The sequence below is a fragment of the Callithrix jacchus genome, chromosome 3, assembly GCF_049354715.1.
Source record: "Callithrix jacchus isolate 240 chromosome 3, calJac240_pri, whole genome shotgun sequence".
Taxonomy (NCBI): Eukaryota; Metazoa; Chordata; class Mammalia; order Primates; family Cebidae; genus Callithrix; species Callithrix jacchus.
In genome coordinates this window covers 122,140,944-122,717,659 of record NC_133504.1, presented here as the reverse complement: position 1 = coordinate 122,717,659, position 576,716 = coordinate 122,140,944, and the positions used below count along the sequence as shown (strand labels likewise).

General features: G+C 39.9%; 9 protein-coding genes, 3 long non-coding RNA genes and 3 pseudogenes across 56 annotated transcripts; 7 read left to right on the top strand and 8 right to left on the bottom strand.

Annotated features, from left to right (window-relative positions):
- Positions 1–14,146: 14,146 nt before the first annotated feature.
- On the bottom strand, positions 14,147–15,545 carry LOC100415194 (WD repeat-containing protein 1 pseudogene; annotated as a pseudogene).
- A 12,644-nt stretch (positions 15,546–28,189) lies between these two features.
- On the bottom strand, positions 28,190–30,025 carry LOC100400240 (keratin, type II cytoskeletal 8 pseudogene; annotated as a pseudogene). Its single transcript, XR_013533074.1, has one exon. The product of XR_013533074.1 is annotated as a keratin, type II cytoskeletal 8 pseudogene (transcript).
- Positions 30,026–36,859: 6,834 nt separating this feature from the next.
- On the bottom strand, positions 36,860–76,244 carry RCHY1 (ring finger and CHY zinc finger domain containing 1). 4 transcript variants are annotated; one of them, XR_013533075.1, is made up of 10 exons: positions 76,118–76,244; positions 71,190–71,309; positions 70,834–70,949; positions 48,877–48,955; positions 46,386–46,430; positions 46,221–46,279; positions 46,108–46,134; positions 45,401–45,427; positions 45,089–45,171; positions 36,860–37,532 (listed from the first exon to the last, which is right to left on the bottom strand). XR_013533075.1 is itself a non-coding variant. In XM_008993171.5 (10 exons), exons 1-10 carry the CDS (start codon positions 76,205–76,207, stop codon positions 37,404–37,406), a joined length of 813 nt encoding a protein of 270 aa, XP_008991419.1. In that variant the 5' UTR covers positions 76,208–76,244; the 3' UTR covers positions 36,860–37,403. The 4 variants fall into 4 exon arrangements, 3 of the variants coding, with proteins under 3 accessions (XP_008991419.1, XP_002745761.1, XP_078223204.1); XM_008993171.5 differs by having other exon boundaries at positions 45,089–45,209; XM_002745715.7 differs by lacking the exon at positions 45,401–45,427 and having other exon boundaries at positions 45,089–45,209.
- A 110-nt stretch (positions 76,245–76,354) lies between these two features.
- On the top strand, positions 76,355–91,451 carry THAP6 (THAP domain containing 6). Of its 3 annotated transcripts, none has more exons than XM_002745717.7 (5): positions 76,355–76,442; positions 77,363–77,462; positions 78,971–79,178; positions 82,707–82,832; positions 88,218–91,451. In XM_002745717.7, exons 2-5 carry the CDS (start codon positions 77,383–77,385, stop codon positions 88,470–88,472), a joined length of 669 nt encoding a protein of 222 aa, XP_002745763.1. In that variant the 5' UTR covers positions 76,355–76,442; positions 77,363–77,382; the 3' UTR covers positions 88,473–91,451. The 3 variants fall into 3 exon arrangements, with proteins under 3 accessions (XP_002745763.1, XP_078223205.1, XP_008991422.1); XM_078367079.1 differs by having other exon boundaries at positions 76,355–76,770; XM_008993174.5 differs by lacking the exon at positions 77,363–77,462.
- A 32,426-nt stretch (positions 91,452–123,877) lies between these two features.
- ODAPH (odontogenesis associated phosphoprotein) lies at positions 123,878–134,741 on the top strand. The gene is made up of 2 exons (XM_035293555.3): positions 123,878–123,964; positions 131,541–134,741. The coding sequence occupies exons 1-2, from the start codon at positions 123,898–123,900 to the stop codon at positions 131,879–131,881; spliced, it is 408 nt and encodes a 135-aa protein (XP_035149446.1). The 5' UTR covers positions 123,878–123,897; the 3' UTR covers positions 131,882–134,741.
- Positions 134,742–144,777: 10,036 nt separating this feature from the next.
- CDKL2 (cyclin dependent kinase like 2) lies at positions 144,778–201,103 on the bottom strand. 3 transcript variants are annotated; one of them, XM_054253272.2, is made up of 15 exons: positions 200,635–201,103; positions 196,469–196,663; positions 179,553–179,747; positions 173,473–173,651; positions 172,710–172,832; positions 171,824–171,936; positions 170,629–170,768; positions 167,668–167,756; positions 165,493–165,628; positions 164,423–164,724; positions 163,737–163,830; positions 159,241–159,364; positions 158,921–159,027; positions 149,757–149,845; positions 144,778–147,739 (listed from the first exon to the last, which is right to left on the bottom strand). In XM_054253272.2, exons 2-14 carry the CDS (start codon positions 196,634–196,636, stop codon positions 149,798–149,800), a joined length of 1,818 nt encoding a protein of 605 aa, XP_054109247.2. In that variant the 5' UTR covers positions 196,637–196,663; positions 200,635–201,103; the 3' UTR covers positions 144,778–147,739; positions 149,757–149,797. The 3 variants fall into 3 exon arrangements, with proteins under 3 accessions (XP_054109247.2, XP_008991418.2, XP_078223194.1); XM_008993170.5 differs by lacking the exon at positions 172,710–172,832; XM_078367068.1 differs by lacking the exons at positions 172,710–172,832; positions 179,553–179,747.
- Positions 201,104–201,219: 116 nt separating this feature from the next.
- Positions 201,220–225,420, top strand: LOC118152271 (uncharacterized). Its single transcript, XR_004740868.3, has 4 exons — positions 201,220–201,367; positions 218,186–218,291; positions 223,348–223,493; positions 225,164–225,420. It is a non-coding gene; the product is annotated as an uncharacterized LOC118152271 (long non-coding RNA).
- G3BP2 (G3BP stress granule assembly factor 2) lies at positions 209,815–298,585 on the bottom strand. 22 transcript variants are annotated; one of them, XM_035293538.3, is made up of 14 exons: positions 298,447–298,585; positions 298,228–298,347; positions 296,075–296,136; positions 227,315–227,433; positions 224,706–224,787; positions 223,776–223,949; positions 222,901–222,991; positions 221,731–221,833; positions 221,039–221,219; positions 219,969–220,067; positions 215,332–215,434; positions 214,060–214,188; positions 213,382–213,500; positions 209,815–212,740 (listed from the first exon to the last, which is right to left on the bottom strand). In XM_035293538.3, exons 4-14 carry the CDS (start codon positions 227,407–227,409, stop codon positions 212,468–212,470), a joined length of 1,449 nt encoding a protein of 482 aa, XP_035149429.1. In that variant the 5' UTR covers positions 227,410–227,433; positions 296,075–296,136; positions 298,228–298,347; positions 298,447–298,585; the 3' UTR covers positions 209,815–212,467. The 22 variants fall into 22 exon arrangements, with proteins under 22 accessions (XP_035149429.1, XP_035149428.1, XP_078223197.1 ...); XM_035293537.3 differs by having other exon boundaries at positions 296,089–296,136; XM_078367071.1 differs by having other exon boundaries at positions 296,075–296,133.
- Positions 236,528–237,166, top strand: LOC103791991 (small ribosomal subunit protein uS19 pseudogene; annotated as a pseudogene).
- A 250-nt stretch (positions 298,586–298,835) lies between the features above and the next one.
- Positions 298,836–385,440, top strand: USO1 (USO1 vesicle transport factor). 12 transcript variants are annotated; one of them, XM_054253269.2, is made up of 26 exons: positions 298,836–299,054; positions 320,639–320,751; positions 321,613–321,699; positions 321,779–321,843; positions 330,994–331,070; positions 348,480–348,580; positions 348,985–349,087; positions 349,245–349,300; positions 352,874–352,994; positions 356,050–356,228; positions 358,997–359,137; positions 361,862–361,950; positions 362,381–362,535; positions 365,226–365,437; positions 366,869–366,889; positions 371,356–371,466; positions 372,083–372,201; positions 372,627–372,808; positions 373,084–373,205; positions 375,509–375,647; positions 376,478–376,641; positions 377,535–377,621; positions 380,284–380,382; positions 381,776–381,883; positions 383,400–383,615; positions 384,436–385,440. In XM_054253269.2, exons 4-26 carry the CDS (start codon positions 321,809–321,811, stop codon positions 384,523–384,525), a joined length of 2,727 nt encoding a protein of 908 aa, XP_054109244.1. In that variant the 5' UTR covers positions 298,836–299,054; positions 320,639–320,751; positions 321,613–321,699; positions 321,779–321,808; the 3' UTR covers positions 384,526–385,440. The 12 variants fall into 12 exon arrangements, with proteins under 12 accessions (XP_054109244.1, XP_054109243.1, XP_008991414.1 ...); XM_054253268.2 differs by lacking the exon at positions 320,639–320,751 and adding an exon at positions 300,701–300,784; XM_008993166.5 differs by lacking the exon at positions 320,639–320,751.
- Positions 385,441–424,382: 38,942 nt separating this feature from the next.
- LOC144581808 (uncharacterized) lies at positions 424,383–466,070 on the top strand. Its single transcript, XR_013533073.1, has 5 exons — positions 424,383–425,131; positions 430,453–430,592; positions 436,223–436,454; positions 439,779–439,961; positions 460,846–466,070. It is a non-coding gene; the product is annotated as an uncharacterized LOC144581808 (long non-coding RNA).
- Positions 440,456–483,297, bottom strand: PPEF2 (protein phosphatase with EF-hand domain 2). The gene is made up of 17 exons (XM_035293527.3): positions 482,931–483,297; positions 477,388–477,460; positions 473,194–473,321; positions 472,982–473,039; positions 470,181–470,356; positions 468,773–468,887; positions 467,361–467,407; positions 465,538–465,704; positions 464,405–464,441; positions 464,164–464,313; positions 457,553–457,939; positions 456,388–456,573; positions 454,863–455,005; positions 450,073–450,179; positions 448,947–449,110; positions 447,257–447,344; positions 440,456–443,655 (listed from the first exon to the last, which is right to left on the bottom strand). The coding sequence occupies exons 2-17, from the start codon at positions 477,440–477,442 to the stop codon at positions 443,402–443,404; spliced, it is 2,262 nt and encodes a 753-aa protein (XP_035149418.3). The 5' UTR covers positions 477,443–477,460; positions 482,931–483,297; the 3' UTR covers positions 440,456–443,401.
- A 10,812-nt stretch (positions 483,298–494,109) lies between these two features.
- On the bottom strand, positions 494,110–521,350 carry NAAA (N-acylethanolamine acid amidase). 3 transcript variants are annotated; one of them, XM_002745697.7, is made up of 11 exons: positions 521,083–521,350; positions 520,367–520,531; positions 516,819–516,945; positions 512,230–512,320; positions 506,716–506,792; positions 502,705–502,877; positions 502,495–502,557; positions 501,349–501,415; positions 500,462–500,490; positions 495,324–495,441; positions 494,110–494,789 (listed from the first exon to the last, which is right to left on the bottom strand). In XM_002745697.7, exons 1-10 carry the CDS (start codon positions 521,280–521,282, stop codon positions 495,366–495,368), a joined length of 1,068 nt encoding a protein of 355 aa, XP_002745743.1. In that variant the 5' UTR covers positions 521,283–521,350; the 3' UTR covers positions 494,110–494,789; positions 495,324–495,365. The 3 variants fall into 3 exon arrangements, with proteins under 3 accessions (XP_002745743.1, XP_008991407.1, XP_008991408.1); XM_008993159.5 differs by having other exon boundaries at positions 495,364–495,441; XM_008993160.5 differs by lacking the exons at positions 494,110–494,789; positions 495,324–495,441 and adding an exon at positions 496,852–496,956.
- On the top strand, positions 520,887–537,647 carry LOC118152270 (uncharacterized). 2 transcript variants are annotated; one of them, XR_004740866.3, is made up of 4 exons: positions 520,887–521,337; positions 525,125–526,293; positions 534,124–534,282; positions 534,717–537,647. It is a non-coding gene; the product is annotated as an uncharacterized LOC118152270 (long non-coding RNA). The 2 variants fall into 2 exon arrangements; XR_013533072.1 differs by lacking the exons at positions 534,124–534,282; positions 534,717–537,647 and having other exon boundaries at positions 525,125–526,423.
- Positions 537,648–539,943: 2,296 nt separating this feature from the next.
- SDAD1 (SDA1 domain containing 1) lies at positions 539,944–576,509 on the bottom strand. Of its 2 annotated transcripts, none has more exons than XM_008993158.5 (22): positions 576,345–576,509; positions 567,197–567,301; positions 566,653–566,826; positions 563,050–563,160; positions 561,391–561,462; positions 561,212–561,312; positions 560,397–560,454; positions 559,683–559,757; positions 557,411–557,512; positions 556,393–556,462; positions 555,399–555,502; positions 553,862–553,919; positions 552,389–552,447; positions 551,799–551,875; positions 550,266–550,363; positions 550,083–550,159; positions 549,137–549,263; positions 546,925–547,019; positions 546,596–546,786; positions 546,405–546,489; positions 545,111–545,272; positions 539,944–540,789 (listed from the first exon to the last, which is right to left on the bottom strand). In XM_008993158.5, the coding sequence occupies exons 3-22, from the start codon at positions 566,653–566,655 to the stop codon at positions 540,742–540,744; spliced, it is 1,773 nt and encodes a 590-aa protein (XP_008991406.1). In that variant the 5' UTR covers positions 566,656–566,826; positions 567,197–567,301; positions 576,345–576,509; the 3' UTR covers positions 539,944–540,741. The 2 variants fall into 2 exon arrangements, with proteins under 2 accessions (XP_008991406.1, XP_002745741.1); XM_002745695.6 differs by having other exon boundaries at positions 566,653–566,751.
- Positions 576,510–576,716: the final 207 nt, after the last annotated feature.

Sequence of the window (576,716 nt, the reverse complement as noted above, 5' to 3'; positions counted from 1 at the left end):
AGATAATAACCCCCAGTTCCATCCATCTCATTGCAAAAGAAATGATTTCTGGACCTAGGGAGGGATAGAACACACACTGGGGCCTGTCATGGGGGTGGGAGGAGGGAGAGCATCAGGATAAATAACTAGCGCTTATGGGGCTTAATACCTAGGTGATGGGTTGATAGGTGCAGCTAACCACCATGGCACACATTTACCTATGTAACAAACCTGCAAGTCTTGCCATCCTGTATCTCAGAACTTAAAATAAAATAGAATTAAGTAATAAATCAATAAATAAAAATAAAGAAATATTTCATTCTTTCTTGTGGCTAGATAGTATTCCATTTTGTATATATACCACTTTTTCTTTGTCAAATCATTCACTGATGGACGCTTAGTTGAGTCCATATATTTGCAATTGCAAATAGTGCTGCAATAAACATATAAGTTCAAGTGTCTTTTTGATATATTGCTTTCTTTTCCTTCAGGTAGATATCTAGCAGTGGGACTGTGGGATCAAATGCTGCTTCTGTTTTTAATTCTTTGAGAAATCTTTATACCATTTTCCATAAAAGTTGTAGTAATTTATGTTCCCACAAATGGCATAAGAGTTCCCTTTTCTGTGTTTCCACAAATATCTGTTATTTTTTCACTTTTTCATAATAGCCATTCTGACTAGGGTAAGATGATGTCTCTTGCAGTTTTAATTGCATTTCTCTGATGATTAGTGATGTCCAGCATTTTTTTATGTACTTGGTAGCCATTTATATGTCTTCTTTTGAAAATGACTATTCGTGTCCTTTGCCCTCATTTTAATGGAGTTTTCTGGGGATTTTTAGGTTGAGTTGTTTGAGTTCCTTGTATATTCTGGATATTAGTCATATGTCAGATGAACAGTTTGCAAATATTTTCTCCCATTCTGCAGGTTGTCTATTCACACTGTCGATTATTTCCTTACTGTGCAGAAGCTTGTTAGTTTAATTAAGTTCCATTTTTCTATTTTTGTTTTTGTTGCCTGCACTTTTAAGATCTTAGTAATGATTTATTTGTCTAGACCAACATCCAGAAGAGTTTTCCTCAGGTTTTCTCCTAGTATCTTAAAGTTTGGCTTCCCACATTTCCATCTTTAATCCATATAGAGTTGATTTTTTTATATGGTGAGAGATAGGGGTCCAGTATAATTCTTCTGTCTATGGGAATTCGATTTTCCCACCATTTATTGAAAAAGATGTCCTTTCACCAATGTATGTTTTGTTGGCTTTGTCAACGATCAGTTGGCTGTAAATATATGACTTTATTTCTGTGTTCTCTGTTCCGTTCCAACAACCTATATGTCCATTTCTATTCCAGCACCACTGGTTTGGGTTACCATAGCCTTGTAATATAATTTGAAGCCAGGTAATGTGATGTCTCCCGCTTTGTTCTTTTTGCTTAGGATTGCTATGGCTCTGGCTCTTTTTAAATTTTTAATTTTTGTGGTTACATAGTAGGAGTATATATCTATGGGGTAACATGAGATATTTTGATACAGGCATACAGTAAGTAATAACAATATCAGTATAAATATGGTATCCATCACCCTAAGCATTTATCCTTTCTTCAAGTTATAAACAATCCAATTATACTTTTAGTTATTTTTAAATGTACAATAAATTATTATTGACTGTAGTCACCTGTTATGCTATCAAATCCTAGATCTTATTCATTCTCTCTAGGCATATTTTTGTATCCATTAACCATCCACACTTCCCCTCTTCCCCATTCCTCCCAGTATCTGGTAACCGTCATTCTACTCTCTATCTCCAAGAGTTCAATTGTTTTCATATTTAGCTCCCACAAGTAAGTGAAAACATGTGAAGTTTGTCTTTCTGTTCCTGGCTTATTTCACTTAAAATAATGACCTCTAGTTCTATACATGTTTTTGCTAATGACAGGATCTCATTCTTTTTATGACTGAATAGTATTGCATTGTGTATAAGTACCAAATTTTTATCCATTCATCTGTTAATGGACAGACACATAGGTTGCTTCCAAATCATGGGTATTGTGAATAGTACTGTAATAAATATAGGAGTGCAAATATCTCTTTGATATACTTATTTTCTCTCTTTGGATATATACCTAGCAGTGAGATTGCTGGATCATATGGTAGCTCTGTTTTTAGCCTTTTGAAGAGCCTCTAAACTGATCTCCATAGTGGTACTAATTTACATTCCCAATAGTGTACAAGGGCTCCCTTTTTCCACATCCTCAATGGGTTTGTTTGTTTTTTGTTTGTTTGTTTTGTTCCACATGAATGTTAGGATTATTTTATCTATTTCTGTGAAAAATGATGTTGGTGTTTTCATAGGAATTTCATTCAATCTATAGGTTGCTATGGGCAGTATGGTCATTTTGATAATATTACTTCTTCTGATCCATGAGCATGGGATGTCTTTCCATAGATTTGTGTCATCTTAAATTTCTTTCATCTGTGTTTTGAAGTTTTCTCTAAAGTTTAGAGAACTTTCACATTCTTGGTTAAATTTATTCCTAGGTATTTTATTTTTTGTATAGCTATTGGAAATGAAACTGCCTTTTTTATTTAGTGCTCAGCTGAAGCTGGTATATAGAAATGCTATTGATTTTTGAGTGTTGATTTTCTATCCCATCACTTTACTAAATTTATATTATTAAATATAAGAGCTTTTTGGTGGAGACTTTTGGTTTTTCTAACTATAAAATTATATCATCAGCAAACAGGGACAATTTGACTTCTTTTCAAATTCGGATGCCTTTTATTTCTTTCTCTTGCCTGATTGTTCTGGCTAGGACTTTCAGTACAATGTTGAATAGGAATGATGAAAGCGAGCATTCTTGCCTTTTTCCAGAGGAAAGGCTTTCAACTTTTCCTCATTCATTAAGATATTGGTTGTTGGTTTGTTGTATATGACCCTTACTATTTTGAGGTATATTCTTCTATGCCAAGTTTGTTGAAGATTTTTATCATGAAGGAGTTCTAAATTTTACCAAATGCTTTTTCTGCACCTACTAAGATTATATGATTTTTGACTTTCATTCTCTTGATATATTATATTTATTGATTTGTGCATGTGAAAACACCCTGTATTCCTGAGATAAATCCCATTTAATCATGATGTATTATCTTTTTGGTATGTTGTTGAATTTGATTTGCTAGTATTTTGTTGAGTATTTTTGCATCTATGTTCATCAGGGATATTGGTCAGTAGTTTTTTTTGTTGTGTCCTTGTCTGGTTTTGGTATCAGGGTGATTCTGACCTTGTATAATGATTTAGGGGCAATTTCCTCCTCCTCAATTTTTTGGAATAGTTCCAGGAGGGTTGGTATTTGTTCTTTGTACATTTGGTAAAATTTGGCTGTGAATCTATCTGGTTCTGGGCTTTTCTTTGTTGAAAGATTTTTTTATTACTGATTCAATCTTGCTACTCATTATTGATTTGCTCAAGTTTTCTATTTCTTTCTGGTTCAATCACAGAACGTTGTATATTTCTAGTAATTTATACATTTCCTCCAAGTTTTTAGCTTGTGAATGCAAAAATGTTCATAACAGTCTCTGGTTATCTATCTTTTTTTAATTTCTGTGGTTTCAGTTCTAATGTCTCCATTTTCATTTCTTATTTTCTTTATTTGGGTCTTCACTCCTTTTGTTGGTTAGTCTAGCTATCAGTTTATCAATTTTTTTAACTTTTTGAAGAACCTACTTTTGATGTTGTTGATCCTTTGCATCAATTTTTTTGGTTACTATTTCATTTAGTTCTGCTTTAATCTTTATTATTTCTTTTCCTCTGATAAGGTTGAATTTGGTTTATTCTTGCTTTTCTAATTCCTTGAAGTATGTCATTAGATTGTTAATTTGTTATCTTGTTACATTTTTGATGTAGGCATTTAATGATATGAACTTCCCTTTTAGCACTGCTTTTGCTTTATTCCACAGGTTTTGGTATGTTATGTTTTCATTTTCATTTGTTTCAAAAAATTTTTTAGCTGCTATTTTAATGTCTTTATTTGTCCAATAGTTATTCAGAAGCATATTGTTTAATTTCCATGTATTCATATATTAATAGTTTCCAAAGTTACTCTTCATATTGATCTCTAGTTTTTTCCCCTGTGGTCTAATATAATTCTGATTTTTTTTAATTTGTTGAGAATTGTTTTGCATCCAAGCACTGGGCATTTGTGTTGGCAGTAGTTACAATGGGCGGCCTCTAAACCAGTAGGAGCACTTGCAGGTAGGAGCTAGCTGAGGTGGTAGCAATAGGATGTTTATGCCTAACCCTCTGTCCTCTGGGAGAAGTGCTTCTGTGTCCTAGGTGGTGGATTGAGTTTTGGAACACTCCCGCCCCCCACCAACACACACACACACTCAGGACTCTGTATTCTGTACTCTTTCTCAGAAGCAGCAAGGGAAGTTGCAAAGCCAGGTGGTGCCAGATCAGTCAAGTTTATGCCCCAATGAAAAGTTTATGCCCCAGCCATGATAGGAGGGGTGGAGTGGGTGATATTAAGGCAGCTGGGAAAGTGCTTGTATGAGGGACAACCACTGCTCTGCTAAGGTCCTGCCACAGGGACTTCAGTCCCAATAGCCAAAGCCTTGACCAGCAAGTGAGGATCTTGCATCCCTCTCACAACCCAGTCTTTGAAGGGCTCCCTCCTCTCATCCCAGGTATCACAGGTAACCCAGCTGTTAAGTCAGAATTTTCAGTCTATGCCTAGCCCATGACCTAGCTCTTAACTGTAGGAACTTTTGTTCAGCTGAAGACCAAGCCTCTGCAGCAACTCTTATCCTGCTCAGGTCCTGAAAAAAAGTGCCAACTTTCATCACTGGTAGGTGCAGCCTACACCATGCTTACCTCCCAGTCCTGGTTGAACTGGAGGACTTGGAGGTAAGCATAGTGTAGACTGCATCTACCAGTGATGGAAGTGGTCATCCACTTCCCACTGCTCATGGCCCTGTTCCACAAGCAGCAGCCCAAGTTTCCCCAATGCCTAGAATGGGCACCAATGATTTTGAGGACCACACACAGTCTATTAAGAGCTAGGATTGAGAATGACATCTTGCCACAGCTGCTTAGGGCTCAGGAAGGATGCAAAACTAAGAGGGTGTTCCCTCCCTTCCTTCTCACAGTCTCCTGGTTATTCCCTAAGTTAGATTCAGGGAATGGGAGGATCAAGCTGCTCTCGCATAGCCAAGATTGTCTGATTCTCCAGTGGAGGAGTAAGTGGATCACAGAAAGACATTCACACCTTCTTCCATATTGAAGAGTCATGCCCACAGTGCACACTTCCTAGCCATGCACACTGCCTGTTTTTCTTCTCATTAGAAAGGAGAAATCTAGAAATTCTGGTGTTTCTTTTTCCTTTTCTGTTGAACTCTTGTGTTCCCGCTTAGATAATATATTCAAGGATGACTTTCTACATACTATTTTGGTTCTTCTAAGTGGATAAGATATGCTTGAGAAACTTCTATTCAGCCATTTTGGAAACAAACAACTAAGATATTTTATTATTATCTATTACTTAAAGTAACATAACAAGACTTTTAATTTCAAATTACTGAAAATAATTTTGAAACTATGATGTATCCTCCCTGATGTCTTCCCCAGCTGTCCTCAGTTCAAAGTACACATGTGGCCCCCAAGAACAGCTATGAAGGACAGGACCCATCTGGATTCGGAACTTAAACACACAGTGTAGAGCTCAGAAGAGATATGGAGCCGTGAAGATAATGTCTAACCCTCCCAACATAGCCAGAAGGCACAGCTGGACCAGGGAGAATTTTGCATATGTTCCCAAGCCTCACCATGACCATTTGTTTAGAGCTCAGCATCTAATGACTCTAAAACATAAGTTCACAGACAAGTCAAGTATCAAAAATATCACAGAAGCAACTATTTTATGACCTTAAAACATCTAGCAAAGATAGCCTAAATGTGTCTAACAAGTAGATCTAGGTGAAAATATCTGAATTCTATTTAATACTTACAATTCTGAAGATATTTCTATTTCACTTTACCAACAATTTAAAAACTAGTTTTATTTACCAAAGATTACTAGAGTCACAGGAACTTGGAAAATATTTAGACTTCTTAATTTATGAGTACTGATTTATTTATAAGTCAATTTTGTATCACATAGACAATATATAAATAGACATGTACACAAGTGTGCATAAAAACAGAGACGAAGATTTTGTAGCTTTGATTTTTAAAGTTTAGCCATAAAGACAGGTAAAACTCCCGAGTTTAAAAGGACATTTGGATTCAAACTTTGTAAACGGAACAAGTTAATCTGTCCCACATGACCAAAGCCCTTACCAAATTTTAGAGAAAACAGGGCAGCAAATTTGCATCTCAAAGCAGAGTGAGAATTTAATCTTTTTAAAGGAGTTTTGGTGTGTTAGAGGAAAAGTAAAAATGAATACCAAGGTAGCAAGATTAAAGACATTTATGGCAGGATTTTAGATGGAAACAAATTTCATTTACGTAGGTAGCTTCTAATTTAGTCACCATTTTTCAACTGGACCACTGAGCTCAGGGTAGAGGCCATTAACAAACAAGGCCAAAGATGTCTGAATAGGAACAGCTCTGGTCTGCAGCTCCCAGCGAGACCAATGCAGAAGACAGCTGATTTCTGTATTTCCAACTGAGGTACTTGGCTCATCTCATTGGGACTGGTTAGACAGTGGGTGCACCCCACAGAGGGTGAGCAGAAGCAGGGTGGTGTGTGTTGCCTCACCCAGAAAGTACAGAGTCTGGGGAACTCCCTCCCCTAGCCAAGGGAAACCCTGAGGGACTGTGCCATGAGGATCTGTACTATCTGGCCCAGACACTATGCTTTCCCATGGTTTTTTTACAACCCAGGAGATTCCCTCATGTGCCTGCACCACCAGGGACGTGGGTTTCAAGCAGAAAACTGGGTGGCTATTTGGGCAGACACCAAGCTAGCTGCAGGAGTTTTTTTTCATACCCCAGTGGCACCTGGAACCCCAGCAAGACAGAACTGTTTAGTTCCCTGGAAAGGGGACTGAAGTCAGGGAGCCAAGTAGTCTTACTCAGTGGGTTCCACTCCCACAGAACCCAGCAAGCTAAAAACCACAGGCTTGAAATTCCTGCTGCTAGCACAGCAGTCTGAAGTTAACCTGGGATGATTGCACTTGGTACGGCAAGGGGCATCTGCCATTACTGAGGTTTGAGTAGGCAGTTTCCCCCACAGTGTTAACTCTGACTGTGTGGAACTCACCGCAGTGCAGCAAAGCTCTTGGGTCAGACTGCCTCTCTAGATTCCTCCTCTCTGGGCAGGGCATTTCTGAAAGAAAGGCAGCAGTCCTAGTCAAGGGCTTATAGATAAAACTCTCATCTCCCTGGGACAGAGCACCTGGGGGAAGGTGTGGCTGTGGGCACAGCTTCAGCAGACTTAAACATTCCTGCCTGCTGGCTCTGAAGAGAGGAGCAGATCTCCCAGCACACCACTAGAGCTCTGCTAAGTAACAGACTGCCCCCATCAAGTTGGTCCCTGACCCCCATACCTCCTGACTGGGAGACACCTCCCAGCAGAAGTTGACAGACACCTTATACAGGAGAGCTCCAACTGGCATCAGGTGTCCTTCCAGAGGAAAGAAGAGACAGCAGTCTTTGCTGTTCTGCAGCCTCTGCTTGTGATACCCAGGCAAACAAGGTCTGAAGTGGACCTCCATAAAACTCAAGCAGACTGAAGAAGAGGGTCCTGACATTTAGAAGGAAAACTAACAAACAGAAAGCAATAACATCAACATCAACAAAAAGGACACCCACAGAAAAGCCCCATCCAATGGCCATCAGCATCAAAGATCAAAGGTAGATAAATCCACAAAGATGAGAAAAAAAACAGTGAAAAATGCTGAAAATTCTAAAAGCCAGAATGCCTCTTCTCCTCCAAATGATTGCAACTCCTCTCCAGCAAGGAAACAAAACTGGATGGAGAATGAGTTTGACAAATGGACAGAAGTAGGCCTCAAAAGATGAGTAATAACAAACTCCTCTGAGCTAAAGGAGCATGTTCTGACCCAATGCAAAGAATCTAAGGACCCTGATAAAATGTTACAGGAACTTCTAACTACAGTAACTAGTTTAAAGAAGAATATAAATGACCTAATGGCGCTGACAAACACAGCATGAGAACTTTGTGAGGCATACACTAGTATCAATAGCTAAATCAATCAAGCAGAAGAAAGAATATCAGAAATTGAAGATCAAAATAATGAAATAAAGTATGAAGACAAGATTAGAGAAAAACGAAAACTAAATTCCAAATAATGATAGAAAGGACAAGAAACTTGACTATACCCATAATGTTAAATTGGAAGTTATATCAGTGCAAAATCATGGTTTTCAACTTGTAAGTAAAAAATAAATAAAGGCAGGGTCGGGGAGAGAGAAAGAAATATTCCCTAACACTATCCACTAACTGGGACAGGAAGCAGTGTCACCCCAAAATAAATAGGCATACGTAACACTCAGATAATATTATTCTCCATTACAAGAACCAGGACTTCTTGGAGAAATGGCTGATTCCAAACTGGAACAAAGTAAATACGAAGATGACCCTAGAATGTATTGTGCCAGAAAGCAAGAATACACTCAAACAACAATAGGTTATGTTAAAACAATACATATCCTATCTAGAGGGTCTATACTGACCAACTGGCTGCATTTTGACCATCAACATAAATAATTATAGAGACAAATTACAGCTCATTGAATAAAATAGGCAACATAAGTCCATACTAATGTAAACAAATAAAGAAATAAATTAAAAGTTTGATGAGAAATCAATGGTTTACATATTTCAAAGTACCTCCCATAAAATACTTATCGAATACAACAGGAAAAAAAAAACTTCACAGTGGAGAATACTGCCAGATACCATGTAAGTCAAGCAATCAATGTTTACATCATTAGTAATGGGACAAATTTCATGCAAGTATCACCTGGTAGGACACAGTAAGCACACAGACCACTCTTGTGGTGTTACTGCCTAAGATGCATTACCTGGATCTAATTGTGAAGAAACATCAGACAAATCTAAATGTAAAGGCATTCTACAAAGAGACTAGCCTGTAATCTTTAAAAGTACAAAGCATGGGAAAGTCAAGGAAAAACTAAGAAACTCTTCTAGACTGAAAAGACATGATAATCAAATGCAGCACATGATTGTGAACTGGAGCTTTTTGTTATGAAGGACATTATTGGGACAATTTAGAAAACTTAAATGAAGTCTTTAGATTGAATTGTAGTAATACATCAATGTTATTTTCATGAATTAGATGGCTGTATTGTGGTTATGTAGGAGAATGTGCTTGTTTATTACAAATACACAATATATAATACTTCTTCTTTCCCTGGATCCCTGTCAGCAATAGGTGTTATGACTTCAATTATTTTCCAGTCACTGTTACTTTCATTTGCATCTCTTGATTGCTAGTTGGTTCAACCATCTTTCATATGATCACTGTCATTTGGGAAATAAATTTAAATACACAAATACATATACGATACAATTTCTGGAAGTGCAGTCCTGCTTGAGGTGTTTTCTATTCACAGAATATAGATTTTTTTCCAAAATTTTCTTGCTGAACTTTCATTACGGTTTGTTTTCTTTATTTACACTATTAAACAATCTTGAAATTATATTTATATATGGTACAAGGGTGAAATTTTATTTTCTTATAGACTGTCTTCTAGATTTAGTGTTTATTAAATAACCCTACCTTCTCCAAACATGTTGTTTTGTTTTGTGGGGGTTTTTTTGAGAAAAAATCTCACTCTATCCCCCAGTCTGGAGTGCAGTGGCACAATCATGGCTCACTGTAGTCTCAGTATCCCTAGTAGCTGGGACTACAGGCATGCACCACCACACCCAGATAATTTTTTTTATTTCTTGTAGAGACAGGGTTTTGCCATGTTGCCCAGGTTTGTCTCAAACTCCTGGGCTCAAGCAATCCATCTGCCTCAGCCTCCCAAAGTGCTGAGATTACAGCATGAGCCATCATGCCCCAACCCAACATATTGAAGTACCAGTTTCTAGCCTCTTGAACTCTGCTGCATGCTAAGACATATTTCCGTATTTTCTATTTTGATCTATTTGTCTATTTATCTATTCCTAGGCCATTGCCATATCGAATTGATTTGAATGGCTTTATCTAATAATATGTTCTAATATCTGACAAGAAAGTCCCTCCTTTGCTAGTCTATGCATTCGGATTTTTCTTGGCTATTATTAGGCATCTATTCTCACTAAAAACTTTAAGATAATTTTACCCAGTCCCAAAGAGACTTTTTAAATGTCTTCCTATTGGTATTCTAATCTCAATTTCATCAAGTTTATGTTAATTCAGGGGAAACTGACGCTACTTATACTGTCTTCTCACTTAAATACATTATCTTACTTTGTTCAAGTCTTGTTTTATGTCATATAAGGTCTAAAAGAAAAGCAGTTTCTGTGCTTTTCTTTTAAAACTTACTTCTAAGTACTTTATAGTTTCTGTCATTTATATAAATGCTATTTTTCCATTTATTTTACTCAGTACTTGTTATTAAAATAATGACTAATTCTTGTACATGAGTCTTGTATTAGTCACCTAACCAACGTTTCTCATTAATTATTGTGTGCTTTTATTTACTTGTGTCTTTGGTTTTCTAAGCATAAAATTGCATCATCAGCAAAAAGTGATTGTTGGCCAGGCACGGTGGCTCACGCATATAATTCCAGCACTTTGGGAGGCCGAGGCGGGTAGATCACAAGGTCAAGAGATCGAGACCATCCTGGTCAACATGGTGAAACCCCATCTCTACTAAAAATACAAAAATTATCTGGGCATGGTAGCATGCACCTGTAGTCCCAGCTACTCAGGAGGCTGCAGAAGGAGAATTGCTTGAACCCAGGAGGCGGAGGTTGCAGTGAGCTGAGATCACGCCATTGCACTCCAGCCTGGGTAACAAGAGGGAAACTCCATCTCAAAAAAAAAAATTGATTGTTTTCTCTCTTCTTTTCCAATATTTATATCAATTATTTTATTTTACTGTCTCATTACATCCCTAGGACCTCCCAATTAGTGGTAAATAACAGTGGTGATAATAAACATACCTGATGGGTTTTCTATTTTAATAGAAATCATTTTTATGATTTGATTTTAGGATAATATTCACTATCAGATCTTGACACCTAGCCTATATGTTATTTAATTGTCTAATGGAACTGGAAATAACGAGCCACTCGTAATTAGTGTGTAAACACAGATATAAGACTTCATGAGTGAGTCAATCATCAGATTAAACTGCATGCATGCCTTGTTCAGTCTGAACAAGGCACAGTTTTCTGCTGTCAGACAAATAACTGAGGTCATAATATCTCATATCACAAGAATCAGGAAAATTTCATGAGCATTTTGTAACATAAAGAAGTTTGGTGGTTAACTTTCAAAAGGAGAACTTGTTTGACTAACTAGTACTCTGAAAATGTATGTGATTATTTGTCTAGCTATTTGCAGTCAGATGATTAGCAAGTTCAGAATATTCTATTTTATCATAAAGGTAAATGTTTTAGTCCATTCAAGCTGCTATAACAAAATACCATAAACCAGGTGACTTACAAACAACAAAAGTTTGTGTAAAATAAATTATTGTAAATATATATAGGAAAGGCGGGAAAGTCCAAGATCAAGGCCCTGGTAGAGTCTGTGTCCGGTGAAGGCAAGCTTCTGGGTTCACAGACAACATTCTTTGTTGCGTCCTCACATGGTGGAAAGGATGAGGAATCTCGGGAGCTTCTTTTATAAGGGCACTTAGCTCATTCATGAAGTCTCCACCATCACGACCTAATTGTCTCCCAAAGGCCCCTCTTCTAATACATCACCTTGGGGATGAATATTTTAACATGAATATGGGGGTAGGAGACATAAACAGTCCATTGCAGTAAGAATTTTTAAAATAATAGGACAAATAATGGTTGTAAGCCAAAATGAACTACCACAAAGAATTTTTCTTTTCCTATCTTAATTATAGTTTAATTGGGAATGGATGTTAACTTTATCAAATGTTCTTCCTTATTTATTGAAATAACATATGATTTGCTAACATAATAAAGTATGTTGCTAGATTTCCTGCTATTTATCTAGGCTTACATTTTTTTTTCTTTTTTTTTTTTTTTTTTAGATGGAGTCTCATTCTGTTGCCCAGACTCGAGTGCAGTGGCAGGATCTCAGCTCATTGCAACCTCTGCCTTCCGGGTTCAAGCAATTCTCCTGCTTCAACCTCCCAAGTAGCTGAGATTACAGGCACCTGCCACCTCGCCCAGCTAATTGTTGTATTTTTAGTAGATAAGGGGTTTCACCATCTTGGTCAGGCTGATCTTGAACTCCTGATCTCATGATCCACCTGCCTCAGTCTCCCAAAGTGCTGAGATTACAGGCTTGAGCCACAGTACCCAACCTATGCTTACATTTCTAAAAATGTATTATTCTTAGATTTATTGCCAGATTAATTTTGCTAATACTTGATAATTTTTGCATCTATATTCATAAGTGAATATTCATATATTTTTCCTTATCTTTTATTGCATCTATATTGATAAGTGAATATTCATATACTTTTTCAGTATTAAAGTTATGATGACTTTATAAAATCATTTAGAGAGAGATCTATCTTTTTACATGGTTTGGAATCATTTGAAAAACAATGGAATTATTCATTTTTAAAGATTATTGTTGTGAACCCATCTATTCCTGGTTTTTTTTAATGGATCTTTAATTACCTTTTCATTCTTGTCATTAGTAGTTTTCCATTTCTACTTTGTTCATTTTTAATTACTTATATTTTTCTTTGAAATAAAACATTCCCTCTAGTTTTTCAAATTGGCTATAAAGAAATTGCATGTAATACCTCTGAGAACTCTTAATTTCCCCAATACCTATTTCTTTCTCCTTTTTCCTAATCTTTATATACTTTTTCACCTTTTCTCCTTAGACTCAATAAGTGGCTTATTGGTCATTTTAAGAAGAACAGCCCCGCATAATGGCTCACACCTGGGATCCCAATGCTTTAGGAGGCTAAGGTGAGAGAACAACTTGAGGCTAGGAGTTTGAGACTAGCCTGAGCAACATAGCAAGACCCTATCTCTAAAACAATTTTTTAATTTAAAAAAGCAGCTTTTAAATTATAAACTGTAATCCCACTCATTATAGATTTTATCTTTAATTTTTTTCCTATAAGTAGTTGTTTTTCTAATTTCTTAATATGAATATTAAGTTCTTTTTTGTAAACTTTTTCTTTTTAGAGAGAGAAAAGATATTTAATTATTTCTCAGGCTAATCTCTTAAATTGCTCGGTGTTTTCACAGTGCAAGGGGAGGGATTTTTTTCAGCCAACATATACCAGTGGTTCTGATACATGCAAAAACACCCCCAATCATGGTGCTTTATACTTACTTTTAATTTCTGCACTGAAAAAGTAAAGGAAGGTTAAAACGATGGCAGATTAGTTTACAGTGACTTTGTCTTTGCCCTTAAATTAACCTTTGCTCCTGGGAGCAGAAGAGGGAGAGAAAGACAGGAGAACATCAAAGCATAATGGTGAAACCACGACCAGTTCTGGCTAACAAGGGTTCTAAAAACTGGGACACGGTGCTGACAGCACACTAGTTTGTAAACACTGACAGGCAACCGTTAAGATAAAAAATAATAATAATAATTCCATTCTTAAAATCAAGCACAAAATCTGACAATAAAACATACCCAAGGGTTTGTGTGTCCCCATCTGATCTGGAAGGCAGCCACACGGTGTGAGTCACATGCTAGGAAGAGACAGACATCTCAACAGAGAAGTACTCCCTCTCCTCACTAGTACAGAAATGTTCTGCAGGTAGGAACATGAGAGCCCCGGCTCATTCACCTGTACAACGCTCGCTGACAGTGAGAGCCACGGCGGGGCCTGGGTCCTGTGTGCTTTGGAGGCTAGTGCCTCTTGAATGTTCCGCATTCTCAAGGTTTGTTTGGGCTTTGGGTTTAGTAACGCTCCACACATTGTTTAAGTGCTCGCTTTATTTCTCATGTGCAATCCGTTTCGGTCTAAAACTTTCAGAAGAACGTGTACAGACACCCTGCAGAGACAAGGATCATGACGGGGCCCTCCTGCCTCTTGCGGTGGGGCGGGGGCAAAGAGGCGCCTCACAGAAATAGAGAAATGACATGTTCCGCTGCAGTTCAACTCTCGTCCCTGATTCGGTCCGTCCAGAGGCGGGGGTGGGGCTCCTCAGTAGGTGATTGTCCCCTCCTTAACAGAGGCGTCGTGGGAGGTCGTGTCCAGCGTGCGCTTGTCCAGCCAGGCCAGGCCAGGCTGCTGACATGGTGCAGCCGATGTGCGCCTTCGATCTTGACCCTGGTTTCCGGGTCACTCAGGGTCCAGACGTACACCATCCTGTCCATGCCACTGGAGCCAAAGGGGACCAGGCCAGGCAGACGATTTTTGCATGGTGTCCATCAAAAACACTGTTCTCGAGTAGCCGCCGGCAACGGTGAACACCGTGACCAGCTTGCTGGCGTCGCACACCGCGAGGAAGGAGCCGTCGTGGAAGGAGGCCACCTCGGTCACCGGACCCCTGGCCTCTCGGAGCTAGCCCTCGTCCTTCAGCCTGGTGACCAAGATGGAGTACGGGCGGACGCTGCGTGCGCGCCCCCACCGCCGGAGTGCGCGGCCACAGCTCCGGGCTGGTAGCCAGGGTTGTGAATGCTGAAGCACTTCCTCTGATTCTCCAGCAGGACGCTCTGCCGGATGCACCTGACCACGGCGTATCCCCCGGGGCGACGGCTGCGCACTTTGGCTGAACGTCCAGTTTCCCCACTCCTTGTCTGCTGTAGTCCCGCGGCGTGAGGCTGGTGTACCGCAAAGCGTCGTCTATGCTGCAGCTGATGAGCCGCCCCGACTCCGCCATGGTCCATCTGGACACCTGGTTCGCGTGGCCCTTCCCAGCGAAAGAGTCCTTCTCCCTGTCTCCAAATCCCAGGAATTAATGAATCCGTCGTGGCTCCGGTAGCAAATGTAGGACTTGCCCCTGTTTTTATGCACCGTCAGACACTGGATCGATTTACTGTGGCCCTTGATGACGCGCAGGGGCTTGCTGGGGTTGTTTCTGTCCAAATAGTTGATGTACCCGAACGGTGAGATGCTGAGCAGGTGGTCCTTCTTCCACAGGCAGCCCAGCTGCTTGTCCAGAACCGTGGAGCCCACGGGAAATGTGCTGATCACCAAGTTCACGCTGGCATCCCAAATCTTGAAAGTTTTGTCCCCAGAAGCAGAAAGCCATGGGTGCTGTCCGGACTCCAAGCTAATGACGTAAATCCCGCTGTCATGGGCCTTGCTTCCGCCCAGCATTCACACCTTCTCCCCAGTCTTCCCGCCATACATGTATATCTGGCTGTCAGCACGGGCTGTGGCAAATCTGTTCCCAGAAAGAAAGAATTGCACACAGTTGACTAAGTGGCTGTGGTCGCCAATTGTGAACCTGAATTTGAATGGGGGGGGGGGGCCTCAAAGAATGCCTTTCTTAAATAATGAACATATTTATAAATGTATCTTTGGGCACATATTTTGCAGCGTCCGTTGATTTTAGTATAAGGTACTCTCTTTTTAAAAATTTTTGTTTAAAAACAAGGTCTTGACATATTGCCAAAGCTTGACTCAACTCCTGGATTCAAGCAATTCTGCCTCAGCTTTGAAGTAGCTGGAACTACAGGCATAGGCCACGGTACTTGACTTAAAGTACTCTTTTTTTTTTTTATGGCTTCCTAGAAAGTTTGAATCTTTCCGTTTAACTTCTTTTATCTAGAGATTATCTCTGCATGTAGTGCTTATTATAATCCTGGTTAGAAAAAATTTAGGTCACCATTCTATTTCTATTTTTACTGAAATATAATCCTAGAATGTGATCCGTAAAATCGCTATCCTTTAAAACTTAAGGTTTTCTTTGAGATCAAGTGCATTATCAATTTTTATAAATTATGCCACTGCAAATGGAAAAATGAATATTCTCCATTCAGAGACTATAAACTTCTATAAATACCAACGACATTAAATGTACTGAAAGTATCGTTCAGCTCCTCTGTGTTCTTGCTTCATTTGCTTACTAAATCTGTCCAATTTAAAGAGATGACTGAAGTCTTTCTATATCATTATGTTCTCCTTGGTGGAAGGGGAGGTGTCTCTACAATTTTAGAGAGAGGGATTGGTGAAAATTAAACCGAGACGAGAGAACCTGGAAGATCAAGTCATGCAGCCTACTGCAAAGAAGAGCATGAGTGCCAAAGGAACAGCAAATGCCAACACTGCCAAGCATGTTCTAGAAGCCATGAAGAGGCCAATGTGGCTGGCAGAAATAAAAAGGGAGAAAGTAGGGAGCCAGGCAATGGGGCCAGATCATATACGGCCTTGTAAGGAAGGAGGGAGGGAGAGAGAGGAGATGGGGTGAAGGAAGTTTGGCCAACATTTGGGGGAAATAAGTATGATAAAAACAGAAGAATATTGGCAATTTTCTCCTCTGTCCACATATCAAATAACTCTCAAAGAGCCTGATGGCTTCACTTGACATCTCAGAAAACATTTACAGTAGCACACTTAGCAAAGCCTCCTATTACCCAAATTTCATTTCTTCCACTTCATGGTGTGCTTAACAGCAGTGTGAGCACAAAATCCTGTGTAAGGATGAATTAATAAATAAATAGAGTGAAATAAAATGAGAATCAGCCTCAGAAACTCAGCAGCTTCTCTCTTAGTTGTAAATACTGCTCTTCTTCATTAGTCTGTGTTCCTGCATGGCATTACGTTGCTGCTCCAGACTAGTCAGGGGAATGGGTAAGACACAGTGAGTTTCTGTCTACCACTTCCGAGCCACGTGACTGTCTGCTACAACCCCAGTTAGAGTCACTCTAATCTTGTCCCTGGACTGCAACAGCATCTTAACTGGTTCTCTTGATTTCTTCTTGTTATTTTGTTTGTTGTCTTTGTTTTGTTTGAGTTAGAGTCTCACTCTGTCGCCCAGGTTGGAGTGCAATGGTGAGATCTCGGCTCACTGCAACCTCCACCTCCAGGGTTCAAGTGATTCTCCTGCCTCAGTTTCCTGAGTAGCTGGGATTACAGATGCCCACCACTACCCCTGGCTAATTTTTGTATTTTAAGTAGAAACAGCATTTCACTATGTTGGCCAGGCTAGTCTGGAACTCTTGACCTCAAGTGATCCACCAGCCTCGGCTTCCCAAAATGCTGGGATTACAGACGTGAGCCACCATGCCTGGCCTGATTCTTCTGTTTTTTGCCTCACTATAGGCTATTCTCCGGGTGTGAAATTAGAAATATATATTTTGGTCTCCACCCCCAGTTCCTGATGTAGAGCTCCTAAAACTATGGTAGATGGGGTGCCACAAGAATATTTTGTTCTAGCATTTGGTGTTTGACCACAGTTATTGACACAGAACTTCTAAGGCCTTTGTAACTTCCTGAGTGATAAGAGACATAGAGTTCCTAAATCACTTGAAATTTTCTGCTCAATAGCAGCATTTTTTGTACTAACGAAGTGACTCTTCATGGACTCCTGGATAGCTTCAGGCTGGGGCTGGTTTTCCAAGGGAACCAATCATGTGATAAGAGAGTTGAAACCTCCATCTCCTATCCCCCACACACCCCACCCTAGAAGGAAAGAGAGGCTGAAGGTTGAGTCGATCATCAATCGCCAGTGAAATTAGTCATGCCTAGGTAACGAAGCCTCCGTAAAAACAACAAAGGAGAGCTCAGAGAGCTTCCAGGTTGCTGAACATGTGGCGGTACATGCAAGGTAGCGGACGTCCCAGACGGACGTGGACGCTCCACACCATTCCTCACCCTATGCACCTCTTCAGCTGATCGTTCATCTGTAGTCTTTATAATATTCTTTGTGATAAACGGGTAAATGTGTTTCCTGTGTTCCGTGAGCCATCCTAGCAAATTAATCAAACCCAAAAAGGGGGTCTTGAGAACTTAAATTTATAGCCAGTCAGTCAGAATTATAAATGACAATCTACTACTTGCCGCTTGGCATGTTGGGGGCAGTCTTGTGGGACTGACTTATGGGATGTGACTGTAACTCCAGGTAGCATCAAAATTGAATTGGAAGACACCCAGCCAGTGTCTGCTGGAGGATTTTGGTGACCAGAGAAGAATAGGGTTGTGTCAACTGTGTAAGAAAACCTGTTGTGGCAACTACCAAAATAATTTTTAAAGGTAAAATCAGATGAACTGTGTTTCTGAGAACTGTCCAGAGCTTCCCAATGACCAGTATATACATCTACACCTCTTGACACAGCATTCCAAGATCTACATGAATGGAACACCTTTTAAACTCTTCAGCACACCTTGTTCTACTTGCACCCAGCACCATGCTCCAACTACTCTGGCCTCTTTCTTTCTCCCTAAAGAAGCCACATTGGTTTCCATCTCGGGTGCTCTTTGCGCTTGGCATGCTCTAAGCTTCCCAGCCTACCCCATCCCCCAAGACAGCATGCTTCTCTCCTTTCCATTTTCAGTTCTCACCTCAGAAATGCCTGAAAAACTGACCTAGCTAAAGCAAATGTCCCCAAGCCGGCCTTTTCCTTCACAATACTCTACCTTCTTTATGGCACTTATCACTGCCTCATTTATGTGTTTATTATCTATCTCCTCCCACTAAAATATAAGTCCCTTATTTAAGATAGGGACCTCATCTGACCTAATCGCTGCTATATCCTCATGCCTTGAACAGTGCTTGTCCATAGTAAATGTTCAATAAATAGATGTGATGCATTAATTACCATTACTTTCTGGATACGATCCAAACTTCTTATCACAGAAATCAAGTACTACATCATCTGGTGTTGACTTATGTCTTCAGGCTCATCTTCTGTTTCTCCATTTCACTCCACGAAGCAACTAGAAGCCACTGTGAAGTATTTCTGGTCTGATAAGTCTGAAAAGAGTAACTCTAAGCATATGAATAGTTTCTATAAGTCTTTACCACAATCCAAATACTGAGAGGGAGGGAGGAAGGTAGAGAGAGAGGGAGGGAGGGAGGGAGGAAAGGAGGGAGGGAGGGAAGAAGGAAGGTGGGGAAGAAGGGAGGGAGGAAAAAAGGGAAAAAGGAAGAGAAACAGACTTGCATGTGTCGAGGCATGAGTTAGGGTGGGTAAAGGGTAAAAAGCTTCAAAATAAGCTTGCTTCTCATAGAGGGGGATTTGAATAAAGGGAAGAATTAGAATAAAGGATGGGGGGTTTCTAAATGGAAAATTACAAAGATAGAATATTTTATAAGTGTTTTAAGTTAATATGGTTTGGCTCTATGTCCCCATCCAAATCTCGTCTCTAATTGTAATCCCCACATGTTGAGGGAGAGAACTGGTGGGAGGTGATTGGATCTTGGGAGTGGATTCCCTCATACTGTTCTAGTGATAGTGAGGAAGTTCTCATGAGATCTGATGGTTTAAAAGTGTTTGGCAGTTCCCTCCTCTTTCTTACTCTTTCCTGCCACCATATAAGATGTGCCTTGCTTCCCCTTCACCTTCTGCCATGATTGTAAATTTCCTGAGGCCTCCCTAGCCACACAGAACTGTGAGTCAATTAAACCTCTTTTACTTATAAATTACGCAGTCTCAGGTAGTATCCTTATAGCAGTGTGAAAATTGACTACATAATTGTAAGCAAGAAAACTGTTTTAAGACATTGGTAATTTGTCATGTAATTTTTACTTACACATTTTAATTCTTTAACTAGAGAGAAATTACCTTCTTTCTTCCTTTCTTTCTTTTTGTGGAATCCCCAAAGCCTTGACTATTAGTGTTCCGCATGCAGTGAACAAATGCTTATGGAGCAAATAAATGAATGGATGAGAATTGAGGGTTTGTGGGGTAGAAAGGGATAAGAGATGGGTAGTTGACAGCAAGGAAAAGTTTATGCCTCCCTTGACAAAATCAAGAATGTCTCCATGGAGGTAGTCCAAGGATCCATCTCAAGGCCAGGGTCAGAACCGAGAATTGTGCTTCAGCAATGGAAAAAAAAACATAGTGGAAAATTATTTTTGACAAGAGCAGATGTGAACCTACAAGTGTACTCATCCATGTAGAGAAAAGGAAACCTACACCTGGCCCTCTAACCAGAGCTACTGTATGCTTTCAGGGCAGAGAGATAATTTTTAAACATTTGGATAGAAAACACTTAACAAAATGACCACTGAGAAGCATAGTATCTTTTCTATCCTCCCACTTCATTACAAACAGGAAAGTGGCTTCCAAGGTGAGCTGTAAGGGTAAAGTAAGACTGAACAGCAGCCAGAGGGAAAAGAGGGAATCTGATTATTTCAACATATTCTATGAAAATGCACTCCCAGAGCATTTGAAAAAAAAAAAAGTGTGCTAAGTGTCTGGGAACAGCAGGCTGATGAGGACAGGCTGCCCTGAGTTCCTGCTCTGCTTTCACATCTGAGCCACACTTTCCCCTGGGCATGTCAACAGAATTTATGTCCCTGCAGATGAGCAGCTAGTACAGATGTTTAAAAAGCAAAAGCATATCCTCAATTTAAAAGCAAGAAGAGAGAGAAGGTAAAGTTCTTTCTTTAAAAATAAGAAGGAAATTATTCCTGCCCATCTTTATTCCTTTATTTTTTTAATTTTACTTTAAGTTCTGGGATACAGGTGCAGAATGCGCAGGTTTGTTACATCGGTATACGTGTACCACTGTAGTTTGCTGCACCTATCAACCCATCAGCTAGGTTTTAAGCCGTGCATGCATTAGGTATTTGTCCTAATGCTCTCCGTCCCCTTGCCCACAACCCTCCAATAGGCCCCAGTGTGTGATGTTCCCCTCCCTGCGTCCATGTGTTCTCATTATTCAACTCCCACTTATGAGTGAGAACGTGTGGCATTTAGTTTTCTGTTCCTGTGTTAGTTTGCTGAGAATGATGCCTTCCAGCTTAATCCATGTCCCGGCAAAGGATGTGAACTCATCCTTTTTTATGTCTGCATAGTATTCCATGGTGTATATGTGCCACATTTTCTTTATCCAGTCTATCACGGATGGGCATTTGGGTTGGTTCCAAGTCTTTGCTCTTGTAAATAGTGCCACAATAAACATACATGTGCATGTGTCTTTATAATAGAATGATTTATAATACTTTGGGTATATACCCAGTAATGGAATTGCTGGGTCAAATGGTATTTCTATTTCTAGATCCTTGAGGAATCGCCACACTGTCTTCCACAATGGTTAAACTAATGTACACTCCCACCAATTGTGTAAAAGTGTTCCTATTTCTCCACATCCTCTCCAGCACTTGTTGTTTCCTGACTTTTTTTAATAATCACCATTCTGACTGGCATGAGATGGTATCTCAGTGTGGTTTTGACTTGCATTTCTCTAATGACCAGTGATGATGAGCTTTGTTTCATGTTTGTTGGCTGCATAAATAAATGTCTTCTTCTGAGAAGTGTCTGTTTATATCTTTGCCTACTTTTTGATGGTTTTTTCTTATAAATTTAAGTTCCTTGTAGGTTCTGGATATTAGGCCTTTGTCAATAGGTAGATTGCAAAAATTTTCTCTCATTCTGTAGGTTGCCTGTTCACTCTGATGATAGTTTCTTTTGCTGTGCAGAAGCTCTTTAATTTAATTAGATCTCATTTGTCGTCTATGGCCATACCACCCTGAATGAGCCCAATCCTGTCTGATCTCAGAAGTTAAGCAAGGCAAGTTAGTACTTGGTTAGTACTGGTTAGTACTTGGATGGGAGATCTCACTTGTCAATTTTGGCTTTTGTTGCTATCGTTTTGGTGTTTTAGTCATGAAGTCTTTGCCCATGCCTATGTCCTGAATGGTATTGCCTCGGTTTTCTTCGAGGGTTTTTATGGTTTTGGATTTAATATTTAAGTCTTTAATCCAACAATAGACAAACAGAGCCTAATCATGAGTGAAATCCCACTCACAATTGCTACAAAGAGATTAAAATACCTAGGAATACAATTTACAAGGAACACGAAGGTCCTCTTCAAGGAGAACTGCAAACTGCTGCTCAAGGAAATAAGAGAGGACACAAACAAATGGGAAAACATTCCATGCTTATGGATAGGAAGAATCAACATTGTGAAAATGGCCATACTGCCCAAAGTAATTTATAGATTCATTGCTATCCCATCAAACTACCATTGCCTTTCTTCACATAATTAGAAAAAAACTACTTTAAATTTCATATGGAACAAAAAAGAAAAAAGAGCCTGTATAGTCAAGACAATCCTAAAAAACAAAGCTGGAGTCATCATGCTACCTGACTTCAAACTATACTACAAGGCTATAATCAAAACAGAGCTGGGCGCCATGGCTCACGCCTGTAATCCCAGCACTTCGGGAGGCCAAGGCAGGCGGATCATGAGGTCAAGAGATCAAGAGCATCCTGGCCAACAAGGTGAAATCCCATCTCTACAATTAGCTGGGCATGGTGGCGCGTGCCTGTAGTCCCAGCTACTCGGGAGGCTGAGTCAGGAGAATTGCTTGAACTCAGGAGGTGGAGACTGCACTGAGCCGAGATTGCAACACTGCACTCCAGTCTGGCGCCTGGCAACAGAGTGAGACTCTGTCTCAAAAAAAAAGACTCACGAGAGGAGAGTCCTTGACTATTTGTCTGCTGTCTCCCCATTGCCTAGAAGAGAGTCATAGCAGAAGCTTTGGTGTTTGAATTAATAGTTCCCAAATTATGGAGTTCTTTTTTGATTTTGTTATGCTGCATGGCACACCAACCTTGCATACCTCTTTAAAATAAGTTGTGTTTCCTAAGAATAACATCTGAAACACAGGCCATGCATTATGCACATCACTCTTCATCACAGCATATTTATAAATGAAAAACATCAGCTATCACTCTAAATGTACAACATCTATAAATTGAAATATTTTGCAAGGAATTTAAATGATGTTTACAGAGAGACTGTAGTATTACAGGGATATGCTTGCTCTATTATATGAAAAAAAGCAGGACACGATATGTATTACATTATGACCATAAACAAGGTTTTTTTATATATTTAGAAAAGAGATTGTAAGGAAATAAATCAAAATGCTGAAAGAGTTGTCTTTGAGTAGTACAATTAAGGGCCACTAATTTTCTTTTTCTTTCTTCTTTTCCACATTTTAAAATTTTCTATCATGAACATGCATTACTCTTATAATAAGAAATAAAAATTACTGTATTTTAAGAAAAACTAATTGCAACTGCATAGTACTCTCACAATAACAAAGAAGTAGACATTTTCACTGATTTTTATTCCATTTTAAAGCAACAGTTTACAAATAAAAACATAAGCCACCATTGTTATTTACATTGCCAAGCTGATGAGGGAAATTTTCTCCTTATAGTAATGTTTCAGTCAATAAACAAAAAATGAATAACAGAATATTACCATTTTTCAACTCCTAATAAAGTAATGAATCTAAGACAATGATCATCAGTGACTACGTTATTATGTGTCTCCTAATGAGAAAAAACAACATAACCTGCAGGTAGTCTTAGCAAAATTATAACTTAAAATCGAGCTGGAGCTTCTGGATCAAGCTACTTGTTCACAGGAAATTCAGGAACCAGAAAAACACAATAATTGATAGTACAGGAATGCAAAATCCAGAATGTGGAAAGCTCTGTAGGACAAACAACCCAGTTCCATAACAAATAAATAAAATGAAAAAAAAAGAGTAGGGAGGTAAGGAGGAATCCTATGGATTAAAAGAAACTTAAGACACATAGATCAATTGCAACAAATAGGCCTGCATTGTCCAACTCAGTAGCCACTACCCACATGTGGCTAGTCCAAATTGAAGTGTGCAAAATACACATTAGATTTCAAAGACTTAGTATAAAAAATATATACATAAAATATCTTATTAGAATATTTTAACTGATGTGTTGACATAATAATGATAATATTTTTGGTACATTGGCTTAAAAAACTTCACTTTTACTTTTTAAATTAAAATTACAAATTCACATGTGGTTTATATAGCATTTGTGTGATAGTATTGCTATTATTAATATTATTTAGATTCTGATATAAATACACAAGTAATATATACATATATATAATTACTTTAAGTTTGATGATGGTATTGTGATTATGCTTTTAAAAATAGTCCTTATCTTTTAGAGCTACATATGAAATATATAGGGATGGAATGATATTATGACCAGGACTTGCTTTAAAATAATGTGGTGGGGAAAAGTGGGTAAGTGTATAAATAAGAATGGGCATGAGTTGGTCATGTGGAAATGAATATAAAATTCACTGTATTAGACTCTCCACTTTTGCATATGTTTGACATTTTCCATGATAAAAAGTTAGAAGGAAGTGGGTGAGGCTACATACAACTGTGGACATACTTTAAAGAACTAAGAGCAAGATGATAAATAGTCTGTCACAGCAACAGACACCAGACTGGTATGCTTCACTGTAAACTCCTTATAGGCTACCCCATCCCTGATCTCAAGCCCTTCTTCTGCACTCAACCTCCTTTCTGTTATTTAGTTTTTACTTTGGAAATGCATCCTTGACTTAATTGTCTTACCCCAGACCTTCTGTCTGGCTGATGGACCTTAACTTTGTGTTTATTATTGCTGGTAACAAATTCCTCCAAAACGTGGTGAATGAAAACACTAATCATTTTATTATTACGTCTTCTGATTCTGGGGGTTGACTAGGTTGAGCTGGGCATTTCTCACTAGGAGTTTGTCATGTAGTTACAATCAGGAGGTGATTGAGACTAGAGACATCCAAAGCCTTCCTCACTCATACGTCTGTCAGTCAAAGCCAGCTGATGGTTGGAATTTCAGCTGAAGCTGTCACCCAGAACACCTATACATGGGTTTTCCATGTGACATGGGCCTCCTCACCATATGAGGCTAGGTTTCAAGAGTTTGCATCCCAATAGTATCCCAGATAGTAAGTTTATCACCTTTATACCATAGTCTAGAAGACATCACTTCAATTGTGGCCACCAACCCACCAACATTCAAAGGTAGAAAACATTGGTCCCACCTCTTGATGGAAGGAGTGCCAATATCCCACTGGAAGATGAGTGTGTGCATTAGAAATTTTGTTGCAGCCATCAAGGAAAGTTCCATCTGCCATACTTTGGATCCCCGTTGGTCTGCACATTTATTTCTCTGACTCTGACTAGTTTCCAATTATTAGCAAGCCAAACAGCACTTCTTCTGCTTAGAACTATCATCTATCTGATCCTGCTCAGCTTGCACATCATTCTAGCACTGGTACTGCTTGCCCACAGACTTCTGCCTTTACCTGTTAACACCCTCTATTCCTCCTCCATCATGTCTTTTCTGCTCCAAAATGTATAAGGACATAATGTTAGAAAACAACATTGGTCATATACTCTTGAAAACACCCTACCTCTACAAACCTGACCCAAGAAATACAAACAGGCAGATATGAAATACAGTGATAATAAACATGCTAAATTAAATTTTAAAACTAGTCAATGACTTTGCATTCTTAATCCTTGGTTTGTGTCATTATTATATAATGGGCAATAAAAGTGCTCAATGTCAGTGTCCTGGAAAAGCTCTTACTTTTAAGTAGCAGGTAGAAAAAAAAATCATTCTACATAGAAGATCCCAATCACTAGAAACATTATGGCACCCTCTGCTGTCAGGAAACAAAGTTTAAAGGTACCCTGTGTTCATTTTCCCTGCAAGATTCTTCAGCATCCTGTTCCCATAGGCTGGCAATCATCTTATTCAGATGTAAAAGCATAATTTGGAAAAGTAAAGAAAAGCAAACGGCTTAAAGCAGGCAAGATATAAAAGTAAAGGTAAAAAATAAAAATCCATCAGTGTGTATAGTTCAATGGAAGTAAGTCTGAAAGGGGAAAATATGCTATGTATAGAATCTCAAGAGGTAGCTAATATCAAAAACATAATATAGCTATCCTTGTCTAAGCCCTTTACAAAACTAATCTTGACAAATTGCCCATGAAACACAGAAAGGTTAAATATAGCCCAAGGTCACACAGCAAGTAAATGGCAGAACCAAGATACAAACCCCAGCAATCTGAATCTAGAGGCTGTAGTATCTTTAACCACTCTGCTCTACTGCCTACTAATGGGAAAACAACAACAAAACAAAACAAAAAAAAAACTTCCTTAAGTATATCAAGAACTACTATTAGATATTATTGACATTACCTAAAAGAAAATTGACTGCCAGGAAAATTTCTTGCCCCACATAAAGCAGAGAAAAGATAATCCAAGTCTCCCATTCACAATAAGCTATTTTGAAGTTTAAGATTACAGGCCCAGCGCAGTGGCTTCACACTTGTAATCCCAGCACTTTGGGAGGCAGAGGCAGGTAGATCATCTGAGATCTGGAGTTTGAGACTAGCCTGGCTAACATGGCGAAAAACATCTCTAGTAAAAATACAAAAAAATTAGCCGGGCGTGGTGGCATGTTCTTGTAATCCCAGCTACTTGAGGGCTAAGAGAGAAGAATAGCTTGAACCTGGAAGGAGGAGGAGGTTGCAGTGAGCCAAGATTGTGCCATTGCACTCCAGCTTGGGCAACAAGAGTGAAACTCCATCTCAAAAAAAAAAAAAATTACTTTCTCTTCTAAATTTAGAAACAATTTGCTCTTTGGAGAAACCAAAATGTATCTCAAAAATAATGTCTCTCATCACAAGTTCACTAAAATCTGTCAGCTGTTTTTACAGAGAATGGATTCCTCCTATATCAGGCTCAAAGCTTGCACAGCCTAATTGTTTAGTCTAGCAACCAACCTGTCAACTGAGCAGTCACTCAGGATGTTCCAAATCCAATGACTGGTTCACAAAGACTGGTTCACTAACCCAGTGAAACCTATAGTGGAGTAGGAAGCCTTTCCTAATGAAGGACAAAGCAACTAGTTCTCATCTTCTTCCATGGAATAATGAGCCAAACAGGTCTGTGTAAGGATGATAGGAATGCTCAAAAGGTTGGAGAGCTCTGGACTGCAGACTGAAAGAAACAGGACAAAATTCCTGGTATGGTGCTAGAACATCATGTTCAGTGAGACCCTGTAGGGAGAGCAAGGAGCAAGGCCAAATCCACTCAAGGCCATCTGTCCCTGGTGGACCTCCAAGTCCTCCTTGCTCAGAAACCAGGTGATAACAGTAGGGCTAGACTCTTTTCCAGTTGCTAGAGACATGGTGGAATTGGTACCATACACTAGGAGCACACGCTGGAAATCACCTCAATGCTACAAATAGGAAGGGCATGAGCCCTAATATCTACTGGCAGTCCAGTACACTGCAGGCACAGTCACTAGTTTCAGACTTTCCCTTATTTAAACCTCACAACAAAATCTCCATGAAGCTGTGACCACTATCTCTATTTCACACAGAGGAAAGTGTCTAAGAAATTAAGAACTAATCCAAAGTCACACAGCAGTATGTGTTAGATGGACAAAATTTGAACCTCTGTCTCTCTCTGTTTTCATAGTCAAAGCCATTTCTATTATATCGAATTGCCTATGCAACAATTAATGACATTGGACAACTATGATAGCTGTTTCTGACTCCTCCCCTGAAATTTTAGACTGGCCTAGAAGTCAAATGTTTGGATATACAAATACACCTAGATTGTGATGCTACTGTAACACTATGAAGTATAGCTTAAGAAGGATACCTCTCCTATTCATTCCAAGTTTTCTGTTCTTCTCTCATATTCCATTTTCCTGCTCCAATCCCAGACCATCTGTCTTCAGTTGTATGTTTTGGGTATGTGTTTCTCAAAGAGGGTCACCCTATTTATGCCAGCCTCCAATGTATTCATATACAGAACCTTAAAGGATAATGATACAAAAAATAATGAGAAACTCTTCCTTTGCAGACCTTCTAAGAAAGCTTGGGTAAATAAATTGAAGTCTGCCGGGTTTCAGTTTGACCAAGCAAAACCAGAGTGAGTTGGACTACATGACCTCTAATTCCCTTCCAGCTTTACAGTCTGTAATTCTATTATTTTTAATTAAATCCACTAATCTACACAATAAAATAACCTTAATAAATACATCAACTCATAAAGAGGTCAAAAGAGATTAATTCTGACAAATACTGCTCTGTGCCTAGGACATCAATGTGATTTTTTTTTTTTTTTTTTTCCGAGCTAGCTGAGATTTTATTTTGGACCAAAAAAAAAAAAAGCAATTGAATTGTTTTGCAACTGGAGGCATGGGCAAGGGGGGTCCCCAGGCAGTAAACTCCCCGCCGGTGGGCTGAGGGCTAGGGCTGAGCGCCGGTGGGTTGAGGGCTAGGGCTGAGCGTCAGGTTGGTCTCCTGTTCCCTGCGCTCCCCTGCACAGCAACCTCCCTCCTGGGCTCTGGGGCAGCCTCAGGAGGGGCAGGCTGGGAGGGGCAGGCTGGGAGGGGCTGTTGCAGCTGTTCACTTGGGCAGGATGTCAGAGGACTCAGACACCAGCCTCCCATCGCGGGTCTCAATCTTCTTCACAACCACAGCCTTGGTGGAGCTGGTGCGGCTGATGGAGCTGGAGCCCGCGACAGAGCCAAAGCTGGAGCCCAGGCCATAGCTGAGGCCGGGGCTTGTGAGGCCCCCATAGGCAGAGCTCAGACCACCTGCATAGCCTCTGGTGGTCTTCGTGTGGATACTCATGTTCTGCATCCCGGACTCCAGCCGGCTCTCCTCGCCCTCCAGTAGCTTGCGGTAGGTGGCGATCTCGATGTCCAGGGCCAGTTTAACATTCATCAGCTCCTGGTACTCACGCAGCTGCTTTGCCATGTCCTGCTTGGCCCGCTGCAGGGCGGCCTCCAGCTCCTTCTGCTTGTCATGAGCATCCTTGAGTGCCCGCTCCCCGCGATCCTCAGCATCTCTAATGGCAGCCTCCAGGGAAGCCCTCTGGCCTTTGAGGCCCTCGATCTCAGCCTGGAGCCGGCTGATGTTCCGGTTCATCTCAGAGATCTCAGTCTTCGTACGCCGCAGGTCATCCCCATGCTTCCCAGCCAGCATCTGCAACTCCTCATACTTGATCTGGTATATGCTCTCCGCCTCAGCCCGGCTGCGGTTGGCGATCTCCTCGTACTGCGCCTTGACCTCGTACTGCGCCTTGACCTCGGCAATGATGCCATCCATGTCCAGAGAGCGGCTGTTGTCCATGGACAGCACCACAGACGTGTCGGAGATCTGGGACTGCAGCTCCCGGATCTCCTTTTCATACAGCTGCCTGAGGAAGTTGATCTTGTCAGTCAGTCCTTCCAGGCGAGACTCCAGCTCTACCTTGTTCATGTAAGCTTCATCCACATCCTTCTTGATGAGGACAAATTCATTCTCCATCTCTGTACGCTTATTGATCTCTTCCTTATACTTGTTCTTGAAGTCCTCCACCAGCCCCTGCATGTTGCCAAGCTCCGCCTCCAGCTTCAGCTTCTCCTGCCCCAGAGTCTCCAGCTGCCGCCTCAGGTTGTTGATGTAGTTCTCAAACATGTTATCCATGTTGCTCCTAGCCATTTTCTGCTGCTGCAGGAGGCTCCACTTGGTCTCCAGCATCTTGTTCTGCTGCTCCAGGAACCGCACCTTGTCGATAAAGGAAGCAAACTTGTTGAGAGTCTTGATCTGCTCCTTCTCCTGGGTACGCACGGCCTGGATGTTGGGGTCCACATCCACCTTAATGGGGTTCAGCAGGCTCTGGTTGATGGTGACGGCGGTGATGCCTCCCATGCCTATGCCGCTGGCCCCAAAATAGCCTGCACCCAGGCCACCCCGGAAGCCACTACTGCTCACTCGGGAGAAGCTCAAGCGGGCACTAGGCCCACTCATTAAGGAGCGGCTGCTGAAGGCCCCGGGGCCAGAGGTGGACACCTTGTAGGACTTATGGGTCACCCTGGTGGACATGGTGGAGGCAGGAGTGGAAGCAGGCGAGCTGAACTAGGGAGAGATTCCAGAAGGAGCGGAGAAGCTGCTTCTTCGTGATTTTTTTTAAGTGCTGAGATTTACATTGGCTGGTATTACTTCATTCTTGAGATGACAGAGTGGAAGGCGGGCCTTGCCTGGTGCCATAGCCAACTATCCCTGGAGGTCAGGTCAGTTTTAGAATCTATACCAGAAAGAGGTTATTTATCTCATGCTCCACAAGTTACCTTTGGCCCAGCGGGCCTGATTACCTTCTATCCATAGGGTGCCAGGGCAATACTAGGGCTGTCTCAGGGACTTCTCCATTTTCTTGACTCAGTTAATTGAACGGAAGTCTTTACCCTTTAGAAGTATTGGAAAGAAATCCTCCCTCCTTCATGGCTCCACCGTTCACCCCACCCCATCAGACAAAGGAGTAACTTGGCAAGCTTTGGGGAGAAGGTATTGCATATGCATGGTCTAGGCCCCTTTCTAGCATCTAGCCTTTCCCCAGGCAGCTGCAGTGCTTAGACTCACCCCTCCCTTCCACAGGGTAGATCTTACCCTGTAGAGGAAGGTCTGCAGTCAGTGACTATATGTGTATGTTCAATTTAGAGCAAGGAAGAGCAAACTCAATTTGGCCTTGGTTCCAAGCCACAATCTCCTTTCCAGCTTTATCATCAATATCTGACTCTCATATATACTTCACAATTGATTCAGAACTTGATTCAGAACTCCAGAGGATAATTACACCCCTTTAAAACTTTAAGAGAAGGTACTAATCATATTGAGTTCAATTATCAGGCATGGTACTAAGTGTGCTAAAGGAATTCAGAATTCAACAAAGAAAATTAGTGTGCAAATAATCTAAACAAGGTAGAATGTAATAAATGCCCATCAGAAATTCAAGCAAATGTTGTTGGGATGCCAACTGGGAGGTGGGGTGAGGGGATGGGGAACAATAGTCCAGGACAATCGGGTTTCCAAAAGGAATCTTTTGTTGTTGTAACCAGGCCCTGAGAGAAGACCCAGAACTGTACCTGCCTGTCGAGATTCTGCAGGCTCAGGCAGTGTCCGCTCCTCAGTGTCCCCACACATTTGTAGGCTATGAAGTCAATGGCCAAGACCCACCTAAGCCCATTCTACTGGCAAAGGTTGGAATTACAGCAGCCTCTAGACAGGCTAAACTGGCTTTGGCCATTCTTACTTCACTCTGAATTCTCTGACTCTAGAGAAATAAAATGTATAAGCTAAGGGAAGCAGGTGGGTGATTACAAGAAGTTTTAACTCCTATTTGAACATACATTGTTTGCCTCAGGAAAAATAAAAGTCCAACCAGCCTGACACTTTGATCCTGATCAGAGGTTTATAAGATTAAATATTTGGCATGCCTAAAGGACAAAATCTGGTCAAGATCAATTCTTAATGAACTGGAAATGGCAGGCATTACACTAGGGATCTTGTGTATCACATATCACAGACTTGGCCTCTTTTGTAATTGACATCTACAGAAATTTATGCTTGACTACTTATTCTAAAACAGAGAATCTACTAAGTTACAGGTTTACACACCTCCCAAAGACTATACCTTTGTGGTACCTATGAAGAGACTATTTCTTTTTCTTTTTGAGATGTAGTTTCGCTCTTGTTACCCAGGCTGGAGTGCAATGGCACGATCTCGGCTCACCGCAACCTCCGCCTCCTGGGTTCAGGCAATTCTCCTGCCTCAGCCTCCTGAGTAGCTGGGATTACAGGCACGCGCCACCATGCCCAGCTAATTTTTTGTATTTTTAGTAGAGATGGGGTTTCACCATGTTGACCAAGATGGTCTCGATCTCTTGACCTCATGATTCACCCGCCTCGGCCTCCCAAAGTGCTGGGATTACAGGCGTGACCTAAAGAGACTATTTCTAAAAACCCCTTACTTATTGAGCCACTTAATATGGATGTTAGAAATCAGTCAACGCACTCCTATAGCCCTTTCTATAAGACACATTCGCCTCTCCTATTGCAGGGAAAAATCTGGAGGTAACTCATTATATCCTACTCATATTTTAATAACCCAGCTCTGTACATAATTAGTGCAAAATAAATGTTTGCTAAATGAAATAAGGGAACAAATCAACCAGATTCCAGAATGACTTAATTAAACCCAATGTCTCCTAGTTTGAGAAAAGCGCGATACCATCACATTTCAATTAATATGTTCTAGTATTAAACATTTCTGAATTTTTGTGCATGTGTGTACACTCACCCTTCTAATCACATCCTTACATATGGTGAAAACTTGGAACACATTATGCTTTATATCTCACTAGCAATTCAACAAATTCTTACCAGTATCAATAAAGCAAGGCACTATAAGAGATAAAGACTCCACCACTGTCCTCAAAAAGTAAGAGGCTCTTTTTCTTATCCTCACCCCTGCTGGGTTAGGGTCCTTCCACAGCCCACCTTAGCTCTCATCACAGTTACCTTCTGTGTTTGCCCTTCACAAGCCAACTGCCAGAAGGCTTTCAGGGTCACAATTGTTGCTCCACCTTGCAGTTTTATCCAATGGTAAGCTTTATACACATTGTTTTTATACATTGTTTAAATGAGGAGGGGAATGGCAAAACTGAATTACAGAAAAAAAGGAAATATTAAGTCCTCTAAGACTGGTACAAAGTACTACAGAGTTTAGAAAAGAGAGATGTTATAAGAGAATGTGGTTATTTATTAACATCCATTAACATTTAACATTCCAAGCCACAATCTCCTTTCACAATCAAGAATATAGGCCTGTAATTTTCTTTTCTTATAGTGTCCTTGTCTGGCTTTGATTATCAGGGTAATGCCACCCTCATAAAATGAGTTTGGAAATATTTCCTCTTCCACTTTTTGGCAGAGTTTGAGGATTGGTATTAGTTCTTCTTTAAATATTTGGTAGAATTCCACTATGAAGTCATCTGGCCCTTTGCTTTTCTTTGATGGGAAACTAATTAGATTCTATGTCCTTACTTGTTGGTCTGCTCAGATATTCTATTGCTTCTTGATTCCATCTACAATCAAGACTTGGTAGGTTTTATGTTTCTAGGAATGTATCCATTTCTTCTAAGTTATCCAGTTTGTAGGCATATAGTTGTTGTTAGTAGTAGTTGTAGTAAAGAAAGTAAACCTTGAGCTGGACCATGAAGAATAGGCAGGTTTCTGACAATTCCATTTCTTTAAGAAAGGTTGCTCCATGAAGGAAGCATATGTGCCAAGGCAAGGTGCAAAAATTAAGAGGAGGCTCCTTTAAGAAATACACATAAGGAAACAAAAAATAAAACTGAAAAGATTAGAATAACATTTGTAAAGGCTTCAAAATGAAGAATCTAGGCTTAGTCAAATACACATCAGGGAACTCGTGCATAATTTTGACCAAAACTGTAACACATTTAAGCTTAGGAAAAGTAATTGTGCAGGAAGGATAATAAGGGAGACAGAAAGTGAAACTGAATGTAAGAAGACTAGGTTAGTATGAGAACAAAAACAGATGCGTAAGAATAAACAAAAGACAAAAAGCAGACCTGTCAATGTATTAACTGAACATGAGGAAATATCCACATGAAAATAACCATAGGAAAAAAGTTTGCTTAGCAAGAAATAAATTCAGATGAACACAATGCAAACAGCAAACATTTTAAATGAATTTAAGCACAGATGGTTACAGTAGCCCCTTTGTACTCTGTATCCATGGGTTCCACATCTATGGATTCAACCAACCATGGATAAAAAAAATAACAAATCCACAAAGTTTCAAAAAGCAAAACTTGAATTTACCATGTGGTGATACTATGGCAAATCCACAAAAATGAAGTGATATGTAGTACTGTATTAGGTATTATAAGTAATCTAGAGATTATTTCAAGTATGCAGGAGAATGTCCATAGGTTATAGGCAAACATGACACCATTTTATATAAGACACTTGAGGATTCACAGATTTTGGTATCTTCAGAAGGTTCTGGAACTAATCCCCAAAGATACCACAGGTCAACTGCATTTAAAGTGGCACAGGGTACTTCAAAAAATAAACAAATTGATAAACCTTTATCCAGACTAAGAAAAAAAAGAATGTTAAAATAAGTAAAATCAGAAATGAAAGTGGAGACACTACAACTGATACTACAAAAATGCTAAGGAACATAAGAGACTATTATTAAAAATTACACATCTACAAGTTGGTTAACTTAGAAGAAATGGATAACTTCCTAGAAAAAAAAACCTACCAAGACTGAATCCAGAAGATACAGAAAACCTAAACAAAGAAGATAGAATGAATAATTTAAAGAATCTCCCATCAAAGAAAAGCCCAAGATCAGATGGCTGCATGGTAGAATTCTCCCAAAATTTAAAGAGAAACTAATACCAATCCTTCTTAAACTCTTTCAAACTTTTGAAGGAGGAATACTTCCAAACTCATTTTATGAGGCCAGAATTACCTTGATACAAAAACCATACAAGGACACTACAAAAAAAGAAAAATTATAGGCCAATATCCTTGATACACACCGATGCAAAAATCTTCAACAAAACACCAGCAAACTAAATTCAACAGCATGTTAAATAGATCATTCACCATGATCAAGTGGGATTTATCCCTGGGATGCAAGAATGGGTCAATATATGCAAATCAATAAATATGATATACCATATTAACAGTGCAGAACAAAAAACATTTTAATTATTTCAATAGATGCAGAAAAAGCATTTGAAAAATTCAACATCATTTTATGATAAAAATACTCAAATATTCAGGCATAGAGGGAATGTACCACAACACAATTAAGGCCATATATAAAAAGCCTACAGCTAACCTCATCCTCAATAGTGAAAAGCTGAAAGCTTGTCTTCTAAGATCAGGAGCAAGACAAAGATGTTCACTCTAACCACTTCTATTCAACATAGTACTGTAAGTTCCAGCCAGAGCAATTACATAAGAAAAATAAATAAAAGGCATCCAAATAAGAAAAGAAGTGAAACTGTTTGCTGATGACATGATCTTACATATAGAAAACCCTAATGACACCACCAAAAAGCTGTTAGAACTGATAAACAAATTCAGTATTTCAGTATTGCAGAATATAAAATAAGTAGCATTTCTTTACACTAACAATGAACTATTGAAAAAGAAATCAATCTAATTCTCAATAGCATAAAAAAAATACTTAGGAGTAAATTTAATCAAATAAGTGAAAGAACTGTATACTGAAAACTATAAAACACTGATGAAAAAAATAGTAGACAACACAAACAGATGAAAAGGTAGCCTGTGTTCATGGATTGGAAGAATATTGTTCTATTAGTCCCTTCTTGCATTACTATAAAGAAATACCTGGAACTGGGTAATTTATAAAGAAAAGAGGTTCAATTGGCTCATGGTTCTATAGGTTGTACAGGAAATATGATGCTGGCCTCAGGAAGCTTTCAATCATGGCAGGAGATCAAGGGGAAGCAGGTACATCTTACGTGGCTAGAGCAGAAGGAAGGGGGGTGGCCTCAGAAAACTTTCAATTATAGCAGGAAGCCAGGAAACTTGGGAAGCCTCAGGAAACTTTCCATCACAGCAGGAAGTCAAGGGGAAGCAGGTCCATCTTACATGGCTAGAGCAGAAGGAAGTGGGGTGGGGAGGGGCCACACACTTTCAAATGACCAGATCTCATGAGAACTCTATCACGAGAACAGCACCAAAGGTGGAAATCTGCCCCCACAATCCAATCACCTCCCACCAGGCCCAACCTCCACACTGAGGGTTACCATAGAACATGAGATTTGAGTGGGGACACAGATCTGAACCATAGCCATAAAATGTCCAAAGCATCCATGGCAATTTACAGACTCAGTGCAATCCCTGTAGTGTGACAGGTCTCCCACAAGATTGCTTAAGTGTGTATGTCCACTGCCCAAATCCTGAAGGCTGGGCAATAAGTCAATACCATGGTGTCCAGGCAAGGAGCAGGTATCCCTGAGAATCTAAACATTCTAGAGAATAATTGAGAACATACCAAGAAAAACAGTCTCATTGTTCAAACACAAAAGTCAAAGAGTCAAAAAATTAGCTTAGAAGCAGTTTAGAGATGGGAGATGGCACAGAGCTCTAGAGGTGCCCTGCTGCCATCCAGGACTGCCCCATATTTAAATCCCAATAAACTCATCTGCTCCTCAAGCTGGACTTGTCCCAGTCATTCTTTGGTCTCTCAGTTCCTTCCCACTTTGAGTTGGGACATTACAGTCCCAGGTTTTTCTCATAACAACCCCTAACAAAATTCCAGTCATTTTTCACAAAAACAGAAATAACAATACTATAATTTGTATGGTATCACAGAAGACCTGAATAGCCAAATCAATCTTGAACAAAAAGAACAAGGTTGGTGGCATCACACTATCTGACTTCAAAATCTATTATAAAACAATAGTAACCAAAACAGCATGGTACTGGCATAAAAAGATATGTTGACCAGTGGAACAGAAGAGCCCAGAAATAAACCAACACACCTATAGGAAATTGACTTTCAATAAATATGCCAACACCACACAATGAAGCCAGGCTCTTCAATAAATGGTGTTGTTGTCTTTATTGTTCACTGTTGTCTCTACAGCATCTAGAAACATATCTGCCACATAACAGTTGCTCAGTAAATACTCGCTAAACAAATGAATGAATGACTCTTTGAAGAAATAATTTGTGGCAACCTAAAGAAATTTTTTTTCAATGTTAATGTTTTGAGTAAGGCTTTGGAAGAGTCTTATTATTTTACATAATACTTTTCCCAACTACTCTTACAGAATACCTCAAAAGAAAGAAAATTTATTTTACATTATAGAACCGATAATACTACCCTAATTGAGCCAAACATAAAAAACTTTGGAAAAAACTTTCTATAAAACACTGTTTGAATATAATTTTATTAGCATTTATTACATCAAAATTCACATTTAGACGATCCAGAGGAATGTCTTAGAAAATTCTAAAGCATATTTAATTAGGTTTTAACAGTAGGGGGGTTTTAACTTACTATAGCACAGCCCTTAAAAAGTCAAGAATACTACCGAGAATTAAGTGCAGTTCTACCAAGAACTAGAAATGAGAACTAGAAATGAACTGCGTGCATAGTGTCACTTAAAACAAAGTTTCATGAAAATATAATACAATTCTATGAATATATCAGTGGCAAACATCATTGGCATCCAAAAAACTGACACTAAAGGAATTTCCAATCCAAACACAAGCACATGGCTTTCATTCAATATAGAGCTATGAAAATTCTATCAAGAGACCCTGAATCCTTAAGTAACAAGATTTTATGCTGTGACACTAGTACAAAACACATCAACTCTAATGCATAGATTATGACACAGGATAACAGGATACCAAGGAAAATTTTTTTCTATATCAGAAAATGCCAAGTTCTCCAGTACTGCATAGGTTGGTCATTGCTGATCCAGTGAAATTCTACGTCCTCCAGCTTGAGCAGTATTGTAGGATTCACAGATCTTACATTTCATGCCTAATATATGGAACTGAACAGTGGATCGTCCATTACAGTCATTGCAGAGAATCTGAAAAGAGATGAATTCAAATGAAATATTTTAACCTTATAAATACAAGTTGCATTGTCTGCTCATAATAATCCCTTGAAATTCATATTAAAGATGTGAAAATACTTATATAAGTCTAAACATGTCCAAAAGTAGAAATTTCTTTTTATTTTTTCAATGAAAACTCTAAATGGCTATTGAAGTGGCTCTGAATTCAGAAAGTGAAAAGGCAGATTTGAGAAAAACAAAAAAATCTTATTTTAAAATAGCTTCCAAATATTAAATAGTATAAATAGTACAAGCAAGAAAATTAACCTAGGCATAATCAAATCAATACCTGATGCTTACAATTCAAAATAACATACACAATTTCATTGTTTTTCAGTCAGAAATGTATCTCAGTTAATAAAACCAAAATTTTCACTCTGTATATATTTATAAAAAATATACTTTATATATTTTAGTATTAAAAATAATATTTTTGCCTATTTTTTAGGTTTAGTATACTAAGTTCCCTGTTTTCTCTGCCTCAGGAATGAATTAAATTCCAAAAACAGTAGTTCCTAAAATAGACTAAATAGAGAGAGAGGCTCTTCACTCATCCCTACAATAACAAAGAAGATGCTGTTTAGCAATTAATTTCTTCTAATGCTAAGAACCTGAAAAATAACAAAGGTGTTAACCTGAAAATCAATACATACAAGAAGAGCTCTAGCTTTTGAATAGTCACACTACAATAAGCAGAAAATTTCCAAATTTGCTCTAAATTGTAATTTGGAAAATAAGTCTTTAAAAAATATGATCTAAATGAAGACAGTGGATTAGTGGTTGCCTAAGCCTGGGGCATTAGGGAATGACTGCTAATGGGTAGGAGCATTTCTTTTTTGGGATGATAAAAATGTTCTAAAATTGTGGTGTTTGCATAACTACATGAATATTTTTAAATGCACCAAATTGTACAATTTAAATGAATGAATTGTGTATGTGAATTGCATTTTAATGAAGCCATTATTTCAAAAACTTATCTACATGGAACAGCACACTTCGGCCTCTAGTCAAACATCACAGGATTATCGGTTAGTATCCCAAAAGTGATTTTTCATTGCCCTGATAATTTAATTATCCACATGAATTATAAAACACTCCAGTGTAAATAAAACAAAAAATAAATTTCATTTGGCTTTGCTAAGTGGTTTTTATCCTTGTATGCTGAAGTATTTGAAGATGTTCAGAAAATGTGTAATATAACCGAAAATTAGCCAGAAAACAATCTAGGCTTTCCCATTCTTATCTACAACTCAATACTATGGCTGAGAAGGGATAGCAACACATCACAATTAAAGGAAAAAAGATGATCACTCTCCATAAGACAAAAGGCACAGAAACAATCTTTTATGCTTTAGATTGCAGGCTAATTGCAACTAAATAAAGAAAGTCAAGACCCTCTGAATCTATTCTGGTTCGGGGCTGCCTAATCACAAATTGCTTCTCAATTAAGGCATGTTAAATTTAATTTGTATAAGGTTTTTCTTCAAACAGCTGGCATCAGAAGTGGGATTTGAACTAGAGCTTTCAGTGACCCCCAGGAGCACCAGGGGACCCAGTAAGGTACCCATTGGGAGTCCACTGCTCTCTCACAGCAATTAGGAATCACGGTAAGTTCTTAGATTCTAAAGCTCCATAGATTTGTGTCTAAAGCTCCACGGATTTGTGTTTTGAGCTATCCAAGTTTTTTTTAACACATTTTTTATCTGAATTGGATATCAGAAGTCGCAACAAAAACTGGACTAGGTCCAGGATCCAACTACCTTGGATCTAGCTAAAGCCCTCTTATGTTTGAGTGGGTCAGGCAGAACAGCAGAGCATGCAAACTTGACTTTTGGAAATAAATTCACAGGGTTTTTTGTGTCCTGCACCCTTTGATTCTTTTTCTTGCATGCTTAAGTAGGGAAAAATCACTGGTTAAGTGTACCAAGGAAATATGAGAGCCAAAGCCAAGTTTCAAGGTGAAAATGGGATCCTTAATTTCTGACGAACTGAGCAATCTACCGGCTCTGCCTACATTTACAAATGTAACTATTAGGCCCCAGAAGCAGCAAACACTTTTTAAACATTTTATAGAAGGACAAAATGCCATTTGCTTATAGAAATGGCAAAATTTTCCTAAAGGTAATTTAAAATTATAATGGAACGTTCCAAATGAACACCTAAAACTACACTCTTAGAAGTGCATTTGACAATGGCCATAAGGAGCTGTTCAAACAAACAAACAAAACAAAACCAAAAAATAAGTGCATTTGAAAATGAGGGCTCCCAAATTAGACTCATCTAAGAACACCTATTGAGTGAAGTTTCTAAAATTATTTCAGTATTTTTATTGCCTTAGAAAAAAAAGACATTTTCAGTTTAAGAAGCAAATAAAAAGCTTAATTAACTGAGAAGAGAAATTAAATCTATGGGCCTTTTGGCTTAGTTAGTATACTGCTCTGAAGGCTAAAAGAAAGCTAGCCTGTTAGGCTAAAAAAAAGCTAAAAGAAGGCTAGAAGAAAGCTAGTTAAAAATCTTACAAACATTTCCTATTTAATGTTTATAAAATATAGGCCCTTAGGTAAAGCAGACTTGTTTCTTTTTCAGATCTATCCATGCTGAGTCCAGACGCAGAGATGGACAGTAAAATATTTTAAATTTTTAGGAAACTGCAAACAATAAAAAAGAATGTTTTCTTTCCCCTACTCTCTTTAGTGGGCTCTACCCTGAACTCAGTAATTTTAGCTAAGAAACAGCAGTTAAATTTTTAAAAACCATTTATGGAACTAAAATATATTCCTGGCATTTAACTGACTATACTATACTAAATGCTATCCTGAAACCCTTTTGGTAAAATAAATTTATATCTATAAAAGAAATTTCCATTTGTAAAGGTGTCTGTCTGTGTACACTAGGAATGCTCAGCACTGTTTTAAATTTACATAATAAGTCAAATCTTTGTTTAAGGTAACTTTCTGACCATCTTGTCTTAACTTTTACTTACACCATTTTTTCCTTGGTTTGAGCAAATGATGGTAAATATGTATGTGTAAAGTCTTAGTTCTGTGCTTTTGAAATATAAAATTTTCTACCTTGTTTAACCTAAGAGTTGGCCCTTTAGAAATGCATACTTAGGGTTGCCTAGCTAACAACTGCTTAGGGCAATGAAACAGGTAATTGGAAAACTGATAGTCTGAATAGGGAATAGAAAAACTATTTAAAAGCCAGCAAATGAGAATCCTTTAGGAAAAGCTCAAAGTTCTGCTTCTACCTATGTCTGTATTCCTATAAGTGTTATGTATATGTGATAACACTTGGTAAATAAAGCCAGTTTTTATATTGTTAGTAAAATAGGAGTGGCTTCAAAGGTGTCTGTTGAATATAATTCAACACTTGATTGATTTGACTGTGAGCTTATGTTTTGGGTTTTGAACCTCTAGATTATGAAGTATGGTAGGTGAGGCCTGGGTACATGTTCTCAGTGCCTAGACCTGTAGCTAAAAGGCAGAATCAAGCCTACTAGGGCTTCTTCCCTGCCACCTGTGTCATAACTTCAAATTTATTTTCAGTAATTTAAAATCTTAGAGTCATATGTTTAAGTAAATAATCATAAAACTTTTAAGTCATTTGTAAGTTAAAATGCTAAAACATTAATTATAAGTTTAAGTTTATATACTTTGGCATCTTATTTGTATATAGTATAGAAAAGCTAAATATATTTAGATCTCTTAAAAATTAATCATTTAAGGAAACATCCTTCCAAAAAATTAAAATGGTTTCCATCTACAAATACTGACACAAACCATTTCAAAATTATTTCCTAGGGTTTTCACTGGAAATTAGGATTACTAAGAGTTAAAATTGTAGTTAATATAGGTAATTAAAACTACTAGTTGTAAGAAAAACAAATCCTTTAGACAGTATAAAAACAAGCGACCTGGCGTGGTGGCTCACGTCTGTAATCTCAGCACTTTGGGAGGCCAAGGCGGATGGTTCACCTGAGGTCAGGAGTTCAAGACCAGCCTGGCCAACATGGCAAAACCCCATCTCTAATAAAAAATACAAAAAATTAGCTAGGCATGGTAGCAGGCACCTATAATCCCAACTACTCGGGAGGCTGAGGCAGGAGAATCACTTGAACTCAGGTGGCAGAGTTTGCAGTGATTTCAAAAAAATAAATAAATAATAATAAAAAAATAAGTAAGACATACTTTAGGTGAGAAAAATTGCAAAGATGTGCTTAAAAAAATTTTTGGTCTAGCTCGAAGTTACTTAAAGCTTGTTTCAAATTTGAGGAATAAAAAAGATGTAGACTAAAATATAGAACATTCAAAAGAAAGAATTTTAAAAGTTTATAAGGAAATATAAAAGTTTATGGAAATCTTCTGTGGTCAAAAACTGAGAGATTGGATAGATTTGTTTATAAGGTTTTATTAAAATTAGCTTTAGTCTTGATACTACAAAGGTAAAATTTGGTTTTCTCTTTCGAACAAAGATTTCATGTAGTATTAATAAGACAGTAAAATATTTTTGTGTACTTTTTTAAATAAACTGCAAATAATAAAAAGAGAAGACAAGGGGAGACAGATTTTGTCACATACTGCCTTAGGACTTTTGATTGTTCAGAAAACTGATTTTCAAAGAGTAAAGGTAATTGCTTTTTAAAACCTGTTAATTCTCAATTGGCTATACACATGACTATGATCACTATCAAAACAGTGATCCTATTCTGGTCAAGTGTTTTAAATCTTCAACACACTTGACAAGCTTCCCAAAATCAAATTTCAATTAAAAATTAAGTCTTTTCCCTGGAACCAACCCAAATGCCCATCAATGATAGACTAAACAAAGAAAATACAGAATACTATGCAGCCATAAAAAACGACGAGTTTGTGTCCTTTGTAGACATGAATGAATCTAGAAACCATCATTCTCAGCAAACTGACACAAGAAAAGAGAAACAAACACCGAATGTTTTCACTCATAGGTGGGTGATGAATAATGAGAACAGTTGGGCACAGGGAATGAAACAACACTTGCTGGGCTAGGTGGGGGTGGGTGGAGGAGAGGGGAGGGACAACGGGGACTTGGGGAGGATGGGGAGGGATGACACCAGGAGAAATGCCTGATGTAGGTAAAAGGGACCGGGGATGGAGACAGCAAACCACCATGGCATGTATGTACCTATGCAACAATCCTGCAGGATGCAGGATATGCACATGCACCCCAGAGCCCAAAGTACAATTAAAAAGAAAAAAAACCTCTAACTTTGGTATGCTACAAAGGGTCCCTGTAGCATCCAAAACAGAGGGAAAAAAGGATTATTTGATCTATTAAATTACATAGGAAGCACTGTCAAATAAAAAGGGGTTATTTAACCTTTGTGTTATATTTTTATTAAAATTTATTCCAAGATTATATGAGATCCTAAAATTCTTTATGTCTGGGTATGTGCTATCAGTCTTAGTTATGGTTATTGTGTTATTGCAGGCCACAGAAATAACCAAATGTCTTTGTTAATCACATCTTTACCTGTAACCATTTTAAGTTGTTTCCACAGTTAAATGCTTAATTCTGATGCAGCTTCTCTGAAAACTTCACAAGCAAGCAAAATCTTAGAGTACTGTGTTTTCAAGAAGGTTCATGAAAGGATGAAAAGGACCCTAACAAGCACTCTGAAATACAGATTTCTGATAATTTTAGGACTTGGACTGGATAACAATTCTCTGAACTCTAATGGAGAGACTAGTTTATAAACTGCTAACCCAAGCAGGATAAAAATTAATTGAATACCAAGAAAACAGTTGGCCAGCTTTTCATATTAAATCAGCCAGTATTGAAATTGTTTAGATTTCAATCAACTCCACAATCCAAGTCAAATCATCTATAATAACCCTTCAGTTATCAGTGGTAGGCACCCAACCTGGTATTTAAGAGGACATAAATCCAATGTTAAGCGTGGACTCACGGAGAACCTGGACAGCCTCCTGGCCCTTCCTAAATCCTTAAAGCTTCCATTATTAAAAGTTCTGCATTCCATGGCTTACCATGGAAAAGATAAATGAATCCAAAGTTTTATATATATATATATATATATATATATATATATTACATATTTATATGTATATAAATAATTTATATATATATATAATTTATATATATTGCTAAATTGCTAAAATAATTTATGACTGCTTTGTTGAAACCATAATCCTGGGAAGATAATCAAAACTTCAAGTACACATTTCTGCTACTTGATGGGCCATTTAAGTATTTATAGAGCGATTACATTCAATTGTCATTTTCAGTGCATGTTTTCTGGTTGTATAGAAGGTATCCCATGCAAGAGGATTAATGCTATTACAGTAGCTAAAAGGTTATTATAAAATGTGTTTCTCTTATGAGACATTCCTGGAGAAATTTCCAGTGACAGAGGTACGTATTTCATTGGACAAGTTGTAAAATAGTTAAGTAAGATATTACAGATAGAATAGCATTAGGCAAAACTAACAAAATTGACTGGATTGCCTTAGTCAAAGGTATTGCAGATTGATGACAATCAGATCCGACTAGAGTGGAAAACATAAGTTGACCCCTTACAAAATCATAACTGGAAAGCCTATGCACCTAATAACAGAACCTCGTGTATCTTCCACTACTAAACTCTGATATGACTAAATGCTGCAAGACTTTCATGCATTATGCCAACGTATATTTTCACCAGGTAAAGAAAATTTTGATGATCCAATGACTAAGAACAATCAAACCCTTCACAATCTAGAATCTGGAGACTGGGTCTTCTGAGAACAGCATCAGAGAAAGACTGCCTTTCCAACCTACAATGCAATAAAGCTTCTGGACTTTGAACCTTAGGTTTATTATCCGACAACTCAGAAGGGACTCTCCACACTCTTGGAACTGGACACCCATTAGAGACCTTAAGTTAAAGTTAACTAGGAAAGTTTCTCCCCAGAAGCAAGCAGTATTTTAGTGTGGACAGTTTTTCCCCAAGATCATGGATCAAGACTTCTGTGTAATTATGAGACTCTTCTCTCTCAATGTGTTACTTGCTTATGATTCTGTGAATAGGAGTGAAAAAGGGGTCTCCTATGTGTACTCGAAAAAAAATAAGTCTCGGATGGAATAAAAAGGGTAATAAACACTAAAAACCAAAATGTCATCTCAAAAATCAGCAAATATGTTCTCCTAAAATAAAATATAAAATAATTAAAAATAAAACATACTTAAAATGTCCCACCAGTGATCCAACCCTAGTCATTTATATTACTGACTGACTGGCAAGTAATGTGTAAACAATTCAGAATAAAGTTTTTGCCTGCCATCTAGTGTTGGGAAAAACTACATAGGGGTATTCTTAGGACTTTTTTTCCTGATCTGAGCTAGTTATTTAATTAAAATTTAAAAATCATTAATCATCACATTAGCATCTGTGTCAAACCAATAGTTTCTTTTGGCAAATTTGAGCAGGAGGGCAAAAATAAAGAAGGGTGTCAACAAGGAATCTACAAGTTTTAAGTACTGATTCTACTCACATCCACAGTCATGTTCTGATACTCTGATGGCATAGGAGTCTGTGCTACTTCATCATCCAGCTGTCTCCAATACCTGGTCATATCTAAAGCAGAGTGCATACATAATGGACATCTGTAGCCTCTAACAGAGATAGAAAGGTTATTTTCCAAACATTAAACAAAGAATATATTAACTCAGGTGTACAAGAAGATGCAAGCTAATTGGCACATGAACCATTCAAGATAGGCATTATCCTCTATTTCAACATAATCGCTTAGGAACCTAGGAACTTTCACACTACAAAACTTTTAAATTAATTCCTGTATACTTACTTAAAACTAAGTCTTCTTTTCTCAGTCCTGTAAAATGGAGAAGTAGTAGTCCATATTCTTTGTAGAATACACTTCATATATTTTTACAAACTAAGCTACTCCTTAGCTAAACAATCTTAATTTCTTAATATACTCATGCAAAGAGACTGTATTTGTTAAAAATTATCCAGATCATATTATTTCCTTTCTAAAATTTTGAAAAAAAAAATCACCTCTATCTAGCTCTTCAAATTTTTGCTCATCAATTTGTAGGACCAAAATTCAGTCTCCTGTTTTCAACTATTTTCATATAATTTAATATCTGTTCCATTAACAAAGTCTTAGCTCTAGATGATTGCTTCACATACTTCCTTTGTAGTCCATTATTCTTGGCCAGTATAACAACCTAACAAATTTTAGCAATATTCTTCACATTTTTACAACATAACTGCATCTGGCATAGACTGTGCTTCCTGGTACAGAAAAAAAAGTATCTATCTCCAAGTGGGAAGAGATGAGGCTTAAGAGGAACATATGGAGAAAGTACGTAGTTCTATATCTAAGACGCTTTGTCCAGTTTTAACACTATTCATCTGTGCTACCCATTTCAATATAAATATCTGCTATGCCCAATACAGTATAAGTAACAATGTTTGTCCAGCTCCCCATCCCACACACATAAAAAAATCAAACATCTTACAATTATTTTTAAAATCCCAAACACTCACTCTTTCAACATTTCTTCATAACACGTTCTGAAAGAAAATAAATGATTATTTTAGTAAAACAAAAACTATCTCCACTATTTTCAAACATCATTGAGAAAAAAATGTTACTTTACCTATGTAAAAGATGTCCACATGGCAAGACATGAGCAACAACACGAGATGTGTGAATGTCCTGTGAAGGAAATAAATTTCAGTGCTTGTATGAAGATAATCTAAACATCGAAGTATTTTAAATTTAAGAGCTGAGACTTCCAAAGTAAAAAGTATTTTAAGCCTACCTCCAAACATATTGGACAATTCTGTCGGGACACATTTTCAATACACTGTTTAAAAGAGAAATTCACATTAGCAAAAGTTTAACTAGAAGAAAATGTCAGGTATAATAGTATTAATAATAAAAACTAACAAAACCAACTTACTAAAAATAATAGCTAACATTAATACATGCTTCTTATATGTCAGAAAAGAGTTGTTTAATAGTTCTTTAATTCTCACACTATTTCAGGCTTGGCACATTACCTGATACAACGAAAATGCTCAATAAACATTACTTAGATTACCTTCATTTCACAGATAAAGAAAGTGACTTAGGAATTCAAGACATTTATCCAAGATCTAAAGATAATAAGATTTGGAACCTTTGCATTATTATGTATGTTTTGCCCCAAAACCAGTGACCTAAATTAGTAAGCTCAACAACTTACTAATAATATTGGTAATAGTAATAGTTCATATTATTAAAATGTACTACATGCAATGCTCAGCACAGTATCTGTATAAGAGCAATTAAATCTCACAATCCTAGATGAAATAGGCTATGATTGTTATACCATTGTACAGTTAAAGCATTGGAGGCCTAGAGAAGCTAAGTAACTTCCAAAGTATCACATTAATAAGAGGCAGAATTAAATTGGAGCTCCAGAAGGCTGACTTCAGAGTCCAAGTTCTTAATTTGACAAGATTTAATGTCTGATTAAATGGAGGGAGGTAAGAGTGCCATGGAAGACTCCCAGGTTTTTAATGGAAGCACTTAATAAATGGCAAGACCACTTGAAATACAGACAATAAAAGATTGCTGAAAAACAACAAAACAGAAAAAAAACCATAACAAAAAATAAATACAAGTTTTTGAAAGTTGACAGTATAGTGGGGAGGAAAACCCTCAAAATAATAAGCTTAATACTAAGTTTAAAAAACTAGATTGTAATCCTAGCTCTGCTATTACTAGCCCTTGAGATTCTGGACTAGCCACCACTTCTTTACTCTTTTTTTTTTGAGATGGAGTTTCGCTCTTGTTACCCAGGCTGGAGTGCAATGGCGCGATCTCGGCTCACTGCAACCTCCGCCTCCTGGGTTCAGGCAATTCTCCTGCCTCAGCCTCCCAAGTAGCTGGGATTACAGGCACACGCCACCATGCCCAGCTAATTTTTTGCATTTTTAATAGAGACGGGGTTTCACCATGTTGACCAGGATGGTCTCAATCTCTTGACCTCGTGATCCACCTGCCTCGGCCTCCCAAAGTGCTGGGATTACAGGCTTGAGCCACCGTGCCCGGCCCACTTCTTTACTCTTATGTTTCTTATTTATAAAACTAATACATATTTCATTTGATTCTAAAGTGAACTTCACAAATACATTTTAACATCTCCGCAATCACAACATATCTGATCATCAACAGCATCTTTGAGTTGACTGAATGCAAATGCCGAGGTAAGGATGCAATGAATTAGTGTGTGTACACACTCACACACACACTACACATGCTTTGGAAACCAGAACATCATAGAAATGTAATCCATAAGATACTACTGACTCCACTAGCATAGTGTGCCATCACCCCAAACTCAATCTTTTATCTCCAACACATTTACAATCTACTAATCAAGTACCTTAAGCTGAGGCTGAAAATCTTCAGAGTCATCTTTACTCAGTCTCATTCTTTTTCCTTAATACCATTACCTAATCATATATGTTCATTTTTCATCTCAATTTCCCTCGCCACTTTACTATTTAGGCCAAGTTCTAGCTAATAATATATTTCTGCAATAACTTCTCATCCTCATCTTCTATGGAACTACTATACTGCTATGTAAATGATTTCGAGCAGTCTCTTTCCAATTAATGTCTATCTCTCTCTCTCTCTTAACAGCTACAGTGTTGCTACTTACACTGTTCTCCCTTATCTGGAATTTCCTCTATTTGAACAATTATCATTTACACTTCATTTTATACCAATCCTACATTCTCTAAACTCTTATAGTATGTAGAAGCAGTACTACAAATGTAATACTTTATTGAATTTTTTTTAAATAACGAAAAAGGGCCTGGGATTGTGACATAATTCCTATGTCCAGATTTAAAATATGTATAACTTAATTATAAAAAGAAATATTAAAATATTTTCTAAATTTTCTTAGAATGTAGTGCTAATAAGGTTACACCACTCAGCATTTCTCTTGTTTTAAAGTTATTCTTAAAAGCAGTGCCAATGATAAGAATCCATAAACCAACCTGGAAGTTGTCAACATTATGCTAATAAGTGCATTCTTATTAGCATTCTTACACTATAGAGAAGAAAAGGAGCTGTAGATCAGATATTCTGCGGTATATATTTTTAAATATCTACTTGTTAATACTGCTTTTCAAAAAAGCAATACAGTTGCAGTTGGAAATACACGAAAATTAACATGCTTACAAAACATATTAGAATTGAGCTTGTTTTCAAAAACAGTATAATACTTTTAAAATTATACAAACTAAATTATATACCTTATGTCTTCCTTGAAGATTCATAGCTAGGCATAAGTTACATTTCAAACAATGGAAAAAATCTTCCTTTGGACCAATCCTAGCAAAACATATGAAAGCCAAAAGATTAGATTATTTTTTATAACAGTGATGATTTGTTCATTACATAAGTGTAGTCTCCATTAAAAAAATTTCCAGCCACAATGGAGAATATGGGATAAACCACCATCTCCCCAACATCACTCTCTAAATGTAAGCACTATACAGAGTGGTATCTACCCTTCTAGAGATTTTTCTATAAAATTGCAAAAAGAAAGAGACACACACACTTTGGGTTTGATTTCTTATGTTAATGGATTCTTTCTACATATGCCATTCTGTGACTTTTTTTCACTTAATATATTCTGAAAATTTTATGTCTATCTACACAGAACCACTTCAGTCTTCTTAACAGCTATATTAATGGCATGGATGTATAATAATTTTTTAAAATATTCCCTCATTGATATAATTTATGATCTTTAGTTGCTACAATGACACAATAAACATCCTTGTCCAGACATCACTTAGTTCACATGTTGATTATCTTTTACAAGATTCCTAGAAGTGCAACTAATGAGTCAGAAAATTTTACATTAATTGTGATACTGCCAAACTGACCTCCAAATAGACTGTACAAATTTATACTTCCATCAACACTGCAAGACAGTAACCATGTTCCCCATACTTTAGCTAACAATGGTTACTTGTATTATAGACAAATGAAAGATATCATTTTAATTTGCATTTCTCAAATTATGAGACAGGGAATGTACATTAATGTTTATGAACTACTTGGATTTCTCTGTGGATTGTTCATATGCTCTGTCCATTTTTCTGCTGGGGTATTTGTTTTTAACCAATTTACAGGTTAAAAAAAATAACATGAATATCACTTTTTTCATTTATATATAATGAATATCAATGTTTTTACTTGCATGTATATTTATATCATGAATATAATTTTTCATTTGCATATGTTATATTTACTTTTCTGGTCTGTGATTTCTCTTAACTTTGTCATATGATTATTTTCAATTACCATGTAGTAAAAAGCCACCAATATCATCCTGTATAGCTTATGCTTTCTGCCTCTTGTTTAGGAAAGACTTTTGCAACCTATAAATCATAAACAGACTCCTCTATGTATATTTCTAGTACTTACAGCTTTTCATTTTTAATATTTTTCTGTAATCCATTTGAAATTTGTTACATATGGAAAAGGTTAGGATTGCTACTTATCCCTAAATTTCTGTTCTCCACTTCTTCTACATTAATAGGGCATTTAGCTAGGCATTGAGGTATACAGAACTGTCCTGAATAAAGACTATTTTCCAACATACCTGGAGGTTGGGAACAGAAGAGATACAAGAAAATTTAGCGTTGTGCCCTCAAGAGGAAAAATATGCCTTCCCTTCACCCAACTTCCCCCTTTCCACTGGTCAGAATATGAGGCATTTTAGACTACAGAGACAAGAAAGTATCTTATGGATGAAAAGGCAAAAAACAAGAGGAACCTGAGTTCCCGTTTAGCTACACAATTCAGACTTATGTATGCGAAATGAACTTCTGCCTTTCTTGAACCATTACTTTGAGTTTCTGTCACAAGATGCTAAATCCATATTCTAATGAATACAGTTTTAAGAGTCAATTTTTGGTTTCTGAATGGATAATCAATTATCCTAATATTACCCCTTCCTGATTTGAAATGTCACTTTTGCCATAAATTCATGTTTGTCTGTGTACACACAAACACACTCTATGTTTGGTCATTTATCTATTCATGTATTCCTGCCCAAATAGTATTTGAACTATATAGCTTTATCATGTTTTGATATGTGGAATGGCAATCCACTCTTTATTGTTCTTCCTTCAAAATTTATTCAGCTATTGTGAATTTTCTCTTACCAATGAACTTTAGAATAGCCTGTCAAACTCCTAAGTAAAATCCTGCAGGAAGTTTCCACTACTGCTGAAGATAGAATAACCAAGATCAGATCTACCCTCCCATCTGAAACAATGGCAAAAGACAGAATATATGAAAAGGTGGTTTCACTGAACATCAGGCAACAAAACAGAGTGAACTGTGAGAGACAAGAAACAAAGTAAGTGAGCCCTAAAATTGCTCATTTATTGCCTAGAGAGTTTTCAGGCCAAGACAGGTTAGAAGAACTAAGGGTGACCCAGGAAGACTTCATGATTGAAATGAGCTGAGATGGTCTATAGAAACCAAGACAGTTAGATTCATAAGACAGAGCATCAGATAGGAGAGAGCTGCACAGAACAGCTGAAACCCTTGAAATGTTTAGGATACATAGCAGCACATGGATGTAAGAAAACTACACAGGGCCAGGGAAACAACTTCTAAAGAATGAAAAGGAACAGACTATTCACACACGGTTAGGAACAGTGCCTGATCCCACCCAACAGACTGGGGAAACTCATAATTCACAGGCTCTGGGTAGGGTACTAAGAAGGATATTGCCTCAATAGTGGAGAATAATTAGCCCTAGAATAAGCCCTTCTGTAGATCTACCTAATAAATTAGAAAAGTAAGTATCAGAAAGTCCAAACTGTTACCAAGTAACTTAACTACATCCCAACACAAAGCTCAAGAACATTTATAGGAATACAAAAATAGCCAGCACTAAAAATGGTATAAAAAAAAAAACCCACATGTGATATCCAATCAACAATAACCAGGCATGCAAAGAGGCAGAAAAACACAATGCAAAATGAGAAGAATAATCAATCAAATCAACCCAGAACTGACACAGATATTAGAATAGAGGACATTAAAAGTTATTATAACTGTATATCATTATATTCAAAAAGTAATAAAAATATGGAAAAAATGTTTAAAGACCCAAATCAAACTTCTAGAGATACAAACTGAAATGTCGATGGGGAGGACTCAAGATGGCGCTGTGAGAACAACCCAGGATTGGAGCTCTCGTTGAATCCGCAAAGGGGTGAGTCGGAGCTGCATTTCCAGATTGATCTTTGTTGCCCACAGAACGGGGAAACTCCCAAGTATAAAAAAGACACGGGACGCCAGGCAGTAGATCTGCCTGGCGAAGCTGGCAGCCGGGGCGGCGGCAGCCGGCCCTACCCAGCAATCCCCACAGGGCACGCTTGTCCGGGTGCCCTGTTGAACCGGCAACCTGAGACTTGAGAGGGCTGGACTTGAGACTGAACGAGACTTGGACAATAGGCCAGCCAAGGGGATTGCAGGGACAGATCGTTTGGGGTACCCAGTGGGATGAACAAAACCGTGATTTCAAACTATCCTGAGCAGACGGTCCGAGATGCTCTGTGGGGGAGGGGCGTCCATCACTACCGAGGCAACCCGCCCCAACTGAGATACACGCCCACTGCTGACGCAGCCAGCCGTTGCCGAGGCAACCCGACCCTACCGAGATACACGCCCACTGCTGATGCAGCCTTCCGTTGCCGAGGCAACCCATCCCTACTGAGATACACGCCCCCTGCTGACGCAGCCTGCCATTGCCGAGGCAACACGCTACAATGAAGAGACTCCGCCGCAGGGCGTGGCGGAGACCACAGCAGAGCCTGCAGGAACAGGGCAAATCACACAACAGCAGGGCGGAGCCTTGGCAGCCAAACAGTGGCTAGTCTGCCTTCTAGCTGGGCAGGACACCTCATCGAACATCCAAAAATAAAGCCCGAACCCCCCAACACAGAGCATTTGAGAAAAAAAGGGTTTTTTTATGAGCTCTGTTGCAGCAGAATCAAACATAGCAGCTTAACAGCCCTGAATGAACAACTGAGCTAACAGCTCAGCAATTGAGCTCCTAAAAAGTACAGACTGTCTCCTCAAGCAGCTCCCTAACCCCTCTATATCCAAAAGACTGACATTTGGCAGGCATCATCCTGGGACAAAGATAGCAGAAAAAGAAACGGGTAGCATCCCTCACTGTTCCCCAGCTGCCAGAGGTGCACCCCAGACAAGCAGGGCCTGTAGTGGACCTCAGCAGTCGAACAGCAAAGGGGCTAGGCTGGTAGGAGGAAAACCAAGTAACAGAAATACTTCATCATCAACAATCTGGGTGTCCACTCAGAGACCCAATCGAAAAGTCAGCAACTACGCAGACGACAAGCGGATAAACCCACAAAGATGCGAAGAAACCAGCTAAAAAAGGAGGAAAACACCCGAAACCAGAACACCTCGCCTCCTAGAAAGGACCAAAACTCCTCACCAACAAGGGAACAAAGCTGGACGGAGAATGACTGTGACGAAATGACGGAATTAGACTTCAGAAGGTGGATAATGAGAAACTTTTGTGAGCTAAAAGAACATGTTTTAAATCAATGCAAAGAAACTAAGGAACTTAAAAAAAGATATGAGGAAATGATAACAAGAATGGATAACTTAGAGAGGAATATGAATGAATTAAAGGAGCTGAAAAACACAACACGAGAACTTCGCGAAGCATGCACAAGTTTCAATAGCCGAATTGACCAAGCAGAAGAAAGAATATCTGAAGTCGAAGACCAACTCAATGAAATTAAACGAGAAACCAAAATTAGAGAAAAAAGCGCAAAAAGGAATGAACAAAGTCTCCAAGAAATGTGGGACTATGTGAAAAGACCTAACCTACGTTTGATAGGTGTACCAGAAGGGGACGAAGAGAATGAATCCAAGCTGGAAAATACTCTTCAGGACATCATCCAGGAAAACTTCCCCCACCTAGCAAGACAGGCCAACACTCAATTGCAGGAAATACAGAGAACACCACAAAGATATTTCACGAGAAGAGCAACCCCAAGGCACATAATCGTCAGATTCAATAAGGTTGAAATAAAGGAGAAAATACTAAGGGCAGCCAGAGAGAAAGGTCGAGTTACCCACAAAGGGAAGCCCATCAGACTCACAGCAGATCTCTCGGCAGAAACACTACAAGCCAGAAGAGAGTGGGGGCCAATATTCAACATTCTTAAAGAAAAGAACTTTCAACCCAGAATTTCATCTCCAGCCAAACTGAGCTTCAGAAGTGAAGGAAAAATAAAACCCTTTGCGAACAAGCAAGTACTCAGATATTTTGTCACCACCATGCCTGCTTTACAAGAGCTCCTAAAAGAGGCACTACACATAGAAAGGAACAACCAGTACCAGCCATTCCAAAATCACACTAAAAGCTAAAGAGCATCAACATAATGAAGAATCTACAACAACTAACAGGCAAAACAGCCACTTAGCATCAAAATGGCAGTATCAAATTCACACATAACAATATTAACCCTAAATATAAATGGACTAAATGCACCAATCAAAAGACACAGACTGGCAAATTGGATAAAAATCCAAAACCCATCAGTGTGCTGTATCCAGGAAACCCATCTCACATGCAAGGATACACAAAGGCTCAAAATAAAGGGATGGAGGAAGATTGACCAAGCAAATGGAGAGCAAAAAAAAGCAGGAGTTGCAATTCTCATCTCTGATAAAATAGACTTTAAAGCAACAAAGATCAAAAGAGACAAAGAAGGCCATTACATAATGGTAAAAGGATCGATAAAACAAGAAGAGCTAACGATCCTAAACATATATGGACCCAATGCAGGAGCACCCAGATACATAAGGCAAGTTCTTAATGCCTTACAAAGAGACTTAGACTCCCACACAATAATAGTGGGAGACTTTAACACTCCACTGTCAATATTAGACAGATCAACCAGACAGAAAATCAACAAGGATATCCAGGGCTTGAACTCAGACCTGGAGCAAGCAAACCTGATAGACATTTACAGAACTCTCCACCCCAAATCCACAGAATACACATTCTTCTCAGCACCACACCACACCTACTCTAAAATTGACCACATAATTGGAAGTAAAGCACTGCTCAACAAATGCAAAAACAACTGAAATCATAACAAACAGCCTCTCAGACCATAGTGCAATCAAGTTAGAACTCAGAATACAGAAACCGACCCAGAACCGCACAGCTTCATGGAAACTGAACAACTGGCTCTTGAATGTTGACTGGGTAAACAATGAAATGAAGTCAGAAATAAAGAAGTTCTTCGAAACCAATGAGAATGAAGACACAACATGCCAGAACCTCTGGGACACATTTAAAGCAGTCTCTAGAGGAAAGTATATAGCAATAAGTGCCCATATGAGGAGAATGGAGAGATCCAAAATTGACACCCTATCGTCAATATTGAAAGAGCTAGAGGAGCAAGATCAAAAAAACTCAAAACCCAGCAGAAGACAAGAAATAACTAAGATCAGAGCTGAACTGAAGGAGATTGAGACACGAAAAACCCTTCAAAAAAAGTCAATAAATCCAAGAGCTAGTTTTTTGAAAAGATCAACAAAATAGACAGACCACTAGCCAGATTGATTAAAAGGAAAAAAGAGAGAACAACCAAATAGATGCAATAAAAAATGATAAAGGGGAAATCAACACAGATTCCACAGAAATTCAAACCATCATCAGAGAATATTACAAACAACTCTATGCACATAAACTAGTAAACCTGGAAGAAATGGATAAATTCCTGGACTCCTGTGTCCTCCCAAGGCTAAACCAGGAGGAAGCTGAAACTATGAATAGACCAATAACAAGCTGAGAAGTCGAGGCAGCAATTAAGAGCCTACCACACAAAAAAAGCCCAGGTCCAGACGGGTTCACAGCCGAATTCTACCAGACACACAAAGAGGAGCTGGTACCATTCCTTCTAAAACTATTTCAAACAATCCAAAAAGAGGGAATACTTCCCAAATCATTTTACGAGACCAACATCGTTCTGATACCAAAACCCGGCAGAGACCCAACAAGAAAAGAAAACTTCAGGCCAATATCCATGATGAACATAGATGCAAAAATCTTCAATAAAATATTGGCAAGCCGATTGCAACAGCAAATCAAAAAACTTATTCACCATGATCAAGTAGGATTCAACCGGGGGATGCAAGGCTGGTTCAACATACGCAAGTCTATCAACGTAATTCACCACATAAACAGAACCAAAAACAAAAACCACATGATTATCTCAATTGATGCAGAGAAGGCATTTGACAAAATTCAACAGCCCTTTATGCTAAAAACCCTCAATAAACTCGGTATCGATGGAACGTATCTCAAAGTAATAAAAGCTATTTATGACAAACCAACAGCCAATATCATACTTAATGGGCAAAAACTGGAAGCATTCCCTTTGAAATCTGGCACTAGACAAGGATGCCCTCTTTCACCACTCCTATTCAATATAGTTCTGGAAGTTCTAGCCAGAGCAATCAGGCAAGAAAAAGAAATAAAGGGTATTCAAATAGGAAAGGTAGAAGCCAAATTGTCTCTATTTGCAGATGACATGATACCTAGAAGATCCCATCACCTCAGCCCAAAAACTCCTGAAACTGATAAGCAACTTCAGCAAAGTCTCAGGATATAAAATCAATGTGCAAAAATCACAAGCCTTCCTCTACACCAATAACAGACTTAAAGAAAGCCAAATCAAGAACGAACTGCCATTCGCAATTGCTACAAAAAGAATAAAATACCTTGGAATACAACTCACAAGGAACGTAAGGGACCTCTTCAAGGAGAACTACAAACCACTGCTCAACGAAATCAGAGAGGACACAAACAGATGGAGAAACATTCCATGTTCATGGTTAGGAAGAATTAATATCGTGAAAATGGCTATACTGCCCAAAGTAATTTACAGAATCAACGCTATCCCCATCAAGCTACCATTGATTTTCTTCACAGAAATGGAAAAAACCACCATGAACTTCATATGGAACCAAAAGAGAACCCGCATAGCCAAGTCAATTCTAAGCAAAAAGAACACAGCGGGGGGCATCACACTACCGGATTTCAAACTATACTACAAGGCTACAGTAATCAAAACTGCATGGTACTGGTACCAAAACAGAGATATAGACCAATGGAACAAAACAGAGGCACCGGAGGCAACACAACATATCTACAACTATACAATCTTTGATAAACCTGACAAAAACAAGCAATGGGGAAAGGATTCCCTGTTTAACAAATGGTGTTGGGAAAACTGGCTAGCCATGTGCAGAAAGCAGAAACTGGACCCCTTCCTGACACCTTACAATAAAATTAACTCCAGATGGATTAAAGACTTAAACATAAGACCTGGCATGATAAAAACCGTAGAAGGAAATCTAGGCAAAACTATCCAGGACATAGGAGTAGGCAAGGACTTCATGAACAAAACACCAAAAGCATTGGCAACAAAAGCCAAAATAGACAAATGGGACCTAATCAAACTCCACAGTTTCTGCACGGCAAAAGAAACAGTCACTAGAGTGGATCGGCAACCAACAGAATGGGAAAAAATTTTTGCAGTTTACCCATCTGACAAAGGGCTGATATCCAGAATTTACAAAGAACTCAAACAGATTTACAGGAAAAAAACAAACAAGCCCATTCAAAAGTGGGAAAAGGATATGAACAGACACTTTACGAAAGAAGATATATATGAGGCCAACAATCATATGAAAAAATGCTCATCGTCACTGGTCACTAGAGAGATGCAAATCAAAACCACATTGAGATACCATCTCACGCCAGTTAGAATGGCGATCATTAAAAAATCTGGAGACAACAGATGCTGGAGAGGATGTGGAGAAAAAGGAACACTTTTACACTGTTGGTGGGAGTGTAAATTAGTTCAACCATTGTGGAAGACAGTGTGGCGATTCCTCAAGGCCTTAGAAATAGAAATTCCATTTGACCCAGCAATCCCATTACTGGGTAAATATCCAAAAGACTATAAATCGTTCTACTATAAGGACACATGTACAAGAATGTTCATTGCAGCACTGTTTACAATAGCAAAGACCTGGAATCAACCCAAATGCCCATTGATAATAGACTGGATTGGAAAAATGTGGCACATATACACCATGGAATATTATGCAGCAATCAGAAATGATGAATTTGTGTCGTTTTTAGGGACATGGATGAATCTGGAGAACGTCATCCTCAGCAAACTGACACAAGAACAGAAAACGAAACACCGCATATTCCCACTCATAGGCGGGTGATGAAAAATGAAAACACATGGACACAGAAAGGGGAGTACTAAAAACTGGGGTCTATTGGGGAGAAAAGGGGAGGGCCAGTGGGAGGGGAGGTGGGGAGGGATAGCCTGGGGAGAAATGCCAAATGTGGGTGAAGGGGAGAAGGAAAGAAAAGCACACTGCCATGTGTGTTCCTACTCAACTGTCTTACATGCTCTGCTCATGTACCCCAAAACCTAAAATCCAATAAAAAATTAAAAAAAAAAAAAAAACTGAAATGTCTGAGATTTAGAAATACACTGATGGATTAATGGCAAGTTTGATATTGCTACCAAAAAGGTTAGTCAACTTGAAGGCACAGTAACAGAAACTATCTGAAATGAAACAGGAAGAAAAAGGAATTTTTTTTAAATGACAGCATGAGTAAGCTGTGAGACAACTTCAACCAACCTAATGTACATGTGTTCAGTTGAGCTTAATGTTGCCTCTTACATGTTAAGTTTGTCCTAAAGGCTTTACTGTACAGTTAACTGTAACCTAAGTGGATGTGTATACAGATGGTAACCTACTCTTGTACTAATCACCAAGTTTCAGCCAATCACAGGCAGTCCTCTGTTCAAACTGTGTTCAAATAAAGGGAAATGCTGAGCTATAACCAATCCAGCTGTTTCTGTACCTCACCCATTTTCTGTCACTTTCCTTTTTCTGTCCATAAATCCTCTCTGACCACATGGCAGAGCCAAGGTTGCTCTGAATCTATTTTTATTTTGGGGCTACCCAACTTGCAAATCATTTTTTGCTCAATTAAACTCTGTTAAGTTTAATTTGTCTAAAGTTTTTCTTTTAACACATGCAACTGGAGATCCCTAAGGTGGGAAGCAGGGGAAGGGAAGGACTGGAAAAACATCTGAAATAGTAATAGCCAAAACTTTACTGAAATTAATGAAAAAAACTATAAATCAATGGACTCAAAAAGCTCAACAAACCTTAAGGACAAGCAACATAAGAAAAACTATACAATAGAATGTCATGATCCAATTGTCAAAACTAGAAACAAACAAAAAAAAAATCTTAAAAGGAGCCACAAAAAAAAATAGATGTGCACAGAAGATGAAGATGACTTGATTACCCTTAGGAAAGACTTCACAAACCCAAAATTGGTAAAAGGAAAGAAATAATAAAGAGCAGAGTAGAAAAAAAATGAAAGTGAGACTAAAAACACCATAAAAAAGACCAATACAACAAAACCTGGTGTTTTTGGAAAGATAATACAAAATCAAAAAAATATTCAGGTAGATTATGAAAAAAAGAAAGAAAAAAAAAAGAAAACCAGGAAGACATAAGAACTCAGCCCACAGAAATACAAAGATAGATACTATTATCAACAACTATATGGAAAACCTAGAATACATAAATTCCTGGACACATCCAATCTTCTAAACTTCAATCATGAAGAAACAGAAAACCTCAATAAGCCAGTAACAAGTAATGAGATTGAAGCCATAACAAAAAGTTTTGCACCGAAGTAAAACCCATACTGCTGATGGCTTCATTGCTGAACTATAGTAAACATTTAAAGGAAGGAAAAAAGAGAAAGAAAATAAATCCTAAAATTTACATGGAGCCGCAAAAGACCCTGAATGTCGTGGTCACCCCATGTTGGATGCCACAGTCGGGATCACCACCTGCAGGGGTCTGTCCTACAGACCGTGACTCAATGACAGGTGAATAAAGTATACTGACCACAGATACTATGCTTTGTAAGTTCAGCTGAGGGTCCCTGCGGTTTCTTACAGACTCCCTGAAAAGTGCTGTAAACAGTTGCAACCTCCAGCCCTCCCCAGCCAGTGAGACTCACATTTATTTAGTAAAGCTTAATTGACAAAAGACTTGAGTCAACACACTTGCAGAGAAAGATCAAAGGCCCAGGTTCCAATGCCCAAAGCAAACACCATTAGTGGATAATATTCCTGGTCAACCTCCCCCAAGAGGGCCATCTACCTCAAAAGTTAGTTTTAAGACCACATGAGTAAACAGGTTAGCTAGATAAACTCCCCCACCCACCCTAGCTATTTGCTTCACTTATTAACTAAATGTAAGGGGGATTTAGGCTGCCTTCAGCCAAAACTTCTACTGAAACTATGAAAACACCCATAAGCCTTCCAAAAGGATTTGAGACTATTATAACTTTTCTCTACTATGCTTCCCTGAATATTTTTGCCACCATCCTGAGTGAATTCCCACACCTGAATAGTCAAAGCAATTCTGAGCAAAAAGAACAAAACTAGAGAGGCTTCATACTACCCAACTTCAAAATATACTACAAAGCTACTGTAACCAAATCAGCATGGTACTTGCATAAAAAGAGACAAATAGACCAATTATGCAGAACAGAGAAACCCACATATAAATGTATGCATTTACAGCTAACTCATATTCAAGAAAAGTACCAAAAATGTACAATGAAAAAAAGATAATCTCTTCAATAAATGGTGCAGAAAAAAACAGGATAACCATACACAGAAGAATGAAACTAGATGCTTATCTCTCATTAGACACAGAAATCAAATCAAAATGGATTAAAGACTTAAACCTAAGATATGAAACTATAAACCACTAAAGGAAAACACTAGGGAAACTCTCCAGGACACTAGTCTTGGCAAAGACTTTCTGTGTAAGATCTCAAAAGCACACACAACTGAAACAAAAATAGACAGACAGAATGACATCAAGCTAAAAAGCTTCTGCACAGCTCAGGAAACAAACAACAAAGTGAAGAGACAACCCATAGAATGAGAGAAACTATTTGCAAACTATCGACCTGACAAGGAATTCATAATCAGAATATACAAAACAGCTCAAACAACTTAATAACAAAAAAAATCTGATTTAAAAATAGTTCAAAGACCTGTACAGTCATTTCTCAAAAGACAAACAAATGGCCTGGCCAACAGGTAAATCAGAAAATACTCAACATCACTACTCATCAGAGAAATGGAAATCAAAACCACAATGAGGTATCAACACATCCCAGTTAGAATGACTTATATCAAAAAAGACAGGGAATAACAGATGCTGGTGAGGATATAGAGAAAGTAGAACCGTTGTATACTATTTGTGGAAATATAAATTAATACAGCCACTGTGGAGAACTGTATGGAGATTTCTCAAAAAAACTAAACATAGAGCTACCATATGACCCAACAAATCCACTACAAGTCCATATCTAAAGAGAAATCAGTATATCAAAGGGTTCTGCACTCCCGTGTTTACTGCAGCACTATTCACAATGGCCAAAACATAGAATCAACCGAAGTGTCCATCAGTGAAGAATTAATAAAGAAAATGTGGTATATGTATACTGTGGAATATTATTCATCCATTAAAAAGAATGAAATCCTGTCATTTACAATGGATGGGATGAAGGTTATTATGTTAAGTGAAGCACACCAACCACAGAAAGACAAATATCACATGTTCTCAATCGTATGTGGGAGCTAAAAACTGGATGTCATGAAGATAGAGAATAGGCTGGAAGATACCAGAAACCAACAAGGATAGGGAGGATTGGGCAGGGGAGGGGATAAAGAAAGGTTGATTAATGGGTAAAAATATACGCGTAGAAGAAATAAGCCCTGGTGTTTGATAGATCAGTAGGGTGACTACAGTTAACATTAATTGATTATACATCTTAAACTAGCTAAAAGAGAATTAATTCAAATGTTTCCAGCATAAGTACTTAAGCCTGGGCAACATGAAGAAACCTTAGCTCCACAAAAAATTAGCTAGGCATGGTAGCACATGCCTATACTCCCAGCTACCCAGGAGACTGAGGGAGAGGATCACATAAACCTGGGAGGTTGAGGCTGCAGAGAGCTGTGATCGTGCCATTGCACTCTAGCCTAGGTAACAGAGCAAGACCCTTTATCAAATAACAATAAATATTTAAGGTGATAAATATACCAATTACCCTGATTTGATTATATGAATGCATCAAATTATCAAATGTAGTCCAAAAATACATACATCTAATACATGTCAATAAAAATAAGGAATCAGTACACAGCAACCACTTCTGCTATACAATGCTGTCTTATAATAAACTCTGATGCTTACTTAGTAACAATGACAAACGGGTAATTCCTCACTTTTTAAAAAGCTCATTCTTGTACATTCCAGTAATGGCTATTACCAAAAAATTAAGACCAGATGTTTGCCCATATTTACCAGAAATTGATGCCCCATCTTTAGGGCACATCAGTCTTTGAGAAATATAGCCTCTGTCAAAAGATAATCTATAACTATAATCAAGCTATTTTAAAATGCAAATCAGGATTAAACTCAGTAAGAAGCACTTGATTTGCTTACAGTGATTATTGCCTAAGGATGAACAGCAATTTTTCAAGCCCACACCTCCAGATGAGAGTCAGAGATACCACAGATGAAGCAAAAGGGTCAAGAGTAGAAATATTGTAGGAGAGCTACGCCAACAAGACCTGTTCATTCTTGCCTTATAGATTTATTTAACGAACTAAAAGCAATGACAAACCTTCCTAATATACCTAGGACAAAAATGTTTAATTCCCAAAGAGGACTTGGTGTAAAAGACTAACGAGAATGTACAGCTCCAAAGTAAGAAGACTGATCTTCAAACAAAAATACAGAAATTAATACATTCAAATGACATGATTTTTTGTAAAAGTTATCATGAGGCCAGGCGCAGTGGCTCAAGCCTGTAATCCCAGCATTTTGGGAGGCCAAGGTGGGTGGATCACGAGGTCAAGAGATCGAGACCATCCTGGTCAACAAGGTGAAACCCCTTCTCTACTCAAAATACAAAAAATTAGCTGGGCATGGTGGTGTGTGCCTGTAATCCCAGCTACTCAGGAGGCTGAGGCAGGAGAACTGCCTGAACCCAAGAAGTGGAGGTTGCGGTGAGCCAAGATCGCACCATTGCACTCCAGCCTGGGTAACGAGAGTGAAACTCCGTCTCAAAAAAAAAAAAGTTATCATGAAAGGATAGTTTCCAACAATGCTCTATTGCACAGACATTTTTAATCTATCTTTGCGTGTGTGTGTGTGTGTGTGTGTGTGTGTTTCAGATGCAGTTCTCTCTTGTTGCCCAGGCTGGAGTTACAACGGTGCAATCTCAGCTTACGACAACCTCCACCTCCCAGGTTCAAGCAATTCTCCTGCCTCAGCCTCCCAAGTAGCTGGGATTACAGATATGCACCATGACACCCAGCTAATTTTGTATTTTTAGTGGAGATAGGGTTTATCCATGTTGGTCAGGCTGGTCTCAAACTCCCAACCTCAGGTGATCCTCCTGCTTCGGCCTCCCAGAGTGCTGAGATTATAGGCATGAGCCACCACGACCGGCTCTTTTAATATTTTTATTATTTAGAAAACAAGTCATTATTGATAATCATATGTCATTTGACTAAAGACAGTATTTGTCAATCTTAATAGATTTTGCTCCCAAAATCTTTTGGCAAATTTTTTAAAAACCAAAAGAGCTGAAAAATCCTCGAGAGTAAGTTTTCAGTATGCCACATGCACTCATTAAAAGCAACAACAGGCTGGGCATGCTGGCTCATGCCTGTAATCCCAGCACTTTGGGAGGCCGAGGCAGGTGGATCAGGAGGTCAGGAGTTGAAGACCAGCCTGGCCAACACAGTGAAACCCCATCTCGACTAAAAAATACAAAAAACTTACCCAGGCATGGTGGCACGCGCCTGTAGTCCCAGCTACTCAGGAAGCTGAGGCAGGAGATCGCCTGAACCCAAGAGATAAAGGTTGCAGTGCGCTGAGATCGTGCCACTGACCTCCAGCGTGGGCAACAAAGTGAGACATCATCTCAAAAAAAAAAAAAAAAAAGCAACTGCAAAATAAATATTTCAAATATTTTTGAACAATGACAAAAGATATAATACCTCCTAAAATACCTACTGAAATGAACACAACTATTTGTCTACAACTTGAGTCACTTAACATTACAATACTCAATAACATAAAACAACTTTTCTATTTGTAATGTCGTTATTCTATACATTCAACATCTCCTAATTATGTTTCACTGAACATGAAAAGGATTCTATAATCAAATACTGTATTAGAAATTCAATATACTTGGATATTTCCACTGTACAATGAACAAGTTAGAAGTTCTGAGAAGGCTGGACATGGTGGCTCATGCCTGTAATCCCAGTTCTCTGGAAGGCTGAGGTGGGTGGATCACCTGAGTCGGGAGTTCAAGACCAGCCTGACCAAGATGGATAAACCTTTTCTCTATTAAAAATACAAATTTAGCTGGGCATTGTGGCACATGCCTGTAATCCCAGCTACTCAAGAGGCTGAGGCAGGAAAATCGCTTGAACCCAGGAGGCAAAAGTTGCAGTGAGCCAAGATCGCACCATTGCACTCTAGCTTGGGCAACAAGAGCGAAATTTCATCTCAATTAAAAAAAAAATTTCTAAGAAGGGATTTTGACTAAATTCAGCATTTAACAAACCTCTATGACTGCAAAACCCTTTTTATACAATATCCACTCTGTACACAGATCTAGTTCCTTTTTTAATCAATTCTGTTTTAAAGACGAATATGCTGTAACATTATTTCTTAGAAGTCTTCTAAAGAAGAAAATCTACTTTTTCTTTAATAGAACAAACTCATTCAATTCTGTTTGCAATTACCATATGGGTCCATTGAACCCTTTTATAAATCTAATACATTATGGAATCTTAATAATCTTATTTTTCCTAATTTTGGTATTTCAGTAGCCCAGGAACCCTTTTACATTAATTATCAATTGTTCCCAACTATCCTAACAAAAAGACTAAAATGCAAAGCATGGTGGAAAGACCTTTCATGTAGAAACATGAAAGAATGACATCGTATGAAATAATCACTAATGCATAATCGTTCAGTTTTCTTTCTGTACTGCTCCAAGTATTACATCATCTTTCATGAAGGCATTAAAGAGTCTGCAGATATCTTCTTTGTAGTTTTCCTTGAACACAGTTGAGAAATCGGAATTTTTCATTTTTCACAAATAGAAAAAAAAAAAAGGAAAACTTAGACAAAGTAGAAGACAACTGCAAAAAGGCAGATAACCACTCTCGAGTGAAGGTTCTCCACCTAGGCAATATTTACATTTTGAAACAGATAATTCTTTGTGGTAGGGAAGTGTCTTGTACATCACAGGATGTTTAGTTGCATCCCTGGCTCTATCCAGTAGATGCCATTAGCCTTCACTACCCCTCACCCCCTGGTTACAATAACTGAAAGTGTCTCCAGGCATTACCAGATATAACCTGGGAAAAAACTGTCCCCAGATGAGAACCAGTGCTCTGGTCTCTAATCATAATGACAGTGAAATCAACCCTATAAGCAATAAACCAGATTATGAATTTCAGATGATGTGCTATATGAACAGTCTAACTGAAAAAAAGGAATGAACAATATACTTCTAAGAACAAAAAGAAAATATGGTATCCTCACTTCGTCATTTATTAGGAAGGACTTCAAATTACATTATGTCATGACAAAAACCTGGACCATCCCATTTTGCTAAAAGGATGTGTGATAATATTCTTCCACCTTTTATGATGTTTGTACACCAAAATGTACGTAATATGGTTCATAAGTGGACAAATATTGAAGGCAGATACATATGTAAAAGTACTTAGAAGGAAACAGATGATGTAAAAATGAAAATAATTTATTAATATGTTTTGCAATTATGGAGCAAAGATAGCCATCTTTTCTTCAACCAAATTGTGACTCTCAAAGTTCTTAAATTTATTTGAATTTGGCAATGCATGTACAGAAGTAATGATAAGCCAAGATTTCTTAGTGGTGTATTTGAGATCTGGACTTAGTATTGCATTTTGATGATGCAAATACAAGAACCAGAAGTAACTACAAGCTAGAACCTATTAGAAATGTATCTAAAATCCAGAATCAGTATGCACATGTGCCATATGCAAGCATAAAAACTGACAAGTAAACACAGTTGACCCTCGAACAACATGAATTTAAAGTACACAGGTCTATTTATAAGCAGATTTTCTTCTACTTCTGCCACCCCAAAATAGCAAAACCAATCTCTTATTCCTCCCTCATTGAAACCTACTCAACATGAAGACAAGGATGAAGACCTTTATGAAGATCCATTTAATGAACAGTTAACATATTTCTCTAGTTTGTCATAAAAATATAGTATATAATACACATAACATTACAGAATATGTATTAATGACTATGTTATTGGTAAGACTTCCAGTCAGTAGCAGGCTATTGGTAGTTAAAATGTGGGGAGTTGAAAGTTATACTCAGATTTTCAAATGAGCAGGCAGTTAGTGCCCTTAACCCCAACATCATTCAAGGGTCAACTGCAGTTACAAAGAACACTGACATATTTGAGCACACATGTCTTCAACTTGGAATATATGGAATTAAAATTTGGGTTTGCAGTGTTCAGATTCCTAGTAAAATTTCCAATGAAGTTGTTTTTCATTACTCTTTATTCTTTCTTCAGCACATTATTCATAAAAGGACATTAAAATATTTTTTAAAATAAAAATCCACTATACTTAAATGGTAAATGGTGATGACTAATTTTTCTAGCATATTCAGGGTTATCATAATACTGAAAACACTGTCAAATAATCCATTATACTTAAATGGCAAATGGTGATGACTAATTTTTCTAGTACATTCAGGGTTATCATAATACTGAAACACTGCCAATGATATATTGCATACACATTACTGTGCACCTACTGTATATAAGGCAGTGGTCACCAACCTTTTTGGCACAGGGACTAGTTTCGTGGAAGAAAATTTTTCCACAGACTGAAGTTGGGGGATGGTTTCAGGATGAAACTGTTCCACCTCAGATCATCAGGCATTAAATTCTTATAAGGAGTATGCAACCTAGATCCCTTGCATGCACAGTTCACAATAGGGTTTGTGCTTCTATGAGAATCTAATGCCACCGCTGATCTGACAGGTGGCAGAGCTCAGAGGGTAATACTCAATCACTCACCACTCACCTCCTGCTGTGTAGCTCAGTTCCTAATAGGACACTGACCAGTATCCATGCTCCCATGCATTGGGGACCCTGATATAAGGCACTCCCGGGCATAGAAATGTAAAATATGAAAATAACATGACCTCATGAAGTTTAATATTTACCATGTAGCATGAGATGTGTACTTTGTAGTCCCAATAACTTGAATGTCAATAAATCAACTAATAAAATAGTGTGTAATTTTCTTGGTTGTGTATGGTAATTAAAAGCTATATGCAGATATGATATAAAAATAACACCATAACAGTGAAAATAAATTGGAGTTCATGAATCAAATAGGATGAATCTTAGAAACACAGCTCAGTAAAAAAACTAAAAGAAAGAAAAAAAGCCATATATATGATTTTTAAAATAAGCAAAATGAAGCATATATCGCACCTCTACTTCCACAATGATGAAGTAGCTGGTATAGGACCAAAACTCCCACTGAAAACTAGAAAAATTGAATTTAAAGAAAATAAGCTGTTTAAAAGTAGTAAAAAGCAACTAAGTGCTTGACGGGCAAAGATCTCAGCAAGAAAGGAAATATACTGAGGCAAAGTCAATAGTCTCTGTTTCTTTCTTCCTTGAGAGATTTTTAGACCCTAAACTGTGCTGTGACAAGCTAAGAAACTAAACAGAGAGCAGCAGGTAAGAGCCTAAGGAACTAAGTAAATCCTCTGAAAGTATTCCTATGCTTGGGGGCTAAAATTTGGAGTCCAGGTCCCACCACAAAAGAGATAGGCCTGGTAAACAACCCTAGCTTTAAGTCAAGCTCTCCAAGGGACCATATACTAGGAGCATAAGAATAAAGGGGGAGGGGGACAAAATAGAAGAGGACATACAAAAAAACAAAAATTTGCCTCTAATCATATCAGTGCTATCTATCCCTACATTAACTGCCTACCAAAAGAAAAATAAATTCTCTCTGGAAAAAAATAGCATCCAGAGCTTAATAATTTTTTACGTATTATATCCAACAATCAACGAAAAAAAAAAATATCAAGCATGTAAAAAGGCTGAACCAAACACCAAGGGAGAAAAAAACAAAAAACGAAACTTACCCATAGGTAATCAAGATATTGGAGTTATCAGACACAGCCCTTTAAATTATCTGTGATCAATACATTCAAAGAAAAAAAAGATAATTTCACCTGACAACTGGAAAATAACAAGAATGAAGATTAAACATAAATTTTATAACTTAAATAACTTGATAGGTTCAACAGCAGAGTCAACAAAACAGGAGAGAGACTTGGCTGATAATCAGTGGAAACTATCCAATTTAAGCATAAAGAAAATTAAAGTAGGAGAAATATTAAAAAAAAAAAAGAGAGATATGAGATGTAGTAAAAAGATCTATAGAATGGAGTCTCAAAAGAGGTGGGAAATGGTACAGAAACATTACCTGAAGAGAAACTGGCCAAAAATATTTCAAAACCGACAGAAGACATCAAGCCACAGATTCAAGAAATGCTACAAACCCCAAGCCAGATAAATATTACACTCAACGAACCTAGACACATTACAGAAAAACTGCTAAAAACCAATGCCTTACAGCAAGAAGAACATAAAAAACAAACTACCTTCCAAGAAGCAATAATAATTTTGAGAGCTGATATTTTTAAACAGAAACTATGGAACCAGAATATCTTTAAAGTGTTAGGTAGGACGAGAAGGAGAACTGACACCTGTCAACTTAGAATTCTATACCCAGCAAAAATATTTAAAAATGAAGGCAAATAAAGACATTTTCAGAGACAAAAGAAAAAAAGAGAGAGAGAATTTATCATCAGCAGGACCTCACTAAAAGAAATACTAAAGAGTATTCTTCAAGTAGAAGAAAAGTAACTCCAAAGATAATGCTAGAAACTTAAAGGAAAGAAGGGCAATAGAAATGGTAAACATATGACAACAATAGCATATAAAGACTTTTAGTGCTTAAGGCCCTAACATCGTCCACGAAGTGATAAACATATCATTCTAGTAAGCCAAGGATGTATAATTCCTAGGATAACCACTAAGAGAATAATGGAAGAATGTACAACTAATAAGCCTATAGAGAATAAAAACAGAATAGAAAAACAATGGATTAATCCAAAGAAGGCAAGAAAGGGGAGAAAAAAAGACAAATACTAAGGCAATAGAAAATATCAAAATTGTAGATTGAAATACAAATATATCCTAATACATTAATAATAAACGAACTAAATACTCCAATTAAAAGACAGTTTTATCAAACTGGATTGAAAAACTAAAACTTAACTATATGCTGTTTTACAAGACACACGCCTTAAATGTAAATATACAAAAATGTCTAAATGGAAAAGGATGTCATGCAAAAACTCATCAAAAGAAAGCTAATACATATACTCCAAGAATGTTAAGTAAAAATAAAAAATTAAAATTAAAAAAAGCTAATACAGAAACAGTAGATCCTAAGGTAGGAAACATTATTAAAGATAAAAAGACACATTATGTCATAATAAATGGATCAATCATAAAAGAAAATGTAATAATTTTAAGTATGTGAGCACTGAACAACATGGACTTAAAACATATAAAACAAAAGAGCATATAATATATGATTCCATTTATTAAAAACTTCCAAAAGTCAGCACACTGGTTATCTTTGGGGAAGTGTATTAATTTGGAGGGGCACACAGGAAGCTATGAAGGTGCTATGTTGTGTTTCTTAATCTGGGTAGTGGTTACAAAGGTATGTTCATTTGTTAAAATTCATAAAGTCATTCACTTATAGTTTCTGTATCTTTTGGTAGGTTAGTTATACTTCCTTAAACACAACCTACACTAAAAAAAAAAAAGCAACGAAGTGATTTAAAATATCCAAGACAGGCTGGATGCAGTGGTTCATGCCCTCATGCCTGTAATCCAAGCACTCTGGGAGGCCAAAGTGGACAGATCACCTGAGGTCACAAGTTTGAGACCAGCCTAATCAACATGGAGAAACCCGATCTCTACCAAAAATACAAAATCAGCCGGGCATGGTGGCACATGCCTGTAATTGCAGCTACTTGGGAGGCTAAGGCAGGATCCGGTTGAACCCAGGAGGCAGAGGTTGCAATAAGCAAAGATCATGCCATTGCACTCCAGCCTGGGCAACAAGAGCAAAACTCTGTCTCAAAAAAAAAGAAAAAAATATTCAAGACTGTGATTACCTCCAGCAGGGATAAGAAGAAAGAACTGAACATGGAACACCTTGGACTTTGACAGTATTGGTAACATTCATTTCCTAGACTGCGTGGCTTGTTCACTGTATTGTACTTTATACACACCTTACATAAATACGTGAACATATATCTAAAATACTTGAGTTTTTTAAGAAAAAAATAATTCCTTATACACTGACATATCAATAGTAGCTTGTCTGCAATTAGGGTGTAGGTTATTTTTATTATTTCTACTTTTCTGTTTTTTCCAATTTTTATAAAATCACTATATATTTGATAATTTTTTAAATACTAATCTTTAAAAAGGAAAAATTTATCCCAATTCTCTACCTCAGTTGCCTATAAAACACTTTATATAAAACATATTTTATGTTCCAAAGGTAAAATTCTAAATAACTATACAATAATTAATGGGTAAATTAAATTATTAATAAGGCATGAAGAAACTTCTTAGAATGTATATGTTCTATAGCTTGACTGTGCTGATAGTAACAGAGATATATGTATTTATCAAAGCTCACTGAATTGGACACTTAAAATGAATGTATTTTATCAGATGTAAATTACATCTTAATAAAGTTGATTTTAAAAACTATTATTGCATATACATTAGAATCAATTAGATAAGAACATGTTACATACAGTACCTACAAATTCCACAGTTTTCACAGTGATACTGTTTCTTATCTTTGTCAAACAAATGGCATATATCACAATAATATTCTCCGAACAATGTGCTACATTCTTCACAAGTCTGTTGGGCCTAAAAAAGACACATAATTAAAAACTGCAAAAAACTAACCAAAACATTTTGAGTTACCATTTATGGAACTTTTGTTAAAGTATGTGCAGTTTGTTTTCACAAGTTTTGAAACACCTAAACCAAAGATACTGCTTATTCTAGAAATTAAAGAAGTCTTATTTATAATACTTTTGATTAAATTGTTTCAAACCACCTTAATACAGCTTTTAAAAAGAAAATAGAAATGTCATAAAATCTTACATGTTGAATTTTTTCACAGTTTATACACTGCACTTCCTTCACTTTAAAGCGATCTAGTTGATGATCTTCATTGTTATCATGACACAAGCGGCAAGTATAAAGCTTGTCACAGCAAGGTGCCTAACCCCCATGGGAGAAAAAGAGATATAGTAAGAAGCAAGAGAAACCAAGTGTTCAATGCAAAAAGAAAATTTTTTCCTCCTCCTTCTGGAACTCAAAGATTACACCCAGTAGATCAGATGCTAAACTGATCCTAAACATTTCACTAGTTTCTTCACATATTTTATGTTAATTCTTCCCTTCACATCACTATGTCTATATGAAGTTTAACCAAACTTCAAAACAAAAGAATTATGAAGGAAATTCCTTGAAACACTACTCCCGCAACACGTGATATGGTTTGGCTATGTCCCCACTCGTATCTCAACTTGAGTTGTATGTCCAAGAATTCCCACGTGTTGTAGGAGGAACCCAGAAGGAAGTAACTGAATCACAGGGGCTACTCTTTCCCATGCTATTCCTGTGATACGGAATAAAATCTCACAAAATCTGATGGGTTTATCAGGAGTTTCCGCTTTTACTTTTTCCTCATTTTCTATTGCCACCACCATGTACAAAGTGTCTTTCACCTCCCACCATGATTAAGGCCTCCCCAGCCATGTGGAACTCCAAGCCCAATTAAACCTCTTTTTCTTCCCAGTCTTGGGGATGTCTTTATCAGCACTGTGAAAACAGACTAATACAGCACCCTAATTCCATTCTGAGCCTAAACAGCAGACAGGAAACCTCTTCTCAGACACTTCCAGATAAATTCATTTACATAATAAAGATTATATTCTTATTTTACTAGTTTTTAATAATAACCTCATATCTAATATTGCAGAAAATGCAACAAATGTAAGAGATAGCCCTTGTTTTCAAGCATGGCAGTCAACCAAAATCCATCCTCTCCTTCCTGGGCACAATTGTTCAGCTATACCACATAGATGGCCATATGCCCTAAAACATGACAAAATGACAACAGAAAAATATTGTCCCTAGAGTGACCATGTGTAACAAAGCCTCATCACTAATCTGCATCACTCACTTTGGAATTGTTAAATGGGAAGAAATAAAACCTTTATACTTTAATCTACATCATTGTCTGGGTTTTTTCATTACAGCAACTTTACCATTACAAGTATATCAAGAGATTTCCAGGCCAGTGAGCTAACCCAGTACTTTCCAGTACATTGTGACTTTGCAGATCACTCATTTCTGAAGGCTTCCTATGCCATGACTTACCCTAATGTAGTTAATCCCTTAAAGATTTTAACACTTAAGTGGCTTCCTTTCTCCGTAACTCTCAGTTCCTTCACTTTCTCACTTCCAATAACCTTGTCCTCCAACCCACATAATCTCATAGTTACATGGTAGAACAGTCATCCTCAAATGGTATGGTCTCAGCATTCCTTCACACTTTTTAAAATTACTGAGAATCCCAAAGAACTTTGGTTTATGTGGATTTTATCTATTGATATATACCATACCATAAATTAAAAAGGATACATTTTAAAAATATTATTTCTTTTTAAAAGCAACAAACTCATTGCTTGTTAACATAAATATTTTAATGAAAAATAACTGTACTTTCCCCCCAAATAGCTGAATTCTTGTCTCTGCTTATGCAGTCAAACAGTTGTGGCTAAAGTACAAGAAGAAATCCTGGCCTCACACAAATATGTGCACTGGAAAAGAAAGGAGTATTTTAATTGACTTTTCGGAGAATTATGGATATTATTCTCTTATATTACACTAAAATAACAATGCTTAAAGGGTAGTTGCAACATGAAATCTGAAATCATATCAGTGAACTTTTCTTCCTCTGTTACATTAAAATCCATTGATCTATCTTGCACTTCAAATGGATGTTTTACTCATGCATTGGTCATTTGAAAAATACTAGTTCAGTGAGTTACTTATATCTCCCACATATTCACACATGTAACATGTAATGACAAAAAAAATCATATTCATTAAAAGTCTTTAGGTATTGAAGAAAATCTCACCAAAAAAAGTCTTTTAAAAAGCTTCCAACCTTACAAAAGCTAATAAAACTTTTCCAAAATTTTAATTTTTGTGTGAAAGCTTGAATTTTATCACTGGCAGCAAATACTGTCATTTTCATTGGTAGTGAGTCTCACTTTTTTCCTTTTGGAGAAAATGTCTGCCAAATACTCAAATGTGAATGACTGTAGTTCTTTCAAGTAAAAAATGCTGTTCCATGAAAAAAGGCAACTATTTCACCTTACAATCCAATTGCACAAAAGTTTTTCCTCAAGATAACCCTTTAATTTAGGTTTGCATAAGTGTTTGATGAAAACTTCCCATGTCACTGAACAGCATATTAAAAAGACATACACTCAAGGGTTGAGATTTGAAGAAAATTAATGATTTTACTGCTTTATCAACATTTTTAAGTGAAACTGGCTTTTTAAAAAAACTATAGGTGTAGTATTCAGTGCCACTGTCTTGATTCAAGCTAAGGTACTAGCAGTATTAAGTAGTGCTTTTCCACCATCAGAGCAAGTGTGAACGAACTGAAAAAAAAAAAAAAAAAATCCTTAGTATTCAAAGAAAGTAGTATTGGCCTTGCAGGTCCCAAAAGGACCTCAAGATCCCCAGGGGTCCATTCACCACACTCTGAAAGTCACTGCTACAGAACAACTGCATTCTCTCTGCATCTCAATTCCAAGCATCAAATTCACTAACCGCTACCTCCTCTCTAACTTACTCCAAGTCCTCCCTTGCATACACCCTAGTTCCCTTCTCTCTTCCCCTACACTCACAGATCACAATCCCAATCCAGGTTAAATCCTATTAGATTTGTATCAGAAGCAGCCGAATATGGTTAGAGAAAAAACATCACCATCCTTGCTGGTTCATTCTCTCATTCTTCTAGAGTCTAAGATCTAAGATTTAAATGATCATTTCACATCTTTTCTGGCTTTAAAACTCTAACACCTCTCTCTCCCTCCTTAACACTCTGCTGATGAGTGTTCACTATAAAAACAGTAACTATACTTCCTGCTAACAGGCCTGAAAAAAATAATAATCAAAAGAGAACATCCTCCTATCATCTCTATTAACTTGCAAATATACCTCATCCTCTGCCTTCCCTTAGGAAGAACTGACGTCTATGCTTCTAAGGCCAACTCCCTCACTTGTGCACTGGATTTCATCCCCTTTGGCTACTCAAGGACAATGCCCCTACAGTTTTCCTTCTCTCTCTTGCATTATAAAATGCTCTCACTCTATTGGATCATTTCCTAGAATATACAAACATGCTGCAATACTTCCTCTCTCTCAAAGAGTAAAAAATATCATGGCCCAGCAACCATACCTTATTTTTTGCTTCCCTTTATAGCAAAACCCCAAGAACTATCTGTAAGTGCTATTTTCAATTCCACTCCTCCCATTCTCTTAAATCCACCCGAATCCTGACCTCTCCACTGGAACTCCTCTTGTCAAGATCAAGTGATCTCCTCCTTGCCAAATCCAAAGGGCAATTCTCAGTTATCTTACTCAAACAACTGCATTTGACCTACTTGACCACTTCCTCCTTGAAATGCTTCACTTGGCCTCTGGTATTTAAGAGGGAGAGAGATGGAAGGCAAAAACTGTTTGACACCCAGGGCTAAGTATCTTTCTTAGTGCTATGATACACAGATCTAATTGTGTAGTTTATGGGGGGGGGTAAGATGTTAAAATCAGTTTTTGACCTCAAGTCTGAAAGAGTAATAACACATCTCAGTAGAAATGCAATCATAACGATAGCATTCAATTTCCTTACAAAACACTTGGTGAATGACCAACTTTAAGGAGCTTTTTGTATGCAGTGGACCGATGTTCATCAAACCATGACTTACACAAAGAGCTTAGGATCCACTTACAGGCCTGAGACTAGAACTTGCTTCTAATAATGAGACAGTGACCAGCAAGGCTGACTTGTGAGTGAAGGGACAAAAAATGATAATCAGACTGATGATGATGGTAATAGTCATGGTAGTACACATTTACTACTCATTTACTTCAGGGAATGCACCGTTAAACACTATACATGCCCTCTAGTATACATACTCCTCATACACTTTAATGAAACAGGGACTATCATCCCCACTTTACGTATGGGGTAAAGAGGAGCTAGCTAAAATCACAGTTATTAAAGAGAAGAGCAAAGATTTGGATATAGGGCGGTTGAGATTCCAAAACTCAAGTATTCTAAGCAAAATTTTTGTACTGCTTCTTGCAAGGAAAATCATGAAACTTCAATTGAATACATGACAATTTAAAAAATATATAGCTTAAGAAGTTTTCTCAAAGTAACGATACATACTCACTAGGCACTTTCCTATACATAATTTCCTACTTAATGGCAATTACATGATTGTCTTCTTTTTTTCGGACGTATGTTTTCTCCTACGTAAGTCTAAACATACGCATCGCCTCTAAAATGAAGCTGGCAGGCTATATAACTTTACTACAGGAGCTGAAATCGTATTCTAGTTCTCCACTTGCTTATTTCCATTATCTTGACTTCCATTATTTCACCACATACCTGAAGGGAAAAGCCCAGGACATGCCGGGGCTGCCTCAGTGTACTTCAACAGCAAAAGGCGAATAAACCACTGTGCAAAGAGACCACTGTGCAAGCCTAATCAATTCTCAAGAAACAGGGTTTTGCTTTCAAGGTACGAAGCAGGTAGGAAAGGTGGGGCTTACAGCCTTGCCAAAAACGTTCTCCTCAAGAAGAACCCAATTCCAAGTGGAAAAGGTACCCTGAAAAGCAGCTTAACCTCAAACTTAAATCCAAGCCTAACTGCCTGCCCAGTCCGCCCCAGCCCAGCCCAGCGGAAGCTCGTCGGGGAAGAGCCCATTGAAGGCGTCACCTTCAGGAGACATCCTCTGTCATAGTGCTCGCAGCCCCGCTGCACTCGCTCTTGACCGCTCGCGCCATCTTCCCGCGCCGTCGCCGCCATCTCCTCCACCTCCCCTCACATTCCACCGAGCCTTCCCACAGGATGAAAACCACGCCCAGTGAAGCTGCGCCGCTCTAGCACACCCCCTCCCAGCCGCAGCCGTCACCAGCGCTAATATGGCTCCTAAGCACGTGACCCGGGGCAAACGGATTTCCGGTTTCCGGGACTACGAGACGGAAGCGAGGGCAGACGCAGTCTCCGTCGTTGACGTTAGTCGCAGTCTTCTCTACTGACGGTAATAACTCTTAGGTTGCTTCTTCTTTTCCCCCCATCGCTACCCGCCGAAATCTCAGGGCGTGGTTCGCCGCGAGGTGGGCTGCAGCGGCGCGGAGACGCTGGTTGGCCCCTGAGGAATGGACGCTCTCGGGGCGCACCGTTACCTGTGACAGGGCGGCCCCTCCCTCTCTCACGGGTGTCGGGAAGCCTGGAGAAAGGGGCGGAGCTCGGCCCAGGTCTTGGGCTCTGCGGGTCCCGCGCGGCGCTCTTGGACGCCAGGGCAGTCGCTAGCACCTCGAAGTGCCCCTTGCTTCCTCCATTTCCCGTTTACTTGCTGTTCATTCCAAGTATGTACTAACATTCACTATTGCCAGTCACCAGCTAAACTGTGAGGACAAAAAGTGAGAAAAAATAGACACACTCTACCATGCCCTCATGGAACTAACAAGACTGCTGGAGGAGGAAGACGTTAATAAGAGCAGTCACTGCAATAAATGTGGTTACAATTTGGAAAAGTGCTAGGAAGAAATGTGTGTCCTGTGAGAGCTAATATTAGAGGAGCTCTGACTTAATCTGGGTGTCAACAGTCGGAAGGTTTCCTTGGGGAAGCGATGCAAGCTGAGGGCTGAAAGATGAGTAGGAGTTAGTGTGCAAAAGGCTTTGTGGCACAGAGAACATGGTACCCATTCGAAGGTAGAAGAGAAGTGTACAGGCCGACAAATGGAAATCAGGTGCCTCAGGGTTCATAGCTAAATATGTTTCACCTTGTTAAATAGCGAAGACGCCGGAAAATGTTCTAAGCAAAGCTGCAGGTGTTAGAAGAAACTATTTGTCTTTGGTTTTCTAACCTGATTTCATGTTTCCTAAAACGCTGGGAAACGGAAAATGTTCCCTTCAGCTTTCAAGTTACTGACTCTTAACATTCTAATTTTCTTTCAGTTCTGTTATGAGTTGCTAAAATGGTGAAATGCTGCTCCGCCATTGGATGTGCTTCTCGCTGTTTGCCAAATTCGAAGTTAAAAGGACTGACATTTCACGTGTAAGATTTTGCTGTAGTTAAGCCAAATACTTTGGCCATGTTATAAAAAGGAAAAGACAGTTCTACTTAAGTCTTCAGTTTTGAACTTTAGTTCCCAAATCCTTTTTAAATACCCTTTTTGTTAAATTTGAAGTGACATCGTGATACCTCTACATGTTTATAATTTAGTTTAAACGTTTAAGATACCTGCCAAGTGTATCAGAGACTGGTTTACAAAAAAATACCGTAAGGCTCACTTTTGCTGATATTATTACTTTGTATTTTGTCCTACAGCCAAAGAAATTCAATGTTGTTTTCATGTACTTTACAGTGTGAATGAAGGAGCTTTGCTAAGATATATTGCTCTTTCTAATTAGAAATAGATCAAGCATAAGTTGTAGGAAAAAACATAAATTACAAGTTCAGACCAAGGGATCTTTATCTATGTTGCAAATAAATCGAGATGATTTTAGTTTCATATTTTAGGCGTTCTCCTGAAAGCCATGAAAGAGTAAATGAAGGAGTAATAAGATCTAATAATCATTCACTTGCTAAAGGTTTATTTTGCTGCTTTTGTGCCAGGCACTGTGCTTTGTATTAGAGAAAGATCTCCTAGCTACTTTGTTAGATATAAGGAAATAAAAAATGAGCATATATTACCTATGTTATTTCAGAAAAATTTGAATCAGCTTGAAAATTGAGTAAGATATGGCTATTGGCCTTCAAATCTCTCAAAATAGCTCTTATCTCCAGAACTCCATACTCTGCATCTATTCTCTGCATTCTTTCACTGGGCATCTGTAGACCTGCTGTTGTATGCTGTACCAAGCAATTTTCTGGTGCTGACAGAGGAATGGAATTACAATGGGCCCTTTTTATCGAATTATGGGTATCATTTCAGATAGGAAAAGGCCTAAGTGATAATTCTTTTATCATCTATAGATGAATAAATACCTTCAATTGTGGCTCTTACTATAAGATGCTAATATCCACTGAAACTTTTCTTTCTTATAATATGAGAAAAATTGAAATGAGGGCCATGTATCTGCAGCATGATTGGCACAAAAATCTGAATATTAAAACTGAAAGTTATAAAAGGATGAATTATGGTTTCCTAAATATTGTAATTCTTGAGACTAATAACAGTCAGTGGCTCAAACCTGTAATCCCAGCACTTTGGGAGGCAGAAGCAGGTGGATCACTTGAGGTCAGAAGTTTGAGACCAGCCTGGCCAACACAGTAAAACTCCACCTCTACTAAAAATACAAAAACTAGCTGGGTGTGGTGGTCTGTGCCTGTAATCCCAGATACTTGGGAGGCTGAGCCAGGAGAATTGCTTGAACCTGGGAGGTAGAGGTTACAGTGAGCCAAGATCAAGCCACTGCACTCCAGTCTGGGTGACAGAGTGAGGCTGTGTCTCAAAAAAAAAAAAGTTAACAAATCAATTTAGTTACAATTGTATGACAGCTTTAATTCAATTATATATTAATAGCATTTGATTTTTAAATATTTTTTGTATTTTTTTCTAGATTCCCCACAGATGAAAACATCAAAAGGAAATGGGTATTAGCAATGAAAAGACTTGATGTGAATGCAGCCGGCATTTGGGAGCCTAAAAAAGGAGATGTGTTGTGTTCGAGGCACTTTAAGAAGACAGATTTTGACAGAAGTGCTCCAAACATTAAACTGAAACCTGGAGTCATACCTTCTATCTTTGATTCTCCATATCACCTACAGGTTTGTTTATGAGATACTACTTACCATCATTGCTCACTTTTTATACTATTGAAGAACCTTCACCACTCTTGCTAACATTCTTATTGTCTGCTTATTCATTTGAAGTCCATTCTTGAAGCTTTTAAATTTGTAGACTGCATCTTCAACTTTTGTAATGCATAGTAGGAGTGTATTTTACCAGTAACCACTAATAAATATTTGTACATTACTAAGATTTGGTGAAGTGGACTGACTTTAGGAATTAGCATAACTCAAGATTTTTGTCTAAAAATGGAAGTTAACATAAGAATGTAAAGCTGACGTTCCAAGTTGGCAATCCTTAACACTGGGATAGAAGTCAAGAACAGAACCACTAACAGGACTAAAGTACTTGTAAGAGCCACATACATGCAGGCTTAAAGTCTAGGTAGGATCAAAAGGAAGAAAACCAAAAAAGAGAGATAAGAACATGAAAAGAAAAGGTCAAGAAAAGAAAGTAGAACAGTTGAATAAGTAAATGCTAATTGAATTCTGTGTTTTTTCTCAGAATACTCCCATGGGTTGGCTGCCTCACCCTCAGTAGTTCTCTTGACTTTATATACCTGAAAGTGAATTTCTAGAACCTATAGACTGATTGATTTATCCAAGGTGGAAAATTCAAGGAGAGCCTCCATTGAAAGGGATCTCCTTCCTGGCAGCTAAAAACCAGAGAACTAGCCAGAAGTATACCTGCTCTCATGCAGTCCTGCTCACTTTCTGCAGTTGGTCATTTTGTAGAACCTGAGTGATCAAGTAGAGAATGCCTCACTTTCTTTTATACTAATAAATATACAGTATCCTGGGAAAGTTGCTCTAGGGCTTTTGTTTTTTTCCTATTACGAAGGTATCATCTAGCTATAATGTTAAGAGGACCTTAACTTAAGAAACATGGGTATAATAAATCAAATGAGCCATAATTTACTAACTTTTAAAAAATGCTGATTTCCTTATAACAAATTTTTCATTTTAGAAAATAGGAGCAAAAATAAAATAAAGATAATAATCACATAATCCATAGATAATACTCTGAACACTTTGATCTGTAATGATTTGTATATATGCTTTATATAAATTCATCTGTATTTATATAGATAACCTTCTGGAAATAGAATTATACTCAATATCTTTTCCTTTATTTGCTTTATTGGGTTTTTTAACATAGTGTGTACTGTGTGCCAGGTGTTAGTTATTCCAAGTACTTTACATATCTATTAACTCAATCTTTAAAAGAACCATGTGAGGTATGTACTATTATTATTTTCATTTTATCTCTTGAAAACACTGAGGCCCAGAGAGCTAGAATGCCTTCTCCAGGGTCACACCTCTATTAAGTGACAGAGGCTAAATTTGATCCCAGGCATTTTGGCTTCAGAGTCCACTATTCACTACTACTCTCCATGACATTAAATATTTTCCTACAACCATAGCTTTCAAGCTTTAGTCTACATAAAGATTATCTAGTGAGTTTGTTTAAAATAAAGACTCTTACATCTTCCAGAGAATTTGATTCAGTAAGTTGGAGTGTACTTTCTAACAAGCATCCCACTCTGTGCTGCAGATCTATGGATCACATGTTTAAGAGAAACTTATATAGACTGTCACTTTTTTTAACTAAACTTTATATTGAAGTAAAACATATTTATAGAATCTTATTTATAAGTGTACAAATCAGTGAGTTTTCAAAAAGTGAGTACAATCATGTCACTCCCCTCGGACCAAGATATAAAACATTTTAAGTGCTCCGGAATCCTCCCTCACATGCTTTCCCAGTCACTACCCCCCAAAAGTAACTACTGTCTTGACTTGATTCACTGTCAATTATATAAGTGGAATCCTGTTGACAGTATGTACTCTGGCTTCTTTAGCTCAACATCTTGGGTGAGTCATCCACATTGTAGCATGAGATACTGATCCATTTATTTTCTTTGCTGTATAGTATTCCATTGTACAAATAAACTAATTTCTTTATGCTACTATTGATAAATGTTGGTATGGTTTTTCACATTAGGGCTATTGTGCAGTTCTGAACATTTTGGGGCATGTCTTTTGGTGCATTTATATACACATTTCTATAGGGTATATATATGCTTCAATTAGAAGTGGGAATTACTAGGTCCTGGCGATGTGGATGTTCAGCATGAATATATATTGCCATAGTTTTCCAGAGTGCTTTTGCAAATTTATAGTCCCACTATCAGCATATAAGAGTTCCTTTCATTCTATAACCTTAACAGTAGTTAGTGGTGTCAATTTTATAGACCATTTTTGCTGACCATATAGCAGTTGATCCTACATATAAACAATAGTATATATAATCAATCTTTAATAATGTGTATAGGTGTCATCTTTCCTTATTTTAAACAGCACTAAAAGGAACATTATTCTAGCTGGCTCATATCCTTATTTCCTTGAACTAAATCCTGCAAATGAAATGATTGGATCAAAGATTATATACATTTTTAAAGATTCGCTTTTGATAAAGATCTTCCAAAGTCTCATTAGAGAAAGCCTCATTAGAAAGCTTGCACCAGTCTACTCCCCCTGCTAGCTATGCATAACAATGTCTACCTACCCTTGGTATAATCCTTGGTATAAGTTGCATTTGTAAACTTTGCTGAAATTGATGGACAAAATGGCATCCTAGTGTTTTAATCTATTTATGAATACTCATGCACGTCTATGTTTTTTCATAGGTTTATTGGATATTTGTATTCTTTTGTGAGTTACTTATTCAGGTTCCCTTCTATTATCTTTTTCTATGCTGTTTTGTGAAAACACTGGCTGTTGAGGATAGGAATCATTTAACTGCCATCTACATTGCAGTTCCTTTTTTTCCTCCACTTTCTCCTACATTCCTTCCTGGTTATTTTTTATTGTTTTTCTTCAGTTCTAGTTATGGCATGGGTTTATTCTGTTATATTCTTTGAAATTCAGGCTTTTTTAAATGTAGTCAATCCTGTATTTTCTCTTGTTATATGAGATTAGCTTCCTCACCTAAGATTATATAAATATTCTCTATATTTTTTCTACCTCCTCGTGGTTTTCTTTTTTATGTAAATTGTCAGTACATGGAATTTTATTGTGCTTTATTATATTAAAGGATATAACTACTTTTCTTAATTAGTCGATTTTTACATGATTTGTGGCCTTACTCTACTTATTTAGAATGCCACCTTTATCCTAAAGGCATCTATCTGCTTGATGATATATTTCTAGGTTTTTCTGTCTAGTCCTAAGAAAGGATCATCCTATTTTAATTATTGTTACTGTGTTAATAGCTTGTAGGGTATAACATCCTACACTCTTACTTTTTAGGAGAATTTGTCTTTTTAGATGAAGCTTAGAGTTATTTTCAGGAAATTCTTTTTAAATTATCTGGTGGAGTTTACTGACTTTTAAAAGCAATTTCCATGAAAAGAAATATGGTATTAACTTCACTATAAAAGAAGGAATAAAAATCTAAGAAAGGACAAAAATATCTCAATGATTGTTATTAACTATTCTTAACAGGGGAAAAGAGAAAAGCTTCATTGTAGAAAAAACTTCAGCCTCAAAACCCTTCCAGCCACTAACTACAATCACCATCTTGTTGGTTCTTCCTCATGTATTGAAGAATTCCAATCCCAGTTCATTTTTGTAAGTAAATGACTTACTGACCTCATGTTAATACTTTAAAGATGAATATGTCCTCTTCATTAGAATCAAATTTTTCAGAATTCTAGCAAAATCTAGGGGATAATATGTAATATCTACAAATAATACTGCTTCCTAGGGTCATTGTAATTTATATATATGCAACAGCAAAATAGAGGTAGTTAATCCTTTGGTTACATAATGTAGTTAATTGAAGAAAGCTTCTGCAAGGATATTTCTACCAAGGAAATAATTAATTCTTCCCTTTAACTGCTGTAATTTCTATATGAAATATGCAATTAAAAAATAGCTATTTCTTTTTAAGTTTTCTCAGTCATACACATACAGAGTATTCAAGCTTGCATTTATTTATTCATCTCATTGCTTGTTCATGTTAGAGGCAAGCATGGAATGTAGATCTCTTACTATCTTGATTAATATAGCTTTATAATAATCTTTTTAATTTTGTGGGTACATAGTAGGTATGTTTATTTATAGGATACATGAGACATAGTTAGGTATACAATGCATAATAACTATGTCAGGGTAAATAGGGTATCTGTCACATTAAGCATTTATTCTTTATGTTACAAAAAAATCCAATTATACTTTTAGTTATTTTTAAATATATAGTACATTATTGTTGGCTATAGTCACCCTGTTGTACTATCAAATACTAGATCTTATTTAGTCTGCCTAACTAAATTTCTATACCCATTAACCGTCCCCCACTTCCCCCCTACCCCACCACACTTACCAGCCTCTCATAACCATCATTTTACTCTCCTATCCCTGTGGGTTCAATTCATTTTGATTTTTAGATACTGCAAATAAGTGAGAAGATGTAATGTTTGTCTTTCAGTGTCTGGCTTATTTAACTTAACATAATGATGTCCTCCAGTTCCATCCATGTTGTTGCAAATGTCTGAATTTCATTTTTTTAATGGCTCAATAGTATTCTATGGTGCTTAAGTGCCACATTTTCTTTATCCATTCATCTGTTGATGGACACTTAGGTTGCTTCCAAATACCAGCTATTTTGAAAGAGCTGCACCAAACATGGGAGTGCAGATATCCCTTTGATATAATGATGTCCTTTCTTTTGGGTATACACCCAGCAGTGGGATTGCTAGATCGTACAGTAGCTCTATTTTAGTTTTTTGAGGAACCTCCAAACTGTTCTCCATAGTGGTTATACTAATTTACCCCATCGATGTACAGGGTTCCTTTTTCTTCATATCCTTGCCAGCATTTGTTGTTGCCTGTTTAAAAGCCATTTTGAATGGCATGAGATATTTTCTCATTGTAGACTTGATTTGCGTTTCTCTGATGATCAGCGAGTACCTTTTCATATGCCTGTTTGCCATTCGTATGTCTTATTTTGAGAAATGTGTATTCAGATGTTTTGCCAAGTGTTTAATCAAATTTTTAGATTTCTTTCCTGTTGAGTTTGTTGAGCCCCTTATATATTCTGGTCATCAATCCATCGTCAGATGGATAGATAGTTTGCAAACATTTTGTCCCATTCTGTGGGTTTTCTCTTCACTTTGTTGATTGTTTTCTTTGCTATATGGAAGCTTTTTAACTTGATGTGATATCATTTGTCCATTTTTGCTTTGGTTGCCTGTAATTGTGGGGTATTACTGAAGAAATCTTTAGGCCAGGCATGGTGGTTCATTCCTGTAATCCCAGCACTTTGGGAGGCCAAGGTGGGTAGATTGCTTTAGCTCAGGGGTTTGAGACCAGCCTGGGAAACATGGTGAAACCCCGTCTTTACCAAAGATACAAAAAAAATTAGCTGGGGGTGGTGGCATATGCCTATAGCACCAGCTACTCAGGAGGCTGAGTGGGAGGATCGCTTGAGCCCAGGAGATCAAGCCTGCAGTGGGCTTGATCACACCCCTGTACTCCAGCCTGGGCAACAAAGTGAGAATGTGTCTCAAAAAAGAAAAAAATACATTGCCCTGACCAGTGTTCTGGAGAGTTTCTCCAGTGTTTTCTTATAGTTGTTTCATAGTTTGAGGTCTTAGATTTAATTCTTTAATCCATTTTGATTTGATTTTTGTATATTGTAAGAAGTAGGGGTCTAGTTTCATTTTTCTGCATTTGGAGATCCAGCACTATTTATTGAAGGGACTGTCTTTTCCCTAGTTTATGTTCTTAGTACCTTTGTCGAAAATGAGTTCACTATAGATGTATGGATTTGTTTCTGGGTTCTCTTTTCTGGTCCATTGGCCTGTGTGCCTGTGTTTAGGTTTATGGCATCCTTAACTTATCATAGACTATGTTAATGTGATATTATTCCACTTCATATGCAAAAATCTTATAGTCATGTACTTTCATTTTTCCTTTCTCAATCTTTGTGCTATTGTTGTCATGCATTTCACTTTTATGTATGCTATAGATTCCACACCATATTGCTATTATTTTTGTTTAAACAGTAAGTTATTCTTTAAAGAGATTTGGATAATAAGAAAAAAAAAATCTGATATTATCCATGTAGGTGCCATTTCCAAGGCTTTTCATTCCTTTGTGTCAGTCCATATTTCCACCTGGTATCATTTTGCCTACGACTTACTTTACTTTACTATAGTGCAACTATAAAAATGTTAATTTCCTATAGTGATACATTCTTTCAGCGTTTCTATTTCTTAAAAAGTTTGCTCTTCACTTTTGAAAGACATTTTCACTAGGTATCAAATTCTAGGTTAACAGTTTTGGGGAGGGGCAGTTGGTTTTGGTACTTTTGAAAATGTTGCCCTACTGTACTTACATGCACTGTTTCTGATGAAAAATTTAATTGTCAGATTTATTCTCTGTACCTAATAATTTTTTTCCTTGGCCTTTAAGAGTTTTTCTCTTTTTTAAAACTTTTTATTTATTTATTTATTTATTTATTTTGGAGACAGGGTTTTATTCCATCACCCAGGCTGGAGTGCAGCTGCACATTCACAACTCACTGCAGCCTCAGCCTCCCAGGCTCAAGCAGTCCTCCACCTCAGCCTCCTGAGTAGCTGGGACTTATCAGCATCTGCCACCATACCAGGCTAATTTTTGTATGTTTTTGTAGATTTCCCCATGTTGCCCAGGCTGGTCTCAAACTCCTAAGCTCAGGCAGTTTCCCTGCCTTAGCCTTCCAAAGTGCTGAGCCAGGCATGAGCCATTGTGCTGGACAAGAATTCTTTTCCCTCTATTGCTTTTGCCTAATCTGATGATGATATGCCTTGGTTTCATTTTCTTCATGTTTCTTGTGCTTAAGATTTGTTGAGCTTTTAGCCAGGAATGGTGGTTCATGCCTGTAATACCAGCACTTTGGGAGGCTAAGGTGGGCAGATCACCTGAGATTTGGAGTTCGAGACCAGCCTGACCAACATGGAAAAACCCCATCTCTATTAAAAATACAAAATTAGCTGGGCGTGGTGGCAGGCACCTGTAATCCCAGCTAGTAGGGAGCCTGAGGCAGGAGAATTGCTTGAACCCAGGAGGCAGAAGTTGCAGTGAATCAAGATCGTGCCATTGCACTCCAGCCTGGGTAACAAAAGTGAAACCTGTTACCATCCATCTCAAAAAAAATTTTTTTTGTTGAGCTTTTTTATTTAGCAGTTTATAGTTTTTCTCAAACTTGGAAAAATTTTTGCCATGATTTCTTCAAATATTTCTTTCCCAATTTTTTGTCTTCCATAGGAATTCTAATTACATATATATTAGGCTGTCTGAAATTGTGCAACAGGTTGCTAACGCTTTATTTTTTTTTCTATCTCCTTTCTCTCTATAGTGCATACTGGATAGTTCCTATTACTGTAAATGTACATTCACTAATCTTTTCTTCTGAAATGTCAAATTTCAAAAAATACATTCCCATTCTCACCAGTATATTTTTTACCTCACACATCGTAGTTATCTGTATATATTCTAGTAGAGTATTATTTTATCTTTCATGTACTTAACTTTTTGAATATATGGAGTATAATTTTAATAACTTTCTTAATTGTCTGCTAATTCTAACATTTGTATCAGTTTCGGCTTGGTTTCCATTGATTGATGTATCTCAGTATGACTAATGCTTTTCTGCTTATTTGCATGCATGGTAAATTTTGCATGCCATGATATTTTTGTATCCTGTTTTCTTGAGTATTATTCTGGGGTACAGTTAGTTAGAAACTGTTTGACCCTTTCAGGTTTTACTTTGTTTGACAGAACTAGAACAGATAGGGCCATTTATATTCACTATGCAGGCAAAACCCTTTTGTATACTTACTGTCCATGAATCTTGACATTTTCAAGTCTGGCTAGTGGGGATAGTGCCTATCCCCTCTGAGCACAGGGCACTCTTAATCTCTGGTTGTTCTTTCCTCAAGTCTTGAGTAGTTTTTTACATGCATGTGTGTGCTGATCTTACTCCGTGGAATACTCAAGGGCATCAAGGGGGAGCCTCTGAAGATCTCGAGTTTTTTTCTGTGCAGCTCTCACCTGTCTACTTTGTCCTGTGAACTGTAACCACCTTGGTCTCCCTGGATGTTTTGCACTACCTCCTTAACTCAGTCTGCTAAGCTCTGCCAGGGTTTCCCCTCCTTGCCCTGAGGCCTAGAAACTCTCTCAAGCAGTTAGCTGGGGCAGTTTTTGGTCTCACCTCTGTTTTCCATCTGTCCACAATAGCTACCGTCATTGCCAAATCCATTATCCTAGAAGCTATTTTTTTCTGTCTTTTAAGGCTTGTGTTGGTTCTTTGAGGGAGGGGTCAATCCAGTCTCCATTACTAATTTTAATATTAAATAATAACTTTTCAACATTATTTTATGGTACCTTTATAAAATATGTGAGTGTTATTTTTCCTATTTTCAAATGAAGAAGAAAAAAAAAGCATATCTAGCAAATTTAAGCATAGCCATAATAAATACTGAGAGGAGTTGTCTCTGAAAAATTCCGAGACCAGAGTCCTCTCTAAATCCCCAGCACCTGGCCTGAGAACTTGCTGCAGTACTCTTTTCCTGTCATACCTTATAAAATGAAATAGCCATCCAATAAAATAATCCAGTTAAAAACTTAATTTAAATTTGTTTGACAGGTAAAAATTAAACTTACCAGCACCACATTGAAGGAACAAAAGCTGTAGGGCACATTGCAAGTGTCATGATGTTCATAGAGATAAGTGCTTCCCATCTGTAATATTCTGCAGACCTTGTGTATGCCTGGCCTTAGTAAAAGGAGACCCTTAGCACCCTAAATTTTGCTTCCGCCCATCTTCTTCCTATGTTCCTTAAACCTCTAAATATAAACTTAAAGATGTTCTCTAAGCATTATAAATGAAGAAACAGCTTAGGCTTAGTTATGAGCTTTTTTCCAACTACATGTCTGTCTGATTTAATAACTTGGTGTTTATGTTTTTAGGAACATAGCTACAGTGTAATGGACAGTCCAAAGAAACTTAAGCATAAATTAGATCATGTGATCACTGAGCTAGAGGATACAAAGGAAAGTCTACGGAATGTTTTAGACCGAGAAAAACGTTTTCAGAAATCATTGAGGAAGACAATCAGGGAATTAAAGGATGAATGTCTGATCAGCCAAGAAACAGCAAATAGACTGGATGCTTTCTGTTGGCAGTGTCGTCAGGAGAGCATAGAACGGGACTATATTTCATGAAATAATTTTATGTTCTACCTAAAATTGTCATTGGTACAGATTTTTAGAAAATCTCATTTACCGTCAGTAAATTATATCCATCATTTAAAGTGCTGCTTTGGATTCTCTGGATGCATCGTAGTTGTTATCCAAAGACTTTTTTGAAAGTGTGCAAAAATGTGTGGTAATTACATATTTGTGTGACTTGTGACGATTATGTTTTTATAGACCTATACTAATGCCGGGTCACTATTGTAAGATGTTAAACTCTCAAGAAAATGTCACAGAGCTAAAGAAATGATGTCAAATTAGTCACATTAAACTATAGTAGAAGAAATTTGACACTTCTCCAGCAACATCAGATTTTTGGCTTCAAAGGAATACCTTTACTTACATGTGCTTTATGGTAAGTTCATTGAATTTTACTTTAAATGCATTTTACTACAAAGCACAATTCATTTACAATACATATCCATCTGGATTCAATCCAAGGTGCTTTAGCTATTAGTAATACCAAAGGATCTTTTTACAAGGCTTCCTGTGGTATTGACTCTGAGAATAACACATGGTGAAGATCTATTGGCTTTTAAAATTGTTCAGAGCCAATTTAAGAAGACCCCTCGTGAAGTCTCAGTTTTCAGTACATCATTCCTCCTCACTAGGAGCACTTTGATGTAAACCAGAATAGCTTTAAGAGACAAAAAATGTCATAAATCTGATTTGTAAATGGTTAGTTGCTCTGACAGGTCTGAACACTTTGCTTCATGACTATTTCCTCATAAAGGTATATCTAAAATCAGAATGCCAGCACTAGCTCTATACTTTCAAGGCCGCTTTGTATTTTATATCTAAAGTAGTATCGCTGACATTCTTTAAAAATACGAAATATATGGCACCAGCTTCATCTGTGATACCCATCAAGAAATGTTCTCTGGTTTTATTTTATGCTGAAAGTAGAACACAAATCACATTTTAAAAAAATACAAAATATAAAAGAAGCCACTAAAAATAATAATTGTGGCTCTTGCAGTTGAAACAGGAATTGGAGACAAAGGATTAGAATATTTTAATTAGGGGAGTAGATTATTGTCCAAAGGATTTTATTTAGAGAAATGGGTTATTAAAACAGCAGCTTTAGAATAGCTTCTTACCGAATATGGAAAAGAATAATTCCTTGTTATTTCCTAATTGATCCAAGTGTCATAAATTTAGCTTTTCTCATAATTCCTTACCAAAGACAACTGAAATTATAGTCATAAATACCATGGACTAGAATAAAAACCATTTGCCAAAGCCACACTCTACTTAGAAGCACATATACATACATGAACCTCATTCAGAAGTCCATGCTGTAGCCGTTAGAATGTGAGTATCAGTTGTTTCATCATAGTAACAAAAATTGAAGTGTGTTTTCTGCTTATTTGTTTATTTGTTTATTGTAATTTTATTTGTGTTACATTAATATTAGTTAAGATATGGTCACTTGAATTTTTTGTATTTAAGAATTTTCTGTTTTAATGTATGTTACACTTTTATGTAGGATTCTAAACCTTCCCTCTAAATGGGATTTAACTCACATCTGCAAGATCAGCATTATGCTAAGAGGAAATCACTGAGGCCATATTTTTTTTCCTACCTGGAAAAAAAAAAACCCTGACCAGGCACAGTGGCTCATGCCTGTAATCCTGGCACTTTGGGAGGCCAAGGCATGTGGATCACTTGAGGTCAGGAGTTCAAAACCAGCCTGGCCAACATGGTGAAACCCCATCTCTACTAAAAATACAAAAAAAAAAATTACCCAGGCATGGTGGCACGTGTCTGTAATCCCAGCTACTCAGGAGGCTGGGGCAAGAGAATTGCTTGAACCCAGGAGGCAGAGGTTGCAGTGAGCCAAGATCATGCCACTGCACTCCAGCCTGGGAAACAGACCAAGACTTCATCTTAAAAAAAAAACAAAAACAAAAAAAACTCTCATTAGTTACCCATTATTTATTTTAGTTACTTAATTTTTACTTCGTAAGTGGACACCCTAATGGAAAGTTTGGGTATGATCTTAGGTTTTATGGAAATGTTTTGAATAGAGATTATTTTTCCCTCATCCTATTGTGAATATATAAAGTAAGTCAGTGGACAATGGAGAAAAGTAAGAGGGTAGATCTAAACACAGTATGTCTGAATTCTAGCAGTCTACTGGCTGTTTAGAATACACCAAGCCTAGAAGACATTTCCAAGAGTAAAATCCCAGTCTGCCACTATCAAAATTGCCACAGTCACTTTTACTTATATTCATAATATACTCAGCCCTTGTCTTCTTTTTCACTGGACCTAGTATAACTGAGAAATAAATAACCACGGGCAAAATATTGGTATCATTAAGGACCCAGAGCTGCCCATTTTCTCTTTATACTGAAAGGAAAACAATTACTGATAGAAATCTGAGATTAAAAATAGGGTCCTCCCTGCTGCTCCAAACAAATGCCTAAACATAGTATGCATCTCAGTCCTCTGTTCTCAGAGATTCCAGCCTAGCCCAGGAAACAACTGTCCTGTATAAAGCAAAACCCAAGTCTTCCCCCTCCAGAAGTTCCTCTGGCAGCCAAGGCTGACCTGAGGGTTCATTCCACTTTGCTTTAAAAGCTAGGCATGGCCTCTAGAGCCAGGAACACAGTACAACAGTTCAACCTCAGCACCAAGTCAGGTACGAAACACTCGATATGTGGAATTTTTCTCTATATCAAGTTTAAATTTCTGGAAATAGACTTTGGTTGCTAGTGATAATTACAGTTATACCATAGTCTGTAATTTGAGAAAAGGTGAAATGTCTTAAATATATGTTTAGTTTTAATAAAAAGATAAAATTATTACAGAAATAATTGAGAGAGAGAAAATCCATTATCTTCCATTATTTATTTGAAAAATAACATTTTCTCCAGTAATGTGTTATGTGGTTTTTTATACATTGTTATTCAATAAAACGAACAGAGAAATATGAAGAGTATATACATAGAGGTTTTGCTCTAATTTCTTCCACGTCTTTTCCCTAACTCTAATACAGGGTCTGCAAGTTCAGATGGCCCAGATAGCAGGCCAGCTTTCAGCACAATAAGGACCTACCATAGAGCCCTTTTCTGCTTTGGCCCTCACTCAAAACTAGCAGATTTGATGTTACCCAGTATATAAAGGAAAGCAGTATCCCTAGGTGTGAAATATACTGCCTTTAGAACCCAAAGAGGCCTGTCAAGCATTGTGCTTTTTTATTCATAGTGGAACATGCAAATTGTAATAATTTATCTCTTACTTGAGAGGGGATATCTTAGCATGCCCCAAATCACTGGACACTTCTCCTCGCAAATTTTACTGATGTTATAGGCCCCTGAATTTCATGAGTTTTATCTCACCCTCTGGAGCACATATGCTTTATCAAGCCCTCCAATTAACTAGTCGTCCCATTGAATTAACATAATCCATCAGTAAAGTGAAATAAGTGATTTTCCATAGAATGTCTGTCTGGTCTAGAGTATTTCAATTATAACAGAAGCAAGATCATTAACTTTGCCTTGGGAACAAGACCACATATGTTTACTGTTTTGTTTTTTTTTCATGTGATTGTGAGCTGTTTCTGATCCTTTAGCAGGGACGGAAAAGCAGGTACCCACCAGATCAGTGGTTGTATGGCATCTACCCATAGCCATGTTAATCTCTTCTAACATGTTAATCTCTTCTAACAAACTAGTCGGTTGAATTTTTCCTTAGTCCAACTGTCATCTTGCAAGATCTGTCTAAATTTTTGCAGGGACCAGAATGGTGAATTAAATGAAAAGAGATGGTGGAGGCCACCACTCAGGTCTATCTTATAGGTCTGTAAAGGTAGCACCTTAGTGAGCCCCACAGGAAACTGAAACAGGTAGTACACAAAAATGAGTTAACATAGGCACGAGACTGCTATCCTCGGAAAGGCCTGCAAGGTTGCAAGGTTGGTTCTTGAGTGGCATCTGGGAACTTGGATTTGGGGAGGGCTCCCACCATTCCCTAACTGATAAGAGTAGCTCACTGTGCCAGACTGTTTGTACAGACAATGTGGTTTAGGCTGAATACCTACCTTCCTTCTGGGAGTCTGGATTTGACAATGTGTTATGTAAATGGGCCTGTTCGACCAGCCCCAAATAAAACCTTGGACATTGAATCTTTAATGAGCTTCTGTATTGTCACAGTTCAGTGCTATAAGACTTAAATGTATCCTATGTGATTACACTGAGGAAGAACTCAGAAATTACACCTGGTTTCCTCTAGACCTTCTACCATGTGCCTTTTGCCTTAGCTGATTCTGCTTCTTTGTATCCTTTTGCTATAATCATAGCCTTGAGTACAACTATATGCTGAATTCTGTGAGTCCTAGTTAATCATCAAACTTGTGGGTGCTCTTGGGGACCTCAACACAGATGACCTTTCAAACTTGTCCTGAGTTAGGGCAAAGAAGCTATATTAGTCCGTTTTCACACTGCTCATAAAGGCATACCCTAGACTGGGCAATTTACAAAAGAAAGACATTTAATGGACTTACAGTTCCACATAGCTGGGGAGACCTCACAATCATGGCAGAAGACAAGGAGGAGCAAGTCACATCTTAGGTGAAATTGTGGCAGGCAAAAAGAGCTTCTGCAGAGAAACTCCCATTTTTTTTTAAACCGTCAGATCTCATGAGACCCATTCACTATCACCAGAATGGCACAGGAAAGACCTGTCCCCATGATTCCGTCATCTCCCACTGGGTCCCTCCCACAACACATAGGAGTTATGGAGCCACAAGATGAGATTTGAGTGCCAAACCATATTCCATCCCTGGCCCCTCCCAAATCTCATGTCTTCACATTTCAAAACCAATCATGCCTTCCCAACAGTCCCCCAAGGTCTCAATTCATTTCAGCATTAACTCAAAAGTCCACAGTCCAAAGTCTTATCCAAGACAGGGCAACTCCCTTCCACCTATGAGCCTGTAAAATCAAAAGCAAGTTAGTTACTTCTTAGATACAATAAGGTACAGCATTAGGTAAATACAGCCACTCAAATGGGAGAAATTGGCCAAAACAAAGGGGCTACAGGCCCCATGCAAGTCCAAAATCCAGCAGGGCAGTCAAATCGTAAAACTTCAAAATTGTCTCCATTGACTCCATGTCTCACATTCAGGTCATGCTGATGCAGGAAGTAGATTCCTATAGTCTTGGGCAGCTCCATCCCTGTGGCTTTTCAGGGTAAAGCCTCCTTCCTGGCTGCCTTTATGGGCTGGCATTGAATGTCTGCAGCTTTTCCAAGCACATAATGCAAGATGCCAGTGGACCTACCATTCTAGGGTCTGGAGGACAGTGGCCCTCTTCTCACAGCTCCACTAGGTGATGCCCCGGTAGAGAATCTGTGTGGGGGTTCCAACCCCACATTTCCCTTCTACACTGCTCTAGCAGAGGTTCTCAATGAGGTCTCCACCCTTACAATAAACTTCTGCCTGGGCATCCAGGCATTTCTATACATCTGAAATCTAGGCAGAGGTGCCCAAACCTTAGTTCTTGACTTCTGTGCACTTGAAGGCTCAATACCATTTAGAAGTTGCCAAGGCTTCAGGCTTGCACCCTCTGACACCAAGACCCAAGCTCCATGTTGGTCCCTTTCAGCCACAGCTGGAATGGCCAAGACACAGGGCATCAAGTCCCTAGGCTGCATATAACACAGGGATCCTAAGCATGGCCCACAAAACCATATTTTCCTCTTAGGCCTCCAGATCTGTGATGGAAGGAGCTGCCATGAAGACTGCTGACATGCCCTGGAGACATCTTCCCCATTGTCTTGAGGATTAACACTCAGATCCTCATTACTTATGCAAATTTCTGCTCAGAAAATGGGATTTTCTTTTCTATTGCATTGTTGGGCTGCAAATTTTCTGAACTTTTATGCTCTCATTTCCTTATAAACCTGAATCCCTTCAACAGTATCCAAGTCACCTCTTGAATGCTTTGCTGCTTAGAAATTGCTTCCACCAGATACCCTAAATCATCTCTCTCAAGTTCAAAGTTCCACAAATCTCTAGAGCAGGGGCAAAATGCCACGAGTTTCTTTACTAAAACAAAACAAGAGTCACCTTTGCTCCAGTTCCCAACAAGTTTCTCATCACCATCTGAGAATACCTCAGCCTGGATTTCACTGTCCATATTATTACCAGATTTTGGTCAAAGCCATTCCACAAGTCTCTAGAGGGTTCCAAACTTTCCCACATTTTCCTCTCTTTTTCTGAGCCCTCTAAACTGTTCCAATCTCTGCCTGTTACCCAGTTCCAAAGTTGCTTCCTTTTTGGGTATCTTTTCAGCAGCACCCCACTCTCAGTACCAATTTATTGTATTAGTTCATTTTCATGATGCTGATAAAGTCCAAAATCCAGCAGGGCAGTCAAATCTAGAAGATAGACCCCTCCAGATCCCCTCTGGAGATAGACTGGAGACAGGGAGACAATATTTTCCTCCTAGGCTTCCAGACCTGTGATGGAAGGAGCTGGGAAGATTGGGCAATTTACAAAAGAAAGTTTAGTGGATTTACAGTGCCATGTGGCTTGGAAGGCCTCACAATCACAGTGAAAGGCAAGGAGGAGCAAGTCACATCTTACGTGGATGGTGGCAGGCAAAAAGAGCTTGTGCAGAGAAACTCTTGTTTTTTTAAAAACCATCAGATATCATGAGACCCATTCATTACCATGAGAATGCCACAAAAAAGACCTGCCCCCATAATTCAGTCATCTCCCACTGGATCCCTCCCACAACACATGAGAATTATGGGAGCTACAAGATGAGATTTGGGTGGGGACACCTAGCCAAACCATATCAGAAGCTATGTCTTTATACCCTTGTATCATCAGTTGTTAGATGAGGGCTGTCCCATGGAGAGGGCATGCTATCCAGCAAAGCAGCTCAACTAAAGCAATTTCTGAAGAAGGCTGAGGTCTTTCTGCCAGGAGTACTCCCAGTAACTGGAGGAATAAGTCCTTTGTTCCTGAAGGGCGTTCTGTACCTCAGAGTGCCCATTGTCTTCTTGAACTCCCCAGCACTCACTTCTCTCTATTCTGCTCTAACCGAGAGTTACTCTGTAATCTAATGCTCTCAGTAATGAAGAATTAGTGATATGTCAACCAACTTCAGAATACAATTGCTCTAGCAGGTCCCTCTGGTTAGGAAAAGATGCATTTCCCCAAAGATTTGTTGTATGTTGGAGACTTACTATGGTATTAACCATAGTTAATATAATAATATAATATGTTAACTTACTATGGTGCTTACTTAGTATTAGTACCTTCTGCATTAGATTCAACATAAACTGGATAAAGATGGAAAATCAGACTAATATAATATAGTACCAGCTAATATAATACCAGGCAATCTGTAAAACTATCCAGACATTTAAAACAATACATTTCTGGCCGGGCACAGTGGCTCACACCTGTAATCCCAGCACTTTGGGAGGCCGAGGCGGATGGATCACCAGGTCAAGAGATCAAGACCATCCTGGTCAACATGGTGAAACCCTGTCTCTACTAAAATACAAGAAATTAGCTGGGCATGGTGGCGCGTGCCTGTAATCCCAGCTACTCAGGAGGCTGAGGCAGGAGAATTGCCTGAACCCAGGAGGCAGAGGTTGCAGTGAGCCGAGATCGCGCCATTGCACTCCAGCTTGGGTAACAAGAGCGAAACTCCATCTCAAAACAAAAAAAAATAATTTCCGTACATTGCAATCCATCTAGGTACCTACATCATAACTGACAAATCTCTCTGTCTTAGCTCCACTTCTATTGATGATATATCCTTAACATCTCTCAGATACAGCCCCTTTTCCACTCCATCTCTAGGACCATTTCCTTGGTTTAAGCTGTTATTTCTTAACTTGATTACAGCAAGAGACTCTTTGGTCTCCATGTCTCCAGTCTATCTCCAGAGGGGTTTTTCTAAAATGCATATATCAATAATTACATTAAACACAGTGATCTAAAAATCCAATTAAAAGGCAGGGATTGTGAGACTGGATTAAAAAGCAAAGCCCAGGCCAGGCACAGTGGCTCACACCTGTAATCTCAGCACTTTGGGAGGACGAGGCAGGCAGATCATCTGAGGTCAGGAGTTCGAAACCAGCCTGGCCAACATGGAGAACTCTGTCTCTACTAAAAATACAAAATTAGCCAGGCTTGGTGACTCATGCCTGTAATCCCAGCTACTCAGGAGGCTGAGGCAGGAGAATCGCTTGAACCCAGGAGGCAGAGGTTGCAGTGAGCCAAGATCACACCATTGCACTCCAGCCCAGGCCACAAGTGCAAAACCCCATCTCAAAAACAAAAAGCAAAGCCCATCACATGCTGCATACAGACAGCTAGTTTATTTTTTATTTTATTTGTTTATTGAGACAAGGTCTCACTCTGTCTCTCAGACTGGAGTACAGTAGCATGATCACATCTCACTGCAATCTCCACCTCCTGGGCTCAAGCAATCCTGCCAACTCAGCCTGCCGGGTATCTGGGACTACAGGTGCACACCACCATGCCCAGCTAATTTTTGTATTTTTTGTAGAGACAAGGTTTCACCATGTTGCCCAAGCCGGTCTTGAATTCCTGGGCTCAAGCAATCTGCCCACCCCAGCCTTCCAAAGTGCTGGGATTACAGGTTCGAGCCACCATATCTGGCCTCAGCTACTTTAAATACAAAGAATGCAGTAGGTTAAAGGATAGAAAAAGATACTCCTGTGATAACGCTAATCAAAAGAAAGTTGGAGTAATCATAGACAAAATAGATTTCAGAGCAGAGGTATATAAACAGAGAAAATAAGGGTTGTTTCATAATGATAAAAGGGTCAATTAGAGGATATATAGTCCTAATATTTATGCACCTAATTAGAAAGTTACAAAATTCATATAACAGAAACTTGTAGAACTGCAAAAAGAAATAGAAAAATTCACACAAAATTTGTCAAAAAGATGTGAGTATGGGCAGAGCTGAAAATTCTTGGAGGGAAACGACCATAATCTCAAAAGTCTAGGGGGTCACCAAAACTAATGAGTACTGTGAAAGAATAATACCCTCTGCAAAGATGTCCAGGTCCTAATCCCTAGACCCTGTAAATATCACTGATATAGTTTGACTCTGTGTCCCCACCCAAATCTCATCTTAAATTGTACTCCCATAATTCCCATGTGTTGTGGGAGGGGCCTGGTGGGAGATAATTGAATCATGGGAGCGGTTTCACCTATACGGTTCTCATGGTAGTGAATAAGTCTCAAAAGATCTGATGGTTTAATAAGGGGAAACCCATTTCGCTTGGCTCTCATTCTCTCTCTTTGCCTGACACCATTCACTAAAGATGTGACTTGCTCCTCCTTGCCTTCTGCCATGATTGTAAGGCCTTCCCAGCCACTTGGAAATGTGAGTCCAATTAAACCTTTTTCTTTGGTAAATTGCCCAGTCTCAGATATGACTTTATCAGCAGTGTGCAAATGGATCAGTACAATCACGTTTCTTACATGGTGAAAGAGAGTTTGAAGATTTAATAAAATTAAGGACTCAATATTGAGAGATTATGCTGGATTCTCCATGTGAGTCCTTACGAGAGACAAGCAGGAGAATCAGTCCAAGGAGATGTGACTATGGAAGCAAAGATTGTGTTAATGAACAGCCATGAGCTAAGGAATGTGGGCAGCCTCTAGAAGCTGGAAAAGTGAAGGAAATGAATTCTCCCAGAGTGCATCCAAAGGGAATGCAGCCCTGCTGTCCCATTTTAGACTTTGGACCTTAAGAATATTTGTAAGATAATTCGTGTTGTGTTTTACTCCACTAAGTTTGTGGTAATTTGTTACAGTGGCATTGGGAAACTAATTCTAGGCTAAGACAATATCAGAGAACCAAGCCAAGAAGTGGGAGCAACTGCAAAGTTAGTCAAATGTAACAAGAGGCAGAAAGAATCTAAAGAAAAGATTGGGCCAGGCACAGTGGCTCACACCTGTAATCCCAGCACTTTGGGAGGCCAAGGTGGGCAGATCACCTGAAGTCAGGAGTTCGTGACCAGCATGGAGAAACCCCGTCTCTACTAAAAATACAAAATTAGCTGGGTGTGGTGGCACATGCTTGTAACCTCATCTACTCGGGAAGCTGAGGCAGGAACGTTGCTTGAACCCGGGAAGCAGAGGTTGCGGTGAGCCACGATCACACCATTGCACTCCAGCCTGGGCAACAAGAGTGAAACTCCATCTCAAAAAAAAAAAAAGAAAGAAAGAAAGAAAAGAAAAGGTTGGTTCTTGTTCTGGCTTGTTATCATGAGCCAGGTAGGACATGGCACATGAATAGACAGCCCCAGTTTGGGAGACAGCATTTAAAAAGATCCTGAAACACTCAAAAAATTTTCATATTCATCTAGCAAAGGACTCCGGACATGCACATATAGTGTCCCAAAACGGGAATTTACATACATGACCCAGATTGTAGGATTCAAGCTTCTCAAAAACATAAAGATGAGCTGAACAATCCCTGTGTTTCACAGTCTTAATATTGTGAAAAGAAACAGGAACATAAGAATGTCATTGGAGTGGGTCAGGGAAGCCTGGATTGTACCTAAGAAAATAAATTCTACTTGTAGAGGGTCTGATTCTCTGACCAAGAGAAAAAATATTCTCTCCCTGGGAAGATGAGACGTGTAATTGGCTCTTCCATTGGACTAATGGGGAGAGGGAAGCCAGGTGTCTAAAACCTAAAGGCAAGCCTGGGCCTGAGCCATTGATGCCACTTGTTACTACCCTCTTCATAGGTCTCATGATTTTGCTTTCACATTGCTGCCTCAAACTTCATTTAATAGTTGAACAACTGTCACAGCTCCCTTTGGAGAACATGCTCAGGATGAACAACTGTCCCCCGCTGCCACATCCCTCACCTTCCTGTCAGCTGTGCTTGATCATAGAATTGTGCCTGATGCAGAGCAGGAACTAACAGAGATTGAAACCAAAGAAGAAAATGTTAGTTGAGGACCAGGAAACCCAGAAGCAGAAGACATACAATCTGTAATCTAAGAACCACAAGAGGGTCCATGATGAATACTAGTAACAGCAGTTGAGGAAGAAATGCTGAGAACTTAGCACATTCAACATTTCCACACACATTTTTCAGGAGCCGGGAACTGTATGCCAGGGAATATGGTAGGCATTGGAGAAACAACAGAGATCCACTCCCTGTCTTCAAGGAGATTACATGCTAGTATGAAGTTCCAAAAGCCATAATCCAGGGATATCAGGGAGCAGCCATGTATCTCAAGATAATGGGCTCTTTAATTCAGCCTAATGCCTTTCTCCTCATTGCTCACTACTTTACTGGACAACACACATGCCTCAACAGATTCATACCACAGCATCTTAAAGTTTAAGTGTTTGACTCTGTCATTTGATGTCTGTCTTCTCAGGTACATAAAGAAGTTTACAGACTAACATATTTAATGTAAAAACCCGTCACATATACTGCTTTCAAAGCCCCATCCACTAGTGTGAGGGATACAAACAGGAACAAGATGAAGGCATTCACAACCTACAGGGACTTACAAGTATATGATACAAATACAGATAAGTGGGCAATATAGAAGTGTCTGCGGCAATTAAAGGTGCCAAGACTGAAATCAATGGAGCTTCAAAATTACAAAATAGAACACAAGTTTGTCATTGTGGGCACTTTTAAAGTCCTGTCCCAGAACCTGGATTCTGTAAGCACCTTCCTGGGATGTGAGAATAGGAGACCAAACCAACTGGGGAGAACCAAACAGACTTGGGTTCAAGTCCCCAGCTTGCCACTTCATCACATATGGGAAACGGGTCAACTTGCTGAATTTCTCTGAGCACTTACGAAGTAGACGATAGCATCTTACCCATTGGTGGTGAGAATTTTATTTAATTGTGTATAAAATATAGCCTATATAATGAGCCATCCATATATTATTTTTTTTTCTTCTTTAAATCCCATCCCATCCCAGAAACACAGGAAAAGGAAACAAAAACAGGAAGAAGAACAAAAACCAAGAAGAGAGAAATGCATTTCATAGGGAATGGCAAGTGAGCAGGCAACAGCAGTCAGGCAGGCTATTCATGCCTTAAACAATTTTCCTACTCTTGTGACAGCTCAGAAGCAAGTAAAGAACACTGCATTACTGAAAGAGAAAATTTTAGTCACCATCCTCCTACCCCAATACTGACAAGCCATTTAATCTATCTTAGATATGTTTCATTCATTCATTCATTCATTCGACTTTATAAAACATCTTAGACAGCATTACTTAGAATGTTCACAGATCAGTGTACAAATTAAGGCACTTACAGCAGAATGTAGGTCAGCTACATCACAAAGCACATTGTTTAGCTCAGTCTATATTTTCTTCAAAGCAAGACTTCCTTAGTGAATGAAATAGTATGTTAAGAAAAGACAAGAGCTTTTTCTCATTCTGAACCAGTCAGAAAGAGTTCGCAGGCTAGCTACTTTTCATACCAATGTCTCAGTGTATCAAGTCACTTACTAAGCAGACAATCCTTGAACTCACCTGAGCTACATGGTTTGTGGTCAGTTAACAGCAGAGGAGTTCCTGACACATTTGTGTCCAATAATAAACTTCCTCAAATCCTCGTGGTACAGCTTGTGCAGCTGACAGGTAACATCACATCTGAATTTGCAGATTTGGGCCTTGTGCTTTTGAAAACAGAAGAATTGTATTAAATAAAGAGCGGAAGGTACCTGCTCTGCATGATGCTAACCACAGATACTAGTGATTAGTACCTCGTGGAGACAGGCATTCACCTGCAGACTTGCTGGTAAAATGTATCAACATAAAATTTCAATAAAAATGAAGGATACTGGTGCTTATTAAACAGGTAGATTTTATAACAGTATAAAATGTTGCCAGGCTATGCAGCTGAAAGAAATTACCTTTGAAATCCTGAAGATGTAAAAAAAAATTTTTGGTTATCACTCTTATGATAACACTTTTAGATGGGATTTAAGGATAGAGAATGGCTTGATTGTTTAGATGTACGATTCAAGTTTCTGTGGCTATCACCATCATCTGGACATATTTTGTTGAAAATCACATGGGAAAGGGGTGAAACTATAAATAAGACATGGCTATCCAAAGGATCAAACTTTACCCTAAAGACTGGTAAAGTTTAGAATGAAATGCAAATGTATTCTATATATTAAAACTTAAAAACATGAAAAACCATTTTAATAAGTTATTTTTAAATGCACCTGACAGCAAAGGGACTCTGTATGTGCCACATGAGAGCTATGTGAGGATTGTTCGTGAAAGCAGAAAATGGAAGGCAAACTATCCATCAAGCAGTAAATGGATAAATAAAACTGTGGCATGCCCATGGAATGAAACAATAAGCAGCAATTCAAAACTACATCAATCCATATTTATTGCCATGGGAAGATAAGACCTTAATGTGGAAAAAAGCAACATACAGGGCAACTCAAAAGAGTATCTCATTTATATAAAATGTTTTAAAAACCCACCTACAAAGCAATTTATAAGTGTGTGTGTGTGTGTGTGTGTGTAAGTATAAAAAAAGAAAAATATATATATATGCCAAACTGTTAAAGGTGTTTACTTCTAGAGAAAGGGTTATATACTTCCTAGGAACAGAGAGAGAAAGAGAGTACACACGAAAGAGAGAGAGAGATGAAGGGAGGGAGGAAAGGAGCACAAAAAAGGAAGGGAGGAAAAGAAAATTATAATAACAGCATTCTACAAATTTAAATCAAAACCGGCCAGGTGCAGTGGCTCATGCCTGTAATCCCAACACTTTGGGAGGCCGAGGCGGGAGGATCACGTGAGGTCAGGAGTTCAAGACCAGCCTGGCCAACATGCAAAGCCCCGTCTCTACTAAAAATACAAAAATTAGCTAGGCATGGTGGTAGCCACCTGTAATCCCAGCTATTAGGGAGGCTGAGGCAGGGGAATTGCTTGAGCCCAGGAGGTGGAGGTTTCAGTGAGCCAAGATTGTACCACTGCACTCCAGCCTGGGCAACAGAGTGAGACTTGGTCTCAAAAAAAAAAAAGAAAGAAAGAAAGAGAGGACTCAAGATGGTGCTGTGAGAACAACCCAGGATTGAAGCTCGCGGTCAATGCACGGAGGGGCTGCTATAGGTGCACCCCAGACAAGCAGGGCCTGGAGTGGACCTCAGCAGTCGTACAGTGAAGGGGCTAGACTGGTAGAAGGAAAACCAAGTAACAGAAATACTTCATCATGAACAATCTGGGTGTCCACTCAGAGACCCAGTAGAAAAGTCAGCAACTACACAGACGACAGGTGGATAAATCCAAAAAGATGGGAAGAAACCAGCTCAAAAAGGAGGAAAACACCTGAAACCAGAACACCTCGCCTCCTAGAAAGGACCAAAACTCCTCACCAGCAAGGGAACAAAGCTGGATGGAGAATGACTGTGACGAAATGATGGAATTAGACTTCAGAAGGTGGATAATGAGAAACTTTTGTGAGCTAAAAGAACATGTTTTAAATCAATGCAAAGAAACTAAGAACCTTGAAAAAAGATATGAAAAAAGATTCGAGGAAATGATAACAAGAATAAATAACTTAGAGAGGAATATGAATGAATTAAAGGAGCTGAAAAACACAATACGAGAACTTCGCGAAGCATGCACAAGTTTCAATAGCCGAATTGACCAAGCAGAAGAAAGAATATCAGAAGTCGAAGACCAACTCAATGAAATAAAATGAGAAACCAAGATCAGAGAAAAAAGCGCAAAAAGGAATGAACAAAGTCTCCAAGAAATGTGGGACTATATGAAGAGACCAAACCTACGTTTGATAGGCGTACTAGAATGTGACAAAGAGAATGAATCCAAGCTGGAAAATACTCTTCAGGACATTATCCAGGAAAATTTCCCCCACCTAGCAAGACAGGCCAACACTCAATTGCAGGAAATACAGAGAACACCACAAAGATATTCCGCAAGAAGAGCAACCCCAAGGCACATAATCGTCAGATTCAACAAGGTTGAAATAAAGGAGAAAATACTAAGGGCAGCCAGGGAGAAAGGTCGGGTCACCCACAAAGGGAAGCCCATCAGACTCACAGCAGATCTCTTGGCAGAAACTCTACCAGCCAGAAGAGAGTGGGGGCCAATATTCAACATCCTTAAAGAAAAGAACTTTCAACCCAGAATTTCATATCCAGCCAAACTGAGCTTCAGAAGTGAAGGAAAAATAAAATCCATTGCGAACAAGCAAGTACTCAGAGATTTTGTCACCACCAGGCCTGCTTTACAAGAGCTCCTGAAAGAGGCACTACACATAGAAAGGAACAACCAGTATCAGCCATTCCAAAATCACACTAAATGCTAAAGAGCATCAACATAATGAAGAATCTACAACAATTAACGGGCAAAACAGCCACTTAGCATCAAAATGGCAGTATCAAATTCACACATAACAATATTAACCCTAAATTTAAATGGACTAAATGCACCAATCAAAAGACACAGACTGGCAAATTGGATAAAAATTTAAAACCCATCAGTGTGCTGTATCCAGGAAACCCATCTCACATGCAAGGATACACAAAGGCTCAAAATAAAGGGATGGAGGAAGATTGACCAAGCAAATGGAGAGCAAAAAAAAGCAAGAGTTGCAATTCTCATCTCTGATAAAATAGACTTTAAAGCAACAAAGATCAAAAGAGACAAAGAAGGCCATTACATAATGGTAAAAGGATCGATACAACAAGAAGAGCTAACGATCCTAAACATATATGGACCCAATACAGGAGCACCCAGATACATAAGGCAAGTTCTTAATGACTTACAAAGAGACTTAGACTCCCACACAATAATAGTGGGAGACTTTAACACTCCACTGTCAATATTAGACAGATCAACTAGACAGAAAATCAACAAGGATATCCAGGGCTTGAACTCAGACCTGGAGCAAGCAAACCTGATAGACATTTACAGAACTCTCCACCCCAAATCCACAGAATAGACATGCTTCTCAGCACCACATCACACCTACTCTAAAACTGACCACATAATTGGGAGTAAAGCACTGCTCAGCAAATGCAAAACAACTGAAATCATAACAAACAGCCTCTCAGACCATAGTGCAATCAAGTTAGAACTCAGAATTCAGAAACCAACCCAGAACCGCACAGCTTCATGGAAACTGAACAACTGGCTCGTGAATGTTGACTGGATAAACAATGAAATGAAGGCAGAAATAAAGAAGTTCTTCGAAACCAATGAGGATGAAGACACAACATGCCAGAATCTCTGGGACACATTTAAAGCAGTCTCTAGAGGAAAGTATATAGCAATAAGTGCCCATATGAGGCGAATGGAGAGATCCAAAATTGACACCCTATCATCCAAATTGAAAGAGCTAGAGGAGCAAGATCAAAAAAACTCAAAACCCAGCAGAAGACAAGAAATAACTAAGATCAGAGCTGAACTGAAGGAGATTGAGACACGAAAAACCCTCCAAAAAATCAATAAATCCAAGAGCTGGTTTTTTGAAAAGATCAACAAAATAGACAGACCACTAGCCAGATTGATTAAAAAGAAAAGAGAGAACAACCAAATAGATGCAATAAAAAATGATAAAGGGGAAATCACCACAGATTCCACAGAAATTCAAATCATCATCAGAGGATATTACAAACAACTCTATGCACATAAACTAGTAAACCTGGAAGAAATGGATAAATTCCTGGACTCCTGTGTTCTCCCAAGCCTAAACAAGGAGGAAGCTGAAACTATGAATAGACCAATAACAAGGGCAGAAGTCGAGGCAGCAATTAAGAGCCTCCCACACAAAAAAAGCCCAGGTCCAGACGGATTCACAGCCGAATTCTACCAGACACACAAAGAGGAGCTGGTACCATTCTTTATGAAACTATTCCAAATAATCCAAAAAGAAGGAATCCTTCCCAAATCATTCTATGAGACCAATATCATCCTGATACCCAAACCCGGCAGAGACCCAACAAGAAAAGAAAACTTCAGGCCAATATCCATGATGAACATAGATGCAAAAATCTTCAATAAAATATTGGCAAGCCGATTGCAACAGCAAATCAAAAAACTTATCCATCATGATCAAGTAGGATTCATCCCGGGGATGCAAGGCTGGTTCAACATATGCAAGTCTATCAACGTAATTCACCACATAAACAGAACCAAAAACAAAAACCACATGATTATCTCAATTGATGCAGAGAAGGCATTTGACAAAATTCAACAGCCCTTTATGCTAAAAACCCTCAATAAACTCGGTATCGATGGAACGTATCTCAAAGTAATAAAAGCTATTTATGACAAACCAACAGCCAATATCATACTGAATGGGCAAAAACTGGAAGCATTCCCTTTGAAATCTGGCATTAGACAAGGATGCCCTCTTTCACCACTCCTATTCAATATAGTACTGGAAGTTCTAGCCACAGCAATCAGGCAAGAAAAAGAAATAAAGGGTATTCAAATAGGAAAGGTGGAAGCCAAATTGTCTCTATTTGCAGATGACATGATAGTATACCTAGAAGACCCCATCGCCTCAGCCCAAAAACTCCTGAAACTGATAAGCAACTTCAGCAAAGTCTCAGGATATAAAATCAATGTGCAAAAATCACAAGCCTTTCTCTACACCAATAACAGACTTAAAGAAAGCCAAATCAAGAACGAACTGCCATTCACAATTGCTACAAAAAGAATAAAATACCTTGGAATACAACTCACAAGGAACGTAAGGGACCTCTTCAAGGAAAACTACAAACCACTGCTCAACGAAATCAGAGAGGACACAAACAGATGGAGAAACATTCCATGTTCATGGTTAGGAAGAATTAATATTGTAAAAATGGCTATACTGCCCAAAGTAATTTACAGAATCAATGCTATACCCATCAAGCTACCATTGACTTTCTTCACAGAACTGGAAAAAACCACCATGAACTTCATATGGAACCAAAAGAGAGCCCGCATAGCCAAGTCAATTCTAAGCAAAAAGAACACAGCAGGGGGCATCACACTACCGGATTTCAAACTATACTACAAGGCTACAGTAATAAAAACTGCATGGTACTGGTACCAAAACAGAGATATAGACCAATGGAACAGAACAGAGGCATCGGAGGCAACACAACATATCTACAACCATATAATCTTTGATAAACCCAACAAAAACAAGCAATGGGGAAAGGATTCCATGTTCAACAAATGGTGTTGGGAAAACTGGCTAGCCATGTGCAGAAAGCAGAAACTGGACCCCTTCCTGACACCTTACACCAAAATTAACTCCAGATGGATTAAAGACTTAAACATAAGATCTGGCACCATAAAAACCCTAGAGGAAAATCTAGGCAAAACCATCCAAGACATAGGAGTAGGCAAGGACTTCATGAACAAAACACCAAAAGCATTGGCAACAAAGGCCAAAATAGACAAATGGGACCTAATGAAACTCCACAGCTTCTGCACGGCAAAAGAAACAGTCACTAGAGTGAATTGGCAACCAACAGAATGGGAAAAAATTTTTGCAGTTTACCCATCTGACAAAGGGCTGATATCCAGAATTTACAAAGAACTCAAACAGATTTACAGGAAAAAAAACAAGCCCATTCAAAATTGGGCAAAGGATATGAACAGACACTTTACGAAAGAAGACATATATGAGGCCAACAATCATGTGAAAAAATGCTCATCATCACTGGTCATCAGAGAGATGCAAATCAAAACCACATTGAGATACTATCTCACACCAGTTAGAATGGCAATCATTAAAAAATCTGGAGACAACAGATGCTGGAGAGGATGTGGAGAAAAAGGAACACTTTTACACTGTTGGTGGGAACAGTTCAACCATTATGGAAGACAGTGTGGCGATTCCTCAAGGCCTTAGAAATAGAAATTCCATTTGACCCAGCAATCCCATTACTGGGTATATATCCAAAGGACTATAAATCGTTCTACTATAAGGACACATGCACACGAATGTTCATTGCAGCACTGTTTACAATGGCAAAGACCTGGAATCAACCAAAATGCCCATCGATGATAGACTGGATTGGGAAAATGTGGCACATATACACTATGGAATATTATGCAGCAATCAGAAATGATGAGTTTGTGTCGTTTGTAGGGACATGGATGAATCTGGAGAACATCATTCTCAGCAAACTGACACAAGAACAGAAAATGAAACACCGCATATTCTCACTCATAGGCGGGTGATGAAAAATGAGAACACATGGACACAGGGAGTGGAGTACTAAACACTGGGGTCTTTTGGGGGGATAGGGGGAGGGCCAGCGGGAGGGGGAGGTGGGGAGGGATAGCCTGGGGAGAAATGCCAAATGTGGGTGAAGGGGAGAAAGGAAGCAAAACACACTGCTATGTGTGTACCTATGCAACTGTCTTGCATGTTTTGCACATGTACCCCCAAACCTAAAATGCAATAAAAATTTTAAAAAATAAATAAATAAAAGAAAGAAAGAAAAATCAAAACCGTTTCATCTCCGAAAAAATGAAGCATTACTATTTATCATTACCTTCATCATCTCCCTGGGACACTGGCTAAAGTTGGATCTAAGTCTTGAATTACTATTATTTCTTGTGATACCTACATATTTCAAAGAAATCTTCCAAGCCTCTGCCAGTCCAACTATTTGAGACTTAAAGAAACCACTGTCTGTGTAGGTGTGTTTTAAGATTTTAATTACCTTGCCTGTGACTGGTCTCCAGCAGAACGCCTCCATCCCCTGTTGAGAACCTTAAAATACAGCTTTTTAACTGACCATATACCTCATAAAACTACAGATTGTGACTTCGAAGTATTCCACACTCTCATAGAGCTGATCACAATTTTCATAAATCCTCAGTTTCTGCCTGTGTCTTGTTTCAGATATCTGTAATCAATAGGAAATGTTTATTCAAAGCAAAAAATTATTTCTCAGTTATTATCATAGCTAACATTCACAAGGTGCCAATCTTTATTCAAGGTACCTAAACTTTATTAACTCATTTAACATCACAACTACCCTACAAGATAGGTACTATTATTATTCTCATTTTACCGATAAGGAAATTATACAGTGAAAAAGCTAGGTAATTTGCCCAAGGTTTCACAGCTGGAGCAATGATGTCTTCCAATCATTATATGAAGTCATGCTGTGGTCAGTTCTGATCTACAATGCCAGACCCAGAGACTCTTGTTTTGTTTTGTCGTTTTTTAATTTCTTCTGGGAGATCCAGAGACTTTGATTCTCTCATTATTGAATTGTTGCTGAACATCCACAACATCTTCAAGGCCAGACTTCAGTCTCTCCATTCGGAAGCTCCAGTCAGGGCATTTCGAGGTTGAAGGATAAAATGTGAACTCATCCTGTGTCTGAGGCCGAGGAGAGCCAGTAGTTACTCATTACCACAATCTGGATCTGTCTGATGCTACTGCCAAGCATAGACAGGGCAGGTGCACACTCAGGATGACATCACCTTACCACATACAGAGGCAAAACATTCAAACATCCACAGGTTTCACCAGCACAGGAGTCTGTCTAGTCACCTGGTTTCTCTCAGCTCTCTGAAAGAATGCATGGAATGATAAAAGATTGGTCCTGATCTCTGTTAATGCTTTACTCAACCACTGAAACTGACACATTTTTTTATTCCATGTCTACATCTCCTGTCTATAATCAAATACAAGAGCATAAAAATTAATAGCTCTTCTTTCTACCTTTTAATGCTAGGCTTAAGAATTTTCATTCTCTATATGATTTGCTACTATAGTATATTAGTAATATTTCAGAACCAGTTTTAGCAAACCACTTGTGGCATACTGTGTATGGCTTCAGGTATAGCTGGATCTAGGAGTTCAAATGATGTTATCAGAATCTGGAGTCTCTCCACTCTGCTTTATCAAGCAGCCTCTCCCTTCACATAGGTATGTTCCTCACAACTTCAAATCCAAAGACAAAATGTGTGCCTCCTTTCTAGTCACTCACAGCAGTATCAGGACTAGTTTGGACTGGGTCTGATTGAATTGGCTTGAGTAAAATACTCAACCCTAAAAAAATAAACATCTGTGGCCATAGGAATGCTGTGCTATGATTGGCAGTCATAGATTACAGCCAAGTCCTGGAACCAAGACAGTAGAGAAATGATGGTTTTCCAGAGGGAACTCAGGGTAAAGTCAGCAGAAGAACTGGGTAGACACTATGCTGGGCAAGCCAAAATAATGGCAATGGAGCAGAGAGAGGACAGTGGGCTGGCTTTGTAGTGGTGGAGCATAGCTTCAGAGTAAAGATGTTTTGTTAGGAAATCTCTTTGTGTACATTTGTTTACCAGAACAAGGGGAACAGCATAGAAGGGTTATGACCCTGGTAGACAATATAGGCACTATGGGTCACCCCCAGTAAATTACCCTCTTGGAAGCTGACTCTTCTTAGCAGTATCCCAGCCACTCCCTCCCTGTGGACTACTATTCTTCACTGTCTGTGAGGTAGGTCCGTGTGCTTTTGACATTCCTCAGAGAGAATAAAAGAAACATTTATATAAGGTGATTTTTAAAATACTTTTTATAATGGAAAGTTCCAAACAAAAGTTGAGAGTATAATATACTCTAATGCATCCATCACCCAACTTCAGCAGTTACTAAACACGGATAGTCTTGTTTTGTCTGTACTCTCACTCTCTCCCCTCCTCTGATTATTCTGAAGCACATCCCAACAACATATAATCTGCAGCTATTTCAGCATGTATCTCTAAAAGATGAGGACTCCATTTTTTTATTTTTGTTTGTTTTTTAGGGACAGAGTCTCACTCTATCACCCAGGCTGGAGTGCAGTGGTGCAATCCCAGCTCACTGCAACCTCTGCCTCCCAGGTTCAAGCAACTCTCATGCTTCAGCCTCTTGATCAGCTGGGACTACAGGAGTGCACCACCATGCCTGGCTAATTTTTGTATGTTTTGGTAGAGATGGGGTTTCACCATGTTGGCCAGTCTGGTCTCGAACTCCTGTCTTCAAGTGATCCCCCTGCCTCAACCTCTCAAAGTGCTGGACTCTTATTTTTTTAGATAAAGGTATATATCACTATTTCACCTAAAAAATTTAACAGTAATCTCTTCATATCATCAAATATTCAGCCAGTGTTTATATTTCCCCAGGTATTTCATTCAGAGCATATCTAGCACAGAAATTAAAAGCAAGAATTCTGGAGCCTAATTGCCTGGGTTCATAGCATGGCCTCTTTTTAGCCACATAACGACCTCTCTGTGCCTCAGTTTTCTCACCTTTATAATAGGGATGACAATAGTAACTACCTTATTGGGTTGTTTTTAAGAATTAAATGACTTAATGTATGTCCATTTCTTAGAACAGTGATGCTTAGAATATAGTAAATGCATAGATGAACAAATTGAGAGGCAAGGAAGCTGCCTGTTCCAAGGCTCACAGCTAAACGATGGCAGGGCAGAGAGCAGGGCGCAGATTCACCCCACTGGTTTACTACTCTGTTTCAAACCATCAATTAATGCAGACTCTCAGTGACATGGGTATCACTCTGCCCCTCACTGGGATGTTAACTGCCAATCAGTTGCTAAATCACTGGGATGAGGTTAGGAACCTTCTCGAGGCCTCAGGCTCCTGCTCTGCAAAATGAGGGAATAGGAAGTGTAGTTAAGGTGCCTGAGACCCCTTTTAGGAAAAATCCCAGCAGAAGATGCCCAAGCAAGCCTTGCGGGGAAGTCATCCAGGGCAACTTCAAATCAGCACCAACCACAGAACTTTTAGATCCCCCAAAAGAGCACCTGTCCCTTTGTGGTGCTTCAGGCAGAGAACCCCGAGCAGCCCTAGGCCTCCCTCAACCTGACTCGGGTTCCCACCACTCCCTATCCTCCCTGACACACATAATCCTGACTGAGGCAGCCTGAATGGCAGTTTCCCCAGATTACTCACTGCAGCCCTGTGAGAAGAACACCTCTCCCAGGCAGCATCCGCAGTTATGACCACAGACAGGAGACGCCTAATTGGACTTACCAACAGCTCACCTTGGCTTCCCCAAGGCCCAGCAGCAGGACAGGGCCTTTCTCTGAGCAGAAATTGAGCAATAAAAGAAGCCGGTGAAGCTGATCCAGCCTCAGGCAGACCTCCCAGTGGACCCTTGAGGGTGTGAAAGGCAGCTCTGCATGCCCACCCTAGAGCCGCATGTGAACAGCTAGGGCAGCCTACCCTTTCTGACATTGCTGGCCCAAGAGGTTTCATCTTTGGTTACCAGCTTCCGTCTCAATTGATACAGAAGTATGGTTTTCATTGCCTCAATTTAAGCATCTGAAATAAATTACTTACCAAAAACCATTGTATCCAAACCCAGTGTCTGCAGTTTGAGCTCCCTGAAATTCCAAACACGTGTTTAAACCACCAGGAAAGAGGAAAAGAGAGACTGAGAAGAGGGAGACTCAAGCAGGAAATTCACTATGAGATTCTCCCCAAAATCCCGATGTTCGCCCTCTGGATGAAGGACATTCCCTCCTGAGACAGAGGGGGTGCTCTCTTCACCAGCACCTGTCTGCAGTGTCTGTGTCAGAGGCAGTTCAGTGCTCACACACCAGCCTAAATTCTTAGTCCTCCCACACATCTCCAGTCAAGGAGCACTGGCCATGCACCTTCACTGTCCATAAACACCCAAGCTCTTATTTAGAAGCAGTTGAGTTATCAAATCTTTTCCTTTGCATTTATCCATTAAACCTGTGAAGCAGCACATTTACACATGACAAAGATACGCATGTGTTAGGATTCCCCCAAGAAACAGAACCAATGGGATGCGTATATAGAGAGGAGAGGTATAGTTTAAGGAAGTGCTTCATGCAGTTAAGCAGGCTGGCAAGTCCAAAATCTGCAGGGTAGGCCAGGCAGGCTGAAGACCCAGAGAAGAGCCTATACTGCAGTTCCAGTCCAAAAGCTCTCCACTGCACAATTCCCTCTTACTCATGGGAGGCCTTCAGCTGATCAGATGAGGCCCACCCACATTACAGAGGGCCAGCTGTTTACTCAAAGCCCACTGATTTCAATATAAACCTCATCCCAAAGCACCCTCCCAGAAACATCCAGAATAATGTTTGACCCAGCCAAGCTGGCACATCAAATTAATCATCACAGGAGAAAAAAAGAAGAGATGAAATTGCCCTGAGCACAAATCCAGACAGCAGGCCACAACAAAGCGCTAGAGATCCCTTGGTAAGAAATCCCTCCTGCCCTCAAGCCCTTCCCTGATGCAGACTTGCTGGACAACCAGGTGTGTGAACACGCAGGTACAGGCGCTGACCCTTCTTCCCTTCCTCCTCCTCCATGCCTTTCACAACTGTTTACTGAGTGTCACCATGCCAAGCCCTGAGGCTAAAACTAATCAAGACTGGGTTCTTCTGTACACTTGAAATGGTCAATTTTATGTTACATATATTTTACCACAATTTAAAATTTAAAAAAAAGTTAAAGGACTCCATTCTTGCCATCAAGGGTCTCAACGTCCAGAGAGGGAGGACACACACAAAACACAATTTCAGTCTAAGTCCTAACAGTGTTGATAGGTTCTTAGAAACTGCGACTTTAAGCAAAATGACTAAAAGGAAACCAATTTTAACATAAGTTAAATGATAGAAACAGGAGTTAAATTTCTACTGCATATTTCTGGTCACAAAAATACCACCAAACCTTACTACATAAGGTAATAAACACCAAACACCAAAACACTTCTAATATTAAACATTGAAATAAATGTGAGCTCTAAATACACTTAAGAAAAGTTAATAAAAGCAAGTAAGATGATTTATTCACCCAGTGATTCCAGTTCAGGATTAGGGGTCAGGGTTCAAGGCAGGAACCAGCCCTGGCCAGGACACCATCCCATTACAGGGCACACTCATTAACACAGCTGCACTCACTCACAGTGGGACCGTGTGGACATGCCGGTTCACCTGACCTGCACAGCTGTGGAAAGTGGGAGGAAACCAGAGCATCCAGGGAAGACCCATGCAGACCTGGGGAGAACACTCAGACTCCACACACACAGCAGCCTGAGCCAGAAATAACTTTGTTTCCCTCCTCATCAACTTCATAACAAAACCTCTTTATTCAAGGGCCTGCTATACAGGAGGTGGTAAAACGGTAAGTCAGAGAAGGCAGAGCCCATTCAGGTCAGCAGAAACCGCACCTCACTCACTGGCTCATCTGCTCACCTCATCTTTTCTCCCCCAACAAAGCTGCTCTGGACACAAGGCTCCTGGCACGCTGCCAACCAGGCCTTCATGCCCAGTTGTGGATATCGCACTTCTCCAGGGCTGACATTCCACAACACTCGCCCCTTAGCCATCCTTCCACAGACTTTTTTGGGGCAGTGGGGACAGGGTCTCACTCTGTCACCCAGGCTGGAGTGTGGTGGCACAATCACAGCTCTCTGTAGCCTTGACTTCCACAGTCTCAAGCGATCCTCCCACCTCAGCCTCCCAAGTAGCTGAGACTACAGGCGCCACCACATTTGGCTAATTTTTGTTTATTTTATTTTATTTTTTTAGAGATGGGGTTTTGCCATGTGGCTCAAGCTGATCTCAAACTCCTGGCCTCAAACCATCTGTCCTCCTGGGTCTTCCAAAGTGCTGGGATCACAGGCATTAGCCACTGTGCCCAGCCCCCCTCCACAGACTCTTTCAATAACTTGTTGTAAAATTTCTTAGTATTTACTCACTAAAGTGCCTGGGTATCTTTACCAGATACCCAGGTATCTGGTATCTGGTAAAAAAACAGACATTTTTATTCTCTCAATTTTTTTTGTTAAAAAACTAAGAAGGTCAGGCACAGTGGCTCACACCTGTAATCCAGCACTTTAGGAGGACAAGGCAGGTGCATCGCCTGAGGTCAGGAGTTCAAAACCAGCCTGGCCAACACAGTGAAATCTTGTCTCTACTAAAAATAAAAAATAAATTAGCCAGGCATGGTGATGCATGCCTGTAATCCCAGCTACTTGGGAGGCTGAGGCAGGAGATTCACTTGAACCCAAGAGGTGGAGGTTGCAGTGAGCCCAGATCACACCATTGCACTCCAGCCTGGGCAACAGAGTAATACTGTGTCTCAAAAAAAGAAAAATAAGTAACAACATTATATTTTTAATTCGACCATAATCTCATCACCTGAACACACCCAACTCCAGTGACCAAATGCTCAGACCAAAAGCCATGGTATTATCTATGACTCCTCCGTGTTTCTCACACCCTCTTCCAGTTCATCAGGAAATCCTCTCAACAGCACCTTCAAAATATGCCCTGAATCTCCCCATTTCTCACACCTCCTCCACCACTACCACCCCAATCTGAGTCACATCATCTTCCCACAAAACTACTGCAAAAGGCTGCTGTAGCTAGACCATCCTACCCGCAACCATCTCTACATAGTGGCCAGAGTTGTCCTTTTTAAATGTAAGATCATGTTACACCTCTCTGCAAAACCCTCCAGTGGCTCCCATTTCACTCAGAATAATGATTTCCCCTCCCATTAATCCTTGACCTCTTCTATGCCTGTCCCCCAACTCACCCAGTCTCAGCCACAACAGTTTCCCTGCTGTCCTGTGTTACATCCCAAGCCTACTTTGGGGTCTCAGGACCTTGGCACTAGCTGGGCTGTACTCTCTGCCTGATACATTCTTTCTCCAGATATGCACACGGATAATTTACCCACCTCCCTCAAGTCCTTGTTGGAATATCTTTTTTTTTTTTTGAGACTCATTCTGTCACCCAGGCTGATGTGCAATGGTGCAATCACACCTCACTGCAGCCTCGACCACCCAGACTCAAGTGATCCTCCCACCTCTGCCTCCTAAGTAGTTGGAACTACAGGTATGGGCCACCACAGCTAGCTAATTTTTGTATTTTTTGTAAAGACAGGGTTTTATCATGTTGCCCAGGCCAACCTCCAACTCTTAATTCCTGGGCTCAAATGATCTGCCTACCTCAGCCACCCAAAGTGCTGGGACTACAGGCATGAGCCACCGTGCCCACCAGAATATCATCTTCTAATTAAAATTCCAACTCCCCCAAATTCCTTACCCTGATCATCTTTTATTTTTCTATAGCACATATTTTGGAATATTCTAACATATTAGCTAATTTACTCATGAGTTATATTTATTGTTTATTCTCTGTCTCTACCACACTAGAATGTTAACTCCACTGGAACAGGCATTTTTACCCGTATCTCAAGCCCCTGGAATAGTGTCTGGCAGATAGTGGGCACTCAATAAATAGTTGTTGAATGAACTAAGTGATGACATAGCAAAGTTCAACTCCCAAAGCTATACTCCCAGGTGCCAAAGGCCCTGCTTCTCTGGGCTCCCAACCTGTGGTGGAGGACATCACGAACTCTCCCCTAAGAAGTTCAACAAAGCCTTCTTAGATTAGTATTTCTTCTGTGACAATATGTCTCATTACATATATTGGAACCTTTTTTCAAGGTGACCTAGATAGACACTGAACACACTGAAACCACTGAATAATTCCATCTTGGTTGACAATTAGTTGGGACAAGTTCACATGCCAAGATGTCACTGAACCACAAGATCCTACAGTCACCAACAACTATTTCCTAACATCCTCCCGACAAGGAAGGATGACAGTGTATTGTTTATAGCAATCCCAGGCTTTGGGTCATAAAAAGTTGTTCTCTTTTCTTTTTCGCGGGAACATTGATTGTCTTTTACCTGTTATCTGGCATTCTGAGAAACACACACATACTGGGATTGATTGGGTGGGAAGGCCCCTTGACACTATAGGTGTGCTAGACGCAAATCAGGGTAGCTCCTCGGCTGACATCCCTAGTAGCCCAGTCTCTGCTGTCCCTGCACTTCTAGTGACAGACCCCTGCCACCCTCCCCAGCCACAAGACCTAGGCTTGGCCAATCAGAGATCTTCCCTGGGACTTTTCTAAGTGGTGCTGGCAGGAAAGAGCCTCTTTCCTCACAGGTTGTTAAGATGAAGGATATAAAACAAAAGAGCCCATTAAAATAAGAACCTAAATCCACTAATGAATGAGCAAGTAAATGAATGAATGAATGGATGGATAGATGTTTAAAACAAAGTAAATACAGTCATGCATTATTTAACAACAGGGATATTCTCAAATAAATGCATCATTAGGTAGCCAGGTATGGTGGCTCACACCTGTAATCCCAGCACTTTGGGAGGCTGAGGCAGGAGAATCATTTGAATCTGGGAGGCAGAGATTGCGGTGAGCCGAGATTGCACCATTGCACTCCAGCCTGGGTGACAGAGCAAGACTTGGTTTCAAAGAAAAAAAAAAAAAAGAAATGCAACATTAGACAATTTCGTTGTCATGCCAACATCATAGGGTGCATTACACAAACATAGATGGTATAGCCTACTACACACTTAGGCTATATGGCATAGCCTATTCTTAGGCTACAAACCTGTAGAGCATGTTACTGTACTGAATACTATAGGAAGTTGTAGCACAATGGTAAGTGTTTGTGTATCCAAACATAGAAAAGGAAGAGTAAAAATACCATATAAAAGATTTAATTAAAAAACAAAAGGCACACCCGTATAAGGTACTTACCATGAATGGAGCTTGCAGGATGGGAAGTTGCTCTGGGTGGGGCAGTGGGTGAATGAGTGGTGTGTGAATGGGAATGACATAACACTCCTGTAGACTTTATAAATACTGCACACTTAGGCTATACTAAACTTATGAAAATATCTTTCTTCAATAATAAATTAACCTTAGGTTACTATAACTATTTTACTTTATAAATCTTTAAATTAAAAACATTAAATTTGGTCGGGCGCAGTGGCTCACGCATGTAATCCCAGCACTTTGGGAGGCCGAGGGAGGTGGATCACCTGAGGTCAGGAGTTTTAGACCAGCCTGACCAACATGATGTAATCCCATCTCTACTAAAAATACAAAATTAGCCAGGCGTGGTGGTCATACCTGTAATCTCAGCTACTCGGGAGGCTGAGGCAGGAGAATTGTTTGAACCCAGGAGGTGGAGGTTGCAGGGAGCTGAGATAATTTATTAATTAAATAAATTTTATTTATTTAATTAGTTTAAACTAAAATTTTTTAGCTTTTTGACTTTTCATAACACTTAGCTTAAAATACAAACATTGTACAGTAGTACAAAAATACTTTATATTCTTTTTTTTTTGGGGGGGGAGGAAGGCAGAAAGGAAGGGAATAAGGACGGTAGGGAGGAAGGGAGGGATGAAGGAAGGAAGGAAGGGAGGAAGCGGGGAGGGAGGGAGGGAGGGAGGTAAGGGAAGAAAGGAAATCAAGCAATGAAAGAGACATTGCCGACCTGGATCTAGAGGTTTACAAGTTGATTTCTTTTTTTTTTGAGAGAAGGAAAGAAAAAAAAAAATAAGTAAAGGAGAGGAAGAAAGAGGAAGAGAAAGAGAGAGAGTAAATGGAAATATTGCTTTATTTTGAAAAAAATTGGGTATTAATAATGGCCAATCAATGTTTCATTTAAACTAATGGGTAGGTGTGATGTAGTATTGACAAGAATGTATATTTTGTGTATTTGAAGTGGAGAGCTCTATAAATATTTATTAAGTTTACTTGTTCTGGATCTGAGTTCGACTCCTTGATATCCTTATTAATTTTCTGTCTCATTGAATCTAAGTCTCCTATCTGGGTGATAGGATCGTTAGCTCTTGTGGTTGCATTGATCCTTTTACCACTATATCTTTGTTGCTTTAAAATCTATTTTATCTGATACAAGAATTGTAAATCCTGCTTTTTATTTATTTATTATTTATTTTTGCTCTCCATTTGGTTGGTAAATCTTTCTCCATTCCTTTGTTTTGAGTCTTTGTGTATCCTTGCATGTGAAACAGGTCTGGATGTAACATGCCGTTGGGTTTTGGCTGTGTCTTTTGATTGGGAATTCAGTCAATTTAAATTTAGGGTTACTGCCATTTGATGTTGACTGGCTGTTTTATCCATTTGTTGGTGTAAATTCTTCTTTATGTTGGTGCTCTTTCTGGTGTATTTTTAGAAAGGCTAATACTGGTTGTTTCTTTCTGTGTGTACTGCTTCTTTCAGAAGCTCTTGTAAAGCAGGCCTGGTGGTAATAAAATCTCTGAGTTCTTGCTTGTTCATAAAAGATTTTATTTTTCCTTCAGTGGTGAAGCTTAGTTTGGCTGGATATGAAATTCTGGGCTGAAGGTTCTGTTCTTTGAGGATGTTGAATATTGGCCCCCACTCTCTTCTGGCCTGTAGAGTTTCTGCTGAGAGATCTGCTGTAAGTCTGATAGGCTTGCCTTTGTGGGTAATCTGACCTTTCTCTCTGGCTGCCCTTAGTATCCTCTCCTTCGTTTCAACCCTGGTGAATCTAACGATTATGTGCCTTGGGGTTGGTCTTCTTGAGGAATATCTTTGTGGTGTTCTCTGTATTACCTGGGGTTGAATGTTGACCTGCTTTGCTAGTTTAGGAAAATTTTCCTGAATAATATCCTGAAGGGTATTTTCCAGCTTGGATTCATTCTCTCCGTCGCATTCAGGTACACCTATCAAACGTAAATTTGGTCTTTTCACATAGTCCCACATTTCTTGGAGACTTTGCTCATTCCTTTTTATCCTTTTTTCTCTAATCTTTTCTTCACGTTTTATTTCATTAAGTTGGACGTTGACCTCTGATATCCCTTCTTCTGCTTGAACAATTCGAGTGTTTAAACCTGTGCATACTTCTCGGAGTTCCTGTATTGTATTCTTTAGTTCCATTAATTCACTCATACTCCGCTCTAAGTTGTCTATTCTCAATAGGATTTCATCAAACCTTTTTTCAAAGTTCCTAGTTTCTTTACGTTGGGCTACAACATGTTCTTTTAACTCACCGAAGTTTGTTATTATCCATTCCTTGAAGAGTGATTCTGTCATCAGGAGGCGCTCGTTCTCCATCAAGCCTTGTTCCATTGTTGATGTGGAGCTGTGATCATCTTTAGAGGGAGAGGCGTTCTGACTTTGAGTATTCTCAGCCTTTTTACGCTGGTTTCTTCCCGTCATTGTAAATTTATCCTCCTGTCGTCTTTGAAATTACCAACTTTCAGATTAGGTCTCTTGAGTGGACGTCCAGGTTGTTAGTTCCCAGGGCCAGAGCAGCGGCGTTAAAACTGATGGTGCTTTTCTGCCCAGGATTCTCCTGTCGGGCTTCCTTCTTGTTTCCGTAGTAGGCGACTCTGCCTTCCCGGGGCTCCAAACCTCGGTCAGAAGGGGAACCTGTCCGGTTTACTCTGCACCGAGTGCTGCCGCGTCGAGGTGCCGGCGGAACCGCTGCACCGACCACGAGAGTCGCGCTGGCGACTTGTGTGTTTCCACCACTGGGGGATCTTCTGCTCCGTGAGCGACCAGACTTTGTCTGAAAGTGTGGCGTCCTCTAGTTCTCTGCGCCTTCCCTGAGAGCTGCAATCCCGGGATGTTAGCGATCGGCCATCTTGGATCGTTCCAAATACTTTATATTCTTATTCTATAAGTTTTATTCTATTTCTAAAATTTTTTATTTTTTTTTACTTTTTTAACTTTTTGATTAAAAAGTAAGACACAAGCACATACATCAGCCTAGACTTACACAGGGTCAGGATCGTCACTGTTGCTGTCTTCCACCTCCACATCTTGTTCCACTGGAAGATCATGCATGGAGCTGCCATCTGCCATGATAACAATGCCTTCTTCTGGAATACTTCCCGAAGGACTGGCCTGAAGCTATTTTAGAGCAAAGTTTTTTTCATAAGTAGAAGGAGTACAATCTTAAATAACAATGAAAAATATAGTATAGTAAATGCATAAACCATTCATATAGTCATTTATCAAGTATTATGTACATGCATAACTGTAAGTGCTATGTTTTTTCATGACTAGCAGTGCAGCAGGTTTCTTTATAACAGCATCATCAGCACAAATATGTAGTAATGTATCATGCTATGACTTTATGGCATCTACAAAGTCACTAAGCAGTAGGAATTTTTCAGCTCCATTATAACCTTATGGAACCATTGTCATATATGCAATCTGTCATTGACAAGAAGTCGTTATACAGATACAGCATACGACTGTATATTTAATTAGAAGAAAAAAACATAAATTTTGCAATCAGAAAAATCTCAGTTCTGAATCTCAATCTTACCACTTAATGTCTTTTAGTCTTGAGGAAGGAAATGTGAAGACCTAATGCAATCTGGCCTACATACATGGGTCCTTCCCCTTAACACACTGAATTAACAACTGTGACTCAAAGCCATTGATACCCTTCTTGACATTGGGAAACATAGACATTAGATTCTCATTGATCAGTCTGCAACTAAATGATTTGTGGATAATTCAAGTATATGACTAAAGAGATATTTTTACCAAAATTGCTGCATTTGAAATAAGCTTTTGGAAATATTTTCTTATGTTTAAGGTATAAGGACTTTTGCAAATCAATCTGATAGTTTCACACCAGTTTCACTGATTTTATATGTTGTGAAACACTTGGCTCCACTCTCTATATAATATACAAAGAAATAAGATATGGCAAGACTTAGTTATCCTATACACTAATAACTCAAAAAGTTACAATTTTCTGTTGGATAGGAATTTGGTAAAAATTTTTTAAATTGTGTTCCTTGACCAGGTACAGTGGCTCACACCTGTAATCCCAGCGTTTGGGGGGTCAAAATGGGCAGATCAGGTGAGGTCAGGTGTTCGAGGCCAGCCTGGCCAACATGGCAAAATCCCGTCTCTACCAAAAATACAAAAAAAAAATAGCTGGGTGTGGTGGCACACCCTCGTGCCTCAGCCTCCCGAGTAGCCCTGTAATCCCAGCTACTTGGGAGGCTGACCCACAAGAATTGCTTGAGCCCAGGAAGCAGAGGTTGCCATGAGCTGAGATTGCGCCACTGCACTCCAGCCTGGGCAACAGAGTGAAACTCCATCTCAAAAGGAAAAAAAAAAATGTGTTCCTTTGAAAATTTTGTTCCTTTATTTTATAAATTTCAGAACAATAGATTTAAATGAAAAAATAAGTTATTTTGCTTTTGTTATTTATTTTCATCAACATTTAAGATGAAAACTCATTAGCACTCCAAAACAAAAACGAAAGAGAATCAGAAGTGATACAAATGTCCATCAGTTAAAAGTTTGGTTAGATAAATTACAGTAAATCTATAAAATGAAACACCCGGCAGTGCCTAAAGTGATTATGTGAAGCTAATTTTATTGGCATTGTAGTGTATCTCCAATGCAGGAGACAAAGTAGCATGTGTGATACTGACCCACTGATATAAAATTATAGACAGTGTTTCTCTGCTTCATTCTCCTATAGCCTTCAGTTCTTCCTCTCTCTTAGCATTCAAAACCCTTTATTGTTATTACTGAGTTAATATTTAATGTCTCTGCCAAACTAGACTATAAGCTTCATGAGAGCAGGAATCTCATCTTTAGCCCCAGCACCTAGACCAGTGTCTGACTCTGAATAAATAAAAGTCAATACAGAATTATTAAATGAGTGGGTAGTCTAAGGACCTCAACTTGTTCTTGACGTTTCCTGGTTCCTTTTCAAACTGCTGACAAATCATCCATCTGATTATCTGTTCTGGAAGTTCACCTAAGACTAACATCAAGCCAGCAGAACTTTCCATTTTCTATCTGTGAGTGTTTGCAAACTCATTCATTTGGATTCTTAGTTTTCGCAACCTCTCTTGTTAAATTGTCAGCCCTTCAAAGACTGGGACCATGTTTAATTTGTTCTTTTTTTTTTTTTTTTTTCAAATGATACCTAGAAAAATGTTCTGCCCAAAGTGGAGGTCTTTTCAGTGATTAAATGATTTGGCAAGTACAGTCTCCTAAGAGAATAAATTATCGGTTGGGGTTATTATAATTTACTGATAATCACAAACACTCCCTTTCACTGGCCAGGCACTGTGGTTGGAGCTGTATGTCAATTATCTCCTTTATATGAAACCAACTTAAGTGCCCATCGACCAATGAGTGGATAAAGAAAACGTGGTATATATACACCATGGAATACTACTCAGCCATAAAGAGAAATGAATTAATGTCTTTTGTAGCAACTTAGATGGACTTGGAGGCCATTATTCCAAGTTAAGTAACTCAGAAATGGAAAAACAAATACCATATGTTCTCACTTGTAAGTGAGAGCTTAGCTAAGAGGACAGAAAGACATACAGAATGACATAATGGACTTTAGAGGTTGGGGTGGGGGAGGTTGGGAGGGGGTAGGAATAAAAGACTACATATTTGGGTGCAGTGTATACTGCTCAGGTGATGGGGGCACTAAAATCTCAGAATTCACCACTATAGAATCCATAAAAACCGCTTGTACCCAAAAATACATTAAAATTTAAAAACTTTAAAAAAAAAAGCATCTCCTTAATTCACAACATTCCTCTGAGGGTAGTACTACAAGTCCCATTTTACAGATGAGACCCCTGAGGCTTCAGCAAGTCTCAGGGACTCACCACAGTCACTCCGCTAGCAAGAAAAGGAACAAAGACTGGAATTTTTCCCAACTCCAAGGTCCATGTTCTTAATCACCTGTGACAATCCCCTCTCACATATACAGCGGCTGATAGAGTCTTTCTCTCAGGAGACCAACTGGACGTAGACATAGCACATCCATCTTATAGGCAATATAGTGAATCAGGAGGAGCCGTGACAGGACGACTCACTAAGTTACTCTCCCAAATTTTTATGTTTGCTTAGACAGTGCCCATCATGATCACTAGGGAAGATCGTTTCCTGATTCTTCTGCCCTTGCCTCCTGGACAAAAGCAGAGCACAGAAGCAGCATAAGCCCCGGTTGGGCACCAAAGAACAGTCCCCACCTGTCCACTGCAAACCACAGGGGTCCAGAAGCCTTTGAATAATGCCCTCCCCATCTTGTTCGCTTTTTAAGTAGGTAAGCTGCACAGAGCGAAGCACTGTTGCATATTTCTGGACTGTTGCTTATTTCTCTTGCAGAGGAAGACCCATATACTAAACTAAAAGGCACTAACATGGGAGAATAATTAAGGGATTAGAAGGATGGTTGAAGGCATGGTTGTCCAAAATCCCCCTCTGGGGAGAGATGATTGATATCTGGCTGTCATTACAAGAAGCTTCTGGTTGACAAAAACTGTCTGGTATTTCCTTGCTTATTTCTTACCCTCACACCACAGGGAATCAGTCACCAGTAGCCTGATTCAGATAATTTGCATTTGCGGAGTGGACCACACCTGATCACTGTGGGCTTCCCTGCTAATGCAAATTACCTGAATCAGGCTGCTGGTGACTCACCCACTCCCCCACTTTAAAGCAACATCAGGTTCAAGGCAGTGACTGCTCAGCATAGAAGCCATGGCTTGCAGACACGGCTTCTCCTACTGGTTACTGGTCTGCTTGTTGGTGGTAACTGTGGCAGAAGGTAAGGGTTTTGCTTTTGTTCTACTGTGGGTCCACTAATTAATAAGCTGTATGAAAAGATAAAATTGGCTCCATGATTGCACATTCCCATAAGTTGGAAATATTTACCTCAGCCTCCATCAGCTTGTGTGGTTAAAAAGAAGGAGGTTAGATTTTGTCATCTGAAGACCTTGGTCCTCGTCTCAGCACTAGCTCTGTGACTTTAGACATGCTTAACGTCTCTGAGCATCAGACTCCTCATATGTGAAGTGACAAAATTAATAATATCCATTGCTATGGGGTTTGCAAGGATCCAATGAGCTATCATCTGTGAAAAAACTCTTCAAGCTAAAAACACTATACAAACACTAGTTACTATGGTTACAAAGCTAACCATTCCACCTTGAATTACAGCACTGTCCACTTTCTATCTCCAGCAGCATATTAACTCGCACATGGTGGGTATTTAGTCTTTGTTCATTGCTTTAAACACATCTATTGAGCTGCATTTTGGTGCCACACAGGTGGGCACAGGTTTCTTTCTTTAGGATTATATTAGATTCCATTTCCTATTCTCTTCCTATTCTCTTTCTTTGTTCCCACTATAAAATGTGTACTGAGCCTTTGAATTGGTTTGCAAATCCCTAGGGAAAGGAATGAAAAAGCTGGGGAAGGGAGGAAAAGAGGGAAAGAAAAGAGGAGGAAATCTTGGGGAGCCTAGATCTAATCTTTTTTTCACAGTTAATTTTGATTCCAAAATTAGATGCTGTTTAGGGAAGAGGGACCTAGGAGTCAGACAGAGCCCTTTGCCCCCTTTCACATGTCTTGGGGAGGGGCCTTTGCAGGGGCTCAACCAAACCCTGCTCATGCCTGGGCAGATTCCCGGTTCCCATCCCTTAGAGCTCACAATAGACAGGAGGGGGGAGAGACATCAGAGCTGCTCGTGAAACACTCAGAGACCCCTGATCCAACCTCTGCACACACTCTGGCAATCAGGGAACAGGGCACAGGGCACAGATTATGAGCAAAACCTGCCCCGCAAATCCCAAGACAAGGCCCCCAAGACTTACTTGCTAAAAATGACCTCTAAAAGAAGCATCATAAAACAGAACTAGCCACCTGCCACCTTCTCTGCAGAAAGTGATCCACTCTTCATGAGGCTTTGTAAACATGTAGTTAAACAAGTTATAAGATTAGAGATTTATTTTATTCACATCTTAAAAACACCCCTTGAGGCAGGGCAAGGTGGCTCATCCCAGTAATTCCAGCACTTTGGGAGGCTGAAGCAGGCAGATCACCTGAGGTCAGGAGTTCGAGACCAGCGTGACCAACCTGGAGGAAACTCTGTCTCTACTAAAAATACAAAATTAGCCTGACATGGTGGTGCATGCCTATAATCCAGCTACTTGGGAGGCTGAGGCAGGAGAATTGCTTGAACCCCAGAGGCAGAGGTTGCGGTGAGCTGAGATCGCGCCATTGCACTCCAGCTTGGGCAATAAAAGAGACACTTCATCTCAACAACAACAAAAAACCCCCATCGAAACATCAGATTTGATTTCTGAATTTGGTTCACTTTTGTTCGCAATCCCTCGAAGTCCTTCATATGTTGCTTCATTCTATCCCCGCAGCCCTGCTTCCAGTTCGTCATTCATTCACACACACCTGGGTCTGCCCAACAAAGTTATGTGTGGATCTCCAAACTCACCCTCTTCTCGCTCCTGCATGGCAGCAACCACAGCTGCTCCCTCCTCTTGCTTTCACCTCTGTTTGTTGCATTTCTGCTTTAAGGCACAATATTTAAATGCCATTGATTTTGCCTTTACAAAGTCTTTGTTAAGGCATATAATTTTAAAATTGCAATCTCTGTTTCTAAAACCTTTGAATTCTTACAGCTATTTGTGCATCACCTACAGCACATTTGGCATCTGCTCCGCACTGCAGCTCGCCATCTTCATAGCATCTGCCTGCTCCTTGAGCTCAGGCTCCTAATCTCAATCATCTCTGCATTTGCCATAGCCCCTAATGTAGTAATCTGGACATGTTGAAATGACTTGACTCACAGCATAGAATTGAAAGAGGCCTATGTGATACTTTCTAGGCTCTGACTTTTTATCTGTGAAATTAGAGATTTGACCAAGATAGTCATTGTGTGAGTCTACAAAATAAATTGAGTTTTGCAGTTATTGTGAGTCAATCAATCACAGAACTTATTTTTCTTTCTGGTTCAAGTCTGAAAGCACATGAGAATTTTTCTAAGACTCCATGCGCCACGTAAGGGAAGCATTGCACACTTAAACTTCAAGTATAAAGTTTACTTCTCTTCAAATCAGTGTAGTTCACTGCAAGCCAGCTTTGTCTGCCCAAATAACCACAGAGTATAGGTAATTATAAGAAAAGGTCTTTCATCATTACCTTTTTTTTAAAAAGTACTTGTTTTTAAAGTAGTTGTTTGTATGCTATGAATTTCATGTCTAGACTATAATAAACCACCTTAAAACTGACATTCAAATTCCAAGCAATATTTTGCCTTCTTCTATTATACTCTAATTTTTTTTTTTTTTTTTTTGAGATGGAGTGTCCCTCTGTCACCCAGGCTAGAGTGCAGTGGCACCATCTCGGCTCACTGCAATCCCCACCTCGCAGGCTCAAGCAATTCTCCTGACCCAGCTTCCTGAGTAGCTGGGATTACAAGCACCTGCCACCACGTCCAGCTAATTTTTGTATTTTTAGTAGAGACAGAGTTTCACCATGTTGGCCAGGCTGGTCTCAAACTCCTGGCCTCAAATGATCCACTGGCCTTGGCCTCCCAAAGCACTGGGATTATAGGTGTGAGCCACCACACCTGGCAAATTTTTAATATAAATTATTATTACAGATTTTCTGGGACTGAAATACTCACGAACTCCATAAAAATATACAGAGAGAAACATTCAAGGTCTGTCTGACCATTCAATTCATCAAGTATTTACTGAGCATCACTATAAGCCAGGAATTATTCTAAGTGCTGGAGACACATGCAGTGAACAAGAGTCAGCCGTCTCTGTCATCGGAAGGTCCTATTCTAATAACATGTGCCCCAGTAGCCCCATCTTTAATGCACAGATTTTATGGGCCTAAGAAAATGGGGCTCAGGCTAACAGAATGTTTTCATAACATTCAAGATTAGTAACAGTAGCTGCCACTTATTAAGGGTGGACTGTATGTCCAGCAATGTTCTCAGCACTTTACACATTTCATTTTCAATAACACTCACAAGGGAATGATGAGATGGGTTGTATTATTTTCTTCATTTTAAAAAGAAGGAAGGTGAGACTCAAAGAGGTTAAGGAATCTATCTGTGTTCACCCAATTATTAAATGGCAGAGCTCAGAGAGCCTGGCTCTAGAGCCTATCCATTGAAACACTTCGCTATTCTGCCTCTCAAAATGTTTTTAATCTGCATTTAAATATTTGACCTACTTTGGTCTTATTGAGCTTGCAGTAGAGCTTTCGTCTTTGACATCCAATGCCTTTGATAGCATGTCAGTATGTTACATAAGGGGAAATATTTGCTTATTATTCAACACACTACTCCTGAGAGGGAGGAACTTGTTAACTTTACAATTACAGAAACTGAGATTTCTCTCAGTCGATTCAATTGTACTGCAGGCACTGTGCTAGGGACGAGGAGGCAGCAGTCTACAAGACAGTCACATAGATCTTTCAGTGGAGCAGGAATATAACCACTGAATAATAATCACACAGCTATGAGTATGATGAAAGTGGGCTCATAGGGTGCTAGGAAAGCCCAGCCTCTGGGTAGGAAAGGCCTCCCAGATCAAAAAAAAAAGAGAGGGGGAAGAAAGAGACTTGAAATCAGATAGGAGTTTGCCAGGCAAAGAGGACAGAGAATGGTGCTCTCGGCATCTGTAACCACCTTCTCAGAAGCCCAGGACAATTGATGACTTTTGCCAAAGTAGCTTTTGTAGAGTGGAGGAGGCAGGTTAGATTCCAAAGGATTAAATAGGGGAAGAAGCAGAATCAGAAGGTGTACAGATTTTAAAGAGAGAAGAGTAGGAACCAAAGAAGTTCATGGCAGATTACCTCAGCTTTCTCTCTGGAATATGAAGCTAATTAATCATCTTAGAAAGGTAAAGAGAGCTTCAAAGAAAATTCTTCAGATAAATGAAGAATAAACATTTTAAGGGAAATTCGAGGACATAGCCAAGGTTTTGAAGATAAGGAAGAGAGAATAAAGAGAAACAAAAGAATTAATGAGCAGTGTTAGATCAGCTGAAGTTAGAGATCATAAATAGCATCAACCCACTTTCTCAGATGTGTGGCCCTAACTTTGTAAGATGTGACAGGTTCCCAAACCAATCACTATTGCTCCCACATTTTAGGACACTTGCACTAGCTAACTAATGACCTGATAAAATCACCATAGGTCTAGTTTGCTTGGAAGAATGTGGTTTTATGTGGTCCTGCCCACATTTCTGGTAAGTGATTGAAGCGAGCTTATACCTTGATCTTACACCCTGGAAAATTCCCAGAAAAAGAGAGCACTGAACACTACTGGACATCCCAGAGTCAGAGGAAATCTGCCTTGCAGGCTCTAACACCCAACTGTTAGAAGATTTAGAGAGTAGCTTCAGGTTTCTAGAAATGAGATGAGCACGAGACGCGGTGGGTGGGTGGTTTTTAACAGCTGGAGCACAGTTAAACTGGTGGCACAGCTCAAGGCCTCACTAAGCCTGAGCTGACAGCAAAATGCCAAGATGGGGCTTAAAACAGAAGCTAGCTTATTTCCTAGGACTAGATTCTTGGCAGAATGTCTTCCTATAAGGTTCAGAACTTACCAGAAAAAAACGACTAATGTGGGATTTGGTCATTTTCTGTAGTTTAAAGTGTCTCAATCTAGTTTCAGTCATAGAATTTCAATGTACTCTGAGTAGATATGGGAGAAGAAGTTGGTATTTTGTTCAAGGAACAGACACCCATTCAAGCTAGCTTTAGAGACAAGTAGAGCTGGAGGTGTACTGATTATCATAAGGATATCTCCAAGAAACTTAACTATAGCTAGGGCTCCCTGAAAAGCCAAAAACTGGTGGGGCATGGTGGCTCATGCCTCTAATCCCAGCACTTTGAGAGTCCCGAGGCGAGTGGATCACTTGAAGTCAGGAGTTTGAGGCCAGCCTGGCCAGCATGGTGAAACCCCATGTCTACTAAAAATACAAAAATTAGCTGGGGGCGGTGGCGGGCACCTGTAATTCCAGCTACTCAGGAGGCTGAGGCAGAAGAATGGCTTGAACCCAGGAGGTGGAGGTTGCAGTGAGCCAAGAATGTACCACTGCACTCCAGCCTGGGCAACAAATCAAGACTCCATCTCAAAAACCAATAAACAAACAAAACTACCAAGGCTGTCTGGGCGCGGTGGCTCACGCCTGTAATTCCAGTACTTTTGGAGGCCGAAGTGGGCAGACTGAAAACCGGAGTTCAAGACCAGCCTGGTTAACATGGTGAAACCTATCTCTACTAAAAATACAAACATTAGCTGGGCATGGTGGTACCTGCCGGATATGGGTGTGAGCTACTCGGAAGGCTGAGGCACTAGAATCGCTTGAACCCGGGAGGCAGAGGTTGCAGTGAGATGGTACCATTGCACTCCAGGCTGGGCGACAGAGCGAGACTCGGTGCAAGAAAAAACAAAAGCAAACACCAAGGCTGCTGCTCCCAACATCACTCTGTTAGCACAAGGCCTCTAGTCTCTTCTTCTCTCCCAGAGGCCTTCCCTGTTTTGCTGCTTCTATGTGCAGACTGGCTTCTCTGCATTCTCAACATTCCACAGGGCAAAACCAGACACTCAAGCCCCCTGCCCTACACCTTCCTGATTGGTCACTGAGCAGCCAATGAATGAATTGAGTGTCTATCAGAGGTCCAATCGGCCATAGCCAGAAGGTGTGTAGTACTGACCTTTCCGGGGTTCCTGGATGAAACAGAATATGTAGGAGGGACCACGGACATAGGCAAATAACAAGCCATTCAACACAACCAGGAAACCTGAATTCGACTGTCCTGAAGGAGAGGGGAATCTAGTCCTTTATAAGTGCCTCAGTACTCTCAACTTCTTGTGGGAAGTTCATTTTATCATCATTTATGCGGGCGGCCCTTTCCAGGCTGTATATGTAAGTCTCTAAGGGAATGAAGGAACAATTTTCTAAAGGAAAGATTACTTTTTCTTAGTCAATTTGATTCAGTGATACAGCCAAGGAAGACTATGACACTTGAGTTTGATTTAAATTTCTTCTCAAAAAATAATTGCATCCTGGTTCTCAGTGCTCTTTCTCCAGCTGCTTGTAGATGGCCCCTCCCTTCCTCTAGGGAATTATTTCACTGCTTGGGTAGTTGAAGCAGAACTTTTGAATTAATGGCCTTTGGGGGTAGTTATTTTTATTTTCTTAACATTAAGTTCTTTTTTTAAACTGAATTTTCTTTATTTAGTTATAATTTACATGCAATAAAATCCATACATCTTAAAGGTACAGCTTGATCACATTTTACATATACCTACATATAAATATGTGTATGTGTATAAACATGTGTACACATATATATGCATATACACACAAATGTATATACGTGTGTGTACACCTGTGTATATACATGGAGATATATAGATAACCCTATCTGTGTAACAACCACCAAGATCAAGACATAAAACATTTCTAAAGAGTTCCCTGGCTACAGTTTCTGTTAAAAAACACCTTTCTGTGCCCTAAGCTGAATTATTATTTTGACTTTTTTAAGCTATAGTTTTGCTGGTTCTTGAACTTCATATAAAGGGAGTTGTACAGTATGTACACTTTTGTGTCTAAATTCTATTGCTCAACATAACATTCATGGGATTTATCCATGTTGCTCTGGGTATTAGTTCTTCCTTTTCATTGCTGAGTACTATTTCATTGTATGAATATACAGTTTTTTAATGCATTCTTCTGTTGATGGACACTTAGATTGTTTCCATTTAGGCTATTATGAATAAGGCTACTGTGAACACCCCTGAACTAGTCTTTTTGTAGACAATAAACATTCATTTCTCCTGGGTAAATTCCCCACCGTGGAAATGCTGGGTCATCAGGTGTGTCTGTGTTTCTTTTTTTTTTTTTTTTTTTTTTGAGACAGAGTCTAGCTCTGTCACCCAGGCTGGAGTGCAGTGATGCATTCTCGGCTCACTGCAACCTCTGCCTCTCAGGTTCAAGCGAGTCTCCTGCTTCAGCCTCCCGAGTAGCTGGGATTACAGGTGCATGCCACCACGCTTGGCTAATTTTTGTATTTTTAGTAGAGAAAGGGTTTCACTGTGTAGGCCAGGCTGTTCTCAAACTCCTGACCTCGTGATACGCCCACCTCAGCCTTCCAAAGTACTGGTTTTACAAGTGTGAGCCACCACGTCCGGCCTTGTGTTTCATTTTATTGAACGTGGGCAGTTCTTTCAAATATACATTGAGACTTCTCCAATTATCTCTTCCCAGCTTTCTCCTCTGCCACTACTCTAAAGTATCCATCACCCTTCTGCTTCTGTTACCAGACCTGTTTCCCAACTTGTGTTTTCCTCTCCACAGGACAAGAAGAGGTATTTACCCCTCCTGGAGACTCAGAAAATAATGCAGACCATACCGACTGCCAGGTCTTTACACTCACCCCTCCCCCCATCACGAGGAGTCCAGTAACAAGGGCCCAGCCCATCACAAAGACACCCAGGTGTCCCTTCCTTTTTTTTCCACGAAGGTTTCCACAAAGGCCCAGAGTCTATTTTCGGTTTCCAAACAGACCTTTCCTCCCTTCAAGGTGTAACTACCGTTTTCCGTTCCGGCCATTTTATTGGCCACGCCGTCGCCTTACTCCTGGTAGATATTTCCTCAGAAGAAGACTCCAGAGAGGAAGCTCATCTGAGGAAATCTGAGAGAGAAGAGAAACCCAAACATACTGAAGCAAAAAAAAAAAAAAAAAAAGCCAATCCTTCAGAAAAAGCAACAAAAAGATTTCCAAACTAAAACTATCGGATTTGAAGATTAAGTCTCCTAAACACCACTGACTAGAAACTGTTCTCTTTTCAGCAGTGAAGATATTGGACCACAGGTTAATGATGTTTGCAAAATTGGACAATATATCTTATCCTCAACTTCTTATGGTCAAGAATATTTATGCAAATAAAACCTTAAAATGGGTAGCTCCAGTAATTCCTATCCATACTGAGATGCTGAAAGAATCCATCTCCTCCTCTAAATTACACAGCATTTAAATAAATTGAGATCATTATAAAACACATGAAGACACTGATAACATCATTTTTATATTCATTGGAAAATGTACAGAGCAAGATGCATTTACAAAATAAACTTTAAAAGAAATTATAAAGCTTAAAGCAATTAAGAAGTTATGGGGAGTCTGACTGTAGATAATACTTTGAAAATATAAACTGACTTATCTAACCTAAATATTTTTTTTCTTTGAAACAGAGCTTCTCTTGTTGCCCAGGCTGGAGTGCAGTGGCACGATCTCAGCTCACTGCAACCTCTGCCTCCCAGGTTCAAGCAATTCTCCTGCCTCAGCCTCCTGAGTAGCTGGGATTATAGGCGCCTGCTACTACACCTGACTAATTTTTTGTATTTTTTTTTTAGTAGAGACAGGGTTTCACCATGTTGGCCAGGATAGTCTCAAACTCCTGACCTCAGGTGATCCACCTGCCTTGGCCTCCCAAAGTGCTGGGATTCCAGGTGTGAGCCACTGCCCCCAGCCCCAAATAATTACTTTTAAACTATAGTATCTAAATTTACTTTCATGTTGACTTCTTAAACAGCTGGTGTGAATTAATTTGCTGAGTTTCTCACTGTTTCCCCGTTATCATTAGATAGATGCTGGCTAAAATGATATACTTCTTCTCAAACTTTTAACATGATTCCAGGTTCAGAAAGCCTGGTTAAACAGCTTCAAGAATATTCTGGTAACTCTAGAACTCTACAGACATAAGTTCACTCAACCTCGGAACCTTGTATTCTCAGGATGCAATATGAGAAACAAATCCCACAGATTGCATTCATTGGTTATTTGTTTTGACCCCTCTGTAAATCACAGCTTCCTTTTTATGCCACTCGTCTTGCCTGTAACATGAGAACTTTGGTTTCGCGTATGTGGTCAGCAGCTTGCACTTGTTCCTCCCATGAACTATGTGCAAAAGTTGCTGTTGCTACTGCTGCTACAAAAACAGAAAGAAAAAAAATTAGCACCCAGACATGACAGGACTTTGGGAATGGTTGCCCTGGAAAAGGAAAGAGAGATAAAATCATCATGTTATGTTTCTTTGCTTTATTAAAATGATTTTAAAAAAAGAGAAAAAAGCTATGTATTTCATTCACTTTCTAGAAAATATTCATTTTAAGAAAAGATTTTTGCTTCCAATTTACAGGTTTCAATAAAAAATCTATTTGAAAACCTAATCAGAAAAACTAAACTATATTTTAAAATAAACCCTACCTGCTCTCTTTTTTTGGTTAACGGGGACATACCAGAAAAGGGCCAGCTTCGGGCAAACTTGAAGACAGATAAAGGTTTGCGTTTGAAACCCACCTCCCCTTCCGACTCTCTTCCTTTATTCTGGCATGCTCACCGCTCACGTAGATACTCAGTGTCCTCACGGTGCCAGCAACTGCCAAAAACTAACATACCTTTGACTGGACTTTCTCTTCCCAAATGCTGGAATTTTTCCAATTCAAAGCTTAACTGTTCTGAAATCTAGTCCTTGAAGGCCTTGCTAGGTAATGTGTGAGCCTCAGGTAAACTAAGACAAACTAATGATGGATGAACAGCTTCAATGTATTAATCACTGCATCTAATCTAGAAGGCAGGCTATTCCTACAGTGTTTCAGAGTAAGGGCCTTTCAACATAACTGGGTAAAATTGCATTCTTCCTCACCCTGAAACATGCAGAGAGTATGAGAAGCAGCCCACACCTGCAATTAAAAGTATAGACCTAAGAGTGCAAAAGGCTTATTTGGGCAGAAAATATATGCTTTTGTGACTTAGAAAATTTTGTATCATTCCTTTGGATTCATAAAGTTGCTTTTTAAATACAGAGATTCCCAGCAGGTTTATCCAATTAGAAGGATAACATGGAATCACTAATACCTCCAAGTGAATTCGTTTCTCAAATGAGTTCCTATCAACTAACTCTTTTTGAAGCAATGGGAGTCTGTGGGAAGGGTATAAGAACTCTTTAACGCATGTTTTTTTGTTTTTGTTTTTGTTTTTTGCTTTTAGGCAGGAATTACAACAATAGTATTGTAAGTTTAAAGTTCTAACTATGCCCAAAAAACATAACCTGAATCTAATCATCAAAAAAAAAACCTCAAATTAAGGAACATTTGGAAAACTGGCATCTTCAAAAATGTAGATGTCATGAAAGACCAAGGTTAAAGATTTAAGCGGCCTGACAATTCAGTGCAATGCATGATCTGCGACTGGATCCTGGAGGTCAGAAGGGGCGGGAGAGATCACCATAAAGGACAAAGAGGCATGACTGGGACAGCTGGCAAGTTTTAAATTTGGACCATGCATTAGGTAACAGGATTTTGTCAATGTTAAACTTTCTGAATTTGATAATTCTGTAAGAGAATATTCCTGGTCTTAGGAAATAGATGTTGAAGCATTTGAGGGTAAATAAGTATGATTTCTGCAACTAAATCTCAAAGGATTCAGGAAAAATATGCATATACATGCAGATATATGATAGATAGATAGGAAGTAATAAACCACATGTGGCAGAATGTGTTTACAGTTGATGTGTCTGAGTAAAGGGTATATGGGAGTTGTTTGTACTATTCTTGAAGCTCTTCTAGAGTTTGACATTATTTCAAGTATATTTAAAGAGCATTATTGAAAACAACACAAAAAATTAATCTCAAATGTATCCATGCCCTTGAAGATAAGTTAAAAATGAAATCTTATTCCCACCTTCCCACACTAACAACCACCTTTCAGTGACTCACATTGGTTGTAAGAGTGACGGGGCAAAAAGACAGGCTGTGCTGAAACTCAGCTGAGCACTATTATTTGGGGAAGGTTAGTTTTTAATGAGAGGTGGAAGAAAGTTTAGCTGAAAGTCTGGGTGCAAAGGAAGAAAGAGAAGAAATGAGCTAGCATTTACCTCCCACAACCACCACCACCAGCCAGTCTTTTGGATTGAATTTGAGCCACCATAGTTGACAGTGAGCACCAGAAGCTGATGTCAGTGTCTTAAGAGATGTTGGTGCCCTCTGAACATAACAGTGCTGAGTAGGGGTCAAGATGACACAGTGTGGCACAGATTTGAGGAGGGACCATTATCTCCACCTCTACACAGAACCCAATCCTGCTCTGACACCTAATTGTCCAAAAGTTGCAAAATAGCAGCAACTTTTGGACAATTAGGAAACGGCAGCACCTTACATTGAACACCTGTCTCATCACAAAGGATACTGTCCACCTAAGCAGTGAGGAAGCGCCTTGCAGGGCTTTGTGAGCAGCACATGCCAACAAGAGACAGCTTAGCCAGAAGGATGTGAAGGATATGTAGGCTGTGTGGGGTCTGCTACTGAACAATTGGTCTGTGACACATTTAAACCATGGTCAACAATGGAGTTTGCTAGCTTCCTGATTAAAAATGAAAAACTTTTAAAGAGGCTACTTGTTCTATAAATGTTACCTCATGTCATATGAAAAATTATTTGAGGAGGTCTGCTAGTTTGCCAGGGCTGCTATAACAAAATATCAGACTGCGTGGCTTAAACAACAGAAATGTATTTCTGAGGGTTAGAAGTCTCAGATCACAGTGCCATCAAGGTTGGTTTTGATGTAGGGCAGGTGAGCCCAAAAGTGGGGGTTAGCCTGTGAGGGTTCTTGGCTTTACCTAGGAAAGAATTCAAGGGAAAGACAGAGGTAGAAGGAAACAGATTTATCGAAAAGGCAGTGTTATAGCTTTGTGACTCAGGGCTACCCCGAAGGCAGAGAGCAGTACCTCGGGGCAGTTTTGCAGTCCTATTTATACCCACTCATAAGTGGATACAGATGAAGGTGTGATTTATGCAGAAGTTTTTAGGGAAGGGGCAGTAAATTTTGGGTCATTGGGTCACTGCCATGGAAAGGGGCAGTCACTCCTGGGTGTTGTCATGACAATGGTAAATTGACGTGGCACACGGTGGTTGTGTCTGATTGAAGGGGATTGAAGGGGGCTTCCTTCTCACTCTCCACCCCCATTTTAACTAGTCCTCAGTCTGGTCTGATGTGTAAGCCCCGCCTCTGGAGTCCAGTCCTGCTTCCTGCTCCGGTTTACTCTGAGGCCTCTCTCCCTGTCTTGCAGACGGCCACCCTCTTGCATCTCTTCAGATGGTCATTTCTCTGTGTACATGTGCCACTGGTGTCTCTCTTGTGTGACTAGATTTCCTCTTCTCATAAAGACACCAGTCAGGATTGGGGCCCATCCTAACAGCCTCATTTTAAATTAATCACCTCTTTAAAGGCTCCATCTCCAAACAGTCACATGGTGAAGTACTGAGGAGGCAAAGGCTTCAACATATGAATTTGGGGGAACATACTCCAGTCCACAACAAGAAGTATCCAATTTTCGTAGAAGTAACTAGAAATTTCCAGAGCAGCTACATAATCTAGAGAAAGCTGGCTCTGATTCTAAAGAAAACAGGGTTACAATATTCAAGCACATTTTTATTTTGAGATGCAATTTTGCTCTTTTCACCCAGGCTGGAATGCAATAGAGCAATCTCAGCTCACTGCAACCTCTGCCTCCCAGTTCAAGCAATTCTCCTGCCTCAGCCTCCCAAGAAGCTGGGATTACAGGGGTGCACCACCACACCTGGCTAATTTTTGTATTTTTAGTAGAAATGGGGTTTCACCATGTTGGCCAGGCTGGTCTCAAACTCCTGACCTCAAGGGGTCCATCCACCTCGGCCTCCCAAAGTGCTGGGATTATAGGTGTGAGCCACCACACCCAGCACTTTTATACGAAGAAAAAATAGGCCAGGCCTGGTGGCTCATGCCTGTAATCCTAGCATTTGGGGAGGCTGAGGTGGGTAGATCATTTGATTCCAGGATTTGGAGACCAGCCTGGGCAACATGGCAAAAACCTATCTCTACAAAAAAATCCAAAAATACAAAATTAGCTGGGAGTAGCGGCATGCGCCTGTAGACCCAGCTACTCAGGAGACTGAGATGAGAGGATTGCTTGAGCCCAGGAGGTTGAGGTTGCAATGAGCCATGATCACACCACTGCACTCCTACCTGGATACCCTGTCTCAAAATAAGAAGAAAAAGAAAAAATAGGCCAGACATGGTGGTTTACACCCATAATCCCAACGCTTTGGAAGGCTGAGGCAGGGAGATCACTCAGGTCCAGGGGTGTGTGCCTGTAGTCACAGCTGCTTGGGAGGCTACAGTGAGCTATTATCACACCACTGTACACCAGCCTAGGCAGCAGGGCGAGACCCAGTCTCAAAAATGATAATAATCATAAATAAAGGGAACCGTAACTATTTCAAGCACAGCACTTATTTCATTTAGTTTTGCAGTCAAATGTAAGTAGAGATCAGATTCCTATAAGAAGCTCCAGGCTTGTTCTAAACAGCAGAGAGAGAAACCAGCCAAGGGTGGGAGGTATGAAAGAGTAGACACAGCTGAACAAGGTGTGTGGGGCAATGAGTTCGATAAACCTCAGCAACGTGTGGGGTCATCATCAAGCAAAACCACTGAGGTGGCCGGGCATTGTGGCTTACACCTGTAATCCCAGCCCTTTGGGAAGCCGAGATGGGCGAAGCACCTGAGGTCAGGAGTTCGAGACCAGGCTGGCCAACATGGTGAAACCCCATCTCTACTAAAAATACAAAAATTAGCCGGGCGTGGTGGTGCCTGTCTGTAGTCCCAGATACTCAGGAGGCTGAGGCGGGAGAATCTCTTGAACCAGGGAGATGGAGGGCAGACGGAGGTGGGAGAATCTCTTGAATCAGGGAGCCAAGATGGCACCACTGCACTCCAGCCTGGGCAACACAAGCAAAACTCTGTCAAAAAAAAGAAAACCCACTGAAGTGTGACAAAATAGCTCTAGACTGAAAACAACACAAATGTCCACCTGCAGTAGAATGGGTAAATCCATTGCTTTTTTTCCCTATACTAGAATGCTACACAGCAATGAAAACCAACAAATTACTACTATTCATACATAGATGTATGAATTCATACATACATCTCACAGATTTCATACTGAAAAGAAGTCAGTCACAAAAGAATACATATACTAAGATTCCATTTTACATGAAATTCAGGAACAGGCAAAACTAATCCATGGTGATAGAGGCCAGAACAATGATGACCTTGGGTTGAGGAAGGGGCAAGAGAGAGAATGGTAGAAGCTGGAAGTAGTTTGTATCTTGCTTGGTCCGAGTAGTGTATACATTTATAAAAATCATCATGTTATATACGTCAGATTTATGTGTTTTACTAGACACAAGTTGTACACTAATTGGAAAAATTTGAAATGCTGCAGTGTACAGGATATCAGTAAATGCACACTAATTATAGTTGCAGCTTTTGTTTATCAAACAAGCATTTGAATATTCTGTTGACTGGTAATTACCAAGGCTGTATTAAGTAGGATTTCCCTGAATATTTTTTAGTATGTATCAATAAGCATTTGTCCTTCCCAGGGTAAATCCAAACCAGAAATCTTTCAACAGTCTTAAATGTAACCCTACACATCATACAGTTTGCTAGCCAGAGAACCACAAAAACAAAAATACATTCCAAAGAGAAAATCTCTCTTTCAGCTTCATCATTGGAAAAATATAGGTTGGACAGTAGGAGTTCAATGATTTGTGTAGAAGGGATCATCACAAACAAATAATCACCGCTGCAACCTTTGACACAGATGTCCAAGTCTTTAGAGTGGCCTGTGGGACCTGGCCTACGCACTCCCCATCCCCACCCTACTTCTCTCTGAACTCATGTCACACTACTCTCTTCCTTTCTCACTCCGCTTCACACACACTGTCCTCCTCGCTGTTTCTCAAACTAGCCAAGCATACTCCCTCCTCAGGGTCTGTACCCTTGCTGGTCTGCCTGCTCTTCCCCCAGATATCCACATGGCTCCTTCCCTTTCTTCAGGACATTCATAAAATTCCACCGCTCAGTTCCCTGGCCACCCTATCAAAATGTGCAGGCAGAGACCCACCTCCTCTCCCTGTTCCTGGCTTTTTTAGACCCACCATGTTTCACATTGAAGCATCCATAGGTATTCTTTGTTATGTTTGTTTGTTTGTTTGTTTTGAGAAGGAGTTTTGCTCTTGTTGCCCAGGCTGGAGTGCAATGGCATGATCTCAGCTCACTGCAACTTCCACCTCCCTGGTTCAAGCGATTCTCCTGCCTCAGCCTCCTGAGTAGCTGGGATTATAGGCACCTGTCACCTTGCCTGGCTATTTTTGGATTTTTAGTAGAGATGGGGTTTCACCATGTTGGCCAGGCTAGTCTCAAACTCCTGACCTCAGGTGATCCACCCCCTCGGCCTCCCAAAGTGCTGGAATTACAGGCATGAGCCACTGCCACCGCACCCAGCCATTGTTTGTTATTTGTAGAGATTTTTATCTATTTTGCTCACTTTTTTTTTTTTTTTTTTTTTTTTTTTAGAGACAGGGTCTTGCTCTGTTGCTCAGGCCAGAGTGCAGTGGCATGATCACAGCTCACCGCAGGCTCAACCTCCCGAGCTCCAAAGATCCTCTCACCTCAGCTGGGACAGAGACTACAGGCATGCACCATGATGCCAGATCAATTTTTGTATTTTTTGTAGTGACGGGGTTTTGTCATGGTGCCCAGGCTGCTTTTAAACTCCTGAGCTCAAGCAATCCATCTGCCTCAGCCTCCCAAAGTGCTGGGCTTGCAAGCCTGAGTCACCACATCTGGCCTTTGTTCACTTCTTTATCCCCAGTACTTAAAACATGCTCTGCAATCAATAAATATTTGTTAAATAAATGAATTTTTAAACATCCTGTTATCTAACCCTATTTGCTTCTACATATCAGTTCACATATATTAGGGGAAACCTCAAGATTTCAAAATCTTGACCAGGTGCGGTGGTTCATGCTTGTAATCCCAGCACTTTGGGAGGCCAAGATGAGTGGATCACCTAAGGTCAGGAGTTCCAGACCAGCCTGACCAACATGGTGAAATCCTGTCTCTACTAAAAATACAAAATTAGCCGGGCGTGGTGGCACATGCCTGTTGAACGTCTTTGTTCAACAAGAAGTGAACAAAGGCCGGGTGTGGTGAGTCAGGCCTGTAATCCCTGCTACTCAGGAGACTGAGGCCGGAGAATCGCTTTAACCCAGGTGGTAGAGGTTGCAGTGAGCCAAGATCGCACCATTGCATGCCAGCCTGGGCAACAAGAGCAAAAAAAAAAAAAAAAAAAAAAAAGATTTAAAAACCTTCACCCAGAAAAAAAGAATTATTGAGGAGAGAAAGATAAGACACACTTGTCTCACCCAAATAAAATAGTTCCTGGTCATCAATATATGGTTTCAATCTCCTTTCAGGACTTTTTAAAATGAATTCTGTTTCACTGTAGATGCAATTTTCTCTCTTTCAGTAGTCTGTTGCAGGGTAGGTAGGAATGGCAACTAGAGATAGAGAACCCTCCAATTCAATTGCCAACTTAATTTTTTAATTCTCATAAACTTTTATTAGCAGGCTCTATCACTCTCTCTTTTTTAAACTGAGTCCAATTCTATTTCTAAAACCCGTCTTCCAGGGCCAAGTCAAGACTCATAGGTTTCCTTGGAAGGCTAATTATTTGAGATAGCACTTCAAACTGTCATTCTTCAAAGATCTCTTCGAGAAGCACAGAGAAATTGATTTTCCACCAGCAAAATTTATTTACTTCCTGGATTATGTTCTAAATAAAAAGATTTTTACATGTTCTGAACATAATAAATTTTTTAACTTCTCTAGAAACATCGTTCACAATGTACTCCACCTGGAGAGTTAGATACTCACCCTCACTCAGAATAGAGGTAGATTTCATAGAGTCATAGCAGTAAAAATTTGTTCAAAGGGTATTTTAAAGTTCTTTGTCTGTATTGGCAATACATTTCTCCTTTTCTATACTACCTCTTCACTTTTTTGGTGATTTTGTTTTTCCAATCAACATGTTGAGAAATATATCAAGGGTTTAAATTTTAGACACAAAACATATGGCTTATTTTCCCAAAACAACATTATGCCTTGCACTTTTTCAGATTTGGAATTTGAGTGCACTGACGGCTGACTTAACACACATATTAACCAACTGCTTTAAAGGTTAGAAATGTGTCTGGGGTTGCACCATGTAAACTCCCTATGCTGCACTCCAAATATAATCAAGAAAGAAAGCCAGTGCCAATGCAGACTAATCTTCACACTTTCAAGCATTATGAAGATTGACTTACATTTTGCCACCTACACAGACATCACAATTGAAAACCATGTTTCAAATTAATTCCAAAGATGTTCAGAACTCTTATTAGGCTGGTATACCTGGAGGTAAAATTGTTCCTTCAACTCTGCCTTTACCCGAACGCCAACATTTCATTTTGTGAGGAAAATTTACTTTCATAATTCTCCAACTTGTTTTTTTTGTTCGGGATTCTCAGTGAAGTCCACAGCTCTTTCCCAGCACCCCCATGCTCCCACCAGCCTAGACCCCTGCCTAGCCACTCTTTGCCTTGCTGATCTCTGAGTTACCAACCACCTGCTAATATTAGGGAGGCCCTGACATAATCGCAGAGACTGAGGAAGTCAAGCGCATTGGATCTCTTCTGCTTCCTAGACACCTGGGCACCTGCACTACTGGAGTGTTTCGCTAACAACATCCACCCACCAGGGGGCGCCCCTCCACTAGCAGTGCTGTCTGATGGCTTTTATAGTTCTCCCTGGCCAAGCCTGTAGTTCAAATAGTTTGAGCACTCCTTAACACTGTGCTCTTTACAATGGAAAAAGAAGACCATTTATTGAATGCATGGACAAAAAGAAACAGATAATACCCCTCAGCTAAAATTTGTCTTAGATTGTAGCATTTTTGCCCTTGGGAAGGATATGGCTTGCAGTGAGAGGGCCTTTACTGCCACCTCCTGGATCACGGCTTGTCAGCACAGGGCAGTCCTGGGCAGAGCCAAGGGAGTAGGGTGTCATCCCGGAGAAATGGATGTCAGGTAAACGGTGCAATCCCAGAGCTCAGATCTTTCATAACTTTCCTTAAATAATTCCTGTCTATCCAAGCAGAACTGGCTTCTTTTTCATCCCTCTGCCCCAGGAGGGAGATGTGCTAATCTCATTGACTTATTTCCTCCCAAAACCCAGTTAAAAAAGGGGGGACCTTACTATCTTACTTAAGACAAGTGTAATTTAAAAATATATTCTGGCCAGACGCAGTGGCTCACACCTGTAATCCCAGCACTTTGGTAGGCCGAGGTGGGCGGATCACCTGAGGACAGGAGTTCGCAACCAGCCTGGCAAACATGGCAAAACTCCGTCTCTACTAAAAATACAAAAATTAGCCAGGCGTGGTGGTGCACACCTGTAATCCCAGCTAGCTACTCCAGAGGCTGAGGCAGAATTGCTTGCACCTGTGAGGCAGAGGTTGCAGTGAGCCAAGACTGCACCACTTCACTCCAGCCTAGGCAACAGTGTCAGACACCATCTCAAAAAAAAAAAAAAAAAAAAAAAAAAAAATTCTTCTGGCTGTGTTGCATTTCTCAAAAATCATTTTTTATCCACAATATGTTTTGAGCCAAACCATATTATCTGAATCTGGTTTTTGCCTTGTCGTCAGATATAGGAGACCATCTACAGAGGGAAGTCTCTGATACTCAAACTAAAATCTGCTTTACCATTTTAAAGACCTTAATATATTTTATTGACAGAAGCAATTCAAATGACCAATATATATATACATAAAAGATATGAGAATATGTGTAACCTCAGTAGTAATCAAGAAAATGTAAGCCAAAGCAAGATAAGTTTCACCCATCTACCTGGCCAAAATGAAAACTATTAATATCTAATGTGAGAAATTTTTTTCATCTACTGTTGGCGAGAATATAAATTAGTACAGTCTTTTTGAGAGACAATTTGGCAGATCTGTCCAGATCTAAAATGAAGCATTCCTTTTGCAGCTTCAAAAATGTCCATCTCTGGTTAGCACTATGATTGTTTCTCCAATGTTCATTCTGTGCCTGCCCTGCTCTGTGGAGGCCATGTGGTTTAATGGGTGGGCTGCTATTGGCCTAAGCCAATCAGTATAATCTAGTTTCCCTTTGCTCTCATTATTAATTCAGGGAAGGGAATTTAACAGAGGCCCAAGATCCAAGCCCATCAGTGCTCGCCATTCCCCTGGCTACTGTGATTGATTCAGGGATGACCAGTATCCAAATTAGGCTCAATGACAGTGAAGGGCTATTTAATGGCTGGGGAAACTCCTTGCCTCCTCCTCTAGAAATAAATGAGGAAGCATGTGGCTCCAGGAGTCTAAGCTCTCAATGTTATATTATCTAAACAGATTTTTAAAATTAATTCCAGCTCTAAATAATCATAGTCATATGTTTATTTCAACACCCATGGCTCTATTATTTATTAAGTGACAGTGAGTCAATTCCTTAAGTTTTCTAAGTCTATTATTTTGGCTATAAAACATGAATAACATTCCTACTTTCATAGGGTTATTGTTACTATTGTCATTCTAGAAATCACGGTGCTAGATGATGTGGAACAAAAATAGATAAATAAGGCTCCCCATCTTTATAGATACTGAGAATTTAGTGAGGCAGTAACACTGGGTATTGTTCTTACCTGTGTACCTTCAGAATCTAACCCTGACTCTTCTGGTGGGTTGAAGAGCAACTTAACATCTTTCAATAAATGGCTTTTCTAGGTAAAGGGGAAAAAAATCTAGTTGGGAGGATAGGTATACGTGTAAACAAAAGGAGTGAGAAGCCAAGGAAGATAACTAAAAACAGGTTGGGAAGGCCAGGTATGGTGGCTCATGCCTGTAATTCTAGTACTGTGGGAGGCTGAGGCAGGAGGATCGTTTGAGCTCAGGAGCTAAAGACCAGCCTGGGCAACATAGTGACATCCTGTGTCTATAAAAACTATAAAAATAAAATAATAAAACAGTCTGAGGAGAGAAGTGACCAATTAAAACATTATTTTGGGGGGGGTCAAGGGATAGTTTTAAATTCTAGCAGCAAGATTAATGAAGATAACTTTCCAGGTCTAGAGCAGATGAGATAGCTGGATAGAGGTAAACTGATATGTAAGCTGTTCTCCAGACTGACAGGAAACCCTACCCATAGGAAAACATGCTGAATTGAACCTTCTTATATGTTCATGTTAATCAACAATACATTTTCCAAAAATTTACCAGAATTTCACCAGACAATACATTTTCCAAAATTTTACCTTCTTCATTCTACAGGAGATGACCCTGAGTGACAAAGTAAAGAATATAGAAATCAGGAAAGTGCAATGGGCAAAACTAAATTTTCACTGGAAACAAAGAAAAATGCTGTTTTGTGGATGGGTTTTTGTTTTAAAGAAAAATTTTCAGAATATATTCAACATCAGATGTCCACAAATATCTATAAACACAAAGCTGTAAACCACACGCGATAACATAAGGTACTTACTTCTCAGAGGGCATATTAAGAAAAAATATGCTGTATGTTAACTACATTTTCAAGTTATTTCATGTCTGAAGCTATCAAGAGAAAAAATAAGACCCTTGAGAAAACAATGTGAGAACATAATTTTTTATTCATATAGAGGAGTGTTAAGCACCTGCTTCTAATGCAAAAACAATGCAAAACAACAGAGAAAAATCCATTTAGTCCAATTTACTAAGACTAGCCTAAAGCCTTAGGAGCAGTGCTCTGTTGCTTCATTAATTCCCTGCCCATGGTTCAGTTATAGAGAGGAGGGCTTAGAAAACAAATCAATCATATTTTTCAGCCTACTCCGATATATAGTGTATTACAGGTCCAGCCTCACACTGCAGCACAGCTAAGACAAAGAAACCAATAATGAGAGTCACATAAGAAAACACATTTTCTATGTTCCATTTCAATGCGAAGTCAGATATTCTAAGCAAGCAAGGGATTCTAAGTCAGGAAAACCAGGTTCTGTCACAACTTTTACTAGTTAGTCTTTACAAGACATGTTATTTTATGATCATGCTGCCTATATCACCAGCTATACAAGAAAATTAGCTTGCCACCGCTACCTCCTAAGTTTTCCGGAAGAAGGATTAACAGATTTCAAACTTATTTGCTAAATACCATACAGTGGTGAATATATTATTTATAGTACCTTTAATTAAATAAATCTAAATTAAAACCATTTATGGCACTCAGTAAGATAATATTTATTATTTTTAAAACATACATACACACAGCAAGCCCACTGCTCCCACCAGTACATACACATATTCCCTATGCGTGTGTGACTAAGTCAGATCCTTGCAAAGAGACACTAAATAACCTTAAACTTATAAAAAGGATCATTGGTTCAATATCTATTATTGCTGATGATTATGATTACATCAACAAGAATCACTGAAATCAATTTGCAGAATCTTCTTTTTCTTGTACTTCTGCCACGGTTGTAATTAGTTACAATCCTCAAGTCGTAACTTTGACTTATAGTAAATAATTTTTACTTCCTTAATTCTAAAGTTCAAAGGTGTTTTAATAGGCAAAAGATATCAAAAGCTAGCATAAAAACTGGAAGGTAATTGATCCTAGGACCTCAAACATTGAGCAGATCTTTTCACACTGATCTTCACAGAAAAATAGTATTGAAATAAGCTGAAGCGCCATTTGGCTTGAAGTATTACCTGCTTGCCATGCTGCAGAATCTATTGGCAGTTTTTTTTAAAGTAAAAATAAAATAGTAACGTTTTAATGTGAAGGCTATTAATGCTGATACCCTAGTTTTTTCAGCATGTTAACCATACTAATGCAGTCAAACGCCTGGTCACAGATTAAAAGAGAGCTTTTAAATCAAGACCAATTTTAATATAACCACCACCTATACTCTTGTACATTGAAACCCCTTATTTGCCTCCTCTTGAATGTCCTACTGTTTTGAGGCTTAAATACCCAAAGTCAGAATTTCAATACTAAGTTCCTCAGAGTAATAAAGAAAAGGTCTATTTAAACTCTTCGGCTAAGTTCTAGTTAATGGCTTTTGGGGAAAAAAGCAACACACTATTAATTGGTTAAGGTGAAAAACTCACACAAATTCTGGTTCCCTAAACAACCATTCTCTAAAATAATAAATGCAGAGCATGGCTAGAAACCCAGAAATCAAGAACCTGTACCCAACTTGGTTTATTTCTCCCACCTAAAAAGTTTTGGATTCATACCTTAGAAAAGATGTGTGGAATGCAGGTAAATGATTTTGCACCATGGTGAAAAGCTTTTGAGAAGGGCTTAGTGTTTGAGGTCACAAGGAGACAGGAACTTCTCTGGATTCTTGTATCACCCTTAAACTACCAGGGGACAAAATAATAATGAACATTCCCTCCCCAGAGCCTCTTCAGCTGGGCAGTTCAATAGCAATTGGTCCACAGAAGAGTAAATCAGTCCTGATCAATTCTGTATGGAACATCAGCACCAGAATCTTACAATACAGAGAACTATCAATGCCAGAGTTACAGTAAGTCATTCAAAAGAGAAGGTTTCTCTGTCAGGCTTGCATTAGTGTGGTTCTTAGAAGAACTGCATAGTGGCCAGAGTCTTATAATATAATGATAGAACATCAACAATAATTACTGAAACCAAAGACACACATCTACCCACGGACAGAAGTTACATATTCCCTTAATATCTAGAAGCAAGTAAGATTTTTCAGTGTGTTTTCATAGTTAAATTCGGTTAAAGCAAACAGTTTCTCTTACTGATCCTAGTTTCTTCAATTTTCTTCAACTGATTGTAATTTTTTTTTTTTTTTTTGAGACGGAGTTTTGCTCTTGTTACCCAGGCTGGAGTGCAATGGCGCGATCTCGGCTCACCGCAACCTCCGCCTCCTGGGTTCAGGCAATTCTCCTGCCTCAGCCTCCCGAGTAGCTGGGATTACAGGCACGCGCCACCATGCCCAGGTAATTTTTGTATTTTTTTAGTAGAGACGGGGTTTCACCATGTTGACCAAGATGGTCTCGATCTCTTGACCTCGTGATCCATCCGCCTCGGCCTCCCAAAGTGCTGGGATTACAGGCGTGAGCCACCGCGCCCGGCCCAACTGATTGTAATTTTTATCCCCTACCCCCACCAAACTCTCTCCTAAATAAATATACACATTTATACAGAAAACACACAAAGTTCAATGCATGAGTAACATGGCCTTTTTATAACATTTCTCTCTGTTCTCCTTTTTTACACACTTTTAATCATGGGTGACTTAAACAATCTCCTAACAGTAAATACACATTCATGTAACAAGAACCATATCACTATTCTTCCACTGGATATATCTTGATATAGCATCAGTGGATGTGAAAGATGATGGAATAACAGTTGGGGAGGGGCACTTGTTCAATCTTCCTTTGAAACATTTGGAAGTTTTTGTCTTTACTTCTTCTAGAAGGCCTTTCTCAGAAAATCCAGGCAGTTCAGAAGGAAATGATCAAAACCATGAATCTCTCCTCTTAGGATATCAGCACTCTTGCTGCAAGATGTCATCTCAAGTGCAAGAGCAGCATCTAAAAGCACAGAAGAATATACCACCAACTATTTTACATAAAGTTTTTCTAAAACTTAATTTCTTTCTTACTTGTTTTCTCACACATATATATATTGATAATATTGGTGGGTACTATGTAGCTTAAGGAAACTTTATATTTCAATTAGATGTATCAAAAGCAAATTTTTAAGACAATCTTTAGAATAATTACCAATCAAAACTATCATGTGTAACACATATCTTCTTTTATGCAAATAATAACTAATTTTGACAAAAAACATGCAAGTTTTGCAGAGTCTGTAGTTTACACAGTTTGTATCAATTAGTTTTTCATTGTTCAGCATGAATTAACTCAAATGAATGCATTGCAAAGACTCTTCCAGGGCCTTGAAAGGACCTGTGCAAATGAAAGATCAAAACTAAAGCTTTGTTTACTTCATAGTAAATTTACCTTTGATATCAAAGATGCTCAAAATGCTTTGTAAAGGTTAACAGATTAATTAATACAGTTATGGGCTGGGCGTGGTGGCTCATGCCTGTAATCCCAGCACTTTGGGAGGCCAAGGCGGGTAAATGATCTAAGGTCAGGAGTTTGAGACCAGCCTGACCAACATGGTAAAACCACGTCTGTACTAAATATACAAAAATTAGCTGGGCGTGGTGACACACACCTGTGATCCCAGCTACTCGGGAGGCTGACACACAAAGATCGCTTGAACCCAGGAGGCAGAGGTTGCAGTAAGCCAAGACTGCATCACTGCACTCCAACCTGGATGACAGAGCGAGATACTGTCTCAAAAAAAAAATACAGTTATGAGAATGTGGGATTCTATCATCATAATATTTTACATAATTAATGAGATATTAAACATTGAATGACTTACTTGAGCAAATAAATTATCACTCAAAAACGTCTGACTGGCCAGGCACAGTGGCTCATACCTCTAATTCTAGTTCTTTGGGAGGCCAAGGTGGGCAGATCACTTGAGTTCAGAAGTTCAAGACCAGCCCAGGCAACATGGTGAAACCCCATTCTACCAAAAATACAAAAAATTAGTGGGGTGTTGTGTCACACACCTGTAGTCCCAGCTACTCGGGACACTGGGGCAGGAGGATTGCATCTGCCTAGGAGGCAGAAGTCACAGTCAGCCAAGATTATGCTACTGAACTCCAGCCTGGGCAATGGAGTGAGATCCCATTAAAAAAAAAAAAGTCTGATTTTTGTTTTGCTTTTTTTAATACTAAAATGTTATATTTAAAAGGAGGGCAATAATTTGGTACAGCACTGATCTCTCTTTATTGGGAAAAGTATTGCCAAGTATAGTCATGCACTATATAACAATGTTTTGGTCGACAATGGGCTGCATATAAAATGGTGGTCCCATAAGATTATCACGAAGCTGAAAATTCTTATTGCCTAGTGACACTGCAGCCATGATAACATCATAGTGCAATGCATTACCTTTTCTATGTTTTGATATATGAATACTTATCATTGTGCTACAATTGCCTACAGTAGTCAGTATAGTAACATGCTGTACAGGTTTGTAGCCTAGAAGCAATAGGCTATACCATGTAGCCTAGGAGTATAGTGGATGATATCATCTAGAATTGTATAAGTAGACTATGATGTTAGCATAACAGTGAAATCATCTAAGGATGCATCTGTCAGAACATTAAGCAAGGCAGGACTATAATCAGGTGATCTTGCTTTATGGGCCCACAGGGCAAATGACTGATAAGGGTGATAGGTATGTATCTTTCTTGAGCACTTGTCAACCTAAATTCACATTACCATATCCAATAAAATACATGATTTTAGTTTAGGAGCAAGAGATATATACTCTACGAAAATGGGTATCATCCCAGAGATAAATACTACTTCTGGTTTTCTAAGTGGCACAACTCTCTTTATCAGAAATTGTCATAAAATCAATCATTGGAGAATGTTTCAGCTGAAAAATTAGTCTTCAGCAAGCCACAAAATATTACCTGTGAAAGGCTGCACAGCCTTAAATATGGAAAATCAGACCTACCCAGTTCAGAACCAAAATGATTCTCAGTGCTGGTGCTCCATTTAAGGCAAATCAGCCTCTGAATCATCTGACAGGGGAAGTCCTGATACCTATAAATTAATCATAGAGCATCATAGGTTCTCAGTAATTGCAAAAGTTCCACTTACCCAAAATTTCAATTCTATTTGTTCAAATATCAGATGTTTAGAACTAACCATTCATAGTTCAAGCTGCCTACATGGAAAAGGATGAAGTAAGGAGACATTATTCTTTTCCTTTTTTAGTCCCAAAATTACTGCTGAGTGGATGTTATTCTTCGATCCTAGCTTATGCATATGTTAAAAGATACTTCTGATCTGCTATGACAGTGTAAGCGCACTACAACCCATCTCTTCTACTTATTACCAAAATATAGAAACAAAAATCTGTTGGAACCATCATACAAAGACTTTGAAGCAGCCCTTGTAACTCTGCTACATGAAGTAAAGGAAAACATACTTGAAATGAATGGATAGGAATACTTAGCAGAGAAATAGTAGCTACAAAAGAGAGCCAAATGTATATTTTAGGGCTAAAGAGTACAGTATCTGAAATTTTAAAATTTCACTGAATGGGCTTAATAGCAGAATGAAGATGATAAAGTAAAAAGTAAGAGAACTTGAGAATAGGTTAATAGAAATGGCCCAATCTGAAGAATAGAAAGAAAAATGATTAGGAAAGTGAACAGAGTATCAGGAACCTATGAGAAAATACTAAACAGTCTACCGTACATATCATTAGACTTTCAGAAGGAAAGGTGAGAGACTATGGCAGAAAAAAAAATTTCAAAAAATGATGACCAACAACTGCCCAAATACATAAGTTTACAGATTCAAGAAGGCTGGAAAACTCCAAACAGGACAAACGCAAAGAAAACTATGTCTACATACATCATATTTAAGCTAATGAAAAGATAAAAATTAAATCTTGAAAGCAGCTATAGGAAAATGAAACACTACATATAGGGAAACAATTCAAATGCCTGACAATTTCCCACCAGAAATTACAGAGATCAGAAGAATCACATCTTTATAGTTCTGGGAGGAAAACAAAAACATGTCAACTCAAATTCCATATCCAATAAAATATATTTCAATAATTAAAGTAAAATAAAGTCATTCTCAAATGAAGAAAAACTAAGAATATTTGTCCCCATCAGACCTGCTCTGCAAGAAATGCTAAAGGAAGTTTTTCAGGCAGAAGGAAAATAACACCAGAGGAAAACTGGAATCTAGGGAAAAAGAGAGACCAACAGAAATGGTAAAGAGCTAGGTAAATATAAAAGACAATTTTTTCTCCTATATTGTTTAAAATGTTTATGACTGTTTAAAACAAAACATATAATGTATTAGGCTTCTGAAGGTATGCAGATGTAGTACATATGAAGTAACATAAACTGCAAACTGGGGAGAAGGGAATACATTTTCGACTTTTTCATTGTTAATTATTTATCAAGAGAAACTATTTCTTATACCACATATTAATGTTTCATAGTTCAGGAACACAGATGAGTGACAAACTTCTAGGTAATTCAACGCAAAGAAATTCTTTGTATTCCAAAATCACTTTGTACTCTAAAAGATACCAGCCTTCCTCAACTTCTCCAAATCTTTCACAAAATCATAATTTCTGTAGAAATCTGCATATGTCTTGTTTCTTGGTTCAGCCACAGCAATCTTACAGACAGCTGCAACCCCCAGGGACACAATAAAGGCTCCAACAATATGAAATCACAGACGTTGGTCAGAAGATCACACATCTGAGGTTTTGTCAAAGCACTGGAGGCCATGGTAATTACTGTCTTTGATAGGTATGTCAACCTCAACACCAACATCTTTCCTGGATAATGGAGAAATGGATGGCCAGTTCCTGCTTTTTATTTCGAGGGGTAGGATGTAGACTATGAAAAACTACTGATGTATATTGTCATTCCTCAAGCAATCACTAAAAAAAAATATATAAAGAGATATTGCCAAAAAAATACTAAAAATATTCAAAAACAGAAGAAAACTGAAAAGGAAAAACAGAGGAACAAACAGAAAACAAATAATAAAAAGATGGGAGTAGATCCAAAAATATCAATTATCACAGTAAATGTTAACGGTCTAAACATTCTATGGTCAACAGGATTGTAAAGCTATGCCCTTAAGATTCCTGTCCGTAGCTAGTTAATCAAACTAATTTCAGTACTGATATGAAGGGACTTTATACATGGAATAAAGATTACTAATTAGCTAACTTGGTGGGCCCAGTGTAATCATGTGGGCTCTTAGCATCAGAGTGAGTCAGAGATGAGGCAGAAGTAGTGGTCAAAGAGATTCAAGTTTAAGAGAGATTTGACCACTGTTGCTGGCTTTGAAGACAGAGGAAGTGGGCCCTGAGCCAAGGAATGTGGGTGGCTTCTAGAAGCTGAGAACAACCCCTAGCTGTCAGCCAGCAAGGAAATGGGGACTTCTGCCCTACAACCATATGAAACTAAATTACCCAAACAACCTAAGTGAGCCTGGAAATAGTTTCTCCCCTAATGCCTCTAGAAAATAATGCAGCCCTGCAGACACCTTGATTTCCACCTGTGAGACTCATGCAGAGAAACAGCTGTGCCTAACTCAGAAGCTATGAGATAATAAATGGATATTAATTTAGTATGTAAGTAGTCCCCCCTTATCCATGAGGGACATGTTCCAAGGCCCCCAGTGGATGCCTGAAACCTCAGATAGTACCAAGCCCTAAATATAGAGTATTGTGTTTTTTTGATCTGAAAGCCTAGACAGCTACTAAGCAATAAAAGAGCAGGTAGCATAAGTATACAGCATGGATACACTGGACAATGAGAGGATTCATGTCCCCAGCAGAAAAGAGCCGGACAGCTTGAGATTTCATCAGGCTATTCAGAATGGCGTGCAATTTAAAACTTAAGAACCATTTATTTCTGGAATTTTCCACTTAACATTTTCAGACCATAGTTGACCACAGGTAACTGAAATTGCAGAAAACAAAATTACAGATAAGGGGGAATACCGTATCTCTAAGGTAGCAGCAATAATAAACAAATACACATTCCAATTAAAAGGCAAAGATTGACAGAATGTATACAAAGGAAAGATCCTATTTATATGCTGTCTTCAAAAGAAACACTTTAAATATAAACATAAAAACCAGATAGGGTAAAAGTAAATGAAAGCAAAAAGATTTACTATGCAAACTTACATATAAGAAGTTTGGAATGGTTAAGGTACAGACCACTACCAAAGATAAAGAGAGGCATTTCATAATGATAAAAGGACAATGTATCAGAAAGACAAAACAATTATGTGCAAATACCTAGTAATAGAGATTTAAAAATACAAAAAGCAGCCAGGTATGGTGGCTCACACCCGTAATCCCAGCTACTCAGGAGGCTCAGGAGGAGGTCAACAGTTTGAGCAACACAGCAAGGCCAGTCACAACAACAGAGCAAGACCCCATCTCTCAAAACAAAAGAAAAAAATTAGCTGGGTGTGGTGACCTGTGCCTGTAGTCTTAGTTACTCAGGAGGCTGAGGTGGGAAGATCACTTGAGCCCAGGAGTTCAAGGTTGCAGTGAGTTATGATCATGTCACTGTACTCTAGCCTGGGCAACAGAGTGAGACCCCATTTCTAAAAAAAATTAATAAAATAACAAAATACATGAAGCAAAAATAAATAGATATAGGCTAGGTGTGGTGGCTCATGCCTGTAATCCCGGCACTTTGGGAGGTGGAGGCAGGTGGATCATTTGAGCTCAGGAGAGCAAGACCAGCCTGGGCAACAAAGTGAGACTCTGTCTTGAAATAAATAATTAAATTAAATAAAAATAAACAAACATAAGAGAGAAATAGGCAATTCAACAACATAATAAAAAATTTTAACAGTACTCTTTCGAGAAGTGATAGACCTAAACAAAAAAGTTAAGAGCATAGATGATCTGAAGAATACTGTACTACTAATCACCTTGATCTAATTTTACATTTATAGAACAATTGATCAAACAACAAAGAATATACATTTTTTCAAGGGAACAAGATCAATCACCAAGATAGACCATAGACCATAAGACATGTTTCATTGAATCCAAAAAAAACCAAGATCACACTAAATGTATTCTCTGACCACAATGGAATTAAATTACAAATTAATCAACAATAAGCTATTAGGGAAACCTCAGATACTCGGCTATTAAACAACATTTTAAAGTAATTCATAGGTCAGAGAAGAAATTACAAATGGGAAAATTAAGGGAAATTTTAAAATGTTTGGACTAACCTTAATGTTAAAACATGACAAAGATATCTTTTTTTAAAAAAAAGAAATTACAGGTTAGATATATGCAAAATAATTAATCAAATAAGTAAATATACATAGAATAACATACAGCTAAATTTCTCACTCTCCAAGAAGAGAGTAGTAAACTAGATTAAACTGTGTTGTTGGGTTAGAATTAGAGGTATCTTTGTAGATTTTAATAAGCATAGAAATGAAAATACAATATATCAAAAGCTGTGGGATAAAGGTAAAGCAGTGCTTAGAGGAAAATGTATAGCTTTACATGCTTACATTACGAAAAAGAAAAAAAAATCTAAGTGACCAAGTGATAGGTTTCTTTAAGAACTTAGAAAAATTGAGCAGAATAAACCCAAAGTAAGTAAAAGGGAAAAACTAAGAGGAGACATCAACAAAATAGGGAACTGACAGACAACAGAGGAAATTAACAATGCCAAAGACTTGATTTTGTTGAAAACCACAACAAAATTGACAAACTCCTAACTATACTGATCAAGAAAAAGAAAGGTGAACATAATATAGTAAAAATAAAGAATAATCATCACAGTCTTTACAGATATTAAAAGGACAATAAGAGACCAGGTACGGTGGCTCATGCCTGTAATCCCAGCACTTTGGGAGACTGAGGCAGGTGTATCACTTGAGATTAGGAGTTTGAGACCAGCCTAGCCAATATGGTGAAGCCCCATCTCTACTAAAAATACAAAAATTAGCCAGGTATGACGGCTCACAGCTGTAATCCCAGTAATTTGGGAAGCTGAGGCAGAAGAATCACTTGAGCCCAGGAGGTGAAGCTTGCAGTGGGTTGAGATTTTGCCACTGTACTGCATGCAGCCTGGGTGACAGAGCAAGACTCTGTCTCAAAAACAAAAGGACAATAAGAGAATACTATGAACAATGTCAAGCCAACAAATTTTTTAAATTGTATGACATGAATCAGAGGATTAAAAAATACAACCTACCAAAAGAGACCCAAGAAGAAACAGAAAATCCGAATAGCTCTGTATCTTTTAAAGAAATTGAAATCATTGCCGAGCACAGCAGTTTATGCCTGTAATTCCAGCACCTTGGGAGGTCAAGGCAGGTGGATCACCTGAGGTCAGGAGTTGAGACCAGCCTGACCAACATGGAGAAACCCAGTCCCTACTAAAATTACAAAATTAGCCAGGCGTGGTGGTGCATGCCTATAATCCCAGCTACTTGAGGCAGGAGAATTGCTTGAACTCAGGAGGCAGAGGTTGCAGTGAGTCAAGATCGGGCCATTGCACTCAAGCCTGGGTAACAAGAGCAAACTCCATCTCAAAAAAAAGAAAAAAGAAATCGTTATCCAAAATTTTCCCCAAAATAAAACTCTTGGAATAGATGGCTTCACCAGAGAATTCTATCAATCATTCAAGGAACAAATAACACCAACTTATGAAACTTTTTCAGGAAATAAAGGGAGACCTCTGCTCAACTTGTTTTATGAAGCTAACAAAATCTTAATGTTAAAACATGACAAACGTATCTTTTTTTAAAAAAGGAAATTATTGTAGAACAGGAGGTTAGATATATATAAAATAATTAATCAAATAAGCACATATATTAAATTATACATGGAATAACATGCAGGTAAATTTCTCATTGTCAAAGAAGAGAATAGTAAACTGGACCAAACTCTGGGTGTTGGATTAGGATTAGAGGCATCTTTGTAGATTTTAGTAACCACAGGTAGAAATAGAAATAAACTAGGCCGGGCACGGTGGCTCATGTCTGTAGTCCCAGCAATTTGGGAGGCCAAGGCAGCCAGGATCACGAAGTCAGGAGATCAAGACCATCCTGGCTAACACTGTGAAACCCCGTCTCTACTAAAAATACAAAAAATTAGCCAGGCATGGTGGCATACGCCTGTAGTCCCAGCTATTCGGGAGGCTGAGACAGGAAAATTGCTTGAACCCGGGAGGCGGAGGTTGCAGTGAGCCGAGATCACATCACTGCACACCAGCCTGAGTGACAGAGCGAGATTTCATCTCAGAAAAATTAATAGATAAATAGAAATAAACTCATAGCAAATGTGTATATGTATGTACATATGTCTATGTACCTAGCTCTGTCCACTAAGAGGACCTTAGAACAATGACTCCCCCGAAATCAATGAACACACCTAGAGCCCAGATCTTGACTTCTAAATATGATTATCTACAAAAGGAAACTAGGGATCCTTGGAGAAATGGCTGATTCAGGCTGGTACAAATCAATCTGCATTATCTGTTGCAGCAGATAGCAAGGAATTTACTCAAAGAATGATGAGGACATGTCAAAAGGAGACAGAAGCTACCCTGAAGGGGATCCCACTAGACAAAACTGTACTAATTTGAACATCAAAATAAATAATGACTCAATAATGTGAAAACAACCCATTAAAAATAGGCAAAAGGTTTGAGCAGATATTTCATCAAAGAAGATATACAGCTTTTTCATGTGCAAATAAGCACATGAAAAGATTCTCAACATCTTTGTCATTAGGGAAATACAAATTAAAACCACAGTGAGATGCCGCTTCACACCTATCAGAATGGTTAAAATTAAACCGACAATACCAAGTGCTGGTGAGGATAAGGAACAACTGACAGTATTAGGCATTGCTGGTTGAAATGCAAAATGGCATAGCCATTTTTGAAAAATGTGATAGTTTCTTATAAAGTTAAATATTTACTTACCATATGACCCAGCAAATCCATTTTTAGTTATTTACCAACTAAATGTGAAACCCTATATTCACACACAAAAAACACATTTACAAATATTTATATAACACTTCATTGTTTAATTGTCAAAAACTGCAAACAACTCAAATGTCCCTCAGCTGGGAAAAGGATAAATAGATTCCTTCTCTTAAAAAAAAAAATTATTAGCTAGGCATGGTGGCCTGCACCTGCAGTCCCAGCTCCTTGGGAGACTGAAGTGGAAAGATGGCTTAAGCCGAGGAGCTCAAGGATGTAGTGAACTATGAGCATGCCATTGCACTCCAGCCTGGGCAACAGAGTAAGACCATGTGTCCAGAAAAAAAAGGCCAGGTACAGTGGCTCATAACAAGGTGTGTCGGTGTATGCCTGTGGTCCCAGCTACTCAGGAAGCTGAGGTGGGACGATCGCTTAAGCCTAGGGGATCAAGGCTGCCCTGAACCATGATGGTGCCACTGAACGCCAGCCTGTATGACACAGCAAAACCCTGTCTCAAAAATAAAAAAAAAGAAGTAAAGAAGTATATAAGAAACATATTGATACTCTATGGTTCCTAAATGTGGAATCTGTGATAGTGATTAATCTTCACATGACAGGAATTTGTTCAGTTTTAATTAAATGTTGCTATAGAAATTGTTGGCAAGAGATAAGGCAAAGCAACCAAGTAATAAACCCTTTCCTCAGCATCTCTAGGTAATTTGTAATCTTCAGTAATACTATTCCTTTGTAGAACTACAGAACTATTCGAGAGTTAACAGTGAGGCCGGGTACAATGGCTTACGCTTATAATCCCAGCACTTTGGGAGGCCAAGGCAGGTGGATCACTTGAGATCAGGAGTTCAAGTCCAGCCTGGCCAACATGGTGAAACCCCGCCTCTACCAAAAATACAAAAATTAGCTGGATGTGGTGGGGTGCACCTGTAATCCCAGCTACTCAGGAGCCTGAGGCACAAGAATCACTTGAACCTGGGAGGCAGAGGTTGCAGTGAGCTGAGACTGCACCACTGCACTCCAGCCTGGGCAACAGAGGGAGACTGTATCTTAAAAAGGGGGATTAACAGTGGAAAAAGCATCACCATGGATACAGGAGCTCTCTATGAAATGGAAATGTATTAATAATGAGGATGAAGAATGAATTCCAAAACAAAAGTTGCCTAACTTCAAGCAAAGGTGGGAAATCTGTCTGAAGCAGTAAAAGAAAAGTACAATGCCCATAGCCAAAGTTTGTAGCTAGTTACAGTTGGCTCCAAAGATTTAAGTTTACCAATTTTCTCAGTGTAAAAAATGAGTGTTATGGCTGTTGATATAAAAGTAATAGAAACATATATATTCTGAAAAGTTAAGAGCAATGATAGAAAAAGATGACTATATGGAATAGCAAATCTTTAACATGGATGAAATGGATTGTCTTGGGGGAAAAATGTCAAATAGATAATCCATTTTGAAAGAATAAAAACAATTCCAGGGTTTCTCCCTTTGAAAGGTAGGTTGTTTATAACTTTGGAGTTAATGTAGTAAAACACTATGAACTACCAAAAAAAAAAAAAAATAGTTAGCAAAAACTGTAGCTAGCCTGCATACCCAGACACACACATTTTTTAACCTATAAAAAAAGGATTACTGGCCAGGAGCCATAGCTCACATCTGTAATTCCAACACTTTGGGAGGCTGAAGCAGAAGGATCACTGGAGGACAGTAATTTGAGACCAGCCCAGGCAACACAGCAAGGCATCATCTCTACAAAAAATTTTAAAATTTGTTGGATCTGGTGGTGTATGCCTGTAATCTCAGCTACTTGGGAGGCTGAGGTGGTTGGATTGCTTAACCTCAAGAGTTTGAGGCTGCAGTGAGCTGGGATCATGTTACTGCACTCCAGCCTGGCCACCAGAGTGAAATCATGTCTCTAAAAAAAAAGTGTTATGGCAAGTTAGGAAATGTTATGTAAATATATATGTAATAAAGGTACTAAGTCCAATGAATCAAACAAACTTTAGCAAGCAAAACTTTATAGATTCCCACCAATAAACCTGCACAATTTTTAATAGCAAACTCTCCCTAAAATACTTTACTAGTAAGTATGAGAGAGACCCAAGTTCTGTCCATCCTATAAAGAGTGTTTCTGTACCTGATGTAATGTAATACTGGGAGTGTGCAGGTCAATAGCGGCCAGAGAAGGAATTCGAGATGCCGAAAGAATTTTGTTCTCTTTCTTTGTTAGCCTGGAATTTCGAGCTAGATAAAAATGACCAGTGAAAATATTAGACATTTTGTTAGTTTTTAGTTTTTCACATTCTTTACTTGCTCCTCAGTATGTACTTATAATAGGTATTCACATGCTTAAATATGTAAAGTCACTATGAATTTTTATTTTTAAATTCTGTTTACTTAACATACACTTTAAGTAATGTAAACAGACTACACAAAGTAAAAGCATTATCAACATACCTATGCCTTCCAAGGTTCTTAGTTCAGGGAGATGATTAGAGTTTAGTTCAGGCAAATGGACATCTGTCCTGGAGTATTCCCTTCTGTTCTTACTTGCCTGAAGGAGACTCTTTTCACTAGAGACCTAATATCATCAAAATAGGCAACACAAAAGAATTCATTTCAAGGTTAGCTAGGCTTTCCTTCTTTTGTAAGTCCTATGTTTGTATCCCAAAATTTGTGAAATTAAAGGTCTATAATAAAAAATTTGAAGGACATTAATAATATAAAAAATTCATCCAATTATTTCAAATATCTTCCTCATTAAATTCATTAAAATTGCTAACAAGTAGATAACTTGATTGCTATGAGCTTCTCCTTCTCCCTTTGCCAATTATCAATGTGTTAAGTCCCAGCAAGTAGTAAAAGGTTAAAATATGGGCATTGATGCCCTGATTCTACAGGCCAGCATGATTAGGCCTTACAACACTTCCTAGGCTTTTCAGAAAACAGTTGCTGTTGTATTCATAAATATTGAACAGTTTATCTTCATATGTATATCACATCTTTCCCTAGCTTGTTTTTCACTTTCCCAATATAATTTTGTTATTCATTTTTCTATATTTGTCCTCGTCTTGCTCCTCAGAGTTAGAATATGGTGCTATCTTCCTAGGAATACAATTTATTAGGTAATGAACTATAACTTCAATTATTTTCCTAATCTTTCTTAGTACTATTATTTTACAGTTGGTAAAGTCAGAAAAAATAGCAAGAAAAAGCAGCAGCACTTCAATTCTGCATCCTTAAGAATTTGACATTTTTCCAGTATTTTTCATTCAAAAATTACAGAAGCCCTGTATTCCTTTCCACAGTCTCAAAATAATTGACACATAGAGAGATTATGTGACTTGCTTAAAAAATACATGTTTATGTGATCTTCTTAAAAAAGTATGCATGATGCAATACATATATATGTATAATAAACTACATACACAAAAACACATGTATACGACATTAAGTTATTGAGGTTCGTTGATGCCTCGAACCTAATATTCTGTGAGTTATGCCATGCTGGCTGCCAGAAAGTCTTCAAGAGTCCTGCAGTGAGCTTTTGAGTTTCTTTCTTTTGGATGTTTCTCTTTACTCTTTTCATAGAACAAGCGCTAAGCCTATTGGTTCAAATTGGCTACAAAATAAAATAGTTCAAGAAAACTCTATGCAAATACAAAAAATAAAATTTAAAAATAAGTTCAAACTGCCAGATTAACATATTCAAAGAGTGAAAATAAAACACATAAGACAGGTGGGGTGGCTCACATCTGTAATCCCATCACTTTGGGAGGTCAAGGCATGAAGATCATGAGATCAAGAAATCGAGACCATCCTGGCCAATATGGTGAAACCCATCTCTATTAAAAATACAAAAATTAGCTGGGCGTGGCAGCACGTGCCTGTAGTCCCAGCTACTGGAAAGGCTGAGACAGGAGAATCGCTTAAATCCAGGAGGCAGAGGTTGCAATGAGCTGAGATGGTACCACTGTACTCCAGCCTGGCGACAGAATGAGACTCCATCTCAAAAAAGTAAAATAAAATAAAACACATAATAAATATTTATAAAATATATTTATTCAGACCTCAGAATGAGGGCATGCAACATGGGAGAGATGTATTAATCTTTAACATACAAGTTGAAGAAAGTCTAGGCTTAGCTCTGCTTGCATTAATTTTCATTAAGGAAAGACTCCACTCACTGGGTCTTTGCCCTATCTTCACCTCCTTTCTTGATTACCTCTTCCAAAAAAGAATAAATAGAAATCAGATCTATGATTATCAGCCAGCATTGATTATGCAATGCTTGAAAGCAGGTTGGTATCAGTTCTAGGAAAATGGTATTGAACTAGATATTTTGAAAGCCTTCCTGATTACAATAAGCTTCCAAAGCAGACCAAGATTTTAAAACACAAATATCCAAATATCTATGAAGAAACCAAAAAGGGAAGTACTATAGGCACAGAAATTATAAACTAAGAATAATTAAAAGAAAAACAAACACCATAACCAAATCATGAGAGAGCTGAAAAGGCTAAATTTTTCAACTCTGAAGATAGTGGGAGAAGTACAGAAGGGAAATTTGTCACACACACACAAAAACAGTACTCCTTTGGGAATGCATCCATACCTCCCTTTGTCGTGAAAAGCATTCATTCCTTCAGTGTGGAGTTTTTTCTTAATGAAAATTAATGCAAGCAGAGCTAACCCTAGACTTTCTTCAACTTGTAGGTTAAAGGTCAATACCTCTCTCCCATGTTTTGGGCCCCCATTCTGAGATGTGAATAAATATATTATTATAAATATTTATTATGTGTTTTATTTTCACTCTTTGAATATGTTAATCTGGTAATTTCAACTCATTTTTAAATTTTAGGCCAGGCATGCTGGCTCATGCCTTAATCCCAGCACTTTGGGAGGCCGAGGTGGGCAGATCACCTGAGGTCAGGAGTTTGAGACCAACCTGGCCAACATGGAGAAACACTGCCTCTACTAAAAATACAACAATTAGCTGGGTATGGTGGCGTGTGCCTGTAATCCCAGGTACTCAGGAGCCTGAGGCAGGAGGATCACTCGAATCTGGGAGGCAGAGGTTGTAGTGAGCTGAGATCATGACACTGCACTCTAGCCTAGGCAACAGAGAGAGACCCTGTCTCAAAAAAAAAAAAAAAAATATATATATATATATATATATAATATTATATATTTTTGTGTATATATATGTGTGTGTGTATATATATATATATTTTGTACTTGCATAGGAAGTAAAGTACAGTGAGGAAAACAAAAGCACAAATCTCTGCCTTCCAACCTTACATTCTAGTCAGGGGAGAAAGACAATATATAAATAAGAGTATATAGATGATAGCAGATAAATGCAAAGAAAAAAAATAAGCAAGGAGAGAGCATCAAGCATAAAGGGAGTCATAATGAGGTACAAGACTTCACAATAAGATTTCATGTGAGCTAAGGAAGAGAAAAAGCAAATCCATTGAGTTATCTGGGGAAGAATGTTCTAAAGCAAAAGAAATAGCAAGTGCAAAAGTCCAAAGGTGGAAGTATGTCTTACCATGTTCCAGGAATAACAAGGAAATCAGTGGTAGAACAGAGTGATCGAGAAGAACAGATGGAGATGGGATAGAGGGTTGGGTGGAGTCAATCATGCAGGCACGTATAGACCCTGTAAGGACTTTGGCCTTTTCTCAGAGACAAGAAGCTAATGGAAGATGTTGAGCAGAAGAGTGATGAGGGTTTGACCTAACTTTAAAAGAGAAACATTCTGGAGGCCATGCTGAGAATAATAATGCTCCTTCCTGTGCTATCTCTAAATCTTGTACATGCTTCTACTATTACAATATGATACAATGTTTTAATTTGCTGATCCTCTAGATCATGAAGCCCTTAAAAAGAAAGATTGACTTATTTATCTTCAGTGTCTCACACATAATAAATGATCAATAAATATTTGTTATATAAATAAATAGAACCATTTCATTTCTTTCTCGTTTGCTTTTTTTTTGAGACAGGGTCTTGGTCTGTCACCCAGGCTGAAGGCTGTGGTGCTGGGGCACAATCACGGCCACAGCTTACCACTATCGCCTCAACTTTCCAGGCCCAAACAACCCATGCATCTCAGCCTCCCAAATAGCTAGGATACAGGCATGTGCCACCATGCCCAGCTAGTTTTTTAAAAAAAAAATTTGTAGAGATAGGATTTTGCTGTGTTGCTCAAGCTTGTTTCAAATTCCTGGGCTCAAACTATCTTCCTGCCTCAGCCTCCCAAAGTGCTGTGATTACAGGTGTGAGCTACCGTCCCCGAACAATAGAATACGGCCACCAAAAATCTTGTGTGGATGAGATAAGACAAATTACCTTTTCATCTACTCTAAAAAAGAACTGACCAGCAATCATCAGGTTGAGAAAATTTCTATGTTACTAAAGAATAAATATAACAAGCGGGGAACAGTGGCTCACGCCTGTAATCCCAGCACTTTGGGAAGCTGAAGTGGGTAGATCATGAGGTCAGGAGTTTGAGACCAGCTTGGCCAAGATGGTGAAAGGTGAGGTGGTGAGTGCCTGTAATCCCAGCTACTCAGGAGGCTGAGGCAGGAGAATCGCTTGAACTCAAGAGGCAGAGGTTGAGTTGAACCGAGATCACACCACTGCACTCTAACCTGGGTGACAAAGCAAGACTCCATCTCAAAAAAAAAAAAGAAGAAAACAAATAACATATTTTTCAGACTTATAAAACTTATTTAAACTTTCAGAATTTCACATTTATGACTATGATGGGCTGGGATAATATATGCACACTTAAGGTTTCACTTCATATGTTTCCAAACAAAATTCTCAGTTCTTCACTATCATATTTAATTTTTTTGTTGTTGTTGTTCTATCATATTTAATTTTAATAAAAGTCAAGCGCTGACTGGTGCTTGTTCTTCTACTGCTGAGAACTGCTTACTTACTAATGTGGTCACATTAATATTATAAATGCCTGATGGGGAATGTCTGTTCAGTTTAACAAATGGAATAGAACACTTCTTAGTTTTGTCATCCATTCTGTAACAAAAAAAAAAAATTTAAGTTAGAACCAGCAATAATTATCTTTTAAAGCACAAACCCAAATGACACAGCATCAACTAACAAGCAGTTTAATCAGAAAGTAAGGTCTACTCTCAAATATACAATGCACATGAATCAGGAGAAACATTCTATTCTTTATCACTACCCTCATGCCTCCCACCAGCCCCCAATTCCTACCAAATACATTCCCCTCCTTTCAGCAAAATTCCCAAATGGACTTCCGTATACTACTAAAGGCTCACAGCCATACCCTGCAGCAGCAAACACTCAAAACCAATTATCTCTTTTACTATGACAACCTGCTTTCACATTATTAGACTATATAGCTGTAGATTCTCTTCACCTTAAGCAGTAAAACCCTACTTTCTCAGGACTTAGGTGAATTGCTTTGATCAAATGCTAATAATTTTCATCACACAGCCAAAAAGTCTTTTGAAAGAGCTACCTGACAAGAATGAATAGCATCCAGAATTCTGAGAATAAAAACAATGTGGATGAATTGACAAATCCTTGCAATTTCTAAATATATCCTTAAACAATTTTTTGGTCTTATTTTGCTAATTCATACCTGTAACTCTGAATTGGTATAGTCCCAGTCCCCATTGAAGAATTAATACCGGGAGCAACTGCAGAAAGATTGTGCGTAATTGGGGGAATTGCCACACCTGGATTCCTTGTGTGGTCCACACTGACATTGCTGCAATCTTTGAGGCTTGTTGAAGGCACTATTTTGACATGGCTTTTCCTATTGTCATGGAGACAGCTGGCTTTTGAAGCTCTGTTGCCTTTTTCAGCTTTTTCTCCATCAGTTTTTGACCCTTTTATTTGAAATAGTTTACAATCCTTAATTTTGGAATCAGCATTGGTATCCTGATCATTAATAAAAATATTAATAAGGTTAATCATCTGACAAGAATGAAAATTCACCTATTCTTATAAAGTACTTGCCAACTAGAGCAGAATTTCATAAGTATCACCTTTTTATACCTATTTTCTTTATTCTACCTATGGGATTAAAATTAAAGCCAGATTCTTTCTTATTCAGATAGTTATGGGGAAAATATAAAAAGAATGGAAATGCAATTCACACAGCTCAGTCACACACACACACACACACATTAGTGGAAAAACTCAGAAGAGGTATCAAAAATGCCACTTTTTTTCTTACATATTCAGAGTAAGGAAACACAATACTCGTACCTTTCTTCTTTCAGTATACTTGATATGAGTGGGTTGGTGGTGGATTTGAATTATCGTATCAAGAAGAGATCCTGGGTAATTAACCAGGAAAAACAAACCTAACTTAAGTATCCAAATCTCACTTTTCAAATGCTTTACTTAATATAAATTTCTACAAACAATATTTTTCACTCATATCATTGAAGAAAAATAAGTCGGTGAGGGTTGTTTGTTCCATGTGTCTATGTGTGTATGTGTGCATGAAAACACATGTCTAGGGGTAAGTCTGGTACATAATAAGTACTCAAAATATGGTCTGTTAAGTTACATTTTTACAACTAAGCTAAAAGTTGACAATTTGCTTACTGCTCAAAAAACTTTTTTCAAACTCATCATTTTTTTATCAAAAAAAATTTTTAAAAGTACATTATATTTAAAATGTGAAATATGAACATTTACCTGTACCAGAAGTGTTTTTCTTTCTTCACCTAAAGAATCATCTTTTTCTTTTTCCTTCTTTCTGTTTCGGGATTTTTTAGATAAAGAAATATTTCTGGCATCTTTCTGTACTTTTAATTGTAGTTCTTGAGAAAACCTACATATAAATATAGTAAAACAAAATTGTAAGACATGGATAAACCTACAAAAAATTGACTTTCAAGATATTTATTTTTAAAAAATTGAATGTTAAACTAGTCTATGTTATTAAAAATGAGAAAAACCCTGGCCTAGACCACCAGTTTGGAAAAGTGTGATGTGTAGATCTTTGGGGATCCCTAAGAACCTTCACAAGGTCAAAGTCATTATTTTAACATAAAGATGTTTGTCTTTCTCACCAGGTTAACATGAAAGCAGTAGTGGATAAAACTGCTGACACCTTACCAAGAATCAAAGCCATGAAACCAAAATGTACTAGCAGTCATTGCTTTCTTCATAGCCACACATTTTCAGTTGCTTTCTTTTTTTTTTTTAAAGGCAGTCTTGCTTAAGAATGTCTCTGATGAAGCAGTAAAAAGGTGTTAATTTCATTAAAACCAAACTCTTAAATGCATGCCTTTTTTCATCATCTGTTTGGCAAACAGAATTTATACATAAAGCACCTCTGCTACAAACCAAAATGCAACAGTTGTCTTAAGAAAATTGCTTGTGTAATTGTTTGTGATACAAACAAAACTAGATATTTTTACTTGAAAGAAAGACTGACAGAAAAACTATGGTTATTAAGACTTTGAGTTGGCCGGGCACGGTGGCTCAAGCCTGTAATCCCAGCACTTTGGGACGCCGAGGCGGGTGGATCACGAGGTCAGGAGATCGAGACCATCCTGGTCAACGTGGTGAAACTCCGTCTCTACTACAAATACAAAAAATTAGCTGGGCATGGTGGCGCGTGCCTGTAATCCCAGCTACTCAGGAGGCTGAGGCAGGAGAATTGCTTGAATCCAGGAGGCGGAGGTTGCAGTGAGCCGAGATCGCGCCATTGCACTCCAGACTGGGTAACAAGAGCAAAACTCTGTCTCAAAAAAAAAGACTTTGGGTATATGGGAAACATTTTCTTTTAACAAATAAACAAAGTGATCTTGTCACTTCAAGAAAAACTGAAATTATTGTGTCAATGACAAAATTCAAAATTGTATGCAAAAATTACAATTCTGTTAAACTTGTATCCACCACTGTGAGCTTAGCAGCTTCCCAAAACTCAAAAACTTTTATGAGATAGAGTGTAATTTTTGATGCTGTACAAGAAATGTCAATATTTTAAAAATCTGTATAACTCAGCAAACTAATATTTTCCAAATGACTAAAGCATGATATTACAAAAGCAAGCATGGGTAAAAGATCCACTAAAAAGGCAAGACAGACAAATGGATTTTAATTTAACAAAGGAAGAAAAACCCATTGATATGATTTCAGATTCCACAACACAACCAGCCTTTAAGAAACTGCCACTGTCAAGTTTTACTATGGTATCAGAGTTTTGTTATAGAACCGAAGAATACCCACAATTATCTTAAAAGGCTATAAAATATTCTATTTTCCAACTACATATTTATGTGAGGCCAGAGTTTCTTCATATACTTCCACAAAAACAACATATTACAACTAATTGAATACAGAAGCAAACAGGAAAACCTAGCTATCTTTTATTAAGCTACATGTTAATGCCACTCATCTCACTACTTTTATTTTGTCAGCTGCACTGTTGCCAGCAGCTTGAGCAGCACAGAAGACCATGACAGCAACTCTGGCACCCACAGGTTTGGCACATCAAGGTCTCCAGCACACCAGCAGTGTCAGCAGTATCAAAGGACTTGGTGTAGTATGAGTGGGCAGCAACAGGAGATGGCACCTTTGTAACTGCATCAGCTTCTAAGAAAATGGCATCACACAGTTGGTAGCAACACAGAAATCAGTGACCTGACTGGTAGATGTCTCACCACAGGGAGACAGAAAGAAGAGCATAAAGTGACTGCTTCATGAAAACCAAGAGTACTAATTTAGTAAATGTAGGAGACCACCCCTAGGAACTGCATGTAGGTAGGAACAGAAATAAGAGAAATGCTGTTTGTGACTATTGTGGAAAACTTACTTTAACCTAGGTTGGTATGACCTGAAAACCATGGGTTAGTACTATACCTCTCAGCAAATCCATCCATTTGAAAGAAATCATGGTATAAGAGCTCAGCACAGAAGGGTCTTTTGTCAGGGTCAATATGTAAGCATTTCTGAAAAATTAAAAACACCTAGAGTTCATATCAAAGAAAAACTACCTACATTTAAACTTATAAATATATTTTTTAAATGCCTCTTTATAGTCAACGATTTTTTTTAAGATAGGGTCTCACTCTGTCACCCAGGCTGGAATGCAGTGGTGCAATAATGGCTTAACCGCAGCCTTGACCTCTCCAGGCTCAGGTGATCCTTTCACCTCAGTCTCTTGAGTAGCTGGGACCACAGGTTCACACCACCAAACCCAGCTAATTTTTGTATTTTTTGTAAGACAGGGCTTCCCCATGTTGCCCAAGCTAGCCTCAAATTCCTGGGCTCAAGCTATCCACCCTCCTCAGCTTCCCAAAAGGCTGGGAGTACCAGCGAGATCCACCACACTTGGGCACCAATGAATTTTAAACTATAGTCAAGGATAAAGATTAATCACAAATCTAGACAGTGACCATCAATGTTTGCTAGTATCACAAAAAGAAAGACCACCAAAAATTCAGTGTCTCTACACAGAAATACACAAACCTCCTGTGAAGTAGTGTTACCAAAAAATCAACATGATTCTGATCAAGCTCTAACTCTACTGTGAGTTTATAAGAAAAACAGGACACAGAGAAACATGTATACTGCATTATGTAGAAAATTCTAAGGACAGGGCTGGGCGCGGTGGCTCACGCCTGTAATCCCAGCACTTTGGGAGGCCAAGGCGGGTGAATCATGAGGTCAAGAGATTGAGACCATCCTGGTCAACATGGTGAAACCCCATCTCTACTAAAAATACAAAAAATTAGCTGGGCATGGTGGTGCGTGTCTATAATCCCAGCTACTTAGGAGGCTGAGGCAGGAGAATTGCCTGAACCCAGGGGGCGGAGGTTGCAGTGAGCCGAGATTGCGCCATTGCACTCCAGCCTGGGTAACAAGAGTGAAACTCCGTCTCAAAAAAAAAAAAAAAAAAGAAAGAAAGAAAAAAGAATATTCTAAGGACAAATAACCTACTTTCTTCAACAAATAAATTGCAATGTTCAAACAAAAAAAAGAGATGAAGAGAAGCTTATAAAGTTTTTTAAACATATTGACTAATTGTAATCTATAGACTTCCTTTAGATCCTAATTCAAATTATAAAATGAAATTTTGTAAAATTAATGAAACTTTAAATATCAGTTCAATATTTTAGGATAGTAAAAAATTATTTGGAATTTTTAAAACTTAAGGTTATTACAGAATGGAAGAGAAAGGATTTACCCTGTGCCTATAACTATGCTAGATGCTTTACAAAGATTATTTTATTTTATTTTATTGCAAAGTCTTGTCCTGATTTATTAAAACTCTTAAAATGCCAGTAAAAATAGACGGGACTCAATAAGTAGCTTTAAGTGAAAAACAAAAGTTCTCTGCACAACTGTGCTACTGATAAGTAAAATAAGATGTCTGAGATTTGCTTCAAAATACTCCAAAAAAAAAAAGTTAAAGAGAGTGTGGATAAATTAAACAATATTATCAAAAGCTTGATAATTGTTGAAACTAGATGACAAGTACATGAAGGTTCATTATACAACTATTCTTTCTATTTTCTTTTCTGTTTGAAATTTTCCAAAATAAAATGTTTTAAAAGTTTTATATGGTTCTACTTGAGGTACACAAGTTGGACAATAGTTTTACCTTTATTCCCTTTATATCTCCTTACAGACAGATCACAAAGCTTATACCAATTAAAAATATTTCCATCTGTTAGAAGATTATGTAAAAAACTGGAAATGTATTATTCTAAGAACTTGTTATAATTAGTTATAGGCTTACTAAACTTCATGAGTTAAAGAATTTAAAAACATGCTAGTGCAGAGAAGACAGAAAAAAAGAAAAAAAAGAATTAAAAAACAAAAAAAAATTGGGTAAATGTTATATCTTAGTGTTTCAGAGGTAGGTATTTTATCAATACTTTAAACAATCTTAACTAATGAAAATTTTTTCAGCTAATGATTCCAAAAAGGTCAACTCTTAGAGTTGATTCTCACTTGATAGAGTGAGAATCTCTCTAACATCTTCCTTAATTAAATACAACAAAAAAGTTATTGGTCATTTGTAAACTGGCTGCAGCAAATCCAGTGGCTAAGCAAAAACTCCTTTGGCAATACCATACAGATCATGATCCTATGCCCTACATTTTAATATTTTCCTACTTCTCTATCCTTTTTCTTTTCTATTCTTTTCTCTTTTTTTGAGACAGAATTTCACTCTGTCACCCAGGATAGAGTGCAGTGGTGCGATCTCAGCTCACTGTAACTTCTGCCTCCTGGGTTCAAGTGATTCTCCTTTCTCAGCATCCCAAGCAGCTAGGATTACAGGTGCACACCACCACGCCCAGATAATTTTTTGTATTTTCAGTAGACACAGGGTTTCACCATGTTGGCCAGGCTGGTCTCAAACTCCCGACCTCAGGTAATTCGCCTGACTTAGCCTCCCAAAGTGCTGGGATTACAGGCATGAGCCACTGTGTCTGGCCCCTTTTTATTTTCTTATCCTAATTTTATTTTATTTTCCATTTACACAAGGCTTGCATTTTAAATGTTAAACATTAAAATTATGCAGTGTTTTTAGGTTTTAAATATGTTTTTCAATGAGGATGTTTTCACATTTACAAAATGCTAGATAACACTAAATGGTTTCTTACTGAGTTTTAGAACAGGTAAAATTTTCAGTCCTTTTTCTCTGAAGTTACCCCCATCAAATTATTTAAATTATTTCTAAATGCATAAAAATTAAAATCATTAGAGAAAATTATTGATCTAAAAGATCAACTAGACAAGAAAAAAAGAAAAAACAAGTCTCAATAGTGCATAAATTACCTGTCAGAAAGTATAAACAAAAAATATGGTTACCTTTGCTAAATCTATCACCACTTCAGAGAGCTTAGGATAACGTCTTTCAAGAGGTACTCTTTCCTTGATTTCAGGCAACCTTACTCCAGCAAATACAGGATTTTTATAAAAAAGCTCCTGATGTCTTAGAATTAGATTACCTGGAAGTGAAAACAGCACATATCTCTGTTATTATACAACTTGATAGAAGTGGTAAAGAGATAGGAGGTTTGAAATAGAGGAAATAGCAGAACACAGTTTATGGAGTTTGGGCTCTCTCAACATGCAAAATTGACTAAAGACAATGCTGTTACTGTGGCGATACACAGCAGTATTAAGGAGTGTAGGAAAAGGACAAGTAAAGAATATTTTATAACCTCCCAGATATAAGTACCAGCACTTTGTTTCTAACTACAAAGCATAAAGGGCTGAACAAAACAATAAAAATATTAATAGTCATATGGACAGGATCTAATCTAGATAAATCAGTTCTACCCCTTTAAGAATTTAATATTTGGTCAACTGATTTTGTGCTTATATTAAGGTCAGATTTGAGCACTTCATCTTTTTTCTCAACTTTAGTATCTACTTGAATGTAAAATATATCTGAAAATTCCACTGTAAGAAGCCATTGTACTGCTTATTGAATTTCTAATCTGAAAACTTCAAATCAAATAGTTAAATAGTTATTTCCAAGTTCCATCCTCAAATTCGAAGTTGATATTTCAATAAACGTCAGATGTTCATAGTCCAGCTTTGAAATTCTGCCAAAAGTACTAACAGCAAAAGTCCAAATCTGAGGCAAGATTAAGCAACCTTGGAAATCTCTGTGTCTCTCCTCTTGAATATGAAAGTAAGGACAGTAGTTATATTATACCAAATACTTACTAACTCAAAAATAATAAATGATCATTGCATCCTCTCTACATGTAATTAACTATATGTAAAAGTGCAGAGAAACGCACAACCTCTGTTCTTTTCCTCTCTGTTGAGGGAAAAGGGGAGGTGAGTGTGATTAAGAACATGCATCAGATAGACCAATGCCAAACTGAAGAGAAAAAATAAATTAAAACACACACACAATTTTCCTATATGCTCCCTTCCTTCACTTAAAACGTATATAATCTTTAATGTAATAGCTTAAAAAATCACAAACACACACACACAAATGCACAGAAAAATCTCTATAATTTAAAATGCAGATGTGTAATCTTACCTAAACACATCATAATATGATATAGCTGATCAATATCAGAATCTCCAGGAAATAGGGGTTCCCCCATGAACATTTCAGTTACCAGACAACCAATGGCCCACACATCAACAGCCCTGAAAGAAAAGCAATGTTGTGTAAAATCTGCCATCCTAATATGCTCCAAAACCCAAAACTTTTTAAGCACTGAGGTGAGCTCAAAGGAAATGTCAACTGGAGCATTTCAGATTTCATATTTTTGGATTTGGGATGCTCCACTGATATAATGCAAATATCCTAAAATAAAATTTTTAAAAAATACCTGAAATCTGCAACACTTCCAGTCCCAAGCATTTAGGATAAGGAATACTCAACCTATAGTAACCCTTAAATTACCCATGAAAAGATATTTCCCTATTAATGTTCTAACTCCCAATTTTGCATAAGTGAGCTTTCTAGAAACTTCAATCATCTGACATAAAAGGAAAATGCTTTCTGAAAGACCAAAACTGTTATTATGTATACTTTATTCTGGAAATAAAATTTTCAGGCTCCATTTAGAGCCTATTCATTTCTTTGTTTACACATAACTCTAGCAAGCTGGACCAATCTATGCTATGCCATAGCTTACTGAAAACAGCATACCAGAAAGAGGAGGTGGTTGCTAAGGATAAATACAGTCACAGTGAAGAGAACTGAAGGCTGATAGGGATAAAAAATTTTAAACTATCTTACAAATCAGTTATAAGAATTCAGGCCGGGCGCGGTGGCTCACGCCTATAATCCCAGCACTTTGGGAGGTCGAGGCGGGTGGATCACGAGGTCAAGAGATCAAGACCATCCTGGTCAACGAGGTGAAACCCCGTCTCTACTAAAAATACAAAAATTAGCTGGGCATGGTGGCACGTGCCTGTAATTCCAACTACTCGGGAGGCTGAGGCAGGAGAATTGCTTGAACCCAGAAGGCGGAGGTTGTGGTGAGCTGCGATCGCGCCATTGCACTCCAGTCTGGCTAACAACAGCGAAACTCCGTCTCAAAAAAAAAAAAAATTCAAAGAATATGCAAGTATCATTTGACATAGGAACAACTACCTTAAAACATTTAAGGTTATTGCTGAATTATAAAATGGCACAAAAATTCTAACGTTAGCAAAATGAGAACTCAGAGTAATCAATAAAATAATAAATAATGTTTAGTGTGCTCTGAAAACAGAAATTATAGAAAATATTTTAGAAAGATTTCTATCAAAAACGGTAAACGTTACAATCCTTTCTTCTTTGAAGAATTCCCTTGTGAAGACAATTTATGTTTTAAAAACATTTTACTTAATTATATTTCTGCCCCCACCTTTGCTTACTCCATCTTGCCCTATTTCAACAATGTCACATTTAACCAAGCAATGTTAACCTCTCTTTACAAGTGATAAATATGTCTATTTCTGACGCACTGTATAAAATAGACCACTTAATTTCCCCGCCTTTAAAATAAGTATACTTGTTTCACAAGAATGTTTAAGGGGAAGCACCAAAAATGATTACAAACCACCTTATATAGTTCCCTAAACTCTAGCCTTCCTTCCAGTATTAGAGGAATCATTTATTATATAACAAACATTCCACTGTAGCAAGAAGCAAGAGTTAAAATCTACTCCTCCCCATCATTGCTGTCTTACTTGCCATACTTGACGTCACCAACCAATAGTTCTGGAGCTCTGTACCACCGTGTTGCCACATAATCAGTATAAGCCTCCCCAGGAGCTTCCAATGTACGTGCAAATCCAAAATCACATAGCTTGACAATGCCAGACTGGGAGACTAATATATTCTCTGGCTTTATATCTCTGTGTATGATCTAAGACAAGAAACAGAGTGTGACAGATGTTAAATAAAATTAATTATTTTGAGGCACCTCCTATGTGCAGGGTATTGCATTTTGTCACTATAAAGAATACAAACAAAAGCATAGAAAGTAAATAACCTAGGACCTAGTTGGTCAAGAAAGAATATTTATACTTGAAATTTTATTTAAACAATCAAAAATATTGGATGAAATATATTTTTTCAAATTACTAAATCAACTGTTATGTTAATGACTGCTCTCAAAACTAAGAGAGTAAAGCTATCATTGAAGCTGGGGCAGTCGGAAAATTTTTATGAAAGGGTGGGCTCTAACACAGGCCTTTAATACTAAGTATGATCTAGATAAATAAAAAGAAGGGCAATCTAAGTGAATGTGACAAAGAAAGCAAGAATGGAAATGGGAATAGATAAGAAATTGTGGGAAAACTTTTTTTCTAGTTGTAGGAAGCAGAGAAGAAATATCTTAGCCGTCAGACTAGGAAGTGTGGCAAGACCCTGGGAACTCATGGAAGTGACAGACAATGTGGTATTTAAAGATGATCTTGACCATATATGAGCTAAATCAGAGAGAAAGACGAGAGGCAGGAAGAAGAGCAGTGGGACCAGTATGAGGTGATAAGGACCTAAACTAGGCTGGTATTCAGAGGAATGGAAGGGAGGAGATGTAGTTTGGAAATACATTAAATCAAGAATCAATAGACCGGGCACAGTGGCTCACGCCTGTAATCCCGGCACTTTGGGAGGCCAAGGCAGGCGGATCACTTGAGGTCAGGAGTTTGAGACCAGCCTGACCAACCTGGTCAAACCCTGTCTCTACTAAAAACAAATAATTAGCTGGGTGTGGTGGTGCATGCCTGTAATCCCAGCTACTTGGGAGGCTGAAGCAGGAGAATTTCTTGAACCGCGGAAGCAGAGGTTGCAATGAGCCGAGATCGCACCACTGCCCTCCAGCCTGGAAGACAGAGTCCATCTTAAAAATAAATAAATAAATAAAATAGAATTTAGAAGGAGTCTTAGATATTTTGTTTGAACCTGATAATTCAAAAGAATGGTGTTCCATTTTCAAAAATAGAAAAGTCTAGAGAAAGTTAGTTGGTTCTTTTTTTGTTTTGTTTTGTTTTGTTTTGTTTTTTTGAGACGGAGTTTCGCTCTTGTTACCCAGGCTGGAGTGCAATGGCTCGATCTCGGCTCACTGCAACCTCCGCCTCCTGGGTTCAGGCAATTCTTCTGCCTCAGCCTCCTAAGTAGCTGGGATTATAGACACGCGCCACCATGCCCAGCTAATTTTTTGTATTTTTAGTAGAGACGGGGTTTCACCATGTTGACCAGGATGGTCTCGATCTCTTGACCTTGTGATCCACCCGCCTCCGCCTCCCAAAGTGCTAGGATTACAGGCTTGAGCCACCGCGCCCGGCCGAGAAAGTTAGTTTTAATGGAGTAATTAGTTTAGTTTTAATCATATTGACTTTTGAGTGGAATGCTGAGCACTCAAGTATAGACATTCATCAGGCAATTAGAAATGTAAAGAGTAAACAAAAACGTCAGTGGTTAAGATTTCTGAAGGAGATATTGGAAGAATAAAACAGGATACTAGTATTCAGATAACATTTAAAAATCTACAGTTAAGCAAAAGACATTATCAGGCCTAATTATCTAATATAAGCAAACTGTATTTTGAAAAGATAGATTTGTTTTCAAGTCTTTTAGAAGACCGGCATTCTAAGTGGCAATCTGCCATTGCCGAGCATGTTGTACAGGCTACCAACTTTTTTTACCCTAGATATCAATGGTGAGGACACAGATCCAGGCTCAGACCACCTATGCTGTGGTAGAAGGAGCTAAAATGCAAGTAAAGAGACCTGGGTCTGGTCCCTGGTTTTCAGTACAGCCGGAGACAACTCAATCTTTCTAGGTCTATCTTCTCATCCCACAAATGAGGGGGCTATAGTGCCTGATCATCACGATACTTCCCAACTCTAATACCTTATTACTTATGGTAACAACAATAGATCCTAAGTATAACCAAGATGATATGAGTAGAATTTCCCCTAAAACCCTTCATTGCAGACTGGGGTGGCCAGAGAAAGTATTTTGAAAAGGGTAGGCTCTAACATGGGTCTTTAATACTAGGTATAATCTAAATAATTTATAATACCTAGTAACTTCAGTAAAAAAGTTGTTTGGAGTTCTACAAAACTCATAATGCTCTATACTATTTGGATCAAACTTGAATTGACAGCAACCTTAAATTTATTTTTAAATATCTTATTCAGTCTGGCTCACAAAAGGATTAAACTAATATTTATATTTTTAAAAATTTAAGTGTTGGCCGGGTTCAGTGGCTCACGCCTGTCATCCCAATACTTTGGGAGGCTGAGGCAGGCGAATCACGAGGTCAGACATTCTAGACCAGCCTGGCCAACATGGTGAAACCCTGTCTCTACTAAAAATACAAAAAAATTTTCTGGGCATGGTGGCGCGTGCCTGTAATCTCAGCTGCTCAGGAGGCTGAGGCAGGAGAATCGCTTGAACTTGGGAGGCAAAGGTTGCAGTGAGCCAAGATCACACTATTGCACTCTAGCCTGGGTGACAAAGCGAGACTCCGTCTCAAAAAAAAAAAAAATTCAAGTGCTCACATATATAGATACATATAAAAATGAATAATATATTCAAGAATAAATGTTTTCATTTTCATAAAGTCTGGCATCTCATCCTTATGTGTACATATATGTGTTTCTATTTGTGTATGTATGTGTGTGTTTATTTATTCCAACCCTTACCATTATTATCTGTCTGCATTAAGAAGTGAAATGCTAACTGCCCAGAAAACAAACCTAAAAAATACCTTTAATAATAATAGCTAACACTTGAACACTTATGTGTCAGGCACTATTCTAAGTGTTTTTCATGTTTTAACTCATTTTATTCTCACAATAACCCTATGGATAGATACTATTATTATCTCCATTTAACTGGAGGCTGGGAGTAAGGACTGGAGAAGAGGTACTAGGGTTTGAGAAGAAAGAGGGTAAGAAATCATAATCTAGAAGAGTTTAAGAGTAAATGGAGGAGGTGGGTTGCAATGGCTCATGCCTATAATCCCAGCACTTTGGGAGGCTGAGGCGGGCGGATCATGAGGTCAGGAGTTCGAGACCAGCCTGACCAACATGGTGAAACTCAATCTCTACTAAAAATACAAAAATTAGCCAAGTGTGGTGGTGGGCACCTGCAATCCCAGCTATTCAGGAGGCTGAGGCAAGAGAATTGCTTGAACCCGGGAGGCAGAGGTTGCAGTGAGCCGAGATCACAGCACTGCACTCCAGCCTGGGTGACAGAGTGAGACTCCCTCTCAAAAAAAATTAAATAAAATAAATAAGAGCAAATGGAGGCTGGGCACAGTGGCTCAAGTCTGTAATCCCAACACTTTGGGAGGCCAAGGTGGGAAGAACATTTGAGGCCAGGAGTTCGAGACCAGCCTGACCAACATGGTAGAACCCCATCTCTACTAAAAATACAAAAATTAGCCAAGCATGGTGATGCACACCTGTAATCCCAGCTCCTTGCGAGGCTGAGGCAGGAGAACTGCTTGAATCCACAAGACAGGGGTTATAGTGAGCCAAGATCATGCCATTGCAGTCCAGCCTGGGTGACAGAGTGAGAGTCTATCTCAAAAAAAAAAAAAAAAAAAAAAAAAGAGTACATGGACTAGAAAAAAAGTAGTATGACTGCCAGGCAACCCTAATAACACTAATGCTCCCTTGAGACAAGTGTTCATAAATTAGAGTGAGACCAGTTCTCCACCCATAAAAATTTACATTTTCCATACAGAGATATGTAAATGCTCTGAAGTTTAGCAGAGAAGCACTGGAGTTTACAATCTCTTTTCTTTTTTTTTTTTTTTTTTGAGACAGAATCTCACTGTGTTGTCTAGGCTTGAGCGCAGTGGCGCCATTTCAGCTCACTGCAACCTCTGCCTCCTGGGTACAAGCAAATTCACCTGCCTCAGCCTCCCAAGTAGCTGAGATTACAGGCACCTGCCACCATGCTTGGCTAATTTTTTGTATTTTTAGTAGAGATATGGTTTCACCATTTTGGCCAGACTGGTTTCTAACTCCTGACCTCAAGTGATCCATCCATCTTGGCCTCCCAAAGGGCTAGGATTACAGTCATGAGCCACCATGCCCAGTATAAAATCTCTTTCCTTAAAGACAGAATGGCACTCATGCCAGCAGTACTTGACTCTAAACTGCCTAGATGCATCTGTACATCTAAAGGTAGAATATGTTATTAAACATGGGTTGATTCATCAGGAAAGTATAAAAATAAAGGGACACAGAAGCAATATAAGCAGAGCACATTCAAATGCGCTTCTAGAGGGAGAGAGACAATGATTCTTTTTGCTTGCTGGTTCCACCGGCAAGCCTATCTTTAGTACAGAGATGAATGTAAGGTTTCCAGCCACCTAACTTCAAGTATTACAGGCCCATTGGGAAGATATCATCATTTTTATGAAGAAAGATGAATCAATATCTTTTAAATTGATACCATTAAGTATTTGATTCAATAACGCCTCATGCTGATCTGATTTCTTGCAAAAACCAACATTATTATTATTATGTTTTATATATCTTTCTTCCCTGTAACTATTACCTCTTTTTGCAATTTAGTAAACTGGCATTCAGCCTCCCAGGTTTGGTCAATGTGAGTCTGCCCTAAGAGACAGATAGAGTCTCAAAATTACATTTCTCAAAATAGATTTTCTAAGCCCAGATCAATCCAAAGTTTCCAGGAGGCCACTATGGGAGGCCTCCTAAAAAGGACAGTGTTTTTCCCAGTAGAAACTAGGTATCTGCCTCTACTGAGCAATTTTTCTAACACACACACACACACACGTAAACTTCACACTATAACTCAATAACATAATAAAACTACACAATAAAAGACAGTTTATAAATTAAAGACAGTGAATACTAATAACAACAAAAAATAAATATATCCATTTAGGTGGCAGGTATGTAAAATGATTTTTTCTTTCTTCATAATTATCTTTAGTTTTTAACTCTTCTAACAACATTTATTACTTTTATAATCACACAAAAATGGCATTTAAAATATTTTGTAAAACTGGCAAAATCTATGTGCTGAGCTATTCATTTATACTTTATAGGTATCACTCATCTTGGAGGTGCTTTTATATGAAACTCAAAGGTTATAAAATTATTGCAACAGACTACAGGGTAAGGGTAGAAATTTTCATATATTCACACTTTGTAATTAGGCAAGAGAACACAAACTAATAAATACACAGACCCTTGGGTCTATACATTTGTCAAAATTCATCACTTAGCATTTGTGCATTTCACTTAGTAAATGTGATCTGTGCATGTGCCCCAGAACCTGAAGTACAATAAAAAAAGAAAAAAAGAACAGAAAACAAGGCCAGGAGCGGTGGCTTATGCCTGTAATCCCAGCACTTTGGGAGGCCAAAGCAAGTAGATCACGAGGTCAAAAGTTTGAGACAGGCATGGCCAACATGATGAAACCCCATGTCTACTAAAAATACAAAAATTAGCTGGGCGTGGTGGCCCATGCCTGTAATCCCAGCTACTTGGGGAGCTAAGACGAGAGAATTGCTTGAACCTGGGAGGCGGAGGTTGCAGTGAGCCGGGATCAACCTCTACCTGAGCGCGGGCGACAGAGCAAGACTCCATCTTGGAAAAAAAGAAAATAAATATGTAACTCCAATTAATGAGATGTATAGATGAAGTATTTAGTGTCAAAGTGTACTAATGTCTGCAACTTATTTTCAAATGCATAAATCGGTAAGACAGATTAAATGATTAATGAATGAATAATTATGTGATAAAGCAAATTATTTAAACCCAATACTTACATTGTGACTGTGACAAAATCCAATTCCATTAATAATCTGAAACAAATACTTTTGAACTACTTGGTAGTCTAGTCCATTTGGAAAGAGCTCTAAGTCATCAAGAATTGTGTGGTCAACAAATTCAAAAATTAGGTACCATCGTTTTTTCTTCTTATACACTTCCAAGAGATTCACCAAATTTTCATGCCTCAATTGCTATTACAAAAAAATGCAAAACAGCTGTTATAAAAAATGCAAAATAGTTTATATAAGAAAAATTATTAGCAATTAATTATAATTTAAAATAGATCTTAGCATGAGAAAAACAAATAAAATGCATACACAGTGTAAATTGCAAAAGTATATTCTGGTTTTTAAACTACAGTTGAGAGACTATATTGCTCCTTTCTCCTCTCAGAGAACAAAATAAAGCCAACAAGAAAAAGAAGTGTAACTCCATCTTTGATGAAACTAAGAGGGACCTATGACCCCTACTCACAACAGGGATGGGACTACCAAATGTAATCAAGGTCAAACAGGAGTATAGGAAGACACCAAAATATCATCTGTGGCTACAAAGCTAGCAGAGCAAGAGTTCACACTTTGTAATTAGGCAAGAGAACACAAAAGCCAGTGACATACCCTGAAAAGACAAAAAAGTCCTTCTTTAATATAATGAAAATAAGGCTCATAGGCAGCACTGAAAACATCCCTAGAACTGAATGGCACCAAGAAACAGCAGGGGAGAAGGGCTGGATAAGGAATCACACAGAAACAAATTGGCCAGCAACAATCTCTCAGTGAGGCAGAGTAGAAGGCAAAACAATTCATTATGAACAAACTTGCAACTGTACGTTTTAGAGAAATTAAAGCTAATAGAATTCAATCCCACACTCAGGCATATGTGATAACAAACACTATTGTGAATTATGGTAAATTCCTGCTAGCCTAAAACAAAGTCATGGCCTCTCCCCCAAATGAACCTCCTACAAATAGTCCTCCAAGGACTCACACTTTATTATAAGAAACAATCAAAGAGGAACCAATCAAGGACCTAATAAAAGATGTAAGAAATTAGGAAGAAATAAGAAATAAATGCAAATGGTAGATTAACACTAACCAGAAAAAAAAATGTTGCCACCTTTAAAGGGAAAGAAACCACTGGAATACAGAATACAGCTCTCAAAATGCTCAAGAAAATCAAGTATGATTCAGGAACTTTATACCCAATCAAACTGTCAAAGTAAAAGACAACATGAGTATTGAATCCATTTAATGCAGGACTAAATCTTATACAAATGTGGGCATCATGGTTACAAAGTAGAAAGTGAACATTTTAAGTGCAACAATGCACAAATGATATAGAATATATAAACAAGATATGTATAAGCCAGGTGCAGTGGCTCACACCTGTAATCCCTGTGACTTGGGAGGACAAAGCAAGAGAATCACTTGAGGCCAGGAATTTGAGACCAGCCTGGGCATAGTGAGACCCCATCTCTACAAAACTTTAAAAATTAGCCTTGTGTGGTTGGGCGTACTTCTAGTCCCAGCTGCTTGGGAAGTTGATGTGGGAAGATCACTTGAGCCCAGGAGTTGGAGGCTGCAATGAGTGTGGTGAGCTATGATCATGCCACTGCACTTCAGCCGGGGCAACAGAGCAAGATCCTATCTTGAAACAAAATGAAAAAACAAAACACTAAAGTAAATAAGATATCTTCTAAAATCAGATGGTAGGTGATGGTAGGTGAGTGGGAGAGAAAAGGAAATAGAAATATAATAATTACTTTGCAAAGAATTACTTTACAAATAAGTAACTGTTATATAACACTATAGTTATAAAGGTAAACAACATGGCTAGGCATGGTAGCTCACGCCTGTTATCCCAGCACTTTGGGAGGCCAAAGTGAAGGGATAGCTTGAGGCCAGGAGTTGGAGGCTACAGTAAGCTGTGATCATACCACTGCATTCCAGCCTGGGTGCCAAAGTGAGACTCTGTCTCTTAAAAAATTAAAAAATAGGCCAGGCGTGCCTGTAATTCCAGCATTTTGGGAGGCCAAGGCCGACTGATCAAGAGGTCAAGAGATTGAGACTATCCTGGCAAACACACTGAAACCCCGTTTCTACGAAAAATACAAAAAATTAGTCAAGCATGGTGGCACATGTCTACCCCATCTCTACCAAAAACACAAAAAAATTAGTCTGAGGTCTCTATCCCATCTCTACCAAAAATACAAAACAATTAGCTGGATGTGGTGGCATACCAGGCCACCACCATGAAGTAATGAATTAATGTCAGTGAAGTAATCCCAGCTACTAGGGAGGCTGAGGCAGGACAATCACTTGAACTCAGGAGGCAGAGTTTATCTCAGTGAGCTGAGATCATGCCGCTGCACTCCAGCCTAGGCAACAGAGCAAGACTCTGTCTCAAAAAAAAAAAAAAAAAAAAAAGGAATTCAGAGATCATATAGAAAAATATTTTTTAAAAAATTATACATATACACCATGAAACATTATGCAGCTATAAAAAGGAATAAGATCATATCCTTTCCAGGGACATAGATGGAGCTGGAAGCCATTATCCTCACCAAACTAACAGGAACAGAAAACCAAATACTACATGTTCTCACTTATAAGTGGGAACTACATGATGAGGACACATAGAGGGGAACAACACATACTGGGGCCCACCGGAAGGTGAAACGTGTCAGAGGGGACAGGACCAGGAAAAATCTGGATAGTCAATGACTGACAAATAATTATTGAAACCCAATACTTACATAATGACTCTGACAAAATCCAATTCTATTAAAAATCTGAAACAAGTACTTCTGAACTACTTAGTAGTCCAGTCCATTTGGAAAGTGCTCCAAGTCATAGGAATTCTGTTGTCAACAAATTAAAAAACTAGGCACCATCATCACCTAATCATTAGCCTAGTGGATACCAGGCTGAATACCTAGCTGATGAAATAATCTGTACAACAAACCCCCATGGCACATGTTTACCTATTAACAAACCTGCACATCCTACACATGTACCCCTAAACTTAGAAGTTAAAAAACACTTCTACCGGGAGAACGATCCAAGATGGCCGATCGCTAACATCCCGGGATTGCAGCTCTCAGGGAAGGCGCAGAGAACTAGAGGACACCACACTTTCAGACAAAGTCTGGTCGCTCACAAAGCAGAAGATCCCCCAGTGGTGGAAACACAGGAGTCGCCAGCGCGACTCTCGTGGTCGGCGCAGCGGTTCCACCGGCACCTCGAGGCGGCAGCGCTTGGCGCAGAGTAAACGGGACGGGTTCCCCTTCTGACCGAGGTTTGGAGCCTCGGGAAGGCAGAGTCGCCTACTACGGACACAAGAAGGAAGCCAGACAGGAGAATCCTGGGCAGAAAAGCACCATCAGTTTTAACGCCGCTGCTCTGGCCCTGGGAACTAACAACCTGGACGTCCACTCAAGAGACCTAATCTGAAAGTTGGTAACTTCAAAGATGACAGGAGGATAAATTTACAATGACGGGAAGAAACCAGCGTAAAAAGGCTGAGAATACTCAAGTCAGAACGCCTCTCCCTCTAAAGATGATCACAGCTCCACATCAACAATGGAACAAGGCTTGATGGAGAACGAGCGCCTCCTGATGACAGAATCACTCTTCAAGGAATGGATAATAACAAACTTCGGTGAGTTAAAAGAACATGTTGTAGCCCAACGTAAAGAAACTAGGAACTTTGAAAAAAGGTTTGATGAAATCCTATTGAGAATAGACAACTTAGAGAGGAGTGTGAGTGAATTAATGGAACTGAAGAGTACAATACAGGAACTCCGAGAAGTATGCACAGGTTTAAACACTCGAATTGTTCAAGCAGAAGAAGGGATATCAGAGGTCAACGTCCAACTTAATGAAATAAAACGTGAAGAAAAGATTAGAGAAAAAAGGATAAAAAGGAATGAGCAAAGTCTCCAAGAAATGTGGGACTATGTGAAAAGACCAAATTTACGTTTGATAGGTGTACCTGAATGCGACGGAGAGAATGAATCCAAGCTGGAAAATACCCTTCAGGATATTATTCAGGAAAATTTTCCTAAACTAGCAAAGCAGGTCAACATTCAACCCCAGGTAATACAGAGAACACCACAAAGATATTCCTCAAGAAGACCAACCCCAAGGCACATAATCGTTAGATTCACCAGGGTTGAAACGAAGGAGAGGATACTAAGGGCAGCCAGAGAGAAAGGTCAGATTACCCACAAAGGCAAGCCTATCAGACTTACAGCAGATCTCTCAGCAGAAACTCTACAGGCCAGAAGAGAGTGGGGGCCAATATTCAACATCCTCAAAGAACAGAACCTTCAGCCCAGAATTTCATATCCAGCCAAACTAAGCTTCACCACTGAAGGAAAAATAAAATCTTTTATGAACAAGCAAGAACTCAGAGATTTTATTACCACCAGGCCTGCTTTACAAGAGCTTCTGAAAGAAGCATTACACACAGAAAGAAACAACCAGTATTAGCCTTTCTAAAAATACATCAAAAAGTAAAGAGCACCAACATAAAGAAGAATTTACACCAACAAATGGATAAAACAGCCAGTCAACATCAAATGCCAGTAACCCTAAATTTAAATTGACTACATTCCCGATCAAAAGACACAGCCAAAACCCAACGGCATGTTACATCCAGACCTGTTTCACATGCAAGGATACACAAAGACTCAAAACAAAGGGATGGAGAAAGATTTACCAACCAAATGGAGAGCAAAAATAAATAATAAATAAATAAAAAGCAGGAGTTGCAATTCTTGTATCAGATAAAATAGATTTTAAAGCAACAAAGATATAGTGGTAAAAGGATCAATGCAACAACAAGAGCTAACGATCCTAACACCCAGATAGGAGACTTAGATTCAATGAGACAGAAAATTAATAAGGATATCAAGGACTCGAACTCAGATCCAGAACAAATAAACTTAATAAATATCTATAGAGCTCTCCACTTCAAATACACAAAATATACATTCTTGTCAATACCACATCACACCTACCCATAAGTTTAAATGAAACATTGATTGGCCATTATTAATACCCAATTTTTTTCAAAATAAAGCAATATTTCCATTTACTCTCCCTCTTTCTCTTCCTCTCCTTTACTTATTTTTTTTTTCTTTCCTTCTCTCAAAAAAAAAGAAATCAACTTGTAAACCTCTAGATCCAGGTTGGCAATGTCTCTTTCATTGCTAGATTTCCTTTCTTCCCTTCCCTCCCTCCCTCCCTCCCCGCTTCCTCCCTTCCTTCCTTCCTTCATCCCTTCCTTCCTCCCTACCGTCTTTATTCCCTTCCTTCCTGCCTTCCTTCCCCCCAAAAAAACAAACAAACAAAACACTTCTACCCTGCCTTCCCTTAAAATAGACATTTTACAATATAAAAGAAGTGCTGCCAAGAAAAAAATAAAAGTTATAAAACAATATGATATTATACATAACTAATACAGAGTGCTTACTATGTTTTTTGCTATTCTAAGCAAAAAAGACTTACAAAATAGGTGCAATTATTATCTTGTTTTATAGCTGAAGCAACTAACTCATATAGAGGTTAAGAAATTTGTCCAAGGTGGCACAGAAATAGCTGGTAGAGGTATGATTAAAACCTCTTCTCAAAAAAAAAATAAACTAAACTAAATAAACCAAAAACCCACAAATTTCATATCCTAATGGAACTATAAATTCTGGCAAGTTGTATTTTATCAAATTAAAAAATCTAAATGATATTAGAATGTCAATTGCTCCATCAGGCTGTTTTGGCATATTTCTAATAGAAGAAAACATTACACTAAAACTTTTTACTCTTTATTAAAAAATTCATACAATAGCATCAGATAATTTCTCTTTCTCTACTCTATGTAAAGTCCTTCTTGCCAAGATTTCCACAGCAGCTCCAACCCTGCAAATGTAATAAAAGCAGAGACTATCAGCTCATAGGTTCTCCGTCTTTGTGCTTATATTTTTAATGGCAGATGGTTACATTCTTTGATAATGGCAGACTGAATAACTCAGACCAGCCCTCCAATTAAAAATTCTTTAAAAGTTGGATTAATTTTCAAAAAATTTTCTTAAGAGAACCAGTGGACATGGCGCTCTGAGAACAACCCAGGATTGAAGCTCTCGATTAATCCGCGGAGAGGTGAGTCAAAGCTGCATTTTCAGACTGATCTTTGTTGCCCACAGAACGGGGAAATTCCCAAGTATAAAGGAGACGTGGGACACCAGGCAGAGGCTCTGCCTGGAGAAGCTGGCAGCCGGGATGGTGGCGGCCAGCCCTACCCAGCGATCCCCACAGGGCGCGCTTGTCCGGGTGCCCTGTTGAAACGGCAACCTGAGACTTGAGAGGGCTGAACTTGAGACTGAAAGGGACTTGGGCAGTGGGCCAGCCCAGGGGATTGCAAAGACACAGCATGTGGGATAGCGCAGTGGGACAGACAAAACGGCGATACCAAACGCTCGCCGTGGAGAGGGTCCCTGTGGTGCTCCGTGGCCTCTCAGACCATAGTGCAATCAAGTTAGAACTCAGAATTCAGAAACCAACCCAGAACCGCACAGCTTCATGGAAACTGAACAACTGGCTCTTGAATGTTGACTGGGTAAACAATGAAATGAAGGCAGAAATAAAGAAGTTCTTCGAAACCAATGAGAATGAAGACACAACATGCCAGAATCTCTGGGACACATTTAAAGCAGTCTCTAGAGGAAAGTATATAGCAATAAGTGCCCATATGAGGAGAATGGAGAGATCCAAAATTGACACCCTATCGTCAAAATTGAAAGAGCTAGAGGAGCAAGATCAAAAAAACTCAAAACCCAGCAGAAGACAAGAAATAACTAAGATCAGCGCTGAACTGAAGGAGATTGAGACACGAAAAACCCTTCAAAAAATCAATAAATCCAAGAGCTGGTTTTTTGAAAAGATCAACAAAATAGACAGACCACTAGCCAAATTGATTAAAAAGAAAAGAGAGAACAACCAAATAGATGCAATAAAAAATGATAAAGGGGAAATCACCACAGACTCCACAGAAATTCAAACCATCATCAGAGAATATTACAAACAACTCTATGCACATAAACTAGTAAACCTGGAAGAAATGGATAAATTCCTGGACTCCTGTGTCCTCCCAAGCCTAAACCAGGAGGAAGCTGAAACTACGAATAGACCAATAACAAGGTCAGAAGTCGAGGCAGCAATTAAGAGCCTACCACACAAAAAAAGCCCAGGTCCAGACGGGTTCACAGCCGAATTCTACCAGACACACAAAGAGGAGCTGGTACCATTCCTTCTAAAACTATTCCAAATAATCCAAAAAGAGGGAATCCTTCCCAAATCATTTCATGAGACCAACATCATCCTGATACCAAAACCCGGCAGAGACCCAACAAGAAAAGAAAACTTCCGGCCAATATCCATGATGAACATAGATGCAAAAATCTTCAATAAAATATTGGCAAGCCGATCGCAACAGCAAATCAAAAAACTTATCCATCATGATCAAGTAGGATTCATCCCGGGGATGCAAGGCTGGTTCAACATACGCAAGTCTATAAACGTAATTCACCACATAAACAGAACCAAAAACAAAAACCACATGATTATCTCAATTGACGCAGAGAAGGCATTTGACAAAATTCAACAGCCCTTTATGCTAAAAACCCTCAATAAACTCGGTAGCGATGGAATGTATCTCAAAGTAATAAAAGCTATTTATGACAAACCAACAGCCAATATCATACTGAATGGGCAAAAACTGGAAGCATTCCCTTTGAAATCCGGCACTAGACAAGGATGCCCTCTCTCACCACTCCTATTCAATATAGTACTGAAAGTTCTAGCCACAGCAATCAGGCAAGAAAAAGAAATAAAGGGTATTCAAATAGGAAAGGTGGAAGCCAAATTGTCTCTATTTGCAGACGACATGATAGTATACCTAGAAGACCCCATCGCCTCAGCCCAAAAACTCCTGAAACTGATAAGCAACTTCAGCAAAGTCTCACGATATAAAATCAATGTGCAAAAATCACAAGCATTCGTCTACACCAATAAGAGACTTAAAGAAAGCCAAATCAAGAACGAACTGCCATTCACAATTGCTACAAAAAGAATAAAATACCTTGGAATACAACTCACAAGGAACGTAAGAGACCTCTTCAAGGAGAACTACAAGCCACTGCTCAACGAAATCAGAGAGAACACAAACAGATGGAGAAACATTCCATGTTCATGGTTAGGAAGAATTAATATTGTGAAAATGGCTATACTGCCCAAAGTAATTTACAGAATCAACGCTATCTCCATCAAGCTACCATTGATTTTCTTCACAGAAATGGAAAAAACCACCATGAACTTCATATGGAACCAAAAGAGAGCCCACATAGCCAAGTCAATTCTAAGCAAAAAGAACACAGCGGGGGGCATCACACTACCGGATTTCAAACTATACTACAAGGCTACAGTAATCAAAACAGCATGGTACTGGTACCAAAACAGATATAGACCAATGGAACAAAACAGAGGCACCGGAGGCAACACAACATATCTACAACTATACAATCTTTGATAAACCTGACAAAAACAAGCAATGGGGAAAGGATTCCCTATTTAACAAATGGTGTTGGGGAAACTGGCTAGCCATGTGCAGAAAGCAGAAACTGGACCCCTTCCTGACACCTTTCACCAAAATTAACTCCAGATGGATTAAAGACTTAAACATAAGACCTGGCACGATAAAAACCCTAGAAGGAAATCTAGGCAAAACTATCCAGGACATAGTAGTAGACAAGGACTTCATGAACAAAACACCAAAAGCATTGGCAACAAAAGCCAAAATAGACAAATGGGACCTAATCAAACTCCACAGCTTCTGCACGGCAAAAGAAACAGTCACTAGAGTGAATCAGCAACCAACAGAATGGGAAAAAATTTTTGCAGTTTACCCATCTGACAAAGGGCTGATATCCAGAATTTACAAAGAACTCAAACAGATTTACAGGAAAAAAAACAAGCCCATTCAAAATTGGGCAAAGGATATGAACAGACACTTTACAAAAGAAGACATATATGAGGCCAACAATCATATGAAAAAATGCTCATCGTCACTGGTCATTAGAGAGACGCAAATCAAAACCACATTGAGATACCATCTCACGCCAGTTAGAATGGCGATCATTAAAAAATCTGGAGACAACAGATGCTGGAGAGGATGTGGAGAAAAAGGAACACTTCTACACTGTTGGTGGGAGTGTAAATTAGTTCAACCATTGTGGAAGACAGTGTGGCGATTCCTCAAGGCCTTAGAAATAGAAATTCCATTTGACCCAGCAATCCCATTACTGGGTATATACCCAAAGGACTATAAATCATTCTACTATAAGGACACATGCACACGAATGTTTATTGCAGCACTGTTTACAATAGCAAAGACCTGGAATCAACCCAAATGCCCATGGATGATAGACTGGATTGGGAAAATGTGGCACATATACACCATGGAATATTATGCAGCAATCAGAAATGATGAGTTCGTGTCGTTTGTAGGGACATGGATGAATCTGGAGAACATCATTCTCAGCAAACTGACACAAGAACAGAAAATGAAACACCGCATATTCTCACTCATAGGTGGGTGATGAAAAATGAGAACACATGAACACAGAGAGGGGAGTACTAAACACTGGGGTTTATTGGGGGGAAAAGGGGAGGGCCAGTGGGAGGGGGAGGTGGGAAGGGATAGCCTGGGGAGAAACGCCAAATGTGGGTGAAGGGGTGAAAGCAAACAAAACACACTGCCATGTGTGTACCTATGCAACTGTATTGTATGCTCTGCACATGTACCCCAAAACCTAAAATGCAATAAAAAAATAAGAATAAAAAAAAATTAAAAAAAAAAAATCTTCTTAAACATAAAAAGGCTAAAAAAAACAGTGAGGATCACAGGGCTAAAATCAAGACCAGGAGAATCCAGAGACTCAAAGCTGATTTTGACATGAAGTAACAAATGTAGAAATTGAGCTTTGATTTTTGTGGCTCCACAGGGCTAAAAGGGAAAAGTCAAAGTCCAACTTCTAAAGGTAGGATATCTGAGAGACCACCTCCAATGAAAGCTAGAACCCAAAAAACTACACCCTCTTGAGTGAAAATGAACAGAAATAAACCAGGCATCACTAGACTTAACATCACCTTCAAGGAACTAAAAGCCTTGAACTTGGATTAACATACTGGACTGAGAGCAACTCCATGTACCTGTCAGAAGCAAATGAGTATCACCTCCGGACAAAGAAAACTTTATCTTAGCCTCAAAATATTTCTACAAATAAAATTTCAAAAGCAATATTCAATTCTAAAGGATAATGAGAAACACAAGATAAAAACAGACTACAAGCAAGAATTTTGAACTTAACTAAGGAGGTCCTGGGCTGGTAGTGTGCTTATATCAGACAGAAACCAGAACTGGGAAAATTTTAATGTAAATAATTGTTACAAAGTGTAGTTAATTACTCGAGGTAGTAAAATAAGACTCTAAGGGATAGGTTTAAAGTAGCAAATACAGAAAGCCCCACTTTTAGAGCTGAAGGAAAGTGCACAGTGCACAAGAAAAAACTAAAAATGTAGAAGAGCCCTCAATAACCACTAGACATTTAGTCCTCATTGGAAATGGCCCAGTAGCCACAAAAATGTAAAGATTGCCAATAGTGAAAAAATTTGCCATAGCACACAGGCCAGAGATGGTTTGTATAGTGGCCAGCAGTTGGTAGAGAAACTCACCAGAGCGTGCAGGTAAGCCAGAGCTGGTCCTTGAAAGATGCTGAAGTGAGCTAACAAACCTCCCACATGGTGATGGGCTCACAGCTGTACCCAAAAAAAAGCACACAAGCAGCTAGAAGAAAAGCCTCTTTCTCTTGTTAAGGAACTACAGTGTCTTTCCATGCGTCTGTTGACACAACCTAAAATCAAATCAGCTGGCAAAAAAGAAATGTTTACAGAGTCCAGCTCTAATATCACAAAGTAGGTCACAAAGGAGTGATCTGGAGTTGAGAGACAACAAATTGATTACTGGAACAGTGCCCATGAACATGGAAGAAGAACAAAATAAAAACTGTCTCTGGAGAAAAATATCTTTACCTCAGTCTCAAATTATTTTTTAAAAATAATGTTTCAGGACAGGCGTGGTGGCTCACACCTATAATTCTAGCATTTGGGGAGGTTGAGGTGGAAAAATTGCTTAAGCTCAGTAGTTTGAGATTAGTCTGGGCAAAATACTGAGACCCTGTCTCTACAAAAAATTAAAAAAAAAAATTATCTGGGCATGGTGGCACAGGCCTGCAGTCCAAGCTACTTGGGAGGCTGAGGCTGGAGGACTGCGTGAGTCTGGAAGATTGAGGCTGAAGTGGGAGCCATGATTGCACCACTGCACTGCATCCTGCGTGGCAGAGCAAGACCCTGTCTAAAATATAATAACAATGGTAATCATAGTATTTCAAACATAAAGTTCAGCACAAAAATGAAGATAAGCAGGCATACAAAGAAATGACACCGTAAGCAAGAAATATCACAAAATATAGGCTATTGAAACAGATACAGAATGACTTCAGATAGTGTAATTATCAGGTATAAACTACTACTCTTTAAAAAGGAAAGCTACCCTCTAAAAACTGAGGGAGCTTAACACCATAAAAAGTAACATAACAGATGTGGATCCAAATAAAAATGCTAAGATGGAAAAGTGTAATTACTTTTGTTCATGCTAACAATAGACTAGGTAATTTATAACAATTTTCCCACTGACTACAAGTAGAAAAGCTGGACAAAATACGTAACACAACTAGTTAGAGGAATGAAAAAGATAAGATAGTAAAAAATACCTGGGCTAGGAAGACAGAAACCCAGAAAGGTGAGCCAGGCAATTGGGGCCAAATTTTTTTAACCCAAGAAACATATGCCACTTTAAAGGGAAGACTAAGAGGATGGGCAGCACTTTTCACCATTTTGCAGGCCTAAGGTAGTAGTGATTGGTGTTCAGGGGCCATCAAGGTGAAAAGAAGCAGTACAGTGCCGGTGAAATCCTTTCATTTGGGTTAGCCCTGAAAGTTCTCAAGCTATCAGTAATAGCTGATATGAAGTTTAAATATGAAGCTGAATTCTTAAATGGAGAAGAGAGAGAGAATGGGACAATAGCAGTATATGAAGCAATAATAGCTGAGCATCTTCTTTTTCTTTTCCTTTATTTATTTATTTATTTTTGAGATGGAGTCTTGCCCTTTTGCCCAAGCTGGAGTGCAATGGCATGGTCTTGGCTCACTTCAACCTCTACCTCCTAAGTTCAAGCCATTCTCCTGCCTCAGCCTCCTGAGTAGCTGGGATTACAGGTACCCGTCATCACATCCAGCTAATTTTTGTATTTTTAGTAGGGTGGGGTTTCAGCATGTTGGCCAGGCTGTTCTCAAACTCCTGATCTCAAGTGATCCACACACCTTGGCCTCCCAAAGTGCTGAGATTACAAGCAGTTACCACCACACCCAGCCTGAGCATTTTTTTTTTCTTTTGAGACGGAGTTTCACTCTTGTTACCCAGGCTGGAGTGCAATGGTGCGATCTCGGCTCACTGCAATCTCTGCCTCCTGGGTTCAGGCAATTCTCCTGCCTCAGTCTCCCGAGCAGCTGGGATTACAGGCACGCACCACCGTGCCCAGCTAATTTTTTGTAATTTTAGTAGAGACGGGGTTTCACCATGTTGACCAAGATGGTCTCGATCTGTTGGCCTCGTGATCCACCTGCCTCGGCCTCCCAAAGTGCTGGGATTACAGGCTTGAGCCACCGCACCCGGCCGAGCATTTTTTAAAAATGACAAATGACATTATTTGATAGAAGCAAGAGCCATAAAATTAAAGCAAGATAAAAAAAGAACCCACACCCAGACATATTATTGTAAGCTCCTGAAAACCAAAGATAAAATCTTAAAAGTATCTGGAAGAAACGGTTATCAAGAAATACAATAAGACTGACGTCTGATTTTTCAACACAAGAAACAAGAGCCAGCAGAAAGTGGAATTCTATCTTGAAGATACTACATGTAATTAACTGACAACCCTGAATTCTATATCCTGTGAAAATAACCTTTTTTTCTTTTTCTTTTTCTTTTTTTCTTGAGACGGAGTTTCGCTCTTGTTACCCAGGCTGGAGTGCAATGGCTTGATCTCGGCTCACTGCAAGCTCCGCCTCCTGGGTTCAGGCAATTCTACTGCCTCAGCCTCCTGAGTAGCTGGGATTATAGGCACGTGCCACCATGCTCAGCTAATTTTTTGTATTTTTAGTAGAGACTGGGTTTCACCATGTTGACCAGGATAGTCTCGATCTCTTAACCTTGTGATCCACCTGCCTCAGCCTCCCAAAGTGCTGGGATTACAGACTTGAGCCACCACGCCGGCCTTTTTCTTTTTTTAAGAGATGAGGTCCCACTACAGTGCCCAGGCTGGAGTACAGTGGCTATTCACAGGCATGATCCGAGCACACCGCAGTCTCAAACTCCTGGGTTCAAGTGATCTTCTCACCTCAGCCTCCTAAGTAGCAAAGACTATAGGCCCATGCTACCACACCTAGCTTGAAATAGTCTTTTAAACACAAAGTAGAATATATACTTTTCTTTAACAAAAATGAATAGAATTTCTTATCCTCAGATTTGCTCTCAAGAAAATAAAGGAAGTGCCTTAAGCATTTAAAAAATGACCCCAGATGGAAACTCAGATATGTAGGAAAAATTAAAGAGTAATAGAAAGCGTAATATTAGGTGTGACCTAATAACTGCTGACTGTGAATAATTTTAAAAGGAATTTAACTATATATAGAATTTAACAATATTACATAGCAGCAATAACACATATCTCTCTGATGGGTGGAGGGAAGAAAGGAGAGTGTAACTGAAGTTAAAATTGCTAAGATTTTTGCATTGTAAAAGTACCTGTTTGAGTATCAATAAGTCAAGTTTGTATATTACAATATCTGGTATAATCTCTAAAAGACTAGTAAAAGACTGTTCAACAAAATAATTTTTAAAAAGAGAAAACCAGAAATATAGAAGGCAAGTAGGAAGATGATAAATATAAATCCAAATATAAATAGACTAAACACTCCAATTAAAATACAAAGATTGTCAGACTGAATAAAACAAAAGAAACAATTGTATCTCCTTATAAGAGAGATATTTTACATCTAAAGACACAGAAAGTTAACAGGAGAAAGGACTAAAAAGTACATATTATATAAATAATGATCAAATATGTAAGCATACTAATGACAAAGTATATATTAAGACAAGAAGACTGGCTGGGTGTGGTAGCTCACGCCTGTAATCCCAGCATTTTGGGAGGCCAAGGCGGGTGGATCGTGAGGTCAGGAGTTCAAGGCCAGCCTGGCCAACATTGTGAAACCCCATCTCTACTAAAAATATAAAACTTAGCTAGGTGTGGTAGCAGGCACCTGTAATCCCTGCTACTTGGGAGGCTGAGGCAGAATTGCTTGAACCTGGGAGGTGGAGGTTGCAGAGAACCAAGATTGTGCCACTGCACTCCAGCCTGGGTGATGGCAAGACTCCATCTCTGAAAAAAAACAAAAAAACAAGAAGACCAAGAAACAAAGGATTATACAATGTTCATGAACTGATACAATATTGTAAACATATCAGTTCTCCACAAATTGATCTATATAAACTCAATTCAATTCCTAGAATTTTTATGAACATTGGTAAGTTGATTCTAAAATGCAAAGAGACAAAAATAGCCAAGATGGTCTTATAGAAGAAGGACAAAACAGAAGGATTTAGTCTACCAGATATACAAACTTACAAACTAGGCCAGGTGCAGTGGCTCACACCTATAATCCCTGCACTTTGGAATGCTGAGGAGGGTTGATTGCTTGAGCCAAGCACCTCAAGACCAGCCTGGGCAACATGGCAAAGCTCCATCTTTACCCCCAAAAATACAAAAATTAGCCAAGCATGGTGGCACACGCCTGTAGCCCCAGCTACTTGGAAGGCTGAGGTGGAAGAATCACTTGAGCCCAGGAGGCAGAGATTGCAGTGAGCCAGATCATGCCACTGCACTGCAGCCTGGGTGACAGAGCGAGACCCTGTCTCAAAAAAAAACTTACAGACTAGAATAAATATGATTGTGGGCTACTGGCACAAGCTTAAACAAATAGACCAATGGGACAGAATAAAATCTTGCCTATATACGAGAACATGTAGCAAAAGGAATATTCAGAACAGTGGAGAAAAGATGGTATTTTCAATAAATGTTTCTGGGACAACTGGATATCCATAAGAGAAAAGTCATAAGATTTGACTGTGTCAAACACCATAATTAAGATCAAGAACAAGTATTTGATAATGTTAAATTTTAACAAATATCTACTGTAACCACTAAAAGACAGAAACAAAGTGTATAATTTCTGAGTTAGTAGAAAAAAAGAAATGATAAATATAATCAATCCAAATAACAAAAGAAAAGAAAGTAGAGAACTGGTAATACAGTAGCACATATTAAGGTGGTAAATATATATTTTCAAAATACATCAGATATTATATTACATGTAAATGGAATAAATGCTCCAATTAAAAGGCAAATATTATCAAACAGGAAAAAAGCAAAATATAACTATATGGTTTTCACAAGAAATACATCTAAACAAAAATTCAGAAAAAATAGGGGGCCAGGAGCAATGGCTCTCTACTAAAAAATACAAAATTATTCAGGGGTGGTGGTGCGTGCCTGTAACCCCAGCTACTGGGGAGGCTGAAGCAGGAGAATCACTTGAACACAGGAGGCAGAGGTTGCAGTGAGCTGAGATTGCATCATTGCATTCCAGCCTGGGCAACAAGAGCAAAACTCGGCCTCAAAAAAAAAAAAAAAAAAACAAATTCCAGGATACATACCAAGCTCTTTGTATATCCTTAAATGCACATTTGAGGGGAAAAAAGGGCAGGAAATTAGCGAAGCATCTATCTCAACAAATTAGGAAAAAGCTGCAAAATAAACCCATACAAATAAGTAGAAGAAATGAAATAATAAAGAACAAAAATTAATGAAATAGAAAAGAAATACACATGATCAACAAAGTCAAACATTGGTTCTTTCTAAAGATAAATAAAATTTAATTGAACTTCTGATGAGATGGATGGAGGAGAAGGGCAAAGATTTAACATAGTAGGCCTAAAACTGCTATTATTCTTAGAAAGATTGGCTTGCAAAGTGGGCCCTTGATTGGCACCTGGAAACTTGGATTCAGGAAGGTTCTCTTCATATCCAAAACTGACAAAGTTAGGCAAACAATATTGTTTGTGCTGAATACCTGCTTTACTACTGGAAGTTTAAAACTTTGGTTAGTGCCAGGCAGAGGGCCTATGTGACCCATTCCGAATAAAAGCCCTGGGTACTGAGTATCTAATGAATTTCCTTGGTAGACAATATTTCACACATATTGTCACAATCCACTGCTGGAGGAAATAAATGTGTCCTGTGTCTCCACTGGAAAAGGACTCTTGGAAACTTGTGCCAGGTTTGTCTGGAATTCAATCCATGTGCTTTTTCCCTTTGCTGATTTTGCTTTATATCCTTTCACTGTAATAAATCATAGCCATGAGTACAACTATACGCTGAGGACTGTGAGTCCTCCTAACAAGTCATCAAATGTGAGGGTGGTCTTTGGGACTCCTAACACAGATTATAGATACATGATTGATAAATACACAGAAATATACAGAAAGAAGAAAAAAACACTTTAAAATCAGGTTTACATTCACCAGATAAATGAATTTGCATATCTAATCACTGTATTTCTTATTGCCAAAAAACAAATTTATACTCATATTTTTTCAATTTAATATATGCATTTACACACCTTTAGTAACTTGATTTCTCGCATTGCAATCTTCTTAACCATTTTGTCATCGTCACTTTCTAAGAACTTCTTGATGGCCACAATTCTTCCAGTATCTTTATTCCTGCACTTCATCACCATTCCATAACTCCCTTCTCCAACCAATCCCAGGTTCTCATATTTTTCCATTTTAATTTAAAGCCAGTAGAAACTTTGCTGTGGAAGCCAAAACATAGAATTAACAGTGTTGAGTGTGTTAACTTCCCTCACCTTTCCGGGAAATTAATTCTTCCCTGCCTGTTTTCCATATTAGAGTAGTCACTGTGTTCATGACTGCCTGTGTTAATTCACAATTTCCTAGTGTTTCTACATGTAAGCTATGTTTTCAGAATGGTCACACACATTTCGTAATAGACAAAGCAAATGGAATTGAAGCCATTAACTTCAAATTACTAAATGCCATGTTCATGAAATTCCATATTTTTAATTCTAATAAAGCAATATTTGAGCTATCATATATAACAATTAAAACTAACATTAAAAAGGACAATTCCAGCCTGGGCAACATAGCAAGACCCTGTCTCTACAAAAAACATTTTTAAATTAGCTGGGTGTGGTGGTGTATGCCTATGGTCCCAGCTACTTGGGAGGCTGAGGTGGAAGAATCACTTGAGCCGAGGAGGTTGAGGCTGCAGTGAGCTATGATGGCACTGCACACCAGCCTGAAAAATAAAACAAGAATCTGTCTTAAAAAAAAACCACACAGGTTGTGCATGGTGGCTCATGCCTGTAATCCCAGCACTTTGGGAGGCCGAGGCAAGCAGATTACCTGAGGTCAGGAGTCTGAGACCAGCCCAGCCAACATGGTGAAACCCCATCTCTACTAAAATTACAAAAATTAGCCAGGCATGGTGGTGCATGCCCATAGTCCCAGCTACTCGAGAGGCTGAGGCAGAAGAATCACTTGAACCCAGGAGGCAGAGGTTGCAGTGAACTGGGATCGCACCACCGCACTCCAGCCTGGGCAACAGAGTGAGACTCTGTCTCAGGAAAAAAAAAACAAAAACACAATTCCTTTTCACTCAAAGGTGCATAACTGAATTTGGTGGGGGTTGTGTGTTTGTTTTTGGGATGGAGACTCGTTCCGTTGCCCAGGCAGGAGTGAAGTGGTGTGATCTCGGCTCACTGCAACCTCCGCCTCCCGGGTTCCAGCGATTCTCCTGCCTCAGCCTCCCGAGTAGCTGGGACTACAGGCTCGCGCCACCACGCTTAACTAATTTTTGTATTTTTTTCGCCCCTCTCCACCTCCAATTTTTGTATTTTTAGTAGACAGGGTTTCACCACGTTGGCCAGGATGGTCTGGATCTCTTGACCTTGTGATTCACTCACCTTGGCCTCCCAAAGTGCTGGGATTACAAGCACTCCTGACCTCAAGTGATCCACCCACCTTGGCCTCCAGAAGTGCTGGAATTACAGGCATGAGCCACAGCTCCCGGCCTGAATTTGGTTTTAACGAAGATCAACTTTTTTTGCGACATTGGATTTAGATCAATGTTGGAAATATCTATGCACCTTCCACTTAACTGGAAAAAAAATTTTGATCACAAAAATAAAATTAGCACAGGCCGGGTGCAGTGGCTCACACAATCCCAGCACTTTGGGAGGCCAAGGTGGGCGGATCCGAAGTTGGGAGTTCAAGACAGCCTGGCCAACATGGTGAAACTCCGTCTCTACTAAAAATACAAAAATCAGCTGGGCGTGGTGGTGTGCTTCTGTAATCCCAGCTACTCGGGAGGCTGAGGCATAAGAACCACTTGAACCCGGCAGGGGGAGGCTGCAGCGAGCTGACACCATGTCATTGCACTCCAGCGTGGGCGACAGAGCGACACTCGGTCTAAAAAAAAATTACCACAGAGCATCTTTGATAAAATATTTTTCTTTACTTTTCTTACAATACTAATTACTATATTGAACTTAGAAAATAAGAGTAATGACATCAGTATATAAGCAGATTTTTTAAATGAAATTAAATAGTAGTAGTACCAAATACAGTAAAAGTATTTCAAAAATCCTGTCAATGATTACTTACTATAAGTATAATTTGAATTTGTGTTTGATATTTTTTACTCACATTATATGACGTTTTCTGAATAAAGGCAATCCTAAGACAATCTTTCTTGTTTTACCAAAGATTGACGAAGGTCCAGAAATCATTGTACAAATGTTTTGGTAGAGAGAAAAAAATTATTTCAGTCCAAATACAGATAGATTTTAATTCATAAGGTTTGACTGTCACGATATATATGTTACTAAACTATAACTCCAAAGTTAACTTTACTTTTAAAATATGATTTTGAAATTAAATTCCAGGAGCTAAGAATAAAAAATGCTGCTCTAAATCCCAATGTGGTTCCAAAGGTTTCAGGAGAAAAAAATGAAGTCTTTTAATAAACACATATCCAACTATGATTCAGAGTTGATTTTTTTTTAAACCTGACAATATAAAAATGCTCATTTATTAAACTTCAGAAAGAGAAAAAATTCTTGCCTATTATATTGTGTACTTAGAGCAATCTAAAATTGATTTACTTAGATTGTGAATTGTTTTTCCTGTTTCTCTATTGGAAAAGTGATGCAAAGACAAAACAAATATTCTCTTTGTTCTAGCAAACTATGCTAATCCAATGTATACATTTCCCACACTTGACATATAAGTTTGAGATTTTGTTTGTTTGAGATGGAGTCTCACTCTGTCAACAGGCTGGAGTGCAGTAACATGATCTTAGCTCACTACAATCTCTGCCTCCCAGGCTCAAGCGATGCTTGTGCCTCAGCCTCCCAAGTAGCTGGGGTTACAGGTGCCCACCACCATACCTGACTAATTTTCATATTTTTAGTAGAGATGGGGTTTCACCATGTTGGCCAGGCTGGTCTCGATCTCCTGACCTCAGGTGATCCACCCACCTCAGCCTCCCAAAGTGCTGGGATAATAGACATGAGCCACCACACCCGGCTGAGATTTTATAATATACTTATTTTTAATGGAGATATACATGGAGAACCAAAAGATTGATCTTAGGGGGTGGGAAATGAAAACAATACCAATGAACATCAACTTAAATTATTTCATTATTTTACTACCAGTTTTCATAGCAGATTCTACCATAAACTTTTTACAGAACAGTGTCCCAGACACTAACTTTCCATGCATTTGACATTTTACCTTCTATTTCACTTTCATTAACTATTTGTTAACAAAATGCTGGTATTTGAAAAAAATTCTCCATATAATTCTATCTATTCTTAATTTTTTTTCTCTTCCATTAAGAGAGTATGTTTTATTAAGGACTAGGCTTTAGGTTTATCATACCAATGACAAAAATAGCTTGAATCTATAACCTGGATCATTTTAAAACATTTTGTAATTGGTGCCCTCAATATTTGAAAATGAAAAGTGAACGAAAAAAATGACTTTAAGCATGTCTGAAGTGTTCTGAAGCATATCACATACTAACATTAATGCAAGTTGATTGCTTCAAGTTTATTCCCCCAATCAGGTTGCATATCAGAACACACCACATTGAACACACCTGCTTTTTCAAGTGGCACCGTCCATAAATACTTTAAAAGTGTCATAGCCTAAAAAGCCTCTTGTTTCCTGAAACAGTTACTCACAAACTATAACTTCTCATGCCTTCCACTCTTGAATGGAAGGGTAATATAACCGAAAAAGAAACCCGGCCAATGGGCAATGTGGCATTTCTAAATGGTTCTAATATCAAAAACTTAGATAAAATATTTGGAGAATGCTAATTTTTTATTTTGTTTAAGACAGATTGAAGGGCCTGTAATCCTAACCCTTTGGGATGCCAAGGCGGGCGGATCACCTAAGGTCGGGAGTTTGACCAGCCTGACCAAGATGGAGAAACTTCATCTCTACTAAAAATATAAAATTAGCCAGGCGTGGTGGCAAATGCCTATAATCCCAGCTCCTCGGGAGGCTAAGACAAACAAGAGAATAGCTTGAACCCGGGAGGCGGAGGTTGCGGTGAGCTAAGATCGTGCCACTGGACACTCTAGCCTGGGCAACAAGAGCAAATTTCTATCTCAAAAAACAAAACAAAAAAGATAATATTTTATAGATCAAAAAACGAGATAATTATAGCTTTTAAAAGTACTATACTTACTGTTTCTTCAATCCGTTTGCATGGAAAGACCCAAAGGTTTTCAACTTGGAAACAAATTGGAGGTGAAATGCATATCGCTTGCTGGTCCAAAAGATGCTGCCTAGCAAACTAGCAGTCGCAGCGCTGTTGTGATTTCTTCGCAAGTCCTGAGCGACGCAGGCAAGGAGGCAGGTGGGCCTCGGTCCGCCGCAAGCTCACACTTAGGAGGACCATTGGCCACATGCTGTCGTCGTCAAGGCAACGACCTCACGCTGTCCCCAACCACAGGCACAAAGTCCTGGGAGACAGATACGGCCCAGGTCAGAATGCGTTCACGGCAGGCACCAACATCTGTGAAGGCCAAGGGCTAGAGAGAAATTAGCTGGGTGAGAGGCACCACCTCCCAGCTCCTAAGGCCCTTAGTCCCTGGAGTCTGGAAACCTGCACCACTCCAACTACCCCTGGACTAAGGCGTTGGCCGCGGAGCCGCAAGGGGGCGGTTCCTCACCCGCCCTGAGTGCACCAGGCCTCCCTTGTTCTGATTGGACGAGCCCTGTCGTCACGAGCCATGATTGGCTAAGGGCCAACCACCCAGCCCCTTCACCTAGGGCTCGGCCCAGGTTCTGCTCCCTTACGCGCAGAGGCCCTGCGTCCCCAAACGCCTTGGTTCTCGCCAGGAGGCGCCTTTCTTCCTTCGCGGGGGGCAGGAGGCGATTGTGGCGCCCACTGCGAAGACTATGCAGAGTGCGATAAGGTGTCCCTCACAGTCATGCCGCTGGGGCGGGGAGGAGGGTGGGAGCCGGGCGCCCTGAGTCGCGAAGGCGCGGCCTGACCGCGATTCCATGCTTTCCTGGAAATCTGAGCCAGGTAGGAGATGACGGTGACAGTCTAGGAGGTGACTGATTAGTAGGCGAGGCAAGGTGGAAGGCAGGTAGGTGATGACAGACCTGACCTTAGGAGGGACCCTGGGGAGGCCAGTCTGGCCATTGAAAGTGAGGGAAAACACTTTGAGATGGAGGAAGGGGAAGGGGGCGTGAATGGAATGAGGAAAGCGCTGGGATGGCTGAGGATCTGGAAGGCTTGCACAACACCCACATACGGCACCCCATATGGGATGGAGTTGGGGCTTGCGATAAAACTTGCCTTAAATGCAAAAATGCGGCTCAATCCATGACTGAGCAAGACTAGTAGGTCAGAATCATGCACAGGCTTAAGTCACCCAGGAACAAGGCTTTCCCCATTTTCAAGGGATCTGAGGCAGCGAGGAAGCCATAAGGCCAGTAAAATAACACTTTTTAATCATGATAACTAAACGTTTCATAATCATTTTGGTCTCTACACTACTTTGATTTAGGGAATAGAGTGTCCTGGATAGCGGGCACATGTCTACATTATACCCTAGTCAACCTTAAGGTATTAGTAATTAATGTTAAGGTATTCATTCTTTCTCGTACATTAAGAAATAGACATTCTCTTTATAGTCTTTTGTGAGTTTGGTTAGTTTGCATTAATCTCCCAGTGGTTAATTACCTTGGTCAAACTGCTTAAAATCTAGTTCCTGAACATTAGCAATCATCTCTTAAATTACTCTCCACAACAATCATTTTCTACATATCTTGACGTCCAAAAACAATGTGCTTGGGCCATTTTCTTGCCCATCATCCAGTAATGCCTCCCGAAAGCCACTCACTTAGGCTCCATGAGATCCTGATTGATGAGTTTTTGGCATCAGCTCAATTGAGTCACCAAGTGAAAGGGCCATAAAATCTGTAGACTACAAAAGGTTCTTAATTATCAGTATATTGTAGAACATGCAACTATGAATACATTTCCCCATTTTGTTACGAAAATGGACTGACTCACTTTGAAGTTTTAAGATTCTTTGATGGGAGGACATTTGCTAAAACTGGTAGTTTAATGACCTGATTACTATATTAAAAGATTATGAAGACTAGATTTGAAAACCTACAGTATAATGTGCCACTTATTTTGCCAAGTTGATTGAATATGTACCACACCAACATCTATACCATAGTGGTTGTGACCATAGGAATCCATTCCTCAAATATTAAAAATAGTATATATTCTTTCCTACTTAGATAACTGTGGCAATCAATAAAATAGTTTACACTCTTTGTTTGCACTGGTAACATGCCTCTTATTACCCTTATTTTTCATTTCCTTCTAGCCTCACCCCATTCCTCTGTTCATCCTCATAGCAAAACTACAGAAAAAGTCAGTGTTCATTAGTTCCATTTCTGATCTCCAGTCCTCTCTTGGGCTTCATCCTTATTACTTCATTGAAATAGTTCTTACAAAGTCACTATGACCTACATCCTGCCAAAGACATCTGTGGTGGAGATTACTAGCTACTCACAATAAGCTGATTCCTCTTTTGCCTGTATGCATGGCTTATTTTTTGCAACCTCCATGAAAGTTGGGGATGCTATGTGATTAAATTCAAGCCAGTGGAATATGAGATGTGTATGTTCCCATTCCTGGCCCATAAAAATCTAGCGCTCATGAGCCTCCATGCTCTTTTCCCCTTTTAGTTGGTTAAATTAGAGATGACTCTGTGATCTTGAAGCTACCTATTGAAGTTGGTAGAGTCTTCTTTCCCGTGTCCCTAAACAGCTAAGTGGAGGGAGGGCCAGACCACTTGCCTTTTCGCTGCCACTCTAATACTTTTTTTTTTTTTGAGACAGTCTCACTCTGTCACCCAGGCTGGAGTGCAGTAGCATGATCTCGGCTTGCTGCAACCTCCGCATCCTGGGTGCAAGCAATTCTCTGCCTCAGTCTCCCAAGTAGCTGAGATTACAGGCACTTTACCACACCCAGCTAAGTTTTGTATTTTTAGTAGAGACGGAGTTTCACCATGTTGGCCAGGCTGGTCTTGAACTCATGACCTCATGATCCACCCGCCTTGGCCTCCCAAAGTGCTGGGATTACAGGTGTGAGCCGCCTCACCCGGCCTACTTTTTATGGGAAGGGGAGAAAAAACTATTGTATCTGAGCCATTAGACATTTTGGGACCTATTTATTATAGCACTTAGCCCACTCTAATTCACTTGCTATTTTATTTGAACTTTTAGCAGCATTTGACACAACTGCCTATTCTTTCCTTCTGATAAACTCTTGAAACTTGGCTTTCCATGACACCAATACTTATATTTTGTCTCCTTGTTTTCTTTGTGTGCTCCTCTCCTGTACTATAATCCTAAATTTTGGAAGTACATCAGCCTTTTCTCTTAAGTGATCTCATTTAATCCAAAGGCTGCAAAGATCTATTTGCACCATTCACAGCACAGACTTCTCAGAACTCCAGAATCACACATTTAATTGCCTGACATTTCTTCTTGGCTATCCAACTGGCATGTGAAACTTAACATAGCTAAAATAGAACTGTTGATTTCCCTCCTCAATCCACTTCTCCTCTTTCCCTATGAGTACCCGTAGCCTTCCATCCTAGCTGCCCCAAAACCCTATGAGTCACCCTTGACTATTCCCTCCCTCACATTCAAAATACAACCCCTAAGCAACTTTTATAGGTTCTGTCTCTAAAACATCTTATTAGCTGACCACTAACCGCTGTATATCCATTGCTACAACCCTTAACCAAGCTACCATCACCTGTCACGTGACAGCTCTTCCTAATTCAGATCACATCAACGTTCAGATCTCCACAATCCCAAAAGTAAAATTGAAAATACAAGGCCACCCTCAATTTAGCTCTACCTACCACTTAATATCTACCTACCTCTTAATATCATCTGCATTATCATTAGAGCCATACTGGCCTTCTTATTGCCGTTTAAGATACCAAGCTCCTTCCAAAAACAGGGCCTCCGAATTTTCACTTGGAACACTCTACCCCTAGGTTTACTCATGGCTGCCTTCTCTGCAAATCTTAGGTATACCTCTTTTCATTACCATTCTCGGTAGAACAGCCCCAACTCCAGTCACTATTCATCCTCTACTAGTTCTACTCCAATTAGCCATGTGATCTTGAATAGCCAACCCTACTGTGCCTGAGTTAACCCTTCTATAAATCGTACTTCTCTCATAGGATTACCATTAGAATCAAATAGGTTGTATTCTGCCCAGGACAAATCAGAACTGAAATTAACATGCTTGCTGCCTCTCTCCTTCAAAATACAAATCCTAATGGTAGGTGATGTCTGCTGTACTGCCAGCCACCATCTAGGCAAGTTTCTGGCACATACTCAGTGCTAATATTCATTGATGGCTATACAAGTTCTCACATCTTTCACATATATGTGTTACTTTATTATGTTTGCCTTGAAACACTAAGTCATTCCAAGTCACCTTCCAATGAAATCTCTCACAGCTGCTTTCTGTTCCAAAAAGCTTGTCACTGTGTCAGGCAGTTTTTTTGTTGTTTTTAACCTCTCCAAGCTATAGTTCACCTCTTAAAAAACAAAAAGAGAGTTATCAGAATAAAAGGTATAATGTATATAAAATGACAGATCATCAAAAAATATTCCTTTTTTCAATTCATAAACACAGTATTCAACATCTATTAACTTCTGTTCCAAGTCTCCACTCTGCCTTATTACTTAATACTGTGCTTCCTCAATTAATTCCTGATTAAGGGATCCTTAATTTTAGGCCTGCTAGTATGGAGACTGAGTTTATGATTTTCTAAAATAAAGCCAGGATAAACATGCATTGCATTCAAAGTACAAATTCCTGGTGTTTAAAACCCCTTTTCTAAAATTAGTCATTCTGAGGTTGATTTTATAGCCTTTTATTTTTGAGACAAGGTCTCGCTCTGTTGTCCAGGCTGGACACCAAGTCCTGGGCTCAAGTGATCCTCCAACATCAGCCTCCTGAGTAGATGAGACCACGGGCATGTGCTAACATGCTTGGTTAATTTATTTTTTGTGGAGACCATGTCTCTCCATGTTGCCCAGACTGGTCTTAAATTCCTAGGCTCAAGTTTCCTTCCTGCTTCAGCCTCCCAATGTGCTAAGATTACAGGTGTGAGCCACCATGCCTGGCCTGTGTCACCCTTTAAAGCAGATTGACACTTTGACAATCCATCATTCAAATTGCCTCATATTATAGTATCCTGAGCCTCCATATCTTTGGCTGTAAACAAGTACACTTAGCTTGCTTAAATTAAACCAGATGCTATTTCTCTCCCTCAGATGTAACAGTCCTAGACTATAAAATCTTATCAGTTCTGCTTCCATTCTTGTTATTGTACCACCTATTTTCAGTACAGCATATTTTATCACTCCAAATCTTTTTTCTTTAATGGCTTTCTATGGCAATTAGAAAAAAAGAAATCCAAATAAACTCCTTACCCTGGCTTACGATCTTGGGAGAATCCTGTCTTCTACGTCACCTCTTATCTTACTACTCTGCCATTCCTTGACTCACTCCATCCAGCCTTTTTCATTTACCCTCCAAATTTTTCCAGTTTTATATAATGCATTAGCTAGTCCTTATGGTGGCATGCACCTGCATTAAATGTCAACTCTAGAATGGGTGACTGGGGAACACCTGTCTCAAGTTGTCACTGAGAGGCTTTGTATTATCTTAATGTTCTACATCACATTTACAGCTACTTCTCCATTATCAAGTAACTACTCTCTGGGAGACCAATGGCCTATTCATGTATCCTTAACATCAAGAACATGTCCTAGTGTAGAGTTCCTAGTGCACAGAGGTGCTTAATAAACAATGTTCAATGGTTGATCTTCACTAGAACAATGAACTATCTAAAACATATCTGAAAGAAAAAATATGTATGCCAAGTCATTTATAGTAACCATCTATGGGCTACATTATGGGAGTTCATTATTTTGGATCATCTGTGTTTTCCATCATGTGCAGATATATTTGTTTTTAATTGTGGTAAAATATATATATTTCATGTATCATTTTCAAAATAAAAAAGGCATAAGTCAAGGGAGCCAAACATAACGTACAAAGTTACAAACACTCCTAGTTAGACTGATCTTTTCACTTCTTACATAAAAATCCCATAAAGCTTTTCTCAAGCACTCCCGTCCTTCCTTTAATGCTTTTTTCCCCTTGTGTTCCCATCCTTCACATAACATTTTACTTCTGCAATTATACAAGTGAGGAACTTCAGATTCTTCTTTCATACCACCATTTCCCTCACCAAGACCTGGACATTTTACCTTCAAATCTTCCAAATGCATCAACTTTAGGTTTCTAACACTGCCACTCTAGTCTAAGCTATCATAGCTCTTGACTGAAGTATTGCAACATCCCTTTACCTGGTCTACTCCCATTCATTATTGAACTCCTTCAATTTGTTTATTCTGTAGCAAGAGACATTTCAAAATAGAAATCCTGTCACTCATTACCTTCCTCCTACACCTACCTACCTGCCAAAAATCACCAACTTCCCCACTGCATTTGGTTGGGATAAAGACCTGTGAGGCCAACTACTCTTTCCCCTAGCTACCCATCTAAACACGCACCCAATTTCTCCACAGGGCTTCAGGGGCCTTTTTGAGTAGTATTTTGTTTAATCATTTCACTTTTATTTTCTTTTTTGAGATGGGGTTTCGCTCTTGTTGCCCAGGCTAGAGTGCAATGGTGCAATCTCAGCTCACTGCAATCTCTGCCTGCTAGGTTCAAGTGATTCTTCTACCTCAGCATCTTCAGTAGCTGGGGTTACGGGTATGTGCCACCATGCCAGGCTAATTTTTTGTAGTTTCAGTAGAGACCGGGTTTCACCATGTTCATCAGGCCAGTCTTGAACTCTTGACCTCAGGTGATCCACCCACACCCCCACCTCAGCCTCTCAGAGTGCTAGGATTACAGGCATGAGCCACCGCACCTGGCCTAATTATTTCTTAGTAGCACCTAGAACAGTGCCTGTTATTTTAAAGTTCAGTAGTTAATGAACTGAATGAGACAGTGTAAGTTAGAATAACAGGAACAAGTCTTGTGGCAGGGAAAATAAAGGAGGAGGGAGCCAGAGAAAGTACTGAATGTTAAAGATGAGATTTCAAACATTTCTAGACTGATTAAATCAGAAAAAGAGATGTTCATCATTACAGAGCCAGGAATACACAGGTTAAGTTGCACAGAAAAAAACCATACATTGTTTTGGACTTGCCAATTTTGAATTATCAAAAGGGAACTGACTAAAATGGTATTTAAAAAGACACGTTTTTGGAACACAGGGTAGGTAGACAGTAGAAATGCAATTGAGTCAGTAACAGCTAACACTAGCCACATGGTGGTTCACACCTGTAATCCCAGCACTTTGGGAGGCCGAGGTGGGTGAATCATCTGAGATCAGGAGTTCGTGACCAGCCTGGCCAACATAGTGAAACCTTGTCTCTACTAAAAACACAAAAATTATCCTGGTGTGGTGGCAGGCACCTGTAATCTTGGCTATTTGGGAGGCTGAGGCAGGAGAAATGCTGGAATCCAGGAGGCAGAGGCTGCAGTGAGCTGAGATCAAACCATTGCACTCCAGCCTGACCAACAGCCACAAGACTCCATCTCAAGAAAAGCAAAACAAAACAATAACAACGAAAAAAAACAGGTAACACCATTGTAGGTGCTTTACATGCTAACTCTCTGAGTCCTCACAATCACCCATCTCATTTCACAAATGAGGTAACAGGCACAGAAAAACACTTACCATTGAATGGTGGAGCTGCCATCCAAGCCCAGGCTGTCTCCAAATTTCTGCTCTTGACCATCATACAGTATCTGGAATTGACTGAGTGGATAATATATTGAACCCAATGTAGTGCCTGGCCTAAATAAAACCACCCAGAGAAATTTTGTGGGGAAAACAGACGAGACAGAAGGAACTAGTAGGGTATGGTGACAATAGAAAAACAGGACCAGTTAAAAGAATAATGTCACAAAAGTGAAAGCATTTCAAGGGGGCAGCCAGCTTTACCAAATGTTAAGAGGTCAAAGACAAAGATCAGTTAATTTGGCAAATAACAGAAGGCTAGTAATGTTTCTGTTAATGCTTAATTCTGAATCAGTACTTACTTTGCCAAATATTTGATAATGCTAAAAACATTTTAAAAATTTTTTTAAATTCTAGACTTCTATTTCTGAAGCATGTAAAACATGTGTACATGTACTACATAAACAGTTACAGTCCTTATTTATCAAAAACTGCCAGAAATTCATAATTTAGGAATTTGACTTAATGTTGCAAATTATTTTCTATGTGAATGTACTTAAATCACAAATTTCTTTCATGACTTAAACTGTTTATCCAGTAATTTTAAGTAAATTAGAGGGCTGGCATCAAACTGATCAAAACAGTCTTCTAGCTAGGAAGTCTTATGAACACAAAATTAAAAAAAAAATCAAGGGTCTTTATTGATCTGTAGGTAAAATATAAATTATGATGAACAACTCAACCTCTTGCATGGCTAAGATTTTCAAATATGTTGTTCCATATTAATTCCCGGGACCAAGTAATAATTTGCTGTTTCAAATTTGAACCTATTTTCAACAGTGTGGGATATACATTTTATTCCATCCATAGCCAGTTAGATAAATTATATTATAACTAAAAGTCAGTTTACAAAAGGTTTAATTCTTCCTTCCCCACTAAGATTAAGCAATAGTTATTCTGGTTTCTCCCCAGTACAAATTTGTGAAGACTGATTTAGGAATCTTAAAGTGTTATTAATGTCAGGTAAAATTCAAATGTATCATCCCGTTTAGGTTCTAAAATTACACGCTTTAGGACCTCATTTTTCATTGAAAGCATGACTAAGTATGGCTGATTACATCAATATTCTTGCAGAGCTTAATAAATTAGTTTCAGTTTCTGAACTTGAGTCATGTCCATAACTTCAGGTAACCTCAATCTTCTCATCCCTTCCTTTCTCCTTTCCTTGTGAGATACAAGGCAGAAATACTTTAGAAAATCCAAAATTGTAGTCTACTTTAAATCATTCTCACTGTTCTTACTACTTATTATTCTCTTCTAACATTCAACCTGTATACCAGCTGTCTAACTGGACTGGGGTAGATCTCTTACAATGATCAAGTGTTACTTAAATGTTTTACTTTTTTCATATATCAAATTTCACAAATAAATTGTTCTAAAACCCAACTTCTTATTATTCCCACTTAGTCTGTATGAAATGCAACTGGGAGAAAACATCTGGGGACATAAGAACTATAGATTAAATTAGGGACATAGATAAATGCTGCAGACATCAGTAGTTTATTGTTTAGTCCAAACACATTCAAAATGGAAACTCAAAATACTTTCCACCTGAAACAATTAAACTAGATTCTACTAGCATATAATGCTTAACACATTACAGCAATAAAGATGGTAATCCATTGTCTTCTATACCTACTAAAGCCAAGATGGTAAAGCCAATTTGGTTGCAATAGTGTCATAAGGATAGAATATTACCATCAAAAAATAAAACAAAAATCAGCAAATAACAGTAATGGTAGATGAATATTTTTACTCTGGTTCACTGAAAAGAGGACAAAATGTTAAAAGTCCACAGTACTGCAGGTGAACAATCACCATGTAAACTTCTCCATATGATGTTTTAATGTTTTATTCATGGTATGTAAAGACTGAAGCTGAATGGCTCTTTGCTCTACTTTTCTATTACACTTAACATTTGTCATTACTTTTGGTGCCAGAACAGTTTTCATGGATGGCAGGGCAATATCCTGAATTGGAAATTTTATATATGTGTATATATAAAAAATGGGAAATAGAAATAGAAGAATAGAGGAAAATATGCTTGGGGCGAAAAAAACATTGACAATAAAACAGCTGCTTCTTTGAAAGTAGTATTAATAAAGGCTTCAAAACTCCAAAGTAATTTTCTGGTAAGAACTTCAAGTACTATACATCAGAAAGTATAAAACTGTTTCAAACAAACAAACAAAAAAAGAATCCTTAAGCCCCCCAAAATGGAAACGATGAAAATCTGCGTCCCCAAAATATATCCAATAGTGCAAGACTTTTCCTCAAACATGGAAGACCTCATTCAAAGGGGAAAAAAGAGACAGATTTTACTCATATTGCCCAGTACATAAAAAACAAAATACATCCATCATTTGCTAGTTTACTAAATAGCAAACAGTTGCATAATTCAGAACCAATTTGCTATGTCAAGTGCATATCTTGTTTGTTTTACAAAGATAGAACGGAGAAGTCTTCCATGCTAATGAGCAGCTTTAAGTGGTCACACTTATTTACCTCACTTCCTGCCTGAAACATCAGAAACTGGTATTTACTGATTGCTCCAAGTATAAAATTGGATAAGCTTTGCCATACTTGTGGTTTACTGGAACTTGCTATAAAGACAGACAATAATCCAGCAGCTACAAACTTTGCTCACAGAATTGTTTAAAGATTCATGTAAAAATAAAAGATGTCGTCCCAGACTTAAATTCAGGAGCCACTCGGGTGCTGACATCAGTTCAAGAATTGTGCAAAATGAATGACAGTTCCCTGCCCCCCAAATAGAAAATGCAAACACTTAAGAGCTGCTGTTCTTTTCTCTGAAAATTGCAGTATCCTCACTTCAGGCTTACTTGCCATTTATGGAATCTGACTGCTTTTAAAATGTCACTAAAAATGTACATCAAGCTGACTGACATTTCCAAGCGCTGAAGTGATACGTTTCAACGTCCACATTCTAGCCAAGAGAAAAGTCAACTAGACACTTACTCAAATAACTGACTTCCTCCTTCCCTCTCCCCACAAACACACAGGACTCCCTCCCTCCCACAGAGAACACAAAGTTGTTAACTAAAGAACAAGATAAATAATATGCTAGTCCATTTTACTGATTTTAAAGATACTGCAATTTTTATACATTTCGATGATTTTTCAACATTTTGCAGCTGTTTGGCTTTGCAGCACAGCAATTCATACACTATACTGTACAAAATTACCAGCAAGACTGGAATGATGTATTAATAGAAGGCACCATCATGCTTATTACATTACCAGAGAACAAAAATACAGTAAGACAATTATCACTGTACACAGCTTAAAGAAAGGAAAAAGGGGAGGAGGAGTGTGTTGAGCAGCCAGCCATCCCTGTACTGAAGAGGGGCAGGTAGAAAAATCTTAGATATGGAGCTACTAAATCTGGTCTAATAGTCAAGACCATAGCATTTGAAGTTCTATTTTTTGTTATTTAGTTCATAACTAAAATGATTTCCTTCTGGAATATACTTGTAGTCTTGTTAAGGTTTATGTGTACACACGCTGGTCACAGCAAGCAGATAAAATGCCCTCATCATTTCACAAACTATTCTCTACTGGAAAAGAAGATGAAAGATTTTTTTCCCTGTTGCCACCTGTTGCAGATGTCAATGTTAATGAGTTCAGAGTACCCATTAGTGCATTTTGATGAGTGCATAATAAGTTTCTGTTGGTTTGTATTTTTGAGGGGAGCCAAGAAAAAAGGCAAGATTCTCCAATTGCACAAATTGCACTATTTGTATTCCCAAAATTAACAGGCAGAAACAGTAACACTTAAACAAAATGTGCAGCAGAAGATTTTTTTTGACTCAAAGGACCTGAATTCAGTGGGCATGTCCTTTTAAGTTCACTTTGTCGTAGATAGTTTAAAATATGGTCAGTTCTCAGTCCTTAATTCTCCAAGTCTAGATTTATAAATTAACAATGTGAATCCTGTTGTGAAACTGGGGTAATAATGTCCACCTCAATTTAACTGATAACCAAAAGATGCTTTTCACATCAAAGAAATGATCAAAAAGGCTGTGTCACATTCCAAAGCCAAAAAAAAAATTAACAAGAATGCAAACACGATGAATATTGTACCACTGCCAAGACTATGCCAACAGTGGAGCTTCAGCGACGCTGTCCTGTGAAGCGGCCTTCCATTTGCCCGGTTCCTCTTCCAGAGCCAAGTTTCTGTGCCATGCCACCTCTTGGAGGAGGTCCTCTTCCATCACGATCACGCATCATTCCGCCACCCACAATTCCACGGGGACCACCAGGACCTCGATCATTGCGCCTAATATCCCTGCGATCATCACCACCACCTCTGGTTTCTCGCTCTCTTGCAGCTCTTGTTTTTTTCTCTTCCACATTTAAACGTACTTCTCCTCGAAACATAATCGGCTTTATAAAAGAGGAGAAAAATATTTACATGGGCAAGTTAGACAGCAATAGAAATGTATTACTCTGAACAGATAAGTTAGATAAGCGTAACCCCCCATCCCACCCCACTCCACTAGAGACAAGGTCTCAGCTATAACCTAGGCTGGTGAACAGCCAGTGGCACAATCATGGCTCACTGCAGACATGACATCCCGGGCACAAGTGATCCTCCCACCTTAGCCTCCTGAGTAGCTGGGATAATAATAGGTGTCCACCACCACAGCCAGCTACTTTTTCTTTTTGGTAGATATGATGTCTCATTGTTGCCCAGGCTGGTCTTGAACTCTGCTAGGGTCAAGCAATCCTTCTGCCATAACTTCCCAAAGTGCTGAGATTACAAGTGTGAGCCACTATAACCTACGAAAATTCTTAACATGCAATCTCTCCCACCTTTTTCAGCAAAGCAAGTAACAAAATTTAAATAATCCACATCTTAAAGACTTTAAAACTGCTAACAAATCTTTATTCACTGCATAAATACTCTTTAATAATTAACTATTTTTAGCTTTACTATTAAAAGATTCTCTATGGTTTTTAAATACCCCAAATTAATATATACAACAGAAATAATAGTCTTGAAATATGCCCTTTAAATCACTTACTTTCGCGATTAAGATTCTCTGAACTGGTTCAGAGTCATCAAAAACCACAAAACCAAAATTTGGAAGCTTTCCCCCAACACCCTTGGTATTGATGCGAAGTTCCACAACGTTTCCAAAACCTGTGAAAATATATATTACATCAAGAGTTAAATATTTTTAACAGAATACTTTGATGGCTGTAATTGTTCAGGATGAATAATCTTATCTCCTTGATCCATTTTAAAAGAAAACTCGCAAGCTTCCACACACAGTGATAGCTAAGGTACATTTATTCAAGCAGGCAGTCACCTAAGATACCAAGTAGCCTGCCTGCCTTTCTGCATCTTTGTTACTCCTTTCAAAAGTAAAGTTAACTGCATAATTTGGAAAGACAATGTAGTTTCTCCTAATATATTGACCCATTTGCCAAATGAATCCTTTATCTCTGAATTTATGACTGATTTATCCAGTCTGATTTATCTTCTAAACTCTGTTGAGCCAGACCAAGTCAACACTAAGCAGTCACGGAGAAACATCTGATATAGTCATCTACTCCCTTCCTCTCAATTGAGGTGAGACTGGTAGCTGGACACAGTATAGAGAGAAACATTTTTTAAAAAGTAGTTATTGAAAAAGCTCTATATGCTTCTTGCTTAATTTAAAATGATTTAAAAACTTACAGCAAAATAAATCACTTACTCATGAAGAATTCTTTCAGTTCATTTTCATCAATATCATGTGGCAAGTTACCAACAAAAAGTTGATGACTATCTGGATAGCGAATTATTCTACGGTTGTCAGAGTCATTCTGTTCCATATCTCCTCTGCCTGAAAAGAGAAATAGAACAGATATTAAAGTTTACAATATCATAAAAACTACTTCAAAGGAATGAATGTAAAAATCACTTACTATTGATATTCCTGTTTTAGCTTAATAAGACTAGGTGAGCTTCTTGAAAAAGAGGCAAAAGTACCTATTATTAGTAGGTTAGAAAACAGCATGACACTAAAATGTAAAGTGAGGACAATGACTAGGTTGCTAAAATAGCTTCTTCTAGATCTACTAGACTGATTATACAAAAATCAAGTATTAGTATTACAGGTATTCCTCCTTAACCAAACTGCTGCCATCACCCAGGAGCCAAGCAGACTTCAGATAGTGAGGTACAGACTACTAAATATTTGCTTAGTCTTTTGAAATTCAAAATTATTTGGCTATATGACATTACAGCAAAATCAATAAATTTTAACAGCAATTATCACATTTATGTAGTCTATACATTTTAAGTGTATATGTATATAGATATAAATAAAATCTTATTTGACTCTCTCAATAACACAGAACACAGTGAGGCATACACAAGAATAATTTGTGTAATGTTTGACACAAAAGCTCAGAATTTAAGGTCTCACTCAAGATCCTAAGTTTAATCAGTGACAAATTTACAACTTCTAGTTTACTTTAAAAAACAAAAAACATTGTAAATGTGATAGTCACTATCTCCATCTCTCCCATCTCCTTTCAAAAGCAATCTAAAAATTCTTATACAGTTCAAATAAAGGTATTACATGTATAGCTAACTATGTAAACAAGTCAAAAATCATGGCAACTTACTTAAAAATCAAAATAAGAATCTAGGTGTGCTTACTGTTTATCTGTGAAGAGACAGTGCTAAGAGAGTAGGTTACTGGCAGCTTGGTTTTGAATTCTTAAAACCAGTGACAATAACCAAATAAATTTTAAGTCTTTTACTCCTTCAAAACATGTCTCCATTGCATGTCAACCAATCCTCCCTAAAAACTGGTTATTCACCACAGATACTATTTTAGCAGGTTGCTCACATCACATCTTTAAGCAATTTGATACTATACAGGTCTGTGTACAGAACACATCATAGTTTTTGGGTTTTTTTAAAGTTCAGTCTTTTCCAACCCTACAAATGTTAAATGCTAAAGGCAGAGCTGACTCACCTGGTCTTGGTCCTCTAGGAGGGAAACCAGGTCGTTCTCTAGGTCGCTGTTCACGCACACGAGGTGGCTGAGATTGAACTTCTGGTTTAGCTTCAACTCTTGGCTAAAATATAAAGGAAAAAACACATTGTAAAAAACACTCCACAGGAGAAAAATCAACTAAAGCAACTAACAAGTCTCTAGTAGACATAATGATAGCTTTAAGTTTAGAATGTTTTTAACATAGTGTCCTATGTATATGAAAAATAAATTTTTATCAAGATATTCTGTACCAATCTAGGACTGTAGGTAGCTTTTGTTTTCCCACTCAAGGCTGTATAACTCACAATAAGATGCTTTTTACAGTTATATTTTTTCATTAAAGTTGTATCAATACTGAAATAGCATAAAAAGTATTGCTACCAAAAAAAAAAAAAAATCACAAAAATGCAAGATGAACCACTCCATGTAAATAAACAAAATTAAAAGCCATCTTTATCTTAAGACAAAAATCCATAACACATAATTTCTGAAAATCTAGTTTGCTGTCCTTCAAATGTAATAGTGCTCATTAGTATTGCCTAAATCTCTGCCCATAATCTTAAAATCAGTATTTTTGTAGTTCAAAGTATAAAAATTAGCTTGCTCTAACACCTAAAATTGCTACCTTAAGTTAAAATGCATGCTAAAAAGATAACAGAAACTTATAGAAACCTGTATGTAGCAACTCAGATAGTCAAACTCCTTTAACTCCCTACTGTTCTTTCTTAAGAGAAAAATACACATTTGAAGTATTGGCCCCAGTGATTTTCCCTAACTAGGAGGCTGGGAGTAATAGAACAGCTTAAGATGCCTACCAAAAGTTTCTGCCAACTGCTGAATTAAACATATAATTATTTTTAAAACAAAATTACATTGGCATCTGCTATTACCTTTCCCTCAAGACAACAGCTTTTTCAGTATTCCCAACTTCCTCGGACCTTCTACTACCCAAATATTTATGGTCCAAGGAGACACAAAATAAGATGAACCTACAAAGGATGCTGAAAATACCCAACAGGATATGGAAAACATGTCCTCAAATCAGAAAGCTAGTAATTTCAGTTCCATATTTAAAGATGGTCATCTCTGAGGACCTCAGTCCATGCAGTGGCTCAAATTCTTTAATTATACAACAGATAGTGTAATTTACAAGGACAAATTTTGATACAAAAATGCTTCTTTCAAAAATGAGAATTTAATGTAAATGATTTCAGCCACTGTTACCAAAAAAGAGATATTAACTCCTTTGCTAACAGTTTAACAGAGCTTGCCTGCCTCTTCCCAAATTCTGTTTCTTTGTATCAATGTCCCATTTCCCTCAATATGAAGTTGTTTACCATATTCTATGATTCTACAGTTATGAGTTATTTTAACTCTCTCCAGTTTTTAAAAAATTATTTATATGTATTTACTCTTATAAGATCCATATCTTTTATTTTTTTCAGAGAGATATGGTCTTACTCTACTGCCCAGGCTCAAGTGCAGTGGCACAATCTTAGTTCACTATAACCTCAAATTCCTGGGCTCAAGTGATCCTCCTGCCTCAGCCTCCCAAGTAGCTGAGACTACAGGCATGCTGTGCCTGGGCCCATATCTTATTTTTACATCACCCAAAGAACCAAGCACAATGCTATTAGACATAGATGTTCAGTAACTACTGGTTTAAATTAAATTACATTTTTAGTTCTCTGATCCAAAACATGCAGGATAATGTGCTATGTCTACTTAAGGATACTTAAGTTAACAGCTCTGAGGCCACTGCTATCTATATTTGGAGTTTAATTCTACATAATAATTTGATGCAAAATGTGATGCTGAAAAAGGCAGTTATTTAGAAACTTCAGCTAAGGGGGTCTAAAAGCATACTTCATTATGAATGTAAAACAGAATCAGAGAATAAATGTACTCTGTTAAATTTTAATGAAGCTAGTGTATTACTGGCAATTAATAAAAATAGCAAATGTACCTTTATTACAAAATTTAAGAAAAACCTTAGACTCATCCAATCCAAATGTTATCAAAGAACTTGAGGCCCTGATCTTGACTGATTTAAATTCTTTTCAAAACAGATGATCAAAACACAAGTAACTACAGGTAGCAAAATAAAGTTCTTCCTTTTCCTTTAAGGATGAAAATTAAAAACAGATAAAGTTAAATATTAATAATTTCCAACATCTTACAAATAATTCATGCCATTGATTTAGGAATCTGACTTTAGATATCTGATGATGCCAGTTCAAGAAAAATACAACAACAAAAAGCTACCAATGTCCCCTTCAGTAACTGATTGACATATGTTAACTAAGCCAGCTGCATACTTATGACTCTTCACATCTCCAGTTTCATGATTAAAACTAGTTTTTCTGAACAGATAAAATGGCCAATATGCCACACAGTACTATGAGGGCTTTAAAATTAATTCCATGCAACCAGAAAGTATGATCAAATGACAAACCCACAAATGAAGGTCAAACAGAATATGAAATAAGTACAGAATCATCAAATTAAGTCAATAAAAGCAGGTATAACCACAAATAATAAGCCCTTCAATTAAACATAAGCTATTTAAGGTGAACTAGTCAATTTCCAGACAAAATCCTTTTTCAAGAAATTAACTTACCTACTTCTAAGTTAATGCCTACCAATACCCTGGAATTAATTTCCATAACCTATGTTCAAAGTACAAGGAAATGAATACTACACAAAAGGTAAAATTGAAGGATTATTAAATCAAGTAGAAATATCATGAATCCATTTTACGTATAGCCTAGAGATTAGAACGTTCTTTTAAAGTTTAAATTCTAAACATTTAAAATTTTTGTTTTATTAACAGGGTGGCATAGGAAATACAACTTCATTTCCTACAACTTGAAAACTAACTTCAAAAATACTCAAACTAAGGAAAACTACTAAAGATATATATGAAGGTATTTTTCTGGGTAAGAGACACGTCTTTGATATAATCCTCTTTGATGTAAATACAGCTAAGATAAATACATAACTCTTCAGCAACGTGCTGGAGAACTGTATAAGGTTTACATGAGGCGGAGCACAGTGGCTCACTCCTGTAATCCCAGCATTTTGGGAGGGCAAGGCGGGTGGATCACTTGAGGGCAGGAGTTCGAGACCAGCCCAGCCAACATGGCGAAACCCCCTCCTTACTAAAAATACAAAAATTAGCCAGGCATGGTGGCAGGCACCTATAATCCCAGCTATTCAGGAGGCTGAGGCAGGTGAATCACTTGAGCTGGGGAGGCAGAGGTTGCAGTGAGCAAAGATAGTGCCACTGCCACCACACTCCAGCCTGGGCTACAGAACGAGACGCTGTCTCAAAAAAATAAACGTTTACATGAGTCACATATGGACTCATGTCCAACTGCATGACTTCAAAGCCCACCCCTACTATGCACACGACTGTGAGTTACTCTAGGCCTCAATTTTTCTATCTCTAAAATAGAAATAATGGTACTCACCCTAAGAGGGTGGTTGTGAGGATTCACTGAGAATAAAAAGTGCTTCACACAATGCTTGCCACATATCAAAGGCATAAGAACTAGCTATTTTAACTTTTAACTGTTTAAACTCTCTGAAATGAAATAATCCAAAGGTTCCAAATCCAAATCTGATAGGAAATGAAGATTTCAGAAGGGCCAAAAGTCATTTATTGGGTCTCCAGATGGGCTGAAAAGCACACACAATACTGAGGATTTTCTTTGTTAAATGGAACTCTGGGTAGCCATCTTACATAAGGGTAATCACATATTTCCTGAATATCCAAATAAAAACAAAGAAAGTATCATGGGCACATTCTACTTTTATGTAGCTGATCACGTGTCCTAACACCAGAAAAACTATAAAACTTGCTACCTTTAAAACCTCAAAATTTCACTGTTTAGAACCTATAAAAGACATTTATACATTAACATTTTAAGCATAAATTTTCTAGTGGAATGAAGTTTAATGCCAAATACAGGGCAAAAAAATTGGACACCCTTTATATGCTGATAAACTTAATTAGAATTTAGTTCATTCTCAACTAAATGTAACAAACTTCTTAGGTAGGCAGTGTCTTATTTTCACATTTTTGAAAGCTCTGAAATGGTAAGATGACAAACAGACAAAAAGCAGAATACTAGAATGATCAGTTAAGGTGAACACTACAGTCATAAGTTGGTACAGGCTTCAATTAAGTGGTGTGAACCATGTACACACCGAGAGCTTAGGCAGCGTATGTTAAAAAGTTTTGTTTTCTTTTTAAAAATGATTCTGTATTACGCCACACTACTTTGTGCTTCTCCGAATTTCTTACCTAAAATATTTTTGCTGAAGCTTTTTAAAAAGGAACATTCTGTTATTTTAAGAAGCCTTTTAAATGACAATACTGCATATTGGTAAAAACCAACTTAATCTGTATTTCACACACCCAAACCCCAAATACCACCTATATAGATGATGAATGGAGATTTGACATTTAAAGTGGGTGCACTGACATTTAATACAAGTTTTTTGTATATTTAATCCATAATTTCTGATTGACTCATTTTAAAAAGTATTTAAAAAATAAGCAGTTGGCAATGTAACAAGGATACAATCCAATGTGTTCACAGATTGGTTACCTGTGAGACTGGTGCTTTAACATGGGGTGGAATTCCAGAGGAAGAAACAGTACCACTAGGAGGCAGGTTTTTACTGGTCACTGAAGCCCAGGAGAAAGCCTGCAGGAAATGCAACAAACCTAGACTACTAATCATGGAAAACCACCAACATTCCTACAGGGAAACTTCCAAATATATATTTTCTTTTCATTTCTAAACTATTGCTCTATATTGGAAGACTCCTAAAAGAAAGGCACACACACACATGCCAGTCTATGTGCCAGCTTTCAAAATCTCATTATGCAAGCTTACTTATAACTATTTTGTCTGACTACTAAATAAAACCACAAGCAAGTTCCTGCATACTCTAGATGAGCAAGTGGCAAACAAAACCACTAACATGCTAGAAAAATCTGAACCTAATGAACCAATTTATTTCTCCTTTGGGGGTGAGACAGGGTGTGTGATGGTGTTAAAGGGAGAGGGAAGGTTAGGAAAGAAGAGAGTATTAGCTGGAAACTCTGACATTCACAAATTGAACAAAGAATCTCCTATCACTACCCAAATATACTTTAACCTTCGACTTTGAAGAAAGATAAAAGAAGTTTTAGGTAGGCTTACATGATACACTAAGGGTGTCACTCATCTTTCCAAGATAGTTTAATTGGTGTAGAAAGGAAACTGATCCCATTTAAACCACAAACAACGGGTATCTCTTCTTTTAATTATAGACCAACTTGTTTAAGTTGGGAAACTGCATGACTCCTGGTGCATCTGTGCTCAGAGAATTTAATACAGAATGAAAGAACAACTGACAGCCTTATACATGGATTCAAATAATTTCATATAAGTTACTAAACACTGCATACAGACAAGCATTCATCTTAAGTTATAAATTTCACTCTTAGAGGAGTATATTGCGGGGCAGGGAAACAAAATTTTCTCAGGATAACAAAAAAAACCCCACAGCTTATTTCATATACATAATTTACTCAACAATTTAACATTAATAGAACAAAGGCCATACTTGATTAATGGCACCAAATTTGAACATGTGATGTTGTAAGTCTAAAGAGTTCCTTTGATCTAACCTTTGGTGGTTCTTGTGGCAGAGAAACAGGTTCTGCCGGAGGAGGAGTAGCAGACTTCTCCTCTAATTCTTCTAAGTTCTTCTCCTCCACTTGTGGTTTCAGCTCTTCAGTCTTTGTTTCAGATTCTGGCTCAGGTTCAGGTTCATGAGAGGATTCTTCCAAAGGCTCCTCTATGCCATTACTACAATAAAATATTTAGTTCACTTTTTAGTAGGAGTTCAAGTAAGACAAAATTCAATTTCTCTCTAATCCAGTGGGTGTAACTAGTCATATGCCAATAACCTGTCCTAGATCTACAAAATATTCAAAGCAAAATTCCAAAATGAACTGTAAGGCAGAAAGGAATAATATTCTCAAGTAGCAGTTCTTTAACCCCACCATTTAAAAACTGAATTACTAAGAATGTTTACTTTAGTGCTAACTACAAACCTTATTTTATAAAAAGAAAATGCTTACTCTATGTTGTCTTAAACACTACATTTTCAGTAAGGAACCACTATTTTGGTGCAAGCCATATTCAATTTTTAAATAAAACAGTTATTTCCAAATTTCTTGCAAATATACAATAGGTACTCAAATGCTGACCTAATAGGTGGTTTTATCAAAAATTTAGTTCCAGCAATAATTCTAGGAACAAAAACCACCTTGCTGACAGTTTACACCAAATGTAATCTTGCAAATACTATTCTTACGTCACAGGGTGAGCTTCGTAGTAACCACTGTTTGCATTTTCTTGCACAGGTTCAGGAGATGGTTGTCTTTCTTCTTGTTCCTCTTCTACTTCATCTTCTGATTCTGGCAATACATAATACAGCACATCTTTCTTAAAGAGGCTTCACAATTTCTAATGCACATATTTTTAACATGTTTAAGGAAGTGGTATGATAGCACAAAAGAAAATTAGACAATTTTCTTTCTTTTTTTTTGAGATGGGCATCTGACTCTGTTGCCCAGGCTTGAGTGCAGTGGTATGATCTCAGCTCACTGCAACCTCCGCCTTCCAGGTTCAAATAATTCTCCTGCCTCAGCCTCCTGAGTAGCTAGTGTTACAGGTATATACCACCATGCCCAGCTAATTAAAAAAAAAATTTTTTTTTAATAGAGATGGAGGTTCACTGTGTTGGCCAGGCTGGTCTCAAACTTCTGGCCTCAAATGATCTGCCCACCTTGGCCTCCCAAAACACTGGGATTACAGGCATGAGCCAAGGCACTCAGCCAAAAAAACATTTTTCTTTCCTCAAAGGCATTCAACTGCAATATCCCGTTCTCTCAAAAACTGAAAAGTAAGGATGAAGTTTAATATTTATTGTACTCTATTAGAAAAAAAATCTTTTAGTAAGAAAAAGGTAGGAAATAAGTTACATTAAAGGCACAATTTAGTTTCCTTTGTCACATCTATTTAATAGAGCAACAGTGATAAAGAAACTAACCACTGCATGACAATGAAAAATCAATTAAATAATCATGGCATAGCCACAACATGGATGGCCAATAAAGACGTAGTACATTAAAAAAAAAAAAGAGCTTTGAGTCAGTGTGATTCCATATTTATAAAAATACATGTTGCCAAGTATAGAATCCAAACACCTTCTCCAATAGGCACCAAACTTGGTTATCTACAGGGGAGGAGACTGAAGGGAACCTTTTTTCTTGACATCCAAATTTCATATAACTTCAAATAATGGACATCTCTTTATAACAGCAACGGCAACAAAAAGACACCAACAACAAAACAACAAAAGGATGTTTGACTCAGTTACAATAAAGAAGCAAATTTCCTTAAGCTTCATACTTAGAAAAATTAGTCCATCAAGAGTACCAACAGAACCCTTCTATCTTCGTTATCTTCAAAATAACCTCACCTTCATCAAGTTCAGGCTCAGAATCACCAAACACTTCATCTTCATAACGAAACATATCATTGTGAACATAGAATTTATTTGGAACAGATCCCTACAGGAGACAACATTTATTCCATAAATAGCCAGAAATCTGGTATTACATAAAAGAGCAAATTACATGGCATACACAATTTCTCATTTTAATACTAGAGAAATAATTTGGACTCAATATAATTATCCAATGCTGAACATGCTATGCTGTTTACATAAAGTAAAAAGGTCACTCAAAAAAATGTAACAGCAAAACCCACAATTCCTTTTGCACCAACCTAGCAGAACTCAAGAAACAGCTATTTAATAAAAAAGAAACTAACAGAATTTTTCTATTTTGTTTTCAAATGTAATCTTTCAAATATACCTGTACTTTTGTACTATTAATGTAATCTTTTTTTTTTTTTTTTGAGACAGAGTCTCCTCTGTTGCTCGGACTGGAGTGCAGTGGGGCCATCTCAGCTCACTGCAACCTCTGCCCCCCCGGGGTCAAGCGACTCTCCTGCCTCAGCCTCCCAAGTAGCTGCGACTATAGGCGCCCACCACTATAGCTGGGATTACAGGTGACTGCCACTACACCCAGCTAATATTTTCTATATTAATGTAATCTTAATCATCCCTCTGCACACTTGTATCAGTATCTGACTTTAATTCCAAATAGTCAAAGCATATGCATATACACAGACACGCGCGTGCTCTCAAACAAACAGGTCAAACACAAATTTCTCAAAAATAGCACTATGCAAATCTAAACTTATTAGAAGAAACCATTGGACACTTCCAACCAACTAGGAACAGCCAAATTCAATCATATAAATATAAACCAAGTGAAATGAGAAACTTACTTCAGGAGCCAGAACAAAGGTTTGCATAAACTTCCTTTCTGGTTGTCCACTGTTAGACAGCAAACCCATGACCTGGACAACTACTCCATCACTCAAGGTTGCATGAGCATCCACATGACGAATTTTAGTATGACATTCACTGAAGTTCAGAGATAATACTTTGTGGTGTATATCCTTTATTAAGGAAGGAGGAAAAATATAAACTCTTGTGATACTGCATTACCTACACAATATTATTACCTACTCTCACTGATTTCCTTACAACTCTACAATATTAACTACTTAATCCTCCTGCCTGAACTGAATCCGCTGACCATGCTATGCAACACTGCCAGACTGATGCTCCTAAACAAGAAATCCCAACAGCTCTCTGATATTGCACAACAATCTGGCCTTTATGCAGCTTTCTTCCACTTTTCTGTAGTAAGTAGTCATTCTCACAAATTGTGTTGACTGCTCCTTGAATTTACACATAATTTTACTGTGTATTTGCTGATGCTATTTTTTTGGTCTACTTTTAATTTCTTCTTGTTTGATAACACCAAATGTTATAGTCTCACATCCTCTACACAAAGTCTTCCTTCCCTGTTAGGCCACAGGAAACATACATTTCTGTGCATTCCTATAGCATAGGGTTTAGCTCAGATTTGTATAAACTTAGTATACCATCTCCACTATCTCATGTATAGAATACATCAATGACATAAAACATACCATATTCTCCTTTGCAGCTGTCTCAATATAACACCATGTTTCATACAAAAATCATGTTTAAGAACTCAAAGCATGCTTGACATTGATTGTCAAACACAAATGTCAGTTATAACTAACAATCATACTGAAAAAAAATCCATGGACACAAGAAGGCTATTTTTAAAAATCTCCATCTTAACACAAAATTTCTAAACTATACATGAAATTGATACTTACATTTTGGCCATAAACAGCTTCTTGGGGCTTTCCACTAGCATCTACTCCACCATGAACATAGGAAGAATTCCTGCCATAAAATCTGCAAAACCATAATTAATGATTAACACTAAAATGTCAAGAGGCAGTAGAATTCTGATGTCATAAACTAGGATCCGGCTCTGTCACTAATTAGTTGTGTAATCTTGGACAGGTAAGTTGCTTATGGTCTTTAAGTTCAGTTTCCTTGCTAATAAAACAGGAAAAGTAATTACTCCATAGGGTTGTCGTAAGGATTAAATGAGTAATGCACAGAGAATGCTTAGTTTATCTGGCACAGTAAGTAGACAATCATTAGATATTTACATCTAATTCTTATCACATCTATTTTTTGTTAAGTGGAAAATAGGATAGTTTTGACTATTTAGTACATTCTAAATACAGATGCTATAGTAATTGACACTGTTTTTTTTCTTCAGATACAAAGACTCAGCTATCTGGACTTGATTGGGAATCAGAGTTTAATACTATATTCAGATCTCCAAATGAGTACTAACTAAAGGCTTAAAATGTTTAGATTTAAAATAACTGAAATAATTCAGAGACCAAGTCTAAAATCAAAAATTACTCCAACATCTAATTTCTTTTTAATATTTCTGTACTGTTCCTAAGTATATGTGAATTAGTCTTTCTCTGGCATTATCTAAAGCAATTAGAATTAACATCTTTCTGAATTAAGCTCCAAGGTGTGAAGTTAATTTTTTCACAAAGAAAATGCAACTCCGATATCAAAACATGTAAGAGCCTCCTTTATACCAAGCAATGTTTTTAGTGTATTATGTATACTGATTCACTTAACTTTCTTAACAATCTCATGAAGTGCTATTATCTAAATGGACAAGCTGAGGCTCAGAAGAGGTTAAATGAACTCCCCCACTAAGGTAATATATACCTACCAAGTGGGGCAGCCAAGACAAAAATGCAGTCAGTCTAACTCAAGAGTCCATGCTTTTAACCATTACTCTTATTTTCAAATTTAAACTATTTTCTCTCATGTACTACTGGCAAACTTTTATACAGAACAATTTGGCTCTGTGTGTGTGTGTGTGTGTGTGTGTATCTGTGTATATATACATGAAAAGCCTCAAGAACGCTCATACCTTTGATGCATGAAATTTTCAGGAAAGTGAGAAAAAAACTAGCAAGATGCACAAATAATGCATGTTTCAGGATACTCATTACAGTGTTGCTTATCACAAGTGAAAAATTACAACAACCTTAATTTTCATTAAGAAAGACATTGGTTAAATAAGTTAGGTCTAAACCAGAATTCTGTTATTGTTTAAACATGATGGTGTAGAGACCTATTGTTTTAAACTTTGTGGTTTTTTTTTTTTTTTATCACTAAAGAAAACAAAAACCCCTGAATCATGAAAAGACCAAATTTCAGGTATTAAAAGGCTGTATTAATTCTGTATCTTCCCCCAAACTCCCTCACATATTGGAACTCATTAGTTGGTCAAACCCACGGTTTTTTTTTTTTTTGGAGACAGAGTCTCACTTTGTCATCCAGGCTGGAGTGTAGTGGTGTGATCTCTATTCATTTGCAGCCTCCACTTCCCAAGTTCAAGCAATTCTCCTGCATCAAGCCTCCTGAGTAGCTGAGACTACAGAGGCCTGCCACCACGCTCAGCTACTTTTTGTACCTTTAGTAGAGATGAGGCTTCACCATGTTGGACAGGCTGGTCTTTAACTCCTAACCTCAAGAGATCCACCTGCCTCGGCCTCCCAAAGTGTTGGGATTACAGGCATGAGCCACTGCATCCAGCCTCATGTAAACCTTATATAGTTCTCCAGCACCTGACCCCCAAGATTTTTTTTTTTTTTTTTTTTTTTTTTTTGAGACGGAGTTTTGCTCTTGTTACCCAGGCTGGAGTGCAATGGCGCGATCTCGGCTCACCGCAACTTCCACCTCCTGGGTTCAGCCAATTCTCCTGCCTCAGCCTCCCGAGTAGCTGGGATTACAGGCACGCACCACCATGCCCAGCTAATTTTTTATACTTTAGTAGAGATGGGATTTCACCATGTCGACCAGATAGATGGTCTCGATCTCTTGACCTCGTGATCCACCCGCCTCGGCCTCCCAAAGTGCTGGGATTACAGGCTTGAGCCACCGTGCCTGGCCCCAAGATTTTTTTTTTTTAGTGAAATAATAAAGTTTGGGCTTGGTGGCTCATGCCTATAATCCCAGTGCTTTGGGAAGGCAAGCTGCAAGATGAAAGGATCGCTTGAGGACAAGAGTTTGAGGCCGTAGTGAGCTATGATCATACCACGGGACTCCAGACTGGGTGACACAGCAAGACTCTGACTCTAAAAATGAAATCTAGAGTGCATATAAGAAGTGTGTGCATATATAGATATGAATATGTTATATACTAGAATATGACATAATGTGTTTTTGTTACTGTGAGTTGCAGTCAAAAGCACTTTTTGCCATCAATTGAATAAAATATTGAATACAGTTTACAAAGATACTGTCGGGTAATGAGGAGACAAGAAATGCAAAATATATGTAGTCATATGCAAGAAAAAAGTAAATAAAAATACCAAATTATTTGTTTAAAGTTTACCTGTGTAAATATTCTGGAGCTTTATTCAGCAAAGTATAATATTGCCTCACAAACTCCCGCCCTACAAGCAGCGGACTGGGCTTCTCCATAACCATTTCTTTGCTGCACAATGTCAAATGCTGAGGGAGCAAACACAAGAATAACTATTAAAAAGTCACCTTGTCATCAACCACCATGAAATAAATTTTCTTTCAGCCAGTCAAATTTAGCAGTGGGGAGTTGTATACCAATTTTAGTGACACTAATGTTAATAAGTTCTAATAAGCCACTACCATCAGACTAGCCTGAAATAAATTTTCTTAGCCATACAAATGGGAACAAAATTAATGCCATTATTAAAAAGTAATTTACAACAGCAAAACAATATATTCCTAACTATTATCCATAAGGTAACCGCTAATGTTTGTATCTCCCTTTGTCTCTTTATTTGCCTACCCCTCAGTAGAGGGAACTAGCATCTTGGTTGTTCTTATCCCCACCAGAATTCAATGCTGCCTCAGGCTATGTACAAGTCCTTCCATTCACATTGCCTTTTTCCTCTGGGGACCAAAATCTACTACATTCCTGGATTCCAGTGGTTTTATCCTAGGAAGCAAGGCAGAGGGGACAAGTTAAGACTCAGAGATAACACTCATGGCAAAGCACCATGACTGTTTCTGTATTCTCTCTCCTTCTGGGAATTAATTTCACCATTTTCAAAATAGTAACAATGATTAATCACCAGCTGTAACTTCAGTACTTAGAGAAATAATCATTTTTTACCTTTGATATTACATCTCTCTAATCCCTCCACTAATTAAGCATCTAACTACATGAGATACTGTTTATAGTAAATGAAATACTCTGGTGAACAAGGTAAATCTCTAGCCCTCAAGGAGTTTATAGTCTGTCAAGAAATATAAACAAGCAAACTAGAAACTTAACTGAATAGGTTAGGTGCTATGATATTGTGCCTCAAAGTTAAAACCACCAAGAACAACTAGCACAAAATAAACACAATTTCTTTTGTTTCGTGAGACAGGGTCTCACTCTGTCACTAGGCTGGAGTGTAATGGTGCAATCATGGCTCACTGCAGCCTCAACTGACAGACTCAGACTCAAGCAATCCTCCCCTGTCAACCTCCTGATTAGCTGGGACTACATGCATGCATCACCACACTTGACTAATTTTAAAAATTTTTATTTTTAGCAGAGATGATGTCTTGCTATGTTGCCCTGACTGGTCTCGAACTCCTGGCCTCAAGTGATCCTCCCACTTCAGTCTCCCAAAGTGCTGGGATTACAGCTGTGAGCTACTGCACCTGCCCAAACAAAACTTTTTATCATTTACTATAAGAATATAGTCCCCAGAACAGCCAAAATTATGACATTAGGGACTGGAGGTTAGAAGGAGAAAAAAATATGAAATATAACCTGTTTTAAAAAGACTAACTATAATCAAGCATCCTTTCCTACTACACTTAAAAGTACTAAAAAAAAAAAAAAAAGGCTGGGCATGGTGGCTCACAGCTGTAGTCCCAGCACTTTGGGAGACTGAGGCAGCGGATCACCTGAGGTTGGGAGTTTGAGACCAGCCTGACATGGAGAAACCTCGTCTCTACTAAAAATACAAAATTAGCCAGATGTGGTAGTACATGCCTGTAATCCCAGCTACTCGGGAGGCTGAGGCAGGAGAATCGCTTGAACCTGGGAGGCAGAGGTTGTGGTGACGCGAAACTGGCACTGCACTCCAGCCAGGGTGACAAGAACAAAACTGTCTTTAAAAAAAAAAAAAAAACCTTGATTTACAAATACGTTTAAAATTTTCTATAATGCCTCACTTGCCTCCAAAAATAGTTCATTCACAAAGCAGAGACAAATACTGACATTTCAGGTGTCACTGGTTTTCAACAAAACTTAAAAACTCCCAATAAGGGTAACTACCCTGATGCAAAAAGAACTCACATGTGCTACATTTAAAGAAACAAAGCACTAGGCCTGGCTCATGCCTGTAATCCTAGCACTTTGGGAGGCTGAAGTTGGCAGATCACTTAAGGTCAGGAGTTAGAAACCAGCCTGGACAACAAGGTAAACCCCCGGCTAAAATTAGCCAGGCATGGTGGTGCACACTTGTAGTCCCAGCTACTTGGGAGGCTGAGGTCGGAAGACTGCTTGAGCCCAGGAGGTCTAGGGTACAGTGAGCTTACATCCGGATACTGCACCCCAGCCTGGGTGACAGAATGAGACCCTATATCAAACACACACACACACACACACACACACACACACACACACAAAGCTAAGCAACTTAATATTTTCATTTTAAATAATGACGGTGGGTAAGGAACAGTATACTTATCTAGTTACATTTAACAAGATAACTAAAATATGGAACTTATATATTTTAACATTGTAAAAATTGATGGTAAAATAATACTAACACATGGGGAAGTACTACATTACTCTCTGAATAAAATAATTATGCACAAAATAGTTTTCTTCAAATTGATAGTGACAAAAATACTATTAGGAATTTCTGGGTTTGAGGATTACTGTTTTCTTCTCTCTGGATTTCCAGATTTTCTACAGGAACACTGTTGCCATTTATTCCAAACTTCCCATCATATTCACAAAGTAGATACTGACCTATCATTTTTGTACATATTTGTTTCTCAAAACAAAGTAAAATGGTACATAATACATGTATCAGTATCACAGGTCAAAATACTCTAAAGATTCATTATAACAAGGTTCAGAAAAAGCTTCAAATTGCCCACTATCTACATGGTCACTGAAGTATCATAACCAAGATATCATCAATTTAGAACAGAGAGACAGGGAAGGGCAGTAAGATTTATCAATACTCAATAAATTAATACTTATTAGATTGTTCGAAGACAATAACTTGAAAAATTCAATAGTAAATAAGTAAGGAGATGCTAATCTGGTAAAATCTAAAGAAACAGGTATATATAACAGGTTATAAAGAAAGTCAAGCTTTTTTATTAAGGTGTAGAGGAGGCTCCCACAGGAATAGTAAAACAAAAAGAAGATTTACTCAGATAACAGTGTTTCAACAAATTGTATCAGTTACTTCTTTAACCATACCTCTGATATGAAGTGACTCAGAATTTAGAGAGCCAAAATATAATTGATAGAAATCAACCAGAAAATGACTGTTAGAGATCAACCTCAAACAATGTTGTTTGGGTAGTTGCAAGAAATAAGACTGAAAATTGAGTTAGTATATAAAGTTCGCATTTATAACTCATGTACAGCCAGTGTACATTAAGAAGTTTGAGAAAAAGGAAAAAAGCCAAATTATACATTCAGAATAAATGTGATTACATGAATTGTGGCCTTTTTATTCTTCATAGCAAAGCACCTTACAGGTAATCAATTTCTAGATTTGGGACCTTCCATTTCTGTGGGAAGTAAAAGTTCCTCTTCAAAGTTTCTTTCCTTGTTAAAGAATACATCCTAAGTGTGCTAATAACTCTTTGTTAAGCCTTGTCCTATGTAGTTGTTAGACATGCTTAAACAGGTACATAATATACATTCTATGTCCTTGTACTTTAACCAAGATATTTGTGCTGGATGCGCTCACAGGTATGTCCTAATTCTCCATTGCTTTTACCTGTTTGGAACAGTGTTAAGTTGGGAAGTTGCAGTGGCTCACACCTGTAATCCCAGCACTTTGGGAGGCTGAGGTGGGCAAATCACAAGGTCAGGAGTTCAAGACCAGTCTAGCCAACATGGCATCACTGCACTCAAACCTGGGTAATAGGAGTGAGAACCTGTCTCTACTAAAAATACAAACGTTAGCTGGGTGTAGTGGCGGGCACCTGTAGTCCCAGCTATTTGGCAGACTGAGGCACGAGAATTGCTTGAACCTGGGAGGCGGAGGTTGCAGTGAGTCAAGATCATGCCTGCTGCTCTTCAGCCTGGGCAACAGAGCAAGACTCAGTCTCAAAAAAAAAAAAAAAGTTTTAAGATGTTAGCCAATCAGATTTTAGTTTAGAGTGTGAGGTCTGGCTCCAGCCAATGGAGATCAGATACATCAGTAAGGATGACCCCAAATGTGTAAGGAATAAATATGTCTGCTTTTCCTTTGTTTGTTGTACTCTTGTGGCAAGATGGCTAGCAAGCGTACTCTTCCTACAGGAAGTAAAAATTGGTTGCTGAGAGATTCTTTCTCTCAATGCTGATTTTTTCTTTGCAGCATCGAGCATCGGTTTCCAACAATTTCTTTTAAAAAGTTACCAAAACAAAACAAAATTCTGAATATTGGGAGTGAGTAAAAGTTTTTGGTGTTTGTTTTTTCCTTTGAGACAAGTCTCACTCTGTCACCCAAGCTGAAGTGCAATGGCGTGATCTCGGCTCACTGTAACCTCTGCCTCCTGGGTTCAAGCGAGTCTCCTGCCTCAGTTTCCAGAGTAGCTGGGACTACAGGCGTGCGCCACCATGCCCAGCTAATTATTTGTATTTTTAGTGGAGATGGGGTTTTGCCATGCTGGCCAGGCTGGTCTCAGAACTCCTGACCTCATGATCCGCCTGCCTCGGCCTCCCAAAGTGCTAGGCCTGAGCCACCGCACCAGGCCTAGGTAAAAGATTTTAGCCATCTATCTATGGCAATGAAAAATCATGACCTTTCTGGATCTTGATTTCCTAATTTACAAACTGAGAAGCAATCCCCTGGGTCAAGGCTACAAGACTATACAGTTCTATAAAGATAGCCAAGAAGGCCAGGTGCAGTGACTCACACCAGTAATCCTAACATTTTGGAAGACCAAAATGGGTAAGTCGCTTGAGCTCAGGAGTTCGAGACCAGCCTGGGCAACATGGTAAAACCGCATCTCTGCTAAAAATACAAAAAATTAGCCAGGGGTGGTGGTGTGCACATGCAGTTCCAGCTACTCAGGAGGCTGAAGTGGGAGGATTGCCTGAGCCCGGAAGTGGAGGCTGCAGTGAGCCAACATGGCATCACTGCACTCAAACCTGGGTAATAGGAGTGAGAATCTGTCTCAAAAAAAAAAAAGCCAAGATTAAAGGATATTTATACACAAAAAGAAATCTTCAGAAGGTTGTTAGATTCCAGCACCTTCAAAGATAACCACAATTTTCAATAAGGTGGTTGTTAGCCTCACCTAACAATCTTTTAAGAGAAAGTGAAACATGATATATCAAACCCCTATTCTTCCACTGATAACTGAAAATGTGGAGTATCTCACACAGGAAAGCACAATGTAAAATTTTCTCTGATACATTCGCTCTATACAGACAGATAAGGCTCTCATTAACAAATCCTTCTTTTACTTGTCAACTGAAAACATTATCAGTGGCTCATGCCTGTAATCCCAGCACTTTGGAAGGCTGAGGTGGGCAGATCACAAGGTCAAGAGATCAAGACCATCCTGGCTACCAAAGTGAAACCCAGTCTCTACTAAAAATAGAAAAAATTAGCTGGACATGGTAGGACGAGCCTGTAGTCCCGGCTACTCAGGAGGCGGAGGCAGGAGAATTGCTTGAACCTGGGAGGTGGAGGTTGCAGTGAGCTGAGACCGCACCACTGCACTTCAGCCTGGACGGAGAAAGAGACTCCGTGTTAAGAAAGAAAGAAAGAAAAAGATTATCCAGAGCTTCCCTCACTATTTACAGAGCCTGAACTACTTTAGAGGCATCCTCCAACCCTACCTATTGTACCTAAAATCGAAGGGAATCTTCTTCATAATCTTTTTTTTTTTTTTTTTTGAGACACGGTCCTGCCCTGTTGCCCAGGTTGGAGTGCAATGGCGCTACCTTGGCTCACTGCAATCTCCGCCTCCCAGATCGAATGATTCTCCTACCTCAGCCTCCCCAGTAGCTGGGATTACAGGCACCCAAGACCATGCCCAGCTAATTGGTTTAGAATCTTTTATTCATTCCCGTTTCCTAAAATGTTTCCTCTGGGCTGAGCAAGGTGGCTCACACCTGTAATCCCAGCACTTTGGGAGGCCAAGGCAGGTGGACCATGAGGTCAAGAGATCGAGACCAATCCCGGCCAACATGGTGAAACCCTGTCTCTACTAAAAATACAAAAATTAGCTGGTGTGGTGGCACGCACCTGTAGTCCTAGCTACTCAGGAGGCTGAGGCAGGAGAATGGCTTGAACCCAGGAGGTGAAGGTTGCAGTGAGCTGAGATCACACCTTTGCACTCCAGCAGAACAAGACTCTGCCTCAAAAAAATTTTCTCTGCATTTGCTTAGACTAATTCCAGAAGCACACTGTACAACAGCTCTAATTGCTCTATGTCATTTGTCCCCGTATTTTCTTAATCTGTTAATACACATTGAGAGGGAAATGAAGCATTGGCCATTGGTAGACACACATGCAGATTAGACAAGAAAGTCACGTTGAGCTTCATTATCCTACAATGTACTTATATTTCCTCAATTTCAAAGTAACTTAAACCAAAGTTATCACTCTCCTTGAACTTTGACTGAAACGTTTTTGAACCATAGTGGTACAAATAAATAACAAAAGCTTATTATTATTTTTAGTTTTTAGGTAAAAAACATTTAATTTCCTTGGTTTACCATTTAAAGTTCAGTGAATCACTAGTATAATGGGGCTGCCTCCAAAATAATCAATCTCAGGCTACATTAATGTAGATGTAATATCTAAAATGAACTGAAAATTCTAAATGAATCTAGTGAATGGAAATTATAGGAAGGTAGATTTGGGTTCAATATAATTCAAGGCTGGGTGTGGTGGGTCACACCTGTAATCCCAGCACTTTGGGAGGCCAAGGTGGGCAGATCACGAGGTCAGGAGTTAATCGAGACCAGCCTGGCCAACATAGTGAAGTCCCATCTCTACTAAAAATACAAAACTTAGCCAGGCATGGTGGTGTGCAGCCACTGCACTCCAGCCTGGGCAACAGAACAAGACTCCATCTCAAAAAAAAAAAAAAAAAAAAAAACTCATTAATTCGAGTTGTCCAAATGTCAAATACAGCTACTTAATGAGTAGCCAGTCACTACAGGTATTCCAGAGACTAACTGAATGATTTTGCACAAAAAGGAGTCCATACATCCAAAAAGGTAAGAGTAGGCCATTCCAACACTGAGATCCTAAAAGTCTGTTAATAAGAAGCAGAACTTTTGAATTCTCCTTCAATACTCATCCCACATCTTCCTATCTACAGTGATTGAAATCCCATGCATTTATCTGGGCCCATCAAAAATCCTGTCCCCTTGAACATCTTTCTACTCCCACTGAATTCCTCAACAGAATACAACTCTTCTCTATTAACTCTTAAGGTAGGCAAGGAGCAGGGGCTCACGCCTTTAATCCCAACACCTTGGGAGCCCGAAGCAGGTAGATCACCTGAGGTTAGGAGTTCAAGACCAACCTGGCCAACATGGTTAAACCCTGTCTCTATTAAAAAAAAAAAAAAAAAAAAATCAGCCAGGTGGGGTAGTATGCCTGTAATCTCAGCTACTGGGGAGGCTGAGGCAGGAGAATCACTTGAAATCGGGAGGCAGAGGCTGCAGTGAGCTGAGACTACACCATTGTGCTCTAGCCTGGGAAATAAAAGCGTAACTCCATTAAAAAAAACAAAAACAAAAAAAACCCCAACTCTTAAAGTACTTTTGGCCTTATCATGGCAGTTTATTAATCGTATTCTGCCCTAAGTTATTAATTGTACACCAGTCTTCATCTTCCTTCTCTCTACTACCCTCTCAAATATTGTAACTCAGCTCTCCCTTGAATGCAATTCTCTGGAAACATCAAAATTCTTCTCAACAATCTAGTGACTTCTCAATCTTCCACCTGCCTGCATTATCAATGTTGACTTCCTTCTCCTAACTCTTCTAGAGTTTTATAAGGCAAACTTTCCTTCTCATCAAAACACGTAAGTTCTCAAGTTCTGTCTTCTAACCTGTCAATTTCAGCTTCAGGTCTACCTAAATGTGTATCATCTAGCCTATGCCATAAGTTCAAATTTTTCATTTCTCACCACATACTAAATACCTAGGCATGACTTACATATGTCCCAATACACACACACCCCATACAAAGAAAGCTATTTCCTTATTTCTGTTAAGTGTCACAAACTTCTCAACTTGAAAGCTCAGTTGTAAGCGACTTTCTCCCCTTTAGCTTTGCCATTTCAACTGTGAAATCCTTACAACCCAGAAGTTGGAATTTGTGCCCTCCTTTTCACTCCCACTGTTCAGACCTTTTAGTTATTCTTCAAAAGTCTTTCAAGCCCTTGAATCATGTGTAGTATACACTGTACAGAGTAAAATCCGAACACCTGCATTCACTTTGGCATCTAAGGCCCTACACACAGAAATCCAGCCTGACTTTAAATGTCATAAACAACCTTTCAAATTTATCTCTTACTATACTTTCTCATTCCTATATCAAATTCTATACAAATATTTTAATCACTTGATATTACTCGCTGCAACTTCATTCTCTGGGACTTTGTCTCCATTCATTCCAATCCACAAGCTGGGTAAACAGGTTAGACAACATAAATTCATTTCAACATTTATTTTATGGCTACTATATATGTACCAGAAACTACAAAAGGAAAAAAACACCAGGCAAGGTGGCTCGTGCCTGTAATCCTAGCACTTTGGGAGGCCAAGACAGGTGGGTTGCCTGAGGTCAGGAGGTCGAGACCAGCCTGACCAACATGGCAAAAATGCATCTCTACTAAAAATGCAAAAAAATTATCTGGGTGCAGTGGTGGGCACCTGCAATCCCAGCTACTTGGGAGGCTGAAGCAGGAGAATTGCTTGAACCCGGGACGGAGGCTGCAGTGAGTCGAGTTGTAAGTACCTGATATTAGTTCTTATAAAACGAGTAAGACCTCTAGTAATAGGATGCAGTTCTCTTTACCAGACACTGTTACCAAAGGTTATGCAGGTGCTCAGACACAGCTTATCTCCACTATATAGGATACTTATCTCCCCTTACCCCTCTGGAGTCCCTCACTCATAGCTGGGCTCAAACTAGTCAGGTTTATTTTAATTGAACCATGGACTATATCCCTTTTCAACAGCTAAATGCATATTAATACTGGAACTTTCTGAAATTCCAGATTGTCTTTGTTCAAAGTGACTTGAACAATCTAAGGAACACTATACCTTTTTAAAGCAATGATCTTCAATCTTCTGTGGGACACCATTGAATGAAAGCTTCACAAACAAGATCTAAGAATTACAGCAGTACAAATAAATAACAAATGTAAATTACAGATTAAATCTCTTTTTCAGCCTCCAAAGGTTTTGTTTTGTCCTTCTCAGAAGCTGAGGGAGGCTAGTTTTGAAATTCAGAAACTATCAAAAGTGCCCAAGCATTAAGAAATGGGAGCTTTTCTGAGATCTGGCAAGATGGTAGAGCAGAAGAAGCGGACCTTCCGCAAGTTCACCTATCACAGCGTAGACCTGGACCAGCTGCTGGACATGTCCTACGAGCAGCTGATGCATCTGTACAGTGCACACCTACTGCGGCGGCCAAACCCGGGCCTGCGGCGGAAGCAGCAGTCGCTGCTCAAGCGCCTGCGCAATGACAAGACGGAGATGCCGCCCATGGAGAAGCCGGAAGTGGTGAAGACGCACCTGTGGGACAAGATAATCCTGCCACAGAGGGTGAGAAGCATGGTGGGCGTCTACAACGGCAAGACCTTCAACCAGGTGAAGATCAAGCCGGAGATACTTAGCCACTACCTGGGCAAGTTCTTTATCACCTACAAGCCCGTGAAGCATGGCCGGCCAGGCATCAGAGCCACCCAATCCTCCAGCTTCATCCCCCTCAAATAGTGGCTCCGCTAATATAGGCACACAGATCTCCAAAAAACAAAATAAATAAACAAATAGATGGAAATGCTGTTCACAAAAATAAAGCATGTCTTTATACTATGTTTTAAAGTTTAAAAAGTAACCTACTATTTCTCTTTTGGTCTTTAAAATAGATAGGCTATTGGGGGTTGGATGTGATAGCTCATGCCTGTAATCCCAGCACTCTGGGAGGCTGAGGTGGATCACAAGGTCAGGAGATTAAGACCATCCTAGCCAACATGGTGAAACCCTGTCTCTACTAAAACACAAAATAGCCGGGCATGGTGGTGTGCACCTGTAGTCCCAGCTACTTGGGAGACTGAGGCAGGGGAACCCAGGAGGTAGAGATTGCAGTGAACCAAGATTGCATCACTGCACTCCAGAGGGAGACTCTGTCTCAAAAAAAAAAAAAGAAAAGAAAAGAAAGAAAGAAAGAGAGAGAGAGAAAGAAAGAAAAAGGAGCTGGGCCTAGTGGCTCACGTCTGTAATCCAAGCACTTTGGAGGCCAAGGCAGGCAGATCACCTGAGGTCGGGAGTTCAAGACCAGCCTGACCAACATGGTGAAACCCCGTCTTAAAAAAAAATGAAAAGAAAAGAAAGATAGGGTATTATCTTCATTTACAGAAAAGGAAACCCATGTTTAGATAGCATAAGGAAAGGTGTTGGGGTCCCTCAGTTACAGTAAAAAGAAAGAGGATTTGAAATCAAGGTCTCCTGACTACAGTGATGTTTGCATTACACTTTGGTTAGGAACAACCACTTTGGAAGAGCAGCCAGCTCTTCCAACAATACAAAAAATTAACAAGCAATTGTTAGCTTATGTGAAACAGTTAAGAGGGAAAAGCAAAGGAATATAGCAGGACAGTAACAGAAAATCCAAGAATCACTCTCAATATACCTATGGTTTCAAAATAGGGTGAAACACTTGGAAATTAGAAAGCTGAAACACAGAGGTCAAGAAACTAAATCCACTGCTTCTTAAGGTAGGCCAGGGAGCTGGACCAATTTATTCTATTGGATATTAAACAACTGTCTACCAGTGGAGAGTAACTAGGTCATGTTTGTCCTTTAAATTCTACTGTATCTAAGTTCAGAAGCAACACTTTAGTTTGTGCCTTTCAAAATCAACATTGAAAAGGAGTCATTCACTGTCTCCATATTCACTCAAAATATGTGGAAAGTCTTCTTAAAGCAATTTAGGGGGAAAATGTCCAGTCCTAATAATGGATAATAAACAGTGATAATTTTGCAGGATAGGGAAGTTGTTAAGAACCTAGGCTCAGTGCCAACACTTTCTTCAAACCATGTGTTACCTGCTGACAAATCAACTGCTCAGCTGCTAACTTAACACTCAAGTTAGTTACTCTTTGAAATTATCAAATGACTTGTTTTCTTCCTTACCTTCTAATTCTGATCCCCATCCATCCCACTAGCATTCTGGTTCACTCTTGATGTTTTTTCACCATTACTAGTATTTCCACCCTAAATATCAAACAATCTGAACTATGACAGCTCTTCATAAGCAATTCATTCGAGGTCCTTATTATTTCTACAATTCCTTGACTGCTTGTCAGAATTAGATTATAAAGATTAAATCGTAACATAAAGACCCATATGAGTAATCTTAAAAATTTAAGAAAAATGTAAATATTGCTAAAGAAACGATAATTCAACTCTAAGAGGTTCAAACTCATCATACTGTGTATTTCCTAAAACCAGGAATCTCGGATTATCAAAAGGGCCACTGGATGCTAACAGGACCAAATGTTTACTTAGAAACTTTGTTCACATGCCTAAGGCTGTGTTAACTGCCAAATACGGAGCTGGACAAGAAATGCCATCATCTTCCACTCTACCACACCGGGGCTCTTTTTCCTTTGTTTTTGTTTTTTTGAGACGGAGTTGTCCAGGCCAGAGTGCAGTGATGCGATCTCGGCTCACTGCAACCTCCGCCTCCTGGGTTCAAGTGATTCTCCTGCCTCAGCCTCCCAAATAGCTAGGATTACAGGCATGCGCCACCACCCCTGAATAATTTTGTATTTTTTAGTAGAGACGAGCTTTCTCCATGTTGGTCAGGTTGGTCTCCAACTCCCGATTGCAGGCGATCCGCCCACCTCAGCCTCCCACAGTGCTGGGATTACAGGCGTGAGCCACCATACCCGGGGTACCGGGGCTCTCCTAACACAAGTTAATGGTTCCTAGATTCAGATACCTGCAACACTAACGTTTCAAAGACTAACAAGGTACGGAGCCTTGAACCTAAAATCACAGTATCTTAACCCAAGTTAATATCCCACAACAACCATACAAGGAGATAAAAACAACTTTACTATTCCATCTAAGAGTGCACGTGCTTTTTTCTTTTTTAGAGGAAGGAAAAGGCACTTCCCCCCAAAATCCGTTAGAACATTAGGTATGCATTGGGGAAAAAAAATTGACCTATGCAGGAAATTGTAGACGAAAATCTATATTCGCCCCAAAGCGGCACAGGGCCATCTTAAGAAATCTCCTTTTAGAGACGCAGGGAAAATTCTATCAGATTCCACTAACAAAATCAACACAACCTAGGGAAGCTTATATTCCTTTCTGTCCCCTCACCCCGCAAAAAGCGGGAGAGGAACCCATCCCCCAAAAGCCATTCCCGGATCAATAAGGGATCGTCTGCATAAAAAGGGGACGAAGAAGTCGCACGTTACAGTAACAGTATCCGAACACGTTCGGATTAAACCCGCGGTGGCGGGGAGGGAGGGTTGGTCAAAGACGACGGAACACTAGGTACTGGGTAAGCGAAGCGGCGACTGCCTTCAAACCCGGATTCTGTTTTCGTGCACAGAAATGGTGCCCGGAGGCCGCTACTTTCGCATCTGCGTTGCTTCTGCCTCCGCCGACACAACCTCTTTTCCCCTCCCCCACGGGCGGGGCGGCGACGGCCTCCCAGCTCCTAAGGAACCAGGAATAAGAGCCGCAAACGATTCGGAAACAGGGGCAGTGGGCTACCCACCCTAAAACATCCCCTCCAGAAAACCTACTCCCACACTTCCTGTATTAAGCTTCCATCAGCGCGCTTTCGGGAGCTGCTGCGTCCCCCCACCCCCCACTTCGCCACCTCATCCCCAATAAACCACAGCCCCACCTGTGCCCTCGGAGCCCTCTGCCCGCTACACGCTCTCGGGTCACCTCCCTTCCCGGGAGGCCTCCCACCCCTCACCTGGAGAAAAGGCTGGGCTTCTCTCACGCACACACGGCAGCGTAAGGAGCCGGTAAGAACAATGTCTCTCCTGCTACACCTCTGGCTCCCGGGCTCACACACCGGACGGTGGCCTAGCGCCGCGGAGCGCGAAGGGAATGTCCCTTTCCGACCACCACACCGACCTCCCCTCCCGGCCCCCGTACACACCTCCAGCCAACAGCAGCGGCGGGTACGTTGCGCGGAGGTCAGCAGGAGAGTCGCTGAGAACCGGGATACAGTGGATTCTTCTTGCTCGCCGCCCCCTTCCTCCGACAACTCTGAAGCCTCGGAAGCTGGAGAGCTGCGAGTTCGTTTTTCCTCGCAACCACCTCTTCCCGGGCGCCAGACGCTGCGGCGAGCGACAAGGACCACGGACGTCCCGCCCCTTTTGCCGCCGCCCCCTCTTATTGTTTTACCCCTGCCGAAAGGGCTAGGGAACCCCCGAGCACAGCGTCAGCCAATCATGCATCTCCTCCCGAGCCGGACCCAACCTTCCCGTGTCCCACTGCGGGGCACGCGCAGTACGCCGCCGCGCTCGCACGCGCTCACACGCGCTCGCGCCCGGAAAGCCGGGGAACCGGAACCGGCCTAAAGCCAAGACAAGAGTCCGCTGATTTGACGTCACAAGGAGGCTGCCTTTCTCCTGTCCCGAGGTTCCAGCCTTGCCGCTCTTCTTCCTGATCGCGCAAGCGAGAGCTGGTTCGCAGCAATGCTGTGTCTTTTGTAGACTGGTCCCTTTTATTAATGGGAAAGAAAGAATTTAGTAATCTCTCTTAACTAGGTGTCTGCAGGTTGCTGCAGTAGACAAGCTTAAAATGCAGCCAGTGACTTCAGCTGTTTGCACACCAAATTCATCTACACTGTTTATTTAACCCATCCTAGGAAATGTAGGTTTTAAGCCCCACCAAGAGGCCGTGCGGTAAAGGAAGAATATAAGGTGGGCTCTACAGAGGAGAAAAGACATTTCTTTGTGTGCTTGTTACGAATTTAGGCATTGCTAAATATCAGTACATACTAAAGCTAAAAGGCCTGAAATATTAGGATTGCAGTCCTATTCTAGCTCTAAGCCTAGACTTAACCCCCGGGTGAGACACTGGTGACCTTGATTCTTGGAAAAAGCCAAGCCAAATCCTGTAGTCAAAGAGGCCACTTTGCATCTTAGGTCTGGCAGTGTTTTCAGAGAACACTGAGATAGCACAGGAATTTTGGAATGAAGTGCTGAGAAAATGTTCAAAGAAATGTAAAGAATACATTAATGAATGCTTACAAACGAACCACGATGGACGCAGTCATATACATTGCATCAGTTTTCTTAACAGTCCTAAAAGGGCAATTTAAAGATATTTGGCACATGAAGACAGTATGTCAAATACCTTAAGTATTGGCAGAGGTAATGTCAACATTAGGGCCTCCAGTCTACATTATCTTTACCTTTAGACTGCTTAAAGATTTTGTTACATGCAAAATATGTGGGAAGACCATCACTTTAATGACATGACCCTGATGTTTTTCCTTAAAGCATCAAAATACATTACATGCCAGCTGTTCTTTAATATACTGGACTTATATACCAGGCCTTTTTTTTTTTTGAGATGGAGTCTTGCTCTATTGCCAGGCTGGAGTGCAGTGGCGCGATCTCAGCTCACTGCAACCTCCGACTCCCTGGTTCAAGGTATTCTCTTGCCTCAGCCTCCTGAGTAGCTAGGTAAATTACAGGCATGCACCACCATACCCAATTAATTTTTGTATATTTAAGAGACGGGGTTTCACCCTGTTGGCCGAGATGGTCTCGATCTCTTGACCTCATGATCTGCCCACCTTGGCCTCCCAAAGTGGGCAGGCTCACAGGCGTGAGCCACATCGCCCTGCAGCATTCTTGTAATTATAAAGTCTTTTAAGCCTCAAGGTAACCCTATGAAGTGGTTGCTTTTTCTTCTTTCTTATTTCTTCCTCCTCCTCTTACTCCTCCTCCTTTCTTCTTCTTCCTTTTTTTTTTTTGAGAAGGAGTCTCTATCCTATCGCCCAGGCTGGAGTGCAATGATGCAATGACACAGTTTGGCGCACTGCAACCTCCTGGGTTCAAGCGATTCTTCTGCCTCAGCCTCCCAAGTAGTTGGGACTACAGGCGCGTGCCACCACGCCCAGCTGATTTTTGTGTTTTTAGTAGGGATGGGGGATTCACTATATTGGCCAGGCTGGTCTTGAACTCCTGACCTTGTGATCCACTTGCATCAGCCTCCTAAAGTGCTGGGATTACAGAACTGAGTCACCACACCCTGTCAGTAGTTGCTATTTTTATGCCCATTTTTCAGATGAGGAAACAGGCTTGGAGAGAGAGGTCAAGTACCCGGGACTACAGCTACTATTCAGTGGAGCTGGGATTCAAACATAGGCAATCTGCGGCCACAGTCCATACCCTTAAGCAAACTATAGAATACTCCCATTGTACTAATTGCCACAATTTACTTATATGCCCTACTGCTGACTAACCTTCAAGTGTTTCCAGTTTGGAGCTCTTACGAGCAATGCTATTATAATTATTCACCATATATCCTTCTGCACAGGTGCAAAACTGTCTCTAGAGCAGTGGTTCTCAGATCTTAATGTGCACCAAAATCTCCTGTAGGGCTTGTTAAAACAGATTGTTGGGCCACTCTAAGTTTCTGATTCAACAGAGGCCTGAGAATTTGCACTTCTAACACATTCTCAGCTGATGGTGCTACTGCTGCTCTAGAAGCCACACTTTAAAAACCACTGGACTGGGTGTGATGGCTCATGCCTGTAACCCCAGCACTTTATGAGGCCAAGGCGGGCGGATCACGAGGTCAAGAGATCGAGACCATCCTGGCCAACATGGTGAAATCCCACCTCTACTAAAAATACAAAAGAATTAGCTGCGTGTGGTAGCACACGCTTGTAGTTTCAGCTACTCAGGAGGCTGAAGCAGGAAAATTGCTTGAACCTGGGAGGTGGAGGTTGCAGTGAGTCGAGATCGCACCACTGCACTCCAGCCTGGAGACAGAGCAAGACTCTATCTCAAATAAATAAATAAATAAACCACTGATCTAGGGCAGAGGTGGGCAAATGGTTTGATAAATGAAGGATTAGATAGTAAATGTTTTTTGTTTTGAAGGCCACGTATGGTTTCGGCTGCATATTCCTCTTTCTCTCTCATCCTTTACAAATTTAAGAAACATTTTTAGTTTAGCTCTAGGGCTACACAGAAACAGGCCTCGGGCAACCCTGCTCTTGAGTAGAAACCAGTAAGTGAAGTTAATGGGGAAAAAGATTGATTGATCTTCAATGTTAGTAAATAACCCTAACCTATTCTAACTGGCAATTTTTACCTCATAAACATCTCTCTATACATACAGCCTCTACCCAAGTTCAGAGACCTTTTATCTTACCAGGAAGATTGCAGTGGTTTCCTAATCTCCCTGCCTCTCAAACACAGCTTCCATGAAGCAATGCCCACCTCCTATAGACTAGGCAGGGAGACCAGTGTGAAATGTATTCATTCAATGGCTCAGGACAAAACCTTTTATGTTACCCTTGACTCCCCTCTTTTTCTCACACCAATTTATTGACAGCCAATTGTAAATAATTTTTTTTTTTTTTGAAACGGAGTCTCACTCTGTCGCCCAGGCTGGAGTGCAATGGCGCAATCTGGGCTCACTGCAACCTCCACCTCCCGGATTCAAGCCATTTTCCTGCCTCAGCCTCCCAAATAGCAAGGACTACAGGCACACACCACCACTCCCATCTCATTTTTCTATTTTTAGTAGACATGAGGTTTCACCATGTTGGGCAGGCTGGTCTCAAACTCATGACCTCAATGATCCACCACCTCAGCCTCCCAAAGTGCTGGGATTACAGGTGTGAGCCACTATGCCTGGCTGAATTGTCAATAAATTTCTGCTCCCTCTACAACATTTATTCTGGATTAAATACTCTGCATCACTGTTACTGCTGCTATAATAGTCCAGGCCCTCATTGTCTATTGCAATAGATTTGTATTTGGCCCCAGTGCTTCCACTGTTATTCCACTACAGGTTGTTCTCCTCACAGCAGTCTGATCTTTCACAGTCCAAAACCTTTCAAAGGCAACACAAAATCTCAGGTCCTTACCATGGCCTACAGGGCCTACCTGATCTAGTCCTTACCTATCACTTCTTTTCTTACCACTGGTTTTCTCACACCACCCCAGCTCTTCCTTTGACATCTAATGACATTCCCACCTGAAAGCCTTTACTGTGAACCTTTATGAAAACACTGAAAAAATCAAAGTAAATGAATCAGACCCAATCACCATTAGTAGGTGATTTTTTTTTTTTTTTTTTTTTTGAGACAGAGTTTCACTCTTGTCCCCCAGGCTGATTGCAATGGGATTTGTCCCATTTTTCACTCTTGTCCCCCAGGCTGATTGCGCAATGGCGCAATCTCGGCTCACTGCAAACTCCACCTTTTGGTTTCAAGTGATTCTCCTGCCTCGACCTCTGGAGTAGCTAGGATTACAGGCACACACCACCACGCCCGGCTAATTTTTGTATTTTTAGTAGAGATGGGGTTTCACCATGTTGGCCAGGCTAGTCTCAAACTCCTGACCTCGTGATCTTCCTGCCTCGGCCTCCCAAAGTGCTGGGATTACAGGCATGAGCCACCACACCCAGCCAGCAGGTGAATTTTTAATAGTAAAATTACTAGAATTATATTATCAGCAGGTGAGCTGTTACACACTCAGTAGATTCTGACTTCCATGGCCGCCATCCTGCTGGGTGGGACCTTTAGGTGACAACTAGGTCATGAGGGCCTCAACTACATGAATGGAATTCGTGCCCTTATAAAGGGGATTGAGGAAGTTCATTAGACTCTTTGTGCTTTTGCCCCTTTCACCATTTGAGAACACAGCAAGAGGACACCATCTTTGAAGCAGAGCAAGCCCTCACTACGGTTGGCACTTTGATCTTTCTCAGCCTTTGGAACTGTAAGCAATAAGTTTCTGTTGTTTATAAATTACCCCATCTAAGGGTGATTTTTGATGTTGTTGTTTGAGACTGGGTCTTGCTTTGTCTGTCACCATGGCTGGAGTGCAATGGTGCCATCATGGCTCATTGCAGCTTCAACTTCCTGGGCTCAAGTCTCCCATCTCAGCCTCCTGAGTAGCTGGGACCACATATGTGTACTACCATGCCTAGCTAGTGTGTGTGTGTATAAACAGGGTCTCGTTATATTGCCCATTCTGGTCTTGATTGCCTGGCCTCAGGCCATCCTCCTGCCTCAGCCTCCCAAAGTGTTGAAATTATGGGCATGAGCCACCACACCTAACCTAAAAGTATTTTGTTACACCAGTCCAAACAGACTAAAACAAATGATAACGCTGTCAACAGTGTAGTATTTAAAGAGTCTGGCTGGGCATAATGGGGTGTGCCTGTCATTCCCACTACTTGGGAGGCTGAAGAAGGAAGATCACTTGAGCCTAGGAGTTTGAGTTCAGCCTGGGCAACAGAGCAAGACCCCATCTCAAAAAAAAAATAAATAAAAATCAATCTGGGCTCCAGACCACACTGCCTGGATTTGAATCCCAGCTTTATCTCATCACTTACTAGGTATATCACCATAGGCAGGATGCTTAACATTTATGTGCCTCAGTGTTTTTCATCTGTAAAATGGGGACAACAATAATATCTACCTTATTAGGGTACTGTTAGTTTTAGATAATACATGAAACACATTTTAGCAGTGCCTGGAACATGGTAAGTGCTCAATAAACATCAGCACTTATTGATGCTTGAAAAAGAATGCACCAATTGCTTTCAGCTGATTTCTTTTTCACAGACTGCCCACTGCTTTGTTCTGAAGTAACAACTTAAATTTGTATAGCACTTTACAGTTTTCAAAACACTTTCAAGCACATTATCTCATTTCAATTTCCCAAGCAATTCACAAAGTAGGCAAGCTGCACAAGGCTAAAAATGGCCAATTCAGAAAGAGAGCCTAGAGTCCCTCTGACTCATGCCACTATACCATGTCCTACTGCTAAATGATGAACTTTTATAGTCTTTGAGCAAGACTTACTGATTGAAAACATGTTACTTGAGAATCCCAGGGCTCTCTTAGTGCAACTGGCTCCTTTACAAAGCTTTTTAATGCACAGAGAAACCTACTCCCATGAGTAGGATGAATCCATTCATTTTAGAGCAGGAGAGGAGAAAGCCTATTATGGCCTAAAGAAAGAATCAAATGTTAATTTCTCCCTGCAGTCTTTCCAGCCATTATCTCTTTGTGAGGCTGGGACAGGTTAGGGTATAAAGGAGTGTTTTTTCCTCTCCAATCATTTTGAGTGTGTGGAATACATCTCATATCCAGAAAAGTGCATGAAATGGCCTGCCAATTTGGGTCATTAAGTGTCAAAATATGAATGACTACTATAAGTGGTAGATTTTAGCTATGTAACTTGTTTTGATCATATCTATAAAAGTCTTTAAGTAGAGGAGATTCTACATGCTACTGGAGCTTGAGAGAATAAAGGTTGCAAATTCTAAGCAAGTCACTTCATCAGAATTTAGAGGCAACAATCTCATAAAAAAAAATTCAAAGAATCAGATTATCGATTATGAAAATAACCCACCCTGGCTGGGTGTGATGGCTCCCGCCAGTAATCCCAGCACTTTGGGAGGCTGAGGCAGGCAGATCACCTGAGGTCAGGAGTTCAAGACCAGCCTGACCAACAAGGAGAAACCCCCTCTATACTAAAAATACAATTAGTTGGGTGTGGTGTCGCATGCCTGTAATCTCAGCTACTCTGGAGACTAAGGCAGGAGAATTGCTTAAACCTGGGAGGGGGAGGTTGCAGTGAGCTGAGACCACACCATTGCACTCCAGCCTGGGCAACAAGAGTGAAACTCCGTCTCGAAAAGAAAAAAGAACCTACCCTGAATTTGTGAATTCTAATGGATTCCATTTAACACTCATTGAAGCCATAATGCCAGCTAAAAGCAGAGGCTAAGTGAGGTGCTTTTAAGAGATACAATAATCCTGGAAAGTGGAACAACTAAAGATCATGTAAATGAATAAGGAGTATTTGTCCTGAGTCACCTGGAATCCAGAAAATGACTTTGAAAAGAGGAAATATTGCACCAGTGTTTACCTCACACTGTCCAAGATAGACTATATTTGTCAGGCAGGAATATCTGAGCCCTCAATGGGCTGCGGGTGGGTTTAATTCAAGCCTTACATTCTGGACGTGAGATGCCACAAGGTTATCCAGTTTTCTCCTCTTTGATTTAATGCTCACCAAGCACTGTGACACAGAGAAGGGGGCCTGATCAGCAGATATTCTATGTCTTTGGGAAGCATGTATCTCCCTTTGTGAAATGAATTCCTGTGGTTTGTTCATCAGTCTCTTGTAGATTAAGTTAATATAAAAGAGTGTGTCAGAGACAGATTTCCTCCTAAGGGGGGTTAGAAAGTTGTACTGAAACAAGTCAGGGCTAAGGAGCAAATCCTCCACTTAAATTTAGAATCGTGAAACACATGGGATCAAATCGCATTTTCTTCACTAATTATGTGACACTGGTCCGGTTAGTTCATTCCGCTGACCTTGACTTTCCTCAGTGGATAAACAGCCCACTTAGGATTGTTCTGAAGATTCTTTATAGCATTTAGCATAGGTTCTGGCAAAGTATATATGCGCATGATTCCTGTTATAAAACCAAGGCAAACCGTCAACATCAGGGGACCCCAACACAGTGCCACACAACTTCATAGACAGCTGGCCACGCTTCCCCTCAATCCTTCCATTCCCCACTCTCTTCTTGGGACAAATACTTGGTTGTTTGGCAGTGTACAGAAACTGTGGCCTAACTCTTTCTCTTAAATATAGTCAAGTTCAGCAAGGCGCAGTGGCTCACTCCTGTAATCCCAGCACTTTGGGAGGCTGAGGCGGGCGGATCACCTGATGTCAGGAGTTCAAGACCAGCCTGGTCATCATGGAGAAACCCCGTCTCTTCTAAAAATACAAAAATTAGCTGGGTGTGGTGGCATGTGCCTGTAGTCCCAGCTACTTGGGAGACTGATGCGGGAGAATTGCTTGAATCCAAGAGGCAGAGGTTGCAGTAAGCCAAGATCATGCCGCTGCACTCCAGCCTGGGTAACAGAGCAAAAATCCATCTTAAAAAAAAAAAATGGAAAAAAATATAGTCAAATTCAGGAGGAGGAGGAAAAGGATATACAGTATTCCCCCCCTTATCTGCAAGGGATACATTCCAAGACCCTCAGTGGATGCCTGAAATACCAGATAATAACAAATCTTAAATATACTATATTTTTTCCTAGACATACATACCTATGACAAAGTTTAATTTATAAATTAGACACAGTAAAAGATTAACAATAACTAATGAAAATAGAAAAATTGTAACAGACCAGGCATGGTGGTTCATGCCTGTAATCCCAGCACTTTGGGAAGCTAGGCGGGTGGATCACCTGAGGTCAGGAGTTTGAGACCAGCCTGACCAACAAAGTGAAACCTCATTTCTACTAAAAATACAAAAATTAGCAGGGCATGCTGGTGGGTGCCTGTAGTCCCAGCTACTCAGGAGGCTGAGGCAGGAGAATAGCTTGAACCCGGGAGGCGAAGGTTGCAGTGAGCCGAGATCGCACCAGACTGCACTCCAGTCGGGGCAACAGAGTGAGACTCCATCTCAAAAAAAAAAAAAGAAAGAAAAATTTTAATATGCCAGCATCACCACTCTTGTACTTTGAGGCCATTATTACGTAAAATAATGGTTACTTGAACACAAACCCTGAAGCTAGGATAGTTGATCTACTGAGAAGGATATGACGTGACTAACCAGAGGGTAGAGCAGACAGCATGGATACACTGGACAAGGAATGATTCACATCTTGGATGGGATGATGCAGGAAGGTGCAATCTTTCATCACACTAATCAGAATGGTGCACACTTTAAAACTTACGAACTGTTTATTTCTGAAGTTTTCCATGTAATATTTTTTGATAGCAGTTGACCATGGGTAACTCAAAGGGGGAGGAATAGTGTAGTACCTTTGAAAGCAAAAGTGTTTTATTAATCTCTTTCAGCTCCCGGGTTATAAAACTACTCAGGATAGTAAAAAATTACATAGAAAATACAGGGCTTTCATCAGCATACACACATTATTTAGGCATGTACCATATTCGGTATTATTGTCTCTTTAAATCATTTTTAATGCTGTCTGAATGTTGAAATTATGTGTTTTGCATACCTTAGTTTTGATAGTTGTGAAACTTCTCATTGGAGAAAGATCTCCATGATGAAATCATGCAGCTGAGACACAGTGAAAGCATTCTGACTTTCTTCTACCTTGGCCAGTTTAGAGCAGAACACAGTCAATCCCTCAAACAGGGTCCACAGAGTCCTCATTTTCCACCCACACATTTCTAGGTGTAAACACTTTCTTGTAGAGTCTAGACTAGCAAAACTAGGGGAGCTGGCTCCATGGCAGCAAAAACTTCTCTCAGCTTTACCTCAGCAGAAAGCATATAAGAGGTTATACTAGGACAGGAATGGTCCTCAGAATAAAGATGTAGGCTGAGCACGGTGGCTCATGCCTGCAATCAGAGCACTTTAAGAGGCCAAAGTGGGTGGATCACTTGAGGTCAGTAGTTTGAGACCAGCCTGGCCAACACAGTGAAACGCCTTCTCTACTAAAAATACAAAAATTAGCTGGGGGTGGTGATGCACATCTGTAATCCTAGCTATTTGAGAGGCTGAGGCAGGAGAATTGCTTGAACCCAAGAGGTGGAGGTTGCAGTGAGCCCAGATTGCGCCACTGTAATCTAGCCTGGGGAACAGAGCAAGACTCTGTCTCAAAATAAGAAAAAAAAAAAAAAAACAACAAAAAACATAGATCATGGTGGTATTCGGTTCTTGATCCCAGCTCTGTATTTAAAACCTATATAATGCTAGGCAAGTTATTAAGTTCCCTGAGTTTCTATCCTCATTGATAAAAAGGCACTATTGCAGTTAGAACTGTGGCATATACAGTTTTCAGGCCAGGGCCTGACACACAAAGCATCATGTGAATATAAACTATCATGATTATTTTTAGATTGTATGGTCATAACCCAGACATCACTCTTCATTGGGTAACAGGTACATAGCTTCCAGACATGGTTCTCAGTGGAAATAAACTGTCTCCTCTGGAGTAATTTAGAAACCAAATCTATAAAGTGACAGTAAATATCATAAACAAGGACCGGCCCTTTGAAAATTAGAATAAAAATGTCTAGCATAACAGAACAATAAGGAGTTAAGGGCACGCACACACACACATACACACACACAAACACACACACACACACAGAGCAAAAGCAGGGAATGAGATAATTTTTTTTCTTTTAGAGATGGGGTTTCACCATACTAGCCAGGATGGTCTCAATCTCCTGACCTCGTGATCCACCTGTCTCGGCCTTCCAAAGTACTGGGATTACAGGCGTGAACCACTGCGCCCGGCCTGAGACAATTTTTTTAAATGGATATTCCAGTTCATATTTGCTTAGTACTAACAGTGTGCTTAAGGACCCTAAAAGTTAGAATCTTCATTTAAATTGTTTCTTTAATGGACAAAATAATGATAGTGTTCATTTCCCAAAGCTGCACATGTTTTCCATTAAGGATTACTTAACTAAACTTAAAATCTGGAAAACGGCAGTAAATGAAAAACAAAAAGATGGTCATATAATTAATCACATTAATCATTTGCTTTCAAAAAGTACATATGCTAATGGCAGGGAAACATGCAAAAAATAATTTTAATATCACAGTAACACAATAAGGTTTCAAACAGAGATTTATACAGCATACAGTGAGAACAGAGGAAATGGGAAAATTATGTCAAACTATATGCTCCAAATTCCTAGAGGAGATGACACCTGAGCTGAGCCTTGAAGGTAGTGGGTGATGTAAGAATGAGCCAGCAAAGCAAGTGCAGTGGTTGACAATAGCTGTCCTGGTAGAAGGAACAGCAAGAGCAAAGTGTGGGCGGTGGGGGGGCAGCAGTGACATGCCCTGGCAACCACAAGCAGTTCAGTATTACCACAAGATCAAGTCCAAAGCTGGGCATGGCTTACAATCATGTGGTATCTCACAAAGAGGGGAAATGGCATTTAAAGAAATTTTTTCTTCAAGCTTTCCCACTGTACATAATAAACCCTAGGAAAAAAATAAAATACATTCTAGCAAAAATATTTGTGCAAATAAGCACTTTCATCATAGAATACCTATTTCTTTGGTGAACAAAGACATTAAGTTTTTGAAATCTGGGCTTAACTTCCATAAATAAAGTCTGTATTTCCTCCCTACTTTTCTCTATAAACTGAGATTTAAAGCATTTAAAAGCAGTACTTTTGGCTGGGCATGTTGGCTCATGCCTGTAATCCCAGCCCTTGAGGAGGCTGAGGCAAGAGGATTGCTTGAGACCAGGAGTTCCATGCCAGGCTACCCAACATAGCAAGACCCCCACCTCTAAATACATGTATACATATATACCTACAAACATAAGAGCAGTACTTTTATTTTTAAACTGGCAGGGGTCTTGACATGGTTTGGCTCTGTGTTCCCACCCAAATCCCATCTTATAGCTCCTATAATTCCCATGTGTTGTGGGCAGGACCTGGTTGGGAGATAATTGAATCATGAAGATAGAGCTTTCCTGTGCTGTTCTCCTGACAGTGAATAAGTCTCACAAGATCTGATGGTTTTAAAAACAGGAGTTTCCCTGCACAGGCGTTCTGTCTTGCCCACTGCCATCCATGTAAGACAGGACTAGCTCCTCCTTGCCTTCTACCATGACTGTGAGGCCTCCCCAGCCATGTGGAACTGTAAATCCACTGAACATCTTTTTCAGCCCAGTCCCAGATATGTCTTTATCACCAGTGTGAAAACAAACTAATACAAGTCTGATGACCTTTCCTATAAAATGTGGGATCTAAAAGTGTCACAGCAAAAGCTGAGACAACATTTGTCGTAGAAACCTGTAGAACTCATGAATGATTTGTGCCTATTTGCTTAGAAATACATTTTTCAAATCGTTTTTGGAGAATTCAAACGTAAGGACTAAATGTCATTGCTAATTTTATGGGCACAGGTGTTGGGTAAACACACCTGAGAGCAATAACTTAACCATGCCCTGAGAATGACCTTGTATGACAGATGCACCTGAAAGTGTGCTCTGAGCCAGGGAATCCAGGAGTGACCAACTTGGAGATACGTTCCTTGTCTATGATAAACTGAGCCCCTGGCCTGTCCTGTAGAACATGGGACACACGGGGATTGAAGCCCTGAGTTTCATATCAAATGAAGGTTGCCAAGTGGACGCTATTGGGGGAGGGTGATAGATGAAAATGCTATATAAACTGCATAATGTTTGCAGGTGGCTGCAGTTTTCCTGCCCAGCCTGCTGCCACTGGGCCATGCAGTTACGCTGTGCAGCCCATGGCCACTGAACTGTAGGGAAGTGCACATCTTGTCCAGCCTGCTGCCACTGGACTTTCTCTCCTGTGTGTAATCCCCTAATAAAACTCCACATCTCGTTTTGCTGCCTCATGGTCTATTCTTTGGCTTCTTGAATCTGGTGCCTTTCCTATTTTTAAAAAAATTGTTTTTTAATAGAGAACCAAGAGTTTATTTATTTTTAAATATTTTTCTTTCTTAACTGAGATGGGGTTTTGCCATGTTAGCCTGGCTGGTCTCCAACTCCTGGCCTCAAGTGTTCCACCCACCTCAGTCTCCCAAAGTGCTGGGATTACAAGTGTGAGCCACCATACTCAGCCCCCATTAAGATTCACAGAGGTTGGGCACAAAAACAGGGAAATAGTATCTAGTGAAGGGAGCATATTTACGGCTATTGTGTTTGTTGTGCATATTTTTAAAGTCACAGAGCTTCTGTTTTGAATGCTTCTGTTCTAGTTGGCCCTGATCAAAGATAATTGATCTTACGCCCCAGTCACTCTGAGAGCAACTGAGACGTATTTTAGAGAGGAGGACACAGCACAAAACCCGCACCGCCTGCCCTTTTCTCTACCCTCCCTGAGACACCTTTCGAGGGGATTTGTCAAGCAGGCCTTACCTAATGCTCAAATACATTTGGTAAGACCTGATTCACAAAAACCCTCCTTGTGCTTTGCTCTGAAGAGCAAAAAACCTTGACTGAGCCATTAAAAGAAATTCTATAGGGAACATATTTCTGTAAAAAAGTATTTTGCCATGTTTAGCAAGAATCCCACCAGCTTGAGAATGGTAAGTGTGCAGAGAGAAGAAATTGCTAAGGAAACGATAAGTAAATTATATGGTACTTTCAAACACTTGATAGTGTACTTTAAAAGCATTGACAATCAATCCATGACTGCTGATATAAATAATTCAGAAGACATATTCTTACATTTCCTCGTAGGTGTAAAAACAATACTTCATCCCAAGCTATATGTTTACTCATTAGTCTTTCCTCCTCTTAAACATTTAGGCAGGCCGGGCACAGTGGCTCACGCCTGTAATCCCAGCACTTTGGGAGGCCAAGGCAAGTGGATCACAACGTCAGGAGATCGATGTCATTCTGGCCAACATGGTGAAACTCCATCTCTACTAAAAATACAAAAATTAGCTGGGAGTGGTGGTGTATGCCTGTAGTCCCAGCTACTCAGGAGGCTGAGACAGGAGAATCACTTGAACCCAGGAGGTGGAGGATGTAGCAGTGAGCCGAGATGGTGCCACTGCACTATAGCCTGGGGACAGAGTGAGACTCTTTCTAAAAAAAAGAAAGAAAGAAAAAAACATTCCCAGGCAACGAAAGGGATTGGCCTATGGTATTGGATATAAGTTGTAAAAGAGAAAAAAAAATTAATGGGAAGAAAACTCACAAGCCGTTCCCAAAGGCCAGGCGTGGTGGCTCACTCCTGTAATCCCAGCACTTTGGGAGGCCACGGCAGGCAGATCACTTGAGACCAGGAGTTTGAGATCAGCCTGGCCAACATGGCAAAACCATGTCTCTACTAAAAATATAAAAGTTAGCAGGGGCATGTTGGTGCATGCCTGTAATCCCACCTACTGGGAAGGCTGAGGCAGGAGAATCACTTGAACCTAAGAGGTAGAGATTACAGTGAGCCAAGATCTGCCACTGCACCCTAGCCTGGCAGACAGACCAAGACTCCATCTCAAAAAAAAAAAAAAAGTAGTTCCCAAATCTGCCAACAGAAAAAAAGAAAATCCCAAGAAGACCCAGATAAGTAATTCAATCTCCTTACTTGTCAAATGTTTATAATCTACTGTGATTCTTAGTAAATCATTTTGAATTTAATGTTGTTACTCTCTTTTAAGAACTTCAAGTTTACTCGACTGGGTGCGGTGGCTCAAGCCTGTAATCCCAGCACTTTGGGAGGCCGAGGCGGGTGGATTACGAGGTCAACAGATCGAGACCATCCTGGTCAACATGGTGAGACCCCGTCTCTACTAAAAATACAAAAAATGAGCTGGGCATGGTGGCACGTGCCTGCAATCCTAGCTACTCAGGAGGCTGAGACAGGAGAATTGCCTGAACCCAGGAGGCAGAGGTTGCAGTGAGCCAGGATCGCGCCATTGCACTCTAGCCTGGGTAACAAGAGCGAAACTCCATCTCAAAAAAAAAAAAAAAAAGAGAGAGATTAGTGTTCTCAACGATGTGAAATGTATTTCTTCTACTTTCTCAAATATAATCCTAGGAATCTTGCTTATAAACAAAGCATTTCTGGGCCACGAATACTTCCTCTAATATAGCAGTGCTTGACATCATATTGTGCTGCAGTTTCCATCATTTTTAAAGGACAGACACACAAATGATAATGGTATAAAAATATTACAGTCTACCACCTCAAAAAAAATTGTTTATGGAGTTCAGAGCTTGGAGATTCAAGTATTGATTGCAGTTTTATTTTGAAAAGAATGCTACAATTTATGTGGTTTTTATTTCTCATGTTTATATTAAAAGAAAAGCTAATAAACTCTATTTTAATTAAAATAAAAAAAAAAAGAACTTCAAGTTTAATGACTTGTACAACAAGCTCTGCAAGAAAAAGATGCTACCATTTGTCCTCAATGATGCCAGCCTTTTGAATTTAAATTCCCTAACAAATCCTGCAGGATCAAATTATTTTTACACTGACCAAGGGAGGTGGCTTATTCAATAAATCATCTGAAGAATTTTAGTCTCAATGAAGCTTTTCAAATAATATGTTCTGAAGGAAATGGGGCAAATATAATACCATGAAAGACTGTCTTGGCTACAGGCAATAATATGCATAAATCCTACAAATATAATGTTGAGTAAAAGAGGCCAGACACAAAAGTAGATATATTTTATAATTACAAGGGTATAAGTTCAAAAGGAGCACAAAACTGATCATTTTCAAAGTCAGAAGTGGGGCACAAGGGAAGCTTTTGGGGTGGCAATAAGGTCTGGAATCCTGATCTGGGTGCTGGTCACATGGGAGAGTTCAGTTGGCCAATTTTTATTAATCTGCAAACTTATGGGTTTATGCTTTTTTCTGTAAATATGTTATATTTCAGTAGGAGTAAAAAAATAAACATAACAAAGGTTGGCTGGGTGTGGTGGCTCATGCCTGTAATCCCAGCACTTTGGGAGGCCAACTGGTGGATCCCTTGAGGTCAGGAGTTTGATACCAGCCTGGCCAACATGGGGAAACCCATCTCTGCTAAAAATACAAAAATTAGCTGGGCGTGGCGGTAGGCACCTGTAGTCCCAGCAGTTGGCAGGAGAAGTAAGTGAGCCAAGACCATGCCGCTGCGCTCCAGCCTACACTCCAGCCTCCATCTCCAAAACAAAACAAACAAACAAAAATCAACATTAGAGTCCAGAATAGGAAAATCTACAGAGTTAAAAAACTGATTAGTCGTTGCTTAAGGGCTGGGGATGAGTGAGTGGAGGGATAGCAGAACTCAGAGTTGAAGAGTATGGAGTTTCTTTCTGAGGTGACAAAAATGTTCTTGTCTCATTCTGTCGCCCAGACTGTAGTACAGTCATGCCATCTCAGTTCACTGCAACCTCCACCTCCCAGGGTCAAATTATCCTCCCACCTCAGCCTCTCAAGTAGCTGGGACCATAGGCGTGCACCACCATGCACTGTAAATTTTTTGTAGAGACAGGATTTCGCCATGTTGGCCAGGCTGGTCTCAATCTCCTGGACTCAAACAATCCACCTGCCTCAGCCTCTAAGAGAGCCAGGATTACAGGCGTGAGCCACTGAACCAGGGAGATAAAAATGTTCTAAAATTGAATGTGGTGATACTAACAACATTAAGAATACAGTAAAAACCACTGAATTGTACCCTTTAAAAAATAAAACATAAGACCAGCCTGACCAACATGGAGAAACCCCATCTCTACTAAAAATACAAAATTAGCCCACTGTGGTGGTGCATGCCTGTAATCCCATCTATTCGGGAGGGTGAGGCAGGAGAATCGCTTGAACTCGGGAGATGGAGGTTGCAGTGAGCTGAGATCGCACCATTGCACTCCAGCCTGGGCAACAAGAGCAAAACTCTGACTCAAAAAAAAAAAAAAACATGAAAACAAAACAAAACAGGAGAACAATTATCTTATAATCTTAATTGCTCATGTGCCTCACTGGTCCCTCCTTTTTTATTCCCCTGACTCCTAGACTTAATATCTACAGAATGAGTACAAATGTACATTTTGTTTCATTTCTTTTTTTTTTCTTTTTGAGAAAGACTCTTGCTGTGTCGCCCAGGCTGGAGTACAATGGCATGATCTCGGCTCACTGCAACCTCTGCCTCCCAGGTTCAAGCAATTTTCTTGCCTCAGCCTCCCAAGTAGCTGGGATTACAGGTTTGTGCCACCATGCCCTGCTAATTTTTGTATTTTTAGTAGAGACAGGGTTTTGCCATGTTGGCCAGGCTGGTCTCAAACTCCTGACCTCAGGTGATCTGATCTGCCTACTTCGGCCTCCCAAAGTACTGGGATCACAGGTATGAGCCACTGTGCCGATCCCAAATGTACATTTTCATTTGAAGATAAAGCTAATGAAAATCACATTACCTGAGTTTCATTCTACCAGTCCCCCACCCCTAACCTCCACCTATTTATTACTCACTGCTTACCTTCTCTGTATAAGCACCGCTCAACAGCAGTCTGGGATTGTGGGATAAATACAGTGATTCCTAAACTTGTTTGCACATTGAAATCACCTGTGAAACTTTGAAAGCTACTGACGCCTGAGTCCTCCCTCTACAGATTCTATTTAATTGGCATGGGGTACAACATAGGTATATACATTTTTTTAAAGCTCTCCAGGAACCAAACTCCAGGCATATTATATATTGATATAATAAACTGATACATTACCTAAACACACACACACTCAGGTGATTCTAATACGCAGTCCAAATTGAGAAGAATTTTAGTGGTTTTCACAAAGAACTGAAAATGTAAATTCTCACTCTGCCATTTATTAGCTCTGCGACATGCGTAAACTGATCTCTTGGAACTTAAGTATGACTTTGAAGCATACCTAGCATATAATAGGTTTTCAAAAAATGTTAGCTACCGTTCCTTTTTTCTTTCCCTTCAAAAATTGGAGAATTTTATTTTCCGGCCAGGTGTGGTGGCTCATGAGATCAGGAGTTTAAGGCCAGCCTGGCCAAGATGGTGAAACCCTGTCTCTACTAAAAATACAAAAAAATTAGCAGGGCATGGTGGCAGGTGCCTGTAATCCCATATACTTGGGAGGCTGAGGCAGAGAAGTGCTTGAACTTGGGAGGTGGAGGCTGCACTGAGCCAAGATCGCACCACTGCCCTCCAGCCCGGGCAACAGAGACACTGTCTCAAAGAAAACCCAACCAACAAAGAAAAAAATTATGCCTTTATACCTACCAATTCCAGGAAGGATTTAAGATGGCCCTAGCAGACAGGATGGGCTGAAGACTTATACATCACATCCAGAAATAATAGTTGAAGGGGTTTTCAGTGGATTTGAGCAGGAAGTGATAAGGACAGGAAGGAAACTGGGGACAGCAAGACAGAGAGGAAGGCAGGACTATGAGAAGGGGTAATTGTCAAGATCCGGTGAATATCTGGGAGAATGGCCCTGTGGCTCAAGAGCCAGTATCCAGAAGACTCAACCCCTGTAGACTGGAACTCAGCACTGATGGGCTTGGGAAAAAACAAAACAGGATTTGATTGTCAGGGAAGAGACATGGTAAAACTAATCAACATTTCAGGGCCTCAACAAAAAAGGAATCAGACCTAGAGGGAGAGTGAAGTTATTGGGAGTAATAACACAGCAGCACCCGGGACCCTAAGAGGGAAGGCTGTGTGGCTGCAACCACTCAGATGAACCCTGGGGGGTCCATTCAGGCCCGCCTGATTTGCAGCAATCAGACTCAATTCTAAGATCCACATACACCATAATCCTTCTCAGATGCTGCCATGATTGTGTCCTGCATTGGGTAGGGCTGAGCCCGGAGGTGATAGGTACAGGTGTCTAGGGTCTGAGTGGGTCAAGGCAGAGGCTGGGCTAAGAAGTCTGAGGTAAGCAAAGTCAACCTGGACCTCCCCAGAAATTAGCCAAAAATGTGCGTATGGAGCTTCTGAAAAAAGTTAGGCTTGAAAGAGATTTAGGAGCAATCTCCCAAAAACAGAAGCCAAGAAGAGCCAAGAGAAGCAGGGATGACTGTCAAAGCCTATAGCGGAGCCACATTTAAGAGAGGAAGGGGAAAGAGGCAACTACCTGGCAGTCAAAGATGCATACAAAAAAAAAACCTGAAGCAGGGCGCAGTGGCTCACACCTATAATCCCAGCAGCATTGTGGGAGTCTGAGGCAGGCGGATCACATGCGGTCAGGAGTTCGAGACCAGCCTAGCCAACATGATGAAACCCTGTCTCTACTAAAAATACAAAAATAAAAAAATTTTAAAAATATTTTTAGTAGAGACAGGGTTTTATCATGTTGGTGAGCACGGTGGTGAGCACCTGTAATCACAGCTACTCAGGAGGCTGAGGCAGGTGAATCGCTTGAAACCAGGAGGCAGAGGTTGCAGTGAGCCAAGAGAACACCATTGAACTCCAGCCTGGGTGCCAAGAGCAAAACTCCATCTTAAAAAAAAAAAGTTAACAAAAAAACACCTGAGATGAACAGAATCCTTCAGCTTCAGAAACTAAGGAAACAAATTGAAAGAAGTGGGTGGTGAACAGCCACTTACTGAAATAAGGACACATAAGACAAAGAGCAAAATAGACCAAAAGCAGGTAACTTTCAAAAGATTTTTCAGAGAAAGAGGTAGAAACCAGACTGCAAGGGGTTAAGAGAGTAGGTGTTGAGGGAGTTAGAGAGGAGCCAAACAAACCCTAATATTTACGGGAGTGAGGTTTGAGCTATGTTTGTTTTGGCTGTGCAGTTGCTAGGTTATGACAAGCACACGCTGAACTCCTGCCCTGCTGCCCCTTTTTATGTCCGGAATTCTCAGAAATCACCTGGATCTCCTACTCTTACGTAGTCCTAAGGAATAACTGAAGTTGTTATATTTCTTCCTTTTCAAAGTGAAAGCCAGCGGCTCCCTGATCCACCCATGATTGCCAACAGTCCTTCACCGAGTGGGCTGTGGTCAACAAAATATCATGGTGTCCATGGTTTTGGGAGTGTGGAAGGGTCACTGAGCATCAGGCTGGCTGTGAAGAAAGGAGTTATATTCTTCCCTTCTCTTTGCACATTTGATTTTACTTCCCAATGCCCAGTGGCCTTGGTAAAAAAAAAAACATTAGATGTGTAAATGATGTGGGCATGGCAGACAATTGCCAGTTTTCTACCAGTTGTTCCCAATCATCATTGTCGTCATGGAAAGAGGACTAAATCAGGAGTGTGGACACCAATGGGCAGCTTGCTAATTTTATCACTATAATAATCCTTTTACACAACACAGGTCCATGTTCACATGCATGCAAGAGTAACATGAAGTTAAACTTAGCACTTTCCGCATGGTAGATGCTCTACTGTATTCATGTAAGCAGTTAAAGATGGTCATTCCTCATAAAGACAAGCTGCAGAAAATCTTCCCTTTTCTTCAACATGTTCAGACTTTATTTTCATCCCCTTTAAAAGTCAGTTGGGTGGCGGTGGTGGTGGTGTTTTTTTGAGACGGAGTTTCACTCTTGTTACCCAGGCTGGAGTGCAATGGTGCGATCTTGGCTCACTGCAACCTCTGCCTCCTGGGTTCAAGCAATTCTCCTGCCCCAGCCTCCCAAGTAGCTGGGATTATAGGCACGCGCCACCATGACCAGCTAATTTTTGTATTTTTAGTAGAGATGGGGTTTCACCATGTTGACCAGGATGGTCTCGATCTCTTGACCTCATGATCCACCCGCCTCGGCCTCCCAAAGTGCTGGGATTATAGGTGTGAGCCACCGTGTCCAGCCTGTTGTTGTTGTTTTTAATACATGGCACCAAAAACCTTAGGGAAAATTGTTTTAAAAAATAATAAATCAGGCCAGGTCCAGTGGCTCACACCTGTAATCTCAGCACTTTGGGAGACTGAGCTGGGGTAGGGAGGGGATCATCTGAGATAGGGAGTTCGAGACCAGCCTGACCAACATGTAGATACCCCATCTCTTATAAAAATGCAAAATTAGCTGGGCATGATGGCGTATGCCGGTAATCCCAGCCACCTGGGAGGCTGAGGTGGGAGAATCACTTGAATCTGGGAGGCAGAGGTTGCAGTTAGCCGAGATCATACCACTGCACTCTAGTCTGGGCAACAAAAGCGAAACTTCCTCTCAAAAAAAAAAAAAAATCATAAAATATTTTCTTGAATAGGATCCAAGATGGCCAAATAGAAACAGCTCTGGATTGCAGCTCCCAGCAAAAACACAGAGGGTGAGTAATCACCGCATTTCCAAATGAATTTTTACTGACCACAGACCAGGAGATTCCTAGGCGGAAAAGCACCATGAGTCTCCAGCACGGCCGTTTCAGCCAGTACAGCAAGTCTCCACACAAATCCAGGCACCATTTCAACTGGTGACTGGAACGCCTGGGAGATAGAGTCGCCCATTCAACTGAAAAAAAGGGGGCTGAAACAGGGAGCCAGCTGATCTGGTTCAGCTGGTCCCACCCCCACAAAGACCAGTAATCTGAAACACTCTGGACTGAGAGTTTCACAGCAAGCACAGCTGGACCCAGGATGGATGACTTCTGTGGAGGTGAAGAGCGTCCACCATTACTGAGGCAGTCCTCCACTACCGAGGCAGTCTGCCATTACTGAGGCAGTCCACCATTACTGAGGCAGTCTGCCATTACCGAGGCAGTATGCCATTACGCAGGCAGTCTGCCATTACCCAGGCAGTTCTAACTATACCCTTATAAACAAAACTGCAAGGGAGTTCACACAGCAGCTGGGCAGAGCCCATGGCAGCTCAGCAACACCTCTACTGGCAGACTGTGACTAGGCTACCTCCTTGCTGGGCAGGGGCATCTCTGAAAAAAGGCAGCAGAATGACAGGAACTTATAAATAAAGCCCCACCTTCCCAGGACAGAGCACCTGGGGAAAAAAGATGGCTATGAATTCTGCTACAGCAGACTTAAATGTACCTGCCCAGCAGCTCTGAACAGAACAATGGAGCTCACAGCTCAGAACATGAGCTCCTATAAGGTACAGACTGTCTCTTCAAGCAGCTCCTGACCCCTGAATAACCAAAGAGACACTTCATAAAGGAGAGCTCAGGCTGACATCTGGTGGGTATCCTTCTGGGAAAAAGATAATAGAAGAAGAAACTGGCAGCAATCCTTCCTGTTCTGCAGCCACTGCAGGTGATCCCCAGGCAAGCAGGGTCTGGAGTGGACCTCCAGCAGTGCTATAGCAGGGGGACCTGACTGCTAGAAGGAAAACTAAGAAACAGAAAGAAAAAACTTCAGCAACAAAAAGGATGTCCACTCAGAGACCCCCATCTGAAAGTCACCAACCACAAAGACCACAGGTAGATAAATCCAAAAAGATGGGAAGAAACCAGCACAAAAAGGATGAAAATACCCCAAACCAGAATGCCTCTCCTCCTCCAAGGGAACACAATTCCTCACCAGCAAGGGAACAAGACTCGATGGAGCAAGGAAACAAGGCTGGATGGAGAATGAGTCTGATGAATTGACAGAAACAGGCCTCAGAAGGTGGGTAATAACAAACTTCTCTGAGCTAAAAGATCATGTTCTAACCCAATGCAAAGAAACTAAGAACCTTGAAAAAGGGTTTGATGAAATGCTAACAAGAAAAAACGGCTTAGAGAGGAATATAAATGAATTAATGTAGCTGAAAAACACAACACAAGAACTTCATGAAGCATACACAAGTCTCAATAGCCAAATCGACCAACAGAAGAAAAGATATCAGAGATTGAAGATCAACTCAATGAAATAAAATGAGAAGGCAAGATTAGAGAAAAAAGAGTAAAAAGAAATGAACAAAGTCTCCAAGAAATATGGGATTAGGTGAGAAGACCTAATCTACATTTGATAGATTAAGTGTACCTGAATGTAATGGAGAGAATGAATCCAAGCTGGAAAACACTCTTCAGAATATTATCCAGGAGAACTTCCCTAACCTAGCAAGGCAGGCCAACATTCAAGTCCAGGAAATACAGAGAATACGACAAAGATATTCCTCAAGAAGCACAATCCCAAAGCACATAATCGTCAGATTCACCAGGGTTGAAATGAAGGAAAAAATGCTAAAGGCAGCCAGAGAGAAAGGTCGGGTTACCCAGAAAGGGAAGCACATCAGAATCACAGTGGATCTCTCAGCAGAAACCCTACAAGCCAGAAGAGAGCAGGGACCAATATTCAACATCCTTAAAGAAAAGAACTTTCAACCTAGAATTTCATATCCAGCCAAACTAAGCTTCGTAAGCGAAGGAGAAATAAAATCCTTTATGAACAAGCAATTGCTCAGAGATTTCATCACCACCAGGCCTGCTTTACAAGAGCTCCTGAAAGAAGCACTAAACATAGAAAGGAACAACCAGTACCAGCCACTCCAAAAACATACCAAATGATAAAGAGCATTGACACAATAAAGAAACTGCGTTAACTAACGGGCAAAGCAACCAGCTAGCATCAAAATGGCAGGATCAAATGCACAGATAACAATATTAACCTTAAATGTAAATGGGCTAAACGCCCCAATCAAAAGACACAGACCGGCAAACTGGATAAAAAGTCAAAACCCATCAGTGGGTTGTATACAGGAAACCCATCTCACATGCAAGAATACATATAGGCTCAAAATAAAGGGATGGTGGAGGAAGATCTACCAAGCAAATGGAGAGCAAAAAAAAAAAAAAAAAAAAAAGCAGGAGTTGCAATTCTCATCTCTAATAAAATAGACTTTAAACCAACAAAGATCAAAAGAGACAAAGAAGGGCATTACATAATGGTAAAAGGATCAATGCAAAAGATGAGCTAACAATCCTAAATATATACTCACCCATTACAGGAGCACCCATATACATAAGGCAAGTTCTTAATGGCTTACAAAGAGACTTAGACTCCCACACAATAATAGTGGAAGACTTTAACACTGACAGTATTAGACAGATCAACAAGATAGAAAATTAACAAGGATATCCAGGACTTGAATTCAGACCTGGACCAAGCAAACCTAATAGACATTTACAGAACTCTGCACCCCAAAACCACAGAATATACATTCTTCTCAGCACCACATCACACCTACTCTAAAACTGACCACATAATTGGAAGTAAATTACTCCTCAGTAAATGCAAAAGAAGGGAAATCATAATAAACAGTCTCTCAGACCACAGTGCATCAAATTAGAACTCAGAATTAAGTAACTAACTCAGAACCACACAACTTCATGAAAACTAACAACTGGCTCCTGAATGTTGATTGGATAAACAATGAAATGAAGGCAGAAATAAAGATGTTCTTCGAAACCAACAAGAATGAAGACACAATGTACCAGAATCTCGGGGACACATTTAAAGCAGTGCCTAGAGGAAAATTTATAGCAATAAAGGCCCACATGAGAAGTAAGGAAAGATCTAAAATTGACACCCTATCATCAAAATTGAAAGAGCTACAGGAGCAAGATAAAAAAAACTCAAAAGCTAGCAGAAGACAAGAAATAACTAAGATCAGAACAGAACTGAAGGAGATGGAGAAACAAAATCCATTAAAAAAAAAATCAATAAATCCAGGAGCTGGTATTTTGAAAATATCAACAAAATAGACAGGCCACTAGCCAGATTAATAGAAAAGAGAGAAGAATCAAATAGATGCAATAAAAAATGATAAAGGGGCTATCAACCACAGATTCCACAGAAATACAAACCAGCATCAGAGATTACTACAAACAACTCTATGCAAATAAACCAGTAAACCTGGAAGAAAAGGATAAATTCCTGGACATTTACACCCTCCCAAGCCTAAACCAGGAAGAAGGTGAAACCCTGAATAGACCAATAACAAAGACTGAAGTTGAAGCAGCAATTAATAGCTTGCCAACCAAAAAAAGCCCAGGTCCAGATGGGTTCACAGTCGAATTCTACCAGACATACAAAGAGCAGCTGGTACCACATTTTCTGAAACTATTCCAAACAATACAAAAAGAGGGAATCCTCCCCAAATCATTTTATGAGACCAACATCATCCTGATACCAAAACCCGGCAGAGACTCAACAAGAAAAGAAAACTTCAGGCCAATATCCATGATGAACATAGATGCAAAAATCTTCAATAAAACACTGGCAAACCGATTGCAACAGCACATCAAAAAGCTTATCCATCACGATCAAGTAGGCTTCATCACGGGGATGCAAGGCTGGTTCAACATACACAGACCACATAAATAGAACCAAAGACAAAAACCACATGATTATCTCAATAGATGCAGAGAAGGCCTTTGACAAAATTCAACAGCACTTTATGCTAAAAACTCCCAAGAAACTAGGTATCGACCGACGGAAGAGACCTCAAAAAAAATAAAAGCTATTTACGAAAAACCCATGGCCAATATCATACTGAATGGGCAAAAACTGGAAGCTTTCCCTTTGAAATCTGGCACTAGACAAGAATGCCCTCTCTCACCACTCCTATTCAATATAGTATTGGAAATTCTAGCCAGAGCAATCAGGCAAGAAAAAGAAATTTTAAAGGGTATTCAATTAGGAAAGGAGAAAGTCAAATTGTCTCTATACACAGATGACATGATTGTATATTTAGAAGACCCCATTGTCTCAGGCCAAAATCTCCTGAAACTGATAAGCAACTTCAGCAAAGTCTCAGGATACAAAATCAATGTACGAAAATCACAAGCATTTCTATACACCAATAACAGACTTAAAGAGAGTCAAATCAAGAACAAACTGCCATTCACAATTGAGAATAAAATACCTGGAACACAACTAACAAAGGATGTAAAGGACCTCTTCAAGGACAACTACAAACCACTGCTCAATGAAATAAGAGAGGACACAAACCGATGGAATAACATTCCATGCTCATGGTTAGGAAGAATCAATATTGTGAAAATGGCCATACTGCCCAAAGTAATTTATAGATTCAATGCTATCCCCCATCAAGCTACCTATGACCCTCTTCACAGAACTGGAAAAAACCACCTTAAACTTCATATGGAACCAAAAGAGAACCTGCATAGCCAAGTCAATTCTAAGCAAAAAGTACAAAGCTGGAGGCATCATGCTACCTGACTTCAAACTATACTACAAGGCTACAGTAATCAAAATAGCATGGTACTGGTACCAAAACAGAGAGAGATATAGACCAATGGAACAGAACAGAGGCCTCGGAGGCAATGCCACGCATCTACAACCATCTGATCTTTGACAGACCTCACGAAAACAAGCAATAGGGAAAGGATTCCGTGTTTAATAAATGGGATTGGGAAAACTGGCTAGCCATGTGCAGAAAGCAGAAACAGGACCCCTTCCTGACACCTTACACTAAAATTAACTTCAGATGGATTAAAGACTTAAACATAAGACCTAACACCATAAAAACCTTAGCAGAAAACCTAGGCAAAACTATTCAGGACATAGGCATAGGCAAGGACTTCATGAGTAAAACACCAAAAGCATTGGCAATGAAAGCCAAAATAGACAAATGGGACCTAATTAAACTCCAGAGCTTCTGCACAGGAAAAGAAACAATCATTAGAGTGAACTGGCAACCAACAGAATGGGAAATAATTTTTGCAATTTGCCCATCTCATAAAGGACTTATATCCAAAATCTACAAAGAACTAAAACAGATTTACAAGAAAAAAACAAACCCATTCAAAAGTGGTCAAAAGATACGAATAGACACTTTTCAAAATAAGACATATATGAAGCCAACAAACATATGAAAAAATGCTCATTATCACTGGTCATTAGAGAGACGCAAATCAAAGCGACATTGAGATACCATCTCATGCTGGTTAGAATGGCGATCATTAAAAAATCTGGAGACAACAGATGCTGGAGAGGATGTGGAGAAACAGGAACACTTTTACACTGCTGGTGGGAGTGTAAATTAGTTCAACCATTGTGGAAGACAGTGTGGCAATTCCTCAAGGACCTAGAAATAGAAATTCCATTTGACCCAGCAATCCCATTACTGGGTATATATCCAAAGGATTATAAATTTATAAATCATTCTATTATAAGGACACCTGCACACCTATGTTCACTGCAGCACTGTTTACAATAGCAAAGACTTGGAACCAACCCAAATGCCCATCGATGATAGACTGGACAGGGAAAATATGGCACATATACACCCTGGAATACTATGCAGCCATAAAAATATGAGTTCATGTCCTTTGTAGGGACATGGATGAATCTGGAAACCATCATTCTCAGCAAACTGACTCAAGAACAGAAAATCAAATACTGCATGTTCTCACTCATAGGTGGATGTTGAACAATGAGATCACATGGACACAGTGAGGGGAGCATCACACACTGAGGTCTGTAGTAAAGGGACTAGGGGAGGGACAGTGGGGGGTAGGGAGTTGGGGAGGGATAACATGGGGAGAAATGCCAGATATAAGTGATGGGGAGGAAGGCAGCAAACCACATTGCCATGTATGTACCTATGCAACAATCCTGCATGTTCTTTACATGTACCCCAGAAACTAAAATGCAAAAATATATATATATATAATAAACAAAAAAAATAAATAAATAAAATATTTTCTTGAAATATTGATGGATGACATATCTGGCATTTGCTTCAAAATAATAATATGGGGAAGTGGATAAAAGTATAAATAAAATAAGATTAGCCTTGAGTCAGTAATTATTTAAGCTTGGTGATGGGTATGTGGAGATTTAATACACTATTCAACTTTTTTCCATAATACAGATTTTAAAAATTAATGTGCTTATGTAAGTTAGATAGTATCTTGTGAACAAGTGAAAGGCAAGCAAAAACTGGGCAAAATATGTAATATTCATATTTCAATATGCAGCTAATAGAAAAAAATGTCATAAGTGGGTACTTCATAAAAGAAGAAATTGGGCCGGGTGCAGTGGCTCAAGCCTGTAATTCTAGCACTTTGGGAGGCCGAGGCGAGTGGATCACGAGGTCAACAGATAGAGACCATTCTGGTCAACAAGGTGAAACCCCGTCTCTACTAAAAATATAAAAAATTAGCCGGGCACGGTGGCTCTCGCCTGTAATCCCAGCACTTTGGGAGGCCGAGGCGGGTGGATCACAAGGTCAACAGATCGAGACCATCCTAGTCAACATGGTGAAACCCCGTCTCTACTAAAAATACAAAAAATTAGCTGGGCATGGTGGTGCATGCCTGTAATCCCAGCTACTCAGGAGGCTGAGGCAGGAGAATTGCCTGAACCCAGGGGGCGGAGGTTGCGGTGAGCCGAGATTGCGCCATTGCACTCCAGCCTGGGTAACAAGAGCAAAACTCCGTCTCAAAAAAAAAAAAAAAATATATATATATATATATATATAAAATTAGCTGGGCATGGTGGTGCGTGCCTGTAATCCCAGCTACTCAGGAGGCTGAGGCAGGAGAATTGCCTGAACCCAGGAGGCGGAGGTTGCGGTGAGCCGAGATCACACCATTGCACTCCAGTCTGGGTAATAAGAGTGAAACTCCATCTCAAAAAAATAAAAGAAGAAGAAGAAATTACAGGCTGGGGGCACTGACTCATGCCTGTAATCTCAGCACTTTGGGAGGCCAAGGAGTGTGGATCCCTTGAGGTCAGGCGTTTGAGACCAGCCTGGCCAACATGGCGAAACCCCATCTCTACTAAAAATACAAAAAAATTAGCTGGGAGTGATGGTGCACACTAGTAATCCCAGCTACTTAGGAGGCTGGGATATATATATATATATCTATCTATATATCTATATATATCTATATAGATAGATATATAGATATATATAGATATAATAAATATATAAATATACTCAACTTCATTAATTGTAGAAGACAGAATAATGGCCCTTCCAAAGGTGTCCATGTTCTAACCCACAAACCTGTGAATGTGTTTCCTTAAAGGGCAAAAAAAGGACTGTGCAGCTACAATTAAATTAAGAATCTTCAGATAGGGAAATTATCTTGAATTATCTAAGGGCATCCACTGTAATCATGAGTCCTCATAAAAGGGAGACAAGGGTGTCAATATTAGAGAGAAAGCTATGTGGGGAAGGAAACAGACAGTGTAGGAGACATAACGACTTTATGTTGCTGGCTCTGAAGATGGAGGAAGAGGCCATGAGCCAGGAAATGCAGGTGACCTCTAGAATCTGGGACAGGCAAGGAAACCAATTCTCTCCTAGAACCTTCAGAGGGAAGCAGCCCTGCTGACACCTAGAGTTCAGCCAAGTGACTATGCCCAGAAAATACACAACATACCATCGCATCCCACTTTAAATTCTTGCCTACTGACTTCCAGTGGGACCCAAGGGGTCCTACCTCCGCCAACACTACAATAATGCAATATTTCCCACCAATTGACCCTCCTACTCTCCTAGACAGCTTCTGAGCTTTCCTCAAGTCTCCCAACTTCTCTTTTTGGTCATGCTGTTTGCTGGAGGGAGGGACTTCACCACATACCATGAGGTCATGAGCAACCAGAACTTCCTTTTTTTTTTCATTTGAGACAGGGTTTCATTTTGTCACCCAGGCTGGAGTGCAGTAGCATGATCAAAACTCACTGCAGCCTCAAACTCATGCAATTCTCCCACCTCAGCCACTCGAGGAGCTAGGACCACAGGTGCATGCCACCACACATGTCTAATTTTTAAATTTTTTATAGAGATGGGGGTCTCACTATGTGGCTCAGGTTGGTCTTGAAATCCTGGGCTGAAGACATCCTCCCAAAGTACTGGGAATACAGGTTTGAGCTACCACATCCCACATCTGGCCCAGAACATTCAAACTCTCCCACCTCTACTTATATATACCAGCATCTGTACACCTATCTACTCCTCTGTCCCTTTGTTACTTTTTTTTTTTTTTTTTTTGAGAAAGAGTCTCTCTCTGTCACCAGGCTGGAGTACAGGTTGGTTCACTGCACCTCGGCCTCCCAGCTCCAGTGATTCTACCTCAGTCACCAGAGTAGCTGGGACTGCAGGTATGTGCCACCATGCCCAGCTAACTTCTGTATTTTTAGTAGAGACAGAGTTTCACCATGTTGGCCAGGATGGTCTCAATTTCTTGACTTTGTGATCCACCCGCCTCAGCTTCCCAAAATGCTGGGATTACAGGCTAAGGCACCTCGCTCAGACCCCACCTTCAATACACTGTGCTCCTGTCTAAAGCCAGTCCCTCCCCTCTCACCTCAAGAACGTTGCTTCTGAAGTTCTCCATCATTGTGAATTTTTTCCTCTCCACTGGCTCATTTGTACCAGTATACAGACATGATTTTATTTTTTTATTTTTTATTTTTTTTGAGACGGAGTTTCACTCTTGTTACCCAGGCTGGAGTGCAATGGCGCGATCTCGGCTCACTGCAACCTCCACCTCCTGGGTTCAGGCAATTGTCCTGCCTCAGCCTCCTGAGTAGCTGGGACTTGAGGCACGCGCCACCATGCCCAGCTAATTTTTTTTTTGTATTTTTTAGTAGACATGGGGTTTCACCATGTTGACCAGGATGGTCTCGATCTCTTGACCTCGTTCGTGATCCACTCACCTCGGCCTCCCAAAGTGCTGGGATTACAGGTGTGAGCCACTGCGCCCAGCCTACAGACATGATTTTAAAGCACCCAGTGTAAAAACAACAGGATTCCTCCTACAATATCCCTCTCTAGCCATCACTCAGTGTCTCTGCTCCTTCTTCGAGCAAAGCTCGTAATTCCTCTTCTATCCTTTTTGAACCCACTTCAACTGGCTATTAATCTACCACAGTTTTACCTAGAGGGAGTCATTATTTCCACTGTACAGAAGAAAAGCAGAGTCTTAGAGAGTTCAGGCAACTTATTCAAAATCATACTCAGTCTGACCCTAGAGCCTATGCCCTTTCTACTCACTGCTGCAACCTGGCCCTCAAACTTTAGTTTCTTAGTCACCTGTAAACTGGACTGTCTAGCCAGCCTCCTATAACACTGGCCCTGTTACACTTGTAAAATGTTTATTAGATATGATTCCAATTCATTTATGAACCATAACATAACATAAAACTAATGAAATATGAAACTAATATAGTTCAGATCTTACCTGATTGTGTCATGGCTCACACTGACATAATGTTTTCTCTAATTGTTTTTTTTGGTTTTTTTTGGTTTTTTTGAGACGGAGTTTCGCTCTTGTTACCCAGGCTGGAGTGCAATGGCGCGATCTCGGCTCACTGCAACCTCCGCCTCCTGGGTTTCAGGCAATTCTCCTGCCTCAGCCTCCTGAGTAGCTGGGATTACAGGCACACGCCACCATGCCCAGCTAATTTTTTGTATTTTTAGTAGAGATGGTGTTTCACCATGTTGACCAGGATGGTCTCGATCTCTTGACCTCGTGATCCACCCACCTCAGCCTCCCAAAGTGCTGGGATTACAGGCTTGAGCCACCGCGCCCGGCCCTTCTCTAATTGTTTTTTTGGAAGGATTCCATGAATATTATAATCCATACTATACAGTTTATTCATAAATTAATTATTTTCATTTTAACACATGCTCAATACAAAAATGTGGGAAATGGGAAACAAAAAATGTATTTACCATAATTATATCACCAAATACAAAAACTGTTAGCACTTCTATTTTCTTTGAAATTTTCATGGGTTTTTATTCTAATCATAGCAAATGTAGAAAAATAATCTTGCAATTATTTAAAAATGCAAAAAAATCAACATAAACTAAAAAGCACCAGTACTCAAGGATATATGATATGATTTTTTTTTTTTTTTTTTTTGAGACGGAGTCTCGCTGTGTTGCCAGCCTGGAGTGGAGTAGCACAATCTCAGCTTACTGCAACCTCCAACATCCTGGTTCAAGCAATTTTCCTGCCTCAGCCTCCTGAGTAGCTGGGATTACAGGCATGCACCACCATGACCAGCTAATTTTTGTATTTTTAATAGGGACAAGGTTTCACCATGTTGGCCAGGATGGTCTTGATCTCCAGACCTCGTGATCCACCCACCTGGGTCTCCCAAAGGGCTGGGATTACAGGCATGAGCCACCGCATCCTGCCCTGAATTTTTAATTTAGCACAGGAAAAAAACAGAAATGAAAACATTAGGCAGAGCAGTGGCTCATGCCTCTGCTCCCAGCACTTTGGGAGGCAGAGGCGGGTGGATCATAAGGTCAAGAGATCAAGACCATCCTGGCCAACATGGTAAAACCCCATCTCTACTAAAAATACAAAAATTAGCTGGGTGTGGTGGCACACACTGTAGTCCCAGCTACTCCGAAGGCTGAGGCGGGAGAACTGCTTGAACTCACGAGGCAGGGGTTGCAGTGAGCCGAGATGGTGCCACTTCCAGCCTGGAGACAGAGCGAGACTCCATCTCAAAAAAAAAAGAATGAAAACATTAATAAAAGAACAGTTACATAATTTCTTTACTCTTCTGTAAAGTAGAAATAACACTAGCTGGCCGGGCGCAGTGTCTCACACCTGTAATCCCAGCACTTTGGGAGGTCAAGGCAGGCGGATCACAAGGTCAAGAGATCGAGACCATCCTGGCCAACATGGTGAAACCCCGTCTCTACTAAAAATACAAAAATTAGCTGGAGGTGGTGGCACATGCCTGTAGTCCCAGCTACTCGGGAGGCTGAGGCAGGAGAATTGCTTAAATCCGGGAGGCGGAAGTTGCAATGAGCCGAGATCGCACCCACTGCTCTCCAGCCTGGCGCCTAGGCACAAAACGAGACTCTGTCTAAAAAAAAAAAAAAAGAAAAAAGAAATAATACTAGCACCTAATTGGATTGTTATAAGAATTAAGTTAGATAATGTATGGAAGGCATATAGTATATTAAATGGCAAATAACTGACCTATAAGCAGTTATAACAGATTATCTCCTCAACACTTTAGTTTTTAAATTCAGCCCTGTCCAGCTCATGTCAAAGTTCTCTAACCTGGCACTGCTATTCTACAAACTTTCATTATTCTTTCAATTACTAGATTCCAATTAGATGAGTTATTTTGTCAACCCAATAGATACCAATGATATTTATCCCCATGTGAGTACTGAATGTCTCTCTTATGGGCCTAAATCGTTTTTGTAATTTGCCAACTCTAATCTTTCAGGAATTAGGGCTGCTCTGCCTACACCACTGGTTTTTAACCTTTCTCTTTCATTAGCACATCACCAGTTTTTGTTCATTTCTCCCTTGGGGTACCATGGTAGCAAGATTTCCATCTTTTTAACACAGTACTTAGTTTCCCTGTCCATCTTTGACATATCACAGAATCAGGTTTAAAATAAAACTTCCAAATAGAATAGTGCCTGACACAAGAAATATTTGTTTAATGAATGAGACCATTTCATTTTATGGTTAAAAAAATAAAGAAAAAGAAAAGGATGCTGAAAATACATTCCTAGTATTTATTAAGATGATCCTTAAAAAGGGAGAAAAGGATTAAACAAAATCAGACTAATAATTGCTTTTTTGAGACAGAGTTTCACTCTTGTTGCCCAGGCTGGAATACAATGGCGCGATCTCAACTCACAGCAAACTCTACCTCAGGGGTTCAAGCAATTATCCTGCCTCAGCCTCCCAAGTAGCTGGGATCACAGGCATACGTCACCACACCTGGCTAATTTTTTTTTTTCAATTTTTAGTAGAGACGGGGTTTCATCATGTTGATCAGGCTGGTTTCGAACACCTGACCTCAGGTGATCCGCCCAACTTGGCCTCCCAAAGTGCTGGGATTACAGGCATGAGTCATCATGCCCAGCCAGATTAATAATTTTAAACCATTTAGTTTAAACAAAATACTTTTCTTATCCCCTAATTAACAAAAAGGAATCTTGTTGATTTGGGAAAACACTGTCATCGGGACTCACAATAGTAATTCTAGTTACTGCATTTATATTTGTTTTATATTTTATTTACTTATGTTTTTGAGACAGAATCTCACTCTTGTCACCCAGGCTACAGTACACTGGCATGACCTCGGCTCACTGCAACCTCTGCCTCCTGAGTAGCTGGGATTACAGGCGTGTGCTACCACGCCTGGCTAATTTTGTATTTTTAGTAGAAATGGTATTTACCATGTTGGCCAGAATAGTATAGTCTTCAACTCCTGACCTCAGATGATCCCCCTACCTCGGCTTCCCAAAGTGCTGGGATTACAGGCATAAGCCACTGTACCCGGCCTGTTTTATATTTTAGCTACTTGTTTAAAGGCTTCTAGACTCAAATAGAAATACTGATATAATTTTAGAGAATAATTTTATCCAGTTATCTTCTACCCACTGGAATACTCTATAGATGAAAAAGATAGACCTTGATGGGTTCCAAAATATGCCACTATGGCATAAAAACTACTTTGAGCAGAAAGTATTCGACCTTATGAGATCTTAACTGTCTAAAAGCAGAGGTTCCCAATATAATTCAACTGTTATCAATCCCATCCCTGAGAGCAACCAGGGAAGATTAGCTCTTATCACAGAAGATGAGAATATCTCCACAGCACACCTAATCAGATATTGTCATAAAACTATCATATCTCCAACATATTCTTCCAAGGGCCCATTTAAGTCATTTATTTTCCTATAAGTGCCCTTCCCCCACCTTAAGATGGTATATAAACCCCAAATTCTTTTTTCTTTTTTTTTTTTTTTGAGACAGGATCTGGCTCTGTTGCCTAGGCTGGAGTGCTGTGACACAATCTCAGCTCACCATAACTTATCTCCCAAGTAGCTGGGCTTACAGGCACATGCCACCACACCTGGCTAACTTTTTTTTTTTTTTGAGATGGAGTCTGGCTCTGTTGCCCAGGCTGGAGTGCAATGGTGCAATCTTGACTCATTGCAGCCTTCACCTCTCAGATTTAAGCAATTCTCCTGCCTCAGCCTCCCAAGTAGCTAGCACTACAGGAGTGTGCCATCACACCCAGCTAACTTTTGTATTTTCAGTACAGTGGGGGTTTCATCATGCTGGCCATGTTGGTCTCTAACTCCTGACCTTGTGATCCGCCCGGCTCAGCCTCCCAGAAGTGCTGGGATTAATTTTTATATTTTTTTGTAGAGATGTGGTTTTGCCACGTTGCCTAGGCTGTTCTTGAACTCCTGAGCTCAAGTGATCCACTGCCTGGGTCTTCCAAAGTGCTGGGATTACAGGTGTGAGCCACCACTCCTAGCCCCCCAAATTCTAACCACCCTTTGAGTTATTCTTCTGTGAATTCCTGTAAATGCATTAACTAAGATGTACAATTACATTTTGCCTATTCTCTTGCTCGTCTATCTTTTGTCATAATTTGTAGGCCCCCAGGAATGGAATCTAAGGGGGTAAAGGAACAGTTTTTCTATGCAGGTGCAGCTATAAGAGTGAGCATGATGTATGGTTACATTAGCATTACTATATATGAAATCTACAGCAAGGCCATTACTGCCCTGGCTGTCCCTACCTACCCCATCTACCCTGGAATTTGGAAATAAGAAAGGCATCAGACACAGCAGAGATATGGCAAGGTACTTGGAAGAGACTTCCAAATGCTTCCATGAAGTAAACTGCACCATAACCAGACTGCAATGTAAATATATCAACAAAAGAAGGAGTCAGTGAGACCCTAAAAAGATAAAAAGGAGCCCGAGGAACAACTTGGGAGTGATTTCTGCATTATCTGGGGCAAGGGCCACTTGGCCACTCCATTAGAATAGTGTGATCTCCATAGAAGGGAAGAGTTGAGGCTCCTAAACGCCCTAGGCCGAAGGACATTCCTTAAAATCACCAATATTCTTTTGTTGTGATGCTAAGTAGGCACTCAGTGCTTACTGAATGAACAAAGGAGACTCCCACAGGGAGCCTTCAGATTGTAATCTGGCTTCCCCGTAACTTCCTATGGGGAGAAAAGTGTGGAGAGGAGGATTCTCTTCCTTCAGTTAGCATTTCTTCTTACACATTAACAAATGAGCAAATGAGTGTGGTGTCAGGTTCAGATAGCAAAAGCAGATTTCATAGGGCTTGAATAGTGTCTGAACCAGTGATGAGGACCAGAGAGCTCAGGACCAGACACCGTGGAGGCAGTAGCCAGCACCTCGGAACACTCCACCTCTCAAAGTCCCCCAATCCACACCACTTACCCTTACCCACCTATGCAACGTCCACTGGTTTCCCCCAACCCCTGGTCCTTTAATTGAATAAATATTTACTAAGTGTCTACAAAGGGCCAGTCCTAAAATGTATACAACTGTGAAATACACAAAGGTGGTTTTTATCCTCTGGAGGATTGAGGTCCCTTCAGCTGTGGATACAAGATAGCCAGCAGGTGAATTTAAGATAATGGATAAAAGCAATGCTAGAGGCATATGGGAGCACCAGATTCTGGCAGAGTGGGAGAGATGTCTTCCAGACGGAAAACTGAATAATAAGCAGGAACCAAGGCTATGGATGGAAAATGATCCTGAGCTTACCTTTCATTAATAATTTTGTGAACTCCTGACCTTAGGTGATCCACTTGCCTCAGCCTCCTAAAGTGCTGGGATTACAGGCATGAACCACAACCAGCCTTAATTCTTTTACCTTTAGGCCTGCTCTGAGACCAAGCCTGTTCAACCCACAACCCAAGACGGCTTTGAATGTGGCCCAACACAAATTCATACACTTTGTTAAAACATTATGAGATTTTTTTTTCCCAGCTATCATAAGTTTTAGTGTATTTTATGTGTGGCTCAGAGAAGCCAAAATTTTGGACACTCCTGATCTAAACCCATGGCCAGGCTTGGGGGAAAAACATGCCCAGAGGGGATAATCTTTCCCTTCACCAGTGGGGGGCTCAGGTTCATTAAAATGCCCAACCTCCTAGCCTAGGGGGTTCCTCAGAGATGCAAATAGCCCATTTCAGAAAACAGGACACCCACAAAAGCCTGGGCTGTGCCTTCCGGCTCCCTGGGAGGTACAGGCACACACAAACAAGAGGCAGAGCCTACAGTAAATCATGTTTTATCATTTCAACAGAAGTCTGGAATTATAGACCAGAGCCAAATTAAGTCACCTTCCCACTTTCCAGTGGATTTTCCTGTGTATTCTCTCCAGTGGCTTCCCTGTGGTGATCACATGTAAAGCTTATTTTAAAAAATAAAAGGCCTACCCAGGTCAGGCAGTGGGTTAGCAGAGCCAGAGAAGAGCACATTCCACCCTGCAGGAGTCCTGGAGGAGGGAGGCCTTCCAGGAAAGACGGATGGTAAGGAAAGCAGGCTGGGAAGGCGAGTGAGGGACAGAGGCAACAGGGCTGAGTAGTGGAAGGGTCCTCCAGAAGTTCTGCCACAGTCACTTTGAGGATCTCCTAAGTGAGCTAGGCGGGGTGCTTAAAAAGAGCAGGTAGGAGGTTACCACACTCACTGTGGAAGTGGGCTATGAAGAAGGAATGGGTGTATTGGCCTCTCAACATCTATAGACCAGCAAATGCCATAAAGTTTTACTGCCCTTAAAACTCATGGATAATAGTTATGTACTGAGCAAAGGAACAGTGATGGGAATAATGAATACTTGCTATGTGTCAGCCACTATTTCTAGTTCTTCCCATGCACAATACATATACAGATAATATATATATATATATATATATACACACAATATATATACACAATATATATACATATATATACAATATATATGTACACACACACAGCATTATATATGTCTCCACTCATTTAATCTTCGCAACAATCATATTGTTACCAGAAAGGGGTGACACTATGAGATTGGTTCTATTACTATTTCCATTTTACAGATGACGATACAATCTCACAGAGGTTAAGAAACAAGATGTAACTTACAGGTGAGTACTTTGGAAACTCTACTAAGATCCTCCTTACACTTGAACTTCAGCTATTCTAGTAAACCTAGATATTGAGGCAGCATTGCCTATTTTTTTTCCTTTGGTAGAGATAGGGTCTCACCATGTTGACCAGGCTGGTCTTTAAGTCCTGGCCTCAAGTGATCCTCCCGCCTTGGTCTCCCAAAGTGTCAGGATTATTGGGCCACTCTGCACTACTGTATTCTTGTATACTGTTGTGGATTCTGGAGCTAGATTGAGCTTGAATACTGAGCTATGCCACTTAGCAGCTGTGGTGTGACCTTAGCAAAATGATCACAGAATAAGCATAGTGAGTCCAGCCTGACCAACCTGGAGAAAACATCTCTATTAAAAATGCAAAATTAGGCAGGCATGGTAGTGCATGCCTGTAATCCCAGCTACTTGGGAGGCTCAGGCAGGAGAATCGCTTGAACCCGAGAGGCAGAAGTTGTGGTGAGCCGAGATCGTGCCACTGCATTCCAGCCTGGGCAACAGAGACTCCATCTCAAAAAAAAAAAAAAAAAAAAAGAATGAGCATTATGATAGTGCCTACTCTACAGGATGCTTATGAAGATTATATTAGTGAATATATGCAAAGTTGTTAGAACAATGTCTAGGATATGGTCAAAGTTGGGACTACTACTAAAGGTCCATGTTAGATGACAAGCAGCAAATTGGGGTGGAAAGGACTATTATGCACAGCAAGGGGAACTGCTAACAACCTTAACAGCAAAAGGGAAACATACATATTTAATAGGAGAAGAGTGTAATGAAAGACAGTGCCGTACATGACACGTGACCCTCCTATAAAAACTAGACATTCAGCCAAGCGAGGTGGCTCACGCCTGTAATCCCAGCACTTTGAGAGGCTGAGGCTGGCAGATCACAAGGTCAGGAGATCAAGACCATCCTGGCTAACATGGTGAAATCTGGTCTCTTAAAAACAAACAAAAAAACTAGATATTCAAAACCAGGTTGGGATAAAGAAACTGATTTCAGATAATGTCTATAACACTTAAGACAATTATCAAGGTTTTGCCATAAAGGATTATTAATGGTTAGCTTAATTATAATCCTGCGGTTTAACAAATCAATGTAGAAAAATGTTGATTGGGTCTTAGTCCTGTCAAAGACAAATTTTATGAAATTAAAATGAACGTGTGTTGGGACTCCACGTCTGGATCCCCTTCCATGAGCTCATGGGAAGCTGCTCTTTCTCTTTTCTATTTCTTTCCTTTTTCTCTGTCTGCCTAAATAAATCACTTTCTGCAGAAAAAAATAAATAAAAATGAACTTGTGTTTTTCAAACTTTGTGGCATTTACCTAGAGCAGAACTGAATTTACTGAAAGCAGAGTATATTATTCAATATTACATATTAATTTTAGAATAAAAATGTAAACATAATTCTAATTTAACTCATTTGATTTTTTTAAACTACTGTCACTACAAATGAGCTGCTTTTCAGCCAATGTATACATAAAATTGAGATTTCATACTAAATTCAAATGTATATGGAAGCAACGGACCCTCTATTACCAAGTACATGCATCGACAAAGTGTTATTTACTATGCTGTGTGCTGAAATGGCTGCCCTCTGCTAGAGGGACAGGTATTGCCTTAAGGGAAGTACCCCTTTAAATTTCAAACCAGAAAACTAGGAACTGTGACGTTAAGTGTTAAGAAGCCTGTCAGGACCTATCCCTTGCCCTGTCTCTTGGCCTAGTCTTGAGAAATCTGGATGAAGACCTTCTTCCCCACTAGACTTGGCTCTTAGAAAGGACCTGCAAACATGTTTTGTTCTACTCCAGCCCCTAGCACAAAGCCTGGCTAATGATTCCTTGGGTGTTGGGAGAAAAGAGGGCCGAGTCTGCATGAATAGCCCAGGAACTAGGAAGACAGGGATCCCCATGAGCTGCAGAGGGTAAACAAACTCTCTTTATAAACCAGATGATCTCTATTTACATCACTCTCACTCATAGCATTTATTTCTCCTAGCAGCTAGAACCCAGCTCAGCTGTAGACTAGATAATAATTCATAGCAGACCAGGCCCGGTGGCTCATGCCTGTAATCCCAGCATTTTGGGAGGCTGAGACGGGCGGATCACCTGAGGTTGGGAGTTTGAGACCAACCTGACCAACATGAAGAAACCCTGTCTCTACTAAAAATACAAAAAATAGCCAGGCGTGATTGCACGCTCCTGTAATCCCAGCTACTTGGGAGGCTGAGGCAGGAGAATCACTTGAATCCAGGAGGCAGAGGTTGCAGCGAGCCAAGATCACATCATCGCATTCCAGCCTGGGCAGCAAGAGCTAAACTCCATCTAAAAAAAAAAATACTAATAGGCCGGGCATCATGGCTCACGCCTGTAATCCAAGCACTTTGGAGGCCAAGGCAGGTGGATCACCTGAGGTCAGGAGTTCAAGACCAGCCTGACCAACATGGTGACACCCCATCTTTAAAAATAATAATAATAGGGCCGGGCGCGGTGGCTCACACCTGTAATCCCAGCACTTTGGGAGGCCGAGGCGGGTGGATCACGAGGTCAAGGATCGAGATCATCCTGGTCAACAAGGTGAAACCCGTCTCTACTAAAAATACAAAAAATTAGCTGAGCATGGTGGCGCGTGCCTGTAATCCCAGCTACTCAGGAGGCTGAGGCAGGAAAATTGCCTGAACCCAGGAGGCGGAGGTTTTGGTGAGCCGAGATCGCGCCATTGCACTCCAGCCTGGGTAACGAGGGAAACTCCATCTCAAAAAAATAAATAATAATAATAATAATAATAATGATAATGATTCACAGCAACTGGTCCACAGCATTAAATGGGGAAACTGTGCCTCCTAGAGGCAATTATGCTAGTGAAAGTAGTAATTTGTGAGAGACCTGAGGAGAAGTCCTTAATTCTTGGGGAATACAATGATATTATGGGCTGGTTGAACCTCTGCGCTGGGATCTTCTCTATTAAGTTAAAAAGTTTGGGCTGGGCACAGTGGTTCATGCCTGTAGTCCCAGCACTTTGGGAGGCCGAGGCAGGAGGATCCCTTGCACTAAAGAGTTTGAGACCAGCCCGGGCAGCAGAGTGAAACTCTCTACATAAATAAAAAACAAAAATAGCTGGGTCTAGGCACAGTGGCTCATGCCAGTAATCCCAGTACTTTGGGAGGCCCAGGCAAGAGAACTGCTTGAGCCCAGCAGTTCAAGACCAGCCTGGGTAACATGGTGAAACCATGTCTACAAAAAAATACAAAAAATTAGCCAGGCATGGTGGCATGCACTTGTAGTTTCAGCTACTTGGGAGGCCAAGGTGGGAGGATAACCTGAGTCCAGGAGTTGGAGGTAAAGTGAGTCATGACTGGTCGCTGCACTCCAGCCTGACCAATAGAGAAACCTTGTCTTCAACAACAACAACAACCAGCCAGTTGTGGTAGATCATGCCTATAGTCTCAGCTACTCTGGAGGCTGAGGTGCAACGATTGCCAGAGCCCCGGAGGTAGAAGCTGTAGTGAGCCATGATCATGCCACTGCACTCCAGCCTGGGCAACAGAGCAAACTTTTCTCTCTCAAAAAAAAGTTAGAAAGGAAGAAAAAGTTTGTGGTTTCATTTTATTTTAAAGAATGTAGTTTAAAGAATGTGTCGGGAGGGATGGGTTTCAGAGATGGGGTTGGGGGGTTGTGTCTCATTATGTTGCCCAGGCTGGACTCTTAAGTCCTGGGCTCAAGGGATACTCCCATCTCAGCCTCTGGAGGAGCTAGGACTACAGGCACACACCACTGCACCCAGCTCAAATAATAATAGTTTTTTTACAGTATCATCTATTCCAAGGCCTTTTATTTTATTTTATTTTTGAGACGGAATTTCGCTCTTGTTACCCAGACTGGAGTGCAATGGTGCGATCTCGGCTCACCGCAACCTCTGCCCCCTGGGTTCAGGCAATTCTCCTGCCTCAGCCTCCAGAGTAGCTGGGATTACAGGCACGCGCCACTGTGCCCTTCTAATTTTTTTGTAATTTTAGTAGAGACGGGGTTTCACCATGTTGACCAGGATGGTCTCGATCTGTTGACCTCGTGATCCACCCGCCTCGGCCTCCCAAAGTGCTGGGATTACAGGCTTGAGCCACGGCGCCCAGCCTCCAAGAGCTTTTAACTCGCTCCCTTCAACTCCATCAACTCACCCTGGACCCTCACTTGGGTAAGAACAAACCAGCTCTGATGGTCCTTGGCTTCAATTTATTAAAAAAAAAAAAAGGGTATAAGCTAAAGTCAGCTACTTCCATTTAATGAAAAAAAAAAGTTTATTGAACATACTACCACATGCTAGATAATGTGCTGGGTACTAAGCTATTACTGAATGTTGATGGATACCTTATATAAATGACAAAGTGTGGGGTGTGTTTGGACTGCTTTATTTTTATTTATTTTTATTTTTTCTAGAGACAGAGTCTTACTATGTTGCTGCTGCTGGTCTTGAATTCCTTGGCTCAAGCAATCTTCCTGCCTTGACCTCCCAAAATACTGGGATTACAGATGTGAGTGACCACACCCAGCCTGTACTGCTTCTCGAATTTTCGGATGAAAAAATGAGAAACCAAGAGGACTGTCTCTCCTTGTCTCCATGTGCTCTGACAAGACTGCAGCTTTGTCACAGGCCAGAAACAACTGGGAAACAACTTCCTCTGTAAGTGGGCCTCTGTAACCTATTGGTTAATTTTCCACATCTCATAAATTATGTACTTTTCCAAAGTGAGCTAACTTAGCTGGGAAGCAAGCATAGTTGGCCTTTTAACAGGAGTTTGAACTGCATGGGTCCACTCATACCTGGATTTTCTTTTTCCTCTGCCATTCCTGAGACAGCAAGACCAGTCCCTCCTCTTCCCACTCTGCAGCCTACTCAAAGTGAAGATGATGAGGATGAACACCTTTATGATGATCCACTTCCACTTAATAAATAGCAAATATATTTTCTCTAGCTTATGATTTTCTTTTATTTCTTTTTTTTTTTTTTTTAGAGATGGAGTTTCACCATGTTGTCCAGGCTGGTCTCAAACTCCTTACCTCGGGTGATCCGCCTGTCTCAGTCTCCCAAAGTACTGAGATTATAGGCATGAGCCACTTAATGATTTTCTTAATAACATTTTCTCTTTTTTTTTTGAGACAGAGTTTCACTCTTGTCCCCTAGGCTAGAGTGCAATGGCGTGATCCTGGCTCACTGTAACCTCAGTCTCCCAGGTTCAAGTGATTCTCCTGCCTTAGCCTCCCAAGTAGCTGGGATTACAGGTATGCACCACCATGCCTGACTAATTTTTGTATTTTTAGTAGAGCTGGGGTTTCACCACATTTGTCAGGCTCGTCTCGAACCTCTGACCTCAGGTGATCCACCTACCTCGGCGTCCCAAAGTGCTAGGATTACAAGTGTAAGCCGCCACACTTGGCCTAACATTTTCTTTTCTCAAGCTCACTTTATTGTAAGAATACAGTATATAGTATATAGAACATTAAAAAAATATGTTAAGCAATTATTTATGTTATCAGTGAGGCCTCCAGTCAACAGTAGGCAATTAAAAGTTAAATTTGGGGGAGTCAAAAGTTACACACGATATTTGACTGCCTTGGGGTCAGTGCCCCTAACCTCCACATTGTTCATGGGTCAAGCATATGATGACCAGGGTTAAGCTATGGCAGTTGTCAGGAGCAGCCAATGACTTAAGACTCTGCAGTGAAATCTCAGATCAAATCCTCATCTTTGAGCTTTGTGACCTTCCACAAGTACTTAACTCTCTCCTTCAATAGTGTCCTACTGTGTAAAAAGAGGTGAAAGTTGTAGGAGTGGTTTGGATAGTTAATGGAAACAACATATATAAAGTATTTGGTACAAGGATTTGCTGTTGTTAGGAAATAATACCAACTACTACTACACTTAGGTAAAACCTCCAAAGGTCTACTACTACACTCAGGTAAGACCTCCAAAAGGTCTTTATAATAAAATATACCTGATTTCTCACCCTCTCACCCACTTTACACTCTGTATGCCAAGATAAAAAACACAGGTAATAGGCTGGGCGCGGTGGGTCACGCCTATAATCCCAGCAGGTTGGAGGCCAAGGCGGGTGGATCACGAGGTCAAGAGATCGAGACCATCCTGGTCAACGAGGTAAAACCCCATCTCTACTAAAAATACAAAAAATTAGCTGCGCACAGAGGTGCGCGCCTGTAGTCCCAGCTACTCAGGAGGCTGAGGCAGGAGAATTGCTTGAACCCAGGAGGCGGAGGTTGCAGTGAGCAGAGATTGTGCCATTGCACTCCAGCCTGGGTAACATGAGCGAAACTCCGTCTCAAAAAAAAAAAACAAACAGGTAATAATGGGGCAACATTTATTAAGCATAGCTCTTGATTGGACCAGGATGGGCACCTGACCTAAACCAAAGCAATCAGATCCCCCAGACTCTGACTGAATCAATTATGGGGGCTGCACGGTGTGGTCATGCTGAGTTTGGACAGGGGTCTGGTCAGCAACAAGCCAAAGCCATGTGCAAACTTAACATACATGGCAGCAGAGAGGCTGTGAGGTAACAGAGAAACCCGGTCTCAGGAAAAACAAAGAAAAAAAGAAAAGCAAGGTGCCAGGCATGGTGGCTCAATCCCAGCACTTTTGGAGGCTGAGGTGGGCGGATCACTTGAGATGAGGAGTTCAAGACCAGACTGGCCAATGTGGTGAAACCCTGCTTCTAGTAAAAATACAAAAATTAGCAGGGCATGGTGGCGCACACTTATAATCTCAGCTACTCAGGAGGCCAAGTCAGGAGAATCACTTGAATCTGGGAGGCAGGAGTTGCAGTGAGCCAAGATCACACCATCGCACTCCAGCCTGTACAACGAGCAAAAGTCTGTCTCAAAAAAAAAATAAAATAAAATAGGAAAAGAATAATTAAAGGGAATGAGAAAGAGATGGTACCAAAGAGGATGGAATGACGTTCAGGATTAGGCAACAGGCTGCAGCATGGAGCCCTTGTGTCTCTCTTGCCAAGCAAACTAATAGTTTGGTTGGGGTTCCGGATGTCATTTCTCTTCCACAACTGTTTCTATTTAATTTGTTCCCTAAGTCTGTTGTTACGTGTGGTTACAAATAGAAAAGCTGGAAATTATGGAACAATTGAAAGAAAGAATCATCACACAAGACCCCATCAAAATACAACTACTCTTAGCAGATTTCAAATGTTCTCAACACAAAAAAACAACTGTTTGAGGTGATGGATACAATAATTACCCTAATTTGATCATTACATATTGTATACATGTATTGAAATATCATACTATATCCCATAAATATGTACAATTATGTGTCAATTTAAAAAAGTTTATAACTTTTTAATTGACACATAATTGTACGTATTTATACATATATGTATACGTATATATATATATAACTACTCTTAGTTCACATCTTACTACATTTCCTTCTAAGCTTTTTCCTATGTAAATATTTTAAACTTCACTGGGATCATTCAGTAATTTCATATCTTGCTTTATTCCTTTTTTACCATCATTTTTAATTTCTGTCATATACTAACATTATTCTGAGGTACATGATCTCATGATGCTCAATGTAAAATTGTCAATTAAATGAAGTGAGATTTTACTGCCAACTGGTATTAAATTTTCATGTTTTTTTCACATTGATTCTGTGAGAAGGGAATATTGAAATTCCAATTCTTACAACTGACAAGAGAGGAGAGATTTTTACAGTTCCCTCCCTCTTTCTGTTAACTATTTTTTAAACTGCAAAGAATCAATAATAAATAAACACATGATTGTGTTTATTTATAAAGCTGAACAAATGCCATTATTTTCTGAGTATTTTCCCCTCCTGGGTCTCTCCAGATTATGACCCCTGGGAGAATAAATGAACAGCCATTACCCCAAAAGTGAACAATTGTCTTGGATTATAAGGGAGGTGAAAAAATCCAAATACAAAGAAATTTGAATCAGGCTTTTTACTTAATATACACATAATGTTGTCTTCATCTAGCATATAGGACCCTTCCACAAAGAGTTTCGTAGATTCATACAGTATAGAGGTAGTCATACAGCTGAAGGGAGTGACAAAAGATTTAAGAGAATATAGAATTTCTAAAACTAGTAAAAGGAAACTATAATATAGTGACTAGAGTTGCAGACCTGTTCTGCCATTTACCAGCTAACGAAAAGTGACCAAAAAAAACAAAACAAAGCCTGGTGCTGTGACTCACGCCTGTAATCCCAGCACTTTTTGAGACCAAGGTGGATGGATCACAAGGTAAGGGGTTCAAGACCAGCCTGGCCAAGATGGTGAAATCCCGTCTCTACTAAAAATACAAAAATTAGCCAGGCGTGGTGGTGGGCACCTGTAATCCAGCTACTCGGGAGGCTGAAGCAAAAAGAACTGCTTGAACCTGGGAAGCGTAGGTTGCAGTGAGCTGAGATCGCACCACTGCAGTCCAGCCTGGGTGACGAAGTGAGCCCTGAGCCTCTGTCTTAAAAATAAACAAAACTAGGGATGGGTATTTTTAAGTATCAACCATAATTCAATTTAATCCTTATACCAATGCTATTAGTTTGGCAAGTTGCTTACCTAGGTTTTATCCTCCCTTCTGTTGAAAGAATATGTCCATATCAAAACAAAACAAGAAAATAATTCATTTCCCAGGCACTCTGGCAGCTAAGAATGGACATAGTTCTTAACAAAATAGGTGGAAGTTGAAAGATGGAGTTTCCTGGAAAGCTTTTCATACAGGAGGCAGACTGGCAACCACCAGTGATTCAGGCAAGAATATGAATGGATACTAAAACTGGAGGGTGAAAGTTTGATGAGAAACAGGATATTTATACAGTATTAAAGCATGTTCCCAAATGATACTTATTAATTACAAAGGGAAAAAATAGCAACTGTACAATGGAGAAGACTGGTAGACAGTACTTTAAACTATTAATCAAAAGTGATATCACCGGCAGAGAGTGGTGGCTCTTGCCTGTAATCCCAGCACTTTGGGAGGCCAAAGTGGAGGCCTGTTTGAGGCCAGGAGTTCAAGACCAGCCTGGGCAACACAGAGAGACTCTCTACAAAAATAAAATAAAATAAATTAGTCAGGCATGGTGACAAATGCCTGCAGTCCCAGCAACTCAGGAGGCTGAAGCAGGAGGATCCCTTGAGCCCAGGAATTTGAAGTTACAGTGAGCTATGAATGGGCCACTGTACTCCATCCTAGGCAACACAGTAAGACCCTGTCTCAAAAAAGAAAAAACAAAAACGTGATATCACTAATAATGGGAAAAACAGATGTCATGTACCTTCTGAGAAGATGTACTATGAAAAAGACAGCACTTCTGTGATATTCTAATTGTGAGGCAAGATCAGACAAACCTAAATTGAGGGGCATTCTGCAAAATAACTGACCAATACCATATTCTCCAAAACATCAAGACAATGAAAGAGAGAGAAAGATGGAGTAACTATTCCAGATTAAAAACAACCAGAGACATGACATATAAATAGAACATACAATCCTAAATTAGATCCTAGACCAGAAGAAAAAAAATTTTCCCCCAAAAAGGAAATTACTGGGACTACTGCCAAAATTTGGATAAGGCCTGTAGATTAATTAGATAATAGCCATGTATCAGTGTTCATTTCCTGGTTTTGATTATTAAGATCATTAAGAAAATATTTTTGTGTTTAGAAATTAGATACTGATGTATTTAGGTGGTCAAGTGGCATCATGCTTACAAATTCCTCTCACAAATTCAGGGGGAAAATCTATAAATTTAAAGAAAAGAAACGAGGCCAGGTGTGGTGGCTCACACCTGTAATCCCAGCACTTTAGGAGGCCGAGGGGTGGATCACCTGAGGTCAAGAGTTCGAGACCAGCCTGGCCAACATGGTGAAACCCTGTCTCTACTAAAAATACAAAAATTAGCCGGGTGTGGTGGCCGGGTGTAATCCCAGCTACTCAGGAGGCTGAGGCAGGAAAATCACTTGAACCCAGGAGGTGGAAGTTGCAGTGAGCTGAGATCGTGTCATTGCACTACCACCTGGGAAACAAGAGTGAAATCCCATTTCAGAAAAAAAAAAGAAAGAAAAGAAATTATAAAGCAGATGGAGTAAAAAGGATCACTTTTTGCAATCTTTCTGCAATTCTGAACTTAATTCAATATTGAAAGTTAAAAGGGTAGGAGAATGGGAAAGGCACACTCACTTACAGATACTTTTTCCCCTTCACTTTCGTCCTTTTTCCTGCCTAGAATAAGGAATGTGAAGCTGGAGATAGAACAGCCAGCCTGAAACCTCAGGTCAAGGATGTCTGCACAGATAAACTCCAGCTTGCATTCAAGCTGGCATTCTATAGCCTCTGTGTTAGTCCCTCACTGCCTGCCTCCTAGTTTAAGACACTCTTTAGTTTGGTTTTCCATTGCAGCACGTGATAATCACAATTGATACAACAAAGCTAAATAATTTGCCCAAGGTTACACCACTTCAAAAGTGGCAAGGTCTGTCTAGGTTTCCAAAGAAAACATGGTTTTCTGGTCTATATCATGCTGAAGTCTAGGCTTCTCTCTCTGTGAAACAGGAATAAGAATCTCTAGCAGTCCAGAATGAAAAACACACAGAAGAGTGCCTATGGCAGGGCCTGGCACAGAGGACAGAGGCTCAAATGTTTGCGGAATCAATAATTCAAGAAACCAAGCACATCTGTTTTCAGTATTCTGGTATACTGAGCTATTTTAAGTACTGGATAAAAAAAAACTGTATTTATGTGGGTGTAATACTCTAGCTGCTGCAGATATTAGTCAGCAATTTCATTCAGTTTCTTGGATCTCTCTTACACTTGATCCTCTTCCTCTTCTTTGCCTACGGTCTCCTTCACAGAAATCCTTCTACCCTCTCTTTGTCCATCAGTTCCCGTAACTCATCTCCCCATCAAAGGGGCAGAGTATGGATCCCACGTGAAAAGCTCTCTGAACAAAGTGGCTCTTCAGCTGGGGCAGGCAAGTGTTGGACCACAAGAAGGACCACCGTTCCCAGGTTGCCAGAAAAAAAATCAAAACTGCTGCACCAGGAAAGCCTAGCCTCTGGCCAGAGCTAAGCAACTATCCAGAGGTCCAGGCTCTAAAAGCTTCATGAAACAGTTAAAGGTGCAGGAAGGCACTCAATGCTAATCATCCCATCAGATTTGACCCAGGGCTTTTCTGAAGTTGATAGCAATCACTGATATCTTAACAAGAAATGTGTTAAATACCCCTTCACTGATTTGTTTTAAATGGGACAAATTATGAACTTTTAAAAAACAAAGATCTAGAATTATACCATAAATATCAAAATACCAGTACAGTCATTTTTCTCTGACCCAGATACTAGAACCAGACCTACATAGCAGCACCCTCACAGGAAGGAGACTGGCCGCTGCAATAACCTATACAGACCTTGGATTCTGAGCTATTTAGGAGTCACTACTCACATACTTGGTAAAGAGGGAGCACAGTTAGGACTAGGGTCTGGGTCACTTTGGGTCACACAGACTTTGCGGCCCTGTCCTGAAAAGGCCATGTGTGTGGGTATTCGAGGTGGGGAGAGGGCAGTGGGAAGAGCAAGCTGGAGTTCTTTTTTTTCTCCCCCCAAGACACAGTCTTGCTCTGTCACTCAGGCTGCAGTGCAGTGATGCAATCTCAGCTCATTGTAACCTCCACCTCCCAGGTTCAAGAGATTCTCGTGCCTCAGCCTTCCAAGTAGCTTACAGGCATGTGCTGTGATGCCCAGCTGGCTAATTTTTTGTATTTTTAGTAGAGATGGGGTTTCACCATGTTGGCCAGGCTAGTCTCAAACTCTTGAGCTCAAATAATCCACCTGCCACAGCTTCCCAAAGTGTTGGGATTACAGGCATGAGCCACCATGCCCAGCCCTCTTCTAGTTCTTTGTATCACCCACTAATATGGTGTTTGTGAGATCTTGTAAGGAAACATCAGGGAACAGAGGCCAAAGAGAAGACTTCTCGCCTTTGCCTCTTCATACTTACAGTCTTATCATGTTCCATCCCTCTGCCCATGGACTCCTAAGATGCTGGCAGAGAATTATGTCCACATCCAACTCCCTCTCCTTTTCCCAAATGACCTGCCTCAGCCAATTCTGGACCCTCCACATAACATCTGCAAATTACTGAGCCCATCCTGATGATCTTCCTAGTGTATCTGACAATCACAGGCCATTGGCATCTTACAGTCAACTTCATTAAAGAACTGGAATTACAGTTGGGTGTGATGACTTATGCCTGTAATTCCAGCACTTTGGGAGACTGAGGCGGGTGGGTCTTCAGGAGTTCTAGACCAGCTTGGGCAACATGGCGAAACCCCATCTCTACAATAAAATAAAATAAAAATTAGCTGAGTTTGGTGGTGCATGCCTGTAGTCCCAGCAGCTCAGGAGGCTGAGATGGGAGGATCACTTGAGCTTGGGAGAAGCGGGTTGCAGAGAAGGGACCTTGGAAGTATGGGCTCACTTTGGAAAGTTTTGGTCCAGGTCAGCTACCATCTGCTGGCCTGAAGGCCCAGTCTACCTTGAAATACCGTACTCTGATCTCAAGAAGCAACTCTGTCACTCCTTCCTACCACAAATACTTGCTTGGGGCATAGCCTCAGGCAAATGAGAGAGCAGCTTTGACTGCTCTAAAATCATAGCTTGCCGGGAAGGTGGCAACGACTCCATTATAAATCATCTTAAGTTTCAATGGAATCTTGGCATCAGCCAAAGTGAACTTCAAAGGCTTTGGTCTAGCTGTGGAATGGGACAGTAAAAACTGCAACCCTACCCTAGTTAATCAGGACATGCCTGTTCAGCTGGCTTGAGGTGTCCGGGGAGGGGCAATGGTGTTAGGAGGTAACAGTTAGATTCTCCACAAGAAACAGGGCTAGAGCCTGGATCAGATAAACTTGTCCCTCAATAAACAGTTTTATAAAAAGTCCTTTGGAAATGAAAATGATTTCCTAATTTAGGTGTTTCATAAGTAATTCCGCTTATTGCATTTTTTCTTTTTTGGAGTCTTGCTCTGTCACCCAGGCTGGAGTGCAATGGCACGATCTCCAATCACTGCAACCTCTGCCTCCTGGGTTCAAGCGATTCTCCTGCCTCAGTCTCCCAACCACACCTGGCTAATTTTTTGTATTTTTAGTAGAGACAGTGTTTCACTATGTTTGCCAGGCTGGTCTTGAACTCCTGACCTTGTGATCCATCCACCTCAGTTTCCCAAAGTGCTGGCCACTGTGCCCAGCTATATTTTCTTAAAAATGGAAACACACCTGGATTATACTTTCCTAATATATATATATATATATATATATATATATATATATATAGAGAGAGAGAGAGAGAGAGAGAGAGAGAGAGATTTGCTTGCTGATTTAAGTACAACGCAACGTCAAATGACTTTTATTAAATAATGTAACATGATCTTTTGAATCTTTGCAGAGGCAGAACTGATCCTGGCATATACTAGCGATAATGCTGGAAAATGATTTTTTAAAAAACTGGCAAGCAGCTTAAGTACATTAGGGGATACAGTGAGTATGTATTGTTTTTCCTATCCTGATACACATTCTCCTGGTACAGTATTCCAGATTTCCTTTGAGAAACATGAACGTCCCTGTTGCCTAGCCCTTATGCCATATGCTTTGAGATGAGATGAAGACTTCTACTCCTTGCTTTAAAGGTGGGAATATGATTCCAGGCCAATCAGATCATCTCAAACCTTAGACTACAGGAATTGGCTCACCACATAGGCATGAGGCCCAATCAGGTTCAGTGAGTCACAAGGAGACTTTTACTAGGACTCTTAGGAGAGAGGTTGGGAGTCTTCTTTGATGAACTTGGGCAGGGGAGACTAGGACTATAGGTCCTGGCAGCCATCTTGCCCCTCTCGGAGCCAGAGGAAAAAAACAATAAGGAGAGCAGGGTCCAGAAATAGTAGAAACCCAGATCATGGGGAAATTGGCTTGATACCCCAGATTAAGTCTCATCTGAAGTAACAGACTTTTCAGTAACATGAGCCAGTAGGGTTGGAGTTGAAGACTTACAGGGTAATATCTTTAAATGTTCAGTTGTTAAGAAATTGATAACACCGAAGATGATCAAGGTCTCCACTCTAACCATTATTGAGTACTTACTATGTTTCAAGTACTAAGTACTATGAACGTTACAGATATTATCTAATAAAAATCCCAAAACCACCACACGAGGCAACAATTACCATTCCTTTCAAAAAAAAAAAAATGCAGGAACTGTGGGCTCTCCAGCATGGGAGACACCTCAACGATTCCAAGTCCTTGCCTTGGTCTCATTTCTTATCTCCTGAGACAGTAGCTGTCCAACATTGTAGCCTCTGACTTTTTGTTCAAATGAAATAGTAAGTATAAACAAATGAAACCAATCAAATGGAGCAGGATGGGGACCCAGAACCTTCTTCATTTTTTGTTTTTCTGAGAAATGGTCTCACTGTGTTGCCCGGGCTGGAGTGCAATGGCACAATCTTGACCCACTGCAACTTCAAGCGATTCTCATGCCTCAACCTCCTGCGCACAGCAGGAATGATAGTCGTGTGCCACCACGCCCAGCCACCAGAACCTTCTTTCCTGGACTCTCTTCTCCCAAGGACTTCTTAAGGCTTTTAAAAATATTCTGAAGCTTGGAGCAGTTGGTTCACACATGCAATCTCAGCATTTTGGGAGGCTGTGGGGGAGAATAGATTGAGGCCAGGAGTTCTACACCAACCTGGGCAATATAGCAAGACTTCACCTCTACAAAAAAAAAAAAAAAAATTAGCCAAGCATGATGGTCTGTACCTGTAGTCCTAGCTACTCAGGAGGCTGAGACAGGAAGAGCTTTTGAGCCAAGGAGTTCCAGGATGCGGTGAGCAATGACTGTACCACTGCACTCCAGCCTGGGTAACACAACGAGAGCCTATCTTAAAAAAAATTGAAAAGCACTGCCAAGTATGGTGGCTCATGCCCATAATCCCGGCACTTTGGGAAGCCGAGGCAGGTGGATCACCTGAGGTCAGGAGTTCAAGACCAGACTGACCAACAGGAAGAAACCCCCATCTCTACTAAAAATCCAAAAAATTAGCTGGGTGTGGTGGTGCATGCCTGTAATCTCAGCTACTCAGGAGACCGAGGCAGGAGAATCATTTGAACGTGGGAGGCAGAGGTTGTGGTGAGCCAAGATCACTCCACTGCACTCCAGCCTGGGCAACAAGAGCAAAATTCCATCTAAAAAAAAAAAATTTGAAAAATACTTTATGAAATACAGTAAGAAAGGACAAGGAAGCTCTCTATATATTGATATGGACCAATCTCCAAGACATATTAAATTGGAAAAACATGGTGTGGAACAGTGTATACGATGTGCTACATTTACTTGTGTTATTAAAAAAAATGAGAATATAGACATATTTGTATATCTGTAAGGAGTTAAATAATTATTAATATTGATTGCTTGGATGTCCAAGGAGTGGCAGGGACACTTTTTACTATATACCTTTTGTGCTTTTTATTTTAACCATATGAATGTATTACCTAAAAGAAAAGAAAAACCACTGTTATTAGTGTAGTGCATCTCAAAGCAAGCTGGGTTGGCCACGGGGATACTAAGATGGTTCCTTTATGAGCTGAGATCTGATTGTAAAAATATAAGTCCTGGGCCAGGCGCGGTGGCTCAAGCCTGTAATCCCAGCACTTTGGGAGGCCGAGGCAGATGGATCACGAGGTCAAGATATTGAGACCATCCTGGTCAACATGGTGAAACCCCATCTACTAAAGGTACAAAAAATTAGCTGGGCATGGTGGCACGTGCCTGTAATCCCAGGTACTCAGGAGGCTGAGGCAGGAGAATTGCCTGAACCCAGGAGGCGGAGGTTGCGGTGAGCCGAGATTGCGCCATTGCACTCCAGCCTGGATAACAAGAGCGAAACTCCGTCTCAAAAAAAAAAAAATATGAAAGTCCTTTCTTTCACAAAGATTTATCTTTATATATGATAAAAAGTAACTACTAAGCTAGTCATTAAAGACTGCCAAAATAGTCATAAACTAAAACTAGCATGTTAATAGGATCTAAGAACCCTAATTCACACTCTACTGAGGAAATCTGGGTGCTCTGCAATGCTTAGCAACAATGCAGAATTTCTACTCCTATGCATATAAGCCAATATTAGGAACTTCCTCAATTGGGGAATTCATCCATTAAAGAATTACCAAGTTTTTATTTGGTGCCAGATGCTGTACTAAGCACTAGGGATAAAGCAATTTACAAAAGAACTAAAATCTTTGCCCTGATGAGGGTAGTCTTCTGGTGGGGGTAAATAGACAATAAACAAGAAAAATATGTAAATTATATACTGTATTTCAATAAATCTACAATGCATGTTTTCCCCCCATTTTCTGCCTGAAATTCAGATCTTTTGGCAAGTTTTTTTTTTTCTTTATCTAGGGTACACTTAATAGCACAGCAGATCTCATGAAATATGGGAACATAGTGTGTATGGGAGAATAATATATCAGACTGATTAAGTGCTACAGAGGAAAATAAGCAGACCAGAGAAAAAAGGAGTATGAGGAGGTTGCAACTTAGACTATTCAGGAAAGATCTATTAACATTTAAGCAAACTTAAAGACAGTGAAGAGTGACCCTTACGTCTATGTGGATGAAGTAGCAAGCATTCCAAATACAGGAAAGAACAATTGCAAAGGGCATAAGGAGGGGAGAAGGTCTCAGAAACATCAAGGAAGCCAGGTGATGTGGCTGGAGAGGAGTGAATCAGATGGAATGTGGCACAGGAGATGATATAAGGGCCAGATTATATATGGACCTGACAGGCCACCTTTCTACTTAGTGCATGATCATTGTCTTGCGTCTAGAAAAGTAGGATAAGGTACTACATAAGAACGCAGGCTTTGGAGCCAGATTATCCTCTATGACATTGGTCAAGTTACCCTCTTAACCTGTTTTCCCATCTGCAAAATAGGGCTAATAACCTACCCACCTCATAGGGTTGTTGTGAGAATTAAGCAAATTATTTTCTATAAAGAACTCTGAACAGAGCCTGGCCAATAAAGAGCACTATGTGTCTGATACGGTTATTGATTAGTCATGGCTTTTCAGTGCTGCTTCCTATAGATTGAAATCATCAATTTATTTTGCTACATGTTGTTTGGTTAATGCATAATACCTAATTATATCAACAATGTTTGTAGATTTTTCTAGCAACTAGTCTTTTTTTTTTTATTTTGAGACAGGGTCTCATTCTATGATCCCAGCTGGAATGCAGTGACACAATCATGGTTCACTGCAGCCTTGATCTCCCAGGCTCAAGAGGTCTTCCCACAGCCTCCCAAGTAAGTGGGACTACAGGCTGGGACTGCAGGCATGTGCCACCATGCTCAGCTAATATTTTATTTTTTGTAGAGATGGGGTTTTGCCACATTGCCCAGGCTGGTCTCAAACTCCTGAGCTTAAGTGATCCTCCCACCTTGGCTTCCCAAAGTGCTGGGATTACAGGCATGAGCCACGTCTTTAAAAACCTACTTATGATACTGAAGGGACTTATAATGTAGCAAAATAATAAATAAATAAAAACCTATATATATTTCAAATACAAATGATCATTGCTATATATCCTCCTAAGCAGGCATTGACAGTATTCCACCTCACTACTACCCCAAGTAAAAAAACAATCTTATGCAATTAGATTTCATTGCTTTTGCTGAGTTTTCCACTAGAAAGTAAGAAACGATAGGAAAAAAAGAAAGCAATTTTAAAAATGGATTTCAAACCAATGAATCTTGTTCACTGATCTATTGTCAGGTTTGGCTTAGAAAAAGAAGAATCATTCGTTTTCTTTTTGATTATATGTATTTTAATGATTCACGGCACTCTTATCCTGAATGCTTAGATTTATGAAAGCCAGAAATGTAACCATGCAAGTCAGGGGGTCACAATTTGTTCATGATTTCTCTTCCTTTATTAAGTCAGGTAGTTCCTGAACATCTACCATGTTAAAAAAAATTATACTAGATGATTAAAGGGTGCAAACAGGAATATAACACAGTCCCCGACTTTTCTCTACAAATCATAGAAGTGGATTAATATGTAACTCTCTTCTTCTGAAATAAGGAGTCCATTTCATGGTTGTTCTGTAGGGACAATACCTTGGGGATCTCACCTTCAGCGCATCGGCACCCAACTGTCTATCCCTCCTGTTCAGGGGCTGCTGTTGGGGAAGAAAACAAGTCAAATGCAGGGAAAACTCATAGTAAGCTGTTACTACTATACTCATTAAAGTATAGTAACCAACTTTCCTCACTGAAGTGTAGTAACCTACTGTACCCACCAAAGTTTAAAACAAAACAGGGCCAGGCACAGTGGCTGACATTTGTAATCCCAGCACTTTAGGAGGCCAAGGTGGGCGGATCACCTGAGGTCGGCAGATCGAGAACAGCTTGACCAACATGGAGAAACACCGTCTCTACTAAAAATACAAAAAAAATTAGCCGGGCATGGTGGTGCATGCCTATAAACCCAGCTACTCAGGAGACTGAGGCAGGAGAATTGCTTGAACCCAGGAGGCGGAGGTTGCAGTGAGCCGAGATCACACCATTGCACTCCAACTTGGGCAACAAGGGCAAAACTCCGTCTCAAAACAAAACAAAACAAGGCATTTGATAGGGCTGGTGCCTTTAAACAACTTTGCTAAAATGTCAAGGCACTCTTTTTAATTACTAAATAAGGGGAGTAACAGACAGCTGTGGCCCACTCCATCTGTGAGCCTCATTCCTGATGATGGGGTAGAGTGAGGTTTAGGGATGGGTGAGGCTTAGGGGCTTGAGTGAAGTTCTTTAGAGCATTTCTTGGTAATAAAAATGCTGAGTATTTACTGGTTACCTTTTTTAGGCTGCAACAAAATGCTCCCATGGAAAATGACTACAGTAAAATGTCAAGTGTATATAGTTTTCAAGCAGAGGACAATGCTTAGTGCACAGTATTTTTGGCAGTATGACCCCACCATTCTCCAAGTTGCACAGGCTTAAAATGTTGGCACTAGGAAACACATTGCCTATGATGTGTTCCCTACAATTCCACTTTACAGATTAAAAAAAGGGAACCTCCTCCTTAGCATAATTTTCATATATTCTTTCAATGATTTATTCATTTATCCATCAATATCACCTTTTATGAGACAGTGGTAAGCAACAGAGATATAAAATGAATAAACATAGTCCTGCCCTTAACAGTTTGGTTTAACAAGCGTTTATTGAATGTCCACCATATATAGTATTAATAACTGCAAAGTGCTAGCATATAGATATATACTTAGATTTTAGGGAAAGCTTTCAAGAATGATGCCAAAGTTGAGTCTTAAGGAATTAGCAGGAGTTTGCTTGATGAAGAGAAGGGAGGGGAAGGGCGTATCCACGTCTGAGAAAAATGTCCAGAGTATGTGGGGGAGGCAGAAGCTGAAAAAGTAGTCAGAAGCCAATCACAATAGGCCTGTATGACAAACTAAGGAGTTTGGACTTTATTTTAGAGAGAAAGGGGAAACAACTGAAGGATTTTTAAAAGACTGACATAAACAGATGTTTTGTTGTTGTTAGTCTCTCCCAAGGGAGGACTGGAGATTGGACTTTCTGAAGGAAGCCAGGGCTGAATGCAGACAAACTAGTTAGGAGGCTGTTGCTGTAATCTCAACGAGAAATGATGAGAACATAATCTATATCATAGGCATAGAGAATGGAGAGCAGAGGACCTATCTGAGAAATAGTCATTTATATAAAAATGATAGGACGTGACTATTGATTGGACATGCGTGGGTGGAAAGCCAGAGTCTAAGATTCTTCCCAGCCTCCTCTGTCTAGCTTAGGCACTTATTTGGACAGTGGTACTACTGAGCACGGCATGCACACAGTAGAAGCAGCGTATTGACTTTTTTTCTTTAAGGGAGGCAGGGGAAGATGAGTTCAATTTTAAAGGCTGAATCTGAGACCTGAGGGGAATCCAAGAGGAGAGGTGCATGAGTCAGTAAACTAACTAGACCCTGTGCTTTTTAGCCTCAAGAAATTTACAAGATTATTCCAGAAGCATGTGTACTGACAACCTCACTGCCGGAGAAACAGGCATATCAATTTGAGAAAATGACATTTTTTTCAGGTTAAAAAAAAACACTGAAAACGCAGGGGTTAATAGTTAATAACAAAACATTATGTTACTCGCCAAACTGACACAGCAGAACAATGTATTTCTCTAGTAAGCTAAATGTAGAGTTTGGTGGGTTTCCTTCTGACGACACTTGAAAATTGAGGTGTACCTGGTGTTTAGATCTAGGAATTCCTTTGAGCAGGTTTGAAGAGCAAGAGCTGAGAAATGCGCCCTCCAGTGGCAGTGGAATGAGGGGCGTCTAGTACCCTTTTTACCACCAAACAAAGCCCTGTAAAGAAATGCAATTTACCGGGATAAGAAAGCCACAACGCTGGTACTACTAAACCGTCAAACCAAACGAACCCTCCCAGGGGCCGGAACCCCTTACCTGTCACGTCGGCCGAAGGAAAATTTCACTTTCGACTCAAAAAGAATAAGACCTCAGATTTGATAGCTTGCAGTAAGTCCCGCTCGGGAGCAATTAAACACCCTGCGTGCAAGTTGAAACGCGTAACCAAATCCTCTCCACCCTGCAGGGCCGGGCTTCGACCACGTGGGTGGCTGCGGCCAGCGGGAACAATCCGCGAAGGGCGGGGGTAGAAGCGAGTCCTGAGGAGGGAGGCAGGGCCTACGCAGTGGGCGGGGCTCCGGCGGAACGTAGCTACGAGGTTTCTCTCGCCTCCGCTCCCCTTTTGCCTTCAACCTTCGAGCCGCCACGTAATGCCACGTCCCCGCGCATGCGCATCTTGGCCGCTGCTGGCGGCTGTTTCCGGGCTTAAGGGGCTAGATCGGCCGCCGAGTTGGAGGCGGTGGTGGATGCGGTAGGAGAGTGTGGAGTGCGGAATTGGGGGTCAGGCCCTGCGGAAGGCGGGGAAGTTGTCTTCGTTTCTTTCCCGGAGGGGCCGATAAACCAGGTGGCTGAAAGGCAAGATGAATTTCCTCCGTGGGGTAATGGGGGGTCAGAGTGCCGGACCCCAGCACACAGAAGCGGAGACGGTGAGAGGAGCGGCGGGTCTGGGACTTGGGAAGGGGTCCGGGCAGGGACAGGGAGGGAGCACTCGGAGACCCGAAGGTCACCTCCCGCGTTCCACCATGGAAGGGAGATCCACAAGCCGCCTCCACCTTTGCCCTCCTTCCGCTCTTGAAATCCCAGAGTTACTTCCTCAAGCCCCCATCGTAGTCCCCATCACTGCGGCTTGGCCGGACTGACGGCAGCCGCGCCCCACAAGCTGCGTAGGCCCCGAAGCTTGGGCTAGGAGAGTGGTCCGCGGGTGGTACCTCCCGGGAAGGGACGGATCGGGACAGTGCTGGCGCGAACTGCCTCCCACGCCCCTCGGGGCTGTGGGCCCGTCCCTCCTTCCCTTTCGCCTGTGTCTGCACTGGCCGAGACGAGCCTGAAGTCCTGCTCCCTCCCTCGCAGTCTGAAACTGGGGCGTTGGAGAAGATTGCATGGTTTAAAACCCAGCTGTTGGTGAGAGCATGTGGCTAAGAATAAAACGATATTCTTTGGGGCACAAATCCACCTGCTCCTGTCCCATCAGAACGCCTGGTGTCATTTGTTCCGATCCCGTTTTTTCGAGCTGACCCAAATATATATCATTTGGCAAATGCTACCTTGGACGTAGTAGGGATATTTCCCGCTCAAACTGCTTTAGGGACACATTCACCGCTTTCTGCCTGAACTCGTAAGGACATTATTTGCAGCGTTATTTTTTTTTTAATGGTTAGCCGCTGAAAACAGTATTGAATAGTTGCTTAGATTCTAGGTTTAGAATATACTTATTTTGAACTTTGGTTATTGTTTAATGGAATCGAAGGTGTACGACTTTTTGAAGTAAACTTTTTATTTGAGAATCATTTTAGATATACATAAAAGTGACCAAGTATAACATTTTAATGGCTAACTTTGGGTAGTATTTATGTACATAACTTTGTTCATGGGATCCTGAGGAATAATATAGTAGCTTTCATTTACCTTGTACTCGGTACTGTGTTGAGCTCTTTATATTCCACACTCTACTTTAATCGTTAACTGCCCTGCAGGATAGGTGACAGTATTCTCACTTTGAAAGTCAAAAAAATGAGGCTTAGAGAGGTGAAGTAACTTGACCCATGTCACACTGCTAGTAATAGAGCCAAGATTCAACCAAGAAGTACCTTGAAAGGCTAGACTCTATTGCTCATGCCTGTGTTTCAATACTTTTTGAGAACTTATAATATTAAAATTAATTGCAGGTGGTCACAGTGACACAGGTCTATAATCCTGGCTACTGGGGATGCTAAGCCAAGGCGGATCGCTTGAGCCCAGGAGTTTGAGACTAGCCTGGGCAACATGAAAAGATTCCATCTTAAAAAAAATATTGCACAGATCTGGTTACAATTGTTTAAAGCATAAGATGAAAGTTGGTAAATCAGTTTCCTTCATTTGAAAATCACTTTTCTGTCTCTCTGTCACATACACACAGGCACACATTTGGCTTCACTCATCCATTCCCACTTGGCAACAAGTCAGCCTGAGCTATCCTACTAGAAGACCATGTTCTGTCTGGGTTACCATAGTCATGCCATAATCACAGCCCACCACTTACTTTGTCTGATATTTGTGTTTGTGACACCAGGTTATGAAATATGGTTTATTACAGCTTACGTTGTGGAGTTAGACCTTGATTTCAATCCTGGCTTTCCACCCTGATTGGATTGGATATGTGAGAGATAGCTGATACCCTGTAAGTAAAATAAGGAAAATGCCTGCTTTTCAGGATGTAATGAAGATTAAGTGAAATAAATAGAAAGAGCCTGGTACTTAGTAGATGTATAACGAGGGGTAATTTTTACTCTGTGTAGGTTGAACGAAGAATACCCATTCCTGTTTTTGTTATTATTGCCCTTATCACGGTGACTTCTGTAGAAAAGATGGAATAGAATTCACAGTATATAGGGTTTTATCGCTAGACGGTCCCAGATAGAGCCTCTTCATTTTATAGGCACCGAGCACTAAAGCAGCTTGCACAATGTTGAAAAGTTGGAGCTAGAACATTTTGATCTTGCCATTGTGGGTGGAATAGCATAGTTTTTATATCACAATTTGAAATGAAGCTTGAGTATCACTTGTGTATGTTGCATATATTAACTTAAAGTGAGGGTACTTTCTTGTTCTGGCCTAACTTTGAGTATGTACATTCAAAATTGGAAAAATAATTTGTCTTCTATTTTTTTTCTTTTTAATCACCTCCCCAGTAAAGTAATTTGTATTCTGAAGATAATTACTCTAGGTGCAATATGAATAAAACTTCTTTCACAATTTCATTCCGTCAGGAAGTAAGACAGGCATAAGGGGTCATGGATTACTAATTTAAAAGTATTTATAGAGCATCAGTGGAATACAGTACAGTATTAGATGTTTTAATTGGTGATTTAGTCTGGCCAGGATATTTGAGTTACCAGAGCTTTGAACCTCTAGCTTCTATATTATCATTTATTATTTTGTAGTTTTTTTCCATTTCTGCAAAATTAATTTTTTTTCATTGTGTCTTTCCACTTTTCTTGCTTTTTCTAACATCCTTTTCCAATGGAAGGCCTTTTTTCTTCATCTGAATTTGACCTGTTATTTAAATTCATCATCAGTGCCTTCCCTAGTCTGTACTTTACCCCACCACATTTCACATACTCTTTCCCTTCTGAGCTATCTTTACATTTTAACTACAGTGTGCATATATCTTATTCCTTCCAGACTCTTAAAGTGTCTTTAGAGCAGGGTTCATACGTATTTTAATCTTTGTTTTTCCACAGTAGTAGATGCCCAGTAAATATTTGTGAAATGAATTAATTATAGTTTTATTTAAAAGGAATCACAGATCTGTAATTGTAGCAACTTACAAATTACTAGGTACTAAAACAAGACTTTTTAAAGACTAGAAATTGAAGTTCTCAAATGATCGAAGTTCATTGTGTCAAACTTTTTACTTAAGGGAGTTTTCAGATTTACTAAATGCTTCGACTGCTTTCCTGTTTTTCTCTTACTGAATTTATCTTTTAATTGTGAAAGCGTTATGTGATTGATTCTATAGTATCTAGGTTTTCATACTCTTAGTTGAGAGTAACTTTGGACTGATATGAGATGTTCTTCAGGCCAGGCGAGGCTGAGCGCAGTGGCTCATGTCTGTAATCCCAGCAATTTGGGAGGCCAAGGCAGGCTGAGCACTTGAGGTCAGGAGTTTGAGACCAACCTGACCAACATGGTGAAACTAAAAATACAAAAATTAGCTGGGCATGGTGGTGCTGGCTTGTAATCCTAGCTACATGGCAGGCTGAGGCTAGAGAATTGAGGTGGAGGTTGCAGTGAGCAACCACTGAGTGGCTGAAATCACGCCACTGCATTTCAACCTGGGTGAGAGAGCGAGACTCTGTCTCAGAAAAAAGATGTTCTGGCCAGATGAGGTGTCTCATCATGCCCGTAATCCCAGAACTTTAGGAGGCCGAGGAGGGTGGATTACCTGAGATTAGTGGTTCGAGACCAGCCTGGCCAACATGGCAAAACCCTGTCTCTATTAAAAATAACAAAAATTATTTGGGCGTGGTGGCAGGTACCTGTAATCCCAGCAGAGAATCACTTGAACCCAGGAGGCAGAGATTGCAGTGAACCAAGATTGCCCTATTGCACTCCAGAGCCTGGGCAACAAAAGCGAAGCTCCATCTCAAAAAAAAAAGAAAGAAAGAAAAAAGACGTTCTTCAGAACCTGTCAGGTAGTAAATATTTTGTCATAGGATAGTCAATAGTTCTGTAAAGTACTGGATATTTTAAATCCAGAATTTTATCCACATTAGACTTTTTCTGTTTTAGAGTCATGTACTTTTAAATTTGATTCTCTTTTTACTCGACACTGATTTCTGGTGATTGAGGCCTCTTTCGCCTTGACATAGTTTGCTTGGTACAACTAAACATTATTATAGTAAAAATCTTATTCATGCTTTTGTTTTTCACTTTTCTCTTTTTCCCTAACCATGCTTCATGCTTTTGAATGCTTTTGAATGCTTACATGTACTCAGTTTTATATCTGCCTTCCAACTAGTACTTTTTTTTTGGAGACAGTCTTGCTCTGTCGCCAAGGCTGGAGTGCAGTGGCACAATCTTGGCTCACTGCAACCTCCACCTCCTGGCTTCAAGCAGTTCTCCTGCCTCAGTCTCCCAAGTAGCTGGGACTACAGGCACATACCATCATGCCTGGCTAATTTTTTTGTATTCTAGTAGAAAGGGGTTTCACTGTGTTGCCCAGGCTGGTCTCAAACTCCTGAGCTCAGGTAGTCTGCCCACCTCAGCCTCTTAAAGTGCTAGGATTGCAGGCATGAGCCACTGTGCCTGGCCCCCAACTAGTACCTTTTCTTAAAGCTAGTTTCTTGAAAATTCCAAGCAAATGTTAACTACATTTAATGATGATTCATAGAGGCATTTTCTGTTCTCAAGTTGGACCCTGAGACTTGAAAGTTGCTAATGTCCAGAAAAAGTATACAGAATTAGAACATTGTTATAGGGTCTCTTTCCAGATCAAACTTTGATCAGCTGTTTCAGAAAGCAAAAGGGCTAACAATACAAACACAGCCATATTTTCTTTTTTTTAAGGAGTAAAACTCTTTATGCATAGAACACATGACTTGATGTAATTTACAAAAAAACTCTAAGAACTCACAGTTTAACAAGGCTGAAGGACACAAGTTCAACATCAATTGTATTTCTGTTTTTTTGTTTTTTGTTTTTTTTTGAGACGGAGTTTCGCTCTTGTTACCCCAGGCTGGAGTGCAATGGCCCGATCTCGGCTCATCGCAACCTCCGCCTCCTGAGTTCAGACAATACTCTTGCCTCAGCCTCCCGAGTAGCTGGGACTACAGGCATGCGCCACCATGCCCAGCTAATCATATTTTCTTTTAGTAAAAATTGTTATTAAAGAGTGTGAACTTAAATTTAGACACAGTTTTCGTTTAGTCAAGCACATTTTATACCGTGTTACTATAAATGTGTAGTCCGAAATTCCTATTTGGGTTGATGTTTTATATTCTACATTAATAACCAGGTCAATGTCATAACTGGAATGTGTTTTCTCTCTTGGCCTGTTTTCCAGTAACAATGTTGGAGAGAACTGTGATAATGATTTGTGTTTTGGTCACTTCTATATCCAAGCACTCTTTTTAAGTAGGGTCTATTGAATACTACATGGCTTTTTGGAAGGTTAATTATGTAGATTATGTAGGGTTGACTTAAAAGTTGAATCATTTAAATTTTACATACCCTAACATTACCAAAGTATGCTTCAAAAAATTTGAATAGATATCCTCGAAAAAAGAATTTTGTCAGCAAAGAAGTGTGTGTACAATGATCAAAAACAAAGCAAAAAGCTCTAATATTTATACAAGGTTTTGTAAGCTGGCACTGTGTTATAGTTTCAAATATTTTTTTAAATGTAGGTATAAAGTAAGCTGTGTTATCTCTCTAGACTTTTTTTTTTCCTCTAGGGAACTTTGTTGTCTGTTATTTTGAAAAGCATACTTAGGGAAAAATTGTCCAAGAGGATATATAATTCTGTTGCCTTTTTCTTTATTTCTTTAGATACATTACTCTTGAATCTGATTATCTGTTAGGAAAGAATATTAGAATTCCTAATATACATTTGTTGATAGCAAATACTGTTCCTCTTTTATGTATTTATCTTCTATTATTTGTTAATATTACTGCTTTGTACTCTGCTTTTTGTCTGTTGTAGGTAAAGTTATGCTTATTATACCTCAGGCAGAAGTGCCCATAAACATTTTTTGCACCAAAAGTTATTCACCATTAATTCGAAAACTTTTTTTTTAAGAGACAGGGTCTCACTCTGTTGCCCAGGCTGCACTCCTGTTGCACAGCCCAGGCTGGTCTCGAACTCGTGACCTCAAACAATCCTGTCAGCTTCCCAAAGTGGGGGGATTACAGGAAAACTACTGTGATGTTAGATTTTGAGATGCTAGCATTTGTGATAGTTATTTGGTAGACATGTTTCATTATGACCCCTTGCTTAAAAGGATGTCCTTTTGAAAAGAGCATAGTTCATTTTTATTGGAGAGAGCACAGAGAATAAATGAAGCAGTGTATTACTTGGCTGACTTATAGGTAATTATAATGGAAATGGATTAATTGGATTTGTCTACAAAGAGACTTGTGTTTGATTTTTTAGTGTTCCTACATCTCTTTTTAGAGATTATAATAATTTAGGTCATGTGAAGATAAGATTGGCTTTTGCCTTCTTAATGAAGTCTTAGTAACAGAGTTAAATTTAAAACAAATTTCTGGGTCAGGGGTGGTAGCTCAGACTCCCAAAGTAATCTCAGCACTTTGGGAGGCCAAGGTAGGCGTATCACCTGAGGTCAGGAGACCAACTTGGCTAACATGGCAAAACCCCGTCTCTGCTAAAAATATAAAGATTATCTGGACGTAGTGATGGATGCCTGTAATTCCAGCTACTAGGGAGGCTGAGACAGGAGAATCACTTGAACCCAAGAAGCAGAGGTTACAGTGAGCCAAGATCATGACGCTGCACTCTGCCTGGGGGATAGAGCAAGACTGTTTAAAAAAATAAACAATTTCTGACTCTTTTTTTGTAATCTAAAACAGTAATATTTTTATTTCATTAACAACATTATAAGTTAGTTGACTTACGAATTATTCTTCTTACAGTAAATAGTCATAGTTGGGGAAATTCTATTTTAGGAAGGTACCACTATGTTTTGAACTTCATGAAGGTAAGATTATATCATAAAATTAAATCAGTATTAGGTGCTTGACAAATATTTGTTAGATTAATGATTGATTGGTTAGAGTTAGCATTTTAACTGCCATTCCTGTTCTTTATTTTTTCTGTCAGTTAAGTGGTTACTGAATACTTAAAAGAATTGTGAAAAAATACTGCAAGCAGTATTATGCCAGTGTCCTTTGATTTTTTTTTACTTTTATATTTTTATAAATTATTAAACATACATTAGTATTGTTTCATAAATAAATTTGTTTATGAAAATAAACATTTCTCTAAACAATACTTTTCCCCCCTAACTTTAAAGATTTAGAAGGTTACTTGTGCAGGTTGTTAATGTGAGTAAATTGCATGCCACTGAGGTTTGATGTACAACCATCACCCAGGTAGTAAGGACAGTACCTGATGGGTAGTTTTTTAATCACCCCTCTCCTACCTTCCCCCTCTTGTTGTCCCAGTGTTGACTGCTGCCATCTTTAGGTCCATGCTTACTCATTGTTTAGCTCCCACTTATAAATTAGGACATGCAATATTTGGTTTTCTGATCCTGCATTAAATCACTTAGGATAATAGGATAATGGCTGCCAGCTGCAACCATGTTGCTGCAAAGGGCATGGTTTTGTTCTTTTTTATGGCTACATAGCATTCCATGGTGTGTGTGTGTAGCATTTTCCTTATCCAGTCCACTATTGATGGACACCTAGGTTGATTCTACATCTTTTTTTTTTTTTTTTTTTTTTTTGAGACGGAGTTTCGCTCTTACCCAGGCTGGAGTGCAATGGCACGATCTCGGCTTACCGCAACCTCCGCCTCCTGGGTTCAAGCAATTCTCCTGCCTCAGCCTCCCGAGTAGCTGGGACTACAGGCGTGCACCACCATGCCCAGCTAATTTTTGTATTTTTACTAGAGACAGGGTTTCATCTTGTTGACCAGGATGGTCTTGATCTCTTGACTTCATGATCCACCCGCCTCGGCCTCCCAAAGTGCTGGGATTATAGGCGTAAGCCACCGCACCTGGCTGATTCTACATCTTTTTAGTTGTGAAGAGTCCTGCAATGAACATGCAGGTGCATGTGGCTTTTTAATAAAATGATTTATTTTTCTTTATTTTCCTTCATTGTAGTTCATTAAACACATTATTTTAGTCTTACAATAAATAGTCATAGTTGGGGGAGTTCTATTTTAGGAAGGTACAACAATGTTTTAAGCTTCATAAAGGTAAAGTTCTGTCATAAAATTAAGTCCGTATTAGTTGCTTGACAAATATTTGTTGAAAAAATGTAGTAGTGGGATTGCTGGGTCGAATGGTAGTTCTGTTTTAAGTTCTTTGAGAAATCTCCCGACTGCTCTCTACAGTGACTGAATTAAAATTACCTTCTGACCAACAGTACATAGTGTTCCCTTTTTTCTACAACCTCTCCAACACCTGTGTGTTTTTTTGGTTGTGGGTTTTTTTTTGTTTTTTTTTTTTTTGGTATTTTTAGTAATAGTCATTCTGACTGGTGGGAGACGGTATATCATTGTGGTTTTGACTTGCATTTCTCAAATGATTAGTGATGTGGAGTAATTTTCTATATATTTCTTGCCTGTGTGTAAGTCTTCTTTGGAGAAGTATCTGTTCATGTCCTTTGCCCATTTTTTTTTTTTGAGACGGAGATTCACTCTTGTTACCCAGGCTGGAGTGCAATGACGCAATCTCGGCTCACTGCAACCTCCGCCTCCTGGGTTCAGGCAATTCTCCTGCCTCAGCCTCCCGAGTAGCTGGAATTAAAGGCACGCACCACCATGCCCAACTAATTTTTTGTATTTGTAGTAGAGACGGGGTTTCACCATGTTGACCAGGATGGTCTCGATCCGTTAACCTCTCGGCCTCCCAAAGTGCTAGGATTACAGGCTTGAGCCACCGCGCCCGCCCCTTTGCCCGTTTTTTAACAGAGTTCTTGGTTTTTGCCCGTTGAATTAAGTTCCTTACAGATTCTGCATATTAGACCTTTGTCTGATGCATGGTTTGCAGATGTTTTCTCCCAGGCTGTAAGTTGTCTGATTACTCTGTCGATAGTTTCTTTTGCTGTGCAAAAGCTCTTTAGTGTAATTAGGGTACCCACTTGACCATTTTTGTCACAATTGCTTTTGGGCACTTAGTCATTTGCCAAGGTCAGTGTCCAGAATGGTGTTTCCTAGGTTTCTTCTAGGATTTTTTTTGTTGTTTTTGAGACGGATTTCTTGCCCTGTAACCCAGGCAGGAGTGAATGCAGTGGTGCAGTCTCAGCTCACTGCAACCTCTGCCTCCCAGATTCAAGCGATTCTCCTACCTCAGCCTTCTGAGTATCTGGGACTACAGGTGTGTGCCACCGTGCCCAGTTAATTTTTGTATTTTTAGTAGAGATGGAGTGTCACCATGTTGACCAGGATGGTCTCAATCTCCTGACCTTGTGATCTGCCCGCCTCATCCTCCTTGGGATTACAGGTGTGAGCCACTGTACCCAACCTCTTCTAGGATTTTTATAGTTTTAGGTCTTATATTTACATCTTTAATCCATCTTGAGTTAATTTTTGTATATGGTAAATGGTATGGGTCCAATTTCATTCTTCTGCATAAGGCTATCCAGTTATCCCAGCACCATTTATTGGATAGGTAGTCCTTTTGCCATTACTTGTTATTGTCAATTTTGTCAAAGATCAGATGGTTACAGGTGTGTAGCTTTAGTTTTGGGTTCTTTTCCTGTTCCATTGGTCTGTGTCTGTTTTGGTTAGTGTAGCCTTGTAGTAGAGTTTGACTTGGGGTAGTGTGATTTTTCCAGCTTCTTTTTGCTTAGGATGGCTCTGGCTGTTCAGGCTCTTTTGGTTCCATATGAATTTTAGAATAGTTTTTTCTAAGTCTGTGAAAAATGACATTGGTAGTTTGATAGTAATAGCATTGAATCTATAGATTGCTTTGGGTAGTATGGCGCTTTTTTTTTTTTTGAGTGGGAGCCTTGCTCTGTCACCCAGGCTGGAGTGCAGTGGCACAATGTTGGCTCACTGCAACCTCTGCCTCCTGGGTTCATGTGATTCTCCTGCCTCATCCTCCCAAGTAGCTGGGATTACAGGTGCCCACCACCATGCCTGGCTAATTTTTGTAGTTTTAGTAGAGGCAGGGTTTCACCATTTTGGTCAGGCTGGTCTCAAACTCCTGACCTCAGGTGATCCTCTGGCTTTGGCCTCCCAAAGTGCTGGGATGGCAGGCATGAGCCACTGCCTGTCCCCATTTTAATAATATTGATTCTTTGATTCATGAGCATGGGATGTTTTTCCAGTGGTTTGTGTAACCCATTATTTCTTTCAGCAGTGTTTTATAGTTCTATTTGTAGAGATCTTTCACCTCCTTAGATGTATTCTAAGGTGGTGTGTTTGTGTGTGTGTGTATGGGTGTGTCTAGGGTGTCTAGGGTAAATGGGATTGCATTCTTGATTTGGCCCTCAGCTTGAATGTTATTGCTCTATAAAAATGCTACTGATTTTTCTCCATTGATTTTGTATCCTGAAACTTTACTGAAGTCGTTTATCAGCTGGTACCTTTTAGTGGAGCCTGTAGGGTTTTCTAGGTTTAGAATCATATTATCAGAAAAGAGATAATTTGTCATTTTTTCCTATTCGGATGCCTTTTATTCCTTTCTCTTGCCTGATTGCTCTGACTAGGACTTCTTCCTTTAAATTTTAAGTGTACCTTCACCATCCTAGTTTTATGCTGTCTTCTTCTTTTTAACTTTTTGATAGTTTTTCTTTTTTCTTTTTCTTTTGAAACAGGGTCTTACTCTGTTGAATAGGCTAGAGTGCAGTGGCATGATCGTGGCTCACTTCAACCTCATCTTCCTGTACTCAAGCAATCTTCCCACCCAAGCCTCCTGAGTAGCTGGGAGTACCCATTCAAGGCACCACACTTGGCTGATTTTTAAATTTTTTTGTAGAGACAGGGTCTTGCTGTGTTGCTCAGGCTGGTCTTGAATTCCTGGACTTAAGTGATCCTCTCAAAGTGCTGGGATTGCAGGCATTAGCTGCTGTACCTGGCCAGTAGTTTTTCATTTTCACATTTCTCATCTTAATTTTTTCTTTCCTAGTCACTCCTATTCCCATTGTGTCTTTTTTGGTCTTCTTTGTGTATTACTGAATATAAATAAATAGCCTTATTGGCTAGCAAAAAAAATTTTTTTAATTGACCAGTTGTTAGATTATAATTCTGATTATGTCCAGTTTACCAGCTGTTAATGGGATTATTTATCCTTTTCATGTTTCAGTTGGTAAGTGGAATTGTGAAACTCATGTGTCAGTTATCATTTTTTAATTTTACAAAATGGCAGACCAAACAAGTAAAGTTTAAGTTCTCGTTATTCCTGTCTCCAATTTCAGTTCTCTTTCCAGAGATAACCACTATTACTAGTTTGGTATAAATCCTTCCACACCTTTATACGTAATCATGCCTCCATATAGTATAGAATTACTTGTTTGTATTAGCATAATTACTCTTTTTTTATATAAATGATATACTGTTTATAGTGTTCTACAGTTTACCTTTTTCATTGATGTGTTGGAGATCTTACCATGTTAAGATGCATGTTAATAAAAATTAGCTGGGCGTGGTGGCAGGCACTGTGTTGCATAGGAGTGTTCCAGAACACATAGGGAAGCACTTTATTAGAAATTATTAAAAATACCAGATTTTCAGTTACTTTTGTTAATTTAACTATAGTCTCTTCTAATAGACTGTAAAGTCTTCTTGATAACAGAATCCATGTCTTACTCATTATTTTGTTTCTCAGAGCACCAAACACCTAGTTAGCATAATATAAATTAGTCAAACTTCTGTCTTTTTTTTCTACTGTCATCCCTTTCTTGTCCTTCTAAATAAAACAATGGGTTAAACTGTACTCAAATATGTTTCCTTTTTGCTTTCCTTTTTTTGTTGTTAACATGTAGTATTCTGTTGTTTAACACAGGGTCACAAATTCAAAGCCCAGTTGGGTAGCTTCAGTGAAGCTGGTCAGGTCAGAGAAGAAGGCAGAGGTTTGGGATGATATTTGAGCCTGCATATCCTGATTTGAGGATGTGGCTAATGCTCAAATCCAGCCAGTTGTTGCCTTATGAAATGTTGGCACACAGAACCAATTTAATGTAGTGGAAAAGCACTCAAACTACTTGGCTGAATGCTGTCCCATTACTTATTTTATAAATGTAGACAAGTTACTTAACCATTGTGCCTCTGTTTCCTCATCTCTAAAATGTAAATAGTAATAGTAATAGTTTTCCATAAAAAAACATTCTTTGTTTTTTATGAAGATTAAATGAATTTCAAAATGAAAAACACTTTAGGACAGAGTTAGCACATAGTAATTGGCATAGATACCACATTTTACTAATTCTGAGATGCACATTAGCATTTAAACCTCTCTGAAATCAGGATACATCTTGTAATTGTGGGTATTTCTTTTTTCTTGGTGATTCATTAAAAAGATGGTGGGTCTTAAAATTGATGGCTTCTTAAATTTTACAAAATAAGAGCGTTAGCTACCATTAGCAGTCAGGCTGATGTTTTTCAAGAAAAATATAAATTTGAAGCCTAGCTCTGTGTTGCATGCATGTAGTCCCAGCTACATGGTAGGCTGAGGTGGGAAAATTGCTTGAACCCAGGAGTTCAAGGATGCAGTGAGCTATGTAGTGCCACTGTACTCCAGCCTGGATGACAGAGCAAGAAGATCCTGGCCCCAAAAAAAAGAACAGTAAAGAAAACAGAAATCTAGATTTTTAAATGCTAGCTTAAAATTTATTTTAAATCCTGTATGAGTCAAATAGATTTTTCAAATAGCATAGTAAATGTAATACATTATTATTAATCATTTTGAGTCAGAATCTTGCTCTGTTGCCCAGGCTGGAGTGCAGTGGGGCGATATTGGCTCAACACAACCTCTGCCTTCTGGGTTGAAGCGATTCTCCTGCCTCAGCCACCATAGTAGCTGGGATCACAGGCATGTGACACCACACCAAGCTAGTTTTTTATTTTTTTATTTTTAGTAGAGAAAGAGTTTCACCATGTTGGCTAGGCTGGTTTTGAACTCCTGACCTCAGGTAATCTGCCCACATTGGCCTCCCAGAGTGCCGGAATTACAGGTGTGAGCCACCACACCCAGCCAATACACAGCCAAGAGTGTGTGTGTGTGTTTTGAGATGGAGTCTTGTCTGTTGCCCAGGCTGGAGTGCAATGGCACGATCTCGGCTCACTGCAACCTCCACCCCCTGGATTCAAGTGGTTCTCCTGTCTCAGCCTCCGGAATAGCGGGGATTACAGGCACGCGCCACCATGCCTGGCTAGTTTTTTTGTATCTTTAGTAGAGATGAGGTTTCACCACGTAGGCCAGGCTGGTGTCGAACGCCTGAGCTCATGATCTGCCTGCCTCGGCCTCCCAAAGTGCTGGGAGTACAGGCATGTACTCACCACACCTTTTTACTGTTTTAAATTTTGAGCGCTAAGTAATCTTAGTTATTCTACTTTGTCTCTTCATTTTCCAGATGATGAATTTGACTTTTAAGATTGTATTTAAAGGACAGTCCATCCTCATTATTTGTCAATTTCTTATTTGCAAATTCACCTACTCACTAAAATGTATTTGTATCCCACAAATCAGTACTTTGAGTACTTTATGGTTATTTATTTTTAGATGGTACAGAGCAGTGAAAAATTTGATTCACCCAACATACACATCTCCAACTGAGGTCAAAGAAGGTGATGCTTTGCCTTCTTGTTTCAGCTCTCATACTATAAACGTGTCCTTTTCATGATCTGTTTAGTGTTATGCTTTTTTGCATTTTTTTTTTTTTTTTTTTTTTGAGACAGAGTCTTACTCTGTCACCCAGGGTAGAGTGCAGTGGTATGACCACACCTGGCTATTTTTCATATTTTTAGTAGAGATGAGGTTTCACCGTGTTGGCCAGGCTGGTCTTGAACTCCGGGCCTTAAGTAATCCACCAGCCTCAGCCTGCCAAAGTGTTGGGATTACAGATGTGAGCCACCGCATCTAGCCTTATGTTTGTATTGTTTTGTTTGGGATTTCCCTGTTAAAAATAGACTCCATGTGGTGTTGTCTAATGTTCCTAAGCACAAGAAGGCTGTGTTGCTCCTTACAGAGATGATATGTGTATTAGGTAAGCATCACTGAGGCATGAGGTACAGTGCTGTTGGCCATGAGATCAATATTAATGATCAAAGATGTATATTAAATGTCTTTAACAACGTGCAGTAGTTCACACCTGTAATCCTAGCAATTTGGGAGACCAAGGCAGGAGGACTACTTGAGCTGAGGAGTTCAAGATCAACCTGGACAACATAGTGACACCTCATCTCTAAAAAAATAAAATTTAAATAAAGATGTCGTTAAATAGAAATACACATAAAAGAAGATTTTATATTGATCAGTTGATGAAAATGTGATCAGAGGCTTGCAGGAAACTAACCCTGTATTTTCTGTAGGAACAATGGGTTTTGTTTTTAGAGACGGGGTCTTACTCTGTTACCAGTCTGGAGTGCAGTGGCACAACCATGGCTCACTGCAGTCTCAAACTACTGGGCTCAAGCCATCCTCCTGCCTCAGCCTCCTGAGGCTAGGACTACAGGCATTCGCCTCCATGCCTGGTTAATTTTTAAATTTCTTATAAAGACAGGATCTAGCTGGGCACAGTGGCTCACACCTGTAATCCCAGCACTTTAGGAGGCAGGCAGATCATGAGGTCAGGAGTTCGAGATCAGCCTGACCAACATGGAGTAACTCCATCTCTACTAAAAATACAAAAAAAATTAGGCATGGTGATGCATGCCTGTAATCCCAGCTACTCAGGAAGATGAGGCAGAAGGATGGCTTGAACCTGGGAGGCGGAGGTTGCAGTGAGCTGAGGTCACACCATTGCACTCCAGCCTGGGCAACAAGAGCAAAACTCCATCTCAAAAAAAAAGACAGGATCTAGCTATGTTGCCCAGGCTGATTGCAAACTCCTGCTCTCTTTGAGATTACAGACGTGAGCTAGTGTGCCTGGCCTAGGAGCAGTTGTTTAGTATCATTAAGTCAGTGTTCATGGTAACTTTATGGAACATAGCTACTGTAGATAGCAAGAAATAGTTGTATTCATAAGGCAGATGTATAGTGAGTCAATCAGGTGCTATTTTAGAGTAGGTGATAAAAGCAAGCTCTAATATGGAAATTCTTTTATTTTTTTCTTGTTATTTATTGAGGCAATAATGAAAACATACTTGTAAATAGTTCAAATCAGTATGTATTCTAAAATAGCTTCTTTCTTCCTTCACAATCTTACTTCCCATCACTAGAAGTAGTCTCTAATAAAGTTTGGTGTACATCTTTCCAGAGTGTTGTCTTTATATTTACCAATATCTGTATTTACACAAATGAATTTCTTCATAAAACTCTGTAACTCTTGATAGTTTTTGGTAGCTCAGTGTCAGGGATAAATTCTGAGAAATGCATCATTAGGCAGTTTTGTGCAAACATCCTAGAGTGTACTTAAAGCAAACCTGGATACTCACCTAGGCTGTATGGTGTAGCCTATTGCTCCTGTGCCGTAAAACTATACGGCATGTTACTGTAATGAATACTGTAGGCAATTATAATAGTAAATATTTGTTTATCTATGCATCTAACTATAGAAAAGGTATAGTAAAAATGTGGCATAAAAGATAGCGAATAGTATGCCTGTATAGGTTGCTTAACCATGAATAGAGCTTGCAGGACTGGAAGTTGCTCTGGATGAGTCAAGTGAGTGAGCGGTAAATGTGAAGAGCAAGGACATTATATAAAGTACAGTTTATAAACATTGTACACTTAAGGCTACACTAAATTCATTTTATAAAATTTTCTTCAATAATTTAGTTTACTATAACTTTTAAACTTGATAAACTTTTAAACTTTAAAAAAATTTTTTGTAATAATGCTTAGTTTAAAACACCAACACATTGTACAATACACATTGCACGATATTTTTCTTCTACATCATTATTCTATAAGCTTTTTTCTATTTAAAAATTTTTACTTTTTAAACATTTTTTTTTTTTGAGACGAAGTCTCACTCTGTTACCCAGGCTGAAGTACAGTGGCGCAGTGTCGGCTCACTGCAGCCTCCACCTCCCAGGTTCAAGTGATTGTCCTGCTTCAGCCTCTTGAATGGTTGGGATTACAGGCACCCGCCATCATGCCCAGCTAATTTTTTCATTTTTGTAGAGACAGGGTTTCACCATGTTGGCCAGGCTGGTCTTGAACTCCTGACCTCAGGTGATCTGACCACCTCAGCCTCTTAAAGTGCTGGAATTACAGGTGTGAGCCACCACACCCAGCCACTTTTTTGTTAAAAACTAAAAGACAAACACATGTTAGCCTAGGCCTACACAGGGCAGGGTCATCAATATCACTGACTTCTACCTTCATCTCTTGTTCTACTGGAAGGTCTTCAGCTGCAGTAACATGCAGTGGAGCTGTCAACTTCTATTGTAATAATGCCTTCTTCTAGAATACTTCCTGAAGGACCTGCCTGAGTCTGTTTTACAGTTAACTTTTATTTTTTGTAAGTAGAAGTACACTCTAACCATTAAAAGTATAATATAGTAAATACATAGAGAAGTAACATAGTCATTTATTACTGTTATCAAGTATTATGTACTTGATAATATAGCACAACTGTTTGTGCTATACTTTCATAAGCCTGGCAGTGTAGTAGGTTTGTATACACCGGCATCAGCACAAATACATGAGTAATGTGTTGTGCCAAGGCTACAACATCGCTAGGTGATAGGAATTTTGGATTTTCATTATCTTATGGGACAAGGGTCGTATACACAGTAGTCCATTGTTGACTGGAATGTTATGTAGGGCATGCATATTTGCTTTAAAAACGTTTTTAACATTAGGTATGGAGATTTGTTTCAAACAAACAGACTGAAGCATCTGTTTCTTATTAACACTTTTCTATTCTGTAATCTTATATATCTTGACCGTATTTACATTATTCAGATGGTGAAATTTTGGAAAAGTTACTTGTTTCAGGAGTACAGAATGGTTGAAATGTGTGCCTTGGTAGTATGCTAAGATACAGTATACTTTGTTAAAAGGCCTAGCGGTAAATATTTTTGACTTTTTAATGAAAGTAGACTGGATTAATTTCTTCTGTGTTGTAACTTACTCTTTCAATCACTAATAGTAGCAAATAGTTAATTGTTAAGGCACTATATGGCATTAAAATCTGATACTTAAATCTTCACATCCTTCCCAACTTTCCCATCATGTAAATAGGAGTGTTGAGAACTAAGATAAGAGTTTGTGACTTAAGATGACCCGTGAGTTTATGAATTTTGCTTGAAACTACTAATCTGCTTCTTTGGTCAGTTTCCAAGAGAATGAGTTTCCAACAACAAAGCCTACCTCAGGATCCCATCTGGGACAGTGAATAAGCATCTCTTTTAACTGTACAATTAAATGGTTTTTCCTTCTGATGGTAACATACTCATTGAGTCAGTTTTCCTGCTCTTCTTTTAGCTTCATTCTAGTTAGCCTTACCCATCCCGGCCATAAAAGTATCCAGTGTCTTTGGAAGTTTCTAAATGTTTAGTCTCTATTTCTGAACTTATTTTATCATAAACCACTGCTTCAGGTTGCACGGATCTTGGCCCCCTCATAAGAGTGGTGGCACTCTAGTATTTGCTGAACAAATGAACGAATCACCAATGTCAGGGTTACTGCACTATATTATAGTGTAGTATACACTATTTTATATCCAAAGGGCTATATATATTTATCAAAGGGCTATATTATTCCTTTGACCTTTAACCTTACTAAATCCTCAAGTGTATACTGAGGTACAGAAGGATGATTGCTCATTTACGACATCAGACTTCAGCTGGCTTACTTACTGCTGTTTTTTAATATAATTTTTTTTTTTTTTTGAGACAGACCCCGTCACCTAGGCCAGAGTGCAGTGGCATGATCTTGGTTCGCTGCAACCTCCACCCCTCAGGTTCAAGTGATTCTTGTGCCTCAAATTCCCAAGTAGCTGGGACTATAGGCACCCACCACCGTGCCTGGCTAATTTTTGTACTTTTAGCAGAGACAGGGTTTTACCATGTTGGGTGAGCTAGTCTCAAACTCCTAACCTAAGGTGATCTGCCTCAGCCTCCCAAAGTGCTGGGATTACAGGCATGAGCCACCACACCCAGCCCCAGTTCTTTTTTTTTTTTTAATTATAAAAGTAATATTTGAATACATGCTTGTTTAAAGAAATGCTGTGTAAGTATATAAAATGAAAAGTGAAAGGCGCCATGAATGGACATTTAAGATATTTCTGATGAAATTGCTGCAGTGATTGTTACTGTACTTGTGCGTATATTGCTGTGTGGCAAATTTCTATAAGATGAATTCCAAACAGTGACTGTTCCAGATGGCTTATTCTTTAGAACCCCAAGCCTCTTAAATTCAGTTCTCTCAGTTATTTCCTTACCTTCTTGCTTATCCCTTCAGATTTCTGCCCATTGCCTTCACATTACTGCCTTCTTTGCTTTATTTCATCCGTTATGGTAATTAATAAGCTGACCTGTTCTTTCTTTATTTATTTTTTTCATACTAGCCCATTAGTAGATCCAAAGACCTGTTCTATATTTAATCTCTCCACTCACCCAGGTTAATTCTTAAAAGAGTGAATATATTAATTATTGCAATCTTTCTTTCTTTCTTTCTTTTTTTAATAGTACTGATGTCTTTCTTGTTGGTAGCAGTTAGTAGCTTCTGATTATAACTTTCCCAAATTAAGGCTTCCATTTCCTTAGAACTGCTGGGCAGTTTAGTCAAAGACTTGTCAGGGTGTTCAATAGACAGTTGTGCAAGTGGAGCTATTTACAGGGACTGTGTTACTATGTCCCTTCATTTACTAAAAAAAAAAAAAAATCTTATAGTTTGTAATAGATACTCTGACTCATATTTCTCTACATTGAAGAAAGAGTATGGACTTTGGAGTGAGACATCTGTAATTTAGTTAGGATCTAGATTCTGCTACCAAACTGGTGGTGTATTTTGGGGTGCACTGATATGTTTCTGAGCCTTCATTTCTTCTTTTATGAAGAGTTTATTAGTTTGTAGCTGGGCGCAGTGGCTCACATCTGTAATTCCAGCACAATGAGAAGCTGAGATTGGTGGATCACTTGAGGTCAGGAGTTTAAGACCAGCCTGGCCAACTAGTGAAATGCTGTCTCTACTAAAAATACCAAAATTAGCTGGGTGTGGTAGCACATGTTTGTAAACCAGCTACTCAGGAGGCTGAGGCAAGAGAATCACTTGAACCTGGGAGGCAGAGGTTGCAGTGAGCTAAGATTGCACCAATGCATTCCAGCCTAGGCAACAGCGCAAGACTCAGTCTCAAAAAAAAAAGAAAAAAAGAGTTTATTAGTTTGGGCATTGGTTCAGCCACTGTAACACAGGGCAGAAAACAGAGGTCTAACCAAGATTAAAATGTATGTCTTTGTCTAATAAAAGTCCAAGCTAGTAGGCAACCCCTACAGTAGGTAGTTCTACTCCTCAGGTGGTCCAGGGGACCAGGTGCTGCTTTTTGTCTTGTTCTGCCATCCTCCTGTCCCCTCCCCCTTGCTGTAGTTTTTAATATTTCTGTATTTAGCAAGTATGATTGAAGAGCATCTAGACATGAAAATTTATATTTTGAGAAAAGTACCTCTATACACCAACCAAAAGTAAGGTTGAGGCTGAATTCAAGCCCTGCATGGTACTAGGACTACTCAAGGTAGATAAGAATCCCAGATCCAGAACCAGCACTTGAGGTCTAAGACTAAGAAGAAGCAGAAAATGTGTAGAAAAAAACATTTCCCATTCATAGCATCAACTATAAGCTACCTTAAAAAAATGAACAAAAGATATACAAGACCTAAGTAAAGGCATTGCAGTCTTGCTTAGGAAACTATTTTGATCCAAGAAATTCTTAGAGCTGAGAGTAATGAGGTTCATGTTTTTAAGAGACAAATAATTAGGTTTTCTAAGTGGAAAATATATATATATGTATATATGTGTGTGTGTGTGTGTATATATATATTAGGAAAAGTGTCAACCAGTTATTTAATAAAGAGAAAATTACATTTTTCCAGGAATTATTTTTAAATGTGAACAGTTAGAATGAATAAAGAATATAAAGCTACTATCTGCTACATGAAGAAATGCAAATCAGCAATTGTAAAGACTCTTAGAAATCCTGCAGTGCACAAATTGAGTTAATTTTGTATAACCTTGTGTTTCACACTTATTCTGTGATTGTAGGGAATCTATTAATATCTTCTGGGACACTAGGAGTCTGCAAAGCATAATTTGGGAAACACTATATGTATTTGAACACCATTAATTCAGATATGTAGGGTGCAAACATTTGCATTGCCAAAATCTTAAAGAATCTTCAAAGAATATAATAAACTTACACCTTCTTTCTTGCTTGCTTGCTATTTTAATTTTTTGGAGAAACAAGGTCTCAATCTGTTGCTCAGGCTGGAGTGCAGTGGTGTGATCATAGCGCACTGCAACCTTTAGCAGGTGAATCCACCTGCTTCAGTCTGCTGAGTAGCTAGGACTACCGGCTCACCATCACACCCAGCTAATTTGAGTTTTTGTAGACAGGATCTGACTGTGTTGCCCAGCTGGTCTCAAACTCAAGTAAATTCTTTAGTCAGTTAAAATACTTGCTATTCTATGATAGTCTTGAAAAAAAAGTTAAAATACTAATTGACCAAGCTAGAAAGGACCCAAGTGTTTTTTAAACTATGTTCTTAATCAGATGCTTTCCATATATTTTCAACAGTCTGTGGTTTACCTTTTCAGTCTCTTCATAGTCTTTTGAAGAGCAGAAGTGGGACTGAGTATGGTGGCTCACACCTGTAATCACAGCACTTTGGGAGGCCTATGTAGAAAAATCTCTTGAGTTCAGGAGTTTGAGAGCAACCTGAGCAACATAGTTAGACCCTGTCTCTAAAAATTACAAGAAAATTAGCCAGGTGTGGTTGTAGTTGTGTGCCTGTGGGCCTACCTACTCGAGAGGCTGAGGTGAGAGGATTGCTTGAGCACAGGAGGTTGAGGCTACCTTGAGCTATGATTGCACCACTGTACTCCAACCTAGAAGACAGAGCAAGACCCCATCTCCCCACCCCCAAAAAAAGCAGAAGTGATGATATCTAGTTTATTACATTTTTCTTTTATGAATGTGGCATCTGAAAAGTCTTAGCCTAAATAAAGGTCACAAGGATTTTCTGTGCTTTCTTGTAGAAGTTTTATAGTTTTAGGTTTCCAAATTCTTTTTTTTTTTTTTTTTTGAGATGGAGTTTCACTGTTGTTACCCAGACTGGAGTGTAATGGCACAATCTCGGCTCACTGCAACCTCTGCCTTCTGGGTTCAAGCAATTCTCCTGCCTCAGCCTCCCAAGTAGCTGGGACTACAGGCGCGCACCACCATGCCCAGCTAATTTTTGTATTTTTAGTAGAGACGGGGTTTCACCTTGTTGACCAGTATGGTCTCGATCTCTTGACCTTGTGATTCACCCACTTTGGCCTTCCAAAGTGCTGGGATTATAGGTGTGAGCCACCGCGCCAGGCCTCCAAATTCTTTCTTAATGTAATTTATATGCACAGTCTGGTACTTTTGTTTTAGTGAATCCGAGATTTAAATACAGTTTTATAACTTGCCTTTTTTCTATTTATTATACCATGGTATTTTCTTTTTTCTTTTTTTTTTTTTGAAACAGAGTCTCTGTTGCCCAGGCTGGAGTGCAGTGGCATGATCTCGGTTCACTGCAACCTCCGCCTCCGGGTTCAAGCGATTCTTCTGCCTCAGCCTCCTGAGTAGCTAGGACTACAGGTGTGTACCACCATCCCTATCTAATTTTTGTATTTTTAGTAGAGATGGCGTTTCACCATTTTGGCCAGGCTGGTTTTGACCTCCTGACCTTGTGATCCGCCTGCCTTGGCCATTCAAAGTAATGGGATTACAGGCGTGAGCCACCGCGTCCCACCTACTGTGGTATTTTCATATTAGTGGTTAATTCTTTTGATTACCTATATGGCATTCCATCAAAGAATATTTTACAATTGTTTTAGCTTTCTTCTCATGTTGGATAGTTATCTGACTTTTCCTATTATTAATAATATTCCAAGATTCATTTTAAAATTGTTTAAATTTTGGTTTCTATAAATTATTTTATAATGAAGCATTTTCATCCTTGTACATTTTGAGGCACACTTAAAAGTTTTGATATACAGGTTTGACTTTTCTTGTTCAAATATATGGTTAAAATGTTAGGATAAAGTTATAATGTAAAGAATTATTATTTAAAAAATTTTAACTTTCTGTCTTCTATCATAACCATTTTGGATTATGCTCTCCTCCTGGTTCAAACAGTCATAATAGGCCTAATTAGAACACTCTGATTTTACCAATTATTTCTTTTAATTCCTCAATTTATATGACTTACTTTATTTGACTTCTCTTTCATCCCCTCCCACTTTTTAAATCTCTGGAGAAAAAAAAATCTATTTGATCTCTGTGATGAGATTATAATAGAACCTAAATGGATAGTTAGATTTCTGAAAGGCCATTTCTTAGATCCCATATGCTGCTTTTTTTTTTTTTTTTTTTTAATTACATGGCATAAATTTAGGGGATAAAAATTTCATGGTTTCTTTTTTATTCTTTTAATGACATTTTATTTTTTCATGACAGATTCAAAAGCTTTGTGACAGAGTAGCTTCATCTACTTTATTGGATGATCGAAGAAATGCAGTGCGTGCTCTCAAATCATTATCTAAGGTTTGTAACTTTATAAAAGTTTAAGTCCCTTAAGTTGGATGTTAGTTACTTTACTGACATTTTTATTTTTTATGTGCAGAAATATCGTTTGGAAGTGGGTATACAAGCTATGGAACATCTTATTCATGTTTTACAAACTGATCGGTAAGTTTCTGTTTAATGGTTTTTTTTTTTCCCTGATTTTTCTTGAAGTTTTAATTTGTTTTAGAGTCAGCATCACTATTCCAAAAGGTTGCTTTTTTTTGATATTGTTTGGTAGAGATGGGTTTTGGCCATGTTGCCCAGGCTGGTCTCGAACTCCAGGGCTCAAGCAATCTGCCCACCTTGGCCTCACAAAGTGCTGGGATTACAGGTGTGAGCCATTGAACCCAGCCCCAAAAGTTGTTAACATATAAAAGCTGTTAAGTTTTTACTTTAGTTGGTATTTTGATAAATATTTATTGGACACTGGGTGCAGGCCACTGTGTTAAGTGTTAGAACAGACATATAAAAATGGGATGAAGCAACTCTTAATTAGAGGCTTGAGATTTTGGGTTTGAATTGGACAAGTGATACTCATTTACATTTACACTGGGCAAGTACAGATGCATTTACATTTATTATACATACTTGGATATTCAGACTTGCTTTTTTAAGGGAAATAAGCTGTAGTGATAAGAGTTAAGTGTTAAATAAGAGCCCACTGTAAGAGAAAGATTGCCAGGTATGGTGGCTCAAGCCTGTAATTTCAGCACCTTGGGAGACTGAGGTGGGAGGATTTCTTGAGCCCAAGTTTAATACTAGTCTGGGTAACATAAAAAGTAAAACTTAGGCCAGGCACAGTGGCTCACATTTGTAATCTCAACACTTTGGGAAGCTGAGGCAAACGGATCACCTGAGGTCAGGAGTTTGAGACCAGCCTGACCAAATGGTGAAACGGGGTCTCTGCTAAAAATACAAAAATTAGCCAGGTATAGTGGTGCATGCCTGTAATCCCAGCTACTCGGGAGGCTGAGGCAGGAAAAATCACTTGAACCTGGGAGACAGAGGTTACAGTAAACCAAGTTCATAGCACTGTGCTTCAGCCTGGGTGACAGAGCAAGACACTCTAAAAAAAAAAGATTAAAAAAATAAAAATTAGGCCGGGCACGGTGTGGCTCAAGCCTGTAATCCCAGCACTTTGGGAGGCCGAGGTGGGTGGATCACAAGGTTAACAGATCGAGACCATCCTGGTCAACATGGTGAAACCCCGTCTCTACTAAAAATACAAAAAATTAGCTGGGCATGGTGGCACGTGCCTGTAATCCCAGCTACTTAGGAGGCTGAGGCAGGAGAATTGCCTGAACCCAGGAGGCAGAGGTTGCGGTGAGCCGAGATCACGCCCTTGTATTCCAGCCTGGGTAACAAGAGCGAAACTCCGTCTCAAAAATAAATAAATAAATAAAAATTAGCAGGGTGTGGTTTCACATACCTGTAGTCTCAGCTACTCAGGCTGAGGTAGGAGGATCACTTGAGCCCAGGAGGTCAAGGTTGCAGTGAGTCGTGATCACACCACTCCAACCTGGGCAGCAGAGTGAGACCTTGTCTCAAAAAAATAAAAAATAAATATAAATTTAAATAAAAAGAAACATCATTTAGTCTATTTTTAGCTCTTTGAATTTCTTTCTTTCTTTCTTTTTTTTGAAGACAGTTTTGCTCATTGCCCAGACTGGAGTGCAGTGCTGTGATCTCGGCTCGACGCAACCTCCACCTCCTGGGTTCAAGTGATTCTCTTGCCTCAGTCTCCTGAATAGCTGGGATTACAGGCATATGCCACCATGCCCAGCTATTTTTGTGTTTTTTTGGACAGACAGGGTTTCTTCATGTTGGTCAGGCTGGTCTCGAACTTCCGACCTCAGGTGATCCACCTGCCTCAGCCTCCCAAAGTGCTGGGATTACAGGTGTGAGCCACTGCGCCTGGCCCTCAATTTCTTTTTAAGAGATTTTATCTGCGTCTTTGGTTTTAATTAACTATGCATGGATTGCTTCCAGATCTTCACTACAGTTTGAATGTGTCTTAGAAGATTTAGCTGTGCATTGTACATTTCAACCTTACCAAGATCTCATAACCTCTCAAATTCAAAACGTTCAAAGATAATTTATCTCCGGTCCTCCTTCTTGTAGGCTTTCCCTGCCCTCTTCAACTGCTTTTACCCTAAGTTCATCTCAGTCACAAGCATCTTTCCATTCAAGCCAGAAACTGAAGGATTATTCTGGAACTCATCCCTCTCCTGAAGCCATCATGCCAACACAGGCCAAAAAACCCAAGAATCCATTATTTTCTTTCCAATTTCCTTTTTTGGCCTTAGTTCTGGCTCAGTGTCAATCACTTAAATCATTTCCATAGCCTCTATATTGGTTATCTTTGTCTTGTGTGACAAATTACTTCAAAACTTAGTGGTTCCAAATAAGAAAATATTTATTATCTCACAGTTTCTGTGGATCAGGTATTGAGGAACAACTTAGCTAAGTGGGCTCAGGGTCTCTCATGAGGTTGCCATGAAGCCATCAGCCAGGTCTGCAGTCATCTGAAGGTTTGACTGGGGCTGGAGGATCCAATTCCAAGATGGCTTATTCACATTGCTGTTGGCAAGAGGCCTCAGTTCCTCACCATTTTGCTCTCTCGATAGAGCTGTTCGAGCATCTTTATGATATAGCAGCTGCTCTCCCAGAGCAAACTATCCTGGAGAGAGAACAAATAAAAAGTAACAGTGCCTTTTATAGCAGTCTCCAAAGTCACGTACTGGCAATTCAACCATGTTCTAGTTGCTAGAAGCAGAGTAATAAGTACAGCCTATACTAAGGAGAGGAGAATTAGGCTTCACTTTTTGAAAGGAGCTGAATTGAAAAGTTTTGAACACAGTTTAAAATAATCATCTCCAAAGTATTATTTTCCTCCTCTCTCTTTATATTTCCATTCAGTCTATTTATTGCAAGAATTATCTTTCTGAAATGCACATATTCACTCCTTCTCCTGTTTCATGCATTTCACCAGTTCAGTGAAGTGTGAAGTTTATATTTCTCAAACAAAGCAAAGAATATAAGCTTTTTAAAGATCTAAGTACTGCCTGTCTAACCTCATAGACTCTTTTTCAGTTATACTTCACTTATGCCCAGCCACTTGTCCATACCAGTTAGGATGTTTTTTCTTCTCCCCAGATGTTGTAACTCAAATTAACTACCTTTTCAAAGCTAGTAAGTCTAATGCATTTGAATAAGTGAATTGGATGTGTCAGGACTGTCTGTATTACTAGCATCATAGTAGGTAACTGTGGTAGAGAGAATTATGGCCTCCCAAAGATATCTACATCCTAATCAACCAAACCTATGAATTTTACTTTAGATAGTGAGAGAGACTTTGCAGATGTGATTAAGTTAAGGACTTTGAGATGAGAGGATTATCCTGGATTACCCTGGTAGACCCAGTGTTATCATAGGTTCCTTAAAAGTAGAACAAGAATGCAGAAGAGGAGGTCAGAGTATAGTGATAGAAAAAGGACTCAACCTGCTCTTTGCTGGCTTTGAAAATAGAAAGCAGCAGCCATGAGTCAGGGAATGTGGGTGGCCTTTAGAATAGCTGGAAAAAGGAAGCAGATTAATGTGATGATTATACATATTTATAATCTTTCTTCTTTATTCCATGAGTGTTAAATCACAGGCACATTTTATTACTGAGTCTTATAAAGTTAATGATGAAATGATTAATATCTCAATGTGGAAACTAGAATCCATCTCTTATCTAAAGCAGTCTTTATTGTCATTTTTGCCACGCAACAGGAGTGTGTAGATACTCTTGATTAAGGTTAAGTAATAGGTTTAAAATACTTATTGCACATTTACTGTGTTAGGCATCATGGTTAGAAATAGAGTATACCACATAGCCTTGTGAATGTGTGAACAAATAATCATATCATGTCAGAGGCTCCTGAGTGTTTTAACTCTTAGGCAATAATAACAATAAAAACTTATAATAGCCTTCTTGTGTTTAATTCCCTATCTTGAGTTAAATTTCCTTTCCATTTGCCTGTGGTACTTATCTATTTTCCTGTTTTCAGAGTGTTCTCTAAAGATTTTTTTAAATTTAATTGAATGCAGAGGTCTGTATTCTACAATCATCTCTCTCTGTACATTGTCATCTTCATTACTGTTACATGATGCTTCTCCTGGCATATACAGCTAATGCTGAGAATCCTGAAGCCCCTTCATCCTCAGTTGTATCAAACAAAGTTTTGTTCCCTCTCTTGGCATGACCTGAAACCCCATCCGCCCATGGGTCTGCTTCCCTATAATCATCTTTTTTTTTTTTTTTTTGAGGTGGAATTGCCCTCTTGTTGCCCAGGCTGGAGTGCAATGGTGCAATCTCAGCTCACCACAACCTCCACCTCCCAGGTTGAAGCAATTCTCCTGCCTCAGCCTCCCGAGTAGCTGGAGTTACAGGCAAATGCCACCTCACCTGGCTAATTGTGCCACCTCGCCTGGCTAATTTTTAGTAGAGACGGGGGTTTCGCCATGTTGGTCAGGCTGGTCTCGAACTCCTGACCTCAGTTGATCCACCTGCCTTGGGCTTCCAAAGTGCTGGGATTATAGGCATAAGCCACCGTGTCCAGCCCCCTATAACCATCTCAAGGAGAGACTGCTCATTCTCCTAACTACCATACTCAGGGCTCCAAAACTTGTCTCTCACTGATGTTTCCAAACCATGATACCTCAATAGATTTTTTAAATTGCAATATAATATATATATCATAAAGTTCACTCTTTTGAAGTATACGTTTTAGTGGTTTTAATGTATTCATAAAATTTTACAACTATCACCACTCTCTAATTCCAGAACATTTGCATCATGCCAAAAGGAAATCCCATATTCAGTATCTGTCATTTTCTATTCTCCCCTACCCCCTCTCAAATATTTGGCAGCCACTAATATACTTTCTGCTTTTATAGATTTGACTGTTTTGGACATTTCATATAGATGGAATTATACCATATGTGGCCTTTGTTTCTGGTTTCTTTGACTTGGCATAATATTTTAAGGTTTATCCATGTTGTAGCATGTATTAGTACATCATTCTTTTTTATGACTGAATAATGTTTTGTGTAGTTATACCACATTTCATTTATCTGTTCATCAATTGTTGGACATTTAGGGTATTTCCACTTTTTTGCTATTATGAATAATGCTGCTGTGAACATTCATGTGCTGATTTTTGTAAGGACATACGTTTTCATTTCTCTGTGTTCTGTATCTGGCAGTGCAATTGCTGGGTCATGGGATAAGTTTATTTAACTTTTTTATTTTTTTGAGACAGAGTCTTGTTCTGTCGCCAGGTGCCAGGCTGGAGTGCAGTTGCATGATCTTGGCTCACTGCAACCTTCACCTCCCAGGTTCAAGCAATTCTCCTGCCTCAGCCTCCCAAGTAGCTGGGGCTGCAGGTGCGCACCACCACGCCCAGCTAATTTTTATATTTTTTAGTAGAGAGGGGTTTCACCATGTTGGCCAGGATGGTTTCAATCTCTTGACCTCATGAACCACCCACCTTGGCTTCCCAAAGTGTTGGGATTACAGGCGTGAGCCACCACACCCGGCCTTGTTTAACTTTTTAAGGAATTGTGAAACTGTGTTCACTGCAGAGTATAAATACTTGTATAAAATGGTTATAACATTTTATATTTCTATCAACAATGTATGAAGGTCCTAATTTCTCTGTATTCTTACCAGCACTTGTTACTGTCCTTTATTAAAAAGTAACCATCCTAGTAGGTATAAAGTTGTATTTCTTAATTTCATTTTCTTCTTGGTCTTTGTGTGAGTGTGTGACAGAGTCTCACTCTGTTGCCCAGGCTGGAGTGCAGTGGCACGATCTTGGCTCACTGCAACCTCCACCTCCCAGGTTCAGGCAATTATTCAGCCTCAGCCTCCCCATTACCTTGGATTACAGGCATGCTGCGCCACCATTCCCAGCTAATTTTTGTATTTTTAGTAGAGACGGGGTTTACCATATTGCCCAGGCTGGTCTCAAACTCCTGATCTCAGGTGATCTGCCTGCCTTGGCCTCTCAGAGTGCTAGGATTATAGGTGTGAGCCACTGCGCCCAGCCTCATTTTCTAATTGTAGTTTTGATTTGCATTTCCTTAATGACTGAAGATGTTGACCATCTCTTCACATGATTATTGGCCATTTGGAGAAATGTCTATTCATATTCTTTCCTCATTTTTGATTGAGTTATTTATCTTTTTGTTTTTTGTTTGTTTTTCGAGATGCAATCTTGCTCTGTCGCCTAGGCTGGAGTGCAGTGGTGTGATCTCAGCTTACTACAGCCTCCACCTCCCAGGTTCAAGCGATTCTCCTACCTTAGCCTCCCAAGTAGCTGGGATTACAGGCACGCACCAACACACTCTGCTGATTTTTGTATTTTTAGTAACTACATGGTTTCGCCATGTTTGCAAGGCTGATAACTCCTGAGCTCAAGCAATTAGCCTGCTTTGGCCTCCCAAAGTTCTGGGATTACAGGTGTGAGCCACCGCACCTGGCCTACTTGTCTTTTTTATTGCAGAGTTATATATATTCTAGATACATCTCTTCTCAGGTATATCTCAGCTCACGACAACGTCTGCCTCCCCAGTTCAAGCAGTTCTCGTGCCTCAGCCTTCCAAGTAGCTGGGATTACAAGTGTGCGCCAATATGCGCAGCTAATTTTTGTATTTTTGGTAGAGACAGGGTTTCACCATGTTGGCCAGGCTGGTCTCAAACTCCTCACCTCAAGTGATCCACCCATCTCGACTTCCCAAAGTGCTGGGATGACAGGTGTGAGCCACCACATGTTGCCAAACATTTTTTAATTTTGGTAAAGTTTAATTTCTCTGTTTTATCTTTTGTTGCTTGTGCTTTTGATATCATATCTAAGAAACCATTGCCTAATCTAAGGTTGTAAAGATTTACACGTGTATTTTCTTCTAAGAGTTCTATAGCTTTAACTCTTACTTATATTTGTGTCTTTCATCCATTTTGAGTTAATTTTTATGTATAGTGTGAAACGGGACCCAATTTCATTCTGTATGTTGATATCTGGTTGACCCAGAACCATTTGTTTATGAGACTGTCCCTTCCTCATTCAAGGGTCTTGGCACTTTTACTGAAAATTAATTGAAATAAACATTAGTGTTTATTTCTAGGCGATCAAGACTATTTTATTGATCTACATGTCTATCTCTATCACAGTGCCACACAGTCTTTGTTACTATAACTTTTTAGTAAGTAAGTTTCAAATTGGGAAGTGTGAGTTCTTCAACTTTGTTCTTCTTTTTCAAGATTGTTTTGGCTGTTTTGGATCTCTTGCATCTCCATATGACTTTTATGATTAGCTTGTCAATTTCTGCAAAAACAGCAGCTAGCATTTTGATAGGGATTGTGTTAAATCTGTGACTCAAATTGAGATATATTACTCTCTTCCTATTCATGAACACAGCGTATCTTATTTATTTGGACCTTAAGTAATTTCTTTCAGCAATGTTTTGTAGTTTTCAATGTACCAGTCTTAAACTTCTTTAGTAAAATTTACTGCCAAGTATTTTAATCTTGATGATGCCTAAATGCTATTTAAATGAAATCATGTTAAAATTTTATTTTCTGATTGTTCATTGCTAAGATATAGAAATATAAAGAATACTTCAATATTTAGCCTGTATCTTATTACTTTGCTGAATTTATTAATTCCAATAGTTTTTTAATGGATTCCTTAAGATTTTCTATGTACAAGATTATGTCATCTGTGAATAGGTGTTTATTTCTTTCATTTTCTTGCATATTGCTCTAGCTAGAACCTTAAGTTCAATGTAGAATAGAGGTGATAAGAGGGTGCATCTCTTATCTTTGTCCTGATCTTATGGGAAAAGCATTTTGTTTTCCACTGTTGTATATATTAGTTGTGGGATTTTCATAGGTGCCTTTTATTGTGTTGGAGAAGTCTCCTTCTAGTCTTAGTTTCTCAATAGTATCTTAAAAGATGACCCTCAACATTTCTGAAAAATAAAATAATAAATAATAGCTTTAAAATAACATTTCATTTAATATTTGCATCCCCTGGTGGTAACCCCCTTTTGTAACTCATCTTTGTTTTCATTTATCACTCCTGATCACTTCTTCATATTCACTGAGTCTTTGAGATCTGTATCTCACTCTTGCTTTCCATTCTAAATGCTATCATCATTCTACATGAATTCAAAATTTGTCTGTTTATCAACTACAAAATTTTGTACTTTCTAATTTTATAAATAGTATGTGTTTACCATAAGTTTTGTTTTTGTTTTTGTTTTTTTAGACAGTCTTGCTTTGTCACCCAGGCTGGAGTGCTGCTGTGGCATGATCTCAGCTCACAGCATCTTCTGCCTCCTAGGTTCAAGCAATTATCCTGCCTCAGCCTCCCAAGCAGCTGGGTTTATAGGTACCCGGAACTATGCCCAGCTAATTTTTTTATTTTTAGTAAAGACGAGGTTTTGCCATGTTGGCCAGGATGGTCTCGAACTCCTGACCTCAAGTGATCCTCCTGCCTCAGCCCCCCCAAAGTGCTGGGATTACAGGGTAAGCCACCACGCCTGGCCACCATAAGATTTTTTTTTTTAAGAAAATAATATATAAAGAAGAGAAACGTTCTACTGGTCGAACTAGAGATAACAGTTACTTTTCTTTATATTTTTAAATCTTTGTTCCTCTAGATATGAACAGTTACATTTTTATATATTTATACACAAATATACATATATATAACATAGATAGACACACGCAAAATTAACTGAGTTGTGGTAGTTTTGCTGGTTTAAAAGTTGTACTTATTTTATAAATTTATAATATTTTAAAATATAGATATAAACATGAATACATATATATTTTACTAAAGGGGATAACTGTACATACATTTTTATGTTTTTCCACTTGGTATGATATCAAGAATTTTTTAATTACCATGTCACTAAATATTCTTTGGAAATACATTTTTCAGCTTCTCGGTTCAAAGTAAAAATAAATACATTTTTTAAATTGCTGCCTTATATGTATGAACTTGCCATACTGTATTTTTTATCACTGGGCATTTAGGTTGCCTCTAATTTTTCACAATTAGAATTAAAACTCTACACATTTTTTACAGTTTGCACTCTGATATTTTCTTAGAGTAGGCCTTTAGAAATGGAATTTTCTAAAATTGCTAAATAACTAAAAATGGTCATAACAGTTTACACTCTCATCAGCAGTGTATAAGTATAATAATTTCTTTTTTCCAGTTCGGATTCTGAAATAATAGGTTATGCTTTGGACACACTATATAATATAATATCTAATGATGAAGAAGAAGAAGTAGGTAAGTTTCTAGTTGTTTTTACTGTGTTTTCTGTACATAACATTAACTGGGCTGTTCTAATTTTATTGGTTTTAAAGTTGGACTTACTTTCTAAATTTATAAGGTTTTTTTACTTTTTTGTTAAAAAATTTAATAAATGTATAGGCTTAGATCTAGCAAAGTATCTTTAGGATGATTGCTTTGTGTGTAATTTGGAACATTTAGTGAAACAGAATAAGATACTTCTTTTTAAGTAATGTTTTTGCCCTCTTGTATTTGGTTTTAGTTAAGCAGTATGCATATTAGCCAGTTCTGGATTAAATAATTATGTATGGCTATTGATTGAAAATATATATTATCTAGTGAGGCGTATAGAATTAGAGTTTTTTTCCTAATACTTAAACTTTTTACATAGGACTTATGTTAATTTATAAAGTGCAACAGTTTATTACATTTAGATTTACTTTCTTTACATTATGTTTGTTTGGTGAACAATGACATGAATCGGTTTGAAATCCACACATTTCTTTTCACATTTATTTTCTTTTTTGTTTTAAAATACTTGCCCACTTAACATAAAGTAGTCTGTCTTGTTTATTGTCACTGTGTGAAGCTTGATTGGAAACCTGTATACATTTTGTTCTATATATTGGAAAACATATGCAGTAACATTTCACAATTCTGTTCTGTTAAAGAGTGTATTTGTCATATCAAATTGGCTATTACAGTAGGACATAGTAAGTTTTTATTCTGTAAAGTCAGAACAGTGGATATATTCATGCATTTTATAAATCTAATTTAGACTGAAATTATGTGATCTCTCAAAATTCTGAGCAGACAAATAATAAAGAAGTATAGATATATAGTTACCTTGCTTATATTTTATTAAAATAAAAGTAGTGCAGGAATATATGTCAATTATTAACTTCACAGGATACTAGTATTGAGAACATCTGAAACTGTATCATGTTGAATAGTCACAATTTTTTAGACATAAATATCCTTTTTAAAAATTAGTTATTTTGGCTAGGTGTTATGGCTCATGTCTGTAATCCCAGCAGTTTAGGAGGCCGAGGTGGAAGGGTAGCTTGAACCTTGGAGCTCAAGAACAGCCTGGGCAACATAAGTGAGACCCCATCTCATTAAAAAAATTTTCTTTACAAATTTCTCCATGATAGCTGTCCTATAGCTTAACTTATTAATTTCTTAAGGCTGAAAAATATTTAGTAAATGTAATTTAGTACACATGGAAAAAGAGCTTGTCAGTCACGTGACAACACATCGATACAATACACCAAAGAATGTACTTTGAAGAAAAAGATTCTTATTTTCCCTAGTTATTTCTACAATGAGAAAATTAGATGCAACACAGTTCTTCAAACACATTTTTTAGAATGAACTTATTTTCTTTCCTTTTATCCCTGTTGTTTCAGATTAAAAATTTAGCTCTTTTTCTAGTTAATTTCCTGGGGTAATTTTTTTGTTCTTAAAAAAATGTATAGCAACAATACTTTTTAGTTAGGTAGTTTTCTTTTTTATAAATTTATAATCAGGTTTAGAGCCCACCTGTTTTGTTTTTCTGTGTGTTTTTAGGCTCTTTAATTTAGCATCTAAAAATGATGCTTTGGATAAACAGTAATCAAATCACTTTTATTAAGGACTTTTTTCCTAAAAATTTAGTAGTCATCCTGAAAGACTTAGTTAAAAAGTAGACATTGGGCTGGGCATGGTGGCTCACACCTGTAATTCCAGCACTTTAAGAGGCTGAGGCGGGTGGATCACTTGAGATCAGGAGTTCGACACCAACCTGGCCAACATGGTGAAACCTTGTCTCTACTAAAAATACAAAAATTAGCTGGGTATGGTGGCACACATCAGTAATGCTAGCTACTCGGGAGTTAAGGCAGGAGAATTGCTTGAACCTGGGATGCAGAGGTGGGAGTGAGATTGTGCCATTGCACTCCAGCCTGGGCAACAGAGTGAGACTCTGTCTCAAAAAAAAAAAAAAAGTAGACATTGGCCAGTCACGGTGGCTCACACCTGTAATCCCAGTACTTCAGAAGGCCAAGACAGGCAAATTACCTGAGGTCAGGAGTTCAAGACCAGCCTGGCCAACATGGAGAAACCCTGTCTCTACTAAAAGTATAAAAATTAGTCAGGGATGGTATAGCATACCTATCATCCCAGCTACTTGAGAGGCTGAGGCAGGAGATTTGCTTGTACCTGGGAAGCAGAGGTTACAGTGAGGGTGAGATCACACCACTGCACTCCAGCCTGGGCAACAGAGCAAGACTCTGTCTTAAAAAAAAAAAAAGTAGGCATTGAGACACATCCTTCAGTTCTGTTATTGATACTTTGCTTTTACTGCTTCATCAAAGGTATTTCTTAGCTGACATAATGAACTACATTTTAGAGCTCATTAGGACTACTTTACAACCCTCTAATGATAAATCTGTCTCAGTTCTAAAAATACAGCATATGCTCTTTTAGTGTATCTGAGATATTTGACCAAAGTAAATATGGGTCTCCTCTTCCAAAGGATTATATTACTTATTATACATTTTTAAGCTCCTAGTTTATTGTGTATACTACTATATTAAAAAACTGTTGTCTTTATCACCCGCTTTTATTTATTTATTTTGTCTACCTTTTCAGATGATGTTGAAGGTAAAAGATTGCATTTACATATGCATGATGCTTTTAGGCATAGTTTCTCATAATATAAAAGGACACTGTCAAGTACTGTTTCTTCTGGCTGATAAAAAAAATCTGAAGTTTGTTATACTATGTAAGAATTCTTTAATTGAAGAGGAATATTTAACTTATATTACTATGGTTTTTTTTGTTTTGTTTTTTTTTTTTTGAGACGAGGTCTCGCTCTGTAGTCCAGGCTGGAGTGCAGTGGCATGATCTCGGCTCACTGCAACCTCCGCCTCCCGGGTTCAAGCAATTCTTCTGCCTCACCCTGGAATTACAGGTACCCAGCACTATGCCCGGCTAATTTTTGTATTTTTAGTACAGACAGGGTTTTACCATGTTGGCCAGGATGGTCTCGATCTCTTGACCTTGTGATCTGCCTACCTCAGCCTCCCAAAGTGCTGGGATTACAGGCATGAGCCATCATGCCTGGCCACGTTACTGTTATTTCTATAGCTACTAAATCTGTTTACTGTCCTGAACACAAAAAATATGCTAGCACACCTTTAAATAAAATTAAAGCTTTCTCTGGCCAGGCATGGTGGCTGACACTTGTAATCCCAGTACTTAATCCCAGTACTTTGGGAGGCAAAGGCCGGGGGATTACTTGAGCCCAGGAGTTCAAGGCTGCAGTGAGCAATGATTGCACTTGTGAATAGCGACTACACTGCAGTCTGGACAACATAGTGAAATCTGCCTCTAAAAATCAAAAAGATAAAAACCTGTAAAAGTAATATTTGAATACATATACATATATTTTTTACCTATATTCAGTAAGAACTGGAAGGAATTATAATTCAGAGAATGTATATTGATATTGTCCCTTTAATGCATGTTCAGTAATGATGTTTTAATTACTGACATTTCTTACATTAACTCTTAGAACTCACTAATATTTTTTTTATTTTCTTCTCTCTGATGATCTCTTTCAAGTTTCATTTACTTTTAACATTGAATCTGTTTTCTTTATAATAAAGTAACCAAGTTTTTTGGTTTGTTTTGTTTTACCAATTTTCCTGAGATGCTTAACTTTTTTAAATGAAAAGGGAAATATTCTTATCTAAAGCAGTGTTTAAATAGTACATAACAAAGTTGCCTATATATAATAAATATACTAACAAAGAAACTGACTTGTTAAAGTATGAAGCATTACCTTTCACGACATTTGAATTCCTTCTTTGAAATCAAGATACCAGAGGATTGTGCCTTGACTCGTCAAGCTATTGTAGAAACAGTAGTTGTTTCTACTATTGTAATATCACATTTGCAGAGAGCTTTAAAATTTATACAGTCCTTTCATGTTTGTCTTATGTAATCCTCATAGCAGCCAGTAAGGTAGGTAGGTGGTATTTTTCTCCTTTCTAAAGATGAGATAATGGAAGCCCAGGGATGATGTAACTTATATGGTATCATTGAGTAAGTAGAAGAACAATTTTTTTTTTCTTTTTTGAGACAAAGTCTTACTCTGTCACCAGACTGGAGTGCAGTGGTGCAATCTTGGCTCACTGCAACCTGATGCCTCAGCCTTTCGAGTATCTGGGATTACAGGCATACACCACCACACCAGCTAATTTTTGTATTTTTAGTAGAGAGGGGTTTTCACCATGTTGGCCAGGATGGTCTCTATCTCTTGACCTCATGATCCAGCCTCCCAAAGTGCTGGGGTTACAGGCATGAGCCACCGCACCCAGCCAGAACAATTTTTTTTAATACATTTTTTCCTTCCTTTTTTTAAAAGTATTTCTTAGATTTCCAATTTAATAATTAATTGTGGCCAATTTTACTTTATTTTTCTGACTGGGTTCTTTATAAATCATATAATTCACATAACTAGTTTATAGAATATTCAGATAAATGTTAAAAAGTATACGTGTACCTGTTTAACTACCAGTATAAAAGAAGATTATTTGATATTTCTTCACTCTGAGTTAGGACTGTTTTTATTAGGACAGCTCCTTTTATACAGCAGTTTCTATTTATAATATAGGTTGTGTAGGACAGAGTAGAATTCCAAAGAGAAGATCCAGAAATGTTTTTAAATATTGTTTATACCTCTGGAAAAAGTACTGCTAGAAATACGTTTTAAAAGTAAATATATCTATGCATGTGTTCTTAAATGCCAGTCATATAAACAGGCCTGAAAACGATCCAGAGCTATGCAGATAGATGATGCTTTGACTTCACAATTTTTTTACTTACGATGGTGTGAAAGTGATTGCAGTAAGGAGAAATAGAAACTATGCTTCGAGTACCATACAACCATTCTGTTTTGTTTTTGTTTTTGTTTTGAGGCGGTATCTCACTGTCACCCAGGCTGCAGTGCAGTGGCATGATACTGGCTCACTACAACCTCCGCCTCCTGGGTTCAAGCACTTCTCCTGCCTCAGCCTCCTGAGTAGCTGGGACTACAGGCACCTGCCACCAGGCCCAGCTAATTTTTGTATTTTTAATAGAGACAGGGTTTCACCATGTTGGCCAGACTGGTCTCAAACTTCTGACCTTGTGATCTGCCTACCTCAGCCTCCCAAAGTGCTAGGATTACAGGCGTGAGCCACCGTGCCTGGATCCATTCTGTTTTTTCACCTTCAGTACAGTATTCAGCAAATTCCATGAGATAGTCAATACTTTTTCTTTTATTTTTCTTTTTTTCTATAGGCCATTTTCAAGACTTTAAATACTTTATTATTAAATAGATTTTGTTAAATTTTGCCTAGCTGTAGGCTAATGTAAGTGTTCTGGGCACATTTAAAGTAGGTTAAACATATTAAATGCATTTTCAACCTATGATATTTTTAGTTTACAATGGGTTTATCAGGACATAACCCCATCGTTAAGTTGAGGAACATCTGTGTAAGTACTTAGAAAGGGCATGTTTTTATTTTACATAACTATCTTAAATTCATTTTTACCATGGTAACAAAGGGTCATTTCATTTTTATCTTATTTTTTCATTTACCTTACAATAAGTAGTCATTTACTTTTACAGGTTATAAATACACAATATAGTTTATAAACTATAGGCTGTAAAAAACTTAACTCTAAAGGTTGTAATCTAATGATTAATGATGAGGGAAGATGGTTTACTTGTTTTATGCCTTTGCTTACACATATAATAGGTATAATTTCTCATGGTTCTAGTTTTTGTTCACAACTTTTAGATATTAGTGTGGTAGTTTATAGTAGTTATAGCTTAATTTACTGCTACATTGAAAGCTTTGTGTATTACCTTAATTGCTTAGCTAATTCGGGGATACTTCATTGAAGTTCAGAAGTGCTGTCTTATGACTGTAACTTAAAAGAAGTGGCATATATCTCACTAACACTTTTTAAAATTGACAGTATTAAGCAAGAAGGAACCATTGATCCTTAGAACAGGATCATATTTTACTAGTTCAATTCAAAATGTAAATTTTGATTATATACCAATAAGCTATAGTATTTTATACAGCATAGCTACAGAATAAATCAAAGGTGTTAACTCTTCTTGCTAAGTTATTTAATTGTGCCCAGTGCAAACACTGAGTTAAACTTTTTCTGATATTAGACCTGAATTTTTTATAGCATAGCACGGAAGTTCTAGAGAGTGCTCTGTATTAAAACAGGTTTATAGTTAAATATACATAAATATTATAATCCCCTCTGAAGCTGCATAAAATTTACATCAGTATAGTAAGTACTGAAAAGCCTGCAGTGAAGAAACCTTTTCAACTTTGTTTAATTCAAATATATTTGTCCACAGGGGCTTACTTCTGCCACATACCTGTTTACATGCCACACTATCCTGTGTTTTTTGTTGTTGTTGTTGTTGTTTTTTATCCTGTGTTTTGAAATATGCTAACCAAGGCTTGGTTAGTTGTGTTTACATACATACAAATATTTCAGCATTTTAAAATACATTTTAGGGGAAGAATCCATCAAGTCTATATGTGTTGTTTTTTTCTTCCTTTTTAGATTAGGTTCCAGTTGTCAGTGTTTTCTCAAATGTCAGTAACTTCCATTTTGAGCTTTTTGCATGAGGTCACAAACCTTTGGCCCAAGGATATTGTCTATCTTGTAAGCAAGACTGTTTGACCCACATAGTATTTGAAGTAATGTGAATAAGTTGTCAGTGTTATAAACTGGGAGCTTTGTGTCGATGTTTGTATTTTAGACTTCTTTTTTTTTTTTTAATCTGAAGACTGACAGTACCTGGATCTGCACTCCTATATGCCAGACAGCTGGAACTGAGTGACTGCTGTTTTCCTTAGACAAGACATATACTCCCTATCTGCTAATGTCAGCCTGCTTCACTCACTTACATTACTGTCTTTTGTTTATAGTCAAGTTTTCATTCTCTACGATCTTCACACCACTGAAATAAAAATAATTATACTATGTTATTTTCAAACTCATTTTTTAAGTTACATATTTCATTCAGCAAGTATGAATATATGTAATAGAAAATAGCTCTACAAAGCGCCCATGACTAAGTTAATATTGCCGTGATTTTAGTTTCTACAGGGAGACAATTCTGAGAGAATATGACTTGTGTTTTGAATATAGATTTCTCATGTACTGGGAGGGCAATTTACTTGACATGCATTCCCCATGGGCCCTTTTTGTATAATTTTTTTATCTGCTTTTTGTTAAACAATTTCACTAGAATTTGGCTAACATAGCCATGATTCGTTAGGATTCTAGAGTGTCTTAAAAAACAAGATAGACTCATTAGCCCACGAGCTCTTTTGAGATTTTACTGGGTACATAATGTTCTCCATACTGTGGGAATCAGGACTTCTGTTCAGAGATGATTCTGAAGATGAAAGTTTTCAAAAGATTCTATCGGCTTCCAAGTTCCTGTATCTTTTCCATTTTTTTCAGTCTTGTTTTTTTTTTTCTTATTGCATTTTAAGTTTTGGGGGTACATGTGAAGAACATGCAAGATAGTTGCAATATGTACACAAGTGACAGTGTGATTTGCTGCCTTCCTCCCCTTCACCTATGTCTGGCATTTCTCCCCATGCTATCTCTCCCCAACTCCCCACCCCCCACCGTCCCTCCCCTATTCCCTGCAACAGACTCCAGTGTGTAGTGCTCCCCTCCCTGTGTCCATGTGTTCTCATTGTTCAACACCCACCTATGAGTAAGAACATGCGGTATTTCATTTTCTGTTCTTGTGTCAGTTTGCTGAGAATGGTGGTCTCCAGGTTCATCCATGTCCCTACGAAGGACATGAACTCATCGTTTTTGATTGCTACATAATATTCCATGGTGTATATGTGCCACATTTTCCCTGTCCAGTCTGTCATCGATGGGCATTTGGGTTGGTTCCAGGTCTTTGCTATTGTAAACAGTGCTGCAGTGAACATTCGTGTGCATGTGTCCTAATAGTAGAACGATTTATAGTCCTTTGGATATATACTGGGTCAAATGGAATTTCTATTTCTAGGTCCTTGAGGAATCGCCAAACTGTCTTCCACAGTGGTTGAACTAATTTACACTCCCACCAGCAGTGCAAAAGTTTTCCTATTTCTCCACATCCTCTCCAGCATCTGTTGTCTCCAGATTTTTTTTTTAAGGAGAAAAGGAAAGAAAGAAAAAGAAGGAGTGAAGGAGAGGAAGAAAGAGGGAGAGAGAACAGGAATATTCCTTTATTCTAAAAATGGATATTAATAATGGCTGATCAATATTTTGTGTATTTAAAGTGGAGAATGTTTATTTTGTGTATTTAAAGTGGAGAGCTCTACAAATATTTATTAAGTTTACTTGTTCCAGATCTGAGTTCAAGTCCTGGATGTCCTTATTAATTTTCTGTCTTGTTAAGTCTAAATCTCTTTATGGGTCTTATGTATCTGGGTGTTAGGATCGTTAGCTCTTATTGTTGCATTGATCCCCTTACCACTATATCTTTGTTGCTTTGAAATCTATTTTATCAGATGCAAGAATTGCAACTTCTGCTTTTTATTTATTTATTTATTTTTGCTCTCCATTTGGTTGGTAAATCTTTCTCCATCCCTTTGTTTTGAGTCTTTTTGTATCTTTGGATGTAAAATGGGTCTGGATGTAGCATACTGTTGGGTTTTGGCTGTATCTTTTGATTGGGGGATTTAGTCGATTTAAATTTAGGATTACTGCCATTTGATGTTAACTGGCTGTTTTATCCATTCGTTGATGTAAATTCTTCTTTATGTTGATGCACTTTACTTTTTGGTATATTTTTAGAAAGGCTAATACTGGTTGTTCCTTTCTATATATAATGCTTCTTTCAGAAGCTCTTGTAAAGCAGACCTGGTGGCAATAAAATCTCTGAGTACTTGCTTGTTCATAAAAGATTTTATTTTTCCTTCAATTGTGAAGCTTAGTTTGGCAGGATATGAAATTCTGGGCTGAAAGTTCTGTTCCTTAAGGATGTTGAATATTGGCCCCCACTCTCTTCTAGCTTGTAGGGTTTCTGCTGAGAGATCTGCTGTAAGTCTAATAGGCTTCCCTTTGTGGGTAACCTGACCTTTCTCTCTGGCTGCCCTTAGTATTTTCTCCTTCATTTCAACCCTGGTGAATCTAACGATTATGTGCCTTGGGGTTCTTCTTGAGGAATATCTTTGTGGTGTTCTCTGTATTACCAGGGGTTGAATATTGTCCTGCTTTGCTAGATTCGGAAAGTTTTCCTGAATAATATCCTGAAGAGTATTTTCCAGGTTGCATTCATTCTCTTTGTCACATTCAGGTACACCTATCAAACGTAAATTTGGTCTTTTCACATAGTCCCATATTTCTTGGAGACTTTGCTCATTCCTTTTTATCCTTTTTTCTCTATTCTTGTCTTCTCATTTTATTTCATTAAGTTGGTCTTAGACCTCTGATATCCTTTCTTCTGCTTGATCAATTCGGCTATTCAAACTTGTGCATATTTCACTAAGTTCTCATGTTGTGTTTTTCAACTCCGTTAGTTCATTTATATTCCTCTCTATATTGTCTATTCTTATTAGCATTTCATCAAACCTTTTTTCAAAGTTCTTAGTTTCTTTACATTGGGTTAGAACAAATTGTTTTAACTCCCAGAAGTTTCTTATCATCCACCTTCTGAAGCCTACTTCTGTTAATGGAACATAGTCCTTCCCCGTCAGAGTTTGTTCTGTTGCTGATGAGGAACTGTAGTCCCCTGTAGAGGAAGAGGGGTTCTGATTTTGGGTATTTTCAGCCTTTTTAGGCTAGTTTCTTCCCTTTGTTATAAATTTATCCATCTATCGTCTTTACAATTACCACCTTTCTAATTAGGTTTCTGAGTGGACGTCCAATTTATTGATTCCCAGCGCTGGAATCCGAGCAACCCACTGCGCCGGCCAAAACAGCAGCGATAAGACTGATGGTGCTCTTCTGCCCGGGAATCTCCTGTCTGGCTTCCTTCTTGAGTTCGTAATAAGCGGTTCTGCCTTCCCGGAGCTCCAAACAGTGGTCAGAAAGGGAACCAGTCCCGTTTACTCTGCATGAAGAGCTGCCTCGCCAAGGCACCAGCAAAACCGCTGCGCCCACCACAAGAGTCGCGTTGGCAACCCGTGGGGCTCCTCCATTGGGAATCTTCTGGTCCATGAGCGATGAAAATTCGTCTGAAAGTGTGGCATTCTCTTATTCTCTGTGCTTTCACTGGGAGCTACAATCCCGAACTGTTAGCTATCAGCCATCTTAGATCCTTCTGTCTCCAGATTTTTTAATGATCGCCATTCTAACTGGCGTGAGATGGTATCTCAATGTACTTTTGATTTGCATTTCTCTAATGACCAGTGATGATGAGCATTTTTTCATATGTTTATTGGCCTCATGTATATCTTCTTTCGTAAAGTGTCTGTTCATATCCTTCACCCACTTTTGAATGGGCTTCTTTGTTTTTTTTTCTGTAAATCTGTTTTAGTTCTTTGTAGATTCTGGATGTTAGCCCTTTGTCAGATGGGTAAACTGCAAAAAATTTTTCCCATTCTGTTGGTTGCCGATTCACTCTAATGACTGTTTCTTTTGCCTTGCAGAGGCTGTGGAGTTTGATTAGGTCCCATTTATCTGTTTTGGCTTTTGTTTCCAGTGCTTTTGGTGTTTTGGTCATGAAGTCCTTGCCTACGCCTATGTCCTGAATGGTTTTGCCTAGATTTTCTTCTAGGGATTTTATGGTGTTAGGTCTTATGTTTAAGTCTTCTATCCATCTGGAGTTAATTTTAGTGTAAGGTGTCAGGAAGGGGTCCAGTTTCTGCTTTCTGCACATAGCCAGTTTTCCCAGCACCATTTATTAAACAGGGAATCCTTTCCCCATTGCTTGTTTTTGTCAGGTTTGTCAAAGATTGGATGGTCATAGATATGTTGTGTTGGCCTCCGAGGCCTCTGTTCTGTTCCATTGGTCTATATCTCTGTTTTGGTACCAGTACCATGCTGTTTTGATTACTGTAGGCTTTTAGTATAGTTTGAAATCCGGTAGTGTGATGCCTCCTGCTGCGGGCTCTCTTTTGGTTCCATATGAAGTTTAAGGTGGTTTTTTCCAGTTCTATGAAGAAGGTCATTGGTAGCTTGATGGGGATAGCGTCGAATCTGTAAGTTACTTTGGGCAGTGTGGCCATTTTCACAATATTGATTCTTCCTAACCATGAACATGGAATGTTTCTCCATCTGTTTGTGTTCTCTCATTTCATTGAGCAGTTGTTTGTAGTTCTCCTTCTCCTTGAAGAGGTCCTTTACATTCCTTGTTAGTTGTATTCCTAGGTATTTTATTCTCTTTGTAGGAATTGTGAATGGCAGTTCATTCTTGATTTGGCTCTCTTTAAGTCTGTTATTGGTGTATAGGAATGCTTGTGACTTTTGCACATTGATTTTATATCCTGAGACTTTGCTGAAGTTGCTTATCAGTTTCAGGAGATTTTGGGCTGAGATGATGGGGTCTTCTAGATATACAATCATGTCATCTGCAAATAGAGACAATTTGGCTTCCTCCTTTCCTATTTGAATATCCTTTACTTCTTTTTCTTGCCTGATTGCTCTGGCTAGAACTTCCAATACTATGTTGAATAGGAGTGGTGAGAGAGGGTCAGTCTCCTTTTCTGTCATCATGTCAGCTTGCAAATAAAATGGGACAGGTGTGCAGTTCTTGCTACTTACCTGGTACCAGTTTCTTTCTTTTTTTTTCTCAACTCCATTCTTAAGTTCACCTTAGAGCTTTGAAAATCACAATTTACAAAGCAAGATTTTACCTCCAAGTGTGTGTAAGTAATTAGGAAACGATGTTATCAGTTCACAAAGGAACAACAGGAAATCCTTTAAGCAGATATGTAGCAGAGAATGTCCCTTGAATCCACTCTAGTTGTGTTTGAGTATTAGGCTTCCTTATGATTATTATCAGGCCTTTGTAGCATCAACCCTCTGCCACCTTAATACCCTCAATATGTCTGCTATTATGTAGTAACATGATAGTTTTCAAGTGTACTTTTTTTTTTTAATCCTTTTATCCTCTCCTCTACCTGTTTTTCTGAAGTGGAAGTAATGGCTGCTTCCCTAACATTTCTTCTGAAGCTGCCACTAACCTAAGAAATAAAACCTTAATAAAAATACAATGAGCCGGACGCGGTGGCTCAAGCCTGTAATCCCAGCACTTTGGGAGGCCGAGGCGGGTGGATCACGAGGTCAACAGATCGAGACCATCCTGGTCAACATGGTGAAACCTCGTCTCTACTAATAATACAAAAAATTAGCTGGGCATGGTGGTACGTGCCTGTAATCCCAGCTACTCAGGAGGCTGAGGCAGGAGAATTGCCTGAACCCAGGAGGCAGAGGTTGCAGTGAGCCAAGATCGCGCCATTACTCTCCAGCCTGGGTAACAAGAGCGAAACTCCATCTCAAAAAAAAAGATACAATGAATTTACTTTTATTTAGAGTCCAATCATAAACTCAGTTACTTTTTTTGATGGTTGCATACAACTTTTATGAAAAAGACAGAAATATAATGTAAAATATCAAGAGTTATTCACAGACGACTTTTTGGAAATACAGGATATACTTTTTTTTCACATCTTTCGCATCTTGGTGATAATACTCATTAATGGTAACCTTATAAGAATCCGAAATTCTTTCTGAATAATCAAAGGAAGATTGTTATGTTCTGTTTCATTTGAAAACTTAGTAATACAGATATAGCTTATGTTTTAAATCTTACGACCGTGGTTCTCAGGTGAGAGCAATTTCCCCTCCTTCACCCTACTCCTGGTACTTTCAGCAATGTCTAGAGACATTTTTGGTTGTCACACTAAGAGGAGAGTGCTACTGCGTCTAGTGGAAGACCAGGGACAGTGCTAAACATCTTAAACTGCATGGAGAGGTCGCACAACAAAGACTTACCTGGCCAGAAATGTCATTAGTGCCAAGGTTGAAAAATCCTGTCTTGGGATGATGATTTTGACAGTGGTGATGATGATGATGATGCTTCTAATTATTGAGCACATTATTTACCAAGCCCTATGCCAGATGTTTTACTTATTTTAAATCCTCACAGAAAACCCCATGCGAAGAAATTGTCTACATTTTACAAATAAGGAAACTGAGACTTGACAGTTAGGCTACTTGCCCAAAGTAACATGGCTGTTAAGTGGTTGAATATCAGATTAACTGGTCTTACTCAAAAGTCTTTGTGAGCTTCTTCCGTTATACTGTACTGCTACTCAGGAAAGTATTTCACTACTCCACCCTAGTCATTCTGTAAAGGAACAGAAATTACCTGTACCTGTGTTAGCAATGCACTTCATTTCTTGGTCATGTTAAGTTCAGAGGGGATTCTACCTATCATTAATATTTGACAGTCAGTCACTCCTTTCTCATTGAATACTTTCTTCATTTGTTTGTCAGTCTCTGAAGTCTCCTGGCTTTCTTTCTTTTTTATTGGTTACTTTTTGTCTCCTTTGCATTTTTCCTCCTCATCTCCCCAACCTCTTAATATTGGAATACCACAAGGCACAGATTTCTCTTGTTTCCCCTTTCCTCCCTTGTTCATCTCATCTAGGTTTGTAACTATAAATATAATTTATATGCTTGGATATATTACAGTTTTTTAATTCATCCTCTTATTAGCATATGGATTGTTTCCAGTTTTTTGTTATCAAATTTGTATTAGATCTATTTTTAGCAAATATTTTATTTTGCAATTTAATCTTTTTGTGTTCTGTTTATGAATGCTACATTTACATACTATTCATGTGTGAATATGTTTTTCTCTTCAGAACAGAATGGCTAAATGATATAGTTGGTTTATGTTTGACTCTATAAAAAGCTGCTAAAACATTTTTCAAAGTATTTGTACCATTTTACATTTCATGCCATAGTGTGTGTGTCTCAATTCTTCCACGTATTCTCCGACACTTGGTATAATCAGCTTTTTAAAATTTTAGCTGTTGTAATACACGTGTAGCAGCATCACATTGTAGTTTTAATATGTATTTTCTTAGTGAATGGATGTAGAACAACGTATGTGATTTTTTTTTTCATCCATATATCTTTCTTCTTTGGCGAAGTGTTTCATTCAAATCTTTTGCCTGTTTTTTACTGGATTGTCTTATACTTGAGTTGGAATAGTTCTTTGTGTGTTCTGTTCTCAGAAGAACTTCGTGACATATATTTCACAAATTTTTTTTCTTAGTCTGTGACATTCTTTTGAATAGCAAAAATAACATTTTGATTGCATCCATTTTTGTCAATTTTTTTCTTTTATAACTTACACTTTTTGTATCTTATTTATGAAATCTTTGCCAAATCTAGGATCACTAAGATTTTCTCCTATGTTTTCTTTTAAAAGTTTCATAACTCTTACAATTAGGCCTGTACTTAATTTCCAGTTTTACACATAGGTCCATTATCCATTTTGAGTGAATGAGTTTATTTTTGGACTTTTCTTTTGGTCTGTACATGGCATCTTCTTGATTACTGTAGCTGTATAATAAATCTTGAAATTGTGTAGTGTTAAGTCCTCTAACTGTTGTTCAGAATAGTTTTGACTGTTTTAGGTTTTTTGCATTTGCTTACCAATTTTAGAATCAGCTTGTGAATTTCTACAAAAAAGGTCAACCGAAAATTTGATTGAGATTGCATTGACTGTAGATCAATTTGTGAAAAACTGACATAAAAATGTTGCACCTTCTAATACAAGAACACAGTATACCTCTATTTTTGTAGGTCTTCTTTAATTCCTTTTTGTTTTTTTTTTTTTTCCTTTTTTGCAACAGAGTCTTACTTTGTCACCCAGGCTAGGGTGCAGTGCTGCAATCATAGCTCACTGCAGCCTCAAACTCCTAGGCTCAAGGGATCATCCCACCTCAGCCTCCTCCTGAGTAGCTGGGACTACAGGCATGCACCACTATGCCAGCCTAATTTTTTATTTTTTTTTAGAGACATTGCTATATTGCCCAGGCTGGTCTTGAATTCCTGAGCTTAAGCAATTCTGCCTCAGTCTCCCAAAGTGCTAGGATTACAGGTGGGAGCCACTGTGCCTGGCCTGTCCTTTAATTTCTTTCAGCAGTGTTTTGGAGTTTTAAGAGTATAAGCAGCACACATCTATTGTCAAATTTTTTTGTTGATGCTGTTATAAGTGATACTGGTTTTTGAATTTTAATTTCTAGATGTCCCTACTGGTATCTATTAATAGAAATACAATTAATTTTGTATATTACCTTTTATCCTGCAACTTTACTAACCTTACTTACTAGTTCTATTAGCTCTATTGTATATTCCATGTAATTTTCCTTATAGACAAACATGTCATCTGTAAATAAAGATAGTTTTACTTCTTCTTTTCTCATCTGTATGCCTTTTCTTTTTCCTGCCTTATGTCACTGAGTAGGATTTTCAGTACAATATTGACTACAATTTACAAGACTGGACATTCTTGCCTCCTTCCTGATCTTAAGGGGAAAAACATTCAGTCCTTTCATCATTAAATATGATGTTAGCTATAAGGTTTTTGTAGTTGCCATCCAATTTTGTGACTTTAAATATCATTTATATGTTTGCCACTCTATGTGTGTATCCAACACAGACTTCTCCACAGATATCTATGTTAGTATTTATCCAACTTCTTACTTGGTATATCCACTTGGATTTTTATAAGGTATTTCAAACTTAACTTTTTTCTCTGTATACTTCCAGCTTGCTTCTCCCACAGTGTTTCCGGTCTTGGTAAAAGCAACCCTATCCTTCTAGTTCTTTAGGCCAAAAGCTTGGAATCACTCTTCCTTTTCTTTCCCCCTTGTCCCCCACACTCCTCTGTGCAACAAGTCAGCAAATCATGTTCCGTCTTTTTTTTTTTTTTTTTTGTATATTAGTAGAGACGGGGTTTCACCATGTTGGCCAGGATGGTCTCGATCTCTTGACCTCATGATCTGCCTGGCCTCATGTTCCCTCTTAATAAAAATTATGACCTCTAAGGTCTAAGCCAACTTCACGGGATTCCTACCTTGATTATGCCTCCTGACCTGTCTCCCTATTTTCCATACTCCCTGACAGTCTATTCTATATAGCAAACAGAGTAATCCTTTTGCACCTAAAGTATTTTTTTGTTTGGATAATATAGTTTTAAAGCTCAAAAGCAGTGAAATTTTTTACTGATTAAAAGGAATGCTTCTGGGAGTTTCTGAAGAATGAACCCAGCTTACTTAGGTAATTAATCAACTAAAAAACATTTCTTTCCACTTTTGGTCTCTTCTTTTTTTCTCTTTCCTCTGTAAACAATTCGATGGGATTATGACTATCAGTCTTGGATTGCTGTGCTTTTCCTATCAACTGCTGGGTTTTTTTCCCTCACATTTAGAAAAGAAATTTCTGAGGGATAATGGCTTTGATCTTGTCTGCCAGCTTTATTGGCTTGTAGTCACTCACTGGTGTAATATGTGGAAAATGATTCTGATGCTCAGCCGATGCTATGATTAATTAGCTGTGTCTGGTGTGGGTGAGGAAATGGGAAGTAGTATGTTTGCATCTCTAATTTGAGTTTATAATATAGGCAGATTTTAAGTAATTTGCTCTGGCAGTTCTTGTTTTCATTTTTAGTTATCCTTTTTTTTTTTTTTTTTTGACACAGTACCTTGAAACAACAAATACTTTAATTAAAAAAACATTTAATCATTGAAGACCAATGTAAAGTCCTTTAAAAGATAAGTGAGAAATTAGGCATCAAATGCTGATTTTATTGCCAAAGGGTTTTGTAGGATATATGTATATATGAAAAAGATACTGAGAAATCTGGAGTAGGTTGGTTTAATTTCATAATTATTTAACTCAATGACACTAACAATCAGCAAGGACTGTATGTTCAGTATTGTGTTGGGGGGCAGGGGTTTTGAGATATAACTTATATACAATAAAATTTACTCTGAGTTGTAGTCTGAGTTTGGGCAAAAGTATATAAATGTATAACCACTACCACATTCTAGATAGAATATTTCTATCCCAATTTGTTTCCTTACCCTAATAAAAGCTTAACCTAAAAATGTCCTTGAGAAAATGTGAATATTTAAATATCCTTTTTTTAGATATCATAAACATTTAACCAGTAAAATGAATTTGAACATTATTTTAAGGATAGAGCTTTATATAATAATTGTGATATTGCTACCAGCCACACTGTTCCAGTGTTGAATTGTTTAAATATCAGGAAAATTATCATTTCTGCTTAACTCTTCAATGAAAGAATATTTTAAAATAACCTACCATCATGTTGAAACACTTTATTTTTGAATATTACAGAAGAAAATTCCACAAGACAGAGTGAGGATTTGGGAAGCCAATTTACAGAAATTTTCATTAAGCAGCAAGAAAATGTCACTCTTCTATTATCTTTATTGGAGGTAAATAGGGAACCTAGACATTTTTGTCATCTTAATAAGCTGCTTTTGTTGCTTTTTGGATATTATTGAGGAATTAACATGTATATACATTTAAAGGTAGTGAAGTTTATTAATTATAGCAAGAGATCCACTTGCGTGTTTTAAGACATGTAATCACTTAAGATACTGTCTGCTTCTTAACTTATGTTTTTACAAAATACTATTTTATCTCATCAGTATCAGTTTAAGCAATTTATATGAACTGTATTTTCTTTTTTTTTTTAAATTGCTTTTTTAAAGTATGCTAAACTTCCATGCTTTCTTTACTTGTAGTTTCTGGTACAAGTTATTATTAGTTGGAAAAAAATGTTTTTCTTGAAAATGTGAATTATGGATGTTAAATATTTTATATTCTTACATTGCAGGAGTTTGATTTCCATGTTCGCTGGCCTGGTGTGAAGCTTCTTACTTCTCTTTTAAAACAACTAGGGCCTCAGGTGCAACAAATTATTTTAGTCAGTCCTATGGGTAAGTGACTTATCTTTTTTATATTATTTTGATTAAAACATGAATATCATTTCCTAGAGAAGGGGACTGAAATGGTTTGTTAGTAAATTGTTAATAATTTGAGTCACTTTTTGTATTTTTGATCAACCAGCATTTCTCACATGGTTGTATGTTCTAGGTGTTTCAAGATTGATGGACTTACTAGCAGATTCCAGGGAAGTTATACGTAATGATGTAAGTTAACTTTAAAAAAGAAATACACAAGTTTGTGGCCCTTTTTTCTCCCACAAATAAAATCTTTGTTGTTGAGTTTTAGGAAATTAGATTTAGAAAGTTGAAGTAATGACTCTTTAAAAAAATTTTTTTAATTAAAAGATAGAGATGGGGGTCTCACTACATTGCCCAACCTGGTCTTAAATTTCTGTGCTCAAGCAATCCTCCCGTCTTGACCTCCCAAGGTGCCGAGATTACAGGCGGGAGTACCGAGCCTGGACAGAATAGTGACCTTTTAAAGGTGTATACAAGGCCACATTGTTTCATTCTTTCCTGGCTATCCAGTATTGTGGCTTAGATAAACCATTTTGCCATTCAAATTTATTTCTTCCATTAATTTAGGATTTCTTACACTATCTGCTGAAAGATTGTATTTGATACCAAACTCTACCTTCAGAATTTCCTTTTCCTCTTAAAGGTTAGAGGAGATAACTCCAGACGTTGAACTGTGTAAACCCAACAATGCATTATGTTTGGAATCCTCACCTTTATTTGATTGAGTATGTATTTCTAAGGATTGCCTTGTTAATCATAGAGACTGATTTGCTCTGGAGTTATTTTTCATTCTGATTTATTTTATATATATTTGTATATAAGTTTGAATATTTTGTATTGATGCTAGATGTTTTGTTGCTTAAGCATTTTTCTCTATTGTTACCTACAACTTGATAAAAATAGCAATGAGAAAAATTAAATTCTGGAGATCATATCCAGCTAATTAAATCTCCATTATTTATAGTGAAATGCCCAAGACCCACAGAAACCAAGTTAAGTTAAGTGTTCTTTGTTAGCCATGCCTTACTCATCTTTTTATTTATGGTATTAGCCCTGTGACTTTTTCATCCTAAGTTTTAATAAATGTAACTTGGATTGCTCTTAGCTTCACAACTGGTTAATGGCAAAGCAGAAACAACAGTGAAGCATTCTTAACTCCTAGTCTGTGGAGACAGTTTTAAAATTTGTTGTACTTAAAATTTTGTAGTATGTATATCAATTCAGTATTATAGGTAGTGAAATTAATATAGTATGTAACTTATGAGAAGGGCTTTTTTATTCTTTAGTATTTAAATGTCATGTTTTAAGAATTGTCTTATTTAAAAAGGCATCTATCTGTTGGAAATTTGGGGTATCTTTCCTTGACTAACATCTGACTGTGTATTTTTAACACTTCTGTTCTTTTCATGACCCACAGTTAAAGTCAGGTAAATCATAAAGAAATTATATCTCCACTTATTTTCATTTTTAGATATAAAACTTCTCCTTTTAAAAAAATATAACTGCATTAGGCTGGGCATGGTGGCTCACGCCTATGATCCCACTGAGGTTAGGAGTTTGAGACCAGCCTGGCCAACATGGTGAATTCCATCTCTACTGAAAATACCAAAAAATTAGCTGGGTATAGTGGTGGGCACCTGTAATCCCAGCTACTTGGGAGACTGAGGCAGGAGAATCACTTGAATCTGGGAGGTGAGGTTGCAGTGAGCTGAGACCGTGCGTGCCATTGCACTCCACCCTGGGCAACAAGAGAGTAATTCTGTCTCAAAATAATACTAGTAATAACTGCATTAATTCTGAAATCTGTTTTCCTTTAACTGTTTACCTTTTTATTCTGTTCCTAACCTTTTTTCCTCCACGTTCCACTTTTTTTTTGAGACAGACAAGTAAGTGTCTATTTATATTGGTTTTTATTTTATGATTAGAGGTTAAGTTCTGTTTTTGTTGTAATGTTTAGATTATTGGTTTTTATGTGTTTCATAACCGTATTTTTTTAATTTCAATACACCTATTCAAGAGGATAAGGAGAAAAAAAACTAAAATATACTAAGACCTTAAAAGCCAGCAGGTTCTATAGAAGTTATTTTATCTCCTTTAGTCTTTTATAAAAACTCTGTGACAAAGATATTACATGAGTATACTATACATTCATGTGATTTGCTTAAAGTTGGCACAACTAGTTAGTAGGGTAACCAGTTTCTTTTTTAATTTCATTAGTTTTTGGGGAACAGGCAGTGTTTGGGCAGTTTTTGTTTGTTTATGTTCCAAAAGAGGATTCATTTATTCCAGTTTTTCCTTTTGGGGGGCAACCAGTTATTAAACCCACTTTATCTAACTGAGAGCCTACATGTTTTCTCCACTGTATTTCTTTTTCCCTTTGTTAGTAATTAAACTCAAGTTTAAGTGGGAGAATTTGACATCCAAAAATAACTGTTTTCACCATTTTTTCTCATCTTAATGTTGAAAGTTGACAGGAAAATGAGTGGAATAAGCCCAATAAAGCCATGGGCATTTTTTGTCTTATATGACTTACATTCTCAATACTGAGAATATAAGCTAGTTGGCCTCTGTGAGACTTTTTACTACTAATTTGCTGTTCCTCTTCTTCTGGAATAATATCTATGCTTTTTTTTCTTTTTCCTTTTTTTTTCTTTCAAATTCAGGTTTTCTCAGGAGAGGACTAGATGTGTTTTGTTTTGTTTTGTTATTTAATATACGGAATCTCGCTCTGTCACCCAGGCAGGAGTGCAGTGGCATGATCTATGCTCACTGCAAGCTCCACCTCCCGGGTTCAAGTGATTGTCCTGCCTCAGCCTCCCGAGTAGCTGGGACTACAGGCGTGCACCACCATGTCTGGCTAATTTTTGTGTTTTTCGTAGAGATGGGGTTTCACCATATTGGCCAGGCTGGTCTCGAACTCCCGACCTCGTGATCCGCCCACCTTGGCCTCCCAAAGTGCTGGGATTACAGGTGTGAGCCACCACACCCAGCCACTTTTTTTTCATAAAATATTTGTTGTCTCTTTTACCATCATGCTATTGTTGAATACATAGGGGCTCATAAATTGCTTGTTTGATACCACAGTAAGCAAAAATGGGTAACAGTTTTTCTTGAATGATAAAGAGATTATAAAATATGTAAACTATATTCAGCTTACCAGGAGCTGAGAAAAACTGGACATCAGAGGCAGAAGCTGCTTTGCGTTATCTTGTGTCGGACATGCCATTCATAAAGCATCAATTTTCATCTTCCTTTTCTCTTTTGACTTAGAATCAAGTTTTGGGGGCTTGGGGGCCAGATGTTTGCAAGAATTTCTGAACTTTCTCTGCTAGAATGTGGTTGCATTCGTTGATTTATATTACTGAATTGCAGCGTTTTCATTATTACTGTTGTGAAGCAGGTACAGTGGCATTCCTGAGACAGATATATTCATATTCAACTCTTCTTAAACCACAACAAAAGCTATGTAGTGGTTAATGAATATGAAGGAATTGTTGTGTATTTATATCATAAAATTGAAAGATAGCTAAATTAGAAATTTTCAGACGAGGATTCTAGTCTAGTCTCTGTCTCTTTGAGGTTTATAACCTTAGCGAGACAAATTGCTTAACTACTCTGTTGTTGTTTTCCTTACATACAAAGTAAAGGAGTTGGGCTTGCAAAATTCCTGTCAGTTCTAAAATTCTGTGATTTTTAAAGTAATTTTAAAATGTCTCATAAATGTTGTACTCCACTAAACATTCTCTTTCTTCTCTATAGGGCGTCTTACTACTGCAGGCACTAACAAGAAGCAATGGTGCAATCCAGAAAATCGTTGCTTTTGAAAATGCTTTTGAGAGACTACTGGATATTATTACAGAGGAGGGGAGCAGTGATGGAGGTATAGTATGAAGAAATTATTTGCAGACATTCCTTTTGTACTCACTAAATTGTTAGGGTCTAGGGAATACAGTTGGAGGGAGATACGAAGACTCTTATTTATATTCTTTGTTTTTCTTTCACTATAGCATGTTGAGTATGGATTCTCTTTATCCTGTTTCATGTTCGTTAGGCTTCTGCAATCTAGGTTGGTGTCTTTCCTCATTTGGAAAATCTTACCTATCAGTCTTCAAATACTGCATTGCTATGTTTCTTCTATTTTTCTGAAGCCATAGATTATTTTGCATGTCCTTTTGCAGATTTGGTGATAGGGAGCTGAGTTGAAGGCAGAGTTATATCCTGAGTGAATAGGGAGGACACATTAAAAATTAATGGGAAAGGTTAGAAATAGTCTTTTGGAGAATAGGAGAGCTAGTTAACTGTTATAATTAGGAAGATTTTCAAAGTGATAAGTGCCTGTAATCCCAGCACTTTGGGAGGCCGAGGTGGGTGGATCACTGTCAGGCCAACATGGCAAAACCTCGTCTCTACTAAAAATAAAAAAATTAGCTGGGCTTGGTGGTAAACACCTCTGATCCCAGCTACTTGGGAGGCTGAGAAGCACTTGAACCCAGGAGGTAGAGGTTGCAGTGAGCTGAGATCACATTGCTGTACTCCAGCCTGGGTGACAGAGTGAAACTCTGTCTAAAAAAAAAAAAAAAAGATAAAGGCCCCATTAAGGGTATTTACCATGATTTTACAACAGTACCAACTACTTGAATATTTAATTTCTTCTTCCCTAGCAGGACTCAGCTGCCTAGATGCAGATATAGAAAAAAAACCTCACAGTTTTTCAAAGGGTTGGGCGTTTTCTGGGAAGGTGCTATGAAAAGATAATGAGCCAAAAGAACATAGCATATTACCTGCAGAATGGAAGAAATGAAGATCTCTATAATCTAAGCTAGATAAGGGGAGGAAATAAGGCCAGAAGAGGATTTCTAAAAGTGGGGAGAAAGGCATCAACAAATGTGTTGAAAATACTTGAGCCACAAAAATAGGTTTTAGTAAGAGAGGATTATTGCCAAAGATGAAGCCAACAAATTGAGTGGTCTAGATATTAGACAGGTTGTTGTTGAGATTAGAAATAAGTATGACTGCAGAACTGCCTGCCAGGATCAAGAGATTCTCGTACCTTAGCCTCCCAAGTACTGAGGTTACAGGCTGCACCACCATGCCTGGTTAATTTTTGTAATTTAATAGAGACAGGGTTTTACCATGTTGGCCAGGCTGGCCTCGAACTCCTGACCTCAAGTGATCCATCTGCCTCAGCCTCCCAAGGTGCTGGGATTACATGTGTGAACTACTGTACCCAGCAATTTTGACTTTCAAGTCTTAATATTTAAGAAATACATTTCATAAGGCTATAGCTGTCATAGATAGTGATTGCTCTGATGGATCTGGGCAAAGTAAATTGAAAACCTTCTGGAAAGGATTTACCATTATAGATGCCATAAAGGACATTTGTAATTCATTGGAAGTCAAGATACCAACATTTACAGGAGTTTGGAAGAAGTTGATTCTAACCCTCATGGATGACTTGGAGGAGTTTAAGACTTTAGTGGAAGAAGCAACTGAAGATGTAGTATAAATAATAAGAGAATTAGAAGTGCAAGCTCATGATCAAACTTTAACAGATGAGGGGTTATTACTTATGGATGAACAAAGAAAGTGGTTTCTTGAGGTGGAATCTACTCCTGGTGAAGATGTGTGAACATTGGTGAAATGACAACAAAAGATTTAGAATGTTACATCATCTTAGTTGATAAAGCAGTGTCAGGGTTTGAGAGAATTGACTCCAATTTTGAAAGAATTTCTACTGTTAGTAAAATGACTCACTGAAGACTCAGGTGGTCATTAGCATTTTTTAGCAATGAAATATTTTTAAATTAAGGCATGGTTTTTTTTTTTTGACATATTGCATACCTAATAAATTAACATTATAGTGTAAACATAACTTTTGTATACACTATGAAACCAAAAAATTCGTGGGGCTCACTTTATTGTGATACTTGCTTTATTGCAGAAGTCTGGAACCAATAAGTAAATGTCTGTGTAGAGAAACCATTTGTGCTTACTTTTTCTGTAAGCCTAAAACTGCTCTAAAAAATAATGTCATTATTTTTAAAGTAATGGATTTTTGTCAATGTACACCTCAACTAGTAGGAGCAAAAGTGTGGATGTACCAGATGAAATTACTAGCATCCTGCATCAGTCAATATGTTTATCAGAAGAAATGGAGGTCATTAGTTAATCTATTATAGTACTGGGTAAAGTAGAGATCAGTTGGAGAGTTTTCACTGTGACAATAGTAAAAGCTGTAATGTGGATGAAACTGCCCTAGAGAGTATATGTTGTAAGCAAAGAAGAAAAAGGATAAAACCATGGAGGACAGAAACAATGAAAGATTGAGCACCTGTAGAGCTGTAAGGAAAATCAGGAGAGAGTAGTGTTTTAGAAACCTACAGAAGATTCAAGGAGGAGACAGATAATGTTAAGAACTTCTTAGAGATAAAATAAGATATGGTTGAGTCATTAAACAAATGTTTAATAGTTAAGTACTGTATGTATATATGATGTCATGTCTCTGTCTCTGCTGAAGATACAGAGGTAAATGGGCAGTTCACAAGTGCTTATGAATTATGATCTAGTGGAGAAGACAAACACTACCTAATAATAAAAGGATCAGGCTACTGTAAGAGCATGTAGCTAGTGACGCTAACCTAGTCCTGTAGTGTTGGTAATCATTCCTGAAAAAATGATGTTTAAGCTGGAATTTGAAGATAAATGATGAGTTACTAAGGCGACTGGATACTTGATGTAGAATTCAAGAGATTTTTGGGGTACCTGAGAAAGAACATGCAAATTATGGCTTGTGGCTCTCAGGAGCCAGAACAGACTATCTGCCTCACCATATTGAAGAGATGCTGAGCATGGAGACTTATCTTTTTAAAAATGTTTGGGAGTTTTGTATCAGGTGTTACCAGCCTTAACACTTGTGTTTTATATTATTTCTCCAGGTATAGTAGTTGAAGATTGTTTGCTTTTGCTCCAAAACTTGTTAAAAAACAACAACTCCAATCAAAATTTTTTTAAAGAAGGCTCATATATTCAACGTATGAAACCGTGGTTTGAAGTTGGAGATGAAAATTCTGGCTGGTCTGCACAGAAAGTGACCAATCTACATCTAATGCTACAGGTATACTATCCTTAGACAAAAATGTGGTAAGAATTTTGACAGTGATCCTTTCAAAGAGAAGAAAATTCCTCTAGAAAAGTAGTTTTCAAAATTTGATTAGAGAGGGTGAGAGAATCTGATGATGTTCAAAAGCATGTATTTCCTGTCAAACAGTGAAAATTTAAGTTGTTTGAGGAGGCTACCCATGTTTTATGGTTTAGGGTACTATGTAAATAATTATTCTGAAGGAAGTGTTACTCTTTAGAAAGTAAAGTAAGCCAGGTGCAATGACTCACACCTGTGATCCCAGCACGTGGGGAGCCCGAGGCAGGTGGGGATTACTTGAGCTCAGAGTTCGAGACCAGCCTGAGCAACATGGTCAACAAAAAATACAAAAATCAGTCAGGTGTGATGGTGTGCACCTGTAGTCCCAATTACTCAGGAGGCTGAGGTGGGAGGATCAAAGCCCAGGAGGTTGAGGCTGCATTGAATCATCATCACGCCACTGCACACCAGCCTGGGCAACAGATGAGACCCTATCTCAAAAAAAAAAAAGAAAGAAAAACCTTACCAAAAAAATTCTCAGATTACAGCATGTAAACAGGAAAATACAGTATTCTAGTTATATGACAAGTTGATTTAAGTATTCTTTACTTTTAAAAAGTGAATAAACTAGCTTTGTGTAGCTTAGTAAAGCTTTTTTCTCATCTTAAAGACCATAAACCCCAAAGCAAAGGAACTGAGTTTAATTCATTTTAATATTTTCTCCACCTAAAATACAGAATAGTAGATGTACTCATGACTTTACAGGCCAGGAGTTACCTTCTGCTATTCTGTTAGAACCTGTTGTAATACTTTATTTATAACTTTATTTAGTGTTGCTTGTATTTTAAGTTCTCTATTATACACCAAATAAAAATGCATTATTGTTTTCTCTGTTTGGACATACACATTCTGTATGGGAACTATTCATCATCACAGTTATTATCATGATTACATTCTGAGCTGCTAAAAATGGAAATTGATCTGCTTGCAGAGTTTTCAAATTTTGCAGACTAAATTTCGGGAAAACATCTTTTGAAGAGATGTTTAGTTATAAAATATTTTAATTTTTTATAAAATTATCGTTTTATGACTAGTCTACCTTTTATCCCTTCAGGAATCTCTTCTATGCCATTTTATTGGGCAGATATTGCCAATGGATCCCAGAAAGCTTATAACCTTAAGAGATAATCCTTCTCATTGTAGGTTAGTTTTAATTACTAGAAACTTAATCTATATATTGTCATAATCTGTCTTAACATGACACCTGTAAATTTACTCTACTCTTGCTCTCTAGAACAACACAAGTTCATTCCTTGTGAATATTTCATATATTTATGTGTTGCTATTAGATTTTCTCTTTTTTATCCTCAAGTATTCCCTTTTTCTTTATTTACATCATTAGTAAAGATACCCAACTGCTATTAGATGTTAGTTGAAAATTACTCTTGATTTTGTCAGATGTAATAATGGTATGATTATTATGTTTTCAAAAATATTATTTGGAGATGCATACAGAATTATTTATGATAGAATTGACATTGCCTAGTATTTGTTTTAAATATTCAAAAAAAAAGAAGGAAAAGAAGTAGTAAGGGTAGTAGGGAAATAAATTAAGGGAGGAAAAAGCACCAGAAATCTCACTAGAAAAGTCCAAGGACAGGAACCAATGTAATTCTGACCTTCTTTTTAGTGGCATCAGTTTATTAATGAACGCTCTGAAGATGTTTGTTAAGCCAGACATGGAAACATCTAAATCTATTTTGTCATATTCACTGGCTTAACTACTGGTTGAAGTTTTTCTCTAATTCTAGTGATTTCTGGTCACCATTTTATTCAACAACAATAAAAATAGCACTTTTCAAAAACTTTTTTTTTTTTTTTAGTATTTAGCTCCTCCCTCACAAAAAAAATCCCCTTTCTTAGTGGACTTAACCCATAGATAATAATATTTGCTGGCTATACTAATAAAAGTGTTTTAGTCTACTCTCTTAAATCATTGATTACTTCTGTATCTCTCTTATAAAAATAATGGTTAACATTTATATAGCACTTTGATGTTAACAAAGTATTATCATAAATACCCTCATTTGATCTTGATTTACAAGATTTTGTACCTATATATACACATAACTCTAGTTTTAAATGTGAGATACATGTTAAGTGACTTTGGAGACATAACTATCTTAAGTAGTTATTTGAGATGACTTTTTTCATGTTTCTGAAATTTCATGTTTACAGTCCAAGTAATCATAGAATCATAGGGATTTAATTGGCATTAGCAATCAATACAGCCGATTTCATGTCTCCAGTTGTTGGTTTTAGCCTTTCTTTAAATAATTCCAGTTTAGGGGAAGTTTATCACACATCAAGTCATTCTGTTTTCAGACCTGCTCTCTTATTAGGTAGTTAATTATTAACTTTGATAAGTAATCTGCCACTCTGCAACTTATGCATTCATTTACTTATTAAATATGCACTGTTACAAGTACTATGCTTGTTTGGGAAACAAAAATGACCAACGCAGTTTCTCTCTGGGAGTTCACAATCACCTGAAGAAGACAACGTTAAGTAAGTAGCATAATGTAATATTACTATAACAGAACTATGGCCGTGGGAGCACAAAAGAAAGAGCACCTAAATATGGCCAAGCAAGTAAGGGAGTACTTCAGAGTTTACATAAAACAGATTTGCCTCAAGCTTTTCAATCTTTAAAAGAGAAGTTTTGTTTTCTCTTTCTTTCACAGCTTGTTCGTGTACTGGTATCTCCCACCAACCCTCCTGGTGCTACCAGTAGCTGCCAGAAGGCTATGTTCCAGTGTGGGTTATTGCAGCAGCTTTGTACTATCCTAATGGCTACTGGAGTTCCTGCTGATATCCTGACTGAGGTAAAGCAAATAAAGTCAAAGGCAACTCTGCGGAAGTTGAAATCCTGAATCCTAGGAAGAATTAGATATTTGCTGAAGGAAAAACAATTTTTTTTTAAGGAAAAACATGTTTTTAGGTTAAATTTTTTAATGATCTTACTAAAATATAATTCACATAATGATAAAAGTATTGATTCCAAAAGATATACTCATCCCTCAAGTTTTATAGTATATAAATAATCATGTTAAAGCTTTGTAGATCCATCTATAAAGATCTCTCCTTAATTTTATTATATTCAGCAGGAGTACACAGTATGATTTATGTTTTTATTTTGAGAACAAATTGACTTAGTCTTACTCAACTGGTAGATTCATTGAATAGTAAATTATTTTCCCCTAATGTGTGGTATTTTCTGTTGCTTACTTATAAGAAAAAGAAGTTAGTTTGAAGAACAGGTTTATTTAATTTTTTTTAATTTTTCTCAAATTAACACATGAAATATTAAAAGTACAAATAATAATAAAAGTTTTATAACAAAAATAACTGCCTTCAGCCTCACTTGGCCTTACTGTAAGTCCTACTTTACTTCCTCATGTTGCCCCATAATTATTTTATGGAATTTATATTTAAATCAGTAGTCGGGGCATATGTTTTTACAGTGGTACTGATAACCATTCCTGCTAAGCCAAATAGAGCCCTATATCCTTTTTTAAATACATATTTTTCTCATCCATGAGTCCTAATTGTGTTCTTCATTTTACTGTTACTCTATATATGCATAGGTATATATGCTCAATAATCATATGCTTCATACTTCACTCCCCACCTCAGGCCATCTGCACAGCTTCCATTCTCCTACTCCGGTCTGAGTTTTAATTCTGCCCCATGTCTCTTGTCTTGAGTCTTTCTTTTGCCATCCTCCTAGGATTTCCTTTACTTCTCTCCTGACTTAGATTCCTTGGTTATCTGGATCTCATATCTTTTTTTTTTTTTTTTTTTTGTACAGAGTCTCACTCTGTTGCCCGGCATAGAGTGCAGTGGCATGATCTCGGCTCACTGCAACTTCCACCACCTGAGTTCAAGCGATTCTCCCACCTCAGCCTCCCAAGTAGCTGGGATTACAGGTGCTCGCCACCACACCTGGCTAATTTTTATAATTTTAGTAGAGACAGGGTCTCATTATGTTAGCCAAGCTGGTCTCGAACTCCTGACCTCAAATGATCCACCCATCTTGGCCCCTGACCCCAAATGATCCACCCATCTTGGCCTCCCAAAGTGTTGCGATTGCAAATGTGAGCCAATGCTCCTGGCCTAGATCCTATATCTTTTTCCTCTATCCCTTGGTTCATTATTTTACTTTTCTTAATTTTCTTTTTTTGTTGTTTTTTTGTTTCTTGGTTAGTTGGTTGGTTTTTTGGGGGGTTTTTTTTTTTTTTTTTTTTGAGACAGTGTTTCGCTCTTTTCACCCAGGCTGGAGTACAGTGGCATGATCTCAGCTAACTGCAACCTCTGCCTTCCGAGTTTGAGGAATTCTCCTGCCTCAGTCTCCCAAGTAGATGGGATTACAGGAGTCTGCCACCAGGCCTATCTAATTTTTTGTATTTTTATTAGAGATGAGGTTCCACCACATTGGCCAGGTGGCCTCGAACTCCTGACCTCAGGTGGTCTGCCTGCCTCAGCCTCCCAGAGTGCTGGGATTACAGGTGTGAGCCACTGCATCCTGCCATTATTTTTTTTAATTAAAAAAAAAAAAAAAAAAAAACAGTAAATGACAAGATAATTTTTTTTATTTTTAGCTCTTTCATATCTGAAAAATGTCATTTTTCTACTTTCAGACTTTTATGTTTGGCTAGATATGGAACTCAGGGTTGGAAATCACCAACACTCAGGTTTTAGAACATCATTCCAGTGTTGTTGTTTAGGAAGTTTGAAGCCATTATAATTCTGCTCTTTTTTTTGTTTTGTAATCTTTTTCTCTAGAAACTTTAGAGATGGTTTTCTGAAATTTACTGATGATGTGCTTTCCTGTGGACCTTTTCCCCACTCCCTTGTTCCCCAGTTATTTTTATAATTCACTGGGCACTTTCAGCTAGAAACACACATCCTTCAGTTCTGAGGATGTTTTTCACATTCTTTGATAGTTTTCTCTTTTCTGTGTTGTTGTTGTTGTTGTTATATTGAGACAGAGTCTCACTCTGTCACCCAGACCAGAGTGCCGTGGTGTGATCTCGGTTCACTGCAACCTCCACCTCCCGGATTCAAGCAATTCTCCTGCCTTAGCCTCCCAAATTACGGGTTACAGACACGTGCCAACACACCCAGCTAATTTTGTATTTGTAGTAGAGACAGGGTTTCACCATGTTGGCCAGGATGGTCTTGATGACCTGACCTCGTGGTCTTGCCCACCTTAGACTCCCAAAGTGCTGGGATTACAGGTGTGATCCGCCACGCCTGGCCCTTTTTCTGTTTTTATGAAAATAGGTATTTTATAGAGAATACTATTATAGTTTCTGAGATTTAAAATGCATGTCGTGTTATTTTTATTGGAGATCCATGCTTATAAGCTCTAAAATTTTATCTTCAGCAAGTGCTACAAGATTATAATGCTGTCATTGATTTTTTTTTGTTTTTGCCTAAATTTTGGCACTTTAAAAGTGGGATATGACATTTTTTTCCATTGAAAAGAGATTTTCCTACTTGACTTAATTTCTCTAAATGTTCTTTTTCTTTTCTCCCCTTAACAGACCATAAATACTGTGTCAGAAGTTATTCGAGGCTGCCAAGTAAACCAGGACTACTTTGCATCTGTAAATGCACCTTCAAACCCACCAAGGTAGAAAAAGGGAAATACTGAGATTACTCTGAGGAAGTAAAAACTTTGGGTTGTTAATGTGTTTCATATACACATTTTTTTTTTCATATACACATCTTACTCTTTTTAAAGAAGTTCAGTTGTGTGTTTTGAAACTAGAAATTATCTGATAAGATAAATAATATTTTGGTATTTTAAAAGAGTTGGTAGTCTTTGGAATTTAGATACTTAGATTCAAATGTCACATCTTCCACATCCTAGCTATATGCCTTAAGCAAGCAGTCACTTCACTTCTGTTAGCTAAAGTTTTCTGTGAAATAGAGATGGAAATACTTAATTAACTTGCTGGTATTCTGGTTATGATTCTTCAGTCAACAAAAATGACTACTTACTGACTTATATACTTGGGTTGCAATGTTTCATTTTGTTCTTTTCTTTTTAAATGCAACAGACCGGCAATTGTAGTACTTCTCATGTCCATGGTTAATGAAAGGCAGCCATTTGTTTTGCGCTGTGCTGTTCTCTATTGTTTCCAGTGTTTCTTGTATAAAAACCAAAAAGGACAAGGAGAAATCGTGTCGACACTGTTACCTTCTACCATTGATGGTAAATAATTTAGTTCTAATTTTTATTTGAAAAAGCAAATCATTGTCTTTCAGACTTTTAATTGAATCTTTGTTTGTATGTTTTAACCTAAAACACTTTGCATGCTTAGGAGAAGGGAATAAAAACAACTGAATTCTAAGGCCTGCAGGTAAATTTAGACAACAGGCTGTGGAGTCAGACTAGAGTTTGCATTGCAGAATTTTCACTTTTGCTGTATAACTTTTGCCATATAACTTTTTAACTTGAGTCTTACTGAGTTATGGGGGTATAATAATACTTATCTATATGTGGGGATAATACCCCATTAGGAACATTGTGAGGATTAATGCAGTTACGTGCATTACATTACATAAAGTACTCACTCCAAAACTTAGCATGTATAGATGCCAGTAACAGAATCTACTGTTAATTATAATTGTCATTCTAAAGATAAATTTTGCCAGGTGCTGTGGCTCATGCCTATAATCCCAGCACTGGGAGGCTAAGGTGGGCGGATCCCCTAAGGCCAGGAATTCAATACAGCCTAGCCAACATGGGGAAACCCCATTTCCACTAAAAATACAAAACTCAGCTGCACATGGTGGCAGGCACCTGTAAGGAGGCTGAGGCAGAATCGCTTGAATCCAGGAGGCAGAGGTTGCAGTGAGCTGAGATTGTGCCACTGCACTCCAGCCTAGACAACAGAGCAAGATTCTGTCTCAAAAATAAAAATATTTTTAAAAGGATGAATTTTACCATTAGATCACGTTTAACTTTTCAGTCTGTTGTTCTAGTATAGGTTAGAGCCATTACCCTTTTTATGGGTTCTTTAAATATTTCATCTTACCTAAGATAAAGTTTTAAAATATTTACCTTTGTTAACTTTAAACTTTAAGAGCAATTTTGTAAAGGTAATTGGAAACATCAATAAAAATCATTTTAATTACATACATCGAAGGTTTTTGTTAGAATTTAAGTCTGTTTAATTATATTTACTAAAAAAATTTTTTTGATAAATTTATTACCATGAAAAAATTACTGACCATTAGTGAAAATAAGACCCTGATGTAGTAGAATGATCAAAAGTTATAGTTCCTTAAGTTTGTTTTAGAAATGTTGTTTTTAATTAAGGTAATAATTTTTTAGAATGTTACCATCATCAGTTTGATGCCTAAAGTATTATAATACGAGTATCCCAAATCTGAAATCTGAAATGCTTTTTTTTTTTAACATTCCTTCAAACATTTAACTTTTGTGTTTCAAACAATCTAATTGCACTCATTTAGTAATTTTAAAATGTACACATAAGCCAGGTGTGGTGGCTTACACCTGTAATTCCAGCACTTTGAGAGGCCAAGGCAGGCAGATCGCTTGAGTCTAGGAGTTCAAGACCAGCCTGGCCAACATGGTGAACCCCACCTCTACTAAAAATAACAAAAATTAGCCAGGAGTGGTGGCAGGTGCCTGTAATCCCAACTACTCAGGAGACTAAGGTAGGAGAATTGCTTTAATTCGGGAGGCGGAGGTTGCAGTGAACCGAGATCATGCACTCCAGCCTGGGCAACAAGAGCGAGGGTCCGTCTTACAAAAAAAAATTTAGCCAGGCATAGTGGCATACGCCAGTAGTCCTAGCTACATGGGAGGCAGAGGTGGGAGAATCACCTGAGCCTGGGAGGTCGACCAAAATCACACCACTGTACTCTAGCCTGGGCAACCAGAGTGAGACTCCAAAAAAATAAATAAATAAAATATACACATATTTTTTATTAGAGTCATCCTGTTGTGCAGTCAAGTGGTATGTCTTATTCATTCTTTCTAACAATATTTTTGTACTCATTATCCCCACCTTCCCCCTAACTTCCTACTACCCTTCCCTGCCTCTGATAACCATCTTTCTTATCTCTCTGTCCATGAATTCAATTGTTTTGATTTTTAGATTCCACAAATAAAGGTAAATAAATTTTACCTTCTACCATTGATGGCAAATAATTTAGTTCTAATTTTTATTTGTTCTCACTTATTTGTGAGAACAAATGTTTGTCTTTATGTACCTGGCTTATTTCACTTATCGTAATGATCTCCAGGTTTATCTGTGTTGTTGTAAATGACTAGATCTCATTGTTTTATATGGCTGAATAGTACCCCATTGTGTGTATATGCCACATTTTCTTTCTGAAATACTTCTGGTCCTAAACCTTTTGGATAAGGATACTCGCCTGTGTTTCTTTTTCATTTTTTTTCCTTTTTTTTTTTTTTGGAGATAGGATCTCACTCTTGTCCAGGTTGGAGTGCAGTGGTGCAATCATAGGTCACTGCAGCCTCAAACTTCTGGGCTCGAGTGATCAAGGCCTTAGCCTCCCGAGTAGCTAGGACTACAGAAGTGCACCAGCAACTCCTGGGCTCAAGGGATCCTCCTACCTTGGCCTTCCAAAGTTCTAGGATTTACAGGCATGAGCCACCATTCCCAGCCTCAACTTGTATTTCTTTGTTCTGTTACTTTTCTTCCAAGATAACTTTCTCATTGTTCATTTTGCTTTGAAAAGTAGACTCTTACCATTTTGAAAGTATATTTAATACTGCTAAGTAACACATGTTTAATAATTATATTTAATGGTATTTCACACTATGTGTACAGGAAACAACAATTTATTTAAAATTTGGTTTACATCAAAATCTAATATATTTTTATTGTCTGCCTGCCATCTTTGTAGCAACAGGTAATTCAGTCTCAGCTGGTCAGTTATTATGTGGAGGATTGTTTTCTACTGATTCACTTTCAAACTGGTGTGCTGCTGTGGCCCTTGCCCATGCTTTGCAAGAAAATGCTACCCAGAAAGAACAGTTGCTTAGGGTTCAACTTGCTACAAGTATTGGCAACCCTCCAGTTTCTTTACTGCAGCAGTGCACCAATATCCTTTCACAGGTAAAGTTTTACATGAAACTTCTCTAAGGGGATAAAGTTCTGGCTATACGTTTTAATATCAGTGATAAAAGGATTTAAGGGTGTCTTTAGAAGATGCAGATGAAAATGGACAGAGAACACTAATTCTGCTTATTAAGTCATTGTAACCAGAAACAGTTTTGTGGAGAAAAAGCAATAAGTACTCTTGTAGGGATAGTTTTGCCAAATAGTTATAAGGTCCGCATCATGATAAAAATACAGGGTTTGGTCTTATTTTTAAATTATCTACGGTGTTCTTTGCATGTAATTTTCTCTTTCTTCTCAGTAACTGAATTCAAGTTAGTTTATGGGAAGAAATAGAGTAATGTAGTACATAGCTGTGTATTTCCCTCTTTCTCTTCCCAAAGCAATTGATCATCTAGAAACAATGGAATAGTGGTCCATTGTACATATAGTTATACAGTATATCCCTTAATGTTTGTAAGTTCTTAAATCCTCAAGTCCCAGTGCATATAATTTACCTAGTAAGATGCAGGAAAACATAACAAAAAGTTTTGCGTGTCTTGGACTCTTAATGAGAACAACAAAGCTTTATTGAAGAGTAGGTGCTAGGCATTTAGAAATGTTGCTTTACTATTACATGATTTGCCCACATGTACCCACCTTGCTATTGAACAGTTCAAGTTCATGCTTTAGCAAAAGTATAAAATTACTGACATTTAGAGTCAGGGAGAGTAAAAATGTAGCTATATCTATAATTGTTCTGTATATTGCTTTAGCAATAGAGTTATCCTACCCACTCCCCATAATAATGTGGCTGTGTCCTTCTTTAGTTTTTAATTCTTTCACACTCGTTGAATTTTTCCTCATTTTGAGCTTTTAAAGAAACAGTGCCATCCATGGAAATCATAAATGAAAGCTTAAAAAGTAACTGTAGTGAAAAGGAAGTTAAAATTTAAAACTGGTTTACTTTAATTGAAAGCTTACTTTGTCTTTATCACTTATGTCTTAGAGATTTAAAAAACTACCCCAAATTTTATTTCTTTACCTATTTATTACTTGGCATTCTCACGTTACTATCTGTTAAAAACAGTTTTTTTAAAAAGCCAAATAGTAATTAACTGTCTCATCATCATCATCACCACAGACTTCACTTTAACATTGAAATTACAATGAATGCATGATAAGAAGTACTAAAGATAGTGGTGTCTTCCCCATTTTTAAGTAATCATAGTGCTATAAAATTATCCTTTCTCTTCTAAAATATATATCCTTTAAATGTGTCCTCTAACTTTTTATTGTATAAAAGAAGTATCATTAGAACTATCCTGTCCCAAATGATTGGCTTGAGTCTATAGAGAGACTATGAAAAAGTACTTGAGGGATTTTTCCAGATTTAGACTTTTCTAAAGTAGTAATATGTATGAATAATTTGTAATATATAATTTGCAGGGTGATAAGATCGACAGACGGGTATGTATCACTTGATTAAGCTTAGGCATTTTACTCTTACAGCAAAGCTTTTTCTCTGTCTTGGGTTTTGCTGATTGGTTTTTTTTTTAACTGCTTGTTTGAAGTTATATTCTACTCACACTTTTGCGTGTCGCCCAATTTATCTCTATCCTAAATGGCTCTCCAGTTTTTCTCCATGGGATATTGTAGTGGTGTTACTAAACACTGTGGGAATGAAAATCTGAATCTATACTTTATGCTTCTTCTGGGGATTGCCTGCACTTTCTGGAATTCCTTGGTTTTGATTTTTTTGTGTTTTTTCTCCAAGCTTGCCTATTTATTTTCTCTGAAGCCATTTCAAAGGAACTAGAATTTAGGGTTAAGAATTTTGTCTTTAGTCAATCAGCATATGAAAGAACGTGATGACTTTTGTACCAGATTATTTTAAATGTACAGTAGTAAGTATAATTTCGTAATTTAAAATATTTTAAATTAAATATGGATTATTCTGAATATAATCCATATGCTAGAACTACCATTTAAGGATTAGTTTTTGCTGTGTGCAGGCAAAGTGCTATTTTTGTTTTGTTTTGTGTGAGTGTTTGGCAGAAAAGGAGTGTACCTTAATATCTATGTGTGGGCATGGGTTTCAGTTGAATAATGTGGGTAGTAATAAATGAGGTCTTGTTATGAATTGTATCTTGGTGTATGAGCATGATTTAACACGTGTCAATAACTGACATATGTATTTTGCAGCTTTAGCCTATAGAATTTATAAATATACATATCAGTCATTTAAAAGGGATTTTTTTTTTAGGTATTAATTTATATGCAATAAAATGCACAGACCTTCTGTGTTTCATGTGATGATTTTTGGTGTTTGAGTGCATCTCTGTAACCACCACCCAAAACAAGATATAGAACATTTTCATAATCCCAGAAAGTTCCATCATGCCCTTTTCTGTTTTGTTTTGTTTTGTTTTGTTTTTGAGCCGGAGTCTCACTTTTGTTGCCTGAGCTGCAGTGCAATGGCACAATCTCAGCTCACTGCAACCTCTGCCTTTCTAGTTCAAGCGATTCTCCTGCCTCAGCCTCCCAAGTAGCTGGGATTACAGGAGTCCACCACCATACCTGGCTAATTTTTGTATTTTTAGTAGAAACAGCGTTTCACCATGTTGGCCAGGCTGGTATCAAACTCCTACTTCAGGTGATCCATCCACCTTGGCCTCCCAAAGTGCTGGGATTACAGGCATGAGCCACCACACCCAGCCCTCAGCTTCAAATATTTTGTTTGTAGTTCTCTTTTATCCTGTAAAATTTGTGGTTTCTAATTACCCCTCAGAATGTTCTCAAATTACAATTTTAGCCTCCGTTTGTTTTTTTCAAATCTCCTCAATGGTTCACACAATCTAGGGGCTCTGGAAAGAATTGAGTACTTTTTAAAAATTCATATCCTCCACCCATTTTATATTAAAGTACTTACCTCTTGTTTTTAATAGAAGTTATAGATTTTTTTTTTCTGGTATGTAATATATCTTTTGACCTTGGTGTTTTGTTTTGAATTTTTTTATCAGACTTATCTTTTATGGTTTCTGCATTTTAAGTCATACTTAGAAAGGCCTTTTTGTGTTCAGATTTTAAAGAATTTACTAGGCCAGGCATGGTAGCTCACACCTGTAATATTAGCACTTTGGAAGCTGAAGCATCGCTTGAGCCCGGGAGTTTAAGGCTTCAGTCAGCCATGATTGCTGCACTCCAGCCTGGTAGACAGAGCGAGACCCAGTCCCTACTCCCCTCAAAAAAGATTCTAAGGAATTTATGCCTCTATTTTCATCTTATACCTTCTCTTTTGTTTTGTTTTGGTTTTTGCATTTAATTCTTGTTCTGTTTTTCTCAGCAAACTACATGAGATACAGATCCACTGATCTTTTTCTAGAGAGCTATCTAGTTGTCCCCAAATCTTTTAAGTCTGTAACTCACTGATGGTTATATGCTACGTTTTTCATACGCTAAATTCTCATTTGTATATGGACCCATTTTTCTGGATTTTTGTATTCTGTCTCTTGATTGCTGCCTGTTCATAATCTAGTGTTCTCTATTTTTCTTTTTTTCTTTTTAACAGTATCTCTTATCTCACTTTTTTCATATGATCTTCAGAATCAGTTTGTTTGTTCCACTAGCAAAAAAGAAAAGAAAACTCATAGTAACTTTTATTTGACACGTTAATCTTGTTCATTTATTTATTTTTAATTTAACTTTTTTTTTTTTTTTGAGATAGTGTCTCAGTCTGTTGCCCAGGCTGGAGTGCAGTGGTGTGATCTCTGCTCACTGCAACCTCCACCTTCCAGGTTCAAGCAATTCTTCTGCCTCAGACTCCCAAGTAGCTGGGACTATAGGCATGCTAATTTTTTGTATTTATAGTAGAAGCAGGATTTCACCATGTTAGTCAGGTTGGCCTTGAATTCTGGACCTCAGGTGATCCAACCTACCTCAGACTCCCAAAGTGCCGGAATTATCGGCACATTACTTTTATAAATTAACTTAGAATTAATATCTTTATGATGTTGATTCTCCTATCTAAGAACATGGTGGCTTTTTACTGGTTTGTGTCTGTTTTTGTGCTCTTTAGGAATGTTTTTAAATTTTTCTTGTTTAGGTTTTATACCATTTTCATTAGGTTCTCTCCTGAATACTTTATCTTTTTTGTTTCTTTAATAAATGGAGTGTTCCATTCTGTCTTCTAACTGGTGAAATTTGACTTTTCTCATCTTATTCTTCAATTAGACCCCAAAAGCCATACTTTTAGAAGATTCTGATTTAAATCCTATTCTATTTTTTTCTCATACATCAGCCAGTGATTTGATAGGATGTTCTTATATACACAATGTGTGTATATTTGGTACCTGCAAATGGTTATTCTAAATAATAATGAACTTATATATAACCAGGTAGATGAACAAAACATTTGTATTTATAACACGAGTAGTTGTAAATTTCCTATGGTACATAGTCAGTTGAGAATGACTGGTTTTTAACTTTCCAATTTACATGGATGATTTGAAGGTATATTGTGGGCATGGTCATGACATAGAGGCCAGGAAAAAGTAAAAATAATGCACCATGTAAAAACTAAATTTGCATTAGTGCTTACTTGGCAAATCATTTGAAGAAGTCCTGTTTGAACTTAATTCAATATTAAATATAACTAAAAATAAATTATACAAGAGTCAAGATCTTGGCATCAAGGTTTGTGAAATTAGAACAGTCTGGGTGGTAGAAATCTTTCAGAACACAGTGATGGTTACTTTAAATTTATTCCTTGTCTAGATCTTTGAATTATATTTTGTACATTTTATGAGAATTGCCTCAAAGTGATACATTACTATTCTGATTTTCATTATTTTATTTCTTTTTTTGAGACAGATTCTCACTCTGTCACCAGGCTATAGTGCAGTGCTGTGATCTCAGCTCATTGCAACCTCCAACTGCCAGGTTCAAGTGATTCTTCGGCCTCAGCCTCCCAAGTAGCTGGGATTAAAGGCACATGCCACCATGCCCAGCTAATCTTTTGTATTTTTAATAGAGATGGGGTTTCACTATGTTGGCCAGGAAAGTCTCGATTTCCTGACCTCGTGATCCACCTGCCTCAGCCTCTCAAAGGGCTGGGATTATAGATATGAGCCACTGCTCCCAGTCGCATTATTTTATTTCAAAGAAGTATTTTTTTTTTTAATACAGGTTATAAGAATATAAATATTCGCACTATCAATATTAGGAACTAAAAGAATATTCTACCTAGGAGATGTAAATGTATTGTATTGAAATTTTGAAAACGAATTTTGCTGGATATGCTAATTTTCAGTATTAACTATACTTGGCAGCAGTAGTTAGTGGTTTGGGGCACTTAGCTAATTTAAATCTTCCTCTTGATTATGTTTGTGATTGCTCATTATCTTGTGTGTTATCACTGAATTTGTATGTGGTTTATTTATTGTTAGAGAATATATTCTCTCACAGAATTTGACTAAATGATTCAGGGGATTTTTTTCTTGTTTTTTTTTTTTTTTAAGGAAGTAGAATTTTCCTTTTATCAGGAACTTGTTTTCAAACTTCTAACTGAAATATCATAAATTTGCCTGGCAAATATGTTGTAAAGTGTCTTGAGATTAATAGATTATTTTAAAGCCTGCACACTATAATTTTTTTTCCTTAGCAGACAAGGTTTTTATACAGTGATATTTTAAATAACCCAGTATATGCCTCTGAACATGAATCAATTCTAATTTCTGCACTGTGCATTTTAGGAAGTACAGTCTTGGTGCATACAAGAATTCGTTCTCTTGTTCAGTTTTTACAACTGGATGTCTGGCTCATCTCTTATAAGACGTTAAAGTACTTTTTCTGCAAATGGAAGGAATCTTAGGGCAATACTAAGTTTGAAAAACGTACACTAAATGAAAAGATTTCTACCAACTTATTTGTTTCAGGGAAGCAAAATACAGACAAGAGTTGGATTGTTAATGTTGCTTTGTACCTGGCTAAGCAATTGTCCCATTGCAGTAACACATTTTCTTCACAATTCAGCCAATGTTCCATTTGTATCCTTTATGATTTAGTAATGTACATGTAAGTCTTTATATCTTTTTTAGTTTTCCTTCTCAATTAGAAGTAGCTCTATGCCCAAAATATTTGAATTCTGTACTATCTTATCTGCATTGCAATTTTTTAAACTGTTAAGGTTATAATGATGCCTGCTTAATGTGTGTGTATGTGCAATTTGTTTTATGCTGGCTTGGAATATATATGGATTTTTTTTTTTTTTTTGAGACAGAGTCTCTATCTGTTGCCCAGGCTAGAGTGCAGTAGTGCAATCTCGGCTCACTGCAAACTCCACCTCCCAGGTTCAAGCGACTCTCCTGCCTCAGCCTCCTGAGTAGCTGGGATTACAGGCGCCCGCCACTAATAATTTTTGTGTTATTAGTTGAGACGGGGTTTCATCATGTTGGCCAGGCTGGTCTCAAACTCCTGACCTCAGGTGATCCACCTGCCTCAGCCTTCCAAAGTGCTAGGATTACAGGCGTGAACCACTTCGTCTAGCCTATACATAGAATTTCTTATGGGAACTCCCTATATGAAGTATTAATATATGTCAAATTCAAATTGCAAAATATTCTGGATAGTATGAATCCTTAGCCTCCTTAACAAAGATTTCAGCTTACAGGACAAATTGCAGAAAATCTTGGAGAAGAAGAACAGTTGGTCCAAGGCTTATGTGCCCTTTTGTTGGGCATTTCGATTTACTTCAATGATAACTCACTTGAGAGCTACATGAAGTAAGTAAGGGGAAGATGAGTATTGGCATCAAGAGATAATGATGCAGCTGGGCGCGGTGGCTCACACCTATAATCCCAGCACTTTGGGAGGCCAAGGCGGGTGGATCATGAGGTCAAGAGATCGAGACCATCCTGGTCAACATGGTAAATGAGGGTTAGCTGGGCACGGTGGCACGCGCCTGTAGTCCCAGCTACTCAGGAGGCTGAGGCAGGAGAATTGCTTGAACCCAGGAGGCGGAGGTTGCGGTGAGCCGAGATCGCACCATTGCACTCCAGCCTGGGTAACAAGAGCAAAACTCCGTCTCAAAAGAAAAAAAAAAAAGAGATAATGATGCATTTTTTATACCAAAGTATTATGTAGACCAAACTTTAATGTTTCGTTTTTATTTATTTTTTTAAGCATCTCAATATATTTATCTCCATAGAGAGAAACTAAAACAACTAATAGAAAAGAGGATTGGCAAAGAGAATTTCATAGAGAAACTAGGATTTATTAGCAAACATGAGTTATATTCCAGAGCGTCTCAGAAACCCCAGCCAAACTTTCCCAGTCCAGAATACATGATATTTGATCATGAGTTTACAAAGCTGGTAAAGGAACTTGAAGGTAAGACTGAATATTTATATTGATATATGATGGAAAGTAATTATGTTTACATTGTACATGTATATTCTGGATACATGCAGGTTATATGAGAACTCTGAAGGTGTATTTTTTCCCTAGCTCTTGATCTATAGCTCATTGAAGGACATATGGCTTTCAGTAATATTGAGATTATTTCTTACTATCATGGAGTTAGGTTATATGTTTTTACTAAGTCTTAATAGTAAGTTAGTATTTAAAATGTTTAAAATAAATTTTGACTAAGCTTTCTTTTACAGGTGTTATAACTAAGGCTATTTATAAGTCCAGTGAAGAAGACAAAAAAGAAGAGGAGGTGAAGAAAACATTAGAACAGCATGACAATATTGTGACTCACTACAAAAATATGATTCGAGAGCAAGTAAGTACTAATGAATTGTATATACCCTCTGATTACCAATGGGCACTTTGTGCTTTAAGGAAGAATGTTTTCTGGCATTTCAAATGAAAGAGGATATAGAAAGCAAAACTCATTATTTTTTTAAGTATCTAAGTATTCATCAAACAGAGTGCTTAATGTGTTCTAAGCACCATGCAGCTGATTTATTAGATAATGATGAGTGGATAAAGATGAAACTATTTGCAGAATCATCAGTTGACATTTTCTTTCCAGAATACCAGTGAACTTTCATTCCTTGAGTTGTGTTGAGTACCCTAAGCCTTTCATTACATTCCTTCAAAATGTTTTCTTTACTTTTGCTCTCACTTAATTTCTTATGGTATTTACCGTGATTCTTGAAAATGCTGAAAAATAAGGTTATTAATGTTGTTAAAATTCCAGTGTCATAAAAAAATACAATAGTGGCAGACCCTGTGGGACAGATTCATTCCTTTCTCTCTACTGCTTTCCACACCTGCCTGCTAATTGTGCACAGTTTATGGCAGGTGTGACAATATAGAACCCTTTAAATTGATAACTGTCCATATCTTATTTTCTTCCGCACAATCTGTATTACTGAGATTAGTGTTTTTTGTTTTTTTGTTTTTTTGACAGAGTCTTTTGTGAGGTTTAAAAGTTTCAAAAAAAAACCAGGCATGGTGGTTCACGCCTGTAACCCTAGCACTTTGGGAGGCCGAGGTGCGTGGATCACCCGAGGTCAGGAGTTCAAAACCAGCCTGGCCATCATGGTGAAACCCCATCTTTGTAATAAAAAATAAAATAAAATATATAATTTTTTAAAAAGTTTCAAAAAAAAATAGTCTTGATTTTGTCACCCAGGCTGGAGTGCAGTGGCATAATTTCAACTCACTGCAACTTCCGCCTCCCAGGTTCAAGCAATTCTTGTACTTCACTTCCCAAGTAGCTAGGATTATGGGTGTGTGCCACCACACTGGCTAATTTTTATATTTTTAGTAGAGATGAGGTTTCACCATGTTGGCTGGTCTCGGTTTCCTGACCTTAAGTGGTCCTCCTACCTCAGCCTTCCGAAGTGCTGAGATTACAGGAGTGAGCCACTGCGCCCAGCCTACTGAGATTAAAATTTTAAAAAAGAATGAAAACATTGTGGCATATTTAGCATTAATTCTAATCTTTTCATTTTATAAGTAAATCAATAAATTATAATCTTAGGTTGGTAAAATCTAAATCATCTAATTACCCATGGTTATTAAGATTTCAGCTATATCTGGGTACATATATGGAGACATTTCCAGTTGGTAAAATGTATAGTATCTTTGGAACAGTGGAGAAACAAATAATTGGAGTGTGATGTAGAGTCTGTACTTGGGGCTACAAATACAGTTGATTTGGCAAAAGAAAAAAAAAAAAAGAGTGATTTGACACAGTTACTCTAATGACTTTTCTTTATAAATGTTTATTTTAAATATTCTCATCATTTAAAAAGCTATTTGGCATTAGGCCACAAGCATCTAGAGCTATAAAATGTTTATATCCTTTGAATGACATTTGATAATTCATCCTAAGGAAATAGTTCAAAATTCAGGAAAACAATTATATGGACTAAAATATTTATTGTTATGAAATTTGTCACTTTAGCTCAAAAACATTGAATATAAATTGTATTGCATTTACTTAATCAGATAGGATTAAAAATTATGGTTTGAAACTATGTAGCAATATGGGGAAATTATGATAGAATGGTAAGTAAATTAAAGGCTACAGAATTATATTTGGACCAATTATGGCAAATTTTAAAAACATGGATTGGGACCAAATTAGAAGAAAATAAAGAAATACATCAAATTCCAACTATAGTTCTATTATGATGGTAAGAGTTAGAAGCTCTTTTTTCAATTTTTTATATTTTCTCATTGTCTTTAAATATTAAAAATATATAGATGCATATGTATACATACATAAACTAAATTTCTTACATAGTTTGATGTAAATTTTTAAATGGTTTCATGACCATAAAATGGAGTTTTTCATTTTATTCTCACTATAATTGCAGCAAGATTGCAGGCTGTGTCAGGGTGTTTATTAGTGGAGCCTTCCTTGAAATCTGGTAGTTCTGCTGCACTGCATGTTAATTGGTCTTGATGGATATATTAACACACCAAGGTGCTTAATTATTGAATGATTTTGGAAGTGTTGAGTACTTTAACATACTGTCCCAAAAACGACCTCTAATTTAAAAAATTTGTTCACCTTTTTAATGCTAACTAATATGAATTTAAAACACATGAATTATGTTTGTTTCACAGGATCTGCAACTTGAGGAATTAAGACAGCAGGTTTCTACATTAAAATGTCAAAATGAACAGCTCCAGACGGCAGTCACACAGCAAGTATCTCAGATCCAGCAGCACAAGGACCAGTATAATCTTCTTAAAATACAGTTAGGTAAGTATAACTGGGCCATCACTATGGTAGCACCCAGGTCATTCTTTCCTCAAGAGCTAGACCAAGTAAGATTCTTTTTGTGGACTAGTATTTTTCTAACCTTAATCATGGTGACAAAAATGTAAATCAGAGTTTAAAGCAAAATACTATGATAGTTAAGAGTAGTTAAGACTGGACCTTTAGAGACTGAAGTCTAAGCTTCTTGCTACCTGTTTATCTGGCCCATTGATTTTCAACCCTGGCTGCATGTTAGAATCTCCTGAGATGCTTTTTTAAAAAAAATACCAATGCTGATACCACAATAGTGTTTCTGATTTAATTAATCTGGGATTAGGTACAGGAATCAGTAACTATTACAGGCCCATCAGGTGAGTTTGTTATAGTTTCCTCTTCTGCAAAATGAAGATGGTAATAACATTTGAGAGCTAAATGAAATAATAAATGAAAACTTTAAGTTGTGCCTGGCAAATGGCAAGTGTTCCACTGCTTGTAAGTAGTAGTTCCTCTGATGCTTGTGAAGAATTTTTAAAGGGATTTTATTTTCTTATATTCAGTTGACAGACTTGGAGTTAAAATTACTGTATTTCTTAATCATAGATCACCTGACCATACAGTTTAGTTAGGGCTGTGCTATTTTTTCTCCCAGAAATCTGGGAAATATTATCAGTTCACTATTTTTATCAATATACTATCCTGCAAAGATGAAATGTGATTGCAAAAGTGGTGCCAAAGTAATTGAATTAAGAAAATTATATATTTGAATCTTCTAGTTAAAAATTTAAAAACTTAAGTTTCCCATTGGCTTTTAAAATGTTACACCTGTCTAACAGGAAAAGACAATCAGCATCAAGGTTCTTACAGTGAGGGGGCTCAAATGAATGGCATTCAGCCAGAAGAAATTAGTAGATTGCGAGAAGAAATTGAAGAATTAAAACGTAATCGGGAACTTTTACAAAGCCAGCTGACTGAAAAGGACTCTGTGATTGAAAATTTGGTAAGTAAATATTTAAAAATTTAAAATAAGAGTTCAAGAGTGATTCTCATTATCCTGCCTATTTTTTTTCTGGAATCTCTCAAGCCAGAGTATGTTAAGGTTTTACAGGATGGGTCAGGCGCAGTGGCTCACACCTATAATCCCAGCACTTTGGGAGGCTAAGGTGGGTGGAACACTTGAGGTCAGGAGTTCGAGACTGGCCTGGCCAATATGGCAAAACCCTGTCTTTACTAAAAATACAAAAATTAGCCAGGCATCGTGGCAGGCTCCTGTAGTCCCAGCTCCTAGGGAGGCTGAGGCAGGAGAATCTCTAGAACCCAGGAGGCAGAGGTTGCAGTGAGCTGAGATCACACCATTGCACCCCAGCCTGGGTGACAGAGGGAGAGTCTGTCTCCAAAAAAAAAAAAAAAAAGAGGAGTCCACAGGATAAATTTTGGAGTCAAACTGTTTAAGCTTCAATGCTTCCTGGCTGATTGAATTTAAGCAATTTAATAAACCTCTTTAAACTTGTTTCCCAATCTATGAAATGATAGTGGTAATGTCTAGTTTATTGTTGTAAGATTTAAGTGAAATACTCTTCTAATACTCTTCTAAATACATGGCAATTATGTAATGTCTGCTTTTATGCTCTTTCTCCATATGATCGCAGGTAAATGCTTAGGTTTAATAAATTGCTTCGTAAAATACAAATAGATTTTTAGCCATGAAAAAGTTATAGACAATATGTGCTGTGTTGAAATTTTTATCTTGGACATAAAAATTAAAATGTTGATGCAAATTTTTTGGTAAGCACATATATGATATAGATTATATGTATACAGTTCTGTTTTGGTTTTTTTTCTCATCTCCTTAGACTAAATATGTTTTATAGTTTATTTCTGTGCTATTTGTAGAAATCTTCCCAAACATCTGGCACGAATGAACAGTCTTCAGCAATCGCTTCAGCTAGAGACTTTGAAGAAGTTGCAGAATTAAAACAGGTTATTTTTCACTTTGATTCGTTTCTACTTTGTCATGTTTTAATTATAATAGAATAATAGCCCTTTAGTTTCACAAATCTAGAACTGTATTATCAGATGTAAGTAAAATTTAAGTAAGACAACCATTTGAAAATCTAGAAGCTGTTTCTATTCATATGGTAATGGTACTTGGCTCTATATTGTGTTTTTAGTTTTCAGAGGTAATTTTTTTTTTTTTAATTTCAGCATCTCACCCATATTATCAGTGAACTAACAAGAAAAAATTTAAATGTATAAGTTGCAAATATGAAAATGTAAAGTCTTATGCCTAAGTTTCATATACCATGATAATTGCTTGACTCAGTGTATGGGGTTTTTAAACTGTTTTGTCTAGAAAATATTGAATTGGAAAAGAGAAAAACAAAAGGTAAACTTATGTATATCTCAATTAAATGACCCCAGCTAAAAAGCAAAATAAACTTTCTCTGCAGTGGTAATTTATAACATCTAGAAAAGCAAATTAAACTTTTTTCTACTTGCTTAATTTATAGTATTTATAAATTCCTATTAAACTAGATCATACAGATTTACCTTTATCCAATGAGAAAATTTAATGTATTGTTCAAGCAAAGAATCAAAAAAGAGAAAAAAACTATTTACACTTAAAATTAAATAATGTAGTAATTGGAAGAAAACTCTAGGAAAGTATCAGATTGCTCGTTAGTATATTATCCCCAAACAGGTTCTGGGTTTATGGTGTTTTTTTTTTTCTTTTCTCCTGTCTTTTCTTCTCTTCTTTCCCTCCTTCATTTTTTATTATAAAAGAAATGCGTACTTTTTTTTTGTTTTAAATCCAAGCAATACTAAAAAGTGACCATTTTTACTAACCTATGACTGACTGACTGACTTCTCTCTCCGCTAATCAACTGGTCCTAGCCCGCTGATATGGCTGCTTTGAAAGAGAAATGACTGAACATAGAGAAATGTTGTCTTATTTTGTTAATGTCCATATACTTCAGAGTAGATTCTAAAAATCTGACGTTTTTTGAAAAAGAATTACTTACCATTGAGGATTTTCAGGTCTCCAGTATTTGTTCACAGTGTTTTATTTGTGTGGGAAAAATATGCTGTTTTGGTTTTAAGTCTGCTTAATAAGAACTGTATCAAAATTAAAGGGAATTAAGTTACTAATGTATAGCCTCAGTTTGTAAATCCTAAGTAAAAATAAAGTAATTGTTTCCCATTGAAACCTTAATGAGATATTTTATAAAAAGAGAATTGCCATTTAATATTTTTACTTTCTCCAGTTGATTTACTTTTATAAGCTTTCGATTGTTTAAAAAAATGTATATTTTTAAGTGACAGTTTTGTTTTTTATCATATTTAGTAAAATACTATATACAGAAAACTAAATATAACTCATTTTAATAACTTTTAAAAAATTAAATTAGAAAAGCCACCAAAGTACATGATAGAAATTTTAAAGAGAACCAGAAGAAAAGAGCCTTTTACTTGCCATTGTCCCACCACTTACTCAGTGTCTTCAGACACTATCAAATGTCCTCGACCGGGATGTGGGGAGGAATTACTCCTGGCTGAGTGCCATTGTTATAATTGCCTTTCTCTTTCTGTACTCTTTTTTGGGGGGAGGAGAGGGGGAGAATTTTGGAAATTTCAGCATTAATAAAAACATTCAGTTAATACTCTGGTTTTTATTAGAGTACTACTGCTTTCATCTATGTTTGGTGGTCCCTAATCTAAAGATGGCTTGTCCCAGCCACATAATAAACCCCAAGTCTTCAGCCACGAGAGGAGAAACGGATGCCTGATCATAAGATTGAGACAGGGATCTGATGATCTATTTCTTAAATAGTCTTTTAACCCGTGCTGCCCTTTTTAACCTTATTTTTATCTGTGCTTCCAGAGGTATCTAGTGATACCAGTTCCCCAACTTTCTGGTAGTTAATGCATTCATTTTAAGTCAGGTAATAGCTTAACTTTCTCGGTGGTCATCCTAGCTTTCAGCTTTCTCAGGTGTGCTGAGTTAGTTAACACTGTTACTTGCTTTCTCAAATTCCCCAATTATATTGCTGTCTTCTCTTATTCTCTTTTATAGGTTTCTTCCTGTCTCTCTCCCATTCTTCTTTTCCTTCTTCCTTCTCCCTTCCCTTCCTCCCTTTATGATTTTTTTTACATGGGATTTCAGGAGGGAGCAGAGGTAAATGAATGTGTTGAATTTTCCGTCTTGAACCCAAAGCTCAAGAATAGTTCTTTAGAGTTAGATTTCAAAACTAGAAAGTTGTCAATCATTTTTTTAAATGTCTCCCTATAGCCGGGCGCGGTGGCTCAAGCCTGTAATCCCAGCACTTTGGGAGGCCGAGGCGGGTGGATCACCAGGTCAAGGGATCGAGACCATCCTGGTCAACACGGTGAAACCCCGTCTCTACTAAAAATACAAAAAATTAGCTGGGCATGGTGGCACGTGCCTGTAATCCCAGCTTCTCGGGAGGCTGAGGCAGGAGAATTGCCTGAATCCAGGAGGCGGAGGTTGCGGTGAGCCAAGATCGCGCCATTGCACTCCAGCCTGGGTAATGAGAGCGAGACTCTGTCTCAAAAAAATCAATCAATCAATATTTCCTTGATTAAATTATAATGTTATGACTCAACTATTTTTGTCTCTTAGGAACTGGCAACTTTAAAGTCTCAGTTAAACTCACAATCTGTGGAAATCACCAAACTACAGACAGAAAAGCAGGAACTCTTACAGAAAACAGAAGCATTTGTAAGTTTTCTCTTTTTTCCTTCTGGAAGACAGTAAACACAAGGTTGATGTATTATTTCTTAGCCCCAGTGAAAGTAAACAGATTCATCAGATAGCACCTTCTCTTTACTTACTAGCTGGTGTTCTACTAACATAGGCTTCTTGTCCATGGTGGCAGTCATTTTATAGTCAGACTCACCAGATTAGTTTATTCAATTACTTAATAGTTTATTTTGCTGGTATTACATTGTATTTCTGTCCCTTCAGTTCAAGCTGGCAGCTTTTCTGCTATCATAAAATTATCAAAAACCCTTGTTGTTTTCTCCCGAGCATGCTTTCTCATACTTTTGCAATATAGGTAGACTGAGAATTTTCCAAATCTTCTAATTCTGATTCTTTTCTGCTTAGCAATTCCTTCTTCAATCTATCTGTCTTCTCTCACATTTTACTTTAAGCAACAAGCAGAAACCAGGCCACACTCCACCACTTTATTTAGAAACCTCCAAGTTCTAAATATCCAAGTTCATCATTTACAAGTTCTGCTTTCCACAAAACACTGCAACACTATTTGGCCAAGTTATTTGCCACTTTATAACAAGGATTGCCTTTCCTCTAGTTCCCAGTAACGTAGTCCTAGTTTTCATCTGAGACCTCACCAAAATCAAACATTCATATTTCTGCCACCATTCTTCTCACTATGGCCATGAAGCTTCTCTGTAACTCCACTCTTTTCTTTCTGAGCTCTCACCGGAATCACTTCATGTCCATATCTCTACCAACAGTCTCTTCAAGGTAATGCAGACTTTTTCTACCATGCACCTCAAAACTGTTCCAGTCTCTACCCAGTTTTTTTATTACACAGTTCAAAAGCTACTTCCACTGTTTTAGATATTTATTGTGTCAACACCCCACTTTCTAGTGTTTTTTTAAAAAAGGCAAGGAAAGACAGAAAAACTGTTACTCAGGAGTGCTCCTCTACCACTTAAGAAAAGATTTGCATTTCACTAATAGTGACATTTGGCTCAATTTATCTACCTGTCTATCTAGGATGATAGTATGGACTTAACTTATAGGAAATCTATGAAGAAAGGTCTTTGAAAAATAATCTGTGTTTATTAAATGCTGTGTTACAGTTACATTCCAGCTGCCTTGCCAATTACTTTTCTGGGCTTACTTACCTTGAGACACCTTTGCCCTGCCTTCCTCATACTCTTATGAGATTTGATGCTCTTCCATGTAGGTACAGCTCATCTGACAGTGGAGAGCACTTTGTTGCACGTAAATGTTTAAGGAATTATATTCTCTGTTACTGAAAGCAGAATCTCAAAATGGCAAGAAAATAACCACTTTGGGAGTTCGTATTGATTGTAATGTTTAAGAAGCATCTTTTTTTTCCCCCAATTTCTAATTTCAGGCAAAATCAGCTGAGGTACAAGGAGAGAGCGAGACTGTAATAGCCACCAAAACTACTGATGTAGAAGGAAGACTGTCAGCATTATTACAAGAGACTAAAGAGTTGAAGGTTGGTTTTGGGTGCAGCTTTTATTTATTGCATATAACATGAAATGAACTCCAGGGAATTTTATGTATCTTTCAAATTCTTAGATTTATGAAGAAAGCTAAGGATGTATAATTTTATCTCACAACATTTTCTCTCCTACATTGATGATTTAACACGGCAAAAATGAAGTTTTTTGTTTTTGTTTTTGAGACAGAGGCTTGCTCAGTCATCAGGCTGGAGTGCAGTGGCACGATCACAGCTCACTGCAACCTCCACCTCCCGTGTTCAAGTGATTCTCTGCCTCAGCCTTCTCAGTATCTGGGACTACAGGTGTGCACCACCACACCCACATAATTTTTGTATTTTCAGTAGAGATAGGGTTTCACCATGTTGGCCAGGATGGTCTCGATCTCTTGACCTTATGATCTGCCCACCTTGGCCTCCCAAAGTGCTGGGATTACAGGCGTAAGCCACCACACCTGGCCACAAATGAAGTTTTTAAAATACTGTTTCAAATAATACTGAATATGTAAGATAAGCATGTATATGCATGTACTATAAAAGTAAAATTTGTTGAAAATATTTGTGTTTTATTTTATTTTATTTTATTTATTTTTGAGAAGAGTCTCGCTCTTGTCGCCCAGGCTGGAGTGCAATGGAGCGATCTTGGCTCACTGCAACCTCAGCCTCCTGAGTAGCTGGGACTACAGGCGCCCACCACCATGCCTAGCTAATTTTTGTACTTTTAGTAGAGATAGGGTTTCACCATGTTGGCCAGGCTGGTCTTGAACTCAACCCTCAGATGATACCCACCTTGGCCTCCCAAAGACGTGAGCCACTGCACCTGGCCTGTGTTTTCTTTTTTAAGATCAATATCTAATCACAATAACAAAACAAGCAGTACAAATTTCGCTAATACACAAGCCGCATGTAGGCTTTCCATAAGCTGTGGAACATAGGCACGTTAAACCCTGCCAGCATATTATTGTGTGACAGAGACATCAGAATAAATAGGAAGAAAGAAATGAGATTACATTAGTGAAAATAAGGAAAATAATGTATAATTGTGCTTTTTGTGGCCAAATTATTTTATTTTTAAACCATAGATTTTATTTGAAGCTATTTTCTTTTATTTTAATTGTATGCTTGAAGTTGGGATAAAAAATATTTTTTTAACTTGAGCTTTGAGTTCTAAAATTCTGGTGTTAATTAGACTTGTGCTGTAAAATGCTTTGTGTTTCTGTTTACTCCTTCGATTAACTGAAATTATAATGCTTTTTTTGTATCTCTAAAGGTTTTTTTGAGGAATAGCTAACTAAAACTATTTTTTGGATGTTAAACTTATTTTTTTGCAGTAACCGTTTTTGATGAACAGTCTAAAAAATTCTCATGTTACTCCTGTACCCTTAACCCCCACCCCTAAATTCTTTAGGTTGAGCAAGTACAGTGATTTGTCATAGAAAAAAACTATTTGTTAAAAACTCTAGTAAAGTGAGTGCTAATTTTAGATTCCTGCCTTTCACCTTTCTTTTCCTAGAATGAAATTAAAGCTCTGTCTGAGGAAAGAACTGCCATTAAAGAGCAGCTGGATTCATCTAATAGTACCATTGCCATTTTACAAACTGAGAAAGACAAACTAGAGTTGGAAATTACAGATTCTAAAAAAGAACAGGATGATCTCTTGGTGCTCTTGGCCGATCAAGACCAGAAAATACTGTCATTGAAGAATAAACTCAAGGATCTTGGTCATCCAGTAAGATTAAAATGTCTTCAAAAATGATTTGTATTATGTTTTAATGTAATGCATTTGAAAGATTTTTAATGTAACATGGAAAAGTTGTGCTATATTATAGGAATGGATATGTGGGTTCATGAATATGGTATCATCTACACTGTGTTCGCTGTGTTCATTGAATTTACTTAAGACACACATTAGCTTAAGTTTTCAGTACTTATAAACTATTTTCTTTTGGACCTTGAGCCTAGAAAGTGAATTTATTTGATTGTTCATGCAGTAACAAGACTGTTGTCACCCAAGTGTGTCATTATCTTTTGTCATGTTTGGTTCAGATTTGTGTGTAAAGTAGTATAGCCATTTATCAGAAAAGCTAACTGATAATATCTCATTCATATTAGAAATGACAGCCTTGGGCATTAGATCAAAGAAATCAGATGGTATATTCTACTGTAGTTACAAAATTTGTCCAGGTGCAGTACTCACACCTGTAATCCCAGCACTTTGGGAGGCTGAGACAGGCAGATTGCCTGAGATCAGGTGTTCGAGACCAGCCTGGCCAACATGGTGAAACCTTATCTCTACTAAAAATACAAAAATTAGCAGGGCTTGGTGGTGGGTACCTGTAATCCCAGCTACTCAGGAGGCTGAGGCAGGAGAATCCCTGGAACCTGGTAGGCAGAGGTTGCAGTGAGCTGAGATCATGCCATTGCACTCCAGCCTGGGCAACAAGATCAAGACTCTGTCTCAAAATAATAATAATAATAATATATATTGTTAAATGTTGAATGTGACATGAACAAATTTTCACAATATTAAATGAGTCTTTTTCCTCTAGGTTGAAGAAGAGGATGAACTTGAATCTGGAGACCAAGAGGATGAGGATGATGAAAGTGAAGATCCTGGCAAGGACCTAGATCGTATCTAGCTTTAAAATCTCTAGGAACAATAGAGATTATATCATAACTTTGAAGATGGAATCTAAACTTTGGTTTACCTCCACAGAAAATAAAAGATTTAGAAACCAAGTGGAAAACATTCACTATTAAGACTATTGATATATTTTTGTAATGTTGCCACCCATGTTGAAAACCTTAAAACTAAATTTATGTAGAACACACATCTTTTATTTAAATCTATCTTAACTGTCCCAATGTATAATTTTCAAAGAGCTTCAGACACCAAAAATATACCATTTTAAGACATGTGGTGGCAATGCTATTTGCCTTAGTTCATTGGTTGTTAACTTTTCAAAATTTGTGACTTTTAACTGCTAACACATTTGATTTAATATGTTGAATTGGAATTATTATTTCTAAATTCAGCATTTGAGTTTAGTTGATGATTTTCTTTTGAAGAAATTAGTTTATTTAAAAGCAAGATCGCCTGGCCTGGGGGTTAGTGCATATCAGCCCTCCATCTAATGTGATATCTAAGATGTGCAGTATAGAACAGTTTAGAATGAGTGCCTTGCCACCTACATATGGCTGCATTCCGTACCTCAGCGAAGAAGCCGAAGGATGCTGACACAGTGATGTGGAGGGCATTGCTGAGAAACTTTTGCAACAGTGTATTAATGTGATTGGTTTTCTTTTTGTTTTAAGCTAAACATCTAAAACAAATTTCAAGTTAACAGTTCATACAACTCAGATTTAGTATTATTGTTTATCATAAAACATATTATGTTCCTAGTTTTAAAAGTACCCAAACTATGATTTATATAATTTATTGGCATTTTTGCTGACTAGGTTTAAGTCAGATAATAGATTTTAAAAAAGCAAATGAAGCAGTGTGTCAAAATTTAATGTTTCATAATAAAAAATAGATACGTTCACTTACTTAATCCTTGGTCACAGTTCCCTTTTTTTACATCTTAAGAAAAGTATTTTCGTATATTTTTTTTAATACTTTAAGTTCTGGGGTACATGTGTAGAACGTGCAGGTTTGTTACATAGGTATACACATGCTTTGGTGGTTTGCTACATCCATTGCGCCATCATCTACATTAAGTATTTCTCCTAATGCTATCCCTCCCCTGTCCCCTCACCCCCGTAAAGTATTTTATTCTTAATAAAAGACGAGGTAAGTGAAAATGGTGAAGAGACTTCTCTTATTAGGGTATACAGCTATAACTGAATGTTAAAAACAATCTTTAAAACCAATGATTAGGATTCCCTAAATTTGGAGAGGGTTAGTTAGAGCAACTACAGAAGTAGAAGAGGTTAGAAAAGGGTTTGGATGTTTCTTTTTTTTTTTTTTTTTTTTGAGACGGAGTTTCGCTATTGTTACCCAGACTGGAGTGCAATGGCACGATCTCAGCTCACCACAACCTCCGCCTCCTGGGTTCAAGCAATTCTGCCTCAGCCTCCCGAGTAGCTGGGACTACAGGCGTGCACCACCATGCCCAGCTAATTTTTGTATTTTTAGTAGAGACGGGGTTTCACCTCATTGACCAGGATGGTCTCAATCTCTTGACCTCACGGTTCACATGGTTCACCCGCCTCGGCCTCCCAAAGTGCTGGGATTATAGGTGTGAGCCACCGTGCCCGGCCGGGTTTGGATGTTTATAAATTCAGCACTTGAGTTCTTGGCAATGGTTTCCTGTTAAAGAAGTGGGTTTACTTAAAGACAAGATAGCCTGGGCTAGAAAATAAATTTATCTGCCTTCTGGGGTCAGGAATAGGACAGAAACTTTTGAAAGAGAAGGAATATCACTGTCTTGATGAAGGAGGCAACTGTGTGTTACAGAGCGCTCATGAATGCTGCACTGCGCCCACGTTCCACCACTACTGCCATCCTCAGTGGCGCTTGCCATCAGAGAAAGAACTATGTTACTATCACCAGACCAGCTCAGATAGGTGAGTTCTTCCTAAAGTTGGCAGCACATAACGAACCATGAGTTAATGACTACTTTTCAGGCTAATATTGTACAGTTAAAGAAAAATGGTTCAGGAGTGAGAATTTGTGAATGCAGAATTCCAAAGATCTTGATTAAGAAACATCAGCAGAATCAGTGCTGCTGTGCCAAACTCAGTCACTCAGGATGGCCCATAGTAGGAGAGACAGGAGGCCTCATAGCTGCACAGTTCAGCCCAGAGGCAAAAGTGGCTAACCCCAGCTGTAATTTTTGCCTAGATTGTATCTAGAGCCTCCTAAACTGGTCTCTCTGTCTCTAGTCCGGTTGTTGCCTTTCCTACCCCACGCTCCCACCATTCTCCATGTTCACCACAGTGAGCTATGGCAGGTGCCAGCTATTTGGAGTCCTTAGTACTATAAGTAAGACTCTTACCCCTAAGGTATTGGTATTAGGAAATGGAGCCCTTGGAAGATGATAGGGTCTTGGGGACAGAGGTCTCAAGAATGGGATTAGTGCCCTTATCAAAGAGGCCCTGAAGAGACACCTTGCCCTTTTACCATTGAGAGTGCAGTGAGAAGATGGCTGTCTATGAGGAAGTGGACCTTCACCAGACGGCAAATCTGCCAATGCCTTGACCTTGGACTTCCCAGCCTCCATAACTGAGGTAAGTAAATTTCTATTGTTTATAAGTTACGGTATTTTGATATTTTGTTACAATATTCCAAACAGATATGACAGATGACATAAATTCTGCTTTCTCCTTTCTCACTTTGCTTTTGCACATACTCTCCTCTGGGTCAGCCCTCATTAAAGGCAGTGTCCATGTAGCAAGGGGTACAATACAGAAGCAATAATTATAAACCAGGAAACCATATTTGTCCTTATGATTTGAAACTTATTCAAGTGTTGTTTATACCTTTAGCACCTCCAGAAGAAGAGAGTAATTACCCAAAGTCACTAAAAGAGGTAAAGCGACAGCTCACATTTTAATGGGTTGAGTTACTGGTCTGAAATTATGCTGATAGAAAAGAAAACCAAACCCTTTTGTTTCATATTTCTGTTTCAACCAGTTAAGGGCCTCATGATGCTCATCAGAACTAGTAATCTTCACTGGTATAGCAAAATGTATTCAATCATTCAGCTATAGCCATTGGGAATACAATGGTGAAAAAGACAAAGTCCCTTTCCCCATATAACTTATATTCTAGAGCATAAACAAGCAAGAAGAAAACAAAAATTCTACACCTCTACTGTTTCCCCCCACCCTTTTTTTTTTAAGAGAGTATCCCTTTGTTGTCCAGGCTGGAGTGCAGTGGGGCATTCACAGCTCACTGCAACATTCGCCTCCTGAGTTTAAGCGATTCTCCTGCCTCAGCCTCCCTGAGTAGCTGGGACTACAGGCACTTGCCACCATGTCTGGCTAATTTTTATATTTTTAGTAGAGATGGGGTTTTGCCACGTTGGCCAGTCTGGTCTCGAACTCCTGACCTCAAATGATCCGCCCACCTTGGCCTCCCAAAGTGCTGGCATTACAGGTGTGAATCACCATGCCTGTCCCTCCTCCAACTTTTTAACTTGTTTATATCTTACTGTACTGCTTATGTCTTGAAAAGTTATTGCAGTTGTTATTATTTTTGATGGGTTTATCATTTAGTCTTCCTACTTAAAATAAGAGTGGGTTATAGTCCACAATTACAGTGTTATAATATTCTGTGTTTTCCTGTGTATTACCAGTGAGTTTTTAACCTTCAGGTGGTTGCTTGCTGCTCATAAACATTCTTTTCTTTCTGATTGAAGTACTCCCTTTAGCATTTCTTGTAGGACAGGTTTGGTGTTGATGAAATCCCTCAGCTTTTGTTTGGGAAAGTATTTATTTTTCCTTCATGCCTGATGGATATTTTCACTGGGTATACTATTCTAGAGCAAAAGTTTTTTTTTTTTTCAGCACTTCAGAGGGTGGTATGTCATACCACTCTTGGTCCCAGGCCACAGTCAAGGTGTCAGCTAGTTTGTGTACTCATCTGCAAATCCAACTGGGAGAGAATCTGGTCTGCAAACTCACTGAGGTTGTTAGCAAAATTCATTTTCTTTTTTTCTTATTTTTTATTGCATTTTAGGTTTTGGGGTACATGTGCAGAGCATGCAATACAGTCGCATAGGTATACACATGGCAGTGTGTTTTGTTTGCTTTCTCCCATTCACCCACATTTGGCATTTCTCCCCAGGCTATCCCTCCCCACCTCCCCCTCCCACTGGCCCTCCCCTTTCCCCCCAGTAGACCCCAGTGTTTAGTACTCCCCTCTCTGTGTCCATGTGTTCTCATTTTTCATCACCTGCCTATGAGTGAGAATATGCAGTGTTTCATTTTCTGTTCTTGTGTCAGTTTGCTGAGAATGATGTTCTCCAGATTCATCCATGTCCCTACAAACGACACGAACTCATCATTTTTTATTGCTGCATAATATTCCATGGTGTATATGTGCCACATTTTCCCAATCCAGTCTATCATCAATGGGCATTTGGGTTGATTCCAGGTCTTTGCTATTGTAAACAGTGCTGCAGTGAACATTCGTGTGCATGTGTCCTTATAGTAGAACGATTTATAGTCCTTTGGATATATACCCAGTAATGCGATTGCTGGGTCAAATGGAATTTCTATTTCTAAGGCCTTGAGGAATCGCCACACTGTCTTCCACAATGGTTGGACTAATTTACACTCCCACCAACAGTGTAGAAGTGTTCCTTTTTCTCCACATCCTCTCCAGCATCTGTTGTCTCCAGATTTTTTAATGATCGCCATTCTAACTGGCGTGAGATGGTATCTCAATGTGGTTTTGATTTGTATCTCTCTGATGACCGGTGACGATGAGCATTTTTTCATATGATTGTTGGCCTCATATATGTCTTGTTTCGTAAAGTGTCTGTTCATATCCTTTGCCCACTTTTGAATGGGCTTGTTTGTTTTTTTCCTGTAAATCCGTTTGAGTTCTTTGTAAATTCTGGATATCAGCCCTTTGTCAGATGGGTAAACTGCAAAAATTTTTTCCCATTCTGTTGGTTGCTGATTCACACTAGAGACTGTTTCTTTTGCTGTGCAGAAGCTGTGGAGTTTCATTAGGTACCATTTGTCTATTTTGGCTTTTGTTGCCAATGCTTTTGGTGTTTTGGTCATAAAGTCCTTGCCTACTCCTATGTCCTGGATAGTTTTGCCTAGATTTCCTTCTAGGGTTTTTATGGTGCCAGGTCTTATGTTTAAGTCTTTAATCCATCTGGAGTTAATTTTAGTGTAAGGTGTCAGGAAGGGGTCCAGTTTCTGGTTTCAGCACATGGCTAGCCAGTTTTCCCAACACCATTTGTTAAACAGGGAATCCTTTCCCCATTGCTTGTTTTTGTCGGGTTTATCAAAGATTGTATGGTTGTAGCTATGTTGTGTTGCCTCTGATGCCTCTGTTCTGTTCCATTGGTCTATATCTCTGTTTTGGTGCCAGTACCATGCTGTTTTGATTACTGTAGCCTTGTAGTATAGTTTGAAATTCGTTAGTTTGATGCCCCCCACTGTGTTCTTTTTGCTTAGAATTGACTTGGCTATGTGGGCTCTCTTTTGGTTCCATATGAAGTTCATGGTGGTTTTTTCCAGTTCTGTGAAGAAAGTCAATGGTAGCTTGATGGGTATAGCATTGATGCTGTAAATTACTTTGGGCAGTATAGCCATTTTTACGATATTAATTCTTCCTAACCATGAACATGGAATGTTTCTCCATCTGTTTGTGTCCTCTCTGATTTCATTGAGCAGTGGTTTGTAGTTTTCCCTGAAGAGGTTCCTTACGTTCCTTGTGCGTTGTATTCCAAGGTATTTTATTCTTTTTGTAGCAATTGTGAATGGCAGTTTGTTCTTGATTTGGCTCTCTTTAAGTCTGTTATTGGTGTATAGGAATGCTTGTGATTTTTTCACATTGATTTTATATCCTGAGACTTTGCTGAAGTTGCTTATCAGTTTCAGGAGTTTGGGCTGAGGCGATGGGGTCTTCTAGGTATACTATCATGTCATCTGCAAATAGAGACAATTTGGCTTCCACCTTTCCTATTTGAATACCCTTTATTTCTTTTTCTTGCCTGACTGCTCTGGCTAGAACTTCCAGTACTATATTGAATAGGAGTGGTGACAGAGGGCATCCTTGTCTAGTGCCAGATTTCAAAGGGAATGCTTCCAGTTTTTGCCCATTAAGTATGATATTGGCTGTTGGTTTGTCATAAATAGCTTTTATTACTTTGAGATACGTTCCATCGACACCGAGTTTATTGAGGGTTTTTAGCATAAAGGGCTGTTGAATTTTGTCAAGTGCCTTCTCTGCATCAATTGAGATAATCATGTGGTTTTTGTTCTTGGTTCTGTTTATGTGGTGAATTACGTTTATCGACTTGCATATGTTGAACCAGCCTTGCATCCCTGGGATGAATCCTACTTGATCATGATGAATAAGTTTTTTGATTTGCTGTTGCAATCAGCTTGCCAATATTTTATTGAAGATTTTTGCATGTATATTCATCACGGATATTGGCCTGAAGTTTTCTTTTCTTGTTGGGTCTCTGCCGGGTTTTGGTATCAGGATGATATTGGTCTCATAGAATGATTTGGGAAGGATTATTTCTTTTTGGATTATTTGGAATAGTTTCAGAAGAAATGGTACCAGCTCCTCTTTGTGTGTCTGGTAGAATTCGGTTGTGAACCCGTCTGGACCTGGGCTTTTTTTGTGTGATAGGCTCTTAATTGCTGCCTCGACTTCTGCCCTTTTTATTGGTCTATTCATAGTTTCAGCTTCCTCCTGGTTTAGGCTTGGGAGGACACAGGAGTCCAGGAATTTATCCATTTCTTCCAGGTTTACTAGTTTATGCACATAGAGTTGTTTGTAATATTCTCTGATGATGGTTTGAATATCTGTGGAATCTGTGGTGATTTCCCCTTTATCATTTTTTATTGCATCTATTTGGTTGTTCTCTCTTTTCTTTTTAATCAATCTGGCTAGTGGTCTATTTTGTTGATCTTTTCAAAAAACCAGCTCTTGGATTTATTGATTTTTTGGAGGGTTTTTCGTGTCTCAATCTCCTTCAGTTCAGCTCTGATCTTAGTTATTTCTTGTCTTCTGCTGGGTTTTGAGTTTTTTTGATCTTGCTCCTCTAGCTCTTTCAGTTTTGACGATAGGGTGTCAATTTTGGATCTCTCCATTCTCCTCATATGGGCACTTATTGCTATATACTTTCCTCTAGAGACTGCTTTAAATGTGTCCCAGAGATTCTGGCATGTTGTGTCTTCGTTCTCATTGGTTTCGAAGAACTTCTTTATTTCTGCCTTCATTTCGTTGTTTATCCAGTCAATATTCAAGAGCCAGTTGTTCAGTTTCCATGAAGCTGTGCGGTTCTGGGTTGGTTTCTGAATTCTGAGTTCTAACTTGATTGCACTATGTCTGAGAGGCTGTTTGTTATGATTTCAGTTGTTTTGCATTTGCTGAGCAGTGCTTTACTTCCTATTATGTGGTCAATTTTAGAGTAGGTGTGATGCGGTGCTGAGAAGAATGTGTATTCTGTGGATTTGGGGTGGAGAGTTCTGTAAATGTCTATCAGGTTTGCTTGCTCCAGGTCTGAGTTCAAGCCCTGGATATCCTTGTTGATTTTCTGTCTGGTTGATCTGTCTAATATTGACAGTGGAGTGTTAAAATCTCCCACTATTATTGTGTGGGAGTCTAAGTATCTTTGTAAGTCATTAAGAACTTGCCTTATGTATCTGGGTGCTCCTGTATTGGGTCCATATATGTTTAGGATCGTTAGCTCTTCTTGTTGTATCGATCCTTTTACCACTATGTAATGGCCTTCTTTGTCTCTTTTGATCTTTGTTGCTTTAAAGTCTATTTTATCAGAGATGAGAATTGCAACTCCTGCTTTTTTTTTGCTCTCCATTTGCTTGGTCAATCTTCCTCCATCCCTTTATTTTGAGCCTTTGTGTATCCTTGCATGTGAGATGGGTTTCCTGGATACAGCACACTGATGGGTTTTGGATTTTTATCCAATTTGCCAGTCTGTGTCTTTTGATTGGTACATTTAGTCCATTTACATTTAGGGTTAATATTGTTATGTGTGAATTTGATACTGCCATTTTGATGCTAGCTGGCTGTTTTGCCCATTAGTTGTTGTAGATTCTTCATTATGTTGATGTTCTTTAGCATTTAGTGTGATTTTGGAATGGCTGGTACTGGTTATTCCTTTCTATGTGTAGTGCCTCTTTCAGGAGCTCTTGTAAAGCAGGCCTGGTGGTGACAAAATCTCTGAGTACTTGCTTGTTCGCAAAGGATTTTATTTTTCCTTCACTTATGAAGCTCAGTTTGGCTGGATATGAAATTCTGGGTTGAAAGTTCTTTTCTTTAAGGATGTTGAATATTGGCCCCCACTCTCTTCTGGCTTGTAGAGTTTCTGCTGAGAAATCTGCTGTGAGTCTGATGGGCTTCCCTTTGTGGGTGACCCGACCTTTCTCTCTGGCTGCCTTTAGTATTTTCTCCTTTATTTTAACCTTGTTGAATCTGACGATTATGTGCCTTGGGGTTGCTCTTCTTGCGGAATATCTTTTTGGTGTTCTCTGTATTTCCTGTAATTGAGTGTTGGCCTGTCTTGCTAGGTGGGGGAAATTTTCCTGGATAATGTCCTGAAGAGTATTTTCCAGCTGGGATTCATTCTCTTCGTCACATTCTGGTACACCTATCAAACGTAGGTTAGGTCTCTTCACATAGTCCCACATTTCTTGGAGACTTTGTTCATTCCTTTTTGCGCTTTTTTCTCTGATCTTGGTTTCTCGTTTTATTTCATTGAGTTGATCTTCGACTTCTGATATTCTTTCTTCTGCTTGGTCAATTCGGCTATTGAAACTTGTGCATGCTTCATGAAGTTCTCGTATTGTGTTTTTCAGCTTCTTTAATTCATTCATATTCCTCTCTAAGTTATCCATTCTTGTTATCATTTCCTCGAATCTTTTTCCATATCTTTTTTCAAGGTTCTTAGTTTCTTTGCATTGATTTAAAACATGTTCTTTTAGCTCACAGAAGTTTCTCATTATCCACCTTCTGAAGTCTAATTCCGTCATTTCGTCACAGTCATTCTCCGTCCAGCTTTGTTCCCTTGCTGGGGCGGAGTTTTGGTCCTTTCTAGGAGGCGAGGTGTTCTGGTTTCGGGTGTTTTTCTCCTTTTTGCGCTGGTTTCTTCCCATCTTTGTGGATTTATCCACCTGTCGTCTGTGTAGTTGCTGACTTTTCGATTGGGTCTCTGAATGGACACCCAGATTATTGATGATGAAGTATTTCTGTTTCTTGGTTTTCCTTCTACCAGTCTAGCCCCTTCGCTGTACGACTGCTGAGGTCCACCTCAGGCCCTGCTTGTCTGGGGTGCACCTATAGCAGCTGCGGAACAGTGAGGGGTGCTATCAGTTTCTTTTTCTGCTATCTTTGTCCTAGAATGATGCCTGCCAAATGTCAGTCTTTTGGATATAGAGGGGTCAGGGAGCTGCTTGAGGAGACAGTCTGTACTTTATAGGAGCTCAATTGCTGAGCTGTGAGCGCTATTGTTCATTCAGGGCTGTTAGGCTGCTATGTTTAATTCTGCTGCAACAGAACTCATAAAAAAAAAAACCCTTTTTTTCCCAGCTGCTCTTTCTGAAGGGGTTGGGGCTTTATTTTTGAGTGTCCGCCTCGCTGTCTTGCCCAGCTAGGAGACAGTCTAGTCACTATTTGCCTGCCGAGGCTCCGCCCTGCTGGTGTGAGGTTCGCCCTGTTGCTGCAGGCTCTGCCCTTCTGCTGCGGTCTCCACCCTGCTGCCACGGGCTACGCCCTGCCTCGGAGTCTCTCTGTTGTACCGGGTTGCCTCAGCAACGGCAGGCTGCGTCAGCAATGGGCGTGTACCTCAGTAGGGGCTGATTGCCTCAGTAATGGCGGACACCCCTCCCCCACGGAGCTGCGTTTTAAGGGAACCTCCTCACCGGGAGCGTTTGGAATCGCCGTTATGTTTGTCGCACTGCGCTACCCCAAACGCTGTGTCCCTGAGATTTCCTGGGCTGGCTCACTGTCCAAGTCCCGTTCAGTCTCAAGTTCAGCCCTCTCAGGTCTCAGTTTGCCAGTTCAACAGGGCACCCGTAACAGTGCGCTTTTGTATGGAGTGCTGTGGAGCGCCTCTGCGCTCCGGCGCGGGCCGCAGCCGCACCAGCTGCCAGCTACACCAGCCAAAAACCTCTGCCTGGTGTCCCGCGTCTCTTTTATACCTGGGAATTTCCCCGTTCTGTGGGCAACTAAGATCTGTCTGGAAATGCGTCCCCGACTCACCCTCTTTGCGCATCCAGCGAGAGCTTCAATCCTGGGTTGTTTTCACAGCACCATCTTGAGTCCTCTCCCCGCAAAATTCATTTTCTTATAGCTATAGAACTGAGGGCTTCAGTTTCCTCCTTGCTGTTGAGTGAAGTTCGCCTTTAGCTCCCAGTGGCCCTAGAACCCCTAGTTCTTTGCTTCATGATCTTCCTCAACAGGCTCACTTGCTTCATGAAGCTAGCAAGGAGACTGTCCAGCCCCAGTCAGCTAGCAAGACTGAGTCTCATATGATGTAACATGATCACGAGGGTAACATCCATCACCTTGCCATATGATGAAACACAATCATGGGCGTGATTGCCCATCACTTTTGTCATATTCTATAGGTTAGAAGCCAGTCAAGTCCTGCCCACAGTCAGGATAGAACATCACACAAAGGCATGAATACCAGAAAATAGAGATCATAAGTTGCCACATACTTTTATTTTTTTGAACCCTAATTGTTAGTCTCAGGATGTTTTCAAAATAATGTAGGGGTGGGGTAAGGGAAACTGAGAAGGTACAGTTGGAAGGGGATAATACCTTTAATAGCAAATGTTTGTGTGAAACCCCACCTTATTTAGTTTCAGACTGAGATGCTTTCAAATGGACAACTATATAGGTCAAAGTACCTATCACAGTAGTCAACAAGAAATGTAACAGTGGCCAGGCATGGTGGCTCAGGCCTGTAATCCCAGCAGTTTAAGAGGCCAAGGCGGGCGGATCACTTGAGGTCAGGAGCTTGAGATCAGCCTCGCCAACATGTGAAACCCTGTCTCTCTAATAAAAATACAAAAATCAGCCAGGTGTGGTGGCACGTGCCTGTACTCCCAGTCACTGGGAAGGCTGAAGCACACGAATTGCTTGAACCCGGGAAGTGGAGGTTGCATGGAGCCAAGGTTGCACCACTGCATCCAGCCTGGGCAACAGAGTGAGACTCTGTCTTAAAAATTTTAAGAGAGAAAGAAAAATGTAACAGTATAAAGAGAGAGATGTAACAGTATAAAATTGTCAACCACAATCTAGAAATTAGTCTCATAAATTTGTATATTCAGGTCAGTTTTCTGACCTTCATTTCCACTTTGTTGTCTCTAGTATCTCAAAGATACCTCACATGTATGTTAAAAATCAAATTCATGTTCCTCTCCTCCCTATATCTGGTCTTCTCTTATGCTTGTCTCAGTAATTTGGCACCATCAGTTCTACAAACAAGACAGCACAGACTCATCTTTAATAACTACCTCAGTTTTGGTCTGAATGCCTAAAAAGTTCTCATATTTGTCCATCTTCTTCCATCTTCCTGGTATTCTCTCCTGGCTCTTAAGCACTTGCTCTAACTAAAAGGCCACTTGGCAAGAAACTGGGGGCAGCCTCCCACCAACAGTCAGCAAGGAACTGAGGCCCTCAGTCCAGCCGTTCAGAAAGAACTTTACCCTGCCCAACAACCACTAACTGAGCTCGAAAGCGGTGTCTGCCCCAGCTGAACATGAGCTGACTGTAACCCTGGCTGACACCTTGGTAGTAGCTTTATGAGAGACCCTGAAGCATAGGGCCCACCAAAGCCGTGCCAGATTGACCCACAGACATTGGTAGATGGTAAGTGTGTGTTGTTTTAAGCCACTTCATTTGGGGATAATGTATTCTGCAGCAATGATATATATGAGGTGGTAGTACATAGTACCTAGTTATCTTCTTTTTTTAATTGTTTTTATTCACTTTTTTTTTTTAAGAGATGGGGGTCTCACTATGTTGCCCAGGCTGGTCTCTAACTCCTGGCCTCAAGCAGACCACCTGCCTCAGCCTCCCAAAGTGCTGAAAGGCAGTGAGGCTCTGCACCCTGCCCCCTTTCCTTTTAATGTTTCTTCCACCATTTTGGTAGTTTTTACCACTATAAATTTCTACCTTATGTGTTGGTATGAAATCTGCTCTCCTGTGGCTCTATTTGTTGATTGTAGTTTGCTTCATTAGGATCCTGCAGTCTGTTGTTTTTGTTTTTGTTTTTTGGATGGAGTCTCACTCTGTCACCCAGGCTGAAGTGCAGTTGTGCAATTTCAGCTCACTGAAAACTCTGCCTCCCAGGTTCAAGCGATTCTCCTGCCTCAGCCTCCTGAATACCTGGGATTACAGGATGTGCCACCATACCTGGCTAATTTTGTATGTTTAGTAGAGACAGGGTCTCTCCATGTTGGTCAGGCTGGTCTTGAACTCCTAAACTCAGGTGATCTGCCTGCCTCAGCCTCCTGAGTAGTTGGGATTACAGGTGTGAGCCACTGCGCCCAGCCAGGATCCTGCAGTCTTAAATAGCAAGCAGGTATCCCCTGGGCCTGCTCTCTAGGTAATCTTCCCTGCTTTTTCAAGTGTTCCTTGGTGGTTCCTTGAATAAACTCTGTCCGCGTACATTGTGCCTTGATTGAGTAGAAAAGACAATCACCTCCATGTTCTGAGTACTTTTCTGTCTGACAGCCACTTACTCCATGTGAAGCAAGGCTGGTAAGGTATTCAGTAAATGTTGGCTATTAAAATCATGTTTTCAGGCCGGGCACTGTGGCTCACTACTGTAATCCCAGCACTTTTGGAGGCCGAGGCCAGTGGATCACCTGAGTTTGGGAGTTCAAGACCAACCTGACCAACATGGAGAAACCCAGTCTCTACTAAACATACAAAATTAGCCGGACATGGTGGCTCATCCTGTAATCCCAGCTACTCAAGAGGCTGAGGCAGTAGAATCACTTGAACCCAGGAGGTGGAAGTTGCGGTGAGCCAAGATTGTGCTATTGCACTCCAGTCTAAGCAACAAGAGCAAAACCCCATCTCAAAAAAAAAAAAAAAAAATCATCTTTTAAGCCAGACTCAGTGGCTCATGCCTGTAATCCCAGCACTTTGGGAGGCTGAGGCGGGTGAATCACGAGGTCAAGAGATCAAGACCATCCTGGAGAACATGGTGAAACTCCGTCTCTACTAAAAATACAAAAATTAGCTGGGTTTGGTGGCGTGCACCTGTAATCCCAACTACTCAGGAGGCTGAGGCAGGAGAATCGCTTGAACCAAGGCAGTGGAGGTTGCAGTGACATGAGATAATTGCCATTGCACTCCAGCCTGGGTGACAAGAGCAAAACTCTATCTCAAAAAAAAAAAAAAAGTCATCTTTTCAATGTAGTCCAAGATTTTAGTAGCCGGAGACACTGTAGCATTGCAGACTTGTTGCCTGCTTATTTTTCACAAGTGCTGCTGTAAGCAGTTCTGTATTTGGGCAATTGTTCTTTTTGACTCCCAAGAACAGGAGCATTTTTATCTGTTTAAATTTCAATTTGTAAAGTTTCCTACAGTGCTGCAGCCTTTCAAGCTCTTTTTTATATTTTGATTTTTATCATAAATACTTCGCATTCTCCATCTCTAAAGAAAAAAAGTGGTGGAGGAATTGTTTTACCCTGTGGACCTCACCATGTTATTGCCACAACTCAATATGCTCATGCAGTGGAAAACTCATAAAATTTCAGTTTTTTTTTAAATTTAAGATCAATTATAAACATTATATAATTGAGATTGCTTATGGATTCAAAGTGCTATTAAATATCTAATGAAGATACAGAATAAACAATAATAAAGATAATAGGATTCTGAAACTCATTTAATCTAAATAACTTTAAATTTTTCTAATCTTATATAATTGGTATTTTTCTTACTAATAAATACAAAGCATCTAGTGTTGAAAAAGTACACAAAGTACATACTTGGGTTGCAAAAGCAAGGTATTAATTTATCTTAAATCATAATCTCAAACTTTCATATTAAAACAAGTTTTCTTTTTTTTTTCTTTTTTTGAGATGGAGTTTCGCTCTTGTTACCCAGGCTGGAGTATAATAGCGCGATCTCGGCTCACCGCAACCTCCGCCTCCTGGGTTCAGGCAATTCTCCTGCCTCAGCCTCCCGAGTATGGGATTACAGGCACGGGCCACCATGCCCGGCTAATTTTTTGTATTTTGAGTAGAGACGGGGTTTCACCATGTTGACCAGGATGGTCTTGATCTCTTAACCTCGTGATCCACCCACCTTGGCCTTCCAAAGTGCTGGGATTACAGGCTTGAGCCACCGCACCCAGCCAAGACAAGTTTTCTAATTTAAACAGGAAGCAAGATACCCATTGAAAGTAAGAAGTGGGGAAGAAGTCTAAGGAAAGTGGAGAAATTATGACAAAAATTATGTAGATATTAAATTCAAAGCAGTATCTTTTTTGTCCAAGTTTTGAATATGGGCACATCCTTATTCTGTTTGGTTATTTTTGAAAGGTGTAAACAAAATGCTGCCATTTCAGTGACAAATTTCTCCTATCAAAGCACACTTTCTCCAAATTTAATAATTTTGAGTCACAGTAACAATCAGTATTCAAAGGAAAAAAGTTTTGAGTTTATAAGATTGTAATATTTAAGATAACAGAAATATTATAATCTTATAAATATAAGTAGCAGAAAACCTAATTCAGAATAACTGAGACTAGAAGAATTGGGGCCGGATGCGGTGGCTCACACCTGTAATCCCAGCACTTTAGGAGGCCGAAGCGGGTAGATCACGAGGTCAAGAGATCAAGACCATCCTGGAGAACATGGTGAAACCCCATCTCTACTAAAAATACAAAAATTAGCTGGGTGTGGTGGCACACGCCTGTAGTCCCAGCTACTCAGGAGGCTGAGGCAGGAGAATTGCTTGAACCTAGGAGGTGGAGGTTGCAGTGAGCCAAGATCCCACCACTGCACTCCAGCCTGGCACCTGGTGACAGAACAAGACTCTGTCGCAAAAAAAAGAAGGAGGAGGAGGGAAAAGGAGGAGGAGGAAAGAAGAATAGGAATGAGCATAGAAAACTCCCATGAGAAGAAGAAGAATTGGAATGAGCATAGAAAACTCCCATGAGATATCTTGCTATCATAGAGAGTTGAGAAATGAGCCAATAATTGGAGTAGGATGTGGGGTCAAGAGGGCGACATATTTTTAAAAAGGAAATATACTGATGGAAATGGTTGGCTAGAAAAGAGGAGGTGTTTACAGTGCTAGAGTCATCCTTGAATAGATGAATGGGGATAAAGTCTAAAGCACAGTGACAAGGAAAGCCTTGGATTGATGTATAAACAATCCATTGTAAGAGGAGAGAAGGTGGAGAATATGGATTAAAAAGGAAATTAATGGACCTGCAGTGGTGAGAATGTGTCAAAATTTTGTCTCACTGCTTCCATTTTCTAATTTAAACAGGAAGCACGATACCCACTGAAAGTGAGAACTGGGGAAGAAGTCTGAGGAAAGTGGAGAAATTATAAAGATAGATGTCTTAGAGTAGAGTGTGGGAAACCAAATAGGCCAGGAAAATGTAGTTGCAAGCATCAACTTCAGACACAAAAATGTCCAGAGGAGTGAGACTTTATCTTCTGTGTCTCTTTTTGAGACCCTGGAAATCTTTCCTTGAAGCTTCCGGCTGACTGCTTATCAGTAAGGGTTAACATCTCTGAATACATTTAGGTCTACCTAGGAAGGTGACCTTGGGTCTGCCTTTTCACAGCACTGTTTTCTTGGCAACTACCAAGTTAAGCTAGTTGAGCAATGCTTTGTGCTAGGAGCTGACTACCTGCCTTGTTTGCTGTGAAATCCCCTATCTGTGGATCTGCACATGAACTGGGAAAGCTATGGGTTGGCATCCAGACAGACAACTGATGAGAGACCTTCCAAGTGAAGCCAGGCACTTCGATCTTCCTCAGGAGCTATACACGCCCCAGGAAGGTGACAGAGGCCAACAAAATGTATACATAGGTAGCCTCTGAACCTCCAGATGACAAGAAGATACTATTGTGCTCACTATTCCTGTATTGTATCCCTCTATAAAGTTAAAAAATGAAGTATTAAAGTCTGTTGCATCATATGAGTTTTACTGACAACCGAAACCTGTGACTGGTGCTGATAGGGACAGAATTGTGTTGGAAGCAGGATTGGCATTCAGATCCTCAATTTGTATCTTCCTATGGCCATAATTGGCTCACAGAAATATTTACTGGCAAACCTATTACTGTCAAAGGAAATGAGACCACCATGATTGCCTTGACTAATTGCAGTTCATCACTCACACTCCTGGCATGTAGTGGCTGAGTGGGCAACACCTCTTAATGCACACTTCTTTGTCGGGTTGGGTGATAGATACATAAACAAAACAAAGGTTATGTTAGGAAGAAGGAAACTTAAACCCTTGCTTCTGCACTTTTAAGTTTTGAGCAAATTATAAAACCTCTAAGAATCTTAGTTTCTTCCTAGAACTAATTATACCTACCTCATAGAGCTGTTGTGAAAATTAAAATTATTAAAAAAAAAAAATTTTTTTTTGAGACCAAATGTCACTCTGTTGCCCAGACTGCAGTGCAGTGGCGTGATCTCAGCTCACTGCCACCTGTGCCTCCTGGGTTCAAGTGATTCTCCCACCTCAGCCTCTCGAGTAGCTGGGATTATGGGCACCCACCATCACTCCAGGCTAATTTTTTTATTTTTATTAGAGAGTGGGTTTCACTGTCTTGGCCAGGTTGGTCTTGAACTCTTGACCTCAGGTGATCTACCCGCCTCGGCCTCCCAAAGGGCTGGGATTATAGGCGTAAGCCACCACACCCGGCCTTAAATTTTTAATAAACACATAAAAGTCTGCTTAGGCTGAGTTATGCTGTAGAAACAAGTCTCAAATTTCAGTGACTTACAAAACCCAAAGGTACTTCTTGTACACGTTCATGTCCTTGGCATGCCAACCATGGCTCTGCTCCAAATCTTCATTTCAAGACCAACACTGAAGAAGCAGCTTCTGGCCTGCGTGGTGGCTCATGCCTATAATCTCAGCACTTTGGGAAGCCGAGGCTGGTGGATCGCTTGAGCCCAGGAGTTGGAGACTGGCCTGGCCAACATGGCAAAAACTCATCTCTATAAACAAATACCAAAACTAGCTGGGAGTGGTGGCAGATGCCGATAGTCTCAGCTACTCAGGAGGCTAAGGTGGGCGGATGGCTTGGGCCTAGGAGGCGGAGATCGCAGTGAGCAGAGATTGCACTGTTACACCCCAGTCTGGGCAGCATAGTGAAACCCTGTCTCAAAAAAAAAAAAAAAAAAAAGCAGCAGCTTCTGTCTGGGAAAGGCAGGTCTTATGGCAGAGGCAAAGGGGAGATGTTAGAATCTCACAGTGGCATTTATAATTTATGCTTAGAAGTAGCATGATTTCCATTAACATGTCATTGGCCAAAGCAAGTTATGTCCAAACTAATATCAGTGCAAAGCATAATCCCATAAGACACATCTGATAAGGAGGGGCAGTGAAAATGTCAACAGTAATATAATCTATGAGAATATATAGAAGCATAACCCATAAATATTAGTATCCTTCCCTTTTTTCTTTTCCCTTACTGGATCCCCCTGAGAAACCCAAGTGTACAGCATGGAGAGGCTGTGTAATGTCATAATTAAGAGTGTAGATTCTGAGAACAGACTGCCTGAGTTCACATCCTAACTCTGCCATTTTCCAGCTGTGTGACTCTGGGCAAGTTATTTAACCTCTCTATGCCTCAACTTCATGTAAAATGGCAGTAAATATAATACCAGTGCCATAGAGCTGTGGATGAAATGAGTCCATGTAAGTAAAGTGCATAGCATATGGTAAACCCTATATGACAGTGTTAACTTTGTTATTGCTGTTGTCATTATGAAAGAAACCTGGTGGGAAGTCAAAAGACCTAATTTAAAATCTCAGCATTAACTTTTTTTTTTTTTTGGAGTTTTGCTCTGTTGCCCAAGCTGTAGTGCAATGGCACAATATTGGCTCACTGCAACCTCTGCCTCCTGGGTTGCCTGGGTTGCCTCTGCTCCTGGAAGCAATTCTGCCTCAGCCTCCTGAGTAACTGGGATTATGGGTGCTCACTTCCACACCCAGCTAATTTTTTTTTTTTTTAGTAGAGACAGAGTTTCACCATGTTGGTCAGGCCGGTCTAAAACTCCTGACCTTAAGTGATCCACCCACCTCTGCTTCCCAAAGTCCTGGGATTACAGGCATGAGTCTCCATGCTTGGCTGCATTATAATTCTAACAGTGACTTTGAGCAAGTTACATAATTTCTGCAACCTGCTTATTTCTTCATCTGTAAAATTGGAGTAACACTTGTTTCTGGAGAGGCCACTTAGGTCCACAGATAAAAAAGCATGGGCTCTGGAGCTGGACTACCTTGTATCAAATTCTGTAGGAGTTCCGTCAGGGTGCTGGGAGAAATTTTAGAAAATGCAAACATTCTTGGAAGGCCAGAAGGTTTTGCAAAAGCCTTGAGAAAGAAGTTATGACTGAAGGTAGCCTAACCGCACTCTTACCTTGAGCTAATAGCCAAGAGTGGATACAAACGAATGCAGAGGAGTTTATCTAAATAGTTTGTTTACTCATGTGGTCCTAAGACCCATCTTTGATCTTCTGCAATCGCATGATTGCATGACTGCTCTCTACTCAGGAGGTCGGCAATGTTAATTACCCTCTAATGGTGTTTACTTGAGACATCTGTCTTTTAATCTGTACTAAATAAATGTGAAGACCACCAGCTTGTTGAGGCCACTGCTGACTCTGGCAGAGGACCCTGGGCCGGGCTGACAGGGAAGTCTGTGTCAGTGTACGTTTTTCACCCATCACTTGGTCAGGGTCTGCAAGTCAGACCCCACAAAATTCCAACTCCTCCACTTTCAAACTGTGTGACTTTGGGGAAATTACTTAACTTCAATTTTATTATCTATAACATGTGGACAATAATCATACATTACATTCATAGGAATATTATGAGAATTAAATGGACTAACAGTTGACATATAACATTATTAGAACAGTGTCTGGTGCTGAATAAAGTTTCAATAACTGTTTGGCACATAGAGGAAGTGCTTTGTAAGTGTTAACTATTCTCACAGGCTTTTGAGGATTGGCTGTATCAACAGGCATGAAAATGCTTTATGAAAAGCGGTGGTCAAATGTGGAGACTCAGGAATCTGCAGTATAGAAGACTATGGCTATGTAATTAGGCTTAATCAGGCTTAGCATGTCCAGGCAGTGGCAAGCACTTTCTTCTGAAAGCCTGTCAGTTCGGAGGGACCTCCTTAACTGCTTCCTTTAGTGGGCATGGGCCCTGGCTGCTGTGTTTGTACCTTATAACTTGTAGAAGCAAAAACTGATACCCTACTTCCAACATGATTGAGCACTTTACAAATCAAACAAACAAATCTTTGCACTCTGAGATAAACCAAAACCACCCCAACTAGTTCCAATCTCCAAAATAAGAAAATCTTGACTTAATTTCTTATAAACCTAAACTTCCTAACCAAAATAATTTTACCCATGATTTTTTGCTAAGGGGTGTCTCAAGACACAACATAACTTTTGTGGAAATGCTAATCAAGTGGGAAAGGTGCTTTTCCTCACCACCAGCTGCCAATGTAACTATTGTAATCTTGGTAATTTTGTGGGCTTTTTCTCTTTAAATGTTTGTTTTGGGCCATTATGGTGACTCATGGCTGTACTTCCAGCACTTTGGGAGGCCAAGGCAGTCAGATCACTGGCGGTCAGGAGTTCAAGACCAGCCTGGCCAATATGGCAAAACCCTGTCTCTACTAACAGTATAAAAATTAGCCAGGTGGGGTGGTTCTTGTCTACAGTCCCAGCTACTCAGGAGGCTGAGGCAAGAGGATTGCTTGAGCCTGAGATTTCAGAGCCATGATCACATCACTGTACTCCAGCCTAGAAAACTGTGTGTGACCTCATCTAAAACATATGCATATATAAATAATACATATGTTTACATAACTAAATAAAATGAGTCCATGTAAGTTAAGTGCATTTGTGTATATATACACAAATACATTTGTATATATATTTATATATACAAGTTTATATGTTTTGTTTTCTAATTTGAAAGTCTGTTTTTCTAACTCCAACTTTCTTTTTTTCTAATTTGAAAAGTCTGTTTTTCTAAAGTCTAGCTCCCTCTTTCTAAGTAAAAGGTGTCTTTCCTTTTCTAAATATTTCTATCTTGGCTATCATTGACTAGACTAGTGGAATTCATATCTGTATTCTTGTTCAGTCTGGACTGGCTTCTTTAACCAGGAAGATGTAGGCTGAGAGCCTGTGGAGTAGCTGTCTTCACCAGATGGGCACACAGAGAGGTAGAGAATGTGTATCTGCAGAGTAGGATGAAGCAGAGAAAAGGTGGGATGGGAGAGAGGGGCTGGAAGACAACCCTACCACCAATACCCGCTACAGTCGCCATCCTATCCCACTTTTTTATTCACTTGGTAACACTAATCACTCTCTAAAAATATTTGATTATTTATTTATTTGTGTCTCTACAACCACAGGAATGAATGAATGTAAGTGCTATGAGGGCAAGAAAATTGTCTTTCTTACCACTGAATTCCCAGGATCTCAATCACTGCTTGGCATATGGAGAGCACTCCATAAACATTGGTTGAATAAATAAATTATATTTATTTATTCACAATTGTAGGAGAAGAAAAAATTACATTCCTTCTATCCATCTTAAATTCATTGGCTGAGAACCCAGTAAATTAGACTGAATAAGGATAGACTAACAAGAGAAAAGTATACAAATTAATTTAATACAAAATTTACATGTTGTGGGAGCCTTTGTAAGGAAATGAAGACCCAAAAAAATGGTGAAGCTCGAGCTTGATGAAGAGTGGAAAATCATGGGAAAATGTGGGGGACAAAAAGGAGTATGAGCTAAAAGTAGTAAACTGGGGCAAGTCCCATTCATTCAGGTTCCTCTCAGCAGGCTTCCATCTTCGGAGATAAGGATGCTCCTTTTCTGCAGATATAGGAAGGATGCCTCTCACGTGAAGGTCTTGTAAACTGTTTCAAAGGAAGCTCAGAGAGTCCTTCCAGCATCTGCCATTTCTCAGATCCCTTCAGCTTAAAATATTCAGTATGCCAAGGTGCCATATTTTGGGGTAGTATATTCTGAACCCCTCCATAATCAAATTAAAATTTTGAGAGCTTTTGTCTTATTGTTTCAAAGATCTTGTTACCTGCTTTGAGTTATTACAAATTTAACAGAATTAGGGGTATGAAGTCTGATACTTTAAAAATGGTGACACTTTTCTACATGGAATGAGTTTTAGTGGTGCATCCCTTCAAGACAACTAATAATGTGTGAAGCCTCACCAACCATCATGCAGAATAATCTAGAAAGGCTCCTCCCAAGCACTCCCACGGATTATAATGATGAGTCCTCAAGAAAAGGAGAGGGGGCTGTCATGATTTGTTCCTGTCTATATTATGAAATCCAAAGGCACATGATTGCTTGGTTTTATGTGTGACTATTATGGAACATTATTTATCTTGAAGATGTTTCCTTCAAATTGCCTTTACCTTCCAAAATGTCCAAAGGAATGCCCTTTATAAGCAGCCAATTAATATGGGCATTTAGTAATACACTAACATTTTTCTCATATTGTCCATCAAGTTCCTGTTCTTGATAAATCTGTTTTGACCACGATGAATATTTTCTTCTAGTTAGGTATTTAATCTTTGTTAATATAGAGATAAGCAATTTCCCATCTTAATTAAGGAATAACGCAAATCTGTATCGCTCATTTTTGATTGCTGTCTTCTACATGAGAAATTTTCTATGAGCTAAATACCAGTTAGTGAAATTAAGCACTCATCAAAATTTTAAAATAAATGTATTTATTGTGTCCATTTGTTTCCAGAGTTTCCTTGTTTTTAGTTTTTTCCCCCGTGTGTGTGTGTGTGTGTGTGTGTGTTAAAGATACATATAAATCATTTGTGAAGATACCATTGTTTTTAAAGAACTCATTTTCAAATGATGCAGCAGGATCTTTGACAACATTTTGTAAGCGCTTCTAAGCTATCTTTAGCTTTGTAGAGAATGTGTTTATAATGAGGAAGGCTCAAGGTGCAGAATATGGTGGGGGGCAGTGATAGCTGGGTTCTATCTTCTCAACAAAACCAAGGATCCTTGGTTTAAGTGTTCCACTGTATTTACATGTATTGGGGCAGAGAAATATTTGCCATGGCCAGGCACGGAGGCTCACACTTGTACTGCAAGCATTTTAGGAGGCCGAAGTGGAAGGATCACTCGAGCCTAGGAGTTTGAGACCAGCCTGGGCAACACAGTAAGACCCTATCTCTTAAAAAATATTAGCGGCCAGGCACAGTGCCTCACGCCAGTAATCCCAGAACTTTGGGAGGCTGAGGCGGGAGGATCACGAGGTCAAGAGACTGACACCACCATCCTAGCCAACACAGTGAAACCCCATCTCTACTAAAAATACAAAAATTAGCTGGGCATGGTGGTGTGTGCCTGTAATCCCAGCTACTCAGGAGGCTGAGGCAAGAGAATCACTTAAAGCCGGGAAGCAGAGGTTGTGGTGAGCTGAGATTGCGCCATTGCACTCCAGCCTGGGTAACAAGAGCGAAACTCTGTCTCAAAAAAAAAAAAAAAAAAAAAGTCCTGTAGTCCTAGCTACTTGGGTGGCTGAGGCAGGAGGATCATTTGAGCCCTAGAGTTTGAGGCTGCAGTGAGCTATGATTGAGCATTAAAGTCTCACCAAGTACCTACTGACTATGCCCAAATGATGGTAATTTTTTAAAAGGCCTGAAATATAAATGTCTCCACTTGGGCACAAGCACATCCAATTGCCTTTAATGGAGATAAAATAACCATTAGGATCTTTTTTTTTTTTTTTTTGAGACGGAGTTTTGCTTGGTACCCAGGCTGGAGTGCAATGGCGGGATCTCGGCTCACCGCAACCTCCGCCTCCTGGGTTCAGGCAATTCTCCTGCCTCAGCCTCCTGAGTAGATGGGATTACAGGCACGCGCCACCATGCCCAGCTAATTTTTTGTATTTTTAGTAGAGATGGGGTTTCACCATGTTGACCAGGATGGTCTCGATCTCTTGACCTCGTGATCCACCCGCCTCGGCCTCCCAAAGTGCTGGGATTACAGGCGTGAGCCACCGCACCCGGCCACCATTAGGATCTTTTAGTGAGTGCAGAATGGCTTTTAGTTTTGAAGTCTTTAGTCATATGTTTGACTTTATTTATTGATCAATTTTGAGACAAGGTGTCACTCTGATAAGAACAGACGCAATACTTGATCTTAGCCAAAAAGCCAATAATGACAGAGAGGGTCTCACTCTCTCACTGGGAGTGCAGTGGCACAATCACGGCTCACTGCAGCCTCAACCTCTGGGCTCAGGTGATTCTCCCACCTCAGCCTCCCAAGTAGCTGGGACTACAGGCACATCGCACCAAGCACAGTCAAATTTTGTATTTTTTGTAGAGATGGGGTTTTGCCATGTTGCCCAGCCTGCTCTCGAACACATGAGCTCAAGCAATCCTCCTGCCTTGGCTTCCCAAAGTGCTAGTATTACAAGCATGAGCTACTGCACCAGGCATATGTATGTTTATTATATATTTTAAAACATTTTTTGTAAAGATCAGGTCTCACTACATTGCCCAGGCTGGTCCTGAACTCCTGGGCTCAAGCAACCCTCTTGCCTCAGCCTCCCAAAGTCATTTGACTTTAGGCAGCCAATTACTTTCTTCAGTGGTAGATTAGATCATTTTCATGTGTCTCTTGTAACACTATGAAATTTTTGCTTGGTTTTTAGCAGAACTCATTTATTCTAGGTCTTTTCGATGACTTTCCTTGGCCAAGATTGGCTAGCAGATTTCACCTGTATGACAAGTTGGTTCACTGGTGCAATTTGGTTGAGATTGACACCACATTTTGCTCAGTGGGGCAGGATGTCCTGCTCCCTTCGTGATGTTTGCCATGGGAAAGAGAATGGATATTGGTGATGGGCTGTACATCTGCCATTGAGTAAGCACAGTGAAACCTTTAGGCAACCTTTGAAAACCATTGAGTTACCTTTAATGCTCTCTTATTTTTTGAATGAATTTAAATGAATCATGATGCCAAAGTGAGGGAATGTATTCTCTTTCCAGGTCCACAAGGTGGCGTAGTTTTAAGGGGCAAGAACTTCCCAGCGGCATGCCCTGCTTCTCTCTCTCCATCTGGGAGATTTAACGGTTTATGTTTAAATTTCTCCGGCATGGGAAGAAACTGAGTCAATCACCCCAGTGGAAGTTTAAAGGAACTCCTTTCATTGGCCAGAGGAAGTTGGGGAGGTGGGAATTTCTCCCAGGATAAATTCCCCTGATCCTTCACCCACACCGGATTTCCAGCTCTCTGGAATCCCCTCCCACATAGTGGGAGCTCCCTTTATCCTCCTGGATTTCCCCTCTGGGGTCCACTTCCACCCAGTGTAGAAGCTGCTTTTCCTCTCCTTAACTCCATGTCTCTCCCTCAATTCCATTTCACTCAGTGTGGAAGCTGCTTTCCTCTCCTGGGTTCCATCTTTCTGGATTCTCTCACTCAGAGTGAGAGGAGCTTTCCTTCTCTGGTTTTCCCGCTCTGGGAACCCTTCTCACTCAGTGTGAGAGCGGCTTTTCTTTCTCTCACTCAGTGTGAGAGCTAGCTGTCTCTCTCCTTCTCCTTTTTCTCTCTTTGCTTTATTTTTTTTTATTTTTATTTTTTTGTGGGGGGGGAGGAAGGCAGGAAGGGAGGGAAGAAGGACGGTAGGGAGGAAGGAAGGGATGAAGGAAGGAAGGAAGGAAGGGAGGACGCGGGGAGGGAGGGAAGAAGGACGGTAGGGAGGAAGGAAGGGATGAAGGAAGGAAGGAAGGGAGGAAGAGGGGAGGGAGGGAGGGAAGGAGGGAAGGGAAGGAAGGAAATCAAGCAATGAGAGAGACATTGCCGACCTGGATCTAGAGGTTTACAAGTTGATTTCTTTTTTTTTGAGAGAAGGAAAGAAAAAAAAATAAGTAAAGGAGAGGAAGAAAGAGGAAGAGAAAGAGGGAGAGTAAATGGAAATATTGCTTTATTTTGAAAAAAATTGAGTATTAATAATGGCCAATCAATGTTTCATTTAAACTTATGGGTAGGTGTGATGTGGTATTGACAAGAATGTATATTTTGTGTATTTGAAGTGGAGAGCTCTATGAATATTTATTAAGTTTACTTGTTCCGGATCTGAGTTCGAGTCCTTGATATCCTTATTAATTTTCTGTCTCATTGAATCTAAGTCTCGTATCTGGGTGTTAGGATCGTTAGCTCTTGTTATTGCATTGATCCTTTTACCACTACTATATCTTTGTTGCTTTAAAATCTATTTTATCTGATACGAGAATTGCAACTCCTGCTTTTTATTTATTTATTATTTATTTTTGCTCTCCATTTGGTTGGTAAATCTTTCTCCATCCCTTTGTTTTGAGTCTTTGTGTATCCTTGCATGTGAAACAGGTCTGGATGTAAAATGCCATTGGGTTTTGGCTGTGTCTTTTGATTGGGGGATTTAGTCAATTTAAATTTAGGGTTGCTGCCATTTGATGTTGACTGGCTGTTTTATCCATTCGTTGGTGTAAATTCTTCTTTATGTTGGTGCTCTTTACTTTTTGGTGTATTTTTAGAAAGGCTAATACTGGTTGTTTCTTTCTGTGTGTAATGCTTCTTTCAGAAGCTCTTGTAAAGCAGGCCTGGTGGTAATAAAATCTCTGAGTTCTTGCTTGTTCATAAAAGATTTAATTTTTCCTTTAGTTGTGAAGCTTAGTTTGGCTGGATATGAAATTCTGGGCTGAAGGTTCTGTTCTTTGAGAATGTTGAATATTGGCCCCCACTCTCTTCTGGCTTGTAGAGTTTCTGTTGAGAGATCTGCTGTAAGTCTGATAGGCTTGCCTTTGTGGGTAACATGACCTTTCTCTCTGGCTGCCCTTAGTATTTTCTCCTTCGTTTCAACCCTGGTGAATCTAACGATTATGTGCCTTGGGGTTGCTCTTCTTGAGGAATATCTTTGTGGTGTTCTCTGTATTACCTGGGGTTGAATTTTGACCTGCTTTGCTAGTTTAGGAAAATTTTCCTGAATAATATCCTGAAGAGTATTTTCCAGCTTGGATTCATTCTCTCCGTCGCATTCAGGTACACCTATCAAACGTAAATTTGGTCTTTTCACATAGTCCCATATTTCTTGGAGACTTTGCTCATTCCTTTTTATCCTTTTTTCTCTTATCTTTTCTTCACGTTTTATTTCATTAAGTTGGACTTTGACTTCTGATATCCCTTCTTCTGCTTGAACAATTCGAGTGTTTAAACCTGTGCAAACTTCTCGGAGTTCCTGTATTGTATTCTTCAGTTCCATTAATTCACTCATACTCCTCTCTAAGTTGTCTATTCTCAATAGGATTTCATCAAACCTGTTTTCAAAGTTCCTAGTTTCTTTACGTTGGGCTACAGCATGGTCTTTTAACTCACCGAAGTTTCTTATTATCCATTCCTTGAAGAGTGATTCTGTCATCAGGAGGCGCTCGTTCTCCATCAAGCCTTGTTCCATTGTTGATGTGGAACTGTGATCATCTTTAGAGGGAGAGGCGTTCTGACTTTGAGTATTCTCAGCTTTTTTGCGCTGGTTTCTTCCCGTCATTGTAAATTTATCCTCCTGTCGTCTTTGAAATTACCAACTTTCAGATTAGGTCTCTTGAGTGGACGTCCAGGTTGTTAGTTCCCAGGGCCAGAGCAGCGGCGTTAAAACTGATGGTGCTTTTCTGCCCAGGATTCTCCTGTCAGGCTTCCTTCTTGTGTCGGTAGTAGGCAACTCTGCCTTCCCGGGGCTCCAAACCTCGGTCAGAAGGGGAACCGGTCCTGTTTACTCTGCGCCGAGCGCTCCCGCGCCGAGGTGCCGTCACAGCCGCTGCCGGGCTCTGGTGTCCTGCTGGGGACCGGGCCGGTCCTCCGAACCTGTTTACTTTGCTCCGAGAGCTGCCGCGCCAAGGTGCCGGAGGAACCGCTGCACCGGCCACGAGAGTCGCGCTGGCCACCCGTGTGTTTCCTCCACTGGGGGATCTCCTGCTCCGTGAGCGACCAGAATTTGTCTGAAAGTGTGGTGTCCTCTAGTTCTCCGCGCCTTCCCTGAGAGCTGCAATCCCGGGATGTTAGCGATCGGCCATCTTGGATCGTTTTTCTCTTTGCTTTAAATAATTCACTTTCTACAAACACTTTTGAGTCCAGCATTTACTTTTTTTTTTTTTTTTTTTTTTTTGAGACGGAGTTTCACTCTTGTTACCCAGGCTGGAGTGCAATGGTGCAATCTCGGCTCACCGCAACCTCCGCCTCCTGGGTTCAGGCAATTCTCCTGCCTCAGCCTCCCGAGTAGCTGGGATTACAGGCACACGCCACCACGCCCAGCTAATTTTTTGTATTATTAGTAGAGACGGGGTTTCACCATGTTGACCAGGATGGTCTCAATCTCTTGAGCTCGTGATCCACCCGCCTCGGCCTCCCAAAGTGCTGGGATTACAGGCTTGAGCCACCGTGCCCGGCCCCAGCATTTACTTTTATGAGCACACTGCGCTGTGGTCTCCTTTCTCATTCTTGAGAGGGCAATAGACCAAGAATCTGGAGAAACGTCCTTTCAGGGGAGCTGCGTGCACTCTGAACCCCTGAACCCCAGTATAACAAAAGCATCTCGTGAAAAAGAAAACATACATAAAAAGCATTGCTTAGGCCAAGTGTGGTGGCTCATGCCTGTAATCCCAGCACTTTGGGATGCTGAGGCTGGAGAATCACCTGAGGTTGGGAGTTCGAGACCAACATGGAGAAACCATATCTCTTCTAAAAATATAAAATTAGCTGAGCATGGTGGCACATGCCTGTAATTTCAGCTACTTGAAAGGCTGAGGCAGGAGAATCACTTGAATGTGGGAGGCAGAGGTTTCAGTGAGCTGAGATCACACCATTGCACTCCAGCCTGGGCAACAAGAGGGAAACGCCATCTCAATTTAAAAAAAAAAAATGCATTGCTCTAAATGTAACTATTGAAACCAGTGGTTAAAGCAATATATAGCACTCTTGTTTTTGATACTAGTCTTGTGAATAAGGTATACAGGAAGCACAGCTGTCTTTTTTTCCTGAAGCCATAACAAGATTCAGCATGAAAGAGCACCAAGATCAATTAGCAATGTTTATCCCCATCAAGCATGGGCACTGATGGCAGGTAAGCCACCTGTTTTGACATAAATTCTAGATGTACAGTAGACCTGTACTATGTCATATCGATGTCTATGTCTATATGTGTATCTATATCTATATAATGTCTATAGCTATCTATCTGTTTGGAAAGAACAAGCATTGGTTCTTTTGGGGGTTCACTCCTGTATCTCCATACAATCAGACAATAAATATACGTTGAATAAATCACTTGTGCAAATTTTAAAATTCACATATGACCTTGCATTTTACCATATCTCCCACAGAATGGGTGAGAACCAGAGAAAAATATTGCTGAGGCCAGGAGCCCAAGCTATGTGATCAACGGGAAAAACTCAGAAGGCAATTCGTTCCTCTAAAGCAGCCTATGGCTACACGATTGAAATTTCCACCTTGATAAAATGACAAATTACTACATGTCAGAGATTTCTAGTTGGCTTATAAATAATGAGACCTGCGATGATAACGCTCAGATTTTCAACCTGAAGTACCCTATCAGCAAAAGAGTAAATGCCATTCATTCTTCTGGAGGCCTTGCAAAAAAAAAAAAAAAAAAAAAAAGTCATTGCCTAACTAAAAAATAGGCTGGAGTCTCACATATCTTAAAATTTCATATAAATTTTGGATTTTATGCCACAATACATATTTATTATAATATTAACATTAAATTACCGGTTAAATTTCTTAAATTTTTCTTTAAAAATGTCAGAAAACTGACAGTCTCAGAAGATGTATTATGTTTAGCTTGTGGCTTGGCATACCATCAAGTCCAAGGAGCACGTGACAGATGAGAAAGGTGAGTGTAATCCATGGAACTCAGTCAGTGCAATAGGTTGAATTGGGTATTCCCAAAAGATATGCACAATCTCGGCTGGGCGTGGTGGCTCATACTTGTAATCCCAGCACTTTGGGAGGCTGAGGCGGGCGGATCACCTGAGGTCAGGAGTTTGAGACTAGGCTGGCCAACATGATGAAACCTCATCTCTACTAAAAATACAAAAATTAGCCAGGCATGATGGCAGGCGCCTGTAATCTGAGCTAATAAGGAGGCTGAGGCAGGAGAATCCTTTGAACCAGGGAGGCAGAGGTTGCAGTGAGCCGAGATTTCGCCAATACACTCCAGCCTGGGCAATAGGGCAAGACTCTGTCTCAAAAAAAAAAAAAAAAAAAATGATATGCACAAACTCTAGCTACCAACTCCCATTTCTGTGAATGTGACCTTATTTGGAAAAAGAAGTCTTTGCAGATATCATTAAGTTGAGGATCTCAAAATAAGATAATACTGAATTTAATCCAATGAGAGTGGTTTGAGACCCAAAGAAATGGAGAAAACCGTCATGTGAAGGAGGCTGTTATGGTTTGGATGTGGTTTGACCCTGCCAAAATTCCTGTTGAAATTTGATCCCCAGTGTGGCAGTACTGGGAGACAGGAAGTGTTTGGGTCATGGGGGCAGATCCCTCATGAATAGATTAATGCCCTCCCAGTGGAGTGAGTTCTTATTCTTGTGGGACTGGATTAATTACTGAAGAGCAGGTTGTTATAGAAGTGAGTTCAGCCTTTCGGACTCTCTCTCTTGCTTCCTCTCTCACCATGTAATCTTTCAGCACACGCCCGCTTCTTCTTCCGCTTTCTGCCACTAGTTGAAGTGGCAAGAGATCCTCACCAGTTGCAGCTACTCAATCTTGAACTTCCCAGCCTACAGAACTAAATAAGCTAAATAAGCCCCTTTTCTTTATAAACTACCCAGTCTAAAGTGTTCTGTTTTAGCAAGAAAAATAATGGACTAAGGAAATGGCAGGGAATGCAAAAGCACAGTGGCTCAGGCCTGTAATCCCAGCACTTTGGGAGGCTGAGGCAGGCGGATCACCTGAGGTCAGGTGTTTGGGACCAGCCTGGCCAACATTGTGAAACCCCGTCTCTTCTAAAAATACAAAAATTAGCTGGGCGTAGTGGTGCACGCCTGTGGTCTCACCTACTTAGGAGGCTGAGACAGGAGAATTGCTTGAATCCAGGAAGTGAAGGTTGCAATGAGCTGAGATGGCACCACTGCACTCCAGCCGGAGTGACAGAGCAAGACTCTGTACAGAAAAAAAAATGAAAATGGCAGGAGCTGAAGTTATGCTCCCACAAGCCAAGGAGCTTCAAGAGCCACCAGAAGCAGAAAGGACTCTCCTTGCAGCTTCTGGTGGATGGAAGGATTCTCCCCAGAGCCTTTGGAGGAAGCATGGCCCTGCTGACACCTTGACTTCTGAATTCCAGCCTCTGGAAGTACAAAACAATCATCTATTGTTTTGAACCACCAAATTTGTAGTTATTTCAGCTCTGGAAAATCAATATGCTTAAGAATTGCAAAAATTACATTCCAAAGATAATACTTCCAACACTTGAATCCCGCTCTGGCCACATAGTTAGAAGTCTTTTTTTAGCTGGGTACAGTGGCTCACGCCTGTAATCCAAGCACTTTGGGAGGCCAAGGCTGGAGGTCAGGAGTTCAAGACCAGCCTGGCCAACATGTTGAAACCCACCTCTATGAAAAAAAAAAAAGAGAGAGATGGAGTCTTTCTCTGTCACCAGGCTGGAGTGCAGTGCCACGATCTCAGCTCACTGCAACCTCCACCTCCCAGATTCAAGTGATTCTCCTGCCTCAGCCTCCTGAGTAGCTGGGACTACAGGTGCCCACCACCACACCCAGCTAATTTTTGTATTTAGTAGAGACAGGGTTTCACCATATTGGCCAGGCTGGTCTCCAACTCCTGACGTTGTGATCGTCTGCCTTGGCCTCCAAAGTGCTGGGATTATAGGCATGAGCCACCGCACCGGGCCAGAAGTCATTTTTAACCATTGCTCTCAGACAAAGTGGCAAAGCTACAACTACTCTTAAATCCAATGTCTGATCAGCTTTGCTAACTACCCTCACAGTAGCTTAGTAAAGTAAACCTTTATCTTGAGACCATTAGAAGCATTCTTTACTAGATTCAGGTGACATCAAAGTGTACAAATTTGGATAAATACCAAGGAAAATATCTTTGTCTATAAAAGTTCAATTATTTGCACCTCAAAGTGGTAATACTTTGGTCTGAAGTTCAGTTCTGTAACTAGCCTCACTGAACACCTGTCTGTAATGTTCACCTCTTGCCTATTGCCATTTTGTAAAAGTGTCTAGCGGTATTTTTAAAAAAAGAGTTGTGAAGAAAGATTGCCAGAAGATATATTTTAATATTTTGCAAGGTATTTTTAAATAACTTAAAGGCACTAACTCATCTGGTATTGGCAATTGTGACTTGGAAAATAAATTCAGCATATTTTTAGTCCATGCTACTAGAAAATTTGGTCACATCCATCTAGATAATTAGAAGAGCAGGAAAATGGGGCACTCTCACAATATTTATTAAAAATTGTGAAAAATGTTTCACAAAATGCTAGGAAATTAAAAAACATTCTATACGTGACTGACAAGAAAAAACTGATTAGAAAACAAAACCAAAATAAGCAATGTTTCTTTTTTTTCTTTTTTTTTTTGACACGAAGTTTCGCTCTTGTTACCCAGGCTGGAGTGCAATGGCACGATCTCGGCTCACCGCAACCTCCGCCTCCTGGGTTCAGGCAATTCTCCTGCCTCAGCCTCCTGAGTAGCTGGGATTACAGTCACGCGCCACCATGCCCAGCTAATTTTTTGTATTTTTAGTTGAGACGGGGTTTCACCATGTTGACCAGGATGGTCTCAATCTGTTGACCTCGTGATCCACCTGCCTCGGCCTCCCAAAGTGCTGGGATTACAGGCGTGAGCCACCGTGCCCGGCACAATGTTTCTTTTTTTATTTCGAGACAGGATCTTACTATGTTGCTTGTACTGGAGTACAGGGGCGTGATTTCGGCTCATGCAACCTCCATCTCCCAGGCTCAAGCCATCATCCTCCCTGTTTGGAAAACTCTGCCCCTACCGCAAAAGCTCTCTCTCTTTCCCTCCCCAACAAAGAGGCTCCCTTATCTCTCACTTTACATACCGGCCCTAGCCTTCCCGCCACCTAGCTTCCCGCCCAGCAGTTCAAACTGACCAACAGTTGCCCACCACCTCGGCTTTTGGCTTCCCCACCCCCCAGCCCTTCAGCCCCCTATAAAACAACCCTGCCCCTCTGAGCGGTGCGGCCATTTTTCCTTTTCGTCCCGGCTGGGAGGCTCTTTCCTCTCAATAAAGCCTGAGCTTAAGGAATTTCCTCTAGCCTGCGGTCCGGTTTCTTTCCCAATGAGCCCAGTCTTCCCGCAGAGGGTAGGTCGGACACTCCCCACCCCGAGCCTCTTGAGTATCTGGGACTACAGGCACATACCACCATTCTTGGCTAATTTTTGTATTTTTTGTAGGGACAAGATTTTGCCATATTCCCTAGGCTGTTTTTGAACTCCAAACTCAAGCAATCTGCCCTCCTTCACTTCCCAAAGTACTGGGATTACAGCCATGAGCCACCACATCCAGCCACAAGCAATGTTTACAATGCCAAAAGTAACATTAATTTCTGACTTTATAAATATTAAAAGATTATTGTAATGTCACTTAGCAGATTCAGAGCTTGGTTTCCCTTGACTTTCAGTTAGGCAATCTTTTAAATTTGGTCAATTATTTGTATGAGAGAATGGAAAAAGCTTTCTTCGAATGTGAGAATATCTTTGCCTAAAATTACCCCCACTTCTGAATATCACAATACTGCATTAAAAAGCAAAATATCAGTGAATTTAATTTAAGGAACTAACTGACATTTATTAGCAATTCATGAGTAAGGCAGCATCCTGTTTATAAAATAGAAGGAGCTCCTTTGGGCATGACAGAACAGCTGGTTTTTATAAGGTAGCTTGAGCAAGAACAAGGAAACAGCATAGGGCAAAAAGTGACAGCAGGTTACTATTTCAGGTTCCTTTCTCTGATGGGTTAAAGCAGAGGGGACTTCCTTATCATGTCTGCTCAGGTTAACTGGATCTTTGACAGTTGGTTGCTGTGAATCTCTATGATTTTTAGGAAAACGACCTATTTGGAAATTGTTCTGTTTTTTATTTGTATTTGTATTTATTTTTTTTGAGGCGGAGTTTCGCTCTCGTTACCCAGACTGGAGTGCAATGGCACGATCTCGGCTTACTGCAACCTCCGCCTCCTGGATTCAAGCAATTTTCCTGCCTCAGCCTCCTGAGTAGCTGGGATTACAGGCACGCGCCACCATGCCCAGCTAATTTTTTGTACCTTTAGTAGATACGGGGTTTAAAGTTTCAGTTTGACTGTGTGGTGCTTCACGTGAGTGACTCCATTTTGGTTTGGTCTGTTGGGACGGAGTGCAGGAGCTCAGTCAAAAACAATGGGCTCCCTTAAATTTTATTTACCACTGAATTCACTCCTTTCTATTTCACTCTTTTTCAATTATCTTCTTCTAAATTTCCTAAAAGGGTGGAGGAGTTTATAAAGTTGCTATCCCCTAAGTAGAGAGAAGGACACTATGTTAAAAATGGAGCACTTCTCAAATCACAAGGCATCTCCTACTTTAGAATTTTTGTTTCACAACTAACAAGAATTTTTTTTTAAACCCTGGTTACTCATGTACTCTTGTTACATTGTTTTTCAAGCAAAAACTATGAATTAGAGGTTGCTGCCCTTGAGTGGCTTCTTTAGCTGAATGACATAAATTTACTGGGTGAACAAAATAGAATTTTAGGAATCTGTTCTTACAATATACCAAACAACTCCTAGAGTGCTACTTTCCTTATAGCAAACAGCAGCTACAGTTTCAGGTTAAAATTACATTGTTTAAGCCAAGCACCATTACAAGTTTTGTGGAACAAGGAATAGATTCAATTTGTTATTTAAATTATAAAGATAGAACAAATAGAAGTGTGTTTCTGATTGTAGGAAAAGACATTCTATTAGAATTTCATAAAGGAAGTTGACATCATTACCCCATTTGTTTTTACCAGGATGTCGACGTTGAAAAGCAGGTTATTTAATTCTGCTATTTAAAAGCGGCTATGGGCCAACACAGTGGCTCACGCTCACGCCTGTAATTCCAGCACTTTGGGAGGCCAAGGTGGGTGGATCACTTGAGGTCAGGAGTTCTATACCAGCCTGGCCAGTATGGTGAAAGCCTATCTCTACTAAAAATACAAAAAATTAGCTAGGCATGATGGCAGGTGCCTGTAATCCCAGCTATTTGGGAGGAGGCTGAGGCAGGAGAATCGCTTGAACACAGGAGGTGGAGGTTGCAGTGAACCAAGATCATGCCACTGCACTCCAGCCTGGGCAGCAGAGAAAGACTCCATCTTAAAAAAAAAAAAGTGGCTGAAGTAAAATCATCCCATAAGTCTCTTGCATGCTTGCAGACACAGGGTAATGTAGAAGGAACTCTGACTGGGAAAGATATTTTACAGAGACAAGTTAGAATTTAATTTAGATCTCAGTTGTGTTTTCTAAAACACACACACACACAACTGAGTAGTAACAGAAATGCCTAGGAAAAAAGTGGATGGAGGTGGCCAACAGATGGCTATATTATGTGTAGTTATTATGTTCCTTATCCCTTTAAGTGTATTTCTGATTTTTCTATCATGTGCATTTAATAATTTTATAATAATTTTTTTTTTTTAGGGAGGGAAGGAGGAAGGGAGGGAGGAAGGAAGAGATGAAGGAAGGAAGGGAGGAAGGAAGGGATGAAGGAAGGAAGGGAGGAAGGGGTGGGAGGGAGGGAGGGAGGGAGGGAAGGGAAGGAAGGAATTCAAGCAATGAGAGAGACATTGCCGACCTGGATCTAGAGGTTTACAAGTTGATTTCTTTTTTTGAGAGAAGGAAAGAAAAAACAAATGAGTAAAGTAGAGAAAGAAAGAGGAAGAGAGAGAGGGAGGGTGAATGGAAATATTGCTTTATTCTGGAAAAAAAAAAAATGGGTATTAATAATGGCCAATCAATGTTTCATTTAAACCTGTGAGTAGGTGTGATGTGGTATTGACAAGAATGTATATTTTGTGTATTTGAAGTGGAGAGCTCTATAAATATTTATTAAGTTTACTTGTTCCGGATCTGAGTTGGAGTCCTTGATATCCTTATTAATTTTCTGTCTCATTGAAGCTAAGTCTCTATGTATCTGGGTGTTAGGATCATTAGCTCTTGTTGTTGCATTGATCCTTTTACCACTATATCTTTGTTGCTTTAAAATCTATTTTATCCGCTACGAGAACTGCAACTCCTGCTTTTTATTTATTCATTTATTTATTTTTGCTCTCCATTTGGTTGGTAAATCTTTCTCCATTCCTTTGTTTTGAGTCTTTGTGTATCCTTGCATGTGAAACAGGTCTGGATGTAACATGCTGTTGGGTTTTGGTTGTGTCTTTTGATTGGGGGATTTAGTCGATTTAAATTTAGGGTTACTGCCATTTGATGTTAACTGGCTGTTTGATCCATTTGTTGATGAAAATTCTTCTTTATGTTGGTGCCCTTTACTTTTTGGTATATTTTTAGTAAGGCTAATACTGGTTGTTTCTTTCTGTGTGTAATGCCTCTTTCAGAAGCTCTTGTAAAGCAGGCCTGGTGGTAATAAAATCTCTGAGTACTTGCTTGTTCATAAAATATTTTATTTTTCCTTCAGTTGTGAAGCTTAGTTTGGCTGGATATGAAATTCTGGGCTGAAGGTTCTGTTCTTTGAGGATATTGAATATTGGCCCCCACTCTCTTCTGGCTCGTAGAGTTTCTGCTGAGAGATCTGCTGTAAATCTGATAGGCTTCCCTTGGTGAGTAACCTGACCTTTCTCTCTGGCTGCCCTTAGTATTTTCTCCTTAGTTTCAACCCTGGTGAATCTAACGATTATGTGCCTTGGGGTTGCTCTTCTTGAGGAATATCTTTGTGGTGTTCTCTGTATTACTTGGGGTTGAATATTGACCTGCTTTGCTAGTTTAGGAAAATTTTCCTGAATAATATCCTGAAGGGTATTTTCCAGCTTGGATTCATTCTCTCCGTCACATTCAGGTACACCTATCAAACGTAAATTTGGTCTTTTCACATAGTCCCACATTTCTTGGAGACTTTGCTCATTCCTTTTTATCCTTTTTTCTCTAATCTTGTCTTCTTGTTTTATTTCATTAAATTGGACTTTGACCTCTGATATCCCTTCTTCTGCTTGAACAATTTGAGTGTTTAAACCTGTGCATACTTCTCGGAGTTCCTGTATTGTATTCTTCAGTTCCATTAATTCACTCATACTCCTCTCTAAGTTGTCTATTCTCAATAAAATTTCATCAAACCTTTTTTCAAAGTTCCTAGTTTCTTTACGTTGGGCTACAACATGTTCTTTTAAGTCACCAAAGTTTCTTATTATCCATTCCTTGAAGAGTGATTCTGTCATCGGGATGCGCTTGTTCTTCGTCAAGCCTTGTTCCATTGTTGATGTGGAGCTGTGATCATCTTTAGAGGGAGAGGCGTTCTGATTTTGAGTATTCTCAGCTTTTTTACGCTGGTTTCTTCCCGTCATTGTAAATTTATCCTCCTGTCGTCTTTGAAATTACCAACTTTCAGATTAGGTCTCTTAAGTGGACGTCCAAGTTGTTAGTTCCCAGGGCCAGAACGGCGGCGTTAAGACTGATGGTGCTTTTCTGCCCAGGATTCTCCTGTCTGGCTTCCTTCTTGTGTCCGTAATGGGCGACTCTGCCTTCCCCAGGCTCCAAACCTCGGTCAGAAGGGGAACCCGTCTCGTTTACTCTGCGCCGAGAGCTGCCGCGCTGAGATGCCGTCACAGCCACTGCGCCGGTCTCAGGAGTCATGCTGGGGACCCATGTGGGTCCTCCAAGCCTCGGTCAGAAGCGGAGCCAGCCCGGTTTACTCTGCTCCGAGAGCTGCAGCGCCAAGGTGCCGGTGGAGCCGCTGGGCCAGCCACAAGAGTCGCGCTGGCGACCCGTGTGGTTCCTCCACTGGGGTTCTTCTGCTTCATGAGTGACCAGAATTTGAAAGTGTGGCGTCCTCTAGTTCTCTGCGCTTTGACTGAGAGCTGCAATCCCGAGCTGTTATCGATCAGCCATCTTGGATCATTCAATAATTTTTAAGAAAAAAAATTATTTCAAAAAGATTTTAACTTAACACACTTTTGTTATAAATGTCATTCAGTAGGCCGTTAGCCACATGAACATACATAAACATGTATCTGTGTTTGTATGCATATGCATGTGTATGTGTCCATGCATGTAAACACACATACAATATACACACATACAACACACACAACATACACATACACACACATACAACATATAGCATTATTAAGCAACTGCACAACCAGAAAGGAAATTAAACATTAGTCCCTCTATAAACCAAGTTTTTAGAAAAAGAATTAATTAAAATAACGATATGCTGTAGAAAGGGAAGGATTTACAAGAACAGTAAGTCTTGTTACCTCTATTCCCTAGGACTCTAGTTTTCCCGTGAATTCATTATTGTTTCTCCTTTACAAAACTATAGATATGCAGAGGCCAAGAGAAATCTTCCCCTTTACCCTCTGAAGTTTCACTGAAAATCATTAACAAGAGGCAGATTAATAGGAGAAAAGGCATGCAAATTTATTATTAACACTTACACAGAAGCTGTCAGAATGAAGACCCAAAGAGAGAGAGGACACTTATTTACGCTTAGGATGAGCAAAGTATGGACAGCTGTGTAGAAATCTGATTGAACAAAAAGAATAGATCCAATGCTAATAGACTGAGTGGGAAACTGAGTAAGGCCTGTCCAGATTCTTCTTGGCTTCCTTGTGCATACATTTCTTCCTGCTGGGGATGGACCAGAACCCTCTCTGGAATAGGGGTCTTATGACCTTCAGTCAAACAAGGCAGGTTGGATAATTTCTTTATGGTCAGGTTTTACACAGAAAGATGGAGGGAAAGTTAGATAATTTTTTTTTTTTTTTTTTTGAGACAGAGTCTTGTTCTGTCACCAGGTGCCAGGCTGGAGTATAGTGATGCAATCTCGGCTCACTACAACCTCCGCCTCCCAGGTTCAAACAATTTTCCTGCCTCAGCCACCCTAGTAGCTGGGACTACAGGTGCATGCCACCACACCCAGCTAATTTTTGTATTTTTCAGTAGAGACAGGGTTTCACCAAGTTGGCCAGGATGCTCTCAATCTGTTGACCTTGTGATCCACCCGCCTCGGCCTCCCAAAGTGCTGGGATTACAGGCATGAGCCACCACGCCCAGCAGTTGGATGATATTTTAAGTTTTATGACTGGTTTTCGGGAAACAGGGTTCTGGTTTCTATGACTCCCCTTTGGGAAGAATAGGACCGAGAGACAGGAGGACAGGCGAAGATCAGAGAAAAACTCGCTTTCGGGGCCTTAATTTTGGGATATTGTCTGAGTTCCAACAGATACTTATAGAAATTTCAAACTATTCAGAGCCTCTCATCCTTATGTGAAAGAGAAATAAATCTCAAGACCCCAAAATCACTAAGCCAAAGGGAAGACAGTAAGCCAAAGGGAAAAACGCTGGGAACTGCATCAGGCAAACCTGTCTTTTATTTTATTCCTAAATAAAATAGCTACATACCTCCTTCACAATTTGCCCATTAGGAAATTTCTTGTGGGCCCCAAGATCTTTACTCTAAAATGGTTCTTTTGAATTTTACCTTGGCAAGGTAAACTGACAGCTCATCTTCACAGATGCAGGACAAAGGAACTCTAAGTCATCACTGTGCTCACCTGAGACAAATGCATGTCTGATTGCTTTCCCAGGTATAAACATGCAGATTTGCTGAGTCAGATGAAGATGTGAGTAACTTTCTTCTATGGCCCTCTCACAAGTAAATTGCTAATTAGATCATGGCCAAAGGCTCAAAAGAATGCAAATGTTTCTTTGTCTCTTATCTACCCACACCTTTTAAAATTTCTTCTTCTTTCCCCAGTATCTGTCCTTTCCCCTTTAAATACTGAAGACCTTAAATTCATCTTTGGAGAAGGGCACAGACCTGCCCCGTGGGCACGCATTCTTAATCTTGGCAAAATAAATTTTCTAAAATTTATTTTTATTTCCCCAAGATGAGGTCTTGCTGTGTCGCCCAGGCTGGAGTGCAAGTGTGATCTTAGCTTAGCAACCTCCACCTCCTGGGTAAGTGATTCTCCTGACTCAGCCTCCTGAGTAGCTGGGATTACAGGCACATGACACCACACCAGTCTAATTTTTGTATTTTTAGTAGAGACAGGGTTTCACCATTTGGCCAGGCTGGTCTCGAACTCCTGACCTCAAGTGATCTGCCAGCCTCAGCCTCCCAAAATGCTGAGATTACAGGCATGTGTCAATGTATCCAGCCAAATTTTTTTAATTGATTGAGGCCTGTCTCAGGTACATTTTGGCTCACAAACTGGCAACCATGAAGGAATTCAAGTGGAGATGCTCTTGGTCTTGAAGCAAATCTCCTATCTGGCTTGAGCTATCTTTATTGCTCAAACTAACAGGTCAATTTGCTGAGGGCTGGGAGAATCCCTGATCTCCCAAAATTTGGTTGAAATCTAAAGTTTATTTTGCTGTACAACTCCTTTTCTGGAGTTTTACTCACTTTCAACAAGGAAAATGAGTTTGTCCTGCTTCCATAATGATGGAGAGCTGTTATACCTGACCAAGCATAGAAAGTCAACACCAAGACAAAAGTATGCCAAATCACAGGGTTTATTGCCGGCGACCACGGAGGACTCACGTCTCTCCAACCCGTGGCAGAGAAAGAAGGGTGACAAGACTTTTTATACCTGTAAAACCACCTTGGGAGTGGGGGTGAGGAGCGGGGATGGGGATGAAAGCCTTCAGACATTTCGAGGGCTTAGTGAATTCTGTAAATCACTTTCTGAGCGGAGATGAGGGTGAGGGGCTTCCGGACATTCTGAGGGCCAGGGGACTATTTGACATTCTGATTGTTACTTAAGTGGTTCACAAAAGCTAAAATTAGCATTCGTTTATACATTGTCTGGGTAGGGTGGGGATCACAGTCCTTAATTACTTATTCACGCAGTTTCAACAGAAAGCCTAGGTATGGTTGAGGTATGCAGTTTTATGGGGCTTTTTACAATGTCACAGAGCAATCAACTCCTTTCTGGAGTTTCAGCTCGCTTTGAACGAGGAAGGTGAGTGTGAATTTTTGCCTGCTTCTAGGATGGCAGAGAACAGTCTTCAGACTGTGTTCCCATTCCTAGGTAAGTAGCTGAATTGCGGTTTTGTCTTGGAAATTCTCCTTAATGGCTAAAGTTAAGATTAACAACCAGCTGGTCTTAATTTCTCTTTACCATTAGAGCACTCATTAATCTAATATAAATTATACATCTAATATAAATAAATGTAGTATATTAGATTTATATTGGGTTTGACCAATTCTTTTCGACTTGATCAAATCTAAAGGAAAGTTCCAAATTATGGAGAATAACCTCTGAATTGACTACATGCCTGCAGCTGAAAATAAAGAAAAAAAAAAAAAAGGAAAAAGTAAAAGCAGCGAGGCTAGGCATGGTGGCTCAAGCCTGTAATCCCAGCACTTTGGGGGGCCAAGGCAGGTGTACTGCTTGAGCCTAGGAGTTTGAGACCAGCTGGGGCAATATAAAGAAACTCCATCTCTCCAAAAAAATACAAAATTTAGTTGGACATGGTGGCATGCACCTATAATCCCAGTTACTCAGAAGGCTGAGGTGGGAGGATTGCTTGAGGAGGAGGAGGGGTGCGGGAGGGTGGGTAGGTGAAGGCTGCAGTGAACGAAGATCAAACTACTGCATTCCAGCTGTCAAGAAAACCAAACAAAACAAATAGAAAAATAAAGCACGTCAAACAAATGCATCCCTTATTGGGGCAGGGGGAAGGGAAGTGTAAATGTGACAAAGTGGCCAGGAATTCCCAAAGTCAAGTGTTAATCCATAACTGTTTTAAGCGATTTTGATAAAAGCATTAGCACTTTGCTAAGTTCTGTTTTCTCTTTACTTCATGGAAGAGCTAATTCTAAATTTCTCTCTCAGGTAAAGATTAATTTAGGAAATTTCCTTGCATAGTTGAAATTGTTTTTATTTCAAAATTCAGAGCACCCAGCTGCTACTTGGTCAGTATTTCCTGGGTGAGGCAAACCAAACCCCTTTGCCCTCCGGGTCCTTCCTGGGACAAGTCAGCAGTGCACAGGTTCCTGAGGTGGCCCTTGGCCCTGAAACCACAGGGTAAATTTGATCAGGGCTGCCTGCCTTGCTTGCTTTGGGCCACTTGCTTTTTGTTATCTGTTTTCCTTTTTCCACGAAGCTGAAGGCCAAGGTAGCTAGGCCTTGCCACTGAATGCCGAAACTTGACCTTCACTGCTTTAGAGATAGTGTTCATAGGTCACCATGGTAACAGTCACTTCAGTTGTTTCTCTGGAACTTGAACAGGCCAGCTCCTGTCCAGTTCAAATTGGTAGAGACCACCAACGCTTCAACGGGGCCTGCACTAGTGCTCAAGAGGTGGCCTTTTGATGTGGGAGGGCCAAAATCGCCATCCTCAGATCATGCTAACACCGCCATTTTCTGTCATATGCCCTATGGAATGCCATGAACCCTGACTATACTTAACGCAGAAAAAAACCTGTTACGTCTTTTTTCCCCGTGCCTAAGACCATCTCACTTTCCTAACACATAAATATTCCTAAACTTTATCTTCAGTCAGGTGGATTCGAGAGCTATTCTCTGGTCTTAGTGCTTGGGCTTTGTGAATAAATCTTTCCTCTTTTGCAAAATCCGTGTTACAGTGATTGATATACTGCATTGGGGCAGAATGGACCTGGACCTGGCAAATACCAGCCCTTGGTTCTGTACTCTTACATAAGGGCACATTCTTATTCTTGGGGTGACCATATCCCACTGGTTAAAACTGCTGCTTAGGTTCAACACAAGAGTTTTCATTTTGTAATAAAAACTGTGGCATCTTAGAATGTTTTGTGATAATTATAGCTGTGGCCTCTTTGTCTCCAACTATAACTTTTGCCCTGATTAAGTGGGGGGGAAATTTTCTAAGTTAGAGGTTTAAAATATGACTGTGTATTAGATTTATGTTTTTTTTAAGTTATTTTGTTTGTTTGTTTTATATTTTTGAGATAGAGTCTTCCTCTGTTGCCCAGGCTGGAGGGCAGTGGCACACTCCATCTCAGCTCCCTGCAACCTCCGCCTCCTGGGTTCAAGCAATTCTCCTGCCTCAGCCTCTCAAGTAGCTGGGATTACAGGCATCTGCCACTATGCCCAGCTAATTTTTATATTTTTAGTAGATATGTGGTTTCATGATGTTTGCCAGGCTGGTCTCAAACTCTTGACCTCAAATGATCTACCTGCCTCAGCCTCCCAAAGTGATAGGATAACAGGCATGAGCCACTGTGCCCAGTCCTGTTAGACTTACTTTTAAAAATAATTGTTGATGCCTGGGTACCACCCCCAGACATTATGATTCACTTGATCTGGGATGGGACCCAGGCATCAATATGTTTTAAAAAACACTCACCTCTCTGGACCATTCTAGTGTGGAGAAATGCGGTTTGAAGGGACTTGAACTCTGGAGTCCATGTCTTTCCATCTTTGAGTTTTGAGACCCCTGAGAATTTCAGCTGCTGGTGGTTTCTAGGGTATCTTATCATCTGTAGGGCCAGCGGCAGGCACTTTGGTCTCTGCAGTATGGTTCCTTGTAAGAATGGGAAAGTTGACAGGACATCTTGCTCTTTTGAGTATAGTTAAGGATGGTCCAGTAATCTTGTACTTAACCCTAAAAGCTCAGGAAGCAGACACATTACTTCAGGACTACTGCAGACTCCTCTGAGGAAAGATGTATAATGACGGCCCAGAGTCTAAACTCACATCAACATCCGGTACAGGAAACAGCTGTTAGCAAATAAACTAGCGACCTATCTGAGCTCTCTTTGGAGGAATAATCTCTCACTAGCCTAAGTGAGAAACACATTGAGAACTGTTGTTTTACGTAGAATGTTGGCTGTGCAGCTCACACAGCCTGGTTGAGAGCTCTCAGCTCTATTTTCAGCGGCTGGTATGTAGTAGAGACAACTAAACGAGACTAGAACTCCAACAATGCTGTCTGTCCCAACTCAACAGGCATGAAAAGCAGTTCTTTATGTACTCTATTAGTAAAGATAGTAAATACACAGGAAAATATTTGAAATAGTGTGGAGATTCACTCAGGGTGGTGTCAAAAATAAAGGGAAAAATATTAGAGAAAGTTATAGAATATAGTCTCAAACCCTTTTAGAAGGCCTAAAGATTTTTTCTATAGTTCTTGGCTGAAGGCAGCCAGAGTCTCTTTACAGGAGCCAGAGAGATTAGAGTGCAAATACAAAAGAATATGAGTAGTTTACCTAGCTAGCTTCTTTACTCATGTAGTTTTAAAACTAACTTTTGAGCCAAAGGGCTCTCTCAGGAGGAGGTTGACCAAAGATACCCACTAATGGTGTTTGCTTTAGGCATCAGAATCTTTTTTTATCTTCAACCTCTAGTGGGATTGACTCAAGCCTTTGTCAATTTAACTTTATTGAATAAATGCACATCTCACTGGCTAGTAAAGGCTGGTGGTCGCGACTGTTTACAGCACTCTCCAAAGTGCCCGTAAGCTACGCACACACTCAGTCACACTAGCAAAGCATAGTATCTGTGTGTCGGTGTACTTTATTCATCCATGGTTGAGTCAAGATCTGCAAGACAGACCCCTGCAAGTAGTGACCCCGACAGTGGCGCCCAGCATGGGGCGACCCCAACAAAATAGGAATACCCTACCCACTCCCAGAGTGTAAGAAGACAGGCATACAGTGGGAAAGCAAATGCTCCCTATTTAGTCTGAAGGGCCTGTCTCTAGCCAGAACACTAAACATAAACGGGGAAGGCAAGGACTACATTGATGTGGTAAGCATTTACTTGGGAGACTTGACCTGAAAAAAAGAGCAATCAAAACAGGAAAATGTCAAGGACCTCTCATATAACATCCTATTTGCCTATAGAGAGAGAGACAGTCCTAACTTGATACCTGATGTCAAGGTGTTGTCTGCCGGAGGCTAAGATTTGCATTTGGTCTGGACACAGTACCATGTACTGTTACCATGGGGATCATGGAGACAAGAAATATAAAATGCCTTATGTAAACTGTAAAGTGTAATACCAGTTTGATGGTGGTTCTTCATTACCCTAGAGGACCTTGCTACTCAAGGTGTGATCTAACCAGCATCATCAGCCTCTGCTAGAAGTGCTACTGAAAGTGCTTTTAATTTTTTTTATTGTAGTAAAGTGTACATAATTTACTGTTTTAACCATTTTTAAGTTCTGTGGCGTTAAGTACATTCACATTATCATACAGCCTCATTACTCCATCTCCGGAACTTTTTTATTATCTGAAACTGAAACTGTACCTTGAATATGCTTTTTTTTTTTTTGAGACGGATTCTCGTTCTGTTGCCCAGGCTGGAGTGCAGTGGCGCGTTCTCAGCTCACTGCAACCTCTGCCTCCTGGGTTCAAATGATTTTTCTGCCTCAGCCTCCTAAGTAGCTGGGATGACAGGCATGCATCACAGTGATCAGATAAGTTTTGTATTTTTAGTAGAGATGGGGTTTTGCCGTGTTGGCCAGGCTGGTCTTGAACTCTTGACCTCAAGTGATCTGTGCACCTCAGACTTCCAAAGTGTTGGGATTATAGGAATGAGCCACCATGCCTGGCCCCAGCTCTCCAGGTGGTTCATATGCACAGGAAAGCTGGGAAGCACTGTTTTAGGAGACTTCTCACCATGGTAAACCCAATAGCATACAGTACTGTACTAAGTATTCTGCATGTCTTATCTCATCTAATCCTCCCAGCAATCTGATGAAGTAGACACTATCATGAATCACTGTACAGATAGGGAAACATGTAAGCATTATACTCAAAGTTGTACAATTTGAAGGGGTAGAGCTGGGATATCACCTGGGGTCTGTGATTCCAGAGTGTGTGCTTTACTCCCTCTGAACTTTTTCTTTTTCTTTTTTTTGAGACAGGATCTCACTCTGTCACACGAGTGCAGTGGTACAACCCTGGCTCACTGCAGCCTCAGCCTCTTAGGCTCAAGTGATCTTCCTACCTCAGACTCCCACGTAGCTGGGATGAGCCACAGGCATGTGCCACCACGTCTGGCTAATTTTTGTATTTTTTGTGGAGAGGGAGTCTCGCCATGTTGCCCAGGCTCCCTCTGGAATTTTTCTTTTACCAAAAAGATCCCAACAGGTGTCTTGCATTTGAGAATATGCACTGAGGAGCAAAGATGCCTGAATATGGAGACAGAAGACGTAAAATAACATCCCCACTGCAAATACATCTTTATTTCTGTAGTTTTACACATCTCTCACATCCGGTAAAGAGATCTGGAGAATATGGGACTGTGCTTTCACAGCATTATTTCATGTCTCTCCAGAACCTTGATTCTCCCAATCAAAATTTTCTTTCCTTCTTTAGGCATTTCAACTAATCCTATGTCTTTCTTTTTGGACTCTTTTAGAAAAACAGGGATATCAAACAGGAAGCTGCTGCTGGGTGTTCTGTGCTGGATGGGATAGTGTGGCCAGGCTCACTGTTCTACTGCCTCAAGCCCCAAGGTTTCAGGGCTCAGCATGATTCAGCGGGTGCAAATTCCAAAAGGTCTGACTTGGAATATGACTTAGGAATTCTGGCCAGTCTCCCTCACTCAGATCTGAAACTGGAAGTTTTTAAACTCAAAACCTTGCATAATCAGAAATAATAAATCCCTAAAAGGAAGAGAAACACAATGGAAAATTCCACTGGAGAGATCTGAAATTGCCTGACTCTTGTGACAGCTATTGGGAGGTCAGATGGGCATAAAGAGTACACAGTTAGACAAGATCTATGCTTCCAGGGAGTGAATTCCTAGAGGGTACTTCTGGTCATTACAAGCTGCTTAAGGCTGGGTACAGTGGCTCACACCTGTAATCCCAACACTTTGGGAGGATTACCTCCAATAAAAATACAAAAATTAGTCAAGCGTGGTCGTGGGTGCCTATAGTCCCAGCTGCTCAAGAAGCTGAGGCAGGAGAATCACTTGAGCCTGGGAGGCAAAAGTTGCAATGAGCCGAGATCGTGCCACTACACTGCAGCCTGGGCAACAGAGCGAGACTCCATATCAAAAAAACAAAAACAGTTGCTTAACTGCGGAAACTAAGACCCAGTGTTTTGTGTGTGTGTACATGCAGTGCTCCAAAACTCACTGTCACTTATTATTCCTGGGCTCAACTGGTCCTTTCGCCTCAGCCTCCAGAGTAGTTAGGATTACAGGTGCACTGCCATCACCACGCCCAGCTAATTTTTTAAATTTTCTTGTAGAAACGGAGTCTCTATGTTGCCCAAACTGGTGTTGAACTCCTGGCCTCAGCCTCCTGAAATGCTGGGATTACAGGCATGAGCCACCGTTCCCAGGCCTGGTCCTCTTAATGATTGTTTCAGAACTACTCACGATCACCGAGTGCGGTGGCTCATGCCTATAATCCCAGCACTTTGAGAGGCCGAGGCGGGTGGATCACGAGGTCAAGAGATCAAGACCATCCTGGTCAGCGAGGTGAAACCCCATCTCTACTAAAAATACAAAAATTAGCTGGGCATGGTGGTGCACGCTTGTAGTCGCAGCTACTCGGGAGGCTGAGGCAGGAGAATTCTTGAGCCCAGGAGGCGGAGGTTGCGGTGAGCCGAGATCGTGCCATTGCACTCCAGCCTGGGTAACAAGAGCGAAACTCCGTGTCAAAAAAAAAGAACTACTCACGATCAAAGATCAGTTAGACAAATGGTTCTGAATCCTGTCTAAGACTAGAATCAATCACCTGTAAAATTGATTTAAGAATCTGGATGCCAGGACCCATGCCCAGAGATTCTGATTTAATTGGTCTGGAACAACACCCAGGCCCTGGTATTTTCCAATGTGTATCCAAGGTGAGAAAAAACTGAATTTGACAAAGTAGGGCAAAAGTGTCTTTTACTTTTGTATTTGCTATGCCTAACACAGTGTCTGTCTCTTAGTGAAGTATTCCATAATTGTTCATGGAATATGTATGTGAATAAATGAACTAGTGTCATCACATAAACAACTCTTAGCACTTAGGTTGCATTTTATGGGTTTCAAAGTATTTTTGTATGTGCTGCTCTCATTTTACTCTGTTAAAAAAGTAGACTGAGGCACAATAAAAATTTTTTTAAAGTTTATTTGAGCAAACATTGAATCATCAATCAGACAGCTTCAAACCAGAAGCGGTTCAGGGGGTCCATTAAAGAAATATGAGGGAGGGTCAGGCTCCTTTTTTTTTTTTGAAACGGAGTTTCACTCTTGTTGCCCCAGCTGGAGTGCAGTAGCACGATCTTGTTAGCTCACTGCAACCTCCGCCTCCCCGGTTCAAGCGATTCTCCTGCCTCAGCCTCCCAAGTAGCTGGGATTACAAGCACCGACCACCACCCCTGACTAATTATTGTATTTTTAGTAGAGCCGGAGTTTCACCATGTTTGTCAGGCTGCTCTGGAACTCCTGACCTGGGGTGACCACCCACCTCGGCCTCCCAAAGTGCTGGGATTACACGTGTGAGCCACCGCACCTGGCCTTAGGGACAGACTCTTACACCATGAATACTGAAGTAAAACAGAGAACAGATTTGATTTGTTACAGTTATACAGTTGCCTTATTTGGTCTATGCTATTGAAAAGTCCCTACTTAGATAAGTTTGCTGGCTGCTTCTGACTGGTCAAGCTTAAGTTCTGTTTTTCTTTAACACAGACATTTACAAGAAGTAAGTTTTTCTTATGTCTGCAAATCAAGCGAGGTTAAGATCACCCATGTGGTCTAGCTGGCTTTGTCTGCTCAATGATTCTTCAGGCCTGGTCTCCATTTTAATTTACTTTAATAATCTCATGACTTCTCTGAAAAACATCATTGTATAATGCCCATTTTACAGCTGAACCTTAAAGACATTAGGTGATTTTCACCTCCACCCCAAATCCAACAAAACAAGTAAACTGAACTCTTGTTTACTTAAATCTTTTCCACTCACAAGGTTTAATGATTAGCATGGTTCTCATCTGACTCTAATCATGCCCTGAGAAAGTTTGTTTGCCTTGGCAAGTAGGTCATTTATTTTCCCATTTATTTTAGACTTTGAGGTCTAAAAGCTGCTTATAATAGAAAAAAGCAAATAAAAAAGGTAAGAAAATAGTATAATTAACCTTCATGTAATCGTCACATAGCTTCAACAGTGATCGACTCATGTCCAGCCTCATTTTGTTCACACCTCTGCCCACTGGCCCCTATTTTGAAACAAATCCCAGTAACTATTTCAGTATGTATCACTAATAACTTAAAAAAAATAACCTCCAGCCTGGCACAGTGGCTCACACCTGTAATCCCAGCACTTTGTGAGGCTAAGGAGGTTGAATCACCTGAGGTCAAGAGTTTGAGACCAGCCTGGCCAACATGGTGAAACCTCCTGTCTACTAAAAATACAAAAATTAGCTGGGCGTGGTGGCGGGTGCCTGTAATCTCAGTTACTCTAGAGGCTGAGGCAGGAGAATCGCTTGAACCCAGGAGGCAGAGGTTGCAGTGAGGCAAGATCGTATCACTGCACTCCAGCCTGGGCAACAGAGCTAAAACTCTTTCTCGAAAAAAAAATAATAATAACCACAATATCATCACCGTACCTAAAAAAAAAAAAAAAGAATAACTTTTAATATCACCAAATATTCAGTGGATATTCACACGTTTCTTATTGTCTTTTTGAAAAAACAGTTTTTGGCCAGCACAATGGCTCACACCTGTAATCCCAGCACTTTAGGAGGCAAAAGCAGGCAGATCGCCTGAGGTCAGGAGTTCAAGACCAGCCTGGCCAGCATGGTGAAACCCTGTCTCTACTAAAAATGCAAAAAACTAGCTGGGCATGGTGGCAGGTGCTTGTAATCCTTGCTACTCCAGAGGCTGAGATAGGAGAATCTCTTGAACCCAGGAGACGGAGGTTGCAGTGAGCTGAGGCCACTCCACTGCACTCCAGCCTAGACAACAAGAGTAAAACTCCACCTCAAAACAAAAAAACAATTAGCCTGGTGTGGTGGTGCACGCCTGTAATCCCAGCTACTCGGGAGGCTGAGGCAGGAGAATCATTTGAACTTGGGAGGCAGAGGTTGCAGTGAGCCAAGATCAGGCCACTGCACTGCTTGGGCAGCAGAGTGGGACTGTGTCTCAAAATTAAAAAATAAAAACAAGACTGAAAAAAGTTTGTTTGCTGTAAGTTTAATGGGAAAAACAAACAAAAACAAACAGTTTCTTTGATTAGAGATCCAAATAAATTCCCTACATTGCAATTGGTTGATATGTCTCTTAAGTCTCTTTTAATCTATAGGTTTCCATTCATCTCTCTCTGTTTGCCTCCTTGAAATTTATTTGTCGAGGAAACCATTTGTCTCGCCAACTCCCCAGAGTCTGGATTTTGCTGACTGCAGCCTTTCTTTTCTTTTTTTTCATTTAACACATTCCTCTGGGCCTTGTCGCTCCTATAATTTAATAGGTAGATCCAGAAGCTTAATTAGATTTGGGCTATTTTTTGTTTTTGTTTTTTGAGACAGTCTCACTCAGACTGGAGTGCTCACCGCAACCTCCTTCTCTGGGCTCAAGTGATCTTCCTGCCTCAGCTGGGACTACAGACACGTGCCACCATGCCTGGCTGATTTTTGCATTTTTGTAGAGGAGGGATTTTATCATGTTGGCTAGGCCGGTCTCAAACCCCTTAGCTCAAGCGATCCACCTGCTTCGGGCTCCCAAAGTGCTAGGGATACAGGTGTGAGCCACCACTCTTGGCCAATTTTTTTTTTCTCAAAACTTCCTAGGTGCTTGTAAGGTTTTACATAAAGGGACAAATTTTGGAAACAAAACCAATTGTAAAGCCAGGCAGCTAATACGCTCAAAATCAGGGCTCACAATTAAGAAGGGACCTGTGTGACTAGACCATGAAGTGCCCAGTTTAGGCCGGGAGGACTCCTTTTCTAACTCTGGGTCCAGGTTTAGCCCTGTGCACGCCCATCAGACGTTCCGGCCCCCTTCAGCTCTGTGCATTTGTTTCTCTCCTTTCCTGATTTGTACGATTTGGTACCAGTATAGGCAGGCAGGCATTCTATGCCGACTCTTCCCTTGGAGTCAGCGTTTTCCTGTGACCCGGTAACATTGCTATCTTCTTTTTCTTTTCTTTTTTTTTTGAGACGGAGTCTCGCTCTGTTGCCCAGGCTGGAGTGCAATGGTGTGATCTCCACTCACCACAGCCTCTGCCTCCTGGGTTCAAAGGATTCTCCTGCCTCAGCTTCCTGAGTAGCTGAGATTACAGGCACGCGCCACCACGCCAGCTAATTCTTTGTATTTTGGGGGATTTCACCATGTTGGCCAGGCTGGTCTCGAATTCCTGACCTCGTAATCCGCCCGCCTCCGCCTCCCTGCTATTTCCAGGTAGTTGGTGACAAGGGATCAGCATTTTCTAGCAGCTACTGTTGCCACACAGAGCATTTGCTCAGAGCGACATCTAGTGGTTCTTGAAAATAATATATTGAGGTGTAGTGGCCCTTTTTTAAAAAGGGACATCAAACTAGTTTGATTTAAAAATATGTATTTTATCGCAATTTTTAATTACAAAAGTAACTCACCATCATAAGAAAAACCCCGAAAGATACTTGATACTGATTGTCAAGTAATAGCCTTGACAATCAGATTGGCTTCCAAGATTTCATTCAAGTATTTTCTAGTGCACCATTTCAATACAAAATGAAAATCACATCAGAACTCAAGCCCCAAGAGTAACCACAGTGAATCATGGATCCTGCTTTGTAGTGGCTGCATAGTATTTCCTGGAATGTAGAGGTGGGGATAATTACTCACCCCATCTCTTATTAGTGGACTTTAAGGGTAGATTTGGGGTGTTTTGCTTTTACAAACAATGCTTCCAGGAAGTCTTTGTACATATGGCCTTTGCATTCTTGAGAGTTTTTCTGCAGTCGTATAGAAAATGGAATTACTGAGTCAAAGAGAACGAGCATTTTTTGCATCAGTTTATACCTCTAACGATAATATGCCCATTTCTCCATGTGCTTAAAACCCTAGAATATTATCACTTAAATAAAAATCTTTGTGTAGGTTGGCCTTTTATCTTTCTGTTTAAAAGAAAAAATGATTCTTTGTTGTTATTGCAGTGACTAGGTTGGGTTCTGTGTGATGTAATTTTTTTTCTGACCATTAATCTTCCTAGAGATCTTTTATACTGAATCTGTAACTGGTGGTGGATTCCAACATAGAAACAAGGATATTTGGATCCTCATTAACATTGTGAACTTGAATTATGCTTATGGAGTGCCTACTGTGTGCCCAGGCAGACACATGAAACCTGCCCTGTCTTATGAGGGAACTCACAGAGCAGTGGAGACTGCCAGCTTGCACGCCAGTCACTGCAATGATTCAGTCTCTACCTCCAGGAACATAAGGTAAGCAGGTATCTGAGAGGAGGCAGTGAGGAGGAGGCAGTCAAGGGAAGGCTGCATGGAGGGGAGGGCATTGAAGCTGGTTCTTGAAGAATAAGGGCTAGGCCCACAGGAAGGACAGCAGATGAGAGACAGGAAACAGAATGTGAGAGGGGTGGTGTGTTTGCAGGCTGCAGGAAGATCCAAGAGTCTAGAAAGAGTTTTGAGACTGCACATATGGCACAGGCTGGGTCAGAGTTTGTACTTTATCTGCAAGATAGAGAAATTTTCAAATTCTGGATATTTTCATTTTAAAAGAAAACAAGGCCAGGTGCAGTGGGTCATGTCTGCAATCCCAGCACTTTGGAAGGCTGAGGTGGGTGGATCACTTGAGGTCTGGAGTTCGAGATGAGCCTGGCTGAAATAGCAAAACCATGTCTCTACTACAAATACTAAAGTTAGCCGGGCGTGATGGCACACGTCTGTAATCCCAGCTACTCAGGAAGCTGAGGTAGGAGAATTGCTTGAACCTGGGAGTCAGAGGTTGCAGTGAGCAGAGATTACACCACTGCACTCCAGCCTGGAAAGCAGAGTGAGACTCCGTCTCAAAAAAAATAATAAATAAAAGAGAGAGAGAACATTACCTCAATACTGTAATAGAGAAATTTATATTTTATGGTTATATTTATTTGCATAAATATATGGTTATATTTGCCATAAATATAACCATACAAATTAATTTAGAGAAAAGAAAAAAACAAGTGAATATATTTAAGTCTAAAAATTAAAATGAAATCTAATAACAAATATAATCTATTTACAAAAAATTCATGTCTAAAATTATCTTCATCTTTGAGAAAAATATATGTTTATGATCAATCAGTAGAAATAAAGAGATTCAGCTTTGTATCATTTAGTTTAAGACTAAGATGAGGGTTATAGCAATGACAATTCTGTGTCTTTTTCTGTGTATTAATTAGCACTACTCCTACCCATCCTGCCATGTCTCCCGAAATCCCAACACATTGATGTAGGTTGATGAGCTTCTCCCTACTCCTGAGAAGCAGAGTTTCAGAAGCTCAGGGTAGCCACTATAGCTCAGATGACCTAAATCCTACAGCTGGGAACTGAAATCCAAATATTCTGACTCCATATTCTAGACCAGGATGTTGCTTGCTAAAAGAAAAAAACCTTTCTAACTCATATATCTCTCCAAATACGGAATTAGGCTGCCTCTAGGAGCAGTGATCTGTGCCCTGGAGCATTTCCACAAAGCCTGGAAGACACCTGGAGGACACCAGTATCTTTTGAAGTTTTTCTCCAGGGAAATGCTTTAGGTTGTACTTAATGTCTGAAATTCCTTATAACTCTTAAGAGTCTCTGGGTCTGTGACTGAGAAATATTTCAAGACACTAACACAGGGATTAAAAACTTTATCCCTTTGTTTTAATATTAAAATATAAACTAAAGGAAGTTTTGAGTTCTATAGGAATGTTGGAAATAAGAGCTTAGAAGTTGCAAAGAATATGAGCACTCAAATAAAGGATTTTTCAGCAAGGCAAATTTCCTTCTGCAGAAGGGTGCTGCTCATTCTTCTGGTCACTGAGAGAGCACACCAAACAAGGGAGGAAAGGAGTTTTTATCCTTAATGCAGTCAGTCCCTGCTACTGTGTCTGGTCCCCATTGGGTGGGATTGGACTACACAATCTAAGCTGATCCCGATTGGCTAATTCAAATGGAGCAGGGGTGGGGCCTACAGCAGTGGGAAGAGCAGTTTGGGAACTAAGAGTGCCAAATAAGGAACAGATGTGGGTTACAGATTGGGAATGGATGTAGTTTACAGATTGGTAATGGTTGTGGGTTACGGATTGGGAACACATGTGGGTTACAGATTGAGAATGGCTGGAAGCTTGTTACTGTAACTAGAAGCAAAGAGGCAAGAAAGTTAGGAGACGACAAGCAGAACCTTTGAAGAGGAATTCACTGTTTCCAACAGAATAAACACTCAAATTTAAAATAATGGTATTTATGGCTGAAAATGGTAGCTCACACCTGTAATCCCAGGACTTTGGGAGGCTGTGGAGGGTGGATCATCAGGAGTTCGAGACCAGCCTGGCCAACATGATGAAACCCCATCCCTAATAAAAGTACAAAAAATGTAGCTGGGCATGATGGTGAGCACCCATAAACCCAGCTACTCAGGAGGCTGAGGCAGGAGAATTGCTTGAACCCTGGAGGTTGCAGTGAGCCGAGACCATGCCATTGCACTCCAGCCTAGGCTACAGAGCGAAACTCCATCTAATAAAAATCTTAAATAAGTTGTGCATGTCAAAACCAGCACAACTTATTTGAGAATGTATTTCCTTGTGAATGTACTTTTGAAGACGCTGGCTTTTTGTAGCCATTTGTTAGAGGCTGTTTGCAGATCCTGAAAAGCACCCATCATTCCTTATCATGCAAGTTTCCTTAACATAGCTGCTAGCTTGTCCAGCCAGCAAGGACAATCTCTCTTGCTTCAGTCTACTAACATGGAATTTTATATAATGTAATATAATCGCAAGAGTAACACCCCATCATTTTTGTTATTTTTTCTTGGTTAGAAGCAATTCACAGGTCCCACTTAAACTCACAGGGAGGAGATCACACAAAGGCGCAAACATCAGAAGGTGGAAAATCATTGGAGTTGGGGGTCACTGTGGGGATACAGTCTGTTTGTCACACAAGAAAGAGCCATATATTGTGTACAGACAGTCCATACAGCTAATATAGTCACAGGTATAGTTGGAAAGAATCCTGGGTGGAGGCAGAAATCATGGGTTCCAGTCCTGGCTGTGTTAGTAACTTAGATCACAAATACCCAGAATCAAAGTTCTCAGAACTTCAATTTCCTTAGTTTATAGATAAAATGAAGTAGTGGAAACAGCTTTGGATATTAATCAAATAAATGCATAGTAAAATGTCATGGAGGCACTATAATTTACCTTTAGCAGAAGTTAGAAATGATCCCACTAAAAGCTTAGGACTTTATGGTAAAATTGGTATGCCCAGTTCTGAAGAGCAACCTGGCATACCTATCATGCCATTAAAATGCTCATACCTGTGATGGTTAATTTTACATATCAACTTGATTGAGCTACAGGATGTTTAGATATTTGGTTAACTATTACATGTGCGTGTGTCTGCAAGGATGTTTCTGGATGAGATTTACATTTGAATCTGTAGGCTGAGTAAAGGAGATTATGCTCGCCAAGGTTGAGTGGACCTCATCTAATCTGTTGAAAGCCTGAATATACTAAAGGGCTGAACAAGAAATAATTTTTTTTTTGCTGTCTCACTACCTTCGAGCAGGGACATTGGTTTCTTCCTGCCTACTCAAACATGAACTGGAACTCACTCCACTGGCTCTTCTGAGTCTCAGGCCTTTGGACTTAGACTGGAACTTACACCATTGGCTCTCCTGGTTCTCCAGTTTGCCAGCTGCAGATCTTAGGACTTCTCAGCCTCCATAATCATGTAAACCAATTCTTTACAGTAAGTACTTACATAAATATTATATTGGTTTTGTTTCTCTGAAGCACCTAGACCAATACAACATCCTTTGTCAAAGTAATCCCATTCCTGGGATTTTATACCACTAAAATGGAAGATTCAAAAGATTTGTGTAGAATAAGCTGTATGCACTATGTTATTAACTAGTGTTCTTTCTTTCTTTTTTTAAATTTTACTTTAAGTTCTGGGATACATGTGCTGAACATGCAGGTTTGTTACTTAGGTATTCATGTGCCATGGTGGTTTGCTGCACCCATCAACCTGTCATCTAGGTTTTTAAGCGCCGCGTATATTAGGTATTTGTCCTAATGCTCTCCCTAGTGTTACTTCTGATAATGAAAAAGTGGAAACAATATACATGTATAACAATTGGAGAATGGCTGCATAGATTATAGCACATCCACTTCAAAGAAAATTATGTGAGCATTAAACTAATAATCATGGAGAATACAGAGTCACAAGGGAAACACCTGGGAAAGGGTTTACAATTAGATGTGAATTTATTTTTTAAAACCAGAACATCAAATTATATCAACACTACAGTAACAAGTAAGAAAAACTAAATAATGAAAAAAATCCATGAGATCGATCCAAGATGGCCGACCACTAACAGCTCAGGATTGTAGCTGCCAGTGAAAGCTCAGAGAACGAGACGAGGCCACATCTTCAGATGAATTTTCGTCACTCACCGATTAGCCGATTCCCAGTGGAGGAGCCCCACAGGTCGCCAGCACTACTCTTGTGGCCGCTGCAGCGGTTTTGCCGGAGTCTCGGCGCAGCAGCTCTTCATGCAGAGCCAACGGGACTGCTTCCCCTACTGATCGGAATTTGGAGCTCCGGGAAGTCAGAGCCGCTTGTTGCGGACTCAAGAGGGAAGCCAGACCAGAGATTCCCGGGCAGAAGAGCACCATCAGTCTTATCGCTGCTATTTAGGCTGCCACAGTGGGTTGCTCGGATCCCAGCACTGGGAATCAATAAGTCAGACGTTGACTCAGAAACCTAATTAGAAAGGCGGTTCATCTACAATGAAGAAAAAAAAAAAAAAAAAAACAGCCTAAGGAGGCCGAGTATACTCAAAATCAGAACCCATCAGCAACGGAACAAGCCCTGATGGAAAAGGACTCATCAGCAACCGAACAAGCCCTGATGGAAAAGGACTCATCAGTAACAGAACAAGCCCTGATGGAAAAGGACTGTGTTCCATTATCTGAAGTAGGCTTTAAAAGGTGGATGATAAGAAACTTCTGGGAGTTAAAGGAACTTGTTCTAACCCAATGTAAAGAAACTAAGAACTTGGAAAAAAGGTTAGATGAAATGTTGAAAAGAATAGACAATATAGAGAGGAATACAAATGAACTTATGGAGTTGAAAAATACAACACGAGAACTTAGTGAAACATGTACAAGCTTAAACAGCCAAATGGATCAAGCAGAAGAAAGGGTATCAGAGGTCGAAGATCAACTTAATGAAACAAAACGACAAGACAAGAATAGAGAAAAAAGGATAAAAAGGAATGAGCAAAGTCTCCAAGCAATATGGGACTATGTGAAAAGACCTAATATACGCTTGATTGGTGTACCTGAATGTGACAGAGAGAATGAATTCAAGCTGGAAAATACTCTCCAGGACATTATCCAGGAAAATTTTCCTAATTTAGCAAAGCAGGACACTATTCAACCCCAGGCAATACAGAGAACACCACAAAGATATTCCACAAGAAGACCAACCCCAAGGCACATAATCGTTAGATTCACCAAGATCGAAACGAAGGAGAAAATATTTAGGGCAGCCAGAGAGAAAGATCAAGTTACCCATAAAGGTAAGCCTATTAGGCTTACAGCAGATCTCTCAACGGAAACCCTACAAGCTAGAAGAGAGTGGGGGCCAATATTCAATATACTTAATCAACAGAACTTTCAGCCCAGAATTTCATATCCTGCCAATTTAAGCTTTACATTTGAAGGAAAAATAAAATCTTTTAGGAACAAGCAAGTACTCAGAGATTTTATTACCACCAGGCCTACTTTACAAGAACTTCTAAAAGAAGCATTATACACAGAAAGGAACAACCAGTATGACCCTTTCTAAAAATACACCAAAAAGTAAAGAGCATTAACATAAAGAAGAATTTTTATCAACGAAAGGACAAAATAGCCAGTTAATATCAAATGGCAGCAACCCTAAATTTAAATCGACCAAATCTCCCAATCAAAAGATACAGACAAAATCTAACGGTATATCCAAAGATATACACAGACTCAAAATAAAGGGTTGGAAAAAAAAAAAACGTACCAACCAAATGGAGAGCAAAAATAAATAAAAAGCAGGAGTTGCAATTTTCACATTTGACAAAATAGATTTCAAAGCTACAAGGATACAAGGGTAAAAGGATTAATGTAATAATAAGAGATCTTAACACCCAGATACATAAGACCCATAATGAGATTTAGATTCAACGAGACAGAAAATTGATAACGATATCCGGGACTGGAACTAAGATCCAGAACAAATAAACTCAATAGAGCTCTCCATTTTAAACACACAAAATACACATTATCCACAAAATCTAACGATATATCTAAAGATATACAAAGACTCAAAACAAGGGGATGGAAAAAAACTCACCAACCAAATGGAGAGCAAAAATAAATAAAAAGCAGGAGTTGCAATTCTCACACTTAATAAAATAGATTTCAAAGCTACAAGGATGCAAGGGTAAAAGGATTAATGTAACAATAAGAGATCTTAACACCCAGATACATAAGACACATAATGAGATTTAGATTCAACGAGACAACAAATTGATAACGATACCCAGGACTTGAACTCAGAGCCAGAACAAATAAACACAATAGAGGTCTCCATTTTAAACACATAAAATATGCATTAACCACTTTAAACACTCAAAATATTGATCGGCCATTATTGAAACCCATTTTAGGAATGAAGTAATATTCCTTTTTCTCTCTTTTTCTTTTTTTCCCTTCTTTTTCTCTTTTTCCCTCTAAAAAAAAAAAAATCCATATGTTTGAGTCATGGGATTACAATACAATTTTTTTATAACTTTCCTTTACCAATCTGATATTTTCAAGATAATAAATTAAAAGTATAAAATAAAAACAAAGAGGGAGTTGAATTATCAGTGGTTCTTAAGTGGAGTGGACTTTAGAATTTAAAAACACTATACTTAAGTTCAGCCTTGTGAAGATTGTGAGATGGGGTTGGGGCACCCATATACTTAAAACACATACATACACAACACCCCAACCCCCCCTTCCACACTGAAACACACAGGTGATTCTGATGCATATAGGTAGGCAAATTTTCAGCTTAAACTTCCACTTGGAGAATAAGGGAGATACTCCAGTGAGAAGCTGGGCATTGCCTACGAGGCACTGTGGGTGATGAAGACCAGGCTGTTCTTAGCGTGCATCTGGACTGCTGCAGCCACTGTCTTCAGCATTTGTAGCTTGTGGGCATTCTGAGGCATCACCCTCTGGGCAGGATTTCTCCACAAGGCGGAAGGCCTCCAGGAACTCATTGATATCGATGTGGCCGTCTTTGTTGAAATCAATGCTCCGCGCAAGGTCACAGATGCAATCATCTGCAACGTCGATATTCATATGAGAGCTGAACAGCTTCCAGGTCTGTCTGAACTCGTCCAGTGAGATGAACCCTTTTCAGAGAGAGGAAATCATTTCAGTATGTTAGTCCAGTTTTTAATGTTCATTTCCTCTGACATTATTACAAGGAGACGTGCTCCCTACTGCTAAACAGAGAGACACCCAAAGCCTAGTATCTAGTTTAAACTCCCAGCAGGATCACACAAAACCTCTGGCTCACCAGTGATTTTTAGCTGGGAGCAGTTTTGCTCCCCTCCCTCCTGGAGACATTTGGCAATGTCTGGAGCCAGTATTGTCTGTAATGACTAAGATGGGGGTGAGGTGCTACGGCATCTGATAAATAAAGGCCAGACATGCTGCTAACATCTTACAATGCACACGATGGACCCCAAAACAAAGAATTATCTAGCCCAAAATGTCAACAGTACCACTGCTGAGAAGCCCTGCATTTAATCATCTCAAACATATGCTAATTTATTCTGGCCATTAAAATCCTTTGGACCCATATATCTATAGTCAATTGATGTTTTACAAGGGTCCCAAGATCATTTAATGGGGAAAGAATAGTTTATTCAACAATGATGGTGGACAAGCAGGTATTCACATGTAAAAAGAGTAAAGTTAGACACCTACCTAACACTATATAAAAAAACTAACTCGATGTGGGTCAAAGACCTAAATGTAAGAGCTAAAACTGTAAAACTCTTCAAAGCAAGCATAAATGTAAATCTTTGTGACCTTAGATTATGCAACAGTTTTACAGCTTAAAAAATAGCTTAAAAACTTAGATTATACAACAGTTTTATAGCTTATAACATCAAAAGCGTAAACAACAACAACAACAAATAAATTGGACTTTTTCAAAATTAAAAACTTTTGGGCACCAGGCTGGGTGCAGTGGCTCATACCTGTAATCCCAGCACTTTGGGCAGCTGAGGCAGGTGGATCATGAGGTCAGGAGTTTGAGACCAGCCTGGCCAATATGGTGAAACCCTGTCTCTACTAAAAATACAAAAATTAGCTGGGTGTGGTGGTGGGTGCCTGCAGTCCCAGCTCCTCGGAGGCTGGGGCAGAAGAATAGCTTGAATCCAGGAGGCGGAAGTTGCAGTGAGCCAAGATCACAACACTGCACTCCAATCTTGACGACAGAGTGAGACTCTCTCTCAAAGAAAAAAGAAAACAAAAAATTTGGGCATCTAAGGACACTACCAAGAAAGCCAGAAGACAATCCACAAAATCAGAAAAAAAAATTGCAAAGCATATGTCTGATAATGTCCTAGTGTCCAGAATATATGAATAATTCTTACAACTCAAATAAAAAGACAAATAGCCAAATTTAAAACTGGACAAAGGATCTGAATAGATATTTCTCCAAAAGAGATATACAAATGGCCAATGAGCACATAAAGATGTTCAACATCGTTAGTTATTAAGGAAATGCAAGTCAAAACTATAATGTGATACTTTACACCCAGTAGAATGGGTGTAATAAAAACAAAAAAAGCCACAAAAATGGAAAATAACAAGTGTTGGTGAGGATGTAGAGAAATTGGAACCCTCATATATTGTTGGTGGCAATATAAACAGGTACAGCCACTGTGAGAAACAATTTGGTAATTGCTCAAAAAGTTTTTTTTTTTTTTGAGACGGAGTTTCGCTCTTGTTACCCAGGCTGGAGTGCAATGGCGCAATCTCGGCTCACCGCAACCTCCGCCTCCTGGGTTCAGGCAATTCTCGTGCCTCAGCCTCCTGAGTAGCTGGGATTACAGGCACGCACCACCATGCCCAGCTAATTTTTGTATTTTTAGTAGAGACGGGGTTTCACCATGTTGACCAGGATGGTCTCAATCTGTTGACCTCGTGATCCACCCGCCTCGGCCTCCCAAAGTGCTGGGATTACAGGCGTGAGCCACCGCGCCTAGCCCAGCTCAAAAAGTTAAACATAGAATCAGCATATGACCCAGCAATTATACTCCTAGGTATATACCTAAGACAACTGAAAACATATATTGACGCAAAAGTCACACATGAATGTTCATAGCAGCATTGTTCATAATAGCCAAAAGTAGAAACAATCCAAATGTCTATCAACTAATGACTATTGTCACTAGTAAATAAAATTTTGTCCACACAATGGAATATTATTCAGTCATAAAAAAGGAATGAAAAACTGATACTGCTGCAACATGGATGAGTCTTGAACACATGCTAGGTGAAAGAATCCAGACATCAAAGGCCATATTTTGCATGATTCCATTTATATCAAATGTCCAGAATAGGCAAATTCGTAGAAACAGAAAGATTAGAGGTTGCTAGGGACTGGTGGTGGAGGGATAGGGAATGAGGAGTAATTGCTAATAGGTATGAGATTTCTTTCTGGGGTGATTAAAATGTTCTAAAATTAGATAGTGATAAAAATAAAATAAAATAAAATTAGATAGTGGTGATGGTTATACACTCTTGTGACTATACTAAGAACCACTGAATTGCATACTTTAAACAGATTAATTACATGGTTTGTGAAGTATGCCTCAAAAAAAAAAAAACCAGTAATAATGTTGAGAAAAAGCCTTTGGACCATTGGGGGAACAGAATGAGAATATACAGGACCTCACTGTACATTTTTAAAATAACTTCCTGTGAATCTATAATTATTTTAATTTTTTTTTTTTTGAGATGGAGTATTGTTCTGTCACCAGGCTGGAGTGTAGTGGCGCAATCTTGGCTCACTGCAACCTCTGCCTCCTGGGTTCAAGTGATTCTTCTGCCTCAGCCTCCCTAGTAGCTGGGACCACAGGCACGTACCACCATGCCTGGCTAATTTTTGTATTTTTAGTAGAGACAGGGTTTCACCATGTTGGCCAAGATGGTCTTGATCTCTTGACCTTGTGATCTGCCTGCCTTGGCCTCCCAAAGTGCTGGGATTACAGGCGTGAGCCACCGTACCTGGCCAATTATTTCAATATTTAATATTAAAAAAATATTTTTGTTATTATTTTGCAATAATTGCAAATGCCTTTCTGTTCTAGGCACTTTTCATTCCTCTGTGGCTATCCTTGATGGAACTGTAAAGGATATCACATCTTTGTTTTTTTTTTCCTTTTTTGAGACAGAGTCTTACTCTGTCACCAAGGCTGGAGTGCAGTGGCATGATCTCAGCTCACTACAGCCTCCACTTCCGGGTACAAGCAATTCTTCTGCCTCAGCCTCCCAAGTACCTGGGATTACAGGCGTGTGCCACCATTCCTGGCTAATTTTTGTATTTTTAGGAGAGACTGGGTTTTGCCATGTTGGCCAGATTGGTCTCGAACTCCTGACCTAAGGTGATTCACCCACCTTGGCCTCCCGAAGTGTTGAGATTACAGGCAGGAGCCACCGTACCCAGAGGATATCACATCTTTTAATAATTATTCTTCCTTATAAGAAGCTCTCATTCAGTTTGTCTTCATTCTTCTCTGCCCCACCTCTTTCTCTGTGGGCTGCTTATGCTACTCAAGTGCTTTTCTGGTTTCTGCCATTTATAAGCACTAATCTTACCTTGCTATCCAAATGCCTGAGTGGAGATGAATGGTGATGAATCAGGAAGCAGACTAAAGGGTTTGAGGTAAAATATTTGCAGTGCATCAAAAGTTAAAGAATAATGAATGCTCTTACCTGAATGATCACTGTCTATGATCCTAAAAATGGTCTCCAGGTTGGATCGGTTTCGATACAGTGTTTCCAGCAAACTTGATTGTATGTTCTGCAAGAAAAAATTCATTTTCCTCCTTCATCATATGTTTAGGCTTGTTCCAATATATAATTAATACACAATCAACCCTGACGATCACACATTCTTGAAAAAAATCTGAAAATATTTTGCCATCCCTCCATTCCCTCTACCCCATTCAGCCCATCAAATAATCTAGTAGTTTAAGAGGCACCTCCCCCATAATGAAAATCTTCTAAAATTGACTGTGGTGATGGTTGCACATACAGGTTATGTAACCCTTGCCTGAAACGCTTGGGGCCAAAAGGGTTTTGGATTTTTGATTTTTTTCAAACATTGTAATATTTACCTGTACATAATGAGATATCTTGGGTGAGAGACCCAAGTTTTGTTTGTTTGTTTGTTTTGAGACAGAGTCTCACTGTCGCCCATGCTGGAGTGCAATGGCACGACCTTGGCTCACTGCAACCTCTGCCTCCCCAGGTTCAAGCAATTCTCTGCCTCAGCCACCTGAGTAGCTGGGATTACAGGAGCCCACCACTATGTCCAGCTAATGATTTTTTGTGTTTTTAGTAGAGACAGGATTTCACTATCTTGGCCAGGCTGGTCTTGAACTCCTGACCTCGTGATCCACCTGCCTCAGACTCCCAAAGTACTAGGATTACAGGTGTGAGGCACTGTGTCCAGCTTGGACCCAAGTTTAAACACAAAATTAGTTTTTGTTTTATATACACCTAGCCTGAAGGTAATTTTATAAAATATTTTTTAGTAATCTTGTGCATTAAACAAAGTTTGCATACACTGAACCATCAGAAAGCAAAGGTATCAGATGTGAAGTTTTTCACTTGTTGGCTCTCAAAAAGTTTTGGTCTTTGGAGCATTTCAGATTTTTTTTTTTTTTTAAACAGAGTCTTGCTGTGTTGCTCAGGCTGGAATGCAATGGCATGGTCTTGGCTCACTGCAACCTCTAGGTTCAAGTGATTCTCCCACCTCAGCCTCCCAAGTAACTGAGTCTACAGGCATATGCCACCACACTGGCTAATATTTGTATTTTTAGAAGAGATGGGGTTTCACCCTGTTGGCCAGGCTTGTCTCAAACTCCTGGCCTCCAGTGATTCACCCGCCTCAGCCTCCCAAAGTGCTGGGATTACAGGCATGAGTCACCACACCCAGCCGAATTGTACACTTTAAATGGATGAATTGCATGGTATGTGAATTACATTGCAATAACACTGTTAAAGAAAGTACCTAGCCCAAGGTTGCACATACATTATGTGTTCAATAAGTCGTTATTGAATAAATACTTTTGTAAGTAGGTTAAGCAGCATGGTGTTGAGGAAAGAAAATGGGTGTTGAGGTAAGACAGACCTTGGTTTGGGTCCCAACTTAGAAGTTCTGTGACTCAGGTGCTAAATATGTACCTCTTGGAGTGGTTTTGAGGATTAACTGAGACAACGTATGAAAACCACTTAACACAAAGCCTGACACATAGAAACTCAACAAATAGTTCCTCCCGTTTTTCACCCATCCAGCGTTTTGGGTTATTACTAGTTGGTTGTTTCTGAGGAGTAGCGTTGTACTCTAAGGAGTATCGTAGACCACACGTGCTCTCATCCATCATTGTTACACCATTACCTCATGGCTCAGTTGTTCCTTGGCCAAGTTCTTCAGCCAAGACTTGTACTCCAGCATGTTATCTGCTGAGCTGTTCACCAGCTGTGGCCTCAGCATCCGCCATGGCAGTCCTAGATGCAACACAGACTCCACCACTGCAGCCCAGTCACTCAGGGTGATTAAACCTACAGGAGAGAGCTAACTTGTTGACTTGTCACCTAGAAGTCTCATTTCCTGCCCAGTGGTGTGTATATTTTAATCCTGACATCCTTCTTACTATCTGTGGGTAATAGAAATAATTGGCACTGTCCTATTTTTGTTGGTAGTGGCAGAGTTGGCTGGAAGCTAGGCTTGCCAGGTAAAATACGAGATGTCCAGTTAAATTTGAATTCAAGATGGACAGTTAAGTATATATAAGTGCCTGTAAATATTGCGTAAAAAATATTTTCTATCTATCTGTTTGTCTTAATTCAAACTCAGTTAGGCATTTTACATTCTTGTTTACTAAATCTGGCAATACATCTGTAAGCCACGTAAGAGCTTGTAAATAATATCATAAAACATTATATATCTACAGCATTGATTACCCAAAAAAATTAAACCTCCTAAATTCCTTAGAATATATAATTCACTGAAACTCTTGGAAGGCTACAATATGTGTATGTGAAAAGATATTGCTATGAATTCATAAATGTTACTGTGATTTTTAAATAGGGATATATTTAGTCAATATCCATTAGACATTCCATTTGTTGAACAGACAAAAATTTTCAGGTTGGATAACAGATCATGGAATAGGTAAGCACAGACTCAGCTTCAACAAGTCAAGTCATTGGTCTTTTGCTAGTCTTAGTGATACTCTTAGAACTTCTCCCACTTGTTCGTTGCTTGGTTCTGGCCACGTTACCCTTCCCCTGACTATTTCATTTCAACCCCTCTATTTGGCCAAGTTCATATTTTGTTAAAAGCTTAGAATATTAAAATTTAGTTAGAATAAATGAGACATTAACTTGAATAATATAGAGGATAAGCCAAAGGGGACTTTGGGTCACTCATTAAAGCAACAAATGTTTATTTGCTAACTAGTGTAAGACAGGTTTTGTGGCTAGCTTCCTCCTCAGGGAATCTTTAACTTGATCATTCTTACCGACTTTATCTACATCATGCTTCTTAAATTCGATGAGAAGATCTGAAGAATGAGCAAACAGCTTCTCCCGCAGAGCTCTCAGAGCCGACTCCTCCACTCTGCTAATCCTGGCCCAGGAGATGAAAAGCAACATTTTAACGAATTGGTATAGAAGAAATACTTAGATATTTCACTACATTTCTCCTCTCTCTTTCATAACATATCAGTCCCCCAGGAGCTCAGTTTTTAAGGATGAGCTGCTTTCCTCTTCCCTGTAAACAAATAGGATGAGTATGGGGAACGCCACTGTCCTTCCAGGTATGGGACAGTGGTTAGAGAAGAGTTCTGGAGAAAGATCGCCTCTGTGGTAAAGTTCCCTAACCATCCTGTGCTTCAGTTTCCCCACCTGTAAAACAGCGATTAAACCTATCTCTGCCTCATGGGATGATTGTGAAGATTACAATGAGTAATTTCATGTACAGCACTTAGAAGAAAGCCTGGCACATAGAAAGCACTCACCAAATTGTATCTGTAATCACAGTCATTGTGCACTCTTTGTAATTTATTGTCATGTGAAACAGAAGGCAAAATTTATAAATAACAAAATAACACTAATTTAGTTTTCTCATCCTTATTGGGTCAATAGACTAATGCTGGGCACAGTACTGGGTCCAAAGTAAGTGCTCAATAAATATCTGTAATTGAATGAACAAGAATATAAAAAGAGGCTTGGCATGGTGGCTCACGCCTGTAATCCCAGCACTTTGGGAGGCTGAGGCAGGCGGATTCCTTGAGCCCAGGAGTTTGAGACCAGCCTTGGCAACATGACAAAACCTTCTCTCTACTCACACACACACACAAAAATTAGCCAGGCATGGTGGTGCATGCCGGTAGTCCCAGCTACTCGTGGGGCTGAGGTCAGAGGATCACTTGAGTCCAGGAGGTCGAGGCTGCAGTGAGCTGAGATCACACCACTGCACACCAGCCTCAGTGACAAAGTGAGACCCTGTCTCAAAAAAGGAAAAAAAAAAAGAATATAAAAAGAGATAAAAGATAAGCCTATGTTACTTGTAATATCTTATTGAGGAACCAGCCATTCTACAAATAATGACCAGATAACCTATCTTTTTCAATGTTAAAAGTTAAAAAAAATTAATCATGTTTGATGAAAAGCTTATTGCAGTGGAAGGCATTTAACATGACAGTCTTTAAGTGGGCTACATAGACCTTTAAAAGAGTGTCAACCTAGCCTGGCATGGTGGTGCAGGCCCATGGTCCCAGCTACTTAGGAGGCTGAGGTGGGAGAATCACCTGAGCCTGGGAGGTTGAGGCTGCAGTGAGCCAAGATTGTGCCACTGTGCTCCAGCCTGGACAACCAGAGTGAGACCCTATCTCATTAAAAAAAAAAAAAGTGTGAACCGTTAGGCACGGTGGCTCATGCTATAATCCCAGCACTTTGGGAGGCTGAGGCAGGAGGTTCACTTGAGGCCAGGCGCTCAAGACTATCCAGGGCGACACAGCTAGGCTGGGTTTCTTTACCAAAAAAATTTTTTTAAATTAGCCAGGCTTGGTGGTACATGCCTGTAATCTTAGTTACTTGGGAGACTATGGCAGGAGGATCACTTGAGCCCAGGAGTTCGAGCTTACAGTAAGCTATGATAGAGCCACTGCACTCTGGCCTGGATGACAGAGCAAGGCCCTTTCCTGTCTCTACAAAAGGAAAACAAAGTGTGAACCACCTAAAATTCACCGCAAATTTCACAGGTATGTGAGCATATGTGATTTTTTTTGTAGAGAGTTTGTTTTATCAGAGGCTAACAGAAGTATGGGACTCCTAAAAAGTTTAAGAACCACTAGTTAGACAAAGCATTTAAACTGCTCCTGGTAATCTGTAGTCATTGAGAGTTATACAGGGATGGAGTAGGGCAATGCCCTTGAAAGTTATCTGGATGTACAAGGCTTTCCTGTCCCTACGTCAAGCAATACAAAGTAAGCACTTACTAAATGCAGAGCTCTACATGGATTATCTCATTAATCCCTCAACACTCATCAAAGAAAGTACCATAACATTAAATCCATTATGCCCATTACAGACAAAGATAGTAATTCGGTCAGGGTCACCTAGCTACCAAGGAGTGAGGCCAGATAACCATCTGGCTATGCTGCCTCCCAGCTGGCTATGCTATTATTGTGAGAAGTGTATTGAAACAAAAACGTAAATGAATTCTAAATGAGATTTCTTTAAGGAGAGCATGGTATCAAGCCAGGCATGGTGGCTCACACCTATAATCCTAGCACTTTGGGAAGCCGAGGCAGGAGGATCACTTGAGCTCAGGTGTTTGAGACCAGCCTGGGAAGAACAGTAAGACTTCGTCTCTACAAAAAATTTTTAAAATTAGCTGGGCATGGTGGCGCATGCCTGTAGTCCCAGCTGTCAGGTAGCTCAGATGGGAGGATCTCTTAAGCCCAGCAAGTTGAGGCTGCAGTGCTGTACTCCAGCCTGGGTGACAGAGCAAGACCCTGTCACACACACACAACACACACACACACAAAGCAAAAAAAAAAAAAAGCATGTTATCTTGGGCTTATGGACATCAAGACATCAATTATGGCTGCTTAGAGACATTTCTCTTTTTTCTTTTTTTTTTTTTGAGACGGAGTTTCGCTCTTGTTACCCAGGCTGGAGTGCAATGGCACAATCTCGGCTCACCGCAACCTCCGCCTCCTGGGTTCAGGCAATTCTGCCTCAGCCTCCTGAGTAGCTGGGATTACAGGCACGCGCCACCATGCCCAGCTAATTTTTTGTATTTTTAGTAGAGACGGGGTTTCACCATATTGACCTGGATGGTCTCAATCTCTTGACCTTGTGATCCACCCGCCTCGGCCTCCCAAAGTGCTGGGATTATAGGCATCAGCCCCGCTGATGTTATACTTATTTAATGCAATCAATGAAGGTTTCAAAGGGCTGAATGCTTTTTGACTATCTTATTGAAACATGCTAATTCTAGGATTCCCTACAGTGACTCTTTTTGCAGTGACAACCCTTAAATCCTATGGAATCATAGTTCTAGGCTCCAGGCACCGGGGCTCACCCCTGGAGATTCTAATTTGGTAGGTCTGGGTGAGGCTCAAATGGCTGACTTTATTTTTTGAGACGGAGTCTCACTGTGTCGCCCTGGCTGGAGTGCAGTGGTATGATCTTGGCTCACTGCAAGCTCTGCCTCCTGGGTTCAAGCATTCTCTGCCTCAGCCTCCAGAGTAGCTGGAGTTATAGGCGCCTGCCACCATGCCTGGCGAATTTTTGTGTTTTTAGTAGAGATGGGGTTTCACCATCTTTGTCAGGCTGGTCTTGAACTCCTGACCTCGTGATCCACCTGACTCAGCCTCTCAAAGAGCTGGGATTACAGGAATAAGCCACCGCACCTGGCCAATGGCTGACTTTTTATAAAGCTCCACAGAAGATTTTGCTGTATAATGGGTCTGACATTCACTTGGTGAGTTTATATTTTTACATAATTGTTTTTAAGTGAGGCTGGCCTATATTTAATAACTTGAGAATGATTTAAGATAATGCACTTTTATAGCACTCACACAGGGGTAAATGCTAAGTAACGTTGTCTATCCACCTGATTTATGCTAACTTTGCCTATCTTAATTTCTAACTCTGTTAGGCTGAACACTTAAAGAAGCACACTCAATAGTACTAAGACTATCTATTAGCATCTTATATACTCTGAGGTCATCTTGGCTGTAGGAGGCAATATTGCATAGACATTAAAAGCGTGGGTTCTGAAATAGAATTGCCTTGGTCAAGGATTACCTTTGCTCAAAGACTGGCTATGTGACCACAGGTCAGCTGATTTAACCTTGGTTCCTTAATAATCTCTTCTACAAAACTGAAATTAAAAACAGTATCTGTTGCATGAATTCATTGTGAGACTACATATATAAATTCTTTATAACATTTTGTGGCGGTAATCTCTCAACTAAGAACTCAGAATCATCTCAAAAGCTACCATTTAAATAATATTATATGGTTCCTTCAAGAAAGAAAGGTGCCTCCTTAACAAATATGTGCACTAATTTCACCTGCCAAATCTCCAGACAGTGAAAGAAAATCTGGCTGTAGCTTGCAGGGGTAACACAAACCCTTTAAAGATGAGAGAAAATAGGAGAGTAACTTTAGAAAGACTTAATGGCTTAGTAAGTAGACTTTATCTAAGATGCAGCCATAGAGAATAATTTCTTCTTTTTCTTCTTCTTCTTCTTCTTTTTTTTTTTGAGACAGTCTTGCTCTGTCATTCAGGCCAGAGTGCAGTGGCACAATCTTGGCTCACTGCAGACTCCACCTCCCAAACTCAATCCATCCTCCCACTTCAGCCTCCCGAGTAGGTGAGACTACAAGAGCACATTACCACATCAGACTGATTTTTGTGTTTTTTGTAGATATGGGGTTTTTCCATGTTGCCCAGGCTGGTCTGGAATTCCTGAGCTCAAACCATCCTTCTGCCTTAGCCTCCCAGAGTGCTGGGATTATAGGCATGAGCCCAGCGCACCACTAAGAACAATTTCTGCAGAAAACATACTTGTTGCTCCCATTAATGATAGGAAGATAGAGCTATTAGGAGTGTGTGGAGGAAAAAAGAGACTCCTATAATAACGTCTATCGTCTTACTAGAACTTCATGCTGACATAGCCAAATTCTGAATTCTCACATAGAATTTAGATAAATGTAATGTTTGATTCTTCATTCAAAGATTCTACAAACACTATTACTTTTTTACTTTCAATCACTCATTGAAAAATCTTGCCTTTGCCTCATGGTGAGTGTGTGGGTCACCTTGTTCGCTTGATACTGCACGATATGTGGGGTCAGGGCTGGCCCCAGTTTGACATAGGCCCCTCTGTTGCTGCCAACTTCATAGTAGTTGGAGGCAGAAAAGATGGTTAATACCTACATCAAAACAGAAGAGAGACAGGCATTCACATTCACTGAAGAAACTTTAACCCTCAATCCTATATGGCCAAACTCAACTGCAGAGGCTGCTGTTTCTCTTAGTGCTCATCTGAGAATCTTCTTTCCTTCCTTCCTTCCTTCCTTCCTTCCTTCCTTCCTTCCTTCCTTCCTTCCTTCCTTCCTTCCTTTTTTAAAGTCATCAATGCTAATAGGGCAAGAGTTATGACTGAAGCCATAGAAATTTGAATTCTGATAGTTTCACAACGTATCTTCTTCACATTTTTATCTCAAGTGAAAATAGCAGGGGTCACAGAAAACACTGTATTTGTTTCAACTTAGAGGCGAAGCTGGGTCTGATAAACCAGGATGGTCACTACAAAAAGCAGGAAGCTCAGATCTGAGAGCTGATGCGGTGCCTTAAAGCAGTTTCCTACGGACTGTTGTGGCTCCTCAGATGCTCTATGAAAAAAGTTCATAGTCACTATGTTGGGAAATGCTAGATACTGTATCTCTTCCTGAAGATTTGCAGTGAAAATAGGAAGCTAGGGCCAGACACAGTGGCCCACACCTGTAATCCCAGCACTTTGGGAGGCCAACACAGGTGGATCACGAGGTCAGGAAATCAAGACCATCCTGGCTAACATGGTGAAACTCTGTCTCTACTACAAATACAAAAATTAGCTGGGCATGGTGGTGCATGCCTGCAGTCTCAGCTACTCTAGAGGCTGATGCAGGAGAATCGCTTGAACGCAGGAGGTAGAGGTCGCAGTGAGCCAAGATCATGCCACTGCACTCCAGTCTGGGCAACAGAGAGATTCTGTTCCAACAACAACAACAAAAAGAAAAAAAAAAAAAAAAAAGAGGAAACTAAAGCTTCTCAGAAGTCCTGCAATAAAAAAACTTGTATGGCTTACTGGTATTAGGCGAGACAAATATTGTAGGATTTGGAGATGTCCAAAGATTAGTCAGGATGTCAATTGTGCTCCTGAGAAGACAAATGATCCTAAATCCCTGCGTGGGCAGCAGTGCAGAAATCCAGTTACCCTGTAGGCTTTTTTGAGCCGTGTGACAGTGAGCCATGTGACCTGAAGAATAGAGATGTGGCTGGGAAAACGCTGGCCTCGGATTTCCATTCATAAAATAGGACCATGTCACTCCAGGTATCAGTGGACAGTGGCCTCAATCAAACTTTGGGTTTCAAAGAGGCTATAAGGGTCAAGGATCAATGACTGTAAAGGACCTAGTTGCTTTGAGCAAGTGGGTAACACATACAAGCTCTGTAGGTTGTTAGGAACTGAGAGCCTTTGCTCATCAGGGTCTGGGCCCTTTGGACTACTTTGGGACACACACGCCTGTGCTGCTGCAGAGGGAGCACCCACCTTGCGGTTGTGACAGAATTCATAGCCTTCGGGTTTGCATTCGTGTGAACGGATCAGGAATTGCAGATTGTATTTTTGTAGCAACTGTTCTGTCACATCAGGCCCAAAATAACAGCCTCCTCCTCGAATGGTGTTGGCCTTGCAGCCCTCTTGAGCCATGGGATCACTCCACAGGATGTCTACAACCTGAGAAGACCAAGAGATGATTTCCTTCCCAAACACTAGATAGATATTCATCCGCAGTCATTCGAATGAAAGGAAGAGGAGGAGGAGGAGGAAAATATTTGAATAAGTGAATAAATGTCCATGCAAGGAATATTTGACATATATTTATATTCTAGATATCTAAGTTTCCAGAATTTTTTATTACTCACAAAATGTGTATATATTAGCATGTGTATATATTAGTTGACAAGTATATGCCCATTTTCTTGAAAATAAATCTGATATGAAAACTCAATATGTAAAACAGATGAAGTTGCCTGGGAGAAGCTTTGATCACGGCCAGTAGTTTTCAGTCAGCGCCAGTGCTCCAGGCTCTGGATGTTTGCCCTAAACGGAAGCCACAAGTCCTGGGACTGGCAAGAGAGTCTCCTGCATAATCACAAGCCCTCAGACATGATTGTGGGAAAGTGCAATCGACATTTTATTTCTTAAAGTACTTTAAGATTTTTTTTTTTTTTACAAATTGCAAAAGAGGCCCGGCGTGATGGCTCATATCTGTAATTTCAGCACTTTGGGAGACTGAGGTGGGTGAATCATTTGAGGTTGGGAGTTCAAGACAAGCCTGGCCAACGTGTGAAACCTCGTCTTTACTAAAAATACAAAAAAAATGAGCTGGGTGTGGTGGTGCACACCTGTAGTCCCAGCTACTCAGGAGGCTGAGGCAGGAGAATCACTTGAACCCAGGAGGCGGAGATTGCCCTGAGCCGAGATCACGCCATTGCCCTCCAGCCTGGGCAACAAGGGCGAAACTCCATCTCAAAAACAAAACAAAACTAAAGCATATGAGTCATTAGGCAAATACTAGTGTCCTTTTGCAGTGTTGAAACCCCAAAGAGAGAGAGAAAGAGGGGCCTCAAAACATACCCTGAGTTTCCTCGGAAGGAGGAGGTTTAACCTATTGGCAGCCACGTGCTGGGAAGCAGCAGCCAGCCACGCTCACCTGCCTCCACTCCTCCTGAGTGGGCTTCCGCAGCTCTCCGGTGTCAGAGTCTGTTTCTGAGGCCGAGCCCGAGGGCTCCTCTTTCTCCTCGGTCACCAGGAGGCCTGCTTGCTGCCGGCACCGCTCCAGCTCCAGTTCCACGGAGCTCCGCACCTGCTGGGAGAGCTCCTGCCCATCCAGGGATCCGCCACAGGGGATGCTGGAGGACCTGCTGCTTTTGTGAGCCTTGTAGGGGCCCAGACGAAGGGGGGAAGAGGGAAGAGAGCGGCTTTGGGGGAGAAACCATGGGATGGGTCCCTGTGCGGAGCTCTTCTGGTTGGCTTTTCTCTGCTCCTCCATCTGCTTCTCACTCTTCTGTCTCGTTTTGTACCTCATGATGGAAACTATCTAAACATGTCCAGAAAGAGAGACAGATGCTGGAATGAAACTGTAGGCCCAGACAGTTGTGGTGGCTCACTCCTGTAATCCTAGAACTTTGAGAGACAGTCCAGTGAATCACTGAAGCGCAGGAGTGCAAGACTAACTTGAGCAATATGGCAAGACCCTGTCTCTACAAAAAAATATCAAAAAAGGAGCTGGTCATGGCGGCACATGCCTGTAGTCCCAGCTGCTAGGGAGGCTGAGGTGGGAGGATCACTTGAGCCCAGAAGGTCAAAGCTGCAGAAAACGGAGATTGAACCACTGCACTCTAGCCTGGGTGACAGAGGGAGATCCTGAGAAGAAGGAAGGAGGGAAGGAAGGCAAGAAGGAAAGATGGAAGGAGGGAAAGGAGAGAAAGAAAGAAAGGAAAGAAAGGGAGAGAGGAAGGAAGGAAGACGAAAGAAAAGAAAGAGAAGGGAGGGAGGAGAGAAAGAGGGAGGGAGGGAGGGAAGAAAGAAAAAGGGAGGGAGGAAAGAAGGAATGAGGAAGGGAAAGAGGAGGAGGAGAAGGAAGAAAGGAAGGAAAGAAAGAAGGAAAAAAGGAAGGAAGTGTAGGTCCTTTGTGAGCACCATTTTGACACGCAGGTCAGTCCTAAACAGTGGTGTCCACAGACAAGGGCTGATCTGTTCACTGGTCCTGGCCTGGGACAAGGTAAACATGGAACAAGATAAGTACAGCCCTTGAGAGTAAGTCTGAGAAACGTTTATGGCAATATGATATTGCCATGATCAGTAGGCTTGTATTTTTTGTTTGTATTTCTTTTTTCTTTTTTTAACTTTTATTTTAGATTTGGGGGTACATGTGAAGGTTACATAGGTAAACACATGTCATGGGGGGTTGCTGTACATATTATTTCAACATTTTTCTGATAATTTATTTTATTTTACAAAAGCATTGATCTATGACAAATTGGAAGTTTATAAAACCTGGTCCTTCACATATTATTCGAGAAACACTAACCTAGGTCATCGTTTCTCTCTAGAAGACCAGTGACTTTTTAGACAAGGACAGGAAAGGGTAACTCTCCCTCAGAAAGGCCAGTCTTTATTGACTTTGCTGCCATTCCAAAGATACTAAAACAAAGAAAAAGACTCCAAGTGGGTCGGGCATGATGGCTCATGCCTATAATCCCAGTACTTTGGGAGGCTGAGGCAGGCAAATCACCTGAGATCAGGAGTTTGAGACCAGCCTGACCAACATGGTCAGGTAGGTTATGGTGGCACATGCCTGTAATCCCAGCTACTCAGAAGGCTGAGGCAGGAGAATTGCTTGAACTCTGGAGGTGGAGGTTGTGGTGAGCCAAGATCGCACCATTGACTGGCAACAACACAACATATCTACAATCATACAATCTTTGATAAACCTGACAAAAACAAGCAATGGGGAAAGGACTCTATTTAATAAATGGTGTTGGGAAAACTGGCTAGCCATGTGCAGAAAGCAGAAACTGGACCCCTTCCTGACACCTTACACTAAAATTAACTCCAGATGGATTAAAGACTTAAACATAAGACCTGGCACCATAAAAACCCTAGAAGAAAATCTAGGCAAAACCATTCAGGACATAGGAATAGGCAAGGACTTCATGAACAAAACACCAAAAGCATTGACAACAAAAGCCAAAATAGACAAATGGGACCTAATCAAACTCCACAGCTTCTGCACGGCAAAAGACACAGTCACTAGAGTGAATCAGCAACCAACAGAATGGTAAAAAAAAATCCAGAATTTACAAATAACTCAAACAGATTTACAAGAAAAAAACAAGCCCATTCAAAAACGGGCAAAGGATGTGAACAGACACTTTACAAAAGAAGACATACATGAGGCCAACAAACATGAAAAAATGCTCATCATCACTGGTCATTAGAGAGATGCAAATCAAAACCACATTGAGATACCACCTCATGCCAGTTAGAATGGCAATCATTAAAAAATCTGGAGACAACAGATGCTGGAGAGGATGTGGAGAAATAGGAACACTTCTACACTGCTGGTGGGAGTGTAAATTAGTTCAGCCATTGTGGAAGACAGTGTGGCAATTCCTCAAGGACCTAGAAACAGAAATTCCATTTGACCCAGCAATCCCATTACTGGGTATATATCCAAAGGACTATAAATCAGTCTACTATAAGGACACATGCACACGAATGTTCATTGCAGCACTGTTTACAATAGCAAAGACCTGGAAGCAACCCAAATGCCCATCGATGATAGACTGGACTGGAAAAATGTGGCACATATACACCATGGAATATTATGCAGCAATAAAAAATGATGAGTTCTTGTCGTTTGTAGGGACATGGATGAATCTGGAGAACATCATTCTCAGCAAACTGACACAAGAACAGAAAATGAAATACCGCATATTCTCACTCATAGGTGGGTGATGAATAATGAGAACACATGGACACAGGGAAGGGAGCACTACACACTGGGATCTATTGGGGGGAATAGGGGAGGGACAGTGGGTGGGGGAGCTGGGGAGGGATAGCATGGGGAGAAATGCCAAATGAGGGTGAAGTGGAGGAAGGCAGCAAAACACGCTGCCACACTGTGTACCTATGCAACTACCTTGCATGTTCTGCACATGTACCCCAAAACCTAAAATGCAATTAAAAAATAAAAGAAACTCCCTCTCAAAAAAAAAAAGACTGAAAGTATGTGGGTGAGACATAGGAAGAAGAAAAGCTTAACTCTTGCTGCAGAGGAGACAGCACCTAATGGTACTTTAAAGGAAATGCTCTTGTAGCCATTATCTTACCATTTGGGGAAGGACAGGGGAGGGGAGCGAGCTTCTCTTTTCAGACTGGACCTAATCAGAAAGACACTTCTTGTCATAGGGGATTAAATAGAGTCCCTCTCTCTTGCAGTCATCATGGCACTGGGACTGAGTTGAGAATGTAGAGGACGTAAGTGGCACGAATTCTGATCACGGGAAGAGAGGGGTCAGGAGAGCAGACTGTAGCAGCAAGCAAAAAGAAAGAGCAGCCATTCCTCTCGTGCCTGAGTGCTACGGTGAACGCTGAGAGGGAAGACTTCCATGGGATATCCACCACAGGGCTCATTCCCAAAAGGAACTCTGTGTGAGCATATAATCAAAGAGTGAGAACTTTCTGCAGATAGATCTGAGGACTGTGACACAAGAAAGCCATGTGCCAGCATGGACTGGCTTAAGGCAAGAACAAAGGACTCCCAGAGAGGGGAAGCAGAGCTGACTGATGTTTGAAGAACAGTCCAGAGTAAAGAGAAGAGAACAGAGCTTATTCTCTGACATTGGACAAGCGTTATTCACTTTCTAGGCAGTTCCAGTCTCGGGCATAGAGAGTGTAAAGACACAAAATATGAACCGACTGATAACCTCCTCCTCGCGCCTCGCTGGTACACAATGAGGGCCAGCCCACCAGTCCCACCTCTTCCAACTCTCAGGTAATTTTATTTTAAGGATGTTGTTATCTGCTCCAAGCAGCATCCCTAACTTAAGGAGACTAATAGTGTCAATATGTATTGAACCTTTTCCAAATAGGTACTGTCCTCACTTTCTATAAATTAGTCAATTAGGCCGGGCGCGGTGGCTCACGCCTGTAATCCCAGCACTTTGGGAGGCCGAGGCGGGTGGATTCGAGGTCAAGAAATCGAGACCATCCTGGCCAACATGGTGAAACCCCATCTCTACTAAAAATACAAAAACTTAGCTGAGCATGGTGGCCCGTGCCTGTAATTCCAGCTACTCAGGAGGCTGAGGCAGGAGAACTGCCTGAACCCAGGAGGCGGAGGTTGCAGTGAGCTGAGATCGCGCCATTGCACTCCAGCCTGGGTAACAAGAGTGAAACTCCGTCTCAAAAAAAAAAAAATTAGTCGATTGACCCTCATATCGCTCTTATAAGATAGCCTCGTTTACAGTACAGATAAGAAAACAGAGGCACAAAATACCAAGACTCTTCCAGGACTGAATCCATATAGTCTGACTCTGGAGCCCATGCTTCTCTGTACTTATCTCCCGAGTCGTCCCTAGACTGTACCGTTTGCTGCATCACCCTCTAGAACTTTGCAAACCAAATGTCGGGAAGTTTGCTAAACCACAGAAAATAAACTTTTATTTAGCATTCTTTCCCAGAGTTCCTTCTTCTATGATTACATGATTAAATAGGATTCTTCCCATGAGATAATCTGCTTGACTGTGACTTGCTATCTCTGCCTCCAGACAAAGATGCAGTTGGACAGAATGTTTGAGTTGAAAGTTTGTGAGAAACATCAAGATACAACTGATGACTAGGTGTGGTCACTCACACCTGTAATCCCACCCGGGAGGCCAAAGTGGCAGGATCACTTGAGCCCAAGTATTTGAGATTAGCCTGGGCAACATAGTGACACCCCATCTCTACAAATAATTTTTTTTTGAGACAGAGTCTTGCTCTGTCGCCCAGGCTGGAGTGCAGTGATGCTATCTTGGTTCGCCAAAACCTCTGTCTCCTGGGTTCAAGCAATTCTCCTACCTCTACCTCCCAAGTAGCTTGGATTACAGGTGTGTGCCACCACACCCAGCTAATTTTTGTATTTTTAGTAGAAACAGGGTTTCACCATGTTGGCCAGGCTGGTCTTGAACTCCTAACCTCATGATCCACCCACCTTGGCCTCCCAAAGTGCTGGGATTACAGGCATGAGCCACCATGCTCCATCCTCTACAAATAATTTTTTAAAAATTAGCCAAGCATGATGGTGTGTGACTGTAGTCCCAGCTACTCAGTAGGCTGAGGCAGGAGGATTGCCTGAGCCCAGGAGGTCAAGGCTGCAGTGAGCCGTGATCACGGCACTGTACTCTAGCCTGGGTGACAGAGTAAGACCCTGTGCCAAAAACAAACAACAAAGATAAAATAGATGTGCAAGTGAAAACGCTGAGTTTGGGTGTACAGGGACACATAGCGTGTTTCTAGTCACCAAACCACAAGGAGTCATAAATAGTAGCTACGTCTAGAAGCCATACACTAGGGGTGGAAGAGTAACAAGAAACCTGGATATCTGGGCAACTTCACAGAACCAAACTGCCATTTCAGCCAACAATTGCCTATTCTGTGATTCAAATCCAGGTTGGTCTGACTCTAAAGCCATGTTCTTTCTTTCATGTATGTCTCATATACATCGACTTTCATATCCATATCCATTAGAATTGCCCAAAGTTGAAGTAGACTGGCTTGTGTGGTGATGAGTTCCCTGTCTTTGGAACTTCTCAGGAAAATGCTATCATGGATGCTCTAGCAGTGTTTCCTGTGTGGGATAAGTCAAGTGTAAGAAAATAGAATCTTTGCATTCTAGGTTTCCATTTCCAAAATGAAATGGAAAATAGAAATCTATCGTTACTGGTAAATAAAACGTCCTGTCTCACACTCTTCTGCCCCCAACCCCAACACATTCTGGTTATTGTGTGTTCCTTTGGGGCAGTCACCATCTCTTTCATCTTTTTTATCTCCTCTAGCACTTTCTTTGCATGTAGTAAGCACTCAAAACATATTTGTCGAGTTTGACTGAAATTGATCTTCATCTTTTTTTCTGCCAAATAGCATGCTGTCTGAATGTAGTAGTAGGGATTAAATACACATTTCTTGACTTTAATTCAAGATAATAAGAATTATTTGGGAAGTGTAGCCTCTTTAGGTGACAATGATCAGAGGTAGTGTTTAGAATTATCTAAATCCAATGGCAGATAACATGGTACTGGCTGCTATTCCCACCAGCACACGTGAGTTAGACATGACTAACTAACTGGCTACAGCACACTTGCCCCCAGCCCAACTGTAGATTCTCAATTTTCTTTTTTTTTTTTTTGTGACAAGGTCTCACTGTGTCCCCGCAAGAAGGAGTGCAATGGCAATGAGAGCTTGCCGTAGCTTCGCAAGTAGCTGAGACTACAGGGCCATGCCACCACTCCCAGCTAAGTTTTAAATTTTTTTGTAGAGACAGGGTTTTGCTATGTTGCCCAGTCTGGTCTCAAACTCCTGGTCTCAAGCAATCTTCCTGTCTTCTAAAGTGCTGAGATTATAGGTGTGAGCCACTGTGCACAGGCTCCATACTTTTAACGGCCTCCACACTCTTAACAGCCATAATCAATTTGCAGTCAGCATGTAAGATGGCATTTATGTTGGCAATGAAACTGGGCATTATGGTGAGATTTGTATTATTTCATTAATCATTACCTTGCACCTCTCTATTTTGTCCAAAAGCTCCAGATCAGTTATGTCTGACACCCCACCATGAAGAATTAGAACTTTCTCGTCTATCAGAGTGGCCAGCGGAAGCCAACAGAAAACGTCTTTCAGGGTTCTTAGTATTTCCTTGCCATGTATCTGAAAAAAAATAATACGAACAAAATGTTATCAAATAATTCACTCAACTTATCTGAACTAAGAGAAGCTTTTGTTTTTAAAGGCAGCGCACCTTGTATTTATTCATCACTTCCTTGGTGAAGCCGTATCTAGATTTCGAAGCACAAATAGGTATTAAAGTAAATTTAGTGACAAAAATCAGAGCATAATCACATTTTTAGAAGAATGCACATTTTGGATACATGTACTTAAATACATAGAAAAGAGACTGAGGAATAATCACCAAAATGTTTACAATTACATCATTATCCCTGGGCAGAGAATTATGGGATATTTTAATTTTCTTCCTTTTACTTATCTTTATTTCCTACTTTTTTTACTATCATGAATCTCTATTGTTTATATGATAGAGTACAAGTATGTGAGAACAAATTCAGTGGTTTCATTGGAATAGTAAAATAATGTGTTAATTAAAAAACAAAAAATCTGGGCTGGGCGCAGTGACTCATGCCTGTAATCCTAGCACTTCAGGAGGCTGAGGCGGGTGGATTACCTGAGGTCAGGAGACTGAGACCAGCCTGGCCAACATGGTGAAACCCTGCCTCTACTAAAAATGCAAAAAAAATTAGCCAGGCATGATGGTGGGCACCTGTCTTCCTCGCTACTTGGGAGGCAGAGGCAGAAGAATTGCTTAAACCTGGGAGGCGGAGGTTACAGTGTGCTGAGTTTGTGACCATTGCATTCCAGTCTGGGCAACAAGAATGAAACTCTGTCTCAAAAAAAAAAAAAAATTTGGCCGGGTGCGGTGGCTCATGTTTGTAAATCTCAACACTTTGGGATGCCAAGGGGGTGCAAATCACTTGAGGTCAGGAGTTTGAGACTAGCCTAGCCAACATAGTGAAACCCTGTCTCTAATAATAATACAAAATTAGCTGGGCATGGTGGTGCATACCTGTAATCCCAGCTACTCAGGATGAGAGTATATATTTTGTTGAGGCATGAGAATCACTTGAGCCCAGGAGACAGTGGCCTGACATCGCACTTGCGCTCCGGCCTGGGTGACAGAGTGAGACTCGGTCTCCTCCCCCCACAAAAAAATTTAATGTTATATATTGTATATTCTACTTTTAAAAAAATTGGAAAACTACTTTTAAAGGCATTTAACAAACAAGAAGCTCTGAAGAAATAACGTTTTACAATCACAACAAACAAACATCAAATACCCAGGTATGTTTTGGCTTGTACCGTAAGTTCACCATATGGTCCTCATGGTTTCCTCTGTTAAGATGGAACTCTTTGGGGTAAACCAGCATGAAGGCAAAAAGAATCATCAGGATCTCTACTGAATCCTTGCCTCGATCCACAAAGTCACCGTTGAACACGTATGACCGTTCTGGCGATGGGAGGCCGTTCTTTTCAAAAGGAGACCAGGCAAAGAATGAATGGGAGGAGGGAAACAGGAAATCAGGTTAAAACCAGTAGGCATTTGACAATCACATCATGTCTAGTAAATGATGGAAATGTCTTCTATTGGTCTTATATTTCCTTTCCAGCGAGGCTAAGGTTATGAGATGCTCCTTCAGACAAAACCAGAGTGTTGCCATGTGGTGTGGAACAAAGGGCACCGAACATGTGATCCAAAGGCCAGTTTTAAGTTCTGGCCACACTATCTTTATTTAGAAATAATAATATCTGCATGGGTTAATGCACGGGAAAATGCTATGGGAAATGTAGTATGTGTATAAAGTAATATTCCATTAATAAAATATTATACTCATCTCTCTTGTTATATGTTCTACACATTATAACTAAAATATATATGAAAATAGCTTTTGATTGTTTTGATAATAATCAGTTTTCTTTATGCAGAAAAAAGAAAATCAGTTGCTAAATAGTGATTTTCTTCTATTTATTTATGTTTTAAGAGACAGGGCCTCACTATGTTGCCCAGGCTGATCTCAAACTCCTGGCCTCAAGCAATCATCCCACTTTGGCCTCCCAAAGTGCTGGGATTACAGGCATGAGCCACTGCACCTGGTCCCTTTTAGTTATTAATCAAACATTTTATATTTGTTAAATAGTTTATAAAAATGTAGTAGAATATAATGTGGTGCTGACTTTTTTATGTATTTGTGGCAGCAGAGTAGCAAATATTATTAAAAATAATATTTTAGGCTGGTGCAGTGGCTCACGCCTGTAATACCAACACTTGGGGAGGCCGAGGTGAGTGGATCACTTGAGCTCAGGAGTTTGAAACCAGCCTGGTCAACATGGTGAAACCCCATCTCTATCAAAAGTATAAAAAATTAGGCCATCATGAGACAGGTTAGTTTTACCTTACCAATGATGTATTGTTGCCATGGTAATCTGCTCAGTAGGAAGCCCATGTTCAGATAGTTGGTGTATGTACTTGGCTAAAGAGCCAATGGGATGAAGCTACCATCTGTGGGATTATGACTAATCCTGCCCAGGCAGAACCATACAGCAACTTGGCGGGGTCTCAGTTGGTCTCGGATGGCCTCAGATAGCCGGTCTCCTGCCGTCCCTGCCACAGGCAGGGACCAGGATCCGGTGCGAAGAGCCCCTAGTCGTGGGAAATGGGGTGCGGTCAAAAAGGCGGCTGCCTCCTCGCCCGTCATGCAATGCACGTTTGTGGGGAAGCTGGCACTAAACCATTCATAGAGGAGCTGCTTCTGGGTCAGGGTTTCATCGTAGCAGAGCAGCTCCCTTGCCACGATCTATTGAAAGTCAGCCCTGGACCCAAGGGTTTGAAAAAGGAAAATTAAAAAATTAAAAAATGAATTAGGGCATGGTGGTGTGCACCTGTGGTTCCAGCTATTCGGGAGGCTGAGGTGGGAGGATTGCTTGAGCCTGGGAGGCAGAGGTTGCAGTAAGCCTAGATCGCACCACTGCACTCCAGCCTTGGTGACAGAGTGAGACCCCATTTCAAAAAATAATAATATTTTAAAAATTCAAGAAATATTTAAGCATTTGGTCAATTGATACTGAATTTGAACTTTTAAATTAAGCGTCAGAGCAAGAAAAGAACTTAATTTGAACATTCATACCTTATAAAATATAAATATTAAGTCATCCAATTGGCCATGTAAATCTCCTAACAAAGATAGGAAAAGAATATCAGTTCTTACTGTTCTTTACTAATGTTTGTAATTTTTATTATAAGAAGAATACCCAGAAGAATCTAACAAAAAAACCTACAGTTACTAAGTTTTCCATATGTAAGATAAAGATAAATATTAATTTCTCCTCGTTGCAGAGATAGTACTGAAAGCAGAAGGCATAATATTTTTCTGCAGGATTATTATACATTTTAAATGACCTATATTTTTATTGAAGCAAAGATGAAACAGAACAATGCAGGGTTGCAAACGTAGATGAGAACTGGAGAGATTTTGCCCATGTTAAAGTCGGAAGCGGCTACTCACTTATGAGCCAGTGGTAGAAGATTTTTTCAGAGACCTTTAAAGCAAAATCTAGACTCTAATATAAAATCTTCCAATTTTCAAATGTCAAAATGCCATTTTTAAAAGTTTATGGGCTGTGCATGGTGGCTCACGCCTGTAATCCAAGCACTTTGGGAGGCCAAGGTGGGCGGATCACGAGGTTAGGAGTTTGAGAGCAGCCTGGCCAACATAGTGAAACCCTGTCTCTACTAAAAATACAAAAATTAGCTGGGCGTAGTGGCAGGCACCTGTAATCCCAGCTATTTGGGAGGCTGAGGCAAGAGAACTGCTTGAACACGGGAGGCAGAGGTTGCAGTGAGCCAAGATCAAACCATTGCACACTAGCCTGGTGGACAACAGTACGACTGAGCCTTAAAAAAAAAAAAGTGTATTCCTAAAATACAATTTAAAAAAAAAAAGAAGAAAAAAAAAATTAAAAAAAAAAAGTGTGTGAACATTGCAAGGCAAGACCTATCTGCAGGCTGCAGGTGACCCTAGCAGTGCCAGTTACAATCCCTGGTGTACTGGAGCCTCCCTCCACTAGCTTAAGGTGTGGGACGTCAGTCTATGAGGATGTTAACCATCACTGGAAACATAAGATGGGGAAAACTGTCATTAACAATACTTCTTTCCAGGACAGGAATGTATGTGGTTGGGAGGAATAATTTCCTAGTCACTGGAGCTTTCTCAAGTACCATTCAATAAACCATCTTCTAACAAGGAGGATCTGGTTATTTGCAGGGATTTTGTTTTGAAGGAAGAACATGAGTTTGAGTAATATGCATTGCTTAGGAAAATAAAGCAGAGGCTGGGCCCTGAGCTCCACGTTCCCCTTTGTTGTACCACCCCTTCTTTAAGTAAATGTGGAGTGAATATGCAAATCGTGAATTTGAAGCAGTGAAACTTGGCTTATCATCACATCCCCCTGCAGCCCCACTGCAGCTCCCGCATCCCCACATGAGCAGAGCGTTCTTGTTTGTGTCTACCATGGAAAGCCGTTTCTGACCAGCTCTTACCACACACTGTGATCTCCTCACTGTAACAGGTTGAAACCCGGTTGATGTTTGGCAGCTGTACCAGATGTTTCTTGGTTTCATACAAAAGGTTCAAGACGTAGCGAGCGTGGAGCTGCTACTAGGAGGAAGAGGAGAAGGGAAGAAAATGACACTGATATTCGTGAGGGAAAATGGTCCTTACCTTTACTGCTTAACAACTCCAATCACCCAAGACCCCAAAAGTAACCCCAGTAAACTGCTCCTGGGACCCTAAGCACGGATCCTTTCTTTTTCACACAACTTCTGCCCTTGTTTCTGCTTTTTATCCTCCCCACTTGTGCCTCCTGCAAATATTGAGCTACTTTTCTCTTTCCTCTCTACTCTATTAAACCCTTCCTTGCCTTTAGCATAGGAGGACCACGTGATTATCTCAGTAAAATGTGACTAAGTGCAGAGGCATTGATGGTACTGAGTGACCCTGTCATTACTGGAATATATCAGCTCAGTTTCTCCTGCAAAGAGTTACAGTCATGTGGAAGAGGGGCAAGATTGGATTCTGACATAGAGCCAGAAGCTGACATTTCTCACCGCCTCTGCCCCTACCCCGCAAGTGCCGAGCCGCTATCATCTTTCACCCAGACCACTGCCGTAGTCTCTTGACCAGTCTCCCTGCTTTGGCCCTTGCCTCCTCCACCCTCTTAACACAGCAACCAGAATGATTATTTAAAAAAACAAGTCAGATTATGTCATTCCTAGGTCTGCTGTCTCCATCTCTTTTGGAAGAATTCAAGTCCACCCCCCTCACCGCCATTACTCTCCCGCTCCAGCCACAGTGGCCTTCTGAGGTCCTTGAAGAGTCCACGCAAGTTTCTGCCTCAGGGCTTTTCCACGTGTTCCTCCCTCTGCCCGGAATGCTCTTTCCCCAGCACATTTCTCACCACCTTAGACCTTTGCTCAGAAATCACCTTCCTAGACAACTCTATAAGATTGCTATTTCTTCCACCCACAACTTAGTTTATTCTTTTCCATAGCTCTTCTCACCTTCTAAAATACTGTATAATTGACTTATTTATTGTTATTTGTTGTTCATTGTCTGCCTCCCCAGTGGAATGCCAGCCTCATAAGGGCAGAGATTTCATCTGTTTTGTTCACTGCCCAGAGCAGTGTGGGGCACAAAGCCGTGCTCGGTAGTTATGTGTGGGATGAATGAACGCTGAGAGATTAAGTGATTAGGAAGAAAAGCTTTCTATCGTCAGAACTGGCTGATTGACCCAAAGATCCTGGCTAAGCACAGCGGGGGTAGAATCTGTCTAGTGGACCCATGACACGAACACCCTAAATCTGAGGCCATTCTTTCTGTGCTGGGTTTGGTCTCCCTTCACACATTTCATGGAGGTGGTGGTGACCCGAGTTCCCCAGGTGAGCTTACTTGTTTCAGTCTGAATGCTTCTACCAGGGCAGTAGCATGGTCAGGCAGGAGCGGGAAGGAGAGGTGTGGTCCCCTGTAACTGTCGGGTACCTCTATGGACTCATAGTCACTGCATTTCTCCATCTTGGAGTCCTGGGCGAATCTCTCCTCAGTGAATATTCGGGTGAGGAAGTCCCCTAGTCCAGAGAGAAAAGGTGGACCGGCTTATGATCATCTGATCATGAAGTCTGCAGACACTATAGAATAGTCCTTGGCTGGGCATGGTGGCTCGCGCCTGTAATCTCAGAACTTTGTGTGGCCAAAGAGGGAGGATTGCTTGAGCCCAGTGTGGGTTACTCCCCCCCCCGCCATATAGGCACAGAGGAAGGAGAGCTAAGCAGAATCCTGGCACAATTAGTACCTGAAGAATATCTCAGTTTATAGTGTTACTGCTCAGTTATTTCCCCTTATACAATCATATATTAGTTCATAGAATGAGTGCCTAAAGAATATTGTACCACTCAGTTATTTCCAGATTATATATATATAATATATATATATATCTTAGTTCATAATCGGAGGGATGCCTAGAGTAGACACGGTACAGAGCCTGAATTAAGGAATAAGCAGCTTATAGCAAGAGGAATGTCTGGAGCAGATACAGTGCAGAGCATGATTTAAAAACAATTATACCAGGACAAGAATCCATGGCCCAGGTGGCAGGGTTCAGTATCGTAAAGATACCTGCTGTATGGCAGGCTTGGGGCAAGAGCCACTCTTCCTGATAAAGGAGTAGTAGGACATTGCTCCAGTTCTTGTGGAAGGTTGCCCTCAGACCGGCAATCCCTCCAGCATCTGAGGGCGCAAAACCCCTCCGGATAATCGCACCTTGGTGACTGTGAACATAAATTTATCAGCTCTTGTTACTGTGCTAACTCAAAAGCATTCTCCTATAGAACTCACTGGAAGCTGCCACAGGTGGCGGTAGACCTGGACAGCTCCGTCACTGCTGTGTGACTTAAGCATCCTCCTATAGATCTTCTTAGGAGTAGTATGCCCATGGGTAGAGGTATTGCATACTGCACCCTCTTCACCGTGCACGGCCCACCTCCATGCCTCGGTGACCTAATGGGGGTGGAGCCGTTACTGCACATGGCCCACCTCCTTGCCTCAATGACCTAATGGGGGTGGACCCCTTGTTTCATTGCTCAAGACCCTATCGCTATCCTTAAAGATGACTTTACTCACTACTCTTCCCCCTAACCTGTACCCAATAAATACAGATGCTTCTGGACATTCAGGGCCTCACCTGTCTCCGCTTATAGGTGATGTGGCCCCCCTGAGCCCAGCTGCATTTTCCTTGTACTTCTGTGTTCTGTCTCTTTATTTCTCAGATCCTGCGCCTCAGCACAGCATAAGGGACACCCCATGACCCTGTGGAACCCTTAGCCCTACCCCCAGGAGTTTGAGAACAGCTTAGGCAACATAGGGAAACCTTGTTTCTACAAAATTTTTTTAAAAAATTTAGCCAGATATGGTGTCACATGCCTCTAGTTCCAGCTACTTGAGAGGCTGAAGTGGGAGGATCACTTGAGCCTGGAACACAGAGGTTTCAGTGAGCTGAGATCACACCACCGCACTCCAGCCTGGGCAATGGAGTGAGACCCTGTCTCAAAGAAAAAAAAAGTTTTTCCCTGGAATGTTGAAGCAGGACATGGTAAATCTGACTTTAGCTCCAGCACAGAAGAGTAAAAACAAAGGAGAAAGTGACAACAGACTAAGATGGACAGGAATAAAAAGTCATGTTTTCTATTTTTATTCTAAAAGATCAAGATTTGTCAGACTTAGAGAGAACAGAAATTTGGGGACCTAGATTTGCAAGCAGAAGGAAAGGGGAAAGCCAGGGTGGAAAAATCATTCACCAGCACGCATGCTGCACTTACTGAGCGCAGCTGGTGCGTCAGGCCTTGCAGTGCCCTCTGGCAGCTGCCAACTGCCAGCCTCTGCGTCTCTAGCCTGAGGGCTTATTTCCTGGATCCAGGTGGCAGGCCAGAAATGCTATGGAATTAACAACCTCCTGGCTGGGCCCAGTGGTTCACACCTGTAATCCCAGCACTTGGGGAGGCCAAGGCAGGTGGATCACTTGAGGCCAGGAATTGGAGACCAGCCCGGTTAACATGATGAAACCCCATCTTCACTAAACATACAAAAAAAATTAGCTGGGTGTGGTGGTGCATATCTGTAATCCCAGCTACTCAGGTGTCAGCCGTTCAATCACTTGAACCCGGGAGGCAGAGGTTGCAGTGAGCCAAGATCATGCCACTGTGCTCCAGCCTGGGTGGCAGAGCGAGACTCTGTTTCCGAAAAACACAAAACAAAACAAAGCAAACAAAAAGCCTCCTTCCATTCTTCCCTCCCACCTCCCCTGCTGCTTTCAATGAATGACTCTTTGGAGTTGACACAGAAAGACTCCAGTTCCCTCTGCCTGCAGGTGGGATAATTCTGAGGCTTGTGTTCTGCACTATTTCCCAGGCACACTGAGTTGCTGGACTGGCTGCTGTTCCTTTCCTGAATCCCTTCCCCACTCCCTCCCACCCCCAGTGTTTCTCAAACTTAATAAATGAACTGCTTGCACTTAAACTCTTGTCTCCAGGTGTGTGTTTAGGGGAATTCAGCATAAAATCGCAGTCTGCCATTTACTTGTCAGCCCCTTGCTCATTCCCTGGCTGTCACCGGATTCATAGTTTCCCTCCCTGTGCATCCCCCACCTCACCCTATGTCCTTGTGACAGGAGGACATGGCATGTGGCAGTTTATACTCACTCTCGTTGTGGCTGCTGGGGGTGAAGTGATCCATGAGATAGCTGAAGAAACCATGGAGCTGCAGAAGAACCCAAGGAGACTTGGCTTTAGAGATGAGGTAAAAGAGAACCCACGAGTAGTCCAGTTGGGCTCATTTTAGGAGCACCTGGGCTCTGCTGCCCAAGGGCTGAAAGGCAGAGCAGGAGGCAGCTCCGTCCCACATCTCACTGTACCTTGACTTGGTCTTGCTGCCCAGCGTATTCTATAGACTGGAAGATGCTCCAGGTGCAACGCCGCCTCATCTCCAGGCGGGCCATATAGCGCCGGTACCATCTCTGGATCAGGGCTGCTGCCTTGAAGGCTATGACACAGATGGAGAAGCAAGCGCATGAGCTGGGACTCCCTGGGCCACGGGTTTGGGGGTAGGGAGAGGAAGCTGCTCGGCCCTCTCTGACTGAACATGTGAGAACAAGATGGCAGGGAAGCACTACCCACGGACGCCCATAGGAAGTATTTGCCTTTCTACTGGCAATAGTGTTTTCCCCATTTCCAACCCTTCCTCTTCATTCCTGCCTGATGGTTAAACTAATACTGTGTAGGTTTGGTTGTTGTTGTTGTTGCTGTTGTTTTGAGACAAAGTCTCACTCTTGCCCAGGCTGGAGTGCATTGGCATGATCGCAGCCACTGCAACCTTCACCTCCTAGGTTCAAGCAATTCTCCTGCCTCAGCCTTTCGAGTAGCTGGGATTACAGGTGCATACCACAATACCCGGCTAATTTTTTATATTTTTGGTAGAGACGGGGTTTCATCATATTGGCCAGGCTGGTCATAAATTCCTGACTTCATGATCTGCCTGCCTCAACCTCCCAAAGTGCTGGGATTACAGGCGTAAGCCACTATGCCCACCCACTAATATCACTGTAGGTTTACTGGAATTCCCATTTATTGATAAAAACATTTCTGTGTAGGGATGAAAAGGTTGGACTGCCAGGATTCTGAAAAGATGTAAACTCATGAGATTGCAAGGATGAGGCATCCCTGACAGGTTATAATGCATGGGTGGGGTGGACATTTTGAATTGCAGCAATAGACTGGATGTCAGGACACCTGAGTTCTAGACCTCAAACTGCCCTGGTAAGCTCTGTGTTTTCAGGCAAGTCATCCAGGGCTTCAATGTCCTCATCTGGAAAAGAGCAGGACCAGATGGAGACTGGGAAAAACAAACAATAAACAAATACTGAAATTAATGCATCATATATGTCAGGGGGTAGCAAGTGTTTCCCAGCTTCCATGCTTGTCATCCCAGTTCTGTGATATCCCTGCAGGCTTTAAGCATCCACGTCACAAAATAGGCAGCACTGACCAGGCAGTCCCTCACATGGCCACCGGGCCTCTCATTTTTGCCAGGACCTAGGTGACCTACTAGGTCACCTGAAGGTGCTAGGTGACCAGGCAGGGCAGGTTAGAGTGTGAAGGTTTCATTCTTTATATAAGGTTTAGGACCTGTGTGCCAGAGAAGGGGACAGCTGTCCACATAACTAGATTCTTCTTAAGCTCCAAGGCCTAGATATGCTGCTGGTGATGAATGGACTATTTGTGGATAAAGCTGGATTAGAAACCCTGCAGGCTGACTCAGGTCAAACTCATAAACAGTAGACAGATTGATTTAATATATTTAGCTTGCATTAGAGAGATAATAGAATTCTTGCTGATTTTCCTAACAGGAAAGGTGATGGTGACGTGGAAAAAGAGAAGCTGGGAGGGACTTAAAGCTAAACTTGATTTCCTATGGAAAAAAAATTCATATTACTGGTATTTCTCAAAGGCACTCACTAAATAATAAATGATGAGGTTGAACCCCACCACTGACTTCTGTAAAACCATGTTCAGAATAGTGAATGAGGCCAGGCATGGTGACTCACCCCTATAATCCCAACACTTTCGGAGGCCAAGGCTGGTGGTGACCTGAAGTCAGGAGTTCAAGACCAGCCTAGCCAACATGTCAAAACCCGTCTACAAAAATACAAAAATTAGCTGGGTAGTAATCCCAGCTACTTGGGAGGCTGAGGCAGGAGAATTGCTGGAACCTGGGAGGTGGAGGTTGCAGTGAGCTGAGATTGCAGCACTGCACTCCAGTCTGTGTGACAGAGGGAGACTCTGACCCAAAAAAAGAATAGTGAATGAAAGATCCAGGGCTGGCGCTACAGATTCTTCAGGAACTCCTGGTAAACATGCAAGCTGCTACCCCTCACCCTGGACCTGCAACATCTGAATCTCTACAGATGGAATCCAGGAAGGAATCTGAAGGTTTAACAAGCTCCATACATAATTCTTACTTGTGCTAAAGTTTAAGGACCACTGAGGAAGATCATGGACATCAGGTTGTCTGCTAACACCTTGCCCTGAGCATTCTAAGGCCAGTGCTGTCAATGATGAGACATGCATATTATATCCTCAGTCCTGCTTTGGCTACGGAGGCAGGAGAAGTGGGCAACACCTCTCATCCTCCCTCTTTCTTTCTTTCTCCTGGTTGGCTATCTGGGGAGGTGTGAGGGGGCTGGCTTGTCTTTAGTTGAGATGGGCTCTGGGAAGTGCAGGATCTTTTAAGATTCTTTATCTCATCATGTATTTTTAACAGCACAATGCAGAAATGTAGAGGCACCTCTTACTTGGGCCATGTGTAAAGTAAATTATTAGGGTACAGGTTACAAATACACCTGGGCTGTTAAAGCTCCACATGTAACAACCCTGTGAGAAAATTGTGAACCAACGCAATGCACAGTAGACTGTGGGAGAACAGGTAACTTATTTAAGAAAAATAGAACAGAGAATTTTTTGATGATTACCCTCTTATTTTAATTATCTTTTTCAACAATATTTATGTCTCTATATACAACACTGATTTAAAGGGAAAAAAATGATGCCTCTAGGAAGAAGTGCCTTTCTCTAATGGAAGAATAAGGTTGCCAAAAGGTAAGCAATAAAAACGTAATGAATTATGATATCCCTTTAAGGAAAATAGAGAGGCTAGTACTGACTTCCAATAAGAAATGGCATGCTTAAGTAGATGTAGGACTCCCTCGAACTCCAACACATTTAAAAAGCTGCATAATAAGCTAATTTTTTTTAACAGATAGTTGAAGTCAAAAGCACTGAAGGGAGATCTCTGGGTGCCAGAAATGAAGATAGAACCCCTAGCCAAAGGCAGTTACAGGCATTGAAGTCAGGCAAGCCCCAGGGGAATCTGCACCAGACACATGCCTCAGGAGCTGGGGTTTAATGCCCACATGCGGATGGGAGTGAGTTCTTGGGTTCTGTGCATGACAGGGAGTGGTAACTGGACGTCAACCCCAATGGTCAATACTAACTCCCTGGGCAAATTTTAATTCTCTCAAATATACATCAACTGGACATTTTGGTGGGCATGACCCAAGGAGGGTAAGCTGACCTCTAAGAGTTGGCCTGAGGACTGTCTGTGAAAAGGTAGGAGCTGGGGAAGTTTCTGAGCGTTGAGCGATCTAATAAATCTCTGCCTCCCAACCCCCATGGTAACAGGAGGTAAGCTGACCTAGAACTCAGAGTTCTCAGTGAGATAGGAAGTCTTAGCTTGTGGTGTGTGTGGATTGAATTTGTGTTCTTCACAAGATAAGAAAACCCTGAGCTGAAGTTAATTCCAAAATTGCTCCAAACAAATGACAAACTGGGAAAAAATATTTGCCATTTATATTACAGTTGATATCCTTATCATATTAGAAATGGTTTCACTTAGTCACCCAGGCTGCAGTGCAGTGGCGTGATCATAGCTCACTGCAGGCTTGAACTCCTGCGCTCAAGCAATCCTCTCACCTCAGGCTCCCGAGTATCTAGGACTACAGGACCTCGCCACCACACCCAGCTAATTAAAAAAAATTTTTTTTTTTTTGTAGAGATGGGGTCTTGCTGTGTTGCCCAGGCTGGTTTCAAACTCCTGGGCCCAAGCTAGATTCTCTAATCTCAGGCTCCTAAAGTGCTAGGATTACAGGTGTGACCCATATCTACTGGCCTATTGTTTTAAAAAACTGTTAGATTAGCCACGAGAGGGGCTCATGCTTCCTTCTTCCCACCTCATGACCTTTGCACATGTTCTACTCTCTGCCTGGAATGTTTCATCCCCTCTTTGGCCAACCTTATTTCATTTATTTGTACATGGGTAGTTTGGGATCAACCCCAATGGACAATACTAGCTCCCTGGGCAAATTTTAATTCTCTCAAATATACATCAACTGAACATTTTGGTTGGCATGACACAAGGAGGGGAAGCTGACCTCTAAGAGTTGGCCTGAGGAGAAATGTAATGGTTTTCTGCTTCCACCTTGAGAACCCCCAACCCTCTCTGCAATCTGGGCTTTGTGGTACCCACAGCTGGTTTGAAAGTGGGAAACACGTACCTCTCTCTGCATTCTGGAAAGCAAAATGATGTTGGGTGGAGGTGCCGCTTCCCATAGTTTAAGCACAATTCTCCTGCAGGACACAACAAATCCAAGGGACAGTGGGCTGTTTGCTGACAGAAGGAAGAGAGAATCTGTACTAGAAGATGCAGGCAGAGTGTTAAATCAGGTGGGCCAAATTGTCTGTGAATCATGTGAGAACATCCTCCCCACCTCCCCAGTCTCAGTGCACAAGATGTTCCTCCCCTGACAGTTCCCTCCATTTGTCATTTCCTATGTCTCCTGTTTCCAACCTTTCCACTGGCTTTTCCTTTCAGCCTGGAAACATACTGAAATCTCTTATCTTGCACTCTCAAAGCAGTTCATCTGCCACCTCCTCCTCCTCTTTGACCTCCTATATTCCTCTAGCTGTCACCCAACCTCTCTTCTCATTTATCCCTCAGATTTATCTCAAGAGTAGACTACAGATTTTCTTTTTACTTCCTATCAAAATTACCTTTTCCATCCTCACTATTGATCAAAGCCTTTCCTGGTGTCTCTAATGCCTTCATCTTTTCAGTCCTTACTGTCTCTATAGGCCGCACCTTTGTTTTAATTCTACACCTTGACCTGTGATACCGAACTGTGTTTGCTCCCATCTTTCTGACTTATTCTTTCTGCTTCTTGGGCTGTCTGTTCTTAAATGTTGGTTTTTATTTGCATTCTATTCTCAAATATTTGTTGATCTCACTTGGTATATGCTCCCTGACTGCTTTAATTAACTCTCACATTTTCAGCTCTCACTTCCCACCTCTCAGATCTCTATCTCCATCCCAGATGATCTCTAAACTTCAGCCCCACATACTCAGCTTCCTTGCCAAAAACTTTCATTAGGGTGTCTCAGACTCCAAACAGAATCCATCTTTCAGGCCTGGTGCAGTGGCTGATGTCTGTAATTTCAGCACTTTGGGAGGCCAGGGTGGGCTGATCGCTTGAGGTCAGGAGTTTGAGACCAGCCTGGCCAACATGGTAAAAACCTCATCTCTACTAAAAATACAAAAAAATTAGCTGAGTGTGGTGGCACACACTAGTAATGCAACTACTTGGGAGGCTGAGGCAGGAGAATGGCTTGAACCTGGGAGGCAGAGGTTGCAGTGAGCTAAGATGTCAAACCACTGCTCTCCAGCCTGGGCAACAGTGAGACTCTGCTTCAAAAACAAAAACAACTTCCCCAAAGGCCTCATCTTTCTTCCCTCCTTTCTTCAAATTCTGTACTTTAACTACCATGACCTCTGTGATTTTGCTCTTACCTGGGATGTTCTTCCTATCGCACTTCTCTTAAGCTGGCCAACTTTATTCATTCCTTAAGGCTCACTTTAAGCATCACGTTCCTTAAAGAAGCGATTTTGACATGCCCCTCCTCTGAGCTCCTGAGCATCCTATTCACATTTCCATCACTGCAACACCGTATCACACTCTTCAGTCTTGTTTCTGTCTACTATTAGGCTGTAAGTTCCTTCAAAGAAAGGCTGTAAGCAAATTCAGCATTTCATCCCCAGGAGTTAGCACAGTGCCTGACATAGAGTAGGGATTCCATAAATTTTAATCGAAGAAACTTTATGCCTTACTTATTTTTTACTGACACATAATAATTGTGATTATTTATGGGATACAGCGTGATATTCTGATACAGGTATACACTGTGTGATCAAAGTATGGTAACTGGCATATTCACCACCTTAAACATTTATCATTTCTTTGTTATGAGGACATTCAGAATCTTCTAGCTATTTGAAATATACAATACATTATAGTTAGCTATAGTCACCTACTATCCAACAGGGTGCCAGAACTTGTTCCTTCTACCTAACTGTAACATCATACCTGTTAACCAACCTTCCCCACCTCCTGATTCCTTCTGTTTTCCCAGTTTCTGGTAACCATTATTCTATGCTCAGCTTCCATGATCTCAATTATTTTAGCTCTCACATATCAGTGAGGTCATCCAGTATTTGTCTTTCTGTGCCTGGCTTATTTCAGTCAACATAATGTCCTCCCGGTTCACCTATACTGTCACATAGAATAGGATTTCATCCTTTTTCTAGCTGAATAAAAATTTCTATTGTGCATATATACTGCATTTTCTTCATCCATCCATCCACTATAGGTTGGTTCTATGTCTTGGCTATGGTGCATAATTTTACAATAAACATGAAATTGCAGATGTCTCTTCAAAATACTGATTTCACTTCCTTTGGATATACACCCGAAGTGTAGTGGGATCACTGGATCATTATGCCATATTTCTGTTTATACAATAACACTTTCTCTAGTTCTTCTTTAGGAAGTAATGTGAGATGTACTGATTTAACATCAAGAGTGGATTTCACTTCTTTTATTCTTTTTTCTACCTCGCTTCTACCCCACTCTCCTCCCCAGTTTTTGAAGGTTATGGTATTGGGGATTATCAAAGAGTTGTTATCTTTTTCTTTGCAAATCAAAATTAAAGACTCATTTTGCTTATGTTAGGTAGTTTAGTTTGAATAAATAACCAGAGGAAAAAAGACTGATCTCTTTTTGTGTGCAAAATGATTCCCAGTTCTATGAGATGTCATGAAACCAGAATCTGAATTTGGGGTAAAGTGAGAAGCTATCATGTCTGAACCAACAAAATTCCTCCTCAATATTTTCAGTTTTAGAACTAGAAAGGACTTCAGCAATGAATGAACATGTCAATAACTCACAAGTTGGTTTGATACATTGGTAACTTGCCTGCATAGCCAAGTTGTGTATTGAAGAGTGTCTGATGTGGGTAGGAATTTTTGTTCACCATCTCACTCAATCTTGGGCACTTAAACTCTCAGAGACTCAGTTTTCTCATCTGTATATCTTCAAGGGTCATAAATAATATATTTAAAGTGCTTAGTATACAGTAAAACCTCAATATATATTGATGGACTGAATCTGATATCGTATTTATTTTAAAATAGAAACAATCAAAAACATGTTCTTGGAGGCAGTAAAAGACACACTATTTCAATGCTGCACGAATCAGTGGGATGTATATTGATTATTGCTGGGTCAGAGATTGCTATTAAATAAATCTTCTTTTGCCCTTAGGCACATTTTTTCTCATGAATTTAGAAGTTCAAAAACGGTGGCAGAACAAGATGACCTACAAAATATTTATTGGAGATAAAAATATAGCATTGCTCTAGAGTAAGGAAGTTGGTCTATCATGGGCCAATAAACTATTTGGAACAACCACAAGAGATGAAAGAAAAGAATTCTCCATCAGGTAGTTGTAACTAACTCTTGGTGACCTTTTGTCACCAAGGACAAAAAGGATACGTTTTCCTACGTCATGCGGAAGGGGGAAAGGGTGCCCAGCCATCATTATAACAGCAAAGGTGCATGTGATCCCTGCCTTGGGGCTCCATGGCCTCATCTGTTTCTCTGTTATTTATAGATAATGGTAACTTCATTACAGGGTTGTTAGGAGGGTAAAGTGAGGTTATATATGAGTAGCACTTTGAAAACATTTTTCATTGTCATGAAAAACATAAGGAATTTTCTTAAATGACATCCTTGAAGATCTCTTAAAGTTCTTCTCCTCCCCAAATAAAAAGCATCTTTTTTTTTTTTTTGAGACAGAATCTCGCTTCGTCACCGGGCACCAGGCTGGAGTGCAGTGGCGTGACCTCAGCTCACTACAACCTCCGCCTCCTAGGTTCAAGCAATTCTCCTGCCTCAGCCTCCCAAGTAGCTGGGACTACAAAAAGCATCTTAAGTAATTATCAGTAAAGAAACAACAAAATACATCACGATGCTTTAAAAACAATGAAATTGTATTCTACCATGACAAAGAACAAGGCAAGTCGATATGTAAACGGCCCTAAGATACATTGTTACATGAAGAAAAGCAAATTGCAGAAGAGTATGCCTAATGTGATATCGGTATTAAAAAGCCAATAAGGTATACAAAATAAAAGACTATATATCAAGCTATTAACAGTAATTACCTCTGGAGAATGAGGTTGGGTGAGAGAGTTCCATTTTTAACTTATATACTTCTATTATAGCTTTTATAATTAAAAATCAATAAATGATATTTTTCTAAAATTTTTACACATCAGAAAAATTAGAAAGTGGCTCTAAGTAGGTATCACATATGGCTATTTAAGAGAAGATAAAGTCATCTACGGACAAGCAGAGAACATTTTAGAAATCACTAAGAAAAATGGCCAGGTGCAGTGGCTCATGCCTACAATCCCAACACTTTGGGAGGCCAGTGCTGGCAGATCACCTGAGTTCAGGAGTTTGAGACCAGCCTGGCCAACATGGTGAAACTCCATCTCTACTAAAAATACAAAAATTAGCTGGGTGTGGTGGTGTGTGCCTGTAGTCTCAGCTACTTGGGAGCCTGAGGCAGGAGAATCACTTGAATGGGGGAGGTGGAAGTTGTAGTGAGCTGAGATCACACCACTGTACTCCAGTCTGGGTGACAGGGCCAGACTCTATCTCAAAAAAATGAACAAAAAAAAAAAAAAGAAAGAAAAAGAAAAAGAAAGAAAGAAAGAAAAAATGAATACAAAGGGGAAGTAGAATAATTCTCAAGGGAAAAACTAAAAACGTGAAAACTTCATAAGGTCAGCCTTGGAAAATGAGCTTGAGGGAGCCTCAGTCTGTTGAATCAGCACCGTAATAATGATCAGCTGTCTTCTCCCCCGGTGATTTCTCAAGCTGAACCATCTCTCCAGGTGACCACATCTACCCAATGTAGGTGAGACCCCCTTCTCTTTCTAGAATTTAATTAGAATCATCAATGCCTTATATTATCATGAAGAAAAATTAGCTGGGCATGGTGGAGCAGCTTGCCTGTGGTCCCAGGTATTCAGGAGGCTAAGGTCAGAGGATTTCCTGAGCCAGGAGCTCGAGGCTATAGTGTGCTATGATTGCACTTATGAACAGACACTGCACTCCAGCCTGGGCAATGTAGTGAGACTCTGTCTCTTAAAAAATAAGTTTATCAGTCGGGCACGGTGGCTCACGCCTATAATCCCAGCACTTTGGGAGGCCGAGGAGGGTGGATCACATGGTCAAGAGATCGAGACCCTCCTGGTCAACATGGTGAAACCCCATCTCTACTAAAAATACAAAAAATTAGCTGGGCATGGTGGTGCATGCCTGTAATCCCAGCTACTCAGGAGGCTGAGGCAGGAGAATTGCGTGAACTCAGGAGGCGGAGGTTGCAGTGAGCCGAGATCGCGCCATTGCACTCCAGCCTGGGTAACAAGAGTGAAACTCCGTCTCAAAAAAAAAAAAAAAAAGTTTATTTGTCCACTAAGTAAGCCCAAGATATCAAGGGCAGAATGGTCACCCAACGCTTGAAGATCTCATCACACAGATAGCAAAGACCCCATCTGGATGAGTTGATAGCAGAAGAGCTGTCTCTGACCTTTGTCACCAAAACAATTCCGTATTTATTTCCTAGGTAAAAACGTAAGTTTATCGCCCTCCTGGTCTCACTCATTTCTAGTTTAGGCTAGAAAGAAAGTTCTTACCTTCTTTTCTGGTTTTTTAATTTACATTGAGATACAACAAGGCAGAAATCTCTAACATGAGGGAGAGATCTCCATCCAGTCTTCAGAGTTGGCTGAGGGACCCCAGGCTGATCTGATTTGTTCCAGACCTACAGAGTCAATAAAGAAGGTGCAGCTCTAGTCTGGCATGTCTTCTTCCTGAAAAGCAATGAGGACATCCACAGCCCTGGCCGAGCATTCACAGTGACAGGGAGGAAAGTTCAGGCTTCCTGCCTCAAAGCAGTAGGCACCCCCTGACGTCAGTCAGATCAGGCCCCCAAGGAGGATTTGAAGGGGGAGATTGCATAGTTGGGGTGTCCCCCATATACCCAAGGAGATGGGGTTTCTCTAACTGCACCCACGTCAGTCCTAAATCTTCTTACTCTCCTGGATTAGAAGGCTGTGTTTCCCAAGCCACATCTGAGAAAGACTGAGCTCCTTAGCCCTGAAATAGCAGAGTGCTGACAAGACACAGGGGCCTAGGGGCTCTGGAGTCCAAGGGGGTCCTTGGCAGAAGCCTCACAGGAGGTATTCTTTGCTGTGGCCAACAAACATATGAAAAAATGCTGATCATCACTGATTATTAGAGAAATGCAAATCAAAACCACATTGAGATAGCACCTCATGCCAATTAGAATGGCGATCATTAAAAAAATCTGGAGACAACAGATGCTGGAGAGGATGTGGAGAAATAGGAACACTTTTACATTGTTGGGAGGAGTGAAAACCAGTTCAACCATTGTGGAAGACAGTATGGTGCTTCCTCAAGGACCTAGAAATGGAAATTCCATTTGACCCAGCAAATGGTATATATACCCAGCTGGGTATATATCCAAAGGATTATAAATCATTCTGTTATAAAGAAGCATGCACATGTATGTTCATTTCGGCACTGTTTACAATAGCAAAGACCTGGAACCAACCGAAATGCTCATCAACCATAGACTGGACAAGGAAAATATGGCACATAAATATCATGGAATACTATGCAGACATAAAAAAACGATGAGTTCAAGTCCTTTGTAGAGACATGGATGAATCTGGAAACCACCATTCTCAACAAACTGACACAAAAACAGAAAATCAAACACTGCATATTCTCACTCATAGGCAGGTGTTGAACAACGAGAACACATGGACACAGGGAGGGGAGCATCACACACTTGGGTCTGTTGGGAGGGGGCAAGGGAGGAACAGCGGTGGGGGGGTGGGGAGGTCGGGGAGGGATAACATGGGGAGAAATGCCAGATGTAGGTGATGGGGAGATGGAGGCAGCAAACCATATTGCCATGTGTGTACCTATGCAACAATCCTGCATAATCTGCACGTGTACCCCAGAACCTAAAGTACAATAAAAATAAAAACAAAAGAAATATCCCTCCATTTCTATGGACATTTTCCTCAGGATATAACCTGAACTGCAGTTAGTCACTGTTCTTGGACAACTTACTTTTTCAGTTACTCTAAGATGCTCATGTGTGTGTTCTTGTAGGTACTAAATACACCATGGAAATTCACAAAGAAAGTGATACTCTGTTTACTTATCTATATCTAGTAAGTCAAGTTTGCTAATTATTATTATTATCATTAGTTTGAGACAGTCTCACTCTATCACCCAGACTAGAGTGTAGTGGCACAATCTCAGCTCACTGTAACTTCTGCCACCCTGGTTCAAGCAATTCTCAGACCTCAGCCTCCTGAGTAGCTGGTGTTACAGGCACCCCGCCAACATGCCAGGCTAATTTTTATATTTTTAGTAGAGACATGGTTTCTCCATGTTGGCCAGGCTTGTCTCAAACTCCTGGACTCATGATCCGCCACCTTCAGCCTCCCAAAGTGCTGGGATTACAGGTGTGAGCCTCCACACCCGGCCTAAATGTGTTATGTTAACTCAAATCCTCTGTATCTTTATTTGTTCTTCTTAATCTGCCCATCTTTGAAAGAGGTATTTTGAAGATTTCTATGACAAGTACAAATTTAGCAATGTCTCCTTGTATTTGAGTCTTTGCATTACACATTTTGAAGCTATATAATTAGATATTAAATTTAAACCATATGAAATTGCCATTGGCAACTATGTAATTACACATGAAGGCTTATTGTCATTTAACTGTCTTGGTAGAGGGTGTCATAAAAATTAAATATCGGGCCAGGTGTGGTGGCTCACCTGTAATCCCAACACTTTGGGAGGCTGAGGCAGGTAGATCATGAGGTCAGGTGTTCGAGACCAGCCTGGCCAACATGGTGAAACCCTGTCTCTACTAAAAATCAAAAATTAGCCCGGCGTGGTGGCAGGCACCTGTAATCCCAGCTACTCGGGAGGCTGAGGCAGGAGAATCACTTGAACTTGGGAGGCAGAAGTTGCAGTGAGTTTTGACTTCACCATTGCACTCCAGCCTGGGCGACAGAGCAAGACTGTCTCAAAAAAAAAAAAAACCAAAAAAAAAAAAACCAAAAAAACTAAACATCACACTGCCTTTTAAAATTCTTTTTGCATTGGATTCTCTTTTGTCTGATATTAACATTTTCACATTAGCTTACTTTTTGTTAGCGGTTGACTGCTAATATTCTTTCTCCAAATTGACTAAAAGACTGATAAAATCCTGTATTACTATTACTGAGAGTCTAAGAAAAGGGACCCTCTACATACACTATTGGTGGGATCATTAAAACGTTTCACTTTTTTGGAATTAAATTAAATTTTAATTGTAATTTATTAAATTACGTATCTAAAATATGTAAACCCTTTCATCCAGAAATTATACTTTTAAGTATCATACAGAATTATACACTCATGCAAAAAAATCTATATAAGGATTTTCATTATCATATAATTTGTGATCAGGAAAAATTGAAAAATAACCTAAGAGATTTTTTAAATTTGGCATTACCTGCATTTTTAGTTTCCATATTGCTGCTTCAACATTTTGGGGCCTTGCTAACCAGGGAGGGACTACGCCTCCCAGGACTAGCTGATTCCCCGAGATGCAAACTAACCAGTCTAGAGCCCTACCACTGAATCCCTCCTTTTTTGAACTTTTACACTCAAGACCACTATCTCCCTACCCTAATCACCCTGAGGTCATGTATCAGACAACTTGGGGCAGTCTACACTCAGGAGAATCAGCTGACATTATTCCAGCTAGCTAGTTCTTCACCTGCTTAGCCAAATTACCTGCCTCACCCATTCCTTCCTCGAAAACCTCACTTCCCCTGTCTTCTGCCTGTGACCAACCTCGCATTCTCTCCGGAGGCTGTGCAGTGTGACCCCTCCTCTTGGGAACAAGAGTAACAAACGATCTTTTAAATGGCTATTGTCCCCTGATCTGTTGGCTTCATCATACCTGAATAAATATAGAATCTACATTTTAGAACGTCTATGCATTTTAAAAAGTCATAATGAGTACAGACAGCAGTTATCGCTAGGGGTACTCATGGGGAGAGTGCCATCTACAAGGAGGGGAGAGAGGCAGATCACACTCTGTGCTACTTGATTTATTTTTATAGTAAAAATCTGTCATTTGTGTACTTTTTTTTTTCTTCAAGATGGATTTTTGCTCTTGCTGCCCAGGCTGAAGTGCAATGGCGTCATCTTGGCTTACTGTAACCTCTGCCTCCCAGGTTCAAGCAATTCTCCTGCCTCAGCCTCTCGAGTAGCTGGGATTATAGGCACCCACCACCACCCCCAGCCAAGTTGTATTTTTATTAGATAGGGTTTCACCATGTTGTCCACGCTGGTCTCGAACTCCTGACCTCAGGTGAGCTGCCTGCCTCCCAAAGTGCTGTGATTACAGGCATAAGCCACTGCACCCAGCCCACTTGTGTACTTTTTAAAAAGAGTATTTTGAAAATCACCTCTCCATCTCCCACGTAAGCTCTGTGGGCCAAGCCATTTTAATTAATTTTTTTTTTCTTTTGAGGAAGGGGCTTACTCTGTTGCCCCGGCTGGTGTGCAGTGGCACAATCACAGCTCACTGCCACCTCAACCTTCCCAGACTCAGGCAATCTTCTTGCCTCAGCCTCCCAAATAGCTGGGACCATAGGCATGTGCCACCACACCCAGCTAAGTTTTGTTTTTTTGTAGAGATGGGGTTTTGCTATGTTGCCTAGGCTGGTCTCAAACTATTGAGCTCTTGCAATCTACCTGTCTCTGCCTCCCAAAGTGCTGGGATTACAGGTATGAGCTGCCACGTCCAGCCAAAATTTTTTTAAATTAATTAAATTTTTTTTTTTTTTGACCAGGCGAGGTGGCTCATGCCTGTAATCTCAGCACTTTGAAAGGCCAATGCGGGCAGATCACTTGAGGTCAGGAGTTCAAGACCAGCCAGGCCAACATGGCGAAACCGCATCTCTACAAAAAGTTAGCAGGGCATGGTGGTGTGTGCCTGTAATCCTAGCTACTGGGGAGACAGAGTTTGCAGTGAGCTGAGAACATGCCACTGCACTCCAGCCTGGGCATCTGAGTGAGACTCTGTCTCAAAAAATAATAATGAATAAATAAATTTTAACTTTTTAATTAAAAAAATCATTGATTCTTGTTTTAAAATTTATCTTATTGTGTTAAGAACACATGAAATCTACCTCCTGATGGATTTTTTTCTTTTTTTGAGACAGGATCTCACTCTGTCACCCAGGGTGGAGTGCAGTGGCATGACCACAGCTCACTGCAGTCTCAACCTCCCAGGCTCGAGTGATCCTTTCACCTCTGCCTCTTAAGCAGTTGGGACTACAGGCACACATCACCACTCTCAGCTAATATTTTTATTTTTTGTAGAGGCAGAGGTCTCATTATGTTGCCCAAGCTGGTCTCAAACTCATAGACCCAAGCAATCTTCCTGATATGAACAGGAGACAGGGAAATACTGCGCATTTCCCTGGCAAAAGCCCTACCCTCAAGCCTGAAAACCCAAGGCACTAAATGGGAACAGGCATTCCTGTTTTCATGCCCAAATGTTGCATCTTGGTCCACCACACCCTACTTCCTATACCTATATAAACCCCGAACCCCTCGGTCCATGAGGAGATGCGCAGAAGAGCCAAAGAGCAGAACAGCACAGCTGAGAAAGCGAGAAGAGAAGGGGCATCTGAACATCTAAAGGAGTCTGACTTGGACAGTTGGAGAGGAGTTTGTCCACAGGACTGGTGAAGTCCAAGGGAAGATCATCTTCTCACTCCATCCCCTTTCCGGCTCCCCATCCATCCCACTGAGAGCCAGCACTCAATAACACCCCCACATTCACCACTCTTCAAGTCTGTGTGCAACCTGATTCTTCCTGGGCACCAGACAAGGGCCCAGGTACCAAGGGGGCGCTGAGCTGGTTAACACTTAAGCCCTCTGTGAATGGCAGAGCTAAAAGAGCACTGCAGCGCACCCACTGGGGCTTCAGGAGTTGAAGCACCCACCCCTAGAAGCTGCCTGTGGGGCTGGACCCCAAAAGTACTCACTCTGGTTTCTGCACCTGCCTGTCTGTGTGCTCCCCAGCTTGTTAAGGGTTTGAGCTTGTGGCAGCTGAACAGAGAGCCATATCCCATTGCAAGTCCTGCAAGGGGAGCCAAGGAACTCTCCTGTTGCACTCCCACCTTAGCTTCCTAAAGTGCTGTGATTAGAAGCATGAGCCACCAAGCCCGCCCTCTTAGCAGATTTTTAAGTGTAATAGGCACCATGTACAGATCTCTAGAAGTTATTCACCTTGTATAAATGAAACTTTTCACCAATTGAATAGCAACATCCTATTTCCCCAACCCCTTAGCCTTTGACAACCACTGTTCTACTCCTGCTTCTATGAGTTTGACAATTTTAGATACCTCGTATAAATGGAATTATTCCAATAAGCACTGTGATTGGCTTATTTTATATCGGATAATGTCCTCCAGGTTGTCATATTGCAGTGAAGAAAACCAAAATATGTCACCCCAAGATATACCTCTTTGAAAAAAGCAGCAAACAGGCCAGGTGCAGTACTACTAAAAATACAACAACAACAACAAATTAGCCAGGCACGGTTGTGCGCATCTGTAATCCCAGCTACTCAGGAGGCTGAGGCACAAGACTCGCTTGAACCCGGGAAGTGTAGGCTGCAGTGAGCGGAGATCATGCCATTGCACTCCAGCCTGGGTGACAGAGTGAGATCCTGTAGTCCCAGCTACCTGGGAGGCTGAGGTGGGAGGATCACTTGAGCCCAGGAGTCTGAGGCTGCAGTGAGCTATAATCATGCCACTGCACTCCAGCCTGAGCAACAGAGTGAGACCTTGACTTTAAAAAAAAAAAAAGAAGGGTCCAGGTACAGTGGCTCATGCCTGTAATCCCAACACCTTGGGAGGCCAAGGCGGGCATATCACGAGGTCAGGAGATCGAGACCATCCTGGTGAACATGATGAGACCCCCATCACTCCTGCAAAAATACAAAAAATTAGCCAGGCATGGTGGTGCCCACCTGTAGTTCCAGCTATTCAGGAGGCAGAGGCTGCAGCGAGCCGAGATCGCGCCACTGCACTCCAGCCTGGGCGGCAGAGCCAGACTCCATCTCAAAAATAAATAAAATTTAAAAATTAAAAAAAAATGTAGTCTTGCTCCTCTTGTTCCTCTATCAGGAAGGACAAAAGCTAATCCCCAGAGACAACTCTAGATCTTTATCAGCCTGAACGTGGCACCAGAGAAATCTACATAACAAACTGTACAAACTGACCTTTATCTACTGTTCAAGTCAAATAAAATATACAGACAAATTTAACACTTTTTGCGGAAGCAAGAATTGTAATTCTGGGCGTACACAGAAACAGGGTGATCTTCGGTATGTTCAAATAACACAGAGAAGGTTGGAGGCTTTATAAAAAGGAGACATGTTACATATTGTTTTGAAAGAATGTTCACTGGCACTAGTAAAGTTTTGAGGAGGGGGCAAACTCTGACTGGTGAGTGACTGCAGTGGGTATAGTTAATCCTACAGTCTCAGCAGCTGTTTCATTAGCTACTAGATAAAACTGGTTTCAGGCTTTAACAGGCGGTTTCAGTAGTAAGGCTTGCCAAAAATTACATTCTCGGAGCAATGTTATGTGCCCTGTGTGCTTTTTCTTCCTTTCCTCTAAATGCCCTTTTATAATGAAAAAACTTTTTTGGAGACAAGATCGCCTGTCACCCAGGCTGCAGTGCAGTGGTAGAATCACAGCTTACTTCAGCCTTGACTTCCTGGGCTCCAGCAATTGTGTCGAGTAGCTGGGACTACAACTGTAAGTAAGCCACCACACCAGCTGACTGTGTTGTTTTTTATAGAGACGGGAGACTCCTTACATTACCCAAGCTGATCTTAACCTCCTAATCTCAAGCAATCCTCCTGCCTCAGCCTCCCAAAGTGCTGAGGTTACAGGCGAGAGCTACTGTATCTGGCCTCAATTCTTTCAGTTGGGCATGACAAGAATGACTCAATTCATATAATTAACTTTCCTTTTTTTGCATGAGATGGAGTCTGGGTCTGGTTGCCCGGGCTGAAATGCAATGGTGCGACCTCGATTCACTGCAAACTCCACCCTCCCAGGTTCAAGCAATTCTCTTGCCTCAGCCTCCCAAGTAGCTGGGATTACAGGCAGCACCTGCTACCACGCCTGGCTAATTTTTTTTTTTTTTTTTGTATTTTTAGAAGAGATAGGGTTTCGGCTAGGTACGGTGGCTCACGGCTATAATCCCAGCACTTTGGGAGGCCGAGGCGGGCAGATCACATGATCCAGAGATCAAGACCATCCTGACCAACATGGTGAAACTCTGTCTCTATTAAAAAATACCCAAAATTTGCCAGGTGTAGTGGTGCATACCTGTAGTCCTATTTAACTGGGAGATGGAGGTTGCAGTGATCTGAGATAGTTCCACTGCACTCCAACCTGGAGACAGAGCAAGACTGTCTCAAAATTAAAAAAAAAAAAAAGAAGAAGAGATGGGGGTTTCACCATGTTGGCCAGGCTGGTCTCAAACTCCTGACCTCGGGTGATCCACCTACCTCAACCCCTCCGAAGTGCTGGGATTACAGGTGTGAGCCACTGTGCCTGGCCAATTAACTTTCATGCTACCTGTTGTTTACCATATATTTCTCTTCCCACAATTTGCTGTGTCTAGAGGCTCAAGGCCCTTTTCCTTTGTCTTGTCACTTCTCTAAAAATTTATAGTTCCTTTGCTAAGATGCTACATAAAACAAGCTCAAAACAAAACTTTGAGTTACTAATTTCTGGGCACTCCATATTGCATATTCAGTACACATGTTAATGAACTTCTATTTTTTTGTTGTTGTTGTTAATCTGTCTTTTTTGTTGTTGTTCTGTTAATCTGTCTTTTGTCAGTCTAATTTACAAGGCCCCAGTGGAGAACATAAGGTGGGTAGAGGAATTGATTATTCCTCCCCCACAGCAAGTTCTCACTCTGTTATTCAGGCTGGAGTGTGGGGGCATAATCATAGCTCACTGCAGCCTCAAACTCTTGGGCTCAAGTGATCCTCCCACCTAGCCTCCCAAGTAGTTGGGGCTACAGGTACACACCACCATGCCCAGCGATGTTTAAATGAAAATTGTTTGAGAGACAAGGTCTTGCTATATTGGCCAGGCTAGTCTCAAATTCCTGGGCTTAAGCACTCCTCAGCCTCCCAAATAATTGGGATTACAGATGTGAACAACTGTGCCTGTCTGCTTTCTTTTTAAAGGATGAATAATATTCCATTGTGTGTACATACACATTTTCTTTATCCATTCATGCCTAGATGGACATTTAGATTGTTGATAAAAATGTTACTTTCCTCCTGGTATTGGAAGGACATCTTCCAAATGAAGATTTTATCTCTTGTTTTCAGGAAGAAAATGGGGAGGGTCAGAGTGACTTTCTTGTCTCTGCTGGTTTTTTAAAGTGCCTTTAGCTCAAAGTAGTCCTCATCCCAAAGTGGCATATTTGGGGTGGTGTGTTCTGAGCTCCTCCAACTTACTTAAAATTCAGGAGAAAAGACACAAGAGAATGTAGGAGAGCAATTCTGAGATAGCTGAACATTTTCTAAAATTGAATAAATGACACAAATTTGAAATTTGGGAAGCACAACAAATCTCAAGCAGGCTTAAACAAAATTCAATATCCAGACACATTGTAGTCAAACCACATAACACTGTTATCACCCAATGGGTTCTTCTTGGCCCACTGCACAGACAAAGCCAATTCATAGTATTGCAGTAGAGAAAGAGTCCAATTAACAGTCCTAGCAGGAGCACTGGTGTTATTACTCAAATCAGTCTCTCCAAGAACTCAAAGGCTACGGTTTTAATGGATGATTTGGTGAGTTGGGGGCTAAGGAAAGGGGTTGCTGATTGGGTATGAAATTATAGAGTTATGGAAAACAGTCTTTATGCACTGAGTATGGCCTTTGGGTGAGGGCCACAGGACTAGTTGACTCATGAGTCACAGGTCCTGGTGGGGTCAACTGGTTGCCAGAATGCAAAAGTCTGGAAGAACATTTCAAAAGACCAATCTTAGGTTCTACAGTAGTGATGTTCTGTATAGGAACAATTGGGGAAGTCACAATCTATGACCTCTAGCCACATGACTCCTGAGCAGTATGGGATTATAGAAACTATACCCACCTAGCAGAATTCGGGTTCCTCCCATAATCCTAATCTCATAGACTTCCATTAGTTTTACAAAGGTGGCTTTGCTCCCTAGCAGGGCAGAGGTTAGTCTTAGGGAGGGCAGAGGTAAGTCTTAGATGTTAGTCTTATTAACATCCTTGCTTTAAACTATAAACTAAATTCCTCCCACAATTAGCTTAGTCTGTGCCCAGGAATGAGCAAGGACAGCTAGCCGGTGATGCTAGAAGCAAGATGGAGTCAGCCATGCTAGATGCCTTTCACTGTTACCATCTTTGCAAAGGTGGTTTCAACAAAAAGGACAAATATCTGAAAAGCAACCAGAGTGTTGGATTACCTCAATCATTTTCCTGATGAACAGTCAGTCCTCAATGCCTTGGCTTTGCCTGGTTAAAATTAGGGTATTCTCCAAATTTCTATTCAGAGATCATGGCATATTTTCAAGAAAACAAGAATGAAATAAGACTAATAAGTAGAAATTTAGCCTGGCCAACATGGCGAAACCCCATCTCTACTAAAAATACAAAAATTATCCAGGCATGATGGTGCACGCCTGTAGTCCCAGCTACTTCGGAGGTTGAGGCACGTGAATCGCTTGAACCCAAGAGGCAGAGGTTGCAGTGAGCTGAGATTGCACCACTGCACTTCAGCCTGGGTGATGGAGTGAGATCCTGTCTCAAAAAAAAGACTAATGAGTAGTAATTTCTAGTTTCGACGGCTGTATAAGGTGTGATACAGCTGGTATGAGTAAACTACTTCTAAATTTGATTTTTAAAAGAGCACTGGATGATGAAAATTAAACAGTACTTATCTGACACCGTCCAAGAAGAAACATGAATATTCTGGACCACTAGAGAGGTTTGCAGTATGGCAGGGAAGGGATGTTCTATTCCTGGTAACACTTCCTTCTAGAGATTTTACTCACTTTGCCAAATGAAAAGTTAAACTTGGGAATCGAGACACTTAAATACTGTCTTCGTTTTGTTCCCAAACATAGCTGTAATTTCAAGTGGTTGCTTCATCTTCTGTAAAATGTAGATTTACTGAACATGAGACAAATGCATCATTGCCTTTCCCTCCCTTCTCTTCTTTTCATGTGCTAAATGTAGATTCACTGAGTATCAATGAGAGCTCACAAGAATGTAACCACTTGCCTCACTGTCTACCCTCCTTTTATTAGCCCCCTCCTGCTTGCTCTTTCCCCTTTAAATACTGAAGTTCCCCAAACCATCTTTGGGAAAAGCACAGGACAGGTCCTCCTGTGACTGGTATTCCTTTTTCCCCGGGCATGTCCTCAGCCTTGGCAAAATAAACCTCTCATGGATTGAGTGCTGCTTCAGTCACCTTTTCATTTACACTTTTAACCTTTCCTGATGTCATCCTCAAGGACATTTCTTTGATGCACATGTGAAAAATCAAACTCTACAAAGCAGCTATTCATTCCCTTGAATCCTGACACTTAAATAACATCATAACTAAGAGAGCTGCTTTCTCAGCACAGCCGTTCAGAACCACAAGATGTCAGAGGTAAAAAGCAGGGAGAACACACACTAAATTTCTTGGAAAATTTTTTATTCTCCTTGTCAACATTTCCTTTGCGATTTTATTACTTAATTTTGTGACATTAAGAAATAATTTGCCTTCATATTACTTTTAAAAGGCAGTAAGAAAGTAGCTATTGAGAAAGGACTACAGTTTTTTTTTAATAAAACATTAGAAACATTATAAAAAATGAGACTCCCATTACATGGAAATACATGATCGAAGATCGGACTAACACACATTCACACAGGCTCTGTTAGAAATAGAGTTCTCCGTTTCTTTCCAATGAGCCTTTTTTCTTAGTCTCTTTCAGAAGCAATTCACAATGAGCAGAGGTCTTGCCAGCTCATTTCATTAGCGGAGCAGCAAAGGTATGACGACGGAATCATGGGAAGATGGAAATCAAGCCTGAGGATATGGCTTCATCTCTGATACCAATTATCTTTGAGTTATTCAAGTCAGGATAGAAGCTTAGAGAGGATCGGAGCAAACCATGAGGGAAAGGGAACGCAGGACAATCCCCATTACTGGCTTTATCTCAAGCTCCATCCAGAGTGATCTTCCAGCCCCACTTTGTGAGGTTGAAAGTTAAATGAGGAAGGAGCCTGCATTGTTTGTAACATAACACAATACTTTCACTTTGTTTTATTTTTTAAGGTGCAGCTCCTCAAGAATTTCATTTTAAAAAGAAATCTGTAAGGAAAGAAAAAAGTGCACTTAATTCAAACACTGATTTTGCTTTTTTGAGATGGAGTCTCACTCTGTTGCCCAAGCTGGAGTGCAGTGAATCTCAGCTCACTGCAACCTCCACCGCCCAGGTTCAAGAGATTCTCCTGCCTCAGCTCCTAAGTAGCTGGAATTATGGGTGCCCGCCACCATGCCTAGCTAGTTTTTTGTATTTTTAGTAGAGACAGGGTTTCACCATGTTGGCCAGGCTGGTCTCGAATTCTTGACCTCAAGCGATCCACCCGCCTTGGCATCCCAAAGTGCTGGGTTTACAGGCATGAGTCACCCAAGTGCTGGGATTACAGCGCCCAGCTGAAGATTGGTTTTCATATAAACAATTCCGAATAAAATATCTAATGATGACAACCTGACGCAAATGACAATCATATGCCAGATGCTTGTCAGAAAATATATAATTTTAGGGATGTTACCATCCTCTGTGAGAAATACCAGCACACATCCACCTCACCCGCTCTCCCCTAAACAACAGTAACAACAAACCTTTCACAGCATGGGTGAACTTGCTCTTCTGCTGACTTACTTTCAACTCGGGTTTCTGATCCTTGTTGTGTACTTGTCTGGGCTAGCAGCGCTCATTACCGTAGTATAAACTGTGAAGCTGAAAATAACGAGAGAAAATCTTATGTGCACATCATTTTCTCTAATATGCCAGCTGGAGTGCAATGGCTTGATCTTGGGTTACTGCAACCTCCGCCTCCTGGGTTCAAGCAATTCTCCTGTTTCAGCATGGTGGTGTGCCTGTAACCCCAACCATTAGGGAGGCTGAGGCAGGAGAATCGCTTGAACCCGGGACGCAGAGGTTGCAGTGAGCTGTGATTGCGCCACTGTGCCCCAGCCTGGGCAACAGAGTGAGAGTATGTCTCAAAAAAAAAAAAAGAACCTCAGACTCCTCAGAGCTCTACCCCAAGGCAGTGGGGGACACACAGCCTTGGCCCTCACCCTGGCTCTGTCCCACCCCAAGGGCCTTACTTGCATACATGTGACATCACTGCCTTTACATTCCCCACCAAGCAGCTACCCCTGGGCTCTCCTTCAGAATACCACCCAGGGAAGAGGACCATGGAAACCCTGGAAGTGGAGGTGGGGCTGTTCAGGCTGAGAACTATAGGGTCCTGGGTACTTGGGAAGACTCCAGGTGGGCAAATGCCCTTGGCCTAGCAGATTTCTTATACTATGGTTTGAGGGGGCAGTATCACAACTAGAGGAATTCCAGAGTGGGGCCTCCAAAGCTCCAGGATCAAGACACCCACCCCACCCCTCCACCTTGCCCAGATCTAAGGATGAAAACTATAGTGTCATTGATTCCACATCCCATATAGCAAGAATCGCTTGAACTTGGGAGGTTGAGGCTGCAAGTGAGCCGAGCACATGTGCCTAAACACCTAAACAACTTGAGCACATGTGCCCACATGCATACATACTTGTCTTGGAATCCAGCCGAGGTCCATGTACAAAATATCAGAGCTGGGTTGTTCAGAAACAGGCAGAATTAGTAGCACTGGGCCCACAGCTAAATCATATACCCAATTAAAGACGGCACTATGAGCAAGTGCAGAGCTCATCCAAAGGTAATGGAGGTTCCCTGAGCTTGACCTTAGTTGCTTGTTTACTTTAGTCATAGTTCTATTTTCCATCACTGTTTTAATATTTTCTCTGCTGATAGCCACAGCAGAGGATGCAGTTGTATTCCAGGAGGGTGTTATTTTACAGCACGACACAAGGGGGCAGCATAGAGCTAACTGCCTTTGCACAGACTTCTTTTTTTTTCTTTTTTTTTAATTTTCAGATACAGCTACACTTACTTCTATTAACCTCACACAATTGAACAGCTTCAGTTGAGGTTAATCATTGTAATGATTAACCAATGTAAAGGGCCTGAGAGTCAGAAGTCTGTGTTAATTCTGGCTCCAAGGTGATTGTTATTTAAATGCAGTTTCTCTTGAGTTTTCAAGTATACAACAGAGAAAAATACTACTTGGCAAACTGTTTATTATTATTATTATTATTATTTATTTTTATTTTATTTTGACAAAACCATTTCAGAAATCATTTAAACATTCATAGCCGTTAACTCAGTAATTCTACTTCTGGAAATTCAGCCAAGGGAAACAATCTGAAAGTAAGTAAGCAGGGGAGAGGAACGAATATGTTTATTTCAGAGTTTCAACAGAAGAAAATCTAACAACTGGAGAATGCTTAACTCAATTATAATGCAGCCACTTAGCCACTATGCCACCATGTGAAATTATAAGCGCAGTTCAAAGCATAGAAAATGCTCCATTTTATTTAAATAAATAGAATAACTATTTTATTATAATACTAGTTTTTAAAAGATATATTCATCACTTCTACAATTGTCTAAAAAAACTATAAGAACACAAATATAGTTTTTTAACCCTCATTTAATAAATGACTATTAAAAGGGCAAAATTGTGCCCTGCTATGAAGGGTACAGTCAATGGTGCATTGGAGCTGTCTCCTGCAGGCTGGTGAAGGCTACTTATTAAATATGCGGGAAGTGTATGAGCCAACTATAAGCCTCAAATCAGCCTTGGTGGGAGCAGTCACACCATGGAAGTCAACAAATGCTACAAATCTAGAAATTGTTTTGTTTGTACCTTCCCACACAAAGAGCTGGTTTACTAGCAGACCACTGGGTATGCTTTGTTACCCAAATAGCTCATTTGTTTGAGTAGTAGAATATTGATTAATTAGTTTTCCCTTTTTTTTTTTTTTTTGGGGGGGGAGGAAGGCAGGAAGGAAGGAAAGAAGGACGGTAGGGAGGAAGGAAGGGATGAAGGAAGGAAGGAAGGAAGGGAGGAAGCGGCGAGGGAGGGAGGGAGGGAGGGAAGGGAAGGAAGGAAATCAAGCAATGAAAGAGACATTGCCGACCTGGATCTAGAGGTTTACAAGTTGATTTCTTTTTTTTTGAGAGAAGGAAAGAAAAAAAAAAATAAGTAAAGGAGAGGAAGAAAGAGGAAGAGAAAGAGGGAGAGTAAATGGAAATATTGCTTTATTTTGAAAAAAATTGGGTATTAATAATGGCCAATCAATGTTTTATTTAAACTAATGGGTAGGTGTGATGTGGTATTGACAAGAATGTATATTTTGTGTATTTGAAGTGGAGAGCTCTATAAATATTTATTAAGTTTACTTGTTCTGGATCTGAGTTCGAGTCCTTGATATCCTTATTAATTTTCTGTCTCATTGAATCTAAGTCTCCTATCTGGGTGTTAGGATCGTTAGCTCTTGTTGTTGCATTGATCCTTTTACCACTATATCTTTGTTGCTTTAAAATCTATTTTATCCGATACAAGAATTGCAACTCCTGCTTTTTATTTATTTTTTATTTATTTTTGCTCTCCATTTGGTTGGTAAATCTTTCTCCATCCATTTGTTTTGAGTCTTTGTGTATCCTTGCATGTGAAACAGGTTTGGATGTAACATGCCGTTGGGTTTTGGCTGTGTCTTTTGATTGGGAATTCAGTCAATTTAAATTTAGGCTTACTGCCATTTGATGTTGACTGGCTGTTTTATCCATTTGTTGGTGTAAATTCATCTTTATGTTGGTGCTCTTTACTTTTTGGTGTATTTTTAGAAAGGCTAATACTGGTTGTTTCTTTCTGTGTGTAATGCTTCTTTCAGAAGCTCTTGTAAAGCAGGCCTGGTGGTAATAAAATCTCTGAGTTCTTGCTTGTTCATAAAAGATTTTATTTTTCCTTCAGTTGTGAAGCTTAGTTTGGCTGGATATGAAATTCTGGGCTGAAGGTTCTGTTCTTTGAGGATGTTGAATATTGGCCCCCACTCTCTTCTGGCCTGTAGAGTTTCTGCCGAGAGATCTGCTGTAAGTCTGATAGGCTTGCCTTTGTGGGTTATCCGACCTTTCTCTCTGGCTGCCCTTAGTATCCTCTCCTTCGTTTCAACCCTGGTGAATCTAACGATTATGTGCCTTGGGGTTGGTCTTCTTGAGGAATATCTTTGTGGTGTTCTCTGTATTACCTGGGGTTGAATGTTGACCTGCTTTGCTAGTTTAGGAAAATTTTCCTGAATAATATCCTGAAGGGTATTTTCCAGCTTGGATTCATTCTCTCCGTCGCATTCAGGTACACCTATCAAACGTAAATTTGGTCTTTTCACATAGTCCCACATTTCTTGGAGACTTTGCTCATTCCTTTTTATCCTTTTTTCTCTAATCTTTTCTTCACGTTTTATTTCATTAAGTTGGACTTTGACCTCTGATATCCCTTCTTCTGCTTGAACAATTCGAGTGTTTAAACCTGTGCATACTTCTCGGAGTTCCTGTATTGTATTCTTCAGTTCCATTAATTCACTCATACTCCTCTCTAAGTTGTCTATTCTCAATAGGATTTCATCAAACCTTTTTTCAAAGTTCCTAGTTTCTTTACGTTGGGCTACAACATGTTCTTTTAACTCACCGAAGTTTGTTATTATCCATTCCTTGAAGAGTGATTCTGTCATCAGGAGGCGCTCGTTCTCCATCAAGCCTTGTTCCATTGTTGATGTGGAGCTGTGATCATCTTTAGAGGGAGAGGCGTTCTGACTTTGAGTATTCTCAGCTTTTTTACGCTGGTTTCTTCCCGTCATTGTAAATTTATCCTCCTGTCGTCTTTGAAATTACCAACTTTCAGATTAGGTCTCTTGAGTGGACGTCCAGGTTGTTAGTTCCCAGGGCCAGAGCAGCGGTGTTAAAAGTGATGGTGCTTTTCTGCCCAGGATTCTCCTGTCTGGCTTCCTTCTTGTTTCCATAGTAGGCGACTCTGCCTTTCCGGGGCTCCAAACCTCGGTCAGAAGGGGAAGCGGTCCCGTTTACTCTGCTCCGAGAGCTGCCGCGCCGAGGTGCCTGCGGAACCGCTGCGCCGACCACGAGAGTGGCGCTGGCGACCCGTGTGTTTCCACCACTGGGGGTCTTCTGCTCCGTGAGCGACCAGACTTTGTCTGAAAGTGTGGCGTCCTCTAGTTCTCCGCGCCTTCCCTGAGAGCTGCAATCCCGGGATGTTAGCGATCGGCCATCTTGGATCGTTCTCCTCCCTTTTTTTTTTTTTTTTTGAGACAGAGTCTCGCTCTGCTACCCAGACTGTGGCATGATCTCGGCTTTCGACCTCCCAAGTTCAAGGGATTCTCTGGCCGCTGCTCCCAAGTAGCTGGGATTACGGCATGCACTGTCACACCTGGCCAATTTTTGTATTTTTAGTAGAGATGGGGTTTCACTATGTTGGCCAGGCTGGTCTTGAACTCCTGACCGCAAGTGATCTGCCCGCCTCAGCATCCCAAAGTGCTGGGATTACGGGTATGAGCCACCATGCCCAGCCTGCTTTCACAAAAGAAAAGAAAAAAGGGAAGGGAAAGGGTGTGGGGGAGGGGAAAGGAGGGGGAGCAGAGGGATTTTTCACCTGATTTATAGTTGTTTATCATCCTGCCCCCACCCCACCCCATATTAGTCCCTTGAGAGCAGAGAATTTGTCTTGCTCCCTGCTGTACCCACAGGAGTGCCCCACAGCCTGGGTACAGCAGGCCTCACATCCTTGCTGAGCCCAAGAGTATGTGAGTTCACTGTTCTAGGGTGCTGTGTGAACAGACATGTTTAACAAATCACTTACTTGTTATAAACTGGAACCACTGACAAAACCTGCATGGGAAAAGTCATATTATAGAGAAGATTAAATGGTAGAAGAAATAGACATAGAATATCTATGGGGAGGCTGGGTGCAGTGGCTCAGGCCTGTAATCCCAGCCGTTTGGAGAGCAGAGGTGGGAGGACTGCTCAAGCCCAGGAGTTCAAGACCAGTCTGGACAACATAGAGAGACCCTGTCTCTACTAAAAAAGAAAAAAAAGAGAAAGTCTATAGAAAGAGAAAGTCTATAGAACCACTCTTTAGTGTATCTTGAGGTGATAATTACAGACTTTCCTTTTTGAGACAGAGTCTTGCTCTGTCACCCAGGCTGGAGTGCAGTGGTGTGATCCTGGCTCATTGCAACCTCCGCCTCCCGGGTTCAAGTGATTCTCCTGCCCCAGCCTCCTGAGTAGCTGGGATTACAGGCACACACCACCATGCCTGGCTAATTTTTATATTTTTAGTAGAGATGGGGTTTTACCACATTGGCCAGGCTGGTCTTGAACTCCTGACCTCAAATGATCCTCCTGCCTCAGCCTCCCAAAATGCTGGGTTTGTAGGCATGAGGCACCACACTCAGCCTGACTTTTAAATTATTTCTCTCTTTTTCTTTAAACCATGAACACATATTACAACTGTGCCTTTTCCTTTTTAATATGAAGAAAAACTTGGGTGAAATGGACATTTTAACTTATATAGAACCAAGTTCAGAAACTGTTACATAACTTTTCATAAATGACTTAAACCAAATAAAACTTTTACCAAAAAAACCATTTTCATCTAACAGATTTGTTTGATTTCAGAGGAGTTTTTCATGTTCTCCATTAACAAAACAGCAAACATCCTGGGTAAGCCAGACATACACAAGTTACCTGGAAAAGTGCCTCCAGGCTGAGGTTTGCTTGTCCTGTGGCATTAAGGGCCTTGATGGCAGGTGTTCTGTAAGAACAATGGTCGAAGGTAACTTGGCACTTCAGCAAGCCCTGAAGCCCATCAGCTGTCATTTTTGGGAAGCACAATATAAGCTCTGGTCTCATTATCTCCCTTTCTCCAAAACGGATTCCAGCCCCAAGGCTGTTTCCCCTAAGGCCCAGCCCACCATGAGGGAATTCATCCAGCGGCTGGGCCGGTTGGCCCCATCTGCTCAAGAAAGCCAGGATGATGAAAATGTGTGGCTGCAGAACTGAGCAGTGCCCAAACTTGTGGGGCATAAAGCCAAGGCAACATGTATAGCTACCTGCACTTTGGAACTGTGCTGACTTATCGAATGTTTACAACTTGAAGGGACAATAAAAGCCTGTGACTGGTTTCTTTCTTTCTTTCTTTCTTTCTTTCTTTCTTTATTTAGAGGGCAGAGTCTCACTCTGTCACCAGGCTGGAGTGCAGTGGCGGGATCTCAGCTCACTGCAACCTCTGCCTCCCGGGTTCAAGTGATTCTCCTGCCTCAGCCTCCCAAGTAGCTGGGATTACAGGCAGACATCACTACCCCCTGCTAATTTTTGTATTTTTAGTAGAGATGGGGTTTCACTGTGTTGGCCAGGCTGGTCTTGAACTCCTGACCTTGTGATCTGCCTGCCTTGGCCTCCCAAAGTGCTGGGATTAGAGGCATGAGCCACCACACCTGGCTGACTGGTTTATTTATTATTTAAATAAGAGAAATAATTTCCTTCTAAAAATATCTTGCCTAGGACACCATGAACCTGGCCCTTTGCTTTCATTTTACAGATTGGTAAGCAGAGGCCCGAGAGCCACCCAGTGAGTCATGAGCAGAGCTGATGGTGGGCTGTAAGGCTCCTGACCCTGAGATCCTCCCAACACCTACCCAGCTGCTGAGAGGCGCTGCCCACTGCTTTCTTCCACACAACACTCCCTTCCTGGCCAAGGCAATTGCCAAGGGGCCCAGGTACATCTTCTGGGAGAGGATAGCACCTGTAGCTCTTGGAGTTCCTGGGACAGAATGGGCGCATTTTCCTGACCACAAGAAAACACTGCCAACCGGAAAGAACATAGCAGCCTACCTCCGGTCGTCTTGTCTGGGTGCTGGCTTCCAGTGGTCGTAATTTGTCTCAACTCGGAACCACCTAAAACAGAGCACGTCATCTTGTCTTATCCAAGGCAATTTAGGACATAGCAAAGGAGATACATTAACAAATTTAAAATATCTCTCATTTCACCAATTTAAAAAAATAATTTGATACAAAATGACCAGAGCTTTCAATTCTACTTACTCTCCATTCAAAGGATCTAGAGGCCAAATGTCTGCTGGGCCATCTCTGTTTCTTGTGATGACTACTCCCTCCTGGGGGGATGTGCCACCGACAATATAATAAACATCAGCAATAAGGGGAGTCTTGGCCAACCTGGCAACAGCTGCTTCGAAGTTTTCTGACTCATTCAGGGTCTGAACAAAAAGACGAACTTGCATGAGCAACCTCACCAGCAGTTGGGTCCACACCAGATGATGCAAAAAGGATCCAAAGCACATTCTCCTGATATGTCATGCCATGACTACTACCTTGAACTGCTCTGACCTTATCCTCTTGTCATCAGGGCTCCTAAGATGGAAGAAATCCCAGCTTCAAAGGGGAGACTGTAGCAGCAGGAATTTCTGACAGGAGGAGAGAGCTTCTGACAAGCCCTAGGCCTGGCTCAGCATACACGGGCTGTGTGCTCTCCAGGCAGATCGCCCTCACAAAGAACTCCTCGCGCTTCTTCATTGATTTATTATTTTAACAGGTTTTTCTGGAATACCTACTGTGTGTCAGGCACTGTGCTGGTTTGGGGATAAAGCAGTGAATGAGTCACCTGGTCTTGTTCTCCCCAAACCTCTGAGGAAGACAGAAAAGTCAACGGGCAATAGTGACACAATGTAATGAATGTTCACATAGGAGAAGAGGATGCTAAAGATGTCATAGCGGGGGACCCATTCTCACCAAGGGCAGTGGAGGAGGTACTGCAGGGAAGCATCGCATGAATTGAAGCCAAGGAGACAAACAGAAATGAGTGGTGAAAGTGGTGGTTGCAGGGTGAGGAGTGGAAGGAAGTGTTTTGTCCTATGGACTAGATTAGCAAAGGCTTGGCGATGAGAGTGTGTGCTACATTAGGGCCTGCAGCTTAATTGGTGCTCAGACACGCCAAGGGCCCATGAAGACTTCCAAAGTTCTGTGGCAAGGCTACTTAAGGGGATCACTCCCCAGATCGTCAGCTTCCACCTGGGAACCTTCCCAGAGCTGATCTGCTCAAGAATATCCTTCAGTGAAGGGACTGCTCTTCCTGTCTCCACCTTCACAACCACTCTGCTGCCATGTTCTAAAGGAAGTACATTGTATGCTCACCCATCTGGGATATTGAGAAGGCACACTGTCATGGGTGGAGGTGGTGACAGGGTCAAACAAAAGAATAATTTGAGATATCTGTGTCTGCAAAGGCTCCATTATTCAGCATCATAAACCCTAACAGCAATAAGTTTAGGCAGCAAACCTCTACAAAATCCATGGCAGGGCTTTGCAGAGGTTCTCTGCCTTATACTCACTGCTGTTAGGGGTGAGGTATTCCAGCCATAAAACCGAAAATTATTACTCTAACGTTCCCTTCATCTTTCTGTGTAAAAACTGGCCATAAAAAAAATGATATGTCTTGGCCAGGCATGGTGGCTCATGCTTGTGATGCCGGTACTTTTGGAGGCTGAGGCAGGCAGATCACTTGAGGTCAGGAGTTCGAGACCAGCCTGAGCAACATGGTGAAAACTTGTCTCACTAAAAATACAAAATTAGCCAGGTGTGGTGGCATGTGCCTGTAGTTCCAGCTACTCAGGGAGGCTGAGGTGGGAGAACAGCTTGAACCCAGGAGGTGAAGTTTGCAGTGAGCTGAGATTGTGCCATACACTCCAGCCTGGGGACAGAGTGAAACCCTGTCTTAAAACAAAAAAAAAAAGGAATGATTCGTCCTAATTTGTTTGACAGTAGGTCATAGGATCCCCTTTCCAGAGAGGATCCTGCTCTGTACCCAGAAGAAGGGAATGTATGCTCAGAGAGGCCAAGAAGAATCCAGACACACAGGCCTAGCAGGCTTTTCCCCCTCCTTCTATTAGCACTGGGTCTACTTTTTTGCCCAATCATATTTCTACGTGGCATTCCATACTTTGTTAAACCTAAGCATAAAAATGGACAATGTTGCCTGTATCTTTCAATCTTCATTCCAAAGGCTCCTATGTCATGTACATGTTAAATAAATTTGTATGCCTTTTCTCCAATTAATCTGCCTTTTGTGAGTTGACTTTTCAGTGAAACTTCAGAGGGCAAAGAGGTGGCCTTTGCAGAAGTAATAGGAGGGATGGAATGTTTGTTTGCTTACGTTGCCTATACCATCCCCCAACCACTATCAAATTCATTGCCTCTAACCTGTGACAACAAAGTAAAAGTATCTCAATAAAAAATACTGAAGGCCGTGGTGACTTATTTTACCCAGGTGACAAAGTCACGGAATGCAAATGCCTCACCTGTCTCAGGAAATGGAAGAAACGGGCAGTGACTGCTAATGGTCATGGGATTTCTTTCTTCTTTTTTTTTTTTCTTTTTAAATTTATTTACTTTTTTTTCATGGGTTCCCACTGTGTTGTCTGCTGGACCTGAACTCCCAGGCTGGAGGGATCCTCCCGCCTCTGCCTCCTGAGTGTCTGCGACTGTAGGCACCATCGCACCCAGCAGATTCGTCCTTCTAGAGATCATAACAACCTCAACACGTGGACGTTTTTTCTTTCCTTATCAAGTCAAGAACTTTCACCTTTTTGATTCAGGAGATAGAAATAAATTATTTAGGCAGATAGTGGGGGTAAAAGAGTCCTTGGCAAGGCTTCCTTTCTAACAAAAAGCAGCCCAAGAAATTATTCTTTTCTAACAAAGAGCAGCCTGAAAAATTGAGCTGCAAACATAGATAAGCAAGCTGGAAGCTTGCATGGGTGAATGCCAGCAGAAAAGGGCTAACTGGGAGTCAGGTATGTTCATCATGGAGGCTCCACCTTCCCTTTGCTTTCTTTCTTTTTTTTTTTTTTTTGAGATGGAGTCTCGCTCTGTTGCTCAGGCTGGAGTGCAGTGGCATGATCTCAGCTCACTACAACCTCCTCCTCTCAGGTTCAAGGGATTCTCCTGCCTCAGTCTCTGAGTAGCTAGGATTACAGGTGTGCCACCACCACACCCAGCTAATTTTTGTATTTTTAGTAGAAACAGGGTTTCACCATGTTTGTCAGGCTGGTCTTGAACTCCTGACCTCATGATCTGCCTGCCTCAGCTTCCCAAAGTGCTGGGATTACAGGCATGAGCCACCATGCCCGGCTTTTCTTTTTTTTTTTTTTTTTTTGAGATGGAGTCTCGCTGTGTTGCCCAGGCTGGAGTGCAGCGGTGCAAACTCACTACTGTAGCTGTGGCCTGGAACCCAGCATGTTTTAATAGGTTTTTGTAGAGCAGATGTTCCTTTTGTTGTGTGCAGAGCTGCCTTCTAATGCATTTGCTTTGCTAGTTTGGATATTTGCAAATGGAGGTTTTAAAAGGAGGGTATATCTGTATCTGTAGAAGAGCATAATATTATCTCCTATCTCAATCAGCTATTGTGGAAAACTCTAGCCTGTGACAAAGATTCTCTCTTGGACCAAACTCAGAGGAGCCAGGCTCCTCTGAGCCCTCTTCTCTATTAGACCTTGACCGTGGCTTATAAAGACTCAAATACTAACACAGTTTCTAACAGCTCAAGGCCACATCTCTCAGATGACTAGTCCTCCTTAAAGTGAAAGTAGGGCCCCTGTCTCCCAGTCTTTGTGGGAAGGTAGGAGCATAACCTCTAAGCTCCAGTTGGCAAATTCAAATTGGTTTCACCCCCAATTGGTGAAACCCCTCCTCTCCATTTTTCACTTCCCTGATTCTGCTAAGCTCCTGTTCCCTCCCCTTCTTTTAAAACATCCATCACCTCTGCACAAACTGAAGTTGAGCTCAGTTCACACTAGACTCTTCCTTACTGCAATAGCACATACTGATTAAAATCTGTCCTTACCACTTTAACAAGTGTCTGCCTTTATCTTTGACATTTATCAAAAAGGTTTACATGCACTTTGCAAACATTTAGATGCTTATTCTTTTAAGGAGCTCCTTACATTAAAAGCAACATTGTTAAATGACACCGAACAGTTTAGAAGGTGATTGAGAAGGTGAAGGTGGAGTTAAGGAGGGCTCCACATTAAATATACTCACAGAGCGGATCAGCCAGCTGACTGGGATGTGTCTCCGAAAAAGGGCAGCGATAGCATTCTCCCACCACCAGCCTTTATCTGCCGAGTTGAGTATATATGTTATATATGTGTGTGTATATACATACATGCAACAGATATGTTATTTTAGCAAGGAAATATATAGATATAGATAGATAGATAGATGATAGATAGATAGATAGATATAGATATTCACTCATTTTGAAAGCAGAATCTTTTGTACCAGGACACAATGATAATCATGTTAAAGGAAATAATTCTATTAATTATACCAGGCAAAATAAAATTATGTAGCTGTCAAGGGAAGTATCTTAATAAATACTAGAAAGAACATAGAGAACTTGAATCTTCTACACCTGTGATTTGTGCTCAGATTAAAAAAAAATACAAATTTACAATCATTTCCCAAAATTACTTTTGGACAACTTTTAAAAGTCTCTATAGGGGATCCATTGCCAAACAAAAGTTTTCATTCAAGGTTAAGTAACAGCAACACGAGAAAAAAAATGGACAAATAGACTTTCACAAATTTTTTAAAAATTCTGTGCATTAAAAGACAGCATCATCCTGGCACAGTGACTCATGCCTGTAATCCCAGCACTTTGGGAGGCTGAGGCAGGCAGATCACCTGAGGTCGGGAGTTTGAGACCAGCCTGGCCAACATGGTGAAACCCTGTCTCTACTAAAAATACAAAAATTAGCCAGATATGTTGGCACATGCCTGTAATCCCAGATACTCTGGAGGCTGAGGCAGGAGAATAACTTGAACCTGGGAGGTGGAGGTTGCAGTGAGCTGAGATCGCGCCACTGCACTCCAGCCTGGGTGACAGAGCAAGACTCCATCTCAGAAAAAAAAAAAAGGCACTATCAACAGAGTAAAAGGCAATTCACAGATTCAGAGAAAATATTTGCCATAATAAATTAATATACAAGTATTTAAAGAACTCCTAAAACTCAACAAAAAAAACAAACAGCCCAGTTTAAAACTGGGCAAAGGGCCAGATATGTTGGCTAACACCTGTAATCCCAACACTTTGGGAGGCCCAGGTGGGAGAACTGCTTGAGCTCAGGAGTTTTAGACCAGCCTGAGGAAAATAGTGAAAGCCCATCTCTACAAAAAATTTAAGAATTATCAGGTATGGTGGTACATGCCTGTAGTCTCAGACTCTGGGGAGGCTGAGGCAGGAGGATTCATTGAGCGCTGGAGGTCAAGGCTGCAGTGAGTTCCGATTAAGTCACTGCACTCCAGCCTGAGTGATAGAGTGAGACTCTGCCTCAAAAAAAAAAAAAAAAAAATAGGCAAAGGACTTGAATAGACATTTCTCCAAAGAAGATATATAAAGGCCCAGTAAGCACATGAAAAGATACTTCATATCATTAATCATTAGAGAAATGCACATTAAAACTACAATGAGATGCCACCTCACACCAATTAAGATGGCTACTATCAGCCAGGTGTAGTAGCTTATGCCTGTAATTCCAGCACTTTGGGAGACCAAGTGGATCACTTGCGCCCAGAGTTTTAGACCAGCCTGGGCAACATGGCAAAACGCTACCTCTACAAAAATTATCCAGGCATGATGGTACATGCCTGTGGTCCCAGCTACTTGGAAGGCTGAGGTTGGAGGATCACTTGAGCCTAGGAGATTGATGCTGCAGTGAGCCAAGATGCTGCCACTGTACTCTACCTGGGCAGCATAGTGAGACTCTGTCTTAAGAGCAAAGAAAAGAAAGAACCAGACCATGCACAGTGGCTCACTCCTGTAATCCCAGAACTTTGGGAAGCCGAGGCAGGAGGATTGCATGAGCTCAGGTGTTTGAGACCGGCCTGGGTAACATAGTGAGGCCTTGTTTCTAGAAAAAAAATGTTTAAAAATGCAGAGCACGGTGGCTCACATCTGTAATTCCAGCACTTTGGAAGGCTGAGATGGGCAGATCACCTGAGGTCAGAAAATTCGAGACCAGCCTGACCAATATGGTGAAACACCATCTCTACTAAAAATGCCAAATTAACCAGGCATGGTGATGGATGCCTGTAGTCCCAGCTACTCAGAAGGCTGAGACAAGAGACTTGCTTGAACCCGGGAGGCGGAGGCTGCAGTGAGCTGAGATCACGCCAGTGGACTCCAGCCTGGGTGACAAGAGCAAGACTCTGTCTCAAAAACAAAAACACAAAAATTTTTTTTTCTTATTTTAACCTCCCCCACACAAATAGATAGAATTTGAATGTTTCTAGTGTAAAGAAAATACAAACATTTAAGGTGACACATATCACAATTACCCTGATGTGATTATATGAATGAAACACATTATCATATGTGCTCCCAAAATATGCACAGGTAATGTGTCTCAATAACAAAATTAATTTTTAAAAATCCACTCTAGCAATTTTGAAATAGATAATACATGATTGTTAACGGTAGTCACCTTGCTGTGTGGATCACCAGAACTTATTTCTCCTGTCGAATTCAAACTTTGTACCCTTTGACCATCCCCCGCTTTTCCCTAGCCCTTAGCAACCACCATTCTATTCTCTGCGCCTATGAGTTCAAACTTGGAGATTCCACATATAAGTGAAATCATGCAATATTTGTCACAATAGGTGGAATAACCTGACCATTCTAGTTGCTGGGTGGGAAAAGAATTACAGGAAGGTAAAAGTAGTAGCAAGCAGATCAGGTAGGCTGAGCAGGCAGTACAGGTGTGAGGAGGGCTAGCTCAGCAGCAGAGGTAGAGAGAATGGAGAGGTGCAGTCTAGTTCTGGTGTCAGAGCTGATAAGACTTAGGGAGTGAGGGGTCAGTGATGACTTCTGGTAGCAGTTGCGTGCGTAGAGGTGCCATTTTCCAAGACATGGGAAGCAAGGAGAGGGACAGATTTGAGTAGAGGCAGAGTTGGGTAGAAAATGGGGAAAAGAAAAACGCAAGAGATCAGCTTAGGCACGCTAAGTGTAAGATGCCTAGTAGACATCAGAATGGAGATGCTGAGAAGATGGCTGGATGCTCCAGTCTAGGACTCAGAAGAGGCCAATAGCAAAAACACTTCCATGGCCTTTGCTCTGTGCCAGAGACTGTTGTATTTCATATTCGTTAATTCATTTCATCCTCACAGCAGTTATTATCATCTCTGCTTTTGAGATGAGGAAACTGAAGCACAGACGGGTTAAGCTCCTTGATCGTGGTCACCCAGCTATCAAGTGACAGCACTAAGATTTAAACCCAGGCAGGCTGGCTCTGGAGTCCAGATCTTACCCACCAGGTGTTTTGTTAAGCCTCCCCGTGCCCCGGGGCATTTGTTAGTCCTCCTCATATCCTTATCCTTACCTTGGGGGTCTTTGAGGCACTGCTAGAACTCTCCATAATGTCCAGAGACTTAATATCACAGTTCCTCACAGCCTTGAACTCCTGGGCCCAAGCCATCCTCCCTCTTCAGCCTCCCAAGTAGCTGGGACTACAGGCACATGCCACCATGCCTGGCTAAAAGCAGTTAGCAGTGTTTCATTAAATGCATATGTGGTAGATTAACTTGGTTATTTTTAACTGCTCATACCTTAGTTTCTACTAATCAAGTCTGGCAAACAACTCGAGTTGCAAAATGAATGCCAGTCATTTTTAATAAATATACATGTGATTATAGGCATTCTATTGAAAACCTCAGTAATTGTCATGCTATGGTTTGGGTATCACTGGTTGAGAACCAGTCCTATACATAGCTGACATTTGAGAAAATGTGGAAGAAATACATTAGGATAAAGAAATGTTTACTGTGGACACTGATATATACTCAACCACCATCTTCCCGATAAAGCCTTATGTAAAAAGATAAGAATAAACATCAACACTGGCCAGGAGCATTGGCTCACGCCAGAACTTTGGGAGGCCAAGGTGGTGGATTACCTGAGGTTGACAGATCGAGACCAGCCTGGCCAACATGGTAAAACCTAATCTCTACCAAAAACACAAAAATTAGCCAGGTGTGGTGGTGTGTGCCTGTTATCCCAGCTACTCAGAAAGCTGAGGCATGAGAACCGCTTGAGCCCGGGAGGCAGAGGTTGCAGTGAACCTAGATTGCACCACTGCATTCCAGCCTAGGCAACAGAGCGAGACTGTCTCAAACAAACCCCCCAAAACAAGAAAAGTCAATCAGGGTTCATCAGATGAGCAACACTAAACTTCAAGATACTCCTTATATATATCCTTTTCCTTGATTCAGCTGCACGCTGAGAACACACACAGAGCTTGCTTATCTCTGTGTTTCCCGCATACTGTGGAACTAAATGGTGTTCCCCTGAGATCTGGAGAATGGCAGCGGGGATGTCAATGAACAGTGCAATTGGGCCAGGACCCAGGACAGCAATCTGAGAATTTCCTCTTCCACTGCTAGCTGTCATTTCCTCTCACAGCCTATTTCCTTCTCTGCCTAATGAACGGAGTTAGTAATAACAGCCCTGCCTAAAAGGACTGTTGTGTCTAAGAAGAAGACATGTGAGGATGTGCATGGTAAGCCAGAAAGTGCTTTACAAATGTTGCTTGATTAACAGCATCATATATCCCCTAGATTATCACAGTAGTTTCCAAATGGTCTTCTGCTTCCATCTTAACCTAACAATCCAGTCTCTACAGAGCAGCAAAAGTAATAGCTAAAAATATAAATCACATCTGTTCACTCCCTGGCCTACAACCCGCCTCCAGCTTCCATTATGCTTAAAATCCAAACTCTTCATTGTGATCCTGCACCATGGCCTCAGCCTTTTCTTCACTTCTAACGTCACTACCCACTTACTCCATGCTCTAACCACACTGACTTTCTTTTGTTTCTGAAATCCACCAAGCTTATTATTCCTACCTACGGCCTTCATCCCTGCGGTAAGTCCACCAGAAATGGTCTTCCCCTGGCTTCTGTAGAACTAGCTCCTGGATCACAAGGGTCAGGCCTTCTCCAACCCTCTGACCTGTACTAACCACTCCACCTCCTCTTTCACTCTCTCTGACAGCTTCCTCTTTTGCTTTCTTTTCTTCCTTCCTTCTTTCCCTTCTTCCTTCCTTCCTTCATTCCTTTCTTCTCTCTCTTCTTTCTTTTCCTTCCTTCCTTCCTTCCTTCCCTCCCACCCTCCCTTTCTCTCTCTCTCTCTCTCTTTCTTTCTTCCGACTTTCACTCATATTGCCCAGGCTAAAGTGCAATGGCACAATCTTGGCTCACCACAACCTCCACCTCCCAGGTTCAACTGATTCTCCTGCCTCAGCCTCTGGAGTAGCTGGGACTACAGGCACGCACCACAATGCCCAGCTAAACTATTTTGCTTTCTTTGTAGCACTTATTGCTACCTGAACTCATCATCATTGCTTTCGTGCATACCATCCATTTCCTCCCCCTAGGATGGAAGTCCCTGCCACACAGTGGGTGTTCTGTGTGTTCTGTATGTTGGGTGAGTGAAGGAAGTACTTGGATAGAACTGAACAATAACACAGCTTAAATTACACAGGAGTTTGTTTTGATTACCTCGTTCATCACCAGAAACTGTAAACTTGTGTGGGCTCTGACCGGTCCATAATCCTACATAGCCAATAAAAGTAGTTCCTGTGAATGCAATCTGAAATCAAGAGATAGTGGATCATTTCACCATTCCAATCAAATACATTGAAATCACCTGTTTTGACCTACAATTTTTGGATTTTTTTTCTTATAAGTTCCAACATAATAGAATAAAGCTCTGAAATAGCCTTCTAAGACAGAGGTTCTTAACCTTAAGTTGTGGTGGGGGGCGTGGTCCATACATAGATTTTAGTGGATTTATGACTTTGGATGGGAAAAAAAAAAGATGCATTTTCACTAACCCTAACTGAAATTTAATTCCTTCTATAATGAATGCATGCAACAAATCACGCAATCATAGTGGTGCCTATAATTTTGTTACTAGTAGAAATCACAGGTATTTTCACATACACAATGGTGGCTGCAGATATTTCGAAACACTGTACATAATTTACTACTTTGAACACATGTACATAATTTACTACTTAGACCCACTGCTAAACCTTACTATTTAATGTGTTAAGAAAAAGTATAACATTGAAATGGCTGCTTTCAACACAACTCATTTCCTTTGTTTTCCCACGTATTTTATTTTATTTTTTTTGAGACGGAGTTTTGCTCTTGTTACCCAGGCTGGAGTGCAATGGCGCGATCTCGGCTCACCGCAATCTCCGCCTCCTGGGTTCAGGCAATTCTCCTGCCTCAGCCTCCTGAGTAGCTGGGATTACAGGCATGCGCCACCATGCCCAGCTGATTTTTTGTATTTTTAGTAGAGATGGGGTTTCATCATGTTGACCAGGATGGTCTCGATATCTTGACCTCGTGATCCACCCGCCTCGGCCTCCCAAAGTGCTGGGATTACAGGCGTGAGCCACCGCGCCCAGCCTCCCACGTATTTTATTTTATGTATTTATAAAACATTAGTCATCAAAGGGGTGCACAAAGCAGATTAAGAGGCCCCATCCTAGAAGTGACAAATGGAGTCTTATTGTAAAACTTGTTTTGATTTGATGATGAGATAAATATCACATATTTTATAAGCTCTGTGAAGTTAGGAGAAACAAGTGGGACTGTTCACCAATAATAATCACATTTAAATTTTAAATATGTAAAAATCCTTTTACACAGCTCTTTCATTTAATCCTCATAACTATCCCATGAAGTATAGGGATCACCTCCACTTTAAATTAAGGTCATGAGCTCCAGTGATTGCAAGATACTACTATGTAATCTGCAGGAGAAAATTCAAACTCTATATGTCACTGAGGCTGCAGTGCAATCATGACTCACTGCAGCCTTGCCCTCCTGGGCTCAAGTGATCCTCCCACCTCAGTTTCCCAAGCAGCTGGGACCACAGGCCTGTGCCAAATCTAATTATTATTATTATTACATTTGTTTGCCTAGAGATAGGGTCTGCCTAGGTGCGCCAGGCTGGTCTAAACTCCGGGGCTCAAGCAATTCTTTTGTCTTGGCTTCTTAAAGTGCTGGGATTACAGGTGTGAGCCACCACAGCTAGCCTTTATCAGTTATTTCTGATAGCAAATTTTATTTTTCATTTTATTTCTTTATTTTTATTTTTTCTATAAGCTGTTCCACGGCAAAAATTTTATTTTTCAAATAAGTTCTTTGGCCAGGTGTGGTGGCTCATGCCTGTAATCCAGCACTTTGGGAGGCCAAGGTGGGAGGATCACTTGAGGCCAGGAGTTTGAGACCAGCCTGGCCAACATGGCAAAACTCCATCTCTATCAACAATACAAAACTTAGCCGGGTGTGGTGGCGTGAACCCGTGGTCCAAGCTACTCGGGGGGCTAAGGCAGGAGAGTTGCTTGAACCCAGAAGGTAGAGATTACGGTGAGCTGAGATCGTGCCACTGCACTCCACCTTGTGACAGAACAAGACTCTGTGTCGAAAAAAATAAAAAAGTACTTAAAACAGTATCTGACTCATATTGTTCAATAAAAGTTAACTAATACTGTGATGTTTTAAGAAATATATAATCCTAGATTGATGTTTTCCTTAGAAAAATTAAGTCAGTAATGTTTTTCACTTACTTATTTATTTTTAACTTATCTGGTTGTAGAAATAATTTAAGGTGGCTGAATTACAAGGGAGAATGCAGTGGCCTTAGTTTTATAAAATGACCTCAGCCCTCAGCCTTACTAAGGGCCTCCATGAGTGCCCCCATTTCCACGCATGACAGTAAAGCAGAAATAAGTCTACCTTATGACTAAAGCCCTTACAAATGTAATTATAGGATAATAAAAAGTAATTATACGGCCACTGCATTTGCATGACACAGTGATTTTAACATGAAGGTGACCCTCATGTTAGGGTTCCTCTTGAAGGGCTGAGAAAAATTGAAGTTATGAGATCAAAATCATATCATAGTTTTCAATTATGATACATAATTATAAGTAGTATTGAGATATAACTTATAAGATATTTTATCTTGCAGCTCTGAAAATCTGTCTCTACTTCGGTTTGTACTTCCCAATTGTTTCTGCCTAGTCCATTAACATAAACAAACCCTTAGAGAATTTTAAGTTTCAGCCTAACTGCCTGGTGCAGTGTCTCACACCTGTAATCCCAGTGCTTTGGGAGGCCAAGGCAGGTGGATTATCTGAGCTCAGGAGTTCAAAACTAGCCTGGGCAACATAGTGAAACCCCATCTCTATTAAAAATACAAAAATTGGCTGGGTGTGGTGGCGCCCTCCTGTAGTCCCAGCTACTTAGGAGGCTGAGGCAGGAGAATCGCTTGAACCTGGAAGGCAGAGGATGCAGTGAGTAAAGATTACACCACTGCACTCCAGCCTGGGTGACTCTGTCTCAGAGCGAGACCCTGTCTCAAAAATAAACACAACAATAATATTAATGACAATTTACAGCCTAATTAAGGCTGAGTTTAAAAACGAAAACTATCAATAGGCCCAGCGCCTGGGTTCTGGTCCTCCCTCTGCCATCTCTCTGCCTTGTGATTTGGGGCAGGTCAGGCTCTGTGAAGCTAGGCGCCCTCATCTAGAAAGTGAAGATAAAAATGTGAACTTATGCCTGCTTTGCAGGGCTGCTGGAAGGGTCAAATGAGGCCCTGTGTATGAAAATACTTTTAAGATTATATACACGAGACAAGAATGAGAGATGAATTATTTTGTGGATAACCTGTTTTTAATTTGGTAAAGCAATTTCTTGGCCATGAGTCCTCCATAGAAAAGCAATACCCGGTGTAAACTGTCTAGATTCAGGAATAGTAACCTGAGTACTGAGAGTAAAGCTATCTCTGTCGACTCTTTCTCTATAGACTATTTCATGGAAACTCCAGGAAAAACAAAAACAAATGAAGCAACAACTATTAAAGTGAGTTTTAGAACAGCTGAAATAATTTTCATGGCATTTATTCCTTTGTCTATTTAAGAGTATTAGCTCATTATAGAATAAAGAAGAAAAAACATGAATAAAAAATAATATCCCATCAGTCAGTAATACCTTAATATTAAGCATATTTCCTTTGAGAATTAATTATGCATTTGTATTATCGTTACCATTTAAAATCACTTTTAAAGTAATTCAGCTAGAAATCAAATTGTTAATAGTGGCAAGGTGAAGAAACAGGACTGGAAAGGAGAAACTTTTACTAACATTTCTGTACTGTTTGAACTTTTTATGAAAAAGAGTGTTTGTAAAAGCAGATGACTGACTAGTTAGTAAATGAGTTTTCAGTATTTGTGAATCAACCCCTAAATGCAAAGAACACAGGGAATATAGTCTGTGTCCTTACAGTCAAAATCCGGCTTCTGCATGCTGTATTCTGGTTTACAGCAAAACGTGCTGTGTGTACTCAATGGACATTGATTAATTCTGTCTCTCTAGAATTTACACAGTGACAACAGCACATGCTAGATTATACTTTTAAAGGGACTATGCTATAAACAAAAAATATAAGTATAATTTTTTAGAGATGATACCTAAGAGAGTGGTGTGGTCAATCATACTTGCAGAATGAAGGACCATTTATTATTTGGCTACAACTTATCAGGCACCTACTACATGGTTTTACATAGATGACTTCTTTTAACATTTGTAACTATCTCAGTAAAGTAGTTATGAGCCTCCACGAGCTGCAGTCTGCCAAATTATTATATGAGTAATTTCTCAGGTTCACAAAGGAAGTACAGTAATTGATAGAATCAGGATTCAAACCTGGGACTGTCAGATCCCAAAGTTGGGTGTTCCTAGTTATGGCACTACCCAGCCCCTCCCTATTCCGAAAGCAGAGAAAAGAGCTGACTCTGCATAAGCAGATAATTCATCACTCTCTAAAAGAGATGTCCCTAAGGAAAACTGAGTGACCTCTTCAAGTAGATGCTCAATAATAATAAATGACTGTCCTTCCTATGAGCATAATTGATGTAAACCTCTCTTTGGGCTTTGTTTTTCCAGGGGTGTGATGTTTTTTGTGTCTTACACTGATAACACATTTAAGTTAGCAGGCCATTCAAATGACAGCTAACTTGAGTTAGCAAATCTTTCTGATTTCTTATCTTATACAGTACGGACTATACCTGCCCATTCTTTAAGAATTGCACATCCAAGGTCAACTTGCGTAAGATATTCCCAAAAGGATAATCCAGATTCCGACCATGGTAAATGTGGCCTCTGGAGTCTTGAGCCACAATACTGGTGCAGAATCTGAGAAAAGGGAAAAGTCCAACATGAATGAGTAAGACAAATAAGAACAAAAGGAAAAGGAGTTTTCATTTGTAAAACAAGTCCTCAAAGTAAAATAGTTTCTCTTCCTTATAACTGACATAAATGGTATAATGGTTGTACAAGAATATAGATTCACAATTCAAGACGAAACATACAACTGGATACAATTCATCTATGTTCATTCAGTGTTTCTAGGCTCTTTGCCCTTAGCACACAGGGATGGCATCATAAGCATAGTAAGTTAAGAATTTCATCCTCAGTCTAATTCCTAAGTGAAACTAACCTATCCTGGGCTCAGGATACCTCTGAACTCTGCTTTTTCCTCTGCTTGGTAGTATGTATTCTATTTAACACATTATTCAAAGCCAGCTCAAGCTCACCTCTCCATATATGAATTCCTCAGAGCAAGTAGACCAGCACTAAACCATTGTTTCACAAATGTTTTACTTTGTCCCCTTGGGAAAATGGCTGGCACTTTAGGGGCTTGGCACTTTTTCTGTCTCTCTCAGCCCCTTGCACAGAGATAATAATAATAATAGTAAAAGGGGAATCTCTATGAACGTAAGTATTCTGAGAAAAAGAGGAGGAAGCTTGTCAAATACCTAAATATCCAAATATCCATATTCTCTGAGAATATTTAAAGGTACATGAAAAAATATTTATATACAGTATGTCCAATACCAGGGGGGAAAGGTATGTATATCCACATGAACAAAACTGAGAGAAAATATCCTGAAGGCTTTTTTCTGGTCACTTTTGAATAACAGAATGGTGGTTAGCTTTGTTCTTTTTACTTTTCTACATTTACTGATTTTCTACAATGATTACATGTTACTTTTATAATTAGGAATAAAGTGTTACTTTTTTGTTGTTTGTTTAAAGATGGAGCCTTGGTCAGGTTTTAATTCCCTCTAAGGTTTCTGTTTTTTATTTCTTTGTTTATTTATTTAAGTCTCTGTCACCCAGGCTGGAGTGCAATGGCACCGTCTCGGCTCACTGCAGCCTTGACTTCCCAGGCTCAAGCCATCCTCCCACTCAGCCTCTCGAGCAGCTGGGACCCAGATGCATGCCACCACGTCTGGCTAATTTTTTTGGTATTTTATGTAGAGACAAGGTTTTACCATGTTTCCCAGGCTGGTCTCGAACTCCTGGGCTCAACAGATCCACCCACCTCAGCCTCCCAAAGTGCTGGGATTACAGGCATGAACCACTGTGCCCCGCCTCCTTCCATGGTTCTGAGCTTAACTTCAAAGAGTTCAGGTCAGGGAGGGGACTGGTAAGACATGGGAAGTATCAAAGCAGAGTTTGTAGAATCTGTCTCAAAGGTGATTTTTCGAAATTGGTAAGATAGCAATACTTTCATATCATGGCCAAATGTAGTGTGATGTAGCAGTGTACAAGTGCCGGAGACAAATGAGGAAACAGGCTCTGCTCTGAGAGGCACTGCAGCCACTGGAGGTCCACGTGCTTTCAGCACTCACCAGCAACCTGACCTCCAGCAAGGTGGACCTTCTGAGGCTTGGTTTCCACATCACAAAACAGATGATACCATCTTCCTCATGGGGCTGTGTTCATGAAGTGCCTGGCACCCAGTAGGCTCACTAAAGGGTAGCTAGTATTATTCTAATTGAAGAAGGCTTACTTCCAAGATGAGAAGAAAGCATTTCCTTTGTCAATGCTAGAGAATCGAAGGGTGCTTTTTATTAGGCAATACAATACATACCTTAGTATCAAATCCAAAAGTTAGAATGTTTTTACTAGAACTTCTGCTTTAATCTGTTTGAATATGGTGACTCCAACAGATGAAGGTAAAAATGATTCGTGATTTTTCATTGAGAAAGCCTTAACTTAAAAATAGGAAAAAGTTGGAGGTAGGAGAGGGAGGTGGTAAAATTATAATAACTTAGTTCAACTGAAAAGCACTTTATTTACCAAACCTGTGTCTTTTCTGTGCCTGAAAGCATTTCCTGAAGAGGAAGGCAGTCAGTGCTGCTTTGCTTACTCTGCCTAGGTGTTCTAGGAAGATGCCTGGGCCAGTTAAGTTTCATTACTCCAAGATCTTTTCTACCCCCATCATCTTTAGGCAGCAAGAAGCTCTAACTATGTACAAGATGTTAAGAGATGAAGCTAGTCTGGTGGCAAAACCGTAAGTATTAAAGGGAGAAACCAAGTCAAACCTCTTTATTCCGAGACCTGCTGCTGAGCCCATAAACCCCTGCACTTTGCCTGGGATCAACCGCACACTCCAAGTTACTTTTACTTCTGGGTGCACTTTAACAATTTTATTTATTTATTTATTTATTCGTGTATTTATTTTGAGACGGAGTTCTTGCTTTGTTGTCCAGGCTGGAGTGCAATGGTGCGATCTCGGCTCACTGCAACCTCCGCCTCCCGGCTTCAAGCAATTCTCCTGCCTCAGCTTCCCGAGTAGCTGGGACTGCAGGCGTGTGCCACTATGCCCGGCTAATTATTGGTATTTTTAGTAGAGACAGGGTTTCACCGTGTTAGCCAGGATGGTCTCCCAAAGTGCTGAGATTACAGGTGTGAGCCACCTCGCCTGGCCCATATATATATATGGAGTCTTCCTTTGTCGCTCAGGCTGGAGTGCAATAGGGCCATCACAGCTCACTGCAACCTCTGCCTCCTGGGTTCAAGCCATTCTCCTGCCTCAGCCTCCCGAGTAGCTGGGATTACAGGCACCCCCCTCACCACACCCAGCTAATTTTTTTTGTATTATTAGTAGAGATGGGGGTTTCACCATGTTGGCCAGGCTGGTCTTGAACTCCTGACCTCAGGTGTTCTGCCTGCCCAGGCCTCCCAAAGTGCTGGGATTACAGGCGTGAGCCACCGTGCCCGGCCTGGGTGCACATTTTATCATGCCCACTTCCCGGTCCAAACACTGGCTGACGCTATTAGAGCAGTTTTCCCTGTGGTCCCATCCCTGGTGGACACAGACACTTCAGCCATGACACACATGAAAGATAAATGCAGGGCAACAAATAAGGGCAGAGATGAGCCACTGCCAGTATAGATCTGGAAGGCCACTGAGTTCACTAAAGGGTCCAGATGAAAGGAGGCTTAGTTTCAAAAACTTCCTGGAAAAGTACGTTTTGAGCAGAATTTTAAAAGTAGGATGCTACCTGAGTTGGGGGAGAGAAAACCCGGGGCTACTGGGAGAGGAAATTTCGGTGTTGAGTCAGAGAAGCTGCTTTCCCTCTCGAAGCCTACGATTTGCAGCTCAGATTTACCCAGAGAGGCAGAGGAAGCGCTGGAGGTTTCTGGGCAAGCAGGCACCACCCTGTTTTTATCACACGGAAAGCATGTCTCCTCCTGCTAGTCTGTGTCAGGAGGCCCCCCGCCGCAAGCCCCGCGTTATTCCGCACCGGCTTGGGGCACTCACGCGGAGGACTCGTAGGCAAGGTTGACCAGGAGGCAGTCGGCCAGGCTGAGGTTCAGGAAGTCGCACATGCCTCGGATCTCGCCGGTGAAGGGCTGGGGCAGGAAGCGCTCCAGCTCCAGGACCACTTTTCCAATCAACACGTGCACCCATCTGGGGACTCTATCCCTGGAAACGAAAAGCAGGAGGGCGTCTGACCCGCTCAGAGGTCGGCGACATGCGACCGCCTGTGTACTGGGAGCGGGACTACATCCTGAGGGGGTGAGCGCTCAGGGCCACCGCTCCCCAGACAGCGGACCGCTCCGGTGCCGCGTCACTCGATCCGCAGCCCCCCCGGGGGCGGGCGAGGAAGAAAACTGGGAGATGGGGAGGGCGAATGAGGCTGGTCCCAGGGCAGGCTTGGAGGGCCCGCGAGGCCCGCAAGGAAGTCGCAGGTTGTCCCTCCTCGGTAGCTACGTAGCCCGGGCGACAACCCGCGCCCCACCCTGACCCGGAATGGCTCAAGGACTGGCGTGCCCCGGGTGACACTGAACTTGGAAGCTGAACCTGCCGCACTGGATTCTCCCCAAGGCCGACCCTGCTCAGGGCGGCGGCCAAAGCCAGTTCTCCCAGGAGCGGGGAGTAAAGCGTCCGGGTTTAAAACACTTTGGGCAGCGCGCGTCTGACTCCGACCCGCGCCGCCTGCGTCCCCGCAGACCCCGTCCAGGGGCCCAGCTCACCCGATGACTTGCGCCACAGCGGCGCGCACCAAGTCCAAGTCGTAGTGCCGCAGCACCGGCAGCCAGCGCAGCTCGGGGGCCGCGTCCAGGCTCACGTTGAAGCGCGGCGCTGCTGGGAGAGAGGCGGCGGACAGCCCGGCCCCGGCCAGCAGCAGCAGGGGCAGAAGCCCCGGGAGCGCCTTTCCTTCTGCAGCCCCCATAGCTCGGGTTCCTGCGGCCGCAACTCGGACCTGGGCAGCCACTGTCAGAGCCCGGGTAAGCCGTGAAGGAGGAGGAGCAGGGGCGGGGCCGCGATCGCTGGAGTCGGGGCCCGCTCAAGGCCCGCCTGCCCCTGTCAACCGCTAGCCGGAGCGGCGACACCTCCAGTCCCCGCCGCGCATCCGCTCGGCAGCCCCTACTCTCCATCGGGCCCGGAGGTAGCTGACCGCGGGGCCGCTAAGGGCTGGGGCTGCGGACAGCTGGCTTCCTACCAACTCCGGGTTCCAGAGCACCTGCTTGGGCCGAAGGAGTGTAGGCTGCGGCCGAGAGAGGCTTTCAGATTTTCAGTAGCAACAAGGTGTTAGAAAAGCCTTACAGTGTAGAAAGAGACTTATTAATCCACCCCGCTCCCCGCCTCATTTGCTCATTTAAGAATTCTTCAGCGGTTCACTTGGGTTTTTATAAAGGGCAAGAGAGCTTTTTCTGTTCAACAGCCCCAAGTCTTTTCAGTTAGACGTTTTTGGGTTTTTGTTTGTTGGTTTGTTTTGAGATGGAGTCTCACTCTGTCGCCACGCTGGAATGCAATGGTGCAATCTCGGCTCACTGCAACCTCTGCGTCCCAGGTTCAAGGGATTCTTCTGCTTCAGCCTCCTGAGTAGCTGGAATTACAGGCGCCTGCCACCACGCCCCGCTAATTTTTGTATTTTTAGTAGAGAAAGGGCTTCACCACCGTGGCCACGATGATCTCGATCTCCTGACCTCTTCATCCTTCTGCCTTGGCCTCCCAAAGTACTGGGATTACAGGCGTGAGCCACGGCGCCCGGCCCTTTTTTATTTATTTATTATTTTTGAGACGGAGTCTCACTCTATAGCCCAGGCTGGAGTGCAGTGGCTGGATCTTGGCTCACTGCAGCCTCTGCCTCCTGGGTTCAAGCGATTCTCCTGCCTCAGCCTCCTGAGTAGCTAGGATGTAGGCGTCCACCACCATGCCCAGCTAATTTTTGTATTTTGAGTAGTGACACGGTTTAACCATGTTGGCTGGGCTGGTCTCGAACTCCTGACTTCAGGTGATCCACTTGCCTCAGCTTCCCAAAGTGCTGGGATTACAGTCATGATGAGCCACTGTGCCCAGCCAGTTAAACATTTTTAAAAGCTCAAAATTCAGTTAACATTTATCTTCCAAGTATTTTTTGTGAACACTATCTCATTTAATTATCAAAACAAGCCAAAAGGTAGGTTCCCCTAACCCTGGCTTTACTGATGAGGAGTATCAGGCTTTGCGAGGTGAAGCCATGTGCCGGAGGTCACTCTGCTGGTGCGCCTGTGAGCTGGCCTCGAGGTCAGGTGGTCTGAATCCACAATCCACCTTCACACCTAAGTTTCCTCACCTCCTCTTTGAGTTCCCAATGTCTGGGAGACGAACTTGTCTTAGGAAAAATCTTAGTAAGGCTGGGGCATTTTTAACAATTCTAAAAAAGGGTACATGTGTACATGAATACTAGAAACTTAAATAAAAGGACCAGACGCGCTGGTTTATGATTGTAATCCCAGCACTTTGGGAGGCCGAGGTGGGTGGATCACCTGAGGTCAGAAGTTTGAGACCAGCCTGGCTAACATGGTGAAACCCTGACTCTACTAAAAATAGAAATATTAGCCGGGCATAGTGGCGGCGCCTGTAATCCCAGCTACTCAGGAGGCTGATACAGGAGAATAGCTCGAACCTGGGAGGTGGAGTTTGCAGTGAGCCATCCCGCCATTGCACTCCAGCCTGGGCGACAAGAGTGAAATTTTGTCTCAAAACAAACAAACTGAATAGAAATCAAACACATTTTTAATTTTTTAAACCAATTTTAGGACAAAGGAATCCAACTTTTATAATTAACCACTTAAGTTGTTTTTAAGGATAACTAACACTTAAAGAAATTTAAAAATTTCTTTCCAGGCATGGTAGTTCGTGCCTGTCATCCCAGCACTTTGGCCAGTGGATCACCTGAGGTCACTTGGTTCTGATGAATAGAATCAGAATTGGTGGTGTTTGACTTCCAAGACTAGGTCACAAAGACGTTGTGGGTTCCTCCTTACTCTCTTGGATTGCTCACTCTATAGGAAGCCCATTGTAGTGTCCTGGGGACACTTAAAAAGCCCTATGAAAATGTCCCTTTCTGGCTGGTACAAATCTGCACTTGGAGAATCTGGAGCAGGAGGACTGCTTGAGTCCAGGAGTTGGAGACCAGCCTGGGCAACAGTGAGACCCCATTTCTACAAAAAAATTAAAATTAGTTGGGCACGGTGGTACATGTCTGTAGTCCCAGCTACTTGGGAGGCTGAGATGGGATGAATACTTGAGCCCAGGAGTTTGAGGCTACAGTGAGCTATGATTATGCCATTGCACTCCACCCTGAGTGACAAAGTAAGATCCTGTCTCCAAAAAAGAAGTAAATACGGCCGGGCGCGGTGGCTCACGCCTGTAATCCCAGCACTTTGGGAGGCCGAGGCGGGTGGATCACGAGGTCAAGAGATCGAGACCATCCTGGTCAACATGGTGAAACCCCATCTCTACTAAAAATACAAAAAATTAGCTGGTCACGGTGGCGTGTGCCTGTAATCCCAGCTACTCAGGAGACTGAGGCAGGAGAATTGCCTGAACCCAGGAGGTGGAGGTTGCGGTGAGCTGAGATCACGCCATTGCACTCCAGCCTGGGTAACAAGAGTGAAACTCTGTCTCAAAATAAAAAAAATAAAAAAAAAAAGAAGTAAATAAAATTGAAAAAAAACAAAGTTCTTTGTTGAGGAACTGAGACTTTCTACCAAGAGCCAGAGAGGAACTGAGGCTTCTTGTCAATAGTCATCTGAGTGAGCCATGGTGGAAGTAGATCTTCCTGTCCCAGCTAAGCTACCCCCTCAAAATTCCTAACCCATAGAAACTGTGAAAGTAGGCCGGGCATGGTGGCTCACATCTGTAACCCCAGCATTTGGGAGGCTGAGGTGGGTGGATCACTGGAGGTCAGTTTGAGACCAGCCTGGACAACATGATGAAACCCTGTCTCTACTAAAAATATAAAAATTAGCCAAGCATGATGCCAGGTGCCTGTAATCCCAGCTACTTGGGAGGCTGAGGCAGAACTGGTTGAACCCAGGAGATGGAGGTTGCAGTGAGCCAAGATCGTACCACTGTATTCCAGCCTGGATGACAGAGTGACACTCCATCTCAAAAAACAAAAACAAAAACAGACTATTAGTAGAAATTGATGGTCCCTTGAGAAACAAACCATCCTAGAAAAAAAATAGTCTTGAAGGAGACTGCCCGCAGTAGCCACTTCAAAAGTGAGAATGTTACTGGAAACTGGAAATAAGAGGTTCCTTAGTTACGTAATGCCAGAATGTTTAACATGATCACCTAGAGTAATGTGGAACACAGAAAAATGTACCTAAAAAGCTAGATACTCTAGTTAGATCTCCAAGCAAAATGTCAAAGTTGCTACCTGGCTTCTTGCTGCTTATAGTAAAATATGACAGGAAAGAGAGAAGCTAGAGCAAGGACTGTTAAAAGGGATCCAGAAATGGTTTTGAAAATCCTAGACCCAAAGTACACATGGGAACTTAGTTTATCATAGATTACGGCACCGTTTATCTGTGGGGATATCTGCAACATAGGTGGTTGATAAAGAATTAGTATCCAGAATATATAAAGACTTCCTATGCTTTTATTACTAGAAAAAATAAAAACAAAAGATTATAAAGAGGAAAATACAAAACATAAAAATGTGAAGTTATTTCAATCTCTCTAGTAATCAGTGAAATGCAAATTAAATCATGATATCATTTCTTTTTTTTTTTTTTTCAGATAGAGTTTCGCTTTTGTTGCCCATGCTGGAATGCAATGACCCAGTCTTGGCTCACCGCAACCTCCGCCTCCCAGGTTCAAGCGATTCTCCTGCCTCAGCCTCCCAAGTAGCTAGGATTACAGTCATGTGCCACAATGCCCAACCAATTTTTTTGTATTTTTAGTAGAGACAGGGTTTCTCCATTTTGATCAGGCTGGTCTTAAATTCCCGACCTCAAGTGATCTGCCTTCCTCCACCTCCTAAAGTGCTGGGACTACAGGCGTGAGCCACGGCACCTGGGGATACCATTTCATAAACAAAAGATTGTCTAGTTTCAAAGTCTAATAACATCTTGTTTACATGGATGTAGTAAAATACAAACTTATATGAGTTGTTAATGAGAATATAGTGCAATTCAGTATTGCCTACTAAAGTAGAATTGCAGACTCTACAAATCCAGTGATTTCATTTTTAGTTTTCTGGATCTTTTTTCTTTCTTTCTTTTTTTTTTTTTTTTCTTTGAGATGAAGTCTTGCTCTGTCGCCCAGGCTGGAATGTAGTGGTGCAATCTCGGCTTACTGCAACCTCTGCCTCCCAAGTTCAAGCAATTCTCCTGCCTCAGCCTCCCAAGTTGCTGGGATTACAGGTGCACACCACCACACCTGGCTAACATCTTTGTATTTTTAATAGAGACAGGGTTTCACCATGTTGGCCAGGCTGGTATCGAACTCCTGACCTGAAGTGATCTGTCTGCCTCAGCTTCCCAAAGTGCTGGGATTATAGGTGTGAGCCACTGTGCCCTGCCCATTTTTAGTTTTCTATCTAGATTTTGTTTAAAGAAAAAACTCCAAGACCATGAACCCTAGAAGACATGTTCAAAGGTGATTATTGCAGCAATGTTTTATTAAATTAAATGAATTAATTTTTTTGAGAGGAAGTCTCACTCTGTTGCCCAGGCTGGAGTGCAGTGGCACGATCTTGGCTCACTGCAACCTCCCCGTCCCGGGTTCAAGCAATTCTCTTGCCTCAGCCTCCCAAGTAGCTGGGACTACAGGCCTGCACCACCATGCCTGGTTAAGTTTTGTATTTTTTAGTAGAGATAGGGTTTCACCATGTTGGCCAAGCTGGTCTCAACTCCTGACTCCAAGTGATCCACACGCCTCAGCCTCCCAAAGTGTTGGGATTGCAGGTATGAGCCACAGTACCTGGCCTGTAGGTTTTTAAATAGCAAAAAAGTGGAAAACAACCTAACTGCTCTTTGGTAGAGAAAGGATAAATAGTGGATGTGTGAATAAACAATAAAAACTATACAAAAATTACAATGAATCTTCATTTATCAAGAATCTAATGTTGAGTTACAAATTATATTATACATTGCATACATTCTTTTGCCAAATTCTCATGGCAAAAGAATTTATACAATGATACTGCTGATGTAAAAATTTATATATACACACAAATATACATGCGAAAGAAAAAATAACTACAGGAATGATAGGCATTAACTTCTCGATAAGGATTATCCTTGAGAAGAGGGTGGAACGTGGCTGAGACATAGTTATACTCTTAATGTTCATCAACTTCTAGGTAAGGGTTATCCCTGAGAAGGGGGTGGAACGTGGCTGAGTGAGACATAGTTATACTCTTAATGTTCATCAGCTTCTAGATAAGGGTTATCCCTGAGAAGAGGGGGAAACGGCTGGGGAGACATAGTTATACTCTTAATGTTCATCAGCTTCTAGATAAGGGTTATCCCTGAGAAGGGGGTGGAAAGTGGCTGAGACATAGTTATACTCTTAATGTTCATCAGCTTCTAGATAAGGGTTATCCCTGAGAAGGGGGTGGAATGTGGCTGAGTGAGACATAGTTATACTCTTAATGTTCATCAGCTTCTAGATAAGGGCTATCCCTGAGAAGGGGGTGGAATATGGCTGAGACATAGTTATACTCTTAATGTTCATCAGCTTCTAGATAAGGGTTATCCCTGAGAAGGGGGTGGAATGTGGCTGAGACATAGTTATACTCTTAATGTTCATCAGCTTCTAGATAAGGGTTATCCCTGAGAAGGGGGTGGAACGTGGCTGAGACATAGTTATACTCTTAATGTTCATCAGCTTCTAGATAAGGGTTATCCCTGAGAAGGGGGTGGAACGTGGCTGAGACATAGTTATACTCTTAATATTCATCAGCTTCTAGATAAGGGTTATCCCTGAGAAGGGGGTGGAATGTGGCTGAGACATAGTTATACTCTTAATGTTCATCAGCTTCTAGATAAGGGTTATCCCTGAGAAGGGGGTGGAACGTGGCTGAGTGAGACATAGTTATACTCTTAATGTTCATCAGCTTCTAGATAAGGGCTATCCCTGAGAAGGGGGTGGAATGTGGCTGAGACATAGTTATACTCTTAATGTTCATCAACTTCTAGGTAAGGGTTATCCCTGAGAAGGGGGTGGAACGTGGCTGAGTGAGACATAGTTATACTCTTAATGTTCATCAGCTTCTAGATAAGGGTTATCCCTGAGAAGAGGGGGAAATGGCTGGGGAGACATAGTTATACTCTTAATGTTCATCAGCTTCTAGATAAGGGTTATCCCTGAGAAGGGGGTGGAAAGTGGCTGAGACATAGTTATACTCTTAATGTTCATCAGCTTCTAGATAAGGGTTATCCCTGAGAAGGGGGTGGAACGTGGTTGAGTGAGACATAGTTATACTCTTAATGTTCATCAGCTTCTAGATAAGGGCTATCCCTGAGAAGGGGGTGGAATGTGGCTGAGACATAGTTATACTCTTAATGTTCATCAGCTTCTAGATAAGGGTTATCCCTGAGAAGGGGGTGGAATGTGGCTGAGACATAGTTATACTCTTAATGTTCATCAGCTTCTAGATAAGGGTTATCCCTGAGAAGGGGGTGGAACGTGGCTGAGTGAGACATAGTTATACTCTTAATGTTCATCAGCTTCTAGATAAGGGCTATCCCTGAGAAGGGGGTGGAATGTGGCTGAGACATAGTTATACTCTTAATGTTCATCAGCTTCTAGATAAGGGTTATCCCTGAGAAGGGGGTGGAACGTGGCTGAGTGAGACATAGTTATACTCTTAATGTTCATCAGCTTCTAGATAAGGGCTATCCCTGAGAAGGGGGTGGAATGTGGCTGAGACATAGTTATACTCTTAATGTTCATCAGCTTCTAGATAAGGGTTATCCCTGAGAAGGGGGTGGAATGTGGCTGAGACATAGTTATACTCTTAATGTTCATCAGCTTCTAGATAAGGGTTATCCCTGAGAAGGGGGTGGAATGTGGCTGAGACATAGTTATACTCTTAATGTTCATCAGCTTCTAGATAAGGGTTATCCCTGAGAAGGGGGTGGAATGTGGCTGAGACATAGTTATACTCTTAATGTTCATCAGCTTCTAGATAAGGGTTATCCCTGAGAAGGGGGTGGAACGTGGCTGAGTGAGACATAGTTATACTCTTAATGTTCATCAGCTTCTAGATAAGGGTTATCCCTGAGAAGGGGGTGGAATGTGGCTGAGACATAGTTATACTCTTAATGTTCATCAGCTTCTAGATAAGGGTTATCCCTGAGAAGGGGGTGGAATGTGGCTGAGACATAGTTATACTCTTAATGTTCATCAGCTTCTAGATAAGGGTTATCCCTGAGAAGGGGGTGGAATGTGGCTGAGACATAGTTATACTCTTAATGTTCATCAGCTTCTAGATAAGGGTTATCCCTGAGAAGGGGGTGGAATGTGGCTGAGACATAGTTATACTCTTAATATTCATCAGCTTCTAGATAAGGGTTATCCCTGAGAAGGGGGTGGAATGTGGCTGAGACATAGTTATACTCTTAATGTTCATCAGCTTCTAGATAAGGGTTATCCCTGAGAAGGGGGTGGAACGTGGCTGAGTGAGACATAGTTATACTCTTAATGTTCATCAGCTTCTAGATAAGGGCTATCCCTGAGAAGGGGGTGGAATGTGGCTGAGACATAGTTATACTCTTAATGTTCATCAGCTTCTAGATAAGGGTTATCCCTGAGAAGGGGGTGGAAAGTGGCTGAGTGAGACATAGTTATACTCTTAATGTTCATCAGCTTCTAGATAAGGGTTATCCCTGAGAAGGGGGTGGAACGTGGCTGAGTGAGACATAGTTATACTCTTAATGTTCATCAGCTTCTAGATAAGGGCTATCCCTGAGAAGGGGGTGGAATATGGCTGAGACATAGTTATACTCTTAATGTTCATCAGCTTCTAGATAAGGGTTATCCCTGAGAAGGGGGTGGAACGTGGCTGAGTGAGACATAGTTATACTCTTAATGTTCATCAGCTTCTAGATAAGGGCTATCCCTGAGAAGGGGGTGGAATGTGGCTGAGACATAGTTATACTCTTAATGTTCATCAGCTTCTAGATAAGGGTTATCCCTGAGAAGGGGGTGGAATGTGGCTGAGACATAGTTATACTCTTAATGTTCATCAGCTTCTAGATAAGGGTTATCCCTGAGAAGAGGGGGAAACGGCTGGGGAGACATAGTTATACCTTTAATGTTCTAGTTCTTTAAAAAAAAAAAAAGGAAAATATTAACATTATATAAAACTGGGAGATGAACATGTTTCATTATTTTCTATATGTTTTTTAAAAATTACAATTATAATAAAATGTTTAAAAGATTTAAATATCCTTAAAACAAGATGTTCTGTCTAACATCATTTATTTTTAGTTTCCATGTAATTCTTTTAAACTTCCCCTGTTGTACTTTTCCCAGAATTAGGGTTCTCATTTTCTTCTTAATTTTCTCTTCCTCCTTGGCCAAATTTCTTTTAGAAACATCTCTGATGTTAACTGATATTAGGAATAGCAAGAACACCAAAATTGGATCTTACTAAGATGGAACTAGAAGTATTCTAGATTAAAAAAATTTTAGTAGAAATGTTTGCTAAGCAACATTACAAAATATTTAAAATGTAAAGGAATTCCTGGCTATGAGGAGCTGTAAAAATTTTTTTTTAATGTAGAGGGAAAAATCCAATCAGTTATATTCCCAAAACCCAAACCCAGCAACTATCTTCATATGCATATTTTATTTACAAAATTGTAGTTATAGGAAGCACCAGTATTTTATATACTCTGACGAAAAAATCATTTCCATTTAAGCTATGATATGATGCTTTCTTACTGTAATTCTAAAATGTATATATATTGAAAGTTTTCTTAAGTCTTTTGTCAAAGTTATTTGAAAATCAGATATCTACTGTTGTACATTTTTAAAAAGTGGAATAAATTAAGGTATGGCTTAAGTTTCTTTGCATTCAGAATTAGATTCTCCTGAATCACCACCATTTGATTACAGGTGCCCATGTTTTTCCACCACTTTTCTGTGCCATAAAGAATCTTGGCTCTACGTGGTGACTCACACCTGTAATCCCAGGACTTTGGAAGGCTGAGGCAGGTAGATCACTAGAGGTCAGAAGTTCAAGACCAGCCTGGCCAATATGGTGAAACTCTCTCTACTAAAAATACAAAAATTAGCCAGGCATGGTGGCAGACGCCTGTAATCCCAGCTACTTGGGAGACTGAGGCACGAGAATCACTTGAACCTGGGAGGCAGAGGTTTCAGTGACCTGAGATCATCTCACTACCCTCCAGCCTGGGTGACAGACTAAGACTCTACCTCAGAAAAAAAAAAAAAAAGGAATCTTAGTGATGGCCAGGCACGGTGGCTCCCACCTGTAAACCCTGAACTTTGGGAGGTCAAGGTGGGAAGATCAGTTGAGGTCATAAGTTTGAGACCAGCCTGGGTAACATAGTGAGACCCTGTCTCTGTTAAAAATAAATTTTAAAAAATTTGTTAATAGCGGGGGGCATACTGGCCTGGGCCTGTGGAGGATCTCTTGAGCCCAGAAGTTCAAGGCTGAAGTGGGCTCCGACTGCACCACTGCACTCTTGCCTAGGTGACAGAGCAAGACACTGTCTCTAAAAGAAAAAAATAAAAATCTTACTGATGCTGCATTTCTTAAGGGTTCTCTACTCACAAAGGAGATTTCAAGGTGTTTGTAATGTTTCTTAACCTGAGTGCTGGTTACAGTAATGTATTCAGCTTGTGAATTCATTGAGTTTAAGTATACTTAATGGTACTTGTTCTCTTCTTTATATGTCAGTAAAGAGTTTGGATTTTTTTTTTTAAGTCCAGGTTTTTTTTTTTTTTTTTTTATGGAAATTCCATAGAGACTACTAATTCTCATTCTGCAAGTTTTGATGTTGGTCCTCGCTTGATGTTACCAGATGTCGACTGACAATATCAGACTAGGTTTGTGAATGTGCAGGCAGTGACAACTACATCTAGACTCTTGTCTGGCTGCAAACATTTTAAAATATGTCTCAATTTCAGAGATTAAAAGTGTAAAAAAATTGTCTTAAAACCACTTGTTCATTTTATTTATTTAGAGACAGGGTCTCGCTCTGTCACCCAGCTAAACTACAGTGCCTGAACACCACTCATTGCAGGCTTGACCTCTGGGGCTCAGCGATCCTCCTGCTTCAACCTCCTGGGTAGCTGGTATGGCAGGCACGCACCATCACACCTGGCTAATTTTTACAAGGTCTCACCATGTTGCCCAAGCTTCTTTATCATTTTATACTCTGCTTTTGAAAATAATAGCAGCAGGGCACGGTGGCTCACAGGTATAATCCCAGCACTTTGGGAAGCTGAGGCAGGCAGATCACTTGAGGTCAGGAGTTTGAGACCAGCCTGGCCAACATAGTGGAACCCTGTCTCTACTAAAGATACAAAAATTAGCTGGGTGTGGTGGTGGGCGCCTGTTATCCCAGCTACTCAGGAGACTGAGGCAGGAGAATGGCATGAGCCCAGCAGGTGGAGCTTGCAGTGAGCTGAGACTGCGCCAGTACATTCCAGCCTGGGCAACAAGAGCAAAACTCTGTGTCAAAAGAAAAAAAAAGAAAGAAAATAATAGCCTAACATTTTTCACATTACTATAGTATTTATATCTTACCTTTAAAATAACTTTAATCAAAGTAATTAATGGTTGACTATTTCACTTGATATGGTTTGGTTGTGTCGTCATTCAAATCTCAACTTGAATTCTCTCTCTCACAATTCCCATGTGTTGTAGGAGGGACTTAGTTGGAGGTAATTGAATCACGGGGGCCGGTCTTTCCAGTGCTGTTCTTACGACAGTGAATAAGTCTCATGAGGTCTTATGGGGTTATCAGGGGTCTTCGTTTTTGCTTCTTCCTCATTTTCTCTTGCCACCATCATGTAAGAAGTGCTTTCACCTTCCACCATGATTCTGAGGCCTCCCAGCCATGTGAAACTGTAAGTCCAATGAAACCTCATTTTCTTCCCAGTCTCAGGTACGTCTTTATTGGCAGCATGAAAATGGACTAATACACCACCTAGTAATATACCTCAAGTTGCTTAAGTATTCTAATATTTTAGAAATTTTCTTGCACCCATTCTTATCATTGTAAATTATGTTGCAATCAATATTTTCCCATAGATAGTTTGTGTTAGGCATTGCTAGCTGTCTCTCCACAATCAGTTTCTCTTCCTCTTCCTTGCTTACAGAAGCTCAGTTTTGTTGGGATGGTTATGATCAGCTAAGCTAAGAGGTCAGCAATCCCATTTCCTGGTTTCTTGGCTTCCTTGGTTGGTAGGGTGGCTGAATAACCTAGTTCTGGCTAATGAAAACTAAGGGAAGGCTATCTGTGAAACTTGTTTTCTTAGTAAAAGGGATAGATGTGGAAATGTTACTTTTGTGCCTTCTTTTTACTTTAGATTAAACACTGAAGAGAGGTCTATGAAAGCAAGGTATCATCATTATCTCCATTTTACAGATGAAGAAATTAAGGCACAGAAATGTTGAATACTTTGCATATGGGTCATAGAGCTGTGTCAGTCAGCATTCTAATCCAGCCTGGCTTCAACACACACTAAGTATGACAAAGCAGAAAAGGCCAGGGCCTTGATGGTTCCATTGAGCAGCTGAACCCTGGCCATCAACTGTCCAGGCTTATGTGAGGTCAATTCCAATTTGGTTAGAATATTTTTATCTTCATTATTTTATTATTATTATTTTTGAGACAGAGTCTCACTCTGTTGCCCAGGCTGGAGTGCAGTGGCATGATCTTGGCTCACTGCAACCTCTGTCTCCCAGGTTCAAGTGATTTTTGTGCCTCAGCCTCTCAAGTAGCTGAAATTACAGGTGTGTGATACCACATCTGGTTAATTTTTGTATTTTTCATAGAGACAAGGTTCACCATCTTGGTCAGGCTGGTCTTGAACTCCTGACCTCAGGTGATCTGCCTGCCTCAGCCTTCTGAAGTGCTGGGATTACAGACGTGAGCCACCATGCCCCACTGGTTAGAATCTAGAACCTTTTTTTTGTTTTGAGACAGAGTCTTGCTCTGTTGCTCAGGCTGAAATGCAGTAGTGTCATCTCGGCTCACTGCAACCTTCGCCTCCCAGGTTCAAGCGATTCTCCTGCCTCAGCCTCCTGAGTAGCTGGGACTACAGTCATGTGTCACCATGCTCAGCTAATTTTTATATTTTTAGTAGAGCCAGAGATTCACCATGTTGGCCAGGCTGGTCTCAAACTCCTGACCTTGTGTGATCCACCTGCCTCTGCCTCCCAAAGCGCAGGTGTGAGCCACCTAGCCTGGCCGACTAGAATCTTTTTAGATGCATATTCTGTTACTTGTAGCAAAACACAGCCACAAACACAACTCTTACCATATTTTGGGTCATTTTCTTTGAGTCTCAGAAGTAGATTTGAGTCAACAGTTCTAGCTATTTTTTAGACTCTTGGTACATACTACAAATCATTTTTCCAAATAGCTATATTAACAACACTTTAGCTAACATCAGGTATTGTTGGCAAGACACAGAGATGGTCCCAAACTAAGGATGACTCTACCACCCAGTCAGTAAACACGAGGAAGAGAGTAATTAAGAAGGCAAAACAAACAACTCTTCTGAAGTATTTTCTTTCTTTTTTTCAGTAGAGACACGGTTTCACCACGTTGGTCACGATGGTCTAGAACTCCTGACCTTAGGTGATCTGCCCACCTCGGCCTCCCAAAGTGCTGGGATTACAAGCATAAGCCACCATGCCCAGCGTCTCTGAAGTATTTTCAAATCAATCCTTGTCTTGGCTTAAGGTAAATTCCGAAGGGTGAGTTTTAATGGACTTTTATTCCCCATTTTCAAAGTTATTTTGTTTCTTACACAAAATTCTACACAATTCCAACACAAGTCCCATATTTCCTCTTGGGCTTTTATTATTCCCCATTTCCTTATATGTAATAATCAGATTAAACATATTTTTGTGTTTTGCTCTTTTTTGAAAAGAATAAAAAAATTTCCAGTGTTTACAGTGGGAACTGCTTATTATAATAATGGCTGCATAATACCCTATCATGTGGACAAATGACAATTTTATTCAACCATCTTCACACTGGGATTGGACTGACAAAACATGAAAATATAATCTGCAGAAGGAAGTTTACCACATAAGAAATGGTCTATACAAATATAAGCTTATGTTATTTAAGGAGTATAGAATTGGCTGTGCTCTCTGCTTTTTTTTTTTAAGAGAGAAGAAAGAAAGGAATGAAGAAGAGAAAAAAGGAAGAGGAGGGAGAGAGAACGGGAGTGTTGCTTAATTGCCCAGGCTAAAATTAAGTGTTGCTTAATTGCAGTCTAAAAATGGGTATTGAAAGCCTCCCATACCATCAACTGTGCTTAATAATGGCCAACCAATAATTCATTTAAACCTGTGAGTAGGTGTGATGTGGTACTGATAAGAGTGCATATCTTGTGTGTTTAAAGTGGAGAGTTCTATAAATGTTTATTAAGTCGTTCCGGATCTGAGTTCAAGTCCTGGATATCCTTGTTAATTTTCTGTCTCATTGATCTATCTAATATTGATGTTGAAATCTCCCACTACTACCGTGTGGGAGTCCAAGTCTCTTTACAAGTCTTATGTATCCTGTATTGGGTGTGTACACATCCAGGATCGTCAGCTCTTCTTGTTGCGTTGATTCTTTTTTTTTGAGACGGAGTTTCGCTCTCCTTACCCAGGCTGATGTGCAATGGCGCGACCTCGGCTCACCGCAACCTCCGCCTCCTGGGTTCAGGCAATTGTCCTGCCTCAGCCTCCTGAGTAGCTGAGATTACAGGCATGCGCCACCATGCCCAGCTAATTTTTGTATTTTCAGTGGAGACAGGGTTTCACCTTGTTGACCAGGATGGTCTTGATCTCTTGACCTCGTGATCCACCCGCCTCGGCCTCCCAAAGTGCTGGGATAACAGGCTTGAGCCACCGCACCTGGCTGCGTTGATCCTTTTACCATTACGTCCTCTTTTGATCTTTGCTGCTTTAAAATCCATTCCATCAGAGGTGAGAATTGCAACCTCTACTTTTTATTTATTTATTTATTTTTGCTCTCCATTTGATTGACAAATCTTTCTCCATCCCTTTGTTTTGACTCTTTATGTATCCTTGCATGTAAGATGGGTCTGGATGCGGCATACCAATGGGTTTTGGCTGTATCTTTTGATTGGAGGATTTAGTCAATTTAAATTTAAGATTATTGCCATTTGATGTTAGCTGGCTATTTTGCCCATTAGTTGATATACATTCTTCATTATGTTGATACTCTTGACTTTTTGGTGTATTTTTAGAAAGGCTAATACTGGTTGTTCCTTTCTATGTGTAATGCTTCTTTCAGAAGCTCTCGTAAAGCAGGCCTGGTGGTAATGAAATCTGAGTACTTGCTTATTCACAAAAGATTTTATTTTTCCTTCTATTGTAAAGCTTAGTTTGGCTGGATGTGAAATTCTGGGTTGACAGTTCTGTTCTTTAAGGATGTTAAATATTGGCCCCCACTCTCTTCTGGCTTGTAAGGTTTCTGCCGAGAGATCGGCTGTGAGTCTGATAGGCTTCCCTTTGTGGGTAACCTGACCTTTCTCTCTGGCTGCCCTTAGTATTTTCTCCTTTATTTCAACCCTGGTGAATCTAACGATTATGTGCCTTGGGGTTGCTCTTCTTGAGGAATATCTTTGTGGTGTTCTCTGTATTACCTGGGGTTGAATATTGTCCTGCCTTGCTAGGTTGGGAAAGTTTTCCTGAATAATATCCTGAAGAGTATTTTCCAGCTTGGATTCATTCTCTCCGTCACATTCAGGTATACCTATCAAACGTAGATTAAGTCTTTTCACATAGTCCCATATTTCTTGGAGACTTTGCTTTTTCCTTTTTATCTTTTTTACTCTATTCTTGTCTTCTCATTTTATTTCATTAAGTTGGTCTTCAACCTCTGATATCCTTTCTTCTGCTTGACCAATTCGGCTGTTAAAACTTGTGCATACTTCACGAAGTTCTTGTGTTGTATTTTTCAACTCCGTTAATTCACTTATATTCCTCTCTATATCATCTATTCTTGTTAGCATTTCATCAAACCTTTTTTCAAAGTTCTTAGTTTCTTTGCATTTGGTTAGAACAAGTTCTTTTAACTCCCAGAAGTTTCTTATCATCCACCCTCTGAAGCCTGCCTCTGTTAATGGAACAGTCTTTCTCCATCAGACCTTGTTCCGTTGCTGATGAGGAACTGTAATCCCCTGTAGAGGGAGAGGCATTCTGATTTTGGGTGTTCTCAGCCTTTTTAGGCTGGTTTTTTCCCTTTGTTATAAATTTATCCATATGTCGTGTTTGTAATTACCGCCTTTCTAATTAGGTTTCTGAGTGGACATCCAATTTATTGATTCACCAGTGCCGGAATCTGAGCAACCCACTGTGCCGGCTTAAACAGTGGCGTTAAGATTGATGGTGCTTTTCTGACTGCACCAAAAAGTGCCGTGCCAAGGCGCCGGCAAAACCACCGGCAAAACTGCTGCGCTGGCCACAAGAGTTGCGGTGGTGAACTGTGGGGCTCCTCCACTGGGAATCCTGGTCCGTGAGCAACAAAATTCGTCTAAAAGTGTGGCATCCTCTCATTTTCTGTGCTGTCACTGGGAGCCACAATCCCGAGCTGCTGACGATCAGCCATCTTGGATCTTTGTTTTTGTTTTTTTCCATTTGGAGTTTTTATTACCATTTAATGCCTTACGCTTTATAGGTACAAAATTCATTCTGAAACAATGCTTGTGGAACTTTTAGTTTACATTTTCAACTCTGAATAGTTGACATCTAAATAGTTCAGCTGTGTTAGTCTTCCCTCAGAAAAGCATTGCTTAATGACAGGCCACCCACAGAATTTTGCAGAATTGAAAGACAATCTCCCAATTGTTTCAGTCTTTGTCAGATTTTGCTTATGAATGCCCTTACTTTGTAGCTATAAAGGTGTAAGACACGTGTGTGTTTGTGTGCATCAAGTATTACTCAAGTGAACAGAATGTGTTTCTTTAAGTTTGCACGTTTCAATATATATGGGTTTTCTTAAAAATACGAAAGGTTAAAATATTTGATCAATGTAACAGTGTTAAATACAAATTTCATGTTCAACACTAAAAGCCCAAAAAATTATCTCCCATTGTCCACGTTTTATCTGTTTTTTAAAACCTTAGGGGGAAATATGTACTCTTAGGGAAACAAAATTAAGCTTTATTGCTAGAGAAATGAATGCAAGAAATAGCACTTTAAGTAGTGAAGAGATGTGAAGCACTGCAACTTCATAGCCTGCTGAGGAGCAACAGCTGTACCTAATTTAAACTTGACGTGCTTCAGATCTCATATTCATATAGGTATTTAATGATCCAAATATAATGGTCCTATATAGAATAATTACTTATATGAAGGAGCAAACTTATTCACATTCCTTTTTAAATTATCCTTCAAGAGAAAAACTGCACTGGATCTTTGAACAATGAATAGTCTCTTTCACCAATTCAAATGTTTGGGATGAAATAGCTTGTCTTTTAAGAGAGAATAATAATAGTGCTGGGGTTACTTTTTTTTGACAGACTCTTTTTGTCTACCCTCTTCCCAGGACAGCCAGGACAATGACAAAACGTAGAATGCCAAGCCAATCATTAAGTCATAATGGTAGATTGTAACAAGAAATATCAGAAACAAAAGGAAATAAGGTATTTTAGAGTTGGTATATTTTGAAAACAAAGATTCATTGCTTTGAGCTTGACTTTCCTGGACAGGGAGACTAGTAGAAGCAGAGCTCTCAGACTCCTTTTCACCTGAAGGGTACAGTGATTGCCCAGAGTTTATTTATCCTTCATTTTCATCCCTTGCTTCTTCCATGTTCTCAAGAGGTTCACTGATTAAAATCATTGGCCCTAGAGATTTTTCCACACTACACTCTTCTGATTGGAAAATCTGGCCTGTACATTTTTCTTTTCTACTACCTGATGTCAGTACTCCTGAACTTTTATAAACTTCTTCAGGTGCTCTCTGCTTTTATTTGCATTTGTAAACATGTTCAGACCAAAGACTACACTAGGATTGAAAAAGTTATCTCTAGAACCTTGACCTTATAAGAGAAAAGGCTCCAAGTCATTGTCCTACCATTTTATTAATGTTCAAGATCTTTCAAAAAAACTCATATTTTAAAAAATCTTTCAAAAGAACATAAGCAATTAATGAAAGAATGTTACCTGATAGAACTATATTATCTATATGTAGTTTTAAAATGTTATCTAAAATAGCTTAAAGAACAGAATATTCTAAGTAAACATTCTAGTTAAAATGGAGTTGCAATGCGTCTATATAGACTAAATTTTCAAAGGATTAGACCATGAATAAATAACGTTTATATTAACCATGGCCACTTGGTGAGATCACATAGATAATAAATCAGCATTCTGGATTTATACACCACTTTTATACATTATAAGCCTGGGCAGGGTTTAAGTTCATCCCTGAATGGCTTCATTTTCTGCATTAATGAAATTTAAGACTAAATAGCTCAAGTTCAGACACTGATGATTTCTTCAAGGTAGAAGTCACTCTGCAAGCTCACCTATCCTCTGCTGAAGCATTCACCCTTCTGAGAATCTCATCTTCAAATGGAGAGCAAACAAAACATTCTCAAGAGAAGATTTAGAAAATAATAAAAGGAATCAGACAGAAATAAGATACTATGGGATTAAAGAAAGAAAAGTTCAGAATACACATTTATAAACCACATACTATATCTGTCTGTCTTGCATGTAAGAAAGACTAGTTAAGAAGAGGGTGAGGCCACAGTAGAAAGACAGAAGTCAGAACACAGAATGGACTTTCGCCTCTTGGTATTTGAGTGGGAAAATCTAGAGGAAGGATGAAACTTCCAGGCACCATCACAATTCACACAATAAAGCTGTGAATGCTAGCTGGTATTCTGAATAGACATGCACAGAGACACCCAGTTCAAAAATGCGAAAAGAAAATGGAGCAGTGTCAGGTCTAAAATATACAAATTTGCATCGAACACTTCCTGTGAAGCACCAAAGTTCCTGGGGGTTGACTCTGGCAGCTTTACTAATCCCCCAATAGACAATCTGGGGCATTTTAGGGAACGTCTCTAAGTCTCATTCAAACAAAACTGAAGTTGAATGCAGAAAGTGAACAAACAGACAAAACTAGAAAGGAATTAAGAACACTGGTTTTAGAAATTGCTTTCTAATTTTGAGTCAGAGTGCAGAAAACTGCCCTTTAGTCTAACTTGAGGTAACATCTACTACAACATTATCTAAGAAATCTGATGCCAAAGGCAGCACACTATTTCCAAATGCAACAACTTGCATGCAAAGAGGCTATCCCCGAAATGGATGCAGCATGTCTGTGGAAGGCAGAACATCACACACCACTCCACACACAATGGTACCTATTTGGCATTAGAAACTTTTTATTGAGGCAAGGTAAACAGTGGGCTGAAAATATTACATGATGAAGGAAGGCTGAGGAAACCAGTATGAAGGCAGCTCAAATAATGAACTAAATACATTCCAAAGGTACTATTTATACTTAAGGCAATTTTAAAAGTGAGCTCTTAACCAAAAAGGCTTTACATGGCATTCAAAAAAAAAGAGGGGGTCATTTAAATCTTTTGGATTGACTAAAAGAGCTAAATCATGTACCCAAAATCTGTACAGCAAGGGCCTGTTTTCAGCAGGTAAGCCTATGTACAAGTAAGAATCTCTTACTCTTGTAACACTGTCCTGTTTTGTTTTGTTTTACAAGAACATATAATTCCTATCCCCACAGAGGTTAGTCCATAAGGTCTCAGTGACCTCATAGAAATATGGACCTTCCTCTCCTAGAGAACTATTTACACTGCACTGTAAATACACACATGTGTGTCCACACCCACAACTAAGCTGTCAATGCCTGGAGTGAAGGGGTGATGGCTCATCCTTTTGTATTTACAGTGACAATAGGCACTCAATACTTTCTTTTGCATGAATGATAAATGAAATGATTTTATACTACCACCACTATTTACATCAACATTCCCACCATTAGCTGTCTCCAAAATAAAAACACCAAACTGCTGCCACATTTTCAGCAGTTTTCACAATACAGTGTTTCTGGAGTTTTTAATGTAAACAAACATGCTTGATTTACTAATTTTCAGAGTAATGACACAACCTTAGCTTCTGCTTGGAATGGAAAACTTGCTGGGAAGTTACTTCATTCTTTTTCTCTTTTTCAAAAGTGCATCTCGCAGCGCCAACTGTAAGATGAAAAAGTATTTAAACATGATAACTCTTGGGTACCCATTATACAAAATTGGTTATAGGAAAGTTTACTAAAAATTAATCACCAAGTCAATAAAGCATCCTGAAAAACTATAAATGATAAAATATTCCAAAACAGATCAAATCTGTATTGAGGATAGGGCATATTACTGCTAGGAAATATGCAAAGCTCTTGACTGCTGTTCCCAGGTCATGAAGGCCTAAGCTCAAAACAGGAGCAGCTACAGAATGCACAGACTACAGTATCCTTGTCTCCACGGATAATAAATAGTACTTATTTGGTCTATATGGCTCGTAATATTTTGGAGTTGTGGATGGGATACACTGTCTAAATTAAAAGTAACAGGAAAACAGACTTTTCTTTGCAATCACCTTTTCCAATATCACATATGTTCCACTAAATACAGCATGCATGGATTATTCAAAGACTTTAAAATGGCATTCTGAACTTGTGCAGATTTATGATGACTCTATCAACATACAATCTGATACACAGAAAAATGTTACCTTATTTGCTGATTTTCAAATGGATTTGTTTTATGCAATAAACAAACTAAGAAAATGTTCTAAGTAAATGCTAACACTAACACTTTATACTGGCTCAAACATGAAGATAATAACTCGGAAACTGAAGCCCTGACAATCGTAGCTTATAGCAAAATACTTATTCAAGTTAACACAGGTTCTAATTTTTAGCTTAATTATTTTGTGTTAGAAGTATGTAAAAGTGAAAATGAATGAAAGCAGTGAAGTGTATATCGTAATTAGACTCAATCTAGGCTTTCATCCCTTAGAGTTCTTATCTAACCAGGGGTTGGGTTCTTTAAGATCCCTAGGGCGGAAATGGAAGGTGAAGAATTTAGGATCTAGAGAAAAAGAAGACTGAACAATCAGTGTCTGAAGTGAACCTAGAAAAGCCCTGAAAAAGTTTTACATTTCCCAAAAGAAAACAAACATAATATTAAATATGATCAAAAATAAACCAAAATTAAAGAAAGAAAAAGTAACCAAGGGTGATGTACAGATCGAAAGTTTGTGATGGATATTATTCCATTAATTCCCAAGCACTATTGTTTGTCCTAGAAACTTAAAAAAACTCTGGCTTTTATTTAATTTTTATTTAAAAATTCTAGCTTAAATTTTAACAAGATATGCGTAAAACAGTTTGAGAGCAGAAGTTACCTGGCTCTACACACACATGTTCAAACTTTCTGGATTTTATGATTTTCAGTTGACTCCTTACCTTTAGCTTACACCCGGGTCTTGGTATGTCTTTGCAGAAAAGCAGAATAGTTGGGATACTTAAGGCAGAACAAAAATCTACAAGTTCATTTCAACTTAATTTGGCTAAGGAGGTACTTTCCAGATTCATCTAATTGTGTCTTCTTTTCTCATCTGCAAAACTGGTTTAATCACAATAACTGTTCATACTGTTGTATACTGATTAAACAAGTTAATAAATGGAAAGTCTGGAATGTGAAGTCTCCTGCTAAGAACTAAATGTGTTAGCTAACGTTGGTTAGGGGAATTTAATTCTGCTCATTAAAAGTTTTGTGGAAAAGCACAGGCTACTCTCACACGTTTCAGCTCCTTGCCCTTCAAATGTCACCAACATTTGAAACAGGTATATCCCCCTCTTCTTCCTTCATCTTTCTATAGGCTTTACTGCAAGATCCTCCTCTCCTTCCCTATCTTATGCTTTACTTCCCTCTTCTAGTCTCATCCCATTCACCTCTTCATATTCTAACAATTTACAGTAAGACCTCATGTACACTTTCAAGCCATATAAGATCCCTTTATTTAAGACACTTAAATATCACCAAGGGGTAGAGTGGCGCATGAAGTGTGATGCTCCTTTCCTACAGGGCCCTTGGGGTCACGGGAGTTTTGGGGATGCTCTATAACTGTTGTGTCCAATAGAGTAGCCACTAACTACATGTGACTCTGAGCATTTGAAATGTGGCTAGTCCAAACTGAGATATGCTACACTGTAAAAGACCTGCTGATTTCAGCTAGTTCAAAAACAAAAATGTAAAATATATCATTCAAAACTTTTATATTGGCTACATGTTGAAACAATACTATTTTAGATGTGCTGGATTAAATAAGATATATTATTACAATTATTTCATCTCTATTTTTAAGTGATATATGTGGTTCATATTATATTTCTATTGAACAGTATTTTTCTAAAGGAAATAGAGAACATCAGGAACTTAGAGTTATGTTTACAATGGAGCAATCGTGAAGAAAATACATGGCAAGGAAACACACATAGAAATTCTGATTAATATCAGGTTCCAAATGGCAAGAAAATTGCAGAATAAGAAAAAACATTCTTGAACCAACAAGTGCATATGTCCAATGAAGTTTTAATTTACTCTCAAAAATATTCTTTTTTTTTTTGAGACGGAGTTTCGCTCTTGTTACCCAGGCTGGAGTGCAATGGCGCTATCTCAGTTCACTGCAACCTCTGCCTCCTGGGTTCAGGCAATTCTCCTGCCTCAGCCTCCTGAGTAGCTGGGATTACAGGCACACATCACCATGCGCAGCTAATTTTTTGTATTTTTAGTAGAAATGGGGTTTCACCATGTTGACCAGGATGGTCCCGATCTCTTGACCTCGTGATCCACCCGCCTCGGCCTCCCAAAGTGCTGGGATTACAGGCTTGAGCCACCACACCCGGCCCTCAAAAAGATTCTTTAATCTTTGAGAGTTACGGTATGACTTGAGGTGCCGGCAAGGAACAAAGCTGGGCTTCCCCATCATGCCAGAAAAGGCATGCCAAAAAACAAAGGAAGTGGGGGTGGGGGGAACTAAAATGCCTTTAGCCTTAACTAAAATGTAACAAGCTCATAATGTAACAGAACCTCATAATGAAACAAGGCCTACAACAGGGTGATTACTATTTCCTCAACCCTGACATGTCTGTAAGGGCCAGTGAAGGACAGACTAATGGATTTAAGTCAATCCAATTATAATTTTAGGAGAATGTGGCAAAATTTAGAGTACTTAAAATCCTAAGTTGTACCTTTCCTTTTACCCCAATTTCAACAGCTTCTATTAAAAATGCTGTCACTACTTAAATGATGTTGTTGAACACCATTTAGAACTAGAAAGAGTAACAGGGAGAGCTAATTGGTACCTTAATTCTGTGAATACTGACTTGGAACTCACAGACAGCACTGCCCTAGGGGGTTGGCTGTTACTTTGAGTGCTGGCAGGCTGATCCTTGGCTAGCTATTTAGGAACCCTAATTCAGAATATGAGACTGTTTAACCCAGAGCTGATATCTTAGCCATTCTTCAGAATGACATTTAGATACACTGCTACACCGCCAGGAGAGAAAGATACAAAAGCATAAACTTGTTTTATCACAGTGAATAACTGAAATAAACAAGCTGCTAAGTAGCATGGGATTGCCATTCAAAGGCTATGAATGGATAAAATGTAATCACAAAAGCCTGTAAACATCAAGGCTTTGCAAAAGGGCACATACAGGAAGGATGATGCCAACACAGACCCGTTTATTTCACATTTGTTTTTCTGAAACTGTTTCTGAGATATTACCACAAAAAATTATTGGTTTCTGAAAAGTACCAACGCCTATAAATCCTAGCACTATGAGAGGCTGAGGTGGGCAGACTGCTTGAGTCCAGCGGTTCCAGACCAGACTGGGCAACACCTCAAAACCCCATCTCTACAAAAATACAAAAATTAGCTAGGTGTGGTGGCAGACGCCTGAAGTCCCAGCTACTTGGAGGGAGGGCTGAGGTGGAAGAATTGCTGGAGCCTGGGAGGTGGAAACTGCAATGAGCTGCGAGGCTACAGTGAGCTGTGACTGGGCCGTTGTACCCAGCCTGTGTAACACAGTGAGACCCTGTCTCAAAAAAAACAAAACAAAAAAAAAAAAAAACAAGACAAAACGAAACCAAGCATAAAACTGGCACTAAAAAGTTATTCAATTAATTTTGATATCATATTTCACAGATCAAATGTCAGAGAATTTTAGCATGGGAAGGAGCCTCACGGATAATCGAACTTGTATTCCTTTACTTATACTGGAGGAAAATGGATTCCCTTCTGGCCCCACAGCAGAGTCTCAACCAAGTGAGGTCTGGGACTTACATGCCCTGACTCCTTCTCACCTCTCCATGTTCTCCAGCAATGCTCTCATTAACCACAAGACACACACAGTAATACCCAGTCAACAGAAGGCACAACTCCATCTCAAATGTAAAGCAGTCTTGGAATTACAGTACTGTTCCTGCCACCCAAGCTTCAAGTGGAGCTCACCTGTTTTTCTCGGAAGGAACGCTTATTTTTTGACCGGACATTCTGGCTATACCGCATCATCATAAAGTTCTTCTGTTTTTTCTTTTCTTTATTTGTCGAACTGGAAAATGGATTCACTTTGGTTTTCTTCCTCACAAATTCTTTTCGATCTGTCTTTCCAGCCTATCAGAACAAAACGTTTGATATTTCTTCTTCAACAACAATACTTTAGGAGTCATCTAATCAACATTAATGTCTCCTCTGTGTCAGGAACCAAGAGCACAAGATGGAACATAGTCTTTGCTCCTTGGGACTAAGAAATGGCCATAGAGTATTATAACAGAGCAAGGGGAGCTCGGTGGAAGATAAGTCAGAATTTAGCCTGGTGAGGTCAGGGGAGCGTCCTAGAAAGGGAGAAAGGTATACTGTCTGTTTTTTTTTTTTGGCAGGATGAAGGCATTCATGGTTAGGGAAAGGAGGGGGAAAGACAAAACATTTCCAGAAGAAGGGACAGTGCACAGAAAGGTGTGGAGGAGAAAGGACAGGTGGAAGACAGAAGATGAGGTGCAACCAGGATGGGATAGTATCTTGAACAAGTGGAGATACAAAAAATGATGTTGAAAATGTAGACGGGACACAATCATGAACAGACACAGCACTAGCCACAGGCAGACTCCAACTGGCTCTGGCTTTTCACTGATGATTGTAAACACTCTCCTGCTTTTCTCTTAGCTTTGATAAATATAGTGGCTTCTCAACACTACAGACATGTAACACTGCCTTCCTGTGCTCTCTACCCTGTTTTGAGAGGTGTTTATTTGGCTATATACAGTTGTCAAAACTCATTTAACTGGTCAGGCACAGGGGCTCAGGCCTATAATCCCAGCACTTTGGAAGGCTGAGGCAGGTGGATCACATGGGGACAGGAGTTTGAGACCAGCCTGGCCAACATAGTGAAACTCTGACTCTATTAGCTGGGTGTGGTAGTGGGTGCCTGTTAAACCAGCTACTTGAAGGCTGAAGCAGGAGAATTGCTTGAATCCAGGAGGTAGACACTGCAGTGAGACAAGATTGTGCCACTGCACTCTAGCCTGGGTAACAGAGAGATACTCTGTCTCAAAAAACAAACAAACAAACAAACCAAAATCCTCATGTAACTGAATACCTAATATTTGTGCATTTTAATTTCTGTGTTAATTATACCTTTACTTAAAACATTTTTAAAAATTGCCATTCTGTGGCTATACAAGTTCTGGCTTACATTTCATTTTATTTGCTTTCTGTTTAAAGAACTAGGAATGATATGCTCACTCACCATTGCAGTTGCTAGTCTTGTCTCTTTGTCAGACTTTGGCTTTTTATGAAGGCGTTCAATGTCCCGAAGAGAAAGTAATTCGCCCCTGGGATGAGGGAAAAATATCACATGAAACAAGAATGGAATTGTTTCCTGATGCTTTCGTTACCACATGAGCTGACTGAAGTACTAAAGTGGATGTGCCATTTTACCTGGGCTCTTCATCGCTGTCTATTTCAATATATTTCCTCTTCTGGGATTTCCCGGGGGCAGCGTCAAGTTCTTTTCTCATTTGGGCCATGCGAATTTTCTGGAAGTCTTCCTGAGTTAAAACTCGACTGGTGCTGATGGCTGCAGCTTTGGCTTTCCGCTCCTCCATGGGCATGCTGTTCAGCTTCTTGGACTTGAAACCACACAAGGGCTTAAATGGCTACCAGCTCAAGTGAGAGCTCAGCCATTTAAATTTTAGCCTCCCAAGAAGGCCCAGAATAAATTACGTCTTAATAAACACCAGGGTGTAAGATGAAACTTTCAGACTTACAATTTCTTGCTGTTCTTCATCGGAAGAGTGTTGCACATCAACCCATTCACCGTCGGCATCCTCCTCCTCACTGAGACTGGTACTTTCCCATCCATCTATGTGAAAAAAGCAAACTCACTACTGCCACTTCATGTTGCATATTCAACATACAGTTGAGATAAAGCAAGCCAACAGAAAAGTAAGGTAATGAACCTTGAACAGATACTCTATTAGCCAAGAACTATGCAATATTTATTGTTAAATAAGCCACCTGGATTTAGTTAATCTAAGGAATAGGAAATATGCACTGACCAAGTATCTACCATGAGTCAAACCTTACAATCACTCTCTAACCCTCATGACCCCACAGAAAAGGAACAGACTCTCAGAGTCAAGTAATGTGCCCCAAGCCACACTGCTAAAAAGGCATCCTCCACTGAAATCATGAAAATCATATCTGCCTTAAGAGTCACGTTCTTTCAACTAAACCAACTGTGTCCATCACAACTGCATTTGTACATTTATCTTGGCCACGCAGCAAGCATCTAACTTATCCTAAGTGTGTTACCCATGTATGAGAATCTAGTTACAGTCATTCAGAGAACTGAGGTAGATTTGACATGTGAAAGAATCCTGAAGACACCTCAATAAAAAGGTATGAGGCTTCTTAATGGAGTCACCATAGTTTAAGTTTTCTAAATCATAAACATTGTAATCTTTCAGTGATTCCATATGATATTTAAGACAACATGCCAGCTCTTTTGTTTGGCATATACATAACCAAGCATGATAAGGTCTCCAAACTCTATCTCAAGTCTTGCTATGTCCCACCTTGAATCATACATTCTAATAGTTCCCTAAATCCTTCAGAACTTCTGCTCACACTTTGCCTGGAAAGTCTCTACTTTTCTAGCATTCCTTGCCAAGTACTTGGCTCATCAGTCATCATCTCTCCAAAGCCTTTAAATCAAAAAGAAAAAACTCCTGAGGTGGGCCAGGCATGGTGGGTCATGCCTGTAATCCCAGCACTTTGGGAGGCTGAGGCGCGCAGATTACCAGAGGTCGGGAGTTCAAGACCAGCCTGACCAACATGGAGAAAGCCCATCTCTACTAAAAATACAAAATTAGCCAGGTGTGGTGGCACATGCCTGTAATCCCAGCTACTTGGGAGGCTAAGGCAGGAGAACTGCTTGAACTCGGGAGGCAGAGGTTGTGATGAGCTGAGATCAGGCCATTGCCTGGGTAACGAGCAAAACTCCATCTAAAAAAAAAAATCCTAAGGTAGATCTGACTGCTCTCCCACTCTTATGCCCCCACTCTAATCATAAATCCTGTTAATACTTCATTCCTCAGCTCTTTGGAGGCCCTCCAGAGCAGAAATAATATCATTCATCTTTGCACTGGCAGTGGCTGGCTCACAGCAAATGCTTAAGAAGGCTGTGCTGAAAAATGTGCTGGCTCACACCTATAATCCCAGGACTTTGGGAAAGCAAGACGGGAGGATCATTTGAGGTCAGGGGTTCAAGACCAGCCTGGCCAACATGGTGAAACTCCATCTCTACTAAAAATAAAAAAAATCAGCTGGGCGTGGCTACACAAACCTGTAATACCAGCTACTCCAGATGCTGAGGCAGAAGGATCACTTGAACTTGGGAGATGGAGGTTGCAGTGAGCTGAGATTGTACCACTGCACTCCAGCCTGGGCAAGAGGTAGACTCCATCATGGGTAAAAAAAAAGATTTGCTGAATAATGAATGAATGAACAGGAAGAATACAGGACTCTGGAAATTAGAATAGAGTTCCTCAAGCATTTTCCAACAAATTCAACATGGATTCTCCTTCAATAAGGAGAGTTTCGGAGGATTCCTCACAGGGCTAACTAACCCTCACAATTTTTTTCCAGGCGACAAACACAAGATCATTGTCCTTCTCAAGCACTAAACAGTATGTCCTTGGATGACAGGCGGCCATCCTGAAGGTCATGAAAAGGCATGTCCTATGCTAGAACGTAAGTTCCACAAGAGGAAAAACCATTCTTAATTGATCCTCAATACTTGTAACAAGAGGAAAAACCATTCTTAATTGATCCCCAATACTTGTAACAATGTGTGGCACATAACCATTGCTCAATAAGTATCTGCTGAATGAATGTTCAAATAGTATAAAATTTAAAGGTCTGCACAAATACTGCAGGAGAGATCTTGTCCAAAATAAGGGTGAAATAAAAATCAACCTTCATCATTTTCAGCATTCTCTTCTTTCTCAACTTCCAGAACTTCTGCTCCTGGAATGTAATCTTTAGCATCTAATTCTCCATATTCTTGAACTCTTGCTTCTACGGAGGCCTCTGTAGGCTTACCCTAAAGGAAAAGAAATTGTTTATAATAAGTTGCTTAGATCATAAAACCTTAATCATGAAAGGTATTTTCTAAAATTATGAATTTATTTAATTTATTTATTCATTTATTTTTTTGGAGACAGCATCTTGCCCTATTGCCCAGACTGGAGTGTGGTGGTACAATCTCAGCTCACTACAACCTCCACTTCCTGGGCTCAAGGGATCCTCCGACCTCAGCCTCCCTAGTAGCCGGGACCGCAGGCGTGCACTACCACACCCGGCTAATAAAATTATGAATTTAGAAGGGAGCACCATAAAAAATGGTGGTAACCAAATGACAGAAACTGTCTGCTTATGCCTCAGATAAAAATAATTCCCAGCCAGCCATCTGTCCACTATTTTCTTACTGTTTTTTGATCCAGATCAAGAAACTGGTAGTTATTAGAGTAATTGCTCCAATTTTTCAAGTCTTGAAAAACATCATCTTTCCTTCTGTTACATACATGCATCCCTCCTCCCTTCCAACTTGAAAGAGATAGTATCTGGCTGGGAATGGCCTGTTCACAATACTGGCATCAGCTACTGACTGATCTTTGAGATTCCAATCTCTTAATAACATTAAAAGCTTCCAACTTGAAACAACATGATAGGTCTTCAAGACTCAGTCATCGTCAATGAACATGTGCTAACTACAAAATATTCAGGGCCATAGTATTTGATTCCAAGCTTAAAGAATACAACTTGTGTATCATAACCATGTAATCACAACAGAAGCATCATAAATACTTAAATTCTAATTGTAGGAAATTACTCTCACTTTGTGAGACCATGCGTTACCTACCCGGAATTTCTTCTGCAGCATCTGAGGATTCAGTGTTCTGAAGAGCTGAATCAAAGTTCTAGCAGACATCATGACATCTGTAAAATAATATCTTTCATTAGAAATTCTGGCCCAAAGACTACAGTGAGGTAAAAAGGAATTACACTGTACTCTCTGGTGTGTAGAGAGTGACATGCAGCTTACTCTTATCCTTGTGTGTTTTATACTGAGCCAGGTCTTGGAGAAGTTCTTCAGTCATGGCCAGAGGACATCGAGCTGTTATTTCTTTTATAGCATTAATTCTAGAAAAGGAAAAGCAAAATTAAAAAAAAACCCAAACAGTAAATTTTCATGATTCAACACAGGACAACGTCCTAAAAAGATTAACTCAAAAGGAATACATACTGGGTTTTATATAACTTAGGTCTTTAAAACTGCAGCATGGTAGAGAATCTGAGGTAGGCAGCCTTAGTGGGCTTTCATTCCAGTTACTGCCATTTCCTCTATTAGTGAAATGAGGAACAGGGTCCAGCACACTAAATTAGAGCAGCATTTACTTGCCAACTCTAAGAAGAGATGGGACTAGCTCAAATAAGAAAGGTTAAGGTCTTCAGGGCTATGATCCCAGCAATATTTTCCAAGGAAAATAAAAAGCTGCTGTTCAGATGATCACTTACTTATCAGGACAGATTAGACAATCCTTAAACCACTGATTATGCTCATTAAATGTTTTTTAGTAAACCAAAAGGGCTACTAAATTGCCCTAGAAAAAAAGAGTGTCTCGATAATTAATCCCTTGTTCCAGAGTTCTATGGTTTGAATGTTCCCTTCAAAACTCATGTGGAAATTTAATTGCCATTGTAATGAATGGTATTAAGAGGAGAGACTTGAGGTGATCAGGCCTCATGTTGTTATGTCAGGAGAGGGTCCCTTATTGCCAGTGAGTTATAAAAGTGAGTTTGGGCTGGGTGTTGTAGCTCATGCCTGTAATCCCAGCACTTTGGGAGGCTGAGGCGGGTGGATCACGAGGTCAGGAGTTTAAGACCAGCCTGGCCAAGATGGTGAAACCCCAACTCTACCAAAAATCAAAAAATTAGCTGGGTGTGGTGGTGGGCGCCTGCAATCTGTAATCCCAGCTACTTGGGAGGCTGAGGCAGGGAACTGCTTAAACCCGGGAGGCAGAGGTTGCAGTGAGGCAATATCATGCCACTGCACTCCAGCCTGGGCAACAGAGCGAGACTCTGTCTCAAAAAGAAAAAAAAGTGAGTTTGGCCTTCTGTTGGCTCTTTTGCTCTCTTGCCCTTGTGCCTTCTGCCAATGACGAAGCAAGGAAGTCCCCACCAGATGCCAAACAGACACCAGTGTCATGCCCTTAGACTTCCCAACTCCAGAACCAGGAGTCAAATAAATTTCTTTTATTAGCAGTATAAAACTGACTGAGTTCAGGGTGGCAGATCAGAGGAAAAGCACTCAGATTGCCAATCAATCTTTCTTCTGAAAAAGTAAAACTGGTAAAAAACAAAAATGCTAATCAGAAGGACAAGTATCTTTTCTCTGGCCCCTTTCTCAGAATTCTGACCAATAAAAAAATTACCAAGCCTCCCAAAAAGATTGAAATATATTTTAAACCAATTTTCTAGAGGCGACACTACCAGCTACAATCTTACATCTTGGTAACTTACAGAAAATTTAGTCCATTAAAAACATATCTTCTGCCTCCAGCCAGATTCTACATACCCTACTGTCATGACTTCTCCAGAGTTCTTGTCGGTAACAAAATTGTTGGCCACAGTCATAAGCAATGACTGAATAATCTGAATTGGAAACAAAAAAGAGATGGGTGCTGGTTAAATGTCTGCATCTACGCAAACACTTGAGGATGAAAGGACAACAGATTATTCACAGGGGAAAACCCAGCCCTCCACCTTCAGTTTGGGAGTTGGAAGTAATCAAATTGAGAACAACAGATGAAAACACTCCATTTAGGAATTAAGTGTTCTTCTTGGCTATCCTCAGACTAAATCAAAGAAAGAAATTACAAGCTTTGAAAAATAATTTCTAGAAATTTACTAATATTCTTGACCTCCCCTAGTTATATAAAATTTGCTTATTAAACAAAATCAGAATTCCAAATAACTTGTCCAAAAGAAGCTTCACTTTTTATGAGCTGTACAAATGAACTTCTTTGTAGATCTCCTTAAGAGTTAGTGTCTATTCTACCTATTAAGAAATGGGAGAGAGGGGACAGTAACCCTTGTGGGAAAAGTGACCTGAAGTATCTAACAGTAACACTGACCTAGATCCAAAATCAGGTTAAAAGTTCTTACCTCTGGGGGTACTAGGTGATGAGAGGCTTGTGCAGCAAACAGAAGGATCTTTGTTACTTCTGAAAACATAAGAGTACAGAAAGTCACAGTCAGTGTATTGCTCTGCCTCTGAGGACCACAGCAAACATGGCAAGCACATTCTGGTCTAAATGGTATTGCTGTTTATTCCACATGGAACACTAAATCCCCAGATATCTGTTTGGCTCAGCCCCTCACTTTCTTCAGGTACCTGCTCAATAGCTGCCTTATCAAAAAGTCTCTCCTAACCACACAATCTGAAACAGAACCTGTCTCGACATTCCCTATTGTCCTTACCCTAAAACCTTTTTCTTCTTCAAAACATTTTTCTTTACCTGGACATATTATATGTAGCACTGTCTACATCTCCCCTGAGACGTAAGCTCTATGAGGACAAGGACCTTGTTTTATGTTTACTGTGGGATTCTTAGTGTCTTAATGCAGTGCCTGGCATAAAAATCATTAAATAAAGACTCACTGAATGAATGCACCCACACACACGCACACGCACTCTCTCTCTCTTCAAAAAGGCAGCATAACATAGGTAAAGAACAAGGCCACTAGCAAAAGAAGTGAAGTCAACCCTGATTTATCACTTATTTGCTGAGTGACTCTAGTCTTTTTTCCCCTTTCTTTGTATACCTCACAGGATTGATATGAGGATTAGACAAAATGATGTATGCAAAGCACTTAGCACAGTGCCTGGCAAATGTTAGATGCCCAATAAATGTTAGTTTCCTTCCTACTTTGGTTCAGGATCAAAGACAAGAACAATAATCTCTTCTTTCCTGCTTTTGTGTTGTTTTTCATCAAGAATACATACAAGGTCAGTGAGAGCTGTGAGATCAAATCCTAATATCTACTACGAAGATGCAGTAAAAAGTCAAATTTCTTTTTTTTTAAAAGAATTTTCCACGAGTATTTACAGTATTACAAGAAGACTTGCTTTAAGAAACCAATTTATTGTTGTTTTCTTTTTTTGTTTTGTTTTGTGAGATGAGTTTTGCTCTGTCACCCAGGCTGGAGTGCAGTGGCACAATCTCAGCTCGCTGCAACCTCTGCCTCCTGGGTTCAAGCGATTCTCCTGTCTCAGCCTCCCAAGTAGTTGGGATTACAGGTGCCCACCACCACACCCGGCTAATTTCTGTATTTTTAGTAGCAACAAGTTTTCACCATGTTGTTCAGGCTGGTCTTGAACTCCTGACCTCAGCCTCCCAAAGTTTTAGAATTACAGGCATGAGCCACCACACCCGGCAGCTGCTGCTGTTTCAAAAAAACAACTGTCTCTTAAAGTCGAGCATAACAACAAAACCATGGCAAACTCTAGAGAAAACAAGGGCTTCTCTCCGCTTCTCTAATGTAGAGCACACTACACTCCTGTCTTTAGTGATTCCAGAACAAAAGACTTCGCATATTTATTCTATCACCAAAGGAACATGGCAAGTGGTAGCTTACCTCTTTGGTGGGGCTGCAGAAACCTTTGCAAAAAGGGATAGAAATTGAAGAGGAAGAGCTGTGGAGAGAAAACCGACTTTAATATTGATGCAACTGACACTGTGGTATTCCATTTCTTCTCAATGTAAATATATCACAAAGCTTAACTAACTGGTGAACACTTTCTTTTTTTCTCAGTAAACAATCATGCTCTAGGATGATTCAATGTGCTGTATTAACCAAGGATAGGAACTCTCTCAAATGAGGCTATACTGCTATCCTCATTATGTAAAGGAGGAGGCAAGTATATGCTGAGTGAACAAGGGGAAGGAGAGGTAAACACAGCACCTAGTATAATTTAATCAGCAAAACTCACTCCTGGTTATATTCTTGTATACCAGTCCAACCACATGGAAGGCATTACTTTGTACACCATAATTAAGAGGGAAGACCTTAACACTCTGGAGTCCACCTAGATAAAGGTGACCAGGGTTATTAAGGAAATGGTAATGTTTAACTTCAAGAAGAGAAATTGGAAATAAACTGGTCTTTTTCAAAGTTCATCAGCTAGGTGGGAATAAACTAATTTTTTCTATTTTAGCCACAGAGCAAAAGTAGGATAGGCCACTGAGAAGCTGCAGGGAAGACTGGTTGAACGTAATAATGAATGTTCAACTGTAGTCAGTTGTGAAATTCCAGTTTCATTTCCCTCAAACCATACTTAAATCACAAATCACTTCTGCTTTCCTACAGAGCTCAAATTCAGTCTGAATGAAATTGCTACACAAATGTAACAAGAATTGATCCTAACTGGGCCTACAGCCATGGAGAAAAAGCAATGTAGTCAGTAAAATGTTAACAGGTTTTTCTCAGAGAAAGGGAACAAGTACTTTCACTCACGTGTACTTTCATTTTCAAATTGATACATGTCTCTATTGTTTGAAAGTGTTTTGCTTTTTCTTTTCGTTTTTATTTGATGCTCAGAGCAGCACCAGTCACAAGATCAAAATGAAAAGGAAAAACCTTAATGGTCATTTCTTCATGGCTTAAATTTCAGCATATCTCTTTTTCTACAATGGCATCTAGTCTAACAGCATATGTGAAGTTCCATATATATACACTACTGAGGAGCTCTTGCAATTTAATCTAACATAAATAACTAGAGAATTCAGCTTCACAAACACAATAATTTCCTACTAGAGGGATGTGGAAGTCAGGAGAGTGAAGAAGGGTTAAACAAACAGTGAGATGTAATAAGTCAGTCAAAATATGTGCATTATATTGGCTCAGGAAAATGTGTATGTGAAACAAAGTGAACAAAAAGAATATAAAAAAGCAGAACATAGTCCATAAATGGTATATACAAATTAATATCCACATTATTGCAAAGAAAACGAAGTGATATAGTTATTTTCAGAGATGTTATTCTTCTACAAATTTTATGTGTTTAAATGTATGAGGGATAAAGCTAAGCCACTGCTCTATCTAATGGCTTTTCTTTTACCATGGTAAATTCTACTTCAAATATTCACCAAGAGAAACATAATATAATTCAAACCTCATGAATTCCCACCAATCTAGAGATGAGGTTCATGAGCATCATCTTCACTTCAAACCTCTCTTTACAGCACTCAAGCTGCTTTAGTAGTTTTTCTGCAAAATCTGGGAAGAAGAGGATGAAAGAAGTACACTGTGCATCCATGATCTATATGACATTTATGTAACAGGTGTAGGAAAAGGCAATAGTTAGATCAGTGAACAGATTGACAAACAGGTGAATATATCAATATATATAATGGTGCCCAAAGTTAAGCTTTAATGATTCCCAAGTTTTTTAGCATTAACATCTAGAGTGACTGTAAGGCGCTAGATGTAAGGCGCTCGCTCCACTTACTAGTTCTTTAGAGGCTTGCTTCTTAAAGAGGTTGTCCACAGACCAGCACCTGCTGGTCCTCCTAAAAGCTTGCTGGAAATGCAGAAGCTCAGGCCCCACCTCCCCAGGTGATCTGTATGTACATTTAAGTTTGAGAAACACTGATCTACAGCAGGGGTCAGCAAATCTTGCCGTATGTTAGAGTACTGAGAGCCCCAAAGCCCAGCTACACCCCATACCAACTAAATTAGACTCTCTGGGGATAACAGGATCAGTATAATTTTTATAAATTCATCAGGTGAGATCAATGTGTGGCCTAGTTTGAGAATTAGTGTTCTTTGATTTCCACAGACTAGTTTTATTATATTTTTTTCTTAAAAAAGGACCAACAATAGACTGCCAGTTTATCTAATCAAGAACAATGCCCTATTACAATTGTGTTGTCAAAAACATGAACCTCAGAAAGAACTGTTCTTCCGTATTTCTCTTGTTCTGCTATAGACTGGGAATCATTGGTTTAGAAGACAATTCTATAGGTTTCAACCAACTAGTAACAACTAAGCATTTCTTGACTGTCCATTAAGTGCCAGGGATCTTATATTCCCTGAAAACCCCAAAGGCAGGAAACAAAACAGGCAGACAAGGCCAACAAGCAACTTAGAAGTCATAATTGCAGTACCTTGGGGATCATGAATCAAGTGAATGGCTGAAAAGTTAAACACCTCTGGTTTTTTCTTCTTCTTTTGTTTCTGAAAGAAAGGGAGGGGAAAAACATATTCAGTCTGAGTTACAGTGATGATACCCTTAGAACTTACTGTGCTAATACAATAAGGTTATTATAAAGTCCATTAGACTCTTTAAAAAGAAAACTTTGTTCTAAAAACCTTTTCAACAGGAAGAATTAAAGTTGGATTTTGCCTTTTAAGATTAAATGTGGGGAATGTTCCAACCATTAGCATCTATGAAACTTACAGGAATCTGGAAATGCAAATATTAGTGATATGGTTTGGCTGTGTCCCCGCCCAAATTTCATCTCCGACCGCTGCATGTCAAGGGAGGGACCTGGTGGGAGGTTACTGGATCATGGGGCACTTTGCTGTTCTTATGATAGTGAGTTCTCACAAGATCTGATGGTTTAAAAGTGTTTGGCAGATCCCCTGTAGCATTCTCTCACCTGCTATCATGTTAAGACATGCCTTGCTTCCCCTTTGCCTTTCACCGTGATTGTAAGTTTCCTGAGGCTTCCCCCACCATGCAGAACTGTGAGTCAATTAAACCTCTATCCTTTATAAATTACTCAGCCTTAGGTTGTTCTTCACAGCTGTGTGAAAATGAACTAATACAATTAATAAACACACAAAGGCCAAATTAATAACTTTCAAAATAATCATTACAAAAATATCAAATGTACTGCATTCTTCTGACAAAACATGTCTAGCAGCATTATACAAGCCACATTGATCAGAACAGGTAAAAAGTGAATTTAATTAAACTAATTTGTCCAAGTCACTGATTTTTCTAGAGCTGAAGCTGAATATATTTTTTTCATCTAAAATACTAGTGCTTAAAAATTCATCACACATTTCTAAGTCTTCTGAAAATGCTACTCTGGTTTTAAATTCTTAAAAGCTTTGTCTAAAAATGGCATGTTCTTCATTCCAATCATTCCTATCTCATTTTCCAGATACAAGTCTCACCTTGAGCACTTTCATTGCCTTTTCCAACTTTTTCTTGTTTTTGGAACTTTTCTTCCCTGTAGCATATTGTACTAGCAGGTCTCTTGCTGTTGGTCCATCATCCTAAAGAAGAAATTACTTTGTAAAATTGTAAACAAGGAAAATCTGCATAGAAGGAAAGAGTAAACCTTTCACCCACTTCTTGGTTCTTATACTCTTTGCATGCAGCTATTAAAAATGAATACTGCTGGCTGGGTGCAGTGACTCACACCTGTAATCCCAGCACTTTAGGAGACTGAAGAGGGCGGATCACCTGAGGTCAGGAGTTTGAGACCAGCCTGACCAACATGGAGAAACTCCATCTCTACTAAAAATACAAATTAGCCCAGCGTGGTGGCAAATGCCTGTAATCCTAGCTACTTAGGAGGCTGAGGCAAGAGAATCACTTGAACCCAGGAGGCAGAGGTTGCAGTGAGCCAAGATCGTGTCATTGCATTCCAGCCTGGGCAATAAGAGCAAAACTCCATCTCCAATATATATATATATATGTGTGTGTGTGTGTGTGTATGTATATATACATATGTATATACATGTATACGTATATACATATATATATACGTATGTATATATATTATACGTATATACATATATATATACATATGTATATATATACTACTTTTGGGCTGGGCGCAATGGCTCATCCTTGTAAATCTCAGCACTGTGGTAGGCCGAAGTGTGTAGATCACCTGAGGTCAGGAGTTCAAGATCAGCCTGGTCAACATGGGGAAACCCCGTCTGTACTAAAATGTAAAAAAATTAGCTGGGCATGGTGGCACGGGCCTGTAATCCCAGCTACTTTGGAAGCTGAGGCAGGAGAACTGCTTGAACCTGGGAGGTGGAGGTTGTAGTTAGTCAAGATAGTGCCATTGCACTCCAGCCTGTGCAACAGAGTGAGACTCTGTCTAAAAAAGAAAAAAGGAAAAAAAAAAGAATACTACTTTAAAAATTAAGTAAAAAAGGCTGGGCATGGTGGCTTATGCCTGTAACCCCAGCACTTTGGGAGGAAAAGGTGGGTCACTTGAGGCTGGGAGTTTGAGATCAACCTGGCCAACATAACAAAAACCGTGTCTCTACTAAAAACAGAAAAAATTAGCTGGCCTTGGTGGCACACACCTGTAATCCCAGCAACTCAGGAGGCAGAGGCAGAAGAATCACTTGAGGCTGGAAGGGGGAAGTTAGAGTGAGCTGAGATCACACCACTGCACTCTAGCCTGTCTCAAAAAAAGAAAAAAGGAAATTCAGTAAAAAATATGCACTATTTTTCTTTTCTTCTTTTTTTTTTTTTTGAGACGGAGTCTCACTCTGTCGCCCAGGCAGAGTAGGATAGAGTGTAATGCCGCAATCTCAGCTCACTGCAACCTCCACCTCCCAGGTTCAAGTGATCCTCCTGCCCCAGCCTCCCAAGTAGCTGGGATTACAGGTGGACGCCATCATGTCTGGCTAATTTTTGTATTTTTAGTAAAGACGGGTTTCGCCATGTTGGCCAGGCTGGTCTTGAACTCCTGATCTCAAGTGATCAGCTCACCTCGGCCTCCCAAAGTGCTAGAATTACAGGTGTGAGCCACTATGCCTGACCCTCATTTTTCCTTTAAAAACCGTTGTCTTCCTTTACAAATATGCACATAGTATACTATGACATATGTATTCCCACTGCCCTATTCTGAAATATCATTTACTTTTAGAAAGTCTCTCTCTTTTTGTTATTTAGGTTGCCATTTACAATAAAAATGTATTGGTCATACACTGTTTAAAAGATGTTATCACATATTCTAGTACTCTGGTTACCAAAAAACTAAAATAGGGAAGAAGAATCTTGTTTTCTTTTAGAAATTCTTATTTTAATATTTCATGCCATCATAAATATTGATTTTTTTTCTTTTAAAGATACCATGATATTACTCCCCTACCTTCTCCATTCTAAATTTCTATTATGTTGACATTACCTCAAAAATATGTTAGTGACAATTTTCATCCTAAATTTACATAGTGAGATATAGGTATAACTTTAGAACTAAGATCAAAATTGAATGAATTGGTTTTATTAATTATTTAACCAATCTTACTGAATACAAGTGACAAATTCCAAGTAGAGTAAAATAGCATGGCAGAATTCAGTAAGAGGGCAAAGGTGTCATCTAAGTTTCTTTCTAACTTGAGGAGTCATGGACCTTACAATGTGCACTCAGAACAATAATGAAAGATAAGATTCAGAAGCAGCTATGATGAAACTAACCTCAGATTCAGAGTCACTGTTCTGTTTTTCATCTTCATCTTTCCCAAGAAAGAATGTCAAAGCAGCAACTAATATCTAAAGACCAATGAGAAAAGTCAGCTACTTGACTCAGCTAACAACAAAGAATAAATCATTTGACTACACTTTATACATGTGCATGAACTAAGATCTGAAGAACAAATTCAAAGAGTGGTAGGATTTTTGCTCATTTTTCTTAATTACAAATTGTTTTTGTGTTATTTCTCTAATAAATAATTTTAAAAACTAGATAAAAACTGCTAGGCTCTATATAGTTATCCTTCAAGACTGTCAAGCATTTCTACATCCCCTACAAGAAAAGTGACATTACAGTCCTTCCAACAGACAAAAGTCAAACGTTGTCCTTAAATTTATTTTAGCAGTGCCTAAGCCCAATAGAAGTCAAGAATCACAGGGAAAACATTAAAAAAAACACTGAGACTATCGCTTATTACACAGCAATTTAAAAACTCATAATTCTGTTGATTCCTTTAAAGTTCAGATGGCCCAGGAAAGCAGTATAGGAACAAAAAAAGGAACACTTAACATAGACTGCACGCTTACACATCACCGCATGCCTGGTGTGCAGGCATGCCGTTTATGCTGAGTGATGCTTTCTTCTAATTGCATGCAGAAGCGGACCACCCACAGAGAGAGCCACAGAGAAAGTTTTCACACAGCCCTGTGGGCACTCACCTTGGTGACCTTGGAGAAACATGCAGTTGTGATAACATTGACAGTTTTGGCATCATTCCTGGGGGAAGACAATGAGTGCTTTTAAGTAAATTTTTATTCTACTGTATTTCATAGTACAGACAATGGGATATAACAAACGTTTGTGACATACTAAAATTCTCAATTATAATATTTTGATGTAGGAAGGTAATGAAGTGAGAAAAAAAACAACTGAGAAGGTCAGGCACAGTGGCTCATGCCTGTAATCCCAGCACTTTGTAGGGCCAAGGCAGGCAGATCACCGGAGGCCAGGAGTTCAAGTCCAGCCTGATCAACATAGTGAAACCCTGTCTCTACTAAAAATACAAAAAATTAGCTGGGCATGGTGGCACATGACTGTAATTCCAGCTACTCAGGAGGCTGAGGCAGGAGAACTGCTTGAACCCAGAGGTGGAGGTCATGGTGAGCGGAGATCACCCCATTGCACTCCAACCTGGGCAACAAGAGTGAAACTCCGACCTCCCCCCGCCCCCTCCAAAAAAAGAACTTCCATGCCATCACCTATAAAATGGGTAATTCCAGATAAGCTACATCTTCTGTTGTCAAGTTGTTCTGAGCGAGGTCATGTCAAAGTGCCCTACCTCAGTAGATGTTTAAGATATGATAACCAATGTTATTAGACATCTGGATTGCCTCTATTTTTACTTCCAACTTAAATCTATGACAGAGGTATATTAAAGAGTTCATGACTAAGAAAAGTATTTGTATATGTGCTCTGTATTAATTGCAAATGAAAAAAGAGTCTACTTCTCAAGGGACAAATATATATACACTACCAGATGTTCCTTCTGTAGAGTTCAATCATCACATCTAAAGACATCTTGGCTGCGGTTGCATTGCTATCTCTTAACATGGTATACATGAAATTTTGCAGTACCTGAAAAAAGGAGGAAAAAGAAGACTTAATACACTGATGGTACAATGCTGCAAACATGGAAAACAGAAGAATACTTACTACATTCACTTTATTGTTCTTGTGTTTTGCATTTATATTCTTGATATCAGTCACAATATGTGTGTATAAAGTCTGAGAAAAAGAAATAAAAAATACATACATTAAACCTAACCAACATTTCTATAACCTTGCTAAATTTGAAGAACAGTACAAATGTACAGGATAACTTAATTTTACCCATTTTTTATGCTATCACAAAAGAAACCCAAACCAAGCAAATAAACAAAAAAGCAACTACAAAGCAAAGCAAAGTTGTCCTCAAGAGGTTAAACATGGAGTTTAACATAATACAGTGCAATTCTCCTAGGTATACATCCAAGAAAATGAAAAGATCAGTGTTCATACAAACATTCATAGCAGCTTTATTCGTAGTGGTCAAAAAGTGGAAACAACTTAAATTTCCATTAAGTGATGAACAGATAAACAAAATGTGGTATATCCATACAACAGAATATTATTTGGCAATAAAAAGGAATAAGTACTGATACACGCTACAACATGAATGAATCTTGAAAACATTATGCTAAGTAAAAGAATCTAGTCACTAAAGACCACATACTGTATGACTCCACTTATATAAAATTTCCAAACACGCAAATCTATTGTGATCCAAAGTAGACTGGTGATTACCTAGAGCTAAACGGGATGAGAAAGAGCTAACTGGGATACAGTTTCTTTTGGGGGTGACAAATGTTCAAAAATTGATTACAGTGATGGTTGTACCACTGTGAATATACTAAAAACCACTGAATTGTACACTTTAAGTGGATGAATTGTACATAAATTATATCTTAATAAAAGTGTTATTAAAAAAAAGTTACTCCATTTACCAAGCACCTAACTGCATGAAGGAAAATACTGGGAATGCAAGTATCACTGGTGCCTACATCATGCTCCCATGGACCACTTTTATTCCACAAATTAGACCAAGAAGTATAATTGCTAAAATCAAACAGTGGTAGTCTCTTACTCTACTTTGAAAATATTTTTTAAATTAATGAATGTAAACTTAAGTTTTCCTTTCCTTTTTTTCTTTAAATAAAGAAGGGGGGGGTCTTGCTATGTTGCCCAAGCTAGTCTCAAACTCCTGGCCTCAAGTGATCCTCCCACCTCAGTCTCCCAAAATGCTGGTATTACAGCCAAGTTTTTTCATCTTAAATTTCTTTCATAAATCTTCAGCTTCTAGTCTTACATAAGCAAATGCAAAGTTGTGGGAAAATGTTAATAACAAAAAAGTTTTCTGTGGGGGAGTGGGTCAGTTATAGCTGTGAGTACCAATGTCCTGACTTAGCCAGCCAGCATGGTACAGTAGCAAAAGGCTTGGGTTCTGGAACCACAGTTTGGGCTTATATCCAATCCCACCACTAAGAAGCAGTGTGACAATAGGCAAGTTATTCTCTCTTTTCCTCAGCCTTTTCATCTGCAAAGTAAAAACAGTAATAACGAGGATCCCTCTCTCACAGGGCTTTGTGAGTAAATGAGTAAACACACAAAAGCTCTGAGAACGGTGCCTGGCAGTTTTGCATGCACACAATGGTTGCTTTTTTGCGATTATTCTTAACTGCATCCAACAATGTAAAGCATCGATAATTTAAGGGATAACTAAGTTTTATGTCACCTCAAGGAAGATGTAGGGAAACATTTTTTTTTGCTCTTTACCTTTCGCAGAAGCTTATCATGGCAACGTAGAAGTTCAAAGAAGAGCTCTAGCAGACTTGATGGATTAATGAGATTCTTATTTCTCAGCAAGATCAAAGCTTTGCAAAACGTCTCAGGAAGGAAAAAAACACACCATAAGATGATGATAAAGTTAACAAGGTGAGAAAATAGAGCATATAGTACCAAAAAGCTTAATGTCTTTTACTAACTAGACACTATTGTAGGATTCAAAACAGTCAGTCTCTGCCCTCATGGAGCTTACACTGGGGATAGAGCAGAACCGAGGACAGACAAGCTAAGTAAGCACATAAAAATGGGATCTAAGAAAGTAAGTGTCATAGAGGAAGTAAAACAGGCTTATATAATTGATAAATAAGGACTGAGGGAGGGCCACAGGGAGGTCCAGTAAGATCTCTTTGTAGTGTCAACATACAACAAGAACTCTGCATCCATAAACACAACACACTAAATTGGAATAATCAATAAATTTGTGACCTTACAAGGTATTCTTTGAAAGTGCTGCCAGCAATTAAGAATGGCCCAACAGCAGCTGTTGAACCCCTCCCTTTTTTTTGAGACAGGGTCTTGCTATATCGCCCAGGCTAGTCTTGAACTCTTGACCTCAAGCAATCCTACTTCGGTCTCCTGATTAGCCAGGACTGTAGACTGTAGGTACCCAGCTTTTTTTTTTTCTATTTTTAAGAGACTAATTTTCACTCTATTGCCTAAGCTGGTTTCAAACTCATGGAAACTCCTTAAACGATGTTCCTACTTCAGCCTCCTAAGTAGCTGGGATTACAGGCATGAGCTGATGCATCCAGCAGCTGTAGCATTCTTGGTTACCACCAACTCTTACATGTAGTCCTATCACCCAAATTTTGGCATCTAATGTTATCCTTCATTAGATGAAAGACAGTCCTTGAAGAATAGTTAATTCCAAGTCTTGGGGAAGGAAAACCAGTAAGAATGAATTTGAAACTATTTCTGCCAGAATTCAAGGAAGCTTTCAAAAACAGGGGCAAGGCTAGGCATGGTGGACCACACCGATAATCTCAACACTTTGGGAGGCTGAGAGGTAGGAGAATCACTTGAGGCTAGGAGTTTTAAGACCAGCCTGGGCAATGTAGTGAGACCTTGTCTCTACAAAAAAATTAAAAAAAAAAAAAAAAAAGGAAAACTGGGTGGGCACAGTGGCACATATTTTGTGGTCCTAGCTACTCGGGATGCTGAGGTGGGAGGATTGCTTGAGCCCAGAAGCTTGAGACTACAGTGAGCTAAGATTGTACCACTGCACTCCAGCCCAGGGAAGCTGAGTGAGACCCTGTCTAAAAAAACAAAATCAGACAAATTGCTAGAAGGACTAAGAAGTTTCCCCTGGCCAGGTGGCGACAATCTAAACATAATTAAAATAATAATGCTCAAAAAAAGTTTTAAAGTATATAAAAAGGTAGTTATAATGTCAAAGAAACACATATAATTTGATTTTTATTGATTTTATTAAGTAGGTAAGAATTAGTATATATGGATATTTTAATTTTTTCCAAAAAGAAATGCAATCTGTTTCTATCTGTGTAAGCATGGCAGAGTAAACAAAAACTTCAGAATGATTCAAAAAGTCTTGGAAAAATAGCAAATACACCAGGTAGAAAGCCCAGTGGTTGGTAAGCATTGGTGGTTATCCCAAAAACCAATTAAAAAGAGCTTCTTCCAGTGTGTTCTAAGCTTCCTCTAAAGAGCAATGCTAACTATACAGACTCAACCCTTTAACTCCTAGCAAAGGAAATCTCTATTATTTTAAACCTACTAATCATCATAAAGCACTATAAATAAATATACATAGACTTTCTTTCAATTTTTTAAAAAATTTAGAGGCTATATTTTGCTATATTGCCTAGGCTGCAGTGCAGTGGCTATTCACAGACATGCTCATATCACACCTCAGCCTCAAACTCCTGACCTCAAGCAATCCTCCTGCCTCAGCCTTCTGAGAAGTCAGGACTATAGGTGCACCTGACACATTTATTGATTTAATAATCCCAGCACTTTGGGAGGCCAAGGTGGGTGGATCACAAGGTCAAGAGATTGAGATCAACCTGGCCAACACGGCGAAACCCCATCTCTACTAAAGAAAAAAAAAAACAATAGCTAGATGTGGTGGCGCCTGTAATCCCAGCTACTCAGGAGGCTGAGGCAGCAGAATAGCCTGAACCCAGGAGGTGGAGACTGCAGTGAGCCAAGGAGGTGCCACTGCACTCCAGCCTGGTGACAGATCGAGACTCCATCTCAAAAAAAAAAAAAAAAATCCCACAGACCAGTTTGGTGGGGTGTTGCCAGGAAAATAAAACTTAAAGAAATCCTTATTATTTGGAAAGCCATGAAGTCTCTATACTCAAAATATCAACCTACAAGGACTTCAAGAGTAACGTGACATAGGTAAAAGCCTTCAGACTAGGGATTCAAGTTTGGAGTCCCTTGGGCTGTGCTGCCAGGTCCCACATACCAGCTGAGTGTCAATCAGTTGACAACCCAGAACCTGTAACCTTGGCTTGTCTGAGACGGTATTCTTTTTCTTTTTGGTCTAATCAAATTATTAAAATCCTAAAGTAGTACAAAAAGGATAGAAATATAAAAAGCCTGAGAAAATATAATAGAAAACAAAGACAGCATTTCTATAGGTTTTGGTATAGGATATTAGTAAGTTTTGTGATCATATCTGTGTACTTATCTGCTGTAAACAGGTTTGAAAAGCAGATGTTTTAAATTTGGAAGTGTCTTAGGTTGGATTCCTAAGAAACGGAGATTGACTTATTACAAGTGACTTGTTGGGGGTATGCTCTCAGAAGGGAAGTGAAGGAAGGAGGATAGTACAGAGAAAAGCAAAGCAAAGCAAGGATGTGTCCTAGACCAGAGACTAGCTTTAGCCCCATCACAGGAAAGCACTGGAGCACATCCTGCAATGGAGTCAGAGCCACCCTGAGGTAATAGGCTGGGCTTTTGTACCACATGATAATGGGCTGTGGGCTACTGGGGTAGGAAGACACCTCCCAGGCAGTAGGATTCGGATTTAGCTGAGGACAATGTTCCAGAGAAAGGGCAGATGAGGGCTACCAGCAGCTGACATTCACAAGTTGGGGAAATAGGTATATGGGGCCTGGTAAAGGGAATCTCAGCCAGGACCCAACCTCAACCACTAAAGGGACAATGATGAGATGAGCAAACTGACTGTCTAATGAGTAAATTTACTAATTTAAGCATTATAAAAATGACAAGTTGTAATTAGGATTATTCCTGCATATGAGATTTGAAGGACCAGCTCAAAAGGTTAAAGAGCATCCTGTAGGGTTAGTGTGCTAGGAGAACAGAAAGATCACCATGTAGCTGAAAAGGATATGAGATCAGAAACAGGCAGGAAGCAGACCATGCAGGCACTTTTGAGCCAGGTTATCAAGTTTCAGTTTTACTCTAAGTATAAATGAGAAGCCATAGAAGGATTTTTAGAAGATAATAATTTACATTTCCAAAGATATTTAGCTGAGAGGCTGTTCTCATTTAAATATATATGAACACACCACACATATTTATTCATCTAACTACTGGTCCTACCATTCGAAGATCTGGATCCAATACGGTATGATTGCAGGATAGAAGATCTTTCACCTCTTGAGGAAAATTACTTAGATAATCTGGGTAGCAGTGACTAATCTGTAACAAAGCAAAGGCTCTTCTGAAGTTTCTCTCTTTCTCTCCTATAATTCAGATGCACACATTTAGGATGTTCTGCAAAAGGAGAGTAAAAGGCTATGTTTCATAGCAGCAGATGGTTCCAACAACCTTCTACATGGAATTTCTCCAACGCTTACCATAATTTCTCTAGTCTTAGTAATATTTATGACATGATTTAGTATCTGCTTTTATGATGATTCTGAAGAAAAAAATGTCTTAAAAGTTTTGTCCTGGTTAGTTATGCAAAAAGATCTAGTGGCATCCTCTAACTCATAATAGGGAGAAAAAAATTTGCAAAGAGAAAGTTAGAAATATATTTTAATTAAGTTCCCATTCCAGAGTGGAATAAGGTTGAGTACTAGTGGAAAAAATATTCAGCAAACTGTGGTAACACTGGTCTTTATTTAAGAAATTATCTTCTTACCTGTGCCATAAACATCACCAGCTCTGCTAGTTCTTTGCTGGGTTTATTTGGTTGCAATTTGAAAATCTCCACATTGGATTTGTAGTGATTATATTGCTGTAGAAACTGTAGAAAAATAAAATTTAAGTTTGTCACATTCTACTACATGACTTTCTCAGTACAGAAATTCTTAGTAGAAAATTTTTGACAATCACATGGAGAAAAAGATATTGCAAAAGTATATAAAAATACTCCTTTTGCTTTATCTGCATTCTTCAAAGTGAGTTTTTTTTAATCTGAGCACATCACAGATAATCTAAACACCCTTTCCTTAGAATCATCATTACAAGTTTAGGCAGCATGGTGTAAAAACAGTGAAGCATGAATCCCAAAGCTCAGATTGTGGCCCTGGGTTGCCAGTTATATCTAAATGATCCCTACTTGCTGGGTGTAGTGGCACACAGCTGTAATCCCAGCACTTTGGGAAGCCAAAGTGGGTGGACCACTTGAGCCCAGGAGTTTGAGACGAAACTGGGTAACATAGGGAGACCGTCTCTCTACAAAAAATATAAAAATTAGCAGGGTGTGGTGGTGTGCATCTGTAATCCCAGCTACTCAAGAGACTGAAATAGGATGATCACTTGAGCCCGGGGAAGTCAAGACTGCAGTGAGCTATCATTATGCCACTACACTCCAGCCTGGGCAGCAGAGAAAGACCCTGTCTCAAGAAATAAAAATAAAAATAAATGACCCTTACTACCATGTCCATGTATGCAGAGCACTCAGATCAGTAGAAAAATAACAGGTCAGGCCAGGCGTGGTGGCTCATGCCTGTAATTCCAGCACTTTGGAAGGTCAAGGTTGGTGGATCACGAGGTCAGGAGTTTGAGACCAGCCTGGCCAAGATGGTGAAACACTGTCTCTACTAAAAACACAGAAATTAGCTGGGCGTGGTGGCAGGCGTCTATAATCCCAGCTACTTGGGAGGCTGAGGCAGGAGAATCACTTGAACCCGGGAGGCAGAGTTTAAAGTAAGCAAAGATCATGCCACTGCACTCTAGCCTGGGCGAGAGAGAGAGGGAGAGATGGAGAGAGGGAGGGAGGGAGGGAGGGAGGGAGGGAGGGAGGGAGGAAGGAAGGAAGGAAGGAAGGAAGGAAGGAAAGAAACAGGTCAGAAATGTAAATTATATCTCAAGTATATGAAGCTCTCCAGTCCAAATCCCACCCCCCAACCTTTTCAAATTATACTTTAAGTTCTGGGATACATGCATAGAACATGCAGGTTTGTTACATAGGTATACCTGTGCCATGGTGGTTTGCTGCACCCATCAACCCGTCATCTACGTTAGGTTTTTCTCCTAATGCTATCCCTCCTCTCCTAGGCCCTGATAGGTCCCAGTGTGTGATGTTCCCCTCCCTGTGTACATGTGTTCTCATTGTTCAACTCCCACTTATGAGTAAGAACATGTGGGGTTTGGTTTTCTGTGTTAGTTTGCTAAGAATGATGGTTTCCAGCTTCATCCACATTCCTGCAAAGAACAGGGACTCATCCTTTTTTATGGCTGCATAGTATTCCATGATATATATATATATATATATATATATATATATATATATATATATACACATATGCCACATTTTCTTTATCCAGTCTATCTTTGATGGGCATTTGGGTTGGTTCCAAGTTTTTGCCACTGTGAACAGTGCTGCAATAAACATACCTGTGCATGTGTCTTTATAGCAGAATGATTTATAATCCTTTGGCAATATACCTAGTAATGAGTATATTACTCATTACTGGGTATATTGGTATTTATATACCCAGTAATGAGTATGGGTCAAATGGTATTTCTGGTAGATCCCTGAGGAATCACCACACTGTCTTCCACATGGTTGAACTAATTTACACTGCCACCAACAGTGTAAAAGCGTTCCTATTTCCCTACATACTCTCCAGCATCTGTTGTTTCCTGACTTTTTAATGATTGCTATTATAACTGGCATGAGATGGTATCTCAGTGTGGTTTTGATTTGCATTTCTCTAATGACCCGTGATGATGAGCTTTTTTTCATGTTTGTTGGCTGCATAAATGTCTTCTTTTGAGAAGTGTCTGTTCATATCCTTCACTCACTTTTTGATAGGGTTGTTTTTTCTTGTAAATTTGTTTAAGTTCCTTGTAGATTCTGGATATTAGCCTTTTGTCAGGTGGATAGATTGCAAATATATTCTCCCATTCTGTAGGTTGCCTGTTCACTCGGATGATAGTTCCTTTTGCTGTGCAGAAGCTCTTTGGTTTAATTAGATCCCGTTTGTCAATTTTGGCTTTTGTTGCCATTGCATTTGGTGTTTTAGTCATGCCCATGCCTATGTCCTGAATGGTATTGCCTAGGTTTTCTTCTAGGGTTTTTATGGTGTTAGGTCTTATGTTTAAGTCTTTAATCCATCTTGAGCTAATTTTTGTATAAGGTGTAAGCAAGGGGTCCAGTTTTACTTTTCTGCATATGGCTAGCCAGTTTTCCCAACACCATTTATTAAATAGGAAATTCTTAACCCACTGCTTGTTTTTGTCAGGTCTGTCAAAGATCAGAGATGGTTGTAGATGTGTGATGTTATTTCTGAAGCCTCTGCTCTGTTCCATTGGTCTATATATTTGTTTTGGTAACTTTTTTTTTTTTTAGGGACTAGGTCTCCCTCTATCACCCAAGCAGGATTGCAGTGACTCAATAATAGCTCACTGCCACCTCAAACTCCTGGGTTCAAGTGGTCCTCCTCCTTCAGCCTCCTACATAGCTGGGACCACAGATGTTTACTGAAAAATCATGCCTGGCTGATTTTTCATTTTTATTTTTTTGTAGAGATGGGGTCTCTTTATGTTGCCCAGGCTGCACTCAAACTCCTGGCCTCAAGTGATCCTCTCATCTCAGCCTCCCAAAATGCTGGGATTACAGGTGTGAGCCATAGCACTTGGCTCCCCTCTTCTTTGAAATATCAATTAAAACTTTATGCTAGAGCTCTAGACAGGATGTGTTAACAGCCAATAGCAACAGACATAGGGAAGTAATAATAGCTTCCCCTTATACAGCACTTGTTATGTACTAAGCTCCTTAGGCACATCATCTCATTTACTTATGTTTAGTTGTAACAGGAACCCAATAATCAAACACTGGAATTCACCAGGCTTCAGTTCCATGCCTTACAGCTAACTACACTCCACCCACAGTACACATCTTTAGATTGTGTGAGACACAGACACACAGACAGACACACACACACACACACACACACACACTTTCTCATCATCCCTACCTGGTCCAGTGAACTCTCAATTCATACATCCAGTCACCTATCTGACATCTCTGTTTAGGTGTCTATACAAATGTCATTAACTTAGCATGGTCAAAAAACATAACTTGATTTTCCCAACAAAACTGCCAAGCTCTAGCTTTTTCCAAGAGCAGGAGTCAAGTCCCTACATGCTTCAGATAGAACCACTTCTCTCTTGACCCGACACCTCCACTGAATAGGAATGAGGAGAGGGCTGCAGAACTCTTCATGTTCCTGACAAAATCCTCACCCCATTTCTTCCCCCACCCCACCCATGGCCCAGCTAACACAATTTACCTGCCTTGAGATGATCAGGACTAATCTCATTATACTCTTTATGTGCATCAGTCACCACAAGATCCTAGTATTCCCCAGCCATCCCTCACCTCCCTCACTGTAATCTCATACCACTAGAATCCTGAAAGTCTTAGCATGCAGCCAAGGCATCTAAATCTCTTCTAAACAGCCCAGTCATTCAGATGCTCTATAGGAACAGCAGTTTACTCCTGACACACGCCTACATTGTTTTCTTTCTCCCAGCATGGATGAGTCAGTACGTGTCCCCCTTGTTCGTCAATGCTACTTCAGAGACTCATATCCTTCCGGATTAATATCCTTTCTTCTTAAGTGTCCTCACCCCCAGCTTTGAACCTTATGCCACAAGACCCACTATTCCTCCTTGCAGTCATCTAAGGACTAGGGTTATCCCCACATTCCTTGAACATTTCAGCTCTTTGCTTTCTCACCCTCTAACACAATTCCTGTTATAATGCTTAGTAATTTCGTATCCACGTGGAGGGTCTTTACAATACCTGGCCCCTCATTACCCTGACCTCTTCTCTAATCATCTTGAACTTACTGTATCTCAGCACTCACTTCCATGGTCACACCTTAAATGCTGTCATTACCAATAACTATATTACAACTCCTTAATCCCAACTAGAGGTACATTCCTCTCTAACCACATCTCCGATTTTCCAAACTCCAACGATCCTTCAGTCTCATCAGAATCCACAGTCCACTGAGCCTACTACCTTTCCACTGCACCCAACCAACCCCAACCCCAACTTCCCTTCTTATCCAGCTTCAATTTCATGATCAATCATTATAATCACCTCCATGCACATACCTCAACTCACTTGCCCTTTTCTCTTATCATTACACCCATTTGGTAAAATGCCCACCCTGTGCTTTCCTTCTCTACAGCTATACTCCCAGAGCTGAATATGGTTGGAGAAAGTCGGCTAATTGGTATCATTTTATTAAAAAAAATTTTTTTTTTAGAGCCAAGGTCCTTCTGTCACCCAGGTTTCTGTGCAGTGGTACCATCATGGCTCATTGCAGCATCAAACTCCTGGGTTTAATCAATCCAGCTGCCCTACCCTCCCAATTAGCTTCCAATCATACTCAAAACTACGAACCTCAAATAAGCCCTGAGTGTACCCTAGCAACCTCATATTTCTCCAGTCCCCTCACTTTCCCACTTTCCTGGACAACCATTTCATACTTTGCATTCTGTCCTCAAATCTCACTTTTTCCCTGTCCTCATTCTCGGCAGATGATCTTATCTGCAATTTCACTAGGAATGTAAGCAATCTGAGGATAATTTCCATTTAACCGCTTACCTTCTCCTGTGCCCATTTACTTTACCTTCTCCCCTACAAAAGCTATCAGGCCACCATCTAAGGCTAGCCCTTCCAGGTATGCATTAGATTCTAAACCTTGTAATGTCACTCAATCAAGGTCTTTGCTCCACTAGTCCCCACTTCCCATTTCCTGCCTAAACAGGTTCTGCCCCATCAGTATATAGATATGCTGTTCTTTCTGGACATCTTAAAAAATAAAAAAAATTTAAAAAACACACACACACACTTTATTGGCTGGGCACAGTGGCTCATGCCTGTAATCCCAGCACTTTGGGAGGCTGAGGCAGAAGGATTGCATGGTTCCAGCTTGGAGATCAGCCTAGGCAACATAGCGAGACCTTGTCTCTACAAAAAAATCAGCTGGGCATGGTGGTCACACACCTGTGGTCCCAGCTACTCAGGAGGCTGAGGTGGGAGGACTGCTTGAGCCCAGGAGGTTGAGGCTGCAGTGAGCTGTGATCACACCACTGAACTCTGGCCTGGGCAACAGAGCAAGATTCTCTTATAAAAAAAGAAATATTTTCTTGATTCCACTTTACTCTCTACCTTCTACTCAATTTTTCTCTTCTTTTCAGAAAAAGCCCATTAAAGAGTTGTCCATATATGTTGCCTAATTGTCCTCCTTTTTCAAAACAACCTTTAAAATGAGATATAATTCATGTACCATAAAATTTACCCTTTGAAGTACAGTTCGGTTCTTTAGTATGTTCACTAAGTTGTACAACCATAAGGTTTTCATCACCACAAAAAGAAACCTCAATCTATTAGCAGTTATTTCCTATTCCCCTTACCCTCAGCTCTGGCAACCACGAATCTACTTTCTATCCATATAGATTCACCTATCGTGGACATATTCTGTTCATATACACAGAATCATACTCTAATTGCTTTTAAATTTTCTGTAATCAGAGTTATGTACCCATTCCTCTTCCCAAACTGCTCATATCAGAATAGCCAATGACATCCATGTTGCTAAATTTTTTTTTTGAGATGGAGTTTCACTCTTGTTGCCTAAGCTGGAGTGCAATAGTGCTCACTGCAACCTTCACTTCCAAGTTACAAGCGATTCTCCTACCTCAGCCTCCAAGTAGCTGGGATTACAGGCACCCACCAACATGACCAGCTAATTTTTGTATTTTCAGTAAAGACAGGGTTTCGCCATGTTGGTCAGGCTGGTCTTGAACTCCTGACTTCAGGTGATTCATGCGCCTCGGCCTCCCAAAGTGCTAGGATTACAGGCATGAGCCACCATGCCCGGCCCCATGTTGCTAAATTTAATGGTCAACTTTCAGTGTTCATCTTCTTTCACTCATCAGCATCTGACAAGTTTAGCCTCTCCCTCCCTTGGGAATATCTTCTATACTTGCCTTCCAGATCACCTCCTGGTTTTCCTCCTAACTTCCACTGGCTGCTTTCTCAGTCCCTTTTTCTAGTTACTCAGAAACTCACTGGCCTCTAAATGTTGGGAATCCTCAAGGATTTCTCTACCTACCCAATCCAGGATCTAATCACCCTTCTTACTACTTCCACTGTTACCAACCTGACACCACTCAACCCAGCATCATGTCTTGCTGTGGATAATTCCAACAGCCTCTTATGTAGTGTCTCTGCTTCTATCTTTGCCCTCCCACATACAAACACAGTCTATTCTCAAAACAAGTCAGGGTTATCTTTTTCTCATATAAGCTGGTTCATGTACTCGTCTACTCAAAACCCTGTAAAAGCTTCCATCTCACTGGTAGAATCCCCAGTTCTCCCCTTTTCCTCATTCCCCATTTGGAGCCATACTGGCCTTTACGTTCCTCAAACCCATCAGGCATACCTTCCCCAAGGTCTTTATATCTTCTGTTCCTTCTGCCTAGATCATTCTTCCTAACCATACTCACAGCTCTCCCTCATGTTCTTCAGGTTTTTACTCAAAGTTTACTATTTCAAGAAGACCTTCCCTAACTATCTGATTTAAAACTGCAATACACATCTCATCCCCAACATACCTAAGTACTTTCCTATTGTCTTTTTTCACAGCATTTTCATTATTTAACATACTATATTACTTGTTATTGTATATCACCCCCTACCAGAATGTCATTTAATGAGCATAGAATTTTTATCAGTACAGCTCAATTCTATATAGTCCCAGGGTCCAGCATTGTGCCTTACACATTGCAGGCAATCAACAGCATTTGTCATATGGATGAACTTCAGTAAATGGCACTATCAACTACCTAGACACAGAAATAAAAAACCTGGGTGATCCTTCATTCCTTCTTTCTTCCTTGTCCCCCACATCCACTCCAACAGAAAGTTCTACTAGCTCTACCTCCATGTAGAACAGCACCAATCTTTGTCCATAATTCCAGTGACACCACCATCCCTTGCCTGGATTATTCTGAGATCCATTATATTAGTTACCCTGCTTCCAGTCTTGCTCCTCTACAATCCACTCCACATGTAACTTCCAGAGTAAATTCTTAAAAATATAAGTCAGATGACATCCCTTACCTGCTTAAAACTCTTCAATCACTTCCCCAGGCACTCAGAGTAAAATCCAAACTCGTTACGGCCCTGACTATTCTGACCCCTGCCTGCATTTCCTATATAACCTTCCAATGCCCCCTTCTATGCTGACTACACTTAAGCTACACTGGATGCTTCTCTGCTTTTTTTCCACCAGGAGCTTCTGCACTTCCTATTCCCTATATCTAGAATGCTCTTGACCTACCTAGCTCTGTATCATCATTACAGAGCCACCTCCCCTGTTTATGGGGTCAAAACCAGCAGCCCCAAATTCTAACCTATTCCTATCCAGTTTTATTTTCTTCATAGTCTTTACCATAATAAGTCTGCCCTCACTTGAATGTAAGTGCAAGAGAAAAATGCATTCTTATCTGTTTTATTCATCACTGTACCCCAATGCCTACCTAGAATTATATCAACACACAGTAGGTATCATATATGTGATTTTGCATATATACATGTTAAATGAATTAAAAAGGTAGTTATTATTCCCTTCTCACATATTAAAATACCCACACAGGCTCAACGATTAACCTGCTTTGGTTACACAACTGGTTAACAACAGAGTCAGGAGTAGATTATCTAACGGAACTATACAGACTCTCAACTTATCACTTTCTTTGCAAATGGCTATACAGTGCTTTAAGTATCTCAAATTCTTGTCTATGTTACCTAACTTCTTGTATTGTTTCCTGCTCTTTATTTCCACTACTTTGATCCTTGGAGAGGCTCTCTCTACTGGTGACCTAAGCCACTGAGACTGCCATGTGTTAAAAAGCACTCATAAAATATCTATATGTGAAAATTTGGGGGAGGAGAGAAGTGAGAATGGCAATGAAAAAAATGAGTAATTGTGTTAGCCACCGAACAAATCACAATCTGGTAGGAAGCAACACAAACATGTAATTGCAGCAAATGCCTAGCAGAGACACCCGTTTAATGCCTGTCTGATAAATGGGTGTCCGAAGGAAGCACCTGCCCGATTAACATATCAAAATCACTTTCATTTTGTCGGTACTCGGTTCAAACACTCCTAATGTTCACAACTTATATGAGGTTAGTATACAAAGCCCATCACAATGAGGGCCTAATTTTTCAACCTAATCTTTTCCCGAAGCTAATTCTGACCTCCGGGTCATGCCAGTTTCCGGTAAGTTTGAATCCCGGCTTAACTACATATACTAAGCTCCCGAGTCTGTCCCTTGTGCTTGAGAACCCCCCACTCTTTCCTGGCAGTCTAGGGTACACAGCCGGCTCTCAGAATCGGACGTCAATAGAAAGCGTTCTAACATACGATTCATCAGGTGTTACCCACTAATTCAAGTTTGGGATTTCTGAAAAAGAGGCTGAGAAATCTGCGTGGAAGTTGGAGGTTGAGTGCGGCCCATTTGTCTCTCTCTCCACCTCCGTGCGGTCGGAGAAAATTTTAAAAACAAAATGGTTTTAAAGGTGTTTCGCGGTAGCAGAATCTACAGGGCATGTAGAAAATCCAAACGGGCAACAGATTTTCAAGAGAACCCTAAAGCATATCCCTTCCCCAACTTCTTCTCTGGAAGGACCCCTGAACCTAAGAGAAGAACACGCGGCGAGCCTGGATCCCAGCCTCACTCCATGCTTTCCCCCACCGGCCTCTCAACCATCCACCATCCGGCCTCTAGCGTCTGCCCCTCCGCACTCCCACCTCCTCGATGTAGGCCGGCGGGTCTCGCTTAATCAGATTCTGTAACTGCGGCAGGTTGCTGGGCAGCTTGTTGTTGTTTCTGCTTGACATTTTGACTGCAGACCCGAGACTGCCGGCAGCCGCCTATCCCTGCCAGCTGGAGCTTGGACTCGTGGTTCCGGATACGACCGGAAACAGCACAGGGGGCACTACACAGACAAAACCGTAGTGGTTCCTAAAGCGAGCTATGCTACGGAAGCCTCAGAGTGTCAAATTTACTCTCGCCGAAATGCTCTGTAGTATCTCGGGAGAACTAGCTACCCCAGTCCCGCCCCTCGCCTTTGGGCATATGCTGCTACTACTGCCTAGCGTTTCTGAAAGGATCTAAAATGT

Bases quoted from the DNA above. Each gene is read 5' to 3' on its own strand.
- RCHY1 (XM_008993171.5), bottom strand. From the start codon at position 76,207: ATGGCGGCGACGGCGCGGGAAGATGGCGCGAGCGGTCAAGAGCGAGTG. The intron at 48,956-70,833 runs GTACTGTATGTA...ATGTTTTGCTAG, and splicing joins GAAAACTGTGGAATTTGTAG to GATTGGTCCAAAGGAAGATT. The intron at 45,428-46,107 runs GTGAGTGTTTGG...TCCATTTTACAG, and splicing joins TATGAAGAAATGTTGAAAGA to GACTGAGAAAAGAAGACTTA.
- THAP6 (XM_002745717.7), top strand. From the start codon at position 77,383: ATGGTGAAATGCTGCTCCGCCATTGGATGTGCTTCTCGCTGTTTGCCA. The intron at 77,463-78,970 runs GTAAGATTTTGC...ATTTTTTTCTAG, and splicing joins AAAGGACTGACATTTCACGT to ATTCCCCACAGATGAAAACA. The intron at 79,179-82,706 runs GTTTGTTTATGA...TATTCTTAACAG, and splicing joins ATTCTCCATATCACCTACAG to GGGAAAAGAGAAAAGCTTCA.
- ODAPH (XM_035293555.3), top strand. From the start codon at position 123,898: ATGGCTTGCAGACACGGCTTCTCCTACTGGTTACTGGTCTGCTTGTTG. The intron at 123,965-131,540 runs GTAAGGGTTTTG...TCCTCTCCACAG, and splicing joins GGTGGTAACTGTGGCAGAAG to GACAAGAAGAGGTATTTACC.
- CDKL2 (XM_054253272.2), bottom strand. From the start codon at position 196,636: ATGGAAAAATATGAGAACCTGGGATTGGTTGGAGAAGGGAGTTATGGA. The intron at 170,769-171,823 runs GTAAGATTACAC...TTTCACTTCCAG, and splicing joins TCATATTATGATGTGTTTAG to GTAATCTAATTCTAAGACAT. The intron at 165,629-167,667 runs GTATAGTACTAA...ATTTATATGTAG, and splicing joins ATGGATGGATTTGCTGAGAG to GTTTTCTCAAGAACTACAAT.
- G3BP2 (XM_035293538.3), bottom strand. From the start codon at position 227,409: ATGGTTATGGAGAAGCCCAGTCCGCTGCTTGTAGGGCGGGAGTTTGTG. The intron at 221,834-222,900 runs GTGAGGTTATTT...ATGTATTGCCAG, and splicing joins TGAGCCTGAACTTGATGAAG to AATCAGAAGATGAAGTAGAA. The intron at 214,189-215,331 runs GTGAGTCAGCTC...TTCTCTTTTCAG, and splicing joins TCCTAGAGGACCAAGACCAG to GCAGAGGAGATATGGAACAG.
- USO1 (XM_008993166.5), top strand. From the start codon at position 298,989: ATGAATTTCCTCCGTGGGGTAATGGGGGGTCAGAGTGCCGGACCCCAG. The intron at 348,581-348,984 runs GTAAATAGGGAA...CTTACATTGCAG, and splicing joins TTCTATTATCTTTATTGGAG to GAGTTTGATTTCCATGTTCG. The intron at 352,995-356,049 runs GTATAGTATGAA...TTATTTCTCCAG, and splicing joins GGAGGGGAGCAGTGATGGAG to GTATAGTAGTTGAAGATTGT.
- PPEF2 (XM_035293527.3), bottom strand. From the start codon at position 477,442: ATGGGAAGCGGCACCTCCACCCAACATCATTTTGCTTTCCAGAATGCA. The intron at 467,408-468,772 runs GTAAGAGCTGGT...TATCTTTGTTAG, and splicing joins TGAGGAGATCACAGTGTGTG to GAGATTTACATGGCCAATTG. The intron at 455,006-456,387 runs GTGGGTGCTCCC...GTTTTGATGTAG, and splicing joins AATTCTGTCACAACCGCAAG to GTATTAACCATCTTTTCTGC.
- NAAA (XM_002745697.7), bottom strand. From the start codon at position 521,282: ATGGGGGCTGCAGAAGGAAAGGCGCTCCCGGGGCTTCTGCCCCTGCTG. The intron at 516,946-520,366 runs GTGAGTGCCCCA...CCCTTTTCTCAG, and splicing joins CTTGCCTACGAGTCCTCCGC to ATTCTGCACCAGTATTGTGG. The intron at 502,558-502,704 runs GTAAGTAGAATT...GCTCTGTTTTAG, and splicing joins CTAGATCCTTTGAATGGAGA to GTGGTTCCGAGTTGAGACAA.
- SDAD1 (XM_002745695.6), bottom strand. From the start codon at position 576,434: ATGTCAAGCAGAAACAACAACAAGCTGCCCAGCAACCTGCCGCAGTTA. The intron at 561,463-563,049 runs GTAAAGAGCAAA...TCTTTTTCTCAG, and splicing joins ATGATAAGCTTCTGCGAAAG to ACTTTATACACACATATTGT. The intron at 546,490-546,595 runs GTAAAATGGCAC...CCCTCATCCCAG, and splicing joins GACAGCGATGAAGAGCCCAG to GGGCGAATTACTTTCTCTTC.